General features: G+C 42.5%; 1 protein-coding gene, 2 long non-coding RNA genes and 1 pseudogene across 7 annotated transcripts; 2 read left to right on the top strand and 2 right to left on the bottom strand.

Moving 5' to 3' along the window:
• Window positions 1–18,991: 18,991 nt before the first annotated feature.
• PLEKHG1 (pleckstrin homology and RhoGEF domain containing G1) lies at window positions 18,992–265,046 on the bottom strand. Of its 5 annotated transcripts, none has more exons than XM_063605030.1 (16): window positions 264,807–265,046; window positions 130,097–130,605; window positions 96,004–96,104; window positions 78,404–78,473; window positions 68,933–68,979; window positions 64,151–64,301; window positions 60,263–60,394; window positions 55,731–55,913; window positions 55,542–55,637; window positions 55,284–55,370; window positions 46,859–46,892; window positions 45,308–45,403; window positions 43,836–43,874; window positions 41,406–41,428; window positions 32,864–34,487; window positions 18,992–22,795 (listed from the first exon to the last, which is right to left on the bottom strand). In XM_063605030.1, exons 1-16 carry the CDS (start codon window positions 264,826–264,828, stop codon window positions 21,732–21,734), a joined length of 4,278 nt encoding a protein of 1,425 aa, XP_063461100.1. In that variant the 5' UTR covers window positions 264,829–265,046; the 3' UTR covers window positions 18,992–21,731. The 5 variants fall into 5 exon arrangements, with proteins under 5 accessions (XP_063461100.1, XP_057158594.1, XP_024785033.1 ...); XM_057302611.2 differs by lacking the exon at window positions 264,807–265,046 and adding an exon at window positions 214,075–214,134; XM_024929265.4 differs by lacking the exon at window positions 264,807–265,046 and adding an exon at window positions 181,107–181,357.
• Window positions 34,499–41,343, bottom strand: LOC129398066 (phosducin-like protein 3; annotated as a pseudogene).
• On the top strand, window positions 69,037–78,498 carry LOC134730521 (uncharacterized). Its single transcript, XR_010112316.1, has 2 exons — window positions 69,037–69,347; window positions 75,763–78,498. It is a non-coding gene; the product is annotated as an uncharacterized LOC134730521 (long non-coding RNA).
• Window positions 113,379–120,974, top strand: LOC134730522 (uncharacterized). The gene is made up of 2 exons (XR_010112317.1): window positions 113,379–113,582; window positions 119,589–120,974. It is a non-coding gene; the product is annotated as an uncharacterized LOC134730522 (long non-coding RNA).
• Window positions 265,047–458,680: the final 193,634 nt, after the last annotated feature.

The following is a 458,680-nucleotide window of genomic DNA, read 5'->3' as shown; positions in this document are numbered from 1 at the left end:
CAAAAATGGAGATACAGATTTGATAACCATGGTTATGGGTAAGATCACCGAGAGAGTGTATAGAAGACAGGAGGACCTACAATAGCACCAAAAAACACAAACAAGAAAGAAGCAGAGGAAGACAATGCCACAAAAGAGACTACGGAGGGAAAAACAGTAGGAGAAAAAATTAGAAAGTGGGCCGGGTGCGATGGCTCACACCTGTAATCCCAACACTTTGGGAGGCCAAGGTGGGGAGATCACCTGAGGTCGGGAGTTCGAGACCAGCCTGACCAACATGTGAAGGGGGCCTGCCCCTCCACACCTGTGGGTATTTCTCGTCAGGTGGACACGAGAGACTGAGAAAAGAAATAAGACACAGAGACAAAGTACAGAGAAAGAACAGTGGGCCCAGGAGACCGGCGCTCAACATGTGAGGCCCTGCACCGGTGCTAGTCTCTGAGTTCCCTCAGTATTTATTGATCACTATTTTTACTATCTTGGTGAGGGGAGTGTGGCAGGGCAACAGGGTGATGGTGGGGAGAAGGTCAGCAGGGAAACATGTGAGCAAAGGAATCTGTATCATGAATAAGTCCAAGGAAAAGTACTGTGCCTGGATGTGCATGTAGGCTAGATGTATGTTTCCCTTTACACAAACATCTCAGTGTAGCAAAGAGTAACAGAGCAGTATTGCTGCCAGCATATCTCGCCTCCAGCCACAGGGTGGTTTTCTCCTATCTCATGATCAGCTTTACCCTGAGACATTTCATTCCCAGGGACGTGCAGGAGACAGAAACCTTCCCCTTACCTCAACCGCAAAGAGGCCTCCCTCTTTCACTACTCCTCAGCACAGACCCTTCATGGGTGTCGGGCTGGGGGATGTAAGGTCTTTCCTTTCCCATGAGGCCATATCTCAGGCTGTCTCAGTGGGGGGAAACCTTGGACAATACCCAAGCTTTCTTGGGCAGAGGTCCCTGCGCCTTTCCGCAGTGCATTGTGTCCCTGGTTAATAGAGAATGGAGAATGGCGATGACTTTTACCAGGCATGCTGCCTGCAAACACATTGTTAACAAGGCACAGCCTGCACAGCCCTAAATCCATTAAACCTTGATTTGATACAGCACGTTTCTGCGAGCACATGGTTGGGGCTAAAGTTACAGATTAACAGCATCTCAAAGCAGAACAATATTTCTTAGTACAGATCAAAATGGAGTTTCTTATGTCTTCCTTTTCTGCATAGACACAGTAACAATCTGATCTCTCTTTCTTTTCCCCACATTCTCCCTTTTGTTTTTGACAAAACTGCCATCGTCATCATGGCCCGTTCTTGATGGTCGCTGTCTCTTCGGAGCTGCTGGGTACACCTGCAGACTAACAACAGCCAGAACAGGCACACAAGGTTTAATATGAAATTTACAGTAGTGGAACTTCTGATGGTTTTAACCCAAGTGACCGGGTCAAGATTTGCAAGGCCATCAGTAGCTTCCGCAATTGCCTCCGTTCCTGGCACCAAATTTAAATGGGCTTTTGATGCCTCAAAAATTTGTTCTTTCAATTTTGAAATGTCTGAAGTAAGATTATCTTCTCTTCCTTGTAGATGGCATCTAACCATGTCCCAGTGAGGCTCAGACTCATTATAGGCTTGGGGTGTAATACAAAAATCTGACGTATTCCAGTGACACTGTAACTGAAAACGATGTTCCAAGCTCACGAGCCTATCTCCCATGCAAATGACATTTTGTCTAAGATCATTAATCTAATTTGCCAATTTTTGATCAATACCAGATTGTGAATTCCACAATCTCGTAGAATTTTTTTTGCCAATTGTTAACAAAGTGTACCGTCTGAACAGAAGAGTGCAATGCAACTCCTGCCACAGCGGCCGTAACTGTGACTGCACTTAATCCCGTAATCACCGCAATCAAAGTAAAAATGAATCTTTTGGATCTATTTAGAACTCCTTTTAATACGTCAGTTAAAATATGGACGGATGGCGAAGCCTCCTACATTTGGTCCATGGACACAGGGATCCACATGGCCTCTCTTGCTCTCACTGGTAGAATACAGTGCTGCCAATTAAAAGTTGAATCAATGCAAGTAAACAATCTACAGTTTTCACAGGTTATAGTTTGGGAATCTGGGTTAATAACTATTTTTCCTACAACTAGCATATAAGGGGGCTTTACACAAATTTGCAAAGGAATTGTCAGACTGGAATTTAGGTCGATAGTATAAGATGGCTTACCGTCTCTTGTTTTTATAGCTTGATTTCCAGACCAAATTCTAATGTGGTGTGAGGCCACAGTAAGCTTCCAAAGTTCCGGACGCTTAGGACCAGTAACAGGACTAACTAACTTTGGTCGAGGTGATGAGATTCCCTTTTCACCCCATTCCCAAGGGTAGAGAGACTCTAACCTTTTATACTTATTTTTATCTAAACCTTCTTTTAAGTCACTGTCCACAGTTGGACTCACATGTGCACTGGGACATGATTGAGTTTGTCCTGTGCAATTGCAGTAGAATTGACCTCGAGGTGCCCAATCTATAATGGTTCCGAATTCATTGTTTTGTAATATCGCCGTCCTATCAGCCACACATTCTTCTCAAACTAAAACTTCTGGGCCTTTTGATCCTTTGGGAATTTCTTTGGGGCAAGGCTTCCCCTTAGGCCTAGATTTTAATCATCTTTGATAAGAAGGGTCCTGCAAATAATTTACCTGTGGCCTGAGTGACATTCCACTTACCCTGTGATAAGTAAATCCACTGGTGGCACTGACAGTAGGTACTTCTACCAACCAATTTTGGGTTGTAGGCATTAAGCATCCTGGTGCCCTCCCCAGGCAAATAGTAGGATAACAATACCCAGTGGAAATAATCATCATCATTCCTTCTTCCTCGGGTTGGGCAGGACATCGATCATCCGTGGGGCCAGGTACCCATGCACTATTATTAACATGTACTTCAATAGAATTATCCACCCATGTAACTGCCCGAATTAAGGGCAGGAAAGGCACATAGGCCCAGTAAGTATAATTAGCTGCAGCTGCTCCTGCAGACATGGGAAGACTTACCACCGTTGATACAATCATCAAAGCTGCAAGCAGCGTATTCTCTGGAGTTCGTGTCACCTTTGTGAATGTACTTAATGCCACTGAACTGTATATTTAAAAATGGTTAAGATGGTAAATTTTATGTGCGTTTTACCACCATCTTAAAAGTCAAGAAGGAGGTGAAGAAACAGCTCAAACTGGTGATCTAAGTTTGCTAGAGTCAATTACTATCATTTACAACAAAGCACTCTGTTGTGTACAGTGGTTAAAGTGAATGCAGGTGAAGGTCACTGGCCATGAGCAAGTCAAGAAAATAAGGGGCTGGATGTTGGGAAGGTCATCCATCGAAATATCCATCAAATAGGGATTTTCTAGATATTTTCAAGGTGGTGGTAGTATATAGGGGTGGAGAGTATAGGATGATAAGGAGACTGATTCTGAGCTGTGGGTTCACCTTCACTGAATGAGGCCAATTGGTAAGAAGGTCAATGGATGATAGGAGTCAAGTGACACAAAGATTTGCATTCCAGGCTGGGCACGGTGGCTCATGCCTGTAATCCCAGCACTTTGGGAGGCTGAGGAAGGCGAATCACCTGAGGTCAGAAGTTAGAAACCAGCCTGACCAACATGGTGGAACACCGTCTCTACTAACAATTCAAAAATTAGCTGGGCGTCGTGGCATCTGGCTGTAATCCCAGCTACTGGGGAGACTGAGGCAGGAGAATCACTTGAACCTGGGAGACAGAGGTTGCAGTGAGTCGAGATTGCGCCATTGCACTCCAGCCTGGACAACAAAAGCGAAACTCCATCTAAAAAAAAAGAAAAAAATTTGCATTCCAAATAGCCACCATGCAATAGTTCATTCATTCATGAGGGCAGAGAAGGAATGGTCTCCAGCCACAGCATGGATCCATGAAGCACTGACTCCACCTCTCGAACTTGAGGTGTTGGATTGTGGGAGAATGAATAGCCTTCCTTTAAGAGATCCCCAGGAGAAACATCCTTAAGGAAGAGCTAAGTGTTAGTTTAAAAAAGAAATGAATTGGCCAGGCGCGGTGGCTCACGCCTGTAACCCCAGTACTTTGGGAGGCCGAGGTGGGCGGATCACAAGGTCAGAGTGAGATCATCCTGGCCAACGTGGTGAAACCTCGTCTCTACTAAAAATACAAAAATTAGCTGGGCGTGGTGGCACGAGCCTGTAATCCCAGCTACTCGGGAGGCTGAGGCAGGAGAATTGCTTGAACCAGGGAGTTGGAGGTTGCAATCAGCCGAGATCACACCACTGAATTCCAGCCTGGCGACAGCGAAACTCCATCTCAAAAAAAAAAAAAAAAAAAAAAAAAAAAAACAATTGAGGGAACTGCTTCCATTAAAATATAGGGAATGTAGAGGAGTTCAACATGGAACTTAAAGTGATCCAGAGCACGCAGACAGAAGATGTGGGAAGAACAGCAGCAGTGAGAAGGTGGGTCAGGAGGGAGACTAGCCAGGAACGATGGTCAGAGGAGCAGCAACCCGGGGAAACAGTGTGAAGCCTGGTGGTTTATGTGGCTCCCAAAATGCCAAAGAGACAGACCCAGCAAATACTGGAAGGCTACAAATGTAGACAGGACACTTGGATAAAACAAGGGTCAACATAGTTTGCACTTCTATGGGAGTTTGTTCCATGAAAGGGCTGTATTTACACAGCAACCCCCAAATGCAGAAGGAGCCTGGAAACCAAAGGAGGCAGAGAAATCCAATGTGTGGTTCTGGGTGATTTATTAGGGAAATTTACAAACAGAAACGTGGTCTTGGGCGGCTACAAGATAGGTAGATCTCTGCACCGCAACCCCCTAGACCCAGGGCTTATATCTTGGGGAAAAATATACATGCTCTAGAAGGAATGTGTAGGTGGCTACCAGCGTCACAGCCTACGATTTCTGCAACAGCAATGAGGGTTGTTTTGAAGGAAACTTACAGTAAATGGGTGTTTCTACATAAATAATAATACATCAACTCAACATTTTGGAGGCATTCCCAGACTTGGGATTAGTCAGTGGATTGGTATTTAAAGTAAATTCACTCTTGTCCCCACCAAGAGTTTTCCTCTTCAATGAATGAGGAGGCTTTGTGTAGAAAGCAAAAGTTCCTCTTCAAATCCCTTTAAATCATAAATGTTATTGATATCTTTTCTCAAAACTAACTTTAAGTTTCTTATTTTATAGTAATAACTCTCTGTTAAGCCTTATGTAGCAAAGGTAACAGAATAAGCATACTCTGACTTCAGTATCTGTTAAACATGCTCACAGGCATGTAGTACATTCTATGTCCTTGTACCTTAGTCAGAATATTCGTGCTGGACATGCCCAGGCGTGTCCCAGCTTGCAGCCTACCCTCCTCCCTTATTTGGGAATATTACTACTTTTCTAAGTCCTTTCATAAGCAACTTCCTTTTTTTCCTTTGTTCCTCACTGCCTTTACCTATTTTAAAAAGTTTTGAACTGTTAGCCAATCCGGTTTTAGTTTAGATTGTGAGGTCTGGCTCCAGCCAATGGAGTCAGGACACAGCAATAGGGACCTCATGTGTAAGGCAAAAATATTCCAGTATCTTTTTTACTTTGTGGGTACTCCTGGCAGGATTGCTGACAGGCACCACCCTTTCTGCAAAGAGTAAAAAGAGTTTCCTGTTGAGGAAACATTTTGTCTAATTGCGGATTCTTCTCTGCAACATCGGGGAATAAGCATTTATTTCCAACACTTTGGTCTCCCAGGAAGGACTACCTGAGCCATGAGTGGTTTGCTGGGCTTGGGGAGAAGCTCTGGTTTGATGCAGCTTTTTCCGAAGCTCCCAGGGAGTGCAGTCTGGGCCTGGTCTGTGATTGTTTAGGCTGGAAAGCATGGCCCTGGAAGGTGCAAGCCTGGTCCATAGGAGTATGGGTAGCATACGCACCAACAATGCTCTGCAAAATCTGTCTCATTATTAATATCAACCAGCGTATGGTACTGCAGGTGAGGCATGCATGGAGACATTTTGTGTCCGGAATTGGTTCCTTCCAGTGGGTTCTTGGTCTCACTGACTTCAAGAATGAAGCTGTGGACCCTCGAGGTGAGTGTTATAGTTCTTAAAGATGGTGTGTCCGGAGTTTGTTCCTTCAGATGTTCAGATGTGTCCAGAGTTTCTTCCTTCTGGTGGGTTCGTGGTCTCGCTGATTTCAGGAGTGAAGCTGCAGACCTTCGCAGTGAGTGTTACAGTTCATAAAGGCGGCGCGTCCGGAGTTGTTCGTTCCTCCCGGTGGGTTCGTGGTCTCGCTGGCTTCAGGAGTGAAGCTGCAGACCTTCGCAGTGAGTGTTACACCTCATAAAGGCAGCGCATCCAGAGTTGTTCATTCCTCCCGGTGAGTTTGTGGTCTCATTGGCTTCACGAGTGAAGCTGCAGACCTTCGTGGTGAGTGTTACAGCTGATAAAGGCAGTGCGGACCCAAAGAGTGAGCAGCAGCAAGATTTATTGTGAAGAGCAAAAGAACAAAGCTTCCACTGTGTGGAGGGGACCCAAGTGGGTTGCTGCTGGTGGTTCAGGTGGCCTGCTTTTATTCCCTTATTTGGCCCCACCTGCATCCTACTGATTGATCCATTTTGCAGAGAGCTGATTGGTCCATTTTACAGAGTGCTGATTGGTCCATTTTTATAGAGTGCTGATTGGTGCATTTACAAACCTTTAGCTAGACACAGAGCACTGATTGGTGCATTTACAATCCTTTAGCTAGACAGAAAAGTTCTCTAAGTCCCCACCCAACCCAGAAGCCCAGCTGGCTTCACCTCTCAATTCCCCCTCTAAACAGGACACCCCAACTGCTGTTTGGAATTTGGCCGATGACTGCTCTAGCTACTTCCTGCTGGATAGGGGTGAAGAAGGGGCCCTGCAGTTGTGTCCTCCAGAGGGGAACTCTTTAGGCCAGTGGAAGGGCCAGTGGGTCGGTCCAGGGGTCCTCGGTAGAAGTTGTTAGTTGAACTCATTCGGAGTTCCATTTGTAAGACCATCTGTAGCTTGATGGCCTTGATTCTAGAGGAAACAAATTTGACAAGAAGGTTAAAAATACAGGGCCCAAAGGCGAGTAACAGCAAGATGGCTGCCACGGGACCTAGAAAGGGAAGAAGCCATGTTGCCCAACTCAGGAGGTTGGCATAAGAGTTTGAAAGGCATCTGATTTCAGAAGCCTTTTCCTGTAAATGCCGGGCGGCATTTCGTACTATCCCTGACTGGTTAGTGTAAAAACAACACTCGTCCCCTAAGAAGGTGCAGACTCCTCCTTTCTCAGCCGTGAGGAGGTCTAGGCCTCAGCGGTTTTGGAGAGTCACTGCTGCCAAAGAGTCTATTTGGGATTGTAGAGTAAGGATAGATTTCGTGATTTCTTGCAAACTGTCTGAGAAATCCTTTGAGAATGTGTGGTAGTAGGATAATGAAGTAGATAAACTGGCTATTCCAGTTCCTGTAGCAGTAGCCATTCCTGACCCTATAAGTAGGGGTATTAGTTGTATGGCTTTGCGCTGGCGGACTTGAGTTTTGAGGGGTACTGATAAGGTCTGACTTCCCGGGGCAATATTAATGTTGGGACTTAGAAAGACTAAGGTGCAGGTGCTTGTCCAGTTAGTGGGGAGGCAGATATAGGTCGACATTCCACATAAGAAGAGTATACCTTGGCTGGGTAGACAGAACTGGTTGTGTATGTTAAAAAGGTGTGTGAATTTGTTGTTTTCATTTTCCCATACTCCTAGAGTACTTTCCAAGGTAGCTCCAGTGAGCGGCTGGAAAGGGGTGTTGGGAGCAAACTGAGTGGCTCCCTGTGTTCTATTTTCCCATTGGAGAAAAAAACATTTTATATCTACTAGGAACCATTCGAGAGAGTGATTGAAAGAGGGGATGAGAAGGCATTCACTAGTGGTGGGGGCGCTGCTGCAGGGGGTGCAGGGGTGAATGGTCATGCAGGGAGTATGTTTGCCATTACAAACCCTGGACTGTTTGTTAAGCAGGGAGGAGGTGATGATTTTTGGGGGCCCCAAGAAGCAGACAAGCCATCTAAATGGAGCTGTTTGGGTGACTCAGAAGTTACTATGATCAGTTGGGGCTTGAAGTTGTAGCGTGTAATTACACTGATGGGGTAGTAAGTGCCCCAGGGGCAGGCCTGATAACAGGTTGCGTTGGATGCATAAAGGGGCTTGGAAAGTTAAGATAGTATTTGTAGTTACAGGGCCGTGTATGGGCTTTTCATTGCTTGTGTAATAGGTGAGGTTGGAAACGTAAGAACATAAAAGTTGGATTGCACATCCTGTTAGGGTATTCTTGTTCCTATCAGAGATGGGGAAGTTGGCTAATGATTGCATATTTAAAAGTCAGAAAGGGTCTTTTCCTTCATAACGAGGGTGGTAGGTTAATTTGGTAAAGACCCAGTTTTTTGCAGGAATGGGAGTGGCAGTGTAAGCAGAGGTTGATAGAGAGATACAAAGCCAACAGTCATTTGCCAGGGAAGGATTGGACTGGTTTAACAGAGAGTAGGTTAAGTTGAGAGACTTGTAGAGGTAATTAGGAGCTAGTGGAAGGGGAGGGGCAATTGTATGAGTTATCCAAGGAAGCAGGAGGGATAGATAGGCAAAGAGTAAATAGGAAGGTAAAGAGGGTGCTCTGGAAGACGAGCTCATTTTATCCAGTCTGAGTTAAAGGCAGGAGTAAATTGCTGTCAGAAGGAAGGAAGATAGAAGGTTGATGTGATTAGGATTTTTCTCCCAGCAGGAGCTACAGTATACAGTCCTATCGCAAAGAGTATGGTTAGTATGCTGCTTAATAATATGATGAAATAGTAAAAGGATTCCATTAAAGGGGCAAGGAGAGGTGTTAAAGATTATGTAGGTTTTCACTTATCTTTTTTAAGGAGAAAGGGATTTTTCTTCAGGATCAGCGGTAGGAGCCTTTTTAGTCTGGGATGTTTCCTTCCGAAATAGGAGATGCAAGTCCTCCAATGGTTCGCAGGTGTATCGAGGCTGGTCTGGCTTATCTTGGGACTCCTGAGCTGACAGTCCTGCAGGTTCCTCAGGGGATGTCCAAAATGTAACTCGGGTGTGGTGAATCCAAGATTCCACTCCTGCCACCTTAACTGCAGTGGGGTTAGAGAGGATTACCGAGTATGGTCCTTCCCACAAAGAGTTCATAGATGGGGAGGTAGAGGGGTGAGATTTGACCAACACTAGATCTCCTAGTTGAAACAACTCTGTTCCCTTTTCTCTGTGACATCCTTCAGGTAGGTTTTTAAGGTTTTGTTGATATTTTGCCAAATAAATTGTATCTTTGACCAAGTTGGCCATTTCCTGATCAAGTAGGAGGTCATTTGTGAGAAAAGGTCATCCCTACAGCATTTCATGTGGACTGAGCCCCATTTTGTGAGGAGAATTTTGGATTCTCAACAAGGCCATGGGCAAAAGAGTAGGCCATGGGAGATGAGTTTCTTGTGTTAGTTTCCTTAAGTGCCTCTTGAGTGTTTCATTTGCCTTCTTGACCTTCCCTGAGGATTGTGGCCTCCAGGTGCAGTGAAGATGCTGTTGTATCACTAGTGCCCTGGAAACTCCCTGAGTTATCATGTCTTTAAAAGTCAGACCATTGTCACTCTGTAAGCTTTGGGGAAGCCTAAATCTAGGAATTATTTCATGAATTAGAACTTTAATCACTTCCTGAGCCTTCTCTGTCTTGCGGGGGAAAGCTTCTATCCAATTTTTAAAGATATCAACACAGACCAACAAGTATTGAAATCCCTTTGACTTAGGCATATGGGTGAAGTCTAACTGTCAGTCCTCTCCGGGATAGTGACCTATTCTTTGTCCCCCCACAGGGGCCTTACGATGGACCAAGAGATTATTCCTTTGGCATACCTCACAGGCTTTGACTACCTGTCACATGGTCTGGAGGAGATTTGGCCCTGTAAATAGGGATTTGGCCATTTGATGAGTGTTTTCAATACCCATATGAACAGTTTGGTGGAGAGTTTTAAGTATTTTCCACTGGCTGGCTTTGGGAATAAGTACCTTTCCTTCTTCTGTCGTTAACCACCCTGAGGGGAGAAAACTATGTCCCCGTGAAAGTCCCCATTCTGTTTCAATTGGGGAATACTGGGGCTTAATCTCCTGGAGGGGGTTGTTCCATACCAAGGGTCTTTCCTTAGGTATTTCTAATGGGAGGTTCCACCTGGCAGCAATTTTGGCCTCAGTATCTGCCCAGTGGTTTCCTTCTGCCTTTTCTCCTTCACCTTTCTGATGGCTTTGGCAGTGTAAGACTGCCACCTCCTTGGGTTTTTGCACTGTGTGCAATAACTCCATAATTTCCATGTGGTATTTAATGCGGGTCCCCCAGAGGTTAGAAGCTCCCTTTCTTCCCATATTGCAGCATGGGCATGTAGGATTAGATAAGCATACTTGCTATCTGTATACACATTTATTCTTTTTCCCTTTCCCAGTTCTAAGGCTTGGGTAAGTGCCACTAGTTCTGCTAAATGGGCGCTGGTCCCTGAGGGAAGAGGCTTACTTTCAAGTACAGCTACATCACTAACTATGGCATAACCTGCCCTTCATATCCCGTTCTCCACAAATGAACTTCCATGGGTATATAGGTTAAGGTCAGGATTAGCTAAGGGGACCTCTAAGAGACCATCTTGGGCAGCATAAGTCTGGACTATAATTTGTTGGCAGTCATGCATGATTGGTTCCCCATCCTCTGGGAGAAAAGTGGCAGGGTTCAGGGCCATGCACGTACGTATTTGAAGCACCAGTCCCTCAAAGAGTAGTGCCTGGTATCTAAGTAGGCGGTTGTCTGATAACCATAAACTTCCTTTGGCACCTAGTATGCCATTTACATCATGAGTAGTCCAGACAGTGAGATCCTTTCCTTGTATTATTTTGATAGCCTCTGACACTAAGACAGCCACCGCTGCAACTACCCTTAAACAGTGAGGCCAGCCTTTTGCTACTACATCAATTTCCTTACGTAGGCATGCCACTGGTTGTGGGGTTGTCCCACGAGTCTGAATAAGGACTCCAAGAGCTATCCCTGCTCTTTCTGTGACATATAAAGAGAAGTTTTGTCCTGTGGGAAGGCTTAAAGCTGGAGCTTGTACTAGGGCCTTTTAAGGTTTTGAAGGCTGTTTCTCCCCCTGGTTCCCATTCTACTAGATGAGTATTTGCCCTCTGGGTCTCCTTGATTAGAGTATATAGGGGCCTGACTATCTCACTGTATCCGGGGATCCATAGTTAGCAAAAGCCAGTAATTCTAAGGAACCCCCACAACTGTTTTAATGTCTTAGGGTGAGGATGAGCCAGTATAGGCTGTATTCGTTCCTTGCTGAGGGCCCTGGTCCCTCTGGCTAAGATTAGGCCTAGATATTTGACCTGTTGTAGGCAAAGCTGGGCCTTTGACCTAGACACCTTGTACCCTTGATTAGCTAGAAAGTTCAAGAGATCTACAGTGGCCTGCTGGCACGAGGCTTCTGAACTGGTAGCCAAAAGTAAATCATCCAGATACTGAAGGAACAGAGTGCCTGGACTTGAGACATGGCCTAGATCTTGGGCCAGTGCCTGACCAAACAGATGAGGGCTATCCCTAAAACCTTGGGGCAAGACCGTCCACATAAGTTGGGACATGTGGTCTGTGGGATCCTCAAAGGCAAAGAGAAACTGGGAGTCAGAGTGCAGGGGAATACAGAAGGCATCCTTGAGGTCCAGAACAGTGAACCATTCTGCTTCCTCTGGTATTTGAGAGAGCAGGGTATAGGGTTTGGGTACAACTGGATATAGAGGAATTACTGCCTCACTGATGAGTCTAAGATCTTGCACTAGTCTCCACTGACCGTTTGGTTTTTGTACTCCTAGAATTGGGGTGTTGCAGGGACTGCTGCATTTCCTAAGCCTTGAGCTTTTAAATGTTTAACAATATCCTGTAATCCTTTATGAGCTTCAGGCCTTAAGGGATACTGCCTTTGATAAGGAAAAGTGATGGGGTCTTTTAGCCTGATTTGGACTGCGCAGGCATTTTTTGCTCTGAGGGAGGGAAGTGATCTCCAGAGTTGAAAGAGTGATGCCTTTTGTCCTCACTTATATGAATAGGAAGGATACAATTTCTGAGGCTCCCCGTATCCTAGCTTCAGGAATAGCTTTTGTTAGGCCCACTTGTCTGAGGAGGTATCCTAAAATTCCAGATAGTATCCCCTACGATGGGGCTTTGGGAAAAATTATGTTTTTCTGATTGGTGAGCCCAGGTGCCTAAAGAAGGTAACAGAGTCCTGGAGTTTGTACTAGAAATCATTCTTATAGGAGAAACTAGAAAAGCACCAGAGACAGGGAGTGGTTTTTAGAAGCGGGACTAGCCTCGGAGAAGAGAGGTGAGAGGGAGTTTGTCTGGCAGGCATTAGGACCCAGGAGGCAAGGGTCAAGGTAGATAGAATAAATGAGAGAGTCTGGCTTGGGCAACATGACTTGGAGAGTTCCGCTCATGGCTGCAGGGTCAACCAACTTGTTCTCAGGACCTCGGAGCTGAATGGCTTTTCTCTCTGTCAACCCTCGGCTCAGCCCGGAAGTACAGGAAAAGTGGCAAACCAATGCTCCCAACTCCAAAGAGTGGGGGCTTGTTAGAGAGCCCTTTCCCAGAAATCCTGACATCCATGTCTTTAGTCTGGTGGCCACGCTAGTTGCTTTTAACTGGCCGACAGGTGCCCAATATTTAGCCCTCAAATGCTAAGGAAAAATAGGACAGAATAGCAAGCAAAATGGGTCCGATGGTACTCACTGCTTGGCAATAGTCAATGGTCCCTTCATGGTCACCAAAATGTGTCCAGAATTGGTTCCTTCCAGTGGGTTCTTGGTCTCGCTGACTTCAAGAATGAAGCTGTGGACCCTCGCGGTGAGTGTTAAAGTTCTTAAAGATGGTGTGTCCAGAGTTTGTTCCTTCAGATGTTCAGATGTGTCCAGAGTTTCCTCCTTCTGGTGGGTTCGTGGTCTTACTGACTTCAGGAGTGAAGCTGCAGACCTTCGCAGTGAGTGTTACAGTTCATAAAGGCGGTGCATGCGGAGTTGTTCATTCCTCCCGGTGGGTTTGTGGTCTCACTGGCTTCAGGAGTGAAGCTGCAGACCTTTGTGGTGAGTGTTACAGCTCATAAAGGCAGTGCGGACCCAAAGAGTGAGCAGCAGCAAGATTTATTGTGAAGAGTGAAAGAACAAAGCTTCCACAGCATGGAAGGGGACCCAAGTGGGTTGCCGCTGCTGGCTCGGGTGGCCTGCTTTTATTCCCTTATTTGGCCCCACCACATCCTGCTGATTGGTCCATTTTACAGAGTGCTGATTGGTGCGTTTACAAACCTTTAGCTAGACACAGAGCACTGATTAGTGCATTTACAATCCTTTAGCTAGACAGAAAAGTTCTCCAAGTCCCCACCCGACCCAGAAGACCAGCCAGATTCACCTTTCAATTTGATACACAAATCTTTAACTGCCGTTGAATTTATTCTCTTAGAATAAATTTCCGGAAGTCTAATTAATGGCTAAAAGAGGATGAATTTTTAATGTTACTGATTCATATTGCTAAATTCATTTATAATATTCTATACCAATGTGTATTCTGATTCATTTGGGATTAACAGTCTTTCTCCATCCTTAATCATATTGGATAAAAATTAAAAAAAACTTGTATGTCACAAAATTAGCATGGTTTTGACACCATTCTTTAGGGGTCTCCTAATTTTGTATTACTTCATGTCTTGTATTATTCTCTTACCCCAGACTATCAATTCAAGGACATTTTTAGAGCATACAGCCTTGGAAGATAGAAATAGTATCTCCCCTTAGGGCAGAAGGCAGATTTGTTTGCCTCCACAGAATAAAGATAATGTCTCCCTCCAGGGGCAAAGGTTGGGCAGATTTGCTAGTAGCTTCTTTTAAGTTTGGGGATTTCTGAGCTCAGGGCTCCTCTGCTGTGGAATGAACCACTGTGTGTACAACAACCCCCTGGGCTGCTCTGAGACTAGAGGGGTGAGGGGAAGCAATGGAAATGTAAAGCTCATGCTGCCGGCTGTGCTGTAATCATGTCCTTCATCTCTTACCCAGGAGTCTTGTGTCTTCTGCCAGTATTTATGAAAGTGAGGCAGGTTACCTTGTTAGCTTGCAAGCTGGGTAAAATCTCACAGTTCTTGGCAATCATTTCTGAGCTGGGTTTTGAGGACTTAGCAGGTTTCCCTTTGGATAGTAGGGGAGGGGTATTGCAGGCAGAGGGAGCAGCTCTTATTCATATAAAGGCAGAGACAGATTATGGGGGGCTTTGTGGAGGATTTTTTTTTTCTTTGAGATGGAGTCTCGCTTTGTTGCCCAAGCTGGAGTGCACTGGCGTGATCTTGGCTCACTGCAATCTCCGCCTCCTGGGTTCAAGAGATTCTCCTGCCTCAGCGTCCCGAGTAGCTGGGATTACCGGCGTGCCCACCAAGCCTGGGTAATTTTTGTATTTTTAGTAGAGACGGGTTTTCACCACTTTGGCCAGGCTGGTCTCAAACTCCTGACCTTAAGTGATCTGCCTGCCTCTGTCCCCTAAAGTGCTGGAATTACAGGTGTGAACCTCCGCGCTCGGCCCTGGAGGATTTTATTCTGTGTTTAAAACACAGAATAAAAGACAGGAAGTGGGGAAGACAGTGGCAGGACAACCAGTTAGGACGCTGTTGCAGTAGTCCAACAAAAAGACTGCAAACTAGAGGAGGAGCTTCTGAGGAAGAAAGGAGTTGTACATGGGGAAAAATGACATTGGCTCTGGACAACTCAGAGATGTCCTGCAGGAAAAAATCTTCAATCCTCCTTGCACTCAAGAGGGGAGTTTGACCCTAGAGATGGTGTTTTGGGAAACAGAGTATATATAGTAGTGAATTCAGGTGAATTCATATTAAAGGAGAATGGAGTGGAGATGATTTGGTATCACAGACCTGAAGCCTCTGGAGGCTTCTAGAGGATGGGTAGATAATACAGTATTAACTAGGGAAGTGGACCAGGTATAAAACTTCCCCCAAAGCAGCTATACGTTCTAGAGATCTTTGTGACGTATGTTTATTTTACCTTAAGAGGAGAGATTTCTTATTTTCTACCTAAAGCATCTGTATTTCAAGTGTACCACGGTTGCTTTAAATTTGTTGACGAAGTCCATAATGAAGCATAAAGGAACCATTTCCCCCAAAGGTCAAAGCAAGTGTCCACCTTTTAGGGTGACTTTCACCTTTAGATCCCCTCCTTAGATCTCACAGCATTGGCCTCACCAGAATCCAGGTCCACACAGACCACATCTTTTTTTTTTTTTTTTTTTTTTTAAGAGGTGGAAATTTGGATTTTATGCTTAAGCCTTTCTAAAATTGTAAAAGCCAAGGGCCGGGTGTGGTGGCTCACGCCTGTAATCCCAGCACTTTGGGAGGCTGAGGTGGGTGGATCACTTGAGCCCAGGAGTTTGAGACCAGCCTGGGCAACATGGTGTGAAACCCTGTCTCTACTAAAAATACAAAAATTAGCCAGGTGTGATGGCATGTGCCTGTAGTCCCAGCTACTTGGGAGGCTGAGGCAGGAGAATTGCTTGAGCCCGGAACGTGGAGGTTGCAGTGAGCTGAGATCACGCCACTGCACTCTAGCCTGGGCAACAGTGCGAGACTGTCTCCAAATAGATAAATAAATAAATAAATAAATAAATAAATAAATAAAATTGCACAAGCCAGATTGAGCCCCTGGGCCAGCAGTTTGCAGCCTCTGACTTAACTGTGGTTTAGTAGCAGGAATCTGCTTACCCCGTGGTCTTGATGGTTCCATGAGAACTATGTGAAGAGGCATACATTGCTATGTAAACAGGAGGGCAAATTGGGGGCTTATATTTGCCCATTAGAACAGATGATTTGATCACCATCGAAGCCCTGTTGTTTTATATTGAGCTTGATAAACATGGTTTTGGAACCAATGAGGTGGAACTGCCTGCTTGTCTTTCTTTCCTATTGTATGATGCATGTGACTAAGCCATTGTCAGGAAAATAAGACTCTTGTTTTTCAGATATATAAGGTGAACTTTGATCCACAGATGTGTACCAAAATTGTAAAGTGGGCAAGTGTGTTTTTTGGCACCCCAAATCGAGGCATTCTGGGCCTTTTCCTTCCACCTTATTTGACATCAACCCCACATCTACATGCTAGGGTGCTCTATGATCTCATCACATCAAAAGGCGGGAAGTAACAACAGCAGCAAGTAAGTTGCTTTAAAAAAATTCACAGCGCCCTCAGAAATCCAATATGATCAAAAGCAGTTATCAGGACAGGCAGTGGTCTACATGGAATTTTGAGGAGGGTCTGATAATCACACCCTCCTGTGCCCATGTAGATGCTTAGCCTAAAAGGTTACTGGAAATCTGCAGAGTAAATGTCTCTGGAATTCTATCAGCCATGAGATGGGAAAGGCGCAGAGAGTCTTTCCAAAATGCCACCTCCCCTGACTTACCTAATAAGAACTCTAGAGAAAGTTGATACCACCAGATTTCTGAGTGTGCTGTGAATTTTTTTAAAGCAACTTATTTGCTGTTGTTGTGACTTCCCTCCTTTGTGTATCTGGTTTGAATATGTTTTTCACATGCTTTGAGCTCAGACGAATTTTTAACTCTATTCAATGATTAAAATGTATGGAACACTACAAGTTGCCCAGCACTGTGAGGGGCTGATAAAGCCATTTCTACCTCAACTGGTCAGACAATGGTTGCACATGCTAAATTTTAGAATATTATATTTTTCTTTTTTTTGAGGATGGAGTCTTGCTCTTGTCACCCAGGCTGGAGTGCAATGGCAAGATTTCGGCTCACTGCAACCTCCCCCTCCTGGGTTCAAGCGATTCTCCTGCCTCAGCCTCCCAAGTAGCTGGGATTACAGGCGCCCACAACCATGCCCAGCTAATTTTTGTATTGTTAGTAGAAACAGGGTTTCATCATGTTGGCCAGGCTGGTCTCGAACTCCTGACCTCAGGTTATCCACCCGCCTCGCCTACCAAAGTGTTGGGATTACAGGCGTGAGCCACCATGCCTGGCCTAGAATATTCTTTCAAAAAGGAATTTTTGATCTTCTGTTAAAGAGCTTTCAAATATGCTATACACCAGACATTCCAAATTTTATTAATTTACAGTTATATAGGTTGTGCAATCATATTTTGCATTAAGCTTTTTAATACAGCAAAATTTCCACAGTATCTCTCTATATAAATATATATAAGCATATATATATATGATTTTGTTAAACAGAAAACATTGAAAAAAAGGGTAGGCATGATAGCTCATGCCTGTAATCCCTGCAGTTTGGGAGGCCAAGGCAGGAAGATCACTTGAGGCCAGGAACTCAAGACCAGCCTTGGTGAGACCATGTCTCTTTAAAAAAAACACCAACAAGGCCAGGCACGTGGCTTATGCCTGTAATCCCAGCACTTTGGGAGGCTGAGGCGGGAGGATCACCTGGGGTCAGGAGTTCGAGACCAGCCTGGCCAACATGGTGAAACCCTGTCTCTACTAATAGTACAAAAATTAGCTGGGCATGGTGGTGTGCACCTGTAATCCCAGCTACTTGGGAGGCTGAGGTAGGAGAATCGCTTGAACCCCAGGAGACAGAGGTTGCAGTGAGCTGAGATCATGCCACTGCACTCCAGTCTGGGCTGATAGAGTGAGACCTTGTCTCAAAAAAAAAAAAAAAGAATTGAGTGTACTTATCACAATCCAGATAGAGAAAGTTATACAGCATTAGAGGATCTCAGAGTTCTTGAAGTATTAACATTTGCTCTTTCAAATAGAGATTTTTTATTGTTTTTACTAAAAAAAACTTAATAGACAAATCTTATTAAGTATTCATGTTCAACAGCTGTATTTATAGCTCATTATAAGCCTGCTCATTAAAATTTTTCTTTAAGGACTGAATTTATGTTTACCATTTACACGGGGCATGGTTATTCTCCTGTTATTTGTTTCTCTAAACTGAACTTGGAGCGAACTCATCCATTTTCCACCTCAAGGTGGAGCAGGAAGATAAGGCAGATCTGAGGGCTCCTCAGTGTGAAGTTGGAAAACTCTTCTCTCTAAAATACACTAAAAGCCGAAGGCTGTTTCTTCAGTCTGAGGAAAGTCAGGTAATCCACATTTTCATTATAATGGGGTAGGGCTTTTTGCTTACATTTGGAAAGAGTTGCTTTGGAAAGTGTCTGTAATTATCAACTAATAGCAGCATATTTTTGTTCCCTGTAAACTTTCTATTAAAGAAAATTAAGAACATGAAGTTACATGAAAAAACCCTCAATTTGTGCCAAAAACTTCTATAGTAATTTTCTTTTTTTTTTTTGAGACAGAGTCTGTGTTGCCCAGGCCAGAGCGCAATGACGTGATCTCAGCTCACTGCAACCTCTGCCTCCCTAGTTCAAGCGATTCTCGTGCCTCAGCCACCTGAGTAGCTGGGATTACAGGCATGCACCACCATCCATTTTTAGTGGAGACAGGGTTTCACCATGTTGGCTAGGCTGGTCTCAAACTCCTGGCCTCAAGTGATCCACTCACCTTGGCCTCCCAAAGTGCTAGGATTACAGGTGTGAACCACCATGCCCGGCTATATTAATTTTTTGATTCAATAATAAAAGTTAAAAGAATGTCTTCTGTTACTTACTGCAAATTTTTTCAAAAGGTAATTTAGCAACTGATCTAATTTAGCTTTCTCTCAAGAAAACAAAAATCCTAGACACCAAATTCACTGTTTCAAAGGTAATCCAAAGATGTAGAAAATGGTCTATCATGGGCCACTGAGACATAGTTATATCATTGTGACCCTGCACCATTTTCTCCATGGTTCACAAGAAAAAGTATTATAGCTAAATGTAGTTTGGAAACATCTTGATGTTCTAAAATAAACACATTAATTCACACTATAAATTACCTTGTACTTTACAAACTTTATTAAATAATGGACGTTACTTTCATTATCTTATATACAGTATTTAAACTATGTTTCTCTAGATGCATTTTTTCCCCACAAAGAATAGAGCAGGTGAAAAGTAAACTTATATAAAAAAAATTGAACCTTCAGTACAGGAAACTAGTAAGAACTTGACATACTTTAAAGTACATATAACTTTTCCCCGTTATATACATCCCCACCCCACCTCTAAAACAAACTATTTTAAACAAAAGCAATTGATAACTTTCAAGAAAAAAATACAAACATGATTATATATATATACACACAGCTCTCAAAATCTGTGTCCTGGCCAACAGAAATGATCTATAAATCTACACATTTGTCCTAAAACCTAAAGCCATGTAGACCTTTTATACAGTAAGATACCCACTTACGTGCAGTGAGGTGTATTCCTATAGGTGACATCAAAGTCATGCAACAAGACACTGGCGTGAAGAAGTAATTTCTGAGAGTCAGACAGAACAATAATATGAACTATATAGAATTGGATAATACCAATCAAAAAGCGAAAATGCGAAACAGCTTTCCTGGGACAAGAGTCAGGTAATTTTGTTCATAGGTAATACAAATGCACTTACACACACCTCTAAAAACATACTTTCTTGGCCGGGCGCAGTGGCTCATGCCTGTGATCCCAGCACTCTGGAAGGCCGAGGCAGACGGATCATGAGATCAGGAGTTCGAGACCAGCCTGGCCAACATGATGAAACCCCGCCTCTACTAACAACACAAAAATTAGCCAGGTGTGGTGGCAGGCACCTGTAATTCCGGCTACTCAAGAGGCTGAGGCAGGAGAATCGCTGGAACTGGGGAGGTGGAGGCTGCAGTGAGCCAAGATTGCACTCCAGCTTGGGCAACAGAGAGAGACTCAGTCTCAAGAAAAAAACAAACAAACACAAAAAACTTTCTTGTGGTACTTATCTTTTTCAATCATTTCATCTTGGAAACTCGTATCATGTTCAAATAAAGACAATAAAGAAGGAATGTTTCCAGACCATGCTATTCAATGTGGACTTTCTTTTATAAGCTATGAGAAGAATACTTTGGAGAAGCAAGAAACTTGGGTTATTTTTTGTTATTTAAAAATAAAATCACATGCCTTAGGTACCTATTTGTAAGATAAAAACGCTCATATTCTATGTTTTACAGTTAAGAAAAAGAGGCATAGGACTTAACAAAGAGAAAAAGAATTATGTCACTTACTCAATATTACTGCTTACCTTTAAATGAAGAGCCCAGGCCCCTTTCCCTACATATATTATTGTATCTTTTAAAATAGAAACTAACAGCATGGGGGAGAGGCCATAGAATGTACACCTGATTAAAATGAGAATACAAAGGCCACCGCTTGAGAAAGCATTCTTGCTGCATTAATTGCAGTCTTCAATAAAATAGAATATGTTCATAAAGTTGCAATATATCTGCCTTCATTTTTCTCTTTAGCTTGATTTTTTTTTTATTCAATGTCTTATTTTTGTTTGTTGCCTTTCATAAGGAGTTAGATCAGTATACAGTATCACAATGAAATGTGACAAATGGTCAGAATATAAAAGGTGTTATTTATTAGTCAGCACCTAGTAACCAAAGATTTCATTCTTTAATATACCTGAAAACAACGAAAAAAAGGCTCCCATGTTATGTGTAGTTTAGGAAACAGATTCTTGCCCTATTCCTGCAGCCAGTGACTCCCCAGGGCCAGGATCAAGTTGGTCATTTGGCAGAATCCCAAACTCAGGAGGGTGCATGTGCAAAGCTGGAAAGGATAAATTTAAAGTGCTTTGTCTGATTTTAGCTCATGCTTAACTTTGTATTGATTAGAAACAGGCACACAAAATGGTCTGGTGGGATTTCAGTTCTGCTTTTTCTCTTTCAACTGTCATTTGAAGAGTTAAGTGGTTCCCAGAAGTCATCCCATCTTTTCTAATAGTTAAGTCAATCTGCATTTTATTGACCTTGGTTTTCTCTAAGCCAGTAAGGAAATCATTCATTTCACCCCAGAAATTATATTAGAAACATGATGAGCAGCTCGTTCTCTAGGCCTTGTCCAGGAATACAGGTAAAGGGTTCTGCGTACAGAAAATGGGTCCCGCCACATTTTAATTTTCAACAGTCACACAATTTCTGCATCAAAATGACATAAAAGAATACTAGCACAAAAACCCTAAAATGGGCACCTCAGACTGCAGTCCAATTACAGATCTCTGGCTTACGTTATCCTAAGGTGTTACCACAAATATAACCAAAATGTGAGATATAAGCATAATTCTTTCAACAGCTTTCGTTGCCTTTTAAAATGTGAAAAAGTCTCCTTGCTGCCTTTGAGTCACAGGATAAAACTACCTGGGCCTTCTGGATAACAGGAAAGGATTATTGCATTTCTTAAGGTGTGGGCACTATTGTCAGGTTATGGCCATCGTGTTAAAAGTCTAAAAACTTTCAAGTAAGATTGACTTACATGAAACATGAAGACACTCAGCATGAGAAAATATACTGTTGATGCCAACATGTGCTACAGTACAATCCGGGCTGCATCGTCAGCCATTTCAAAAAGTTGTGCTGTAAAAGAAAGTATATTTTACACCTCTGGTTCTTACAAAATTGTTTTAATCTGGTATACATAAAACACCTCATCAGTATCTGTAACGTTTTATGAGCAAAATAAGAAGTTGATTCAAGCAGTTATTATGAAGAACCTTAAGCAAAGCTGCTTGAACTGAGACACTGAAATTTTTCCCTTAGAGACTGGACAATATTTTGTTGATTGGGAGATGGCCCCCTCCAAAGATAGTCATTCAGTTTGTCAGAATCATTATATGGTGTCAGATATGGTGAAAGGCCAAGTTTGCTGTTAACCGGCTTTTTTGGAGTGCGCGGACTATTCAAAGAATGCGATGTGTTGCCGCTGCAGACATTATCAGAAAAGTCAGCATCCACAAACTTTGAGTCAGATTTCCTTCTACGATTGTGAGATAGCTCCAACTCTGACTCATCTTCTTCTGACTTGATTTCCACATAGTCATCTTCATCTCCATCAGTCTCTTTGAAATTGGAAAAATAATTCTGTGTTGCAATTTGGGCATTTAAGGGTAAATTTCTATTGACCACCACAACTTTCTGTGAGTCTTGGAGTGTGAGATCTGAGAGTTTTTCAGTGCCCTGTTGATGCGAGTCAGCAATATCTGGCAGCAAGTCCTGGTGACTCTCACACCTTGAACTTCTGTGTAAAGACAGCAGCTGCTGCTTTCCCACATCACTAGGGTAGTTGATGGAATCCATTGATTTGTTGATCAAGACGGAGGAAGATGACTGGGACCTGTGATAAGGCTGAGATTTAGCGCTGATCCCTTTCCGACCCAAGGAGTTGTAAAGATGGTCCTGACACCAGTTCTCTTTGTTGGGCTGACTTACTACCACGCTGCATCTCTGCACAGAGCTTGGCAGAGGGTCAGAGGTTTGAAGAGAAGGCACAGAGCAAGCTGCGGACAATTGCCTGGGAGTACTTTTTGTATTGATCTCAAACGTGGGATATCTTGACCTCAAGTCTTGCTCTGGTGGGAGACAGAAATCTGCTAACTCTCCATTACTATAGGTTGAATGCAGAAGCCAGTCTTCACTACCATGGTGGACCTGGGAAGGTGACGCAGACCTCAGGAGGGAGGATTCTTGAGGGCTGGCCCAGCCATCCTTCTGAATTTTCAAGGGAGACTCTCTGAATACAATCTGGTCATACAACTGGGAATACTCAGCAATCCTGGCACCTGGAAGGCAAATATTGAAACAGTAAATACACACAGGATAATTCCTATACGTGAAGATTAAAAATAAGAGAATAACATTCTAACCAACGTATTTTAAAATTTTGACAGTAGACAAGACTAACTGATGTCTAAGGATGAGTAATCTTTGAACTCTGAGCAACACACACACACACAAATCCATGGTTTAATATAAATAAAAATGCCACCTAAAAGTTCATTTAATTTCATCTAATTGTCCATTATTTTGTTTCAACAGCAGGTCTGCAAGTGTCCACTATATATAATGAAAGTTTCTAGTGTTCTTTATAAGCATAAAACAGTGTCAGTGCTGAAAACATGCATCATAAAAGTAAGAAAGTCAGCACTTCAGCTGGTCAATGAAAAATCATTCAAGCAGTCTTTAAAAGCAGCATCGCAGGGCTGGGCATAGTGGCTCACGCCTATAATTCTAGCACTTTTGGAGGCCAAACCAGGTGGATCACTTGAGGTCAGGAGTTCAAGACCAGCCTGGCCAACATGGTGAAACCCCATCTCTACTAAAAATACAAAAATTTAGCCAGGCATGGTGGCGTGCACCTGTAGTCCCAGCTACTTGGGAGGCTGAGGCAGGAGAATTGCTTGAACCTGGGAGGCGGAGGCTGCAGTGAGCCGAGATCGTGCCACTGCACTCTAGCCTGGGTGACAGAGTGAGACTCCATCTAAAACAAAAACAAACAAACAAAAAAAGCAGCATGGCCACAATCCACAATCCAATGGCTACCCCTGGCTTCCCATCATTCTTCTTTTGTCTCAGACAGCTGCTCCTAGAGGAGTCAGCTCCTGGCTGTTCCTGCGCTTCTTGCTTCCAGGCAGCCCTCCACTGCGATTGTCTGGGGAACCAATGTCTACTAAGGAAAGTTCTCTCCTCAAGTGCTTCAAAACCACATGTATTGACTAACTCACATCTCATTTCACATCCCCAAGAAGCAGAGCACTAAAGCCTAGGCCGCCAAGACATTAAGAAGGAACCGTCTGTGCATGTACTCAATAATCTAATGCTCTCTACTACTGGTTCAAGAATAGGACCTAACAGTTACTTCCACAAAAGCTTTTGCCGCTTAAAATTAAGCCACAAGTCCATTCTCCCCTTTGCCCTGATTCTGAGTACAGATATTTCTAAATATTAATACATTAACCATGCTATGGGTAGGGGATTCTCTTCGGCTAGCAAAAATTTAAGATGGGAGCCCAGAGATGACAATTTCAAGATCTGCCACCCTCCCCAATCCAGGTATCTGCACAACCACCCTAGAATCAAAAAACTCTAATGCAGGGGTGTCCAATCTTTTGGCTTCCCCAGGAGACATTGGAGGAAGAAGAATTGTCTTGTGACACACATAAAATACACTAACAGTAGTGATAGCTGATGAGCTTTTTAAAAATCTCAAAATAAAAAAAACCCTTAATGTTTTAAGAAAGTTTACAAATTTGTGTTGGGCCACATTCAAAGCTGTTATGGGCTGCATGCAGCTGTGGGCCATAGGTTGGACAAGCTTCCTCTAACGCATCCTATATCTTGCTCAGACCATATTGACACAATCTCTGTGAAGGAAATGTATCCTATATATGACAACCAGCAGATAACACTGTTTTCTTCTTCTTCTTTAAGCTATTTACATTTTTAATGATGTGTTATCAGTAAATTATTTCTTGAACTTAAACTACTAATAAATACTCATTTAGGTGAGTTTTGCCATTTCTTTTGAGTCTATCTTCTATGAGGAGAGAGAAACAACCTGTTATTGTGTGACCTTTAATTGCAACCCAATCCCTCACCCCCTATTCCCTGTGATCAAGGTAAATAGTCTAACTTCTCATTACAGACCTATACTCAGATCCTTTGAGTTTTCAACTCCAAATTCCTTGGAAGAACAGAGATTATTATTGTTGAAATTTCTAGTTACAAAAACTTGAGAAATGATTCCATAAAAGGTGCAGTAAAGACTCTTAATACTGAAGCCAAGGCAGACCGATCACGTGAGGTCAGGAGTTTGAGACCAGCCTGTCCAACATGGTGAAACCCCATCTCTACTAAAAATACAAAAAAAAGGGACACGGAGACCGGGCTGGAGCCAGACGAGCTGTCGGGTGGCGGCGCCGCAGCCATGGAGGGAGGCGGCGGCGGCGGCTCGGGTGGCTGCGCTGGGAGGCGGCGATGAGAGGCTCGCACGCCTCCAGCCTGGCCCCGGCCCCCCGGGACGGAGAGCCGAGCAGCCCCGGCTCTGGGCTACGGACTATGGGCGAATAGCTCTGACCACCCGGCGAAGCATGCCGCCTGCCTTAGGCCTCCCAAAGTGCCGAGATTGCAGCCTCTGCCCGGCCGCCACCCCATCTGGGAAGTGAGGAGCGTCTCTGCCTGGCCGCCCATCATCTGGGACGTGAGGAGCCCCTCTGCCTGGCTACCCAGTCTGGAAAGTGAGGAGCGTCTCTGCCCGGCCGCCATGCCATCTAGGAAGTGAGGAGCGCCTCTTCCCGGCCACCATCCCATCTAGGAAGTGAGGAGCGTCTCTGCCCAGCCGCCCATCGTCTGAGATGTGGGGAGCGCCTCTGCCCCGCCGCCCCGTCTGGGAAGTGAGGAGCACCTCTACCCGGCCGCGACCCCGTCTGGGAGGTGAGGAGCGTCTCTGCCCAGCCGCCCCGTCTGAGAAGTGAGGAGACCCTCCGCCTGGCAACCACCCCATATGAGAAGTGAGGAGCCCCTCCGCCCGGCAGCCACCCCGTCTGGGAAGTGAGGAGCGTCTCTGCCCGGCAGCCACCCCATCCAGGAGGGAGGTGGGGGTCAGCCCCCACCAGGCCAGCCGCCCCGTCCGGGAGGGAGGTGGGGGGGTCAGCCCCCCGCCCGGCCAGCCGCCCCATCCGGGAGGGAGGTGGGGGGGTCAGCCCCCTGCCCGGCCAGCCGCCCCGTCTGGGAGGTGAGGGGCGCCTCTGCCTGGCTGCCCCTACTGGGAAGTGAGGAGCCCCTCTGCCCAGCCAGCCGCCCCGTCCGGGAAGGAGGTGGGGGGGGTCAGCCCCCCGCCCGGCCAGCCACCCCGTCCGGGAGGGAGGTGGGGGGGTCAGCCCCCCGCCTGGCCAGCCGCCCCATCCGGGAGGGAGGTGGGGGAGTCAGCCCCCCGCCTGGCCAGTCGCCCCGTCCGGGAGGGAGGTGGGGGTTCAGCCCCCCGCCAGGCCAGCCGCCCCGACCGGGAGGGAGGTGGGGGGGTCAGCCCCCCGCCCGGCCAGCCGCCCCGTCCGGGAGGTGAGGGGCGCCTCTGCCCGGCTGCCCCTACTGGGAAGTGAGGAGCCCCTCTGCCCCGCCAGCCGCCCCATCCGGGAAGGAGGTGGGGGGGGTCAGCCCCCCGCCCGGCCAGCCGCCCCATCCGGGGGGGAGGTGGGGGGGTCAGCCCCCCGCCTGGCCCGCCGCCCTGTCCGGGAGGGAGGTGGGGGGGTCAGCCCCCCGCCCGGCCGGCCACCCCGTCCGGGAGGTGAGGGGCGCCTCTGCCCGGCCGCCCCTACTGGGAAGTGAGGAGCCCCTCTGCCCGGCCAGCCGCCCCGTCCGGGAGGGAGGTGGGGGCGTCAGCCCCCCGCCAGGCCAACCGCCCCGACCGGGAGGGAGGTGGGGGGGTCAGCCCCCCGCCCGGCCAGCCGCCCCGTCCGGGAGGTGAGGGGCGCCTCTGCCCGGCCGCCCCTACTGGGAAGTGAGGAGCCCCTCTGCCTGGCCAGCCGCCCCGTCTGGGAGGGAGGTGGGGGGGTCAGCCCCCCGCCCAGCCAGCTGCCCGGTCCGGGAGATGAGGGGCGCCTCTGCCCGGCCGCCCCTACTGGGAAGTGAGGAGCCCCTCTGCCCGGCCACCGCCCCGTCTGGGAGGTGTACCCGGCAGCTCATTGGGAATGGGCCATGATGACAATGGCGGTTTTGTGGAATAGAAGCGGGGGAAAGGCGGGGAAGGGATTGAGAGATCGGATGGTTGCCATGTCTGTGTAGAGGGAGGTAGACACGGGAGACTTTTCATTTTGTTCTGTACTAGGAAAAATTCTTCTGCCTTGTGATCCTGTTGATCGGTGACCTTACCCCCAACTCTGTGCTCTCTGAAACATGTGCTGTGTCCACTCAGGGTTAAATGGATTAAGGGTGGTGCAAGTTGTGCTTTGTTAAACAGATGCTTGAAGGCAGCATGCTTGTTAAGAGTCATCACCACTCCCTAATCTCAAGTACCCAGGGACACAAACACTACGGAAGGCCCCAGGGTCCTCTGCATAGGAAAACCAGAGACCTTTGTTCACTTGTTTATCTGCTGACCCTCCCTCCACTATTGTCCTATGACCCTGCCAAATCCCCCTCTGTGAGAAACACCCAAGAATGATCAATAAAATAAATAAATTAAAAAAAAAAAAAAAGACTCTTAATACTAATTAGGGTTTAGCAACATCTTAAGAGAAAGAGTGTAAAAGTCTCCACAGACACCAGTGTGCCCATGGTAGCCATCCTGAAACTATAATATTTCATTAACTATGAAACCAAATCAAAATCAGCTGGACCTTTAATATAGTCATTAGTTAGCAGACCTGCCTGAAAGGCAGATGGTCTGCTCAAGCCATTCTCACATACAGTATAGCCCTGAGCCTGATCCTACAGCTGTATCAGGAAGGCTCTGAACTTCTACAAGGTTCCAAGAAGATGACAATTTTGGAAAATGTAGAACTTTAAAAATTCAAACAAACTATTCCATTATCAAAATTTAACCATTAAGTCTTGTAAGAACAATCAGATCTTGACTTTCGCCCAGATAATCTGAAATCACATATCATCCAAAATATCCACAGTATTTCCCAGGCCTTTGTCTTATTATACGCTCCTTGTCCTTTGCTTAATCAAATCCTACTCATCTCTCAAGATTCTCCATAAGCCCTATCTTCTCCTTACTTGAATCCTTTTCTGATTTCTCTTCTCTGAAGTCTTACATAGTGTGTACCTAGCTGTTGCCTGTGTGTGCACATACACATGCACACACACACAATTTGTATTGCTGTGTTGCTAATTATTTTATGTAGGTTACTTTATTTTCATTTTATGTTTTTTTGAGACAAAGTCTCACTCTGTTGCCCAGGCTGGAGTGCAGTGGCAGGATCTTGGCTCACTGCAACATCTACCTCCTGGGTTCAAGTGATTCTCCTGCCTCAGCCTTCCTAGTAGCTGGGACTACAGGCGCCCACCACCACGCATGGCTAATTTTTGTATTTATAGTAGAGACAGGGTTTTGCCATGTTAGCCAAGCTGGTCTCGAACTCCTGATCTCAAGTGATCCACCAGCCTTGGCCTCCCTAAGTGCTGGGATTACAGGTGTGAGTCACTGCACCTGGCCATTTTATGTAAGTTACTTTATTAGTCCCTGAGCTTTTCTTTTCTTTTCTTTTTTTTTTTTTTGAGACAGGGTCTTATTCTGTTGGCCAGGCTAGAGTGGAATGGTACAATCATAACTCACTGCAGCCTCAAACTCCTGGGCTCAAATAATCCTCTTGCCTCAGCCTCCTGAGTACCTGGGACTATAGGCATGAGCCACTGTGCCTGGAAATTTTTAACTTTTAAATTTTTTGTAGAGAGAAAGTCTTGCTATGTTGCCCAGGCTGGTCACAAACTCCTGAGCTCAAGCAATCTTCCTGCTTCGGCCTCCCAAAGTGCTAGGATTACACGTGTGAGCCACCTCGCCTGGCCTCTGAGCTTTTGGTCTGGGAGAACAATGCTGTACATTTTGTTCAACTCCCTATAGAGGACCTAGCATGGTTTTAGACAGAAAGTGGTCTGAATAACTAATTCATTACTCAGATTTTTTTTTCACTCCCTTCTTTATTTTACTTATTTTTTAATTTTTTTGAGATGGAGTCTCACTCTGTTGCCCAGGCTGGATTGCAGTGGCGCAATCTCGGCTCTCTGCAACTTCCACTTCCCAGGTTCAAGCGATTCTGCTGCCTCAGCCTCCAGAGTAGCTGGGATTACAGGTGCCCGCCACCACGCTTGGCTAATTCTTTGTATTTTTAGTAGAGACGAGATTTCACCATGTTGACCAGGCTGGTCTTGAACTCCTGACCTCAAGTGATCTGCCCGCCTCAGCCTCCCAAAGTGCTGTGATTATAGATGTGAGTCACTGCACCCAGACTCATTTTATTTTAAGCCTACTTTTAAAAAGGGATGCACTTTCCTGAGACCATACCACTGGGAGTGGAAAGGTGGCCTGGAAATCAGGTCATAAGCAGAAAAAGCGGAAGCAAGAAGACAGCTAAAATGCTTCCTGTAGATAACTCATAATGGGAACAGTTTATCTTTGGATGATAGAGTTGACCATTTATCAATTTTGAATAAAAGGTATCTCACTAGTAGGCAATACAGGTGTGAGTCACTGTGCCTGGCCATACAGATGTGAGTCACTGCACCTGCTGATCTAAGGGGCTTTTTGTTTCAGCTTGACCTTCTAAAAGAGTCTATAGCTTGTGTGACATCTATGTGAACAAGAGACAAGCTTCCAGAGCTCCAGCTGTAATTAAACAGATTCTATTAGCCAGATGTACAGGGAACAGCCAGCCTGAGATGACACCTCTGGCCTAAAAAGCTTAGTATTAGTCAGCTGAGTTGAGGCTCCCCCATATCCTTAGTTCTAGTATTAACAGTTGTATAGAATATATACATTATGACTACATGACAATCGCAAGAATGTCTCTGGTTTATTGCCTTTTTTGAGATTTGAAAATTGGAGTTCTTATGATCTCAGACAAAAATTTAGAATAATGTTTGCCAAGGGAAATATCAAACAACATTTTAATCCTCCAGACAGAGGATTAAAATAAATGTTTCTGATGTTGCTCGAGATGCAGACAAAAGCATAAAATTGTGCCTTCCCTACTCTACACAAGGAGGAAAATTTCTCAAGCCTGTATGGAGTTTTCTCCCATGTGAAACATCACCAAAAACCCCAGAAACCCAAAGGCCTCCTTGCTCTCAAAGACTATCAGGAGGAAGGTCTGATGGAACAAGATGGCCAGCATGCTATGACAGGCTCTAAGATGTGGGAGCAACTGGACCTGGTTGGCTGATTTATAGGCAGAAATCTGAGCCGGGGCCTGGAGACCCCGGCTAGAGAGTTCAATAAAGATGCTCGAGAGTTTCGGCAGGTGAATAAGGTGCTCCTCCTTCCGCACAGCACCGAGAGCAAGCTCCTGGCAAAGCGGCAAGGCCCACACGGAGAAGTCTGGAGAATCGGTCCATTCGATTACGACGTCCTGTGCCCAGATAAACAAGAAAGAGAAAAGGAGTCATCATGTCAACTGACGGAAAGCCTAGTGGGCACAGGAAGTGGTCTCGATCACCCAGCTGGACGAGGTGTGGATATAACTCATCAGGTCCTAGGGACGTGCCTCTGCCAGATGGCAGGGAAGACAGCACTCTCAGAAGATGACTCGGGAGAGATTTCCTCCTCCTTGCTGGGGAGAACGTCGACAGGAGCCCACCATGTCAAGAAAGGACCCAGACGCAAAGCTGAGAAAAGATCCTGGGGCATCCCAAGACAACACCAGCAGGCAAAACAAAAAGGAGAGCCAACCAAAAGTGAAAAGAAAACCCCAATGTGAAATCATTTAATACTTAAAAAGGTGGGTAAAAAAGAAGACTACTCGAGGTAGTCGTAGGCCCTAATGATTCGGTATCAAAGGACATGCTTCTATCAAGATTGGAGCTTTGTATTTTAACAGATGGTCCATATTCAAAACAACCTGGCCCAGGGAATTACTACTTTTTCAGTGGTAGTCTGTGGGCATAACCCATCATCATCAAAAACTTCAGCATTACATTTCCTCTTATGCTGAGGAGCCCCAACCCAGACTTAGTTAGTGCTTGCAATTGCCAATATACAACTGTTTCTAAGGCCATATATATTCCCCTACCCCACCAAAATTGTCCTCCTGCAGCGGGAACTCAGTCACTTTCCCTGTAACAGCAAACCAGCTTAGCAACGCTAGCATCAGAACAGGGACTTGAATTACTCATAGCGCATCATGGCAAGGAGAAAAATACATGCATTCTAGTCTCACATGCATACAAAACCTTCATTTGATTAAAAAGAAGAACTCAGAGTCTGTGAAATCCTTCAGGCATCAATTCCAGCACTTTGTTTCCCTATCTGTTAAGAAATTGTACTGAAGATTAAAACTTTAGACAATTCTTAAATACTCTCAAACTTAAAAAAAAAGTTCCCTACAGATTCTTGTTATGTAACTTGTGCATTCATTTAAGATTTGGATATGCCCTTCCTATTCTTCAGTTTCCATGGATGTCAATGTCAATCCCAAAGACAGCATTTAATAGTTAGTGGCATCAACCTGTCCCAATGTGCTGATAATGAAGCTAATGATCAGAGCCTGTCCTGATACTAAGCCATCACCCAGCTTTCACTTTTAATTGTAGAATAGACTCCTCTCATTTGATACTAAGGTGGTCCTTTGTTAGAAAATCTGGGGCAGGATTTCTTAAAATATGATGAAAAGGGCATACTATTTGAAATGCATATTCCTGAGCCTATAGCCAGAAATCTCTCTGCGCCTGGAGGTAAAAGCTCCTCAGGCAAGAGCCACTACCTTTGGACTTTTCTTTCTATGACAATCAGGGGCTTTATTCACAGCTAGGCTCTTCCCCAGAGATCAGTGTTAAATTTTGGCCTTCAAAAAAGTCTAACCATGAGCATCTCATTCCCATAGTCCTGATCCTACAATATCATACCTAAGATTCTGGTTTGGTTGTGCTCCACAAAGGAGTCTAACTAAAGCATTAAACTGAGAAGCACATATGAAAATACGAAATGAGATAGTGTTGAATGCGTTACAGCAGCTATTTAAAAAAACTGAGCAGTAGGCCAGGTGTGGTGGCTCACGCCTGTAATCCTAGCACTTTGGGAGGCCAAGGCGGGAGGGTCACTTGAGCCCAGGAGTTTGAGAGCAGCCTGGGCAACATGATAAAATCCCATCTCTAGAAAAAAACCACACACACACACACACACAAAATTAGCGGGGCGTGGTGGTACACACCTGTAGTCCCAGCTACTAGAGAGGCTGAGGTGGGAGGATCACCTGAGCCCAGGAGGCAGAGGCTGCAGTAAGCCATGTTCATGCTACTGCACTCCTGCCTGGGTGACAGAGCCAGACCCTATCTCAAAAAAAAAAAAAAAAAATAAATAAATAAATAAAATTGAGCAGTAATGGAGATATGTGAGAAAACCATTGATTTATAGTGCGAGCAACTAAGGAAAGTACAATGGCTGGCGTGGTGGCTCACACCTGTAATCCCAGCCCTTTGGGAGGCTGAGGCAAGAGGATTGCTTGAGGCCAGGAGTCGAGACCAGCCTGGGCAACATGGTGAAACCCCTTCTCTACAAAAAATGTAAAAAGTAGCTGGGCATGGTGGTTAGTGCCTCTGGTCTCACCTCAGGAGGCTGAGGTGGGAGGATTGCTTGAGCCTGGGGAGGCTGAGGCTGCAGTGAGCTGTGATTGTGTCATTGTACTCCAGCCTGGGTGACAGTGAGATCCTGTCTCAAAAAAAAAAAGTATGCAAAAAAACCCCTCTTTTTGTTAGCACGAGTTAGCATTTTTGTTGAGATCCTGAAGCCAGAAACAATGTTATTCTATATGCTTCCAAACCTCAGAAGATCATACACACTCCTCCTCCTCCTAAAAAATTACTGATATACTGGAAAAGTTGGAGATATCACAGGTTAAAACTGATTGTCTTTTTCATACTTTAGATTACCTTAGAGAAAACTCTTTCTTAAAATATTATCTCTGCAGGTAAGATGTTACATGCACACCACCACCCTCTGAGGCCAAATCATGCTACAATGTGCATAATTCACAGGAGGTGATGTGAGAAAGGCCAGTATGGCTTTGTCTGTGGTCTTTGAGATGACAAAGCTTGAGTGTCAGTGTTCTCACAGGTGTGTCCGTTTTAAGGACATCTGAAATCTGAAAACCGCTCTCCCCTCTTACTTTGGAGAAGGAAGAAGGGCAGGGTGCACATACCAATGGCGGGCCCTCCCTGCTTCTTCTCTTCCAAGATGGCAGCCAGGTCTTTGTGCATGGATTTCTGATGCTGACTGGCCGGCGGCTGCTCCAGCTCCAGACTTTTCACTTTTAAAAGTTGATTCGCCTTCTTAATCTTCTGACTGTACTGCCGAGCCATCATAAACACCCTGCTTTTTGTCTTATCTGTGGCCTCCATCCCCAGGTCAGGGTTTTCTGGGTCTGTTTGAGACAGGCCACTGTTGGCCAGGTCGTAGGGATTGTCCATGAGGGGCATTTCACTAGCCAGAGAAAGCCGGTTAAGGCTCATAAAGGAGTCTTCTTTAGAAATCAGGTCTTCCTCAAAGGGGCAGTTGGCGCGGCTGGCTCTGCCAGCCCTGCTCTTCACGGGCGTGAGGAGAGCCTGGCTCTCAGGCAGGGACAGCGTGGACACAGAGCGCCCCACGTCCCGGCTCAGCTCAGGGGTGCTCTCTGCGTGCAGCCTGTCTGGCACATCATCCTTGCTCACAGGAAACGCTGCCAGGAGACGGTCTCTGGCCTTGTCTTCATTTTTCTTGATGTAATTTTCCAGGTCATTCCAGATTTCATCTACTTCTTCGGACAGTTTATCAGATACAGGCTTATGAGGCATAGACAAGTTACCGCTGGGAGAGTCATACAGCAAACTCAGATAACCATGATCGGGGGTGGCCTGATGGTAAGGGGCTTCGTCCTCACTGAACTGGAGGCTGTCTTGGGAAACAAATGGCCTCAGGCTGTCACAGCACACGAAGTCGGCCTCCAGACCCAAAAAGGTGCTCCGCTTTGCACGCTTTAGGCTGCTGCACTTAAAACCCAGCGACGGAGGATCTGGGAGCCCTATGGTGTCATAGATGTTCTCCTCAACCGCTTGGAGTTCGTGCGTGCTTTGGCTGGATGCCTCTCCACCTGAGAGGGTGCCATCTGTTTGTGCGTAAAGAGAGCCCTTACTGTGGCCAGCTTGCCTCTTTGTGAAGGCTAACTCTGGGGTGCTCTTGGGGCGAACGGAGTCCCTGCCTGATTTAGAGGGAGTGGATTCAGCTTCTTCCCGCTTAGCAACCATTAGTTTTAAGTCCTCATAACTGATGTTATCATAGACATGGTCTATGTCATCAATAGTCAACTCTATGGATGACCCAAAGGGAGTCATCTCCTCCTGCCCTTCTGTTTTGGGGCCGTTCTGCAGTTCCCTAGTTCTGTCACTAGTTCCTATTTCAGGAGGGCACGTGTTGCTCTCCCCAGCACTGCTGGCCCGCCTGACAATCCTGTGACCAGAGCTGGAGGTCTCTGTGGACTCCATCTGTCCCATATGCCAGCTGCAAGGGCGACTAGAAGTGCTATCTTCACATAGTCTGGTAGAGTTCAGATCTGAGGAGGAAAATGACGGCACGAACATCTGATAATCATCTTCGTCATCCTCATTCTCCTGCGGGGACCGTCGGCTGGGAAACAAGGCTTGCCTGATCTGGTGATCGGTCCAGATGTTTCTGAGAGCTCCACCCGCTCGAAGCACGCTGATCATGGTAGAACTGCTAGGCTGACTATTTCTCTGGGCAGGAGACGGCCTTGCTGAAGACAGCTGGGGAGATCCTTCCTCTCTAGAAACCTGAGGAAGATGGAAACATATCAACTGAATCACAGCACCATGGAGAAGACACATAACTCAGGAATTTCTCCTGTGTTTACACACTGCCTCCCCCACTAGGCTTTAATATTCTTTTATTTTTTTCTGAGATAGGGTCTTGCTGTGTTACCCAGGCTGATCTCAAACTCCTGGGCTCAAGCAATCCTCCCACCTCAGCCTCCCAAGTAGCTGGCACTACAGGTGTGAACCACTGCACCTGGCTGAGTGTTTAACTGACTTGAAAAGCACTTCAGATATTTTCAAAAAGGGAAGGACAGGAACTAATATATACTTAGAAACTAGGCTGGGCAATGTGCAGACATTCTCCAAACTTAATATTCACAATCATTTTATGAAATTAGGTATGATCGTACCAATTTCACAGTAAGGAAATCTAGGTTCCTAAAGGTTCAGTAACTTGCTCTATCTAGTCAGTAGTAAGACTACTGCTAGAACCCAGGTCTAACCCCAAACCCCTTGCCCCAAAGCATGATATAAGCTAAATACAGAAAATTCTTAGATTCTTCAAATAAGTCTGGTGTACACTTGGCAAATATTCATTGCATAAATTAATATATATAGAAGTTAAGGGCCATGCTATCTGTTCTATTTGAGACTTTCTAAGGAGCTTTAGAGCCAGTGCTTGTCTCCTAGCAGTTTTATCGTGGTTTCTGGTATACCAAAAGCCCCTTCTGCTGACCCGACCACACACTCCAAGGATTTCTCTTAAATCTGCAGACCCACCACGAACATGGCCAGCATTACCTTGGTTTATAGACTCTAGGCAAAGAGTTTTTATTGTAGGAATGTAATTTAATCCTCTGTTCATTTAATGACATTTTTACTTATTTCAAAATACATTTAATTAACATTTAGTTGCCTATAAGGAAGTAAAATAGGAACAATATTAATAATTTTTTAATTTTTATTTTTTTGACACAGAATCTCGCTCTGTCGCCCAGGCTGGAATGCAGCCTGGGTCCCTTGGCATGATCTTGGCTCACTGCAACCTCCGCCTCCTGGGTTCAAGCAATTCTCGTGCTTCAGCCTCTGGAGTAGCTGGGATTATAGGTGCCCGCCACCACGCCTGGCTAATTTTTGTATTTTTAGTAGAGACAGGGTTTTGCTGTGTTGGCCAGGCTGGTCTTAGACAAACTCCTGGCCTCAAGAGATCCGCCCACCTCGGCCTCCCAAAGTGCTAGGATTATAGGCCTGAGCCACTGCACCCAGCCAAATTAGTGATTTCTAATCAAAGAAAACAATGAGGTCTTTTATAACTTGGAACCCTTCTGGATGGAGCTCGGTGGTGCAGACAGGAGCAGATTACCCTCTGATTCTATTCTGCAGACAGGATTAACTTCAAAGGCTTGAAAGGGTTAAGACCTAATTAGTACCAGGGACATATATTCTAATAAAACACTATAGTAACCTATTGGAAATGTCAAATAAGCAAGAACTTTTCATCACATGTCAATGAAAATGGGATATATGTTAATTGGAATATCTATTAGAGAGGGAAGAGAGGAGTAGAGAGACAATAATGGAATTTCATCCTAAATGTTATTTTTCTGTTAAAACTTAAGCAATTCAATTAGCCATTTATTTCTTTTCACACATACATACACACACAATATTTATACCTAATATTTGTTCATATATATGTTTTTCACATTCTTTAATATATCTTTCTCTTCACCTTACTCAGACTGCACTGGTATAATGTTATAAAAATATAGGCACCCAGTAACTACTTTTTATAAAGTAAAACAAGGTTAATATTAACTAGTTAAATTATGACAAAACATTTTTAAAGTATAATAAAATTATTTTGTGTTTCTCACAACAGCCAAAAGTGATCCTTCCTAAGATCATCCATCCCAGAAAATTCCCATAGATTTTAGAAAATTAGGAAACCTGAATTGTTAATATTGAAGTATCTTTTTTTTTTTTTGCCATACAAATGGCTGGTTTTAATTTTTTTTAGAGGAAATACTATAATTTAAAAAAAAGAGTTCCAAAATATTTAACAGAATCTCCAGCAATGATTATTTCCAAAATGTAAAGATTTGAAACATAATTTGTACAAAACTAAAAACCACAAGGATTCATTCTTGCTTTTTCCTTTTTTAAAAAATCCAGACAATTTGTCACAAGAAAGTTTGCCATGTGATAGCAGCTGTAGCCTCAGTCACCCTCGGAATCGCTGTCCCTCTTCATGAGGACAGAGCGCCGCACTGAGGACAGCAACACGTCTTCAATCGGCTTCTTAGGGTTTTCCTCCAGGTCTGTCATTATTGCTCCAGATTCAGACAGTTTCCATTCCAACTCATCTCTTGTCAGGTTCATGCCGCCAAACACTCAGAGGACCAATAAACTGAGCCTTGATATCTCCTTCCAGGTAAACAGATATTGTTGGCAGATTCCTATCAGGATAATTGGGTATGCAGGTTGTTGAAATGGCTTTGATAAATTTGACATCAGGAAACTTCCTGGCAAGTCCACTGAGGTGCTGATTTATCAGGGCACAGAGGGGAATTCCTTGTTTGTAAAGGTGCAAGATGACCCACAAGCCCTCGCCAGCTTTGGTAACTTCTTGAACATAATCCTTCCCTGAGATCTCCAAAACTTCTCCAAATTTATTCTTCAGTTTAGTTGCTTTCCACTCAGCCAGTCTCTGCCGTCTGTACATTTCAATAGCACATTCATCCTCCTCATTAAACTCGTCTTCACGATCCTCCAGCTCTTCCAAAGTCATATCTTCATATGTTTTCACCACTGACTGCCGGAGGATGCGCTGCTCCTCTTCTGCCTCCTCTTCCAATCCTTCCAATTCTTTCCTTGGCGGGTAAGAAACCCTTTTTGCGTAAGATGTCATTCCACTCAGTGTCTGCATTGGGGTCCTGCATCTTGTTTCCAGTTCAGTTGCTCAAGCCAGCTGTGCCGCTGAAGTATCTTTTTAAGGTAATTACACTTGAAATGAAAATAGCAGTTTTGGCCAGGCACAGTGGCTCACGCCTGTAATCCCAGCACTTTGGAAGGCAGAGGCGGGCGAATCACCTGAGATCGGGAGTTCGAGACCAGCCTGACCAACATGGAGAAACCCATCTCTACTATAAATGCAAAATTAGCCGGGCATGGTGATGCATGCCTGTAATCCCAGCTACTTGGGAGGCTGAGGCAGGAGAATCGCTTGAACCCAGGAGGCGGAGGTTGCAGTGAGCCGAGATTGTGCCACTGCACTCCAGCCTGGGCAACAAGAGCGAAACTCTATCTCAAAAAAAAAAAAAAAAAAAAAGAAAGCAGTTTTTTGGAAGCTGTAAATTTACGTCAAATTAATCATTAAGAAAACTGAAGACACTCTTAAATTAAGAAGTAATCATCTGGGCACGGTGGCTCATGTCTGTAATCCCAGCACTTTGGGAGGCCAAGGCAGGCAGATCACTTGAGCCCAGAAACTAGAGACCAGCCTGGGCAACATGGTGAGACACCCCGTCTCTACAAAAAAATTTAATAAAGAAAGAAGAAAGAAAAGAAAGAGAAAGGAAAGAAAGGAAATAAAGGAAGGAAAGGAAGGAAAGAAAGGGAAAGGAAAGGAAGGAAGAAAGAAACAGAAAGATAGAGAGAGAATCAGGCTGGACATGGTGATACACACCTGTAATCCCAGCACTTTGGGAGGTGAAGGTGGGAGGATCATTTGAGTTAAGGAGTTTAAGACCAGCCTGAGCAACATAGTCAGAACTTGTCTCTACAAAAAATGAGTTAGCCGGGCGTGGTGGCGCATGACTGTAGTCCAGTTACTTGGGAGGCTGAGGTGGGAGGATTCCTGAGCCTAAAGTGAGCTGAGATCGTGCCACTGCATTCCAGCCTGGGTGACAGAGCAAGACCCTGTCTCAAAATAAATAAATAAATGTTTAAAAAAATAGGAAAGAATCAGCATATGTTGGTCACAATATTGAAAGTCATGGTAAAAACTGCAATTACTTTTGCACCAACCTAATAATTTCGATACGTCAGTTTTGCCACAGCCTGAATGAACTTTTCTCCTGTCCTTCCACATTCTCAGCATTTGAGCTATTTAACAATGATATTAGCTATCATGTTTTTATTTTTTGAGACAGAGTCTCACCCTGTTGCCCAGGCTAAAGTACAGTGGCACAATCTCGGCTTACTGCAACCTCGACCTCCCGGGTTCAAGTGATTCTCCTGCCTCAGCCTCCCAAGTAGCTGGGACTACAGGTGCATGCCGCTATGCCTGGCTAATTTTTTGTATTTTAGTAGAGACGGGGTTTCACTGTGTTGGCCAGGCTGATCGTGAACTCCCAAGCTTAGGCAATCCGCCCGCTGTGACCTCCCAAAGTGCCGGGATTACAGGTGTGAGCCACCGCGCCCAGCCTTTTTTGCTCTTGTTGCCCAGGCTGGAGTGCAATGGCACGATTTCAGCTCACTGTAACTTCCACCTCCTGGGTTTAAGCAATTCTCCTGCCTCAGCCTCCTGAGTGGCTGGGGATTACAGCCGCCCACCACCACGCCCAGCTGATTTTTTTGTATTTTTAGTAGAGACGGGGTTTCACCATGTTGGCCAGGCTGGTCTCAAACTCCTGACCTCAGGTGATCCAACCACTTCAGCCTCCCAAAGTTCTGGGATTACAGGCGTGAGCCACCGTGCCGGGCCGATATTAGCTATCATTTATAGAACACTTGCTTTGTGCCAAATATTCCATTAATAAGCACTTTTAAGAACATGTTGCATTTAATCTTTTTAACAGTTCTGTAAATTAGGAAACTAAGTCCTGGTAAGGTTAAGCAATTTGCCTGTAGTCACACAGTTTATAAATGGCAGAAACGGATTTGAATCCATGTCTTAATCCACAGCTTATACATGAGCTTAACCACCTCATACACACATGTACGCAGCCTCAGAATATATATTCTGGGAGAAATATTAAGCTATTATTAAGGAATAGTTCCTGTTATAAACTACTTATTAATTTATTTATGAGACAGAATCTCACTCTGTTGCCCAGGCTGGAGTGCAGTGGCACTATCTCAGCTCACTACAACTTCTGCTTCCTGGCCGAAGTGATTCTCCAGCCTCAGCTTCCCAAGTAGCTGGGACCACAGGCACAAGCCACCACACCCAGCTCATTTTTGTACTTTTTTTTGTAGAGAGGGGGTTTTGCCATGTTGCCCAGGCTGATCTTGAATTCCTGAGCTCAAAGTGATCTGCCAACCTTGGCCTCCCAAAGTGCTAGGATTACAGGTGTGAGCCACCACACCTGGCTGTTACAAACTCTTTAATCATCAGTAAATCTGCTCTCCTTGAATTTAATATACCTTCAGCACATTACTATTAGGAGATGGAATTTTATCACAAAAAAAGCATGGATGTTTTCTTTCTTGCCTCTTGATTTCATAAGGTTTGATTATGCCCATATGGACTTGGCTTGAGCACTGCTATAGAAAGTTTTCAAGCAGCTCCTGAGATTGAATCTCTAGAACTCTTTGATGGGGAGATTCCTTCTTTTAGCACTGAGAGGGCATGGCTCCACAATGCTACTATGGCTGCTTTGAAGAGCAGGGAGCCCTCTGCAGTGACCCCACTTATGAAACCAAAACCTTATGCCATATTTCAGGACAATGAACCAATTAATAAGTTTCACACGTTTCCAAACAAAAGCATGTACTACCTGAAAAAAAAATGCGCACACCTCAGCCATGACAATCACTTAAAGGTTAAGATTATGTTCAGCCGGGTGCGGTGGTTCATGCCTGTAATCCCAGCACTTTGGGAGGCCGAGACGGGTGGATCACCTGTGGTCTGGAGTTCCAGACTGGCGTTGCCAACTTGGTGAAACCCCGTCTCTACTAAAAATACAAAAATCAGCTGGGCATAGTGGCGGGTGCCTGTAGTCCAAGCTACTAGGCTACTTGGGAGGCTGAGGCAGGAGAATTGCTTGAACCCGGGAGTCAGAGGTTGCAGTGAGCCGAGATTGCACCACTGCACTCCAGCCTGGGCAACAGAGCGAGATCCAGTCTCAAAAGAAAAAAAAAAAAAGACTACGTTGATTTTTAGACATTTTCTTGGTTTTAATGGCAAGATACAACGTTTATCAACAAGGTCGCTTTGCTTCTGTGCTAAGCCATGGTGGAAATGAGATTGTAGGGAGAGGTTTCACAGCCATGTTCTTCTAGATACAGAACATTAAACAAGGAGCCATGATCAGTTCTCTAAGAATTGTTAATTAAGCCAACTGATCAGTAGCCACACTGGACAAACCACTCAGGTCAGGAGAAAATACCTATTCTTCATAGGCAATACAGTTGGATATAGTATCTTCCAATACAGTATACCATTCTTATTCTCCCTCTCCTAAGCTTTTGTCAGGGGAAGAAAAATCAAAACTTGATATGACAAAGTCTCATTCAATCATACGTCATCACCTCTTACGTCAGCAGCAGAACCATATTCTTAGAAGGGGGCCCCTCGCCCTTGTGAATGAAGGCTCGCACTTGGAGGAGGGAGTTATATCCAGGAGGCAGGGGCATTGGTCTTACACGGGTGGAGGCAAAGGACAATGTGAGGTGGCTCACGTGAGCACCGGGCAGGTATTACACCCTAAGGTAAGGTTACAGGCTCTGAGGTGTGATATGGGGCAGAGGATGAATAAATAATCACCATGGTTCTCAGATGTGGGCTGGGGAAAGGGAAGAAGTTGATAAGGATGAGTCTTTGCTTAAATCAAATGTAAATAATTCAAAATGTAAAATACCAAATTTCCAAAATGTAAAATAACTGTTGACACTTGGAATACGGGCTGGGGATGACAGAGATGGGGAAGGGACACCTATGAAAGGTGCCTGAAGTGAACATTTCCAAGTAAGAAATGAGATAGAGCTTACCTTTTGGATGTCTTGTGCTGTTTCTGAAAAATAAGTTTTTTTTCAAGTTTGAGAATGAAAATGTACCTCCTATATAAGTAAGCACTAATATTTTATAGAACTTAGAAACTTATTACTAGTAATTGAAGCCCAAGTGACTTCTGGGCCCTATAGATCTAATTTTCAGAAAATCCCTGTCAGCTCTCCCAGCTGCATAACCCCACACTACATCAAACAACCTTACATGCATCTGAGCACTAGTTGTCTTCCTTAATCCGTGACAGCCATTAACTAATTCATGTTCAAGATATTTCAAAAGCTTCCGAACAAAAATGTGTTGTTTCCTGAAAAAGAAATTGCACATGCCCCGTGCCATGACAATTATGTAAAGATGATATTGTTTCTGCTGATTTTTTGACATTTTATTGGTTTTAACTGAAAGATGCAGCTTTCTTGCAAAGAAGGGGTGTTGCCAGTGGAATTGTGGGGAGAGATTTACATAGCCACATCCTTACAGAAGACACCCTTAGAGCTAGCCTAATTATGGGTGTCTCCCCTTTAAAGATGATTACGGAAGCATATGAAGTCCTTCCCTCTCCACAGATCCCATCCTCCGAGGAAACAACAGTTAACAGCTGAATGTTTATCATTCCAGCTCCTGCACTACTCCCACCCCACCATAACTGTTTTGCTTTTATTTATTTTTTATTTTTTTTGAGATAGAGTCTCGCTCTGTCGTCCAGGCTGGAGTACAGTGGCACAATCTCGGCTCACTGCAGCCTCTGCCTCCCGGGTTCAGGCGATTCTTGTGTCTCAGCCTCCCCAGTAGCTGGGATTACAGGCATAACCACCACGCCTGGTGAATTTTTGTATTTTTAGTAGAGATGGGATCTTGCCATGTTGGCCAGGTTGGTCACGAACTCCTGACCTCAGGTGATCCACCCTCCTTGGCCTCCCAAAGTGTTGGCATTACAGGCGTGAGCCACCATGCCCAGCCTGTTTCACTTTTAAAATAAGGATCCAATATGCAACTTTGTATATTCTGCTAAATATATGTGGACACTCTTGTGAACAGGTAGAGATCTGCTTTATTTTTGACAGCTGTAGAATATTCCATTGTGTGTATGGATGTATTACAATTTCTTTAAGTATATTTCCAACTGCATGGGCATTTTTATAGAGTGTCCTGCTACCAATACTGCAAAGAACAAACTCGCACATCTGTCTACATGTGGGTAAGTACATCTGTGCAGGTGAAACTGTTGGGTTAAGAGCAAATGTACATTTTTAAACTCAAATGACTATTACCAAATTTTGCCCCTGAAGCGTTGCAAAAACTTACTCCCACCAACAGTTTTGGAGTGACTATTTTTCTATATGTTTTGGCCAAGTTCATAGTTTTTTCCCTTCTATTTATTTCATTTAAATGTATGGATTTTCTGATTATGAATATGGATGGCCATTTAAAATTTTTATTGCCAGTTTATGTGTTTTTGTGAAACTGCCCAATTATATTCTTTTTTTTTTTTTTTTTTTTGAGTCCTTTGGGCTGGGCGCGGTGGCTCACGCCTGTAATCCCAGCACTTTGGGAGGCCAAGGCGGGTGGATCACCTGAGGTTGGGAGTTCGAGACCAGCCTGACCAACATGGAGAAACCCCATCTCTACTAAAAATACAAAATTAGCCAGGCGTGGTGGCACATGCTTGTAATCCCAGCTACTCGGGAGGCTGAGGCAGGAGAATCACTTGAACCCGGGAGGCAGAGGTTGAGGTGAGCCGAGATCACGCTATTGCACTCTAGCCTGGGCAACAAGAGAAAACTCTGTCTCAAAAAATAAAAAAAAATAAAATAAAATAAAAGAGTCCTCTGTGTTTTCTTTTTGATGTATGGAGCTTCTTTATATAATAGGAATATTAATCTTTTTATGCCTGTCAAATATATTACAAGTATTTTATGTCATTTGACGGTATATTTTATTTTAAATTTTATTATTATTATTTTTTGTGACACGGACTCACTCTGTTGCCCAGGCTGGAGTGCAATGGTGTGATCTCGGCTCACTGCAACCTCTGCTTCCCAGGCGGTTCAGGCAATTCTCCTGCCTCAGCCTCCCAAGTAGCTGGGATTACAGGCACAAGCCACTAGGACTGGCTAATTTTTTATGTTTAGTAGAGACGGGGTTTCACCATGTTGGCCAGGCTAGTCTCGAAGGCCTGGCCTCAACAGAGCCGCCTGCCTTGGCCTCCCAAAGTGCTGGGATTACAGGTGTGAGCTACTGTGCCTGGCTTTGACTATATATTTTATAATGGGACACTTTTATTTACAGAAGTTAATCTTTTTGTAATCAAATCAACTCTGTCAATCTGTAATTTATCTGGCATTTATTTTTGTGTGGTTTGATTTAGTGAACATCAACAAGAATGAAACAGGAAAATATATTTTATGACTTACCACTGGTCTTCAAAACTTTATGTGACCGTGAGGAAGGTTCTGGGAGACAAAACAAAGCCAGTATCATTGGCAAAACCAAATCAAACCTTTTTCTTCACTCTTTATAAAAGGATTATGAGCCTACTGACAGATTAACAGAGCTCTATAACTTTTGCATCAAATTTAACAAAATCCCCATTGCTCAGAGATACACAGGAGCAAGACATTCACTCTGCTAAAATGGTAGAATAAATGTTATGCTGTGTTATCAGGAGTCACCCAACAGAAAAGCAAAATCTGACTTTTTCAATCCTGTCAGTAGCAGAGCAGCTTCCTCAGCTTCACTAACACCTACAAGCTGATGATGTTCAATTGTACATTCTTTTTTTTTTTTTTTTTTGAGACTGAGATTCACTCTTGTCTCCCAGGCTGGAGTGCAATGGTGCGATCTCAGCTCCCTGCAACCTCTGCTTCCCGGGTTCAAGTAATTCTCCTGCCTCAGCCTCCCAAGTAGCTGGGATTACAGGTGTCTGCCAACACGCCGGGCTAATTTTTGTATTTTTAGTAGTGACAGGGTTTCACCATGTTGGCCAGGCAGGTCTCAAACTCCTGACCTCAGGTGATCCTCCCACCTCAGCCTCCCAAAATGCTGGGATTACAGGCGTGACCACTGCGCCCGGCCTTATTTGCATTTTTTGTCTCTTGCAAAAAATGAGTTCCTTGCAATCAGGAGTCACATGGATTATTTATCCTTGCATTCCTAGTCCTTAGCAAAGCATAAAGTGGGTAATGAATACAGAATGCTTCAAATAAAACCCCAAACCTGTCTGAACTAAGACAATAGTTCATGGAGTCTGGTGCAGCAAATATGAATTAAAATTTTAGCTTTGGATAATCTTTTGTGTGTGTCACTCATAGGATGTGATTTTTCATTAGCAACAGCAAATACAGCTTAAGTATCTGCATGTCAATGGTAAGATGTACAAAGCAAAATTAGTTGACTGGCATGCTTGATAGTCACTGGGAAACATTAAGTAGAAAAGAAGTTTTTTTTTTTTTTGAGACAGAGTCTCACTCTGTCGCCCATGCTGGAGTGCAGTGGCACGATCTTGGCTCACTGCAACCTCCGTCTCCTGGGTTCAAGCGATTCTCCTGCCTCAGCCTCCCAAGTAGCTAGGATTATAGGCGCCCACCACCACGCCTGGCTAACTTATATTTTTACTAGAGATGTGGTTTCTCCATGTTGGCCAGGCTGGTTTCGAACTCCTGACCTCAGGTGACCCACCTGCCTCGGCCTCCCAAAGTGCTGGGATTACAGAGAAAAGAGTTTTAGATCAAAAGCTCATGAGTCCCATCTTAAGGCAGCTGCAAATGTATTCAGACCGGCAGTGAGCTGAGAAACCAGACAGAACATTCCCTTTTGTCAGACTCAAAGGGACTTTCATTGCCAGTCCCCGATTAGAATTAAATTTTTATGACAACATCTTACTTACCAGATTTTCTTCTCAGCCGATATGGAGCAGAACCTTCTTTAGAGCCAAACAGTGCTTTCGTCTCTCCCTCAGGACTGTAACAGAAGCCTGGATGATCTGTAAAGATAACCACGTGCATCAGTGGGACTGTGGTGTCAGGGGCTTCTCAGAAAATGGTTATGGCTAGTGTAGATTTATATGGATTTATTATTATTATTATTTTTGAGACAGAGTCTTGCTCTGTCACCCACGCTGAAGTGCGGTGGCATGATCTCGGCTCACTGCTGACCTCCACCTCCCAAGTTCAAGCGATTCTCCTGCCTCAGCCTCCCGAGAAGCTGAGACTACAGGCACGTGCCACCATGCCTGACTAATTTTTGTATTTTTAGTAGAGATGGGGTTTCACCATGTTGGCCAGGCTGGTCTTGAACTCCTGACCTCAGGTTATCCACCCACCTCGGCCTCCCAAAGTGCTGGGATTACAGGTGTGAGCCACCATGCCCGGCCTATATGGATTTATTCTTTTTCATCTGACATGGATATGATCCTCCTCCCATAATTGCTGCTGTATATGTATCTCAGGGCTTTTTGTTTACATTGGGACTTCTAGGAGTCTATTAGCTGGGATGACAGGCATGAGCCACCACACCCGGCCAAAAAAAAAAAAAAAAATCTGAAGGCAATTTCTGCGGGTGAAATGTTGATGTCTAGAGAATACAGCCTAGCACTCCACTGGGGAGCTCTGGGCATCATTTCTCGGGTCTGTTGGATGCGAGATGGGAGCCTCAGCTGCAGCGATGGTGGGAATGCACCTGTTTCCACTTTGCTGATGCTGCTTTTCCCCCTGGGGAGTTAACAAGTGCCAGGCTGGAGGGAAGGCAATCAACGTTTGCACTTGATTCCTCAAAGTAAGGTCTTATGAAAGGGTTAAGTAAAGTAGAAGTGTTTTCAGTACAAGTTTCCAGCAGACCTGACTGCATTTAAAGCCACTGTTTTCTCTTTTTATTCTATTTAATCTGAAAAATAACAAAGATGTGATAACTGCTGTTGAATAAGGTCTTATTTAATAGGAAGGACCTGTAATATTTATTCTCTTCTGCTTTTGTAAGCCTAGAAATATATGCACATATGTGAGGTGGTTGTGATTTTAGAAGTTTCTGCTGCATCAGGAAAACCAATACTACGAAGTGATTGTGATTCTTGCAGATAATCAACATTTTGTTAGGGATGAAGTGAGAAATGCATTGTGAAGCTCTGGTTTTTGGTGGTGGTAGAGGCTGGGGCGGGGGTAGGGGTAGAGTTGACCCTGGAGACATAACTGACATTGTTAGTTGATGCAGAAACCCAAACAGTGGCCAGCCATCAAGGGACTCAGATAAACCTGGGAGAAGCAATGTAGAAACAAGTCAACGTGCTTAGAAGGGATTATACTGTCTACCCAATTTGTGAAAACAGTGAATACAGAGATACTATTTTCTAACAATCGACATTTTCATGAACTTTAAGATAGAAAATGTGATAGATACAAACAGACAATGAAATTTCAAATTGTGTTAAGGAAATAAAACTTACGAATGGCATCCATTTCAAGGATTGCTTGCTTGGCCTGAAAGAGAGAAAGTAGAGCTGTAATTCCAATTGCTTTTTTTTTTCTTTAAACTCCAAATCTCAACACAGATCTTATCCCACCTGAATAAATAGATTTTTAAAAACGTTTAAAAACTCGCTATTTATGTTAAGCATTTACACACAGTGCAGGGAATTCAAGCAGATGAGCGCCCTCAAGTGGGTAATAGCTGCTACACCATCAAGGCACCAGAGCTAAGACTGCACCCCCAATCCTGTGAAAGAGGAGGGAGGGAGGCTGGTTCCGAAGCCTGGCTGATCATCAGCACTCATTGGCCAGCTTATTAAAAATGCAGATTCTCGGCTGGGCGCGGTAGCTCACGCCTGTAATCCCAGCACTTTGGGAGGCTGAGGCGGGCAGATCACAATCACAAGGTCAGGAGTTCAAGACCAGCCTGGCCAATATGGTGAAACCCCGTCTCTACTAAAAATACAAAGATTAGCCAGGCATGGTGGCGGGTGCCTGTAATCCCAGCTAATAGGGAGGCTGAGGCAGGAGAATCGCTTGAACCCAGGAAGCAGAGGTTGCAGTGAGCCGAGATTGAGCCAGCTCTGTAGCCTGGGCGACAGAGCAAGACTCCGTCTCAAAAAAAAAAAAAAAATGCAGATTCTTGCCACCCAACCCTGATCTACTGACTCAAAAGCTCAAGGCACGGAGCCTGGTATCTTTATCACCAGCCCTCACGATGACACTATGGCCTTGTAACTATTTTGAGTTAATTGCAAAATGGCTGCTGGAAGTTTCCTCTCATTGTTGTCTTTCCTCCTGCAGAATGCTGTGATTATCATGAGCTAAGTCTCTCTGTTTCCCCAACTCCCTGCACCTCCCATCTCTTCTGTGTGCCCCAGAATCTCCCAGAGTGAGACGGCCCTGAAGGACAATGTCTGTGATCCCAGCTCAGGCACTTCACTAGGTGGGTGCTCTCCGAGCTCAACTGGACAGTGGGATCAGGGAGCCTCTCTTTCAGAATGGTCATTAGGATTCAATGATCAGCTCAACTGGTGAGTTCCACCCACTCTCCTAGGGCAGGGGTCCCCAACCCCCGAGCCACAGACTAGTACTAGTTCATAGCCTGTTAGGAACTGGGCCGCACAGCAGGAGGTGAGTGGTGGGCAAGCGAGAGAAGCTTCGTCTGGATTTACAGTGGCTCCTCATGGCTCGCATTACAGCCTGAGCTCTGCCTCCTATCAGATCAGTGGCAGCATTAGATACTCATAGGAGTGTGAACCCTACTGTGAATTATGCATGCGAGGGATCTAGGTTGCAGCACTCCTTGTGAGAATCTAATGCCTGATGATCTGAAGTGGAGCTGAGGCAGTGATGCTAGCACTGAGGAGCAGATTAATGTTAGCAGAGAGGTTTGACTGCACAGAGACCATAATAAATCAATTGCTTGCAGATTCATATCAAAACCCTGTCAGTGAGTGTCAAGGGGCAATTAAGCTGCATCTGGTGGCAGGCTTTATCGTGGCAAGTGAGTTGATGTACTTCAATTGTACAGCTGCATCCGGTGGCCTTAAAAGTATGTTTGAGGCCGGGCATGGTATCTCACACCTATGATCTCAGCACTTTGAGAGGCTGAGGCGGGCAGATCACGAGGTCAGGAGTTCAAGACCAGCCTGACCAACATGGTGAAACCGTCTCTACTAAAAATACAAAAATTAGCTGGGCGTGGTGGTGTGTGCCTGACACCCCAGCTACTCAGGAGGCTGAGGCAGGAGAATTGCTTGAACCTGGGAAGGCAGAGGTTGCAGCACCACTGCACTCCAGCCTAGGCGACAGAATGAGACTCCATCTCAAAAAAAAAAAAAAAAAAAAAGTATGTTTGAGACAACTTCAAATCTCCATACATTCTGGATTAAAGTCCAGGCGAATATCCTGAGATTGCCACAAAAGCACAAAAGCCTGCTTCCATTTCCAACATCCTATCTTTGTGAAGCAGGGTTTTCTGCAGTGACAGTGACCAAAATAAGATGAGAGAAGACTGGACATAAGCAACACACTTGGGGTGTCGCTGTCTCCCATCACCCCCAGATGGGACCGTCTAGTTGCTCAGGGCTAGAACAAGCTCAGGGCTCCCACTGATTCCACATTATGGTGAGCTGTAGAACGATTTCATTATATATTACCATATAGTAATAGAAATAAAGTGCACAATAAACGTAATGTGCTTTCATCATCCCAAAAGCCTCCCCCTGCCTCCATCCGTGGAGGTTTTGTCTTCCACAAAACCAATCCCTGGTGCCCAAAAGGTTGAAGACCACTGTCCTAGGGGATTGTAGCCTTTCTTGCCTCTTTAAAGTCATTTTCATTTTTTAAGGGTAGTATAATTTAACCTACAAAACACTATGCTAAAAATAACTTTTAAAATAATTTTACTCTATTTTGCTACCATCTGTGATATCCCAGTACAAATATTTCGGCTAAGTGGCGATCATGTTTAGTGAAAAAGTGTGGGGCTTGGGGGAGCCTCAACACAGTCACCTTAGAGAAAACAAATGCTTCAATTTTTGTAACACTGATAGCTATCTCTCTCGTACATTCAGAGTTTGAGATTATGAGTTGAAATTACTTGCAAACACAAATGTTAGCTCAGTCTCTGGGAAGTGCAATTACAGAAACATACTAATATATAAAATGCAAAATACCTTCACCTTTATTCTCAATTAATTTGGAGAAGAGTTAAATTTATTTATCACATATACTAATGGGCAATATGGCTATTTCCAAGAAGTTCCCTGGTATCTGTAAAGCTGACTTCAAGAATTTTTTTTTGTCTGGACATTTAATTTTTAAAGTACTGTTTCCAGGTTTTCCACTAGGTGTCAGCCAAGGACCATCATTGAATTAAAAGAACGGAAGGCAGCTGGGAGGCTGTAACTAATGAGTTTCCCACAGCTGTGTTGACATTATTAGACTGATGATACATTTCTTGATGTTTAAAATTTCCCACTATGCATTTATTTCACAGAAATAATAGAAATACATTTTGAAAACTTTAGGAAAATAAGAAATAATCTCGAGGAAAGATGTGGAAAGTTCACTTTAATAATAATCCTGCTTAAATAGAAAATTATGATTACATTATAGTGAATAAAGTATATTAGACAAGCGTGTTTGAGGCTGGGTGTGGTGGCTTGTGCCTGTAATCCTATCCTAGCACTTTGGGAGGCTGAGGCAGGTGGATCACTTGAGGCCGGGAGTTCGAGACCAGCCTGGCCAACATGGTGAAACCTCATCTCTACTAAAAATACAAAAATCAGCCAGGTGTGGTGGTGTGCGCCTGTAGTCCCAGCTACTCGGGTGGCTGAGGCACAAGAATACTTGAACCCAGAAGGTGGAGGTGGCAGTGTGCTTTTTCTTGTATGGAGATTGCACCACTGCACTCCAGCCTGGGTGACAGAGTGAGACCCTGTCTCAAAACAAAACAAAACAAAACAAAACAAAAGTGTTTTTATTGCCAGTGGGAATAATGTGGTTAGGATGCTCTTTGGAGCCAGATAGACCTGGGTTTAAATCCAGGCTTGGTCATGTACTAGTTATATAAACTTGGGCAGTTTATTTAATGTCTCTCAGCCTCTGTTTTTATTTTTTCTAGAATGGGAAGAATAAGAACTACCTCATAACATATTTTGGTGAGGGTGAAATAAGAATATAAAGTACTCAGCACAGTGTGTATGCTCAATAAGTTGTAACTGAAAAGATGTTTTTAGATAGAAGGGATTGACAACTTGGGGAGAAAGTACGATGTTATATTGACTATATTAACCATTTGAATACTTAAAGGGAACTTCCTGAGGCACACACGCCTAGCGTGGGAGAAAGACAGGTATGTAAGGGGGTCTCATTTTGTAACTGCCTTTCAGAATCTTGTTAGCAATTTTGATTTTCCCAGCAGACAGGTAAACAATAGGTGGGGCCCATCAAAGATACTCTGCCATTGCTCAGAAGGGCATTCTAAGGTACCAGGCCAGCAACAAAATGACTAATCATAAAGAAAATGCAGTCCCCTTTCTGCATGAGCTCCCTTTCATCTCATAACACCCTGACGAAATGAAAACTCATGCTTAGGTCCAAGTCCACACCTATGCACATTCATTTCCTGAGGACCAAATCATTGCTGGCAGTCCTGAGAACAAGCTTCAAACGCTTGTCAAAATATACAGAGAACAAAACAGACTGTCCCCTTTCTCAGAAATCTCAGCCCTTATTTTCCACCCAGTTCAATTTTCATGACCATCATCCCATTGTCTGCTCCACCTCACTCCTCCCAGCCCCAACTTGGACTGTTTCACCATCCATGGGAATAATCCACCCACCACCCTAGTTCCTTGACGACGTTCTCTCTAATGACCTTTTCCTCCACTCCAGAGCAGCAGCACAGAATCAGAGCCACCTCCAGAACCTGATCACACTCAAAACCGTCCCACCTCTAAGGCAGGACTCCAAAAGTCCCTTCTTCAGTTACAGATTAGTGTATTTCCTTCTCTCTCACATTAAGTCCTGCTGAACCAGGCTTTATGACAATACTGCAGTCCCTCACCCCACGCCTCTGTTGCCAGCTGGTTTTCCTCTTCACTCAGCCTAATGTCATGCCCAATTACTGCAACTGCGTGCTCACTGGCACCCTCCCCACCCCCGCCCTGGGAACCTTCCCCTACCAGCTCTGCCGGTTCCCAACCTGGAGGAACCCACACACACCACGGTTTTCACCAGTAGTTTCCAAGCTGCTGAGCAGATTTTGAAATGACGTCATCACACTGATTCATGGGGGCCAGCTTCAGTTGGGTCTTTGATGTCTTTCACAGGCTATTCTAGTCATCTCTAGTGACTGGTCCATTTTGTTTTTTTTTTTTTGAGACAGAGTCTCACTCTGTCGCCCAGGCCGTAGTGCAGTGGCGTGATCTCGGCTCAATGCAAGCTCCGCCTCCCGGGTTCACGCCATTCTCCTGCCTCAGCCTCCCGCGTAGCTGGGACTACAGGTGCCCACCATCACGCCCAGCTAATTTTTTGTATTTTTAGTAGAGATGGGGTTTCACCGTGTTAGCCAGGATGGTCTTGATCTCCTGACCTCGTGATCTGCCTGCCTCCGCCTCCCAAAGTGCTGGGATTACAGGTGTGAGCCACCGCGCCTGGCCTGGTCCATTTTCTTTAGCAAGTGTTCTTCTGATCCTTTCCACTTTCCCTCAGACACCCCTGCTCTCTGCTTCACTCACTCAGCAGATGACTTTATCATCTGCATGAGTGAAATCAAACCCTTTGTTTTCCCCCAAGTCCACCTCAAAGTTCCTCTGTCTTTCATCTTTTTCTCCCTTGGTTCAGAGAGATGCTTCCAGCCCTTTCCAAGATGAGCCCCTATTCCTGTGTGTCCCATCCTCTTCCTTCCCACCTCCCCAGGCCCCGTTCCAACAGGAAGTGAGCCACTGTCTCCTCTCCCACCTTCCTCCTCCTTCCCTGCCATCTGCTCATGGACTCGGCATTCGACCCAGACAAGAAGTCTTGCTTTGCTCTTGCTTTTCTCTCCAAACTATCATTTTTTCTTCCTTTTGTGAACTTTATATATAAAAAAGTCTATACCCATTTCTGTTCCTTCTTAATCCCCCTTTTTCTGCAACCCACTGTGATCTCTCCCTTTTCTCTTAGTTGCCAAATATAAAATCTGCTTTTCTGTTTAAATCTCCTTGACCTCGGCAGCCTTTGAGACTGTGTCTCCCCCGTCTCTGAGATGTTCTTTTTCCTTGTTAGTGCAGCGCCTCCTCCTCAGACATCCTCCCTGCCTCCTCTGCTACTCTTTCAATCTTTCTTTGGCTGTTCTCCAAATCCCCCCACCCGCTTGCTGATCACTTAGATGTTGGGATTCCCAAGGGTTCGTCTTTCCTTTGCACATTTTTGTGGGCCATCTTGTTAAACCTTAGGGATTCAATTACTGCCTCTAGCAAGAGTCTCCTGATCCTTAGCTTCCAAGACCTGAATTTCCACCTGTGGCTGACCCTGCCCAGCAGCACAGGTGCCAGTGAGAGCAGAGGGCTCCTCTCTCTCACTCCCATCTCACGGGTTCCTCTCCCTGTCTGTCTCAGAACTCACAGTACCATGCTCTCCTTCAACCCCTGACTCAGCCTTGACTTTTAGTGGGCAAAATCCTGCCTCCTGCCTCAGTGGCACTTTCTGCATTTGTTCCCTCTGTTGCTGTGGCTCCACGGGAGCACTGCTCAGCTCCTTTCTAGGCCATGGTGGTGGGTTACTATCTTCTCCAGCCTCCAACCTCACTCCTGCCACTTATTTGTCACCTTGTCCCCAAAGTTACACTCTCAGAACACAGGACTGACCACGCCATGTCCCCTTCCTCCAAAGCCTGCAGTAATTTCCCAGTGTGAACGCGTCCAGACTCCTCAGAGCGCATGCTCACAGCCCTCCAGGGGCTCCTGCCCTTCCCGTCCCTGCCCCAGCCCCTGCCTCAGTCCCTGAGAACTCAGCCCTCCCATCCTGGCACCGTCTGTGCACCCTGAACACAGCGCATTCATTCTCTCTTTTTTTTTTTTTAATGCAGGTCTCTAGGTCTGGTTCCCTTAATTCCTTTTTTCCCACTTAATAAAAATATTCCTAAGACTGGGCACAGTGGCTCATGCCTGTCATCCCAACACTTTGGAAAGACTGAGGCAGGCAGATCACTTGAACCCAGGAGTTTGAAACCAGCCTGGGCAAGATGATGAGACTACACCTTTACCAAAAATACAAAAATTAGCTTGGTGTGGTGGCACAAGCCTGTGGTCCCAGCTACTCTGGGAGGCTGAGGTGGTGGGATCTCTTGAGCCCAGGAGGTCAAGGCTGCAGTGAGCCATGTTTGCACCACTGTGCTCCAGCCTGGGCGACAGAGTAAGATCCTGTCTTTTAAAAAAAAAAAAAAATCCCTATCCTTTAAGACTGAGGTAAAAGATGTTTTCCTTCTTCTCTCCATTCAACACAATTGAACACTTTATTCTTCCACAACACCTGGGTTATACTCTGTTACGTCTTCATGGTTGGCAAATGGTTCATGGCTTGGCAGATGGCTCCCCATCTACAGATTCCTTCTTGGCTGAATCTGTATCTTGTCTCCCGAGCACCCTCATGGGACCCAGCACAGCTTTACACCCATAGGTGCTTCATGCACCTTTGAATAATTCTCATAACTTGATCTTCTTTTAAGCCCCAAAAGGAAAAACACCACCACCTCCACAGAGCCTGCGATTCATGTGAATTTTTTTTTTTTTTTTTTTCTTGAGACAGGATCTTGCTCTGTCACCCAGGCTGGAGTGCAATGGCACGATCTCGGCTTACTGCAACCTCCGCCTCCTGGGTTCAGGCGATTCTCCTGCCTCAGCCTCCTGAGTAGCTGGGACTACAGGCGCGTGCTACCACACCCAGCTAATTTTTGTATTTGTAGTAGAGATGGGGATTCACCATGTTGGCCAGGCTGGTCTTTAACTCCTGACTTCAGGTGATCTGCCCATCTCAGCCTCCCAAGGTGCTAGTGCCTCCCAAAGTGAGCCACTGTGCCTGGCCCCATGTGAGTCTTTCTGATGTTAATGGCTGGTTTAGCTGAGATGTAGTTCCTATATATTCTATCTCTCAATTTTCTTTCTTTCTTTCTTTCTTTTTTTTGAGACAGGGTCTTGCTGTCTCTACTAAAAATACAAAATTTAGCCAGGTGTGGTGGTACGCGCCTGTAGTCCCAGCTACTCGGGTGGCTGAGGCACAAGAGGTTGCAGTTTGCTTTTTCTTGTGTGGAGATTGCGCCACTGCACTCCAGCCTGGGTGACAGAGTGAGACCCTGTCTGGACCCTGTCACCCAGGCTGGAGTGCAGTGATGCAATCTCAGCTCACTGCAACCTCTGCCTCCTGGACCCAGGTGATCCTCCCACCTCAGTCTCCCAGAGTAGCTGGGACTACAGGTGCGTGCCATCATGCCTGGTGCTAACTTTTATATTTTTTGTAGAGATGGGGGTATCACTTTGTTGCCCAGGCTGGTCTCGAACTCCTAGGCTCAAGTGTTCCACCTGCCTTGGCCTCCCAAAGTGCTGGGATTACAGGCATGAACCACATGCCAGCCTCTTTATTATGAAGTTGAACATTTATCCTATCAGGATGCCTTGCTGGGCTTCATTAGTAATTAAATGATCGGATTAACCGTTGTCACTCCCAGATTCTAATTCTAAACTCTTTTTTTTTTTTTTGACCCAGTCTCTTTGTTTTTATTTTGAGACAGTCTCACTCTGTCGCCCAGTCTGGAGTTCAATGATGTGATCTCGGCTCACAGTAACCTCCACCTCCCAGGTTCAAACGATTCTTGTATCTCTCTCCCATTTCACTGTGCATTATTCAGTGTCCTACCTTAGCTGGAATCTTGGCTGCATGGTTCTCCAGAATCAGTCTCTTTAGGTGCAGAACCCAGAGGCGTTTGTCTTGCTGGGATTTGGCCTGCCAAGACGAGATGTAGACAGTCAGACAACTTGATTCCACCACCCACAGGACCCTCTGATGAGATGGGAAATGACCATGTGGCCAGAACGCTCTCAAAAAGCCACATGGTACACAGCACTCATCGTTACACAAAGGGGCCTTGCGGAGAGGCCAGAGCCCGGCTGCTACCTGGACTGTGTGCTGCAGCTTGGGATTCTTGTAGTGGAAGACGCTGAAGCTGAGCGGCTCTTTTGGAATCACCTCCACAAGCATGAGGTTGCCACACTAGAGCAGAGAGAGCAGAGAGGGTGAGGCACACTCAGGAGGGAACAGAACTGGGGATCTGAGTCCCTGCCAATGGCCAGCGTGCAGACCTACCAGGATGTGAGCTTTGTATGTAAACGTGTCATCTCTCTTCTTCGTGATGAGCAGCAGCTTGTCGAAGAGGAAGAGCGTCCGCTCATTCTTGGCTCGCTGGATGCGGAAGGTTCCCTCAAGCACCAGTTCCCCGTAGCTGGTCAGGTCTGGCCCCTTCCAGTTAGTGAGCAAACTCTGTATCTCCTGAGAAAGGGAATGGGCCATGGCATTTACAGGAGGCAGAAGCCAGGCACCAAGGGCTTGGTGGCCCATCTGTTGAGCCTCAAGAATGGTGCCAAATCGTCCCTGACGGGGTCTAACTATCTACGTGGTATCTGATGGTCTATGACATAAATCTGCATTTACAGGTGGTGCCACTTAAGGGTTAACAGCAATGAATCAGGCTGTTAGCTGACAAGCTGCTAATTACTTATTTCCATTCCTTAATCATGCCGTGCTGTGGCTCACAGCAGCCCTTACATCGTTCCAAAGCCAGGTCCAGGGGCCACCAGTATGGCCTCTTTCCCTTGATTTTCTTTGTTTTGTTTTGTTTTCTTGAGACAGAGTCTCGCTCTGTCACCCAGGCTGGAGGAAAGTGGCGCGATCAGGGCTCACTGCAACCTCCACCTCCCGGTTCAAGCGATTCTCCTGCCTCAGCCTCCTGAGTAGGTGGGATTACAGGTGCCCATCACCATGCCTGGCTAAATTTTTTTGCATTTTTAGTAGAAATGGGGTTTTGCCATGTTGGCCAGGCTAGTCTTCAACTCCTGACCTCAAGTGATCTGCCCACCTGTATCTCTGAAAGTGCTGGGATTACAGAAGTGAGCCACCGCACCCAGCCCCTTCCCTTGATTTTTCTCACCCCCTCCTCTCTGGGAAAAAAAAAAAAACCCTTCAGAGCTGTTGACTTGAAGACTTTCTTCCGGATACTGAAGTTCATACCACACATAAGTAATGCAAAACTAAAGCCTATATAAAATCACCCACATCATTTTCTCAGAAATTTCTTGAGTTTAAATTTACTTACTCAGGGAAAGGAAATGAACCTTTCTTTGCCCCTAACTTATGTTTTAGTGCTTTTTTTGTTAAAATTTTAAAATTTTATGGGTACACAGTAGGTGTATATATTTATGGGGTACATGATATATTTTGACAGGCATACAATGCATAATAAACACATCAGGGTAAATGGGCCTCCGTCACCTCCAGCATTTATCATTTCTTTGTGTTACGAACATTCCAATTATACTTTCAGTTATTTTATAAATTACTGTTGACTGTAATCCTCCTGTTGTGCTATCAAATGCTAGATCTTATTCATTCTTTTTTTCTTTTTTTTTTTTTGAGACAGAGTCTCGCTCTGTTGTCCAGGCTGGAGTGCAGTGGCACAATCTCAGCTCACTGCAACCTCTCCCTCCTGGGTTCAAGCGATTCTCCTGCCTCAGCCTCTCAAGTAGCTGGGATTATAGGCACCCACCACCACGCCTGGTTAATTTTTGTATTTTTAGAAGAGATGGGGTTTCACTATGTTGGCCAGGCTGGTCTCAAACTCCCAATCTCGGGTGATCCACTTGGCCTCCCAAAGTGCTGGGATTACAGGTGTGAGCCCCGGCGCCTGGCCTAGATCTTATTCATTCTAAGTAAAGTTTTGTATTCATTAACCACCCCCACTTGCCCCACTCCCCGTTTTAGTGCTTTTAATGGAAATTGATAAATAAACTAACATGACTTTGACATTTCTGTGGGATTTATTGTATATGAATATCAGTGTTTTGAAGGAAGCTGATTTTATTATTTGAAAAATGAAAATATTCACAAGCACCATTTAATTAAGGAACCCACAAGACAACAAAAAACTTCACTGGTTGAAAACAGAAATGAACAGAAATGGAGTATTAGTTTGAGCCAGAGTCTGATTTAGTAATGACTTCAGAATATCAAGCAGCTTCACATAGTAAGAAAAACCAGCCATTCAGACATTTCTGAATACAGCAGTCCCTTTTATCTGCAGGGGATATGTTCCAAGACCCCCAGTGGATTACCGGAACTGGGGATAGTATTGACCCCTAAATATACTATGTTTTCCCTACAAATACATACCTATGATAAAGTTTGATTTATAAATTAGGCATAAAGATATTAACAACAATAACTGATCATAAATTAGAACAATTATAACAATATGTCAGCATCACTACTCCATGCTTTGGGGCCATGATGAAGTAGAATAAGGTTGACTTGAACACAAGCATTGCAAAACATGACAGTCGATCTGATAACCAAGCCAGCTACTGAGTAACAGGTGAGTGGCCGTAGGCAGTGTAGATACACTGGACAAAGGGGTGATTCATGTCCCAGGTGGGAGGGAGAAGGGCAGTGTGAGATTTCATCATGCTACTCAGAATGGTGCACAATTTAAAATTTACAGATTGTTTATTTCCAGAATTTTCCATTTAATTTTTTTTTTTTTTGAGATGGAGTCTTGCTCTGTCTCCCAGGCTAGAGTGCAGTGATGTGATCTCAGCTCACTGCAACCTCTGCCTCCTGTGTTCCAGTGATTCTCCCACCTCAGCCTCCCAAGTAGCTGGGGTTACAGGTGTGCACCACCACGCCCGGCTAATTTTTTTTTTTTTTTGAGACAGTCTCGCTCTGTCACCCAGGCTGGAGTGCAATGGCATCCACCTCCCGGGTTCAAGCAATTCTCCTGCCTCAGCCTCCCAAGCAGCTGGGATTACAGGCGTGTGCCACCACGCCCAGCTAATTTTTTATATTTTCAGTAGAGACAGGGTTTCACCATGTTGGCCAGGCTGATCTCGAACTCCTGACATCAAGTGATCCGCCTGCCTCGGCCTCCCAAAGTGTAGGGATTACAGGCATGAACCATCACTCCTGGCCCTCATTTAAAAATTTTCTAACCTTGGTTGACCATGGGCAAATGAAACTGCAGAAAGTGAAACTGCGGATAGGGGGGATGACTGTATTCAATAGATTCCGAAATTATGTCTGCAAAACACTTGTATGATAAAGTATTAAACTTTTGTTGCTGTTGCAAAAAAAAAAACAAAAGCAGCCTGGAAGATTAGAATGTCATCTTCCTCTGATTTTTGATAGTCAGTGGCATCACACCACACTCTGGCTGCCTATACCTGAAACCTACAGAGTTTGTTCTGACTTATGAGCCAAATAAGGTATCTTTTTTCCCGAGTTAGGCAAGGCCACTCTGTATAGTGTGGAGTCACTTTGGGCTTTTCCATCTCACTCTAGGGACAGCCAGGAGCCTGGAACTGGCCTCTGGGCCCATGCAGCCTCTTGTTTTGTTTTTAATAGTGCATCTATTGAGGTGCCCAGGGCATGATCACTGGCCCAACAGCGGTCAAAAGTTCCTTAAGATTTAGGGCTCAAAATGTTTGTGCTGGATAGGGCTTTAGCAAACTTCTCTGTCTTATTTTAAAAATCAGGAAACTGTCAGGTGCGGTGGCTCACATCTGTAATCCCAGCACTTTGGGAGGCTGAGGCAGGTGGATCACCAGAGGTTAGGAGTTCAAGACAAGCCTGGCCAACCTGGTGAAACCCCATCTCTACTAAAAATACAAAATGAGCCGGGCGTGGTGGTATGCCCCTGTAATCCCAACTACTAAGGAGGCTGAGGCAGGAGGATCGCTTGAACCCGGGAGCCGAAGGTTGCAGTGAGCTGAGACTGTGCCACTGCATTCCAGCCTGGGCGACAAGAGTGAAACTTCATCTCCAAAAAAAAAAAAAAAAAAGGAAACCGAAATGACATGCTGGAGGGTCAGGTCCCAAGTGACTGTAAAGGAGCTGGTTCAGCCTTGGCTCCCCTTACTCTGCGTCCCCTGCCTATGACCACCCACGCACCACCTCATGATTTTGCAGGAACTGGTGGCAGAGGAATAAAGCCTTAAAAAGTCTTTACATAGTTTAGGGAAAGTTGCTTTCAATAAGAATTACTAAATTTGCAATTAATAGAAGTAGGAGGCTCAAAATTGTAACTTAGACCATCAAAGGGGCTATAAGCAAACAATTAGCTTAAAAGTTATAATGTCGGCCGGGTGCGGTGGCTCACGCCTGTAATCCCAGCACTTTGGGAGGCCAAGGCAGGCAGATCACCTGAGGTCGGGAGTTCGAGACCAGCCTGACCAACATGGAGAAACCCTGTCTCTACTAAAAATACGAAATTGGCAGGGCGTGGTGGCACATGCCTGTAATCCCACCTACTCGGGAGGCTGAGGGGGAATAACTGCTTGAACCCCAGAGGCAGAGGTTGTGGTGAGTGGAGATCGTGCCATTGCACTCCAGCCTGGGCAACAAGAGCGAAACTCCATCTCAAAAAAAAAAAAAGTTATAATATCCCTTTCTCTTAAATAGCCATACTAGACAATGATGGGTATTACTGATGTCCTGAACTTTTTTCAGGGAGAACTACACTGAAGACGATGAGTGTAGTGCAGTACTTGAGCAGCCTTAATATTTTATTGGGAAAACAGTAAGTCAGTACACCTGCAACCCTGCCGGGCACCGACACCTTGCGGGCTCACCTGTAACCGGACCGCGTGCTCGTGTTTCCGCTTCATGTCATTGATATGCCAGGCGACTCGCTGCATTGTGTCTATAGCATCAAGCACCACATCATAGCCTTCTGTGTCCTTATCAAGGTGGTTTTCTATTTCCTTAAACAAAAAAGAATGAGGTTTTTTTTTTTTTCATTTTATTTTCATATAGACAGTGAAACAAATGGCACCGCTATGATTAGTTCCTTATATTTTATTTTTGCTTATTCATTTACACACTATCAGCTGGGTGCGGTGGCTCATGCCTGTAATCCCAGCACTTTGGGAGGCCAGGTGGGTGGATCACCTGAGGTCCAGAGTTCGAGACCAGTCTGGCCAACATGGTGAAACCCTGTCTCTCCTAAAAATACAAAAATTAGCTGGGTGTGGTGGCACATGCCTATAGTCCCAGTTACTTAGGAGGCTGAGGCAGGGAATCACTTGAACCTGGGAGACAGAGGTTGCAATGAGCTGAGATCAGGCCACTGCACTCCAGCCTGGCTGACAGAGTGAGACTCTGCCTCGAAAAAAAAATATATATATATATATACATATATATATATAAAATATTTACACACCAGCATCATTCTTTAAGATTTTGAGGCCAGAGATACCTGCAACAAAATGGTAAGACAAGGGGGAAAAAAAAAACAAGGATAGGAAAGATAAAAGTGGAATAGGATTCCAGGATAAACAGGATAAAATACAACATGCATGTAGCCCATTGAGTTTCATAGCGATATTATAGTTATTATAACAGACGTGGAAATTGCTCTTATAGCTCTGGAGTTCTGAGCTTCCTGGTGGCCAATGTTATACAGTTCTCAGAAATATAGTTCTCACTCTCACAAGATAAAATGCATACTTATTTTTTCCCCTTATTTATTTAGGAAGCAAAATGTTTCATACAGGACCTTAATATTTAACAGACTCAAAAATATAGCGAAAACTATCTTTACAAAATTATCTCCATAGCAAGTAGACATTTTAGCACATTTTCCTGTAGTCAAGGTTTTAAAGGCCAAATGAAGGTGACTAAAGACAATCCTTGAGAGTGTTGAGAAGGATCTCATAGTTTCAGTACTCAATTCTCTGATGGTCAGAAGTATGTTAGATTAGCAATCATCTTACCACTGGAGGCCCACACTCCCAGGAACGTGAGAGAGGGACAGGATCTTTGTTCTAGTTCTTTTGAGCACATAAGACACTTGTTCCTAGATCCTCAAGAGTCTAAGGATAGAGAATATTGTATATAGTTCCTTTGATTCTTTATCTTCTCAGTGCCCAGCAGAGAGCTGGGTGGTGAATAAGTGCTTATTAAATTGAAACTATTGCCTTTTTAAAGACAACAATAACAGTAATCCTATATTAGTGCCTAAAACAGTAAGAAAACATTGTAATCAATTAGATCGTTCTTGTGACATTTATCATACATAATCAGCTAACGGGTGGAGGTTAAATGTTATGGTGCAACTTGAAGATTAGTTCCATTATTTTGTAGTAACGATGTAAATCTTTGTTTACTTTTACTGAGTACTCAAGTTTTTCATCTAGCTAGAAACTGTAAAAGAATTTACATTTTCTTTCCGTGCTTGGACTAGCTGTTAACAAGATCCTAAATGGCAAATTTAAAAACATAATGATTTCTTCTTTTAGCCTGAGAGACAACTGTGCTCATCAGTAAACAGACTGGGAGGTACAGAGGATATTTCTGTGGGGATTTTCATGGATAGCTACATAACTTTGAAATGATGTGAATGGGCCAGGCACGGTGGCTCACTCCTGTAATCCCAGCACTTTGAGGGGCCGAGGCGGGTGGATCATGGGGTCAAGAGATCGAGACCATCCTGGCCAACATGGTGAAACCCTGTCTCTACTAAAAATACAAAAAATTAGCCGGGCATGGTGGTGCGCGCCTGTAGTCCCAGCTACTTGGGAAGCTGAGGCAGGAGAATCGCTTGAACCCGGGAGGCGGAGGTTGCAGTGAGCTGAGATTGCGCCACTGCACTCCAGCCTGGCAACAGAGTGAAACTCCATCTCAAAAAAAAAAAAAGAAAAAAAAAAAGAAATGATGTGAATGACATAGAGGGAGCCCTCTAATCAATTATAAAAGCAGAAAACACTTCAAAAGCAACCAGAAGTTAGTTTTGGATTAATCCAACCACTGTTTTTTTTCTTCATTGCCAGCCCTTAAAATGTAGGATAAAGGCTGTTTTTCCTGTTAATTAACTTTTTGTAAGGATCTTGACTTGTTGTCTCATATGCTTAACTGAGATCTTAAACTTTCCTTTTGACTGAAGGCCATCTTACTGTCTAGAAGACCATATTAGAGATTTTTGGGACACAGCAGTCTTAGACATTATATTAACAGAATTCAGCAGAGATGTGTCCTGAGACGAACATTATTTAAGAGTTATTTGGACACTGATTTAGCAAATAAATCCCACTAAATCTAAGAGGTCATACGGATCAATTTAAAAATTAAAATAATATCCCTGATGTGACTTCATAGAACATAAGATTCTCCAAAGATGAGCTATCCAGGCAAACAGACAAAGCTAAGAAATTGCTAGTAAAGATGGACAAAGTTTTCAAAATTTTAAATGTATATGAACCAAACAAATCTGGAATAATTATCCAAATTAGAAACCTGGAATCACTTAAAAAGAGATACCTATAAACTGCAGGCCTGTTGACGTGGAGAGGAACTCTGAATTAAAATTCCTTTAAAAAGGGGATTTTAATATATCATAAAAATAATAAAAAACAATAGCTTATTTTTATCAAGTGCTCGTGAGCCACAGTGAATGTGGGCAACGTATAAGATTTAGACCCAGGCAGTCTTTCCCAGAGCCCTGTTTCTAAGCACTCTGCTGTACTGTCTTTCTCCTGCTGCAAAAGTAAGCAAGTCCTACTTACAGAATGAAAATTACTTGCGGTAATACTTTTTTTTTCCATTCTCATCAGTTTTTTGGAGGGTAAGAAATAAGAATTTGAGGCCGGGCGTGGTGGCTCACATCTGTAATCCCAGCACTTTGGGAGGCTCAGGCAGGAGGATTGCTTGAGCTCAGGAGTTCGAGACCAGGCTGGGCAACATGGTGAAACTCTATCTCTACCAAAAATACAAAAAAATTAGCCAGGCATGGTGGTGCACACCTAGAGCCCCAGGTACTCAGGATGCTGAGGTAGGAGGATTGCTTGAGCCCAGGAGGCGGAGGTTGCAGTGATCTGTGATTACACCACTGTACGCCAGCCTGGGCAACAGAGCCAGACCCTGCCTCAAAAAAAAAAAAAAAAAAAAAAAAAAAAAAAAGAAAAGAAAAAAGAATTTAAGAGCTATGATTATCGTTGTTTCTAAAGCCTTCTTGAATTTTGCAAAAGTAGTGGAAAATAATATAAGAGGAGATACCTGAAGTGACGCTAAGCCCAGCTTGGAGATCACTTATCACGCTGCTTATCTGTCTTCTCCCTTTTCAGCCCCTTCTCTTTGCTCTCCATACAAAAGCCAATCTATGACAAATAGCTTTCCCTTCCAATTGCCTACTGAATCGGGGCTGATGGAAACATTACAAAATCTGTTTTTCATTTGCATGATAGCTCCCTGCCTGAAACTGTCAGTGCACAGGGCGAGGCACTCCTAAGCCCCATCAGAATCAGAGCTAAGATTAATCTCTTCTCTTGGCTGTTGTCAATGGGGCTACGGGCCTAGAATATAAATATCTCCAAATCCTCAAAGCAGATTAGTCAGTTGTGAAATATGAGTGTGGGAAATGTTTCCATATGTCCATAGCATTTTCTGGTATTTTCCACCAAACTTAATATATACACACAAAACTCCCATCCCCTGGAAAGTGCTCATGCCAGGCAGAAACTTACATGCAAAAGGAGATGATACTTGAGAATCCGCTGAACTGGTTTCAAGAGATAGGACCCCAGAGGCAGCGAGTGTTTCAGAGTTTCCTGACGTTCCCTGAAGAATTTGGCCAGTATCTTGTTCCTCATACACTCTGTTAGCACAGCCACGGACCTGCAGGAAGAGTCCATGTTTTTATCTAAATTGTAACGCTTTATGTGGGTATTCAAATTTTAAATGCTATTGCAAGTGTAAATGCCCTAAAATGGGTAGGGTAGCTCCAGAGCTGTGGTCAGATCAGCATGCCTTTAGGCAAATTGGAGAAAGGGTTCCCTCTGGGAGGGTGAATTAGAAAAAGGCACCGGACCCACTGGCAGTGGCACCCTGGGCTCATGGCTTCTAAGTAACAAGTTCCTTCCTTCTAGGAGACGCGGCCTTGTGCCAGGGCCCATGACTTGGCAAAAGTTATCTGAGAGGGATTTTAGCCCTCTCAAACTGCACGAACTGTGACCCTATGTGGTAGGCTTGCTTAGAGACCTCTTCCCCTGGGTAACTTCCCTGTGAGAATCTTTGAACAGGTCTCCCTTTCTACCTCCAAATTGTTAACCTTACAAGTAATACAGCTTCTGGGAAAGCCAGATAGTCTTGCTCCTATGGAGTGCGCCTCAGATGAGGGTGTTCCAAAAGTGGGTTAGAATTCTTTCCGCAACCCAGATCCCCCCGAGGTGATGAGCACAGACCAAAACATCTTAAGGCAATGGTTGAAACAATGCTCATATCACAAAGCCAGCTAACGGCTTGTGCAGTCACACGCGTGTAAATTAAAAATCTTTCGTTCGCAAAATGTAGAAGGAAGCAGGTGGAAATAATTTCAGCCCTTTTCTCCCTAAGTCAGTGACATTTTCAGGATTAATTGAGAAAATCAGACAGAGCCAAACAACAAAATAAGGCTGTGAGGAAGGAAGTTAAATGGAAGTTTCATAATTAAACCATTAGAATCCCTTTTGTGCCAATCTACTTTGAGAAATATCTATTCACACTGATTTATTTTCCCCTTGAGTCAAGATTTCAAAACTCTCCATCATGTAACCTAGGAACATTTCTAAGGTTCTTTAGAGTCAGGATCGGCTGCTCTGTAGCCTTTTGGCCACCTAAAGGCTTGGGCTCTTGCTCAAGGGTAAGAACCTGCAACAAATTAGGAGCATGCTGAGCTCCAGGTTCCCGGAAGTCTTGGGTACAGGCAGGCATCTGAGGACAAGGACCTGGCTGGGTTTGCGTCCCTCCCTGGGGAACAGAGTGTGGGAGCTTGTGTCTCTTCACAGCAAAATCACTGAGGTGTGACTGGTATGAAGATAGTGGACACTGTCAAGATGTGCCTGTGACATTTAATATCACCAGACTGGATCCAAAGTGGGAAGGAAAATTTGTCAGATGGGCTGAAATACCTGGCATTTTTGGCTTGTTAAGTGGGAGAAGGGAACTTTGGGTCTCAGAGAGTAAAGTGATGGGATACAAGTGGACAAGATAAAATATTTATCTATGAATATGAAAACCACACAATTGGGCAAGAAATGGACATGTCTCCTTCACTGAGAACAACTTTTGAGTACCTCTCTGCTAACACTTTTCTTCAAAGTCAGACTCAATTTTTTTTTTTTTTTAAAGACAACTTTCTCACCAGGCACAGTGGCTCATGCCTGCAATCCCAGCACTTTGGAAGGCCGAGGCGGGTGGATCACTTGAGGTCAGGAGTTCGAGACCAGCCTGGCCAACATGGTGAAACCCCCTCTCTCCTAAAAATACAAAAATTAGATGGGTGTGGTGGCATGTGCCGGTAATCCCAGCTACTTGGGAGGCTGAGACAAGAGAATTGCTTGAACCCAGGAGGCAGAGGTTGCAGTGAGCTGAGATCATGCCACTGCACTTCAACCTGGGCAACAGAGTGAGACTCTAACTCTAAAAAAAGACAACTTTCTCCAGAAAATTATCCTTAACCTTGAGCTTTTACTACACATTACTGAGTTTGTCCTGTGTTAATGTATATTTATTTGATCTTCCAGAACATGCTCTTCCACCATTGCATTTAGTTGCATCTGACCTTCAAAAGAATAGAAACTGCTTGAAGGCAAGGGTATTGTTTGCTATTTCCTGCCAATATACACCAGGCTTGGGACGGCGCTCCATGAATGACAAGCTCTTAAAAATGTCCTTGCACAAATGATTTGCCTCTCCCCTGGCTCTGAAGCAGCCTGCCATACAAAGAAGCTGTTTTTATTCTGTACTCTTCTTAATAAATCACAAAATCTTCTGAATTTGCAATTTTGGAAGTTTAAGAATTATTTCTTTAAATGATATGTTTATAATGAGATTTATAGAAACATAATTCCCCAAACAAGCTCCTGTATCATTTTAGATTCTCATAATTGGATCCGGAACTTTGATGATTCTTCAGAATCTGAATGTTTTTTTCCTTCCCTAAGGAAGAAGTTTTGTGGAGAAGATGAGGGCTGATTCTGTGATTTCTCTGAATTAGGGTGTGAGGCAAGCTGGCTTTTGGTTTAGAACCATGGGATTTAGCTGGGGCATCCTGCAATCGCCTGATGTTTTCAGCATTAAGATGGAAACAAATACTTTAAGAGAGAAAATTGCTTAAGTGAAACCACGTAAATTAACTATGGGTGGGTCTACAGATAAGGATGTGTAATAAATGTTCTAATATGCATGTGGGTCTATTTATTTATTTTGTTTTGTTTTTTTAGGGGAAACTGGGGAAAGCAGGGGTCCTCCAAGGAAAAGTATTTGCCAGAGTAAGTTGAGCCTCTAAACTTCTGGCTTCCTGGGTCTTTTTTTTTTTTTTTTTTTTTTTGAGACAGAGTCTTGCTCTGTTGCCAAGGCTGGAGTGCAGTGGTGCGATCTCAGTTCACTGCAACCTCCGCCTCCTGGGTTCAAGCAATTCTCCTGCCTCAGCATCCCAAGTAGCTGGGATTACAGGGATGTGCCACCACGTCTGGCTAATTTTTGTATTTTTAGTAGAGACGGGGTTTTGCCATATTGCCCAGGTTGGTCTCAAACTCCTGACCTCAGGTGATGTGCCCGCCTTGGCCTCCCAAAGTGCTAGGATTACAGGCATAAGTCTCTGTACCCAGCCGCTTCTTGGGTCTTTAAGAGACAGGATCTTGCTCTGTTGCCTGGGCTGGAGTGCAGTGGTGCAACAGTAGCTCACTGTAGCCTCAAACTCCTGGGCTCAAGCTATCCTCCTGCCTCAGCCTCTTGAGTAGCTCTAGGACTACAGGTGCACACCACCACATGCAGCAACATCCTGGGTCTTTTAATCCACACTGGCTTTCTGGGGTTACTCCTGACAGTGGGGAACAGGGGACCTATTTGTTTTTCCTTCCAGAAGTAACACTCAGGGCTCAGCGTGCTGCCTTCTCTTCTAGGTGGATCCCACCATCCACTTTATCGTCAGGGACCTGTCTACCAAGACTGGCTACAGAGTGTGTAAAGTCTCCCTAGCTCTCTTCTTCCTGGCTGGTCCTTAAGATAACTCAAAGTCTGGTGGGGTGCGGTGTAATTGCAGCTACTCAGGAGGTTGAGGTAGGAGAATCACTTGAACCAGAAGGTAGAGGTTGCAGTGAGCTGAGATCGCGCCACTGCACTCCAGCCTGGGTGGCGGAGTGAGACTCTGTCTCAACAAAACAAAACAAAACAAAACAAAACAAAAAAACCCCATAACTCAAAGTCTGCTAATCATGTGGAAAAAAAGGAAAATAAAAAGGCAGGGGGAGAATCACAAAGTTTCAGAAACTTTTCAAAGGATATACTCATAGCAGCACGAGGTCTTAAAAGTCAGAGAAGAAACCTTGGTTCAAATCCAAGCTGGGCCATTCATCAGCTATGCACCCCTCAGAGAATCACCTTACCTATCAGAGCCTCAGTTACTTCATCTATGAAATGGGGAAGGGGCAGGGGTGATGGTGAACTAGCACTTATGAAGAACTTAGGAGGGGCCAGGCACTGGGATGGGTGCTCTGCTTAAAAAAAAAATCCCTCAATGTCTCTGGATTGCTTCGAAAAGTTAAATTCAGTATTTTGTATTTACAGCATTTAGCACAGGGCTTAGGAATTAGTAAGTGCCCAATAAATGTCTTCTGGAGAAAAAAGGAAATTCCTACCGTTGTAGCCCATCATCTTAGGCCCAACTCCCTTACTGAAATGGCTAATACATTGTCCAAGGATGCTTCCTACACTGCCCTTGTGCCATTGATTTCCAATGCAAGGAAAACTGAACCAACAACCCAGGTGAGATGACGACGCCCCTCTTCTCATCTAGGCTTATGATGATCTGTCCTTCCTCTGAACTCCACTAAACTTATACAGTTCATAAAACTTATTTGGAAAAAAATAGAATCTGTTCTCTCCCCATCTAGATTATAGAAACTCATTAGCAGTGTTTCCTAAATTCTTAAAAACATGACACACACAGAAAAGGGTGAGCAGGCAAGACTTGCAGCCTGATGCAACAGCTTGCTTAGTTTCCTTTTGGAGATACCTAGTCATCTTTTTGGTTTCTCCATAGACTTATACAATTTTTCCCCACACTGGCTCTGCAGGGAGCCCCAAAGCCCAGATGGATCCATATCTGGGTGCCCCTGTAATCTGTTCTTAGCACGTTTTGCATTCTTCCCATAGTATTCAGCACAAGGCCAGGCACAGAATGCCTAACAACCATGTGTACTGCACCAGCTGACTCGAAACAATGTGAAAGTGAACAAAAGTACTCTTGGCCCATTCTCGATCCATACCTTGGATAGTTAGTGCAATACTGGGTATAAATGTGGAACTCTTCACTCTGCAAGGAAACAAAAGAAATTATTATAGGCAACAAAGCACAAACATAAACATTCATTTGAAAACAATAAAAAGAAATAGCATTCGGGCCTTGACATTTATATATATATATATATGGTGATTATTATTATTATTATTATTATTATTATTATTATTATATATTTTTTTAGGCGGACTTTTGCTCTTGTTGGCCAGGCTGGAGTACAATGGCATGATCTCGGCTCACTGCAACCTCCACCTCCCCGGTTCAAGCGATTATCCTGCCTCAGTCTCCCGAGTAGCTGGGATTACAGGAATGCGCCACCATGCCCGGCTTTGGTGGATTTCAATGTCTTTCACAATTTTTTCCTAGACTGCCAAAGAAAAGAGGTATGTAGACAGGGAGGGGAAGTGGCCAGAACTTTTGATAAGGCTTTCGGTCAGAATAATTAATTCAAGGCCAATGAATTACTAGCTCTTGCAAAATCTAAAATAAAATTACTTTTTTTTTTTTGAGATGGAATCTCGCTCTGTTGCCTAGGCTGGAGTGCAGTGGCAGAATCTCTGCTCACTGTAGCCTCTGCCTCTGCCTCCCCGGTTCAAGCAATTCTTGTGCTTCAGCCTGCTGAGTTGCTGGGATTACAGGCATGCGTCACCACGCCCAGCTAGTTTTTTGTATTTTTAGTAAAGATGGGGTTTCGCTATGTTGGCCAGGCTTGCCTCCAATTCCTGTCTCAAGTTATCCGCCTGCCTCAGCCTCTCAAAGTGCTGGGATTACAGGCATGAGCCACTATGCCTGGCCTTGAAATTATATTTTGAAAAAGAGCCACAGATTATTTTGGTGGGGTTTCACATTCTCCAATTTTTTTTTAACTTTTACTTTTACTTTTTAGACCACTTAATGTGGTCTAAGATTCACATGTGACTCTAAGTTAGTGCCTATTTTTCTGGTAGCTTTAATTTTTTTAAATTCTAAAATCTCTACTTAGAATCCTTCCTGTTAACCTCAACTGGAATTAGGTTAAACTTTTTTTTTAAATGGAAAGTTTCAAGCATATATAAAAGTAGAGAGGATGGTATAATAAATCCCCAAGTTTCCATCGTCCAACCTCAATAATCATTAACTCCTCATCTCTGCCCCTCCCCCCACTCCCCTGCTTCCCCATCATTCTGAATTAAATTCTAGACATCATTTTCCTTGTAAATATTTTAACATGTATCTCTAAAATAAGGACTTTATTTTTTTGAGACGGAGCCTCACTCTGTTGCCCAGGCTGGAGTGCAGTGGCGCAACCTCGGCTCACTGCAACCTCCGCCTCCTGGGTTCAAGCAATTCTCCTGCCTCAGCCTCCTGAGTAGCTGGGACTACAGGTGTACGCTATCACACCCAGCTAATTTTTTGTATTTTTAGTAGAGATAGGGTTTTGCCATATTGGTCAGGCTGGTCTCGAACTCCTGGACTCAAGTGATCCACCCGCCTTGGCCTCCCAAAGTGTTGGGATTATAGGCATGAGCCACCGTGCCCAGACTAAAATAAGGACATTAAACATAATACCATTGTTACACTTAAATAATTCAATAACATCATGAAGTTTCACCAGTCACTATTCATATTTCCTTCTTTTTAAAATCTTTTGCCTGTTTGATTTGCAAATAACAATCACACAGAGCAAATGGTTGATATCTCTTTAGTAGTCTCTTTTCATCTTTAAGTTCTTCCCTATTTTTCTTCCTTTTGCAAGTGAGTTGAAGAAACCACACTGTGCGGCACAGCCCCAGTTCCACTATTACCAATGACATCTCTAGAGCTTCCTTTTTATTTTTTTGAGATGGATTCTCGCTCTGTTGCCCAGGCTGGAGTGCAGTGGCACGATCTTGGTTCACTGCAGTCTCTGCCTCCCAGGTTCAAGTGATTCTCCTGCCTCAGCCTCTCAAGTAGCAGGGATTACAGGCATGCGTCACCATGCCTGGCTAATTTTTGCATTTTTAGTGGAGATGGGGTTTCACCATGTTGGCCAGGCTGGTCTGGAATTCCTGACCTCAAGTGATCCACCCACCTTGGCATCCCAAAGTGCTGGGATTGCAGGCATGAGCCACCACGCCTGGCCTGGTTTCATTTAATATGCCCTGTCCATTATACTCGTACTGGTTTAGTAGAGACTTGCTCAGATTTAGGTTTCGTAATTTGGCACGATACACTAGCAGCTGTTTTGTGCTTCCTCTAATGGAAGTACAATGGAAGTCTAATGGAATTGGGAAGTCCACTGGACATAAAATCTGCTTGTCTCTCTTCTGTGATGCTAACAACCATTGGTACTTATTGGCTAGATCTATTAATTTATTAGGGGTTGGAAAATGGTGGTATTTCTAATACTTTATTCCTTCATTAGCTAGAATCTTTCCAAAAAAAGAACCTCCTTCTACGAACTCTTGGTTACTCTGCAGTTTATGATTTGTATGGGAAAGGCAGAATAAATGTTTAATTCTTTCCTTTTTATTTCAAGACAGGGTCTTGCTCTGTCACTCATTCTGGAGTACAGTGGTGGTCACGGTTCATTTCAGCCTCAACCTCCCAGGCTCAAGTGATCCTCTCACCTCAGCCTCCAGAGTAGCTAGGACCACAGGCGTGCCACCACCTCTGGCTGTTTAAAACATTTTATGGAGACAGGGTCTTGCTATATTGCCCAGTCTAGTCTCAAACTTCTGGGCTCAAGTGATCCCCCTGCCTCAGCCTCCCAAGGTGTAGGGGATTACATGGATAAGCTACCACACCCAGCCAATTCTTGCCTTTAATTTTCAAAATAGTGTATTGGTTCTCCAGCGTCATGCAAAGGTGATCAATTTGGTGTTTTAATATCACTGCAAATTCATTAATATGAGCCTATTTAATGAATTTCCATTGTTTTCAGTTAATTATCTTCACTGACGTTCAAATTATCCCATTTTTGGCTAGTAGGAGCCCCTTCTTGAGCATTCATGACCTGGCCTATGGTCTTTTGTAGCTTGTTTCCTGGTGTGACAAGATGTCCCAGACTATCTTGTATATTTTGTGCCCCACACTCATTCTTCATGGAGCCCCTATTCCTTCTGGCAGGAAACAGAGTTTGGAGACCACAATCTGGGTATCAGGGATACTCTTGCTGTAGGGCAATCATCATTTCTGGGACTTTTCAGTGGACAGAGTTAGGAAGTGGTGTGGTTTTTTGTTGTTGTTGTTGTTGTTGTTTTGAGATGGAGTCTTGCTCTGTCACCTAGGCTGGAGTGCAGTGGTGCAATCTCGGTTCACTGCAGCCTTTGCCTCTTGGGTTCAAGCGACTCTCCTGCCTCAGCCTCCTGAGTAGCTGGGACTACAGGCACTCACCACCACACCCAGCTAAATATTTCTATCTTTAGTAGAGATGGGGTTTAGCCATGTTGGCCAGGCTGGTCTCGAACTCCCGACTTCAGGTGATCGCCTGCCTTGGCCTCCCAGAGTGTTGGGATTACAGGCGTGAGCCACTGCGCCCAGCCAGGAAGTGGTTTTTTTTTTTTTTGGGGGGGGGAGACTGAGTCTTGCTCTGTCACCCAGGCTGAGGTGCAGTGGTGCAATCTCAGCTCAATGAAACCTCTACCTCCTGGATTCAAGTGATTCTCCTGCCTCAGCCTCCCAAGTAGCTGGGACTACAGGCATGCATCACCACGCCCGGCTAATTTTTGTATTTTTAGTAGAGACGAGGTTTCTCCACGTTGGCCAGGATAGGAAGTGGTGTTTTTTTTAAAAGGATAAAATACAACCTTAGTTCATACTAACACTTATATTAATAATTCAGATACAGGACTACAGCACTTTTGATTAGCTCCACTCATTCTTTTGTCTGTGTTTTCTTTCTCCTACCAATTCCATTTCTCAATGATGCTAACATAAATACTTCTTTGCTTTATCTTGCAACACATTCAATAATTTCAGAATAACAATAGCAACACCACCATAAATAGTATCATTATTAAACAGTTAGAGATGTATTTGCTGTGTTTCGTCTAAAGCATATTTTCAAATCAACTGAAATTCCTATTGCATGGTTATGCCACCAACCGGATACAGTTTAATTTTGCTTTCAGTTTGTGGAGACTGCTTTTTGGAACCTTAGTTTTGTTCTATAATTATGTAAAATATTTACATGGCTTCAAAGTCAATTCTACAAAGAAATTCATATTCAAAGAAGCCTCTTTTTTTTTTTCTTTTTTGAGACAGAGTCTTGCTCTGTCACCCAGGCTGGAATACAGTGGCACCATCTTGGCTCACTGCAACCTCTGCTTCCCGGGTTCAAACAATTCTCTTGCCTCAGCTTCCTGAGTAGCTGGGATTACAGGCATGTTCCACTACAGCCCAGCTAATTTTTTTATTTTTATTTTTTAGTAGAGATGGGGTTTTGCCATATTTGCCAGGCTGGTCTCAAGCTCCAGGCCTCAAATGATCCACCCACCTCTGCCCCACAAAGTGCTGAGATTACAGGTGTGAGCCACTGCTCCCAGACTCCAAAGAAGCCGAACCTCTATTGTTTTCCCTTCTAGTCTGTTCCCTCCATTCCTCCATTGGTAATCAATTTTTAATCTTACAGGTTTTCCTCTCCTAGATAAACAAATCATGTTATACCAGTGATTCTCAAACTTGAGTATCAGAATTACCTGGAGGGCCTGTTAAAACATAGATTGCTGGGTTACTGATGTAGTAGGTCTTAGAGTAGGGCCTAGGAATCTGCATTTCTAACGAGTTCCCAAGTGACGCTGATGCTGCAGGTCCAGGACCACACTTTGGGAACCACAGTGCTGTACACACACTTTTATCCACTCCCTCCCCAGAGGATTATATATTCTTTTGTTTTTGAGACAGAGTCTCACTCAGTCACCCAGGCTTGGAGTGCAGTGGCACGATCTCGGCTCACTGCAACCTCCACCTCCTGGGTTCAAGTGATTCTCCCGCCTCAGCGTCCCAAGTAGCTGGGAATACAGGCACCTGCCACCATGCCTGGCAAATTTTTTGTATTTTTAGTAGAGATGGGGTTTCATCACGTTGGTCAAGCTGATCTTGAACTCCTCAGGTAATCTGCCCCCTTCGGCCTCCCAAAGTGCTGGGATTACACGCATGAGTCACCATGCCCGGCCGAGATATTCTTTACTGTTACTGCTTCACAGTACTTCATTACGTGGATATACTACAGTTGATTCAAACAGCTTCTTGTTTAGGGACATTTGGCTGTTTCTAGTCTTTTGCAGTAACAAACATTACTGCAAAGAACAGTATTATGCTTACATGAATTTCTGTTAAGTGTATCCTTGGAATAGATCTCTCGATGTAGGACTGGTGGGTGAAAGGGTGAATTCAGATGCTAGACACACAGCCCAATTCCTCTCCATAGGGGCTGTGCCATTTTCTTTTCCTACAGTTATGAGTGTCTGTTTCCCCATGGCCTTGCCAACATTTCAAGCATTGTACCAAATTTTCAAGCATGGTATTTAAAAAAGTCTAAATTAGTTGTCAACTTTTAAAAGTTGAAAGATATAAGTATTTTGATTTTGGCCAGGCACGGTGGCTCACGCCTGTAATCCCAGCACTTTGGGAGGCCAAGGCAGGTGGATCACCTGAGGTCAGGAGTTCAAGACCAGCCTGACCAACATGGAGACACCCCATCTCTACTAAAAAAAAAAATACAAAATTAGCCGGGTGTGGTGGCACATGCCTGTAATCCCAGCTACTCGTGGGGGCTGAGGCAGGAGAATTGCTTGAACCTGGGAGGCGGAAGTTGTGGTGAGCCAAGATTGCACCACTGCACCCCAGCCTGGGTGACAAGAGCGAAACGCTGTATCAAGAAGAAAAAAAAATATTTCAATTTCTAGCTTCTCCTGAAGAAGTATAAGACCCACCAGCCCTGGGCCTGCAGTTTCACATGGCAATGACCATCCCCAGGAGACCAGGCAAACACCTCGACTGCTATAGACTCCACCTGGGCTCCTTTGTGCACTTGAGTTCACTTATTGGTTCTTGAAGCCAGCCCTGGCTCCATGGATGAAAATGCCAGAGTGACTTGCCCAAGGTCTGTGAGCAAGTTAATGTACCAAATGGGGACTTTTCTCTGATTGGCTCATACTTTTTGAGTTTCTTGCTTTTTCTTTCCTGCCTCTTGCTATACTCAACCTGGAATAGAACAATATCAAGTTGACTTTCCTTACAATTTTGGACCTGTAGGATCATTTGAAATACAAATTAGAAAACAATGGTTTCAATGAAATTAGGTTGACATTGCATAATATAGTGACCTACTCCTACCCAGCTATCATAAGACCTCATGACTTCTGCACGATTGAATTTCTGTGCATTTTGTGATATCATGGCTCTATTCCTATTTTAAATTGGAGGACTTTGATTTAAATCAGCTATATATCTTTAACTGGAATTAAATGCAAGTTTGCCCTTAGGTTTGTGAAGCTCTGTGGACCTTACAAATGATGGTTTCACATAAAAGTCAACAGCTCCTAGTTAGATACCGTTAGTTATTAAATATGCCACCCCAAATCGGCTTAGAAGGATTTAAGGGAATGTGTTATACAAATATATATAAATTATAAGAAAAGATATTTCCTTCTAGTTCTTCAAATCTTTCAAATTGTAATTAGAGATGACATAGAAATGAGACATTTAATTATGAAAGAGCCAAAATATGATATAATCAGTGCTGACCCAATCAAGCACCTGGGTCTCTCAAATATTTATTGAATAGGTAGCCACAGTAAAGCAATATGTATGATTTTAGGGTTTCTTCTGCCCCAGGGTCCTCCTCTCCCTCTCTGATTCCTGAGAAGTTTTCACTGGACACTGCAAGAAAGACTTAATATGTAAACAGCATATGGGTAAGGTAACTTTGACTTAAATTCACTCTAATCATATGACTATCCAATCTCCATACTTCCTTGAGGATAATTTCAGTAAGTGGGTGGTACATGTGCATGCTTGTGTGTGCGTGTGTGTGTGTGTGTATGCGTGTGTGTGTGCACACACACTCACTCCCTGGGCTTTAAAAGGAAGAAGGCACCAACAGAGAGAGAGCCACACAACGAGGGAGAGTAGGCAGCTAAGGGGAGGTTGAGGCTCTAAAGACAGACTTTGTCTCCCTCCTAAACGTTGCCCTGGGTCAGCCTTGCTGCCAGTCAAGATGAGAGGTGGATGTGAAGGTGGAGGTAAAGGCAGCAAAGTGAGCCATTCTAGGTGTTTCCAGAGACCTAAAACAGACAAATGTTTACTGGGAGAAGGTTTGGCCTGCCCAGCACGAAACTTTAATTTCTGTCCTTCAGGAGAACTGTGGGTTCATTCTTCCATGAGCATCAGGTAAAAAGCAACCATGTTCTCCATTTGTCGATAAGGACTTCTGTAACCTACACATACCACGACAGTAAGCAAGGTCAAAGATGAATCTCTGTGCAGGCCCCAGTGGTTCAGATAAAAGCAGAAGTCAACTGTCAGCTTCACCTCTTTCATTAACGGCCTCCCAATTAAAGCAATTTTCCATTCCTCCCTAGAGTTGAACAGCTGGTTGTGTTTCAGAAGACGTAACATCTTCTAAATGTCAGGCTGCTGAGTGAAAGGCAGGCAGTGCCTGAGCCCAGCACTCCCTCAGGATTCCCTGTTTCCATGCGAAAGTGCAGAGAGCTCAAGTCAGTCTTCTAATTAAACTTGGCAATATTACAATGAAAAGGAAGATTTGGGAGTTGGCAACGTGGCCCATAAACAAACTTTTATGTGAATAATTAAGCGAGAGCTAAGCATACGCTGGAACATCTTTAATCAACTTGTGATTACAGTTACCAGTAAAAGCCCAAACGTTTCCGAAAGCTTCTACGTTGTTTATGTGCTGTGGTTATTCTAACATATCTCCTTTGATATACCCAGCATATCTTTTTAGCCATTTTGCCTTCTTTCATTTTTCTTCTTTTTTTCAAATCCCTGCCCAATTTTGACACAGGCAACTTGTGAAAAGGATTGTATGTGTAAGCTTACACACAGGTAAACGTGTGTGCACACTTTACATGTGAACACACACACACAAAGTCAGGAGAGCCCGTGGATTGTGCCTTTACATATGAGCCCATGGATTGTGCCTTTACATATGAGCCCATGGATTGTGCCTTTAAGGAACTTTGCTCCAATAAAACCCAGGGTGTTGTGTTTGGAAGCCATCAGGATGCATCTGCCGCCATCAGAAATGACCCTGTGGAACAGTCCAGAGCCAGGTCAGACTGGAGCGACATCTCCCAGTTCACACCGGACTCCGCGTCTGCTAATTCCCAGTGGGTCTCAAAGCGCCATTATGAACTTTTATTAAACCTTCGTGCATTTCAAACTACAAATGCAGAAACCACATGAAAGTTTGCTGCAAAACAATTTCTGCTAAAGGCTTTCCAAACAAAAGCGGTTGAATGTTTAAGAGAATTTAAACAAGACAGGAATCTCTATATACTAGGCAGCATGCTGAGAAAGCAATGTAGGAAAGGCCACATTGTAGGAAAGGGTAGGTTTCAGAATTCCATCTCCTATTCCAGTTCGGAGCACGAGCTCACTGTCATTTAAGCTTTGAAAGTCAAATCCTTTCCTTGTATTTTTCGAAACCACTGATGCAGCTTAAGAAAACAGTGGAAGAGTACATTTTTAAAATGTAGGAGATTAATTCTGCTGCTCTCTATCCCTCAAAAGAAAGATAATTATAGAGACTAGGCTAGTGCCACATATATTATACGTAAAATATTTAGATTCTCTTGGACTTTCACTAAAACTAAACTTTCACTAAACTAAACCAGTTCAGTGGTATTTTATATTTTTCTAACATTCATCTTCTTTTTTTTTTTTTTTTGAGACAGAGTCTCACTCTTGTCACCCAGGCTGGAGTGCAATGGCGTTATCTTGGCTCCCACTGCAACCTCCACCTCCTGGGCTCAAGTGATTCTCCTGCCTCAGCCACCCGAGTAGCTGGGATTACAGGCACGCCACCACGCCTGGCTAATTTTTGTGTTTTTAGTAGAGACGGGGTTTCACCATGTTGGCCAGGCTGGTCTCAAACTCCTGACCTCAGATGATCCACTCACCTTGGCTTCCCAAAGTGCTGGGATTACAGGTGTGAGCCACCGTGCCCGGCCTATTTTTCTAACATTCTTCTACTCCGGACTCTCCCCTCCCAAGCTTTAAGTTTTTCCCAGCAAAGAGTAACATTATTCAGTTACTGTACAAGTTCTAGAACAACTACTAGATTAGCATCTCCCTGGCTCCAGGAAAAATACATTTTTGCTACTCAAACAAACCAGAGAAAGATTAGTGGCTAACTCTATCTGATATGAAACAAACCAGTCATTTTAACTTTAAAATGAAAAATTCTGTACTCTGTATCTGTCTCAGTTGGCCCAGAAGGATGAACCCTGCTTACCTTGGACACAAAACACTCTGCTATGGCCACAGGATCATTTTCACAGTTTTCCAAATCTTGCAGAAGTTCACTAATAAAAAAATAACAGCCAGGAAGTATTAGATTGTAGTCTTCTGGGTGAGTACATTTTGTATAATTTAAAAGTTTAAACATTTCCATGACATTTACAAGGAATCATATAATTGGATAACTGAGGACCTGCTGTCATTGTATCCAAGGCTTAGGTAAGGGACTTGCCCAAGGTCATGGTGGAGCAGGGGATTAAACCCAGGTTGAACCCATAACTCTCCCACCAGAGCTAAGCCCTGCCTATCTTTAAGTTTTGCAGACGTTTGTCATCATCTACTTGAATGCTCACCCATGCTCATTCAGACATCAAATAGCTGCCTAGGTACCAGGTACAGTGTACCTGTACTAGGAACACATCAGTGAGCAAAGTAAGACATGGGCTCTCGGAGGTCCCCAACCTTTTTGGCACCAGGGATCAGTTTCGTGGAAGACAACTTTTCCACAGACTGGATTGTGGGGATGGTTTTGGGATGACTCAAGTGCATTACACTTACCATTAGATTCTCATAACCTAGCTCCCACGCATGCACAGTTCACAATAGGGTGTGTGCTCCTATGAGAATCTAATGCTGCCACTGATCTGACAGGAGGTGGAGCTCAGCTTCGCTTGCTCTCACCTCCTGCTCTGCAGACCAGTTCCTAGCAGGTCACAGACTAGTATTGTCTGTGACCTGGGGGTTGGGGACTCCATGGCTCTGGTCTTATGGAGCTTCCAATCCATTGGAAGAGTCAAGCATTCAATGAAAAATCACACTAATGAATACAAAATTATAATAGAGATAGTGCTTTAAAGGAGAGATATGCTGGGAAGGGAAATATCTTTCCTCAAATGTAAATTCATGTTATTTTTTTACTAGGAGTATCATTATTTTAAGTAACAGCATAATACTTCATTGTGTGACTGTACCATAATTGATTCAATGAATCTCACACTGTTGGATAAAATTCTATATATGGAATTGATGGGTCAAAGAACATTCTCAGTGTAAATGTTAACACATTTCTAAATTGCACTCCACATGAGTTATACTAATATACACCTTACTATGCTAAGTGTTTATTTTAATGAGCCATATGCTATATATTTAATAAAAAGTGAAGTAGTTCTACAGGAATTATGATAAAAACAAGCAGTTTCTGGTTTTCTGATTCTCATTCTCAATGGGCACTGCCCAGAAGCATTTTTGATTCTTTAGGCTATTTCTGCTCTAAGAAGGTCCATGCTTCTAAGCATGCTGATAATGTGTTTTCATTATTTTTCAGCTTTAGGTATTATTTACTCTCAGTTTCCTCAAACTTACCCTTCTGTCTTCTCAACTAGTTCTAAGATGTCTCTCTCTCTCTTTTTTTTTTTTTTTAATTTTAGAGACAGGGTCTCACTCTATCAACCAGGCAGGTCTTCCTGGGCTCAAGTGATCTTTCTGAAGCGCTGGGTAGTGTGAGCAACCGTGGCCAGCCTTCTTAACTAGTTCTGTTATGTAATTTGATTCGATTAAATGTCAGAATTTACATCTTTAAGACTATGTAAGTATTATGCCCTGTTAGCCTCACAGTATACCATGATTTCATTTCCTTTCTTAGAGAATCATGTTTTCCCTGGAGTTAAAATTGTTTCTCTTTTTTTTCTTTTTTCAAGATAAACACCATTAATTTATTAGCAAATTGTATGCCAGAAGTATAAATCTTGTCTCACTGTGTTCAAATATCAGATATTCTATGCTTTGCATTTCTTTCTTGGTGACCTCTGCTCCAACCTGGATAGGCTGCTCTCCAGGCCTGCTGGTTGTTTCTTCAACACCATCCTAATGATAGCCTTTGCTGGTCTTCTGTATTGCTATTTCCAACGTATTCCTTCCTTTGGGAGATTACAAAATCGAGCAGTAGTTTCTGAGTAAGAGTAACAGAAGGTATGCTTTCTGAGACTCTTCCTGTTTCAAAAATGTTCTCCCTTCACACTTGGCTAATGATGTCAGTAGATATAAAAGTCTTGGTTGGAAGTAATTTTCTCTGAGTACTCAGGGAGCTATTTGTCTACCTGTTGATTTATAGATTCCAATGCTGCTATTGAGATTCCAGTATCATTCTGATGATCCCCAGCCCATTCTGAAAGCTTTTAAAGTTTTCTCTTAGTTGACATAATTACAAAATTTTGTGATAGTAGGCTTTGGGTGGGTCTTTTTCATGCACTGAGCAAATGTACAAATTTGGGAAATGATCTGGATAGCAGTTCTCCAAGTGTGGTCTAACGACCCCTGGGGTTCCTGAGACAAGACCCCTTTAGGAAGTCCACAAGGTTGGGCCTCATAAAAATACTGAGACATTATGAAATTCTTAAACTTTCATTCTCTCATGAGAGTACAGTGAACTTTTCCAGAGGCTACATGACGTGTGATATCACAACAGATGGAAAGTTGAAGCAGATATGAGAATTCAGCTGTCTTCTAGTAAGTCAGGCAGTAACAAGATCTGTAAAAATGTAAAACAGCTCCAAAACAAACAAAAAAATTTAGTAGAAAAAGTAGTAAAATTATTTTTCTAGAAATATGTGGGCTTGTTCTTTTTTAGTATTAAATAAATAGACATCTTAACAGGTTCTCGGTTTTCATTTCTAATGTGGCAAACAAAACATAATAAAACATAAACAAAAAAGCTTTTTCGGTCCTTAGTAATTTTTAAGCATGTAAGAGATCCTGGACCAAAACACTTGAGAATCTCTGCTCCTGGCTGGATGTGGTGGCTCATGCCTATAATCCCAGCACTCTGGGAGGCCAAGGTGGGCGGATGACCTGAGGTCAGGAGTTCGGGACCAGCATGGCCAACATAGTGAAACCCCATCTCTACCAAAAATTCAAAAATTAGCTGGGTGTGGTGGCGCACACCTGCAGTCCCAGCTACTCAGGAGGCTGAGGCAGGAGAATCGCTTGAGCCTGGGAGGCAGAGATTGCAGTGAGCCGAGATTGCACCATTGCACTCCAGCCTGGGTGACAAAAGTGAGACTCCGTTAAAAAAAAAAAAAAAAAAAAAAAGAAGAATCTCTGCTCGTGAATTATGTCTTTGATATTTCCTCCCTTGCAGTTTTAAAGTTCCTATTACTCACATATTGGATCTCCTGGTCTAATACGCTCATTTTCCTTCCTCTTCCTCTTCCTCTTCCTCTTCCTCTTCTACTCTCTATCTTCCTGTTTTTATTCCTCCATTGTTTGTGGGGGGAGACCTCCCCTTTATTTCCCTTTTTTTTTTTTTTTTTAGTTTTTTTTCCCCATTTCTTTTATTGATTTTTTTGTTTTGTTTCAACCATCAGATTTTCAATTTCAAAGTTTTTTTTTAAACATGTGTTTTGGATGTTTCTTGCCTATGCTTTTGTTCTTATTTCATGCGTGCAAAATCTTCCCTTATTTCCAAACTTGCCATGATGATGATCATAATGATTTTGTACTTTTCTTTCCTGTTCTTTGTTTTCTGCTGAGCTCCCTTTTTGATGATTTTAGCTTCTGTCATTCATGTTAGATGCTCTTCTCAAATTCTGAGTATCTTCATTTGTCCTTTCATATTTGAAAATGAGCCACAACGTCAATCATGAACTCTTCGCAGGGATGGAGTTTATTGTGTGGTGTTCCTCATTCCAAGGCAGTGGTTCTGAAACTTTTGGCATCAGGACCTGTTTATACTCTTAAAAAATTTAGTGAGAAGAGTAGCATTATTTCCCATTTTTGCAAATTTTTCATCTCTAACTTAATAGAACATAGCTGGATTCTCCTATCTGCTTCTGCATTCTATCTGTTGCAATCTGTTGTTTTGGCTGAAGTATATAGGAAAAAAATCCAGTCGCACACAGACATGTCACTGGAAAAGGAGGGAGTATTTTAATGGCATTTCCAATAAGTATGGATATCTTTCATAGCCCACTAACATCCTTCATATTACACTGAAACTCAGCAAGTGGTAATGGGTTGAAGGCCTGTTTGAGTCTGAAACCATATCAATGTACTATACTGTTACTTTATTTTATTTTATTATTTTTTTGAGACAGAGTCTCGCTCTGCTGCCCAAGCTGGAGTGCAATGACACGATTTCGGCTCACTGTAACCTCTGCCTCCTGGGTTCAAGCGATTCTCCTACCTCAGCCTCCCACCACCATGCCCAGCTAATTTTTCTATTTTTAGTAGAGACAGGGTTTCACCATGTTGGCTGGGCTGGTCTTGAACTCCTGGCCTCAAGTGATGGGCCTGCCTCAGCCTCCCAAAGTGCTGGGATTACAGATGTGAGCCCCCACGCCTGGCTACTGTACCATTACTTTAAAATCCACTGGCCTATCTTGCCCTTAGAAAGGATCTTTTAAGGCCGGGCGCGGTGGCTCACGCCTGTAATCCCAGCACTTTGGGAGGCCAAGGTGGGCGGATCACGAGGTCAGGAGATCGAGACCATCCTGGCTAACACAGCGAAACCCCGTCTCTACTGAAAATACAAAAAAAAAAAAAAAATTAGCCGGGCATGGTGGCGGGCACCTGTAGTCCCAGCTATTTGGGAGGCTGAGGCAGGAGAATGGCGTGAACCCGGGAGGTGGAGTTTGCAGTGAGCCGAGATCGGGCCACTGCACTCCAGCCTGGGCGACACAGTGAGACTCCATCTCAAAAAAAAAAAGAAAAAAAGAAAAAGAAAGGATCTTTTAAAACAGTCCCAATTCCAAACATTCTTCTCTATATTCCTATAAAACACTCCCTTTGAAAGATCAGAAAATATAGTTCTGATATTTATATCATTTTCTTTTATAGAAAGATGGGAGTGATGAAATTAACTCTTTTCCCGTTTAAAAAAGAAGTTCAGCTCTCTGCCAGCGCTCTTTTAATTTTACATAAACATGCTCTTTGAGGCTGAAACTAATCTTACTGATTTTCTTTTCTTTTCTTTTCTTTTTTTGGAGATGGAATCTCGCTTCTTCTCCCAGGCTGGAGTGCAATGGCATGATCTCGGCTCACTGCAACCTCCGCTTCCTAGGTTCAAGCAATTCTCCTGCCTCAGCCTCCCCAGTAGCTGGGATTACAGGCGTGTGCCACCACGTCTGGCTAATTTTTGTATTTTTAGTAGAGACGGGGTTTCACCCTGTTGGTCAGGCTGGTCTTGAACTCTTGACCTCAGGTGATCCACCTGCCTTGGCCTCCCAAAGTGCTGGGATTACAGGTGTGAGCCACCGTGCCCAGCCTAATCTGACTGATTTTCAATGTGAAAATAAAATATAAAAACTGTTCTTGGCTGGGCGCGGTGGCTTACACCTGTAATCCCAGCACTTTGGGAGGCCGAGGCAGGTGGATCACCTGAGGTCAGGAGTTCAAGACCAGCCTGACCAACAGGGTGACACCCCTTCTCTATTAAAAAATACAAAAATTAGTTGGGCGTGGTGGCGCATGCTTGTATTCCTAGCTACTCAGGAGGCTGAGGCAGGAGAATTGCTTGAACCCGGGAGGAAGAGGTTGCAGTGAGCTGAGATAGTGCCACTGCACTCCAGCCTGGGTGACAGAGTGAGACTCTGTCTCAGAAAAAACAAACAAATAAACAAACAAACAAAAAACCCCCTGCTTTTGGAGTAATCTCTAAACAGAACATCAGAATCATCTATTTCAGAAAAATTGGATTCATCAAATGAATCTTCGGCCAACAAGCATTCAAGAACGACGTTAACATCATGCATAGGAATGCTACGTTTTCTAAGATTTGACATTTTCAGCAATTGAGAATTACTATATTTTGTAAATGGAAATACCACTACTAAAAACAGAATGCTATAAAAAGAATGATGTCTTTTGTTTTTAAAGTCGATATACTAGAGTAATGTGAAAATAATAATAAAAGCGAGATATGTCATGGTAAAGTTATCTCGGGGTAAACGCTACACCTGTGAGCACCACTGTCCAGTATTCTCACGGAAAAAAGGAAGAGTTTAAGGAGAGTTGAAATCACATCATTCTGACCTGAATACCAGATGAGGTAAGAGAAAAGGTCTGAAAAATGAAAGCCAGAGGGCCAGGTGCAGTGGCTCACGCCTGTAATCCCAACACTTTGGGAGGCCGAGGTGGGCAGATCATGAGGTCAGGAGTTCAAGACCAGCCTGGCCAATATGGTGAAACCCTGTCTCTACTAAAAATACAAAAATTAGCCAGGTGTGGTGCTATTCGGGAGGTCGAGGCAGAAGAATCACTTGAACCCATGAGGTGGAGGTTGCAGTGAGCTGAGATCATGCCACTGCACTCCAGCCTGGGCAACAGAGCAAGACTCTGTCTCAAAAAAAAAAAAAAAAAAAAAAATTAAAGAAAAGGAAAATAATAGCCAGAGAGAAACATTTCTGGGCCAGTGTTTTCCATTAGTAGAGGATGGGGTGCTCTGGATGTATTGTGTCCTGGTCTTTCAGTATAGGCCCTCTCTATTAGCAGAGAAGAACTGTGAGCAGACTCCATCATGTTATTTCTTTCTTTTTTTTTTTGAGACGGAGTCTCGCTCTGTCACCCAGGCTGGTGTGCAGTGGTGTGATCTCGGCTCACTGCAACCTCCACCTTCTGGGTTCAAGCAACTTTCCCTCAGCCTCCTGAGTAGCTGGGACTACAGGCACGTGTCACCATGCCTGACTAATTTTTTGTATTTTTAGTAGAGACAGGGTTTCACTGTGTTAGCCAGGATGGTCTTGATCTCCTGATCTCATGATCTGCCAGCCTCGGCCTCCCAAAGTACTGGGAATACGGGCGTGAGCCACCGCGCCCGGCCTTGTTATTTCTCATAGCACAACAGAAACATTTCTTGGCAGGCCAGGCATGGTGGCTCATGCCTGTAATCTTAGCACTTTAGGAGGCCGAGGCGGGCGGATCACCTGAGGTCAGGAGTTTGAGACCAGCCTGACCAACATGGTGAAACCCTGTCTCCACTAAAAATACATAAATTAGCTGAGTGTGGTGGCAGGTGCCTGTAAGCCCAGCTACTCGGGAGACTGAGGCAGGAGAATCACTTGAACCCAAGAGGCGGAAGTTGCAGAGAGCTGAGATCGCGCCATTGCACTCCAGCCTAGGAGACAGAACGAGACTCTGTCTCAAAAACAAACAAAGAAACAAACTTCTTGACAATATTTAACCCCCTGTGTTTTAAATTGTATGTTCGGATTGCCTCCAAGCTTTAGTTTCATCTCACGAGTGGACTTGCTGGTAGGAGGAAGTGTCTCGGGGACCCAGCCAGGCTCCAGGTGTACCTCATCTGTGAATGAATGCCTGGCACTCAAGAACCACAGAGCTGGGAGGGCACTCAGATACCTTCAGTTCCGATCCCTAATTTTAAGGTGAGGAAACCATGGCTTATTAAAGGAGGTAGCTTACCTTAGGTCACACTGCCAATAATGCATGGCCACAGTCATGGTTACATTCAGGCCTTCTGAATCCCAGTCCTGCACTCTCTTAGAAACACATCTATTGAAAGATTTGTTTGCTGTTCCACTCAAAGCTGAGGGCCAGACTCCACACTGTCATATCTTCAACATGGTACTGCCTACTAGACAAGTCTTGTTTGAGTTACCTGGTCAGCTTTCCTTTACAACCTTTTTCTAGAACAGGATAAACACAATAAAAATGGTACTAGTAAAGAGAAAGTAATGGCATTTCTCTCATGCTCTTGTCACTGGGGCTATCATCCCCATGAAGCTGTTCCTATCCACTTTGTCTGCTTGCTATTCAATAAGCAATTGCTAAAAGACTGGATGTCAGGCAAGAAGGTTACAGGGGTAAAGAAGGTGGACAAAGGCCCTGTCCCATGTGTTTATGATCTGACCACGGGTGAAAAGTACTAATAAGTGTGAATAAACAACATAATATCACATTGTATTATGTGATATGAGGGAAATAGAGGGTAGTATGATAGAGAGCAGCTGAGGCTGAGCGAGGGTGAAAGAAGGTTGGGACAGTCAGGGAAGGTTCTCTGAGGAGGTGATATTTGAGTGCAGGAAGACTTGGAAGAGAAAGTCATTTAAGAATGATTACAGGCCGGGTACAGTGGCTCACGCCTATAATACCAACACTTTGGGAGGCTGAGGCGGGCGGATCACCTGAGGCCAGGAGTTTGAGACCAACCTGGCCAACATGGTGAAGCCCCCTCTCTACTAAAAATACAAAAATTAGCCAGGCGTGATGGTGAGCGCCTGTAATTCCAGCTACTTGGGAGGTTGAGGAGGGAGGATTGCTTAAACCTGGGAGGCGGAGGATACACTGAGCCTAGATTGCATTACTGTACTCCAGCCTGGACAACAGAGTGAGACTCCATCTCAAAAAAAAGAATGGAATTGCAAACCAGGATAGAATGAGCTTGGTGGGTTCTCCTGTGAGGTATACAAAGGAAGCCACAGTGGCTGGAATTTGGTGGGCAACAGAGAGTGTGGTGGGATAGAGGAAGGCATCTCGCTATAAAAGATATGCAAACATGCAAAGTACGATGGGAGCACAGTCGGGGCCTGGAATGCAGTGCATCAGCCACTGAAGACACTCCTAAACACCAGACATGGGATGATTCTACAGTTACAGCCTCGGGGGTGGAGACTACGGATTTCTCATTGAATCAGTGTAACTAATGTGCAACCGCACATGTGCACCAGGATTGCATCAGTGTGAGTAATGTGCAACTGCACATGTGCACCAGGATTGCATCAGTGTGAGTAATGTGCAACTGCACATGTGCACCAGGATTGCATCAGTGTGAGTCATGTGCAACTGTATAAGTGCACCAGGATTGCATAAGTGTGAGTAATGTGCAACAGCACATGTGCACCAGGATTGCATCAGTGTGGCTGATGTGCAACCACACATGTGCACCAGGACTGCATCAGTGTGAGTAATGTGCAACCACACATGTGCACCCGGATTGCATCAGTGTGAGTAATGTGCAACTGCACATGTGCACCAGGATTGCATCAGTGTGAGTCATGTGCAACCGCACATGTGCACCAGGATTGCATCAGTGTGAGTAATGTGCAACCGCACATGTGCACCCGGATTGCATCAGTGTGAGTAATGTGCAACTGCACATGTGCACCAGGATTGCATCAGTGTGAGTAATGTGCAACCGCACATGTGCACCCGGATTGCATCAGTGTGAGTAATGTGCAACCGCACATGTGCACCAGGATTGCATCAGTGTGAGTAATGTGCAACCGCACATGTGCACCCGGATTGCATCAGTGTGAGTAATGTGCAACCGCACATGTGCACCCGGATTGCATCAGTGTGAGTAATGTGCAACCGCACATGTGCACCAGGATTGCATCAGTGTGAGTAATGTGCAACCGCACATGTGCACCAGGATTGCATCAGTGTGAGTAATGTGCAACTGCACATGTGCACCAGGATTGCATCAGTGTGAGTAATGTGCAACTGCACATGTGCACCAGGATTGCATCAGTGTAACGTGCAACCACACATGTGCACCAGGATTGCATCAGTGTGAGTAATGTGCAACCACACATGTGCACCCGGATTGCATCAGTGTGAGTAATGTGCAACTGCACATGTGCACCAGGATTGCATCAGTGTGAGTAATGTGCAACCGCACATGTGCACCAGGATTGCATCAGTGTGAGTAATGTGCAACTGCACATGTGCACCAGGATTGCATCAGTGTGAGTAATGTGCAACAGCACATGTGCACCAGGATTGCATCAGTGTGAGTAATGTGCAACCGCACATGTGCACCAGGATTGCATCAGTGTGAGTAATGTGCAACCGCACATGTGCACCAGGATTGCATCAGTGTGAGTAATGTGCAACCGCACATGTGCACCCGGATTGCATCAGTGTGAGTAATGTGCAACCGCACATGTGCACCAGGATTGCATCAGTGTGAGTAATGTGCAACCGCACATGTGCACCAGGATTGCATCAGTGTAATGTGCAACTGCACATGTACAGTAGGAGTAAGAAATAACTCGCAGATTTTGTTTTGTATTCTAAGCTAAATTAGAGTCATCTTGCCTTCATGATTTGGATCTTTTCTCGTTTCCTTGAGTATTTTAAATATTTTCTCCTTTTTGAGTAGGACGGTTAAAACAATTATAAAATTTCCTACTTCAGCTCAGGTCCCTTAGTTGGGTGGGAAATGAGAGGAAACACTGTTCTCTTTTACAGAACATATCCCATGTGAAGCTTTTCTGACCCCTGATGCGAACTTTGAGGCAGGAATTGTATTATGACCTTGAACCTTCTATTGCTTTACACTGAGAGAGATTCGAGGATGCGGCCCCTCCCCTTCCGGTCTGAGCAGCACTTCCCTTTCCCGTTGCCTAATCAGCTGGCATTTTAACCCACTGCATCCACAGAGACACATATGCATGGAAGAGAAATTACTCCAATAATTTCACTCATACTTTTCAGGCACTGGCCTGGAAAAGTCCAGTTGAAAAAAGTGTGGGTAAAAATATCTCTACCATTGTGCAGAAGTCAGACATTTTGGTGGTAAGAAAATGCACTAAAAAAGAAAACGATTCCACCTTCCTTTGCCTTGCTGTTGTATGAATCCCATGATTTCACTACTTAAATTACATTGCAAGGAGAAGAAAAAGCGTGGCCCAAAGAATTTCTTTTGTCTTCAGACATGTGTTAGTTGCTCTGTAAAGTCCCCCTCAGACAAAATTAATTGCACATTCCTCAGCATTCTCAAAGTATTCTGTTCCTTCCTTGATTATGTGGCTTATTGCCTCTGTTGTACAATGGTGTCATTCATCCTTACACTATTAGACTAGTCCAGGGTTTCATACAGAGTAATGACTCAACATAGGTATACTGAATAATGAAAAGAGTTGAAGGAAAAAGGAAAGTTTTACTCTGATCTTCTGAGGGAAGGAGAGAGCTTAGATGATTTTAATCTCCTAAGAAACAATTGAATGTCTAAAATCAGACATTCAATATGGAGGAATGATCTTTATTTCCTCACTCTTCATTCTTAAAGAAAGGCTCAAATTACTGTTTAGGTAACGTTTCTGTATTCCAAGAGAGGGGTACTTTCTTTTTAAAACTTGGCATTTCTTTTTTGGTTTGCAGTAAAACACATTGTTGGATTTTAGGGGGCTGGTTCAAATGAGGAAAGTGGTTTCTTTTGACTAACCCAGTTTCCTGACCTTGTGGTTGTTTATTCCAGACACCAAATCAGAGACTTAAATTTCTAGGTTATCATAGGGATTGTAAGAGAAAGAGATATTTGGGTATCAAAAAGAACACAAAAATAAAATTTCAATTATATTCCAAAACATTTCATGATGGAAGATTTTGTGAAACAGCAATTTAAATCTAGTCATATACCAATACTGAACAAAGACAGGACAAGGAAAGAAATTATATACTATTGTCATTTATGACCATGTCTGAAAAAAATTCTTTTTTAATTTTAAAAAAGAATTTTAAAAAATTCTTTAAAAAATATAAATAAATTGGGGTGGCACAGTGGCTCCCCCCTGTAATCCCAGCTCTTTGGGAGGCTGAGGTGGGTGGATTAAGGAGTTCGTGACCAGCCTGGCCAACACAGTGAAACCCCGTCTCTACAAAAACACAAAAATCAGCTGGGCGTGGTGGCCTGTGCCTGTAGTCCCAGCTACTTGGGAGGCTGAGGCAGGAGAATCGCTTAACCCGGGAGATGGAGGCTGCAGTGACCCAAGATCGTGCCATTGCCCTCCAGCCTGAATGACAGAGTGAGACTGTGTCTCAAAAAAAAAAAAAAAAATTCAAACTAATCAGTGCCTAAATACACAAAACATTGTGACTGGGTAGGGTTTATTCTAGTAATGCTACATATGATTCAAATCAGGTCCCCTATTAATATTTACCACATTATGAATAGAAAGAGTAAAATCATATGCTAACTTTATTAAAGGCATACTAAGCAATGAATAAAACTCAATATTCACAATAAAATCTTAGCAAAAGAGGAAAAAAGTGTTTGTCTAAATCCATAGCAAACATCACACTTAAGGGTAAAACAGTCCTGCTAATGCCAAAAAGAAGATAAGGATGCCAATGTCTAAACAATATTGTATAGGAAGACTTACCCAAAGCAATAAGACATGTAAAAGATAATAAAGGGTAGAAGAACTGTAAAAGATGACAAAAAAGCTTCCTCATTTTCAGACATCATTGTCTACACAGAAATCCAAGAGATCTATGAACCACTCTTAGAACAGGAAAGTTGAGAAAGTTTGTTACAGTATTGACATATAAAAATCAAAAGCATTGCTAGATGAGGATAATATCCAATTTAAACAATAGAGAAAATGTTCTAGTCCAAATAACATCAAAAGCTGTAAGTATCTAGGAATAAAGTTTTAAAAGTTACATGTATTTAAAAAACATAAAAGTTACATGTATGAATCTGATGGAGAAATTAGAAAATATTAAAGGAAATTTTAAAAGCTTGCTTGAAGACATGTTTATGGATGGGATGACAGTAATGTAAAGATGTCAATTCTGTTGAAATTAATCTATAAAATTTAATGCAATTTCAATAAAAATCCCAATAGAGTAGTTCAAAGAAATGACAAATTAAAAAAAAAATTCCTTGACAGGGCAGAGTCAAGAAAATCTAAGCCAGTGTTGAAGAAGAGCAATGTATGTGGGCTTGATCATCAGAGGAGTGTGGTATGGGACAAGAATGGGTGGGCCAGTGAAAGAGAACGCAGACCTACACATCCATGTAAGTCTTGTTATTTTTATTTTTATTTTTTGAGACGGAGTCTCGCTCTGTCGCCAAGGCTGAAGTGCAGTGGCAACATTTTGGCTCACTGCAGCCTCTGCCTCGCGGGCTCAAGCAATTCTCCTGCCTCAGCCTCCTGAGTAGCTGGGATTACAGGCACTCGCCACCATGCCTGGCTAATTTTTGTACTTTTGATAGAGACAGGGTTTCACCATATTAGCCAGGCGGGTCTCAAACTCCTAACCTCAGGTGATCCACCTGCCTTGGCCTCCCAAAGTGCGGGGATTACAGACGTGAGCCACTGCACCCAGCCGAGAGAAGTACTTTTCAAATCAGTGGCTAGCTATATGAAAATAAGAGTTTCGATCTCCTACTATACACCATGCCTCCATCAATGTTAGGCACATTAAGGACAAATGTGAAAGACAAAATTTTAAGACTTTTAGAAAAAAATAGAGTATATTTATGACCTGAGATTGAAAGGACTTTTTTAAAAAACACAACACAAAACCTACGCACTATAAAAAGTATACTTAGTCAAACTTACATGTTATACAATTTATTTTCAAATAAACCATAATTAAAGTTAAAAGGCATGTCTCATGGTAGGAGATATTTACATCTCACATAATCTGCAAAGATCACTGGCCAGAATTCATCAAGAACTCCTATACAACAATAAGAAAAAGAAATATCCCAATAGAATGGGCAATGGATATGAGCCAGAAAACTGCAGAGGAAATCAAAATGGCCAATAAGAAAAGATGTTCAATCTTAACGCAATTGGCAAAATGCAGAGATAGATCATCACCAATGGATAATCCACAGCAGTTAAATGAACTAGAGCTATAAATCCCAAAAACAATGTTGAGTGAAAATAACCTGTAAGTTGACACTATGTATGCCATGTTTGAAATAGGTGAAAGCATATGACTTATTTTTTGAGACAGGGTCTCACTCTGTTGCCCAGGCTGGAGAGCAGTGGTGCCATCATAGCTCACTGCAGTCTCAAACTCCTGGGCTCAAGCGATCCTCCTGTCTCAGTCTCTTGTGCAGTAGGACCACAGGCATGTGCCATCATGTCCTGCTAACTTTTTGATTTTTTGTAGAGATGGGATTTCGCCACGTTGTCCAGGCTGGTCTCAAACTCCTTGGCTCAAGCAGTCCTCCCACCTGGGCCTCCCACAACATGTTACACATTTTAAATAAATACTTGTATATATAGTAATGGCAACAAAACCATGCTTGGGAAAGAAACACCAAGTTTTGGATGGCAGTTCCAGCACAGTTGTGTACTAAGCCAGGTTACACTGGCTTCCCTGAGCCAATTCTGCACATCTCTTCTTAATTCCATGTTCAGTGATGTTGTGTTAGTAACTTGAAATCTGCTGTGATGGGAGTGTTTATACCACAGAAATCAAAAAACATTATAAATTCCAGATCCTCCCTCTCCTTTCCCCATGCTGGAGAACTGGTTTACCAACACATCAGGGTGCCATTCTCCACAGAGCAGAATGTGACTGGGGAAGGGTATATAACTGGATTCAATATTGTTTATAATATCTTTACGCTTCAAACAAATGTTAAAGCAAATAAGACACAAAGAAAGGAGTAATATGACAAACTCCCATGAGCCACGCCTGACTCTTTGACAGAATGTCTTTCTGTGATTTTCTGTATTTTGGAAATCTTTACTGAAAAAAGAAACATAGTCAGTTGAATTTTTCAGGCCAGCATAATACCATTTCTTTATGCCCTCTTTAATTTTAGATTTAAGTCTTGCCTAGTTGGCCACAATATATTATTTTGAAAAACTTGGACCTGAACTAATAGGAGCTGAAAGTTATTATTTCAAGCCCCAAGCACAGATTTGCCAGATAGGTGTATCTTTGAAATCGATACACCTATTGATTGGTTGAACCCGGGAGGCGGAGGTTGCAATGAGCTGAGACTGCGCCACTGCACTCCAGCCTGGGCGACACAGTGAAACTCTGCCTCAAAAAAAAAAAAAAAAGAAAAAAGAAAAGAACAGAGATGTGATTCAGGAATGTAAATCTCAGTCATCTAACTTCTGCAGACTGGGGTCCACTGCAAAGATCTCTTCTTGCTAACTCGTTCGTTCGTTCGTTCGTTCATTCATTCATTCATTCATTCATTCATTCATTCAAGATGGAGTCTCACTCTGTTGCCCAGGCTGGAGTGCAGTGGCGTGATCTCGGCTCACTGCAACCTCCACCTCCCGGGTTCAAGTGATTCTCCTGCCTCAGCCTCCCAAGTAGCTGGGATTACAGGCATGTGCCACAACACCCAGCTAATTTTATTTGTATTTTTTAGTAGAGATAGGGTCTTGCCATGCTGGCCAGGCTGGTCTCGAACTCCTGACCTCAAGTGATCCACCCACTTCGGCCTCCCAAAGTGCTGGGATTACAGGTGTAAGCTACCATGCCCACCCTCATTCTTATTTTTCTTTAAATTAGGCGACACGTAAAGATTTAAACTCTAACGATTAAGAGCCCCTCCTGGAGTAAGCCACAACTTCATGAACCAGAGAAGCAGGGCTCCACTCTGGCAGGAGGGCACGTGGCTGAATGCCTGGGGTTTGGAGTCAGAGAGGCTCAGATAATGCATATGAAATGAAAATGTATCTAAAGCTCTACGGCCTCTGGCATGGAGCAAGCACTCTATAAATATGCCTTACCATCAACTCACAGCCAAACCACAGAAGACCTAGGCCAGGGGCCTCCCAGGATCTAGCCCTCTTGCCTCTTTCTGGGTTACAGGACCATTAGTGGACTCTGGAAGGAGAAACTGTGCAGGGGCTCACAGGGTTTTATCATCAGCGATTGCACGATGAGGGCTGGCTTTCACACCAGCACATTACTAATGAACATGTAGACTCTGGATTCTCTAATTCAGTTTCTATGCCCTTTCTCTATTTTCTTTTTCTTTCATGTTATCTAGACTGTGTATCTCAACCATGGCTGCACATTCCAAACACCTGAGGACCTTTGAAAAATTCTGATGTTCTGGCCCCACCTCGACCAACGAGTCAGAATTTCTGAAGGTAGGATCCAGCTTCCCAGGTGATTCCAGTGGGTAGCCCAGGTTGAGAAATACTGATGCAAAATACACAAACTGTTTTTCAAAGTCTGAGTCAAATGAAAAAAGTTCTGTTGTAACACTGACACTTCCTACATCCTAGGCTTTCAGAATTAAAGGATAAGCTATTTCAAGTCAAGGAACATTTCTCCCAGAGGTCAGGCTTGTGCTAGGTGTTGGGATTCAAGGATGGCAAAGGATATGTGAATCCTGCCCTCAAGGAGCTCACATTTACCAATTTTAGTAAGCCAAGATGGGTAGGACTGAGTTTGCATTTATAGCTGAGTCACAAAATGACAGGGCATTGCAGAATTTTATAATGGGATTTCACTATGGCAAAATCAAGAGCATCGTGGGCTTATATTTTGGTACTTCCTCTGTGCCGGCACTTTAGGTTTATCAGTTCACGGGAGCTTCACTGTAACCATATGAGGGAGATTTTCCTATTATTTCCATTCCTTCCTTCAATACAAGTTTGGATGCCTCCTATGGGCCTGACACCATTTTAGACACATAGACAGTAACAAAACAGACTCCTGTCCTTGTGGAGCAAATGTTTTGTGAGTCAGGGTGGAGAGGAAAGGAACAACAGGCATAATATAAAAGTCGATCATATAGTATGTTAAAAATTGATGAGTGCCATGAGAAAAAGGAAAAGTGGAGGAGGTAAGGTATGTGTGGATACTCAGGGAGCCTCAGCGAGAAGAAGGATTTGAGTAAAGACTTGACATACAGGGGTTAGTTAATTTCATTCCATTTAAAGATTCACTCAGCACATACAGGGGGCTTTGCTGGGATGCAAACTCACGTATGTTGAACAGCAGCTTCTGTGCTGTTAACCAGTCTACAAACTTATCTTTTTCTTTTTTCTTTCTTTTTTTTTTTTTTTTGAGATGGAGTCTTGCTCTGTCACCCTGGCTGGACAGATTGCAGTGGTGCAGTCTTGGCTCACTCAACTTCCACCTCCTGGGTTCGAGCAATTCTCCTGTCTCAGCCTCCTGGGTAGCTGGGGTTACAGGTGTGCACCACCATACCTGGCTAATTTTTGTATTTTTAGTAGAGATGGGGTTTCACCATATTGGCCAGGCTGGTCTTGAACTCCTAACCTCAAGTGATCTGTCCACCTCGGCCTACCAAAGTGCTGGGATTACAGGTGTGAGCCACCATGTCTGGCCCTAACTTTACTTTCAAGAAGTATTAATATAATAACTTATTCATTCACTCTCTGTCTTGTTTACTATTTTAATTTTCTAGCCCAGTGTCTGCTACATACTTACATTTTTAATTAAACTGATTATTTAAAATTATCAATTCAATTGAATTAATATGTTATGACTTGAAGTATGTATTGTGTGTTTACTGTGTCCAGCCCACTCCCCAGGTAGAAGAAAATTTATAGAAAATTCAGTGTAGCTGGGGATCCTGGAGACTAAGCAAGTACATATTCTTGGATATCATGTTCATGTCATATTGTGGAAGAAAAGATGTCATTGCCCCACCAGGGCAAATAGGTTTCTTCTCTGAGCCAGGAGGATGGAGAGAGAGAGAATATGGAATACATGTGAGACTCATAAGGAAATAAGGATACTTCCAAGTAGAAAGCTTCTTGGCACAATAGCCCACAAAAATGTATGAAGCTGAGTCAGGGGTTACAGGTAAAGTTTCTTAGGCTGCATTCATTTGAGAAATTTTCATAATGCTCCTATGTGAGAACGATCTTTTGAATATTAACTTACCTATTGAAGTGGTAGATATCCTGTATGTTTCCAAAAAGGGCTGATCTTTCTTCGGTCCCCAGGGGAAGTTTTGTTTGGTCCCTGATGCAGTCAAGGTAATCCTGTGAGATCAATGAGAAGGATGCCTTAAACACTCCTGTCCTTTCCAAGTCATCTTTAATTATGCCCAGTGCATCTTTCATATCTGTTTCAAGTAATTATTATACTAGTGTGCTCATTAACTCTGAGAGTACACAGTTGCTCTCTTATTACTGGCCCTAATACTCACCTATTTATAGAACGAAGAGTTTTAGCAAAGAGAAAGAGTGTGGTATACATTCTGTCTACTCCCTAAATATATTAGAGCTTCCCCAGATGGGGCTACGATGACCATGGTGCCGATAACGTCAGTTTTGGTATAACCACGTCGTCTGCTGTTTCTTTGACTGATTTGTATGATAAAAACATACTCTAAAATTCGTATAGTGAAAAACCAGAAATAAAAATTCTGAACTGACAGAATTTCTTTTAAACATAACCTTTAAGTCACAAAACTATCTGTTGTTAAAACTATAGAACCAAATTCTTTTTCAAATACCAACTTATTTTTTTAAGTGAAAAAAAAATAAGCATATAACTTACTATGCTGTGTTAATTAGCCACAGAAAAACTCTCAATTGATTTTGTATGTTTTAACATAGAAACAGCTCCCAAACAGATCTGCTGTGGATTGAGACCCATAGTGGGTTAAACTGACATAGCTTAGAAGTTATTTGAACTGCTGAGAAAGAGGAAAGCTGCTTTCTGCCCCTTGTGTGCTAAAGAGTTCATAACTGAGTGTTTCCCTTTCTCTAGCAAGACTTGAAAAAGGATTCTGTAGGAGGCAGGAAAACAATACAGAAAAAAGTGAAAACAGCTGAAATAACGTAAAATAAAAAATAAATACAGTCCTTGCCCTAGGCCGAACAATGAAGTGTGGCTCCCTCCCAAATGTAACATGGCGATCTGCAGCATTTAGAGGAAGCAACCCTGTGAAAAGCCAAGCAGACCATGAAAATCCCAGCCCCGCAGCCGCATTCCAATGTCCAACAGCAAACACTGTCGTGTTTAGATGCAGCTAGAGAAAGGAGAAGCTGAAACGTAAGAACCATTAGATAATTGTTTCTTACACCTTTTATGAATCCACCTTCATTCTCTCATGTTCTTTAGGTTCCTCCAATGCAAAATAGGCAAGGCTTTCATCATTAACTTTCTCCAGTGGCACATTTCACAGTTTGCATCAAATTAGGTTTCGTTCTAGTGCTTTCATACTAAAATCATTGTCATGCATAAACCAATGTACATAAACCTTTTTTCAAAACAAGCTTTGTGGTAACAACTTTTCTTAAGAAAGTAGTCACCTCGGTAAGAAACTAGATTCAAAAGACTTAAAAGTAGTTGGCATTAAAATCCCCAAATAGCTTGGCCTATTCTCCTTACTGTTATAAATGGAACAATCATAAGAGCTTGAGTACCTGCATAGGACAGACAAGCCCAAAAAAGGCCCAAAAAAGAAAAACAAATGGAGGCCAGAATTGAAAGAATGGTACATTTTGAACAACACATAAAACATACACTCCTTCAAAATAAAGAAATACATTCATTGATATTTCTGTTAAATTACACATGGTCCAAAAGGATGGACTAATACTCAATGTGCAGTGAATGTCTGTGTTTAATAGCAGCTTAAGACTTTGCTGGACATTTTGGAGGGCATATTGTACACAAAATTAAGAAGGTAAAACAGAAGGATGTGGATGGGCATGAGCCACACCAGCATGGCAGGATGAGGGGCGGGGCGGGGGTGGAGGGTGCAAGCCACATTCACCTGGCGGAATTCAGAGGCTCTGCAGTGGGGCTTAAAGAGAGAATGAACAATCCTTTCTCTCACTTCAAGTGCGAAGCTTGCTCATTTGCAGAAACCTGATACTAAATTCTTCATGTGAGAGAAAGATTGAGTTAAGGGGCTTAAAGAATTTCATCTGGGGTTACAGACAAAGAACCATGGCCTGCATCCAACAACTGATGGCCCATCGCCAGCTCAAAGAGTTTCAAAAACCTCAGAGTCCATGGCAGAGAAACTAAATTTTAAAAGTTGCTTGTTTTCAGAAATTATTGAGAAAACAAATCGTGAGGAGTCCACATTTTTGTAGACCACTCTAGAAAACAGATCAAAGTTGTATGGTCATAACTTGTTCCCCCCCACTGATCATAAGTACATCTTTTAAATCTAATACTTTAACCCTAGACTAGTTCCTGAAAACTAAGGCAGCATGCCCTGCATTCACAGCTGTAATCATCTGTAGCCAAAATGAGTGGTTTGAAGCTCAGTGATAATAACAGTTCATTCTGCGCCCGAAATGACAGAGTAAGGACACCAACGAAATTTATTAGAGCCTGTCATGCTGCTTATTAATTTTATTGGCTTGATGTCAGCACCTATGGTTACCCTACTGTTAACAACTATGAAGGATCAATTTAAAACTTTTGCACTGAAAACAATTATTCTCCAAGAGGATCAAAGAATTTACCCTAGTTTGGTGAGGGAAGGAGCAGAGAGTACACACAAAAAAGGGCTTTTCACCATTTGAATGATGTTCTGTGATTTAAAATTTCTCCTATTTATTTTCTAATCAGTTTATGTCCTTAAGATCTCTACCATTATAAGATTTGCACACGAGCAGCCTCCTCTAATTAACTTTTTCATTCCTTGTAATATGTGTTATTGAAAATATCCAAGTAGATATCCAAGTAGATCTGACTTGGTCCTATTCAAAGTATGGGAAGTGGGCAGGAGCCAATTTGCAAACTGTTTGCTGCTGATCTACAAGGAGATAAGTACAGACATCAAGTAAGCATGCAGAAACTAGTTTACAGAATGATTTAATATCCATCTAATAATAAATTTGTGCTTGTACTTTGTACATCTTATTCTTCTTCTAACTTTTCTAGTATTCTTTTTTAAATTGTATTTTACAAAAGAATCGGTGTGTGATAGATGGAAAGAAAACACACACACTTGCCCCTCACCATGGATAGTTTGAGAAGCTCTGATCTACATAACCATCCAGCAGGGACATGCTATAGAAAGAAGAACTGAGACAGAAGGCAAATTCAGCGCCCTTCAGAGCTTACCTTATTTCTATGAGATGCCCAGAAATAGGTTAGTTAATAGCTCCTGCACTTCCCTTCTTCTTCTGATATCATATTAAATCTTTTTTTTTTTTTTTGAGACAGAGTCTCGCTCTGTCACCCAAGCTGGAGTGCAGTGGCACAATCTCGGCTCACTACGACCTCCACCTCCCAAGTTCAAGCGACTCTCCTGACTCAGCCCCCTCGAGTAGCTGAGATTGCAGGCGCGTGCCATCATGCCTGGGTAATTTTTGTATTTTTAGCAGAGACAGGGTTTCACCATGTTGGCTAGGCTGGTCTCAAACTCCTGACCTCAGGTGATCCACCTGCCTTGGCCTCCCAAAATGCTGGGATTACAGATGTAAGCCACTGCACCTGGCCCTGAGAAATAATCTTTTTTCATTTCTCCAATCCCTCTACCCTTTCTAGAAAGTAGTCTGTTTATCCAAAAATTTGCCTTTCAAATTTCATGTATTACATTGGGATGCCTCTGAAACTAGAATAACTTACATGTGTATAGTAATTTACAGTTTAAAAGCACATTAACATTCATTTATACAAGCCTTCCTCCCATCTTTTTATTTTAAGGATGTAATAATGTGTGCCAAGTGCTGTTTTACAGGATAAGAATTAAAAAAAAAAATGCATAAAACATGATCCCTTCCCCCAGCAAGCTCCCGGTACAGTTGAAGAGCCAAGTGTAAACAAATAAATAGAATAGTGTTTTGGCAGCAAGACTGATAGAGATTCAGTTCACAAGAGAGGGCAGGAAAGGCGGAAGTGGTCCGTTCCAGGGAGGGGAGAGGCTTCACAGGGAAGGTGAGGGTGGAGCTGAATCTTGAAGGATGGAGTTTCAACACAGCGAAAGGAGGAAGAAGACAACATCTAGGAGGCCAGAAATGGGTAAACAAAGGCACAGGGTAACAAAAAGGACACTAAAAGGAGTTGAAAAGGGCTAGATTTCAGGCCAGCCAGATGTCAGGGTTGAGACCAGCTGGACAGAGCAGGGCGTGCGCCTAAACACACAGACCCTTGAGGGTGGGGCTGCACTGCTAGATGAGGCTAAATGGGGGCCGGGACAGGTCATGCAGAATCTTCCACGCTACATAGCTGGTGGTAACCACTGAAGCATGTGGTGAGATTAAAGATGGTTCCATCATCAATAAAGAAAACAGGGCCGGGTGCAGTGGCTCATGCCTGTAATCCCAACACTTTGGGAGGCAAACGCAGGTGGATCATCTGGGGTCAGGAGTTCAAGACCAGCCTGGGCAACGTGGTGAAACCCCATCTCTACTAAAAATACAAAATTTAGCGGGGCATGGTGGCAGGCACCTGTAATCTCAGCTACTCGGGAGGCTGAGGCAGGAGAATCGCTTGAACCCGGGAGGCAAAGGTTGCAATGAGCTGAGATTGCACCACTGCACTCCAGCCTGGGCAACAAGAGCTAAACTCTGTCTAAAAAAAATAAAAATAAAAAAAATAAAGACAAAGAAAATAGGAGAGAAGCTATAAAGCTGCTGGGGAGGCTGGTTAGGTGATGCATGCAGCAGACAGGTATGTGCAGACCAACTCCTAACCCTGAGTCAGGTGGAGAGGAGAGGTATTTAATGGGATGTGGAGAATAATAGAAAGCATGGAGTCCAGGGTGACAGCATGGTTGAAGTGACTGATCAGCCATGTGGGCTTTCAGTGGAAGGAAGTCTGGGGCTCCTCTCTCTTCGTCACTTCCCACCCTAAGGAGGAAGCTGCTGTTTCACCAGCTCCCAGGAAGGATGCTTTCTCATCCACTGTGGCATGAGTGAGTTAAAGTCAATGAGTACATGGGGACCCATCTGTCTCCTCTTCCTTTTGGCTGTAGCATGGAGACAGCTGGGCTGCTCCCTCTGCAGAGAAGGACCCATTGGCTTCTCTCCTCTGATTTTCCTTCCTAGGTGGCTGGTGAGGTAAAACCAAGCCAGGGCCAGCTCTAGCAGGCCCCATCTGCAGAGGCCTGGGCAGGGCTGTTCTGAGGTTTGGTACCCCCTGGACTGGACTTCTTCAAGCCAAGATGAAAGGTTGAAAGGCATCTCTGGGAGTTTGTGGTGAAAGAAGACAGGCCTACTTTTGGCCTAGTTAATCCAGATCGTAGATTTCCATGTACTCAGGCTGGCTCATTTTGTTCTTGCTAGGGCCCAAGCTCTAAGAAAAAACATGGGTTTGATTTTCCAGCCATTGTCCTTTGCACAAAGAGTGCCCTTACAGAACATTGTGACTGATAAGATATTGGTTAAGGCCCGGGCACGGTGGCTCACACCTGTAATCCCCACACTTTGGGAGGCTGAGGCAGGTGGATCACCTGAAGTCAGGAGTTCCAGAACAGCCTGGCCCAGCATGGTGAAACTCCATCTCTACTAAAAATACAAAAATATTAGCCAAGTGTGGTGGTGGGCAGCTGTAATCCCAGCTACTTGGGAGGCTGAGGCAGGGGAATTGCTTGAACCTGGGATGCGGAGGTTGCAGTGAGTTGAGACTGTGCCATTGCACTCCAGCCTGGGCAACAAGAACAAAACTCCGTCTCAAAAAAAAAAAAAAAAAAAAAAAAAGAAGCTTTATCCCTCCTGTTGGTGCTCAAAGGAGAACGAGGGAGAACAACATGTAAAAGAAGTTCAGAGTTTGACCATTTAAGTGCTACAAGAATTATTTACAAAGTACTGTGAGAGTACAGAAGAACACACTGCAAATGAAAGAAGCCCTTTATGTTTCTTCCAAATAAGCCACAGAACAGGGTATAATAAAATGTCCTGCTGTAGCCTATAGATAAAAGTATCAGAAGTCCAATCTTAAGTGAATCTCTTTTCTCTTCTTTCTCTGTGAACACCTAGGGAGGAGGAAGTTACAGCCAAAGAAACGGGATCTGGGGAATGGTGGTCTCCGGCCACTGCATTAGGCTGGATACAAAAGCTCTTACTATGGAGATAGAGTTTTCCCTGGGTCCATACAGTCTAGACCCCACACCACAAAGAAATGTACTGAAAATCCAATGTAGAAGGAATGGACACAATCTTTCTGGCAATAGCTTTGGGCAGGGGGAAGGAAGGAGAAGAAAGGGAAGAAAGAAAAAGAGAGGGTTGGGCCGGGCACAGTGGCTCATGCCTGTAATCCCAGTACTTTCCGATGCCGAGGCAGGCAGGTTATCAGAGGTCAGCAGCTCGAGACCAGCCTGGCCAACATGGCGAAACCCCGTCTCTACTAAAAATACAAAAAAAAAAATTAGCCGGGGTTGGTGGTGGGCACCTGTAATCCCAGCTACTTGGGACGCTGAGGCAGGAGAATCGCTTGAACCCGGGAGGCAGAGGTTGAAGTGAGCTGAGATTGCGCCACTGCACTCCAGCCTGGGCAACAGAGTGAGACTCAAAAAAAAAAAAAAAAAAAAAAGAAAGAAAAAGAGAGAAAGAAAGGGGAAGACAAAGGGGGAAGAAAGATATGACAGAGGCTGATCTTACTGGTAATGTGATGTGTGGAACTCTGTTAATGGCTCTGAGATGCCTGAGTAAAAGAATAAAATATCGGGTGGTTTCAGCCTCATTTACCAACTATAATACTTGCAGTACATAAACCATTGGTAAAAAATGTCAGGAATGGCCTTCTTGTTAAGCTGTGACAGATGATACATGCGCCTGTTCAGTCCCCTCTATTGTTTTGCTACTTCCTCCTGAAAGGGGGAGAGCTGGGAGCTTTCTCATAGTGAGGAGATGGGCCAGCCGGGCCTAGGAAGGGGCAGGAGGTGGCAGCTCTTCCCAGAAAAGAAACTTGGAAAAGGAATTCTGTTAAAAATAGAAATGATGAGTAGAAAGAGAAATACATCTTTGCTTGAAGACAATTAGGAATATTTGTTTGGTTTTCCCTTAAAGACTTTAAGCAAAAACACATCTATGAACAAGAAATTAAGAAATAGAATTAGTATTAATATGTTAAAGTTCTTAAAGCAACAGGACGCCCATCTTTTCCTACACTTCTGACAATCATTACCGAAATCAATTGTCTTAGGCCAGGTGTGGTGGCTCACCCCTGCATCCCAGCACTTTGGGAGGCCGAGACAGGTGGATCACCTGAGGTCAGGAGTTCGAGACCAGCCTGAAACCCCGTCTCTACGAAAATACAAAAATTAGCTGGGTGTGGTGGCACAGGCCTGTAACATCAGCTACTCGGGAGGCTGAGGCAGGACAATCGCTTGAACCTGGGAGGTGGAGGTTGTAGTGAGCCGAGATCGCACCACTGCACTCCAGCCTGGGTGGATCACAAGGTCAAGTAATCGAGACCATCCTGGCTGACACGGTGAAACCTCGTCTCTACTAAACATACAAAAATTTGCTGGGCATGGTGGCGCATCCCTGTAGTCCCAGCTACTTGGGAGGCCGAGGCAGGAGAATCGCTTGAACCCAGGAGGTGGAGGTTGCAGTGAGCCATGATTGTGCCACTGCACTCCAGCCTGGGCAATAGAGTGAGACTTTGTCTCAAAAAAAAAAAAAAAAAGAAAGAAAAAAAGAAAGAAATCGATTGTCTTCATTTACTTCACAGTGATGTCATTTATTGACTTCATGTGGATGTGTATAAATGTACTGAAACCTAAAAAAGTTATAATAATGGAAAAGCAGTTTGGTATAAACATAACACTAAAATCAGTTCCTTATATTACCTTTCGGTATAACAATTAGAAAAGTCCTTATAAGAGGCCTTTTTACAATAATAACGAAGCAGAAAAACTTAATTTTGTTGCCTTGTTAAATATTTATTTTCGAAATTGCAGTTTCCAAATTACATTGACAACGTTCTCATATGCCAAAGTGCTTCTAAAACTGACAGAGGTAGACAGTTGGCCATGATGAAGTCCTGTTGCATACTGAAGTATCTTTCCAGACCTATTTGCAACCTCCCATTACTGTTTTTTCTATAGTGTAAATCCTATCATTATTTCTAGCTACCAAAAAAAAAAAAAAAAAAAAAAAGCAAAGCATTTCTGAAATAATCTATGTGCTGTTGAATGCATGTAAATACAAAGTCTTCGAAGACTATGTATTTTAAAGTCTTCAAAACGGGCCACCGCCGTGTTTACCAGAATCCCCTGGAGTAAAGCTCAGTATGAGGCTGCAGTGGGCACTCACTAGATAGAAATTTGAAGCGAGTTTATTAACCACTCCTTTGAGAATGATCCCTCCAGTTGACTTCCTTTCCTACAACTTTGTCTTCCTTGTCATCAGGTTAACTTTACACAGCTTTTTATTTCTTTTTTAAACTACCTTTTTACTCTCCAGGTCCCAGGCCAGGTAAGGAAGCAGACAGACACAATTAAACGTGGCTATAATCCTTAAAGTGGAAAATGGGAATGGCTGGTGAGGTGGTGGAGGGATGCAATGTCTTGGCAACACTTGAAGCATCTGAAAATAAGAAACTGATTCATCTTCATTATAATCAGAGGACTACTGGTGTAATTTGAAACATGGTGATTAAGGAAAATTAAGTAAAGCCCAAAGGGTTTTTAATATGGGGAAAAAAATCAGTAAAATAAATGTACATTATTACATAATCTGAATTTTAACTCCTCACTGCTATTTATCATCATTATTGGTTTTTCTTTTTTCTTTAGTTTTGTTTAGAGACTGGCTCTGTCATCCAGGTGAGAATGCAGTGGCATGATCACAGCTCACTGCAACCTGGAAATCCTGCCTTAAGCAATCTCCCGCCTCAGCCTTCCCAGTAGCTGGGGTTATAGGCTCACACCACCACACTGGGCTAACTTTTCTATTTTTTTGTAAAGATAGGGTCTCACTATGTTGCCCAGGAGACTCCTGACCTCAAGTGATCCTCCCACCTCAGCCTCCCAAAGTGCTGGGATTATAGGCATAAGCTACCACACCTGGCAATCATCATTGTTGTTATTTTAAAGTTTATTGCTAAGCACTGAGCTGTCTGCTTTATATGCATTCTCTCATTTCATCTTCACCGCAACCCTAGGAGACGGGTCCCACTCATCCCATTTTCCCGGAAGCTGAGAAAGGCTCCATCACTCCCCTGAGGTCACACAGAGAGTAAATGCCTCAAGCCATGCTCAAACCAGGATCTGCTGACAATAGCCTGGGCACTGAAACCCTACAGGGTCACTTCAAAGGTTTTATACCTTAACACAGTATATTTAAACAGGAGGAGGGGTTTGCTGATGATTAATTTTGAGAGTTAAAGGTAATTTTTATCAGGTGTCAGGTAGGAGCCAACCAAAAACAGCCACCCTGATTGACTAGGCACCTCCCACCTGCCAAGATCATCACAGGCTATATCTGAATTAGGATCAGCCCCATTCACACGCGGTACCCACTGCCTTCATGTTTTCATATGTATACATCCCATGGCATGTTTTCCTTCAGCCAAGCACGCCAGCTTTCAACCATCTGCCACGTTCAAGCCTGGCTCACGAGTTCTCGTCCTTCCTTCTCACTAATGCATGCCTTTACACTCCTTTAAGACATCCCATTTCTTGCCACCCCACGGTGGGCCACTTGATCCCTCTTTATGGACAAGTCTCTATATACCTCGTCCCACAGAAACACACTCCTTCCCCAAACCAGTCACAGGGAGTCAGGGCAGACGCATTCGATCAGCTCTCTGAGCACCATGCTACTTTCAAGTAATATGAAATCATGACATGATGGGGAGGCTGGAAAGCAGGGTGTTTTAGCTCTAGAGAATTAGGAATCATTCTGAAATGAAGACAAATCAGAAATGAAGAGAAAGATGGAAGCTCTGAAGAGAGCCTTCAAAGGAAAATGCTCACGTACTGAAATGGAAACATACAAAGAGGTTCAGGAGCTGTGTAGAAGAGCATCCGTATCACAGACAACATATGAAAAAAAGCTCAACACCACTGATCATTAGAGAAAGGCAAATCAAAACCACAAAAAGATACCATCTCATGCTTAGTCAGAATGACGATTGTTAAAAAGGCAAGAAATGGCCAGGTGTGGTGGCTCACGCCTGTAATCCCAGCACTTTGGGAGGCCAAGGCAGGCAGATCACCTGAGGTCAGGAGTTTGAGACCAGCCTGACCAACATGGTGAAACCCCATCTCTACTAAAAATACAAGATTAGCCAGGCGTGGTGGTGTGTGCCTGTAATTCCAGCTACTCGGGAGGCCGAGGCAGGAGAATCACTTGAACCTGGAGGCAGAGGTTGCAGTGAGCCGAGATCGTGCCATTGCACTCCAACCTGGGCAACAAGAGTAAAACTCTGTCTCAAAAAAAAAAAAAAAAAAAAGTCAAGAAACAGATGCTAGCAAGGTTGCAGAGAAAAAGGAACACTTTTCCACTGTTGGTGGGATAAATTAGTTTAACCATTGTAGTGATTCCTCAAAGATCTAGAGGCAGAAATAGCATTTGACCCAGCAATCCCATTACTGGCTATATACCCAAAGGAATATAAATCATTCTATTATAAAGATACATGTGTGCATATGTTCAATGCAGCGCTATTCACAATAGCAAAGACATAGAATCAACCCAAATGCCCATCAATGATAGACTGGATAAAGAAAATGTGGTACGTATACACCATGGAACACTATAGAGCCATAAAAAGGAATGAAATCATGGATGGAGCCGGAAGCCATTATCCTCAGCAACCTAACTCAGGGACAGAAAACCAAACAGCAAATGTTCTCACTTATAAGTGGGAGCTGAACAACACATGGACACAGGGAGGGGAACAACACACACTGGGGCCTGTTGGGAGGGGGTGAGGGAAGGGAGAGCATCAGGAGGAATAGCTAATGAATATTGGGCTTAATACCTGGGTGATGGGTTGATCTGCACAGCAAACCACCATGGGACATGTTTACCTACGTAATAAAACTGCACATCCCGCACATGTACCCCGGAACTTAAATGTTGAAGAAGAAGAAGAAGAAAAAAAGAATCCCTATCACTATGGCTAGGTGATTGTGGCAGGTGTTCTAACACTTCACACAGGAGTGTGTGTAAGGAAGAAGCTTCTTAGAGTAACTTCTGACACACACATACACACACACACACACATACTTGTGTGCACCACAGACAATCTGGGTTTTTATCAGGGCTGTTCTCACTTCATCCATGAGCTCTGCATGCCATTTTAATACACTGATGGCTTAAAAGCCTTCACCAAACATCAAAATGGCAATTGATTATTGCAGGAAAACATTTCCTGTTCAGAAATGAAGTAACAACCCACACTTCACCTGAGGACTCTTAATTCTAGTGAACAAGAAATTTTGAAATAAGGACACCAAATAATGGCCCATTAAAACAGATATAGCAGGTGGGGTGCGGTGGCTCACGCCTGTAATCCCAGCACTCTGGGAGGCCAAGGCGGGCAGATCACCTGAGGTCAGAGTTCGAGACCAGCCTGACCAACATGGTAAAACCCCGTCTCTACTAAAAATACAAAAACAAAATTGCTCGGCGTGGTAGTGGGCGCCTGTAATCCCAGCTACTCAGAAGGCTGAGACACGAGAATCGCTTGAACCTGGAAGGCAGAGGTTACAGTGAGCCACTGCACTCCAGCTTGGGTGACAGAGCGAGACTCCATCTTAAAACAAATAAACAAAAACAGGTACAGCTTTTCCACATACACATGATCAATTATCATATACTTTACTTAAACATGTGTTGGACAATAATTACCTATATGACTTATTTAATAAGTTGGAACACTTGCCCATCTAATTTTACTGAGACAGGAACAGTAGTATAGATTATCTCACAGCAACTGGTCTGCATACAGTACGTACTCAAATAGTGTTCATTTGGTGGATAACAAGGCCTTAAAGACAAAAGCCTTGACTTATTTGTGCTAAATGACTTGAAACTGTAACCCTCAATCAAAATCAAATTTCAGCCAGCCAAAAAAGGCAGGGGTTACCTGGACAATATTAACTGGAAAAGGCTGGAAGTCATTAGCTCAACTTCTCATCTCCTGAGTCACGTAGATTGGTAATGCCCCTCAAAATCAAGCTATTCTACTTGAAAGTCGCAATGCAATGCAGTTGTATATATTAAAATAAAGAGTCTACACAAGGACCGACCTCTTCATGGGCGGTTTGTCAAGGCAGATGAATGTGATTACACCCTGGCGGCATTAGGTAATCTGCTGCTAAATATGGAAACTCATGGCTAAGTTATTCCGCTCATTGTACCAAAAACAATGAGGAGCCCTTAGGATATATCTGATTGTCTCGCTGACTATATTGCTGTTGATCTCATCACAGAAGAATCTTAACCAAAAGTTATGTATTGATCCAGAAACAGTCACAGGCTTGAGGATCTGCAGGGGAGCAGGCAGAGGCACCGTGCAGATGGAGCTGGAGGGTGTCTGCAAGGTGCGTGGGCCAAAGTGATGGGATGTTCCCCAGAAACTTGACTTTCTCAAAGAGCATGGGGCCAGGGGGTAAACACGAAGATGTCCTTCTGTCATACTGTCCAGGAGGCCTGGTCCTAATTCATGCCCCACAGGGTGAAAAAGGTGATGTGGGGAAAATTTTCTTCCCTCTTCAACCTAAGAGAGTGGACTCTTACGGACGAGGTTTCCATAAGTGATTTTTCAAGAGATATGAATTTCCACAGCAGCAATTTTATAATCTGAACAGAAGTGCCCTCTGCTTTTTCTTGTAGTAAATGCAGCTTCTATCTACCACAAGATGGAAAAAAATAAATTTTTTTAAATTAAAAATTAAATCTTTAATAAAAACATTAAATTTACTGTCTTGGGAAAGTAAATTTGCTTTCCCAGGATGGATTTATCTGAGGACAGGGTAAGGCACTGCCGGATGCAACATGAAGGCCTCAGCCGCAGGGCTGGCTCCCGATGTAGCGAGGTGGGAAACACATCGGCCTCAAGGTCAGGCAGTCTGGGTCTAGGACTCAGGCCCTGGGCGAGTTACTTCCTTGCTGAGGCTCCGTAGCTTCAGCATGAAGCAGAAAGAATACAACCACCAGTGTCTCCTCATCATTCCAGGGGTTAAACTGCACACATGGTCCATTCAAGGCAGCTCAGCACACATGTGCAGGTGTTGGTGCCTGCTGTGTGGCCGTCTAGGTCCCAGGTTCCTTCCCAGAGCAGCAAGGTAGGTCAGATTGGAGCCTTTTTGGGTTCAAAAGTAAATGAACTCTATATGCTGATGAATCATAATAAAGAATTATCCCCCCACCATTCTCTGCCACTGGCAATAACAGTGCCGTAGGAAGGCTAATTTACTTAAGCAGCTTATTACTAACCATCAACGTTGGCAGAGAGTCTGAAGATTATTGTCAGGGGAGACATGTGCATAAAAAGTCCTGGATGCCGGCCAGGCGCGGTGGCTCATGCCTATAGTCCTAGCACTTTGGGAGGCCTAGGCGGAAGGATTGTTTGAGGCCAGGAGTTCAAAGCCAGTCTGGGCAACAAAGTGAGACCTGTCTCCACAAAAAAATTAAAAAATTAGCCAGGCGTGGTGCCATGTATCTGTAGTCCCAGCTACTTGGGAAACTAGGGCGGGAGGGTTGCTTGAGCCCAGGAGATCAAGGCTGCAGTGAGGTATGATCACGCCACAGCACTACAGCCTGGGTAACAGAGCGAGATCCTATCTCAAAAAAACAAAAAGTCCTGATGCCGGCCAGGCACAGTGGCTCATGCCTGTAATCTCAGCACTTTGGGAGGCCAAGGCAGGTGGATCACCTGAGGTCGGGAGTTTGAGACTAGCCCGACCAACACAGAGAAATCTTGTCTCTACTAATAACACAAAAAATTAGCCGGGTGTGGTGGTGCATGCCTGTAATCCCAGCTACATTGGAGGCTGAGGCAGGAGAACTGCTTGAACCCTGGAGGCAGAGGTTGCGGTGAGCCAAGATTGTGCCATTGCCCTCCAGCCTGGGCAATGACAGTGAAACTCGATCTCAAAAAAGAAAAAGAAAAAGAGAAAAAAAAAGAAAGTCCTAATGCCATCTAAAAGTTTCCAAGACCCTTGCCCTCTTGCTATGACCACCCAAACAACAAATCCCGCCTCTCCTCTCCCACCTATATCTTTTTTTGAAACTGACTTGTCCTCTCTCTCATCGCTGCCTTGACCTTGTTCTCATCTCTCACCTGGACTACTGCAAGGACATCCTAACCCAGCTCTCTACTGTGGGTCTGATTCCCCACAACTTTTCAAACCTATCTAGCATGATTTTCTAAAACGCAAATTTGATGTCATACCTCCTGGGTAAAATCCTTCAAGGACTCTTAAATCCCTCCCGACCTTCCTGGGCTCATCTTTGACCACTTTCTTGCTCCCCCCTCAACTCCCTCACCTCTACCAACACAGGCACTCACTCACTGCTCTTTCAGGAATGTCCCTGTTCCCTGCCCTCTCATGCCGTTCTATTATTGTCTATTCTTTTCTCACTGCCAGTATTGGCTGTCCTGCTCATCACCACCTGGCTCATTCATCCTTCAAGATACTTCCCAGGAATCCTCCTCTGACCCTTCCTGTCCCCTGTCTGGGTCAGGTACTCTAAGTCTTTAAGCATAGGGTCATCATCGTGTAGTGCTATAAAAATATCTTTGTCATTCCTTCTCTCCCTGAAACTGGTATCAACAGTTAGTAGGCACTGTGCTTTAGCGTTCCCAGCACCTAATGAGTGTAGACTCGGCAACCTCATGGAGTGAATTCCCAGAAACGAGCAATGTGCAGAGCACGGGAAGGCAAGGGTTAACGGTGCCCCCGCTGCTCCCTCTCTAGCTAAGAGGCGAGGGCTGTACAGAATCTTAACCCAGCCCAACATTCCTCCCTTGCTCCCAGCCTTTGTCGCAGGGGCAGCATTTTTTTACAACACCACCTCTTGAAGATGACAAAGGTCCCTAAACTATGCATTTCGTTTTTAACTCTCTTCCCACCCACCTCACTCCCACTTTGCACAAGAAACGGTTCTCTAATCAAAAGTAGATTAACTCTCACCCTTTTCTCTCTGTGCATTTGCATTTGGAACAGCATTTACGAGGCCATAAACAGACCCCTGGGTTGAGTAATTTATCCGCTGCTTTATGGAAAATCAGACAAAAGCAGCAGTCTTTTCAGCAGTTGTGTATTTATGGTCGGCAGCTGCTGGGCGGCCAGCTCGGCAGGTCCCCTCCTTATGAGGCACCCACTTCGGGCTTTCTGAAAGGTTAAGGGCATCACCATAAGCCCCATTATGAAACTGAAGGGACACTTGTAACATTTCTTGTGGATCCAAAGAGATAAAGGCTTTTTTCAAAAGAAAATATTTTAAAGTATAAAGGGATGGCTCCCCCTGCCTCTCCCAACACACACACACACACACCCCACAATGTCCTTCAGGGGTGATTCTGCCCCAGCGAGATCCTGCCATTTGAAACAGCAGACTCTCTCCATTTTTAAAGTGGTCGACTTTATGGGGGTGGGGGTGAGGGGTGTTGGTCATTAGGAATTAATTTATATTAGTTTAACAAAACAAAGAATCTTTCATAAAAATTTTATTTTTTTGAGACAGGCTCTGGCTCTGTTGCCCAGGCTAAAGTGCAGTGACATAATCACAGCTCACTGCAGCCTCCACCTCCCGGGCTCAAGCCATCCTCCCACCTCAGCCTCCCAAGTAGCTTGGACTACAGGAAGGCACCATCATGCCTGGCTAATTTTTGTATTTTTTTGTAGAGACAGGGTTTCGCCATGTTGCCGAGGCTGGCTTTTAACTCCTGAGCTCAAATGATCTGCCTGCCTCGGCCTCCCAAAGTGCTGGGATTACAGGCATGAGCCACTGTGCCACGACTAAAATAAAGAATCTTAACACTCAGTTTTGCTTTGGGTTGGACGGAGGCTGGCAATTTCTCATCATGTCTGCATTATTTTCATAAAACCTCCTCCCCTTACAGAGTAAGGAGGATTCTTTGTTTTTATAAAGTGTCATCTTACCTTGGTTAAGGGATCAGTTATTGTACAGGAATCTTTCCTAAGTATTAAAAGGTAATTCTAATTAGTTAAATCCTGATGCAGGTTGCAACATGAATGAACCTTGGAAACATGCTAAGTGAAATGAGCCAGCTGCAAAAGGACAAATCCTGTAAGGTTTCACTTACATGAGGGATCCAGAGTGGGCAAATTCAGAGAGACAGAAAGTAGACTGGAGGTTGCCAGGAGCTGGGGAGAGGGGAATGGGGAGTCAGTGTTTAACAGGTACAGAGTTTCTGTGTTGGGATGATGAAAAAGTTCTGGAAATGGACAGTGGCCATAGTTGGGCAACACTGTGTATATACTTAATGCCACTGAATTATATACGTAAAAATGGTTAAAATAAGTTTTAAGTTATGTATGTCTTCCCACAATGAAAAACCTTTACAAAGTTCATTATAATTAAAAACTTACTTTTTTTATGAAGGCCAGCCAACAGACAATATATTTTATTTTATTTTTTTTTGAGACAGAGTCTCGCTCTGTCGCCCAGGCTAGAGTGCACTGGTGTGATCTCGGCTCACTGCAACCTCTGCCTCCCAGGTTCAAGTGATTCTCCTGTCTCAGCCTCCCGAGTAGCTGGGATTACTGGTGCCTTCCACCATGCCCGGCTTTTTGTATTTTTAGTAGAGACAGGGTTTCACCATGTCGGCTGGGCTAGTCTCGAACTCCTGATCTCAGGTGAATCAGCCACTTTGACCTCCCAAAGTGCTGGGATTACGGGCGTGAGCCACCTCGCCTGGCCACTACAATATATTTGAGATACTACAGCAAACATTATACAAATTTTCCTTGCTATTTAGGCTCATCGGTAAGGATTTCAGTTTTGCTCTGGGCCATAATTCACAAGGAAAAACTACCAAGAGGATCAAGGTGAGTCCTCACCCTTCCAAATGGCCTTATATTAATTAGACTACTAAGGAGTTCTTTCCTCTGGCTCCTTGGTGCTGTCACATCCACCTCCTCCTACCCCCGTCCATTTGCCATGGGCTAAGAAACCAAATAATTAAGCTTATTTTAAACATGTAGGGTAAATAGGCTCTTAGTGAGAGCTCGGGGCGTCTCCCTGGGGAAGGACACAGGCCTCACTGTTGGGCATTTGAAATATCTATTTTGGCTGCTCAAAGGACTTACTTATTTCCTGGTTGCATTTTTGAGGGCTGAGGCTGGTGGAGATGCCATCGCTAGTCATCAGTAGACTTATGCTTCTTGAATTAGACTCATTTACAGAGGATGAAGCTGAGGTCAGAATGGTTATTTGTCCATGGGCATACAGCTGACTGTCAGCATGGGTCTGAAGCCCAGACCTGTGTGCTCTGTCCATTAAATTAACTCCAATTTGACTCAGCTCAGATCAAAATTCTGAAAAAAAAAAGTATTCATTCCACCACTGCAGCCCTCTATTACAGTGGAAATCTATTCCAACTACATGAAGACATGTCAGGTAAATTAAAATTGCAACAAAATATCTTTTTTATTTGTAAAGTTAAAATAATTTTCTGAAATACCTTAACATAGATTAGGAAGCATAACAATATTACAATACTTTAGAACGTACTAGAAATTACTGGTCTTGTCTAACTATTATATGAATATCTCTCATTTGAATGCTTGCTATACCTAGCATTGTGCTCAACATTGTACACGGATGATCTAATTTTTGCAACAATCCTATTATTCCCATGTTACAGATGAAGACACTGAGAAATTGAAAAGTTTAGTAACTTGTCCAGTCAAACAGGGAAATGGCTGGGCCAGGATCTGGATTCAGTTCTTGGAGATTTTAAAGTCTGTTTTCTGTCATTTTGTTACTTTCCATGGGGATCAGGAGGTAATTTGTGCTGCCTTTAAAAGTTTGTTTGCTTTATTAAAAAAAAATTCCTGTTAGGATACTAAATCTCAATACTGATCGTCTACTGGAATCTGCAGAACTTCAAGGAAAACGGACCCCGGCTCCAGAGACTGGGATTTCGCTAGCCCAGGGTGCAGCTTAGGTGGAGGGAATTGTACAAGCTCCCCAGGTGACTCTCATGTGCAACCTCGGCTTTAGAAAGATTCCTAGTTTTCAGCTGTTCCTCCTAACCAGATTTCTTAGGCAATAGCCTTTAGTCGCTTAAGTAATAGCCCCTCTTAGTATGTATGTATGTAGGCTTCCTATCCTTGGTATTAATATAACTGATGCAGTTAATTGTGTATTTCTCACAAAAGACATTATAATATTTCCTTTATTCCTCCTTTTGAAGTAAGAATGTTCTTCTAGTAGATTTTTTTTTTTTTTTTTTTGAGACAGAGTCTTGCTCTGTCACCCAGGCTGGAGTGCAGTGGCATGATCTCAGCTCACTGCAACCTCAGCCTCCCGGTTTCAAGCGATTCTCCTGCCTCAGCCTCCCGAGTAGCTGGGACTACAGGTACCTGCCACCATGCCCGGCTAATTTTTGTCTTTTTAGTAGAGACGGGGTTTCACTATGTTGGCCAGGCTGTTCTCGAACTCCTGACCTCGTGATCCACCCACCCTGGCCTCCCAAAGTGCTGGGATTACAGGCATGAGCCACCGCTCCCAGCCCTTTGGGTGCATTTTCTTACCAAAAGTAGTCCTTGAACATTCTAGATAAATCTGAATACAAGTAAATTTATGTATTTTATCAGTAGTCTTCTTTTCCTCATCCCTTTTCACATAGGACCTGAAACTTCAGAGCCAGCTCCTACTTTAGAACAGGAGGTGGCAAAACCAGGTCCCAGACTATCAACTGGTCCGTTAATTATCACATACAGATGAGCCTAGAAAGTCTCTGTGGTCTTACAGGATAGCGGGTGCCAATTTCTCACCCTCAGAAGGCTACCTATATTTCTGCTAGGGGAAAAAAGGGTAATGTCACAGATTGCTTTAGACTCATCTCAAAACATTACCAAGGAAGTGACCCTAATTGTTCCCCTAGCACAGATTTCCCTCTGTCTCAAGGCTCTGGTTTTGTCTGAACCACGTGGCAGCTGGTCGTAGATGAAGTGGCCAGCTCTTCCCTTCACACCTGTCCAGGCTGGATTTCACCCTGGTCAGTGGCTGAGATGTAGACAACTGGGCAATCAAGTATGTTTCCAGAAAATTTCATTGACAAGTATGTTTGAGGACCCGCCTTAACTGGCATGTAGGAGGCACTCAATGAAATGTTTCAGGTTTTTTCCAGTTGTCTCCAAATGAAACGGCTGGGAGGCAGGGCTAGGATGCATCCCGGCACTGCCAATATTTACCTGCAGGATCTGGGGTGTGAGCAGCTATCAGCTGTTGAGTGTTTATGTTATGCCAGGTCGGTGCTAATCACTTCATGTGCATTAACTTACTGAATCCTCATACCATTTTAAAAGGAACACAACATCTCCCCCATTTTAAGATGAAGAAACTGCAGGTCACAGAAGGAATTGTTCAACATCAAAGATAGGTGCAGTGGCTCACGCCTGTAATCCCAGCACTTCAGGAGGCCGAGGTGGGTGAAATCACTTGAGGTCAGGAGTTCCAGACCAGCTTGGCCAACATGGTGAAACCCTGTCTCTACTAAAAATACAAAAAAAATTAGCCGGGCATGGTGGGGGGGCGTCTGTAATCCCAGCTACTCGGGGAGGCTGAGGCAGGAGAATCACTTGAACTGGGGAGGTGGAGGTTGCAGCGAGCCGTGATCGTGGCACTGCACACTCCAGCCTAGGTGACAGAGCAAGACTCCGTCTCAAAAAAAAAAAAAAAAAAGGTCAAAGGTAGTAAGTGAGAGCCAGGATTTGCTTCCATTTGGAGAAATCACTGGCATCTCTGGATCTCCATTTCCTTGTGTATAAAAATGACAGCAAATACTAGAAAATTTACTCAGCAAATATTTACGAATGGCCTATTAAGTGTCAGACAGTGCTGAGTGTGAGGAATATAAAACATATAAAATTTTATAAAATATCAAATAAAACACTCCTTACTCTTTCAGAATTTATGGTGAGATTTAACTGAGTTATTTCCAGTTCTAAAACTTGGTGTGGTTCTAGTAAATTGAAAATCCCATGCCATTGGAGGTAACCTAAGTGTGCATCAATGGATGAATGGATAAACGAAATGCAATCTACACACACAATGAAATATTACTCAGCCGTAAGAAGGAAAACAATGGACACTTGCTATCACATGAATGAACCTTGAAGATAATATGCTAAGTGAAGTAAGCTAGTCACAACAAGACAGATAGTTTGATTACACTTATATGGGATACCTCAATTAGTCAAAGTCCTAGTGACAGAAAGTAGAAAGGTGGTTCCCTGAGGCTGGGGTGGGGAATGGGAGTTATTGTTTATTGGGTGCGGAACTTCAGTTTGGAGGATGGAAAAGTTCTGGAGATGGATGGTGGTGATGGTTGTACAACAATGTGAATGTACTTGATGTACTTGGTACCACTGAATTGCATGCTTAAATTTTTTTTTTTTTTTTGAGACGGAGTTTCGCTCTTGTCGCCTAGGCTGGAGTGCAATGGTGCGATCTTGGCTCACTGCAACCTCCACCTCCTGAGTTCAAGCGATTCTCCTGCCTCAGCCTCCCGAGTAGCTGGAATTACACACATGCGCCACCACGCCTGGCTAACTTTTTGTATTATTAGTAGAGACAGGGTTTCACCATGTTGGCCAGGCTGGTTTTAAACTCCTGACCTCAGGGGATCCACCCACCTTGGCCTCCCAAAGTGCTGAGGTTACAGGTGTGAGCCACCACGCCCGGCCAAAAGTTGTTGTTAATTCTGATGTATATGTTACCACAATTTAAAAAACAGATTTTAAAAATTTCATGAAAGCTGCTATCTAGAACAATTGCCATTCCCTTTAAGTGGCAAAACAATCTTAGTGGGAAGAGGAAAAATCAGAAACATAAATGATAAGAAAACAGTTAACTACTAAGTTATGTAGGTTAAAAAGTCATGAGTTAGTCCAAGCTGTCTTTCCTGTTCTACGTGTTACAGAACAGGGCTGCCTGGACTGTCACACTAACTCTCGGCGTATCACATGACCCAGGTAAATCTTCAATGTGATCAGTTTTCGGAGGTGCAAGTAACACTTCACTTTGGAAGAAATTTCTGGCCATGGGAAACTTCTCCCAGCTGAAGGCTGGTGTGTTTAGAAGATAGTTTTCTGAATTCTATAATTTTCTACCCACTCAGTACAACTGAATATTCAAGATGGCACACACTTAAAATGCAGCGTGATTCTAACCCAACCGAACAAGACCTGTTTTAGCAAATCTCCAATAGAATTTTGCCTACAGGCGGTCTTTGCAATATATCAGCAGACCAGTAATAATAGCTACTCAATCACCTGAGTTAACTGAAGTTTTTAAAATGCCTGTTCATTAAAAGTCAAAATGTTGCCTTAAAAGCAAAGCCTAAGAGAATAAAAAGGAACTTTGCGGTTACAGGCATTTTTGAAAGTGTTTGAGCTTGCAAATGAACTGAACACACCTAGTTATGTCCATGAAAATAACAGCTATCTATATATTCTACTTCCCTCCCATTACACTGTCTGTCCTCTCCTTTAATGCACTCACTCTGAATCTACAAACGTAGGTGGAAATTTTAGCATTAGAAACTCACTGATATGTTAAGTCTCCTTGGCATACTAAGAGTTTCACATTCATAGCAAATGCTATAGTTTATGCAAGAATATTTGACCAAATTATGCAAATCCTTTCAGTAAAAAACTTCCTACAACTATTTACAAGTAATCATGCTAGTTTTCAACAATATAAATCAACTCTCACACTACTAAGAGTTTAAAATTCTTTCAAGCCATTTTGTTTTCTTATAAGATGGAAATTAAAAGTGAATTAAGGATATTTGTGGCAGTTTTTATTAGTCTTATTTAACACTAACGGAAGACCACGTTTTTTGGCAAGGGTCTATCATAGAACTCTTTAATCTTCTAGTCTGAGTAAAGGGGAGGAAGAAGCGGTGAAGCCTATTTGTAACAAGTCATAATACTCCAAAGAATAGGTACAGTCAGTTCTGCTATCATGTTTGTTTTGAAAACATGAATTTGTTCCCACGAGATTAATATGTTAGGGAACAATTTGTACATAATTCTCATTTCTGAATTTTGCTTTTGCAAGATTTCATCCATGAGAAACACTGGGTGAATGCAGAATATTGCATCTAGTGACAGCAGCATAGGAACAAAACACGCAGGCTCCCGGCAACCTAGCAGCTATCTTGGTCTCCCCTGAGTGCATTTGGAACCTGGCCCATTCACATCAGTCTGTCAACTCCCAGCCCGTGGCAGGTGACCCTCCCCCTTGACAAGGCATAAGCTGCAGCCCTGCCCACAGCCTCCCCTCTTTCATTTTCTCTTTCCTCTCAGTCTATCTTATATTTTTCTTCTTTGTTCTCTATTCTTTTTATCTTTTTCTCCCTCTCTTGCTTCCTTTTGTTCTCCAGGGTGGCCGGTGTGGGCAGCTGGTGGCTTCCATAAACTTCAAATCTTTTTCAAGGTGAAGTTCCATATTTACTATAGCATGTATGTATGTCTTAATCATTTATCATGTATAAAACTATGCCTCCATTTTTGACTTTTTTTGTATATGTGTCATGGATGAATTTTTGAGTGTTGTTCTTGGTACCCCATTTTTCTCCGCATGTGATTTTGCTGATTTTTTTTTTTTGAGATGGAGTCTCGCTCTGTCACCCAGGCTGGAGTGCAGTGGCGCGATCTCGGCTCACTGCAACCTCTGCCTCCCAGGTTCAAGCGATTCTCCTGCCTCAGCCTCCTGAGTAGCTGGGATTACAGGTGCCTGCCACCACACCCAGCTAATTTTTATATTTTTAGTAGAGCCGGGGTTTCACCATGGTGGCCAGGCTGGTCTTGAACTCCTGACCTGAAGTGATCCACCTGCCTCGGCCTCCCACAGTGCATGAGCCACAGGCATGAGCCACTGTGGCTGGCCAAAGTGCGTGATTTTTGAGAACACATATGTTATGCGTCATAGAGTTCACGCACCACAAAACGACGTTTTGGTCACTGATGGACTGCAGATATGATGGTCCCATGTGATTATAATACCGCATTTTCACTGTACCTTTTCTGTGCTTAGATACACAAATGCCATTGTGTTTTAGTTGCCTACATTATTCAGTATAGTAAGATGCTGTATAGTTTTGTAGCCTAGAAGCAAAGGGTTATACCATATAGCCTAGGTGTGTGGTAGGCTGTACAATCTAGGTTTTGTAAGTAAACTCTATGATGCCTGTATAATGGTAAAATCACCTGATATTTCTCAGAACACATTGCTGTCATTAAGTGACACATGGCTGCATTACTGCAGGACTGATCATAGGTACTTTGAAACTCACATAGCTCTTTCCCTCTATCGTCTATACTCTCCTTCTTGGGTCTTAGACATTTGATATGGGAGTAAAAACAATCCCTGTGTATAATATATTTTCAGATCATGCATTCTTGCAACCGGGGAAGAATGGCCTACAAAGCCTGATTTGGACCACATATATCCCGGATTTCCTTGGACCGACTCAACTATTTGTCCCAGCTCCAAGTTTCAAGAAGCCAGTCAAGACTGTCAGGAATTCAAAGGTGACCTTGCCATTATCTGAGATTTAGTGTTTCTCAGGGTGACACTGAGGGATGTCACCACATTCATAATTATCATACCAAGAAGTGATTACACTATGGCCACAAAGTTCTTGGTAATTTGAAAACTGTACCACAAGTAAAGGTTAACAATGTAAATGTATTCTCTAAAAGTCCACCTCTGAAAAGATGTGAGCTGACTTCAATTTCTTATGGAAAAGCATCCACAACAATGTTGGTTGATTTGGGGAGTGCAAGTCTTAACAATGCAGTAAAAATTTTTTAATAATTTGTTTTTTTTAACTGCCTACTTTTTCTTCTGGTGCCCACATTCTCATTTTGGCTTCTTGGAATGGCTACAGAAATGAGGTTAAAAGAAGGGCAGGGGCCAGGCGCGGTGGCTCACACCTGTAATCCCAACACTTTGGGAGGCCGAGGCAGGCAGATCACGAGGTTAGGAGATTGAGACCATCCTGGCTAACTCGGTGAAACCCCATCTCTACTAAAAATACCAAAAATTAGCTGAACACGGTGGCATGCACCTGTAGTCCCAGCTACTCAGGAGGCTGAGGCAGGAGAATCACTTGAACCCGGGAGGCAGGGCTTGCAGTGAGCAGAGATTGTGCCACTGCACTCCAACCTGGGCGACAGAGCAAGATTCCATCTCAACAACAACAACAACAACAAAAATAAAAAATAAAAGAAGAAGGGCGAGGCAGTACAAGGGAGGGCATTCAGTTTTCTTACAAACTTTATCAATGTGACAATGAACCTTCAGCTTCCAAGCATCATTCTATTAGGTATCTGATGGCTTTCGTCCATTACCCTTATTGATTCCCTCCCACTCACAAGGTTTTCAGAATGCTACCAAGATAAACACAATCCCTGCCTTTGAACTAGGCTAGACCCAGTATTTATTAGCCTGAAACACTAACTATGGTGTTAAATAATTTCACAGAGCCCTACTGGCAGGTCAAATGAACTGGAATGAGTAGAAAAAAAAGGAGGGGGTGGGAGGTAATCAGGAATGATGGGAGAAAGGGTAGGGAAAAGGGGTGGAGACATAGAAGAAGGGAGAGAGGAACAGTAGGAGATACATTGGTCTGAAGCCCTAAATAAAGAATGCATTTAAAACATTTTATGAGGTTATTTAGTAGAGACAGTAATGTTCATCTCAGCAGGTAAGCACCACCAAAATCTTTCTTACTTTCTTCCTTATTTATTTATTTTTTGAGATGGAGTCTTGCTCCATTGCCCAGGCTGGAGTGCAGTGATGCAATCTCAGCTTACTGCAACCTCCACCTCCTGGGCTCAAGTGATTCTCCTGCCTCAGCCTCCTGAGTAGCTGGGACTACAGGCATGCACCACCACATCCGGCTAATTTGTTTTTTGGATTTTTAGTAGAGACAGGGTTTCACCATGTTGGTCAGGCTGGTCTTGAACTCCTGACCTCAAATGACCCGCCTGCCTTGGCTGTCCCAAAGTGCTGGGATTACAGGCGTGAGCCGCCACACCCAGCCTCTTCCTTTTTATTTTTAGTGAGGGTGGTGGGGGATACACCATCACTAAATGATAGGTTTTACAATGAGAATGGCTTTGTTATACATAATGCATGCCAGAAACTGCAGGTTGTTTACAAAAATTGTTTCCTACCTTCTTTGGACACATGGCTAGACTGCACCTCCCATCCTCCCTTATAGGATGTAGCCAGGTGACAAGATTCTCATTGGGAGTTTGAGAAAAGGGATGTGCATCAGTTCTGTCTGTCTCAGAAACCTTCCCCATATATATCTCCATGTCTCCTTGCCCGTCTAGTTGACTGGGATGGCAACCTCGGAAGCCATGTCCTGAAGACAGCAAGGCCTCCTCAGCCTGGGTCCCTGAATGACTGCATGGAGGAGTGCTGCTCCTCCTCACCTGAACACTTGCAAAGGATGGTTACAGGACAAAGAAAGAAACTTGGGTGAAGTCACTAGATTTGGAGATCTGTATGTTACTGATATAGTTTGGATCTGTGTCCCCGCCCAAACCTCATATTGAAATGTAATTCCCCATGTTGGAGGTAGGGCCTGGTGGGAGGTGACTGGATCATGGGGGCAGATTTCTCAGGAATGGTTTAGCACCATCCCCTTGGTAGCATCCTCAGGATAGTGAGTGAGCTCTCGTAAGATCTGGTTAAGTGTGCGGGCCCTCCCTGTGCTCTTTTTTTTTTTTTTTTGAGATGGAGTCTCACTCTATTGCCTAGGCTGGAGTGCAATGGTGCTATCTTGGCTCATTGCAACCTCTGCCTCCCAGGTTCAACTGATTCTCCCGCCTCAGTCTCCCCAGTAGCTGGGATTACAGGTGCACACCACCACACTCGGCTAATTTTTGTACTTTTAGTAGAGACAGGGTTTCACCATGTTGGCCAGGCTGGTCTTGAACTCCTGACATCGTGATCCGCCCACCTCGGCCTCCCCAAGTGCTGGATTCCAGGCGTGAGCCACTGCGCCTGGCCACCACGTTCTCTCCTGACATGTGTCATGCCTACCCCCTGTTCGCCTTCTGCCATGATTGGAGGCTTCCTGAGACCTCCTCAGAAGCAGATGCTACTGTGCTTCCTGTAAAGCCTGCAGAACCATCAGCCAAATACATTTCTTTTCTTCATAAATTACCCAGTCTCAGGTATTTCTTTATAGCAACACAAGAATGGCCTGATACAGTTACTGTGGCTTAGCCTATCCTTAATGAAACACTATGTGTTCCAGATATTTAAAGCTGTCATTTTCAACCAGGGACAATTTTGCCCTCCAGGGGGTACTTGGCAATGGCTAGAGACATTTTTGGTTGTCACAAGTGGGGACGGTGGTGGTTCTATTAGCTTCTAATGGATAGAAGTCAGGCTTGTTGCTAAACGTTCCTACAATGTACACAACTCTCCCTCATAGCCAAGAACTATGCAGTCCAGAAGGTCTATGGTACTGCTGGTGCCTGCTCTAGAGAGATTAAGAAGAGGGCTGAACTTTGAACCTTCTGTTATAGTCAAAGGGGAGGTATGCAGTGAAAGCAGTGGGTTTCGGAGAAAGGCCTGCTTTTCAGTTCCAGCTCAACCACTAGCCAACTATGTGACCTGGGACAAGTCACTTTGTCCTCTGTACATTCACTATTCTCATGCTAAAATAGGAATTAAACTAGTACCCACATGATGGGACAGTGAGTGAGCAAATTAAGTGCCTAGTGCCTGATACATGGTAAGTGCTCAAATATTAATTGCTGCTAATGTTATTTTTTAGTGTTTTTGTATTATTGAGGCGTCTATCTAGAAAATTTAGAAATGGTAGCTGAATAGTATGTTTATAGCTGCGGGAATCTATTGAGGTGATGGGGATGGTTACAAAACTTAAGATGTCACAAGACACTCATTGCCTACATTTTGACTCAAGATCTAGCCATAAAAGTTTGGAGCAAATAACCCAACCTGACATCAGTCACAAAGTACACATGAACTCTTGTGTTCAGCCGACAGCTACTTCTGCAGAGCAACTCTGCAAATCTCAACTCATTTTGCTCTCACCGAATGCTGCCCACCTTGAACTGTTTTAATTGGTCATTAGCAATCAATCAGCAGGTATTTATATCACATTCAAAATGGGCAAACCCATTAGAAATGAAAAGAAGTAAAAGATCAGTTCTCCCTGCCCTCCTTCCCAGATCAGGTTGCAGTATGAAGATATGAACACTCAAAATCACTTACTGTTGCCACCTTCTAGGTTTGTGCTGCTGTTGTTGAGGTGGTGAAAGACGAGAGTAAGGTTAAGGTAAGGTGGGGAATAAGGGGTCATAATAACAACAACAATAACACAGAGATATGGAAATATGTAGTCAAAGTGAGATTTTTGAGAGATTATGTAAAATGATTAGATGTACTATTTAAGGAGTGACTCCTAAATAAGCAGAAAACTAACAGGTTTGTCTCTAAATTATCATAGATATTAAATGGTTTTAAGAAAGATCTCATTCACCCGTTACGATAAAATCCCTTGGAGGAAAAAAATAGACACATTCACATAAAAGTGCTCAAATGCCTCATAAAAAAGTACATTAAATGATGCCAAGTACCACAGTGTAAGTTCCTTATTAAATCCACCCACATAACAAGCCTTCATTTAAAACAATCCCTACCAACTCCTACGCTTGAGCATGGAACACATTTTTCTCCCTCGGTATTTAAAAAACGTTAGTCTAAGTGAACCTTGTAAAAAGTGTCCAATAAATGTTATTTAAACTGGAGGGAAAATATGGAGAGAAGATATCTGTTAAGTAAAAAGACAATAAAATCTGCGACAATTCCCCTCTTCTCAACAGCCTTCTTTCTTGGTGCAAAACCTGACTCTTTTAGTCCAGCATCCTAAGCAGGTAAGGCTGGGCCAGGGAATGCCTATGCACAACCATTCCATTATGGCTAAGGAAAAAGAGTAAGATGCACACTGCCCTTTCCATACCAAACAATTTTGTCTCTCTAGCAGGATCAATGGGAAGACAGGCTTAATCAGAAACCACCTCCACACTTGACAGTACTGTCCTCAAGGGAGGGGTGCCCCCAGGACAAAAGCCAACTCAGATTCCATTTCATCCAAGTCATAGACATCTCACAGGGCTAAGAGCTAAGTGTCCAGGCAGAGTATGTGGTGAAATCACTGCACAAGCTCTCTGGGGCTGAATCCTGGATTTCCTTCTTTCATTCTGCACAAATTTTGGAGAAGGTTTGCTTCCCCAGCATAAGACAGTTTTCAATTAATTGGATATCACCAGTACAAAGAGAAGCCTCTTCTAGGCTATGGCAGTGGGGAGAATAGCTTTCAATGTGTTTCAGGGCACTAAGTGTGTGAAAAACACCCTTCTCTCTTTTATCTTCCCTGACACTGTCTGTACGATCACTCAATAAACAAAGAGTCCACATAGACTAACGAACACAGAGCTTGGGGTTGGTGATCACCATTCTAATCCTTGTTTAGCTACAGTTTTGAATAATGCTGAATGCTTCCCATAAAGATATGCTTATGCTTCTGCTGTTTAAATTTTGAACATCAAGGCTAGAATACTTATGGTTTTTTTTTTTTGTTTTTTTTTTGACAGAGTCTCACTCTGTTGCTCCAGCTGGAATGCAATGGCACGATCTCGGCTCACTGCAACCTCCGCCTCCCAGGTTCAAGCCATTCTCCTGCCTCGGCCTTCTAAGCAGCTGGGACTACAGGCATGCACCACCATACCCAGCTAATTTTTGTATTTTTAGTAGAGATGGAGTTTCACCATGTTGGCCTGGCTGGTCTCAAACTCCTGACCTCAAGTGATCTGCCTACTTCGGCCTCCCAAAGTGCTGGGATTACAGGCATGAGCCACTGCTCCTGGCCCCATTACTTAGCTTTTTTTTTAAAATACACTTTATGGATAAAGGTCCATGAAAAGGATATTAGCTCTCTGGCATATAAGGAAAAAGATAAAATCACGTTGTAATTAACAATTCAGCCCCTTTTTTCACTAAATACACATGTCCTCAATATCACCAAATATGGCTTAATTTAGTATCTCTCAGAGCTCAACGATGCCATCCTGTAGTAGAAATGTAACTTCTAATTACACAGCATTAACATTATGAACTATTTTAAAACTTTACTAACAGGTTACAACAGGCCGTGAACTATATCTGAGGCCAAATCTTATGAGGTTCTCAAAAGCTCTTTTATAGATCATTTAGAAAGATTAAAGAAACCCACCCTACCCCTGACAGTCCGTGCCCAGTCAATCGAAGGTCCCATTAAACATTAAACAGACCCTTATTTTCTGCTTTCCAACTATGGATTTCTATCTCTCCACAAATTGTATCACTGGCAATTTAACTTTTAAAACTTGCTTTCATATTTATCATCTCATTTTATCTGTGAATGCAGTTAGGGGTATATATAAAATAGAAATAACAGCTCCATTGTTCCTTTGACTACGGTTCACAGTCAAGATCTTACCTCTTTCTCTAAAATGTCAAGTGTACAAAAGTAAATGACTAGGAGCAGAGGACGGAAGAGCCACGGCTGGGGAGGGGACAGGGGTTGAGAGAGAAGGATCTGGGGAAGAATGAAGAGCAACAGGAATAAGAACCACCACATTTTGGGGTTCAACTTTCAGAAAGCATTAGGAATTCATTTCTGAATTCCTAACTGGCATAGGAAAGAAAGATACCTAAATATGTGAGATTATTTTAATACGATGTCTCCACATATGGGAAAGAAGGGCATAACACACTCTTTACATGTGTAACCAACATCTGGGAATCCTATTGCTCAACTGGGGTTAGAAGGATCTCTTCTCAGAAATAAGCTGCTCTGATATTTGGGACTGTGTTGAAATGTCAAATCATCATTCCCGCTCATGTTTTTTAACTCGGTGTATACACAAAAATGTTGCTGTTCACAAGTCCTAAAAATGAAATCTAAACTTGAGTGGTAAGGATTACGTATCTATACGGCATGCAGATAAAATGTACTACTAATGGGGGTAATTAAGCTGGGAGGAGATTCAATAAAGCAGAGTGTACAAAGTCAGAAATCATGCTACTGTAGAAATTAAAAGTGACTTCAATTAGACGAGCTTCTTTTCCCCCAGAAATTATTTTTGCTTGGAAAGAGCCAGCTAAGGCTGGGCTCAGTGGCTGTCACCTGTAAGCTCACCATTTTGGGAGGCTGAGGCAAAGGGATCGCTTGAGGCTGGCAGTTTGAGACCAGCCTGGACAACATATTGAGATCCTGTCTCTACAAAAATTAAAAAAAAAAAAAAAACTTAGCAAGGTGTGGTGGTGTGCACCTGTAGTCCTAGATACATGGGAGGCTGAGGCAGGAGGATTGCATGAGCCCAGGAGGTCGAGGCTGCAGTGAGTCATGATCGTGCCACTGCACTCTAGCCTGGGTGATAGGGTGAGATGCTTATTCAAAATAGATAAATAAAGAGCCAACTAAAAAAAAGTCCGTCTTTTAGGCAGGGTAAAAGTTTTATCGTAGTAGGCTGTCAATGAGCAGCCCTTTTCTTAATTTAACATTTTGCATTTGAAAAATGGAGAACATTAGAGAAGTCATTTACAACATTATACAAATAGGTTAGAAATAGATCAAGGAAACAGACTTTAAAGGAGTTGATATTCTATGTTTTAAAAGAATACCCATATGACAGCCTTTTATTGGGTAGAGTTACTGCAGGCTTGACAATAATTGTTTACTTTTCATTAAGAAAAGAACTCGATAAAAGTGGTCTAGCCACTCTGATAAAGTTGTGATCTGGAGAAACAGAGGTGGTCTCATAGCCAAAACAGATGAAGAGGCTTCAACCAACTAATCCCTCATATGAAACAATTCTAAAGTTTTCTAGGAGGACAGGGTAAATGATGCAAAGCATTCTAGTGACTTCTGGAACAGAGGAGCATCTAGCTCTTCCTGCCTGGGTCCCTCCCTCTTCATTTGGGACTCTTTCTCCCCAGGCACGCTTCTTTCCAATACTCACCCCCTTCTGGGCCTCTCCTTCCCCTAATTTCCACCTCAGATTTCCAGTGGGTTCATTAGAAATAATCAAAACAATAATGGTAAAATCACCCATTAAGGTTTTTTTTTTTGTAATTAAATTTCTGCTGTAGTGAATTGGCTAATCTGATTTTTTGTTTTTGTTTTTGTTTTTTAAAGATGGAGTCTTGTTCTGTCACCCAGGCTGGAGTGCAGCGGTGCGATCTCGGCTCACTGCAGCCTCTGCCTCCCAGGTTCAAGCGATTCTCCTGTCTCAGCCTCCCAAGTAGCTGGGATTATAGGCATGCACCACCATGCCCGGCTAATTTTTGTATTTTTAGTAGAGATGGGCTTTCACCACGTTGTCCAGGCTGGTCTCGAACTCCCAACCTCAGGTGATCCGCCTGCCTCGGCCTCCCAAAGTGCTGGGATTACAGGCATAAGCCACCGCATTCAGCCTAATCTGATTATTTTTGTGAAAGACTTCAGGTAAAACATAGTGTATGCAGTGATCACTCTCAGCTAGCAAACTTAGAGAAGGCTGGCAATAGTGACGAGTGTAGTTTCCATTTACTAATTGATTACTATGTGCCAGGCATGGCTGCAGAGCTTTTTATACTATCTTATCCAATTCTCATAATAACCCTATGAGGCAGGTCCTACTTATTAGTTCCATCTGACAGTTGATGAAACATGGCACAAACTTATAGCCTAAGACAGGGGTGAGCAAACTGTGGCCGTTGGGTCAAACGAGACTCTAAAGAGGTACTGGCATGTCCAGGCCCCATTATTCACAGTGTACATGGCTGCTTTTGAGCTTCAGTGGCAGAGTTCATCAGTTGTGACCAAGACCTTAGGCCCCATAAGGCCAAAACTATTTACTATCTGGCCCTGCCTAGAAAAAGCTCACCAACCCCTAGTGTAAAACACAGTTGATTCATGAATAAAGAAAAAAGGCAAGAACACATGGACAGCTTCACATAGAACTTACATTGAAATTTCTTAGAAAAAATAAATTCTGTCTTTATCTGTTTTCTTTCATTCGTCTCTTACCTGTTTCTTCTCACCTAAGGTTTATCAACCAGCCTCAGGAAAAAATAAACGTTAATGGAATACTAGTTCAGTAATTAAAGGTTTCTCTCCATAAGGTGAGTTTTAGATTAGGTAGACTAGTTTCCAAGAAAGAAAGAAAGAAAAAAAAAAAGCATAGACCAAAGAAAGCTTTAATAACCATATGTTTCCTGAGAGGCTGTAAAATTTTTGGCTGTTTTACAGGTATTTCTTCTCAAGTACAAATGACATCATTGTTGAACTTTTTAAAAAACAGGCCTACTTTATTCTACATTTGGTACCACATATTGTTTCAGTTGACCATCAATTGACTTTTCTATTTTTACTGGGAAGGTACATCATAACTATTTTTAGTAGACAGTCTGGTTCTATCATTTGCGGATCACACGTAGTCATGCTTTAGAATTCTTTTTCTAAAGCTATGAGAATGTATTTGGGGGAAGAACATGCTCATTGGCAATATTCTACTGTACTCTGAAACATACTCTAGAGTCAATGTCTAAAACAGGAAACAGGTAGTAACAAATGAAAGAATCTGGTGTATTAGTAGGCAGCAAAGCAAGTGTAGCTTTATAATATATGAATCTGCCCTTGAGGCCGGGCACGGTGGCTCATGCCTGTAATCCCAGCACTTTGGGAGGCCGAGGCGGGAGGATCACCTGAGGTCGGGAGTTCGAGACCAGCCTGACCAACATGGCGAAACCCCATCTCTACTAAAAATACAAAATTAGCCGGGTGTGGTGGCGCATGCCTGTAATTCCAGCTACTCAGGATGCTGAGGCAGGAGAATTGCTTGAACCCGGGAGGCGGAGGTTGCGGTAAGCCAAGATCGCACCATTGCACTCCAGCCTGGGAAACAAGAGCGAAACTCCGTCTCAAAAAAAAAAAAAAATCTGCCCTTGAGATAGTAATATTTTTAACTACAATTGAGAGTGAGTTAACATCTGAGCTCCTCTGATAATTCTTGCTTTATCCTTTAAAACGACCCAGAAAATCAAAATCGAATAATTGAATTTCCAGAGGATGTGACCTGGCACATAAGCTGAGCTCAATTCACATGAAATAATTTGTGCAAGTAATTTATAATCATAATAATAACATATGCAAAATAATTTATATAGGATTACTCACTGTAAAAGTGAACAGAAAGGAGACACAAGACAAGACAAAGCCCACGACTTTTCTCTACCTTTCAATCCTTTCCCCAAACACCAACCAATACAGGAATAGCAGACAGCAGCGGCTGCAAACCTCTCTGCACATTAAAATCACCTGTGCATCTTCAACAATTCCACCACCCAAGCCCCACCCAGGCCAATGAAATCACAGTTGCTGAGTGTGAGATTCACGTCTCAGTAGTTTTGGAAGCTCCCGGATGCCAGTAGAGAGTGATGATTAAGGCAAGGACAGCTGAGGGGTTTAGTCATACACCTGACACTCATGCTCCAGGAGACTTGAGTCCTCCATCCTCACCTGCCCCACTGCGTGTGAGTCACTCTGACATCTTGGGTGTAGGATTTATTAACACAGCATCTTGGTATGGGTACTGTATCATCAGTCTTGCTCCTCACTCATAACTGATTTGTTAATGCAAATATTAAGAGGATGTTAACACAGTGGGTTACGGCCTTAGGGTTTCTCTTATTACTCTCTCTTTAAACATTCACATCCCTTCCGCCTCTTAGGAGACATCCCCTACACCTGGCTTGGCTTTGTCATTTCTTTTGCAAGCATATTTCTCCTGCATGGCAAACATTAAAAGCGAAGTCGGTCTTACCTCTACGATGCTTTTTAAATCTTGTACATAAGTCCTTTCGGTTTCCAGAATTTCCTGAACAACTCTATCCACATAGAGGAGCTTGGGGCTCGTGGCCGAGTCTGCGGTCGTCTTGGGTGCCCCGTTTGAGTCCACTCTCCACTGCGCTCTGGGTGGCCTTTCGCTGCCCTCATCCGCGTTCTGTTGCCCCGTGGCAGGGTTGTCCCTCTGCAGCTCGCTGCTGGAAAACGGCCTGGCAGGAATCAGCTCCAGTTTTATGGCCCCTACCTCCTTATCCTGGTTAAACAAGCCCATGTGGCTATTTGAAACTAAGGTCATTCTGCTGCCGAAGGAACCATGGCTGTCGCGGGAAGAGGCCGAGGATGATGTGGAACCGAAGCTGACGGGTCGGTCACTATCAGAGAGCTCCATTGTCTTCAGTTCTTGAGGGCAGGAACGCCTGGCTGTCGTCTTGGGATCTGGAACTTTGGTTACAGCTGATGGCACTTCAAGACGCAACTGGTGCCCATCTATATGCATTAAAGAAAATAAATAAAAAGGACAAGATAAGCAATTCTATCAAGCAGAGGGTTGAAAGGAAGTAAAAACCTAGCTCAAATAAATACAGTCAATAACAAGGTGGCCAATTACAGAAGGGATGCAAAGGTACCTGTGGTGGAGTGAGATGCAAAATCAGTGTTTCTGAAGCATCATCTGGGTGCCTATTAGAAATGCAGAGTCTCGGGCTCTGACCTCGACCTGCTGAACTTGAGTGTGCACTTTAATAAGATCCCAGAATGACTTAGAAGCATTAAAGTTTGAGAAACACTAGACCTGTTGTCTCAAAAGTGTGACCACCTGGAATGACTCATATGCAAATTAGTCTAGATTCACTAAATTAAAGGCTGAGCGGTCAGGGCACCAGGAATTGATCACTTTAACAAGCACCACAAGTGGTTCTTAACGAACTTAAAAGGGACCCGACGTGATTCCTACGGAATTTTGAAAAACCTTGTTCTAGATTTTAAGTATTTCACCATAATTCCACAAAATTTTAGGCTAGCATCCTGGAGCCACCACTACTTGATTTAAATAATGCTGGCAACTTTACATTTTACTTGCATACAGCATTAAAGAAAGTGTCACATAGACAATAATTTTCTAATATTAGGCAAGAAAAAGATAGAGTCATACACAGCATAATGATGTTTCAGTCAACAATGAACTGCAGACTGGGCGCGGTGGCTCACGCCTGTAAATCCCAGCACTTTGGGAGGCTGGGGTGGGCAGATCACTTGAGGCCAGGCGTTTGAGACAAGCCTGGCCCACATGGCAAAACCGTGTCGCTACTAAAAAACACAAAAATTAGCTACTCGGGAAGCTGACGCACAAGAATTGCTTGAACCCGGGAGGCAGAGGTTGCAGTGAGCCGAGATCCTGCCACTGAACTCCAGCCTGGGCGACAGAGCAAGACTCTATCTCAAAACAAAACAACAAACAGCATGTATGACAGTGGTCAGAGCAATCTGCCATCTCGTCTAGCCTAGATGTGTATAGGGCTATGCCATATAGGTTTGTGATTATACTCTGTGATGTTCATACAATGATGAAATTGCCCGACAACATGTCTCAGAATGTGCCCTCATGCTGAAGTGATGCATGACTGAATTATTAAGACTCACACCCCATTGAAAACTTATCCTCTCAACACAGCACTTCTCCAGATCACTTCTTAGAAACTGGCATTCCATTTGTGGCATATATGGAGTTATGATACTATTAGAGAGCATGCTTGATTAACTACAACTCTCCACAAGTACAGTTATAAAATCATGTAATTATATGACGCATATAGGAACTAAGTTATAAGAACAATTATGAGAAAATGGCACTGTCTTGTTTAGAAAAGGCCAAGAATAAAAACTATCTGCAAAGTCAAAAGGTCACTTAATGGTGAAACCTCGTCTCTACTAAAAAAAATACAAAAAAATTAGCTAGGCGTGATGGCGGGTGCCTGTAGTCCCAGCTACTCAGGAGGCTGAGGCAGGAGAATGGCGTGAACCCGGGAGGCGGAGCTTGCAGTGAGCCGAGATCGCGCCACTGCACTCCAGACTGGGCGACAGAGCGAGAGTCCGTCTCAAAAAAAAAAAAAAAAAGTCACTTAATACTCACAGCATTTAAATATGATGTTGGGCCCCAAAAGGACCCATGTGAAAATTAAACATTCAGAAGCTACTTGGGTAAAACACTCAAAATTCCAATCTTCCTCATTTCTAAGGCAGGGTCAACATTTCTCCCTCAAATAATGAGATTCCACATCTCATTATTTCATAGAGAAATTGTGTTCATAGAAACAAAATGTCTTGTGATAGAGAAGGTGATTCATAAAGAAATTTGCTTAATTTTGCTAGGTTACCTTACCACAAAAACATGCTTACAGGTTTTACTAGAAAAATGGAAGAGGGAAACTTATGTTTGGAAGGTTATAATGTGACAAACACAGTAAAAAGAATACATAGTAATGATCATTTTTCAATAGTAATGTAAATTTGGTTTGATTCTATAATAAAGATCACTAAACAGTTGGTACTAATATTTTTAGAATATAAAGTATCCAACAAGTCTCTCCTTCAACATACCTAGATAGTTTATATTCATGACAAGTATTAGTACAAACAAATGATGCAAATATTAAAGTTATGAATATAAAATGAAGGAACTAATTCCGAGTCAAGAAGGAGTGCTAAGACATGTAGGAAATGAGCAGTTTATCTGCATAACCACTACCACATGCTAGAGTTTGCCACACATTTTTAAAGCTTTTGCAATATTCTTTCTGCTTGTTCTATAACAACTTTATGGCCTATAAAACATGAATTGGTTATAGTAGTTAAGATGCACCTGACCTAGAAAGCCTGATCCAACTTGGGTGCGGCAAAAATCCAATCAGCAGCCGTGCATTTAGGTATGCTTGCAGCAAAGGACGCTTACTCACGTTTGGGACTGGTGTTGAGAAAGTCACGGCAGTCCAAAGTAGGGGCGGACACAACAAGGTTTCCTTTCCATTCGCACCCTCCATAACCTAGACCATCAGGTTGATCTCACTGTAGGAAATGGGCACTCACTTGGGAAGTATCTGAGGATATTTTGAGATCCCAAGGGTCCAATGAGGCTATGATTTGGGACTAAACGTAAGTTGAATATATACTTTTTTTTTTTTTTTGAGACAGAGTTTGCTCTTGTCACCCAGGCTGGAGTGCAATGGTATGATCTCAGCTCATTGCAACCTCCGCCTCCCAGGTTCAAGCGATCTCCTGCCTCAGCCTACCTAGTAGCTGGGATTATAGGCATGTGCCACCATGCCCAGCTAATTTTTGTATTTTTAGTAGAGATGGGGTTTCACCATGTTGGCCAGGCTGGTCTCGAACTCCTGACCGCAGGTGATCCACCCACCTCGGCCTCCCAAAGTGTTGGGTTTATAGGTGTGAGCCACCGCCTCTGGCCAAGTTGGATATTCTCTATAACAGGGGTGTGGTACCGGTCCATGGCCTGTCAGGAACCAAGCAGCACAGCAGGAAGTGAGTGGTGGGCAAGTGAGCATTGCTGCCTGGGCTCTGCCTCCTTTCAGATCAGCAGCAGCATTAGATTCTCATAGGAGCGCAAGCCCTATTGTGACCTATGCATGCCAGGGATCTAGGTTGCACGCTCCTTATGAGAATCTAATTCCTGATGATCCGAGGTGGAACCGTTTCATCCTGAAAGCATCCCCACTCCCCCACCCCCACCACCTCAACTCACCCTTCATCCTTTGAAAAATTGTCTACCATGAAACCAGTCCCTGGTGTCAAAAAAGTTGAAAGGCCAAGACATCTGGAAAGGTCTACCCCCCCAGCAGATCTGCACATACTGTCTCTAGGGCAAGTTCTGATTTTCTAACCGGAGAAGAATCTATCTCTCCAGAATAGAAAACTGTCTTTCACACAGTTACAAAACTCTTGGCACCACATTGATGATCAGGACTAGAGAAAAATGGACACAACAGAGAGACACATTATTTTCTTATCATCATTTCTTCTCTCTACTTACTTTCACTTTAAATTAGATACCCAATATTGGGACAGAAGGATTAAAGAGGAATAAAAACTGCTTTTAGAGGATCCTAGGTTGGGCTGCTAGAAATGACAATGTCTTTAGAAATACTTTCAAAGGTGGGAAAGAGTGGAATATAAAACTCAGATCAATAGGGACCCCTTCATGGATAGATCTTAAATAGCAACATGGAGGGGGCACCGCTGCGGGGAAAGCTTCAAATGTTCCAATGCCAGTCCACGTACAGGCCTGGCTGCCAACCAGGCACTTTCTAAAATAGACCATTTCAGAAGTTTGGGGTCCGTAGCATTTAGCCAAGCTTACCACCCCAAACTAAAGACCTTCCAAAATTACCAATGACAGAAGTGAAACATTTAAAGTCAGGTCATATAATGACACGTAATATGAGACCACACTTGCTAATGGCTAACATTTGTTATGTTGATTCATTGCTTAGAAGATAATTATAGTTTCCTCACCTAGGAAAATGCACCTCATAAAAACTGTCTAGTCTTGTTCTCACTTTCCTCAAAATAATTTAAGATTTCCACCCTGTCTGGCCTATTCTAATGCAACTCACCAATTATTAATATTTATCTCTAGAGCTGTGCTGCTCCACACAGTAGCCAGTGGCCACATGTGGCTACTGAGAACTTGAAACGCAGCCAGGCTGGGCACAGTGGCTCATGCCTGTAATTCCAGCACTTTGGGAGGCTGAGGCAGGCGGATCACTTGAGCTCAGGAGTTCGAGACTAGCCTGGGCAACCTAGTAAAACCCCATCTCAAATACAAAAAATACAAAAAATTAGCCAGGTGTGATGGCCTGTGCCTGTAGTCCCAGCTACTTGGAGTCAAGGCTGTGGTAAGCCATGATTGTGCCACTGCACTCCAGCCTGGGTGGCAAAGTGAGACCCTGACTCTAAATGAATAAATAAACAAACACAGTCAGTCTGAATTGAGATGTAAGATACACACCAGATTTCAGTAACTTAGTATAAAACTAAAAACATGAAATAAAATACCTCATTAATAATTTTTGTATTTGTGTATTGAAATAATATTTTGGATTAGGTTAAATATCTCACTGAGATTATTTTCACTGGTTTCATTTTACTTTTTTTTCTTTTTTGAGACAGAGTTTTGCTCTTGTTGCCCAGGCTGGAGTGCAATGGTGCAATCTCGGCTCACTGCAACCTCCGCCTCCTGGGTTCAAGCAATTCTCCTGCCTCAGCCTCCTGAGTAGCTGGGATTACAGGCGCCTGCCACCATGCCTGGCTAATTTTTGTACTTTTAGTAGAGATGGGGTTTCACCATGTTGGCCAGGCTGGTCTCGAACTCCTGAGCTCGTGATCTACCCACCTTGGCCTCCCAAAGTGCTGGGATTACAGATGTGAGCCACTGAGCCCGGCCTACTTTTTTTATTTTAAATTTATTCTTATTTTTATTTTTTGAAACAGGGTCTCACTCTGTCACCCAGGCTGGAGTGCAGTGGCACAATCATGGCTCACTCCTGGGTTCAAGCCATCCTCCCACCTCAGCCTCCCGAATAGCTGGGACCACGCTGCCATACCAAGCTAATTTTATTTTTAATTTTTGTAGAGATGAAGTCTTTCTATGTTGCCCAGGCTGGTCTTGAACTCCTGGGCTCAAGTGATCCTCCCATCTTGGCCTCCCAAAGTGCTGAGATTATAGGTGTAAGCCAGTGCCCCGGCATCATTTTACTTTTTTATATTGTTGCTACTAGAAAATAAAAAATTACATAAGTAGTTCATATATATTTTAGTCAGACAATGCTGATCTAGAAGTCTTTGATATAATTACATTATTCTTGAAGATTTAAATTTACCTCTTTATCAATCTTTGTTCAAATAATAGTGAATGCAGAGACACATACAACTCAAAGTTTGCATTTTTGTTTCTTACTCCACTTATTAATGCACAATATTGTTAAAAATTAGCAAAAATAGAGTTGGGAGGTCATCTCTGTGTAGCAGATACTGGGCTAACTGATTTTCCATGACAAACTGAAACATCCAGATAAAAATCTGTAGGGCAAGAAAGCTTTTTCATTTGCCTTGAGTGAAAGATGTTAGCAGGTTGTATTAGCATTTGGGTAAGTTGCTGCTTTTCTTCTCATAACTTCTGTCTATTCCAAAATCCCAAGCACAGGGCCAATAATGTAAGAATTTCTGGGAATTTCTGGCCAAACCTTGCTAATGGCTTATATCAGGTATATCTTTTGACCCTAAAATAAGCTGGTTCCACCCACTTAGAGGATTGTGATCAATCTCACCTTTGGTAAACCTGGAGGTGGTGGGGGTGGAAGTATCCATAGAGGAACCTTAGAGACTTACTGAGTCTCACAATGAGAAGCACTGGTTAGCCTAAAAGCCAACCAAATAAAATATTCTCTTTTTTTTTGTGCCATCCTTAATAAAAGGAAAAGATGCCTAGACAGCTTCTATGTAGCTAGACTTTCATACTTTTTACTTCATGACAAATCCCTCTAATTTTTTCTGGGTGAAAACATTGGAATTCCATGGCTTTTCCTTCTTTGCTCTTCCAACTTCCATTATTTTAATTGCTCTCTTTTGGAATATCACTGCCAGAATCAAAAGCAATGCTTCTTGGTTCTGGTTTCTTAGGCTGATTTAGGTTTCATGCAGAACGTTCCATGGCTTCCTGTGACCATATTTACATGGAGAAGGGGGACATCTGATGGGTCCTACAACCTACAACTCCCAAGGAGAAATTTAGGAGGCAAGACAGAAATTCTACTCACAGCAGGGATTGAGGGGTGATCAGGGTTTCCAAATTCTGCTCATTGCTATTCTAGACATCAAATACCTAGTCTGAGTTCCTTGGCAGGACAACCATGGAAATCAAGAGAATGTGCTGTGTTCAGTACCAACGAGTAGCTGAAATTATGTAGTTCCTTATTACACTTCCTGTGAATTACTCAAAGAGGGGAGGCCACAGAAAGACTAAAGTATACAGAAATAGTTACTCTTCCAGTTAGTGATGCTCATTTAATAAACAGCGCAGTTTTGTTAGAGCCTCAACGTTGTAAACAACTGACTTAATGCTTTAAAAAATGTTTAAGAGTCCAAGTTAAAAAATATACATTTATATATTTCAAAGATGACACTAGGTATTTGAGGAGCATCTTTTATTCCCTCACAGCAATATGGATTTTCACTTCTTGGTTTTCTAAACTATCAACTTGATTCCTGTTTAATGGTAGGGCCAGGACTAGAATTCCTCATGTTCTCTAGTGTTCAGCATGTTCAATTCAGGGAACATGATTTTCATATTTATTTGTAGTTATTTGGTGATGAAGGAACCAAGGAGTTAAAAAAAAATCTTGTTACCCTGTTAATTTCTTAGTTTTACCATGTAAATCTATTAGTCTTTAACCAAGGTTAAACAAGTTTTAAACAAGGTACTACAATTACACAAGATGTTAATGTTAGGGGAAGCTGGATGAAAGACATATGGGAACTTTGCACCATCTTTGCAACTTTTTTATACATTTAAAAAATTTTCAGAATAAATAGCTCAAAAATGTTTTAAATTAAAAAATGTATTTTATTGGGGTATGATTAAATAGAAAAAGTTATACGTATTTAATGTATAAAACTTGAATTTGGAGATAAGTATACATGTGAAACTATCACCACAATCTATACCATGAACATAGCCATCACCTCCAAAAGTTTTCTTATGCCTCTTTATTATTATTAAACATTTTACAATAACAACACTTAAGATCTACCTCCTTAGCAGTCTTTTAAGTATACAATATAGTATTGTTAGCCATAGGCACTATGCTGTGCAGATTTTTTGGACTTACTCATCTTGCATAGCTGAAAATTTGTATCCTTTCACTATTACCTCCCTGTTTCTCCCTCTCCCCACTCCCTGGCAAGCACCACTCTAGTCTTTTCTTGGATGAGTTTGATTATTTTACATTCTTCGTAAGAGTGGTGTCAGGTGGCATTTGCCCTTCTATGTCCAGTTCATTTCACTTAGCACCATAGGCTCCAGGTTCATCCATCTTGTCACAAGTGGCAGGATTTCCTTCCTTTTTTTATGGTCACATAATTTTCCCATTACGTGTATGTGCCACATGTTCTTATATCACATGCAAAAAGAAAAAAAATGAACCCTTATCTTATAGTATACACAAACATACACTCAAAATACATTAAGACCTAAAAATATGACTAGAAACCATAAAGCCTCTAAGAAAAAAAAAAAGAAAAAGCATAGGGGAGAAAAGCTTCATGACATTGGTCTTGGCAATGATTTTTTGGATATGACACCAAAAGCACAGGCAACAATAGCAAAAAGCAAAAACAGACAAGTGAGACTACATCAAACTAGAAAACTTCTGCACAGCAAAGGAAATCATCAACTGAGCAAGGAGATAACCTACAGAATGGGAGAAAATATTTGCAAACCATGCATCCAACAAGGCGTTAAAGCACATATTTGTACAAGAAGATCAAGAATGAGAAAAGATATTTTGCAAAAATATTTTCATTCAAACAGGAGGTGAGGGGTTGAACAAAGAGGAACAAAGATTCCTTCAAGCTGTAAAGTCAGATACTAAATACTCAGATAATTTACCGATTGATTCCTATATTAATTGCTATGGTATGAATGTCTGTGCCCTTCTCAAAATTCATATGTTGAAACTTACTCACCAAGGTGATGGTATTAGGAGGGGGGGCTGTTGGGAGATGATTAGGTCATGAGGGCTCTACCCTCATGAGTGAGATTAGTGCCCTTATAAAAGAGGACAGAGGGAGCTTGTTTGCTCCTTCTGCCATGTGAGGATACACAGGAGGGCACCATCTAGGAGGAACAGGCCCTCACCAGACACACAATCTGTTGGCGCCTTGATCCTGGACTTCCCACTCTCTGGAACTGTGAGCAATCAATTTCTGTTCCTTGTAAGTCACCCAGTTTAAGCTATTTTGTTACAGCAGCATAAATGGACTAAGACACTAGTCAATGGAAACTAAGAGGTATAATGGCTACCTCAGTTGAGTAGGGATTAAGCATCTACTTAAGGCAGCTAATGTGTTAGATAAATTGCCTTAGCTAAGGGGTGTCTCTGGAGCAGTCTGGTGAAAAAGAACCTAAAGAAATTCCCTAGGCCAGGCGCGGTGGCCCATGCCTATAATCCTGGCACTTTGGAAGGCAGAGGCAGGTGAATCACCTGAGGTCAGGAGTTTGAGACCAGCCTGGCCAACATGATGAAACCCCCGTCTCTACTAAAAATACAAAAATTAGCCAGGCGTAGTGGCAGGTGCATATAATCCCAGCTACTTGGGAGGCTGAGGCAGGAGAATCACTTGAACCTGGGGAGTGGAGGTTGCAGTGAGCCGAGATCACACCACTTCACTCCAGCCTGGGTGACAGACTGAAACTCCATCTCAAAAAAAAAAAAAAAAAAAAAGAAAAAGAAAAAAGAAAAGAAAGAAATTCCCTAAAGGCTTTTTATGCAAATGCAGCTGTTTTTACTTTTGTTGTATGCTTTTTTTGTGTGTGGTGACTTAGTGTGGGGGATGAAGGAAATTATTTGGGGCACCCAAAACCATCCATTGTGTTACCACTTAGAGAGGGACTGTTAGTTGTCTACCAAAATCCACTCTACCCTTTTCTTTAGTGATGGAGTTTTCACTGAGCACATTTCCCAGCCTCCTCTGCCTTTAGATATTGGCCATGTGGTCAAGTTCTCACCAGTAGAAACGATATATGCCCCTTTGGGAGTCTATTTCTCAAGACATTAGATTTTATTACTCCACATTCTTTCCTCTTCATGCTGGAACCCAGATGTGGCAGAAACCTTGCCTCCACTCTAAGAAGGATACCAGTGCCCTAGGGTATGGCAGAGCACAAAGACAGGCAAAACCTTGCAGTCACTGGTGCTAGACATGCCCTGAGGCACCACATTTAAAAGTCTGGTTATCCTGACTCTGCCACACCACAGAAACCACATGATGAGACCGCAGTGATACACAGAGGGATGCCCAAGGAACCCTGGCTGTTACAGCCCCTGCTGTGTTTCCAGCCAAGACATTGGACATGTGGATGAGAAGCCTTTCAGATGACCCCAGCCCTGTCATGTCTGAGTGCAATTTTATGACGGTCCCCAAGCCAGAATCACCTAGCACAGCCTTTCCTGAATTCTTGCCTCACAGAAACCTTGAGCTATTATAAATGTTTGTTGTTTCAAGCCATTAGGTTCCAGTGTGATTGGTTAAGCAATAAGAGAGAACCCAGTCTCTATTATAACAAGTGAGCCTTATTATGATACAGCTGCTACAATTCTATGTCTAAATTATCCTTAAAAAGCCCCCAAAACCAACCTCAATGCTCTTTCATGTGTCTCATTACTTTTTGAAAACTGTATAGATGGGGAAAAAAAAGCAGAGATTACATAACATCATGCTCAAAGTTGAACTATGAATCAGAGACTAGATTTTCTAACTTCTAGTCCATCCTTCCTTGTACTCATAAAATAGTAGGGTAGAAAAGGAACTTAGAGATCAGGAAATGAAGGACTCAACATAAGCTGCTTGTCTAAAGCACATGGTACCATATGCCAAAAGGGACTACACAGTGTGTGGCTATGTGTGCACAGGAATGCATATATCCACAACCCTCTGTATAAACACATTTCAGAGAACCAACCGGAAATTAAATTATGTCCTAATACTCCCTTCTGGTCAGAGGATTTGCATGTTTGCCCTGGCTCTGCACCCCCCGGGTTTGTACTGATCTTTGCATCTCTGGTTTCCTTGTATGTGAGGCAGCTGGACTAGGTGACTTCTCCAAGTCTCATCCAATCTTTGGGCCATGACTCCAATCCTGAAAACCCAGCAAACCACTGGCTGTCACGACTGCACGGCCTCTTCCCAGCTGGAGGCACAGCACAAGCAGTGGCCCTCTAATAGCAGTTTCTTCTACATCCTACGAATGCCAGGTCTTGGATGATGAAAAACTGTGTATCACCGAGTTTTTCAAAGGCTAAAAAAATCTCTATTTGTAATTTAGATTAAATAATAATCTATGCTCCAGCTTTGCTTTGAACAGTACCTTCCTGTTAGTGTAAAATTATCAGTCTCAAGGCAGTAACTAAACAATGATGGTTATATATACAAGCTCCATCTGTATGGAACGCACTCAGTTCCAAAACATCCCTGCACAGCTGGGAGGGAGGCACCAAGAGAAATAACATTTTCTTAAAGAAAAAGGAGGAGGAAGAAGAGGCAAATTCCAAGTGACTAACAATAGCACTCCGAACAAATAAATCCATGAAGTACATTAGACATGTTCTTTTAAAAAAGGAGGAAGAGGCCGGGCGCGGTGGCTCACGCCTGTAATCCCAGCACTTTGGGAGCCCAAGGCGGACAGATCACAAGGTCAGGAGTTTGAGACCAGCCTGGCTAACATGGTGAAACCCTGTCTCTACTAAAAATACAAAAATTAGCCGGGCGTGGTGGCGCGTGCCTGTAATCCCAGCTACTCAGGAAACTATGGCAGGAGAATCGCTTGAACCCAGGAAGTGGAGGTTGCAGTGAGCCAAGATCGTGCCACTGCACTCCAGCCTGGGTGACAGAGCGAGACTCAGTCTCAAAAAAAAAAAAAAAAAAAAGAAAAGAAAAAGAAAAAAGAAAAGGAGGCAGAGAAATTAAAGTGACTAGTAACAGAGATCCAAGTAAATAAAGCCATTTAGAAGGTACAATGTAAAATGATTAAATGTCACGTCTTCTCAAATCTTTAAAAGTATAGAAAATGGTCATAATATATAGTGAGTAAAATGGGTAGTTTAAAAAACATATAATACGATCCTAATTTTGAATTTAAAATGCAGCTTCTTTATTGTCTACATTAGAAATAGATTGAAGGAATATATAATAAAATGTTAACATCGGTTTTACTGAGTAAAATGAATAATTTTGTTCCTTTCATATTTCTCTGTAAATATCTCTTTTCTTCAACAGCTGTATTACTTTTATAATCTGAAAAAGTTATTTAAAGAAATTAAAATCACAATGTCAATTGGTGTCAGATATCTAAATATTTTAAATTAAAATAATTTTTATATTCAATATGTGATTAAGGAATGCTGAATATAAATATCTTTCAAAATGCATCATTAAATTCAAATAATGAAGCCAAATGAAATCAGATTCCAATGGACAACAGCATTGAATACAATCCACGCCTCCTTTGCCCCAATCATTGTTCCTCACAAAAGTGTTTCTTACCAAGAAACACTCAAAATGGAAACTGCATTTTCTTAGGCAACTTTGGTTGCCACTAGACTCAGACTAAACTTCATCACTGCAGTTGCTAAGCATACATTTGCAAACATTTATTTTGTTCCTCCAACTTTGACTGCATATGAACCTCAAAAAGAAAGCATATGAAAATGTTGGGCATTCGGCGTGTGACAACTGAGGATTTTAGAGTTCTCCCCAGAGTCAGATACATCAGCTCTCTAGATATTTCAACCTCACTTTAAGGAAAGAGCAAAATCAGATGAAACTAAGACAAAAACTATTGAAGACGGGCTGCAGTTCAGATGGAGGGGGAGAAAAAAATCATCTTCTAGACTTCAGTCTATCGCATTTGTAACAGAGAGTTTTCCTTGATCCAGCCAAGCTTCCGTCCCTGCACACTTGTGAAGAAAGCCCCCCCTGCGACCCCTTCTCACCTCGGTGGACCTCTCTGGCTGCTCCCAGAGGGAAGGAGCGTTTGTTCCGGCATCCTTTCTTTGGGGACACTCACATTAGCACCTACCTCTGCTCCACTCAGGCTTAAGCACATCGTCTGCCTTCAGCTGATGCAGTGACCTCAGTCAGGTAAAAGAAACAGCCTTTGCTAGTCTGTGCAGCGCCTTCCGTAGAAATATTGCATGAGTCAGCTTTTATCTCCCAAACCCAACACACAAAGGCTTTACAAAAACCTGATTTGCAACTTTCTCACTGCCTTTTTCCCCCTAGTGTGCAGACCACAGACTTCAGCATCACTAAGAGCCTTAAATGAAACATGACATCATTCAATTGAGAAACAGGACAATAGACACCACTGTGGGTAACTCGAAAATGCACACTTCACTGAGCAACACCCTACCACTTCCATTCTTTTGTGAACATCAAATACAACCCACACTCGCCCAAAGCTGCTGGGTTTCACCTTCCTGGCTCTGGCCACAGTTCTCATTAAACTCCATAAAATAAGCAAGATCTTTGGAGCTCTGAAATTTTTAAGTTCACTTCCTGAATCATGGGCTTGTTTCAAAGTAAAGGGACACATCTTTTCACTTTCAAAGTAAACGGACACATCTTTAAACTGAAGTTTTAAAATGCAGGTTGGGGTGGGGGTGGGGTGTGAATAACAACCAGTGGAAGGCAGTTTGGATAATTAGTTTCTGTTAACAAGACACTTGATAGAATTTTAGGTGAACAAAGTTTAAGGAGAAAACATTTAAGGCTGACATTTAAAAAACATTTAAAAAACGTATCTGAAGACAAATACCTAAAATTGATATGTACATGCATTTCTTTGGAGAACAGTTAAGTTCCGTGATTATATATTCATAAATACTAAGTAGTAAAGACAGAATGATCTAGTATTCGTACAATACTTTAGTAAGTGAGAACTTCCAATTATTTTGGGTTTTTGATTTCTCTAAGACCATCAGTCCTTCTTAAAATGCTATATCTATTTTTATAGAAAGATTCAGAAGGCGTATATTTGATAAAGATCTTGAGTTCTTTAAATGAAGGTCTCCAGAAGCACAAAAATGCTATTGAAAACTGATACCACTGCACTGTGGAACTCAAATTCAAAATATGGATTATGTCTTTGCATAGACATCTAAAACTGAACTATTTCAAAGGATGAAAACCCTTTAAATAGAAGTTCCATTTAAAGCATTCATTTGTGGTTATGGAAAACACCATTAGCAGATCATTCTTAACATAGCTATTTCTGTCATGCCTATTAAGTGATTTTAAACTAACAACATAATAGGATAATTTGTTTTAATGCTGATTTCCTTTCAAATCAGGCTGAACCTACACATGGCTATTTAAATAAGTGATTTTTAAAGGAAATAGTTCAGAAGACAACTTGTTGGAATTTCTCACAAAATTCACCAGTTTGATGGAAATCAGTAAATCCAGCATGCTGAGAAGGCAGTTTGAGAGGCAGGGTCCTCCCTGGGCTGTGGAGACTCTTCATCCTCTATTCTGGCCTCCACAGCAACCCCTGTGGCTTCCCACATCATGTCTGTGTCTCCCATACCAGTGCCTAAGCTGGGCTCTTCCCTCCTGCTCAACGAAGAGCCAGCTCACATCAAGCTCCCATTCGATCTGCTACAACCACTCCAACCCACAGCTCTTTCCATTACTTTAACAGCTGTTTATTACACTTAGAGTAAGGATCATGTGGTCTCATATTTAATCGTTTTCTAAGTGTCTCACTCCTACCCTGCATGGTAGCTGTTGGGGGCAGGGAACCTTCCTATACCATAGATTCGATATTCTCGAGGCAGACACAAAGCTCTAAACTCTTAGATGGGATAAAATACACAGAGGTTCTAGGCTTCCTAATGACTCATCCATTGTGCACAGCCTCAGATCACAATACAGCTACTTTTAACTTCCAATAAAATTACATTGTACTTGGATTTTTTTTTTTTGCTTTTTGCCAAGAAACATGTTTCTAAAGTGCCATTTCTGAGAGATTCCATGTATGTTACACGTAAACAAAGACAGCAAAGTTGCTGTGTGTGTGGATGGTGGGCAGTTTGCTAAGCTTACCCACCAGAAAAGTGACAGTCCTGAAGGACAGCTTTGAAGTGACAGCGGGGGCCATATTGGGTCCTATGGGACAGTCATTTATTAGTTCATCCACGGTTTCTGCTTTAGCAAAATCATCAACTTGTGTAAGTAAAGACCTCTCCTATAACTTGCAAATAAGTGAAACCACCTAAACTGCATCTACAAATATCAAAGATTTAAAGTATGTTGAATTTCATTTTTTAAATATTAAGCTTTTTCAGAGCAGGGAGTACACACACACACAAACACATTTTTTTTTTTTTTGCCTTTATATTGATCCTAGTACCAAGTATTTGCTTGAATAAATTAACCAATGGATAGCGCATGAGGCCTGGGGAGGGATAATACATTCACATACTAGCAGGAAGGAAAAGAAAAGGGAAGAAAGGCCAGGCGCGGTGGCTTACGCCTATAATCCCAGCACTTTGGGAAGCCAAGGCAGGTGGATCACGAGGTCAGAAGTTTGAGACTAGCCTGACCAACATGATGAAACCTCGTCTCTACTAAAAATACAAAAATTAGCCAGACGTGGTGGTGCATGCCTATAATCCCAGCTACTCGGGAGGCTGAGGCAGGAGAATCACTTGAACCAGGGAGGTGGAGGTTGTAGTGAGCCGAGATCATGCCTCTGCACTCCAGTCTGTGTGACAGAGTGACACTCTGTCTCAAAAAAAAAAAAAAAAGAAAAAGTAAAGGGAAGAAACACCTCCGTTTATTGAGCAATAGTCCAGGTTCTTTCACACCTGAGAGCAGAGGCGCCTTCTACCCTTCAGTATTTTCTTAAGACCCTGGTTTCTCCCCATTCAGCTCTGCAGTGGTTCTGTGTTCCAGTGCTCCCCACCACATACTCCACATGCTGGACACACTGAACCGTTAACATTTCTTGGAGGTGCGCTGCTGGTTTGCCACCAGACTTTTGTTCATGCAGGGAAAATGAACAATCTTAAGACACACAAAAGGCACAGATGCTGGTATCCTTGCCACTTTTTGCTGTATAATTTATTTGCCCATACTAACACTGGGTGAAAAGATTAGTTTTGCTCAGCAACATTTAATTTTTTATTTAATTAATTTATTTTTTTGAGACAGAATCTCGCTCTGTCAGCCAGCCTGGATGCAGTGTCACTATCTTGGCCTACTGCAAACTCTGCCTCCCAGGTTCAAGCGATCCTGCCACCTCAGCCTCCTGAGTAGCTGGGACTACAGGTGTGCACCACCACACCCAGCTAATTTTTTTGTATTTTTAGTACAGACAGGGTTTCCCCATATTGTCAAGGCGGGTCTCCAACTCCTGATCTCAGGTGATCTGCCCTCCTCGGCCTCCCAAAGTGCTGGGATTACAGGTGTGAGCCACTGTGCCTAGCCCAAAATGTCTTTTTAAATGATAGAGTGGCCACAGATAAAATGCACACGCGTGCCTTGTTAGGTGATAAAGATACCCTTGCTGGAAAGCAGCTTTGTTTACTCCCTGCAAGCACGGGTTACACAACCAGGAAGTTCGCATTCCATTCCCAGTGTCCCCACCTGGAGTGGGGAATCAAGGCGCAGAAGAGCAGCACCCACAGGATGTAACTATAGCAACCAGAACACAAACCAGCCAGCAAGGAGGTGCAGGTGGCCTTCTGGCCTAATTGAAGGAAGACCAGAAAGTCCCTGCCACTTAAAAAAATCCCTTCCCAGGCTGGGCGTGGTGGGTCATGTCTGTAATTCCAGCACTTTGGGAGGCTGAGATGGAAGGAAGGATCACTTGAGGCCAGAAGTTCGAGACCAGAGTGAGCAACTTAATGAGACTCCATCTCTACAAAAAAGACAAAATTTAGGCCAGGTGTGGTGGCTCATGCCTGTATTCCCAGCACTTTGGGAGGCTGAGGTGGGTGGATTACTTGAGGTCAGAAGTTCAAGACCAGCCTACCCAACATGGTAAAACTCAGAATCTACTAAAAAAAAAAAATACAAAAATTAGCCAGGTGTGGTGGCACATGTCTGTAGTTCCAGCTATTCGGGAGGCTGAGGCAGGGGAATCATTTGAACCTGGAAGGCAGAGGCTGCAGTGAGCCAAAACTGCACCACTGCACTCCAGCCTGGGCAACAGAGTAAGAGTCTGTCTTAAAAAAATTAATCAATAAATGAATACAAAACTTAGCTGGACAGGGTGGTGTATGTCCATAGTACTAGTTACTTGGGAGGCTGAGGTCGGAGGATGGCTTGAGCCCAGGAGTTTGAGACTGCAGTGAGCTAGGATCGCACCACTGCACTCCAGCCTGGGTGACAGAGCAAGAGCCTGTCTCAAACAAAAACAAAAAATCCCTTCCCAGAAGTCTGCCATAGGGCCTGGAATTCCAAATCTTTTTGGTTTAAGGTAAAAGTTGTCAGTTAAAACCCTGATCTCCTCTGGGAAGGGCGAAGGAGCCACTGCCACAGTAGTGTGAATTAGCTTCACCATCCTTCCAAGGAACTATCCAGGTTTTCTTGGAATGAGACCACAATGGGGCTGTCTAGGAGGGCTGGGGTGGGGATGAGGGCAGGAAGCACAGACAACACACACATCTAGGGACTCAGCAAGGCCTGAGCTAGTTGAGGCACCTTGCTGAACTGTGCAGCCAGGCAACAGCTCAAAAAGCTGGGCAAGGAAGAAGGAAAGGGCGGCCCAGAGACAGGAAGACGGATGGGCAAAGGCATGCAGACATTTTTGGGTTCAAGGAAATATTTTGCTTCATATAATCAACATTGGATAAGGCAGGTTTAGAAAATAATCTTAGACTTTCATATGCAAAGGTGCTAGAAGTGAGAAGGGGTATTTGAAAACACAAATAGTATTTTACACAAGGAGCGTAACAATTTAAACCCTGGAGGAGGTGTGGCCTGCTTATCTTGTAATTTAAGATCTTGCCATTGTGGAACATTTTTCAGGGAAAATGGTTAAACCAACCATTTTTGGAGGCACAGGCCATTGACAAAAGACTCTTAATGTATTTTTAGTCTATTAGAAGTTTTTTCTTTGAAAGAACAAGGCATGCGGTCACATTTTCTATGAGCACATGACAGCATAAATGTGAGGGGCCAGGCATGGTGGCTCACGCCTGTAATCCCAGCACTTTGGGAGGCTGAGCAGGTGGATCACCTGAGGTCAGGAGTTCGAGACCAGCCTACATGGCAAAACCCTGTCTCTCCTAAAAATACAAAACAATTAGCTGGGCGTGGTGGCGCATGCCTGTAATCCCAGTTACTCGGGAGACTGAGGCAGGAAAATCACTTGAACTCAGGCGGCAGAAGTTGCAGTGAGCCGAGATCATGCCACTGCACTCCAGCCTGGGCCACAGAGCAGGATTCCGTCTCAAAAAAAAGAAAAAGAAAAAGAAAAAAAAATAGTGATGAACATTAAAGTCAATTGCACGCCAAAAGGTGTCACACATCCACACTGAAGTCCCTCAGAAGAACACACTGACCTTCCTCCTGTAAATAAGAGCTAACGTACTAACACCATTCTGCATTGCAGCTGCTGTGATTTATTAAAAATCTATACACATTCTTCCAGACTGTCTACTCTAAACCCGGAAAATATCACCAACTACAAATTCCACCTTGCTATTGTTATACAAACCAAATTACATACTTGTTCAAACAAGCAAAAAAGCTAACTTCTTTTTTTTAAAAAAATTATTTCTAAAGGCCTTTTTTCAAAGTGAAATAATTTTAGTGGCAAGTGAGTTTGTTTTCACAAATTTAAAAAATACCTGTCAGTAGGCCAGGCATGGTGGCTCATGGCTGTAATTCTACCACTTTGGGAGGCTGAGGTGGGTGGATCATTTGGGGCCAGGAGTTCGAGACCAGCCTGGCCAACAGTCTCTACTAAGAACACAAAAAATTAGCTGGGCAATAGTGGTGCACGCCTGTAGTCCCAGCTACTTGGGAGGCTGAGGCACGAGAATCACTTGAACCTGGGAGGTGGAGGTTGCAGTGAGCTGAGATGGTGCCACTGCACTCCAGCCTGGGCAACAGAGTGAGACTGTCTCAAAAAAAAAAAAAAAATTCTGTCAGCAAAAGACATAGGTCTAAAGCAGACAAAAGCACTCAAGTATAGAAGAAATTAAATGAAGCCATTTTTCGTTAGTCCTGGGGTACTGAATCTAACAATAGAAACCAAAATAGAAATACTAAATAGTTACCAGGACTTCAATCATCCAACTGAAAATGTAGTTTCTCAGCCCCTACTGAACTAAATGTCAGTATTGAGGCATGGTCCTAAGAATTTTAGAAAACAAATGAACAAATAAAGCCTATTATTCACCATACTGTTGTGCATGGCCTGCCTTTCCCTTGCAACCAAGTTATGATTTGACATCTCCATCGTATACCTTTCAACAGTCGGCCATGACATGAACTGAGATGGCCTTGAAGGGCACACGTTCCAGACTCTAAAATCTTGCTGTTTCAAGCATTCCTCCCTGGGTTCATTTTTCTGCTTCTGTGACAATCATTAGCTCAATTTGTCACTCAGTTCTTTGATTAGGATACTTGGTTTTTATTTCCCAGAGACAATACAATCAAGTCTTAGTTATTTTTGAACAATTTTTAGATATCAAGCAAGCAAATATGTTGCAAAAAGCCTCTTGCTTTCGATAATCTATCAGTCCCATCTCTAAGGACACCATCGGAGGACTCACTGTGCTCAGCACAATGAACTAATTATCCCTGGAAGAATGCAGTCGGCTTCCAGACACATTTTTCTCCAGGAGATAACACACATCTAATCCATTCATAAGTAAAGGCATTCAACACAATCTATACTTTTGAAACACTCTAAAAAATGTACTGGAAGAAAAGGCTTGGGTGCTCTGTTGAAATCTTACAGCAGTATGTATTTTCCAAAATACCAATTAAAACAAGATTCTCTTATAGTTTCAGAGTAACAGCCATTGAGACTTAAATCACCTTTATGGAGGCTTGCAAAGGAATTTCTCATCCTGGCAGAGGAGAGAGGCAAACTCCAGTTGCTAGCCTTTCCTCCTCTTTTCTGGACACAAACCCACAGCTGCAATGGAATGAAGGAGAGGGCTCAGCTCAACCTTGCCAACTGCCCCCCACCCCTTCCCATAGACCCAGGGGTAGTAGGTTGAGAGAAACAATTCTCAAGAGCAGCAGAGGAGGGAGTGTAGCTTGCAGGGGAGACACAGAGAAGCTTCTGGGAGCAAACAGGAATCAATCTCCGAACTGGCTCAAACTCCCACACCTGACCCTCAGCAATTACCATCCTTGGGGTCATCACAATCAGTCTTCTTCCCCTACTCCTAAGGCTACATTCAACGTCATAAGGTTGACAGCTTAACCTCTAAGACATAAGACCTGTGAGCAAATGATTTATCTCAGGGGAGCCCATATGCTTTCTAGAACTGACGTGGGTGGTTTGCACTGATATTCACTTGGTCTCCTGTACCAAGTCATGGGAACAATCCCATTGACGGAGATATTTATAAAGGCCAAATATAGATTCCACCCCAGGAAATCAGAACTCACTTCTCTCTAAATGAGTTGAGATGACTTACTACTTTCCAGGATTTTTTTTTTCAACTAAAGAAGGCAATGAAGGCCACTGACCTTAGTATATCAGTATTACAATGGCCTTAAATACCCCTCTGTTGCCACAAAGTTCTGAACTTCGAGGCACACGGCAACATCCTGCTGATCTTTCTTCCTTCACAAAACCTTCTCTCCACTTGAACTGGCAATCACCGCTTACTCGCCCTCATGTACCAGGACCTACTCAACGTCAGGCCCCATGCTGGGCGCAGGGAATGGACATGGGCTTTAAGTTTCAAACAAAAAATGACAAGTATGATGAGTGCTGTGAAGCAGCGTGGGACGTTGCCGATGTAAACTACCAACAATTGTGTACATAAGCATTTGCACTATTTTCCTAAATTCTCTTTCCCCTTAGTTTCAAACTGTCCTTCAATTAAAATTAAAAGTGGATAGCAACTTTATGTTGACAGTAAAATCAAGCTACATTAGGCTGCCTTCACTTATGGTTCACTTTCTAATCTTAGAGAATAAGCCCAGTCAGACTCATCTTTCGTCTTATGTTTAATTACTTGGTATCCAAGCTGACAGCCAAACTTGCTGAAAGTTTTTGAGAGTCTAAACACTTGCCTAATTCCCAGTTCCCACAGAGGTACATGAAGTAACTTGTTTATGTTAACAGAACAAAGGAAAGGAAAGAGAGCTCTCTGTTCCACTGCAGGTTGAATCGGAATTAGGTCAAGAAACAAGTGTAACCAAACTTATTTCTGTTTATTCTGAATAAACATTACTGAATCCTTTACAAGTAAATGAAAGAAGAGAAAAAGGAAGAGGAAGAAGCTAAAACATGAAGACTGGTGGTTTGATCTCTACATTTTCTTTAATGAATATGTATTATTTGTGTGGTTAAAATATAAGAAGAACAGAATGAATTTACATGGCAGGTCTTGTTCCTGCCACACCACCAGCCCAATCTTTCCCAGTCTTGCTTTGTCTGAAGGTCTGCACACTCCGCTCCCTGCCTGGCTGCCTTCCAGGTAGGTTTGGCTAGAGGCACCAATAGTTTGAAGCAGAAAGAGAGGGAAATAGGGGCATTTCCTCCACTCCCTCATTGATTTGGGGCAGCTCCTCCATGGTTCCAGCTTTTCTTGCGCTCCCTTAACTCTATGTTGTCCCCGATCCCTCAGGGATCCCTATAGATTGTCCCAAAAGCAGTGGCTAAGGCTTCCCACTGTTGTCGTCTCTCTTTGCTTCACATACACCCTTCGTTTGAACCAGCTGAGCTAATTCAGTTTCTCGCCAGGTCCCCGGCTGATGCAATGTCACACTAACTCCAGAATCATTGGTCTAAAATGGTGATAGCAGTTTGACTTCATATGCGGTCAGAATATTGGCCTGAGTTTTTTACACGGTGATACAATGCCAAATTGTAGCCCCGTTTTGACTTATGGCCTGCTTGATCCAGGTCAATGAAATAAACACTTAATTAGAGCCTATCTTATACCAGAAAAATATTGTGAATTTGGTATCTGCTGATATATTCAATTACTTAATATTTATTGAGCAGCTACTATGTTCCAGGCACTGTCTTGGGCACTAAAGACACAAGAGTGAACAAAACAGATAAACACCCCTGCCTTTATGACGCTTATTTTCTAGGGGGAGCTGCATGGACTAAAAAGAATCCTATGATAACAGCATGTCAACATTGCAAAGATACTCTGGGGCTTTCTAATCTAGTGTTTCAATGAACACTTACAACATCTCACCAAGTGTGTCCGGTCTCTGCTTAGATACTGTTAGTTACCAGACATCCCATCCCTGCACAAATCATCGATCATACCCTGGAGTTCTTTAAAGACCACTTTAGGAAAATACAAGAGAAATCACACCTCACCTCCATTTTGTAGTTCCTTAATTATTTGAGCTGTCCTATCAGTTTCCCATATTTATTTGCATCTTTGTTCAACTACTGATGGAATAACTAACTGAAGGGATTCCTGGAGGCAGGGTTCAGTGATGGGGGAGCGGTGCAGAGAGGTCAAAGGGGAGAGCTGCCCCTTGTGGCTGTGGGGCGCATGGGGTAGAGCGGACTTAACACTGTCACCACCCTGTGATCACCTTCTCCTTGTATGTCAAGAACATGCTTTCCTACTGCTTCCACCAAAGCGGCTTCAGAATTTTAAGTCCTCATGCCAACTTACTATTAAAAAATGTTAAAAAGACATCATTTTTGGAGAACATCATCTGGGAAATAAATATTCTCCCCACTCCTCCCAAGTCAGACTTTCAGGTACGTCAACATCGCTGCGTCCTCAAAAGGCACAGAGTTTGGCCAGGCAGACACACTGAAGGATCATCTGAACAGGTGACTGATGACTGTGTGACGTGCACACTGGGCTGGGAAGGCACAGGCACTATGGAAACGTGTAAAGGGGACCAGGCCTAGTTTGGGGTGGTCTGGGAAGGTTTCCCTGAGGGAGGGATGTGTGGACTGACATCTGAAGGTTGAGAAGAGGTCAACTAGGGGAAACCAGCCAAAGAGAAAAGCCCATCCAGGCTGCTTTACTTCCCACTGGCATAGACTGCTGGTGTCCCTGGCATTATATCCGCAGAGAACACCCAACCTAGATTTTTTTTTCTGGGCAATCTTGTCTGCAAATATATTGTTACATATCACAATTAATAACTATGTTTACTGCAACAATGCCCCTTTATTAAAGTAGGTACTACTTTCCTTCTCCACTCTGGGGTAATGCCATCCCCTCACCTGCATGTACCAGTCTTCTCTAGTCTCACCTTTTCATTCTCCTCCAGACAGTGGGCAGAGCTGCTTGGGCGGTAACCATGACTCTGTTCTTGCCTCATCGCTTGGACTGGGTCCTTAAAAGGTGTGGTTATAGTAAATCACAATGTAAACTTCCCTGCCCAGCATTTCCATCTGGGTATTATCAGATTAAAATGAACATCAAAGGAGCCCTAAAAGAAGGGGTCACAAAAGGACAGACTGACGGCTGGGGGCAGTGGTCAGGCCACTGTTTGTCTGGCTACTTCCAGGGGCCTTAAGAACTGACCATGTGCATTTGAGCCTTGAGTATTTCCCAGGATCAGCTGGACACCTTTCCTGGGGGACCCAAACCAGGGACAACTGGCTGGTTGCCAGTATGGATCAGACATAAGATATCTGTTTAAGAGTCTCTACAAATTAGGGCATAACAAAATGGTAAACCTAATGAATTATGCTGCTGTAAGAGTTTTGAGGAATTATGTTTTCATAATGACTATTAGTTATCAGCCTAGTAATTTAATAATAAAAACCATCCCCACCAGCCTGGGCAACAGAGTGAGACCCCATCTCTACAAAAAAATAAAAAAATTAGCTGGGTGTGGTGGCATGTGCCTGTGGTCCCAGCTACATGGGAGGCTGAGCTGGGAGGATCACTTGAGCCCAAGAGGTTGAGGCTGCAGTGAGCTGTGTTGTACCACTGGAGTCCAGCCTGGGCAAAAGAACAAAACTGTCTCAAAAACAAACAAACAAACAAACAAACAAACGAAAACACCATCCCCAAAGCCAAATTAATTTTGTTCAATCTAAGCCATCACCTACGGCTCATGAAATGATGTGTGGAAAGGACACAAGATCTGAAGTTGAGGTGGGTAGAATCTCAGCTCTCCCAGACAATTTTATCTTCTTGGACAAGGCACTAACCTCTCTGTGATTCAAAATCCTTCTGGATTAGTAAAATGAGAACTCTGGAGTCTCCGACATTTAAGAAGACTTTCCAAATCTAAAAATCTAAGGTTCCATGATTTGGGGTGAGGGTCCCACCAATCCACTTTTTAACTCCATAGACTCTGTTGAGGCTCTCAAATAACTTTAGAATTGTAAAACATGGTCCCACTATTATGGTCAGATAACCACAGGTTGATGCAAAACCAGGAGCATGCGGCCTTTGTGCAGGAAAATGCTTTTTATTCCCTGTAATTCCGTTTTTGTTTTTTTTTTTTTGAGATGGAGTCTCGCTCTGTCACCCAGGCTGGAGTGCAGTGGCTCAATCTCGGCTCACTGAAACCTCCACCTCCTGGGTTCAAGTGATTCTCCTGCCTCAGCCTCCTAAGTAGCTGGGACTACAGGCTCCTGCCACCATGCCCAGCTAATTTTTTGTATTTTTAGTAGAGACAGGGTTTCACCGTGTTAGCCAGGATGGTCTTGATCTCCTGACCTTGTGATCCATCCGCCTCAGCTTCCCAAAGTGTTGGGATTACAGGCATGAGCCACCACGCCCAGCCCTGTAATTCCTTCTGTGGCAGAATTTGTGAAAGATGTCTTAACTATTATCAATAAAAAACTCCCTGCAAAATTTTTCGACGACATCATCTGACAGTAAGCCAATGTCTAGCATCCAGGTCATGCTTTTTACCTGTTCACTGACATCATCTCCACTTTCTGCAAAATTGCATTCTGGAAACGAGGTTATAAAGTAGATTATGAAACAGCTAATTTTACCACAGGGGTATTGTCATCATTTGTGGTTGCATCCCAAACAAGCACCTGCCATAAGATATCCCTGACATAGCAGTAGCACAGCAGCTGAGCTAACTGTACACCTGCAAAAATTATGCTCCTATGATATACAGATAATATAAAGTACAGTTAGTTCTGAATTATTCAAGGAACTCTTATACCTTAAGTTTATATACAATTATGATTATTAGAACACATTCACTGCAGTGAGATGTCCTGGATGAGCCTCCATAGAAATTGGGTGAGTGAGACTAGAAGGGTCTTTGTAGCTATCCCCTAACCCATTTACTTACTTTTATGGAATGACTGACTGATTTACAAGGGGCCTAAGGGGGGATCCTAGAAAAAGTATTCTAACAATATATAAAACTAGGATTCAGATATTTTCAGGCACATATCACAGATTCTATGTGGGGAATGAAGGTGGGGCTGGGGCTGAGATCTGATGGCAACAGAAGCCTTGGTGACCCTGGGAGAGAGAAGGGGAAGGAAGTCTGGTAGGACAAGTAGAATAAGCAGAAGGCCATTCTTCTGGTGAGAGGAAGTTCTGATTTAGTATGTGGCAAGTACTCAGGCTGGCCTCACCTGGCCATTTGGACAGCCTGAGAATGACCTGAAAAACAGACTGGGTGGCCGAAAAACCAAAACCAAGAGATGTAATATGCCAGGCAACATGGCTGTGAGATCCTTCTGTCTAACAGCAGGAAACACAAGAGGAGAGGAATCCTTTTCCCATAAGGAAAAGAACAGGGATGTCTTAGCAGCCTGGGGGTAGAGATTTGGGGGGCCCACTAGGAGAATTCCTACAGGGAGCTTGGGAATGCTGAATATCCGGGGCAGGGGCCCCTGGAAGGATCAGTACAGTGTGGGTGGAAGGGCAGTGACAGGTCAGGCAGAGGAAAGGGGAGCCAGGAGGTGCTGCCTGGGAGGTCCTGTCTTTATGTCTGTGTGAAGTGACAGCTGAGCTGGCCAAGTCTGATCTTTTTTTTTTTTTTTTTTTTTTTTTTTTTTTTTTTTTTTTGAGACGGAGTCTCGCTCTGTCGCCCAGGCTGGAGTGCAGTGGCGCAATCTCGGCTCACTGCAAGCTCCGCCTCCCGGGTTCACGCCATTCTCCTGCCTCAGCCTCCCGAGTAGCTGGGACTACAGGCGCCCGCTACCACGCCCGGCTAATTTTTTGTATTTTTAGTAGAGACGGGGTTTCACCGTGTTAGCCAGGATGGTCTCGATCTCCTGACCTCGTGATCCACCCGCCTCGGCCTCCCAAAGTGCTGGGATTACAGGCGTGAGCCACCGCGCCCGGCCGTCTGATCTTTTAAAGTGACTTCACCTGTACCCACAGGGCTGGTGAGGCTTGATGGAGCTGAGGCTGATTAGACAGAGTGTGACCTGTGGACCTGTTGTTTGGTCAACACAGGGTTTAATTTCTTTGTATTGATGACCCAAGTTTAAACAATCAGGATACTCTGCATTAAAAAAACAGATTTTTGGGGGGGTTGGGGTGCCAAAAAATTAAAAAGGGATCAACTTGAGTTAACATTAGTCTAATGCTCCTGCACAGCAGCAGTGGGTAGAGCTAAGCTTGCTCACGTCACCCTGGCTGTGCACTTCCCGGTGTGCCACAGTCCTCACCATCCCCTTTCATATTACACCTGTCCTCCGCCACTCTTTTATATGATCTGCCTGGCCCTTGAGGTGCATGACTCTGGATTATACACATGGGCACATCCGGACACTGTACTGTATATTAGGTTACTAGTCCTAGAAATTACCAGACTATATGATCTGATAAGAACAATTTATTCCTCCCATGTGTAAGCTATATGAAAATGAAACACAGGCCTGGCATGGTGGCTCACACCTGTAATCCCAGCACTTTGGGAGGCTGAGGTAGGTGGATCATCTGAGGTCAGGAGTTTGAGACCAGCCTGGCCAACATGGCAAAACCCGTCTCTACTAAAAATATAAAAATTAGCCGGGCATGGTGGCACGCACCTGTAATCCCAGCTACTCGGGAGGTTGAGGCAGGAGAATCGCTTGAACCTGGGAGGCAGAGGTTGCAGGTAACCGAGATTGTGCCACTGCACTCCAGCCCTGGGTGACAGAGCAAGACTCCATCTTAAAAAAAAAAAAAAAGAAAGAAAAAGAAAAAGAAAAGAAAAAAAGAAAATGAAACATATGCTAGAAGACCAATCTTCCCATCATGGAAAAATTTGGTGAGGGGAGGGAAGAAGGTTTACAGTGGAGGGGTGGGGAAAAATTAATCACGGATCAGGATATGTAAATTGTCTTTGCCATTTATCCTAATTAGCTCTAATTTTCATTTTTTTGGTCTCTTTATATTCAAAGTATCTTATCCTATCAGTTCTTTTGAAAACCTCTGTTTAAATAAAACATTAGAATTTGGTCAGGGTTTCTATGAAGGAATTAAGATAGAAGAAGCAATTAATTCTGCCAAACCAAACAGATAACTGGTGTCATAGTTCCTGTTTTTTTTTTTTTTTTTTTTTTTTTTGAGACAGAGTCTTGCTCTGTTGCCCTGGCTGGAGCAAAGTGGCATGATTACAGCTTACTGCAGCCTCAACCTCCCAGGCTCAGGTGATCCTCCTGCCTAAGCCTTCTGGGTAGTTGGGACCACAGGTGTGCACCACCATGCCTGGCTAATTTTTTAAATTATATGTGGAGATGGGGTTTCCCTATGCTGCCCAGCTGGTCTCAAATACCTGGGCTCAAGTGATCCTCCCACCTTGGCCTCCCAAATTGCTGGGATTACAGGCATAAGCCACCGCACCATGCCTGGCATAGTTTTTGAAATTGACAACTTGATGGAACATCAAGACAAACCACAGCCCCCAAAGAATGACACACTGAGCTCGCTGGCGAGACTCAGGGGTTGCTAACATTTACCCACCCTTATGGAAGTACTGAAGTGAGGATTTGTTTACAAGCTCTTCTGAAAAATAAGACAAGATCTACTATAAATGCCAACATTTACGTATCACATCCTAATCTCATAAAACACTTGTTTTGTTGTACCTTTTTAGAAAATAATAGGACAGGAGTGAAGACTTAAAATTGGAGATTCTAGTCCCATCAAAATAAACAATGACTATAAAACTGGATTTACGGGCAAGGAAAAAAGAGGAATAACTTGGAAGAGCGTTTGTGCATTTTGACATTGATCATTTAAGACGGCACCTAGAGACATTAGTTCATCAGCAGCATTTTTCCTAGAAAGGGGAAGCCCTACCCTGCACGCCATCCCAGTGTTTATTTCTTTCTGAACCCCAGAGATAAAACTTTTAACACACCGAGGCCTCCAAGAGGATTTGTAGACATACCCAAGTCTTTCTGAAGAAGAATCGCCTCTGATACGTGATATCTTCCCTCAGGAGCATGAGGAGGAGGGGGTGGGTGAGCGGGATAGAAAAACAAAACCAACCATTTTCCCCTAATCCTCATGAGGAAGAAAAAGCAGAAGCTAAAAGCTTCCCCGAGGGAAAAAGCTACTCCAGACTGGAGGTGGATTGAGCAAGTCTAGTAACATGCTTAGTTTGCAAGGTCACGTGCTTGTTTCCAGCACACCTCCTGGCAGGCGGGGCGACTGGGCTCAGGGGACCCTGTGCGTGGGCAGTGGTGGCTGGAGAGGGGCAAGGGTTGAGTGGGACAGGTGGTCCCCACCGCTTTCCATGTTTCTCTCTGGAAACCCCATGACAAAGACAGTGTCAGAGAACAGGGAATTCTTGTGCTTTTCTGCATGGATAAATCCCATCCCAGGATTTTATTTTTTAAAAGTTTCCCTGAAGATGAGATAAACCATTTACAGCTTATAAAAATGAGTGTTCCGATGGCATATCTTTGAAATATGCTTTACATTTCATTCTTCTGCAGACACTTAGAGATTTTAATCTATTTAGACATTTTAATACATCAATTATCATAATGGTATTGTAAACCAAAAAAACTGGTGATTGTTAGTACACACCCTAAACCATTATTTCTTCAGGTGTTACCTAACACCTCCTAAATTACTGCTATGGACTGAATTTTGTCCCCCCGCCCAAATACATATGTTGATGTTGAAGCCCTAACCCCCAAAGTGACTGTATTTGGAGACGAGCCCTTTAAGGAGGTGGAATTAAATGAGGTCATAAGGGTGGGGCTCTAGTCCAACAGGACTGGTGTCCCTATAGGAAGAGAAGGAAATACGAGAGATCTTGCTCTCTCTCTACGCAAAAGCCCATGTAAGAATACAGCCAGAAGGCAGAGCCGTCTGTAAGCCAGGAAGAAAGGACTCACTGGACACCAACCCCACTAGCACCTTGATCTTGGACTTACAACCACCAGGACTATGAGAAAATAAATGTCTGTCATTTAAGCCACCAGTCTGTGTTATTGTTATGGCAGTCCAAGCTGGCTAACAATCATCATCAGCAAGATTTTCAACAAGCAACCAGATTGCTGGGCCCTGCCCAAGAGCACAACATCAGAATTTTCAGGGACAGGGCCCAGGAATGGGCAAAGGTACCTGAACTCTTTGGGTGATGTAAGGTTGAGAACCAGTGCTCCACGGAGAGCTCAAGGCTGCCTGCAGCCCCTTACTCCACCTGCCTCAGCCTTCCCCTAGTCCATTATCCCAATGAAAAACGCTTTGATGGGGTCAAGGATGACAGACTTCAAGGATTAGACTCTCCAAAGGAGAAATAAAGGATTGTGAATAGAACTAGGCAGGAATCATGCTGGGGTCCAGGGTGAGGTGTGTTGTAGGAAAAGCCCCTTTTGTCTCTGAGTTCAGAGGGGGCTTGTTCAGAAGGGACAAGAGGGGCCCTTGAGACCTGTGTGAAATGCTGCCAAACTCCATGGGAAGAAGACCAGAGGAAGGTTTATGTCTGAAGCCCAAGGTTAATGAAGAGTGCGTTTATGCTGACTATTCCCTGCCCTCAGAGGACAGCACCAGCAAACATCTCCCCCCTCACTCCAAAGAACCAACTAAGATTCATTCTCAACATGCTAACAGGTCAGTCGGACCATCAACCATTGAGGATACTTTCAACTCCGAAACTCAGCACCGATAGAAAGTTGTTATTTGCAATTGTTGCACTTTGAATCTTTTTGTAAGTCCTGATCTTCACCAGAGTGAAAGGCTCTACTATGTCAAACTGAAAAGACTTAAAATTAGTTCCATTGTCAGGGATAATAATATATAAACAAATTCAAAGGCACCAAGTACGTTCAACTATGTAAAAATGCCACATGAAATTCTGCAAGTTTTCAAAAATCAAGGTGCTAAACAGCAATCAAACACTATTTTAAAACAGCATATTCACTGGAGGGCAAGACCAGAGTATTTTTTCCTGTGATTCATATGTATTGCCAGGGTAGAGAGACACTGCTGTGACACAAGAATGTTCCATGCTTCCAAATTAAGGTACAATTTAACAGAAAAGCAGAATATATTCTAGACTGATTTTTTTTTAATACTGTAGGAAGTAGCTCTTCAAGTAGAAAAAAGTTGTTTTTTTTTTTTTTTAAGATGGAGTCTTGCTCTGTCGCCCAGGCAAGAGTGCAGTGGCGCAATCTTGGCTCACTGTAACCTCCACTTCCTGGATTCAAGCGATTCTCCTGCCTCAGCCTCACGAGTAGCTAGGATTACAGGCATGTGCCACCACGCCTGGCTAATTTTTGTATTTTTAGTAGAGATGGGGTTTCACCATGTTGGCCAGGCTGGTCTTTAACTCCTGAGCTCAAGCGATCTGCCTGCCTCAGTCTCCCAAAGTGCTGGGATTACAGGCCACCATGCCCAGCCAGACGAGAGCTTTTCTAATGGACTGAATAAAATTATATTTTAAGTATTAAGCAAGTCAGAATCTAAGAACCCTTGGTGGGCAATCTGTACATCCTCATCTGCTTTCATTTTGATAAACTTACAAGAAGGAGTTAGGAAAGGAGAGAAGTGGGAAGGGATTTCATGATTTTCTTTATTATGAGGCTAAAACCTGGGTCTGACTCCCCTGCCTCCCTGACAGCTCGTATCTCTCCAAGTACCTTGGCCATTTTTTCATCTAAAGGCCTAGGCAGATAAAGGGAGAATGATGGAGATGAAAACACAGGCCTTGCTGAGGTTTTTTGTTTTGTAGGAATAAAATGAGAAGCATTGGTACCACTCAGCTATGCCATTAGAGATGCAGAAGTGCCAGGCTGCTAGTCCACGGGAGGAAGTGGCTGCTTCCTCGTAAGGAGTGAACGCAGCAGGTCATCAGCTACAGAGTGGGAGAACTTCAGGGTTCAGAACAGCCCTGAGGCAACAAGGAACAAGTCGGAAGTTGACCCATTATGGAGACTGCCAGGTTCTAGATAGATTTAGAAAGTCTGTTTGTTATTGGTGGTTATCTTCGGGGTTATTATTTCCCCATCAGCTTTTGCTTATGTTTTTTATTTATGACAAAATAAAATACAACTACATGTTAAGGGATTACACTAGGTGATTTAAATAACTGTTAGAAGGGTACAATTTGGGTACTGGATGCCATATATATAAGTACACACACACACACACATACACACCCCCCAAAACAAAATGAGAAGTACTGCTGATGGTGAGAGGTTCCCAATGCCCTTTATAACGTGATCCATACATCAGAACTTTTTTTTTTTTGAGATGGAGTCTTGCTCTGTCACCCTGGCTGGAGTGCAATGGCATGATCTTGGCTCTCTGCAACCTCTGCCTCTGGGGTTCAAGCGATTCTCCTGCCTCAGCCTCCTGAGTAGCTGGGATTACAGGCATGTGCCACCACACCCAGCTGATTTTTGTATTTTTAGTAGAGTCAGGGTTTCACCATGCTGGGCAGGCTGGTCTTGAACTCCTGACCTCGTGATCCGCCTGCCTCAGCCTCCCAAAGTGCTGGGATTATAGGCATGAGCCACCGCGCCCAGCCTACAACATAACTTTAACAACCACTCTGTTGTCCAGTTGTATTTCTGAAGTGGCAAAAGATGTTCATGTCTCATTCGTTGAAAATTTAGTTTTATATTTTAAAAGTATAATCGCTCAACTAGTGAGATACTAAAGGGTGAATTATGGAGTGAGATACAAGTTTCCAATCTTTGACTTGTGACTTACTGTATGATCATAGATTTTAACTTCAGTCGATCTCAGTCTCTTTAAAATCAGGGGAACCGTCTCATTTGACAGAGTTACCTTTTGATTTAAATGACATAATGCTTGGTCAACATTCATCATGGTGCATGCATGGCCCCTAAAAGACACCCATTCATATTAATTTACTTCCTATTATGGATAGACAAGCTTCAAAAGGCTTAAAGAGTCCCAAATACAGGTAAGTTGAAACTAATTTTATTCTTTTTTTTTGTTTTTTAAGTTGCAACATGGAAACAGTCACAGGTCTCACATACATCCCCATCACTAGATTTGTATGAACATTCAGTGCCTTCCTAACAGTGAGAACACCTGGACACAGGAAGGGGAACAACATACACCGGGGCCACTGTGGGGTGAGGGGGGGGGGGAGGGATAGCATTAGGAGATATACCTAATGTAAATGATGAGTTAATGGGTGCAGCACACCAACATGGCACATGTATACATATGTAACAAACCTGCACATTGTGCACATGTACCCTAGAACTTAAAGTATTATATATATATATATATATATATATATACACACACAAAGAATTACTGCTTATTCTTTACAAATCCAGCTTCCAGGTCATCTACAGATATAACCCAATGTAGGGCCTTCCTATCAATACATTTTTTTTTTTTTTTTTGAGATAGAGTCTCACTCTGTTACCCAACCTGGAGCACAGTGGTGTGATCGTGGCTCACTGCAAACTCTGTCTCTTGGGTTCAAGTGATTCTCCTGCTTCAGCCTCCCGAGTTGCTGGGATTGTTGGCGCCCGCCACCACACCTGGCTAATTTTTGTATTTTTAGTAGAGTCAAGGTTTCACCACGTTGGCCAGGCGGGTCTCAAACTCCTGACCTCAAGTGATCCACCCACCTCAACCTCCCAAAGTGCTGGGATTACAGGCATAAGCCACTGTGCCCAGCCTAAATATAAAATTTTAACACCAGTGATTTCTTATTTCTTTAGCAAGTATTTAAGAACATTTTTAATATATAACCCAAATATGGGAAATAAAGCTATACAAGCTATAACCCCCATCCTCAAAGTTTCCGAATTGTTTAGAGAGAGAGGCAAGTACCCAAACCCTAACCCTAGCTAATGTGTGAGTACTTTCTAAGTGCCAGGTGCTGTTTTGCCTGTATTAGACTAATTCCTCACAACCCTCTCCTAGGACAGAGGTGCTACCGTCTCCACTTTATGGATGAAGAGCTCAAAGCACAGCAAGCTCATCAGATTGCTTGGATGTGCAATGCTAGGAAGTAGAGGCCCCTGAATTTGAACCCAGGCGGTTAGATTTCAGAGCATAATCACTTTTCAATACTGCCAGATATGCGTGTTTATATCACAGATGTATAGAATTAGAGAATCTCGAATATGTGCCTTGGGGGTGAAGGGGGGCCCGAGGTAAATATGTTTAACCAAAATCTTTCCTTTCATAGACTCTGAAGCCTGGAAAGAGGATCACCCCAGGTTCTTTAGCCTTGGGGTTCTCACACCTTGGCTAGCATGGGAGTCCCCCCAGAGGCTTGGTAAGACACAGACTGCTGGGTCCTAGACCCAGGTCTCTGATTTGGTGGGGCTGGAGTGGGGCCTGAGGATTTCTAGCAAGTTCGCAGATGGTTGATGTTACTGGTCCTGGGGACACATTTTGGGAATTAGTGACTTCCTCAGTCTGTGGCTGCTCCAGAATGAGGCTTCTGCATGCCTCACTGTGCATCTTCCAGATCAATGGTAGACACCGCTGCTCTGTAGCAGTAAGGGGCTGAGGGAGGCTGGTCGGCTGGCAGGGTCTCCTGGCCTCCTTCTCTCCCTGTAGCTGAGACATACAGGAGGCTTCTCTCTGGCAGGTTCACCCCGATTCACTGTAATATTGGGTCCTTCCATATGTCCCTCTCCATCTTCCCCAGCGCAAAACCAATTTGAAGCAATAGGAACCCACTGTCTGCTGAGTAAACATTAGTCTCACTATGAGCTATTTACCAAAACCAGTGATCTAAAATTTGGCTCTATCGATGTTAAACATAGCAGGAGTTAGCAAAAATAGCAGGGGCCATGGATAATTGCCAGTCTTTATCCTCAGAAGGGAAGGACGATCAGACAGTTTCAAAGTTTTCTTTTGTTGACATTGTAATTCAAAAGAAATTTAGTTTATTTGTTTAGCTAAGAGGATCCATGGCCTTCATTAAGATCCCTAATAAACTATTTTGAAAGTAGAGACACCACCGAATTATTGTTTAAACTTGCTGTGTTTAAAATGGCTTAATTTTCATGGCCTCGCGGGGTGTTCTGAGGCTTAAGTGATTTAATAGGCCTATGGTATGACTGAGCCAGACACATACTAAGGGCTCACAGAACATCACTTGTTCTCAATGTCACTATTCCTAATATTTGGGGGAACCCAGGGCTTGGCCACCTACCTGGGCATATAGGTAGGGCAAAGGGTGTGACCTGAGTAAGTACAGACCTCAGAGTCTAAAATGTCTCTTCCCCATTAGCAAGGTAGTTTGGAGACAATGGCACTCAAGGAGCACTCCTGGAGCACCAACATCTACAAGACAATATCTGTTGCACAAGGGAAACCTCACAGGACTTAATGCTTGGCAGTCACTTAAGGTTGAATCAGAGTGTCTTTTCTGAATCCCTGCCAGGCACCAGAGACTTCAGGTAAGAGTTCTAGAGAACAGTTACTTTTTGTTGTTTGCACTTTTTATTTTGAAATAAGTATAAATCTATAAGAAACTGCAAAAACAAAACCAAACCAAAAACGTACAAAGGGCCCTCCTGTACCCTTCACTCAGTTTCCCCTGACAATAACATCTTGCATACCTGTAGTATAATAACAGAAACTGACATTGGTCCAGTCCACAGGGTACATTCAGATTTCACCAGTTTTAAGGACAGTTATATTTTGGTCGTGAAGACGTAAAAAGGTAATGTAAAAGCAACAAACAAGATCACCAATTTCATCTCATTTAATGTTACTTTGAAATATGCCTTTGTACCAGCTATGAGAAAACGATACATACCAAGCAAATGCATTGTATTAATAGAACTCCCTTAAACAAACTTAATTGTTTTTCAGAGATTGAGCTTAACAATTATAATCAAATCAACCAGTTTTTGAATCATTTGCAGATACAAATGCTTATTAGTGAAGACACTTAGCGTCTTTTAAAGAGGTGAACTGGAAATTTAAAATACACAGATTTAAACCCACCTAACCCTGCCCAGACATACAAACAACCTGCACAACTGTTGGAAAAGAACACACAAAGAGAGCTTTAGAACTTTATATATTGTCTGGCCTACAGTTGCATTACAGGAGGTACTTGTGTTTTGTTTCACTTCCCCAAATAATCTTTAGCAGCTCCCGTTACTGTATTTGTTATAGTGTAATCAATTTGTTAAAAGTGCCAAAATAGTCTTCCTTGAGCATACTTTTTCATGTACGTGTGTGTGTGTGTGTATATATATAGTAGTGTATACACACGCAATCAGGTTAGGTAGTCAAACCCTTTATATGCTAACAACTTCCTTAACTAACAAAATTGTCATAACATGATCAACATTGGTATCTTTCAAAATTGATATAACCTGAGGTACCACTTGAGCGTCCCTAATCCAAAAGTCCAAAATCCAAAATGCTCCAAAATCCATAATTTCTTGAGCATCTACATGACTCCCAAGTGGGTAACTGCACACATAGGAAACACTATATATAAGTACTTAACAAAAAGTTTGTTTCATGCACAAATTTAAAATATGTATAAAATTACCTTCAGGCTACATGTATGAGGTATATAGGAAACCTAAATGAATTTCATGTTTAGACTTGGGTCCCATCCCCCAAATATCTCATTATGTAAAGCAAATATTCCCAAATCCAAAAAAATCTGAAACCCAAAACACTTGTGGTCCCAAGCATTTCAACCCATACTTTACAACTGATCTACTTGTTTGATGCATTAGCCAACATTTGGTCTTTATCCATAACATTCTTTAAAAACAAACAAAAAAAACCCAACAAAAAAAAAACACCACCACCAGAATAACAAAATGTCTTCAGAAACTCTTAAGCAGATTCTTCAGGATCTATCAAAGAGGACCAGAATCACTTTCTTAAGCAGGTAGTGATGTGGAGACATTTGTGATTCCTCACTGTAAGAAAGCTGCTCTGGTATTAGGAAACAAAACACAGCATCTTCCCTTTGCACAGCATGGGACTGTCTGTGTCAATCTTCCAGCAGGAGGCTGGCCAGAGTAAACAGATGTCTCAATACATGGAGAAGCCAAACTCTCTTCCAGTTGTACACAAAAAGCTGATGCCCCTGCTGGGACCATCTGAATTCTGAATGACCAACCAAACTTCTGGTTTGGGCTCCCCTCCCAGGGCCGGCCCTCAGCGAGATTCTCAATTAGGAGAAGCTTGTTCAGGACCACACCAGGGCCACTTGCCCAATTCCCAGGCACCCGACTTACTTCCCAGTTGCCTGTCCTTTTTTTTTTTTTTTTTTCCAACACTTTGTAGAAATCATTTTATTGTCACTCTCCTCCTAATTCCTCCATTTTTCAAGCTAAATCTGTACCTTGTGTGTCACACTGTGCTCCCTTTGTTTTTTGTTTTTGTTTCTTTCTTTCTTTTTTTTTTTTTTTAATTATACTTTAAGTTTTAGGGTACATGTGCACATTGTGCAGGTTAGTTACATATGTATACATGTGCCATGCTGGTGCGCTGCACCCACTAACTCGTCATCTAGCATTAGGTATATCTCCCAATGCTATCCCTCCCCCCTCCCCCCTCCCCACCACAGTCCCCAGAGTATGATATTCCCCTTCCTGTGTCCATGTGATCTCATTGTTCAATTCCCACCTATGAGTGAGAATATGCGGTGTTTGGTTTTTTGTTCTTGCGATAGTTTACTGAGAATGATGGTTTCCAATTTCATCCATGTCCCTACAAAGGATATGAACTCATCATTTTTTATGGCTGCATAGTATTCCATGGTGTATATGTGCTAGTTCAACCATTGTGGAAGTCAGTGTGGCGATTCCTCAGGGATCTAGAACTAGAAATACCATTTGACCCAGCCATCCCATTACTGGGTATATACCCAAATGACTATAAATCATGCTGCTATAAAGACACATGCACATGTATGTTTATTGCGGCATTATTCGCAATAGCAAAGACTTGGAACCAACCCAAATGTCCAACAATGATAGACTGGATTAAGAAAATGTGGCCCAGTTGCCTGTCCTTAAATCTCCCCCACTCAGGGTTCGCTTCTTTAAGGCTAGTGCCTTAAGCTCCACGACCTTGCAAAAATTCCAGGGAAGCTTCAAGAGCTAAGATAGTCTTCCTAGGCACAGGACTGAATCCAAGCTCACTGCTCTCTCCATTGCCTACAACATGACAAGCTCTTTGGTAGCGCTCAGCAGTGGAAACTTTACCATTTTATCCACCTTCTTAAAGGTTGAGAATTTACAAATTGTTTGTAATGGTTCTACTCTTTCAGAATCAAATCATCACATATATTCTATTTTATCTCCTGGGGAAATTTTAAAATGCTCAGAAGCATTCATGTATTTAAAGGTACTTCTTCTTCTTCTTTTTTTTTCTTTAGACAGAGTCTCACTCTGTTGCCCAGGCTGGAGTGCAGTGGTACCATCTTGGCTCACTGCAACCTCTGCCTCCCAGGTTCAGGCAATTCTCGTGCCTCAGCCTCCCAAGTAGCTGGGACTACAGGCGTATGCCACTGTTTTTGTATTTTTAGTAGAGATGGGGTTTCACCATGTTGGCCAGGCTGGTCTTGAACTCCTGGCCTCAAGTGATCCACCTGCCTTGGCCTCCCAAAGTGCTGTGATTACAGGCATAAGCCACTGCGCCCGGCCCTATAGTTTGATTTCTAAAGCCACCATACCACCACCAGGGGATTCAGTCTCATGCACACGGGAATACTTTTAAAATATACTTACCTTGAGACATTTTCCCTCTCACAAATAATTTCTGGTATCTCTAGACTTTAAAAAAAAATCACTTGTAAAATTATGCTCATGAACCAATTATTCATTCCAACTTCTGGTTGGTTGAAGATTCCTTTTGTGCAGTTTGCATGGAGCTGCTGTTGTTATGAAACACACCCACAAAGTCAGATTAACAGGGCTGAAGAAGAACAGACCACCAGAACAAATGCTAATGCATTCTTGAAGAAGGGAGAAAGTGCGTGCGCGCCGTGTGTGTGTGTGTAATGAGATATTCACAGTGTTTAATGCAAGATGATCAAATGTCTAAGTGTCATCCTCTAATTTCAAATGGAAAACTGCAGATTTTCTTCTGAAGCTGGCAGGCTGCCATCGCTGCAGGCCCTGAAGTGGCTTTGGGCTTCAGGGAGAGGGGGAAGCAGACGTCGCTCAAAGAGCCCTCTGCTTCTCCCTGGCTGCAGCTCTACCCTGGGTCTCCTGGCCTTAGGATGAGTTCCTCTGCCAGGCTTCCCAGGGACTTTCAACCTAAGCTGTCAAATAAATCATTTAAAGGATATGTGGACTTTAAGAACTATTGACAGAGGGAAGACATCCTAAAATAGTCTCTTTGATCTGAATTCTTCCTCATTACAACATTGATATAGAGCTAGGGTTTTGGATACCAGTCTTCTGCCCCCTCCATGTAACTTCTATAAAGAATATCTCCATTTCATTTGACTTGTTGTGAAAGTGGCCAAGAAAGTAAAAAATTAACATTTTTAAGGTAAAGATTCTAAGTCTGAATTATTTTTATATTTTCCTGCCCTTTCTTCCTGACGAGTATGACTTAACAACATCTACTTAGTCACTTCACAGCTATTTACAACACAAAATCCTCCTCCATTCAAGGAGGGCCCATCTTGTTACAAGAAAATATCAACAACCAGAAATACAGTTCATGAGAGAAACTCTGGAGTCAGACCTCTGTGAAACAATAATAATGTCCATTTGGGTGTGCATGGCTTTTTTGTTTGTTGTTTGTTTTTCTTTTGACTTTTTTGGTGTGCATGTTTGTTAGGCACTGCTGCAAGCAACTGACATACATGGTCTCATCCAGTCCTCAGGAGAATTCCATTGTTCCCGTTTGAAAGATGGGCAATTCGAGGCTTAGGCAAGCTACACAAGTCCAAGATCACACAAATGTTAAGTAGAAGAGCCAGGATTTTAGTGTTCTTAACCACTGCCCTATACTTTAAATTTTCAAGGAAAGTAGAATCAGCTCTTTTCTCTATAAGGAAGAAACACCCAATACAGCCTAGGATCCTAGTTTCTAGAACAGAGATATATTTCTAGTGAATTCCTAATATTTTCTAAACACTTATCTTAAATTAAAACCAAATTAAGCAGCTCACTACCTAAAAATCAAAGGACAACGTGCTAGACTTGGAGCTTTTAAGTTTTTCAAAATTACCAAATATGAAAAATTGTATTTGCAAAAACATCAAACAGAATTCAAGTTCTAGAAGCATAAACCATTGAGCAAAGAAAATGGAAACCAGAGTAGGTTTAAGTAGGACAAATATTATTCTTCGGAATAGAAACTTGTTGCTGAATCTCACCATGGAGCAAAAGACTTATAAACTTTTGAAAAAACAGGGTTCACATGGAAACAGAAACATAACAGGAACTATGATATCAAGACTGACAGATGCCATGTGTCTTCCTAATTCTTTTAAAAGCCATTCTTGGCTATTAAAATGTCAATGTAGGAATAATAAAATACCATTGATTCTAGTTTTCCAGGGGGAATGTTTATGCAGAGGTTTTAAAACTTTAGATGTATAAAAATTTACTAGCACAGAAGGCAGATATGTTGATAACTCCAGCTACTAAGAACTGCAGCTCCAGTTACTAGGAATTGACTAGAAAACACTTAAAAAGATGGTAATCACACAGTCATGAGGATTACTTAATAATATAAATCATTATAGCTAACATTTTTTGAGTACTTACTATGTGCCAGGCACTATTTTATTTTTTATTTTTATTTTTATTTTTTTGAGACAGAGTCTCACTGTTGCCCAGGCTGGAGTACAATGGTACCATCTCAGCTCACTGCAACCTTTGCCTCCCGGGTTCAAGCAATTCTCCCGCCTCATCCTCCCAAGTAGCTGGGATTACAGGCGCCCACCCCCACACTGGGCTAATTTTTGTATTTTTAGTAGAGACAGGGTTTCACCATGTTGACAAGGCTGGTCTCCAACTCCGGATCTCAGGTGATCCACCCACCTCGGCCTCCCAAAGTGCTGGGATTACAGCTGTGAGCCGCCGTGCCCAGCTAGGCACTATTTGAAACATTTCTCTTTAAATTAATTCACTGAATGCTCACAACAATTCTAAAAGGCAGATATTACTATCATCCCTACTTGAGAAAAATGAGGCACTGAGAGATGAAATAATTTTCAAATTCACACAACTAGTAAGGAGTGAAACTGGCATTTGAACCTAGACAGTCTAAGTCTGGGACTGGAACTCTTACTCTGTATGCTATAATAATTTCCGGTAGCAGAGTCCTGCATGCCAGGACAGGGACAGTCCCCACCTAACAACTAATGGCAGACATAAAACAGAAAATTCTGCCATGTTCATTGGCAAAGGTTCTTATAAACTAGATCCATGCTGCCTGTCTTTGAATGGATCACAGTCAAGTAGTCAAAGCCTCCCATGTAAACTCCCAGAAGCATATACAAAGATGAAGATGAGGGAAGCAATAACTATACACAAAGCCTGTACTGACTTGGCTGGGAATGACTTCTAAACTATCACGCGACACAGCTTCCATTCTCTTGAAGCGCTGTTTGCATCTTTTGCCATTTTGCTCTGCCTCTCGAGCTAGTCATGAGGTCCCTGCATCCTGACCTGGGCCACTCATGACTGTGCATTCCTCCCATAGCCTTGTGCAAAGATTTATGTATGATTTATGCATGATTGGTGCATGATTTATGAACATAACAACATGGGCCATATATGCTCTCCCAAGGGCTGGGTATCGAGCTGGCTCTGGAAGGAGGTGATGGGTGAGGATGTGCTTAGAGTGGGTGAGAAAGCAGCCAAGTGTTGGAGAACAGAGCCAGGCCAGGAGAGACGAAACACATGGGGGAGTGGTTAGCCTGAACCACGGAGCTGTGCTCCAGTGTGACCAAAGAGAGGGTGGTTACTGATGCAGGACCTCAGAGTCTATCCCAGGGAATTCAGAGATTATTCCAAGGGCAATTTGAATCACTGGCTGATCATTCAAAGGGTAGAAGAAAGCCGCTGTGCATTTTGTTTGCTGACACAAGAGCTTCCAAGTCCCAGAGTTAGAATGATCAGAGAGAGAAGCCAAAAGTTGAGAAGCGACTTCCAGGAAGCAGAGAGACACCAAATAAGTCACACATAGGTTTTTTGTTTGTTTGTTAATTTTTTGAGACAGAGTCCTGCTCTGTCACCCAGGCTGGAGTGCAGTGGCGTGATCTTGGCTCACTGCAACCTCCGCCTCCCAGGTTCAAGTGATTCTCCTGTCTCAGCCTCCCGAGTAGCTGGGACTACAGGTGTGCACCACCACACCCGGCTAATTTTTGTACTTTTAGTAGAGATGGTGTTTCACTATGTTGGCCAGGCTGGTTTCGAACTCCTGACCTCAAGTGATCCAACCGCAGGAACAGTTCCCTGAGGTCTACATATTAAATCCAAGCTCCTTATCTTGACATTTAAGGCCTTCTATGTTCTGACCTGGAACTTCAGCCATATGGACATCTCAACATTCCCCCAAATGTCATTTGCTTTCATTCCTCTGTGCCTTTGCTTATGCTAACGCCTGCCCTTGGATGGCCTTTCCACTGTTTTCTACACAGAGAAATCACCAATGCACTCGCTCTGACAGTGTAACTAATTAATTTCAGTTTGACTTAGTAGAAACTTCATGAGTTAAAAGAGACTGAAAGTGTGACAAAAGCAAGTACTTACTTTCTCTTGGCCCAAATTTCAGAGTTGAAAGTATCCTCAATGGTTTGGAAGGCTCCATTCAAATTCTGCTTACTCTATACTCTCCCTTAAAATTGGCATTTTTTTCCCTCTGATATTCATTTAGTAATTATTTAATTCTGCCTATTCATATTATACTTGCAGCATTTCTTTAAATTTGTCTTCTCTAGATCACAAATGCTTTTTTGAGGTCAAGGACAAGCCTTAGGAAAAATTCTTTTCTTTCCAGCATGCCATTAGTTTTCCACATAGCAGCTGCTCAGTGAATATTTATTGAATCATCAGCCCATGATCATATTATTCTAATTAAAATAAGAGGTTTTTATCAAATGATAATTACATAGTTAATTATGAAGAAATATGGGAAAAGAGAGTTGTATTGTTGATCTGAAGTAAACTAAGAGTACAAGAGTCTATTAAATTCCATCAGAAAAGAGTGACAGATACAGTAAATTATTTTAAAGCATTATAGTCATTACCATTATTTACAAAATGGGTTAATTTTGAGTTTACAAACATAAAATACTTTCAGTACATAAACACAACAAACATTAAGTTGTGATGTGCAATTTCTCTGTCTTTATTTTACTCATGCCTGAAGTTGCTGGGCCTTATATGGGGTGAGGTTAAAAATTCCTCACCCCATATAAAAAGTGACTTCAGTTGGGATTGACAGATGCCTAACCAGGCTTCCTCAAACTGCTCCCAGGCCTAACAAAGGAAATGGGCCATGTCCCAGCTGGACAGGAACCTGGATCCACCCCTGGTCTCTTGTTCCTTCAAGCCTAGGCTGGAAGTGAATGGGGAAACACAGTTTGGGTAGAACTTACAGTGGTTCAGTCATATTCTCTCCAATGGCTCCCCAGAACTTTTCCCAAGTCCTCAGTAAATATTTGGTGATTAACTGATTTTATCATCTGACATTTCTCCTAACATCATTGTTGAAAAAGAAAGTTGGCTGAGATTTACAATGACCTCTTCTCACAAGGTGGGTGGTTGGACTTGGGAAGGAATGAGAACCATTCTATTGATAGAAGAAGAGGCTCTTCCCCAGCCGACATAATGACGGAAATGGTGGTTTAGAAAAAATCTTAAAAATTGCTCAGAGATGATTATAGGCTGTCATTAAGAAATGAGGAAGGAAGGGCTTTCTTTTCGACTACAGGGTGTACAGCTCTACAGACAGAAATTATTATTTTATATTTAGGCCAATGGTAGTCTGTAGGCCTTTGAAATGTAAAAAGCAATAATAACTTAAGTATCTGGTTTGGCTTACAAAGCATCAAGACAGATTACACAGGCCATATATAAAAACCAGGCTCTGTCCTTTATAACATTATTTCACTCACCCCTGAAGTATAACTGAAAATAAATACCTTCCTAAGAGTCTCTTCACACTTAAGTTGTATTTAAACAACTTAAATATAAAAATACCAGTAGATTGAAAAATACTTAAAGGATTTCATGACCAGGTTGGAAATTCAAGTGTATTAAAAGGAGAGAGAATGAAATAAAAGGGAGTTAGAACAGACCATCTCATTAGTCATAAAAAGAAATGAACTTCTGATATGGATAGGTCTTGAAAATACTATACCAAGTGAAATAAGTCAAACAGAAAAGGATAAATATTAGTATTTCAGGTTTCTGAAGTCACTGCTATATTCACTGTGTGCCAACTCTGTGTAGGACAACTGCCATGGTGGATTTAGAGAGTATCAGGCCATGGAGATCTAACTGGGTTCATCATCCAGATGAGGGAGGACTATGGGGAAAGTGAACAATGCATGCGCTGGGTTGCGGAAGAGCAACACAGCCCACATTCCAGCGTTCACAGGAGGCAGGGATCTGTGAGCTGAAGCAGCTTTCCAAAAGCAGGAGAATAGAATTCCTAAAATCACACAGGCACGAAAATAACCGTGATTCCACTCAACAAACCAAATAACTTGTTTGCAACATAAAACGTGCAAATATTTGTTCCTGATTAGATCTTTGAGAGAGTGAGTGGGGAAATCATCTCCAGTAAAGACATCCTATGATAATTTTCACTCCTAATCCAGAGTTTCATTTTGCACCCTTCCTCTCACATCCTCCACACCTTTTGGAATAGCTGAAGCCCAGGAAGCGCATGTTTTAGTGTGCTGAATGGCAGGCTACTCATACACAAATATATGCATGCTTACTTTATTTGGACAGAAGCACTAGAGAAGTATAGTTACATTGGATATTTGGAGGTGAAAACTATGAACCACTGAAATAAACCTCTATGTTCCATTTCCTCACTCTAGTGAGGCGTGAAAAGCCTTCTTGAAGTAGTAGCAGCTTCTGTTTCGGTTGACTGCTGTCCGTTCCTGAGCCCAGCACCGAGAAACAGTAACGATGTTGGTGGGGCCAAGATGTGGTGCAGTGTATGCTGCTTGGGTGATGGGCGCACCAGGATCCCACACATCTCCACTGAAGAACTTACTCATGTAACCAAATACCACCTGTACCCCCAATTACTTATGGAAAAATAAAATTTAAAAAAATCCAAAATAAAATAAATAACAGTTATGAGTTTAAAGAACCTGTCTCAAGTCACACTGTTGAGCAGCCAGGAGACTCCCATCACCCTCAGTAATAAACACCATCAAAAGGTCACTAAAGGCAGGAACTAGCCATTGTCAGATTTCCTGAGTTCACTTTTGACATGGTACAGTAAAATGCTTATAATATTCAACACATGGCCGTTTTATATTTACCAATTCTATGGAGTGGGAAACAACTGCAACTATAAATTTTAATGTCAAAAGAAAATATTATTCCAGAAAATAAAGAACTAAAGCTCAAAGATCATATTACTTCTTCTTCTTCTTCTGTTTTTCTTTTTCTTTTTTTTTTTTTTTTTTTTGAGACAGAGTTTCGATCTTGTTGCCCAGGCTGGAGTGCAATGGCACAATCTCAGCTCACTGCAACCTCTGCCTCCCGGGTTCAAGTGATTCTCCTGCCTCAGCCTCCTGTGTAGCTGGCATTACAGGCATGTGCCACCACGCACGGCTAATCTTTTACATTTAGTAGAGACCACCATGTTGGTCAGGCTGGTCTCGAACTCCTGACCTCAGGTGACCCACCCACCTTGGCCTCCCAAAGTGCCGGAATTACAGGCATGAGCCACCATGCCCGGCCAAAATCTGTTTTCTGAAACATAAAAGTAAAACCTTAAGAATCATCCATCTGTCCATCTCAGGATAAATTTGTTAAGTATTTTTTCTATGCCAGGTCCTGGACTAAATGTTAGAGACAAAAAGATTTTTTTAACAAAGATTAACATATGGTTCCTGCCTTTAAAGAACTAACTGAAAATAAATACCTTCCTAAGAGTCTCTTCACACTTAAGTTGTATTTAAATAACTTAAATATAAAAATACCAGTAGGTTGAAAAGTACTTAAAGGATTTCATGACCAGGTTGGAAATTAAAGTGTACTAAAAGGAGAGAGAATGAAATAAAAGGGAATTAGAACAGACCATCTCATTAGTCATAAAATGAAATGAACTTCTGATATGGATGGGTCTTGAACATACTATACTGAGTGAAATAAGTCAAACAGAAAAGGATAAATATTAGATAATTCCACTCATACAAAATGTCTAGTAAATTCCCAGAGGAGAATGGGCAAATTCATAGAGACAAAAAACAGATTAGAAGTTATCAGAGACAGGACAAGAGGAGAACAGAGTTACTGCTTAATGGTTACAGAATTTTTGCTTGGGGCGATAAAAAGTTATAAAAATACTAGTGATGGTTGCATAACATTGTGAATACAACTAATGCCACTGAATTGCACATTTAAAATGGTTAAAATGGCAAATTTTATGTTATGTATATTTTACCACAGCTTAAAAAGTAAATAATGTAATATACCAAAAACCATTGAATTGTACACTTTAAATGGTAAATTGTGTGGCACCTGAATTATATCTCAAGACACTGTTTTTTAAAAAATCTCTTACATGTTAGCATAGTTTTTACTATGTTTTTACTTTGTTACCTTGCAAAGCTCTGAATGTTGTTACAGAAATTTGTCAAATTTATCAGGAGAGTATGAGATAAGAGAGAAAATGTTAGATTAAATGGTTGGGCTTGGTGGCTTATGGCTGTAATCCCAAAGAGAGAAGGCCTCTTTGGGAGGCCAACGCAGGTGGATCACCTGAGGTCAGGAGTTCAAGACTAGCCTGGCCAATATGGTGAAGCCCTGTTTCTACTAAAAAATACAAAAATTAGCCAAGCATGGTGGAGCATGCCTGTAATCTCAGCTACTCAGGAGGCTGAGGTATGAGAATCACTTGAACCCGGGAGGCGGAGGTTGCAGTGAGCCAAGATCACGCCACTACACTCCAGCCTAGGTGACAGAGTGAGACTCCATCTCAAAAAATAAAATAAAAAAAAAACAAAGGAAGAAAATGTAAGATTAAGAGTCTGGGACATGTGATTCCAGGCCTGCTTTGCCACTTTATTGGCTATGCTGCCTGAAGCTCAGTAATCAACTTCCCTGGGCTCTGTTTTCTCATCTGAGAAGCAAAGGAGCAAAATCAGATGATTAATTTTTTAAATACTGTGATTCGCACTTCTTACTGAATGCCTAGGTTTTACAAATAATCACTCATCCTTTGGCAGTTAAGAACATAGAACAGCCTTGTCTCGTTTGGATACCTGGTTAAATGACAAATTTACTATCTTGCAGTGAATACTTATCAGGCTATTTTCAAAAGAGTTTCTTGGCTGGACTCTTCTTGAATATAGCCAGCCTGAAAAGTATGGCTGGAAACCACTGTCCAAACAAAACAGATGATAACATTTGTTTTTTATACCTCTTAAAAGTAGATTAGCTATAGATCAGAGCATGCCACTGCCTAAAAAAATGTCTGGTATATATTTGCTTTCAATACATATTTGTTGAAATGCAAGAACACTCGTGTTTACTCCCTAGGAGACTCTCAGGGCGTGGGGTCAGATGAGAGCATGGAGGGGCAGCAGGCCAGCTCTGAGAGCCCCTGGGAGTCTATGACTTCTGGGCTCAGACTTGCTTCCTCAGCTGGCACTGTGTTCCTCCCATGGGTCCATCGTCGGCAAGACCAAAGAGCTCCCTTCTAGTAAGTACCATTAAGGAGTCCAAGGTCCAGACAGAAGAGAACGAGGTCAGGTATTTCCAAAGTATTTCATTCTAATGAAAATTTATTTCAGAAAAAGGCCATAATAACCCTTTGAACTAAGTTAACAAGAAAGCTATATTTTTGTCACTAGTTCTATCGTTGCCTCAAAACAATAGTAACAAAACAGAAAATAAAAAGAATTACTGAGAAAACCCAGAAATTAAGTACTCTCCACATCTCCCATTCCAGACATAATAAAGTGATGCAATTTAGACTAAAATGTGCCAAAAGCCAGTATACCTTTTTCATCCTACTAGGCAAACACAAATACCACAGAACAAGAATTCCATCTTAAAGTAAAAGCTCTGGGAAAAAAGAAGGTAGTAATAATCTTTTACTATGTGACTACTGAAGGTATTACGTGACTACTGAAGTCTTTGATTAGGAAAGGAAAATAGACCTCCCACAAGTAAAATTAGTCACAGTTTATGATAACCTGAGAAGAAAAACAGATTCTGGATTTGTCAATTCCATTTGAAGGTGGAGAAAAGCTTATAAGCTCATGATCACCCTCTGAACCCTTTACAAAGGGCCACACAATCACATCAAGGTGTCAAACATACCCTGAATTGCAATTCCATCTTGGCTCGGTCGGATAAGAAGTTTTGACTCAGCCCTTTGAGGAGAGCTTCGATTCCTCCATCCTCTGACCAAAGCCCCCACCATAGCTGCTGGCAGCATGCTCCCCAGGTCGCCGTGGTCCTGCCTTGGTGGGTGGGGGGGCCCGGTCAGGCTGTCACCGCAGGAGAATCATGTCCTCCTTGCAGGTGCTACACCCAAGGCTGACAGGTCCGGGCAGTTCCTCCCGCCCTCATCTCCCGCCCACATTCTCATCCTTCTTGCGTTGTCAGACCTCCCTCGGGAGGCCCAGGGAAAGAAAGCTTGGGAGGTGAGACAAGAGAAAAACAGACAACAGGAAACATAAAAATGAAGAATAGGAATAAAGTCAATCAACAGAAGAGAAAGGCCAATATCATAAAAGCACAATCTCCTTTATATGAGTGATCATTTTCGATGCTTCATTTTTTACTTAAAGTCTAATTTTTCAACAAGCAAAAATGACCACGTGTGGGAGGGCTGAGGCGGGGCATGTACCTGCATACCTATTTCTCTTTTCTCAGACTATTTTCCTTGCTAAATTGGAAGAGCTTTCAGGCATTGTTTTTCCAAAGAGAACCATCTTCTACATAAACAGAATTTGTTTACAATATAAGAAAAGTATTTCTAATGTTTGGAGTGTTCACAGAATTATACTGGCATTTGAGAATGACGAAAGTTGGTTAAGAGATTTAATAAAAATCCCAATCAAGTAAACTCTCAAAGACTTTTAAAAGATGAATCGAATCCAATGACCTAATTAGCTCTCCTGTGGAGCCCAGGTAGAGGTGCCTCATCCTGACCAGCTGGTGCCTGAGCTGAGCTCATACAGGACACTGCTCCCGTGTGCCCCCTACTGGTCAGGTGCCAGGTGCACACTGGGCAGTGACCAATGACTGCATTGAAACAGGGGGAGGAGCAAGTAGCTCTAGAAAGTTCTAGAATCCCTTGGCCATCTCTGTATGCTATAGGCATTCAGCCTAGGTGGTAGAAGTTGAGATTGAATTGGCTGTAGGCAGCCTGAGAGGTTTTGGTATCATTTACTGTTGTTATGACTTTTACGGGTTACACAGATGGAATGATCCATGCCTGATTTCACTCTTTTTTCCCCCCTTCCCTAGTTACATCTTATTTAATTTAATAAGATCAAGATAGTTTCTGCAGGAGGTGGGCAAATTCCCCGTATCACCTAAAACTGATCACATTTAAATAAAACTACAATTTACCAAAGAAAGAGTATTCTGAGGATACACACCTTACATATTCATTTTGTTGACATTTACCTTATTATTTTGACCTTTCCAAAATTCAGAAAACCTTTAGTATCACTGTGGTCAGAGAGAAAGTCGAAATGCAGGATGGGATTTTAAAATGGTAGAAGAGTAGGAAGCTATTGGCTCTATTCTCTCCACACCCCAATCTCAGGGCGGGATTCCTGCAGCACCATCTCGGAGGGGCAGCCCTTGATGAGAGGCACATGTCCTGGGCCTCCTTGTTGGGTTCCTCTCCTTCCTCACTGGAGTGGGATTCCTCTTTTCCGCGGGAAGCTCCTTCTGCCACAGAGGGCTGAGCTGGGCTCTGATGGGTTCAGGGGATTGCTGCTCAGGGGCAAAGCCACCTACTCTCTAGGGAAAAGGGCAAAGAGGCCTTCAAAAATCTCTGTTCCTGTCACACCCAGAGTCAATAAAACAGGCTGAAGCTGTCTTCTGCTGGGGCCACGCCCTGTGGGAGTGGGGTGGCATCAGGGAAGAGAGCAGGGGAGCCCAGTGCTCAAGTGTGGGGTTTGGTCCTGTCTTGGAAGAGGGGGTTAAGGAGAGATCTTGAGGAACGGCCCAGTGTCACTCATTGGAGACAGGATCAGGAGGTGGGAACACAGCTGTGCATTCACCTGGAACCATCTCTTTGGAACTTCGTGTTCCACTGCAGAAGACTGCAAGGGCTGAGAATTAGGAGTGGTAGGGAGTTGAAGAGAGCCTCTATCAAGAGAAGCAGAAGCAACTTTGACCCCATCCTTAGGGTGAGGTGGCAGAGAAAACGCAGCGATGCTGAAAGCACACACGTGCTTCCTTAACCGGACCTGCTGCGGGTGAACCACGCCTTTCCCGGAGATGCAAAGGGAAGCAGCTCAACAGCAAGCCCATGAAGTCATTTCCCCCCACGCCAAACCTGTCTTATTGTAAGATACACCCCAACCCCCCGCCATGAAAAGGGACACACTGAGAAAAGAAACACATCTAAAGGACTCGGTATGAAGGCTATTAAAAATCTACTAACACCCTCCAAGTGGTGCTCTTCTTGGAGGCCTCGATCATTACTGCTGCCACAGATCCAAAAATCCTCATCCCCCATGGGCCAATCAGAAGTCCAAGGGGAGACACAGGGTTGGCCAGAACCATTTCGGAAGCACAGCAAACTGCCCAAATTCAGACACTGAAACCCCTGCACAGCTGCTGCCATCAGCCACCAGACAGCATATGGAGGTATGTGAGAAAGTAGGCGGATGGAGCCAGTTGAAATTTCAAATACTAGTCCCCAAGCCGCACCTGGATTTCCCACGAAGGAGAACCTCCTTTGTGCATTCGTCATTCCCTAAACAGCCAATCACAGTACTTCTCGCACTTCGTTGCGATGATTTACTTGCTACAGTTTGTCTCACGCAACTATCTATCCCCAAGCCTCAGGGGGCACTTAATGGGATGGAGATTCCCAGGACTTGCTCTGAAATGGCTGTTCTATGAGGTCTAAGATAGTGCCAGGGAGCCTGCATTTTCTAACGCTTTCCACATTTGCTTACATTGTCAGCCTGGATCTAAGGATAATATGAAGATGCCAATTTACTAGCCTGAGGGCTTCTTGAAGTCATGGACCACAGCCTTCTTTGTGCCCAGCATAGCGTATGTACCCAGCACATAGACTGTTGGGTGAAGACAGTCCCGGAGGCCAGGGACATCTACCTGCGGTCTCCGCCCGAGGAGGCTGCCTGATACTTTTATCCTTCCATGAAACCCACTACTTGCCACTGCCCTTGCCACCACCCTGGCTGCAGATGCCAAGCCATAGGATCGCTCCATCTTACCTCCATCCCAGGCCCCCTCAATATTCCCATATTTCACTCGCCTGTGATGCTTTGGCCCAGAACGCGATTTGTCCAGGCAGCAGTTTCCTGCCTCTTCCGCCCCACCAAGAATGGCTCCATCTTTCCTTCAGACGTCCTATGCCCTGGATACTAGCGCAGAGGGGTCCGTGCGTCAACTCAGGGTTCAAGTTGAACAGCATCATTGAACACTCTGTCATCCTTAGTTTGCCAGTTATAGCAGGTGGATGCACAGTGTCCAAGGTTTTCCCCAACGGGAAGCTAAGTGATGACCGTGACTGCTGTGGGAACAGCAGTGGTCAGGAAGAGGAAGAAGGGTAATGTCCTGTCTGGGAGGTCAGCGCCACCCTTCCACACACACACACGTGCTTCCTTCACCGGACCTGCTGCGGGTGAACCACACCTTCCCCCGAGATGCAAAGGGAAGCAGCTCAACAGTGAGTCCATGAAGTCATTTCCCTCCCGAACCTGTCTTATTGTAATATACACCCCCTCTCCTCTCAAGAAAAGGGACTCACTGAGAAAGGAAACACATCTAGAAAACCAGAATCATCCTGAAGGCTGTTTAAAGACCAGTGTGGCTCACAACAAACTTTCGTTCATGGGTATTTGTTGCTAATGTCCTATCGTGACGACTTGACAACTATTCTCTAAATTTCATAAACATAAATACTGTCCCCATCTGCCCTCTACAGAGGATAAGGTTGACTCGGGCCATGTGTCTCTCTGGAGTCTCTTAGGGCCTAATGTGGTTCTGAGCACAAAGAACACATGCCAATTGAAGAAACGTGTGTCAAGCTGTGATGATGTAGTTGTCAACTATTAAGATGCGCACGAAGCCATCAGCATTAAGTATGACATCCAACTCTGTAGCAAATACTTGACCTCCTACTATAATGTCAGGGAGGAGTCTTGGGGTAAGGGTGGGGCTGTGTGTGGCATGTTTCATCCTCACTCCTGCTGTTCTCTCATGTGGGTGGTGCTCCAGGAGCTCCTGGTCTCTCTTTAACCCGCATATGCCTCTCTTGGGGGCAGGACTCAGGAATTAGACTGGCATGCATAGGAAGGGAAAACTGGGCAGGCATGATCTGGCTGCAGTCTTGCTTTCGGGGCACAGAGCTGCCCACTGGTAGCACCCGCTTTGCCTCCCTCCTGCAGGTGCAAGGTCTGCTCCCGTGTGTGAAGGGCTGCTCAGGTCAGCCTGCCATCTAGGAAGTTTCCGATTCTGAGTTCGGTATTAGGACGGCTGCACACCCAGACATGAGACAATCTCCGATGTCAGCTTATCAGCAATAAAGGTGAGAGTTTAGTCTCCCTCTGCCTTCCTGCTTGGTTTCAAATTCTCAAACTGGGCAGAACCTGGCCGGGTGGAAAGGGTCTTCACTGCCCTTTCCCCAAGCCTCCATGTCTGGTGGACTGGCTCAGGGACATGCACTTGAGGAACAAAATGACCCCCGGAGATGGTGGCTTCTGACAGATGCGGCACTGTGGGTGTGGGCCATTGATTTCTCATGTGGCCACTCGCAGCACAGTGTTTTGTGCCACACTTTGCTTTTGCAGTCTTGCAGGTGGCCTTTATCGTGGCCTGGTAAGCAGCTTTAGTGCACTTTTTACTTTGGCAGCTGACTCAGCTGCTGACAACTTTGCCACAGGTGAGTGGCTCTTTCTGGAGTGTCGCTGGGCCTGCCAGCACAAGGCCCAGACATGCAGGCTCAGGCCTCACCATGCACAGAGGCTGCATGGCCTCAACAAGGTGGTCTTAGCCTAACTGTGGGGGAAGGGGGAATTTAGGGAGCAGGCATCACGCTTGCCCCTCATCAGATGTACTGAGGCAGAGTCAACTGTAGGTAAAGCAGAGTCTTTGTGTTAATAGGCTTTTTAGAATTGGGGTGGAGTCATATTGCAAAGCACCATGCTCTGTGCACACTGCAGAGTGGGGTTTAGCTTTAAAGGATCACTGCCTGGCCCATTCAGCCATACTTCATCAGCGGTTGCAAATTCCATTCTGTACTCAAGGCCAAAAAGAAATTGAGGAGCGGCAAAGTTTGGGTTCAGGAAGCTCATTCACAAGTTTCAGGGTCTCCCTGCACTACAGGGCCTCAAGTTGGCTCCGAATCGCTGGGTTCTCTCAGACACCACCGGGACTCTGCTCCTGGCTGCACTTAGGGAAGGATAGCTGTGCAAAGCTGACTACTCCAGGGGATGGGGAAAAAAGGTTTTCTAAATTTGGAGGATGTGGAATCATCTGTGTATATAGAATTCTCAATACAAAGAACATGGAGGAAATTCTACAACTCTTTTTTTAAGAAGGGAAATAAAAAAAAAGACGATCCACTATTATCCTTTCTTTTTTTTTTTTTTTTTGAGACAGAGTCACGCTCTGTCGCCAGGCAGTGGCACGATCTTGGCTCACTGCCACCTCTGCCTCCTGGGTTCAAGTGATTCCTCTGTCTCAGCCTCCCGAGCAGCTGGGACTACAGGCACACGCCACCACGCCCAGCTAAATTTTGTATTTTCAGTAGAGAGGGGTTTTCACCATGTTGGTCAGGATGGTCTTGATCTCTTGATCTACCCGCCTCAGCCTCCCGAAGTGCTGGGATTACAGGCATGAGCCACCACGCCCGGCCTATTATCCTTTCTTTTCTCCAAGTGATAACCACTACCCAGGCTGAATTGTTCTGAACTGGATGTTGCACAAAATTCACCCAACCACTCGCTAACTCCCAGGCTGTCTTTACGGTCCTCAGCATTGCAGTGGCCATATATATGAGAAAAGCAGGGGAAACACCAATGCATGTATGATTTCTGCTAAAATAAGTTAATCCATGAAAAATGCATTTGTAAATTCATATAGAATTTGGACTTTATATGAGGATTACTGCCTAGAGATTACTTCCCAAGGGCACCTCCTCTTTGTCTGCCCTAATGGTGGGAAAATGTGCTTAAACTTGCCCATCTAAGGCAACTTTCCCATGATTCTCAGTGTGTCCTCCTCCAGCTGTAGCCCTCTTCTTCCTTCAAGTGTAAAAGCTACAAATGGGTTATCTGTACTCACTGTCTTCATCTCTTCCCCAACTCGCTCCAATCTAGTCTCTTCCCCGCTTCACCGCACACATCCCCAACCAAAACAGTTCTCTGTAATATGCTGCTGCTTAACCCAACTGGTATTTATCAGTCTCTTCTGCGTATAACTTCTTGGAAACATCTGATACTTCTGGCCACTGTTTTCATATTAAGCACTGTCCTGCTTTGGGGACCATGGCCCCTTAGAATCCTGGTTTTCCACCTCCCTGTACCAACATCCCTCTTCAATCTCCTTTGCAGGATCAGCCAATGACTCATTTATATTTTCAGCCCAAACTTCTGAGCACCAGACCAGTATATCCGAGTGACTATTTGATAGCTCAGCTTTGAGATTTCACAGGAAACTGAAATGTAATATACCCAAAATGAAACAACTTCCCTCCCAAACTGGACCCTCTTCCAAGGAATGTCACTATCATTTGTGGGGTTCTGCAAACCAGAAATTTCAGAGCCATCCTTTCCACCTTTTTTCCATCACTCCACATATTCAAATCATTACCACCTCCAGTCAATTTCTTTACTTCTTAATTCACTCGCATGTCACTTCCTTTTCTCCATCTCTACCCTGGTCATCTTCCATCTGTACTAGTATAACATTCTACTAAATATTCTCTGGAGAGGAGAACTATAGTGCCATGATCATTCAAATGGCAGACCTGATGTCACCCTATCCTTACCCCATCAGCTGAAAACTCTTCCATGCCTCTTCATTTCTTCTAGGATAAGGATCACAACCTGTATGTAACCTGGCCTCCAGCACTCACATGTTCCCATCCTGGCCCCCTTGCTGACTTTACTGGCCTTCTCTCCCATACCATGCCAGACACACCACTCATCTCTAAGTCCCTCCAAAGCTCACTGTCTCTCCACATTGCTTTTCTGCCCCCACCTCAGTTCCTGCTCACCTGTCAGACCTCAGCATGGCGATCACCTCCTCATGACAATGCCTACCTGTATTTCTTTTTCCTTTATGGCATTTATAATTACAATGAATATCTGGCTTACAGCCATCTCTCCTACTAGTCTAGTTTAATATACTGATGGGGTGGCGGGGAAAGCACATGTGTTTTTTTGCCTGCATCAAATTCCCACAGCCTGAAACAGCACCTGGCACAGAGTACATACTCAACGAATGCTTGCTGAATGACTGAATGAACAACTATACTGCCCTGAGGACTTTGGTATAATTAGTGTGGGTGATATTTCTATCACAGCTGTTGTAATTTTTTAAAGTATGCTATTGCTTATAATTAGGTAAAGAAGCAAGCCTGTAATTATGAACTCATTCCCATGGGAAAACATGATTTGCTTTATGATATCTACTTTATTTTATGGATTCTTCAAAGAGAACACTTTGGTGAAAAGTGAGCTGCCTGTATTTCTCCCTTACTTACATTTAATATTCACATCTTCTCTGCCCTGAGAAATGCTATATTGCTGAACATAGCCATGAAGTTCAAGAAATTTAACAAATAATGAAATATCTCTTTGGAGCTTAATATTTATTATATGATTACAACTTACATTAAATTATATTAAAAACTGTTATTAATAACAGAGCAACTCAGAAAAGTCAAGGCAATGGTGCTTACTCATGCCAAACCTTTAAAATCCTACAAACATGATTTCTGTATTTATTTTCTCCTCTATATCAAAGCAAGGCAAGGCTACCATACGTCATTATGGCACTTTCACTCACACACACAATTCAATAAGAGTTTAAAATTTTGATTTTGTAGAAAATTGCTCATTAATATTGTTTTTTCAGAGATTTATTACTTATTTTCTCAGCAATGAAAGGTAATGAATTTAGGCTGATTTCTAGTTTATAATTAATTGATATTCAGAGATTTCAGGTTTTAAAACTGCAATATCAGTGATAACCTAATATGATAAAACCCAGGTTTTCTAATCATATTTAAAAATCACCTAGAAATATTTTGTCTTTAATTCACATATTCATTTGCTCATGATTGGTTAGAACCAATTCCTAACAACACCTCAAGATTTGGCCAGTGGAAATAACCATCTTTAGCAAAGCCTCTGTTATTTGTAATTCAACCCTGAAATGTGAACACTATAAAATTTTAGAACTCTACATTAGATTGGTGCAGAACCTTAAGCCAGAGAGTATGCCAACATTTCTTTCTCTATTTTAAAGAGTATGTGGATTAATTACAAGGTGCTGACTGACCTGGATTAGTCTTTACCCCTGCCTGCACAAAATTAATTCCTACCATTTACATCAGTTAGATTAGGTCAAGATGGGTAATTCAGGCTGAACCTAATATAAAAACTCCTGTTTCCTAGGGCATCTGAAGTTAACACAGATCTAGTGAAACAATTCCTGCTTATATATTAATGGCATAAGGAGTTAGATTTCTCCCTGCTCACTTTGTAGAGTTGTGAAAGCTATTCAGGCACTGCTTAAATTTAGGTGTTCATTGGGAATAGTTTTAAAACACTCAGCTATGGTGGAGGGGCCTGGGTGGGCAAGGAGAGATGTTGTTCAAGTGGTCTGAAGTTTCAGTGGGACAGGAGGAACGGGCTCTGGTGATCCATTACACAGCATGGTGACTGTAGTCAATGGTAACGTATTGTAGACTTCAAAAGAGCTAAAAGAATGGATTTTAAATGTCCTGACCACAAAGAACAGCCTGATTTGATCATTCCACAACGTATATATATATATATGCATCAAAACATCACATTGTATCCCATAAATATATACAATTATTATCAATTAAAAATAACACTGAAAAACACTTTGCTACAAAAAGCCAGGGAACACATTGACCTATTTTGTTGCATTTTGTCTTTATGCATAATATAATACTTGTACTGACTTATTTATTTGTTTATGTATTTTGGAGACAGGGTCTCACTCTGTCACCTAGGCTGGAGTACAGTGGCATAATTACAGGTCACTGTAACCCTGAACTCCCAGGCTCAAGTGATCCGCCCTCCTCAATCTCCCAAGTAGCTGGGACTACAGGTGTGCACCACTGTGTCCAGCTAATTTAAACTTTTTTTTTTCTTTTTTGGAGACTGGATCTCACTATGTTGCCCAGGTTGGCCTTGAATTCCTGGCCTCAAGTGATCCTCTTGCCTCAGCTTCCCAAAGCACTGACAGCATTCTACATGAGGGGTATGTATCAGGTGTGTGAACATAAGTGGGCCCCCAACTGAGTCTTGTGTCTGCATGTGTCAGGAAGGGACCTAGATCATAAAGATGTCCCTAGAAGGGATGACATATGAATTGAGTCTGGAAGAACAAACAGGCATAAATAGGAGTCAGCCAGCCTGGAGTCATGGGATGGGGTGAGAAATCAGTGTAGGCTTTTAAGGAGAGGGAGTGCCATGTGCAAAGACCCATGGTGCCTATCCAGTGGAACTGCAAGCAATGCAGTAGGGTAGAAACTGGTGGTGTGTGTGTGTGTGTGTGCGTGCGTGCGTGTGTGTGTGTGTGTAGGGGAAGAAACAAGAGACAAGACTGTAGAGGTAAGTAGGCACCAGACCACATAGGGTCTTATGTATCCAGTAAAGACTTCGGACTGAATGTTTTAAATGGAGGAGTACCATAATCAATCAGATCTGCATTTTGAAAAGACAACTCTCAATGAAGTTGGAAAACAGACCAGAGGAAGAAACAATGCAAGTATGGAGATAGACACCTGCTAAGGAAGAGGTGGTGGCAGCCTGGATAAAGGCAGCTGCAGGGAGAATGCCTATAGTTTGAGAATTGATTGGATGGGGCTGGGCTATGAAGGAGAGGGAGGAGGGAGGGAAAGGCTGAAGCTTGTGGTTAAGGCACCTTGGGGCTGGCATTGCCATTCACTCCCAGGGTATGCATAGAAGAAAGGGAGAGAGTTGGTTATAGGGTGGTGGGTGACTCAGGAAAATATTGAGTTCTACATTTTTAGATATGTAGGCTGTCACTAAGTATTTTTTCTCATTATAATTAATTCCATGACGACATTTTTGAATGTGAATTATGTTAGTGCCTTTAAGTTGCACCAGTTTCACCTTCAGGGTAGAATCTGTCTCCTTCATCTCCATTTCTCACAGCTTCTAGCACTGCAGTTGCTCAATAAGTTCTTGTCTCATGACACCGTCGGGATAAACTGCCAGGAAGGAAGAGCTACAGCAGGTTCAAAGGGTAAGACTGTCATCATCCTTATTATATACTGTCAGGTTTTCTCCAAAAGGATTACATAGTTTACACTGTTAACAGTAATGCATGAATATAACCTGTTTCTCCACAACCTGTCCCTTGTTGATTTTTGACTTCCGTTTATTTGATAGGTGTAAAATGTTTCCATTTTAAAATGTATTTGAGTGTTATTTTCAGATTTGGTTTCCTATTTGTTTTCCTTTGTGTAATAGCCGGTTTTATCCTTGGACCACTTATCCAATTAGAATCTGACATTGTGCTCACATTTATATAAATTCTTGCGTGGGCACATGAATTAAGTCTCCAATTTTTGCTGTGCATATTTTCCCATTTTGTTGCTTTCATTACGCTCTAGTTTTAAAAGGTTTTAAACTTCATATCAATACATATGTGCATCTTCGCCCTTTTCAATTTTCTCCTCCTTCAAACAAATTTTCTTCTTTATAGCTGAAACTGTGCTACTGCAAATCTGTAATTCTTTAGTTCATTGGGAGTTCACTGTGATATATATTATATGGCTTGTGGTCTGAATCTTGAATTTTTTTTTTTTTTTGAATTATATCTTGTATTAGTAACTATTTTTACTCACTTTTTACTCGTTTCGTCTATGTTTTGTAGGTATTTAATGATATCTGCAATAAATGTTTATACAGTTTCTTTTTTGCTACTTAATTTCATCTTCTTAGATTTAAATAATCCTCATGCTTTTTCCCCCACTAAGAAAAGTAAGTTTTATCAGCCAGGTATGGTGGCTCATGCCTGTAATCCCAGCACTTTGGGAAGCCGAGGCAGGTGGATCACTTGAGGTCAGGAGTTTGAGACCAGCCTAGCCAACATGGCGAAACCCCATCTCTATCAAAAATACAGAAATTAGCCAATCACACCTCTGCACTCCAGCCTGGGCGACAGAGGGAGACTCCATCTCAAAAACAAAAATAAGTTTTATCATTAAAGACAAGAGGCCAAAATAAAACTATCTTAGGAAGGGGATAAAAGACCCTCCAAATATAACTGAAAGACAAGGTTGTAGGGAGGATCTCCCCTTGCCCAACTTTCTCCACTAATCCAGAAGGCGTGAGAGAAAAAGCAAGAATGGATGAGCATGTGTGATGAATGCACAGGAGACAGTGCACACAGCTGAGGGCACACACTTTAGTGTACCAAAGATCTGGGTGTGAGTCCTGGTTCTGCCACTTATGAGCTGTGTGTCTTCAGGTAAGCTCCTCAATCATGCAAGTTTGCCCATCTGCAGATTAATAAATGGTGTGAACAGAGAGGGGACTGAAGGGGGAAGGAAGACTAATCAGCAGCTGTTATTATAGGTGATATAGGAAAAATGGTCGTGTTCATGCAAAGAACTTGCTCTATACTGTCTGCTGGCATATGGTGAACTCCCAAAATGCTGCCTGTGGTTATTAAATATTTCTCGGCTAGGTCACTATATAAATCCATACCAAAGTTTTGAGCTTATTATTACATTTTTAAATAGCAAATTGTTTGCAATTTGTGTGTGTCTTTTTAAAGAAATGTTTGAGGTGGCCGGGCATGGTGGCTCACACCTGCAATCCCACTACTCTGGGAGGCTAAAGCAGGCGGATTACTTGAGGTCAGGAGTTCGAAACCAGCCTGGCCAACATGGCGAAACCCCATCTCTACTAAAAATACAAAAATTAGCCAGGCATGGTGGTAGGTGCCTGTAATCCCAGCTACTCAGGCAGCTGAGGCAGGAGAATCTCTTGAATCCAGGAGGTGGAGGTTGCGGTGAGCTGAAATCATGCCACTGCACTCCATCCTGAGCGACAGAGCGAGACTCCATGGAAAGAAGAGAAGGGGAGGGGGAGAGAGGAGAGAGAGGAGAGAGAGGAGAGAGAGGACAGAGAGAGAGAGAGAGAGAGAGAGAGAGAGAGAGAGAGAGAGAGAGAGAGAGAGAGAGAGAGAGAGAGTGTTACAGGTGTAATCTGGCATTAAGTAACTTGAAACAAAAGTGAAACTCAGGTGCATAAGTGTAGGTCTATAATAACTGATAACAATGCTTTGAACCAGGCTAGCTCTCTACTCTTCATTTAGGTGGATATAATTCTTAGAAGAGTTTATATCACTTCCTGATTGCAGGTTAATTCTCAGAAAGAGAAGAGAGCTTGGACTCTGAGGTCATTCTTTGTCATTAACAGTAGAGTAAAAGAGCAGTTATCCAAATTCCTTAAGAGATGAAAAGTTCTGCTTAACTGAACTTTCTGTTAACTTTAGGGTTAACAATAAAAACCTTTTCAACGCTTGTTAATTTTTTTTTTCCTAAACTGGGTCATGCACATCCCTAACTTGATAGGTAAAGGCGGTCTACAAACTATAATTTAACCTTCCCCGATGATTCAAATTGTTGCCCTGCCTCAGGGTTGAATCTATAACAGAGAGTAGACTAAGAAGAAGGTGGAGGAGCTGGGATTAATAAACACTGATAGGCTGATACACATTCAAAGATTCTTTTTTTCCTTAAATAAATTCCTCATGTCCACACACTTTGTGTGTGTGGTGTGTGGTGGAGAGGGAGGTCAGGCTCTCTTCTACAAACTGAGCTTAGAAAAAAACAGTTCATAGGGTGAGCACGGTGGCACACGCCCATAATTGCAGCACTTTGGGAGGCCAAGTTGGGTGGAATGCTTGAGCCCAGGAGTTTGAGACCAGCCTGCAGCAACGTAGCAAAAGCTCATCTCTACAAAAAATACAAAAAAATTTAGCCAGGCATGGTGGCTTACGCCTGTAGGCCCAGCTACTTGGGAGACTGAGATGGGAGATCACCTCAGCCAAGGAGGTTGAGGCTGCAGTGAGTCGTGATTGTGCCACTGCACTCCAGCCTGGGTGACAGAGTAAGACCCTGAAAAAAGAGGAGGGGGAGGGGAGGGAAGAGGGAAAGAAAGGAAGGAAAGAAGGAAGGAAGGAAAGAAAGACAGGAAGAGAGAAGAAGGAAGGAAGGAGAAGAGAAAAGAAAGAGTTCATTAAGGGCTTTGGCTTTCCTGAGTTGTACTTGACTACAAGTGTACACAGTGCTCTAGAATCTGGTGAGCTGAGAAGTGTTCTTGAATATATTTAAGGATTCGAAAGCAAGCATTGCCTATAGACAGGCCGAAGAAAATGAACTTTGTCTACCAAGATCTTCAGCTAAACACCTAGGGATCCTTCCATGTCTGGCTTGGGGGCTGAGTTAGCTATGGCTCTGCAGAGGTCACAGATTACACAGAATATTTGAAGGTAACACAGTACTAGAGAGATGTGCATTTGCTTGAAGACAGAAAAATCTTTTACTAGAAGGAAGCTTACCTTAAAAGTTTTTTTTGGAACTTGTATGCATGATGATTTGCCCTTTTAGAGAGGATGCTAAAGGTTAATTTTCTATGGCATAAGAACTGCAGATACATGCCAAAATTCTATTCCCAGACCTAAATTATATAATCAGAAATAGGGCATCCAAACTGAACATCAAATAGTCTTGCTTTCCAGCCGACTATGAAAAAAATCAGTTTCAATGTTTGAAGTAGGTGTTTGTTTATATAATGCAACCAACCACGACTGCCAAACACAGTAATTAAATGCTTTTACAAGTGAGAAATCTTGCCAGAATATGCAATTTGAAGGGGGAAATAAGCAGAGAGTTGATATGCAGTAGAAAATGCTGAATTATTTATTTCATTCTGCTCAAAAGGAGACACTCATGCTTTCAGTCTACCTGCAGAAATACTGAGAGAAATGAGAGCATCAGAAGGTGGCAGTTACTTTATTTAATCTTATCTTTTTTATCTATAAATGGTACACTTTCTTCTCACTCAAACTTGAAAAATGAGGACTTCTCATCTTCCTGTCGTTATAAAATGACCTGGTTGGAAATGAAATTAAACATCTACAAATAAACAACAGATAACTATATTTTTCTTTTTCCATTCCTTAAATTATCAACTGATATTTTCTATCCTCTGATTTCACCTAAATGCTCCTACTGGTGAAATAGAGCATCAATTTAATATAGGCTAATACTTAGAATGAGCAACTAATGAAATATTTTCAAAGGATTCCATTTCTAAGACAATTGTGAAATCATCCTTAATCTCAATTTTCACTCATCTCCATGATCAAACAATATAAATGCTGTCTGGCCTCCCCTGGGAACTTAACGGAACATCGAGGAAAGCAGAGGAGGTAGCGGCAACTGCTAGACTTTGCACTGGACTTCCAAGCACCTCGTAGCATTAATTTATTCATATGAACATCCACGGAATCAGGCTCTAATTTTCTCCACTGTATAGAGAGAAGGAGGGAGTACTTGCACAGCAGATAAAAGGTGAGTTAGGTGGGGGAAATATTGGGATTAAGACTTAGCATTTTCTTTTTCCATTACCCAAAGAGTGGTTCTTTGATAACATCTGCATATTTTTTTGTGTCCTGGAGAATAACTTCTCTATTATCAGGGACCCCTTGGCCCAAGGGACCACCACCAGCTCTTGACTGGCCTGCAGCACAAGGCTTCTAACTTGTCATCCCTTTACCACCCCTCTTTCTGTAATTCATTCTCACACAATAGCTAGTGAATCTTTAGAAAGCCGAACTGGATTCCATCACCCTCCTACTTAAAACCTATAAATATAGTCCCATTGCATTTAGAATAAAAACCAAACTCCTTAACATGGTCTGCAAGGCTGTGCAAGAGCTAGTCCTCATCTCTCTCTCCAACCCCATCCCCACTGCTCACTGCCTCCACCCTCACTGGTTTTCCATTCATTCACTCTTTCATTCATGTCCCAACTTCATGTAGGCCTTCCCTAATCTTTTCCTGTGACTAGAATGTAATCTCTTAGAGCATCCTGGTCTCTTCATTCATAGCACTGACCACAATTTAAAATAATATACTTGGGGTTTTTTAAACCGTTGTCTTTCAGCTCCACTAGACTCTAAGCTTCTTGCAGGTGTCACTACCAATGTAAGCACTGTCTCCTCAGCACTTACTACAGTGCCCGGCATATGGAGTCCTTCCATAAATGTTGGCTCAGAGTGAGCAAGTGATTTCTGACTTGACCAATTCCTCAACAGTCTGGGGCACTGGTTCCTTCTTACCCATAATGGCTCTGTCTCTTTTAAGGAATACTCTAGGACGGAGGAAAAAGAAGCAACATATGGTGTGGATGCAGTGAACAGGGAACACTTCTACACTGCTGGTGGAAATGTAAACTAGTACAGCCACTATTGAAAATACTGTGGAGATTCCTTAAAGAACTAAAAGTAGATCTACCATGTGATCCTGCAATCCCACTACCAGGTATTTACCCAGAGGAAAAGAAGTCGTTATTCAAAAAAGATACTTACACATGCATGTTTATAGCAGAACAATTCACAACTGCGGAACCAACCCAAATTCCCATCAATCAATGAGTGGATAAATAAACTGGTGTGTGTACATATATATATATATATATATATATATATATATATATATATATATATATATATATGATGGAATACTATGTAACCATAAAAAGGAATGAATTAACAGCATTTGCAGTGACCTGGATGAGATTGGAGACTATTATTCTAAGTGATGTAACCCAGGAATGGAAAACCAAACATTGTATGTTCTCACTGGTATGTGGGAACTCAGCTATGAGGACGCAACGGCATAAGAATGATACAATGGACTTTGGGGACTTGGGGGAAAGAATGGCAGGGGGGCAAGGGATAAAAGCCTATAAATATGGTGCAGTATATGCATGGGTGATGGGTACCACTAAAGAACTTATATAACAACAACAATAATAAAATAAAACAGAAAAAGAAGCAACATAAGCGTTAACATTATGTCATTTCCCTCAGCCAAATGGACTATGTGGGGTCAACAACCAACAGACCCTTTAGCTATCTATGTATGCTCATGTGGCCCAGGGTTTCCCCACTCTTCCCAGGATAAATAGGGAACCCCAAAGTTTTGCTGAATGAGCACAAGAATGCAAAAGCATTTTTTATTACCCTTAGTTCTAGGACTGACATGTTGGTACAACTCCAGGGGGCGCCCATGCTCAGATTTGTGACTGGTACTGGTAGCGCATGCTGCGGCTGTGTAGCGTAGGTGGCCGCCCTGCTCAGGGCTTCGATGTTGTCCTTCTGGGTTAGCCTTCCATCTCTGTGCCTTGTTCTTAGGTTTACTCTTTATTACAAACGCAACGTTTATCTTATACATGGCTTTAAAAATATGAACAAATATGAACAAAATAGAACATATTCCTTATAAAGTCAATGAAATAAAGGTCAGTGGAAGGCTATGAAAAGAAAAACCTGTGTAAGTTGATTTTTTATTAGAAAAAAACCCACAATGTTACTGATTTTTGAAAATTGATTCCTCATTGTTTATTTACTTTGAAAACATAAACATGTGAAAATACTGTATAATCAATATTTTTCTTCTATCAAAACCCATGGGGCTTATGAAGAAAAATAAACAATTATCTCATTGAGGACCAAGGGTAAAAATTAATAAAGCCACTGTTTTCTTTAAACACAAAAATCCCTTAGTTATCCCAGGAATGGTTTGAAAAGGAAATTAGAAATACATTTTAGGATCAAAATCTGGGTTACGGCAATGTCCACATGAAGATCATTTTTGGTAAGGACCTGATTGAAGTTTAAGAAATCATTCTTGGCCAGGCATGGTGGCTCACGCCTGTAATCCCAGCACTGTGGGAGGCCGAGGTGGGTGGATCGCCTGAGGTCAGGAGTTTGAGACCAGTCTGGCCAACATAGTGAAACCCTGTCTCTACTAAAAATACAAAAAATTAGCTGGGCGTGGTGGCAGGCGCCTGTAATCCCAGCTACTCGGGAGGCTGAGGCAGGAGAATCGTTTGAACCTGGGAGGTGGAGGTTGCAGTGAGGCATGATCGCGCAACTGCACTCCAGCCTGGGCAACAAGAGCAAAATTCCCATCTCAAAAAAAAAAAAAGAATAATTCTTTACATGGCATAGGATGATGCCGAAAGGACTAAATAAACAGTTCCAGTAACTTTGACATCGAGTAAGGTATTAAAAGTAATTTAGGCAAAAATTTAACCCCAAAGAACGTCGCGTTATTTTATCCATTAGCTAAAGGGTTAATTCTCCCCACAGACTGAAGCCTTATGGGTTCAAGCTGATGCAATTATAAGGGAGTTAGACATCAAACTAGGTCAGAGAATGATCTCGGTAGGCAATCAAAAACCATCTCAGAAGCCTCTTCAACCCCCCATCTATCCAGACAAAAGTCATCTTTTCTCCTCACTCCTACTCATTCTGTACAGCAAAAACACATCCCAGCTATCTACAGTGATGTGTCTTCAAGGCTTTCTCCCCTCTCTATTTGAGGGCTAGATCTAAGTCAGGAGCCTCCTTTTGTCTTTCCTGAACCCACAGTGGGGCTGTGCAAATGTTTGAGTTAAAAAATGAACATCAGTGTTTACAGGGATCTTATTTTAGGCTTTCCTCAGAACTAAGTAGGGGAGAAACAAAGAAAAGCCTGCAAAAAAAGGCCCTAGTTAAACTGTTTAAAAATAAATCCAGATTAACAATGGCATGGAGTCATCACTGCAATAAAATGCAAAGATGATGGCCAGATACTTGAGCTACATCGCTCACAATAATTCAGCTGCCATTTTATTTATATTTAAGGTCAAATAAGACAAATCTTGTTTTGTATTACTTTGTACAAAGCAGGGGGACTAGAGAGAATTTTACATGTCGTATCATCAGAAGACTAAAATATTTTTCCAGAAACAAATCAAAATTTAAACAAGTGAAACATGAAATTTTTAACCTTTACCATACTCTGCCCTACAAATAATCAACTTATTTTCAGTGATTACACATAAAGCATTCCGGTTTTAAAGTCCTTTGTGCTAGAGTTTCAGGTCCGGCCTGATTAGGAACACTGCGCCCAGCTGAGTGGAATGTGGAACTCCTACTTGGTCATCGGCCAGCAAGACTCCATGGCAACCACTATGTTTCCACAGATCAAAGGAGAGTTGAGCACTCAGGAATTGTCTCAGACTACCCAATAATAGACACTACACTTAATATGAGTACACTTTCTCAAATGGACCATTAAATTTTATTGTAGAAGAACTCAAAATATCATGTACAAAAATTCCAGAAACTTACAAAGGGAACTGTTGGCTCTCCAAGAAAACCATCATTCCTTTTTTTTGGAACTGGACTACAGGGAGTTGAAAAATCTTTGAGGGAGCCATAAAGAATCCAATCACTTTTCACTTTGTTTAGATGGTGTTCGAGCTGTTGAAGGCTCCCATGATAATTTTGTGTTCTGTTTTTAGGAGAAGTTACAGGTAGGGCAGCCAATGCTTTATGTCTGCTTGTGGCAAGTACAAGCAACAGTGAGTTTCTCACTTCAGGCTATGTGTGGGCACATGAAACCTTCACTAATTCAAAGAAAGCTTTCACAGCCAACAGCAACCAGTTTAGAAAAACAGCAATGAGACTTTCGGCATCAATCTTCACTTTCATATTCCTGGAAAGACCTATTGCACGTATTTTAGCCGCCCTTGTATACAAGACAATCTTCAAACCTTCTGCTCTGAATTCTTTTTTATACACACATCTTACAAAAAGACAAGAGGCCTTGAACATTTTAATACCTGCTGATGGGCTGGAAAAGCTTTTAAAGGAATAAGTAGCACTCTACCACAAGAAGACAGTATTTTTACTTGTGACTGTTGATGGATTCACTATCCCTCGTAGTTCTAAAGGAGAGTCACCTCTACTTTTCACAGTTTCATTTCTTTGCAGACTTCTGAATTCAGCTTTTCTAAAAGTTCTCTAGCAGCATAGAGGGTGTGTGAGGAAAACCTGGTAATATTATTTCCTAGGCAATTTTAATGCAAATTCAATGCAGGAAAATATTCCTGCTTGAATTAATAAAACATTGTTTAGCCAAATCGGTTGCAAATAGGAAAAAGTAGACTGCTATAAATAAAAGTAATAAACCACAGGAGGCTGTCATTGGATTCTCTACTTCAGACTACTATTTTCCAAGATACCTTATAATCCTAAATTGTAACAAACAGAAGCATGTTCTGCCTTGAACCGCATTTTAGTGTCATATTAAGACAACATAAGGCTGTTTAGTACATATATGTTGAAAACTCAAGACTTGGTTGAACAGATAATAGAAACAGCCTTTTTAGAGTCAACCCTTAGTCAAAGACTAAGTATTCGCAAAATCACATGTAGAAATTCTTTTTAAAAAAATTATGTCCACAGCAATATAATATTTAAAAAGACTGGTGAGCAAACATTTTAGGGATGCTAAAAACTTGAAATATTAGTAGTTAGCTAACTAAAGGTGATGCAGACTCAACCCTAATATATGTTTAGACAGGCCCAGTTTTCATGCTATATGATTTAAATAGCTTGGCATCCCTAAGCATTGTACACACACACACAAATACACACACACCCCTTTTTGGAGAAAATTTAAAAATCTTATCAGACTGGGCGTGGTGGCTCACGCCTGTAATCCCAGCACTTTGGGAGGCCGAGTTGGGTGGATCACGAGGTCAGGAGATCGAGACCATCCTGGCTAACGCGGTGAAACTCCATATACTAAAATATAAAAAAATTAGCCGGGTGTGGTGGTGGGCACCTGTAGTCCCAGCTACTTGGGAGGCTGAGGCAGGAGAATGGTGTGAACCCGGGAGGCGGAGATTGCAGTGAGCCGAGATTGCGCCACTGCACTCCAGCCTGGGAAACAGAGTGAGACTCCATCTCAAAAAAAAAAAAATTATCAATGCAGCTGGTATGATGGCAACTGTATGAAGCTAGAAGGCAAGATATCTTGATTCCAGCTCAGTCTCTGACATGAACTTGCTGTGCACGTTTGATGGTATTGCCAGCTCTCTCCGGACTGCAATTTTCTCATCAATAACATGAGATATTTAGGTGTAGGTCTTTTCTGTGTCTGCAATGAACACCTAGGTACTGCAGAGGTGAGCAAAGGGAGTGGTAGAGACACTGGGCTCATTGGTTATCTGATCCTGCCCCAAGCAGAGAAGATGGAGCAAGCTGGCAAATAGACGCAAGTTAGCAATGAACAGACCAACACAGCCGAAGCAGAGGGAGTGTGGGATGGGGAAGTGACAGGAGCTGCAGCTGGTCAGACCATGGAAACCCTTGAGGGTGGGAGACAGTGTTATCCCGTGGCGAACTCAGTGTAATGAGAGGAAGGCCAAGTTTATGCTTGTTCCTAAACTCTCTTCCCTGGGCGCCATTCCAACCTGAATGCATCAGTTGACTTCAGACAACCACAACTCCATTGGATTGCAGAAAGTGGAACATCTGACCCTTTTAATACATTTTGTCCAGGAAGCTGCATTATATTTATAGAACTTGACTCTTTTCATCCAGAGTACTGCCAGGGTAGAGGAAGGACTCAGAAGAAACCACATATTTCTGTTGCTATGCTTTTGTTTTTTAACAGGAAATTGTTGTCTAAACGAGAGCATTTCCAACGTGGAAAGACATGAGGGGGACATCAGACCACCTATAGGATAACCATTCCACAGGAGAGGTGGAGGCAAGGCCCCATCATGGGCAGATGGCTCAGTGAGGCCAAGTTTATACATTATGGATTCCTTTAGCCTTAACTGTGCCTTCCCCTTATGACTGAGCTCCTGTGGGCTTCCCATGCTACCCCAACCAACTGCCCTGGTTGGCCAAACCATAGGGAATAAAGGGACAAATGCCAGAAGCAGCTGGGAATTTTACCACTGATTCTATAGTTGACAGAAACCAGAGCATTTCCCCAAGAACCTGTGCTGATGCAGTAAAGAAATTGAAAAAAAAAAAAGTCCCCCTGCTCAGCCTTCACATTAATATTTTTATTTTTATTTTTATTTTATTTTTTTGAGATGGAGTCTTGCTCTGTTGCCCAGGCTAGAGTGCAGTGGTACGATCTCGGATCACTGCAACCTCCGCCTCCTGGGTTCAAGTGATTCTCCTGCCTCAGCCTACTGAGTAGCTGGGACTACAGGCACATGCCACCATGCCCAGCTAATTTTTTGTATTTTTTGTAGAGACAGGGTTTCACCGTGTTAGCCAGACTGGTCTTGAACTCCTGACCTCGTGATCTACCTGCCTCGGCCTCCCAAAGTGTTGGGATTACAGGCGTGAGCCACGACATTCATTATTAAATCAAATCATTACTGCCTTGATACAGGCAGGAAGAAAAGTTCTATTTTTTCTATTATATTAGCTTTCTCTTCTAATGACATAGTGTTTTGGGGAAGAGTGGGTGACAATAGAGCCAAGAAGAGCGATAATTTATTTAAGTAACTTGCAACCTGCAAACAGATTGTGTTCTAAATCATTCTGAGCCCAGACTTCAAGTCTGGAACCCAGTTTCTCACAGATCATGCATAAGGATAAATGTGTTCCCAGATCACCTATATTGGTCTATTTAACTTGGGCACTAAATACCCCAAGGAGCCTGTTCTCCCGGTTGCAACCTATCTCTACCCAGCTGTCCTCGCCAGCAGCTTGGAAGCCATTCTCAGCAGCCCAATTATTGGCCTTATTGTCATCTGGCTCTGTTCCCACAGCCTATGTCTAAATCCTAAAGACAAAGGAATGGAAAGCAGAAAGTAACAGAGTAATCTGATAGAGTAACTGTCACTTAAAACTCCCCGAGATAGAAGCATCTCCCCCAATTCTGCGATGAGTGTGGTATGATTCTTGCACATATCCCAAAGAACAAAGCCCCAGTTGGCCCAGGGCGGGCTCTCGTGCTTGAGTGATTCTAGACGGCGGTGTCAGCTGAACTGCCAGCACCTTCCAGTCAAGGAGATTCAGCGACCTGGACCAGAGAAGAAGACACCACCACAGCCCTTCACAACACAAGGCACCCCCACCACGGTGCCACGAAATGCCTTGAGGGACTCTGAAGAAGGAGGGAGAGTCTGCAATAGTGTGTAGAGATAAGAGCCAGGGATTCACAGATTATATTCAGAATTTGTTTTATTTAGAGAATAAATAGAATGCCACAATGAAGTACAATGGCCCCATTTTAATGGCGCTACTGGTTTCTTACCCAGCATTTGTTCTCTACTTCTCCCCAAGGTAACCACTTCCTTGTTTCTTCTACACATAGTCATATGGCGTAGCTGGAGCTAAGCCATCCCCAGCCCTAGAGGTGGATCCTGCCAGATGTAAGCCCATCAGTGCGGGCATTGAGTACGGTTACTGCCCTTCATGATGTAAGTGGCCACATCAGATCAAAAGAAGGGACAATATGTATTGAAAGGCTGTGAAGAGGTTTCTATCTCCTGGTGCACATGGACAAGGGAACCTCTTATTCCATTTGTGGCTAGTAGACATCTTGTGACCACTTAGGGGAAACTGCCTGAGAAAGAAGCCAACCCCACGGATGGTAGAGCAGAGAGATGGGAAGAAACTGAGTCCTCAGTGATGTTTCTGAGTCACTGAACCAATGAGTCTTAGAGGCTGTACTCCTTCAAGAGCAATTTACTCATTTCTGTTTGTTTTACCAAATTTGAGTAAGAGTTGCTATCACAGTACAAAGTGTTCTGATAAAGTACCAATGAAAATATAAACCTGGAGATGGAGAGTGGGAGATAAAAGGTACAATAGATGTGAATGTGCTTTGAACATTAGTATAGAAAGTGCCAGCCAGGCGCAGTGGCTCACACCTATAATCCCAGTACTTTGGGAGGCCAAGGCGGGCGGATCACGAGGTCAGGAGTTCGAGACCAGCCTGGCCAATATGGTGAAACCCCGTCTCTACTAAAAACACAAAAATTAGCTAGGCGTGGTAGCGGGCGCCTGTAGTCCCAGCTGCTCAGGAGACTGAGGCAGAAGAATCATTCGAACCCAGGAGGTGGAGGTTGCAGTGAGCCAAGATCATGCCACTGCACTCCAGCCTGGACAACAGAGTGAGACTCCATCTCAAAAAAAAAAAAAAAAAGAGAGAGAGAGAAAAGAAAGTGCCTGAAAAATCTCTAGTCCTTTCTTCCTGCAAATATACTGAACCATAAAAATAAAAATTTGAACTTTAGAGTATGTCTTCATTGCACTATAAATCTAAGATATAAAAGATGCACCATTTGCTCTAAATGGTTCATTTGTGAGCCACATTTTCCTGAATCAAGAGACCACATTATTTAAGCCATTTGCTAAACAACTGTTCAGTGTATGAGAATAAGCAAAACTAAATAACTTGCCTTTAAGGCTAAAATCTGGTGGTAGGGGGCAGAGAATGAATTCTCTCTCTATAGAAATGTAAACATTTAATGTTTAAAATCAATATTCTCAAAACATGGATAATTTGTTTAATTGCAGGTCTGAATGAACCTACAATAATTGGAAGAAAAAGCTTTCTTGGCTATCTTTCAAGATGGTCAGAAGAACGACCATGGGGGAAGAAAAATAACGTGTTCAATATCTCACATCAGGTCAGCAGGTCAGCATGTCATGTCAACAAACCTCTTCCTGTCTGTTTTCTTGTGTACTCTAAAGTGACCCCATGAGTATCATCATACTTTTCATAAGTGCTTTAAAGTTCTTCAGATAGAAAAGCTCATGTTCATAAAATATCATAAAACATAAAAAGCTTTCAAATTTTTTGTCTAAAAAATACATAGTTGACACTTGTCTTGAGGTGTAGGAAGTGGTAGAACAGTTTATTGCGTTTCAGAGGAAAAAGCTTTGAACCCCCGTGAGAATGCAGCATTTTACTATTCTCTTCACAGCCTCACCGGTTCCTGCAAGCACAGGCAGAACACATTTAAAGATGGAGCTTGGGCCGGGCGCGGTGGCTCACGCCTATAATCCTAGCACTTTCCGAGGCTGAGGTGGGCGGTCAGGAGTTCAAGACCAGCCTGGCCAACATGACGAAACCCTGTCTCTACTAAAAACACAAAAATTAGCCAGGTGGGGTGGCGCACACCTGTAATCTCAGCTACTCGGGAGGCTGAGGCAGGAGAATCACTTGAGCTTGGGAGGCGGAGGTTGCAGTGAGCTGAGATGGTGCCACTGTACTCCAGCCTGGGTGACAAAGTGAGACTCTGTCTCTAAAAAACAAAACAAAACAAAACAAAACAAAACAGAAGATGGAGCTTGTTCCAAAACACTCTTTGTAAATGGTTGTTTATTTCTACAGGAAAATCTGTTCCGGGTTCCAATGGTATATATATGGTTCCTAGCCCTGCTTAAAAATGCTTTTTAGCTCAACATGTTCCTCAAATGCAGGAGCTGACCAAAGGTTATCAATGTTTTCTAGAAGAATGTGTTGAAGACACCAGAAGGAAACCATACTGGGAAAATTAGGAGCTGACTGACAGGAGGAGAAAAACATTTCCTTATCCCCTGCCTTCTTCTCTCCTTCAACCTAACACTATCCACATTTGGGTTCTCGCCTTGGGATATACAGTGAGGGTAGGATGGTCCTGTGGTCCATGACACACTCTTCTGAACTATCCGCCTCTCCCTCCACTCCCTCGGGCCCTCATTCTGACTGTCTCCTCATCCTTCTCTCGGGATCCTGGCCTCTACCTTATTGTTTATTTCAAATCATTCCACCTAAGCTCTTGCCACAAAACAAACAAGAATGCTTGGGTCTCAGAGTTTCAAAATTAAAATGGGGATAATACATAAATTTTTCAAATGTTCAAGTGCTACATAATCATAAGGTGCTTCTGTTATTGCTCTGATATACACATGAAGCTCCCCTGAATCATTCTTATACATGGTTACTGATTTCCATATCACTATAGTTTCACAGCTAATAGGCGTATCTCTAAACTCTAATATCAAGATACATGGCCTAATAAAGAATGTTTCCACCACATTCTCTAGTTGCAAGAACCACTCCAGAACATGGTTTTTCTCCACAAATATTGGAATTTCAGTGTTTACAGGAACAATGGGAAGAACATCAGTAATGGGAACTGGCCCCCAGATGGCCCTAACTGTATTTCAGGCACAGGATGAGTTAAATAGGCTCTGTGTGCCTGAAGACTTCACATGCATAGCTTTATGTCTAACAAGGAAAGAATCCACTCCAAAATGTTTTTCAAATGAACTTTTGGGGAAAAAAACCCTGGCTTAAGTGGAAGATTGCCTGCATATAACATCTGTTGTATATATGCATGGCTTTACTGACTGAATCCTGATTTGTTCTCAGTCTTTCTCTATAAAAATCCTAATCCTGAAGGTTCAAATATTCTTAAAAACTTTTTGAAGATTTTCTTCGGAATGTTGTTGAGAGAGATATTTTGGTGAATTCTAATGTTAGTGAGCGCTGGACAAGCCTATGCCCTACACTGGCCAAGGCTTCTTCTAGCATCACCATGTAGACAAGGCGAGTGAGACCAAGGGCCCAAAGCAACACATTCAAATTCGCTCACAGAACCATGCATTCTATTCCAGGGGAGGAAACCTTTCCTCAGCTGAGGGATCCAGTTTCCACTATTCACTTCCCCTCCTTGACCCCACGAAGGAAGAATCCCATTCTCCTTGGAAAGGGCCCATCCAAAGGATCTCCCAGCACAGTTCAATTTAGCAACATTAAGCTTGGCAGATCAACGAGACATCTTTCATCCTTAGGTAAGTATTTCCACAAACACCTTTTTCTATGTAGGCAAAACACTGGCAAAATTAATAATACGTCTTTTGTTTAGAAATAGACTTTGTGCAAATGCACTGAAATGTGACCAGGATAAAACACACACGTTGGCAGGTGAGACTTACCTACAACTTGTTCCAAATAATTTTTCTTTCACCAATGCCTCTATGGTTTAAGAAGAGGCCTTCAAAGCTCCAGTTGCAATTATAGATAAAGTATGGAGTTTTTAACAACTGGCTCTGAGTATGAGGTGCTTAAATAAACTAAGAAGCCCATACTTAATGAAATTATTTTGTCAACTGAAAGATGCCACATTTTTATCTCTAGAAGAGCCCTTCCTCAGACATATTTTTAGAGCATCATCCTCTCCATCAGACTCTCCAAAGGAAAAATTTGGTAGGGAGGAGAGAAGAATTATTTATCTGGATTGGAGAGGCTGGAGAGAAACATGTAAATCCACCTGAGAAAAATTTACACCTGGAAGATAATCATCATGAAAAAATTAGAATGGTTCCTCATTTAGTGTGTTAACTCTAAGAAAATAAAACATGTTTCTATATACAGCCATGTTTTAAGGTTTCTCAGAGTTTAAAAGACAGTTTTATCAAACATGTTGGAGAGTAAAATTACTTAGTTTTAAAATTTACCCTGTAATATTTTTCACATTAAGAATTATGAACAGGCCAGGCATGGTGGCTCATGCCTGTAATCCCAGCACTTTGGGAGGCTGAGGCAGGCAGATCACTTGAGGCCAGGAGTTCAAGACCGGCCTGGCCAATATGGTGAAACCCTGTCTCTACTTAAAAAAAACAAAATTATGAACAAAGACATTTGGGCTAATTGCCAATGTACACACCTTCCTGGGAACCCTCTGTATCTGAAACCAACTTAGCTTATTTTTATGCGTGTGAAGTTTCTAAATTTTGGATCAAAAAAGTTTGTGAGTAGTTACATGTAAGGCACCGGACTGCGTGCCATGCATAAAACCTAGTCCTGCCTTCAAATTACTTTAGTCCATTAGAGCAGGAATTAACAGCACTCAGGAAAAGCAACCAAGTAGGTATTTGAAGCAGAGTTTTTAAGATCACAAAGCAGTGTCAAGAGGCAATACATAATTAAAATTGCTAAATGAATTGTTCAGAGGCTAACTGATACAGCAACTTAGAGGCAGGGGCAGATAAAATCAGGTTGCAGTAATTTAAAAAGGAGAAGGAATCTGAACTGAGTTTAAAAGGACAGATAAGGTCTAGATAATAATATTACTGCTGCTGCTGCTCCATAGCTCCATTTGACAGTCTGCCAAGGGCCAGACACTCACTATGGCAGGCATTGTATACATACGCTCTGATATCCACAACTAAACTGAAATGAGCTTAGCATCATGCTTTTGTAGGTGAGGTTGGCAAATAACTTGCCTGAGGCCTCCCAATGAAGAGGTGAGCTGTGATCCACATCCAGGTCTAGCTGACCCCAGAGCCCACTGTGTTCCTTTCACACTGACTCCAAGGAGCAGAGAGAGTTCTGGTTGTACCCAAAATACTTTTTAGAACACTTGAATTAAAACTGAAAAAAAAAATGCCTTGGAGCTTACAGAGCAAGCAACAACATGTCATTGTAAGTTTTAGACCAGACACCTGACATAATTAACTCAGCACTTTGGGTGGACCAGCCTGGTGGACTGAATGAACAGGAGGTTCACGAGTTCAGAGAAACAAGAGAGAGAGAGAACCCAGTCCCAACACGGGTGCACACAGCATGGCTGGGCTGCGTGCACATCTGACGGCTGTGAAGATGACACTGGGCTTGGGGTTGCAGTTGGGTATTTAGATCTCAAACTGTTTCAAAAACTGCCAGTTGCATGAGTTATGCAGTGACTTAGATTTCTGCAAGCTTCAGCCTCCTAATCTGTAAAATCCAATTAATGATAACTGCACAAGGCTAAAATAATTAAGAAATAATATATAGCATGTAGCTTATCGTAAATGTGCAAATGTTAGTTTTTTGCTTTCTGAAGGCAGTGGAAATGAAAAAGCAGAGATGAGACAGCTGGTAAGGTAAATATAGTGAGATTTGCTAACAAATTTGATATTAAGGGCAGGGTGAGGAGCAGGGAGGAGGAAAGGAGAGAGATGTCAAACACTGCTTCAAAGTGATGTGGCTGTACTAAAATCCCTTCATTTCCTCAAAGAGGAGAGTTAGGAGTTAGAGGCAGCTTTAAGAATATGTGATCACAGAGGTGACTGGAAGTCCTCAATTGAGAAGACTTAGAAATGAGGGCAGGGGCTTAGGAATTAAAGGGAAACCAGAGAGAAATGATTTGGCAAGCGTTTGACTAAGAGTCTGGTTGCTATATTCCATTTATGAGGACCTGGGAAATTGCTGAACTCCGTTTATCTTTGAATGACTATGCTTTAGAAATCAAAAGAATGTATACGAAGTTACAACACTATAAGAAGCCAGGCCTCACTTTTTTTTTTAAGACAAAGAATATTAAAAGAAAATACTCGCCTTAATACAGGACTTAAGATCAATTGCAATTCCTTGTCTTTCTATTTTAAAACACAATGATTGCTTTAATACCCTACTTAACTCTAAAAGTTTTTATCACAGATGTAATCTTCCTCTAGAACAGGCTTTCCTGTGGCACAGAAAAGGCATGACGGTATAATGCAATAAAACACAGACTTCTGAAGTATGCCTACCCGGGACAATGCAACTGAAATGAGGATGGCTGGGATCTGGGATGAGACAGGAAGAAAGGAGACAAGGCGGAGGGGAGGTAAGGTTGGCTGCAGCTCAGTCAACATGAATGTAGGCTTTGACTACCTAAAGCCTAAAGGTGGGTAATTTTGTTTTATTGACTTCTTAAGCTTGGGGAATCTGGTCCAGTGCTTCTACAAGTTTTTCAAATATTATAACTAAATGTCTGTTCCAGACACTGGATTCCTTATCCACAGCTGCTAAAAGCAGATCTGGCACTACTGGGCACATCTGGTCCTTTTGACATTTTAGGTGACAGTCTTTCCATGCCTATTAGAGATGGTCCCTGAGCAAGCCCCTGGTGGGTCTATCCAAGTTGATCATCAGCTACAGATGTTAAGAACATGAGACATCCATGATTCCGTACTGCATGGGGCTATGACATTCTATCTGGTTTTTAAAGTACAACAATGATCTTGTACCTAGCTTTATAACAAGTGAATAACTTGCTAACCATTATGCATCTGAAACATAGCCTTGAAACATATTAAGGGAAAATTGATACAACTAAAAGCAAATACTGATAATCTACCAATACAAGGAGAGCTCTAAAGCAGCTCTCTCAGACAATGATAGGTCAAGTCGAAAAGTTAAGGATGTTGATGATTTGAATAACAATTAAACAATTTTGACTTAATTAATAATTGTACCCAACCAACAGAAAATAAGCAGTATTTTCAAAGACACGGCCCTTTCACAAGTGAAGCCCATTTCTTCTGATCACCTTTCTAACTGCTTTGGTACCCTAAATTTCAGATTAATTTCTAATTTATTGGCAGAAGCCTTGTATCTTTGCCTTCATATCCTTCACAGTACTTAGCTCAGTGCTTTCTACAAAGCAGAAATTCTTGATCATCCCACACAGGTCACTTTTAATGAAGTTATCAATAACAACTTCGGCTAAGTAATTTTATGCCACTTCTCTTTGAACCATGTGTTGCCTAAGGAGTCCATCAGGATCTGTCAAGTCTTACTAGATTGGAGGTAGTTTGATAGCAAAAGGTCTAAACAAATTTTCACCTAAGAATTTGAGATGACTGAAAGTCATTCTTCATTGGTCCTGGAGCCAGTGCTATAACTAAATGTCTTGGGATACCCTATCACTTTTATGCATGGAACACAGAGTCAGCCCAACAAGACAGCAAAAGGCCACAGACTCCCTAACTAGCAAACGTGAGGGTTGGTGCCATTACAAGTTACCCAGCTAGAGTGAATGGTACTATTGTATAGAACTTTGTCCTCCAAATGGTCTTTCTCTGAGCTCCTCCAACAGGGGCAGAATGCAATTATTGCTTCAATCCATTCATATTTCTTCCTGTAACCCATTTCTGTGTTTGTGCTGGCCACTTCTCTTCGCCACAGTTGACCTTAAATCTGCATTTACCAAACTATCTTCCACAGAACAATATGGTAATAGGTTTAAAAACTAAAGTAGTTTAAAGTAGTTTTTAGTAGTTTAAACTAGTAAAGTAGTTTAAAATTAAAGGAGTGGTAGCATGAAAGGAGGTGCTCCATGCTTAATGACGTTTGGGAAACCCTGCCTATAACACCTCCTTGTTGAACACAGGCCATTCAGGGCAGCATGTAAAGAGTCTACAGCAACAGAAAACGATTAACCTTACTGAAATCCCAAACTTACTTGACCACAATGTCCCCTTCCCCCTCCTCATTTCCAACAGAAACCTATTACCATAATTCTACAAGACTGAGGACAGACTGTCCAAGAGGCTCCTAATTCCTAGTTCCAAGGACAGGAACAGGAGCTACTTCCTTCCTCGTTCCAAAGGTCACCCCTTTCAGAGAAAACAAGTATTTTTTTTTAAACTCATATCCTTTTTCTCTCAAGAATAGTTAGGGACCCCCTCAGATTCTTCACCAGCTATAACTAAAGGGTCTACAATGAGGAAGTCTCCCCCACAAAATGTCTAGTCCCTATACCACCTTAAGGTATTCAAATTTCTAGAAGAGTTTTTTATTGGTTGATTTTTTTTTTATTTTTTATTATCCTTTAAGTTCTGGGATACATGTGCAGAATGTGCAGGTTTGTTACATAGGTATACACGTGCCATGTCGGTCTGCTACACCCATCAACCCATCATCTACATTAGGTATTTCTCCTAATGCTATACCTCTCCTGGCCCCCCAACCCCCCACAGGCCCTGGTGTGTGATGTTCCCCTCCCTGTGTCCATGTGTTCTCATTGTTCAACTCCCACTTATGAGAACATGCGGTGTTTGGTTTTCTATTCTTGTGTTAGTTTGGTGAGAATGGTGGTTTCCAGCTTCATCCACGTCCCTGCAGAGGACATGAACTCATCCTTTCTTATGGCTGCATAGTATTCCATGGTGTATATTTGTCACATTTTCTTTTTTTTTTTTTTTTTTTTGAGATGGAGTCTCACTCTGTCACCCAGGCTGGAGTGCAGTGGCACAATCTCAGCTCACTGCAAGCTCCACCTCCCAGGTTCACACCATTCTCCTGCCTCAGCCTCCCGAGTAGCTGAGACTACAGGCGCCCGCCACCATGGCCAGCTAATCTTTTGTATTTTTAGTACAGACGGGGTTTCATCGTGTTAGCCAGGATGGTCTTGATCTCCTGACCTTGTGATCTACCCGCCTCGGCCTCCCTAAGTGCTGGGATTGCAGGCGTGAGCCACCGCACCTGGCCATGTGTCACATTTTCTTTATCCAGTCTATCACTGATGGGCATTTGGGTTGGTTCCAAGTCTTCACTATTGTGAGCAGTGCCGCAATAAACATACGTGTGCATGTGTTTTTAGAGTAGAATGATTTATAATCCTTTGGGTATATACCCAGTAATGGGACTGCTGGATCAAATAGTATTTCTGGCTCTAGATCCTTGAGGAATCGCTACATCGTCTTCCACAATGGCTGAACTAATTTACACTCCCACCAGCAGTGTAAAAGCATTCCTATTTCTCTAGGAGACTTTTTTAAAGGAAAAGAGATGTTTAATACTTAGGTAGAGTTAATCTGCACATTTTCTGAATGCTGTAATTCTGTGCATATTTTTATAACTTCTATATTTGGTTTGTATAATGATTTTAAACTTTACATATTTTTAAAAATCATTTTCATAACACCACCAAGCCAGGCAATAATCAGGAGGTTTTGCAATGGAAGAATCTGAAGGAAAGCACTTCAGTGACTTTCTAAAGATCAAACACTGCATTTCCATCCCTGTCCTCTGGCATTCTGCCAAGAATCCCCCGGATGGTTATATTCTTAGCAATGTCTAGCTCAATACAACAAGTTACTTATTCATAATGTGAATCATTTATGCCATAGCCACCAATCATTCTTCTATTAGCTGCCTTACAATAAATCCATCAGCCCCGAGGAAAACACTTACAAGGCCCTGGGACACAGTAGCAAGTTCACCTAGAAGACATGTGAAGGGCTGAGCGGTGTTTTTTCCTTCTTGAGCATGCCTTCACCATATTATTTCTAAGTCTTAGAGGTAAAAAGCAGTCATATTTCAATCCCACAAAGCCTTCAGTGTTGAGATTATACAATACCAAGGTACCACAAAAGTAGCAACTGACCTGGGATGGGCTCAGTGTGGTCCTCCTGCACCTGCTCATGAGAGGGCAGTGACAGTGCCTCAGTCAGATGGGGATGGAAGAAACTGGTGGGTGATGCCTACCGTCCAGGGAAAAGCACTGCCGCATAGTAGGGCCACAAGGCACCACGGATTACTGAGCACCGCTGTGCTGAGCAATGGCAAAATCTAGGCTGGAAAACACACCATTTCTAATCTTTGGTGTCTCTAATAAAAGGCACACTACTATCCTGTTATCCCACTCACCAGTGCAAGGGGCTCAGGAAATGCTAGCAAGAACAACAGCAAAGATCAGGACGCCCTCAGCACCCGGTGCCTGGACGTGCCTTGGAACATGAATGTGCATCTTTCTGCTGCCCGGGCAGTCCTGTGCTGTGTGCCCTAAGTGGCAGCTCTGCCCTGATGCCCTTCCGTCAAATAACCAGGGTAGGTGAAACCCTGGACAAGAAGGCACACAGAATAAAATGTAGGGACAATTTTGTTCAGAAAATTATCTCCGTATCTATCCATCTAGGAGTTTTTGTAGTACCAAATAAATTAGTCATGTTACAAAGCAAACAGAATATCAATGAGTATGGAAAGGGAAATATTTATTTGATTTTAGGAAAACAGAAGGAACAACCACGGCATCTAACCTAACAACATGCCATTTCTTTCTTCCTTTGTTGATATAAGCATGCATCTCTCTGATGAGCAGACATATCTATGGACTCATTTACAGAGAAAATCATTTCTAAAAAAGAAAATATTCACTCTTTTTTTTTTTGAGATAGGGTCTCACTCTGTCACCCAGGCTGGAGTGCACTGGCAAAATCTTGGCTCACTGCAACCTCTGCCTCCTGAGTTCAAGCAATCTTCCCACCTCAGCCTCCTAAGCTAGGACTACCAGAGCTCACCACCACGTCCAGCTGAGTTTTGTATTTTTTGCAGAGATGGGGTCTCACCATGTTGCCATATTGCCTAGGCTGGTCTCGAACTCCTAGGCTCAAGCGATCCACCGGCTTTGGCCTTTCAAAGTGCTGGGATTACAGTCGTGAGCCACTGCGCCCAGCCTGTTTACTTTTTTTTTTTTTTTGGCGTTCAAATGACTGAATCTCACATACACGTGGGGGGTGAGCCTGACCTATAACACAGGTGGGGCCCCATGATGACTTTTGTGGCCCTTGGACAATTTGGCCTTTGTGAGCCTCTTCCTCCAGGAAAAAATATTAAATTAAATTTTACAACTGCATTGGTATAAAGACAAATATAATACAAGCTAGGTTCCATATTATATGTTCCTTATTACTGTGTTCATTTTTTTCCTTCTGTTTTTAAAATAAAGTTAAAACAATTCCATAGGCCACTGAAAGTATCATGGGCCCTGAGCACTGTGACTAATGAATAAGTCAGCTCCAGGCCAGAACCTATTGATTTTCAAGCTACTCAGCATTCTAGTCATAAGTTAGAGAAAAGAACTTCTGGGACTTTCTTGCCAGTAATAAAGATCTGCAGTAAGAAAACCATTGTTTTACCAGTTAGCAAAACACTGATGAACTCTGACACAAGCAAAGTAATCTTGACTCTACTAAAATACTGTTTGTCTTTGTAATAACTTTGAGTACTTCAAGAATAGTTCAGTGTTTTAAATATTTATGTCTCCAATAAAGCATTATTATTTTGTGAGTTAAAGGCAAGGCTCTAACCCATTGTTGCACTTAAGCTTTTAATTGTTTTATATTATTGCTTGGTTAAAAAAAAGACCTGGTATAAAATTGAAAGTATAAACCTTTTTCCTTTTTTCTTTTTTTTTTTTTTTTGAGACACAGTTTTGCTCTTGTTGCCCAGGCTGGAGTGCAATGGTGCGATCTCAGCTCACTGCAACCTCTGCCTCCTGGGTTCAAGGGATTCTCCTGCCTAAGCCTCCCAAGTAGCGGGGATTACAGGCATGAGCCACCACGCCCAGCTAATTTTGTATTTTTAATAGCGACGGGGTTTCACTATGTTGGCCAGGCTGGTCTCAAACTCCTGACCTCGTGATCTGCCCCCCTCGGCCTCCCAACATGCTGGGATTACAGGCATGAGTCACTGCACCCAGCCGAAAATATAAACTTTTTTATCAGTAAAAAGTGATACCACTATGCTTACCAGACTAAATTTCTTCATCTATTCCTAACACTCTAGTAAGCATTTGACATATGATTGAGTGGAAGTAGTTTACCATTGCAGGCCTTGACAAATAGTTCATAATGTGGTCAGAGCCTGATAAGTTAAAGTACTTAGGAAAGAAACAGAGTAAAATAATTGCCTGGACCTAACAGAAAGGCCTATCTCCTCTTCCTTCTTTCCCTTTTAGTGTCATTGTGGTTTTTCAAGAACCAACACCACCAAATTAAAATGAGATTTTCAATCTTAAGGAAAAATAAGTTAAAAAATACCACAGAACTTTTCTAGCCAATGAAAAGGATTTAAAATATTACCTAAAGACTAATTCAATAAAACCAGAAAGCCAATGGGAAGAAATGACTCTGAAATGGGTCATGTGTGATTACATTTGATTCCATTTTGAGTCTTTGTGTATGTTAATCTGCAGTACGCATTTTCTTTAATTTTTATCCTTTGGTAACAATATTTGTCATTATTCTATACAAAATAGTTAAAGACTTTTTTTTTTTTTCTTTTGAGAGAGAGTCTCACTCTATCCCCTAGGCTGGAGTGCAGTGGTACAATCTCTGCTCACTGCAACCTCTGCCGCCCTGCTTCAAGTGATTCTCCTGCCTCAGCCTCCCGAGTAGCTGGGATTACAGGCACCCGCCACCATGCCCAGCTAATTTTTATATTTTTAGTAGAGATGGAGTTTCACCATGTTGGCCAGGCTGGTCTCAAACTCCTCACCGCAAGTGATCTGCCCACCTTGGCCTCCCAAAGTGCTGGGATTAGAGGCGTGAGCCACTGTGCCTGGTCTAAAGACTGAGAATAGTTTTTTCTGTTTTAAAAAAGACTACAGGGCTGGGCATGGTGGCTCTCACCTGGAATTCCAGCACTTTAGGTGGCCGAGGTAGATGGCTCACTTGAGGTCAGGAGTTCATGACCAGCCTGGCCAACGTGGTGAAACCCCATCTCTACTAAAAATACAAAAATTAGCCAGTCATGGTGGTGCGTGCCTGTTATCCCAACTACTCCGGAGGCTGAGGCAGGAGAATCACTTCAAATCGGGAGGAGGTTGCAGTGAGCTGAGATCGCACTACTGCACTCCAGCCTGGGTGACAAAGCAAGACCCTGTCTCAAAAAAAGAAAAAACGGACTACAGTAGCTCCTCTAATAGGTGATTTCACTTTCTGCAGTTTCAGTTACCTGCAGTCAACTGTGGTCTGAAAATATTACAGTATTTTGAGAGACAGAGAAACTATATTCACATAACTTTTATGACGGTGTGTTGTTATAATTGTTCTATTTTATTATTCGTTGTTGCTAATCTTTTACTGTGCCTAATGTAGACATGAAAACTTATTATAGATATGCATGTATAGGAAAAACAATTCACATAGAGTCATTACTATCCATGGTTTCAGGCATCCACGGGGCGCTTGGAACATATTCCCCACAGATAAGGGGGACTGCTATACTTGAAAATCGAAAAATGTGACTTACAGAGTACACTTATACAAAAATACCAACAAACTGAAATTATGAATACGTTCAGCTTTTAACATATGTTTCATACTCAAGTGGCAAAAAAATGAAAAGAGCTCACTTTTATAGTTGAAACCTTTTCAATGTCTTCACCCACAGACTCTTCTCATCAGTTTTCACCTGTAGTAAAAACAAAAAATAAATTGCTTTTTACTTAAATATTGCTTTCTCAGAATCCTTTTAGTGGAACATGGATGAGCTATCAGGGCTAATTTTAAGTTGTTTAAAAGGAAGACTAGATGCCAAAAGGCCAGGATTTTCCCAGGAAAAGGCCATATCATGCTACTGGACTGTAATAGGCCTATAGCAATAATCATAAACATTTAATTAAAAAATGAAAAAATTCACAGGATGTGGTATTAGAAAGTTACTGAAGTCCTATCATCCTTGATTTTCCCTTTCCCTTGAAATAATACTCAGATAATTCAAAAGGAGACTTGAACATACAATAGCTCTGTAAACAGAGGAGTTCAGTGACTTGCCAGAAGCCAGGAACAATTTCCCCCAACAAAGGAGAGAGAAAACGCCAGGCCATGAAGCAGGGAATGGAAGGAGAGGCTCTGATTTCAATCCTTCTCCACCGCAGCATCCCTAGCTCCAAAACACAAGTCCTCCAACAACTGCCTAAGGCCACAGCCACTCTTCTCTGAGTTCTTCTCACTTTCCATCAGTGCAAGAGAGTTGAGGGGTCGAGCTCATTGGGGTGAGGCTTACATCTGGTGAAATTTGGGGCTGCAGTTTTTCTGGTCACTGTTTTGGTTTTTTTTTTCTTTCTTTTTTTTTTTTGAGACAAAGTTTTGCTCTCTTTATTTTTATTTATTTATTTTTTTGAGACGGAGTCTCGCTCTGTCGCCCAGGCTGGAGTGTAGTGGCGCGATCTCGGCTCACTGCAAGCTCCGCCTCCCAGGCTCACGCCATTCTGCTGCCTCAGCCTCCCCAGCAGCTGGGACTACAGGCACACGCCGCCACGCCCGGCTAATTTTTTTTGTATTTTTAGTAGAGACAGGGTTTCACTGTGTTAGCCAGGATGGTCTCGATCTCCTGACCTTGTGATCCGCCCGCCTCGGCCTCCCAAAGTGCTGGGATTACAGCCATGAGCCACCGCGCCCGGCCATTTTTTGTATTTTTAGTAGCGACAGGGTTTCACCATGTTGGCCAGGCTGGTCTCGAACTCCTGACCTTAGGTGATCTGCCCGCCTCGGCCTCCCAAAGTGCTGGGATTACAGGCATAAGCCACCGCGTCCAGCCTGGTCACTGTTTTTAAAAAGAAAGAACCGCAGACATTTCAACATTTGCAGAGTTTTAAAATTAAAAAAAAGTGCCTAGAAATTTCTCAGCTGGGTATCTTCATGAAGAAAAGTTACTCGAATATATTCCAGTTGATTGAGGGATGAATCAAAAGAAAAACTTCAGAGTGAAAAGGTAGCTACACAACAGCACTGGTGGGGAACATTAAAGGAAGGCACAGAATGTGCTAATTATTATTATTATAAAAATAGCCCAACTAGAGTGCCGGCTTCCAAAATTTTTGAAAAAAAAAACAACTTAATAAAAAGCTTTACTATAATTAGCTCCACCTAGGTCTGAAATCCTAGCTCATATGATCAAAAATGGGGAAATGGGTGGGGATAATGAAAATCAGCTAATTTTATTCTGCATAGGAGGAGTAAAGACAATGCAGTTTCATTTGTAACATGAGTACTTTTTCATTGAAGAGAATAAAGAAATTAAATGTTTAAGCTCAGTTAAGTCTGAAATAAATATGATATAGGCAAGACAGAAATTAAAAAAAAAAGCAGGATTCTGTGATTTAAATATTTAAAAACCAGTAGGTGGTTCATTGCAGAATGAAATACTTCATGGGCAGATTTCTGACAAATTTGGTCTTAACATCCAACAAAAAACTAGAATTATTAGAGGACTATATCACAGAAACAGAAAAGATGAAAAAAATCATGAATACTATATAAAAATATCCTTGTGAATAAATTCAAACATTTCATTGGAAACAGTTTTATAAGGTGATATTTAATTATCAACACTGAACCAAAAATATAAAGGCTAAACAACTAAAACATACAGTTTACCTCAAGGATTAGATAATTCCCAAACTATACGAAGAGCTTTCAAGATAGAGGAAAAATGAGGCTCCCCAATTTGATAAAGCCAGCACAAATCTGGTAAGGTACAAAGAGAGAAAAGGAAGAGGCATGTTTGACTTAGATAAGATGTAAGAACCCTCAATAAAGTGCTCAGAAAACTCAATTTCTAGTATACAACACATCTCCATAAATAAGGTTTATTCTAGAAATATTATACAAATAGATCCATTATGCCCTATCAATAGGTCACAAAAGATCAACACTTATTCTTATCTTCGAAGATGCCAAAATGGCATGGGGTAAACTCAGCACCTACATATGGTCATCTCTCAGTGTATGGAGAAATAGGATAGTTTGCCATGATTTTTAAGAAGACCTGAAATCAATAGACATTTTTATTAAAAGTCAGGAATGAAAGTCTCACTGTGCAACAGTGAAAGAAAATAAACAGCCAAATTATCCCCATCAGCAGGTGACGAGGTTGAATACCTAGAAAGATACCATAAAAGAAATATCTTTTTAAAACCTATTAGAAATAGTAAAGGTTAAGATCATTTAAAACAAATTATTTAAAAAGCACTGGTTTTTATCCAGTGGCAGAAATGATGAGTCACAAACAAATTAAAATGAAGACAGTCTGAAAATAGATCATATTCAGAAAAATAATGCTTAAAGAATCTATACAGAAGACATTTAAAGAAATCTTTAGACAATGATTCCCTCATGAGAAATAATGAAAAATGCAAATGTACTTTTTTAAAAAAAGAAAAAAGCATCATCTAGTCAGGAAATTCAATATGAGGTAAACCAATGAGTTTATAATTTCGGTTATTATAGGAATATGAGAACAGCAAGAGGGCTTTTACAATCAGCAATGTTTATTTATAGGTGAATACTTGAGAACCTCAGAGGCTGTTCTATAAATTCAAAATAGGATTTTTTAAAAAATTAAGAATATTTGATTGTCTGGCCTTAAGTACAAAATCCACTAATATATTATACTCAGGACATAAAATCCAATTAGAATTTTACGTCAAAACAAAACTTCATTACACTTTTGAAGGTTGGGGAAGTGGTAAAAATAGTCATCAGTGTTATATTTGTGAAAAGAAAATGCTGACTGCACTTCACTGAATCACGGTGAAACAGGTCATATTTTATTGCTTTTGGCCAAAGAACAATGCTAAACTTATAGTCTACGCTATAAGCAAGGTGACGTTTAAAATAAGTTACATAGGCAAAACACAACTCGTGATTTGAGTATAAAAATAAATAAAATGTCAGGGTTGATTTTGTAAAAAGGAGACCAACCTATCACCATGTCCTTTTAACTACAGTGTCTAAAATAGGCTTACCTTTAATTTTAGACAACAGAGTCAAAGCTATGTGTCCCTGACAATAACTGTGGATCAACTGTATTATTCCAGAATGAATGTTAACAACAATTACCCACGAAAGAGACCAATCTTGCTTCTTATATGCAGGACAAAATAAAAGGCCATTGTTATTCTATGTGACTAGGTAAAGCGGCTTTTAATGGTCTGAGTTAGGCATGGCTTAAACAAGGAATGATTTAAAGTCATGTCTGATAATACTTCTATATACGACACTGACTACGCAAAGACCCAAAGCATAAAAATTTTCCCTAAAATGTCAATTATTTGATATATAGGAGCCCAATAAATTTGTTCATAAGCACAAAATATGTTGTTTCTTGAGTAAAACACATGAACTTTGTAAAAGAAACAAGGAAACAAAGTGAGGGGAGAAATCCATATAAGGGGCTACCAGAAATGACAGGACTTCAGATCAGTGTCGAATTGTAATAATGCCAAAAGGGTAAATCTACCAATGTTCCTCCCATGAATTTCCAGAAAATATGATTTAAGTCAGTAACGAAGATGGTCAAGTACATGAAAAGAAAGGGAATATTTTTGAGGGGATATAAAATCTGATCATGTAAATCTCAAAAGAATCACTATTTGGAATAGATTCTTGCTGCTGCCCCTACCTGTCATCTTGGAGAGCCACATCACATTTGTCCATTCCAATCTGGGAATGTCAGCTAGGTAACTTGTGACTCTACATCCACTGCAACATAAAAACCCCTTTCTTGCTTCTACCTGGCCTTCTCTGAGCTGTTTCATTTCATTCACAGACATCAGCAAGTAACAATGGCTTGTGTAATACAAACTGGCTTCTACGAAGTGGGTGGAATAACATCTGTTGGTTTTGAAGCCTGATCCATCTACCCTCCTTCTGGCATTAGCACCAACATTTTCCTCTCCCTTGCCCTACTCCCAGCCCATGTGCTCTGAATGACATTAATTAGGCTAAGCCATTCATCATGTTTCATCCCCCTAATTACTGTGATTAGTTCATGGATTGGCAAATGGCCCACACCAGACCAATCAGGGCCACCGAGACCTAATTTTTGGGTTTTATGAAGAATAAAACAGAACTTTTCCCACTATTAGATAAGAACAAGAGAGGGGAGAGCTGCTGCAGCCATCCTGCAAACACGTAGGGTTCAAGGATAAGCCAACATGTAGAAACCCCATTCTGACAAATTTCGTGTGCTTTTGAACTGTAAAACAGGCTTGTACATACACTACTGTAACTTGCTTTCTCCCATTCAATATTGTGTGAGATATACCCGTGTCATTTTGCTAATTATGTAGTTCAACTGTTTGTACTGGTGGATAGTATGTTATTGAATAACTTGTGGTGTATTTATATGCTCTAGTGTTTAGACCTGTAGACTGTATGTATCCAGTTTGGGTTTTATTCCTACTAAAAGCAATGTTGTACATTTCTTCTGTATTCATGTGCTGGAGATTCTACATTGTATTTATCTGAATTGAAAGTGTTACGCTGTTCATCATACACATGGTGAACTTTACTGGTAATTCTCAAGTTTTTCAAGAATTGTACCAATTTACACTCCACCCATAGTGTATAAGAGTTCCACTGGCTCTATACTACATTATGGCCAACACTTGATGCTACACAATTGTAATTATAGCTATTCTCATGGGTGTGAAATGGTATTATTATGGTTTAAATTTGCATTTTCCTAATTACTGAGGTTGAGCATATTTTCATATGCATCTATGTTTCCTTCCCTGTGAAAAACCTGTTCATGCATTTTGCCCATTTTCTACTGAATTGTCTTTTTCTTATGAATTTGTTGGAGTTCTTCATATATACTTCAATATATAAATCCATAGGTCTGTTATGGATTATGATTTATCTTCACTCTCAACAGAGGATCTTAAATATAATGCAGTTACATATGTCTATGGTTTAAAGATTTTTGTCTTGTTTAAGAAATTCTTTTCCTATCCCAAGGACATGAAAATATTCTTATATATTTCTTTTAAACACTTTGTAATTTCACATGTAAGTCCTTGATCCAGTTGAAATTGATGACTGTATATGGTGTGAGGCAAGGATGCATTTTCATTTTTTCCATAAGGATAACCAATTATCCCAGAGTCATTTACTAATTTATTCTTTCCACTTATTTGCAGTGCACCTCTGTTACATATCAGGATTCTATATAAATGTGGGCCTGTTTCAAGATTACTATTTTTTGGTCTAACTGCTTATCCCTATTGCCAAAATCACACTGCCTAAATAACTATGATTTTGTAACAATATAAATAACATTGCTAAATCCTTCTATGTGTTTCTTCAGAATTATTTTGGCTACTTATGAATCTTTGTGCTGTATACATTTTAGAATTAACGTAAGTTCCACCAAAAACATGTTGAATTTGATTGGGGTTACACTAGATCTACGTATGAGAAAATCAACATCTTTATATTATAATAATGATATTGTCTATGAACATGTTACCTCTCCACACTATTTAGATCCTTAAAAAATAACTTCCAGTGATGTTAAAATTATTCCATTTTCTACGTAAAGGTCTCATATATCTTTCACTAGATGTATTTCTAGGGATCTTTCTGCTGTTCCTGGAGAAGTTACCTTTTAAAAAAGTATCCTGTTTTTTTCTAGAAAGGATATTACTAACTTAAAAAAATATATTTGGAAATACCAAGAAAAGTTGTAAAAATAAGAAGAATACAAAAAACACTATCGGCTGGGCACGGTGGCTCATGCCTGTAATCCCAGCACTTTGGGAGGCTAAGGTAGGTGGATCACAAGGTCAGGAGTTCGAGACCAGCCTGACCAATATGGTGAAACCCCAACTCTACTAAAAATACAAAAATTAGCCGGGTGTGGGAGTAGCCTGCAATCCCAGATACTCAGGAGGCTGAGGCAGGAAAATCACTTGAACCCAGGAAAATCACTTGCAGTGAGCCAAGATTGCGCCACTGCACTCCAGCCTGGGTGACAGAGTGAGACTCTGTATCAAAAAAAAAAAAAAAAAAAAACACGAAAAGAAAAAAACCACTCTCTTTTCCTAGCTCTTCCTTGTCAAATGTTTATTGACTTTATTAGTTCCTTAATAGGGCCAAATTCTGGTTCTGGCATGCTATAGGCACATATAATTCTTTGGCTATAAGCAAGAAAATCCACCAGCTACAGAATTCACAATGGAAACTGGCTGACCAAAGCAGGAAGGGAGAGAATGTCAACTCAACAAGTCACCTGAATTTTTCATTCATGGAGGTAATTTATTTAAATACCTCAAAATTCGTTTATCCACTTAACAAATATTTACGATTATGTACAAACATCCATTTCTATTCTCAGAGACCTCCAAAGACAGACACACACTCTATAGCTTTCCTTGCAAATTCAAGTCAATTTTAATTTCTAATTTGATATTTGCAAACAGCCATTTCTTCTTTTGAAAAAAAAAAAAGAGGGTGTCAATCACTTAGGGGGAAAAAATCCTAGAATTTGAAAGTGGAAACCACAGAGGAGAGGTACAAATCTTTTAGTAGCTATTTCTTAGCCTCCTAACCAGTAGATACACGAGTTTTACTCATCATTTGATTCAATTATGTAGTGAATGCCTGGTATGAGCTGGGCATTACGCAGGCATGAGGAATTGCAAAGTGAATAAAGTATGGTATCTTCAAGAAACACGGCTCACATTTTGGAAAAGCTACATACATCAAGCAGTTTTTAATCCATTGAATTGTTTTCAGTGGTGCTTTGACAGCTTTGACAGATATATCAGGAAAGATTTGTCAAAAGAAAGGTTCTCCCTACCCAATCTAGATATTGTATATCAGATTTGCCTGTCTCATCAGGCACCACATGCTGCATGTAAATACAATTTATGAAATGAGTTGAGCTTTTAAGATGAGTTCAGTTTCCAGTTTGTATCAATTCCTAGGTTCCACAGGACACACACCAATATGAGGCAGGACTGATTGAGGTTCTTACTACATTATTAAGATGTGTTACACTGCTACCAGATACTTCCAGAATCTGGGCTAGATTTCATGGTAAGTTGACTGTGAGCTTTTAAAAAGGAAACTAAAAGCAGACAAACAACAAGAACTCAACACCAAATTTTGATGGTCCAGACCTTAGATTTTTACCATTTCCTGTTTATTTTTTTAAACAGGCTAAAAGTTGGCATAGTTACCCGGCAAAGGATAATTAATTCTAATACTTAATTAGAGATGAGGCATTCCAGTAGGTGACCTCTTCCTCATATTCCTTGGTATGTCTCTCTGTTTTTCATACTTACAGCAAAGATGGCCTCTTAATAAAGAAAAGCTGGCCAAAGAACTGGGGATTCCGTCACTATTTTCCTTAAGTTTTTAAAGTTGGAGGGGATGCTGGGCAAAAATGCAAAAAGTAGGGAATGTTTCTTCAATGAATGAGCTTCACTTAAGTACCGCTACTATTACAGGTGCTGTTATAGGCACTGGGGTTACATAGAAAAATACTGAACCACTGCCTAAGACATCAGGTTCTTGAAGGGATACATACCAGGAGACAAACTGGATAGCAGCTATATTACAAGTGCTACAATACAGTTATCAATGCTTTTACTTGAGCAACCTGTGCTACTCCTAAAATGCCTTGAATGCATCCAACATTTGAGCACCAACAGCATACCAGTGCAGGTGCTAAGGATGTAGCCATGATTGGGACAGATTCAGTCCTTACCATCATGGGAACTTTAGCCAGTGGGATGGCTGGCACAGCATTAAAGACAATGCCCAAAGGCAACTGTAGTTATACAGTAAACTTCTAAAAGCATAACAAAATACAACTTTAATATTAAAATCTTGGTCTTGGCAGCATACCAGTGGAGGAAAATTATGGGTAAAACAAGATTTTCCAGAGATACTCAAGTCCAGGCATAAATAAGGAAAAGGAAGGTGATTATGAAAGTTAGCGAGGTTTTGGCAGATTCTACACGTAATAAAATGGAGGAAGCCACAGAAACTGAGCAACATTTTCTAAGCAGAAAAATTTTATAAGCACCACCTTTTATAGAGTTCAAGAGCTTCTTTCAATCTAGGTCAATAACTTCAAGCAATTCAGAATGTGTTAACAAGCAGTGAAAATGAATGTTAATTAAAATAATAAAATTCCCTCAAATGAACAGAATTCAGCTGGCTGTGGTTTCCAAAGTTGTACTATCTCGTAAGTCAAATAGATTTGATAAGGGGAAAAGGGATATTAGGTTTCTTGTGCCACTTATTTAATAAACTAATATTTTAGGAGATAACTTTAAAATCTGAATTTGTATTCACCCATTTATTTAATGGTGAAGCACAGTTTTTTTTACCCAGGCTTCTGTAAAAATATACTTTATTCGGGAAATGTGTTACATCACTTGAAAAAAAAAAGTGTTACATCACTTGAAAATATTTTATTTAGAAAGGTAATTTCCTTTTGCTTTTTTTTTTTTTCTTTTTGCCTTTCCACATCAGTCAAGTAAAACAGGCTTTGACATATTGGTTTTTTAAAAAGAGAACTTCCAAATATATCACAGAGTTTTTATTTAACATCTATCTTGAGGCTATTTCAAATGAGCTTTCAGTTTCAGGGGAGGGAAAAAGGAAACATGAATACGAAGGGCTGGCTTCCAATAAAACGTTTTACAGTTACTACCAAACAGTGATTTATTCATCCACACGTTCCACAGCACCACAGCCACCAGTACTTCCTGGAAATCTTTGGTTTTGCTAACATGGACCATTTTTACTTCTAAAAAAAGGGGAACTGTTCAAATTGAATATTGTAGCCCATGAGGAAAGTAAGAGAGAGACAACTGACATATGCAGAAACACCTTGCCATTTTCAATCCGGACTTGAGAAAACTTTTACTTTCACTAAACCTTCATTAGCATATCTAACATGTGCTTACATGGTTATTTTGCTGATCTTAAAATGGTTCAAAACTGAATATGATTACCATTTCAAAAATCTTTCATAGAGTCTGAACTTCACAGATCATCTCTTTTGCATAATATTTTTGCTTTCCTTCACAGAAACCATTAGGGTTTTCATCAATCTATCTTGCCAGTTTAGACTATATTAAACTTGTTTATTTTAGAATAATTTTATTTAGACTATAGATATGTATGGTTTCTAGTTTCTAACTCCATGAACAGAGTAATATTTCTCCAGATTCTGTTTATGTGCATGTTCAGCCAAGATATCTTCACTACATAAAAGGTAAAAGATCCTCTAATAGTGGGGGCATTTGGCTGTGTGTAGAGTTAAGCCCAGATCAAAGGGCAGGACACTTGTAGTGCACAGATAAGCTACAGCATTCTCTAGCCACAAGTTTTTCACTATGAAACTGACATTTAGTGCCCACTAAAAAACTGACATATAGTACTCCTGCCATAAAATTAGTTAGATTTGCACTTTCTGATCTAAATATTCAGCAACTATAGGTATTTCTTTAACATCTGTCCCCAATATTAGACCACAAGAGACCCCATTTCTCTGTGTACCACAGCATGCCCGATGCCCAGCACATGGCAGATGCTCACAAATAATTGTTAAATGAATAACCAAGCAGAATGTGCTCACTGGATTTAGTGGCATGAGGTCAGTGAGAGCAGTTTTGGGAAATTGTAAGGGCTAAAGTGGAAACAGTTCAGGGCGATGAGTGAAACACCATGTGTCTTACACAAGGCCTGAGAGGAGGGAAGTAGAAAGAGCTAGCGTGGTGTGGGTATTCCAAGCAGGGTTTTGCGTGGGAGAGTCCGGATGATATATAAATGGTGACAAGATAGATCTTTTAGAGAGGAAGGGGTAGAAAATACTGAAAAAGGAAGAGTAAGCCAAAGCATCCCTGAAAATACAGGAAGAATGAGGACCCAGGGACCAGTGTTAATTAAGATGGGGACACATTTGCTGTTATGACAAAGGCAGGAACATGATGGTTCTTGGTAGATTTGGTGGCAGCCCATAGCCCTGTGTGTTCTCAAGTGATTTCTATTTGCTCAGAGAAGTAAAAGTCAAGATCATCTTCTGAAAAAGTTGGGCAAGCCTGCGCATTTGGGAAGAGTTGGGAAAATTATAATTAAGGCATTTAGGAGAGTCAGTCATGAGCTGACTAGAAAAAAATAGAAAGTCTGTCAATATCACATTCTGCACCATCAACAATCAGGGGATCGGTCCTACTGGCGGGATGCCGGCCTGGGCATGTGCTTAGCAGACAGCAGGTAGGGCCAGATGGGTAACCCTACAGGGAAAGCAGTGGCTTTGGAATCGAAAGATTTGGGCCCAAGGCCAAGATCTGCTATTAAGGAGCTGTCCGACTTGGAGGAGTCATTTCACTTCTTTAGGCCTTAGGGTTTTTCCATTTACAAAATGACAGAGTTGCATAAAAACCTCCGAGGTCCCTTCTAGCCCTAAAAGGACTCTTTATAAAATAACCGGCAAATTAGTCTAATGGCAGCATCATTGATACAGAATAAAAGTTCAGAATTGAACAGGAACCATAATTCCTGCCTGGTCCATGGCTCCATTGCTTTCCGACATGCATTACACAAGACCTCCCCTCTGGTCTGCCTCCCAGTCTACTTGCACCCTGACAGCTACACGATAAACATGATCATATGGAGTTCTTTGCTTCAATCCTTCCAATGGTGCCCATCACTATGTAGATGAGCCCAGACTCTTCAGGCCAGCCCAGGAAGCTCTTGGTCGTCAGTTCCCACTCACCTGCCTGTCTCATTGTCTCATTGAAATACTAACTGCAAAATTGTTTTTCAAAATAAAAAAAAAAAAGGATAGGAACAGATTTGTTAAAGGACATAAAATTACAGCTAGACAGGATGAATAAATTCTAGTGTTCTAGATCACCATAGGATGACTGTAATTAACAATAATATGTAGTTCCAAATAGCTAGAAGGATACTGAACATTCCAAACACAAAAAATGATAAATGTTGCAGATGATGAACATCATTATGTATTCCATGAATATGTTCATTGTCAATTTCTTAAAAATTAAAAAAGAAAAATAGAGAAATATTTAGCATTTTTAAAAATTAATGCATTAATAAGGGTTATTTGAATCCCTTAAACATACCCATCCTCTATTCTAGTGGCATATATATTGTCTTGCTATTTTAAGACAGTTCAATTTTAAAACACTGTACTCAGAGATTGGGGCCAAGCGGTTCTCAGCAGCAACAGTGAAAATTTTGTGGCTGGGTTAAAATATACTAAAGTGAATTCTTTTCACTTTCTAAGGTGAGTACAATATAAGTTAAAGCCTTCCCAAAAGAAATGGGCTTTCCAGAGGAAGTGAAGACAGAATATAAATAACATTCCCCACTCATTAAAAGAATGGTATTCAATGATGTTTACACATGTGGTTATCACTCTTTAAACTTAAGTCTAAATATACTTTTAAAGCTGTAGGTAAAGTAGTAATTTACTGAAGCCAAACCACAAAGAAATTTCAGGAATGCATCCAGGTTATATAATTCTATTCCCTGCTATATAAAGAGAATTCTAATAGCTTCTATTTTGGTCATCTATTCACCAATTTTGACTTAGAACTGATTTTTGGAACATAAAATAATTTGAGAAATTAAGTTTCAGTCTAATTAAGTTTTTAGGTAAGAGGCAGAAATGTAAGCTCCCCATCGCTGAACAGCAATTGTTACACAAGGGGTACCTGGCAAGGGGGCTTCTACCTGCCCCCAGAACTCTCCATCCTCTCCCTCTCATGTTTGGGAATTTTCTTGTCCTCTTGACACCTTTATTTACCTTCGTTTCAGAAATTCTACACTAGCAGGAGTGACCCTGGCAAGAGAGAGAGGGGCAATGAGAAGAAAGGTTCAAGCAAGGGTCAATGAATGTTAGGAAAAAATCAGCTTCTGGCTGAGTGGTAGCGGGAGGGGTGGTGTTCCAGAACCTTCTGTGTACTTGAGGTGGAAGGAGGGCAATTGGACTAGCTTTTACAGAAGACTTGGGAGATGGAAGGAAACACATTAAAAAACGACATGAGAGCACAGGAGGTAGGAAAGACTAAATCGTTCCAGGGAGCCATAAGACACCTAACTTAGCCGGAGCTGCGGCCTTGGTGGAAAACAGAAATACATTCTATCTAAATTTTAATAAATTCAGTATGTGCTTCTGATGCTGGAAAATAAAAATTCTAAGCAATCCAAGAAGATCATCTTTGAAGAACAATACCTTCTTAAGGGCCAGGGCAATATCCATAGATATTCACACTCCTTTCCTGGAAAGAATAACAAGAATGAGAAAGCGCTCAGATTTTAAACAAGTAAGTGCCAAAATATAAATCTAATGGACTAAATGATAGCATTTATATGGCTAATCCCTCATTCAGTAGGCTGGAAAATTTAAGCCAAGGAAATCTCTAGTACATACAATAAAAAACAAAGAGAAGGAAAATAATAAAGAATCGCTTTCAAGAGGCCTAAAATCCACCTACTCGATTTCTAGGTGAAGATACATTAATATTAGTGGGGAGAAAATATCCTAAGCTAGAGAAGACTTCAGATAATAAAGCTCAAAAATAAAAGGACTGATGACAAAAAGATAGTGGTGAAATTCTAGAACTAAGGATAAAGCAAAAAGTCCTATATGGTTCAAAGAGGTAAAAAGACACACACACACGCACACACACAATCAACTATGTTGTAAGTCTAACATCAGACTTATTGGCTACACTAGATTGTAGGTATCAGAGGTGCAATGCCTTCAAAGTACAGAAACAATAATTTTGAATCTAGACTGAAATAAGTGTGAAAGCAAAATCAGACATTTTCAAACATGCAATAACAGTGCTTACCATCTATGCATATTATACATCAAAAGTTACTCAAAGGGAGGAGCCTACCAAATGAAGAAAGGAATCTAAGGAAGAGGATGACATGAAATAAAAAAAGTAAAAAAAAAAAACCCCAAAAACAAACAAACAAACAAAAAACAGTAAAAGCTAAATATAACCCCAAAGCAGAGAAATGTCTATAAAGAAGTGAAGCTACTGGGAAAATCTCCTTCAAGTGGCAAAATTTCATGACCCACGATGGGAGTTCTTTCTCTATGGATCTATTCTATTACCTGGCTCCGCAGTGAATAATATTTGCATAATGGCTTTAGGTTTTCAGAAGCCACTCAGAGACAAAACAAAAAACATATTCATAGTTTGGCTATAGAAATAAGAAATAAGTGTATTAACTGTGACACCGTAATAGGCAGAGTCTAGCTAATTGGGAGGTCATGAGTAGGGTGACAGACCCTCTTGGGACCAAGGGGGTTCCCGCATATGGGACTTTCAGAGCTAAAACTGGGAAAGTCCTGTGTAAACCAGGACTACTCTGACATCTTAGTCATAGGGTAGAAGAAATGAATAAAGGATGCTAATGTCATTTTTCAGACCAAGGTTTAATAGATGCTTTAGAAAAGAAATAAGTTGGAGACAAGACAAATATAGCAACTGTTAGCAGTGACTGTACTTGAGGAATGAGGTTTTTATATTTGATTTCACCCTTTCCAAACTTTAGATTTTTAAAACAATACATCCATTTAGAGCACAATGGGTCAACTCTTATTCACGAGGTATCTAACTTCTAACAAAGAGAATATTTCAAAATGAGAACAACCTAGAACTCCAAACATGTGAAGCCAACTAAAAATAATTAAATAAGAGATTTTTATCTAAACTCTGATATGAAAGCAAGGGTATAAACAAACCAAGGACAGGAAGGTCTGCTCTCCTGTCCAGGGGCCGTGTCTGTACTCTTGTGAAGGATGAATGATCACAGAAAAGGACAAGAAGAAGACCCTAGTGAACCAAAAAAACAAGAAAAAAAAAAGGGACCAACTGAGCCACGTTAATTACAGTAATAAGCCATTTATATTCCACATTGCCACCACAGCTACTGCTGGAGAAACCAGAGTTCATCCACGTCAAAACGGCTCAAAAGACACAATGCTGTTTCTCTCTCCCTCTCAAAAGGTGTGGCTGTGTGTGTCATGTGTTACACTAGCTTTTTTTTTTAAAAAAAGTCATAAGTTACATACAATGATCTGGCCATTTTATGGCAAAACTGTTACTTATAGAAAAAATTCAAAATAGAGGTCTTTTCATGAGCATTAATACTTTGAAGTTTGTGTAATGACCCTGAAGAGGTATCTATAGATACAATGTTTTTTTCTTTAAAGAAAACTCAAGTCTTAGGTATGCTGACTCCACAGTTATTTGCACAGGAAGCCATTAACTTATCTGCAAATAGTAACTCACCATAAAGATAATAATTGTTTCATACCCTTCAACTCAAAAATGCCTCTGTTAACACCCAAAAGATACAATATTTATTTTAAATTCAAAATACAAAAAGCCCATAGTCCTGCTTTCTGTAAGCCACTAGTTACCAAGCATATAATCAACACCCATTATGAGTGTTGTACAGTGCATGAAACCAGGGGCCTTAATATATTTAACTGCTTAACGAGTCCCGGCCAGATCACTGCAATTCTATCAGGTTTCATTTTTTTAAGATACACAGTGTTTTAAAAACATACCTGAAATCAGGATGTAGCTTATAATTAACATGAACATTTAACAGTTTATTTATGCTCCCTGAAAAGTTGTTAAATCAATTATCTTAAAAATCCAGAGTCTAGCAACTAAGAAAACCAAAAAATGCCACATACACAGCTCACTGGAAATGCATGTGATAATAACTAATATAATTGAACTTATGAAAATAATTTTTTATAAATGTGGCTCCAGGTAAGCTCAGATATTGTCCTATAAGTGAAGACAGCTGAGATTAGAAACATTAAGAAGAACAAAATTAGCTCAAAGTAGATGCTTGTTTCCCAATTGTTTTTAATTACAAATTACACTTAGTGTATCCACAAATTCCAAAACAAGAAACAACAGAACTACACTCCTAAAATGTCCACTCATGACTTTTCTATTTTTCATTTTAATTAGAAGACTATTAAGATTCCCATTCATTATCTCGGGGCATTAAAAACATTTCAATGTCATTTATCAAGAGCAAAATTTGCAGCACAGTCTCCACAACTCCAAAAACAAAATTTAAAAAGAAAAAAGTCTGTGAAAGCTGCAATTTACTTGCTTGCCAGGAAGCGAATTGGAATGTGCTGGAGTAAAGGTAATGAAATGATGTAAAACATTTGTGTGAAAGTCAAAGCATTCTGTGATAAGCCCGTGAAGGGTAGGAACCATATCTGTCCCTCATTTTCATTTCCTTTGGTTCCTGGTGATAGCTGTATTGAATATTCAAATTAAACAGATTTGAGAACTAATTATTTTTCCAGAAAAAGAGTCCCTTAACTACTTTAACACCTGGATTGTTTTAAGTTTCTACATCCCCCAAAAATGCTCCCAACTCTTCTTGGAAGAATAACATCCTGTAAATTCCTACCCACTCCTACTCTGAGGTCGGCTACAAACCACAGCCTTGTAACTTTTAGGCAAAGATGCTGGTGTCTGTATGAATCCACAAGCATGAAAATGATGACGTATCTCCAAGCATTTGTTCTGTTCTCTACAAAATCAAGATTTATTGTTCAATTGTTTTATTACTTCATTACTTTAATGGGTTTTCTTCCAGAATTAGGCTTAAAGCCTGGAATTGAAAATTAAATTTTTCCATATGTCTGAATTTAAACCATTGGCTCTAATAATGGGGAATCTATTTTTTCTTTCAGTTGAAATATTTTAGATGTTTATTTTTATTCACTTAATTCTTTACAAAAAATGCTTTATCCCAAAGCTGAGTTTCTGACCTCTATGCACTTTTCAAGTTAGTCTTGAGTGTGGTTTTCTTGTGGAAGTCAGTGTGGCACTGGATAACACACTGAGGGCATACTATGTGCCTCCTGAGCTTCCCATCTTTTTTTCTCCCCAACTACTGCTTTAAAATTTCTCCAACTCCATCAAGCTCTCCTAGCCTACCCTAGGCCACATATTTTACTACATTGTCATATTATTTTCTACCTCCCATGTGGCTGCTTGATCACAGTTTTTTTTTCTTCTTCTTCTTCTTTTCTTTTTTTTTTTTTTTGGGGGGAGATAGAGTTTTGCTCTTGTTGGCCAGGCTGGAGTGCAATGGCTCGATCTCAGCTCACTGCAACCTCTGCCTCCTGGGTTCAAGTGATTCTCCTGCCTCAGCCTCCAGAGTAGCTGGGATTACAGGCACCTGCCACCACGCCCGGATTTTTTTGTTGTTGTTGTTAGTAGAGACGGGGTTTCTCTATGTTGGTCAGGCTGGTCTCCAACTCCTGATCTCAGGTGATTCGCCTGCCTCGGCCTCCCAAAGTGCTGGGATTACAGGCCTGAGCCACCGCGCCCAGCCTCAACTTCACTCTTTTTCCCCTCCTCCCTCAGGTGCAGAAAACGGACAGTCAGAACTGTGGAGGGGCAACCTGGTCACCAGCACTCTCCATCTCGGCCATTCACTGCTGCCTCCCATACATCCAAACTCACCCTCTGCACTGACTCTCAGCCTCCACGGAGGATGATACAATTGATCATTCCTAACAAGCTTCCCCTTTAGAGCCTACGCTCCCTCTCTCCTCCCCTCGGCCATTAGTATCTTCTGCCTCAACCAAATTGGTTTAGAATCACTGTTTCTGATCCTCTCCTTCCTCATCTCTGACCCCAGTCAGGCTTCTACCCTCTGCACCACCTCTGAGATGACTGAGGCCCCCATCGTCAGAGGCCCCTGCATCTTTATCTGCAGCTGCAGCCAAAGCCTCCAGACTTATGTTTCCCAGTGCCCAGAGAGCAGCTCCATGACAGGCTCTTGGCTAACCCTGCCCCAGCTAAAGCTCTGCACTCTGCCTGATTCCCACCAGCTTCACCTGCGACTCGGATAAGTCTCAGGATGCACAGGCCAGCAATACTGAGCTGTCTGGAATCAGCTCTGCCCAGACTCCCCCTTCCCTGCTGCCCTGGACTGGGGTCCTGCTCCCTGCTCTGCCTGCCAGGTCCTTCCAACCCATCTTTACCTGGTGACTCCTCTCACCCTGCGAGACCCACTTCCAGCATTCATGACCTCCGTCAGGACGGCATCCCTGAGCCGGCACTTCCAGATGACACTGTTGCCCTCCAATTAGACCTGTGGTTTCCTCAAGTGCAGAAATTGGGTCTCATCTTTGAAACCCAAGACCCACTGTCATTATTCAAAAATGTTTAACTGAATGATGAGTCCTCAAAGGAGAGCAAATCCGTTATTTGGTTGCTCCCAGACGTAAAGTGTGCTTTCAGCTTAGTAAAAGTAAACAAATGGGGCTTTTAAGAAAGCACTGCATAAGGTGTTTTCACAGAACAGTTTAAAAGCGAAACTACAGAAGTCATTAGCAAAATATCAGCTAAGTTAGAAAGGGGAAATTCAAATGAAATCATACTGGAGATATATGCAAATTTTAGTCTTTGATCCTCAAGCTCGTTTCCCCAGAAACTTTTTGGCAAATTAAACCAGCAATTAGTGACATGTATCATTTCATGGCAGAAGGTCTTATAAAGTATTCTTTAAAACATCACTTGAAGTTAAAGTTCTCCTCAATTACCCATTCCTTGTCTTTTAACTATCAGTATCCTGTCACCAAGACTGCCCATGTAAGAATAGATGTTTGTGAAATTATTCTCTCCTTTGTTTTTTGCTCCTGAATAATGGCCCTAGGACATTTGTTACCAGCCTGCACGTGTTCCTGCCATCCTGTTGAGAACAGGGCATGGAGGAAGAGGGAGAGGCCAGGTAGAGGGGTATGGCCAATGCAGGCAACACTCGCCTGGGGGCCTCTCCAACCTGCCCACCTTGCCCAGGACCAAGGCCCAGGCCACCAAGTCTGACTGTCCTCCATAGACACCCAAGGCCCTGAGAGCAGCCCTAGGTGTGTCCGGTTGGCCAAGGCTGATGATAAAAGCAGACAAAAAGACAAACTTTGGAAGAAATCTTTACATTTACTTTTCAAGTTATAAAAATCACAACTCTCTACTGTTAAAAAAGTCCAGAGAATAAAGAAAAGCAAGGAAAAACCATCACTTGTAAGCCAGAGACAATCGTGGCCCATACCCTGGTGATTTCTTCCAGCTTTGCTTGTGTGTTTATAATAGAGAATGGAGATTAAACAATTTCGTGTACTCTGACCTTTTTCTTTTTTCACTGAACATTACGACATGCACATTTTTAGGAGCAAATTTTAAACTGTTGACCTTTTGCTACTTGTAGCAAAAATTCTTCAGAAAATGTCAAATGCCGCATGCTTGTTGTAGGAACCAGAGTCCTGAAGTTGTGAGACTGTTCTCTCAGAAGGCCAGAAAGCCTAGAAGCTCTGGTGGACAGGTTGGTGGCAGTGGCCGAGGAAGCAGCCAGCCAGCCCCCGGGGCAGGACAGCACTAGCAGGAAGCAGGCTGCTAGAAAGCCTGATGCCCAGTTCCCTATGCCCAGTTCCCTGGGGTTTCCCCTTACTTGCTCGCAGCCCTCCACTAGCCCACATCCTCTTCTCCTCCCCCAGGTCTGTCCTACCCTCTGTTCCCCTACTTGGGAACCCAACCGTGCTCTACGGATGCTCTGAAGCATCCGTAGGTGGGGAGCGGTTGCCAGCAAGGGGAAGGGGAACCCCCGAATCCACTGTAGCAGGTAAAGAAGAGTTCTGAAATGCAAGGTTATAACTTGTATTTTCCTACAAGTCTTACTGCAAGTTTTCCTACAGGTAACTGAACTGCACAGTGTTGTTCAGTTACTTCCAGCATATTGACCTAAAGATGCTTCTGTTATGATCAGCGTCCAAGCCACAAGACTCTGTCCGACTCCACTAGGTGTAAGGTGTGGCTGTCATGCTGGGCTTTCAAGGTCCTAATACTCCCTGTGTGTAGGGGATGGGGTGTCCCCCAAAGGACAGCAGCACCCATTGCATCACTCCCCACAGTCCTGTCTGTCCATCACCTGAAAAGCTGCCTAAAACACAGACCTGGGGAGGAGGGTGCTGGATGGAAAAAAGGTGGAATTGGTTTCGTGGTTTTAATTCAAAGACACAGATTGAGAGAGAGAGACAGAGACAGGAATTGAAAAATTGGAGCTGCTGTATATATTTATTTCAAACAGGCTGGAGGATCTAGAAGCCTTGAGATGACACAGCCACAGAAGATGCAGAAACCTCTGCTCCACAAGTGAGCTTGTGGATTCCTGGGCATAGATTTTCTTGGCTGTCTTACTCTTCCACAGTATTTGCTCAAATCTTTGAGAGCTTCAGCTTTAGCATTCCCTTCTAAGAAGGATCATCAGACTTTGGCCCCCTCTACTCCATCGAAACGGTTTATCAAGGCCACCAATGACCTTCTCACTGCAAAATCCAATGATTGACTCTCCTTGTCTTTACTTTCCAGCTGCTAGGATGCACATTCTCCACTGAGCTTCTGGAAAGCCATGGGCTCCTGGCTTTCCTTCCTTGCTGGCAGCTCCTTCCCCATTTCCTGGGCCGAATCTTCCAAGTGCTGGGGTGCCCTGAGATCAGCCTCCTGACCTCTTCTCTATCGCACTCTGATACCTCATCTAGCCTGGTGATTGTAAATATCATTGATTTGCTGATAGTTCTCAGGTGTGTATTTCCACACCGGCCCCCTCTCCTGAGCACCAGGTTCACACAACCACGTACCTACCTGGCATCACCACTTAAAGTTGAGATGCATCTTTCAGACCTAGCATAGCCAAAGCATAATTCTCAGTTTCTCCCTGTTGCTAACCTGCCTTTCCCACATTCACAACCTCAGAAAATGGTGTCAACTGCACTCAGATATTCAGGATAATATCCTTGGCTTCATCCCTTATCTTTTTTCTTTCCAATGCCCCACAACTAAGCCATCCACAAACCCTGTGGGCTGCACTCTCAGCAGACACTCAACCATGGTTCACCACTTCTTCAGTTCTCACCCTGATCCCAGATCCCATCAGCTCTCAGCTGGACTGGTACAGTCACCTCCTGGCCACTGATCTCCTTGCCTATATGCATGCCTCCCCAGCACTGATTCTCTACAAAGAAGCTAAAGTAATTCTGCTCATATACAATATCACAGCACTCCTGGGTTCAAATTCCACCAGGGGCTTCCCATCACAACCAGAGTAAAGTCAATGTTTTAACCAGGACCTATTCCCCAGGTACCATTCTTTCCATGTACTGGCCTCCCTGCTGAACAAGGTACAAACTGCTTTAAAGAGAGCACTGTGGGCAGTACCTTTCAAATATAAAGAATGGCATCACCAGTAATCCCCTGTGAAATAGTCTATGGCCTCCATCACACTTGCTAGGAAAAGGCTGCCCAGATAAATATCTTTAACTTTTACTTTATAAATAAAATATTCTTTGTCTAATTGTAGAAACCTTGAAAAATATGAAAATCTCCCAAAATACAGAAAAGTATAAATAAAATAAAAATCAAAGTATGAAAATTCAAAGATAACTAATTATCATTATTATTTTGGTCTGATTTCTTGTCATCAAAGGAAATACATCATAGAAAATCTATGAAGTATAGACTTTTAAAAAATGGATGATTCAGCCAGGTGCAGTGGCTCACGCCTGTAATCCCAGCACTTTGGGAGACCGAGGCAGGCGGATCATGAGGTCAGGAGATCGAGACCATCCTGGCCAATATGGTGAAGCCTCCTCTCTACTAAAAATACAAAAATTAGCTGGGCGTGGTGCCGCGTGCCTGTAGTCCCAGCTACTTGGGAGGCTGAGGTAGGAGAATCACTTGAACCCGGGAGGCGGAGGTTGCAGTAAGCCGAGATTGCGCCACTGCACTCCAGCCTGGGTAACAGAGCAAGAATCCATCTCAAAAAAAAAAAAAAAAAAAGGATGGTTTTCTGTTGGTTTTGTCCTTTCCTTTGTCACATGTCTTAAAGGTTTTAATTTTATCATTGCTATAGGGAAATCTTAATTGCATATAATAGTTCCTTGTATGAATATTCCATAACTTATCCAACCCTCTAGTGTTGAGGCTTTAGGTTTAAATGTTGCCACAACGTAGAATCTGGTGTCCAGAAAGGTTTATTTCTTTAGAGTATATCCGAAAAATGAGTCGAAGAGTCCCTTCGAGGCCTTGACAGATACTGTCAAATGGCTGTGAGAAGCATCGCTTCAAGCAGCAATGTGTTCCTCTGTCCAATCCTTTATTTCAGACTGGCCAAAGTACACACCACCTGTGTGTACCGAAGTCATCTCTCGCTCTAAACTGCTGCTGGTGAATCCTACCCTTTACATCCAAACAGGCTCCATGGCTGTTTATTCCACTGTGGCCAATGGAGGTCTAGTCTTCCAGGCTAGAACCCTCAGTTTCTTCTCTCTCATCAGGTCCCCTTCCCCAAATCCCACATATGCACACACTCACTTGCTCGTGGATGAACTTCTCTATTTCCATTGCATTCCAGTCCTCTGCAAAGCCTCACCATCTTTGCATGTAGATGACAGCACTACATTCTTACCTGGAGTAGTGCTTCTCTAACCAGTGAATTACCTGGGGCTATTACTACAACACAGGTTCTTATTCTACAGGATAGTACAATGAATACTGTAATCTGTGCAATTGTTTATCCTCTCTGCTAGATTATAACATCATTAATAGTAGGGGCAGAATATTAACCAACTGCATTTAACTAAATGAATTCAACCCTGAGTCCTTTCACTCAAGTCAAGTTAATACTTAATCCAGATATAGAGGGTTCAGTGCAGGAGGGCAAGGACGGGGTGTGTGTGTGTGTGTGTGTGTGTGTGTGTCTGTGTGTGTGTGTGTGTGTGTTTTCCTATCTACATACCATCCCAAAACAAATGTCCATTTGCTGAGGACTCTTTGAAAATTGATCTCAAAGGAATCTAAAGAGAAACCAGGACTGCAGTCCTATGTGTGGAATGCTGCCACTTTCTGCTCTTCTTACAGTGAAGGGGTTTTCTACTGGGTCAACATCCTCTTTGAAATTTATACCAAGAAAAATATACACATATTAAACAGCAGCAGCAATTTACAGTAAAACAGAAAATTCCACTCAGGGCAGAAAACAACCAGAAACATATAACATTTCAAAGCTCTGGAAGTGGGAGTTCACATGCTTAAATCATTGCTTCATTGCCAGTTTTACTGCAGCAACAGCCTTCCCTCTGACAATCATGTCAGTATTACCAAACCTTTAAAACATTCACTTGGAGTTCAATCTGTTGCCCATATGTCAGATATAAGAATAATTGAATTCACAATATTTATTCTGTACAAGAGTGGGTTCTATTTTAAAATCCCATTATCGTGTGGTTACAGGATATCATTTAAATAAATATTAATGTAGGCCCATATCAGTTCTTAAAACAGAATGAAGTCTGCATCCCATAAAACGCCCTGCATATTACTCAGCAGCACGTTTGGAAGACAAGGCAGCAGTTGTTTATTATTATCTATGTAATCTTGGATTTCAGTTTCTAATGATCACAGATGGCAATAAACTCTTCCACTAGTGCTCAAGGCAAGAGGGTGATGGAAACCTTTCCTAATTGTGGCAAACATATGTTGACACAGATATTTATATGCAATTCTGCCAGGCAGGATACATTTATATCCAGTTTTATTATACTTGTGATCCTAAAAAACAAAATCTATGTGTCAATGTTGGATTTTTCAGGTATGCAGTCATTCTCTTAACTTCCTGCTTGCGGACTAGTAAATACTTTTTTTTAAGATTATGGTTAAAAAAAAGAAGTGCAGTTTCCCAGAAGAAAACCAGATGTTTAAGTTTTATTCTCAAAAATGATGTTGGTGTTGATTTTTTTTTTAAAGGCCACTGCTATTTGTAAGCTCAAGTTTTGTTTCTCTTCACCCTTGGGATCTGCACTACAATAATCTGTGGAAATGTCCACCCTTCTGAGTGGAAGAAACCCTGATAACCTTATTTTTGAAGAAAAATTTTCAATCAGAACAGAGAATATTGCAGTGTTAGCAAAATTAAGGAGTAAAGTGATGCTTTTGAGTCACTCATAAGTATATTTTAAGAATAGATTTTGCAGATTTTAAACACAGCTTAGGAAGAGAAATGATTAAAAACTTGACATCTCTGACTGCCACAAAAAGTGCCTTTTAAGACCTAAATATTTTTTATCTTTCAAATAAATATTTTGTCCAGAATTTGACACAGTATAAACAAACATGTCTGATATGGACTTGCTGATTTAACTTGTTGTATCACATCTCTTGAAACAGCGTTCAAGAGCAAATTCTTCTTCCCTTGATCTATTACAAGAGATCACGCCACACCCCAGAGTCCCAGTAGTGGCCTTCCCTCACCCCTTTTTCCCAACATGTCCCATGCACTATAAAGAATGGTTTAGTTGTTACTATTCTTTCACAAGCTTTCCTGAGTTTACTAATGGTTGAGCACAAAGATATTTAACTTCAGGTTATAGTTTCATGTAACCTAGACCTACAATGGGGGTAAAAATACAAAACACACACACACACACACACACACACACATACACACACATACACACAGACACACACATACACACACACACAGTGTGGTATGCAAATGGAATGGAACTACTCTTAACTCTTGGTAGGATATTGTCTTTCATGAATCTCAAACGATGGGCTTGAATTGTTTGTGTGCCTTTGAGCCTTCTGAAATGGAATTTATACACACCTCCCCAAAGAGCTTTACTTATCTTGGGTGGTGTCATGAATGAACCTTAGAAACAAAAAATGCTTGCCAGTAGGGTACATCTGAAGCCCTTGAAGGGTCAGAAAATGTGAATTAACCAACATGGTGCAGCAGGCCGGAGATTTATCCTTCACTCCGGAGAGCCTGGCAGTAAATAGAGACAGAGCACATGTTCTGATGTCCCCAATGCCCCTTCGCAGGCAGACACACAGATCGAGACAGACTCCTGATCCCGAGGCGTCAATGGAACGTCCAAGGTCAGCATGGTGAGTTCTCCTTCGGGAGAGACCACACTGAAGCTCAGCTGGCCATGGAACTCTGAGCCTTCGTCTGAAGGCCTCTGAAGATAACACCCTTTCTTTAGGCAAATCTACAGTTCCTTAGTATCTCTCTCTATTCCTTAACGGAAACAAAATATGAGCCTTCTTACAGACCCTTTTTGTCTTTCTTGCTGGCCCTCAGGAGATCTTATGCATTTTGTACAACAGACCCCCCACCCCCCGCCCCACAATGGCCTATGTTGCATAACTTACTCGCCATCGTGGTGCCTTTGCAGTTTTTTCATCACCCCCACAAACACTTCTGCTGGTATGGAACCTTTGAAATTAATGTGCAATTCTCTATCACTCCTCATCCCAACATATTTCATCATGCATCCCCCCATGACATCTTCCTACAGAACCACAAGCCATTATGATACCTGAAAAAAGTACCAAGAATTCCATAACATCATCTAATATCCAGTTGTGTCTGTCATGGGCTGAAGTGTGCCTCCCCCAAATTCATATGTTGAATGTTGAAGTCCTAGCCCCTGGTAAATCAGAATGTAACTTTATTTGGAACTAGGGTCTTTAAAGAGATGATTGAAGACTGGGCATGATGGCTCATGCCTGTAATCCCAGCACTTTGCAGGGCCGAGGTGGGCAGATCACTTGAGGTCAGGAGTTCGAGACCAGCCTGGCCAACATGGTGAAACCCCATCTTTACTAAAAATACAAAAAATTAGCCAGGCATGGTGGTGCATGCCTGTAATCCTAGCTACTCAGGAGGCTGAGGCAGGAGAATCACTTGAACCCAGGAGGCAGAGGTTGCAGTGAGCCAAGATTGCACCACTGCACTCCAGCCTGGGTGACAAGAGCGCAACTCTGTCGCTTAAAAAAAAAGAGAGAGATGATTAAGGTAAAATGAGGTCCTTAGGATGAGCCCTAATCCATTATGACTGGTGTTCCCATACTAAGAGGAGATCAGGACACAGACACACACAGAGGGACCACCATGTAATGACGCAGGGAGAAGACAGTATCTGCAAGCAAAGGAGGCCTCAGAAGAAACAGCCCTGCTAACACCTTCATCTTGGAATTCCAGCCTCCAGAACTGTGAGAAAATGTATTTCTGTCATTGAAGCTACCCAGGCAATGGTACTTTGTTATGGTAGACCTAGCAAATAAATATACTCTTCTAAACTTATTTTATAGTTTTTTAAAAATCCATTTTTTTTTTTGAGTCTCTTTTTTTTTTTTGAGATGGAGTCTCACTCTGTAGCTCAGGCTGGAGTGCAGTGGCACAATCTTGGCTCACTGCAACCTCCGCCTCCTGGGTTCAGGCGATTTTAGTCTGGCTAATTTTCATATTTTTAATAGAGATGGGGTTTTGCCATGTTGGCCAGGCTGATCTCAAACTTCTGACCTCAAGTGATCTGCCTGCCTTGGCCTCCCAAAGTGTTGGGATTACAGAAGTGAGCCACCACGCCTGGCCTAAAAAAATCTTTAATTAACCAAATTTTATCCATTATACTTAGTTGTTATGAAAAAAATCACAGGCTTTTATTTCAGCCAAACTGGATTTCAAGTATGAAATTGGTACAAGGTGCCTTTGAAGTGAATTCCTTATTTCTAGGCTTCACTTTCCTCATCAGAGACACCAGCCAACACTGCCTGCTGTTGTTGAAGTGAGGCCGACTGTGGTGACAACTGAGAAAAAAAAAAAATTCTATGGAAGTGTTGGTGCATAGAAAGTTTTCAGCAAATGTCCCTCTCATTCCTTAATGCAAACAGAAATACGCAGGTTTCTGTTGGAAGTAAGGATGAAGAACTGATGGCTATGCCTCCAGGAGCCATCACGATGATAATCGTCACCCTACTGTACTTTGCAAAGTAAAATCGTCCTGGCTGAATTTCTTAAGAGGCTGTCCTATAGCAGTCACATTGCTAGGTGCTCCATAGGATGGAAGACCTCCTTTACTCATGAAGAGTTACAGAGTCTGAATGGGGGTGATAGGCACATGATAAAATCATTTTTATTCATAACCAAAGCCAATATTTAAGTACTTATTTTGTTTCAGGCCCTGTGCCAAGCGCTTTGGAAATTAACTCATTTGTTCTCCACAATAACTCTGTGAGGTGCTGTTTTATCCTTACAGAGCCTAGCAAAGAGGAAAACTGGGGCTCGAGTGTTGAGGATGTGGGAGGGAGAGGCAAGGTTGCCTGCAATGGGAGTCCCTTGTTGGGGAGGGGAGGATCCTGGAGACAAGAAGCAGAGATAGGCAGGGTGTGAGGGCCCCTGAGCGAAGGCAGCAGCACCCCCAAGGCCCAGGCACCTCCAGACTGCCTGGAGCACAGGGCTTTGAATAGGGCAGTATTGGGAGAAAGACCTGGAACAGGAGGTTAGGGTCTTATTCAGGGATGAGGCTCAGAATGAGAAATGTGTAATAAATTCTACAGCACCATGTAGTCACTGCAGGATCTTACATGAGGATTGTGCCTAACATAGATGATCCTTTTCAATTAGCCATCGCTATGGTTCCAGAAGCTTAAGAAACCTATAATCTAATACATTAATCTGATAAGGTGTTATTACTGCATCCAGTTCAACTGCTGTGACATTCTGTAACCACTGTGCACAGCTTAACTGGAGATTTAAGACACATTGAAGATTCTGTTTTCCTCCTTGAGTAGGTGTTTTTAGGTTGATATAAGACTTCATCATACATACACATGCACAGTGACCTCCAAAAGCCCAATACCACAGGGCAGCACGGTAAACAGGTCGCTGCAGCCTCGGATGCTCAGAGAGGCACATGACAAACGTGTGGGTCTGGCTGGGTGAAGACAGAGGCAGTGGCAAGGCCATGCGATCCAAACACACACCTCGTGAATAGGCTGAAAAAGAGCACCACAATTGTACAGTGCACACATGGGGGGCCTGAGGCCAACTCTGCTGTCCGTTTGCAGTATGCGCAAGGGCTGAACACTGGATTAGAAGGGAAGAGAACTAATTTCTAGTTCTGCTTCTACTACTTAATAGATACGTGAGTTTGAGACCTGGAGTTCCCACTGGAAAACTACAGAGAATGCCAGTTGACCTGCCTCATCATCTGATCATTACAGGCCGCCTGACACATAAAAGGCATGCGACATTTGTTATTTGCGTGATGTGCTTGCCCGTTAAAAGGGTGCTGATGGAGGACGCAGGTGCTACCTTCTCATAAAACACTACTGAAGAACCCAACAGCCAAGCTCTCACAAAACCAGGTCAAGTGTTTTTCCCCAAGGTTATTTAACTTGCAAAATGAAATGAAACAAGACTTCCCATCTGTTTCCCTCTTTCTGGCTGCACCTGTGTGGTTGAAGGCATGATAACATCAGATGTGATTTCAGTGTCATTTGATGAATTATATTCAAGTGAGGCCTGGGGTAGGGAGAAGTGAAACCTCAAGAATGTGTCATTGACATACAGGATACTTAACACAAACAACAGAAGCAGAAGTGGCCTCAACAAGCTTCTGCGCTCATTTCCTACAGAGAAAAAAAAAAAAAAGATGCTCATTAAGAACCCATATCTATTGGACACAAAAGGAAGTGCCGCCTCCCCTCTTCTCTAATAGACTGGCTCAAACAATGCAGTTGACCAAGTCTTTTTCCCTGAGAGGGGGGATGCCACTACAAAACTCCCTCTTTGTTTTTCTATCTTCTAAAAGGGTCTTACATGGTGTTACGAACTCAGGAGATCTTGAGAGAAACATTTGCTGATTTTAAATTTCAACTTATAGAAAAATTGTCCAATCTCCTGCAGTGGCAAAACACCATCAACACAACGAAATGAACCTAGGGCAGAGGATGCCTAGAGGAACACATCCTGTAGAAGTAACTTGTCCTTGAACAAAACCTGTTGGAGATGATTAGGGGATCCGTCAGAGGTTCCTACTAATTCTGTCTACACTGGGAGGGGGAGGCTGGTGAGGGGTGGAAATGGCATCTGAGTATTGCCTTATTACTGAAGGGTGGGCTCCGAGGTTCATCCCAGTAACCTAACTCAGAACAGTGGTAGGGTGGGGAGAATTCTGGAGGTGGCTCTGTGCTGCCTGAGAAGCTCTGGCACCAAAAGAGTACCCATGGGGAATGGGGTACAGGCACAGGATGGGTGACCCACCAAGCTGCCCGCACACTAAAACACAGCCTGGTGTCTCTAGTCATTTTGATTCTTGCAAATTAAAAAAAAAATTAAGGCTGGGAATGTTGCCTCTTTGTTACTGAAAGTAGTATAACATACTAATTTATTATTCTTTACCTTTGGGCCAAAATTACCACTCACCACAGCATGTAGAAGAGTGCCCATATAACATGTTGGCTTTTATTGAGATTCATTCACTTAACAAAATTATATACATCTGAGACCCCACAGCATGCTAGGCTCATTCAGCTCTCTGCTCCCTTCCGTCTGATATAACATAAAGTGTTGGCTGGCACAACCAAGCTGACCCCAGGTGTGGACAGAGCTCTCGGAGGAGGAAATGGTATTAGGGAGAAGTAAGGGAATCAGAGCCTCAAATATGAGTTGGATTCAAATGTGCATCTCTTACCTACAGCTCAAGGTTAACTGCAACTCACACAACAGTTCTGGACGCAACACGGTAAGACCAGGTAGTGAACTGTAACGTGTTCAAGTCATAAGATGTTACCTTAGCAGAAAACAGACATCAAAGTAAACAGAACAAGATGTGTAGCACAAATGATGACAGATGTACATTTGGACAGCACTCATAACCATATATTCAAATAGGTCACTAATGGTCCCTGTTATTGCTCAATAACATCATCTACACTCATTTAGTATTTCCCAGTTTTCAAATTGCAGGCTTATAGTGTTTAAATTGATTTGTGCCAGCCGGGCATGGTGGCTCACACCTGTAATCCTAGCACTTTGGGAGGCTAAGGCTGGAGGATCACTTGAGGTCAGGAGTTCAAGACTAGCCTGGCCAATATGGTGAAACCCCAACTCTACTAAAAATAGAAAAATTAGCTGGGTGTGGTGGCATAGGCCTGTAATTCCAGCTACTCGGGAAGCTGAGGCAGGAGAACCGCTTGAACCCAGGAGGTGGAGGTTGCAGTGAGCCGAGATTGTGCCACTATATTCCAGCCTGGGCAACAGAGTGAGACTCCATCTCAAAAAAAAAAAAAAAAAATTGATTTGTGCCACAAAAGCCTCTGAGGTGGTACAACTAATAGGAACCCATGTGTCAAAAAGGGAAGCTGATATTCAGAGAGGTTGTGACTTTTATTATCTCCTAGCAAAGCAACAGCCCCAGAGTCTGACACTCTGGAACACGGCCTTCTTGCACAAATGCTGGACCCTCACCAACCATCATTCCTGTACATAATTATATCAAGTCCTACTACTTCTACTTGTCAGGCCCCACTCTAAGTACATTGCCAGTATTAATGACTCTTTGCAACAACTCCAGGAGTTTGTGACCATTATTAAATTCATTTTAAAGGTAGAAAACTGAGGCACAGAGAGACTAAAGTCAGGAACTTAGAGATTCAATCCAAGAGAGGCCAAAGGTTTTCCCTTGTTGTCAGAGGCAGGATAAATTGCATTGTTTTATTTCCTTCTTCAGGTTATGAACAAACAAGTTTTATTTGGGTGTTCCTAAGAGAGACTCTTTCCAATCTCAATTCATTCTCTCTCCCATTCTTCATGGCACTGATCATTTCTCATAACATCTGATGTTCCCTTGTTTGTAATGTCTCTTGTAGAGATTGCAAACCCCACGAGGGCAGAGCCACCGTTCTGTCTCCCTTATATCCCAAATGCATGGTGCAACTGATTGATGCCTGGCACAAAACGGGTATAGAGATATTTGCTGAATGAACACACATATAGACATACAGTCCTCCTAACAGCAGAAATAGACCAATTTTTGAAAATAGGTAAGTCAAGTCAGTAAGATCTGGCAATTTAAAAGACAAGCAAAACAGAACACACAATTGGCTCTGTTTACCCTCCAGTTGGAATAAGTGGGTGTGGAGGGCCCGATGGCCATAGAGGGAGTGACAGTGTTTACATAGAGCCCTTCCCCTCTTGCACAAATACTGAAGGGGTCTGGGGGGACAAAGGACAGGCCAGGTTGCTGCAGCAATCTCTTCCCTGATCAAGACCCACTAGGTCTCGCCTGGGCACAGCCTGGAGTCAGCAGAGCTGAGGTGCTTCTGAGTAGCGGTGTCTTCCTTGGAGAGAAACACTGTCAGGCCTCCCAGTATTCAGGGCTCCCTGCCCAGGGCCAGTGAAGGACTTTGGGAAATACAGGCTTAGAATTATTTCTAACAATCAAACCGAAATTGTTGTTTTTCTTTCCATTCACCCACACGAAAATCCCCTTTCAGATTAAAAACACAATAAAAGTTATAAAAAATATACACAAGAAAATAAACACAATAAAAATAAACACAAAGACAAAAAACAAAAATATGAAATGTGTAATGATTGTGTGATTGTGACCAAATAAACGATAATACATATACAGAAAATGCAGCATCATAAATGCTGGTGTTAATGAGATAACAAAAACGTGTGGAAACACTCTCCTTAATTCAAAACACACCTTTTAGGAAAAAGACATCAATTTATGCCCTCAAACTATAAGCAGTCAAGCAGTAAATGGGCTGTTGTCTAAAAGACCTGTCATCTCAGCCAAAACTGAGAGCTGGTTTTTACCATGTGCTCCTATGAGAAGTGGAGTAGCGCTATCCTAAGCCCTGGTCCCTGGAGCTGTGAAGGACATAATGTAGAAGGGTGAAAGAAAAAAGAACATTTTTTCTTTTATGACTGGCTAAAGAAAGCATCCAGAAGCACACATTTTATTTTCTTTACCCCTGTACTTCCTCTCACTCCTGCTCCATAAAAGCTGCCTTATGTCTGCAAAAGCTCCCTGCTCCCAAACTGCCTTCTATGCCCTTCATCATCTGTTCCCTTGGTATGAAGCATCTCAGTGGGTATCAGGAATAAAGCAGTCAACACTCAATTAATTCAAATGAAACTGTGTCAGAAAAACATCTATGACCAGTTGTATGAGTTTCTATTGCCCTCCAAGGCAGCAGGAATTTGGAGTCACTGGTTTCCTGAGCTGGATGATGGACATCAGAAAGACACAAGGATGAAGAATGCTTTAAAAAGACTCTACAAGGCAGAAGAAGGGAGAATGAAAGAATGCAACAGCATTTATGGGGCAGAGGGCAGGGAGGTGCGGAGGTGGGAAAGGCGAACGCAGGCAGGGGTGCTAAAGTGCAAAGGAGACCACTGGAAGGAGAAACTGAGTGCAGAACTCAGATGACCTTTGAACGCCCTCCCCTAAACCCAAATGTCTCTAGCTCAAATGGATCTCTCGTTGAATTTTGAGAAAGGGCCATCATTTGAGTCAAATTGTCCAGGATCTGTTCCTAAAGTAAGTCCGAACTGTTTTTTCTTTTTCTTTTTTTAGAGACAGGATGTTACTCTATTGCCCAGGCTGGAGTGCGTGGTGCAATCACATCTAACCACAGCCTTGACTTCCCGGGATCAAGCAATCCTCCAGTCTCAGCCTCTGGAGTAGCTGGAACTACAGCTACTGCCACCATACCCAAATAATTTTTTAAAAATTTTCTTTATAGAGACAGGGTCTTGCTATGCTGTCCAAGCTAGTCTTGAATGCCTGGTCTCAAGCTATCCTCCCCATCTTGACTTCCAAAAGTGTTGGGATTTTGAGCATCCAGCCTGTTTTTCCCTTTCCATCATTTCTTCCCTTTTATTTCTGTACCAACTCACAAGAGCCAGCTGTTAAATGTCAGAAATTTTGTAAGCCAGGTGTTGAAGCCATTATTAAAGAGTAAATAATATACATTTAAAATTAAATAAATCCTATTAAAAACAAAGATATAATGCCCCAAACTCATCACTTCTTAATTATTTCCCTGCATTTTACTATCGTCTATGCTCTTAGGGTTATTTACATCTATTGCATCTATGTGGTAGAGATACTAGACAAATGGTGCAATACTGCACATCTCTTCCCCACTCTGAATTTAATGTCACACTGGCAGCTTGATATCAGCCACAGTGGGAATATTTCCACACCATGGATATTGGCAAACATTACGAATCAGGCCTGGAGAACATGTTAATAATACAGATAAAACATAAAGATGTGCTGTGTCTGTAGCCACCATGTTGTATAAATAGCACACACAGAAAAAGCCAAAATATTCATCCAGCATTCAAAAACAATCATTCAATTCAGCAGAGAAGTCACTCGTGTCACTGGCAAATGGGTAAAGTTCTGACATCATCTTCATTGTTTCACTTTTGTCTTACTCATTAATGTAAAAGAAAATATCAAACAATATTCAGGTCAAAACTACATTCACCTATTAATAGGTCGGTTACTAACATAAAAAGTTTGCAAACATCAACAAGAGCTTCTATGAGAATCAATATAAATTACTATTTGCAAATTGTATCACACATTCTATGAGTATAATTTATAATAAACTTATATGTATATGTGTGTATATGTAATGGCTCATGTGTGCATACACACTCACACGCACGCTGAGTCTCCCACCTCCATTCCAGTAGGTTGTTAAACATTAACCAGCACACACCATATAAGCTTTCCACTGCTCCTGTGTTTCAATGTATTCTTGCTCCCCGTAAGACCTGTTCCCACACCCCAGGCCTTACACAAAACAATGGCTGCTGATATACCCATCAATAAGCTGCAATAGGTTTGTCTGTCAAATGTCCTCAAAGAATGGAAGGAAATCCTCTGCATTTTAAGCCCTGGTGAAGGCTCTCTTGCCTGGCTTCACAAGCTGACTTAGAGCAGTTGGCAGCTGTATTCACCGCTCACCATCAGGATCACTGTTCTCAACTTTCTTCGGCAGCCGGAAAGAGATAAACACCTTCAAATTAGCCCCAAACCTTACTGAGTTCTATGGGAAACAGAGACAAGGAGATTTGGAGGTCTCTACTTCCAAAGGTTCATGACATTAACAGTCTTCTTCTAAAAGCCTCCAGACTTTTGAGGTCATTAAAAACATTTAAAAGTACAAGTGCATTCTGCCACACTCGTAATTAACTGGTTAATTACTTCTCATCAATTTACTTTTAAATTTCACTAGGGCATCAAGTTTGATTTTGAAATTCCAATAGAAACAACAATTCCGTTGACTCAACTGGAGGATAAAAGCGCTGTCTTAGCAAAAACTTTTTAAAAAGGAAGTATCTTAATTCTTCTCTGGGCCACCATGAAAACAAGTGTGATTAAAGTGATTGTTATTCTTCAAACTCAGTGAAGCATAATGGATTCTATAATCTTCACCAGAAGCATACCACCAAATGAGTGTTTTTTTAACTTAACAAACCCTCCAAACTCAGGATACCCTGTTACAAAGGATTTCCTGTAATTCTCTGGGAATATGCAATGCAAGAAAATTCACAGAATTTAAATATCTGAAAATATACAACCTACATTAATTATACTTCTTCAAATTCTTAATGTTGGTAAAAATCATTATATTCCAAGTTCTTGATTTTCTTTTTAATCTTCTCGATATTTAAATCACATCTCCCTCAATTGAGGTCATAATTCTAGAACTTCAGCATTTACCAGTGATTTTTATCATAATAGATTGAGAATATTGCAACCTCAATCATTTCTTTAACAAATTCAGTCTTTCAAACAGGAGTCTGATTAGTACACCTCTTTGTGAGATGAACGTGTTCTTACAAGACAGTAAGCTGAAGCAGGCAAGTAGTGCATATTAGTTTTCAGGGTTTCCTGATGTCACCATGAAAGATTGATAACCTAAGAAGACTCACATCTTTAGACGTTTCCTCTCCAGAAGAGAATGCTTCTGAATTTTTCAGTAAACAACCCTTGCCAAAATGAAATCTTCATTGGAAATGCCTAGTTGTTAATTAAATACTAGCTCTAGTATTTATTTGTACTTAAGTGGGGCATCCCACCAAAAGTTAAACATTTTAAATATGGCTTTTTTTCTCTAGAGAAGACACCTCAATAGTTTATCAAGTACTTTAATAGCCAACATGAGCCCCAGCTTTGCAAGGCACATGAGCAGTACAGTTAAGCAATGCTGGCCAAAGGCATCCTTGCCTCCCTCCCAACTGCCACATCTTCTAATGGTACCTTCCTTTTCTCTTCCCAAGTGAGTGGTCTGCCAGCTAGCTACTCTTTCCTTCTACAACAATACCATCCTCAATTTTAACTAGGTATGTAGCTGCCTATAACAAAGATGGCATGTCTCAGGGCAATAAGATAAGAGAACTTGGGTCTCTAATTGCAGAGAGCCACCTACACTAGCCTTGGAGTGACTAAGATCTGTGGGGCAAAAAAGTGAATTTCTCTTCTCAACCACTGTTTGTTTTTTTTTCCTCACTTGCAGTCCTAGCTCATAACACCAAGCATACTATGAGCTTCAGATCTGGGGCCAGTCTGTTGGGCACTGATCCCAACACTGCCATTGATTAGCTGGGTGTCTTTGGACAAGTTACCTCATCTTTTGCTTGCCTCAGTTTCCTCATCTGTGAAGTGGAAATAACTGCATATATTCAAAGTTCTTGTGAGCATGAAATTAGTAAACATATGCCAAGCCTCTGGAACATCACCTGGACTAGTGAGTGCTCAGTCATCACCTGGACTAGTGGTGATAAGCTATCATCACCACTGTACCAATCAGTCCAGCATCTGCTACTTCTTGGTACAACTGAAAACTGCAAGGCAGGAGGCCAATGGGAACCACAGGTAAAGCTTCCTAACCACCTCCTCCCCTCTCCATTGCCCTCGTTGTCCTCATATCCGGTCTGCTTATTCCTCGGTAGAATTTCCATTCTACTCTTTATAGTAAACTCGGCCACTGAAATCCCTCCTCAGTCTGATTCTTCTCACAGGAAATTCTAGCCTATGTGATTTTATATCTGTATAGTATTTTCTGTTATGAGAATTTAAATCAATATATAAGATTTATATTCGGGAGATTTAGAAAGATGAAGGGGCTGCAATGCAGGAAAATGAGAAATAAACCAGGTGCCAGCTTTTGGAGGAGTAAAGAAGGCCAAGGGAGAGTTAACAGAGAACTCTGGCTTTGGGGTGCATTTGAGGGTAGGGCCACAGACATATCAGAGAAGAAAGCTCAATGGTGTACATTCCAGTAGAAAGTTATCAGAGTTGGTCTAATGCTTTGAATCCCTCTGTGCTATGGAGGGGGACTGAGCTCTGCTGAGGTTATAGGTTATCCAGAGCTTTATTCATCTCAAATACCAGATAATCTGCCTCAGACCAAGGTGTGGTCCTGGAAGTACAGAGCAACTTCTTCAAACCATGAAGTCGCAAAGGCATTTCTAAGCATCAGATGAATGCCAGAGAGGAAAAACAAACCTTCTATCTAAACTGATTTAGAGAAATGATTTGCCAGTGTGTTACTGATGACTACTTGTGACCTTGAAATTTTATTAAGGAGCCCAATGTGCCTGACAACAATTTCACCTTGATATGAATCTAAAGGGTAATTCAGTCATTCATTCGGAGGTTTTTAGGAATACAGCTCTAATTTCAGAGAGGTGATACAATCCTCCAGACCTACAGGATAGCACAAAATCTGATTTTCACGTGACTAATTTTTCCTAGTGTTTACTCAAAAGAGAATATATAAGTGTTTCTTTAAGTCTCCTCACTAGCAGTAAAAACTATCCAGTAAAAACTCTCAGAAGGGTGGTGCACTGACCAGAAGTAAGACTGTAACACAACTTTTCCATTCCGCAGGAGACCACAGCAAAAATGAGGAATGCCGCAGAGTCAACCCTAAAGAGCGAATGAGAGAGAGTGAGGCAGAGTGAGGGAGAGCCAGGAGTGTGGACGGAGGGTCTGGGAGGCCTGGGGAGATGACACTGTTGAGGGCCAGCTTCTGCTTGGTAGCCCTTTGACCCAACCGTCAGGGGCCTTCCCCTCTGTCTTGGGAACTCCTGCTTTGGTTGCCAACAACAGTGGCTTGATGACAGTGGAAAGACCACCACTGTCCATAAAACAGCTGCTAAAGGCCAAGCACTGTGTAACACTTTCTCCATTATTATTAGGTGTTCATCATAATCCTGTACGGTAGTTATAATTATCTCCCATTTTATGCATGAAGAACTAGCTGGAAAATAGTACGGTTCCTAGTCAAAAGAGTCCATCCAACTCTGTGAGTGTGAACTACGTGACCTTCATTGCCTGTTCAAGAAGGGGAGGAGAGGTGGGATTTCAGACCCTTCTGAGGCAATAGAGTCAGGTTCAAAGCTAGCCTAGGCCAAGTTAGAGCTCTAAAGGTGTTAGCTCTACAGCACTCATAAACAGTAGAGCTATCGTACGTCTCTGCCACATTGTGAGTCAAGTAGGTTTTCTTTTATGAGCTCAAGATCACAATCAGCATTTATATTTTTTGTGGTGCTGACTTCCAAAAATAACTTTGCAAATACAACCCATTCATTCATCCATTTAAATACTGCAGTGCCTATTATACATTTTGGGTGTGGTAGCGAACAAAATAGACCAAAACCCTCTGCTTAACAGGGAAATCTGACTAACTTATTTTTATTAGAGGTGTTAATTGTGTGGTAGTTATAAAGAAGATTTCTCAGTTGGATAAACGAGAAAAAACACAGACCTAAATAAACCAGTGGCCTGATGTTTTCTGGTGTCTGCCATTTGTGAGATGCTGTTTGGTGCTGGAGGATACTAGAGGGGAATAAGGCACAGTAAGAAGGAGTAACCTGAATGGAGTGGAGGGCAGATTCGGGGAGAGCGACAAGTAAGGCTTTCTGGGTAGGACAGTGCTGGAGAGCGGACTCTGAGGCCAAGAAGCCAGGCGGCCCTCCTGTGGAAGCCTCTTCAGAAGCCAGGAAAGTATGGGCAAGGATGGAGGAAGAAAGTGGATGTTCTCTACTGCTTCCCCTCTCACCCACAGCACTTAGGCTGCTGCTCTCTGTTCTAGAACTTGGTATCACAGAATCAGACAATCAGAACGTCCTCAGAGGCATGAGAGGGCAATTGCCAAAGTGATGTTTATTTAGTCAACAAGTGTTTCAGAGTTTCTCTGCCCTGGGCACTATCTTAAGGCACTGGAAATATCATAGCCACACAAAATCTCTGTTTTCACTAAGCAAATGTATCCTAGGTTAGGTGTTGATACATGCTATACATAAAAATGAGTGGGGTAAGAAGGATCTGACTTGCAAGGTGCAGGCATTTGCATGTTATAAAGTATGGTCAGTAGGACTTCTTCGATAAGGGGACACCTGGGCAGGGAACTGAAAGAAGTGAGACAGCAAGACTCTGATATCTGGGAAAGAACATTCCAGGTAGAGGTAATAAGAACACTCTGATGCTGGGACTTGTTTGGAGTACTCAGGAACCACAGAGAGGCCAGTGGGCTGATGCAGAGTGAGTATCAGGAGAGGGGCAGGAGATGAGATCAGAAAGAGCAAGACAGCAGAGCAGGGGCCAGACTAGGGAGGGTCTCACAGGCTACCCCATGGACTTGCTTCTGACTCTGAGATGAGAAACTAGTAGAGTGGATTGAGCTAACCAACATATGAAACGATTGCTCTGGCTGGTAGGATGCGAGGTCTAAGAAAGGAGACCAGTTAGGAGCCTACTGCAATAACCAGGAAAAGACAGTGGACTGGACCAAGAGGGAGCACGGATCAAGGACCACGAGAAGTTATATAAATCTGGATGCTGGAGGTAGAGCCTATGAGGTTTTCTATGGATTGGACCTGAGGTATGAGAAACAAATGTGACCAGGGAAGTCCTAAAGGGACTTTGATATCTGCCTTAAATTGCACCCTCACCCTTCCCTTTGGGTTGAACCATTAGAAGAAATCTTCATTAAAACACATTCAGGCCGGCCGTGGTGGCTCAAACCTGTAATCCCAACACTTTGGGAAGTTGAGGCGGGTGAATCACCTGAGGTCAGGAGTTTGAGACCAGCCTGGACAACATGGCAAAACCCCGTCTCTACTAAAAACACAAAAATTAGCCAAGTGTGATGGCAGGCGCCTGTAATCCCAGCTATTCGGGAGGCTGAGGCAGGAGAATTGCCGGAATCCGGGAGGCAGAGGTTACAAGGAACCAAGATCATGCCACTGCACTCCAGCCTGGGCAACAGAGAGAGACTCTGTCTCAAAAACAAAACAAAACAAACAAACAAAACCCCACAAAAAAACACACATTCAATGTCAGGTTCGTGTTCTAGTTATTAATATATCAATCAACGCTGGCTTCGCAGTTCTTCCAAAAGTCTAGGCAAGAGATAAGAGTCTAAAAGGCTGGGAAGGGGACTTGAATAAGTGAACATAGATTGAGAACTATTCAAGCAGTTATTGCTAACTGACTGGACAAGGCAGGAAAGGGAAGGAAAATGGCTTGCTGTGACCACTGAATTGTGGTGCTATTAACTAAGAACTAGAAAAGGAGGAGGGGGGGGAAAAACAACACCAGGAAGCTGAAAGTAGGTCTGGAAATAGAGATTATGAGTCCAGTTATGGGTGGTGACTTTGAGTCAATTGTGCAAAAGCCAAAAAGATAAATCCCCAACCCCATTTCAGAGTTTTTCTCTTGACTTATTTTGAAACACAATAGAGCCTCACTATTTGAGCAGAAATGTTAAATCAGCATATTCTATGAGAAATGTCATTATTTTCTTTCTTTTTTGAGACGGAGTCTCGCTCTGTCACCCAGGCTGGAGTGCAGTGGTGCAATTTCCACTCACTGCAACCTCCGCCTACCGAGTTGAAGCGACTCTCCTGCCTTAGCCTCCCAAGTAGCTGGGACTACAGGCACCCACCACCATGCCCGGCTAATTTTTGTATTTTTAATACAGACAGGGTTTCACCATGTTGGCCAGGCTGGTCTTGAACTCCTGACCTCAGGTGATCCACCTGCCTCGGCCTCCCAAAGTGTTGGGATTACAGGCGTGAGCCACCTCGCCCCGCCACCATTTATTTTCTAATAGGCACGGTAACTAAAAGTAAGCCATCAGAATCCATCCCTTTTTAATAGGAAGGGGCTCTTTGGAGATCTGTCTCAATGAACTGGATTTACAATCACAGAGCAATTGTTGTACCACTTAACATTCTACAATGCAGTTTAGCTAATTTTTTTGTTTGTATGCTTGTTTTGGGTCTTTTTGCCAACAAGAGTGCTACATTCTGAATATGAGAATAACAAACACAGACTTTTCAGACTTGTTTTTTCATTTCTAAGCTGGTAAACCAGAAGTAAGGTTTTCATTCAGAACCCACACAATTAGCATTGAACATCAGATCTGCAAATTCCACTATACAGTAGACATAAAGAAGTGGACCAAAATTCAAGGCAAACAACTGATTAAAGGTCAATGGTGTGCCAGTTACCATGCTCTGTAGTGGGAACAGAAGGATGAGTATGGCATGATCTATATGCCCAGGTGATTCCCACCTTACCAAAAGGTCTATGATGCCCTCCCCATATATCAGAAGGTACGTTTGCAGGCTTGGAATAGGGCTGATATCCTATTTGGAAATGCCTAACACTCAAATGGTTTGGAACATTAGAGACTCCTTACCTCTACAATTTATCTGATAGCTGTGTCTGTTCCAGAATAAACACAATCCCTGTTGAGTTTGCAACTCTACAATAAACCAGTGAAAGGGAAGAAACATACATATTATAGAGCCCCACATTTATTATAGACCTATAAAACCTTTAAACCAATGGAGTTACTTGACTCCCATTACAGAAAATCATTCAAACCAAAACAATTTCTAAAGAAATCTTTTTAAAGAGTTAACCCAGGGCTCTGTTGGATTGCTCTAGTGGGTTTTTCTTTGCTTTCCTTCCTTTTCCTTCTTTTTCCTTCCTCTTCTTTCCTATTTAAATATTTAGCTACCTACTCAGAATTGCTATTCCTCAATTAATTTGTGATTTTTTTAAACTTAAATTTCTTAAAGCTAATTTCAACTAGTAAAAAGAAAAATTATTTTTTTCAATGCTTGCTATCAAGGAGCTTGTAGTCTAGTGAGGGAAGGTGGACAACGAAATGGTTACCAAAAATACCACATAGAAAGTGCTAGAATAGGTCAGATGCAGTGGCTCACACCAGTAATCCCAACACTTTGGGAGGCCGAAGCAGGTGGATCACTTAAGGTCAGGAGTTCGGGACCAGCCTGGCCAATATGGTGAAACCCCATCTCCACTAAAAATACAAAAATTAGCCAAGCATGCTGGCAGGTGCCTGTAATCCCAGCTACTCGGGAGGCTGAGGCAGGAAAATCGCTCGAACCCAGGAGGCAGACGTTGCAGTGAGCTGAGATCGCACCACTGCACTCCAGCCTGGGTGACAGAGTGAGAGAAAAAAAGAAAGAAAGAAGGAAAGAAGGAAAGAGCTAAAATAGAGGTACCCAGGATGCCAGGGAGCTGAAAGGAAGGCGTACCTGCTTCGTAGGTGCTTGTGGTGAGGGGAGTTCACCCAGCATCGCGTCACAGCATCACCCGGAGCCATGAGCCGCTTTGGGTACTTTTCTTGGGGAACTAAAGGAGAGATGATGCTGGACGTGGGAAACGGTGACCGTGAACAGGTGGGGCACAGCCAGCAACAGTAGCTACGCTGTCCAAGCCCCACACGTTCTTTCTCCTGTGGCTGCCTTGTCTTGGCCGACATGCCAGTTCTGAACCAATGCATTTTTCACCACCTCCTCTGCTACCATCCTCCTTCTCTGTACCACTGCATGGATTCCCAACAGCTCCACCTGCTTCCAGAACTTTCCATGACAGCTCTTTTCCTACACAGCAGGCAGAGTGGTAATTGTGCATCCATCAGGTTATGTTACTCCCCTGCTTCAAATCCTCCCGTAGCTTTGCATCACACTGCCAAGCTGTGGCAAAGGTCTTTGATGTTATAAAGACCTGCATAACCCAGCCATGCCTGCTTCTCCCACCTCATCTCCTGCTTACTGCTCCTCCTACACACACACACACTGGCTGCCTTGCTTTTTCTAGAACTCATGGAGCTTATTTCTCTCTAAGGCCTGCCCTACTTAACTCTCTTCCCCAGTCTAGCATATTCTTCCCTCGGATCTTCTCAAGATCACTCCTTATGATTTAAACCTTGGCTGAAATGTTACTTCTCCAGATAGGCCTTTCTGACCACCCAAATAAATACAATGCCCCACCCCATTTCCCTGTGTAATTTTCTTCAAAGTACTTGTCTTATGTAGGGTTTCCTCTTCATTCTAGGTTTGGTCTGTTTTGTTCAACATTGAATCTCCAGAACTTAGAAAGGGACATGTGTTGAATAAACTAATTCTAATCTCAATTCCCAAGTGTAATGAACATTGGGTCTCTACTACGGTCAAGCAAAAATGTGTTCCCTTTGCCCCCTCTCACCATTGACTTTTGCCTTAGGAAACTTAACGCCCTTGTTCTAACACCTAGACTGTTCTCCCCAGTTATTTTCATGTTGGTTTATTATTCCAGCCATCTAGTAACAGAATAAAACTTATGTGTGACAACCAGTAAACACAATAAGATACCCACTATTTATCAAAGGCTTCCTTTGTACTAGATGTCATACATATATTATGCAGTTAAACCTTATAACGTCTTTACTGTATCATCTTATCCCCATTTTAGAAGGCGTTTTCAAGTAACTTCCAAATAACATAGAGACTGCCCAATTTCTACACTATTCCCGCATTTCAACTGAGTATTCAGATCTTAGAAAAACAAACTTATCTTTTCCATGCACAGTTTTTTTCATAATATCCCAGAAACCAACTTGAACTAGTACTATAATAGGTAAGCAAATAAAGAAAATATTAGATTCAATTGCTGTCTGTATTATGCATATTGAAGCATTGAGTAATAATTTTCTCATTAAAGATATGGCATATAGTTTCTGAACATTTGCCAAGCATATCTTCTGCATATATTAGTAATCCAAAACCAGGGAGATTTTTAGAATAGTTATTGCTAGCTGTTATGACTTTAGCTAGTACAGAAATGTATTCTCTTCTTTATTTCTGTAAGAAGAATAAATACCTGTTCACTCCCTAGTTAGAAATGTCTTAAACTATAGTATTAGACAGTATCACATTCTGATACATGACAGATCATAAGGCAAAACCAGTCTCCTTCTGTTCCTCAGGGGCTTTCTGGATTTCGAAAGTCATTGCTGTGATAGAACTCATCATAGCTCAGTTCTCAGAACTTCATAATATTTGCTTCCATTTTCAGATAAGTTCTAAAAAGAAACAAAGACAAATAAGAGTGTTTCATAATAAGGATGCTTTTTAGAAGCCATCTGAATTCTAAGTGGCTAAAGGTAATGCTTCATTGGGATGGGACACACCTGTGGACCATGAGGGTTCCATGTGTACAAAATCATTATCTTCACATTTCTTTCCTTGCTGTTTCAGCTTCAAGGTCAGATATCACTAAGTATTGTGATGAAATGATGTTCCTTTGAGTTGAATCTAAACAATTGTCAAAGGGGGAAATAGCATTTATCTCATATAGACAGCTACAAAAAAAAATGGAGAAAAGCCAAGACCACCAAGGTTTTCCTCCATGAACTATGTTCCCAAAGCTTCCAAATATTTCCCAAAGTGCTTTCCTCAAGAGAGCCAATACTAATCAGCCCATCCATGCACCCATTTCCCATCTGCTCCCTGACCATCTCATTACCCTGGCAGGCCCACCCTCGCTATTCCTCATCAAGAAATTCCCTAAAAACTCTCACACATGTTGGGAAAGGCATAATGTAAGGAAAAGCTTTTCCTTTAAAAAAGAAACCTCTGAAGGCTGCATCTCCTCTAATATCCCCCCTACCACCCACTCAGTAATCCCAGATTCTTGACTCTGACCTTCACACGGCATCGTTCACCTTTACTTGTTTCCAACTTTAAAAAGTGGGAGACATCTGAATACTGAAACTGTAAGCTGTTTCAGAACAACCATATCCTCCTTTGATGCAGCTCTAATACTTTAGCACAACATAGATGCTTAAACTAATAGCAGGTTACATGGTTAGAGGGAACACACAGGATCGTATATTTATGCCTCAGATTACAGCTTTTCCTCTCTCTGCAGCACATCAGAGAAGTGCAGATGTCAGTGTTTGAGGCCTGTCTGTAATCACACAGCCATGGAAAGCTGAGCTCTGTGATGGCGGGGGATCAGCCTCACCAGCTCTTCCATGGGGTCTCACCTCTTCCCCATTCTCCCTCTGCTGCAATCAGCTTGCTAGTCACAGGTCAGAGACGGCCTTAAATCATCCTGGCTAAGGCCGGACCATGGTCCAGCATCCCTGGAATGCTTACAAATGACTTCTCCTTTGCTTCTACTTGTTTCCAAAGACTCCAATTTCAGCCAGAGTTGGTGTCCGTTCTGAAGAACTCTTAAAACACAAGGGCCTTTAATCACACGAGAAGTTGGAGGGAAGGGAAGGGGGTAGCTCAGGAAGGAAAACAGGTCCACGCTTTGCTTCCTTCTTTCTTGGCCAAGTGCTGACTGACCCTCCCTGTCAGACAGGGTGCAGGAAGGGGCTTTGCTCTGGCTTCCCTAGCAGAGTTGGGAGAGGGTGGGAGGAGCTGAAGAATGCCCCAAAGGAACAGATTCCAGAAGGACCCAATCACCATGTGAGCCAGCATGCCCCTGAGTGCTGCTGAGTGCCAGGGGCTTGGGTGACATGTTGAATTGAAAATCAAAACCGCATGAATGCATACTTGATTACAGCCAGAAATGGCCAAGTTTTGTGAAGATTTCCACTGAATCATCCAGAAACTGAGGAGTTAAAGGGAACTTGGATAGGAAGAGAAAAGCTAGAGAGGGTCAACAGGCTCTAAAGTGACCACAGAAAACAGGTCTTGACTAGGATTCAGAGTTTAGAGGGTGGTCAGAAAAAGCAAAGACTTCAGCAGTATTTTACTCTCTAAACAGGGAGGAGGATGGGGAAATATTGGAAGAGAACCCAGCTTGGAGTGTGAAAAGCTGGAGGCTTGCCAGAGCTGGGAAGGGGTTGGATCTAAATGGAGCCTCCTCCATTTCACTGTTCCAAAGGACCTACTGGGTCAGAGGGACCTCAGCTCGTGGGATAGGGAGGAGAGAAGGAGTATTTATGTTAAATTAAATCTATAAAACAGAAGGAAGGCTGGAGCTAATGCCTTTGTTGCCCTTCAGATGGCATTTATGTGCATTAAGGTTTCACACATCTCTGCAGACAGCTGCCAAAAGGAATTATCCGGCTGCAAGAGCTGCTCAACTGCACTCCTACACAAGTTATGTGTAGGCCAATTTCATGTAAACAGGATTCCCTGACACACTTTGGCAACTGAAGTGAAGGTTTCACCAAAGTAAATGTTTTAAACTATTTTTAAAAATATATTGGATCATAAATGGCTTATAATACTTTTATGTACTATATTATTATTTTTCTCAGGTCTAAGTCAACACCCCAGAGTTAAGAAACAGAGGAAAGAAATTCAATCACGGTGTGGTGGCAGAATGTTGTACGCAATCAAAGAGTAACACTCATTTATTCAATGGGTATTTATTGAGCACAAATACAATGAACACACTTCAGTGATGCTAAAACACACTTTTCACAACTTACAGATGCAACTTACAGTAGATGGTGCCAATTTTATTAACAGTAGTTTTTCTTTCTTTGTGGTACATTTTAAAGTGGAACATTTTAAAACTGTATATTTCATTAAAAATTGAAATATTTCAAAGGTATCTTAGATCTGATAAAACAGGAACTCATCAATATCATTAAGGTCTCAGTTTAAATGTTGCCACCTCCTCCTCCTAGAGGCTTCCTGGACCACCAATCAAAGGGAGCCCATCCATCACTCTGAGTCTCCACCACCTTACCGATCACATCTCCATGGAGACTGTCTCTCTTGTATTGGTCAGGAATTATCCTAGGCATAGTAGGTTCTCAATAAACGCTCTGGAATGAATAAAAGTTACCATTTATCGAGCAATTACTACATGTCAGACTCTGAACTAAATGCTTTACAGAGGGAAATCCCATTTATTCCTAACAATTGAAAGGTCATTCTTACTCCCTACTTTACAGATGGGGAACTTGCAGCAGGTAAGTGGGAAAGCAAAGAACTAGAGCTCAGCTCAGCCTGACTTCAAAGCCCATACACGTATGTACTCTGCTACACTGTGTATCGCATCCAAGGCCCTGGAATTGTTTTGTGCTTGATTCTCTGGCTGGTTTAGAGATGTAAGGCAAGATGAAGTTATTATACAAAGAAGAATACAACTGTTCCCCCACTTTTGAAAGGTAATATTTGCCAATGGGGAATCACCACATTTCTCTAGACCTCTAAGTGCTTCATTTATAAACTCCTGTGCAAACATAGAGATGGAGGTGCCGGCATCTCTGTCCAATAAATGAGGAAGGGCTCCAGGGAAGAGACAGATATTTAAACTTCGTGTGGAACGACCCCACCACTGGTGAGAGAGAGTGCGGCCCACACAGGGCTCTGCAAGTTACTTGAATGGCAAGGACACAGGGTATACATGAAGAGGTATCAGGAGAAGAGTAGATACAAGGGCCGTGGGTGCCTTGCTCAGAGGTTTGGGCCTCATTTCATAGGAGTCATCTGTGGTCTGTGTCAACCATGGACTTTATCTCAATCCAGTCCAACTTCTCTCCCCCATTCAGCATCTAACTCAAAGTAGAATGCTGACGTCTGGCACTGCCATTTCTATGTCAACTGATGGCTATGCTTAACAGAGACTTCTAGCCCCAGGGCAAAGAGAAAATATGAAAAGGTGACTAGGAAACCGAGTGATGAAGTGATCTTAATTATAAGTCCGTCTATGATGAGTCAACATAGATAGAGCCAATGAAACTTGTCATCTTGGGTCTCAACGAAAATACAGAAGGACACTACAAAACAGAATAGTTCATTTAAAACAGATCCAGCAAACTATAGCTGCAGGCTACATCCAGCCTGTTTTTGTATGGCCTGTGAGCAAAGATTGGTTTTTACATTTTTAAAGGGTTGTAAACAAATAACCCTCATCTCAAATCAAACAGTATATGACAGAGACATGTGGAGCCTAAAATGCTACCTGGATTTTTACAGGAAAAGACTTGCCATCCCCTCACCTAGGACTTTACGTGTCTTTTCAATGTCTAGACAGTCACAGGCCATTTAAATTGGTGCTCAATGTGACTAGACCCAGAGAACTAGATCTATTCACCACTTCAAATATTAGAGCTCATTTAATACTATGATGATTTATGGATTAATAATTACTCTTATGAGAATACTAAAGTTTTAGTTATTATTCGACTCATGCTTATCTTAAATTTTTCTTTGATGATTTAAAAACATTTCCTTCTTACACATAAATGGGCTTGCTAGCTTTTGGCCAAATGCTATAATGGCAAAGGGTTTGCCCTTCCTCGTGCTGGTGCTAAGAGGCCTCCACAACACCCTGGTATTTAAAGCTTACCAAAACAACTTTCTTAATTAAAGACCGAGTGAAAGCCCTGACTCTCCTCCCATCAGGTTATTACAAGTGGGTGTAGATGGAATTTTTTAAAAACTTAGCCTACCATTAACACTCTTCAAATTGCCTTCCCTCTAGGACCACGAGGGGAGGGGAAAAGAAGAGGAGAGTTATGGATTTGAGGATCCACGAATCCAGCAGGATTTAGCTTTCCATCAAACGGTAATTCAATATTTACCAAAGAAGGATGTTTAGATGTGGAAATTTTTACTTTGGCTTGTATCTCATCAGAAAAAGTGTTTTTGGTTTTGTTTTTTGCTTTTTTTTAACCTTAGGTTTACATATTGAAAAGATACTCAGCCTCAAACATGAAGACTATTCTAGATACACAGTCAACTCCTAATCACTGGACTGGAAATCACCCAGGCATACCTGAAGCTGTTTTGCAGCATTAGATACGCTATGGCCCAGGAATTCCGCAGCAAACCTGGGCCCCATCGCTAGGTGATTAGCCATATACTTCTGTCTTCTCAGCTAAAGCATTTATTGCTTTTCATCAGCATAGACAATATAAAGCTGAAGATGTAGTCATCTCTTAATCACTTGAAAGCTGACTCTTCTGTCAGTAAATTCTACTTGGCACAGACTGCCCGTGACTCTGAATGACCGAATGGATTGGGATCAGCTTTTAATTTTATCAAGCAAGATTGATGCAAGCCTGTGATGAAACATTAATATCTGAGATGCCTTGCCACACACAAGCATGAGGTTGCTTACAGACCCTTTGTCTAAAAAATGTTTTCCTTCCCATCCCTGCCTGAATACACCAACATTTCGCATTAGAAACCATATTTTTCCTAAGTCAAAAGAGACAAGTGATTATAATTTTTTCTTAAAGACTGAACCATTACATTTAATTAAAAATATGTCTCCATGCAACCAACATTTCTTAGGCAGTGCAGTTCAAGAGGGGCAGGGGAGAGAGAAGAGAACCTTGGTTAGATCACAGTTCTGACAGTCCAGAGCTATGTATAAACTTCTGCAAAATCATACACTCCTGGGACTTGGTTTATCAACAACAATCATCTTCAAAGCACACCATATGTGCCAAACACTGATACGAATCATTTCATTTAATCCTTGGCATAACTTGAGACAAGGGCGGAGAAGAAAGGAGGAAAGGTGTGAAAATGAGGAAAGGTGAGAAAACCGAGAGACATCAACTATGATTTTTACTTTTCCTGGTTATGAAATAATCCATATCTAAGTAATTTCCTTAAAGAAGTGAAGGTCTCAAAGCTACAGAGACGTAGATGTGAGCATCACACAAGTAGGCTAATTCTAGATCACTGGATCTTAACCAGACTTCCTAAATCTTTAAGATGTAGGGCTGGACTAGGTCATCCAAGAGCCCTTCTGGGTTTAATATTCCAGGGACCTAATCATGCTGCAGGAGGATTAAAAGATGACAACTGCTTGAAAGACCAACCACCAGCAATGAAAGGAGTGGAGAGGAAAAGAAATCTGCAAAAAAGTGAACGGCCGCCATTAAGATAATAGCTTCAGGAATTGCTTTTGGTTGACGAAGGGCTCAAGAGATTTAGTGCTACTCAAGCATTTCCCATATTTATGGGACAGACTATGAACCATTTGATCTTAATTAAATCACTGAAAAATCATATCCGCAAAGGGGGAACACAACATAGGACTGGTTATTCTTGGTTTTGAAAAAATATGTTGCCACTTCCTATTGTTTTAAAAATGATCATTTAACCTCTTTGAACTACAGCCTGAATCCCCCACTGAAATATTTAAGCCTGTATTCGGTGACAGTAATCTATATTAAAGGCACTGAAGGAAGCTGGTGCCCCTAATTCAGGGTGCCCATTTAGGGTAGAGGAAGCAGGAAAATGCCACCAAGGACAAGCAGAATCGGGGCAGTTATCTGGCATCTGATTGCCAGGTAACTGTTTCTCACTTTGCTTTGCCCTTTAGCAGAGGACTTGGGGGGCTGCTACACAAGGATGGGGAAGGTCGTGCAGCCATTGCTGTTGACTGTGGACTGCTACTGATGACCTATTTGAGGATGAAGCCAGGGAGGTGGGAGCACTCTGAAGAAAAAAGTTTCTTTAGTCAGGTGGTTTGGTGGCTTAGAATTGGGACCTCAAATGAGACAAAAAGTCAAGTCAGGAATTGGGAAGCCAGACTCAAAATGCTGAGAGAGTCAAACATCAACCCGTTACTTTTCTCTCTGTCTTAAATATTGTAGACCAAATTACAGGGGGTAGGGGTTTGGGAGGGGGATGAGGAATGAGCAGGAGGCCGTAGAAGCTATCTGGTTCGTGTGCACTGCTTTATAAGGGAGGCAGCCAAGACGACCAGAGGCAAGTATCTTGCCCAGGGTCCCACAGGGCAAAATTAAAGTTCGAAAATTTTCTGATCTCCTGAAATGATGGGCTTGGAAATGTTTTTAACAGCAATTTAATCAAAATCCAAAATCTCTACATTTTTTAGAAGTATGCTGTCTACAGAATCTGAGAATCCAGAAGATGCCGGTTTTAACACCTGGTTGTTATTGTACCGCATTACAGGACCTACTCAAGCCCGGAATTCTGTTAGATGACAAACTGGACCTAGAGTTAACATTCTAGTCTTTCCCCCGGTCTAAATACAAAACACAATATAGTTCTGCATCCAATCTGTTCAAAACTCCTAAACCAACTCTCAGTCTGAGATGGTCCTCGCGGGGTGATACCTGCCCCAAACACCCACACTCGGTGATTTCGAAAATACGTGCAGTAGCCTCGGCCACCTGCGGGTGGTACAAAGGGCGCCTTGAGGACCAGAGCTGGATGAAACGCCGGCTTACAAACCCCGCTCCGCCAGCACATTCAAGTCAAGGATCCAGCTCATTGTTTCCGAGGAGCGGAATGAATTGACCAGCCGAGCGCCGTTCTCCCAGTTAGAGCGTCCCCAAGCTTCCGGCTTCGGAACGGGGCTCACCGCGAGGACACAAAAGGGGCGAGCTCGGGCATCACTGCGGATCCCCGCCGCCCGCCGAGGCCAGAACGCTCGCAGAGTCGCGGCCGCCCAGGTGTTACCGTTTACCCCGTGACGGAAGAGCCACAGGCTCTTGACTCCCCACCCCCTGAAAAGCGCGTCTGCAGAACGGGGGCGCCCCCAAGCCCTGAGCGCCGCAGCAGCTCGGCCGCCGCCCCCACCGCGCGTCCCCGGGTCCTCGGGCTCCCGGCTTCGCTGCTGGGGAGCTGACCCAGCTGGCTGGCTGTGGGGTCCCGTTCTGGGGCTGTCCTGCTGAGTCGGGGGTGGGGAAGCGGTGGCTACAACTCCCGGGTGCTCGCAGAAACTCCTCTGCGCGCTGATGTTGCAGCCGCTGGGGCGAGGGGCGGGAGCACCGGGAACTTGGGGGCGCGGAACCCCAAGCGGGGCGGCGGCGGGCAGCATCCCCTACCCGACTCCGACCCCCGAGACGCGGCGCCCCCCAGCGCCCTCCGTCCCCACCGCGCGGTGCCCCCGGCGCCCTCTGTCCCCACCGCTCGGCGCCCCCCAAGGCCCTCCGTCCCCACTGCGGAGGGGCGCGCAGGGGGCCGGCGGGGCCCGGGTACCACGCTCCGCCCGGCCCCACCTGCGGATGTGGGGCTCCCGCCGGAGGTCCCCGGGTCCCCCCTCCCATCCCTGGAAAAGTCCCCGGGGCGTCCGGGCCCGACCGGCGCTTACCCGGGGAGGGGCGGCTTCGCATGCCCGGGCGGCGCTCGCAGGTCGGGCGGGGAGGGTGCGGGCTGCGCTGCGCCGGCTCGGGCTGCCGGAGCGCCCTGCAGCCGCCGTCAGGCTCGGGCTCGGGCTCGGGCTCCGACTTCCTCTTCCTCGGGCTCGGCCCCACTGCTCGGCCGCGCCCCGGCCCGCCCCTCCCCGCGCCCAGACGCCAGCTTCGGCGGCCGGAGCAGCGGATCGCTCGTCCCGCCTCCCCTCTGCCCTGAGGGCGAAAAAGGTGGAGAGGAGGGGGGCGAAGAGAAAGAGAAATTAGGCACTTGGCCTTGTCTCTGGAGCCTTGCCAAAGAGAACAGTCAAATTACAGCTTCGGGGGGAATAAAGTTTTTTTTTTAAAAAAAATTCTGCTACTGTTTTCGCAGACACATCACTTTTCTTCATTTTCCGAGCTCTTCAGGTTTAGCTTTCCTTTGGACGTAATAATTTCCTATGTGAGTCCTTTAAAATAATACCCAAAATCATGGTTTTAGTGAACATTCTAGTTTTACATAGAAGCTTTGCCGGTAATCAAGTGAAAAGAGGAGGAAGCCCGGTGTTCTTCAGGCGTCATTACCCTAATCACCTCGGTTAAAGCACCAAACGACCTTTGCCTAGAGAAAGTAAAAGTGGAAACGGAGGTAAAGAATAACCGGTGACAGCCAGAAAGATGTGTAAAGGCACCGGCTCTGCAGTAAAGTTATGACTCCAATCAAAGGTGCCTGCAGCGACAGTGAAAGGCATGTGAAGTCATTTCTTAACACTAATCTCCCGCCAAAGTCGGACGTATCAGGGTCGCCTGTGGACCCCCTTAGGTTTGGTGGTGGATTTGATTGCACTCTTAGTTGTTAACAGACCTTCAGCCTTACCACTTGCTAGCTGTGTGGCCTTGAGAGAACGCTTTAACCTGTGTTCTGTCTGTTTCCTCATCTGTAAAATGGAGATCATGATGATGATGATGATGATAGTGCCTACCTCCTAGAGTTGCTGTATGTGATTTAAATAAGAGAATGTGCGTGAAGGGCTTAGGAGACTGTCTGGCACATGCTCTACAGCCTGAATAAATGTTAGCTATTCTTGTTGATTTTTGCCTTTTATCTGCTTTTATGCATATACATGATTATGGAAATTATAATAAAGACTGGGAACAAAACAAGGTTTGTGCAGTAAGGCCGCACAGCATCACAGTTCTCTACCACGTGGAGTTTATGTTCTGTTTTATAATTTATTTGAGTCTCCACAACTGACTTGTATTACCTAAAACTATGGGACTTGGTTATGCTTGGAATACATTTACCACAGTAGATTTGCAATGGGACTAAAACAGACATTTGCCATCTTCAAAGCATTGTTTCAGTTGGCCTTGCAATAACCTTGTGAGCTTGACAGGACAGGTGCTAGTTGCCTTTCACAGACAGGAAACTGAGCTTAATTAAGACCCTGCCCAGCTTCTGGAGCTCACACAAAATCATGCCTGTTACCCCATCTCTCTATGTTGTGATTTGTGTTAGAAGTGTGCAGTATGTTTGTGAAATAGTACCACATTAATGGTTTCCATCAACCCTGTGAGGTAGGTGCCAGCCTTTATTTGACACTCAAAGCATCTAGGATTCAAAGAAGCTCATTGATGAGTGTGTCTGTGGCTGAGAGATAAGGGTTTCTGACAACTTGGAAAGGAAGGGAGGAGAATTGGGGATTCCTGTTCTCTGCTGTCTCCTCTTTTATTGATTGATTGATTGAGATGGGATCTCGCTGTTACCCAGGCTGGAGTGCGGTGGCACCAATCATAGCTCATTGTAGCCTGGAACTCCTGGGCTCAAGAAATCCTCTGGCCTCAGCCTCCTGGGTTGCTGGAACTACAGGTATGCACCACCATGCCGGGCTTACTTACCATTTTTTTTTTGTAGAGACCGGGGTCACGCTATGTTACCCAGGCTGGCCTCGAACTTCTGGCCTCAGGCAATCCTCCAGCCCCTGCCTCCCAAAACACTGGGATTACAGGAGTGAGCCACCATGCCTGGCCTCAGTTATGCATTTCTTAGCACAAGTGCTTCGAATGAAGCTGTGGATGAAGCACTATGATCTGATGAAAAGACTGGATCAGCTGCAGATGCTGCTGCTCAAGAGCACTCACCCTTAGGCAGATAGCTCTTCTGAATTTGGTACTGTGCTTATGGGATGGTTATAATATTTCCTGGCCAGCCCGCTCACTTCACCTCAGTTTATTAATGAGGTGGGAGGTAGAAAGTGGAAACAGGAACAAGAAATTTCTTTTGTTGAGACTGTATGCCAAGTACAGCACTAAGCACCTAAGTCCTGTGATCATTCCTGATTTCCAGGCAAATGAACTCTGCCCTTTAGATCTTTAGAATTTGAGCTCCTTGAAATCACCTGGCCTGACACATTGTGGGTCTGGTTTGTGTGTCCAGCACTTAGTTCAGCTCCTAACACACAATAGGTATACGATATTCAGTGTGTGGATTGTTGGATGGATGAACGGACAACATAAGAGTTGTGAAGATGCTGTAGCATTCTGTTAGTAAGAGTCTACTCTTCCACTTTAAGGAAAAGGACCCAATGGAATGGCTTTCTAATGGTGCATCCGGTATTGGGAAAATTCTTTTGGCGAGTGGTCTTTCTAATACTGCTCTATCAGTCAATGTCAAACAAAGGGAACAGAACCCAGTTCAAGTATTTATAAAAGAGGGACTTTAATGCAGGAAATTGGCTCTACAAGTGATGGAAGAATCAAGAATCCAAAAAGAGACAGTGAGGCAGCCCAGAAATTAACAGCAACAGAAAGTCACTACCACTCCTAGACAGAGGAATTCAGAAGACACAGCCTGAAGGGGTGTTCTCCCACCCATCCCCATAACCCTGTGATTCTGAGTGATTCTCTTCACAAGAAGAGGCTGAGGGCAACAGGCCCAGGCTTAGCCCACCCTCAAATTATACCTTTTCCTTCTCAAGTAAAAGTGGGTCTATCAATTAGATTTCTGTAGAAGAGAAGTTCTTGCTTTTTAAGATGACTGAACGTCCTAAGTGATGGGCTGATGGTGAAACAAACCACCATGGCACACATTTACCTATGTAACAAACCTGTACAACTTTTACTTTAAAAAGATTATTAAATGCCTCCTATGGTGTCTTATTTCTTCCTCATACAGATGCAGTAAAGTAGATACTATAATCCCTGAATTATGCATAAGGTCACAGCTATTCAGGAAAGTTTGGTGACTTGCTCAAGGCCACACAGCTATGCGAGGCAGAGCAGAATGCAGACAGCTCTGCCTTCCGGTTCTTCTGCTCATCTCACGAACTCAGCTGTTTGTCCTGAAAGGCAGCACAATTGCACAGTTTTGTGCAGTATCATATTTCAGGGTCACCAATCCACGCACATACGGGAGCTAATGTTTGCAAATCTTACAGAGTTAAAAGGCTCGATCACACCCTGCCTTAACTTTATGACATATGGTGATAACTTTTATGATGCGAATAGTGACTATACTAAATTTATTATTACACAAGATCAGAAATATGTCCACTGGATTGTAGGAGAACTTGAGGGAAAAAAAAAACAGGTAGCATTTATCCCTTTTTTGGCAGGGGATGGGGAAGCTATTTCAATTTCACATTTGGATGTGTGAGGCTTAAAAAATACTCTCTAGAATGTCCTGAACTTATTAGAGGGATTAGGGTAAGGGAAGGGACTCACGTAGGAAAAAGTCTTATGTAGGGAAAATGAAAGACCAAGAGCATAAGTAAGTGCATATAGGATGACATGTGTCTTCAAATTCTATGGAGCCGGGAGTGGCCAGCAAAATCTACATTGGTGCTGCTGTTTCTCTCAATCCTCCAATTAGCTAGAAGATTTAAAAATCAAGAAGCTGTACTAAGCCCAAAGAGTCAAAGATACACTAAGGACTGTTCATGATTATTAGTGTCTAGTTGAGTTGGGCATAAAAGTAGGTAGAAGAATTTGAGAACTTCTGGAAATCCTGACACTTCAGAGTATCCACATTGCTTGCTTGAACAAGAGTACCTAAAATCTCCATCACTAGTGACTTAGAAGGTTAAGGCCTGATCTGCAGGAGGCAAGTGCAAATTCATTATCCATCAAAGATAATATAGTGAAGGATTATCACACGCAATATCAGACTAGCATAGTAAGCGCATCAGATCTTCTTAAAAAGCACAGCTCCCCCGGCACCTGCAAAGGAGGCGCTGGCATAGGAGGAGGACACCAAGTGTTGGCCAGGGCAAGAAACAGCAAAGGGACCAAGAGATGGAAAAAGGAAATGTAGCCAGGTAACAGACGTGTGAAAATAAGTGTAAATAGCTCATGGTCGACATCATCATTTTACCTATTACTCTAACTGCCTATGTTACCTTAATTTTGACCAATATAGTAAAGTAAGCTGTGTGTGTACCTGCTTTACAAATATTGATATTTGCGAAAATAAAAATTCTAGAACTTGAAACTTTTAAACTTGGGGGCAATACATCTTAGAGACAAACAAAATCCAATATTAGGCAGACAGCCTGGACCTCTTGGTAACCGAGCACATCTTTAATTGTATTCTACTAAAATGTAAGGCAACACTGGCCAGTTTATGCTTCTGCTTCAAAATTCACTTCATTTTCAAGTTGATAATAGAGTATACTTTTGGATGCTCAAGTTGATAACAGAGTATACCTTTGGATGCTTTTGAAATTTAGTGTATTTTTTGAGCCGTTTTCTTTATGTTGGATGTGCCACAGGGAAGAGCTACTTCCAACTTTATTTCTCAAAAACATTATGTTTAGAAGTTATCCCCAGAAGTAGTAGAATCATTAGGAAATGTGTGTGTGTGGTGGAGGTGGTGAGGAGGGTGTTGATTGTCACTGTGGAAGGGGGAGCCTACTGGTATTTCGTGGTGGACTACTAGGGTTGCTAAACTTTCTGCAATGCACTTGTTCTGCAGTCTTGCACAACAACGAGTTGTCCCATCCTAAATACCAGTAGCATCCCCTTAAGTGCACACTGTGAGTAGTGCCTTTAGATGGGGTATCTCAAATTTAAATGCTTTCAGAGGCCAGGCCAGTAAAATAATGTGGTCAGCAGTTCCAAGTTGTCAGGATGTGGTACACACCTGAAGGCCTATGAATTCAAATTTTCTTAAGCACTGTTTTGGCCAAATACAAACATTCCCTGAAGCCAGATTCTTCTTGTGGGTTTCCAGTTTGCTCCTGTTTCACTCCCAATTGCTTTTGGATAACTTTTCAGACAAAAATGAAAGAAGGAATCGCTACACCCTGCTCTTTCTCTTCCCCCTTCTTTTGTAGTCGGCTGTGTGAGTAAAGATGGATAGAAAATACTTTCCCCCTCCCTTAAAATTCAATGTCACGAATGCTAGAATTAAAGTAATAAAATAACCAGGAGGTAAAAAGGACTATTTTACCCATGAAAAATTAACTGTTAAAAATATTAAGCAATAAACTGGTGGCAGAGGCCTCAAGCATGTTCCTTCATTCTTCTGCTGTATTTCTTCTCTCTTCCCGTTTTAACGATGTAAAACAAATACGGTTGGCCCTCCGCATCCATGGGTTCCACATCCAGGGATTCAACCAACATTGGATAAAAAATATTCGAAAAAAGCAGTGGAATCTGTACTAAACATGTACATTTTTTTTCTTGTCATTATTCCCTGAACGATACAGTATAACCACCATTTTTTTTTTTTTTTTTTTGAGACAGGGAGTGCAGTGGCATGATCATGGCTCACTGCAACCTTGACTTACCAGGCCCCAGAGATCCTCCAACCTTAGCCTCCTGAGTAGCTGGGACTATAGGCGCACACCACCACACCTGGCTAATTTCTTGTATTTATTTATTTACTTATTTTTGTAGAGACAGATTTTTGCCATGTTACCCAGGCTGGTTTTGAACTCCTGGCCTCAAGCAATCCCCCCACCTTGGCATCCCAAAGTATTGGGATAACAGGCATGAGTCACCGCGCATGGCCTGGTATAACAACTATTCACATAGCATTTACATTGTATTATAACTAATCTAGAGATGATTTAAAGTATACACAAGATGTATGTAGTATATGCAAATACTATGCCATTTTATATTAGGGGCTGGAGGATTTTGGTATCCTGGTCAGGAAGGGGTTCTCTGGGGAACCAATTCCCCGTGGATATGGAGGGACATGTATATTTATGAGTTAGTAGACATAATGATTGCTACTGGTTTTTGAATACCTACCATATCCCAACTCTACATTACGTGCTCTGCATGCCTTATTTATTTAATCTTAACAAGTAGATGTTTTTCTCCATTTTATAAATAAGGCTACTAAGGGTTAGACAGTTTAGGTAATGTGGCCAAGGTAAGGTTTTATAATTGGTAAGGGGCAATGCAGGAATTTGGAACCAACTCTGTGACCCCAGACTGTCCCCTCAGGTACCATGTGCCATTGAGGTTTCTCAGTACACAGTGAGATTCTACATGAACCAGCCATCTTCATCTCTCCTGGTCACCTTCTTCTTTGACTGCATGACCACCTGAGTTCTTCTGAACAATAGTTCTTGGGAAAATGCACACATGTGCTCTGGTAAGATACTCTATACAATAATCCACAGTCTTCTATCCTCAATTCTAAAGTCCAACAACCCTGCAAATGGGAAGTTTTTTTTTTTAATTGTTTGTGGCAAAGCCTGCCCTGACCTGAATTCATTTGGCAATAAAGCCACCCCTGCAATGATTTGAGACTATTTATAGTTTTAAAGAAAATCTTAGTTAGTTGAATCTCCACTAATTTAAATGCAGAAATATTAAGGTATTTGATTTCGGGGTATTGGCCCAGACTCCTGCAGGACTTTTGCATAATATGTGATATATGCACTGTATGGCCTTTCTAAAATCCCCCTTCAAAAAACCCATAAAGTATTGAATTAGGAATTATGAATCTGAAATTTGAAAGACCCCATGCTGTACTGAACGGATACTATCAAAACTATGTTTTCTGAATGGTAAGAAGCAGTGCTGTGTTGCTGCTGGCTTGTACTAGTTTTTAAGTGCTGGTTGTTAACATTTTTGAACTTTTGTAACTAACTGACATCACACTGGTGGCTTGAAATCAGCCATGGTGGAGATATTTACACCACAAAAATTAGCAAACACTCCAAATCAGGGACTTGTGTCCAGTTCCTGTAAGTCCACCCCAGCTGCTTATTTAAAATGTTATTTGTGAGCTCTTCCTAGTTACCCTTCCCAGCAAGTTGGAAGGGCCAGGTCTTGAGCTGATTGGTGCTAAGGGAGGGTCTAAGCAGAGAAAGAGCAATTGTCAGCTTGGTTTCACTGACGCGCAAACCACTTTTTATAGACTTTTATCTTTTTGTCCTGAGGGTAATTGCATGAGTGCCAGAACAGGATTGTTTCATGCATTTAAGCTTATCAGGAAACTAAGGCTTAGAGAGTTTAGGTAATGTGGCCAAAGTCTGATAATTAGTAAGGAGCATTGTAGGCATTTGGATAGAATGAGGAGCTATGGATTCGAGGTATGTGTATAGATACATCAATAAGAATAGGACCTGTGGCATTGCCTTAGACTCTCCATCCAAGTCCTCTTCTTAGAATTGGGTGTTGCAAAAAATTTTTGCTGCCATGATGGGCATGATCCCAATTTTACAAGAGTTGTGAGGAAGAAAGACTGAGGTGTGAATTTCCATCCTCCCCTTTTAAAGGAAGACATGAAAAATAATAAGATTAAAGCTTTACTGTGCAAAGACGGTTCTCCGAAGGATACTGGAACCACAGGCCCTTGGGAATGTTGGGCAGAGGCAGAGAAAAGGACCAGTGAATGGTGCCACCTTCAGTGGTCCAACCACAGGGATCTGGGGCTCCCACGCAACCCTGGTAAGATGTGTGGATCTTATTTGTCAGCTGGAGTGCAGGGGCGGAAGGAAGAGTGCAGGGCAGGCTTGATCAGTGCAGGAACAAATACGAATTGGAGGGAACAAGAGTTTTAGTCCACAGAAACCCTCCCCCTTGTATGTGGCTACCGTCTGATGAAGATTTGTGATTGTCTAGTTCTCCTTTCTTCTCTGCATCTTCACATAAGGCTTTCTACCTACGAGGAAAGAAAGTTTACATTCAGGATGGGATCAAAAGCAGTAAAGTGGGGACTGAATCATGAGTGAGAACAAAGCAATCAGGGGAACGGAAAAAAGCCCCACGGTTATCCTCATTCATTAATGCCGAATAAAGGTCTGTGAGACTGCAAATTGGCAGTGTTCTTTCAGACACGACATCATCTTAGAAATAATTACCGAGGGCCATCACTAAGGTATCTATAGCAACTCTTCAGGAGCTGCTGGCAAATGTGGAGCCGTGCGATGGTCAGTGCTCTTTCTTTTCCATTTCCATGTCAAATGGTGGCAGGCTATGTTTCACGAAAAATAAAAAATGCCTTATTTCAAGCTAAAAACTCCAGAAGGAAAGGTGGCAATGAAGCCAGGCTTTAAAAGTTATTCTCTCATCAACTGCAAAATGTTGTCTAAAATGTTTGGAATTGGGCATGAAATGATCTAGACCTGGGTTTTCACATTACACGTTTAACACGTTAAAACATGAACTTTGAAGTATAGTTTCATATAGTTCCACCCGTAAGAAAAATGCTAACTTTAAAAAAAAAGAAATCTCATACAATTCTCACAAATAAAAATGAAAATTCATTTTGGATGGAGAAACATTGATATTTGAAAATCTGAAGACCTGAACCTTAAGCAGAGTTTATTATAATAACGAAGGAGGCAGTTATCAGCAGGATCATAAACTCAGTCCTGGAAAAACAATGTGACAATATTGGGGAGCAGAGGGGAAATGAGCAGGGAATGGAGAATATTCCTCAGAGAACTGAATTTCTACTTTGTCTCTGGAGGTCCCTGAAGAGAGAACTGAGGGTGACATCATTATGATCCCAACATACTTTCTTCAAGTTAGCATGATCAAACTTTCTGACTTGCTAAAATATTATGGGGAACTGAGTTTTTTTTCCTATGTGCCAATTTATAATAAAATACCTTAAACCCATTTTTTTCTCCAAATTCGTTGTTACTAAACTCAAGGAAATTTTATTCATTACCTTTAGCACCCAGACTCTATTACAATATTCTGGATAAACTTAAAAGTTATTAAGAATAAATGGGAAAAAAAGAATAAGTGAAATACGTGTAATAGATATTAATTCCTCAGTGTTTGCTCAGTGAATACACCCTAAATATTTAGAATCATGTTTTGCATCAAAGACTGATGAGATCACCTTCTCCACCTGGGTGTATCGCTCTCTTCAGAACAGAAATAAAATCCACTTCCTCATCACAATCATATTTGCATACGTATTCCTGTCTCTGTACACGTCTATCCTTCTAGCTTTCCTTTCTTTTTCTTTTTAATTTCCGAGTCACCTTCCCTCCAAAAAACTCAACTTTATCAAAACTCACATTATCAAAGTCCTTGTTCCTATTACCATTTTCCTTGCAGCCTAATTCAGCAAAACCTGATTATGTAATATCAATACATTACATATGAATTCCAAGCTCCACATTTCTTTGGAATTTTGCAATAGAATTAAATTAAATCAGAGCCAAAATAAATGTCATCCTTTTTTTCTAAATGTCTCTTCAAAAATCTTTCTTCTAAAAATTGATGCCTTCATTTTTGTTATTCCCCTTCGGCTTATTCACCATGGTTGAACAAATGACTTATGTATAGATAAAAACTGATGCCTTCATTTTTGTTATTCCCCTTCGGCTTATACACCATGGTTGAACAAATGACTTATGTATAGATAAAAACTGCCTACCAAATATCTAGACAGAAATATGAGAGAAGATTGAAGCCCCACAAATCACAGGGACTCAACAGTCTGTGTAGACTGGAGTCCTTTGTAATGTGATTAACTTCAGACACACTCAGTATACTGGTTTCAAAGTAACTATTTCTGTAATTACAGAAGGACTTCAACCAGGAAGAAACCAACTTCATGGTCACTTTCCAGCAACCAAATACCTTCCTGAGAGTTGACTCCCACATTCTCAGCAAGATGTTCTGAGCTCCTATTTCTTTTAGGAAACGTATCCTTCCAACTTTAGGAACAGAAGGGATCTTTTAAAACTATTCATCAAGTTAAAAAAGAGAAAAAAAGAAGATAGGCCAGGCACAGTGACTCACACCTGTAATCTCAGCATTTTGAGAGGCCAAGGTGGGCAGATCATCTGAGGTCATGAGTTTGAGACCACCCTGGCCAACATGGTGAAACCCCCTCTCTACTAAAAATACAAAACTTAGCTGGACGTGGTGGAGGGCACCTGTAATCCCAGCCACTTGGGAGGCTGAGGCAGGAGAATCTCTTGAACCTGGGAGGCAGAGGTTGCAGTGAGCCGAGATCACACCACTGTATTCCAGCCTGGGCGACAGAGCAAGACTCTGTCTCAGGTAAATAAATAAATAAATAAAATTTAAAAAAGAAGATAGCCTTGATATGGGCTAACTAAATGAACAAATATCTTCTGTAATCTTATAACGAAAAATATAATACATAAAGATGAAATGACCATATACCTTCTAGGGGTACTACGGTCTATTTCCTTTCTTCCTGTTCATCTACTCTGGCTTTACAGTTCAAGTCCTCCTCACTTAAGCCTCCGCCTGGGATATGTCCACTTTCAGGCTCTTATGCATTCTACATGTGCTGTTACCAGCCTGGGCTCAGTGGGATACTGTTTGCCTAGCTAACAGCACACAAAGGACCCCTAAATGGCTAAAAGCGCAACCAAGCTGTGTGGCCAGAGAGAATTCTGTGACTGTGATCCAGAAAGTAAGCGAAGAATCAAAGACTTACGGGTAGTGGGGCAACTGGGCAAGAGGCCCGCAACCTGCACATCCTCCCTCCAGCTAACTCCTGGCCCCTGCTCTCCAGAGCCCTGGCGTATATAACCCTTCCCACTGTTGCAGTGCTGTCCAGAAAGCAGGCTGGTGCTTAGGCAGTCACACGGAACTGGAGCAGGTGATTTTGCAGGGTGCACATTGGAGGAGAACACATCTAATTAAATGTCAGCTTTGTCCAGACTTGCTCAGGGGCTAAGTGGAAACAATGTGGCTAGAGTTTAGGATCATAGTTGAGGAAGACTCTCTACTTACATACTCAATTTTGAGAAATTGCAAGCTTGAATGAGAATTGCTTCTCTGAATTTTTTCTTGTTTTACCTCCAATGCAAGGAAACAATCAATCCATTGTGGATTAGCATGGAATGTGGATCAGTTAGATACCTATAAGGATCACCAAGTTATCCTAAATTAGAAAAATGAAAGGAGAAGAGTTTGATAGGCCTGGGACAAAAATATTTCCCTTAAAAAAGGGTGACGGATGTAAGTCCTTACAATACCAGTTAGTCTTATTTGTTTCACAAATTTCTAAGTAAGAAGGGCTCAATGCTTATTGGAATATCTGCATACTATTTGAAGTTTTTTTTGTTTTTGTTTGTTTGTTTGCTTGAGACAGAGCTTTGCTCTTGCCACCCAGGCTGGGGTGTAGTGGTGGATCTCGGCTCACTGCAACCTCCGCCTCTCGTGTTCAAGTGATTCTCCTGCCTTAGCCTCCCAAGTAGCTGGAATTACAGGCACTCACCACCATGCCCAGCTAATTTTTGCATTTTTTAGTAGAGATGAGGTTTCACCATGTTGGCCAGGCTGGTCTTGAACTCCTGACCTCAGGTGATTCGCCCGCCTCGGCCTCCCAAAGTGCTGGGATTACAGGCGTGAGCCACCATGCCTGGCCAAAGTTTTTATATATATATTTAATTATATTTATTGCTTTAAAAATTATGTATAGGTCATCCCATAAGGTGGATGCATTAATTTTCAATTAATTTCTTGTTAGTTGACTTCACAAAATAATGTGCTCAAACAGTCTCTCAGGATTGTTAAAGAAATATACTGGAATCAGGGGCACTTCACTCTCAGCTTGATACTCGGAGTGTGCAGAAAAGGTAAGGAACAGCTGGCCTTCACAGAAGAAGCCCTGACTGTACCTCATGTATACACACATCAGCCATCCCTTGAGCACACTTCATTGATTCCCTAGTGTATAATCAAGTTCAAACTCCTTAGCCTGACTTCAAGACCTGTTCATCTAGCCCCTCTCTGACCACCTTGGCTTCCATCATCATCATCATCATCACCATCACCACCACTATGATTTTTATTCCACCCAAACCTTTCAGTTAGCCCAATCTACCAATAAGTAGTATTCCTCAAGCCTACTATGTGAATGTCTGTGTTTGTGGCGGGAATGTGCTTTCCTGTGTTCTTTGAGATGTACCCTTCCTCCAAGGAGAAGTTCCAGCACCACTTCCTATGTTAGGTGTACCACAAACATCCCTGGGATATGTCCCTCCTCAAAACGTCTAAAACCACACATTGTCCATCTGTCCTCTTCTGCCCCGACTCCAACAAGGACCAAAATACTTTACCGAGTGTGCACTCAAAGTGTGACTTTTGGTAAAGATAGAATGGGGTCAGTGAGATATATTGAATTTCATAATGGTCAAACAGGTGTGGACATGCTTTTTTTTTTTTAATGTCAGCAAACAAAATTGATATAATTGAAGGTAATTATTCATATAACAAAATGATTCATTGGCAGGCTCTTTAAAGTCACGGCCTCTCTACTATAGTATTTCTTAATGGACTGCTAAGTTCTTGGCAGAAGTGTAGGGAACAAATGAGCTGAAACTAGATTAAAGGGAACTTTGGTGCATCACTTACTACGTCTGAAGTGCTAAACCAGCAAATCTCAGACCGACAAAATTTTTCAGAACTGGAAAGGAACTCAGGCTGCCTAGAGCAACTTTTCAAACAATTTTCTAAATAGCGCTTGTCAAGAAAGGAAAATAAAAATGCCAATTTATTCGTGAGTGGCTAACACATGACACAGCTGTTATGACCGAGTTCTGCAGTGAGAAGGAGATGGACTCAGCCACTGGAGCAGCGTCTGCACAGTAGCTTCCAGGGGGTGTCTTGGTTAGAGCCGCCTGGGAAGGGGAGAGGCTCTTCATCAGCAGATCTGGCAACAGAGCTGTTAGTGGGAGGAGGTGAGAAATAGCATCTGTGCCAGGCCGCGGAAAGGAGAAGTGTTCTGGTGGCGCACGGCGCATTCCAGTCAGGCCTGTGAAGGGATCTTAAGGGATTGGGGATGTTACATTTTTCTGGAAAGGTCCTGCTCTCACTTCGTGGGTTTGGTGTAGGGATGGTGGAGGTAGAAAGAGGAGGTCTAGTGTTGCCAAAAGAACCCCCACAAGCTGGCCACTTGGAGAGGCTGTCCTTGATGTAATGGCCGGCCTACCAGAAGACTAGCTATACCGCAATGCATGAGTGCATTCATATACATATATATATATATATATATATATATTTTTTTTTTTTTTTTGAGATGGGGTTTTGCTCTGTCACCCAGGCTGGAGTGCATGGCATGATCTTGGCTCACTGCAACCTCTGCCTCCCAGGTTCAAGCGATTCTCCTGCCTCACCCTCTGGAGTAGCTGGGATTACAGGCGTGCACCACCACGCCCAGCTAATTCTTGTATTTTTAGTGGAGATGGGGGTTTCACCATGTTGGTCAGGCTGGTCTTGAACTCCTGACCTCGGGTGATCCACCTGCCTTGGCCTCTCAAAGTGCTGGGATCATAGGCATGAGCCACCACACCCAGCCCAGTGCATTCATTAAGTCACCCATTATTTGCTGGGCCAGGCCATGTAAGGCACAGGGAACACAGTGTGAACAAAGAAACACTGATCCAGTCCTCATGGAATTGCCACATAATGGAGGAAATCAGCGTCCATGACATAATACCCAAATCAGTACAGTTGTGCGTTGCTTAGCGGTAGGGGTACATGCGATTTCGTCATTGTGTGAACATCACAGAGTCCACTTACACAAACCTAGATGACATAGCCTACCACACACCCAGGCTATATGGTACAGCCTATATGGTACAGCGTTCTAGCTCCTAGGCTACAGCATGCTACTGCACTGAATGCCATAGGCAATTGTAACATAATGGTAAGTATTTGTGTTTCTAAACATAGAAAAATTACCATAAAAATATGATATAAAAAATAAAACATGGTGCACCTTTATAGGGCACTCACCATGAATGGAGCTTGCAGGACTGGAAGCTGCTCTGGGTCAGTGAGTGACTGAGTGAGTGAGGAGTGAATGGGAAGACCTGTGACATGACTGTACACCGCTGTAGACTCTGTCAACACTGGACACTTTGGCTACACTAAATTTATACGAACCTTTTTTCTCTTTTCAATAATAAATTAACCGCTTACTGTAACCTTTTAATTTTATCAACTTTTAATTTTATTTTAAAACTTTTGACTTTTGTAATCACATTGTAAACACACATTGTACAGCTCTACAAAAATATTTTATTTCTTTATATCCTTATTCTATCAGCTTTTCTATTATTAAAATTGTTAATTATTTTATTTTTCATTTATTTTGTTAAAAACTAAGGCACAAACACACACATTAGCCTAGGCCTACCCAGGGTCAGGATCATCAATATCACTGTCTTCCACCTCCACATCTTGTCCCACTGGAGGGTCTTCAGGGGCAATAACATGCATGGAGCTGTCGTCTCCTGTGATCACAATGCCTTTTCCTGAAAACTTTCTGCAGGACCTGCCTGAGGCTGTTTTACAGATCCCTTTAAACAACAACACTAAATATATATAATATATATATATAATTAATATATATATTAATAATATATAATATAATATATATTATATAATATATAATATATATTATATAATATATAATATATATATTATATAATATATATTATATAATATATATATTACATATATAATATATTAGAAGGAGTACACTCTAAAATAATAGGCCGGGCCCAGTGGTTCATGCCTGTAATCCCAGCACTTTGGGAGGCAGAGGTGGGCAGATCACTTGAGGTCAGGAGTTTGAGACCAGCCTGTCCAACATGGTGAAACCCCCTCTCTACTAAAAATATAAAAATTAGCCAGGCATGGTGGTGGGTACCTGTAATCCCAGCTACTCAGGAGGCTGAGGCAGTGTAATCACTTGAACCTGGGAGGCGGTGGTTGCAGTGAGCCGAGATCATGCCACAGCACTTTCGCCTGGGTGAGAGAAGGAGACTCCGTCTCATAAAATAAAATAAAATAAAATAAAATAAAATAGCATAGTATAGTAAATACAAAAATCAGTAACATAGTCTTTTATTATTATCAAGTATTGGGTACTGTACATCATTGTATATGCTAGACTTTTATATGACTAGTAACACAATAGGTTTGTTTACACCAGCATCACCACAAACACATAAGTAATGCATTGTGCTGTGACCTTACGATGGCTAGGATGTTACTAGGTGATAGGAATTTTCTAGCTCCATTATAATCTTATGGGACCATTGTCACATATGCGGTTCATTGTTGACTGAAACATTGTTTGACTGTGTAATTTGCCAACTGTGTAAAGTAAAGGATACTGTGAGAATGTATATAAGAGTATTCAGCTAGTCTAGGGGCTCGGAAGAGTTGTCTCTAAAACCGTCTTTTGATCTGGGATCAGAAGAATGAGTAGGAGTTAAGATGGCAAAGAGAAAGGGGAGGAGGCAGAGTGTTCCAGGCAGAGAACCTTGCAGCCAGTCAGAGGCCCTGAGGTGGGAGGGCAAAGCTGCTGCGAAGACGGTTCATGTGGCTGGGGGCTTGTGTGAAGAGGGACCCCAGCCAGAGGGCTGGTGCTTGGAAGAAGGCTGTGGTGCTGGAGTTGAGCCTTGGGCTCCAGGGGGAAGAGAAGGTAGGGTCAGATGACACAGAGGAATTCCAAGTTGGTGCGTGGGGAAACCAGGAATTGTGAGGCCAGTAGGTACATGACCCACTGCATGCTGCTCCATTCCTCTGAGCTTTGGCCTCTTTTTTTTGTTTGCTTGAGACACGGTCTTGCTGTGTCACCCAGGCTGGAGGACATGATCACAGTTCACTGCAGCCACAACCTCCCAGGCTCAAGCAATCCTCCTGCCTCAGCCTCCCAAGTAGCTGGGACTATAGGTGTATACCACCACATCCAGCTAATTTTTAAATTTTTTGTAGAGACAGGATCTCACTTTCTCTCACCTCAGCCTCTCAAAGTGCTGGGATTACAAGCGTGAGCCACCACACCCAGCCTGGTTTCTTAATAATCTCAAGGGAAAGATTGTACTTGGAGGAAAGCCAGAGTTGGTTCCTGGCTATCCTATTCAGTGACTTGGTGACTATTAGAAAAATTAGTTAATGTCTTGCCCTTCACCTTTTTCAACCAGAGAGCAAGGATAATTATTCCTGTCTAGTCGGCTTTGCAGAGTTGTTGTGAAGAGAAAATGAGATAACAAACCTGAAAATGTTTTGAAAAACTGGGAAGCATGACCTAATGAAGGTAACAGTAATGACAGGAGTGCAATCGTGGTGAGTAGAGGTTCAGCAGCAGAAGCACGGCTGTTCCAGAGGATGACGTCAAGGATTGGGGTGGAGGTAAATACCAAACTAAGAGCTCACCGTGCTATTCTGCTTTGGAAATGATTTAGTTCTTTATTCTGTATTAACCTATTTATGTCAGTTTTGTGATTAGGCTGGAAGTTTTCTTGTTCACTTGGTTGAAGCCAAGTGGAGCTGCATTTGGATTTCAGCTCTTCCACTTCCTTGCTATATTTGCTTTCTATTGCTGCATGACAAATCCCCACAAATTTAGTGGTTTAAAACAACATCCCTGGCCGTGTGCAGTGGCTCATGCCTGTAATCCCAGCACTTTGGGAGGCCGAGGTGGGCAGATCACCTGAAGTCACGAGTTCGAAACCAGCCTGACAAATATAGAGAAACCCCGCCCCTACTAAAAATACAAAATTAGCCAGGCATGGTGGCACGTGCCTGTAATCCCAGCTGCTCGGGAAGCTGAGGCAGGAGAATCGCTTGAACCCGGGAGGCGGAGGTTGCGGTGAGCCGAGATCATGCCATTGCACTCCAGCCTGGGTGACAAGAGTGAAACTCCATCTCAAAAAAACAAAAACAAAACAAACAAGCAAACAAAAAAAAAAACACCCCTTTCTATCTCATGATTGCCATAGGTAAGAAGTCCGATGTGGCCCAGCTAGGTTCTCTGCCAACAACCTCATGCTCAAGGAGTTCACTATCTGTAGCTCTGGGAAAGAATCACTTCCAAGCTCGTTCAGGTGGTTGGCAGAATGCAGTTTCTTTGGTTGTAGGACTGAGGTCCCTGTTTCCTTGCTTGCGTTCATTTTCAGTTCCTAGAGGCCTATCTCTTATTCTGGCACATAGACCTTTTACCCTTTATCCTAGAGCCAGCAAGGGACATCCATCAAACCATTTCATGCTTTGAATCTCCCTGACTTCTTGAGTAGCAGGCAGAGAACGCTTTCTGCTTTTAAGAATGTATGTCATTAAATTAGAGCCATGGATAGTCTCTTTATTTTAAGGTCAACTGAGCCACATGACATAATCATGGGAGTGATATTGCATTAGATTCACGAGTTCTGTGGATTAAAGCATAAAATCTTTGGAGTCATTTTCAGAATTCTGCCTACCACAATTGCTCAAGGTGACCTTGATGAGATTGTTACTTAACCTCTCTTGGTCTTATTTTCCTCATTAATCATACCTTGAACCGTCATTGTGTTGATAAGTAAAATAAGATAGACATTGTACCTAAAACATGGCAAATACGTAGCAAATGAGATGCCTTTCCTATGCATCTCATATTCAGTGTTATGCATTGAGAACCCAGCTAGCCCCTAATACTTGAAGAGAGCTTCTGTAGAAAATAAGAATGAATCCTGTCCCTTGCAAGTTCAGATGTTCTTTAAGAATTTTATGCCACTATATGACATCATCAGGATTTGATTTCTCCATAGTAGCTGTAAACTGATGTATGCACACTGTATGTCAGCATAAATTAAGAACTTGAACAAAAGAACTTGCCAGAATTCAGCCTTGGAGTGTTTATGTCTGATCTAAAAAAAAAAATAGCCACATCACACACACACACACAGACATTATGTCTTGGCGGTAAAAGTAATTTCGTGGTGGTGGTGGTGGTGGTGGTGTGTAAGAAGAGAACAGGGCTTTAACATAATTGCTGGAGTTTAGTTTGTCCTGCAAATTTTATGGGTAAATTCCGTCAAAGCGTGCTTGCTTTTAAGACTGCAAAACCTGATGAAAGAAAGCATGGTTCTACTCTACTTCTTGAGCTGTCAAGACATAATAATCCTTGTGCCTTGGTGCTTCATAGATTCTCTCCATGCAACAGTAAATTTTTATACAGCCCCCTTCTTTATTAATATGAATTAAACAAAAGAGCTAACAGCCCTTAAATCCATCAACTGGCCATAAATCTATCTAAGCAGCTGCGTTATGAGTCACTCAGGGATCAGCACAGTGAATGGGCTACTGTGCTTTCCCCTCGGGAGATGGAGCACACCCTCCCTGAAATGGTCATTCTCCCCTAAGTCAGTTATATTCAGCTTAAGGGGAAGTCAGAACTGCAGCTCTTTGCAAACCTTCAAAGGCAATGTGATAGCAAAGCGGCGATGAGGCATCCACAGACCCAAATTCTGGTATTAATGAGACATGAGTAGCTCATCTTGTAAATTTCAGTGGCCCTTCAACTACTTACTGCTCCTCATTTCTCCAGCAATCAAAGGAAGTTAGTAAGTTCTGCATATTAATATTTGCTTCATAGAAGTATTTTCAGGGTTAATGTAATAGTACGAAAAAATGCTTTTAGTAGAGCATGTTATCTTTTGATTATATATTTTATGTTCCCTACTCTGAGGCCTAAACCATAGGTAAGGACTAATGACATGGTCTTGAAGGAGGACACAGGAAAAAGAATTGTGATGGATGCCGGTTCAACCACACATAGCAAGAAATCTTCCAATCCACAGACACTCTTCACTCACTCAATTCAATCAAGTCTGGATAAAATAAAACCTTGCAAAATAGGGCATTTTGGCTTGCTGAATTTTGGGGTCACTAGCATCCCCTTTCCTTTGCAATATATCACATAGAAAAGCATCAAGAATATTTGTACCTTAAAAGGTCTTCTTGAAATAATAGGGTCTTGGCCAAATGCGGTGGCTCACAACTGTAATCCCAGAACTTTGGGAGGCTGAGGCAGGCAAATCACCTGAGGTCGGGAGCTCGAGACCAGCCTGACCAACATGGAGAAACCTCGTGTCTACTAAACATACAAAATTCGCTGGGCGTGGTGGCGCATGCCTGTAATCCCAGCTACTTGGGAGGCTGAGGCAGGAGAATCACTTGAACCCCGGAGGCGGAGGTTGCAGTAAGCTGAGATTGTGCCATTGCACTCCAGCCTGGGCAACAAGAGTGAAACTCCACCTCAAAAAAAAAAAAAAAAATTGGGTCTTTTTCTCACCAATACAGACCTTGTAGTAGCTCAGGTTAATCTTTCTGAGTATTAATGAGTTCTTATTGTGTAATGTGGAGGGTGATCATGTTGGATGGACACTCAAGCCTCAATATGGAAGCCACTTTTAAAAATATACTGCTGCTCTATTAGGTTATTTTCTTTTAGTTTATTGCTTTCTGCACTAATGGAATACCTAGAATTAATCTATTTAACTGATTAATCTGTTTAGTATCTGAATGATTGACATGTGCTCTAACATGCTATTAGCACATTTTCATAACTTGAAAAATGCACAAAAGTACATACTCTGTACTACAGGATATGTAAGAACATGAGAGGTGGAGAGGAAACTTCATAACAGCTACTATGTATTGAGAGATTCTGTGTTGCTAGATAGTACCAAGTGGCTTGCTAGTATTATTTCATTTAATACAGTAAAGGACCCTATGAAAATAATATCAACATCATCATCATCACCTCCTCTGTTTTACTGATTTACAAAATGAGGGACTAGAGAAGTTGGGAAATTTGAACAGTCCTGTTCAGCTAGCTGGAGACTAAATTTGAGCACAGTTCTACTTGACACTGATGTCATCATGCCTGTGACTTAGGTGCTATGCCATGGTATGTAACATAATGGCATCTAATAGCCTCTTGGTATGACGGAAGCTGTGCTTAAGAGGCAAGCTGAACGGACTGAAAGGGCTTTTCTTTGGAGTGGGAAACCCTCACCAGATGGATAGGTGACACACAGAGACCCTTGGGTGGGGCTTGGGTGGGGCTTGGGTGGGCCCCCAGCTCCTGATGGGGTGTGACTGCACAGGCCCTCTCACCCCTGGCTGTAGGCACTTGAACAAGGGCTGTCAGGCAGCCACTTAGGGGAAGCTGCTGGGAACGGGGCGCTCATGCTTCCCTTCAGCCAGGCAAGAGGAGGGGTGGGTGGGAGCTGGGGAGGAAGGCAAGCAAGAGCTTGGCTGTGCTGCCTAGGAAGGAGCTGTAGAACCCAAGGGTGAGGATGATGTTCCTGGAGGCACTGCCACACTGCCCTTTCTTGGTGCTCCGAGAATGACAGCTGGGATCAGCACAGAGTTCCACTGTTGGTGCGTTCCAGAACACTCCCGGAGCTGTGCTGGGTGTGCTTATGATGCACTCTGAGGCATCATCAAGGGAACACCAAGCCCATTTCCTTCACTCATGGGACTTACAGTCCACTGGGGAGAACTGTTTCCATGTAAATCTTTACCATTTTAACATGAAACTTTAAAAAGTAAGCAAAGCTATAGTTGAATGTAATTGGTACATTGTCACTTGCAAGACTGGAGTCACAGAATATGCTATTTTAGTGTAGCACTATGTCCTCTGTTTTACAATATATTTTCTTGATGCTGCATGTTAGATCAGACCTCAGAATCCCATGTCTGAAGTGCTGCCTTGCACTCACTCGCATGTAAAAGAGTAGCTCCAGGAGCCAAGAGCCGTCTGGCGTCCAAAGCCAACGGTGCCTTTGGCAGGCCTTGGGGATACTGTCACCAGACATGACCCAATGTATTGCTGAGGAACCATGCTTGGTGGCAGGCAGAGATGTGTCACTTGATGGCATAGAAAGACAGTGGAGAAAATTGCTCTTGAGGATTATAAAAATCAGTCTAGAAATAAAATATTTGAGGAAAGTTGGAAGGCAAATTCATTTTTCTTTCGTATAGAAAATCTCAGCATCTAAGACCTCCAGATGTCAATGGAAATCCTTTAAAAGAGGTGGTAGAGGGCCAGGCACAGAGGCTCATGCCTATACTCCCAACACTTTGGGAGGCCGAGGCAGGTAGATCACGAGGTCAGGAGTTCGAGACCAGCCTGGCTAACACGGTGAAACCCTGTCTCTATGAAAAATACAAAAAATTAGCTGGGCATGGTGGCACGTGCCTGTAGTCCCAGCTACTCAGGAGGCTGAGGCAGGAGAATCGCTTGAACCCACGAGGCTGAGGTTGCAGTGATCCAAGATTGCGCCACTGCACTCCACTCTGGGAGACAGAGTGAGACTAGCTTAAAAAAAAAAAAAAAAAAAAAAAGAGGTGGCAGAAGGAAAACATTAGGCACAGCTGTCCTATCAATATTACCAAGCTGTGATAATATCTGTGCAGTAACCTGTGGACGGCCTCATGGCTAGTGGAAAAGAAGCACCTGGAACTCATTAGAGGCATTCATCATCTTCATAAAACCTGACTCCAAAGCAATTTATAATTTGTCTTTACAATGAAGGCAGAAGAAATTTTTGCAATGTTTGATAATGACCAACATGGCCTCTAAGTGCCACATGGAAATAAAAAGGAAGACAAATTATCAGAGGAGGATGACATGGCCTTAGTTTGCCCTAATGAAATGATCACTTATTAGGTTAAATCAGTTGTGTCACTTTAGGAAGCAGAAAAAGAATCAGTGGTTAATTCACCCAGAGTGAGAGCTGATCCTTGGTAACAGGTGACATGAAAATGCAGTCTAACTTGCTAAGTTTCACAGCATGGGAGTTAACACTTAAGACTTTATCTGCTCAAAAGGTGTCCTTTATCATCTGAGAGAAGAAACCTTTTTTTTTTTTTTTTTTTTTTTTTTTTTTGTGACGGAGTTCAGCTCTGTCACCCAGGCTGGAGTGCAGTGGCGTGATCTCGGCTCACTGCAACCTCTGCCTCCCAGGTTCAAGCAATTCTCCTGCCCCAGCCTCCCAAGTAGCTGGGATCACAGGCACATGCCACCACACCCATCTAATTTTTGTATTTTTAGGACAGACAGGGTTTTGCCATGTTGGCCAGGCAGGTCTCGAACTCCTGACCTAAAGTGATCCACCCGCCTTGGCATCCCAAAGTGCCGGGGTTACAGGCATGAGCCACCCTGGCCAGCCAGAAATCTTCTTTATTGCTAAGTTTATTAATAATTCACCTCGACTTTTCCAGTCTATGAATTATCTAAGCAGCTTGCTTGTCTCTTTCTCAGTGGAAAGCCTCTATCTGCAAGGCTCCGTGTTTCCTGGAATTTTGAGTTAAAAGAAGGCAAGAGAACTTGCACAGTGTCTATCGAACTAGAGATCTGAGCAAGCTATGGGATGAATTCCCACATCCTTGGGTTGAGGAATACAGTTTCGTGTTTTTTAAATTGAAAAGGTAGATGCAAGTGTCAGGAGGCCCCAGTAGCCAGTGTCCTTCTGGTAGTATGAGGGGGTGGTGGGTATCCACCTCTGGCTGAGCAGAATGGGTGACAGCCTACCATGCTTGCATTTCTCCGCCTACGTATTCCTGGTAGACTTGCGAATGATTGTGTGAGGAGGGTTGATCTAGCAGAGATTTCCAGAAGGCACTAAGGCATCCAAGCAGGAAAATAAAAGTGTAACTTTCTCTTTCCACATCTTCCTGAGCATGGAAGGAAAGTGCAAACAAGAGCTTCTTATTTCCACTTCATCAGGTACTCTGTTCTCTTCATTTTCTGTCCTCCGGCTTTTAAAACGAGTTCAAAACCACATAAGCAATACATTTAGGTGTACAAAAATACAAGTGCAATGCTGGAGTGGAGTGATGTGATCTTGGCTTACTGCAACCTCCACCTCCAGGGTTCAGATCCTCCTGATCCTCCTGCCTCAGCCTCCTGAGTAGCTGGGATTACAGGCATGCACCACCATGCCTGGCTAATTTTTGTATTTTTAGTAGAGATGGGGGTTTCACCATATTGGCTAGGCTGGTCTCGAATTCCTGACCTCAAGTGATCCGCTGGCCTTGGCCTTCCAAAGTGCTGGGATTACAGGCGTGAGCCACCGCGCCCAGCCACAAGTATGCATTTTCTAAATTTGTAAATATATAGAAATAAATTCTGGAAATACAGACGACAGACTGATATTGAAGGTCCACTCGATAGAGACAATGGGGGAGGATACGGGGAGGGCCGAGGCTGGAGCAGGGGTCCGTCAAAGGGGACTTTGGCCTTATTTGTAACATTTTAATATTTTACTTGGCGAATAGTTTGTACTAAATGGCCTTATTCCCAGAATCCTCTGCGGTCTTGCCAGTGATTCTTACACTTCGCATTCCCCACTTACGCATCCAGTGGAATCATTCAGGTTCTGGGGGTGCAGTGTGTGTGTTCTGAACAAAGGATTATGCCATTAACAAAAGAGAGCAGCCCACTGAAGTTTGATGTCATTAGGATGGTAACAATCCCCACGGAGTCTTTCCACAAATAGGTAACAATACCTTCTCTCCCTCCTCTAGGAGAGTGCCTTCCCGGAGCCTGCTTTCTGGTTCTGAGCGGAAAGCCATTGTCCCAGGCTCCACTCAGTCTAGTTGCAAGTGCAGATCGGAGGCTAGGAAAGTCCCCTCATCCACTTCGCACAGAGGAACTGATTCTCGGAACCAGAGGAGAAAGGCAGGAGGGAAAACACAGAAGGCAGGGAGACCCCTTCACCCCGGCCTTCCTGCTTCCCGCGCCAGCCTGGCCACACCCTCCTCCCAGCCCAGCCCCAACACCGCACTTTCTCCGGGTCCTGTCGTTCTTCTGTGTGCACCTCGTACTCCAGCCAAAGGAAAGTTCCTCCTGTTTCCAGAACGTTTGCATGCTTTCCTGCAGCAGGTCTTGTTCACGCCTGTTCCTCTGCCTAAGGTAATCCTACCAGTCCTGCACGGCCACCTCTAATGCTGTCTCCAAGAATGTTTAGTCTCCCTTAGTCTGCCCACCAGATGTCCTTTCTTTGTGGTCCAACCCCCCTCACCACCTGAGGGCCCCCCATGTCTCGTGAGAAGTGCCCTTGTCTCCTCCTCCTGTCTCCACGGGGAGAGAGTGTAAGCCCCGTGAAGGCAGGGTGGTGCGTGACTCATCCATCCATCCTTCCTCCTTCCCTTACGCCAGTCCTTATTCCAGGATTTGGAGATGTAAAAATGGACAAAAGATTGCCCCTATTCTCCTGGAGCTCATCTGAGGGACTCAGATAATTACCAAAGTCAGGGAAGGACCGTGGGCCCCTAGCCTCCAGGTTGACAGCTTCTACCTACTTGAGCATCTCGAGGAGCATGCAAGCCCGGCCTCTTCTTTGCATTCACTATATCTCAAAACTGAGAGGAAGCCTCATTCTTCACAGCGCCAGGGCCCTGAGTAGAAGGTGGGAGGGGAGCCTACCTTTCCAGTGCAAGAGGGAACGGAGGCCCATAAATTACACAGAGATGGGCGGTTCAGTCACGTCAGCACGAAGGAACACCTTCCATCTTCCTCGTGTAGACACTGGGGGAGAGGCTGAGTCACTACATGACTCTGTTCCCTGGGTGCGTGCATGTGTGTTTATGTGTGTGTGCATGTCTGCATGTGTGGGCACATGTGTATGTGCACAGGTGCATATGTCTGAAGAGAAGCAGCTGTTGGAAAGCCTTGGTGTGATGAATTGTCACCCTGTGTGCCTCCCTGGGAGGGTCAGAAGGGCCTGGCTCTGGGCACAGGGCCACTGGGTCCTGCTGGCCCTTCCCCATTGGTGGTTTTAAGGACTGCTCCTATCTCAGGATGGAGGGGAGTGGAGAAGCCAGTCCCCCCTGGCCAGCTCCTTGCTGTGGGCACTCCCAAAAACATCTGTGGCCTTTGGGAGAATGAAAGAGAAATGAGCCGCAGCCATGCCGTATCCCAGGGGCTGGCAGGTGAGCGCAAGATGGGTCAGGATGTAGTTCTGGTTGTGTCAGTGTCCGAGAAGAGGGACCATTCTGTGGGCCTTATGTAAACCACAGCACAGGGGACTCAGCTTCTGGCTAAGAGAATGAACCCCTGGAGTCCGAGGGCCTGGGTTCAAATCTTGATTCTGTTATCTACTTGCTGAGAGCCCTGCAGCAGCTAATTTAATGGCTCTAGGCTTCCGTTTTCTCATCTGTGAGATGGGAAGAGCAAATAGACCTCCCTCAAAGAGTTGCTGTAAGGCTTAAATGTAAAGGACTTTGAATAGTACTTGACACAGAGTACGTATGCGAGAAAAGGTAGCTGGGTTTTTTTGTTGTTGTTTTGTTTTTGAGTCAGAATCTCACTCTGTTGTCCAGGCTGGAGTGCAATTGTGTGATCTTGGCTCACTGCAACCTCTGCCTCCCAGGTTCAAGGCTGATTCTCCTGCCTTAGCCTTCTGAGTAGCTGGGATTACAGGCATGCACCACCATACCTGGCTAATTTTTATATTTTTAATAGAGATAGGGTTTCACCATGTTGGCCAGGCTGGTCTCGAACTCCTGACCTCAGGTGATCTGCCTGCCTTGGCCTCCCAAAGTGTTGTGATTACAGGCGTGAGCCACCGTGCCCAGCCTGTTTTTTTTTTTTTATTATAGTAGGACACAATAAATAGGAGATGGCACCTCCTACTTGTCTATCTAATACATACAGACCAAGTTCAGCCATACGTGGTGATAGCATTAGAGAACATCTCGCCTTACACGGCAGTGCTTTCTCCTCCTTTGAGGTGACTCCACCTCTCCCACCCATCTCCCCCACGCAGATGTCCAGCACCCTCTGTTGTCTTCTTGGCTGGCCAGGTAAGGCACTCTTACTGTACCTGTCCAGGGAAGCCCACACCAGACAGAAGCCCGACTCTGGAGTAAGCATGAGTAAGCGCGCCCCTTCAAACCTCAGAAACTCTTTGAGGCCAGAAGCAGTGTCTAACTGCTTCCTTCCTCTTTTTGTTCACAAAAATCTTTTAACCACTCCCTCTTCTGCGTCAGATGCATAAATAGTTGTTCTCTTCTGTACTATCTTCTAGAAAGTTGTTCTAAGTTGGACATGAGCTAGAGTTAAATCATGTCCATGAGAGAACATTGCTTGTCATTCTAGCCTGGTACTCTTGCCTTATTTAATTGATGGTGACATTTTAGGGATCACAAGTAGGCAAGAGAGAGAAATTTGGGGGGCAGGAGGTGTAAAGCTGGTCTAGAACAATTCCCACTCCCACTTAGAATCACCTCACGAAGCAACCTGGGACCCCACTTTAGTAAAAGCCACCCACGGTGCTTAGATCTGTTGAAGAAACATCATTTCCTGCACCCAACAAAGGCGATCTGACACAAAATTAGTGTGACCTGTTTCAATCAGTTGTAAGTAATATTTTTATGTCCTAAAGCAAAATATCTGTAATGTCCTGAAATTTTGAACAAAAATAAGATTTTGGTTTTGGTTTATACACATAAGCACAAAGCTATCTCTTTTCAGGGGTTGAACCTTTATGTTTGTCTTAATTGCATTTTTACAAATATGATTTGCCCATATTACAGCAGATTTGTAAAGGGGCAGGTAAGCAAAGATGAGGAAGACAAGAAATAAATAAGCTGGGAGGCTAAAGAAAACTAACATGAGTACCGTATGCATGATGGTTTAGTAGCAATTTTTCATAAGCATTTCATTTGCGGCATAGAGCAGGTAAGTATTCTCCTACTCATTCTACAGATGGAGAAATCAAGGTGCAGGGGGGTTATATGGCTCTTCTTCAGAGCTTGAGGCTTTTTGGATGCCACACTTAGTGTCTATTCATACTGCCTCTCGTGGAAGGGAGTGAGGGGTAAGGCTGGGGAAGAAAGGGGTGCAGATGAACTTGGGGTAAATGCGGAAGACTGCTGGCACTGGGTCAGCAGGGGACAAAGCCAGAGCAGTTGTTGCAAGCGCCACCACCCCTCCCGGAAAAGGCTGACAGGGCAGCCACCTGTGCGCTCCTGGTCTGCTCTCAGCCCACTCTCTGTGAGCTCATCCCCACTGTGTGAGCTGATCTGACCCACTCACCAGGAAACACCTCACTGCAGTCACCTCCGGCACCCCTTGCAGAGAGGCCCCTCTACCACTGCTCCCTCCTCCTGTTTCTTATGTTCTCCTCAGAAGCCACCACCCAGGACTTTGCAATGAAGGTTTTGATTTTGTCTGAGATTGCCCCCAGCCCCCCTGCCTGGGGCCCTGCCCTGCTCCTGCTGGCTGACATCACTGGCCACTGCTCCCTGAGCTGGGTCAGTGCACAGCCTGGAGTGATTCCTGATGACGCTGGGAAATGGACCTATGACCCCTGCTTGTGAAGGGTCAGTGAACTTTCTGGTGGTGCACAGGGTGTCAGAACAGTGTCAGCAGGGCCAGCGGGGGAAAGTGCTGACAACCGTGGGCCCAGGCAGGACCGGCTCCTCCCTCGGAAGACTGCAAGCAGTGATAGCCATCTGTCCTTATCTCCGCCCCTCCAGCTCCCACAGCCATCCAGCTGACTTCCAATAGACAAATGGAAGTCAAGGGTGTCTGAAATTAACCAGTCATCTTCTCCAGGCCATTTTCTCATGGAAAGGGATTAACCTAAAGAAGGATGTGTGTTTTCTGGAAGGATAATAAATCTCTGCTCCTCTTGGGTTTTTCCTCCATTTTTCTCTTCCTTTTGTTACTTACACTCTTGCACCTATTCTAGGCTTTTCCACTTATATTTACTTTTCTATTTATACATTGAATTGAATACACAATTATGCTCTCATAGTGTATCTCTAAATACTACTCTATTCAAATACTATGTGTTAAAGTCTGTGCCAGGCACTGTCCCAAATACAATGAGAATTGGATCTGGTGCACAAATAACCTCGCTACAGATAGGGGGCAATAAATGTCATAAAAGGGATGCAAAGACATTGCTATTGGGGTGTAGACAAGAGTAGACCACTAGCAGATGAAGTGATTGGAGATGGTCAGGAAAATATGACATTTAGCTGTACAGTGAATTGGGTAGTAATAGGCAGAGAGAGTACAGCATTGAGGTCTTTTGCGGGATCTGGTGCAAAGTGGACGTTCCACAAATTCCAGGCAGAAAGGACAGCATAGGTAATAATGTAGAGACACCAAACAACAAGCAGCCTTGTTTTTACTGATGAACTGATTCGTTTGGGAAATGTTTGCTACTGTGCAGCAGGCATGGTTCTCAGTGTTAGGGATCCAGGAATAAACTGAGCACACAAAGTCCCTGCCCTCAAGGAGCCTGTGCTTTAGTAGCAGGAGAAAGACACGAAACAAATACCATAATATGCCAGGTGCTGTTAGGCACTGAAAATAAAATTAAAGCTGGCCAGGTGCAGTGGCTCACGCCTATAATTCCAGCACTTTGGGAGACCGAAGCATGCAGATCACTTGAGTCCAGGAGTTCTAGACCATCCTGACCAACATGATGCAACCCTATCTCTACTAAAAATACAAAAGTTAGCCAGGTGTGGTGGTGCACGCCTGTAATCCCAGCTACTCGGGAGGCTGAGGCATGAGAGTTGCTTGGACCCAGGAGGTGGAGGACTCCAGCATGGGCAGCAGAGTGAGACTGTGTCTCAAAAAAAAAAAAAAAAAAAAAAAAAAAAACCAAATAAATAAAAGCAGGATAAGGGGCAGAGAGTGACAAAGGACATATTTTTAAGAGGGTCATCAGGGAAGCCCTTCTAACAAACAAAAATCTTCTGGAAGTGACAGGGGCCACCATGCAGGTGTTGGGGATGTAGCACCACAGGTGGAGCGACTAGCACTCTTAAAGGGCCTGCAGAGGGAACAGCAGAGTGTATCCAATGAACACAAATGAACCAACGTGGCAAGTTACCAAGCAGGTGAATTATAGAGATGAGGTTAAAGAGAACCTCAGGGCCAGATCATATGGGGCTTGGTGCACCACAGTAATGACTTGGGATTTTATCTTGAGAATGTAGAGCAAAGCATGAGCTCATTCACGTTACTGAAGGACAACTCTGGCTGCTGCAAGGAGAATTGACTATAAAATAGGTTGAAGCTGGGGATCAGCTATGAGTTGTAGGGGGTACCTTTTCCTGGAGTGTGGTACATGAATCCAGTATATAAGTTTATTTTTCCAGGAAATAAATCTAGAGAAGTAACTTGGAACCAGACCATGAGGGTTCCATCTTGAGAGCCAGGTTAATAAAATTAGACTCGGTTTCACTGACAGTGAGGGTCCACTGGGAGATTTCAGCAAAACAAGATGATCATTGTTTAGTTTCTGAAAGATACAAGGGAACTCTGGGCTCTGCCCCTGAGACTTGAGTGATGTGAGTCCTGCTTCTACCAGTCATCAGCTCTTAAACCTTGGGCAAGCATTGAACCAGCCTAAACTCTTGTTTCATTATCTGTGGTTAATTCATCTGTTCCTTTGCTCGTTATACTGCACAGGGCTATTAGGAGGACAATGTGGTAGGAATACACATGCAAGCCTTCGGTAAACTGTGGCACAGAATTAGGCTTCAAATCCTGGCCACTCGGACTCTGCTGTATCCTGCAGCCTGGACAGGAAGACTTGTGAGTTCTCTGGAGAGCTTATAGATGCTGCTACAGGCTGCTGCAATGCTAGGAGGAGGGATAGGTGTGGGAGATGAAAGATTGCCCTGGTGCAGGAAGAAGCAGTAGAAGGAGCACTGTTACAGGAGACATGGAAATCTCTGCCAAAAAGAAAGAAACCAAATGAATATCGCAGTTGGGGAGGGGGCAAAGAAAGGCTATACCAAAGAGGGCTGTTGAAGTCAGAAACCTGACAGCTTGGATATTATAACTGAGGAATAGGAAAGAATCAAACGGTAGGGTTTTTCACTTCAAAGACAGGAAGCAGGATGAGTGATGACAGATAGGGGACTGATGGGAAGGGAGGTCATTTAGGAGGGAAGATACTAAGCACTGGGCATTTGCAGCCCACAGCACCACCAGGACAGATAGTGAGAGCGATCTCATAAGCAGCTGGGCACAGGGGTTGGCGCCCAATCTGTGTTGAGTTTAGCTGAATTGACTGTAGTCACATAAGAAAGTAACACTGGAGATGACGATTTGGATGGCGTCATAGAGTAAATGAAGGGTCTGCAAAGAAGATGGGGGAGAAGGAAGAGAGCTAAAGATAGAGACTTGAGGGCCAGGTGCGGTGGCTCACGCCTGTAATCCCAGCGCTTTGGGAGGCTGAGGTGGGCGGATCACCTGAGGTCAGGAGTTTGAGACCAGCCTGACCAACATGGAGAAACCCCATCTCTACTAAAAATACAAAATTAGCCAGGCATAGTGGCGCATGACTGCAAACCCAGCTACTCGGGAGGCTGAGAGAGGAGATTTGCTTGAACCTGGGAGGTGGAGGTTGTGGTGAGCCAAGATCACGCCATTGCACTCCAGCCTGGGCAGCACGAGCAAAACTCCGTCTAAAAAAAAAAAAAAGTCCAAGATCAAACAAGGGCTGGAAAGAATGAGAGGTCAATCAAACCACTGAATTCGAATTGGGGAGAGAGGGCAGGCAAAGAGTAGAGGGGAGAAAGTTGGGGGAAGTGAGAGACAGAGAGAGGAGGAAGAAGAGGAGAGAGAAGGAGATCAGAGAAGCTTTTGAAAGTGCAGGTCCCATCCAGAGGTGGTGGTGGGAATTTCAGGGATTGAAGAAGGGAATAAATGGGTGAAAGAGTGGGGTCTTCAAACACAGGCTTGAAGACTTGAGCAAGAAAACGACAGAGCAGGACAGAAGGCAAGTAGCTAGGGATATAAGTTTAAGCAAGGGATCGCCTTTTGGGATCCCTAAACGTATCAACAGAGAAAGAGAAGAAAAGACTAGAGGCGTCCAGCAGCAGCTGGCAGTCCTGAGCATGGAACTGGCCATCTGCACTCTAAGCAGGGATTCCTTCCCTGCAGGGTCTTGTATCTCTTGGTGTTTTCGACTTGGGGCAGTAATAAATTATATTAAAATATCTTATGTGACTAAGTGTTCCCGTTAAGGTAAACTGACATAAACAAATACTGATTTATAACCAGAAAATGAAAACCTTAGCATCATGAAATAATCTTTCTTTCATCCTTGTGCCTACATCAGCTGCTGACAATTCCCAAGACATCATCACAGACCTTTGATCCCAGCCACTAATCTTAAATGGTTCCAGCCTCATTCTGGCACCTCATTCCTCATAGTTTTAATGAACTGGGGCCTCTTGACATCTCTTGGATATATGGCTCCATAGATCCCCCCCCCTTCCAGAAACAAAGTATTTTGTTTTCATTATCAGCTGATGAATGAAGGAATTGACTTCCAAGCAGAATATACCCACGCACACTCACTCTGTGTTGATTTGGAATCAACAAGCTCTCCTGCTCAATGCTAAGGGAAGTAGTCACATTTTAGAGTCTTGCAGTCTAAAACCTTGAAACTATAACCACAATGCAATAAAAACCATACAGTTTTTCCCTATGGTTATGTGAGGTCTTTTAGGGGTGCCCTCCCCTGACCTATGTTTCACAACATGAAAAATCCATGATTTTCAGAGATTCTGGCATATCAGTAAGTGTTCCGAGAATGGACTTTATTGTATCTTAAACATACATTCCTTTTACTCAGTTGTAGTCAACGAAGGATTCCTGAGATGAAGTGCATATGTATGTCTACACATTTTTGTTTGTTTGTTTTTAAGGCAGGGTCTTGCTCTATTACCCAGGCTGGAGTGCAGTGGCATGATCATAGCTCACTGTAACCTTGAACTCCTGGGCTCAAACAATCCTCGCACCTCAGCCTCACTAGTTGCTAGGACTATAAGTGTGCCCCAGCAAGCCTGGCTAATGTTTGTGTATGTGTAGGGACAGGTCTCGCCATGTTGTCCAGGCTGGTCTCAAACTCCTGGTCTCAAGTGATTCTCCAGCCATGGCCTCCCAAAAATGCTGGGATCACAGGTGTGAGCTGGCATGCCCAGCTATACACATTTTGAAAGAAAGCCACACATTCCTTTCATGGCTTAGTGAGAAGGACAAACGACAACAAAAATATGGACTGCACTGCTTACCTACAAAACCATAGACTGTTTTCCTTAAACTGATGTGAGCTCATTAAGATGCCTGATTCCTCTGGGACTTCGGGTCACCAGCTAATCACATCATATTTCAGTCCAACACTACAGACCAGTCTACAATTTCTAATCCCATTCTGCAAGTCCCTCCCCACACAAGGAGGCCCTGCAAAGGAGTCCACAGGCACTGAGGGACTTTCTGTCCATGACTTGGAATACTTATGCCTGTCTATGACGCTGGCACCATGACTCACTCCTGCTGTGAGATGGAGCCTCTCATCCTTTCACCAGCTGGCATGGAAAGACAGCTGTGCCTCCTTCCCAGGCCCCATGCCTGTCAACACGTCTGATGATAATGAACAAGCCACAGGTGAATTGTGTGCCTGCCTACTGGATGACAGCTTCTGTCAAGTCCCCAAGGGGGGAAGGCCTCTGCCATCATCCCTGATCCACAGGCTGCAAGATGGGGGGACAGGATGTCCCTGCCTGGATAGGACTCTGCCCTTTTGCTTGTTGATATGTGAGGTGCTATATGGCCCTCCATTAGAAAACAGAGAAGTGTTGGTTCCAAAAGGATTTATTTGCAAAAATTTCCCTGACCTATACGTACAGATTTGGGAATAATTTGAATTTACATACACAAGAAAAAGCAGAGAAATGAAGCAATTATCCAAGGGGGAAAAAGATAGCTTTTGTTTGAAATGCTCAGATAATTGAAACCAAAATATGTATGTGGGGAGGAAAGGGCGCACTTGAATTACAAGGATAATTGCCCCAATTCACTGCATTACTTTGTATGTGTAGACACAAAAGTGTGCAGTATTTAAAGGATCCGTTATCCTCAGAAATGCAACCCCAGCCTTTGTGAACTCACTTTATGTTAAGAAGCAGTGTTCAGAAACCCTGGAACTCTGCCAGTACCATTGTTTGCAGTCCATTTCAGTGTCACTGAAGTCAGAGAGAAATTTGTTTTAAGGGTAATGTACTATGTTTTTATGATAGGGCTTCCACACTGAGGCGTGGGAAGTTGAGATTTCATGCTATTCATGACAAGCCTTTAAGCTCTGTCTTGTGAGAAGAAAGAAGTACATTAAGTGACAGAGCAGTGCCTATAAAACAACTTTCAAAGGATTGCAGCATTTTAGTTCGTAGTATGTTAGCACAAATCTGTGACTAAAGATAGTATATTCATCTTTGAACTAAGATTTTGAACTCGGACAGGCAAATTCTCCTACATGGTCAACACTATTCAAACTGATAAGGATTATGTCTACAATGGAATCTTAAGAGTGTCCCTTGATAGCATAGAAAAGGTTGTTGTAACCTCTAACTTGTTTTTTAAAAAATCCTGGAAAAAATGTTTTCAGAAGAAAAAGGGAAATAACGCTTTAGAAAGGGAAAACAAACCTTCTGGGGCAGGAAAATCAATTCTTTAAACATTTCTTTCTTCAGATGATGAATTTCTTAAGAAAAGCAAGGGGTAAAAAAGAACAAGTCTTTTTGTGCAAATGAGAATCAATCCAGCAGAGCAAGATAAGATACATAAAGGTGAAATACAGCAATCCAACAGAACAGGGTAAAATACATGAAGATAGTTTTGTGTTAAAACCAGAACTATAGAGCCTGGAAGAAGATGAAAATAGTATTTCAGGAGACCACTTATTTATAAAAATGGAATTTGCTCTCCATTTTTTAAACTTCCTAATACTTATTCCTAGCATTTAAAAATGATTAACCACTTCTCAAGACTGAGTAGGAGAGACAGAAACATTGGCACACCATTGAGCTTCCAAGTTTGGAGCATGAAGGTTGACTCATGGACAAGGAGCTGTTGCAGGAAGTTGGATCCCAACCAACAGATTGAGGGGAGGGGAGAATTCTGCTTCCAGACAGCATGTAGCACCTGGAACCAGAAGAAAAATCAACATTCAGAGCATCCCAGGCCATGCTGAAGGTGGCTTGCAAAAGTAAGATTTTGAACTTGGACAGGAAAACTCAAAGACAGAGATGCTGGAAGCCAAGCCAATGCCTGTTCTTAGGGTAATGGTTGCAAATGTGGTTTTGGAGGCCAGTTACCTGGATTTGCATCCTGGTGTGCTCACTCTCTAACTCTAAGTGGGGTGACTTACTTGGCCTCTCCAGATCTCATTTTTCCTGCCTATCAAATGAAAAAATGAAAACCTACCCCAGATATTGTTGTGAGTCTCAAATGGGCTAACACACACCAGGTGCTTAGAACAATGCTTCATACATAATAAGTGCTCAATACCGGCCAGCTCTGATTAGTTTATACTTGCCTGGGTGAGAGCCTGACTGTGGGATGGGCTAGGGCTGCTGAGCTCATGTCTGGTCTATGAAGGTGTCATGTGCTCTTGATTCCATCCTGGGCTGAAATGAGAGGTGAACTCAGCTAACTCAGCTTTTTAGTTTAACTGGAAATCAATACCAGCAGCCACTGAAGGTCATTGAACACGGGCATGGCAATATCTAAGTGTTCTATTAGGGAGACAGAAATAAAAAGAAGAAACCAGAGGCAGAGACCCCACTGGGAAGATGTTCCAGGAGTTATATTTTCTCCGCCAGAGCCTCCATTACAGAAGACAGAAAGAGAAGGAGTGTTAGGTACGTGAAGATGGTGAGAGGAGGAATAAAACATGGTCATAAAACAGTGACTTTAAATTCTCATGCTCGGGTATCCGGGAGAATGATCGTGCCAATGAACACAGTAAGAAGTGTGTAGTTTCCACATTTAATTGAACCCTCAATAGGACTGAATTTTTCTTTCATTTATCTGAAAGCAGCTGCCCCTCACTTTCCTATGGTTAATGCGCCTCCTTTGGCCACTCTTTTCTGAAGATTCCAAACCAGATCCACAGCCTCTCAGCATGTGGCTGTGCTTTGTATCAGACCACAAACTCCCTTGGCATTTTTTCTCAACATGTCCCACTCTTCCTTCATGTTTTCATCGGTTTCCTATGCGGCTCCCACCATTATGTTCTTTTTTTGAGACTTAGAGGAAAAAAAGCCAATCTTGTATAAGATTAGGACTTCCACAAAAGCCCTCTTCCTTTCCCGTCTGAGCCCCTGCTTCATAGTTTTGTTTTGTTTTTCTTTTTTTTGAGACGGAGTTTTGCTCTGTCACCCAGGCTGGAGTGCGGTGGGGTGATCTCAGCTCACTGCAACCTCTGCCTCCCAGGTTCAAGCGATTCTCCTGCCTCAGCCTCCTGAGTAGCTGGGATTACAGGCGCATGCCACCATGTCTGGCTAATTTTTGTATTTTTAGTTGAGATGGGGTTTCAGCACATTGGCCAGGCTGGTCTCAAACTCCTGACCTCAGGTGATCCGCCTGCTTCGGCCTCCCAAAGTGCTGGGATTACAGGCATGAGCCACCATCTCTGGCCCCCTGCTTCATAGTTTTTTTAAAACAGTATTCATCATTTTAATAATTTATTTACTATAGTGTTATTCTTCTTTTTCACTGGCTTGAAAAATCAGAATATGAGCATGCTCAAATCTTTTCTAATCCAAAATATGTCTTTCAGTGGTAGTACTACATCACACGCTTTCTTTCTTTTTGCATTTTTCCATTCAACAGCAAACTTACCAACAGAAAGCTCCAGGCTTCTTCTACTTCCTTGATGTCCATTTACTCATAAATTCCTTGCTATTTTAAAAAAGGTTTTATATACATGCATAAAGCATACATACAAAACAAAATGCACAAACCGGAAGTGTCTCACTCAATGAGCCATTGCAAAGTGACCACACTCTGGTAGCAACAGGGATCATGAAATAGAAAGTTCCCAGCCTCCCAGAAGCTCCTTTCATGCCCCTTTCCTAGCTCCAACCCTCCCTCTTCTTCTCTCTTGACTTCTAACACCATGGATTAGTTTTCCATATTTTAAATTTGTATACAAATGTAATCATACAGTATGTAGACTTTTGTGTCTGCTTTCTTTTGCTCAATTTAAGATTTGTGAGACTCACCCATGTTTCTTGCACATATAAGCATTCATTTCCATTGCTGTATTCTAATATATGAATATATTACCAGTTATTAATTCATTCTACTATTTGTGGGCAATTTGGTTGCTTCCAGGTTTTAGCTACTGCACATGATGCTGCTGTGAACATTCTTTTCGTGAACATATGGACACATTTCTGTTAGGTATATACTTTAAAAAGGAATTTCTGTGTCAAAGGTTACACATATGATCAATAATGCCAAATGGCTTTTCAGAGTGATTTTTATCAATGTATACACTAATCAGCCGAGGATAGGATCCTTTCTTGCTAAGAGTAGGTAGTGTCAGTGCTTTTAATTTTAGCCATTCAAGTAGTTGTGTAGCAATATCTCACTGGGTATTTTTCTTCCTTTTAATCCAACCTTACTGAGTTGCAATTTACCAACAATAAAATGTACCCATTTTCAGTTCCATGTGTTTCAAAATGTATATACCTGTGTAACCACCCCCTAATCAACGATGATGTGATGTAGAATATTTCCATCACCTCAAAGTTTGTTCATTTGTTTGTTTGCTTTTGCATCCCCTCACAGCGAATTCTCCCCATTCTTGATGCCAGGCAAACACTGATCAGCTTTCTCTCTCTATAACTTAGTTTCACCTGTCCAAGGTTGTCACAAAGTAAAAATCAGAGTATATACTCACCTGTGGCTAGCTTCTTTTGCTCAGTATAATATTTGCAAGACTAATACAAGTTGTTGCATCTATCAATATTGTATTGTTTTTTGTTGCCGAATAGTGTTCCAGTGTATGAATATATCATATATTGTTTTCTTATTCATCTGTTCATGGACATTTGGGTTGCTTCCACTTCTTAGAAATTATAAACAAGGCTTCTATTAATATTCATGTCCAAGTATTGTTGTAGACATGGCTTTCATTTATCTTGGGTAAATGCCTAATGGGATTTATGGTATAATGTACGTGTATGTTCCACTTTCTAAGAAACCACCAACTGCTTTCAAAAGTGATTGTGCCACCTTGCACTCACCAGCGGCAATGTATGAAAGTCCTAATTCTTTCATATACTTGCCAATATTTGGGATTGTGTTCCTTTTAAATTTTAGCCATTTTACCAGCTATATAATAGTATCTCGTTGTGCTTTTAATTTTCATTTTTCCAGTGAAAAGATAAAAAATATTTATCTTTTCATGTGCTTATTTGCTATTTGCTTATCTTCTTTGTGATGTGTTAATCAAATTTTCTGTCCCCTTTTTAAAAACCAGGTTATCTTCTTCTTATTGAGCTATAAGAGTCATTTACATATTCCGGATACAAGTCTTGTGTCAGATACATGCCTTGCAATGTTTTTTTCCAGTCTATCTTGAATTTTTTTTCTTTTTTTTTTTTTTGAGACTGAGTCTCACTCTGTCGCTGAGGTTGGAGTGCAGTTACACTATCTCGCTTCACTGCAACCTTTGCCTCCCAGGCTTAAGAGATTGTCATGCCTCAGCCTCCCAAGTAGCTGGGACTACAAGTGTGTGCCACCACACCCAGCTAATTTTTTGTATTTTTAGTAGAGACAGGGTTTCATCATGTTGCCCAGGCTGGTCTTGAACTCCTGAGCTCAGGCAATCCATCCACTTCGACCTTCCAAAATGCTAGAATTACAGGCATAAGCCACCGCACCTGGCTGTGTCTTGAATTTTTATCTTCTTAACCATGCATTTGGATAGTCAAAAGTTTTAAATTTTTATTGTCAAATTTATTATTCTTTTTTCTTTTATGGTCATGTTTTTGTGTCCTATGTAAGAAATCTTTCCTTAACATAATGATTTTTTTCTGTTTTATTCTAGAATTTTAGAAGTTTAGCTCTTAGATCTATAATCCATTTCAAATTAATTTTTGTATATGATGTGAAACGTGTCAAAATTTATTTTTTCCCCTTTGTGAATATTCAGGTTTTCCGGCACCATTTGTGAAGACTTTTTTTTTCCTCATTGGATTCCCTCAGTAGAATTGTCAAAAATCAACTGACAATACGTATGCGTGTGTGATATTCCTACACTCTCTATTGTATTCCATTAATCTATTTGTTCTTATGCCAGAATTGCTTATGGCTTTGATTACTGTGGCTTAATGGTAAATTTTGAAAACCCATTATTATAATTCCACTACCTATGTTTCTGTTTTTCAAAATGTTTTGTTTATTCTAGGTCCTTTGCATTTTCATATACATTTCAGATTGAGCCTATAAATTTTACAAAAACTTTGCTGGAATTTTGGAAGCAGTAATGTTAGATGTATAAATTAATTTGAGGAGAACTGATATGTTAAAATATTAAAACTTTCAATATATGAATATATTTCTCTACGTATTAGATCTTCTAAAATTTCTCTCTGCAAAGTATTGTAGTTAACAATGCACAGGTCTTGTTCATATTTTGTTAAATTTATCCTGATGTATTCTATTTTTTGGTATTGCTTTATTTTGAGACAGGATCTCCTTCTGTCACCCAGGCTGAAGTGCAGTGGTGGCACAGTTACAGCTCACTGCAGCCTCAAGCTCTTGGGCTCAAACAATCCTCCCAGCTCAGTCTCCAAGGTAGCTGGGACTACAGGCACATGCCACATCACCCATCTAATTTTTGTATTTTCTGCTTAATTTTTGTATTTTTTGTAGGGATGGGTTTTTGCCATGTTGCCCAGGCTGGTCTTGAACTCCTGGGCTCCAGTGATCCTCCCACCTTGGCCTCCCAAAGTGCTAGGATTATAGACATGAGCCACTGCACTCAGTGGTATTGCTTTTTAAATTATATTTTCCAATTGTTTGTTGCTATAATGTAGAAATACAATTTTCTGGATATAGTGACTATATCTCATATGACCTTTTGAAATTCCCTTATAAGTTATCTTATTTATTTATAGGTTTAATAAGATTTTCTATATCATCTTTGAAAAAAAGAGTTAAAATTTTTTCTTTCCAATCTAATTGACTTTTCTTTCTTTGTCTTGCCTAACAGCAGTGGCTAGAATATCTAGTACAATGTTGAATAGCAGCTGTGAGAGCAGACATATTGACTTTGTTCTTAGTAATAGGATGGAAGTATTCAGGTTTCTACCATTACATTTGATGGCAATTGCAAGCTTTTTTTCTATATCAGGTTAAGGAAGTTTCCTTCTATTTCTGCTTTGCTTAATTTTTTAAGACTATGCATAGGCATTGCATTGTGTGAAATGATTTTGCTGCATCTATTGATCATATGATTTTTTTCCTTTATTCTGTTACTATGATAACTTACCTTGATTTTTAAATGTTAAACCAACTTTGCATTCTCTGGAATAAACCTCAATTGGTCACGATATATTATTATTTTCATATTGTAGGGAATTGATGTGCTAATGTTGTGTAAGGAATTTTTGCAAATATGTTTGTTGTATTTTTCCTTTTTGATATGGAGTTGCCCAGGCTGGAGTGCAGTGGCACAATGTTGGCTCACTGCAAACTCCACCTCCCAGGTTCACGCCTGTCTCCTGCCTCAGCCTCCTGAGTAGCAACTGCCACCACACCCGGCTAATTTTTTGTATTTTTAGTAGAGACGGGGCTTCACCGTGTTAGCCACGATGGTCTGGATCTCCTGACCTCGTGATCCACCCACCTCAGCCTCTGTATTTTTCTTTAATTTGGTCTTGAGGTCTGTCTTGGGAGAATGGCTATAAACTAGCCCTGCCCTGACAGGGCTCTAGGGAATTTGGTCACGTATGTTTACAATGTGCCTTTCGCAGAATACTTCTTTGTCTTGGTAGATGGCCTAATGCCTAATTGTTTGACTCATGATCAGGTATTGCTCTCATAGGAAACTTGTTTATACTGGCAGATACCATGTGGCTCTTATCTGACCTGTGTCCAGTTTATTCCTGCCAAGATAGCCACTCTCTAGAAGAGCTTTGACTGGGAGAAAAGTTAGGACTAGATGTGTTGGTTGGGTGAGACATAGAGGAGACAACACAACCAAAATATTTGAAATAACAGAAGCAGTTTATTACTTACAGGTCTGTGGGAGAAGAGGGGTACTGATGGGGGCTGACGGGAAGGTTTCAGGGGCAATGCACTTACAAGCAAGTAGGCAGTGAGAGAGAGATGGACCTATGGGCCAATGCCTTTATTGAGGTCTGGGGTGTCACCCTAGCAGGTTTCCCTTAGGGAGTTGTAATTGGTGGGTTTAGAGCAAGGAGGTGCACATTCTGTAGGGTCATGCTGTGACTGAGAAGTGGTCCTTGTAGCATATCTATGCAGTCCATAAAGAGTGTGAGGATCAGTGGGGTGAGTCAGGTAGGTTGTATCTGTATGTGATGGTCACCACGGGGTGGTGGTCACCAGGAGGCAGCTGTTTAAGGCAGATATCTGGATAGACCACATGGAGGAACTAGGAGGACTAAGCCCTGCTTCCGGCATGAGAAAGTGAAACCTATTTTCCAAAGGATGCTGGGGTAGCATAAGATTTTAGAAATTCACTACAATGTTTATGAGGGATATCGGTTTGTAGTTTTCTTTCACTGTTAAATTTTTGTCTAGCTCCCATAACGTGGCGATACTGGCTTCATAAAATGAGTTTAGAAGTTGCTATGATTTGAATGTCTTTGTCTCGTCCAAAATTTATGTTGATCTGAATCCCCAATGCAACAGTATTGGTAGGTGTGGCTTTTGGGAGGTGATTGAGTCATGAGGGCTCTGCCCTCATGAATGGGATTAAGCACCCCTATAAAAGGGCTTGCTAGGCTGGGCAAGGTGGCTCACATCTGTAATCCAAGCACTTTGGGAGGCTGAGGCAGGTGGATCACTTGAGGTCAGGAGTTCGAGACAAGCCTGGCCAATGTGGTGAAACCCTGTTTCCACTAAAAATACAAAAATTAGGCAGGTGTGGTGGCAGGTGCCTGTAATTCCAGCTACTTGGGAGGCTGAGGCAGGAGAATCACTGGAACCCGGGAGGCAGAGGTTGCAATGAGCCGAGATTGAACCACTGGACTCCAGCCTGGGTGACAGAGTGAGACTCTGTCTCAATAAATAAATAAATAAATAAATAAATAAATAAATAAATAAAGTAATAAAAGGGCTTGCTGGAGGAAATGCATCCCCTTCTTCCCTTTTCCATTCTGCCTTCTGGAGGATGCAGGGTTCAAGGTGCTGATTTGGAAGCAGAGACCAGACCCTTACTAGATAATTGAACCTGCTGGTGCTCGACTTTTTTCCTTATATTAGATAGGATCTAGGTCTGGCGTTTTCTTTGTGGAAATGTAAGTACCAAATGAATTTCTTTTATGGATCTACAGCCTTTCAAATTTTCTATTTCTTTGTGAGTCAATATCAGTAATTTATGTATTTCAAGGAATTTAGAAATAGATAAATCTAAATCTGCTTAGGATTTAGATTTAGCTAAGTAAATTTTCCTGTTTATCTAAATAATCCTGTTTAGGACTGTTGAGGGAGGAGTGTTAAAATCTCAAACTATAGATTTTGATTTATCTATTTCTTTTTTTGCCTCTGTCAGTTTTTGCGTAGGGGGTTAGAAATTCTGTTACTAAGTACATACATATTTTTAATTTTTATATCTTCTTAATGAATTGTTATTATATCATTATGAAAAGTCCCATATGTAAGACCGCTGTCTTGTTATTTGTTTTCTATTTATCACATCACCTTCTTTGTTGTTGTTTTCTTATTTCTCTTCCTTCTTTTGAATTCATGGTATACTCGTAGGATTATTATTATTATTATTATTATTATTATTATTTGAGACAGGGTCTCACTGTCACCCAGACTGCTGGAGTACAGTGGTGTGATAATAGCTCACTGCAGCCTCAAATTTCTGGGCTCAAATGATCCTCCTACTTCATCCTCCCAAGTAGTTGGGACTACAGGCATGTGCCACCATGCCAGGCTGACTTAATTTTTTTTTTTTTTTTTTTTTTTTTTTTTTTAGAAATGGGGTCCCACTATGTTTTCCAGGCTGGTCTCAAGTTCCTGGCCTCAAGCGAATCTCTTACCTCGGCCTCTCAAAGTGCTGAGATTACCGGCATAAGCCACCATGCCTGGCCTTTTTTATTCTCATCTATTGGAACATCAGCTTTATCCGTTTGTTTTTTAAAATGATTTTTTGTTCTGAGGATTTCAGTATGTATCCTCAACTTCATACAATCTACCCTAAATTAAATTAATACTACACGCCTTTATGTGTAAGAATCTTAAAACTGTATTTCCATCTGTCTCCATCTTTTGTTCTATTGTTGTCTTACATTTTTCTTAATAAAGCCCACAATATGCTGTTATTATTTTTGCTTTAAATAGTTCAGTTATCTCTTAAGGAAAATGAGAAAAGAAAAATTAGGTATAGCAAAGTTACTCTTTCTAGCGCTTTTCGTTTCTTCACATTGCCGTCGAATGGTATTCACTTTTAGCTAGAAGAAATTTCTTTAGTATTCTTGTAGTGGACTTATGCTAGAAACAATTTCATTCAGCTTTTTTTTTTTTTTGGAAATTGTCTTATTGCTTATTTTTGATAGATATTTTCTTTGGGTGTATTATTTAAGATAACAGGCTTTTTTTCTTCTTCTTCTGACATTATAACAATGTTGTACTATTGCTTCCTGTTTTTCACTGTTACTGATGAAAAGTCAGCCCGTATCTTTATGGTTGTTCCTTTGTATATAATGTTTGTTTATTCACTAAGGGCTTCTGTGTGGAATATTTGCTTAGAATTGTATATAGCACAATGAAATATCCACTTAGAGTTATGACTTGTGAAAGATTGAAGCTTTTAAATAGTCTTTGTATTTTTAGCTGTTAATGAATTCAAAGTAGTATTTCCCCCAGTTTGGCTGAAGTGGTGAAAGTTTACTGACTGTATCTAAAGTAATAATTTAGGATAGATTCTAGTTTAAAAACACGTTGAAATGCTTGAGTTGGCTTCAAATGAATGATGTATCTGTGTGTAAGTATTTATATGCATATGACATTGATATAAGAATAATGGCTGCTTCAGAATTATTTGGACAGTTCTGTTGTGTAATAGCAGTTTCAAGAGTGGAGCTGAGCATTTTTCTCTGGTTTGGTGGAACGTTTACATTGAGAAAATGCTACTACCCAAGATCTGGACTTTTTCCAAACCCTAAACATACTTCTACAAAGGATTTTGATGTACCATAATTAATAAAACATAAGAGGCAAGTTAAAGTATTAAATGGAAATTAATACAGTTATCCTAAAAACGAAATCTCTGTGGAACTGGTACAGACATTTAAAATTGCCTGATTTTGAAATGCTACTAGGCCAGAAAAAAAGAATGGAATCATGTCTTTTGCAGCAACATGGATAGAACTGGAGGGCATTATATTAAGTGAAACAGCTCAGAAACAGAAAGTCAAATACCGCATGTTCTCACTTATAAGTGGGAGCTGAACAATGTGTATACATGGGCATACAGAGTACAATAATAGACATTGGAGTACAAAAGGTGGGAGGGTAGGGGTGCTGAGGGATGAGAAATTACCTATTGGGTACAGTGTTCACTATTCAGGTGATGGTTACACTAAAAGCCAGACTTCACCACTACACAATATATCCATGTAACAAAAATGCATGTGCACCCCCAAATATATTTAAAAAAATAAAATAAACATGCAAATGCAAATATCCTAGAATAACCAAGATATTCTTGAAAAAGAAAAAATAAAACGCCAGTTTTGAGACAACCAGGAAAGATTGAACAGAAATTGATGGTATTGAGGATATGTTTGGGTTTGGGAGGTCTGATAATAATACTGTAGTTATGTTAAAAAATAAAAGTCATATATAAAAAAATTTTTAAAATGAAATTGCCTGAAAATGTTTAGGATAGGACAAACACAATTTCCTTAACTCATTGCAGACTACCCAGCTCCTTTGGGATTATGATTACTAATCATGATTATTAATCTTCTCTAAGCCTTTTATCATGCAGATTCAAAAGTGTAATCCTCTCCTTTCCTTCTGTAAGTGAAAACAACTACTTGCTGTAAGTTAAAGGAATTTCCAAAATAAGATCTAAGGCCACAGAGTAGGAGAAAATATTTACAAAAGACATGGCTGATGAATGACTGTTATCCAGAATACACAGGCATACCTTGGAGATATTGCAGGTTCAGTTCCAGACCACTACAATAAAGTTAATAGTGCAACAAAGTGAGGCATACAAAATTTTGATTTTCCAGCGCATATAAAAGTGGTTTATGCTATATTGTAGTCTATTAATTGTGCAACAGCATCATGTCTAAAAAAAAAACAAGGCACATACCTTAATCAATAACACTTCATTGCTGAAAAATGCTAACAATCATCAAAGTCTTCAGTAAGTCATAATTTTTAAGCTGGTGGAAGGTCTTGCCTTGTTATTGATGGCTGCTGACTGATCAGGGTGGTGGTTGCTGAAGATTGGGATTGCTGTGGCAATTTCTTAAAGTAAGACAACAATGAAGTTTGCCGCATCAATTAACCCTTTCTTTCATGAAAGGTTTATTTCATGTGATGCTGTTTGATAGCCTTTTCCCCACAGAGTAATTTATTTTAAAATTGGAGTTAATCCTGTCAAAATCTGCTGCTGCTGTATCAACTAAATTTATGTAATATTCTATATCCTTGGTTGTCGTTTCAATAGTGTTCACAGCATCTTCAGCAGGAGTAGGTGCCATCTCAAGAAACCACTTTCTTTGCTCATCCATAAGAAGCAACTTCTCATCTGTTCAGGTTTGACCATGAGACTGCAGCAATTCAGTCATATCTTCAGGCGCCAGTTCTAATTCTAGTTCTCTCGTTATTTCTACCATATCTGCAGTTACTTCCTTCACCGAAGTCTTGAGCCCCTCAGAGTCACCCATGAGGGTTGGAACCAACTTCTTCCAAACTCCTCTTAATGATATTGATATTTTATCTTCCTATGAATCACAAATGTTCTTAATGGTATCTAGAATGGTAACTCCTTTCCAGAAAGCTTTCAATTTAGTTCGTCCAGATCCATCAGAGGAATCACTACCTATGGCAGCTATAGCCTTACAAACTCTATTTCTTAAATAATAAGACTTGAAAGTCAAAATTACTCCTTAATCTAAGGGCTACTGAATGAACGTGACCTTAAAAATATTCAGTAAATCATGCCATAAACAGATGTGCTGGCTGGGCACGGTGGCTCACGCCTTTAATCCCAGTACTTTGGGAGGCCAAGGTGGGCAGCTTACTTGAGATCAGGAGTTCTAGACCAGCCTGGCCAACACAGTGAAACCTCGTCTCTACTAGAAATGCAAAAATTAGCTGGGTGTGGTCATGGGTGCCTGTAGTCCTTGCTACTCGGTAGGTTGAGGCAAGAGAATCGCTTGAACCCAGGAGGCAGAGATTGCAGTGAGCCAAGATTGCGTCACTGCACTCCAGCCTGGGTGACAGAGTGAGACTCTGTCTCAAAAAACAAAAACAAAAACAAAAAAACAAAAAAAAGAGATATGCTGTCATCCAGGCTGTGTTCCATTTATAGAACACAGGCAGAGTCAATTTAGCATAATTCTTAAGAGCCCTGGGATTTTCAGAATGGTAAATGAACACTGGCTTCAACTTAGTCACCAGCTACATTAGCCCCTAACTAGAGAGTCATGTCCTTTGAAGCTTTGAAGCCAGGCATTGACTTCTCCTATCTATGAAAGTCCTAGATAGCATTTTCTTCCAACAGAAGGCTGTTTTATCACAGTGAGAATCTGTTGTTTAGTGTAGCCACCTTCATCAATGATCTGAGCTAGATCTTCTGGATAACTTGCAGCTTCTGTATCAGCACTTGTTACTTCACCTTGCAGTTTTATGTTATGGAGATGGCTTGTTTCCTTAAACCTCATGAACCCACCTCTGCTAGCTTCAAAATTTTCCTCTACAGCTTCCTCACCTCTCTCAGCTTTCATATAATTGAAGAGAGTTCGGCCTTGCTCTGGATTAGGCTTTGGCCTTAAGGGAATGTTGTGGCTTTGTGGCTGCCTTGATCTTACATCTAGACCACTTACATTTCTCCAAATCACGAAGAAGTCTGTTTGGCTTTCTTATAATCCATGTGTTTATTGGAGTAGCACTTCTAATTTCCTTCAAAACTTCAAAAACTTTTCCTTCAAAAACTTTTCCTTTGAATTCAAAACTTGGCTACGTGTTTGGTGCAGGGAGCCTAGCTTTTTGCCTATCTCAGCTTTTGACATGCCTTCTTCACTAAGTGTACCAATTTCTAGCTTTTGGTTCAAAGTGAGAGATATATGACTCTTCCTTTCATTTGAACGCTTAGAGGCCTTTGTAGGGTTATTAATTGGCCTAATTTCAATAGTGTTATGTCTCAGGGAACAGGGAGGTCCGGAGAGAGGGAGAGATGGGGAATGATGGTCAGTGGGGCGGTCAGAACATACACATTTATTGATCAAGTTCATCATCTTATATGGGTGCAGTTCATGGTGTTCCCCCAAAATTATAATAGTAACATCAAAGATCACTGATACTACTGATACAGGTCACCATCACAAATAAAATAATAATAAATTTTTTGAAATATTGTGAGAATTACCGAAATGTGACACAGAGACAAGAAGTAAGCACATGCTGTTGGAGAAATGGCACCAATAGACTTGCTCAAAGAAGGGTGGCCACAAGCCTTCTATTTGTAAAAAATGCAGTATCTGTGAAGCACAATAAAGCAAAGCACAATAAAATACCATATACCTGAAGAAAAAAAACTCTTAAAATTCAACAATAAGAAAACTACCATTCAATTAAGAAACAGGTCAAAATACCTCACCAAAGAGAATATACAGATGGCAAATAAGCATATGAAAAGGTGTTCCACATGACATCATTAGGGAATTACAAATTAAAACAATGAGATACCACTGCACACCCAACAGAACGGCCAAAATTCAAAACACTGACAACATCAAATGCTGGTAAGGATGTAGAGCAACAGGAAATCTCATTCACTGGTGGGAACGCAAAATGGTATAGACATTTTGGAAGACAGTTTGGCATTTCTTACAAAAGTAAACAACATATTCTTACCATATGGTCCAGCAATCACACTCCACGATATTTACCCAAATGAACTAAAAACTTATGTCCACACAAAAACCTTTACACGGATGTTTATAGCAGCTTTATTCACAATTGCCAAAACTTGGAAGCAACCAAAATGTCCTTCAGTAGGTGGATGAATAAACAAACTTGATATATCCAGACAATGGAATATTAATCGGAGTTAAAAAGAAATAAGCTACCAAGTCATCAAAAGATGTGGAAGAACCTTAAATGCATATTACCAAGTGAAAGAAGCCATTCTGGAAAGGATATGTGCTGAATGATTCCCACTATATGACCTTCTGAGAAAGGCAAAGCAATGGAGACAGTAAAAAGATCAGTGGTTGGTAGGGGTTAGCGGGGAGGGAAGGATGAATAGGAGGAGCACCAGGGATTTTAGGGCAGTGAAACCATTCTGTACGATGCTACAATGGTGGATGCATGTTAGTGGACATTTGGCCACACCCATCAAATGCATGATGCCAAAAGTGAACCCTAATGTTAACTCTGGACTTTGGGTGATTATGGTATGTCAACGCAGGTTCACTGATTGTAACAGATGGACCTCTCTGGTGGGAGCTGCTGATCTTAGGGGCTGTGCATGTACAGGGGGAGGGGGATATGGGAATTTTCTCTACTTTCCACTTAATTTTGCTGTGATCCTAAAACTGCTCTTTAAAACAAGTCTATTTTAAAAAATTAATAGATAAAAGATTAGATTTTGAAGAGTTCTAAAGGATCCTCAACCATATCTAAAAGCTCCTTGCTATTCTCAATTCTTATAAAACTCCCTTTGTCTCAAGTCCTAAAAACAAGCAGAAGGGGCTCTCATGTCAGGTAACTGTTGGTCCTGGGGGTCCATGAAAGTGGGAGAAGTGGGGAAGAGGCATCTAAAGCCAGTCACACATTGGTCACCTAATCCACTGAAGTAACACAAGTCTTTCTGGCTTTACACATTGTCATATCCCACCCCCCACTCCCCCACACACCTTTTTTTTTTTTGAGATGGAGTCTCGCTCTGTCGCCAGGTTGGAGTGCAGTGGCACCACCTTGGCTCACTGCAACCTCTGCCTCCTGGGTTCAAGCGATTCTCCTGCCTCAGCCTCCCAAGTAGCTGGGACTACAGGGCGCACCATGCCCAGCTAATATTTTTGTATTTTTAGTAGAGATGGGGTTTCACCCTGTTGGCCAGGATGGTCTGGATCTCTTGACCTCGTGATCCACCGGCTTTGGCCTCTCAAAGTGCTGGGATTACAGGCGTGAGCCACAGCCCCTGGCTATATCCCCTTTTATAGACAGAGGGGTGGCCTTAGCACCCAGCATGGGCCACTGTTTACCACCCTCCCCACAGTCCCCCTGACTCTGTGCATTCTTCCGAGGCTACTTCCCTTTCCGTCTTCTTTCCTGGCCTCGTCAATGTGCCCTGCTGTCTCTGAGTGGGTGACTTCTGTGGCCTTTGGGCTCGTTGACCTCCGTGGGTACCCACTGCTGGTTCTCCCACTGTGGCTTTAGAGAGTTCATACACCTCTCGTCATTCCTTCCAAAGCAAGTCCTTCCCTAATTCCTCACTGAACAGCTAAGATCTGGATGAAAACTTAACAAGACTTTCTGGAAGGCTTGAAGACAATGGAAGAGAAATATAACAGAGAAAGTGACTTCAAAGCACCACTCATGTGGTCGTCGGGACCTATAATACACATCACGAGCATCAAACCTACCATCTTGTATGAAACCCCAAATCACACTGGGCATCTCCACTCCAAGCCTGCGGAGGTGGAGAGCCGGCTCCTCCGCATTCCTTTCACTCAAACCCCACCTCCTCTGCAGAGAGTCCCGGAACGGCTGCATGCTACAGCAACAGGCGACGAGGAACAGGCACAGCTGAAGGCAGGCTTGGAGTGGCTCAGAATAGGCTAAGGCGCCCTGTGTCCCTCTAGCCCATTACAGGTGTTATTTCCTTTGCTGGGGACATCCCCCCTCCCGCTGCCACACTGGACTGACATTTTTTTCTTTCCTTTTTTTTTGAGACGGAGTTTCGCTCTTGTTGCCCAGGTTGGAGTGCAGTGGCGCCATCTCGGCTCACTGCAACCTCCGCCTCCGGGGTTCAAGAAAGTCTCCTGCCTCAGCCTCCTGAGTAGCTGGGATTACAGGCATGTGCCACCACGCCCAGCTAATTTTTTGTATTTTTAGTAGAGACGGGGTTTCTCCATGTTGGCCAGGATGGTCTCAAACTCCTGGCCTCAAGTGATCCAGCCACCTCGGCCTCCCACAGTGCTGGGATTACCTGCGTGAGCCACCACCCGGCCATGTTTTCATTCTTTAGGTCTTCACTTTCCATGAACCATGAACACCGCATCAAAATCCATCCTCCTTCATCGCTGCCCATCTTTCACTCTGTTTCCTTCGGAGCAATTAAATATTTGTTTGGGGCCGGGTGCAGTGCCTCACGCCTGTAATCCCAGTACTTTGGGAGGCTGAGGTGGGCGGATCATGAGGTCAGGTGTTTGAGAACAGCCTGGCCAACATGGCGAAAACCCGTCTCTACTAAAAATACAAAAATTAGCTGGGCGTGGCTGCACACACCTGCAGCCCCAGCTACTTGGGAGGCTGAGGTAGGAGAATCGCTTGAATCTGGGAGGCAGAGATTGCAGTGAGCTGAGATCGCGCCACCGCACTCCAGCTTGAGCAACAAAGCCCGAGACTCCGTCTCAAAATATATATATATATATATATATATATATATATATATATATGTTTATATATATAAACTTGTTGTTGTTTGGTTGCTTGTTGATTGTATTTCTACTTCACTTACTGCAAGCTTTGGAATCATAGGGACTCTGCTTTGTGATAAGCCTAGAAATGAGGATAATTTTGGCATTTAATCAATGCTCAGTAATTGTTGAACAATTGACTTAATAAACTAAAATGGCCCTGTCAAGCGGCTTTTCCCATAAAAGGGACATTCTGAAGTAAAACCGAGCCTTAACGTTAAAAACAGAATCTGGTTGCAACTTTTTGGGGAGCAATTTTGCTCTAGCTTCAGAAAAATCTCAAGGATTGTTCTCCATGGGACACACTGATATACCAGGAAAAATAAGAAAGAACAATTTCTTGCCTTGAGGACACTGAGTGACAGATTTCTTGCCTTAAAGGCCATTGAGAGGCCCTTTGGTTGAATTGCTCACTCTTACGAATTAGAAGCTGTCATTAATATCAATTAGGGCTGGGCTCGGTGGCTCACACCTGTAATCCCAGCACTTTGGGTGGCCGAGGTGGGTGGATCACCTGAGGTCAGGGGTTTCAGACCAGCCTGGCCAACATGGTGAAACCCTGTCTCTACTAAAAATACAAAAAATTAGCCGGGCGTGGTGATGGACACCTGTAATCCCAGCTACTTGGTAGACTGAGGCAGGAGAATCACTTGAACCGGGAGGCGGAGGTTGCAGCAAGCAGCAATGGTGCCACGGCACTCTGGCCTGGGCAACAGGAGCAAAACTCCGTCTCAAAAAATATATATATTAATTAGGCTCCAGGAAGGAGTACAGAGCCCACCTTGGCCCCTATGGGGTACTGTGGCTGTACAGGATGGTGGGTATGGTGCCCAGGACATGCCACTGAAAGGTTTCACCTACCCTAACACACTTGCTTCTTACCTGTGCTAGCTTCTGCCCATCTGGCTTGCGGGAAGCACTATCAGAATCACTTATCTGGGTTAAACAACAAAATGCCCATGTGACAAATGCACATTTGGTAAAGAAGGCCCTGGGGCGATTGTGTGCAGGCAGGCAAATCACACCCTTAACTGTTACTTTTGATTCAGAGAATGCGAGAGTTAAAAGGGATTTAGAGATTGAAAACACCAATCTGTGGACAGGTTAGAGGTCAAAGGCCAGCCTTTTGGGGAATGGGCCATATGCAGTGGGAAAAAAAGAGGCCCTGGGAACAAGTCACATCAGAGGACACCAGGCCTGGGTAACAGGGCCTGGTTTTGGGAGATGTGTCCAATAGTGTGTGGCTTCACCGGGGAGCCTGGTCAGCCCAGGGCAGGAAGGGAAGGGAAGGGGCATGCAGTTTACCTTTACTTTCCTTCGCAACCCTCCTTCCCAGCCCACTCTTCCAGACGTGTACAACAAACAGGTACAGTCACTTGAGAAGAATTTTCCAAGGCAGCAGGTGGCTCAGGAGTGGTGAGCTTTATTAGAAAGCTCGTGGACTGGCTTCTGGTCATGGAATCATGGAGAACTGTGGTATAGAATGTCATGAAGAATTCTCATAAACAGACGCCCTGGGAAATGAGGTCATTTATTGAAAGCAAGAGAATACAAAGACAGCTCAGCAGAAGCTCCAGGTCCTTCCTCCCTCTCTCCACTCTACAATCTTGCCCGATCTTTGCCTGTTTCTTACTCCCCACCCTTTCAAAATCTCTTGCAAACAATTGGAAGGGGAGAAGCTGAGGGAGAAGGCGAGGCAGTGATGAACAAAAATGGGAGAAGGAGGGATAAAGAGAGGGACAGGAGGAGGACGTGGGCCAAGAGACAGAGGGGAGTGGGAGGGAGCATGAGAGAGGCCCTGCCATGCGGCAGTCCTGTGACACACCGTCTAAGCTAGTGTAGCACGAACATAGCGCCACGGGTACTGCTTTGTTGGCAAAGGACATTTTCCTTAGAAAAGCTTTGGAGAATGTTGCCTAGTAGAAATCCCAGGGGGCCTGGCATGGATGCCTGGCATGGAGTCTGCTGCAAGGGGCTATGGACCTGGCAGAACTGAACATCCTTCAGACACTCATGGAGGGTCCCCTGGCCTTCTCTGATAACAGCTGGGGACATCACCGGCACCCATGAATGGCAGTGCAGGCTGGAGGTGGTGTCATGGGGTGGATGGGGCTTGTCCTGCCTTCCATTCAGGCCATGGGATGAGCCTAAATGTCATGTCCATCTGCTCTGTAGCGTAAGAGCAGAGATCTTTTCTGCCTCCGGGGGCACCAACGGGGGCTCCCCTAGGACTGAGAGTGAGGCAGTGCCCTGGGTCATCTTCCTTTGCTCTTCTAGGTGCGTTCTCATTCTTGTCCACCCTGCTCTGTGCCTCCGGGACTGACTCTTATGGGTTGCACTGGGGGGCTCCCTTGCTCGCTGATACCCTCTGGGCCTGGTCAATGGGCGAGACTGGCAAGAGTAGAGAATGAGATCTGGTTATGATGCAACAGCTTCCATTTATCCCTCCAGATCCAGAATACAACTTTAAAGTGTTAGATAGTAACCAGTCGCACACATCCTAAATGACATATGTGTCAGCCTAAATTAATCAAAAGGGTCAGAATCTAATTTGAAGAGAGTTTATTCAGGGGCAAAGTATGAAGGTGGCTGTCTGGGGAGTGGAGTGACACTGGAAAAAGGTGATCAGTGTTCCCTACATTGGGTAAAATGAGGACCATTTATGTAGGCAAAACGGAGATGCTGACTAGAATCACATTTTCCATACAAAAGCTAACATACAAATATAAGATTTGATTGGCTACTGTTGACTGTAAACTCTAAGAGGGTTGTTTAACATTTTATTGAAAAGAGGTAATCATCACAAGGGTCTCCATGTCCACATCATTTAGCCCAGGTTTGAATGAAGAATAGAGTCTGGTTAATGTATAACATCCCAGCACAAAAGTCAGAAAGCAACGGTGGCCACGCACCAGGGAAGAAAAAGAGCCGTGTTCCCTGAGTCAGTTTCCAGGTCTTAATTTTTCCCTTTGGTGTAATAAATTCAGAAGGTCCTGAAATTTTATTTTCTTTTTACGTATATATGTGTGACACCTACAACATTGACTCGGGGAATTCAGGAAGGCTGATTTGAACTGACTCGGACAGGCACCTTTGAAGAATTCTATTGGGCCTGTGCTAGCTGCCCACTTTTTTTCACTCTCAATGTGCTTCAGGCAACAGAGGTAGAGCTGTGGGTCTTTCTGGGGACCTCCCTGTCACAATCCCTGGCTATGCCTTCTTGTCAAACACCAAATAGACCAACTTTTGATCTTTCACCTGACTGGGATGCGCCATTGTCAAGGGGCTTCAGATTTTGATTTCAGTTGGAACTATAGTCAAAGGCATGTGGTGTGGCCTTTGAGCTCGAAACCCCAGAATCAAGGGTCTATTCATTCCTGACAGAATTCCTGCACCGAACCTCCTACCCGTAACCTTGGCCAGGGCTGTATATTTTCTACTTGTCAAGGAGATGCAAGGATTGAAGAGGAGTCATTCCTCTAATGTCATGACACTCCCCCGCAACCAAAACACCAGTTCGAAGTTTAGTTTACCAAACGTTTCCCCAGGGATTGCCTTCAGGGCTACTTTCCAGCCACAGAGAAAACTAGTTCCTGGCATTCCAGTCACAGACACACTCTGTTGGTCTTCCTCTCCTTCACCTCTAGGGACTTCATGCTCCTCAATCCACCCAGCCCCCTCCTCCCTCCCTTTCCTCTTCCTCCCTCCCTTTCCTCTTCCTCCCTCCCTCTTTTTTCTCCTTTAGTCTCTCTCCCTCTTGGCCAGCTGCCTGGACACAGACAAGAGGGTCATAGATACGAGTTCCACAGATGTAGGCATGTAACTAAAGTCCATGCTGAGAACAGGACTGAAGGTCCCTCCCAGCTCGCTCCCAAGGGGCAGCACTTCCAGAAGCAGACCGATGCATCTATTTCCATGTTTTGCAAAATGTGCATGAAAATGACTGTCTGAGAGCAAGAAATCGAATCCTTAGAGCATTAGGAGGGAGCTCCTGGAAGACCATTCTTTCTACTTGTAAGATGCCTGCAAAAAGCAACTTCCAGACCAAAGGGAAAGAAGAGAATCCTGGACAAAGCATGAGGCAACAAACATGCAGCAACCCACCATAACACTTTTCATCCCTTATGCTGGGACTTTGTCTTCAGAATGGACATTTTCCGGGCCAGATCACAAATCTGCTCATCCACTGGTTGAGTCTGCCTGTTCGCTTTTATTTCACCCTCCATCAGGTCTGGGCAGGTGAAATAAACAACTAGCCACACAGTTTTCACTGCTAAGCAAAGACACAGGAAAAGAATAACAAGTAAGAGCTTAGTTATTGGTTGTAAATTACTGACACGAAAAGCTGCCTTGGAGGTGTTTGGAGACACCGGAAAATGTGCTGATGCCTGAAATCCAGCGGCTTGGTAGCTTTTGACCATGGTCAAAAAGCTGCCTCTGAGCCTCAGAAATGTTCAGTCTGAAAATCAGATGGCTCACAGAAGGAACTGCATTTTTTTTCCCCTTCTTTCTATTGGGAGGGAGATGTTCTCTTAAGGGGGCTAAGTTATCTTTTGGCGGCTCACGTCAAGAGGATCAATGTCAGGAAAAAACAATGTTTGTTTCCTTTGTATTCTAAGATGTCCTATTTTTGGCATTCTTCCTTGAGGATGGCTTTATCTCGATGCAGAGACTAGGAAGTCAATTGTGTTGGCCAGAGCATCCTCCTGGCCAAGCTTCGTTCAAAGCTGCAGACGGCCCCACTTAGCTTCTGGCACCTCGTGCACTACTTGCCCAGGGCCAGCTCAGGCTTTTACCAAAGTCCATGTTTGAGGGGCCCAGATGGCTCACAACGCTTCCACCTTGTTTGTAAAATATTAGTTTTGTTCTTCAGATGAGAATATTAAGCTTCATCTTATTCAATATCCTTTTAATCTGCCTCTGTTTCTGTGGCTCTCTTAGCCAGAAGTGGGTGGATGCTGACATTTGTGCCCCTGCAAGCAAACAAGATTTTCTCAGTTTTGTTACTAACAATAGAACAAATGACACTGTGAATGTCCAGGGAATTTTTGTGGCATCTAGTAGCAGTGGGTGGAGGGGGTGACGGGTGTAACTAACATGACTGCTTCGTTTTATTCTCCAAATTCAGTTGTTGCATGAAGATTTTAAAGAAATGTTACTCTTATTAAAACAACTCAGAAAAATTACGTCTTTTTCTTAGGGCTCATCTATAATACATGAATATTTCTCTCAAATTTAGCAGTTCTTTGATGTTAAAATTTTGATCCTTAGAATGTTTTCTTATTTTTTAAAAACATTTTAAGTTCTAAAAATAATGAATAGTATAATACCCTATGCATATTTCTATCACCCAAAAATATCAACTTAATTTTTAATATATTTGCTTCTAGCCTTTTTTTCCCCTATTTTAAATAACGAAAGCATCACAGAGGTAGCTTAAGTTCACTTCATCCTTGATCTCACCAACCTTGGTCCATCCCACCACCCCAACTATGCAATTATACCATGAGTGTGATGAGTTTGGTGTGTATAATTTAAGACCATTTCCATATTTTACATGTAATACATACCCATGAAACATAGAGTACATTTATATGTGTGTTTTGCTTTTTATTGAAGCAAAATGTGTATGTAAAAAGCATACATATTCAAAAGTTACAGCTCAGTAAATAACTATACAGTAAGCATATCTATGAACCAAACATCCATATAAAAAAAAAACAGAGTTATTACCATCACTCCACCCTCATATTGTAACTTTGTATGTTAATTGTGCTTAATTTTGAATTCTACACTGGGTAATATAATCTTTCATGTCTGGCTTCTTTTGCTTAACACTTAAGTGAAATTCAAACACACTTTTGCATATAGCTGTAGTTCCTTCATTTTCATTGCTGTATAGTATTGTTAAAAGAAAAACTTTAAACAAATCATATTTAACCAAGTTGAATTGAGAAAAGAAAGATTGAAGAACTGGGCAGCCCTCCACCTCCCAACCAGAATAGGTTCAAAGTGATTCCTGCTGTGTGGTCGGAGAGGATTTATGGACAGAAAAAGGAAAGGGAGGTATGGAAATTGCTGGGCTGGTTACAGCACAGTTTGAACCGTTGGCCATCTTTGATCACCTGAAACTCAGTGATTGGTACAAGAGTAGGTTACAGTCTGCTTATGCATCCAGTCAGGTTACAGTTCACTTTGTATGGAGAAACTTTTATCCTGAACTTAAAATATGTAAGGAGGCAGCTTTAGGCTAAACTTAATTTAACAGTATTCAATAACATTAACATACTACAATTTATTTAACCATTCTTCCATAGGTGAACATTTGGGGTGTTTCCCAATTTCCAAAGTTTCCATTTATTATGAGTAGTGCTACTATGAACATTCTTGAGCATATGTTTTGGTGTGCACATATGTTTCTATTGGGTACGTAACAAGAAGTGGAATTGCTAGGTCATCTGATATGATTATAATGAGCTTCAATAAGACTTGCCAAACCATTTTACAATGTGCTAATGCCAATTTATATTTCCACCAGTTTGTATTGTTTCTGAAATGTGCTGAAGAGCACCGCACAGTGCTTATAATCTGAAACAGTACCATATATAGGTCTGCATCTTGTTTCTTTCACCCAGTTTTTAAAATAACCCATTCATATTGACATATAGAGCTATGACTCTCAACCACTATGACTATTCCATTATATGTATACATCACATTTTATTAACTAATTCATCTATTAATACACATTAGGTTGTTTCCATCATTTTATTTTTGCTAAGAATGCTGTATTTAGCCTCCTTTTACAAGTCTTGAATTAAGGGCCAACAATTTCTTTACTTCAGTGTTTCCAAAATTTGTCTGATAATAAGAATCACCTGTAGTATTGTAGGACTGGTTAAATATTCAGATTCCCAGGCTTTTTCCTGGGAGCATCTGAGTCAGGGAGTCTAGGGGTCTGCAGGCATCTGTGTGTTTCACCACCATTCCAGGTGTCCTTTTAGTCAAGGAGGTTTTGGAAGGGTTGCCTTAGGTTATATATACTCAAAAGTGGAATTGTTTGATCATAGGCTGGGCACATACTCAATTTTACTAGATACTACCTCATTGTTCTCTGAAGGCACTGTTCCACTGAATCATCACACCAGCATTGTATAATAGACATTTTTTCCATATCCTTAATATTTTCTGTTTTCAGACTTAAACTTGTTCACCAATCTGAAGGATGAAAAGCGGTATTTTTAAGTTCTATTTCTCTGATTACCACCGATAATGATACTTGCTAGCATTTGTGTAGCACTTCCTATGCTATCTGCTGTTTCAAGCAGCTAACTTGTCTTAGCTCATTATACAATATATAGGAAAACTAAACACTGAATTCAATTAACTGCCCAACGTCATTGACCATTCAGATTCCCTCTGCTGTAAATTTCCTATTATTGTCCATTACCCATTTCTTCTATTGTGTTGCTGATCTTTGTCTTATTGCTATCTTGGATTTTTAAAAAATATAGTATAGATACTATTTTTTTTTCTATTATAGGTGTTGCAAATAACATCTCCCAATCTGCCACATATTTATAGAGCTTGTTTTTGGTGATGCTTTTCACCTTTTCTAATGCACTTTCACAAATGATATTTCCACCATTCATTCATTTATTCTTCCATCAAGCATTCATTGCTCACAGTGCTTGGCACTATTTGAGTCACCAAGGTTACAGACATCTCTGCTGAAATAGGGCCCATGGTCTAGTTGGAGATGACAGAAAATACACCAGCAAAAAATAAAGTGCAGGTCAGCTGGTGATAAGTGCTATGAAAGATAAAGCAGGGAAAGGGATAGAGACTGCTGAGTGTCAGAGGGGTAGGGGTAAGGCCAGGAGGGAAGGGGGAGGGTCATTGCTGTTTTATATTGGGTGGTTGGGGAAAACCTCACTGGTAAGGTGGCTCTTGGATGACCTGAAGAAGCGTGGGAGCAAGACTGTGGATGTCTGAGTGAAGAGTTGCTGTCCCAGGCAGAGAGGAGCCAGTGCAAAGGACCTGGGGTGGAAACACCTTGTGTGTCTGGGGAATAGCAAGAAGGCTAGTGGAGCTAGAATGGAGTGTGCCATGGGAACAACAGAGGAAAGCTGAGAGGATAGAGAAAGGGTGGGTTCTGAGGGACCATGGAGGCCACTGTAAATACTTTGGCTTTGACTCTGAGATACATGGCAAGCAAATTGAGGTTATTTAATGTTCACAGCCTCTGGGAAGTTCCATAAATTGCCAGGCTCACCTAGTAAGTGGCAGACCTTGGCTTGGACTCAGGACTTCTGACTCCAGCATTACTTCTATCACATCACAGCCGTCTGAAGTCCTCAGACCTTTTTTCTTCATAACAGGAAGAAACATCTGCTTAGGGTCACCAACTGTCTGTCCTGATTTGCTGGGGACTGAGGGGTTCCCCAGGAGGTGCTAACACTGGGCACTTCAAGTCCTATGTCCAAACACTGGGCAAAGAAGGACAGCTGGTCACGCTAACGCTGGCTGAAAATACAGCAGCATGTACCAATTGGCTGCTTCAACCCCTGGCATCTCCAGGGCCTTCTGTGCTGCTGCTTGTAAGGCTGCCCAAGCTCTGGAACCTTCCCAAACCAGCCTCAGATGCAGGACTCAGGGTCATTCTTGGTACTACTCTTTAGACTTCACTGGTATTACAGAGGTCACCTCTGGGTGATGGGATTATGTGAGTTTCCCCACCTCCTGCTTATGTACTTATTTTTAAACTTCAAAATTTTTACCATGAATATATAGTATGTTGATGCTGAAGAAAAATATAATATGGTAAAATATCAGTTCATCTTTATTGTCTTTATTCTGAATGTTTAGCTCAGTTCCTAGTATACAGTAAGGGCTAATGAAATGTTTTGAATCACAAATTACATGTATAGAGCAAAACACTTTATCGAGCCAACAATGTGTGTGGCCTCCGAAGAACCAACACTATCTTAGAGGTTCTCAAACTTTAGTGCACCTGGATCACCTGGAGGCCAGGTTAAACCACAGATTGCTGGGCCCACTCCCAGCGTTTCCAATTCAGTTGATCTGGGGCTCCCTAATTGCATTTCTAACAAGTTTCCAGGTGATGCTATTGCTGCTGGGCAGGAGAAAACCACGCTTGAGAACAGCTGATCTATATTAATCAATTACTTAATTGGTTTTTGGTGCTAGCATGGACATTTAACCATCAGGTAAAATCTTGTTTCATTGGAAAATTTGGTTCAAATTCTAAAGTAATTTATAAACTGCTGAATTCACTCATTCCCTCATTCAGCAATCATTTGCTACCCTCTGTCATTAAGAACTGGTGTCACCTAAAGATGAATGGAACATAGTTATTGCCCTTTAGGTACTGAAAGACTTCAAGAAGCATGAAGTCATTTTTTTTTTTTTTTTTAGTTAACTGCCAAATAAGGAATTAAACTTAGGAAGAAAATGAAAAACTTTAAATAGAATACGTTGTTCATTGTCAATTCAAGAAAATAGACTGACTTTGATAAACATTCTACAAGCTTAAATGCAGGGTTGTCCCTTATGAATTCAGCTGTTGAGAGCATAGGGCAAGTGAGGCCAGCTTCATGGACTCAAGCCAGCCACTCAGATGAAACCATGGGTGGAAACAGGAATAAATGTAAAGTCCTGTGTTTGAGCTTCAAAAAAAGAAAATCAATGCAGTTTATGTCAAAAAGACCTGAGAGTTTTAATTGGCTTCTATCCAAAATCCATGTACAGCAAATCAACTTACTTAGCTTCCGATGGATACATTTTACAACTAGTTTATGTTTGAGGGTTAACCAGGAGGTAGCATTGCTTAAAATTAGATTTCTATGGACCCTTTGTGTGTGTGTGTGTGTGTGTGTGTGTGTGTATATATATATATATATATACACACACACACACATACATACACATCTATGCACAGTGAGCAACTGGTAGGCTTTGCTCTGAAAAATTTTCTTGGCAAAGTTATCACAGCCATACTCTGTGGTCATGTTTTTCAGAGTGTGGTCTGTGGACCACTAGGATGAGCGTCACCTGGAAAGCTTGCTAAAAATGCAGATTCTTAGGTCCCACCTTAGGCTCTCTAAACCAGGAGATGGACCTGGCATCTGCTGGGCAATTCTTTTGCATGCTAAAGTTCTAGAACTCCTGATCTATGTCCAAAAGAGTCTTTTCAGAAAAGTCTTGAGCTTACCCATAGGTATAGTTTCAGCACACCTATGGTTATTCTGTCTTCTAATTAGGTTTCTTAATTTCCCTAAGAACATGCCAGCTATTTTTCTTAGGTCTCTGGGACAGTCTCAGGTTTAGAGCATTTACCTGCAATCACAGTTGTATGTGCTGAGATAGATTGGAAAACCACCTGATGAACCCTTAGCATAATAGAGACACTAAAAATCTTCCCAACAAGGAGGCCAGGGCCATGTAAACTGAGAGAGGGATTTCTTCCAGGGCCGTTTAAATAACTCTATATAAATGCCCTCGTATTCTTGTTCCTAATTAAAATTAGTTTAATATGCTCCCCTGGGTGGGCAGTTGTCCTTAATTCCTTTTCTCACTCCAGAAATCACTATGCCATAGAGACGTGTAAGCCCCGATGTGAGATGTTGGCGAAGTAGCTCAGGGGGCTGGGGAGCTCTGGCCATTGAAGTTTGTCCCTCACCTACTTTGAAGTCCTGGGACAGTACTAGAGTCTGAAGAGGAGAGAGATGAGTCCTAGGAAGGAATGAATTAAGACAAGGTTTACTGATGATGCAGTGAAGGGAATTGCATTTAGGAGGGAAGAAGCATTTCACTTTTATACCATTCTCTATAACAGGTTCTTGTTATAGCCAGTTACTAATGCCTACCCAAACTACCTCTATGATCCTAGGTAAGTGTTACAGATAGCCAATCCCTATTTTTAAGATCCTGATAAAAGCTCTTAACTCATCACTTATTTTGCCACCTAATCAGGCCTCCTCCTGTTTGTGATCTTATCTCTTCTCAATTTTAACATCTGCTTCAACAGCTTGTTGCTTACATCTCTCTCACACTTCCTGCCATTTCTAGACTCCAAGACTTTCAGCTCCTCCCCTTTGCAGCCACCCACAGGAAACACTCATATCAATTAATGTGATGGGGGCCCGGCCTTGTGCTAAACCTTTTGCTTATATTATTTCATATGCATTAAACAAATGCATGATAGGGGCTGCCCTTTCCCCAGTGTTACAAATGAAGAACCAGGGTTGGAGGGTGACTTGCCCAAGTCACAGAGTGAGGCATTTGTCGATTTTGCTGTGCCCTCCCTCACCGCAGCAGAAGCACTGCCTCATTCTGGATTTCTGAAAGCACCAGGCATGTCACCTCCTTAGTATTTCCTCCACTCTCCATCCTTCCCTGAAAAGTCAGAAAAAAAGAGAGATTTCACCACTAGTCTAAAATGGACCCATACCCTTTGCCTTGATTCTTTCCCTTTCTATTTTATAAGAGTTTCCCCTTCTATTTCCTTTTCTGTACCTTTAATCTTTCGTTATCCACTCATTCCTTTTCATGAAAAAGCTTTTGTCCATTCATCTCCCTGTGCAAATAATGTGGAACTTGAGTAGGCAGTCCCTCTCAATGATTGACATGGCAGAGTGCTGACCTCAGGAAGCTCAGGCACTGAAAGGAAAGATGAGGTATGAGTAAGTGTTGCATGAACATGAGAGGTGCAATCAGTGTGACTAGAGTTCAGGGAAGAAGGCATTCACCATCAGAGAGGTGGTAAAAAGATTTCATGGAGGGCCTGGGCTAGAAGGCTAGGTCTGGGAGGATTGCTGAAGGCAGAAATTGGAAAGGGGGCACCAGCCAAGGGAAATAGCATAAGAAAAGGCATGGAGGCAGGAAAGCCTAGAGAGTATCTGGCAAAGGGGATTTTCCAGTTTTGAGGGGCACATGGAACATCTGGGGACTAGTAGAGGATAAGGTATATGGCAGAGGATTGTGAATGCCATCCTAGTGTAATGTCTTGTAGGTAATGGGTGGCAAAGTGACATCGTGAGAATGTGAATTAGGGAGGTTATTCTGGTGGCAAAGTTCAGGATGAACCAGAGTGTGGTGACGTGAAGGCCAGAAGAACAGTTGAGAGGCTGTTTCTAAAGTCCAGAACTGCTGGGCTCCTGTCCCGTCCTTGGATGACAGCAGCAGAAATGGAAGAAAACAATTGTTTGACATATTGGAGGTGAACATTGCTATTGTCTTGAGTAAAGGAGAAAGGAACATCAAAGTTATCTCTGAGCCTGAGCTCAGGTACTGAGAAAATGAAAAATGAGAAAAGGAGAGATGGGAAGCGATGGGGAAGACTCAGAAGCCTGAGAGGGGTAGGACATGAGTTCAGTTCTCACTGAGTTGATGTTTCAAGGTCAGTGGGACATTCAGAAGAGCCTGGATCCAGCCAGTGCATTGACATCTGGCTGAAGGCTCTGGAAAACAGACTTGGAGATAAATAGTTGAGAGCATTTTGCCTGTGGGTGAAAGCTCTTTGGAAGTGCAGAGCTCTGGCTGGGGTGCTGGCTCATGCCTGTAATCCCAGCACTTTGGAAGGCCAAGGTGGGAGGATTGTGTGAGGCTAGGAGCACAAGACCAGATGGGGCAACATTGGGAGACCCCATCTCTACAAAACATTTTTTTTAAAAAGTAGCCAGGCATGGTGGTACATGCCTGTGCTCCCAACTACTCAGGAGATTGAGGTCTGAGGTTGGAGGATTGCTTGAATGTGGAAGGTTTCAGGCTGCAGTGAGCAGTGATCATGCTACTGCACTCCAGCCTGGGTGACAGAGTGAGATTTGTCTCCAAAAAAAAAAAAGGAAAAAGAAAAGAAAAAGAATGTGCTCAGTGAATAGGGGCAATGATACTGAGCAGAAACCAATTATATTGACCTCTTTAACCCAACCCTATTTTGGCTTGTGATAGGTGCTCAAAACATATTGAAGAAATGAATGAATTATGAGATGCTCAATATGTTTGCTAAATGAATAAAACAACAAATGAAAAAATGACAGATGGATAAATTTATGGAACCCTGTATAGAAAAATGAAAACAGAATAGGACTGAGAGCTCACTATTAGAAGTATCATGTGAAATGTATTTTTACAAAAGTTCATGAAGAACTTGAAAACATCTTTGTTAGACAAGTAGCTGGAGGCTGTGCTGCAAGCATGCTTCTTTGCATAGAGTAGCCAATGTGCCCTCTCTCTGCTCTGTGGGGATTTCTGGGACATTGCAGAGGTTTTCTGGCTTCTGAACCTCTGTTTCCTGGCTGCAGCTGGGTTCTGGGCCATCTTTTGTTTCATTCAGTTTCACATCAGAAGATCCTCTTGGATGTTGGCTCTCAGCTGGGAAATGGAAACTATTTGTGCTGCCATGAAGGAAGCTTTCTGCATCTGGCAGGGTCTCCGGGCTGGAACCAGCATAAAGAGAAAATTAGGAAATAATCAAGCAGGCTGTGGTCTTCGTGTGTTTTATTGTTAGTATTCCAGTTACTGGGAGGATGTCTAAAGCTCTTCCTGGTTTACTGTCTTGAAAATTAAAAGAAAAAGACTAGCAACACTCCATACAGCTCAAACTCATCAGCATAAGTGTCCCAGCGAGAAGGGCCATAAGAATCTGTGAATAAAGCAAGATGGCCTGGATGATCAACGCAGGCTGGCAGGATGGTTTTCCATTTGCTCACTGCTTGGCTGGCACAGGCTTGCAGCAACAGAACAAAGCCTATTTTGTGCTTCCCAGAGCACCCTGCTGTACTTTCGAGGGTTTTTCTTTTCCCCAGACGCCTGCTTTAGGGACCTTTAGCCCTTTCCTTCAAATTAGGCCACTGTTTAGCTGGCATTTGGCATAACAAGGGCCGATGTCTATTTGATACTTATAACTTTTGCATGTCCAGTGGGGAGGCAGAAACCCATGAGGTATACTTTAAGGATAGAGAGCACTCCCTCCACAACCAAGAGTCCCACCCAAAGGCTAACATATCTGAAATCCTCCCAGAAAATTTTTATAAAGCAGAGGTTGTTGATCCCACTGCTCCTGCTCTAGGGTCCCTTCTCTATCACCTCCAGTGAGTGGTGACCCCATATGGCCTGAAGACCTTCAAGGACAGGATGCCACCCCAGGAGGCAGCCTGCTGCATGAATCAACAATGCTCGCTCCTTATTTCAGAAAGTTCCAGCGATGACTGAATTAAAATCCACCTCCCTGGGTTGCATCTAATACTTCTTCCACATAACAGTTTTTTAAATATTTGAAGAGAACTAGTGTGTCACCATTTGCCAAACTAAATGTCTTCAGCTGTTTCTCATTGGTCAAGATTACTAGCAGATTAAAGCAGATATTGTCCTCCCGCTCTTCCTCCCTCCCACTTGCTCCTCTTTGAATTCCCACAAGTATTTCTGCATCTACATGCGCCAGAAACTGTGTTAGACATCATTTCCCTCCATTATATAACATGTACACTTTAAAGGGAAGTACAGAACTAACACATAAGCTGTGTGAGGTCGTGAAGGAGCCCATACTTCGGAGTTATGTAGATTTAAAGGATCTCAATTCCAGTCTCAGTGTGTCTTTCCTTTGATTTGATTTGCTTAAAGTTTTTTCTTTATTTGTAGTTATTATGGGTACATAATAGTTGTCCATATTTATGGGGTACATGTGATATTTTGATACAAGCATACAATATGTAATGATATATCCTTCCTTTTAGCTGTAGGATCCTTTCAAGTTTTTTTTGGTTTGTTTTTTGTTTTTTTGTTTTGAGACTGAGTCTCGCTCTTGTCACCCAAGCTGGAGTGCAGTGGCACAATCTCGGCTCACTGCAACCTCCACCTCCCAGGTTCAAGGGATTCTCCTGTCTCGGCCTCCTGAGTAGCTGGGATTACAGGCGTCTGCCACCATGTCTGGCTAATTTTTGTATTTTTAGTAGAGACGGGGTTTCACCGCGTTTGCCAGGATGGTCTTGATTTCCTGACCTCGTGATCTGCCTGCCTCGGCCTCCCAAAGTGCAGGGATTACAGGCGTGAGCCACCACGCCTGGCCCCCTTCAAGTTTTTTTAACCAGGATGAACATCAATCTCCTTATTCATAATATGAAGGCAATAATCTATCTCTTTAGAGAGAATATGTGCAAATTGCCTGGCACATCACCTGGACTGAGCGGGAACTCAATCATGGAATGATTTGGCCCATTAAACCACACCCTTATGTCAAATAAGAGCATGGAATAGTCTTGATCATCAAAATGTACCAGCTACAAATCCACCATCTGTGAGCTTGTTCAGCATGCCATCTGTGTTTTCATTCATGTTACTGATAAAAGTGTTGACCAGGATGTGACCCAGTGCCCCTTTCCAAGGACACTACTCTCTTGCACCTTTATTTTGTTAATAAGTATTTTTTGGTCAAGGGCATTGAACTGATCATAGGCAGAACTGGGCTCCTTCCAGTATATATTTCTCCATCTCTTTCACATGGATATTTTGAGAGCTTTTGTCAACTGCGCTGCTGAAATCCAGATAATCTATGTGTATATCATTCTCCTGATACAGTAATCAAAAGATTCTGTTTCTCTCCCATGCATTCTCTTTTGAAAGGTAAACACCCCTGGGAAGGCTAACATGTTGTATTAATCCACACTAAATTGTTAGTGGCCTAAAACAGCCCTTTCCACCTGACTCAGGTGGGAATGGGAAGGTTACTGGATCCTGGGGGAGGTGAAGGGGGTTTGTTAATATAAAGGCAAAAAGTACATAGCCACAGCAGAATGGGGAAAGGAAACAAGTCTTATTGACTCGGTAAATGAGCTCAAGAATGAGCCCATGCACAGATCCACATTTTACATGGAGAAAAAGATGTGTAACTCATGACATAGCCTCTGAGGATTCCAGGACACTCACAGATATGTACTTCTCTCCCTTTCTGTTCTGAGAATCACCACATTCCTCAAGTGTCAAATGTACCTTACATCCCAGCCCCAACAAGAGAGGTGGTAAGTCCTTATTGCGACAGATGTCCAAGTTCAGCATAATCCTAAGATCCTCATTAACAGTAAAAATAGCAGTCAGCATTTATGGGGGGCTCACGATGTTCTGGCTGCTGTGCTAGGCACTTTACATGCATTACCTCATAATTCTCACAATAAGCCTATGAGGAAGGGATCGTTATCATTCTTGTCTTACAGTTGGGGAAACTGAGGCTCAGAGATCCTAAGCAATTTACTGAAAGCCACACAGCTACACAGAAAACAGAACCAGGGCCCTGTCCCAGTACTACTTAACTCCAAAGAGCTTTTAAATCTTTAGACAAACTGTGGCTCCTAGTCTTGTTTCAGGGATTTATTATTTGACAATTGTGGCTGCACTAGCATGGACTCCAGGGTTGGCCCCAGAAAGATGGTGCCACTGGGCCCCTTTTGGTCCCCCTCCACCTGTTTTTTGGCAGCTCTCACCTCCTGGATATTGTGTGCTACTATGGTCCTCCCAGGTGGCCTGGCCACAGCATCGATGGCCGTGGTGCTGCCCCAGTTCAACTTGCATCTCACACCCAGGGAGACATCTGCTCTCTGGAACTCATACTGCTGGGAAGCCGCCCTCAAAATTGTTTTGGAAATGGGCGGTGGTGTCTTGGAACGGCTTGACTGGGGGCTGAATCTCATTACTGACAGAATTGTGACCTTTCAGCAGAATATGGAAAATGGCATGGATAGAATATGCAAAAATGATGTCAGTGCTGTGATATGGGAAGGACAGGATGGCCCATGTGGGATATTTATTTTAATGATATCATCACTATTTGTTATGTGGTTTGAATTAAATAGAAGTCTTTGAGTCTAAACCCCACCAGTGATCTCTCAAAACATTCCCTTGTTTTGTCTAGTGTCATTTAGCCCTCAATCTGCTGCGTTTCCTGGATGAGCAGAGCCCTTGGTATGACTTCTTTGTTCTGATGTCTTAAACTCAGAAATAAGGGGACCTTTATTTTTAATCTAATTGTACCCATATTGATCCAAGATACCGGCATTCTTTAATGAGAGCAGGAAGGAATGTGATGTTTAAACTAAGGAGACAGGCAAGATGGAGCCCAAATTCTAGACAATCTGCTGAGAGTTGGAACACACACATAATCCTCTGTCTCTCTCACTCACATGCCCTGAAGTGGAGATGAAAATGTCTAGTAACAAACAGATTACAAAAATATAAATGTGACTATTATAAACGTGTATATTAAATATAAACGTGTATATTACAAAAATATACAGAACTTTTTGGCAAGTTTCCAAAGGATTGGCTGCCTGGTTGAAGCTGAGGGCCCTTCAGTTCTACCAGGTGACTGAGCTGCATGAAGCAGATGCCTCTTCTGGGCTCCCAGCTGCTGTTCTGTCCAAGCTGCAGACCTAGAAAACATTTGCTAATCACAGCCCTAATGGCAAAGTGAAAACAATAGTCCATGACCCCACCTTCCATTTACAATGTATTTTCATGCTTTACGTATATTGCTTCATTTGATCTTTTCTATAGGGGTGAGAAAGAGACTTGTCAATGTTAAGGTCACTAATGTCTCCATTTTATATATAAAGAAACAAACCCAGAGTAAGAGCCTTTCCCAAAGATACACCTGTAGCTAGTGGTAAACACTAGAAGCCTGGACTCTTGAGTGTCAGGCCTGGTTGGACATCAGGACCCAGGTGATTACATTCTCATCAGAGGCAGAACTGGGCTCAGGTGTTCTGCACAAATGGCCCATTGCAGAAAATCTGGTGAACATCCCCACTGCAAAGGCCAGTGGTGTGCTGCTGCAGGAACTAGCCATCACTCTGGGCTGAGCTCTGCGTGAAGCACTTCAGGCACTTGAGGGCAGAGATGGGGAGGGTGGTCATGTGCGAGGGCTTCCATAACCCAGTACCACAGACTGGAAGCTTCAAAACAGAAGTTAATTGCTCACAGTTCTGGAGTCTAGAAGTCCAAGATCAAGGTGTTGACAGGGGCGGTTTCTTGTGACCTCTCTCCTCAGATCGTAGATGGCTACCTTCTTCCTCTGTCTTCACTTGATCTTTTCTCCGTGTATGCCTGTCTCCTAATCTCCTCTTCTTGTAAGGACCTAGGCATTGGATTAGGAGCCCACCCTCATAACTTCACTTTAACTTAATTACCTCTTTAAAGACCCTATTTCCAAAAAGGATTCCATTCTGAGGTACTGGGGATTAGGACTTCAAGATATGAATTTTGGGGAACACAATTCAGCCCCTAACAGTTAAGAGGAAGTTTATAGGGTACAAGGAGATGCAGAAGGTACCCAGGGCTGTGCCAGGTGCATTCATTCCACAGCACTGCTCTGTGCCGGGCCCTGAGCTCAGCCAACCATCTGCCCCATCACAGCCAGGCAGGGCACTTCGGGAGCCACGCAACCTTTACAAGTCCCAGCAAATTGTCACCAATGCTGGTTCCACAGGACTGAGAGAAGGAAGACAGCCTCATTTGTTCGCTTTGGTATGCATAAAAATCCCTTGGAAACCTTGTTGAAGCCAGATACTTGGACTTCAGAGATTCTTGGTGGCCCAGAGAATCTGCATTTCTAATAACCTCCCAGGTGAGGCTGATGCTATAGGTCCATGGACCACACTTTGAGTGGCACTGCCATAGACACTCTGGGAAATTGTCTTCCTTAAATCCAGCTCCACTTTATTATTTAGCAGCCTCTGAATGATGAATAATACGTGTTCTAAAAGCTGTCTTCCTCAGGTTAGGCCAAGAGTGCAAACCAAGATCTCATGGTTCATTTTACAGACTTGGGTGCTGTGGTTGTACAAAAGCCACATCCAGTCCATTCTCCTAAAATGTTTTTAGTTCTCCTGTCCTTGTAGAGGAGAAGACCATGAGGAGTAGAAGAATGCTTGTCTCCATGAAAACGAAGAGCATGTGACCGACCACGCTCTATTGCTGGGTACTTCCATAGTTATTCTTTTGCCTTTATACGATAACAAGACAATCAACATCGCCAATGAAGGAAAACATCATGGCACTGGCAGGACACACTTCCTGAGTGCTCAGTCTTGAGTATTTGTAGCTAAAAGAAGGGTCTGTGTTCTGAAATTTCATTTGAAAGCAGGTCATTTTGTATTCAGAACAACTCTTCCAAAGAAATAGTTATAAATAGTCATTTCACAAAAGCCCATTAACCTGTAATGTGACTGAAGTATTTACATCATTCCTAACCACTCCATCTTAGAGGAAAGTGCATGCCAAGTTTCAACCAAGAATACCCAAAGCAAATATTTCCCTCAATGACTTAGATGGGGGAAGGGAGAAGAGTGAAGCAGTGAGTAGCGCTAAGATGCCAGGGAGTAACTTGTGAGAAAGCAGGAACAATTACAAAGCAGAATTCAGGACTGTGGGCACTAGACTAAGTACTCTTGAACTTATTCCCTTGTTAGAGATATTTATTGTATTTTGTTTGTTTGTTTGTTTTTGTTTTGTGTTTTTTTTTGAGACGGAGTCTCACTCTGTTGCCCAGGCTGGAGTGCAGTGGCGGGATCTCCGCTCACTACAAGCTCCACCTCCCAGGTTCACGCCATTCTCCTGCCTCAGCCTCCTGAGTAGCTGGGACTACAGGCACCCGCCACCACGCCCAGCTAATTTTTTGTATTTTTAGTAGAGATGGGGTTTCACCGTGTTAGCCAGGATGGTTTTGATCTCCTGACCTCGTGATCCGCCCGCCTCGGCCTCCCAAAGTCCTGGGATTACAGGCATGAGCCACCGAGACCGGCCTATTGTATATTATTTGCTAACAGAAATTATATCATTTCCTGCTGTCCAATTCCCATGTGTTAATCTTGTCTCCCCAACCAGATTATGGTCTTTATAGTCTAGCACTATGTATGATATCTCCACTGTCTTTTGAGGGGCCCTCTTGAAAATCAATGGATTATCCTTTTTTAGGCTGACTAGGTCCCAGCAGGGCTCAGCGGCCCAGTTATAAGGAGCAGTGAAATCAGATTGTAAAATTGGGATGAGGTTTAGCAGGCAGGGGCCAGTGAGGGGGCTAGGAAATAAAGGAATTGAAAGTGCTGCCAATGGCAAGAGGACAGACAAACGTATCACTGGGCATGCTCTGCCAATAGTTTAACTCCAAAGAGAAAAGAGGAAAGGGTAAAATCATTTCCTTTGATCTTACAGGAGATTAGACTAAAGGAGAGGTGTCTAGAAACAGTTCTATTCACCTGTTTGTGTGGTACCAGGATAGGTTGATGTAGGACCATGGAGAACAGTCAGTGGAATTACTAGAGATTCCCAAATTGAATAGGTCTGGTGCCCATTCTGGGCGCTCCCTGGAGATGTGATAGGCTGAAGCTCTAGTGGAATGAGTTGGGCTTATCCATTGAGGCCTCCCTGTGTTTGGCTTGACTGTGGTTGCCTTGTTAATGGCACGGCCTGCAAGTTATTCAACTCCAAAAGCTCTGAACTTCATGGTCTCCCTAACTTTCGGAGATAAAAAGAAATTGTCCTAATTGTATTTCTTCTTCAGAAAGCCTTTCCTGTAGGAGAAAGAGCACTAAACTAGTAGTTAGAATATTTCAGTTTTAATCCCTGTTTTTGCTTTCAATGTGTGGCATTAAGGAATTTAATTCACTTCTTGGTATCTCCACCAATGGCCCTCAAGATTTCTTTCAGCTATAATTCTATTATTACACTTTGAGCTAACCAGAGAAATAATATTAGGGAAAATAATAATAGGTAAATAGCATTAGAGAAAGAAGCAAGTGCGCCCATTGTCACCATTTCTATCCAACATTAACCTGGAGGTTCAAGCTGGTGCATTAAGGGATGGTAAAGAAACAAAATGTACAAATACTGAAAAGGAAGAAATAGGTCAGGTGCGGTGGCTCACTCCTTTAATCCCAGCACTTTGGGAGGCCGAGGCAGGCGAATCACCTGGGGTCAGGACTTTGAGACCAGCCTGGCCAACATGGTGAAACCCCGTCTCTACTAAAAATACAAAAATTAGCTGGGCTTGGTGGCGGGCACCTGTAATCCCAGCTACTTGGGAGGCTGAGGCAGGAGAATTGCTTGAACCCGGGAGGCAGAGGTTGCAGTGAGCTGAGATCACGCCACTGCACTCCAGTCTGGGCGACAGAGCAAGACTCGGTCTCAAAAAAAAAAAAGAAAGAAAAAGAAAATAAATAAATAAAACTGATGACATGATTATATGCAGATATATGGAGGAGTCCGAAAATATTCAACAATATTCTCATTAATAAAGTGAGTGTAGCACTAGCAGGACCTTGTGGCAAATTACAAAAACCAGAAATAAACAGAAAATGTTATTTTAAAGATTCTATTTAAATTGTATCAAAAATATAAATTACTTAGGAATAAATCTAACAAAGATGCATAACACTTCTTTGCACATAAAGAAGCATAAGATAAATTAAATCTAAATCTATTGGGGGTGGGAATACTGTGTTCATACATTATCAGTATTGTAAAGGTGTTAAGCTCTCCCCAAATTGATATATGTATTCAATGCAATTTCAGTTCCACTAAAACAACACAATTTATGAAGAAGAAAAAATGTGGAAAGACTTGTTCTCTCGGTTACCAAGACCTGTTTTTCTTTTCTTTTCTTTTCTTTTTTCCCCTGAGAAGCAGTCTTGTTCTGTTCCCCAGGCTGGAGTGTAGTGGTGCGATCTCGGTTCACTGCAACCTCTGCCTCCCGGGTTCAAGCAATTCTCCTGCCTCAGCCTCCAGAGTAGCTGGAATTACAGGCGCGTGCCACCATGCGCCGCTAATTTTTGAATTTTTAGTAGAGATGGTGTTTCGCCATGTTGGCCAGGTTGGTCTCAAACTCCTGATCTCAGGTGATCTGCCCGCCTCGGCCTCCCAAAGTGCTGGGATTACAGGCGTGAGCCACCGCGCTCGGCCCAAGACCTGTTGTAAAGCTTGACATTGGCACAACTGTAGTCAAACAGCATGCAACAGCACAGAGCCCAGGCGCAGACACACATGTGCTTACACTATGGTATTTATGGCAAATAAATACCATAAGCAGTGGGTAAAGATGGTCTTTTCCTAAACAGCACTGCATCAAATGAATATCCATGTGGAGGAAAACAGATTCATCCATTTCTCTCACCAGAGAGAGAAGTTCCAATTGGATTGAGATTTAATGGGAATGGCAAAACAACAGAGCTTTACAAGATAATATAGAATAATATCTTTTTGACGTCAAGGTGAAGAAAAATTTCTTGAACAGAACAGCGAAAGCACTAGGTACAAAGAGTATTGATAGAAAAGGAAGAGAAACCAGGACAGAGGCCCAGTGAACAACAATTAAAGTCAGAGTAAATGCAGCAGCAGTTTTAACTGAGAAATACGACCAGAGAGTATGGAGAAAAGTCAAGGAACTTTCCTTTAAAAAAAGTTTCCTTAAAAAAAGGGGAGTGTGAGAAGCTGAGGAAAGAGACTGCTGTCAGGAGGGAGTGTTCACAGGGCCACATGCTGCGGGGAATTCCAGTGCTATGAGGTCTGGGATGTGTCCGCTGGGTTTAATGAGACGAAGGGCCGCTGGTGAGAGCAGGGGGAGGGAAGTGGAGGAGGAACCCCAGAGCAGACTGCAGGGGCTGAGGGCGGAGACAGGCAGAGGAGGAGCCCAGAGTGGAGACGACGCTTCCAAGCTTTTAGCCTTTGCAGAGGTGGTGAGAGACGAAGTCATCATTACAGTGGCAGGGATTATTGTTGATTTTTTTTTTTTTTTTTTTTTGAGACGAAGTCTCGCTCTGTTGCCCAGGCTGGAGTGCAGTGGCACCATCTCGACTCACTGCAACCTCTGCCTCCCGGGTTCAAGCGATTCTCCTGCCTCAGCCTCCTGAGTAGGTGGAAATACAGGCTCCCGCCACCATGCCCAGCTAATTTTTGTATTTTTAGTAGAGATGAGGTTTCACCATGTTGGCCAGGCTGGTCTCGAACTCCTGACTTCGTGATCCACCTGCCTTGGCCTCCCAAAGTATTGTCGGTTTTTAATGAGAAAGTCTTGTGTGTGCTTAATGCTGATGAGAGGGATTAGAGTGAAATTGGGGTGAGACTTAAGATATAGGAGAGAAAGAGCAGGAGGTTATGGTAAGAGGAGACACCTGAGAAAGCAGGGGTCATGGGCTGTCTCTGAAGCACAGTGTGAGGCACTAGCCTTAGCCTGAAAGAACCTCTCCTTTCATGATAGGAGGATGGAGGAAATGATATGAATGAATGCAAGTTAATGTGTATGTTTGGTGTCAGGAGTCGAGAGATTTTTTTCCAATTGATAGAATTTTATTTTTTTCCTTAATATTACTACTAACGATTATTGATACTTGCTGTGTTCTACTCTACTGCAGGCATTCTGTCTATATCAACTCATTTTATCCTGGGAACAGCCCTGCTGTCTCTATTTTACAGGCAAGGAAAGGGAAACACGGAAATAGGATCAGTAATCTGCTCCAGATCACAAGGAACCCAGAGTCACACCAGGGAAGCCTGGAGCCCCCTGTCAGCCACTGCCTCACCCACAGTTTGTCTTTACTTTCTGAGAAGGAGAGGGTTCGATGATAGAAGACAAGGGAGAGTCCCCTCTATCTAGGGAGACCCACAGAGCTTTCCAGGTGGGGTCGGGGGCTGGAGGGAGGCTGGGGACTATGCTTTGTTGGCCCCAGGGAGGAGAACTGAAAATATTTTAGGTCAGCAACAACCAGAACTCAACCTGGCTTCTGAGCAAAGGAAGAGCTCCAAGAAGGATACAGCGCTCCTCCAAATCCAACCGCAAGAAGCTGTTTAAAGAAGCTACCCAGTGCTGCTTCTTGATAATTATATTGCTAATTCTTCCTTTTCTGATTGTTTTTTGAGGAAAGAATGTGCTCTTCTTTAGAATTACCCTTGGAGAAAAGGGTAGAGGGAGATTCCAACTCCTAAACTGTCATTTGAAATGGGTAAATGATGGATAAACATAGTAGACCTGTGAACAGAAGAGGTGAAGCCAAGCCATTAGGAAGAGGTGGAATGAAATTGTGGACTTATTGACCAAATTATGCAAGTTTAATTTTATAGGAACACTGTGCTTCATAGAGAACTGCTGAACTGTCAGGGTTATTTATATCCCCAGGCAGGCACTCAGGGGCACCCTGTGAGCCAAAAACGATGACTCAAACTTCCAGTCTCCACAAGCCGGACAGACATAAACACTCCCCCAATCCCCGCACTCCCCAGTACGTTAATGCACATTCTCAATAAACTCCCGTGGATTGACTGGTTGACCAAATGACTGGAATCTTTCTCACACTCAGCCTAGATTTTAAAATTTGAAACAAGATTGGAACAACCTAACAAATTGTCCTATAAAAACAAAAGTGCTTCAGGAATTTTCAAAGTGTGCAGGGGGTACCAATCGTGTTTATATAGTCAGATGTTGATCACATGGTACTGAACCAAAAGATCAACAGGGATTCAAACATTGGCCGGAAGAGTAGTACTGAGTTTGCATGTGGTTGGATGCAAGTGAGTGCATGCAAGGGAAATGAACCTGTCTTGCAAATGACTGTGAACCAAAAGTATCTGAGATAGGCCTCAATCAATTTAGAAAGTTTATTTTGCCAAAGTTGAGGACGTGGTGTGACACAGCTTCAGGATGTTCTGATGATGTGTGCCCAAAGTGGTTGAGGAACAGTGGGGCATAGCTTGGGGGGACTATGGGGCTCCTAGGTCATAGGTAGATAAGACAGTCAAATTCTTTTGAGTCTCTGATTAACCTTTCACTGAATATACAATTTACATGTGAAGAGGGGGTTAGAGGAATAGTCACTTTTGTCTTAGTCTGGCTTAGCGAATCTGCATTTTTAACCTAAACATAGGGCAAAGGAAGCAATCAGATATGCGTCTGTCTCAGGTAAGCAGAGGGATGGCTTCGAGTTCTGTCCTTTGTCCCGCACCTGTGAAGATAAGCTATTAATTTACATTGCCAGGGTGAAATTCAACAGAACTGTTACAGGGTAACCATCTTGAGGCCCACAAGGAATTTCCCTGTGGAAAAATTGTGAGGGAGGTATGTGGCTTCTTAATCTTTGTAGCTGTCTTATTTAGGAATGAAATGGGAAGCACGTTTGCCTGACACAGTGCCCATCTTGACTTTTCCCTTTGGCTTAGTGATTTTAGGGTCCCGAGATTTATTTTCCGTTCACATGACCAACATTGAAATAATTGTCACAACCTAGGAGAGGGCTTAGGAATCACCTAGAAAATGTTCAACCCGTTGACCTGCTGGAACCAGAAAAAACAGCCAAATAGTAAACATTTCTAGGAATGGTGTTTAAAAAAAAAACAGAAAGATTGTTCTATTCTACATCATTTCCTACACACTTGAAATTCTACAATGAATAAGTTGTACTCATTATCTCCGGGAAATAACAGAATCCATTTTTACAATTTGTATGGACTAATTTCTGCAGGAAGGGCAATGATACACAGCATGGTTAGGAAGGTCTAAAGCAGAGACAGCTTGAAAGGGATTTCTTGAGGGAGAGTAGCTAATTTGGGGAACCGGAATCTATGGAAAGGAGACAAGACATGGGATAGACAAATTGGGTAAGAGAAAGTAGGAATGGAAACTTGAAAACCTCAATGAAGGCTCAGGGACAAAGGAAGGTTGGAATGGCTTGGATGAAGGAGAATGGCTCAGTGCTAAGGTCATGGGCTCTAATTCTCTTTTATGATACAATGTGGTGGCTGAAAGGACGGGGGATTGAGAAGGTCAGGACCATGTTGGTTTGTTAAGGAAAATGGGCATTTTCACTTTATAATCCTAACATTTGAGAGATGATAATGATTTCTTTCTATAAGATGTAATTTGTAGTCTTTGTCAGATACTAAGCCCTGAACTGGCTGAAACAAGCTCTATGCAAGTATGGAAATTATTATGGTAACTCAAAATGTGAATTTCTGGAGACTAAGACAAACCCTTATTTGAATATAGACAGAAAACATCTTTGGAAATCATTGTAAATGATTTGGCTGTGCATTTGTTTAGATGCTTCACATGCCTTCTTCATAAGAGCAATAGAAGCAATGGAAAATCATTTTCCCTTCGAAATGATCACATGCTTTTGCCATCTCACATGAAGAGAGAAATATTTTCTCTTTTCTACTCCATTAAAGAGTTGTTCAGTTGTCCCATCTGTCTTGTTTGTGGTAAATCGTATGTAAAGACAACTGATGAAAAGACTAAATTGTCTCTAAAAAGCCCACACAAAATTCCTCAGATGGACATCCTCTGCTAGAGGAATGGATCATCAAAAATGATGTGATATTTTATTTAAAATCTTCTGTGAACTAACTACCAAATATGATGGTTTTAAATTATTTAGCAAAGGTCTCTGCCCTTATGATTAATTTCTTCTACACATTTCTTTTTGTAAGCATTGCTCATTGTCAAACATTATAGGGAAACAGTCCTGCTCTTTTTGAAATGTCCCCATTTTATTTTTGCCTCTCAATTGTATTTGAGATTCAGAGACTCTTTATTGTCTCTTCAGTTTCAGAGTAGCAGCTATTTCTGGATTTTATTTTATGTGTTATTTTTAATAGGAAGACTATTTGATGGTCTCTTATTTTTATAGAAAGAAACAATTTTAATTTTTTTTTCCAAAAGGGAAAATGACTTCTCTCAGAATGCATATCTACTTCTTAAATCTGGGGGAATCTCATGCCTGATGGCATATATAGCTGGTTTTTCTTTTTTTTTTTTTTTTTGAGCATTAGAATTAGTGGAAATAAGAATCTTGAGGAAAGAAAATAATTACACAGGCTTTGTAGTATAAGACCACCAGAATAGAATTGAGAATCAGAGTTAATATTCTGAATAGATTTTATTTGAAAAAAGAAAGTTGCTCTTTTGGAAAGAAGTAATCCTGGTAGAGCATCTCTGCCTTGTGTGGGGACTTGAGGGCTGTTCCAAGTCCCCACACCTCCTATATTCCTTGGAGAGAGAGAGAAGGGAACTACCTGTGTGGTTTAGTTCACAGTGGAAATTATTAAGGTGTAAATAATTACAGAATCCATTGGGTCTGTATACCAGATATAGATGAGGGCACAGGCACCTGTTACACTCAGTAGCATACTTCTTATATGAAATGTGTATGTTTGGATTCTAGGACCCCTGCTGGTATTTACAGTTACCAAGGTAAACCTGCATTGACTATGAATAACCTACCTGCCCTGTGTGTTGGCTCCCAAAGCAAGATCTCTTTGAAGAATGGAAGATGTCTAATGGGGGGTATTAACAGCCTCAAAGAAGAGAGTCTGGGGCCTCAGGCCCTCTTGCTGGGTTGGGGAAGAAGAGGAAAGGTGGGTGCTCCTTGGGGGACTGTGAAGAGATATGGGGTCTCAGGGCTAGACTAGTCAAAAAGAAGTGTAGACCTAGGATGTTAGTAGAGCAGGTAAATGGGAACAAGCTTCAGAACTTAGGCCTGAGTTGAGACCATGAATAGAAGAATCATTAAAAAGGGAGCACTGTGGTGCCAGGGACCAAATTTGAGTGTGGTAGGTATTCTAGGTATTCTGGGAGACAGAAACTGGACCTTTGCCCGTAATGTGGGGGTCAAAACTAATACAAGACAAATGAGACATATTTGGGAGCATAGAGCACGGTCTCTTCTTTCTTTATTATTATTATACTTTAAGTCCTGGGATACATGTGCAGAAAGTGTAGGTTTGTTACATAGGTATACACACATGACGTGGTGGTTTGCTGCACCCATCAACCCCTCATCTACATTAGGTATTTCTCCTAATGCTATCCCTCCCCTTGTCCCCCACCCCCAGACAGGCCCTGCTGTGTGATGTTCCCCTCCCTGTGTCCATGTGTTCTTATTGTTCAACTCCCACTTATGAGTGAGAACATGCGGTGTTTGGTTTTCTGTTCTTGTGTTAGTTTGCTGAGAATGATGGTTTCCAGCTTCATCCATGTCCCTGAAAAGGACATGAACTCATCCATTTTGTGGCTGCATACTATTCCATGATGTGCCACATTTTCTTTATCCAGTCTATAAACATTTGGGTTGGACATCTGGGTTGGTTCCAAGTCTTTGCTGTTGTGAACAGTGCCGCAATAAACATACATGGAGCACAGTCTCTTCTTAAATGCCAGATGATGTGTCTGTGGTTTTGTTTTCTTCTTAAGGCTTGCTGGGTTAGCATTGCAAAGCCTGTCCACCCTGACATGGACAAGCAGGTCAGCAACTCCTAGCAGGGCCCATGCAAGAGCCTCTTCATCCACACCTCTTCTGGACACAGGTCTAGACAATTTTTTCACCAATGAGATATGATTTTTCAAACAATAAAATGTTGTTAATTAAGTACAAAGTTTGTTAAAGTTTCTAATCATTATATTTACCCAGATCATGTATGTATAGAAAAATTACAAGAAACACCCATGAAAGATAAACTATGGTTTAACTTTCTGATTTTCTGCTGTTATCAATTACTGTTCAATATAACCACTCTTAAATGTGTTTAATGGGTTCTAGAATTTCCTGGGATTTGTTCCTAACTCCCAAATTTGTGGGACCTCCGTGCAATTTGGCTCCCAAAGCACTCACAGAAATCTTCCATCTGCTTTTGCCATGGGTCACGAAAGACCATAGGTGTAGACTTGTCAGGGAAAAGACCTCATCTACCCCCAGTTGCTTTTTTCTTCTTCTTTTTTCTTTTTCTTTCTTTTTTTTTTTGGCCTAAGAGGAAGAGGAAGGAAAATTTCAGTCTTGGAAAGAAAATCTATTTTGCTGTTATTATTGTCACTTAAAACAAACATTTTACCTCTTAATTCATAGTAAGCCTCCTCCATCCCATCAGCTATCTAGAAATACTGCTCATGTCCTTAACCATGGCTCTCAGAGGGTCCTGGTACATAGAGAGTTGGTCAGATAAACTGATTTCTATTAGGGTTTTCACATTTTAATTTTGTTATTATTGTTTTGTTTTCGAATTAGAGATGGAGTCTTGGCTTTGTTGCCCAGGCTGGTCTTGTCCTGAACTCTTGGGCTCAGGCAATCCTTCCTCCTCAACCCCCCAAAATGTTGGGATTCCTGGCATGAGCTACCACACCAAGAAGTAAAATTTGCATTTTAAAATCACCTTTTTTGAGGTATAACTTAGCTAAAATAAAATGCACCCATTCAAAACGTACAGCTTAATGAGCTTTGACAAATGTGTGCCTGGGTCATTTGATAGGAGCGTGGACTCCTATCAAGGTGTAAATCATTTCCATCATCCCAAAATGTTGCATTTGCCCCTTGCAATGATTCCCCAGAATCCAGAAAACCAATGCTTTCTGTCACTGGTTTGCCTTTTCTAGAAGTTTATAAAAATGCAATCATGGAGTATTTACTCTTTGTGTCTGGCTTCCTTTGTTTAATATACTGTTTTTGAGATTAATTCATGTTGTATTCATTAGTAGTTCATTCCTTTTTATGGCTGTTTATGTATATACAGAGGGGGAAAGGCTACCTTATGCAGCTACCTGCTTACTACTGGGGAGATTTTAATAAAGATCTGACTTTAGTCTTCCAGAACACTCTTGCATATTCTATTAAGGCAGAATAAAATCCTATAACATCTCCTTTGGCTGAAACAGAGATTTCTCTTTAGCTTAAGTTACAATGAAAAACAAATTGAAGCATTGGCTTAAAAACAAGACATATGTGTTGAATTGTAATGCACTGACTGATTTTAGAACATATTTCTACTGTCAGTTAAGGGTATTCATGACCTGACTTTTTCACATGAAACTTTTGATCCCAGAAGAATTAGCAAAGGCTAGAATTCGTGGGTGTGATCTCACAATCTTTCTCTTCAAGTCTTTAGGCTTTGTGTTAGAGTACTTGGCCCCAAGATTTTTGTCAGCAATTTTTAAAGTTCTTGTGTTTTCTGATCAATTATAAGGCTTTATAATATAATTTTAATTTTAATTATTAAAGTACAATTGAGAAGGAAATTTTAAAAATCCAAAAAATATTTATTAATCATTTGGTTGAAATATAGACTGGTAAGCTATTTTTCCTTTTTCAACAAATGTGTAAATCTGGTAGGGGTAAAAGACATGTCCAGAAAGAACTGTAACACAGAATTATAACAATTGCAGGATGCAATCAAAGAACCTGCTATGGGAGCTCACCAGGGAGAAGAGTTGACATTTGCTCTGGATCTTAATAGAAGAGCAGAACTTTCAATATATGAAAGAATTCAGGACATTCTGGGCAGAGTTAAGCTGCCTGTTATCAGGAGCTTCTCACATGTCACATGGGTGAGGCATGCTGCCTCAGGTCCAAGGGCCACACAGCCACCCACACTCTTAATACCATTTTCTCCAATAGAGGATTGTGTCATTATCCTTTCCTCTCTTAAGTCTTTAATCCTTCCCCCTCTATTTTATTATCTCTTTCTTTTCAGCCTTTAAATATGCACATGGATCTTGTCTTAGTCCTTTTGTGTTGCTGTAAAGGAATACCTGAGGCTGGATAATTTATAAAGAAAAGAGGTCGATTTGGCTCACAGTTCTGCAGGCCACATAAGAAGCATGGCACTGGCATCTGTTCAGTTTCTAGTGGGGGCCTCAGGCTGCTTCTACTCATGGCAGAAGGTGCAGGGGAGCTGGCCTGTGCAGAGATCATGTGGCCAGAGAGGAAATGACACACACACACACACAGAAGGAGAGAGAGAGAGACAGAGAGAGAGAGAGAGAGAGAGAGAGAGATTGGGAGGAAAGGGTGTCAGGCTCCTTTTAACAACCAGCTCTTGTGGGAACTAATAGAACAGGAACTCACTCATTATTGGAGGACAGCACCAAGACATTTATGAAGGACCCACCCCCATGATCCAAACACCTCCCATTAGGCCCCGCCTCCAACATTGGGATCAAATTTCAACATGAGGTTTGGGGGACAAACATCCAAACTCTAGCAGATTTCCTATCCTAAATAGATATTAGGTGACATTTTGTATCATTCTAGCTATAGCTCCATGTCTCCCATTTCAAGTTTCTTGAAAGACTATTCTATATTCTACATTGATTTTGTTTCCTCATCTTCTTCCTCTTCAACCCTCTGCAATCTAGCTTCCACCTAATCACTTCATGGAGATTTCTTTGATAAAAGACATCAACAATTTCCAAAAGCAATGGATATTTTCCATCTCCTATCATCCTGGCTTTCTCTGCCACATTTACTCCCAGTGGCCACTTGCTTCTTGAACTCTGTTCTCCTGAGTCTTGGGACACTGCTCTCTTGACACCCCTCCTTCCTCCTGCTTAGGGTGTCTATCTCCTTTGGGGCACCAGCCTCCTCTGCCCACTCTAAACTCCAAAACCATTTAAAGGCCAATCACCATAGTGCATCCCAGACAGAGTTCTCTTTCACCCCCTTAATCATCAATAATTGATCCAATCAAGGAAACCACTCTCTCCTCTCTACCTTGATTCCCTGCCTGGTCATCATGATTTCTCATCTAGATTTTTGCAGAAGCCTCCAGACTACCACCCTGCATCCTCCCTTTTAATCGTTTTTCCACACAACAGACTGTATATTAAGAAGCCATTCTGACCTCCTACAGGCTCCCATCACTGTACAATGTAGTGCAAGCTCCTTGTGGTGTGGTATGAGGTTCACCATGTATTGTGGTTGCTGTGCTCCCAGCTTGACCACTCCACACACCCACTTGCTCACAGTGTGGTCAGTAGAGCCTGATGACTCCAGGTCTCTGCAAACGCTAAGCTGGTGCAAGCCCCGTGCCTCTGCTCAGGTGTCAGCTCTGCCTCAAAAGCTCATCTCACCTTTCTCCAACAAGCATGTCCCTATCAATGCTTTATGACTCAGCTCAAGAGTCCTCTCCTTAGGGTGGTTTCCTGCCCCCTAGTTTGACCTTCAGGCATTCCTCTATAGGTGATGTACTCTGTGCCTATCCTACTTGTCAATTATATAGAGGTATCAGCTTCTCCCTGAAGGTATAGTTTCCACAAGAGCAAGGTCTCTGTCTTATTTGTCACTGCATCTCTGCACCCAGCAAAGAGTAATTGTTGACCTGAACAGTCTCCAAGTCATGCGGTTGGCCTGGTCCTTGGCTGCTGCCTCACTCATGAGGCTCACTGGCCCTGAGTGCCCCCACACTCGTAGTGCAAAGGCAGCTACAGCTGAACCAGGAGAAATCTGTCCTCTTCCTAGTGCCTCAACCTGGGACTCTACCCAGGGGACCTTTGGACATGATCCTAAGGGTAAGGAGTCAGGGGCTTCCCAATTTCTACTCCTGAACCAAACCTGATCCCCACTGCCGGTGGGCTCTGGGGAGGAGCAGAGTGGAAAAAGATGGGAAATTGTAGTCAGACCTGTGGTTAGACCCCTACTGCTATTTGATGGGGCTCAGTCAGCTCACCCTGTTCCCTATTTGGAGACAGTTAGTTAATAGATGCTGAAGTCAGGAAGATGGAACTCAAAATACCAGCCTTGTTGCTGAGAAAGGCTAATTTGAAGGATCAGGGTAGGGGTGTGTGTGTGTGTGTGTGTGTGTGTGTGTGTGCACAACAATGGCTTTCTTATTCCAGTCTCCAACAAGAGGCAGACACAGACACACACAGTTACAGGTAACACTGCACCATAACCCCACCCAGGGCTAGGATCTCCACCCTGCCCCACCACCTCTATTTATGGCACAGAGCAGGATGATCTATGCAGACAAGGCTGATCCCAAAGAGAGACAAACTGAGCTGGCAGGTCCAATCCCAGGAAGTGGAGACAGACCCAGGATATTATTCTAACCCACCCACTTGGAAAGAAACATCAGGGATCCTTGCCATTCGACTGCCCTGCCAGGCCTCAGCTTCTTCATCAATAAAAGTGGGGATACTTGTGTCTATTTCTCTGGGTTGTGGTGAAGCAGAAAGGAGAGGCCCGTGTCCTCACCAGGCCTCGGACACAGTGGAGCCTCTTCATCACTGGCCACACCTCAGGATGGGGGGCCTTCAGAATGTCTCCCCTACTCTAAGAGTGAATTCCACCTGGAATCCAGAAGAACTTCCTGTGCTATCTCATTCACTCCCTGTTACTGTTGGTATGGACGTCTCTCTTCCTCATCATATCTGGCTGCTAGATACTGTCCCAAGCACCCCCCACCACCATGCACTACCGCACACTAACAGGTGCAATGAGACCCTTAGAATCAGTGCCTTCCTGTGGAGTATGAGTAGGCAACTGGGAGGTAAAAATCCTACCAGGGGCCAGGCATGGTGGCTCATGCCTGTAATCCCAGCACTTGGGGAGGCTGAGAGGGGAGGATCCCTTGAGCTCAGGAGCTCAAGACCAGCCCGGCAAACATAGTGAGACCCTGTCTCTACTAAAAATGAAAAAAAAAAAAAATTAGCTGGGCATGGTGGCATGTACCTGTGGTCTTAGCTACTGGGGAGGCAGGAGGACCCCTTGAGCCCAGGAGGTCGAAGCTGCAGTGAAACATGATCACAGCACTGAACTCCAGCCTGGGCAACAGAGTGAGACCTGTCTTTAAAAAAAAAAGAAAAATCCCACCAGGGGATAGCATAGGTGAGGAGGTACTAAGTATGTGGATATGCAACTTGGCAGTGGGAAAAGAGGAAATGATTTCAAGGGATATCCCAGGGAGGGGCTGAGAAGACTTGGTGATAGAGGGAAGGGGGCCCAAGGTGAGGAGGTGACTGAAGGGATGACAACCTCCCCACAATTGGAAAGTCAGGGTGGGGAGTTGTTTTGGGCACTGGTTGAGGGCAGGGATAAAGGGTTTGGTTTGGGTTGATTGGATTTTAGCGGTCAGCAGAATGAATGAGTGAAGATTTCCGTCAAGTATTCTGAGACATAGTTCTAAAAGTAGGGGAAAAGATGGGGTCTGTGGGAATTTGGAAGGCATTTCTGAAATGTTTCTGTCTGAAGTGATGTCTTAGTCTACTCAGGCTGCCGTAACAGAATACCACAGAGGGGGTGGCTCAACCAACAGAAATGTGTTTGTCATAGTTCTGGAGGCTGAAGTCTAGCATCAAGGTGCTGCAGGCTTGGTTTATCTAGAGGCCTCTCTCCTTGGCTTGTGGGTGGCTGCCTTCTTGCTGTGTCCTCAGATGGCCTCTTGAGGCCTCTTTCTTTTCTTATAAGGACATGAGTCATATTGAGGGCCCCATCCAGTAGGCCTCACTTTATTTAATCACTTCTTTGAAGGCAGTATCATCAAATGCACAAATTAGGGCCCACCTATATGGCCTCATTTAACTTTAGTCACCTCCATAAAAACCCTCTCTCCAAATATAGTCAGATTGGGGGTTAGGGCTTCAACATAGGAATCTGGGGGGACAGAATCCCGTTCATGTCAAGTTGTCTTCAATGTTATGTCTCTAACATAAATGTAACCTGAATATTCTCCAGCCTGCAGGACTTATCCTTTTTAAAATTCACAGCAGAATTCCAACTGCACCCCTCAGTAGGAAGCCCACTCTTCCTGGAGGCTCCCTCCCGGCTCGCTCCTGAGCCTCCTCCAGGACTGTCTGTATGTTCCCAGCAGCTACCCGGTCATCATGGTCATCTCTTGCTCAGACATCTGTGCCTCCGTTGGTTAGATCATGTGTATCTTCCTCAAGTTCTGCCCTTCCCTCTCCTTGATTTACCCAAAGCATGGACACAGCTTCTACCTCAATTCCGTAAAATACAGCTTAGCAATAGACTTAAGTGTTCAAAAAGAGTCTAACAAGGGCTTGGCTCTTACATGATGCAGGAAAGACATATCTTATTATCTGTGTGACCTTGAGCAAGTTACCTGATCTCTCTGTACCTCAGTTTCCTTATCTGTAACGTGGATATACTAAAAGGACTTAGAGCTGTGAGGGTTAAATGTGCTCATTTATGTAAAATTAACAGCACTTTATAAGGATTAGCCTTTATTATTCTTGTTGTTCATGGTGATTGTGTAGTATTTCAGGAAAACTTAGGTCAAAATCAGATATCACTACCAGAATCCATGAGCCATGCTTCTCCCAGGGGGCTCCTGTTGGCCGTCATTCTGTTGTGTTTCCAGAGTGAGTATCTTAAAATTGTTGAAGTTGAGAAAGCTGGCAGGTTCTCCAGTGGAAGTCCCTTGTCCCCATCCTGTCTGAGTCTCTGCCCTGCTTGAGTCCAGTCTGATTGGGGAGGGGACACTCAGCATCCTCCTCATCTCTGCAGATGTCCCGCTCTGCCCACAGGTCAGCACTCGCTGTCTCAAACACCTGCGCCCCTTGGTCAGGTCTTTCCCAACCACAGAGTGGGCTCTTGCTTAACACCCTCATGACAAAGAAAACAGGTTTCCTTCCAGAGCAAAGGGAGGGAAGCTAGTTCGGCCTTTACCCCAAAATGCAGAATCACTTGCAATCTCTGAAATAACAGTTTTTCCAACTTTGACAATTTTAAGATACTCACTCTGGAAACAAAAACAGAAGTTTTCCTGTATGCATTTTTTTTCCTACCACCCCAAGCACCAGGAGACAGAAGCAGAGCATTTTACCCATTCCATCATGCTGCAGGTGTGCGTGTTTACTTCTGGTGAACATACATAGGTCTTGAATTTCAGCAGCAAAGAAACAAGGAGTTGATGTGGATGGCCAGTGCAGGCATAGTGGAGACCCAATCCTCCTCACACATGACAAATGTGCTGCCATGTTCTGGGTGAAAACTCTAAGCTAAAAAGGGATTTATATATTCCTCAGTGATAATATTCTGTATTCACTGAAGGTCTGCTGTGAGCCAGAAAGTGTGCTACGCTATGAACGCGTTTCATCTCTGAATTTCCCAGGAGTAGGCATTAGTATCCTTAATTTACAGGTGAGGAGGTGTAGAGAAGTTAAGAAAGAACGCTCAAAGCCACAGAGATTGTAAAGGGCTGACTGAGAATTCAGATTGCTGTCTCTCTGACTGAGAAACCTTCCTTTTTCCTGATACATAACATTGTTTCACCTCCCATAAATCAGAGTGGAGCCATTTTCAAGCCACCTTGGACAAACGGCGACTCTAACGGCGACTCTGAAGATGTAGAAGTTAGTGACAAAGATTGAAGAAGACAAGACATTCCTTCCAGGATTTTTCTTGCAAATTTGAACAGCATCTTAGCTTATCTTTGCGTTTGCCTTTGTAGTGTCTCCTTGGGGACAGGAGAATTAATGTTCCTTTTCCTCTGTGCATGTAAATGTTCCCTAATAAATTATACTTGTTGACAGTCTGAGAGAAAGTCTTTCATCATCGTACACAAGTTTGCTTAGGATAAAGCCACTAAACCGGTTCACACAGAGTGCACTGTAGAGGGAGGTACAGGTTTGATGGTTGCAGGTTTAAATGCCATCTTTAGGCAGATGATATGCAAATTTTCAGCTAAGTCTTCTGCTCTGAACTCTGGATCACATCTCTTGCTGGCTCTTTGATGCCTCTGCTTGGATATTTCACACTGCCTAAAATGTAATGTGTTTGAAATGAAACTTCTGATTTCATTCTTCCCCCTCCATAAACATGATCCTCCCCATTTTTTTTCTAATTTTAGCAGCTGGACCACCCTACACCAAGGAGACATTGAAGAGTTTTTAATGACATGACCAGATTTATTTATCATCCTGGCAACAATGCGTCATCAGGATTTTCACAAATGAGAGGAGAGAAGTGAGTTGGTGGTTATTAAGAAGGTCAATCTGTAAAGCTTTGTGACTGATTGAATGCCTTTTTAAAATCTTAACAAAAATTATATGTAATTATAAGATAATGAAATGTGTTTATAGAAATTTCTGGCTGGGTGCAGTGGCTAATACCTGTAATCCCAGCACTTTGGGAGGCCAAGGTGGGCCAATCACTTGAGGTTAGGAGTTTGAGACCAGCCTGGCCAACATGGTGAAACCATATCTTTACTAAAAATACAAAAATTAGCTGGGTGTGGTGGTGGGCGCCTATAATCTCAGCTACTTGGGACGCTGAGGCAGGAGAATCGCTTGAACCTGGGAGGCAGAGGTTGCAGTGAGTTGATATTGTGCCACTGACCTCCAGCCTGGGTGACAGAGTGAGACTCCATCTCAAAAAAAAAAAAAAAAAAAAAAGAAAAAGAAATTTATATTAAGTCTATCCATATGAAATAGTCGTTTATAGGTCAACAGATGTTGAAAAATGGCAATTTAATATGTTATGGCACAACAGACAGGCATCTCTGTCCATCAAAAGTATTAAAATACCTAGTTTCGGTAAAAGCATCAGAAAACAAACATAATCATATGCTGCTGGTATAAGTTGTGGAAAGCTTTCTGCAAGGCAATCACATTCAAAATCTTGGAAGGGTAAAAATCTACAGTGTAATTTTACATCAGACAATATGAAAATATCAGTGTAAAAGGATATTCATTGCAGTGTTGTTTATGATAGGAAAAGTTGGAATTAATTCCAATGTTCATCTACAAGAGACTTTAAATGAGGGTCATCTGTTCCATGAAATAGCATATAACTATTAAGACAATAATGTAGCATTAAATCTCATGTCATGAAAAGCTGTCCACAACATATTGTTGAGCAAAAGGGCAAGACAGAAAACAGTATGTATAATATGATATCACTTTATTCAAAAATATAGGATTCTATATCTAATTATTATAATATGCAGAGAACATCACCTGGAAGAAGATATTTCTAAATATTAACAGAGGCTGCATCTGGGTCCTGAGATTTTAGATCTTTCTTTATATATACTTTTTAGCATTTTCTAACAATTTTGGGACAGTTTATATTATTTTTGTAATCAGACAAAAGCTACATTCAAAAGAAAAAACCAACTAGCTAAAAAAAGAAGCGTCAAAAGTATTTACATACATAGAGGAATGATCACTTGTTGGGGAAGATACTAGTGTTTAAGATGAAACTCCCTAATCTTTGGTATTAGCAATGATGACACCTTCCTACATTTTTCATGACGCAAACATTACAGACAGAGAGTATGTTCTTCTAGAAGACAGTCCATGAGTGAACAATGATCGTACCACAGGTTTATACCAAACACAACTTCTAATGACCTCTGAAGATATCCGCGGGTATTTCCATTTTCTCACAGATCCAAATGTCTCTGTGGGTTGGATGCTCACTGTGGATTTTAATACCATTAAACATCAATTCTAAGTTCTGGAGAAAGGCAGCTCTTTCCTCAACAATTTGGTTTTTTTTTTTTTTTTGATTCCTGATTTCCTAATTTCTAGTCTAACAGCATGTGACTTTGTTTGCCTAACTTGGGATTTGGGGGCTGAGTAGATCTAAGAGTGTGACAGAACCTTTTGTGAAACGAAAACCCCCCCTCAAAAAAAAAAAAAAAAAACAGGGTTTCTTTTGTTGCTCAAGCTGGAGTGCAATCATGGTTCACTGCAGCCTCCATCTACTGGGCTTCAGCAATCCTCCCACCTCAGCCTCCCGAGTGGCTGGAACCACAGGTGCATGCCTCCACACCCAGCTAAGTTTTGTGTATTTTGTAGAGATGGGGTCTTGCTATGTTTAGGCTGGTCCTGAACTCCTAAGCTCAAGTTATCCATGCGCCTCAGCCTCCCAAAGTGCTGGATTTATAGGCTTGAACCACCACACCTGGCTGAGAACCTCTTTGAATGTCAATGAGTATTTGTCTCAAATAGTCTTATTAGTCCATATCACCAACATTTTCTCATCTGGGAGTCCATGCCCTTTCTGCTGGCAAGGTGGTGTATATGGTGATGAGAGGGCATCTCCATGGCAGTTCTCTCCAATAGGAATACGAGAGACACACATGTAATCAAAATTTTCCAGGAACCACATTACAAAAATAAATAAAAAGAAATAGATGCAATTAATTTTAATACTGTATTTTATTTAACCCAGTATGTCCAAAATGTTAGCTTTTTTTTTTTTTTTTTTTTTTTTTTGAGACGGAGTCTAGTTCTGTCACCCAGGCTGGAGTGCAGTGGCATGATCTCTGCTCACTGCAACATCCGCCTCCCAGGTTCAAGCGATTCTCCAGTCTCAGCCTCCTGAGTAGCTGGGATTACAGGGGCCCGCCACCACACCCAGCTAATTTTTGTATTTTTAGTACAGATGCGGTTTCACTGCGTTGGCTAGGCTGGTCTCGAACTCCTGACCTCATGATCCGCCCTCCTCAGCCTCCCAAAGTGCTGGGATTACAGGCGTGGGCCATTGCACCCGCCCCCAAAATGTTAGCATTTCAACATGTAGTCACTACATACAATTACTGATATCGTTAACATTTTCATTAGCTTTATGTCTTAATCCTGCCATTACTTAAACAATAGGCAAGCAAATACTTATAACTGTTTAACTCCCCTTCCCTTCTTAGATAAATGGTGGCATGCTGCTGTATTGCTCTGCATCTGGCTTTTTAACTTCACACATGTGGAAATCCCTCGATTGCAATATATAGATATCTTCATACATTTTTATAGCTGCAGAATACTGCATTGTGTGGGTGTTCCATTTCAACCAGTTTCCTACTAATGAGACTTAGACTGTTTTCAGTCTTTCCTTATTACAGGTAGTTTTACAATAAGTAGCCTTAAACAAATGTCATTCATATTTTTGTCAGTATACTATAAAGACTCTTTAGAACTTACAACTTTTGGGATTCTATGCCTAATATGTAAAAGATCTGAAAGAAATTCAGGATGTGACCTTGGCTCTCCAGCGGTTTATCAACAAAAAGAATAAAATGATGACATTTACACTTGTGTTTTGCATGAACTCTTGTCGTTGTTTCTCACCACTCAGAAACAATCTCAATAGGCTGGCATCATTTCTAACAAACTGTGGGAAGATATGGTCTAGATTTGCCCCTGTGAAGCTGGTAGGTCCTGGCCAGGCCTTTTAAGTGCAGTTTCTTCTTTGCCTCGAAAGGATTGTACTCCTCAGCTGGGCCACCGCAATGGTATCACAAAGGAACTGAGCATGAATAAAGATAAGCCATTCTTCCATAATATGTGGCCATCCAGTGCTGTGGCAGAGAGAAAAAAAATGTTTTTAAACAACATCAGACTGGCTTGCCTAAAGGTAAGTGTGCTGAAGGTTCAGGGACATGTGGTTGGGAATAGTAGAGTCTTGGACGTTTCTGAGTTTGGGCAAGGCCTCACTGTGGCCATCACCACCATCCAACCATAGGATGGGAGACTCAACTGGGGAGACAGGAGAAGTCATCTCACTGAGCATCCCCTGGCCTCTTTACGGCAGGTCCTGCTGCCGTTGTCTCCTTTCAGGCTGGTGGAATAGCATATCAGTTACAGCATATGACTGTAACTGATCATTTTCACCAGCAGACCTTAAATCCAGCACTCAGGAACCACTGCAGAAATCTCAGCACATCACTGGTACTGGAAAGTTAATAATAGTAACAAAATTGTGGGCACTAGAACTTTGTATTAAGCAGAAATTAAATTGACTTAACGAATCCCAAACAGTAGCAAATTTTTCATTGCGTATCCCTCTATTGAAGAACTTTTGAGTACTTCCAAAATTTGACAATCCTAGGTAGAGGACACTGGCGGGGGAAGAAAGTCTTGGCCAAGTGTTTCTCCATTATTGCAACAACCCTCAGAAGACACTAATCTCCCTTCCAGAACATCACACCACTGAGAAGGGAGCCAGTGGTTGCTTTGAGCCAATAAAAGGATAATTCTCCTTCTGTCTGATTTATCTTTACTCTAAGCTTTTGAAGGGGAAGGAATTCTTATGATCCTGGAAAAGTGCCACTTAGGACTACATTTTAATTCTTTAGGACGGTTTGAAGTAAGGACCTCAAGGGTTGAAATAGCTGTCCTTATACACTAATTATAGTTAATGGTTGAGAGGAGATAGGCTATTAAAGCAGTGGAAGCTGGAAGACAGCCCACAAACAAATTTTAAAAGTTCACACCACTGCACTCCAGCCTGGGTGAAAGAGCAAGACCCTGTCCAAAAAGAAATAAATGAAATGAAAGTTGTTCATTGACTCTTGAATAGGTGGAGTTTTTTTCTTTTCTTTTCTTTTCTTTTTAAGTTCCTCCTTGGAAAGTCCTGAGCTCAGATTTTAAAATAAATTTCCAGATATATCTCAGCTAGTCCCAGCTCTCTCTGCTTGTAAAGTCACATGGCCTTGAGAAATGTCTTGGTAGTGGAGTTGGTAGGAATTTCCTTCTTCTATCTGTGAGATGATTTGAGCTGACTTTGGAGCCCAAGTGGTTTGCGTGGATTGAGACCAAAGACATGTTTGAGTCAACGAACTGGTAAGTAGTCACTGGCTCTAAACCTGAAAACTCCAGAAGGTGCTGCCGTCTTTGAGGAAATTTGCCTACAGACCAATACGCCAAGAGATCCTTTCCCAAGAGGGGCTCTAGCTTGGGGCAAAGGGAAACTTTTGCCGTAGGAGATGTTACACAAGAATCCAAGAGTCACCTCTGCTTAGGTTTCTACTGGAATGCATTTATCCAGTAAATATTTCCAAAGTGAAGTCATGATATTAACATTTTGGCCTTTTCTAGTGTGTTGGCTAGAAACACAAGAAACCATATGCGCCTCCAAGTGTCCTCGTTCCTTCGGTTGGAAGGTTCTTGGGGCAATGGGTAAGCAATGGCTGTTTTTGAATGTGCCCAATCTGCCAAAGGACAAACAATGGATGCAAATGTGGTAGGGAGGTACAGCATAGGATAGTTCTGCCTGTGGTATAGGTAGGATGCAGACAATTTTAATGCGGACAAAGGGAGAAAATCTACATCATGGTGGTGTACCCTTCAGGAAACGTGTCATACCTCTCATGGGAAGTTCATGGCTATGGGGGCTTTGGAAACACCCGTCTAGGAGACATTTATGGAAAGATTGCATCTTGACCCTTCGAAACTTCTCATGCACCTGCTGAGGGGAATAAAAAACCCCAAAAGCTTTGTAAAATATTTAAAGAGGTTTATTCTGAGCCAATAGGAGTGACCATGGCCCACGGAACCATCTCAAGAGGTCCTGAGAAAGTGTGCCCGAGGAGACTGGGTTACAATTTGGCTTTATACATTTTAGGAAGTCAGGAATTACAGGTAAAATCATAAGTCAGTATGAGGAAGGTGTATTTTTGTTCAGCCTAAAGAGGCAGGATATCTTTTCTTGAGCTAAGATAAGGGGAGTTGTGGAGCCCAAGGCTCTTGTTATGTAGATGAAACTCACAGGCAGCCACCTGCAGAGAAAATAGATGGTAAGTGTCTCTTTTTGGACCTTAACGGTGTCACACTCTCATTTAATCTCCTAGATCTGGGAAAGGACTAGAAAGGGGAAATATGGCTGCATTAATGGAGATTCTATAACAGATGCAAATTTCCCCCCACAAAAGATGGCGTTGCAGGGCCATTTCAAATATGTCACAGGAATATATTTTGGGGTAAAATATTTTAATTTGCTTCAGGGTCTGCTATCTGTCATGTAAGGTTACACCAGACTCAGGTTGGAATGTGGCATCTTATTTCTAAAAAGTCTGTTTTGTCAGCCTCATGACCTCTATGTTAATGGTAATGCTGGTCAGTTATGCCTACTCTCCAAAGGGAGGGGTACAACAGCACATGTCTGATCTGCCTTCCTGTCATGGCTGGGAGTTCAGTTTTTCAGGTCTTTCTGGGGTCCCCTTGGCAAAGAGGGGCATCTCTTCAGTAGGTTAAGGGGTTTAAGATTTTACTTTCGGTTTACACACCTGAGTTCACTGGACTGGCCAATGCTGCATCACTTTGTGCGGACATAGGCTCTAAGAAGACATGTGCACAATGGTGCTAGATCTTTGCAGATCAGATGCCCGGGTGAGGTGGCTCATGCCTGTAATCCCAGCACTTTGGGAGGCCAAGGTAGGTGGATCACCTGAGGTCAGAAGTTCGAGACCAGCCTGGCCAACACGGTGAATTTTTATATTCACTAAAAATACAAAAATTAGCCGAGCATGGTGGTGTGCGTCTATAATCCCAGCTGCTTGGGAGGCTGAAGAAGGAGAATCACTTGAACCTAGGAGGCAGAGGTTGCAGTGATCCAAGATCATGCCACTACACTCCAGTCTGGGTGACAGAGTGACACTCCCTCTCAAAAAAAAAAAAAAAAGAGAGAGAGCATCGGGTGCATGGGTGCCACCTGTTCTGTCTTTTGATGGTATTTCCCAACTCCTGAAGAATAAGGAGCACACTTAAAAAAATTTTTTTTTTAATTTTTTTAGTATTTATTGATCATTCTTGGGTGTTTCTCGGAGAGGGGGATTTGGCAGGGTCATAGGACAATAGTGGAGGGAAGGTCAGCAGATAAACATGTAAGGACTCTGGTTTTCCTAGGCAGAGGGCCCTGCCGCCTTCCGCAGTGTTTGTGTCCCTGGGTACTTGAGATTAGGGAGTGGTGATGACTCTTAAGGAGCATGCTGACTTCAAGCATCTGTTTAACAAAGCACATCTTGCACCGCCCTTAATCCATTTAACCCTTAGTGGACACAGCAGATGTTTCAGAGAGCACGGGGTTGGGGGTAAGGTTATAGATTAACAGCATCCCAAGGCAGAAGAATTTTTCTTAGTACAGAACAAAATGGAATCTCCTATGTCTACTTCTTTCTACACAGACACAGTAACAATCTGATCTCTCTTTCTTTTCCCCACATTTCCCCCTTTTCTATTCGACAAAACCGCCATCGTCATCATGGCCCGTTCTCAATGAGCTGTTGGGTACACCTCCCAGATGGGGTGGCAGCCGGGCAGAGGGGCTCCTCACTTCCCAGATGGGGCGGCGGGGCAGAGGCGCCCCCCACCTCCCAGACGGGGTGGCTGGCCGGGCGGGGGCTGCCCCCCACCTCCCGGACGGGGCGGCTGGCCGGGCGGAGGGGCTCCTCACTTCTCAGACGGGGCGGCCGGTCAGAGACGCTCCTCACCTCCCAGATGGGGTGGCCGCGGGGCAGAGACACTCCTCAGTTCCCAGATGGGGTCCCGGCTGGGCAGAGGCGCTCTTCACATCTCAGACGGGGCGGTGAGGCAGAGGCACTCCCCACATCCCAGACGATGGGCGACTGGGCAGAGACGCTCCCCACCTCCCAGACGGGATGACGGCCGGGAAGAGGCGCTCCTCACTTCCCAGACTGGGTGGCTGGGCAGAGACGCTCCTCACTTCCTAGACGGGGTGGCAGCCGGGCAGAGGCTGCAATCTCGGCACTTTGGGAGGCCAAGGCAGGCGGCTGGGAGGTGGAGGTTGTAGCGAGCCGAGATCACGCCACTGCACTCCAGCCTGGGCACCATTGAGCACTGAGTGAACCAGACTCCGTCTGCAATCCCGGCACCTCGGGAGGCCGAGGCTGGCAGATCACTCGCGGTCAGGAGCTGGAGACCAGCTGGGCCAACACGGCGAAACCCCGTCTCCACCAAAAAATACGAAAACCAGTCAGGCGTGGCGGCGCGCGCCTGCAATCCCAGGCACTCGGCAGGCTGAGGCAGGAGAATCAGGCAGAGAGGTTGCAGTGAGTTGAGATGGCGGCAGTACAGTCCAGCCTCGGCTCGGCATCAGAGGGAGACCGTGCAAAGAGTGACAGGGAGAGGGGGAGGGGGAGGGGAGGGAGAGGTAAAAAAATTTTTTAATTTTTTATTTTTGTAGCTACATAATAGGTGTATATATTTATGGGTTACATGGGATATTTCAGCACAGGCATGTAATGTGTAATAATTACATCAGTACAAATGGGGTATCCATCACCTTAAGCACTTCTTTTTTTGTGTTACAATCTAATTATACTCTTTTCGTTATGTATTTATTTATTTTTATTTATTTATTTATCTATTTATTTTATTTATTTATTTATTTTTCGAGACGGAGTCTTGCTGTGTCACCCAGGCTGGAGTGCAGTCGCCCTATCTCGGCTCACTGCAACCTCTGCCTCCCAGGTTCACGCCATTCTCCTGCCTCAGCCTCCCGAGTAGCTGGGACTACAGGCGCCCGCCACCACACCCAGCTAATTTTTTGTGTTTTTAGTAGAGACGGGGTTTCATTGTGTTAGCCAGGATGGTCTCGATCTCCTGACCTCGTGATCCACCCGCCTCTGACTCCCAAAGTGCTGGAATTACAGGCGTGAGCCACCATGCCCGGACTATTATTTATTTTTTTGAAACAAAGTTTGGCTCTGTCGCCCAGGCTGGAGTGCAATGGCTCTATCTCAGCTCACTGCAAACTCCGCCTCCCAGGTTCAAGTGATTCTCCTGCCTTAGCCTCCCGAGTAGCTGGGATTACAGGCATGCACCACCATGCCTAGCTAATTTTTGTATTTTTATTAGAGATGGGGTTTCACTATGTTGGCCAGGCTAGTCTCAAACTCCTGAACTCAGGTGATCCACCTGGCTTGGTCTCCCAAAATGCTGGGATTACAGGCATGAGCCACCGTTCCTGACCTATCTTTTAGTTATTTTTAAATCTACGATTAAATTATTTTTGACTATAGTCACTCAGTTGTACTAGCAAATACTGGGTCTTATTCATTCTTTCTAACTATATTTTTGTACCTATTAACCATCCCACTTCCCCTCCCCTCCCTCACTACCCTTTCCAGCCTTTGGTAACCATCTTTTCACTCTCTATCTCCATCAGTCCAATTATTTTAATTTTTAGCTCCCACAAATAAGTGAGAACATGCCAAGTTTGACTTTCTGTCCCTGGCTTATTTCACATAACACCATGTCCTCCAGTTCTAACCATGTTCTTGCAAATGACAGGATCTCATTCATTTTATGGCTGAATAGTACTCTATTGTATATATGTACCACATTTTCTTTATCCATTAGTCTGTTGATGGACACTTAGGCTGCTTCCAAATCTTAGCTATTGTAAATAGTGCTGCAATAAACATGGGAGTGCAGACATCTCTTTGATATTCTGATTTTCTTTCTTTGGGGTATATATGTAGCAGTGGGATTGCTGGATCGTATGGTAGCTCTAGTTTTTTGAGGAAATTCCAAACTGTTCTGAATAATGGTTGTACTAATTTACATTTTCACCAACAGTGTATGAGGGTTCCCTTTTCTTCACATCATCAACAGCATTTGTTATTGCCTGACTTTTGGATAAAAGCCATTTTAACTGGTGTGAGATGATATCTCATTGTAGTTTTGATTTGCATTTCTCTGATGATCAGTGACGTTGAGCACCTTTTCATATACGTGTTTGCCATTTGTATGTCTTTTTTTGAGAAATGTCTATTCTTTTCTTTGGCCTATTTTTAAATTGAATTATTATATGTTTTCCTATAAAGCTGTTTGAGCTCCTTACGTATTCTGGTTAATAATCCCTTTTCAGGTGGGTGGTTTGCAGTCTTCCTCTCCTTCTGTGGCTGTCTCTTCACTTTGTTGATTGCTTCCTTTGCTGAGGAGCACCCTTCTTTTATCATGGGCCAGCAAGATGGGACAGCCCCAGTGTTAGTTTTATTTCTTTAAACAACACCAGCCTCTGTGGACACGGGAGGTGGAGCTTGCAGTGAGCTGAGGTCGTGCCACTGCACTCCGGCCTGGGCGACAGAGTGAGACTCCGTCTCAAACAACAACAACAACAACAAAAACAACGCCAGCCTCTGGCCATCCCAGAGGAACTCTACTCCTAGGAGAACACTCAGAAGAAATACTCAAAAAATATGCATTTTGCAAAGAAAAAATAGCCCAACTCCATGCTTCAAGAATCACTAAAAGCAGTAAGTCAACAGTTAACCTAGAATATTTAACTGTAAAATAAACCTGTTTGATGAGTAATCTGATAAATTTTAATTGATATGTAAGATTTGGGGAAAGTATAGGTGCTTTTGTCTGAGAAGAGTTCATTTCTATGTTAAGATAAAATCTCATGCTTTCAGAAAATTTAAAGACTGTTGGCATGTTTTAGTTTTTAGCCTTCTATAATTTTTATATCAAATACTTAGGGTTTATAGGTATTGTCATTATTCCCATTGTAACCCCAGCCAGTTCTATATTTGATAGCTATTATATGTGAAGTAGTTTTAAAAAAATTGTCTGGAATCTGGTAATTGACAGAGGTTCCTACATGATCACATTAAAAAAAAATCACTAAACTCCATTTTTTGGGGTTTGCACTAGGAGAACACAGAGAAGGCATGATTTAAAATGTAATCATTACACACAGTGTGTTTCAAGGTGGGGCAACATGGAAAGATTACTCCTAGATGGTCACACTTTAACAAAATATAAATATACATGAAGACCCCCAAATCCAGTATTGTACATTGCAATGCACCAAGAATTCTGTACTTTAACATATAATGAGTATATGTAGGTTTTTTTTTTTCTTAAAGGGTAAGTGGTCTCCTTTTTCCTTTCCTTCCTTCCTTCCTTCCTTCCTTCCTTCCTTCCTTCTTTCCTTCCTCCCTCCTCTCTTTCTCTCTTTCTCTCTATCTCTCTTTCTTTCTCTTTATTTTTCTTTCTTTCGTCACACAAAATGATTTCATCTTGCAACAATGGTCTCTTCTTTTGAAGTAGGTTTTCCTGGGGAATGTGCCTGATATAGTTTGGATGTGTGTCCCTGCCCAAACCTCAGATTGACATGTAATCCCCATTGTTGGAGGTGGGGCCTGGTGGGAGGTGATTGGATCATGGGGCAGATACCTCATGAATGATTTGGCACTGTTCTCTTCATGCTGTCCTTGCCCTAGTGAGTGAATTCTCTGGGGATCTCGTTTAAAAGTGTGTGGCACACCCCTCTCGCTGTTGCTCCTGCTTGCATCATGTGACGTGCCTGCTTCCCCTTTACATGCTGCCATGATTGGAAGCTTCCTGAGGCCTCCTCAGAAGTAGATGCCGCTATGCTTCCTATACAGCCCGCAGAACTGTTTTCTTTATAAATTACCCAACCTCGTGTATTTCTTTATAGCAATGAATGGCCTGATGCAGTGCCTTGCTTTATTCTCTCCATCCCTGTGGATTTTTAACTTTGCTGCCATGCCACTGTTCTGAGCACAGTTCAAGCAGACAGACTTCTTTTCCCTCAAACTCAAAGTGTCTTCCACTTTTTATGAACTATGGGAATTTATATACAGCTTCAGTAGATTAACACATACATTTTTTAACAAGTAAAGTTCATATACTGGATAAACCCATTTTTGTTCTGCACTGGAAACACTGAAGGGGCACATTTGGCAGACTAATGTGCTGACATGGTCCCCTGTCCTTGCAGCCCTGATCCAGGGCATTGCTCCCTCATCAAACAGGTAGACAACTGAAGACATTCAGCATTCAGCCTCATCTCTTTTAATGTTAATCAGCTCAGAATATACTAACACTATTAATATTAATAACAGTATTAATTAACACTATTAGTATTAATGTTATTAGCAACACTATTAATATTATCATTAATAGTATCATTATTAATAGTATGAATGTTAGTGTTAATAATATTTAATATCATAATATTAAATGATATTTAATAGTTAATTAAATAATATTTAATACTACAATAATTAACATATAATATTAATTATATTGTATATTACTATATAATCATATAATATTAATTATATGATTATATAATATTAATATATAATTATATATTATTATATAAGATTGATTATATAATTATATATAATTATATAACATTATAAATATATAATTATGTATAATTATATAACATTATAAATGTTATATAATTATATTATTATAATTAATAGTATTAGTAATAGCATTAATAACATGATTAGTATTAATTAATAGTATTAATAACACTGTTAATAGTGTTAACACTATTAGTATAATAGTATTATAACACTAATTAATAGTACTCATAACACTATTAGTGTTAATAGTGTTAGTATATTTTGAGCTGATTAACATTAAACGAGGCAAAGATGAATGGGGAATGTCCCAGTCTACTCCATTAACAAAACTTCTATTTATTTTTCTTCCTCTTTCTTTAAACCAACTACTCTGTGTGTGTGTGTGTGTGTGTGTGTGTGTGTGTGTGTGTGTATGAGAGAGAGAGGGAGAGAGATTAGGCAGCAGAAAGGATAAACACAGAAATGGACTTGTAGAATTGTGTACAGGTCCAAGGAGTGCCAGGGAAGAAATTGTCAGTTCTCCTGGGAGGGAAAGATGTGTCATCTGGGGGCTGTTGAGGATGGACTCTAGTGTATTTTAGAAAATGAGTGGTTGTATTTCCCCTCAGAAGGAATAACATGGGTAAAGTCCTAGAGGTTGAAACAAAGTGGCCTTCACCAAAATAGGATTATATGATACACAATATCACTTTTTTCACTGAACAGTATGTCATGCAGTCTTTCCTCCAACAGTTCAAATAGACCTGTCTCTTTCTTTTTAATAGTTGCACATTATCACATATGTGGATTTGCCATAAGTTGAGTGCCCAATTCCCTATGGCTAGACTTTAGGTTGTTTTCAATTGTTATAAACAATTGATCATTTAAGAAACATCCCTGGAAGAGAAATTGCTGAGACACAAGGTACCCACATGCTAAATATATTTTGATATATATTGCTGACGGGCCTCCACAAAAGATATACAAATTTATACTTCCCTCAATAGTACATGAAAGCATTTCTTTGCATGCCTACAACACTATGAATGCTACCTTTATCTTTGCCAATCATTTCAATAATGATCTTTATTTTGCTTTTCTTTAAATGTGTTTTTCTAGATTACTATTGAGATTGAGCATCTTTTCATATGTTTATGTGGTGTACTTCTTTTAGGGAACTGACCATTTTTGACTTTTGTCTATTTTTAAATTAGAATGTCATCTTTTGATTGTTTAATAGAAATATTTTGTCTACCATATATGCTGCTCATATATGGTAGAAAAAATTTCATATTTTTTTTCAATTTGATCTTTTTCTTTTGATTTTGTTTATAGAATTTTTGACTGTGCCTAAATTTAAAATGTTTATGAAATCAATTCTGTAAGCATTAAATAATAAAAAAAAAAACCTACTCACCATGGGAAATTGCAAAAATGGCTATAGTTTTTCACTCTCTGTATCCATGCCCTGTAATACAACTTTGCTGCTTTGTCCATCAAAAGATGCCACCCATCTCCCTGTATGTGGCCTCCATTGGCCAGTGAGTGGCCTGTGGTAGAAGTGATAGTGTGCACCATTTGCTTCTTTCCAATAAGCCAGCCTGGATTTTCATAAGGCACTGCCAATTTGACCACATTCCATTGGCCAGTGCAGACTGACTTATTGGAAAATAAAAGGCATGTGGCCCAGTCATTCTCATGCCAGTATCCAGCCAACCAGAAGACACAGTGGGTTAGGCCATCCTAGATACCCTGCTGACCACATCCACCTGCTGACCACAGCCTTGTGAGCAAGCCCACCTGTGGTCAGCCCCATCTGGCCCAGAACAACAGAACTGCCCAGAGGACCTATAGACTTGTGAGCAACAATAATTATAATTGTAAGGCACTGTTTTAGGGGAAGTTTGCTATGAGGCAGTAAACTGATTCATCTATATTTTCTTCTAACATGAGGTTTTATTTTGGGATTTTTGGTTCTTAACTCTTTAACCCATATGAAGTTTACTTTTTGTGCATGATGTGTGTATTAATTCATTTTCACACTGCTGATAAAGACATACCCAAGAATGGGTAATTTAAAGAAAAAGGAAAAAGAATTTAAAGGACTTACAGTTCCATGTGGCTGGCAAGGCCTCACAATCATGGCAGAAGGCAAGGAGGAGCAAGTCACGTCTTACATGGATGGCAGGAGGCAAACAGAGAGAGCTTGCGCAGGGAAATTCCAGTTTTCAAAACCATTGGATCTCATGAGACTTACTCACTATCACGAGAACAGCATGGGAAAGACCTGACCCCATGATTCAATTACCTCCAACTGGGTCCCTCCCACACATGTGGGAATTCAAGATGAGATTTGGGTGGGGACACAGCCAAACCATATCAGTGTTTTAAGGGGTCTTTATTTCTTTTGCTAAATGTATAGCCAATTTTCTCTCAATTTTAAAAAAATTTTTTTAACTTTTATTTTAGGTTCAGGAGTACACATGCAGGTTTGTAAATACAGGCAAACTCGTTTCACAGGGTTTTGGTGTACAGACCATTTCGTCACCCAAGGCAAATTTTCTCAACATTATTGATTGAAGTTTCTTCTTCCACCAATTTGAAATGTCTTGGTTTTTATGAGCTAAATTCCCATATACACAAGGGTTTCCTTCTAGAGTCTGTAATATGTTCCACTGATTTATTTTCTTATTTCTGTGCCAATAACACAATGCTTATTACTTAATTTTAGAGTATGACTTGATATCTAGAGTCCTCCTAGGGAATAATGTAAGAAGCCAATTGTTATAATTCAAGGGAAGGGATATCATCTTAAATAGTTTTGTATTCCCCCCAGAATCCAGCTAACTTGTGTGAACATGGTGGTGATTGCCAAATATTTTTTGAAAGAGGAAACATTTGGTCTTCAGTATCCTAGATATAAATCCAGGAGGCTTGCGGTTTACAAGGATGACATTTATAGTTCTTATCTCTTGTTATCTCACAACAACTCTGTAAGTATGAGGTAAGCAGCCTGAGAAAGGCTACATCAGCATGACCACGGAGGAGGAAGAAGAGGAGGAGGTGAAAGCTAACGTAACTGAGTGTTTACTCTGTGTTGGGTCCTAAACACTGTACATGCCTTACCTTATTTAACTCTCTTAACAGATAGGTGAGGCTAGTACCATCTTTATATCCATTTTTCAGAAAAGAAAGTGAGATTCAAAAGAAGTGACTAGACCAAAGACACACAGTAAATGAGAGAGTCAATATTCTTTTATTTTTGAGACAGAGTCTCACTCTGTTGCCCAGGCTGGAGTGCAGTAGCTTGATCTCGGCTCACCGCAACCTCCGCCTCCCGGGTTCATGCCATTCTCCTGCCTCAGCCTCCCGAGTAGCTGGGACTATAGGCACCTGCAACCACACTCGGCTAATTTTTGTATTTTTTGTAGAGATGGGGTTTTGCCATGTTGGCCAGGCTGGTTTCGAACTTCTGACCTCAGGAGATCCACCTGCCTCAGCCTCCCAAAGTGATGGGATTACAGGCGTGAGCCACCGTGGCTGGCCGAGAAAGTCAATGTTATAAATGCCTGTTAACACAGAAGCAAACACACAAAAATAACAGTGAAAGAAAATACTTCTAAAGGTCAGCAGTAGCTTTCTCTGGACAGTGGAATGACGGCAATCTATGTTTTCTTCTGGACTTTTTTTCTATTGTCCAAATTTGCCCCAGAGCTTTCTTTCTCACACTTAGCCTGGCTTGGTTGGGGTCACTGAGCTAGGAGAAGTGAGCAAAGGTCCATGTGAGTAATCTCCATCCTTCTGTATTATTACCCAGCTTGCATCTTCATGTCCTCCGATGTGCACTTTGCACTGAAACGTTGCACCCCTGCGTGGGATCCTACCTTGGGGTGACTCTAGTCCTTACCTTTATAGGGACAAAACCAGATCAACAAAGGAATTTCATCCAAGAAGCATTAGATCCTAAGCAGCTGACAAAGATGTTTGGAAGGCATAGAAATACTTCATTTTTACTCCCTTTTCCTTTTCTGCTCCTCAGCCCCTCTCTGCTGCATATGTGTGAACAAGTTTTGGCATCGATGTTTTCTGGCCACATTAGTTTTATGGTAATAGTAGGAAATAAGGCTTGGATTGTGACTATAGGGACAGTGAAGGTAGCCTCTAGCAAATGGTAAAGCAGAAAAGAACTTCTGAAAATACGAAGAAATGGGAAAGAGATAATAACTTGAGTGATCCAGGGGAAAGAAAGAAAGAAAAGGAAGAAAGGAGAGACTAAAAAAGTGAAATAAATAAAAGTCATAAATCAATGGAAGGAATAATATTCAGCTTATTGGTAGTTCCATTAAATGTAAACGGGCTGAATTATTCTACTAAAGGATAGACCACGACAGACATATATATGAAAAAAATAATAAATACATATTTTATTTCATATATATTTCATTTATATATGTCAAGTAATAAAATTGCCACTCGTATTCAGTGCTGATGAGGATCAGGAAGAAATCATTATCATACATAGCAGGTGAAAGTATAAATTGTTACGTTTCTTTTGAAAAGCAATCTGGCAAGATAAGCAAATAGAATTAAAATAATTGAACCAGCACACAATTCTTTATTTATGAATTTACTCTATAGAATATAAACATAACTCCCCCAGGATATATGTGAAAATATGTTGAAGCATTAGCTGTAGTTGCAAAAGAGTGCAAAAAGTTGAAGTCCCATGAATAGGAAAAAGATTGAATAAACAGGGACATATCCATGCCATAGAAGCTGTTGAAAATGCTGGCATTTTACAATTATATTTATTGTGATGGTTTTCATACTGGTGAACTCTGAAAACCATCTAAAACTTTAACCATATGGTTTGTAGTAATTAATTATGTACAGCCGGCAAATAAAACCCTCTGTAGCCATAAAAATTCACTAGACATACTCCCAGCAACTTAGGAGGCTGAGTTGGGAGGACTGCTTGAGCCCAAGAGCTCAAGACCACTCTGGGAAACATAGCAAGACCCTGTCTCGAGAGATAGAAAGAAAAAAAAGGCATGTAAGTATAGCTATTTTCATGTGGTGTTTAGAGTGTCTCTTGTTAAAGTGAAAATCAGTTTACAAAATAGCAGTTATTTTTATTTAAATCTCAAAGTCATATAGGACTATCAGATGCTGTATAAATATAGTGAAGACTATCAAAAATCAATCACAATTTAATCCTAAATAGCATATTCATAAAGTCATTTCAATTAAAATTGGTCAATAAACAGAAATGCTCCTTTTTATCAAAAAGATCCAACATCGCCTCAAGGTTCTTAGAAATTTTTAGTAAGATAAGAAAATGAAATTACATTATAAACATTGAAAACTAGAGCTTACTGATTATACTACCATGTAGCTATAAACATCTGAGACTAATAATTGAATTAATAAAAATCATGTTAGGTTTTTAGATATAACCTAAATATTCAAAATCAATATTCCCCCACCTCCAATTTAATCACAAAGCACCAAAAAGAAATGGGTAAAATATCCCACTTATCATACAGACAGAAACCCTAAAATATAGAGGAGCAACAAAAATACACTGGATTTCAAAGAAGAAAACAATAAAATCTTATTAAAGGACATGAAAGAGTTTCCAAACTAGTAGAAAAATGTTACATATTCCTGGGTGGGAAGCCTTACTACAATAAAAATATTGATATCCCTAAATTAGCATTTGGACATAATGCAATTCCAGTTATAATTCCATCAAATATTTAAATTAGATTAAAGGATCTTAAAATTTATAGAGGAGAATAATTATCTGTGGTCAAGATACTTTTGAAAAATAATTGCCTTACCAAATATGGGAAAACTCTAAAGCATTGTAATCGCATCAATAGGGTATTCATCTAGGAATAAATAAATAAGAGTGAGACAGAAAGAAGAATCCAAAAATAAAGGCAAATAAATAGAGCATAGCTAATAATTTAAGTGAGATTTAAATTTAGTGGGAAAAGAATGGATTATTTAAAATAAGCACTGCCACTATCTGTAAAATAAAATTGGGCGCCTACTTACTTCATATAAAAAATAAATTCCAGATGGCTTATAGACTGAATGCCAAAATAAGTAAATAAATAAAATAAGCAATAATTTCTGCAGAAAAATCTAGGAAAGTCTGTCTAATATTGGGAGAGGAAGATGTTATTAACAAAGACTAGAAACTCAGAAGGTAGAAAATTAAAAAGACATATTTGACCCATACAAATTGTACACTTTTAAAAACGGACAAAACAGCAGATCTGGAAAAATACTTCTAAGGCAGAGAATAGTGTCTTACAATATTTGTAATACACAAAAAGATCTCAGGAATTGATGAAAAGGGAAATGCACTCTAACAGAAAAGTGAGTAAAGAAAATGAATAATCACTTCACAAGAATAAATCCACACAGCTAAGATGAATATGGAAAATGATCAAACCACTAATTATCAGGGGGAGTCAAATTATAATAACAAGTCACCTTTCATCCATACAGGCATGTTTATGTGTGTGGGTGTGTGGAATTAGATAAACTTAGAAAAATATGGAAAGATAATTATGAGGTTGTCTGAGTAGTTCATATGAGATGATGGGGTAAAAGGTGGGATGGAGAATCAAAGGAAAAAAGTAAAGAAAAAAGACTAAATTTGAAAACACTGCATTTAAGTAAATTACATCTATTTCTTGAATAAAAAATGTTTAAAGATTAAATCAATAAGCATCTCTAAGAAGTACAGTGTTAAGGCCTCAGGCCCTGGCACCAGGCCCCTTATTGACCTTGACCCCTCATGGTCTATGTGACCTTGGGCAATTCATTCATGCAACAGAAAATGGGGATAATAATGGCACATATTCATATGATTGTTTTTAGGAGAGGTTGAAATTATAAACTTAATTGACTTGTCACAGTTCCAAGTACTGTGCGTAATAAATGCATTGCAAATGTTAGCTATCATTATTACCGAACAAGTGTAATCTTGAACAAAGACTTACTGTACTTTTTAAAGCAACTTACTTGACGAAAGTTAGCATATGTTTACAAATTCTTTTCTCTTCCATCAAAGAAATGGAGACTGAGGACTAGAAATGATAAAAACTAAATGCTAGGACCCGCCACCCATTGTAGAATTCACATAAATGATGACAAAACTCCTCCAAAATTATAATGGAAGTCAATGAGAAGATAAGAGAATAAAAACTTAATTTTCTGCAACTTTCCAAAATCATAACTATTTTTTAAAGTAAGGAACATCTGCTTAATACTGAAAATTATAGTTTCTTTTAGCAACAGAAATTAGTACAGTATCCTATCATCATTAATGCTCCTGTAAGCTCCTTCCCTGTCACCTGGACTGCCTGACTTGGTGGCACCTGCTTTTTATGCCCCAGCCACTTAACTGCTTAGCAGTTTCCCTTACTGTAGAAGTACAAGAACCCACTTAGCACAGCCCAAACCTTCTTCATTGTGTGCAACAATCTCATGGCATCTCTTACAAGTTTCCTAGTTATCCCAAATTAGCCATTTATCCATAGACAGTGTCAGTTCTCAAGCTTTAATAAGAATCATTGGTAAGCGTGTTAAATACAGATTCCTGGGCAATCACTGTAAACACTGGATTTTGTAAGTCTGTGGTGGAGCACAGGAATCTGTGTTTTTCAACAGATCACCTAGGAGATTCTCATACAAGTGATCCAATGACCGCACTTGGAAATGACTGCACTGCTTTAAGAATAGTGTAAACCTTGGAGCCTATTAGACATGCAGAATCTGGGGCCTTACCTAGGACCTGCTGAATTAGAACCTACATTTTAACAAGATCTCCAGGCGACTCATGTGCCAGTTAAGTTTTGAGAAGCACGTTAATTTTGAAAGAACATCCTCATTGTCTGAAATAACCTGGAAGAGTAAGTAGAGTCTTTCAGTTCCAAAGGTGTTCAGTTCAGTTCTGAAGAATCGCACAGAAGAATCACACAGAAGAAATGCATGGACCACATATTTTAGTAAGAGTTTTATCATTGCTTTGAGGTTTTAATTCAGTTTTACAGTTCTTATTGAGAAATACCATATACTAAACCTCATTCTCCAATTTGGTTGCCTTCTCAAGGACATAAGGGTTTCTTGCTGAGCTCTTTTTATCCTCTGTTTTACACAATTATTTTGGGAGGTTGCTGGCTCACCAGGGAAATAATGTGCTATTTTCTATACAATATAATTTTCCTAACTCTACATTTTACATATCAGGTTCATGCCCTCACTAAATTCAAACATTTTATTTGTTTGCTTAAGGCAAGACATTGGGGTCATTCCTCAAACAAGTATCTCATCTGATGAAATCAGGAAGGTGCTTCTGGTGTCAAAGGGAAGTGTCTCATCTCCAGGGAGGGACTCCAACTTTTTGGCCGGGGGAGCAAGAACATCTGTTTCAGTCGTGATCCGTCCTGTTGGCTGAGCTGTCGGTAGGGGTGTTTGGGATGCAGCCCTGGACCTTCATCGGAAGACACTGCTGTGGTCATCAAAGGATATTTGCCATGGAATCCAGGACACACCCATAGGGAATAAATACACAGTTATGAAAAAATGATTACCAATAAAATAGTGACCTAGAAAGGCCCACAAGCTGGCTCAGGCCCTGGCTTTTTCTCCCCTCTTCTATTTTTACTCATTGGAAATAGACAAGAACATTTCAGAAAGAACATCCTCACTGTCTGAAATAATCTGGAAGAATAAGTACAGCAGTTCAGTTCCAAAGGCATTGTGGATACTCCATGTGTATTTTCATCAGCTGGTAACAATTTCTTAAAAACAAGACTTGATATGTGGCATTTTGCTCCTCAAGTCCATTTTAAATTATCTGTCCTCTCACCTAACAGGTTATAGGGAACACCCAGGAGGCCATAGGTATGAGGAGAGACAGAGGCTACAGTAGCTCAGAGATCAGCCATGTGGAGTTCTGAGGCACTGTATTAGTCTGTTTTCATGCTTCTGATAGAGACATACCCAAGACTGGGCAATTTACAAAAGAAAGTGGTTTATTGGACTTACAGTTCTACATGGTTGGGGAGGCCTCACAATCATGGTGGAAGGCAAGGAGGAGCAAGTCACATCTTACATGGATGGCGGCAGGTGAAAAGAGAGCTTGTGCAGAGGATCTCCCATTTTTAAAACCATCAGATCTCGTGAGACCCATTCACTGTCACAGGAACAGTAGGGGAAAGAAGATGATTCAGTCATCTTCTACTGGGTCCCTCCCACAACACATGGGAATTATGGGAGCTACAAGATGAGATTTGGGTGGGGACACAGAACCAAACCGTATTAGGCACCTTCTCATGTAGCTTACTTGAGGAGATTCCCTCTCCCCCCTACACACACACCTTCTCCAACCTGATCCCAAATGAAGCCTTTCCATAGCACCATCTATTGCAACTGGCCTGAGACCTTATGAATCGGTGGACCTAACATGCCCAGCTCACGGTCAGGGACTCCTCTTTCCTGGGACCCTTCTCGTTCCCACTGAAATTTATGTATCCAGTTTGAATCTATTTTCTAAACAATATAGCCATTGACCTTTTCTCTTAGGAAAATAACAATTAAAAACACAAAAATCTGCTCAGGCCGAATATAGCCTTCAGGAAATACCCTTAAGCTTTAACCAGTGCACAGCCAGTCACTTGGTGCTTGCTGTAAAGGAATTTATAATGGGAAAACAATGTTCCCCAGGAAACTGTTTTACTTTCAGACACGTTATTAGACAAAGGGAGTAAAGGAGAGTCAGGGAAGTGAGCCAAGAAACCTGTGGGGCCGAGGGCTGCATGGCTGAGTCACTATGTGGGCCTGGTGTGCCAGTCCAGCAAGAGTGGTGCGATTGTCTCACATCTGTGTCTGTCCTGAGCCAGAGACCTGACCTCCAGCAGACATCCTTAGAAGGGGGCCAGTCCAGTCTTCTCATTTCACAGAGGAGGAAGGTGAATTTCGAATCTCAGGGTACTTGCAGGGATCACCCTCGCAGCTAATGATGGTGCTGGAACCCTGTGCCACCAGAGGCACAGAATGTGGGAAGCCATGCAACCATAAGGAGGGAGGATGGAAGGACCTGAGGGGCTAGCAAGAAGGTGGGGCCAGTGAGAAGGCAGGGCCAATGAAAAGGCAGGTCAGTGAGAAGGTGGGGCCAGCAAGAGGGTGGGGCCAGTGAGAGGGCAAGTCCAGTGAAAAGGCAGGTCAGTGATAAGGTGGGGCCAGGAAGAGGGTAGGGCCATTGGAAGGGCAGGGCCAATGAAAAGACAGGTCAGTGAGAAGGTGGGGCCAGAGAGAGAGGGTGGGGCAAGAGAGGGGTGGGGCCAGAGAGAGAGGGTGGGGCAAGAGAGGGGTGGGGCCAGAGAGAGAGGGTGGGGCAAGAGAGGGGTAGGGCCAGTAGAGGGTGGGACTAGTGATGGGGTGAGAAGAGTGATGGGGCAGGCCAAAGGCTGTATCTCTAATGTAGAAGAACCATTGAATTTTGAACAGGGATGTAAGGTTACTAGCTGTGAAATTTGAAGCACATCACCTAATGTCTCCAGTATTACCTGGAGCAGGCAACATCTTTTCCATCTACTAAACTTGGAACTTCTCAAGGGAAATTATGAGTCTTGGGATGTCATAAATGTCCACATACGAGGTGATTATGGCGGTCAGCCCTTGCATTAGCAGAGGTGAGTCCCATCACGAACCAGCAAGTCATCCTCCTGGTGCCATTTCTTCACCTACATACAATAAGGGTTGGATTAAATGAATTATGAGATCTTTTCCAATTCTAAAAAAAAATTCTGGTCCTGAGGTAAGTTTTCAAAATTTATTTTTAATTATTATACATTTAAAAAGAACAAAACATTTTGCTCTTCAATGGAGAGGAATCAGGCCAGACAGCTGCACAGGAAAACCAGATGTTTAAAAATACATTTTATGGATAAAGTGTATCTTTTTTTTCCTTTTCCTGGTTCCTTTTGACCTGTGGTTTTTTGCTTTGACCCTTGTTGTGAAAACAGAGCTGGATACACACGTATTTCTTAGGCTTCCTAAACTCCTGAAATAGAGCAATGCAGGAACACCTGCTGAGAATGTGGGGAGGGGGCAGGGGGTTGCAACCTTCCACATCCAGGAAGAAACCAGGCTGAGGTCTCTGTTCTGGAGCCATTAGTGACATGACCTCAAATAAACATGTGAAGGACTTTTTCAAACATCACTTATGTCCCCTGACCAAATGTGTCTTGGGGTCTTCAAAGGTTCAGGAGAAGCCTAGGTTAGAGCTCAAGTATTCACATTTGCCCAGGGCTAGCACAGGGTCCATATTATTTCTATTAAGGAGATAGTTTAAGCTCGCTTGGCAAACTGGGTTAATGACTAACTGGGTTAAGTGACTCAGATAAAATCCCCACATCCTGACTTGTGGTTAGACATTTGACTACCTTTATCTCAAAGAGTTTGAATCATTTTTTTTCTTGTTGAAGGTTTTGTAAAATAAGGTGCACATATTGCACTATTTTACCCATCTTGGGGATAGTGAAAGAGTCGTGGAGCTACTGTAAGTGGTACATTGAATGAGCTGAATTCAGCACGATGTCAGCCAAAACCTCTTGACCCCAGTGCACTCACTCTGGACCAGTTGCTCTGCCTGCCTCTGGACTGAAACCTGGCCACACCACCTGGGGAGGGGAAGGGAGGAAGGAACTCTGAACTGCCATATAGTCTCGATGGAGCCTCAGCTGACCCCAGAGAGTTTTGAAGTTGGGATGACCCTTCAGAGATGTCCCCATTTGGCAACGGGCCCAGGCCTTTGTTCTCCCACATCTGTTGGCCAGTGGCTGCTGGCCTCCCCAGGAAGGCAGCATGGCGTCTGGCTGCTGATAGCTGAGGGCTGTCTGCAGGCGGCAGTCCTAGCAGCAGGGCACCAACCCTTCATCCTGCCTCAGGACATCCCAGTGTCCATACAGGGAACTGGAGAAAAAGGGCACAATCCTTAGCTGGTACAGGTGTGACCTGCCATCAGAGCCTTCTGGCAGATGTGCAAGTGCAAGCTGGCCTTCAGTGAGGAGCTTTTGGGGTTTCCCAAAAGATCCCTCCAAGGACCTCTGACTGCAGTTCCTTGCACAGACAGTGCTTCTCCGGCCAGCTGCCGTGGCCCCACACAGGCCTGGGATTTTTGTGTGCCCTCCTCTGTGGGAGCCCCTCCCCTCCTAGGTGCTCCTTTAGCATAGGAGCTCCTTAAAGATGACTCATGGCTAGACAATGTCCCCACAGTTCATGTCCTGCTCCTTGGAAAAAGGTACCTTTGTCTCACTCTCGGTGACCAACTATGCTGGTTTTTCCAGGACCGTCCTGGTTTTAGCACAGAAAGTCTCACCTCCCAGGAACCCTTTCAGTCCTGGCAAACCAGGGTGGTGGGTCGCCCTAGAACATATGGACCTGAAACAGCCACACCTCTGCACTTCAGCTGCGGTGTCACAGAGGAGGCTTTTCAGGTGTGAATTAAATAGCATTTCTTATGCCCATCAAACTCCAGCGACTTATGGAAAGCCTTCCAAATGGCCAGTGAAGCCCCTCCTCAAGGCTTGCGTGGTAGGGGAAGTGCACAGGCTATGACCCTTGAAGTCAGGGGAAAACAGAACATGAGGGCTGATGCTCCAAAGCAAGCCTGCCTTCTCCCAGAATCCTCAGTGTCTCCTGACACCTTATTTAGCCTGCAAGTGGGTCATGGGCTACGGTTTACAAAACCTATCTCAAAACCCGCTGGTCCAGCTGCTGGGGGTGGAGTGAGGTGAACTCTCTGGGTATAAAGTCCCAGGAGAACATGTGCTCAGTGGGAAATGGTTCCTAGAGGGGCTGTTGACCATCTTCAGAGGGAGGCTGGACAGGAATCTGCTTCTTAGCATCAGCATTCATGGCACCCTTTTTTCCTTCAAATTCTTTAGCTTTAGGCCAGAAGCTTTAGAGAGTTATGTATATAAAAATCACCCAAGGATTCTATTAAAAATGTAGCTTATCTGTTCTTAAACTTGAAAAGATGCTAACCTCACTTATAATAAAAGAAGCACAAATTAAAACTATAGCAAGACAATATTTCTAACCTGTCAAATCAGCAAAACATCTGATATTTTCTGTTGGTAATGCTATGGTGGAAATCAACACTCTTATGCATGGTTGGCTTTGTCCCTGAGGAGAGGCATCTGGCAATACCCAACACAATTATAGGTGCGTTTACCCTCTGATCCAGAAACCCACATCTGATCATCTATACTAGAGATACACCTGTACGTATAATAAATGACACATGCAGACAATCATTTCTTTTTTCTTTTTTTTTTTTTTTGAGACGGAGTCACGCTCTGTCACCCAGGCTAGAGTGCAGTGGCGTGATCTTGGCTCACTGCAAGCTCCGCCTCCCAGGTTCACACCATTCTCCTGCCTCAGCCTCCCAAATAGCTGGGACTGCAGGCACATGCCACCACACCCAGCTAATTTTTAAAAAAAATATTTTTAGTAGAGACGGGGTTTCATCGTGTTAGCCAGGATGGTCTCGATCTCCTGATCTCGTGATTCACCCGTCTCGGCCTCCCAAAGTGCTGGGATTACAGGCGTGAGCCACCGTGCCCGGCTGCAATCATTTCTTGTCTCATTGTTTGTAATAGCAAAGGAATAGGAAATAACCCAAGTGTAAAGCAGTAAGATATACGTAATTAAACCATTATAGATCCACACAAAAGAATTTTATGTAGTATAAAAAAGGCAATGGGAATATTTACCTATGTACTACTAATATGAAGAGATCTTTAGGAAATAGTGTTAAATGAAAAAAATTAAATAGCAGGTTGTGTATATATATATATATATATATATACATAGATAATTTTGCAACAAACAAGGAAAAATATATATGAATATTTATGTGAATTTGCATAAAAAACAAAAAATAATGAGCAATGTAGGGGATAAGGGAGAAGAGGGTGACTGGGGACAGGACCTTAAGGATGCTGTCTAAATGCTTTGCTGTATATATACTTTACACATGGATTTTCAGACCATGTAAACTATGAGCTACTCAATAAAACAGTTTAGAACTATGTAGATGTCCAAATCCCCTTTCTTGAATTCTAATTTACCGATTCCAGGGCAAGGCTCAGAATTCCATACTTTTGTAGAGCTTTGGAAGAAAACGAACCAAGGAATACACGCTGAAAAAGTCTCTCGAGGTTCTCTTTCTCCTACATTATTTTATTGGCATTTTCACCAGAGCATTCCGTTTGGCTGAATTAATAAGTATTTTATGACACACTGGGCTCTAGGAAAAGCGACTGGAGAGGGGACCAAATGGAGGTGATTGGGAGGACCATAGCGGCATCAGCGGATGCATGCAGCAATGTAGAGTCAAGTCAGAGGCCTTTCTGGAAAGTGGTCATGTGGCCAGGTTGGTCATCCCAGTGGTAGACCGTCCACAGGGATGTGTGCTACCATCTCTCCTTAGAGTCCGAGAAAGTTTCCTGGGAGTGTCTGCATTCTCAATGTTATGGAAGCAGCAGATCTGAAGCAAATTAGCAAAAAAGCAAGTGTTGACTGCTGGGATGGTGTTGGGGATTGAATTGCGTCTCCTGAAAAGATATCTTCAAGTCCTAACCTTTGGTACCTGTGTATGTGACCTTTTGTGGAAATAGGGTCTTTGCTGATGCAATCAAATTGAAATGAGATCACACTGGATTACGGTAGGCCCTAAGTCCAATGACCAGTGTCTGAGAAGTGGGAAATTTGAGCAGTACAGAGCCACACAGACACACAGGACAGAAGGCCGTGGGACGACAGAGCAGTGACTGGAGTGACGCACTTGCCAACCAAGGAATGCCAAGGACTGCTAGCAACCCCCAGAAGCTAGGAAGAGGCAGGGAAGACCCCTCCTTAGGGCCTTCAGAGGGGACATGGCCCTGCTGACACCTTGATTTCAGACTTCTAGATTCCAGAACTGTGAGAGAATACATTTCTCTTGTTTTAAGCCACCTAGTATGTGGTAACTTGTTATGGCAACCCTGGGAAACTAATACAGGTAGTGAGAGAAAAAAGTAAAGACACAAGTAACTCCAGGCCTGAGAAGCTGGAGAATGGTGTGGTTGAGACACCACGGGAGGGATGGGGTGTTTGTAGGGGTCAGGGAGGATGGGAAACTCGGTTTTAACTCTTCAAATTTTAGGCACAAGTGGACGTGTCAGGGAAGATGTGTCAGAACTGGCGGAATCGCTGAGTTGATACTCATGACGTTACAAAGGGCATCAGCGTAGATTTGATCAACGTCTATCACTTCTGTAATCCCAGCATTTTGGGAGGCCAAGGCAGGAGGATTGCTTGAGTCCAGGAGTTTGAAATCAGTTTGAGAAATGTAGTGAGACCCCTGCCTCTACAAAAAATAAAGAATTAGCCGGGCATGATGACCTGCACCTGTGATCCCAGCTACTCAGGAGGCTGAGGTAGGAGGATAAATTGAGCTTGGAATCTGAGGCTGCAATGAGTTATGATTGCACCATGACACTCTAACCTGAGTCACAGAGCAAAACTTAGTCTCAAAAACAAAACATAACAAAATCTATTAACCAAGTCCTCACTAAAGCCTTCTAGTTTCACATTGCTGAGTCTCTCAAAATGCTAAGCGGTAGAGGAATAAAATCCGCGACGCCCCCCAGAGAAATTTATGTAATATAATTGCGAGCTGGGGCCTGCACATGTGAAGAACAACCTTGAAAGGAAACAATACATTGCAAATGGATGCAAGTTAAAAATTTTAGAAGAACAGATTGTACTGGTAAGTGTTTAACCACTGGCTTTCTAAAAAGAAAGCCCTGATTTGTATTGCTTAATGATTTCTGAAGTGTAAATATTCCCCCACAGCCAATTCCAAGCCCCCAGCGTGATGCCACTGAACACAGAGTAGGAAGATATGCCACCAGCTGGCTCCTGCGAGTCAGTCTGAGCCAGTACAAGCTGGCTCCAGCATCCCACCAAGGGTGAGGGCTGGAGAAATTAGGGGTTCAGGAAGAAACTGAATCTCAGCAGATTCTAAAAAGGGGGCAGATTGGGAGGAAGGAGAAGCGCCTTCCATAGCAAAACAGCCTGAGTGAGAAGCAGGAGAAGAAACAGAGAAAGGTCATGGACCCAGATGGAGCGGAGTTGGCATTGCAGCTCAGACACCTGTGAGCCAGGTGAGCTGAGCTTCAGTTTGCTCCTCTGTAAAGTGAGCACCTGTCATGCAGGATTATATGACAGAGGCATGCTACTCGGTACATAGTACTCAGAAATGTTAAGTTGCCCGCAGCAGTGAGCTGAATAATTTTGTTGCAGTGTTGGTGTAGGGCTGTAGTGGTAGGTAAAGCTCTAAACACACATACACACCTGTTTATATGTGTACATATACATGAACATACACACATGTACTAATATATGTATATGTACATACACACACATGTAGAATCCTCTACTTAAGACAAAGCTACATGGTCGGGCATAGGGAGGTGTGTTATTCTCCTTGAATGCAGGTGAGAAGGCTTCTGCAGCATGACATCATCTCTGCTGAGTTATTCAAGGACATCTGAGGGATGAGAGGTCCTGAGATACTTGGGAGAGAAACATCCTGTGACAACCTTTGAGGCTACAATCAACCGCAGCGGGACCAGAAAAAGCGCTCACATGGACGGGTTCCTTCCAGACTTATTGACAAAAGGGATTTTAGGTCAGTGTTTTTCCTTCAGGAAACAACAAGGAAACAGGACTCCTTCTGCTTTCTGTCAAGGAGGTGAGCAACCATTTCAGAAACTGGAGCAAATTCCTGACGTTGAACAAAAGAGTGTCCCTGGGGATATGACTCAGTGAGGCAGGGGCATCTTGAATGTGTCCTTTTATGACAATTGAGTCGCTGGGTAGAAGGAGCTACTCTGTGTTACGGTTGTTTCTCCTTTAGCAACTCAATTCCAAATTAAATTATTTGGCTACAAACTCAACTGTGCACCTTGGCTCAATCAGAATGGCTCTGGACCTGTCACTGCTTGAAATCATCCCTAGATACACAATGATAATAATCTTATGTTTGTAATCATATATATGTATATTCGCCTTGTGAGTCCAAGGAATTTAAAGCAGCTTCTTACCTTTGCATGGCTAGTTATGTTGAAATTTGTAATGATTGGTTGTCCCTGAGATGGTGCCAGCATTGCTACCAGCCAAGAATGATCTGTGACAAGAACAAATGGGAAAATCAGTGCACAGCCAAGCCATTGAGGCTGTTCCCAGTAAACATGAGGCAAAATAGTACCTAAGACATGGAGGGTTGATCAGGAAAAGCAGGCAAGTGCAACAGGATTTTGAAAGACACATAGACTTTTGGGAAGAAGAGTAGACCAGGCAAGTGGCATGATCTGAACAGGTAGAGGGCAAAGGGCTCAACCTCCTTAGTCTGTGGAGTTTAAATTCTGTCTGACCAGCAACCTTCCTGTCTGAAAAGGCAGTTACTGGTCAGACAGGAAGCCGGACAGGCTGCCATTATGGTTTCCAAGCTTAGCACTGTAAGCTCCTGGGTGGGCTTGGCACAAAGGCCACACCAGCGCAGGTGTTGGCTATGGAATACTATCCAGCCATAAAAAGGAATGAAATCCCGTCATTCGCAGCAACACAGATGGAACTGGAAGACATTATGATAAGTGAAATAAGCCAGGAACAGAAAGTTACATATTGCATCTTCTCAGTCATATGTGGAAGCTACAAACAAGTTGACCTCATAGAAGTAAAAAGTAGAAAAGAAGATACTAGAGTCTGGGAAGGGAAGCAGGTGGGTGATATGAAGAGATTTATTAAAGCAGGGATCCCCAGCTGCCAGGCCCTGGACCCGGTCTGTGGCTTGTTAGGAACTGGGCCACACAGCAGGAAGCGAGTGCCTGTGAGCTCACATTATTGCCTGAGCTCTGCCTCCTGTTAGGTCAGTACTGTGAACTGCACATGCAGGGGATCTAGGTTGCATGCTCCTTATGAGAATCTAATGCCTGATGATCTGTCACTGTCTCCATCACCCCGAGATGGGACTGTCTAGTTGCAGGAAAACAAACTCAGGGCTTCCGCTGATTCTACATTATGGTGAGTTGTATAATTATTCCATTATATATTACAATGTAATAATAATAATAGAAATAAAGGGCACAATAAATGTAATGTGCGTGAATCATCCCCAAACCATCCCCCACATCCTGGTCCATGAAAAATAGTCTTCCACGAAACCAGTCATGGGTGCCAAAAAGGTTGGGGACTACTGTGTTAAAGGATGCAGAATAACAGCTAGGTAGGAGGAATAAGATCTAGTGTTCTGTATACTGTGGGATCACTATAACTATAACATATAGTTTCAGATTGCTAGAAGGAGGATATTGAATGTTCCCAACATAAAGAAACAATAAATGTTTGAGATGATGGATATGCTAAATACCCTGATCTGATCACTACACATTATATGATCAAAACATCACTATGTACCTCATGAATATGTACAATTATGATTTGTCAATAACAAAATAAAATTAAAACAAGCAAACAAAAAACAGGCGTTAAGGCCGTGTATGGACCTCATGACCTCTGGCTTTCCACCTGGGATTTGGAGGGAGGCAGGACTAACACTTGTTCATGAGGTGGAACTAAGTAGAGCAGAAAATTTATGTGGGGAAAAACTAGGAGAGTTTGGTAGGATGGGGCCAAAGGCAGGCTCAGAAACAAAGCAAGGGAGGACAGGGGAGAAAATTGCAAAGCTGACAGGTAACAGAGATTTCTGTATCTTTGGTAGTGTTATGCTGAAACTGTGTATTTGAAAAGAATTGTCTTTTCTAATAGAAATGTGTTCAGATCAGCAAGGCAGAATAAACAAGCTGGACTTTGGTGCTCACATATGTATGTCTGTGAGCAACGAAGGCCTGATTTTGTTATTAATTATGGGAGGAAATGCCTGGGGTGGTGGCTTCTTCTGAATTCCTCTGATTTATTAATCTCAAGTGTTGTGTACCAAAGAAAGACCTCAAAACAAATGAACAGCTGGGCATGGTGGCTGGAGTCTGTAATCCCAGCAAATCGAGAGGCCAAGGTGGGAGGATTGCTTGAAGACAGGAGTTGAAGATTAGCCTGGACAACAGAGCAAGACCCCTTTCTCTCCAAAAATAAAATAAAATACTAAAAAATTAGCTGGGCATGGTGGTGTGTGCCTGTAGTCCCAGTTGCTAAGGAGGCTGAAGTGCAAAGATTGCTTGAGCCCAGGAGTTTGAGGCTGCAGTGAGCTATGATCACCCCACTGCACTCCAGCCTGGGTGATAGAGCAAGATCCAGTCTCAAAAAAAAAAAAAAAAAGAAAGAAAAGAAAAGAAAAAGAAAGCAAGAAAAAGAACAAACAAACAGCAAAAAAGTTACCATGGACCAAGGACATCCATGGTGCCTATTTTAGTGACTCAATTTTGACACAAGATCATTAGAAAGCAAAAGAGTTGAAGCCCTTTCTTTGGGAGAAACAATTTAGAGGGGGAAGGGAAAGGAAATTTTATTTATTATACTTGTCAAGTGCTACTTTTATTTACTACATATTTTAAATTATTTCATCTAATAGTCACTGTATTTTTTAAAAATTATGGATAAGGAAACAAAGACTCCATGTATTTTAGAAATTTGCCAGGATCACACCAGACCAGGTCATGTAACTGAAGTGATCAGAGCAGAACTTTCTGAGTCATCACAGGAATGCATGGTTTTGTTTTGGAGCATTTGGTTTTGGTCACGACTTGATGCTGTAGTCCCACAGGTGGATTACTTCTTCATCAAGGACACCTCAGTTTTGCTCTGAAGGCCTTCAACTGATTGGATGAGGCCCACACACATTATCAAGGGTAATCACCTTTACTTAAAGTCAACTGATTGTACGTGTTAACCACATCTACAAAGCAACTCCTAGATTAGTGATTGATTGAATAAGTGGGTGCCGTAACCTAGCTGAGTTGACATAAAACTAATATCACCCTCCCCCAAACCTGCATAGTTCTCTTTTATAATACAATAATACAAAGATAACCCTGACTGAGAAATCAAAGAAAGTAGAAGGTAGCGCTTTTTTTTTTTTTTTTTTTAGATGGAGTTTTGCTCTGTCACCAGGCTGGAGTGTAGTGGCTCGATCTTGGCTCATTGCAACCTCCACCTCCCGAGTTCAAGAGATTCTCCTGCCTCAGCCTCCTGAGTAGCTGGGACTATAAGTACATACCACCACACCCGGCTAATTTTTGTGTTTTTAGTAGAGACGGGGTTTCACCATGTTGGCCAGGACGGTCTCAATCTCTTGACCTTGTGATCTGCCCAGCTCGGCCTCCCAAAGTGCTGGAATTACAGGCATGAGCCACTGTGCCCGGCTGAAAGTAGCACTCTTTTCTGATCTCAAGGATTCCCTTTGGGATCAGGAATGATATTTGGCTTCTTGCCACTTGATGTGAAGGATGGTCCCTCGTTGTGTCTTAGCTGTGACTTTGCAGCCCATGGCCCAGCCAGGACCACGGCTCCTTATCTTGGATTTTTAAAAAGAGGGTTTGTAAGTCTCCTGGTATTTTATTCCCACGACGTTTTTAGGGGATTGATTTGGCTCATAAATGAGTCCGTAGCCCTTCGTTTTCTATCATTGGCCCAAATGGGAGCTTCACCAATCAGAGCCAGGAAGTGTCAGTTGGCTCTCAAGATCCTCTGATTTCTCCTAGTTGCTTCCCTCTTGTAAACACTCATTAATGAACATGATTTTGTGTGGCCTCATGCTCTGAAGACCTTCAGGAGCTTGGTGGAGTTAAAGCGGGTCAATGATTTAAAACACTAAATGTATAGCCCTGAGAACATTGGTCATGTCAGCAGGCTAGCTTGTCTATCTCATAACATCATGTGTTCTGCTTACTTATAAACTTTCAAAATATTTTCTAGTGATGGTTATGTCCAAGAAACATCTGTGAGCAGTACTAAGTTAACGCGTAATTCTCCCTGATAAATTGCTGCCATTCCAAATGTGAGTGCACCTAGACATAGAGTCACCAGGCAAAAACTAGTGTATTTTTTTGTTTGTTTTTTGTTTTTGTTTGTTTATTTGTTTGTTAGTTTTTTGAGGCAGAGTCTCGCTCTGTCACCCAGGCTGGAGTGCAGGGGCATGATCTCAGCTCACTGCAACCTCTGCCTCTCAGGTTCAAACGATTCTCCTGCCCTAGCCCAAGTAGCTGGGTCTACAGGCACATGCCAACATGCCTGGCTAATTTTTGTATATATATTTTTTAGTAGAGATGGGGTTTCGCCATGTTGGCTAGGCTGGCCTCGAACTCCTGACCTCAAGTGATCTGCCCACCTCAGCTGTAGTGTTTTTGTTTTTGTTTTTTTTTCTTGAGATGGACTCTCGCTCTGTCACCCAGGCAGGAGTGCAATGGCACAATCTCAGCTCACTGCAACCTCCACCTCCTGGGTTCAAGTGATTCTCCTGCCTCAGCCTCCTGAGTAGCTGGGATTACAGGCATGTGCCACCATGCCTGGCTAATTTTTGTATTTTTAGTAGAGATGGGGTTTCACCATGTTGGTCAGGCTGGTCTCGAACTCCTGACCTCGTGATCCACCCACCTCGGCCTCCCAAAGTGCTGGGATTATAGGCGTGAGCCACTGCACCCAGCCTATTTTGTGTTTTTAATGTTGTCTTTTTTCTTTTCTGACTTTCTCCCTTTCTTTTTATCCCTACATTGTTTTCCTAGTCCTGCTTTGGCTCTTAAATGATTAAACTCTCCAATTATTGCAGGTGTGATAATATTCTTCCGATCCAGACTTTCTGATAAAATTTTTTCCTGTGGTCACCACTTTCAATGCTGCCATAGGCAATGATATGTCATCTTTCATCAAAGTATCATCTACTCCTTTGAACTGATGATAGCAACAACTGATAGGTTGGGATGAAGGATGGTGGAGCAGGGTGTTGTTTATTTTATTGATCTCCTACCATCAGGTGTGGAGAAAGCCATAGTATTTAGCACCAAACCAGATAGATCTGACCCCTGCCCCCCAGACCAGTTGGTCCAGCCAATTTTCCTTTTATTCCCACTCCTGGTCAGTTTCTTATTGTTTAGAATCTTAAACAATAAGAAAATTTTAAAACAATCTTAAAACAATCTTAAAATTTTTTGTTGTAACATAATAATTATATACATTTATGGAGTACATGTGATATCTTGATATATGCATACAATGTGCAATGATCAAATCAAGATATTTAGGATATCCATCACCTCCAACATGTATCATTTCTTTGTGTTGGGAAGATTTCAAATCTTCTCTTCTAGCTATTTTGAAATATACAATATGTTGTTGTTAACTGTAGCTGTAGTCACCCTGCTATGTTATTGTACACTAGAACTGATTCTTTCCATCTAACTCTATGTTTATACCCATTCACTGGCTTCTCTTCACACCACTCCTCACCCTTTCCAGCTTCTGGTAACCCCCATTCTACTCTCTACCTCCTTGAGATCAACTTTGAGTCCTCACTCACATGTGAATGAGAACATGCAGTATTTGTCGAATAAAGGATGAAATCCCATCATTTGCAGGAAATTGGATAGAGCTGGAGGTCATTATGTTAAGTGAAATAGCCATGCATAGATTCTGACATTTTAAGAAGGATGCCATAGAAAATTTAGAGAAAGTATAAAAGAAGGGTATATTGGACTGATAAAAAGGTGAAGTCTTTGAAATAATATTGAAAGCTAATATAATTTAGGTATAGTCATGTGTTGCTTAACAATGGGGATACATTCTGCATCATCAGGCTACTTCATCAAGGTGCGAACATCAGAGCATGCTTACACAAACCTAGCTGGCATAGCCTACTACACACCTAGGCTGTAGGGTATAGACATTGCACCCAGGCTGCAGACCTGTACAACATGTTAATGTACTGAATACTGTAAGCAGTAGTCCTCTCCATCCTTTCATGGCAAATTTGAAGGACCTGAGTTCCAGATAGCAGTCCTATAAGACAGTCAGACCTGCCTCAGACTGAAAGGTGAGTAAGCAATGTAAATTTCTTGTGTTAAATCACTGCAATTCCACAATTTATTTGTTACTGCAGCATAGCCTATTTTGTCCTAACTAAATTCATATCCTTGTCTAATTCCTTTGAGTAGATTATCCACTGAAGTCTAGGATATATACACATTTTTGTATATCTTGCAGCAACAAGAATAATGTCAAGCTTATAGCAGTCTTCCCCTTAAAAATATTTTAGCATTGATGTGGTTCATGAAAGTCACAGATATTCCAGGTTGAAAGAGAAACAGATGGAAAATTCCACTACTCTGGGTAGTTGAAGCAACTCCAAGAGAACCAGCTAAGTAGTTTTTAACTTCAATTTCCCACTCCCACCGTATGGCCCTCATTCTTTTTCTCAACTTGCTGGAGTTATTTTTCCAAGACCTCAGAAAACCAGTGTTTTAACTTTAGCAAACAAAATGCAAAACAAAACAGGTAAGAAAAGGTTAATGATTATTTATAAATAATTATTGTTGCCAAATGAGTCCAATGCTCAGAGTTGAGCTAATGGAGTATAAATTAGCTACATTCCTGAATAAGCAAAGCCAGCGTGGAGGCTCTCTGTGTAGTGAGCCTGCCAAGCTACAGAGGCTCCGAAGAACACATAGCTTCAGACACGAAAACAGGAAATGGAAGCAGGAGGTTTACTAGGGCAAGTGGAAGAAATGAAGACAAACAAAGCCAGCTTCCCCAAAGCTGGAATCCTCCAACTTATTATTTTGCAAAATGTCATCTGAACATTGTGTTTTCTCTTCGTTAGGTGTGCATGTGGCAGAGATATCAGTGGTCCCCAATGTATATTTTCTCCTTTTGCTTCAGTAACAGGATCATCAATACTTAGCTGGGCACGTGGCCATTCTAAAAATAAACTGTATTTCCTGGTCTCATTTGCAGCTGTTTGTAGTCACAGAACTAGGTTCTGGCCTATGCAGTATAAGAGAAAGTGATGTATACAAGTTCCAGGACAGGTCTCTAAAGGGGGATGGGGAGGATGGAGGCCCGTTCTCCTCCCCTTTATCCATTCAGTATTGTAACGTAGATATGATGGAGCACCATGAGAATGAGGACCAGACTCTCGGGTTGGTTAACAGAAAGCTGGATTCACCTGGGCTCAGATAATCATGGAGCTGCCGTGAAAGCTCTTGACTGCTCTACACCCAGACTTTCGCATGACAGAGAGTGCACTCTATGCTCTTCTATATGTTTAAGACACTATGATTTAAGATTTTAAAGTTAGTGGTGAGTTGGGTCTAACTCATATGGTGTGCAATTTTCTAACTTGTTTAAATGTGTTGTTTGTTGCCTAAAACACACACACTTGGTCCATAATGCAGACACAGGCAAATGATGTATGTATGTTAATCTGGTTCACATTTTAAAAACATGGTGGGAGGGTGTTGTTAAGTGCTGAGAACTTTGTATTGGGAATCCTTCCACTGAATATTTGTACCTGAAAAGGTGTAAACACATGTCAAACTCACAATCCTTCATGAAAATAAATAGTTTATACTGTAATCAAAATTTTAAAAGAATTGGAGTTTGTGTAGAACTAAAAATCAGGTCGTAAGTGTGTGATCTTTCTTTTTGAGGTAGGCTGTAAACTTCCCTCTTAACATTGCTTTTGCTATATCCAGAGGTTTTGGTATGTTATGTCTCTGTTTTCACTTGTTTCAAATAAATTTTTAATTTTCATCTTAATTTCATCATTGACCCAAAGATCATTCAGGAGCAGGTTGTTTAATTTCCATGTCTTTGCATAGTTTTGAGCGTTCCTCCTGGTATTTATTTCTAGTTTTATTCCACTGAGGTCTGAGAAGATACTTGATATGATTTTGATTTGTTAAAATTTATTGAAACTTGTTTTGTGGTCTAACATGGTCTATTTGGAAAATGTTCCATATGCTGATGAGAAAATGTATATTCTGTGGTTGTTAGGTAGAAGGTTCTGTATGCCACACCTCAACAAACTGAAAAAACAAGAACAAACCATGGCTAAAGCTACCAGAAGAAAAGAAATAACAAAGATTAGAGTAGAACTAAATAAAATTGAGACAAAAAACAATATTAAAAAATCAGTGAAATAAAAAGTTGGTTATTTGAAAAGATAAAATTAATAGACTGCTAGCTAGATTAACGAGGAAAAAAAGAGAGAAGACTCAAATAAGCACAGTCAGAAATGAAAAAGAAGACATTACAACTGATGCCACAGAAATACATAAGACTATCAGAGACTACTATGAACATCTCTGTGCTCACAAACCAGAAAACCCAGAGGAATTGAATAGATTCCTGGAAACCTGCAACCTCCCAAGATTGTACCAGGAAGAAACAGAAATCCTAAACAGACCAGTAATGAATAGTGAGATTGAATCAGTAATGAATAAGATCTCCCAACAAAAAAATGCCCAGAACCAGATAGATTCACAGCCGAATTCTACCAGACATACAAAGAACTGGTATCAATCTTACTGAAGCTGTTCCAAAAATCGAGAAGGAGGGAGTCCTCATTAACTCATTCTACAAAGCCAGCATCACCATGATACCATAGCTAGGCAAGCACACAGCAAAAAAAGAAAACTACAGACCAATATCTCTGATGAACATAGATGCAAAAACTCTCAACAAAATATTACAAACTGAATCCAACAGCACATCAAAAAGATAATACACCATGATAAAGTGGGTTTTATTCAAGGGATGCGAGGATAGTTCAACACATGCAAAATCAATCATTGTGACTCACCACATAAACTGAATTAAAAACAAAAACCATGTATTCATCTAATAGATGCATAAAAAACAGTTGATAAAATTCAGCATCCCTTCATGATAAAAACCCTCAATGAGCTAGGCATGGAAGGAACACACCTCATAATAATAAAAGCCATATACAGCAAACCCATAGCCAACATCATACTGAATGGGGAAAAGTTGAAAACATTCCCCCAAGAACCAGAGCAAGACAAGGATGCCCATTTTCACCACTCCTATTCAACATAGTAGTAGAAGTCCCAGCTAGAGCAATCAAGCAAGAGAAAGAAATAAAAGGCACCTAAATTGGAAAAAAGGAGATTAAGTTATCTTTGTTTGCTAATGATGTGATCTTATTTATGCCTAGAAAATCCTAAAGACTCCTCCAAAAGACTCCTAAGTTTGATGAATGACTTCAGTAAAGTTCCAGGATACAAAATCAATGTGCAAAAATCAGTAGCATTTCTATACACTAATAACAATCAAGCTGAGAACCAAATCAAGAACTCAATTCCATTTACAATAGCTTTTAAAAAAACTTTAGGAATACATTTAACCAAGGAGGTGAAAGATCTCCACAAGAACTACAAAACAGTGATGAAAGAAATCGTAGATGACACAAACAAATAGAAAAACATCCCATGCTCAAGAATTGGAGAAATCAATATTGTTAAAATGATCATACTGCTTAAAGCAACCTACAGATTCAATGCAATTCCTATCAAATTACCAACATCACTTTTCACAGAATTAGAAAAAAAATTCTAAAATTTATATGAAATAATAAAGAGCCCAAATAGCCAAATCAATACTAAGCAAAAAGAACAAAGCTGGAGGTATCACATTACCTGACTTCAAATTATATTTTTTTATATATTTTTTTATTTTTTATTTTTTTAAATTTATTATTATTATACTTTAAGTTTTAGGGTACATGTGCACAATGTGCAGGTTAGTTACGTATGTATACATGTGCCATGCTGGTGCACTGCACCCACTAACTCGTCATCTAGCATTAGGTATATCTCCCAATGCTATCCCTCCCCCCTCCCACAACCCCACAACAGTCCCAGAGTGTGATGTTCCCCTTCCTGTGTCCATGTGTTCTCATTGTTCAATTCCCACCTATGAGTAAGAATATGCGGTGTTTGGTTTTTTGTTCTTGCGATAGTTTACTGAGAATGATGATTTCCAATTTCATCCATGTCCCTACAAAGGACGTGAACTCATCATTTTTTATGGCTGCATAGTATTCCATGGTGTATGTGTGCCACATTTTCTTAATCCAGTCTATCATTGTTGGACATTTGGGTTGGTTCCAAGTCTTTGCTATTGTGAATAGTGCCGCAATAAACGTATGTGTGCATGTGTCTTTATAGCAGCATGATTTATAGTCCTTTGGGTATATACCCAGTAATGGGATGGCTGGGTCAAATGGTATTTCTAGTTCTAGATCCCTGAGGAATTGCCACACTGACTTCCACAATGGTTGAACTAGTTTGCAGTCCCACCAACAGTGTAAAAGTGTTCCTATTTCTCCACATCCTCTCCAGCACCTGTTGTTTCCTGACTTTTTAATGATTGCCATTCTAACTGGTGTGAGATGGTATCTCATTGTGGTTTTGATTTGCATTTCTCTGATGGCCAGGGATGGTGAGCATTTTTTCATGTGTTTTTTGGCTGCATAAATGTCTTCTTTTGAGAAGTGTCTGTTCATGTCCTTTGCCCACTTTTTGATGGGGTTGTTTGTTTTTTTCTTGTAAATTTGTTTGAGTTCATTGTAGATTCTGGATATTAGCCCTTTGTCAGATGAGTAGGTTGTGAAAATTTTCTCCCATTTTTTAGGTTGCCTGTTCACTCTGATGGTAGTTTCTTTTGCTGTGCAGAAGCTCTTTAGTTTAATTAGATCCCATTTGTCAATTTTGGCTTTGGTTGCCATTGCTTTTGGTGTTTTAGACATGAAGTCCTTGCCCATGCCTATGTCCTGAATGGTAATGCCTAGGTTTTCTTCTAGGGTTTTTATGGTTTTAGGTCTAACATTTAAGTCTTTAATCCATCTTGAATTGATTTTTGTATAAGATGTAAGGAAGGGATCCAGTTTCAGCTTTCTACATATGGCTAGCCAGTTTTCCCAGCACCATTTATTAAATAGGGAATCCTTTCGCCATTGCTTGTTTTTCTCAGGTTTGTCAAAGATCAGATATTTGTAGATATGCGACGTTATTTCTGAGGGCTCTGTTCTGTTCCGTTGATCTATATCTCTGTTTTGGTACCAGTACCATGCTGTTTTGGTTACTGTAGCCTTGTAGTATAGTTTGAAGTCAGGTAGTGTGATGCCTCCAGCTTTGTTCTTTTGGCTTAGGATTGACTTGGCGATGCAGGCTCTTTTTTCGTTCCGTATGAACTTTAAAGTAGTTTTTTCCAGTTCTGTGAAAAAGTCTTTGGTAGCTTGATGGGGATGGCATTGAATCTGTAAATTACCTTGGGGAGTATGGCCATTTTCACGATATTGATTCTTCCTACCCATGAGCATGGAATGTTCTTCCATTTGTGTGTATCCTCTTTTATTTCCTTGAGCAGTGGTTTGTAGTTCTTGAAGAGGTCCTTCACATCCCTTGTAAGTTGGATTCCTAGGTATTTTATTCTCTTTGAAGCAATTGTGAATGGGAGTTCACTCATGATTTGGCTCTCTGTTTGTCTGTTGTTGGTGTATAAGAATGCTTGTGATTTTTGTACATTGATTTTGTATCCTGAGACTTTGCTGAAGTTGCTTATCAGCTTAAGGAGATTTTGGGCTGAGACAATGGGGTTTTCTAGATATACAATCATGTCGTCTGCAAACAGGGACAATTTGACTTCCTCTTTTCCTAATTGAATACCCTTTATTTCCTTCTCCTGCCTAATTGCCCTGGCCAGAACTTCCAACACTATGTTGAATAGGAATGTGAGAGAGGGCATCCCTCTCTTGTGCCAGTTTTCAAAGGGAATGCTTCCAGTTTTTGCCCATTCAGTATGATATTGGCTGTGGGTTTGTCATAGATAGCTCTTATTATTTTGAGATACATCCCATCAATACCTAATTTATTGAGAGTTTTTAGCATGAAGGGTTGTTGAATTTTGTCAAAGGCCTTTTCTTCATCTATTGAGATAATCATGTGGTTTTTGTCTTTGGTTCTGTTTATATGCTGGAATACAATTATTGATTTGACTTCAAATTATTTTACAAGGCTACAGTAACCAAAATAGCATGGTACTGGTACAAAAACAGACACATAGATCAATGGAACAGAATAGAGAATACAGAGATAAAGCTCCATACCTACAACCAACTGATCTTCAACAAAGTCAACAAAAATATACACTAGGGAAAGGACACTTTATTCAATAAATGGTGTTGGGAAAATTGGATAACCATGTGCAGAAGATGAAATGGGGCCCACATATCTCATGATATACAAAAGTCAACTCAAGAAGAACATTGGCCTAGGCAAAGAACTTATGACTAAGACCTCAAAAACAAATGCAACAAAACAAAAAATGGACAAATGGGGCTTAAACTAAAAAGCTTCTACACAGCAAAAGAAATAATCAACAGAGCGAACAGACAACATGAAGAATGGGATAAAATATTTGTAAACTATGCATCTGACAAAAGACTAGTATCTAAAATCTACAAAGAACTCAAAACAACTCAACAAGAAAAATAAATAAATAAATAACCCCATTAAAAAGTGGGCAAAGGACATGAACAGACATTTTTAGAGGACATACAAGCAACCAACATACATATGAGAAAATATCTAACATCACTAATGATCAGAGAAATGAAAATTAAAACCACAGTGAGATATCATTTTATACCAGTCAGGGGTGATTAGAAAGGCAAAAAACAACAGATATTGGTGAGGATGTGGAGAAAAAGGGCCACCTATACAGTAATGCAAATGAGTACAACCTTATGGAAAACAGCAAGGAGACTCTTCAAAGAACTAGAAATAGAACTGTCATTTGATCAGCAATCTCACTACTAGGTATCTACACAAAGGAAAAGAAATCTTTATGTAAAAAAGACACCTGCACTCATGTGTTTATCTCAGCACCATTCACAACAGCAAAGTCATGAAATCAACCTAAATATCCATCAACAGATGATTGGATAAAGAAAATATTGTACATGTATACCATAGAATACTACTCATCCATAGAAAATAATGAAATTATGTCTTTTGTAGCAACATGGATGGAACTGGAGGCCATTATCTTAAGTGACAATGCAGAATAGAAAGCCAAATACTGCATGTTCTCACTTATAAGTGGGAGCTAAACAGTGTATACACACGGACATACAGAGTGGAATTATAGACTCCTAAAGATAAGAAGGTGGGAGGTATGAAGGATGAGAAATTACCTATAGGGTACAATGTACACTATTCTGATGATGGCTAAACTAAAAGCCCAGATCTCGCCACTACACAGTATACCCATGTAACAAAAGTGCACTTGTACGCCCTCAATCTATTTATAAAATAAAAAAAGTTTGTAATTTTGAGACTATAGAAACAAAAGCATCTATGCCCTCAGCACTATCTGGTTACTTTAGTTGTTATTAAATTAATGCTTTGAAGACAAAAACAAAAGATGAATGAATCAAAGAGTGAGAGTTTCCAAACACAAACTCACATCTACACATACACACACACACACACACACACTCACAGACACACTTCAACAGCTTGTAAAGGTATTAGGGTCATTTGTATTCCTGGTTAAATAGTTCCAATTCAGATAAAAGGAAGACGAAAAGATTTAGGTTTGTGACAGTTTTACTTTACAAATTCAGAATGGCAAATGATACCAGCTGATCTAGTTGTTTGAGCCCCATGTTTGGTGACAGCAAAAACATGTTTTATGGGAGAATAAATGTGTGCATCTCAGCCTGGGTTTGTTTCCCTTTCTTTACAGCATAATAAGATTCAATTAAATAAAAAATTTAATTCAGTAATCATTTGTTGAATGCCTGCCTGTGTTAGGCTCCATGCAAACCTCTGGTGACATGAAGATAAATGAGACGTGGCCTGAACATCAAGAAATGCACAGCCCAGTTAGGGAGCCAATGAAATGGATGGCCAGGATATGACACACAGAATTCTTTCAGTTCTAAACTCATATGATGAACAAAATGCTCTAGAAACACAGAAAGAAGCAGTTAATCCTACCTGGGATGAGAAGAGACACCTAGGGAAGTCTTGCAGGATGACTAGAATTTCTTCAGGCATCAGAAGTAGAGGAGATATTCCAGAGAAAGAATACCAAGTGCAAAGAGTTGGAAATATGAAAATCCTGGTGGTTGGGACCAAGCTGTGAGACTTCAGCAGCCAACACTTCTGGCAGCCACGAGAATGCGTGTTTCAGTCCTGAAGTTAGGATCTGGACAGCCCATTTCAGCACACAGTAGCCCCTTTGCTCTTAAAATGTTAGAAAACACTGTTTTCTGTTCGAAGCTAGTGAGAGAATAGAACTCATGGCTTCCAAACCTGTAAGGTCTCCTGATTGTGTTCAGGATCAAGTTTAATCCCATAGTGAGCCCTTTAGTTCCATTAGCAACTTGCAACTAACCTACATTTCCAGTCTCATCTTCTCACACACTCCCTGTCTTCATGCTCCGATTGCAGCTGCAATGCCAGATGTGTTTTATTTACAAGAGCAGATTCACACCACCTCAGGTCCATGGTATGTGGCCATTTATTTCCTAAACACTTTCTTTTCTACCCCTATTAGACAGAAGGCAGAGAAACAGTTCTTGTTCATATGGGATAGACAAGAGTATATATTCACAATGTTGCCCCAGAGCTGTGTTAACTCTCTGGATATATTATACACCACCTGGATATCCTGTAGAATATCACACTAATCCATTATACCAATTACATTATCATATGATGATACTATGTTAATCCTTATGTTAATTATGTAGCAAGAAGTGGCTAGTACATTGGAGGCCTCGGTATGCTCCATAAAAGTGTGAGGTAAACTCCATGAAGACTCGGGGGCCCGTCATATCAGTGATGTGTTTAAGGATATGCCAGGACATCCCATCAAATTAAAGGACAAATTATTACATCTGTTGCTTCTTAGCATAAAGAAGGTAGCACAATTCTCAGTGGGCCTCTTCTTGTTCTAGAATCTGCATACTTCACAAGTGACAATGCTATTTACACGTGAGAATGACCCATTTACTAAATGCTCTGGAGAGCTTCAAGATCTGAATCAGGCCCAGAGCAGGAAAGGGTTCTGCATAAGTCAGACAGAAGTACAAGCCTCCCTGCCACTTAGGCCATTTGATGCAGCAGACACTATGGTACCAGAGATGTTGGTGGTGGGAAAGTCACTATGTGGAGTTCCTGGCAAGCCACAATAGAAGAATCTCAATGTAGACCTTGGAGTTATGGAGCAAAACCATGCCTTCTATAGGAGAGAATTCTATAGCATTTGAAGACCATCTTTTGGTGTGCTACTTGCCTCTGGTAAAGACAGAGCATTTGACCGTGAGACATTAAGTGGCCATATGTTTAGAGCTGTCTGTCATGAGCAAGGACTTGTCAGACCTACCAAGTTAAAAGTTGGGTGGGCCCAGTTGCAATCCAGAGTATGACAGAGTAGTGCATTGAGGACTGGGAATGAGCAGGGCCAAACGGTGTAAGTAGGCCGCACAAGTAGGTAGCCCAGACCTCCATATCCTCCTCTGCTATTACACACGTTTTGCCCTTTGCTCATGCTTGTGGCTGCATAGGAGTGTGTGTCTGGGGAGGGAAGGGTTCTTGTCACCAGCTGATAGAGGAGAGAAACACCCGAGTTTTATTAGAGGTGTGTTGGCTTGGCATGTGGGCAGAAGCCCAAAATGCACTGCTGAGACACCTTTGCCCCACTCAGGGGTAGCCCTGAAACAGGGGTGAGGGGAAATCCTTCCAGCTGGCAGATCTTTGGGCAATGTCCCTGGTTTTCAACTTGGTGTGAAAGAGAAGCGGCCTGAGATAAGAAGATAAACGGACTCTTGGGCAGTGGCGAATGCATTTGCTGTTGATCCCAGGTCTAAAAAGAGAAAGTTTGGAAGATAGAAGAGTCCTGGAAGAGGTGTGTGGATGGACCTACGGGAGTGAGCCCACCATGGAAAATGCCCTGAGCAGCCATGAAGACCCAATGACTAAGCCAGCTGATTTCAGCCAGGCCCTGAGATGGCCCACTCTGGCAATGGGATGATGGGTCCATGGACACAGCAGCCACGATGGCCGAATGGAAAATATCCATCAGAACATTAGCGCAGTCTCACACTCACCAAGGCTGATCTAGCTAGTTTACCAGCTAACATCCAGCTTGCCAGCAAGAGACTCATAAGTCTCTGATATATTACCCCTCGATTTGGTGAGAAATTGATTACACTGGAAGGAGCAATAATTTATCTGGGCTGTGATATATGCATAGTCCATGTGTGAGTTTGCCTTTCTACCCTCAGGGTTTCTACTAGTACCACCAGCAGAGGACTTGCACACCACAGGATCTCACATACTATCCCTTGAAACCAAAGGACACACTTTAGAGCAAAGAAAGTGGGAGAGTGGGTGCAAGACTCTAGAATCCACTGGTCCTTTCACATAACACGCCACCCAGAAGCTGCTGGTCTGATATAAGGATAGAACACTCTTAAAGGCATAGCTGTTGTGCCAACTTACACATGACACTCTGAAGCGACATTCCAGGATTTAGTGTACCTCCTAAATCCACAACGATTATATGCTGCTGTTTCCCTGAAATGCTGAATAAAATGTCTAGAAACCAACAGGTAGAAGTAGGAGTGGCTCACTTACTATTCTCAGGAACCCATTGGAAATTTGTGCTTTCCATTACGAAAGCTTTAGGCCGTGTGGCTCTAGGGATCGTCGTTATTAGTAGGAGGACATTTCCATCAGGGGACCAGAAAGAATCCCTTTACCTTTTACACCATGGCAATCAGTCTACTGGTCTGAGGGATCAGACGACAAGAATAGGAGTCCCCATGTTCACAGTGGTAATTGATTCTGATCACAGGAGCAGGCAGGGCTGTAGTTACAAAATGGGTACAAGAAAGAAACAGGTAACCATCAAGTGGCCCTCTGGAGTGTCTCCTGCTACTCCTCTTCCCACTTTGGGGGGTAAATGGTTAAAAACAGCATCCATGGCCTGAGAAAGATGTGGTGACTACATAGATGGCCAACTGCTTTTCGACAAAGGTGCCAACATGGCAAATGTGTCAGTGGAAGAAATTAGAGTCTTTCCAAAAATAATGTTGAAACAACTGGAAATCTATCCTTTAAAAAAGTCAAAAGAATAACCCCACATTTATGGGGTATATCAAAGGGACACAGGAGCCAGCTGAAAGAGCTCCCAGTGGCCAAAGCTGGAGTAATTTGAGCAAGAACAAATAAAGTAGTATTAAACTATAATCAGAAGTATAAAATAAATGTTCAAAAGTCTATGCTGATATAAATAAAAGACTAAACAAACTAATGAATGGAGTAGGGAAGAGATAACTTTCCTATGCAGAAGAATTCTAAGCCAGTTGTGCTCACGCCTGTAATTCCAGAACTTTGGGAGGCCAAGGTGGGTGGATCACTTGAGCCCAGGAGTTTGAGACCAGTCTGGGCAACATGGTGAAATACTATCTCTACAAAAAATACAAAAAATTAGCCAGCCACAGTGGCTCATGCCTAGAGTCCCAGCTACTCATGAGGCTGAGGTGGGAGCATCACTTAAGTCTGGGGAGGTCGAGGCTGCAGTGAGCCAAGATCGTGCCACTGCACTCCAGCCTGGGTGACAGAGTGAGACCCTGTCTCCAAAAAAAAAAAAAAAAAAATTAAATAAGTTATGTAGATATCCACCCTAAAGAGAGAAGGAATAATGCTCTCCTCCTTAGATGTGTGCTGTGCACAGTGACTCCCTCCAAAGAGTATGGCATGGGAAGGGAGGGGAAAGAAGAGTGTCTTTAAGGTGGAGAAGACTGGCTAACACTACCTCAGCCAGGCAATCAAGGTCACAACATCAACAGTCATAAATCATATTGATAATATGATATAAAATGACACTTTACCGCTGTGATCTTCCTCCCCAAACACATTAACTCCAGTCTTATCCCGAGAAAAACATCAGTCAAATTTCAACATAGGGGTATTCTACAAACTACCTGACCAGTACTCCTTAAAACTCTTCAGGTCATCGAAAACAGGAAAGTCTGAGAAACTATCACCGCCAGGAGGAGACTAAGGAGATATGACATGTAGAGGTAACGGGGTGGATGGGATTCCAGAGCAGAAAAAAGACATTGGGTAAAAACTAAGGATATCTAAATAAACTATGGACTTTAGTTCATAATAATATGCCAATATTGATTCATTCATTATAACAAATGTACATACTAAAGTAAGATGTTAGTAATAGGGTAAACTGGGTGTGGGATATACGGGGACCCTCCTTACTGTTTGTTCAATTTTTCTGCCAATCTCAAACTGTTCTTTAAAAAGCCTATTTAATAGGCCAGACGCGGTGGCTCACTCCTGTAATCCCAGAACTTTGGGAGGCCGAGGTGGGTGGATTACCTGAGGTCAGGAGTTTGAGACCAGCCTGACCAACATGGTGAAACCTCGTCTCTACTAAAAATACAAAAATTAGTTGCATTATGGCACTTGCCTGTAATCCCAGCCACTCGGGAGGCTGAGGCAGGAGAATCACTTGAACCCGGGAGGCGGAGGTTGCAGTGAGCCAAGATCATACCACTGCACTGTAGCCTGGGTGACAGAGTGAGACTCTGTCTCAAAAAAAAAAAAAAAAGTCTATTAATAAAAAATGACATAACAACAAAAAAAGAACTTTGACTCTTATTTCACATCATATACCAAAATTAACTCAAAATGGATGATAGAACTAAATGTAAAATTAAAACTATAAAACTTCTAGAAGAAAGCAGAGGAGAAAATCTTTATGACCATGGGTTACGCAAAGATTTCCTAGGGCACCGAAAGCATAAATCATAAAAAAAATTGATACGTTGGACTGTCAAAATTTAAAATTTTTACTTTTCAAAACAAAATGTAAAACTTTTAGTTTTCAACAGAAGAAAATGAAAAGATAAATGACAGACTAAGAGAAAATGCTCTTAATACATAAAACTACTAATAACATAGCATTTGCAACTAGAATACAAGTCAAGAATAAGAAAACAAACACTAATTCAGTGGAGGAAAAGAACATCTTTTCAATAAAAGGTTCTAGTTAGTTAGATAGCCTGACAGAAAACAACAACGCAAAAGGGACTTTGACCCTTATCTCACACTACACAAAAATCAGTTTCAGGTGGTCATAATCCTATATGTAAAAATAAAAAAAAAGGTTTTAAAAGAAAACAAAGGACACCATACAATTTGAAAAAAATGTAATTACAATTATATTAGTCAAAACAAAAAATTTCTGTTCTTCAAAAAACATGAAGAATAAAAACACAAATCACAAACTGAGAGAACATACTCTCTCTCTATACCATCCAGAACATTTTTCATCCAGAATATATGAAGAACTCTTATTGAACTGATGTTTCACAGAAGATGTATAAATGGGTAATAAGCATGTGAAAACATGCTCAACACCATTAGTCATCAGAGAAATGCACGTTAAAACTACAGTGGGATGCTACTACACATCAGCAGAATTGCTGGTGGGAATGTAAAATGAGATACCACAGTGGAAAATGGTTAGCAATTTCTTATAAATATATACTTTGCATACGATTCAGCGAACCCGCTCTTAGGTGTTTACTTAAAAGAAATGAAAATCTATATGCACATGAAAACTTCTACACAAATGTTTGGGGAAGCTTTGTTCATAATATCCAAAGACTGAACACAACCCAAATGTCCATCAGCAGGTGAGTTCACAAACAAATTGTGTTATCTCTGTACAGCTCATCAATAGAAAGAATGAGCTGCTGTTACATGAAGCAGCATGAATGAATCTTAAAAACATGATAGTGAGATAGTGAAAGAAGCCAGACACAAAAGCATACATACACATGATTTCATTTATATGCAATCCTAGAAAAGATAGATTTAATCTATAGTGACAGAAAACAGATAATGGAGAGCTGGGGTTCAAGGAATTGGGAGGATTAACTAGAATGGGGTACAAGGAACATTTTGGGGGTGATAGAAATGTTACATGTTTGTGGAGGTGATTTATGGGTGTATTAGTCAAACTCATTAAAACGCACACTTAAAATGGGTACATTTTATTGTAAGTGAGTCATACCTCAATAAAAGTTATTTTTTAAAAAAATGGTTGAAGCGGTTCATACGCCCACCAAGCACATTTTAATGTCCATTTCCTGATAGCCTCCCTGTCACCAGTTATTACTGCATTTTTATCTTTTGCCATTCTAGTGGGTGAAAAGCGTAATTTCCAACCTTGAGATAAATGTCTGTTGATTATGCGATAGTTATTTATGGAGAAGGCCAAACTACAGAGTTATATCCTGAAAGTTACTGCCAGTGAAGCTGTGGCTAATGAGAAAGTTGTTAGGATGATCACTTATGCTTCTTCATGTTTTCATTTCTCAACCAGAATCATAATGTTCCACTTTTCTCCAGGAATTTTGACATTTTAGGTGCATTCTAGTCTTGCAGTTAATGTTCAGCTTTCATTTTTTGTCATTATGTTTATTCTTACCGAATCCTAGGTTTATAAGCTTTAGAGCTGAATCATGGAAATAACACTGCAGGGGTGCTTTAGCCCCAGCACTTTCTGTCTGCACCCTGTCCTCATTTTCAGACATGGACAATTGCTGCTTCCTCAATCTTATAAAAAAGTGTTATGTCAATCAGCAGAATGACAGCTCATCTGAAGCATCCAGATGCGGGTACCCAAACTTGCAGTTATTTCACAGGGCAAAACTTTGAGAAATACTGAAAATGCATGATATCCTGAGCTTACCTAAATGGCTTTGTCTAAAGAAAACTATGTGCTTGTGATTTTTAGGATTTCACAATGAGAAAATGCATGGAAGATTCCTCAATAACAGCTGTAAGGAGGGTAAACACATTTGTTTTCCTAGTACGATGATTATATATTTGCTTAGAACAACCCTGGATTCTGACTTTATCCTGGCATAATTCTTAATAGTGCTTTCTTTTACTCTGAAAAATGTCCTAGTTTGAAAGATAAATTATATTACCACTGTAATTACAAGGGATTTCTAACTAATAAGCAGCATTGTCCCATCTGCTTGTTTTTCGTTACTAGAAATAAATGGGGAGTGTTGCGGGGGAATGACTTATAATTAACTTCTAAATCATGCTAGATTAGGAAAAATAGCACAATTTTCTATTTTACTATTTCAGAAAAAAAAATCTCAGCTGACTTAGTTACTCAGTTTGTTCATGGATTACCTCAAAAACACTACTTTAGAAAACATCTAAGATTCCAAGTGCCCGTTCATCTGCTCTTCATAAGTAAATTATACTCCTATTCTGAAAGAAAATATTTTGGCAGAATGTGGAATTAAAGTTAATTAAAGTTAAATGTCATCAACCACATTTAACTATGTACACATTGAAGGGTTTGGAATCCTTCTACACATGAAATCCTGTTTGACAGTACACATGTGTTGTGCGTGCGTTTTTGAGATCTCTTCTTGTTATAACTTTTGGCCTAATATGGGCTAAGAGGAAGACCGAGCTTATTGCATTCTGGACGTTGCATCGTGCCAGGCAGCCAGGTCTGCTGGGAGACATTCCTTCTCAGTGTGCCACTTCAAGTGACAGAGCTCCTTAAGACAAGGAATGGTGACAGTCTTTACTCTGAAGCCCCCATTTGCCCACCTTGGTGCTTTCAACCAGGAGTTTCTCCTTAGACATTGCTCTGATGACGGACACATTTGTTCTGCACAGACATTTATGAGGGTAAGACAGCGTGTGAGCTTCCCAGGGCTTCCATAATTAGTGACACGGATTGGGTGGTTTGAACAACAGAAATGTATTTACTCACCGTTCTGGAGGCTGGAAGTCCAAGACCAAAGTGTGGGCAGGGTTGGTTTCATTCTGAGCCCTCTCTCCTTGGCTCGCAAATGGTCGTCTTCCTGTGTCTTCACATGGTTGTGCCTCTGTGTGTTTCTGTGTCCTAATCTCCTCTTCTTATAAGACCCCAATCATATTGGATTAGGATACACCTAATGACCTTATTTAAACTTAATTACCTCTTTAAAGACCCAATCTCCAAACACAGTTCCATTTTGAGGTACTGGGTGTTAGGACTTCAACATATGAATTGAGAGGCGAGAAATACAAGTCCATAGAAATTATGGCTAGGATGTTTTCACCACCTAACACTAAGAAGCATTGCCCAGTGCTGACTCGTACCCTTCTCCCTTGCCACACTGGGGAGTTTGTGCCAGACAAGAAAAATTAACCTATTGATTCCCCCATGGTACAGACGACAAGCCAGGAAGCACAATCAACTACGTGTACACCTTGAGGACCACAGGATGTCCTGGAACTCCACCCTGAGAGAAGAAATGGTGCTCACGGTCATTTAGTGCCTACTCATCCTCTAGGATGAGTTGCAAATGCCGTCTGAAATGGTTTGGATCTGTGTCCCCAGCAAATCTCATGTCAGACAGTAATCCTCAATGCTGGAGGTGGGGCCAGGTGGCAGGTAATTGGCTCACGAGGGCAGATTTCTCATGGGTGGTTTAGCACCATCCCCTTCCCACTGTCCTCTAGATGGTGAGGGAGTTCTCATGAGATCTGGTCCTTTGCAAGTGTGCAGCACCTCCCTGTCACTCTCTTGCTCCTGCGTCTGCCATGTAATAACCCTGATCTGCCTTTGCCTTCTGCCATCATTGGAAGTTTCCAGAGGCCTCCCCCAAAGCAGAAGATGCTATGCTTCCTGTTCAGCCTGTAGAATCGTGAGCCAACTAAACCTCTTTTCTTTATTAAAATGACCCAGTCTCAGGTATTTCTTTATAGCAATGTGACAACTGACTAATACACCATGTCTTCCTGAAAGATGCCGTGATATCTCCCCTTCCCAATTTCTGCTGTGTCCTGCCAGAGGCAGGAGAGGTTCTCATAGCTTCAATCATGTATAGTATGTTTGTCTGGTTTTATAATTCTTCTCATAGTGATACAATGAATATACTTTATTTCTACTTGGTTCTCTTCTCAACGAGGCCATGGGCTTCTTTTCCATGTCCATAGGGTCTGTCCCAGCATCTGACACATGTAGACAATGAATACATGATTGAATAAATGAATAGGTAACTTGCCTTTGCAGTATTCCTTCTCAACTTGAGACCACCCAGAGAAGACACACGTGTAGACAGAATGTGTTCACTAACAGGCCTACATCCAGCCACATGATCATTGTGAAGTTGTCGGAAGAATTAGAGAACATCCAAATCTCGTTCCGCACCACTGCTCAACTCTGATACACACAAGCGCTCCTATACCATGCCAAATGGTCAGGTCGTTTGTTTGACTGTCATGGTTAAGCCAGGCATGAGAATGGGCCCTTAAAACTGCAGCTCTACATCCTCTCCAGCACCTGTTTTTTCCTGACTTTTTAATGATTGCCATTTTAACTGGTGTGAGATGGTGTCTCATTGTGATTTTGATTTGCATTTCTCTGATGACCAGTGATGATGAGCATTTTTTTGCGTGTCTGTTGGCTGCATAAATGTCTTCTTTTGAGAAGTGTCTGTTCATATCCTTTGCCCACTTTTTGATGGGGTTGTTTGATTTTTTCTTGTAAATTTGTTTAAGTTCTTTGTAGATTCTGGATGTTAGCCCTGTGTCAGATGGGTAGATTGCAAAAATTTTCTCCCATTCTGTAGGTTGCCTGTTCACTCTGACAGTAGTTTCTTTTGCTGTGCAGAAGCTCTTTAGTTTAATTAGATCCCATTTGTCTATTTTGGCTTTTGTTGCCATTGCTTTTGGTGTTTTTGTCATGAAGTCCTTGCCCATGCCTATATCCTGAATGGTATTGCCTAGGTTTTCTTCTAGGGTTTTTATGGTTTTAGGTCTAACATATAAGTCTTTAATCCATCTTGAATTAATTTTTGTATAAGGTGTAAGGAAGGGATCCAGTTTCAGCTTTGTACATATGGCTAGCCAGTTTTCCCAGCACCATTTATTAAATAGGGAACCCTTTCCCCATTTCTTGTTTTTGTCAGGTTTGTCAACGATCAGATGGTTGTAGATGTGTGGTGTTATTTTCTGAGGCCTCTGTTCTGTTCCATTGGTCTGTATCTCTGTTTTGGTACCAGTACCATGCTGTTTTGGTTACTGTAGCCTTGTAGTATAGTTTGAAGTCAGGTAGCGTGATGCCCCCAGCTTTGTTCTTTTGGCTTAGGATTGTCTTGGCAATGCAGGCTCTATTTTGGTTCCATATGAACTTTAAAGTAGTTTTTTCCAATTCTGTGAAGACAGTCATTGGTAGCTTGATGGGGATGGCATTGAATCTATAAATTAACTTGGGCAGTATGGCCATTTTCACGATATTGATTCTTCCCATCCATGAGCATGGAATGTTCTTCCATTTGTTTGTGTCCTCTTTTATTTCACTGAGCACTGGTTTGTAGTTCTCTTTGAAGAGGTCCTTTACAACCCTTGTAAGATGGATTCCTAGGTATTTTATTATCTTTGAAGCAATTGTATGGTGGGAGTGTAAACTAGTTCAACAATTGCGGAAGACAGTGTGGCAATTCCTCAAGGATCTAGAACTAGAAATACCATTTGACCCAGCAATCCCATTACTGGGTATATACCCAAGGGATTATAAATCATGCTACTATAAAGACACATGCACATGTATGTTTATTGCAGCACTATTTACAATAGCAAAGACTTGGAACCAACCCAAATGTCCATCAATGATAGACTGGATTAAGAAAATGTCACACATATACACCATGGAATACTATGCAGCCATAAAAAAGGATGAGTTCATGTCCTTTGTGGGGACATGGATGAAACTGGAAACCATCATTCTGAGCTAACTATCACAAGGACAGAAAACCAAACACCGCATGTTCTCACTCATAGGTGGGAATTGAACAATGAGAACACTCGGACACAAAGCGGGGGGAACATCACACACGGGTCCTGTCGTGGGGCGGGGGGATGGGGGAGGGATAGCATTAAGAGAAATACCTAATGTAAATGATGAGTTAATGGGTGCAGCACACCAACATGGCACATGTATACATATGTAACAAACCTGCATGTTGTGCACATGTACCCTAGAACTTAAAGTAAAAAAAAAAGAAAAAAGAAAAAAAACCCGCAGCTCTAACTCTGGCCAGATTGCCTCAATTTGAGTCCTGGCTCTGCTACTTATGGGTAAGGTGGCATTGGGCAAGGTACCTATGCTCTCTATGCCTCGGTTTCCTTGTTTGTAAAACATAAAAATAACAACAACAATAACATACAGACAGACTTCAAAGGAGGAGGAAAAGAATATGTATGTGTTTATAGAAAAAGAACTTAGGCTAGTGCCTGGGATGTAACGAGTGTCATATAAATGTTTGCTACTATTGCATTATTATCAGTACTATTATTAATGAAAAGGGAGTCATTTAGTTAGGCTCTATGCCGCCATTATAATTCCAGTCGACCCTGTGAGCATGCTGCCTGTGAGGGGCTCCTCCTCGCCTTCTGCCCTGTTTCCTCCTGCGCAGCCCCTGGCTGGGCTTCCCCTCTGGGACTCCAGTCCTGCAGCCTTGGCGTCCGCTGCGGTTTCCCTCACTGAGATTGCAGACAGCTGCTGTCCCGGCTACAGGTGCTATGGGCAACAGAGCCCATTCCTTCTGGCCCCTTGTGTGTCGTGTGGGGCTCGAGGCAAACACAGTAATCACAGTCACCACCTTCCCATCAGAAAAAAAAAAAAAAAAGAGGAGGGAGAAGAGGGGTATCTTGGGAAGGAATACTTTGTGCTTTTTTTTTTTTGAGACAGAGTCTTGCTCTGTTGCCCAGGCTGGAGTTAATGGTGCAGTGAACCAGGTGGCACGATCCTGGTTCACTGCAACTCTGCCGCCTGAGTTCAAGCAATTCTTCTGCTTCAGCCTCCCAAGTAGCTGGGATTACAGACACCTGCCACCACGCCTGGCTAATTTTTGGATTTTTAGTAGAGATGGGATTTCACTATGTTGGCCAGGCTGTTCTTGAACTGCTGACCTCAAGTGATCCTCCCATCTTGGCCTGCCAAAGTGCTGGGATTACAGGTGTGAGCCACCAAGCCTAGCCGACTTCTTCACATTGAAGCCCAAGCATAGGAAGGAACAGAATGGAGAGAGGAGGGAGAGGGAGGAATGGAGGGGAGTGGAGGGGAGGGACAGGGAAGGGCGAGGAGGCAGCAGGTCCCACAAGACCCAGAGAGGAACACTCCAGGCCGGGTTTGAGAGCTTTCCCAATGACTCCCCCACATAAAAACAACCCAGGCCAGTGCAGCCTTGCAGCCCCAGCTGTTTCCACTTCCTTCACATATGCTCACTCACCTAAATTGTTTACTAACTTCACATCCAGAATGTTTTAAATAGAGGAAAACCTGGGGCTTGTCTACACCAACCAGAGAGCAGAAGATATGGGGGAAAATTCAACAACAACAAAACAAAAAAGAATGATACTAGAGGGCCTATGTTTGGCCAGAACAACAGATTTCCCCTCACTTTTACGGCTTCCTGAATCAGTGACAGAACTGGACTCCCCCATGCTGTTGTGCCAGGTTCCAGAAATGTAATGTACTGACTTCTAGATTGAGCTGGATAACCAAGATTAGGAAAAAAATAGAATCGGTGGAGAGCGACTCGTTCTGAGAGTAGGAAAAGTACTGTATTTGAGAGCTTCACTCACAGCGAGTGGACAGTACAATTCATAACGTCTAGCGTAGATCTCCAGCCAGATCTACAGGTTTGAATCCCAGCTTATCCACCTGGGAGCTGTGTGACCTGGAATGAATTACTTACCCTCTCTGTGCCTCAGTTTTATTATCTATAAATTGGAGAGAATGGTATTTACCTCAAGAGACGTTGTGGGGTTAAATGAGTTTAGTTTAAAGCACTTAGGATAGCGTCTGGCATTAACACATAAAACACTATGTGTTTGCTATTTTTATTATATATGCATGTAGGTTTTCACTATTTTTAAAAATGAGAATTTATTATTACTCTGATACCCATGGCCTAGGAATTATCATGGGATTTTGGTTTATATGCTAGGCTTGACATTCCTGAGGTACCTCCTGCCAGTTTCCATGACAACACTATTGCTTTGTCCTCACACACCCCAAATAATAAAAGCATAAAAGCTTGTGAGTCTCCTGAATGTTAAGTATAAGAAAAGGCCACATGCCAAAGCAGATGGAATTTCTTTTTTTTAAATGTAATTAATTTTTTTTTTTAAAGACATGAAGTCTCACTGTGTTGCCCAGGCTGGCCTTGAATTCCTGGCCTTAAGCAATCCCCCTACCTTGGCCTCCCAAAGTGCTGGGATTACAAGTGTGAGCCACCGCACAGAACCAAAGGTGAAATTTTTATAAACAACATCATCAATACGAATGAACTGAGAAGTTCCTTCATACTTCTATCTTGCGGCTGTGGCCAGGAGATGTGGAATGAATTGGAGCAAGCAAGTAAAAAAAATGTTTACAATGTGTATGCACTAATTTTAAAATGAGAAGAAAAATCAATATTATGAAAATAATGTGCCATCAGGCAATTAGGCTAGAGTTAATATGTGGGTGGCAAAGGTAAAGTGTGGGCAAATTTTACTGTAGAAGTAAAGATACAGTTGGGAATAAGATTGACTAAACTAATCACCCCATTTTCCTTGGTGTATCTCCTATGGAATCCACAGTGAGGTCGGGTCAATAAACTGCCAGTGAAGTCCTTGATGGAAGAGAAGTCCTTAGAGCCCCACTTTTTATTGCTTAAGCAGCAGTGTCTTTGACAAATATTTAGTGTTTTGGCTACCTAAGGACTGAAGAAATATGGCTAGAAGTGCATCTTCTGTTCAGTTTGGGAAAAGAAATATTCTTTTAGAGTTTTCAACCAAATGGCATAATATATCTCAACATTTAACTTCTGTTTGATTTTGAAACTCTTATATGTTTTCCTTACAGGCATTTTGGGAGAGTGTGTATCCTGCTATGAGATTCAAGTGAGCCTCATACAATATTTCTGACAGTTTTTGTGAATTGGATATTTCTTTGAGCACAAATCTATGCTGCAATCATAACTGAGAGTGGCTCAGCTGTAACTGCCTAGGGCATTAGAGAGGCAATTTTGTCTTGAAAGACACTACTCAGAAAAAAATCAATCTATCGAGATAGGTACTCTTGGAGGGGAAACCAGGGTGCCAGGTGCTTTGGGGGTCCCATTGTCTCCCAACGACAAAGAGAAAAGAGCTTCCAAGTCACTGGCTCCTGGTTTGAGAGGGGGTAGGGAGTTGGCAGGGGCAGTTCAGGCAGATTCCTGGATCTTATACCAGATTCACCCGTTTGTTCACTTTAACCAATATTCATTAACGAGCTGCTACGCACCTTGTACTGTTCTCAGCATTGAGGTCATAGAAATGAACACAACATAGACACCCTCTGCCCTCCTGGAGCCCGTATCTCAGTCAGGGAATCAGAAAATAAACAAGGAAATAGACAAATAGCAGTGATCAGTGCTTCAAAAACAAAGCAGGAAGGGAGATGGAGAGCAAGAAGACACCAAGTCCCATCAATGCTCTGCTCCGCATTTTACTCGGGCCAAATACTTTATTCTACAAGGTCCTACCTAATCTGGCCACCCTCCCTGTAATCTCTATGACCTCTTCTCCTACTTCCTCCTCTTACTTTCCCAGCTATGCTGGCCAAAATGCTGCACCTGAAATCTGCTGGTGTAAACCCGGGAAGTCCCAGGCAGACGGGATGAGCAGGTCACCCAATTGCCAGGAGTGTTACTGCCTGAGGGGTTTTGCTGTAGCAGGTCCTGCTGCCTGAGCCACTCTTCCCCGGGTATCTTCTTCACTAGTTCCTCTGCCTCATTCATGTCTTCACTTAGATGTCACCTTCTGAATGAGGCTTACCCTGAACACCCTACTTGATACTGAACATGCTCTCCTCTCCTAAATCCCCTGCCTCCAATCTCTCTTACTCCATTTTTTCTTTTTTTGCAACTTATGTTCCTGCATGTCCCAAATATAATTATTACATATATAGATATAATTTTGGTGCTTTTGCTTCCAAAGGCCCATACCTACAATTCTTCAAATCCTGCCCTCGGGCTAATAGAGCCCTTTGCCTGCTCCCGCAAAGCCGTAAATACCTGGGGGTGTGTATGCCCCTGGGCGACCCTTGGCCAGTGGCTGATAACTGCAGGCCCGTGAGAGTCCAGCCCGTGGCCTGCAGGCAGGACAAATCTGGACTTCCTGCCTCTCCAACAGAAGGCACGCCCCAAGGGATTTTGTCTGAAATTGCACCCGTGCTTGTCTTCTTCTCTCTCCTTGTTGTGCTTTCTCCATGCCATTCCTGGTTCTCCCGGGAGCATTTCCTTAAGAATTGCTTCACCCAAATCCTCATCTCAGGATCCACGTCTGAGGAACCCAACCTAGAACTCGGGAGCTGGCCTTAGTGAGTTCATCTACTGAAAAGGGAAGGCAGGGTGTGTGGTCAGATGGGTGAGTCTAAGCACTGGAAGGTGAAAAGCATGCCTTCTGGGGGTTTCTGTGATCTCAGCCAAATGAAAAACAAGGCCTCCAGCTGGGAAGGCAGGGATGCTGAAGGACTGAGGAGAAGGAAGAGGGTAAGAGAGAGTTGTCTGGGAGAGTCAGGGAATGAATTTTCTAAGGAGATATGAGAAGACTGCTAGACAGTGTTGACCAATATTGTGTGTTTGTCTCCAGCTGCATCAGCTGCCTGGGTGAGGCTAAGAGAAGGCAGGGAGTTGGATGTTACCAGGAGCGGAGGTATTTCCAAGTGAGTAAGCTGGAGAGAGGTGAGCGGGTGTTTGGGATGCAAGAAAGGGGATAATTACAGTGGTAAGGTATGAGATCTTTGCTTGGGGCAGAACGAGGGGAGGATGCTGAAGAGTGGGCTAGAAACGAGGGCAAAGATGCTGGATTGTGGGTCCCGGTAAAGCTCAAGGGTTGTTGGTGTAATGGTCATGGACAGTGATGCTGGGAAGTAGTGAGTGATGGTGGGGAGCCTAGACCTCAGGTCATGGAGCCACTGCCCTCGTGGTGAAGTCAGGTCACAGGTGTGAGCAGGGACTGGGTGGCTGAGGCTGGGCAGAGCACAGGGTCACCAGCTGTCAGAGCTCTGCACAACTCAAGCTTGATAACTGATTCTTGAAATATTCCATATCTATTTCCTGTTTTGTGTGTGTGTGTGTGTGTGCCTGATCTCTTGTGTTTTGAGATCCTAGTGAGGAAATGAGGTTAGAGCAAAACATAAAAGGTCTCCCTGCCCCACTGAATCTGTGCCCTCCGTGCCCTGGTCACAGGTGGCACCCTCCACCACATACAGCACATGCAGATCACAGCCGCTTTCAGTTCCACAAGAATTTCTCTCATTTTCTGTTAATTCCTCAGATCTGTGATCTCTAATTTCCATAGATTTCTCCTAGCATGGTTTTAAGCAAACGAGCCCTGAGCCTGTGCCTTTTTCTCAACCCAAAGAGACTTTGGTCAATTACTCTCCAGGCCCCCTTCGAACAATAGAGTATATGTCCACACTCCCCCTCATGCCCACAATAGTGCAGTCTCCTAGAAGGAATTTGTCTCTCCTCCTACAAGCTGGCTGGCACTGCCAGGCCTCATTCAGGTTCCCTGATGATGCTCAGCCTCCCCCTCCCCACACTCTCACTAGTTCTTTCCAGCAGGGCAACACCAGGGAGGGATTAGAGCACTCTCTCCTCAGCATCTCGAAGGCAAACTTGACTCCCTGATTATATATACACATATATATATAATTTTTAAAAATTTATTATTATTATTATTGTTAGACGAAGTTTCAATCACCACCCAGGCTGGAGCGCAGTGGTGCGATCTCAGCTCACTGCAGCCTCTGCCTCCCGGGTTCAAGTGATTCTCCTGCCTCAGCCTCCTGAGTAGTTGGGACTACAGGGGTGCACCACCATGCCCAGCTAATTTTTTTGTGTTTTTAACAGACACAGGGTTTCAACATGTTGGCCAGGCTGGTCTCGAACTCCTGACCTCAGGTGATCTGCCCACCTCGGCCTCCCAAAGTGCTGGGATTACAGGCATGAACCTCTGCACCAGGCCTTGGCTCCCCGACATTTGCATGCATGCACAAGGTCATGTGCACATACACAAATGCATGCATGCACCCATGTATAACACATGCAAACACACATACATGCACACGCACACACACACACATGCACACACACACACCTATGGCATTGTGGGTATCTGGCACAATCGAGGGAATCCATTTCCAGTGCCAAGCATTGAGCAGGATGACTAAAATGTAAGGCACAGATTTAGAAGTCAAAAGAGATAGACACTCACTGACCCTCTCCCTGCTGGTTTTCCAGGTGAGGCTTAAGTTATACCACGAATCCTCAACTGCTGTGAGGTAGGAACATTTAATTTTTATTTTTTCTTCGAGTCTTGTGCATCCAGGTTGGACGGGGAGAGAAGGAGAGGCTGGCAGGAACTCTTTCTGGATCAGGTTGTCTGTAGCCCCAAGACTGAGTGCACAGGTTTCCATCAAGCCAGGCAGAAGGGCCACCAGGTGACCGCAGCAGCCAACCCCAAGGGGTCTCTGGCAGAGCTTTGGGCTTCTCTGCAGATGTCGAGGTTGGATTTATTCTTCCTGCCCTCCTACCGAGCATGTGTTGGGGATTAGTGGGAAACTGACTGTAAAGATCTTTTGCTTCCTTTGTGCATATAGCTATGTAATCTGACTTCAGGTGAAAATTTATGTCTAAGTGGTAAATGTTTTTGAGAACCCAGTGAGGATTGTGAATCCCTTTGCCAGTTTCATGATGGAGGGAGTTAACATGGATCATAAAAGGGCTGAAAGAGTGTCTGAGGTTACCTCTACCTTGTATCACCATACAAAGTAGCCAACAACTCCATGAGATAAGTTTTTCTCCAGCAGCATCATTGGAGCTTGCAGCACAAGTTGGAAAAGATGGGGAAAACCCACTTTTCTCTTATATGAAAATGACTTCTTCCAATCCTGTTTTGTCTCAGCATACAATATATATGGTTGTTAATTTACTACCCACAGCATCATGGACTCATCCTCTTCCCTGAATCACTTGTAAATATTTTCTCAAACTGAATGTATTTTCCAATGTTTATCCAGGTATCTGCATATCCAACTCTTCATTGTCCCTGGTGCAGGTTAACCATGCTCTACAGGGTACCTCTTTATCCCCTCAGCCTGTCCCAGGCCTCCTGCCAGTGTCCACAGTGCCGTGCGTTGGGCGTCTAATTCCACCTCCCCCTGAGAGGTAGGTGGCCAGCCACCCCTAGGAGAAGCTGACACCAAGGGTGGCCATATGGGGGGAAGGAAGAGGTTGGTGCTGGTTACCTCCCACCTTGGACTATGTTCATTTCTCTTTTCCTTACTGCAGGTCACTGACATGTGAACACATGCTCCTAACATGTTGCCCCCAGCCTTGCTGAAATTGCCTAGACTGTATTATTTTCTTCCCCATACTTGACATAGAGTATAAGCTGAGAGGTACATAATACATGTCATAATTTATGACGGTGCTCAGGTAAAGCCATGCAAACTCGTCTATCATTGCCAGGTTCATTTCCAGTGGTGTTCATTGAAGGTAAGTTGACTCATTTATACAAAACAATTCCCTCATTTCCCTTTGAGCAATTGTCAAGTATGCTTGACGCAGGCCAAGTGACCTTCAAATGCGGAGTGGGGTTTGGCCTGGAATGTCAGTGTGCATTTGGCAGCATGAATTGCTCCAAAGAATCCTGATTTCTTATGCATGAACTGCTGACCCCAGCACTGGGGCCTGGAGAGCGGGACGGGAAGGAAGGTGAACTCCCGCTGATTCAGGGGCCCTCCCGGCAGCCTTTCCACGGTGTCAGCAGTATTCACATCACTTTCCTCTCCTCCCTCTTCCGCCCCACCGTAAGTCCTGTCCCTGGAAGCACTTTTCAGTTGCCAGGAATCATGAACATTAGGAAATAATCCAAAAAAACGGGGTGTCTACTTTATATTCTGTGGCCCACACGGTCACACATGGGCCTGGTTTTAACACCGGGTCATAGGTGTGGAAACAGCCTGGCCTAGAGGAAGGAACACTGAACCAGTGAGAGAGGCCTTCAGTGACTCCAGGACCAAGCAAGTGTGTGGCCTGGAGGCTGGCCTTTCTAAGAGGCCTGTCTCGGTGGAAACGGAGGAATGTTCTACTGCTGGCTGTCCAGAGCGCTCCTCTAGCCCCACTACTTGGAGCGATGCTTCCCGGTGTTGAAGCTGCAGATCTAAGGACCATGTTTCTTCAAACACAACCAGGCCTCTAGGGCAAGATCGTTTCCAGGAGATGTAATGAAATATGAAGGAAAACGCCCAGCAGGCAACATGCCTGCCTGCTGAGGATCACAGGAAACAGCCTTACTACCAATCTACCAATACTGGGCCCTGAGCTGGAGAAACAGCTCCTTTTTTCATTTCAAAATATCACTAATGTTCCATGGTGCAGGACATATTTCAAATGCCTCAATTGGAAAAAACAGGCTCCAAAGGCATCACGGTGTGCCTGTGGCTCTTGCCTGTGCTAGGCAGCAGCACAAGGGCCTGCTCATTAGCTCACTGATGACAGGTTTATCCGCAACTGTATATCAAGCAATGAGAAAGTCAGCTGTGCGAGCAAACGTCCCTCAGTCATATTGCACAAAGCCTTCGTAAAGGGATAGAGTGCTGAAAGCTTCCTAACTCCTCTCTAGCTGAACATCTTTTCCCCTCCGCTACCTCTGAACCTCTCATCCTTCCAACTCAGCTCAAGAACGCAGAAGCTGTTTGCCGACCCCTTCTGCTAGTGTCCTGTCCTTGGTAATTCAAAGACGCCCCCGGGATGGCCCACAAAGAGCCCTGTGTGCATGCACACGCGCCACTGTCACTGATAAGGCCACTGGGTGGTGAGCAGTTCTTTTCACACTTCACATCCAGAGGCTTTTCCTGTGATTTGTGTGTGAAGCACCTGTTTGGGTGGTCCCTCCACCCTTATCTGAGATTCTGCCTCTTAGGCACCAGGGCAGGTTGAAGCCTTTTTCACCCACTTACAAAGCAACAGCTTATTCCTGAGTAGTGTGTCAAGCTGGTATGTCCGCTGTGCTCCCCAGACTCACCAATAAGATCACTGACTTAAATGTTTTCTGCCCCTTATTTTAGAAGAAAGAAGTTAGGCAATCTAAAGGAATCAAACTGATAATGTTGCTTTTGAAAAAAAGTAAACAAATAATAAAACATCTTCCAGAGTGTATGGGGTCCAAAACACATTTAACCCAGTTTCTCACACTTTCCATATGAACATTTACTCAATAATCCTACGTGATGTTTAGAATGAATAATTACTGTGGGGCCCCTCATCAAACATCGGAAAGAGACCATTAGGTTCAATATTTTGCCATAAAGCAGGAAATTGAACTAAGTATCAAGAAATAAATACCAACAGAGAGAATAACAAAGGGAGGAGGGAGGGATTGATTGTCATTGTTAGAGAAAAACTCATTTTCTGATGATGATGGTCAAGACCTTATATTATAATCCTCCTAACTATAGCCTCCTTTTCTTTGCATTGGGTACCCAACATCCATTATGACTGTTCTCCCCAGAAGCCCAGAGACATTCATCTTTCTGCTCTCCTTTCACTGATGAGGAGACTGGACGTCACGTGATAATTCAGCTGCCCAGTCTTATGGCAAGCGAGAGAGACCTATTTTGAACTGAGGCATGCTGGACTTCAAAGTCCATGCTCTTGCTCTTAGGGCAAGTCTCTAAAACAAGATTTTCACCAATTCTTAACAATTTATTGAGTTCAGCAGTTACTGAGCATCTATCATGTCTTGGCAGTGATAGGGAATACAGATATAAAAAAGTTACAGCCCTACTTTCACTTGAGCAAAAAATACTTTTCTTTAGGGAATCTTTAGAACAAACACTTTCAGAAAATTTTTCTACTTGAGCTTGAGATGTTGACTTGACTCTCATTTTTAAAACTAACTGATTGGCTATCAAAATGGCAACACTTACAAGATAATGCTTTCTGTATTTCTTTATGCATTTAACTCCCTAACTAATGAAAAACTTTACGATATTTTCTCCCAAAGGAGGGGACAGAAATGTCTTTTCTTCTCACACTGTGAAGACAAGTAAACGTAATTTAGTTTCAATACAGTTATATTAGCTTTAGATAATAATGAGCTATTGCCATATATCAGACCACAAAAAAAGAACCAAAACTAAACATTAATACAAGGTATGTTTTTATTTCTATTATACTTTAAGTTCTGGGATACATGTGCAGAATTTGCAGGTTTGTTACATAAGTATACACGTGCCATGGTGGTTTGCTGCACCCATCAACCCATCATCTACATTAGGTATTTCTCCTAATACTATTCCTCCCCTAGCCCTCCACCCCCCAACAGGCCCCAGTCTGTGATGTTCCCCTCTCTGTGTCCATGTGTTCTCATTGTTCAATGTGTAACAGGGTTGGAGTATGGCTTCTAAAAATCACAATTTCATATGCATAATGGCAATTGCTGGACAAGAATTCTGTAACTAGAGCTAGTTACATGAGCAAAAACTGCCTCATAGTTCAGGTTGCAAAGTGGGCAGCCATTATAGCCCAGAAGACACTCCCAGAAGAAATCGGTGAGCTGACTTTGTATATTTATGAACATTTTTGGTATTTTCAGTCTTTCTGAAGCACCTGGTGATGGCCGCTGTGGAAGACTAGGTGGAGCATGACAAGATCATTGTCTGTAAGCACTCACTGTGCTGTTTCTAGAAGATGCTTCTGTAGGTGAATAAAGGTGGTTATTGTTGAGTCTTTCTTCACCAAAAAAATAATGAAACTAATTTAATAGGCTGATGTGGAAAAGAGCCTAGTAAAATCCGCTGCAGAATTGGGATTTGCTTTGAAAAGTGTCTCTGTCCTTACAGGCACACTGATGGAGTATTGTTTGGTTCCTCATGTGGCATTTTTCAAGCCACTTCAAGTCTGTTTTCAAACTAAATTGGGAATTAAAAAATCATATGGTAAGTAAATTGAAAAATGTAACTCACTAGTGTCCATTCTCTAGCATCCAAAGTATTTGACCTATTACAAATTTATCAACAGTAAATATTTCTTAAACTAATTTGTAACCTGTTATAAATTCACCCAAAGGAATAGTAATTTTCATAATAATGGAATAAAAGAGCTTTCAATGGCCCTTATGAAGCTGTGTTCAATGGAAATAAAGCATTGGGTGTAGCAGTGGGTATGTGAATGGATGGAGAACTGGCTGAGCAGCCTGTGGGTTGATTAGCCGTAGAAACATTGGGCCTTGATTGCTGCAAGCCCTCAGCCTGGGCCCAGTTTAAGAGCAGCCTGAGGGTAGGAGGGGCTTGATGTGTCTGAATGTGGCAGGTTGACAATAAATTATACTTATTTTGTAAACACTTACATAGACTTTATGCCAGTTCTGCTCTATAACCTTCGCAGTTATTAATGCGTTTTGTCCTCATAACTCTTTATCTATTTATTTATTTATTTGTTTATTTTGAGAACAGAGTCTCACTCTGTTTTCCCAGGCTGGAGTGCAGTGGCATGATCTCAATTCATTGCAACCTCCGCCTCCCAGGTTCAAGCAATTCTCCTGCCTCAGCCCCCCAAGTAGCTGCGATTATAGGCTCCCGCCACCACGCCCTGCCAATTTTTATATTTTTAGTAGAGACGAGGTTTCATCATGTTGGCCAGGCGGGTCTCAAACTCCTGACCTCAGGTGATCCACCTGCCTCAGCCTCCCAAAGTTCTGGGATTACAGGTGTGAGCCACCGTGCCCAGCCCTTTATCTAGTTTAGAGGTAAGAAAACTGAGGCAGAGAGAAGATAAGTTGTCCAAGGTCACACACAGTGAGCACTGGAGTCAGGATTACAAATGCAGGCAGCTGAGCTCCAGAATTGTCACCTTTCAACACTGTGCCATGCAGCCTTTCAGGTAAGCCAGCTGCATGTTTGTGAACACTTGCAAAACTGGCTCCATTTCTAGGCGGCTGACTCAATATATCTGACCTAAGGTACCTCACCTGCCCACCCAACTCTTACCTTCAAAAGGTTCCTGTCTAGCCAGGCACAGTGGCTCACACCTGTAATCACAGCTACTCAGAAGGCTGAGGCAGGAGGATTAGAGCCCAGGAGTTGAGAACAACCTGGGCAACACAGCAAGACCCCATCTTGAAAAAATTTAATTAAAAAAAAAAAGGGTTTCTGTCTGCAAGTGAAGGAAGCATTGCTTCTGGAAGGACACTACTGTAATGGAAATGTGTTAATAACTGGGAGAATAAACCCTAAGGCCATCAGTGCTCTGTGACTTTCAGTAGGAATTGTTTTCTTCTAAGCTATGAGTCATCGGAGAGAGGTTGGGTCCTTAAGAAACAAAGCACAAGATAACTCCATGAAGGTAAAGCTAGAAAACAAATGGGCTAACATAAAGTCTGTTACCAGGAAGAGGTTTGGATAGGGCATCCTGAGAGGCCTGGAGAAAAACCTGGTAAGATGTTAAAATTTTGCCTATGAAAAATTCATTAAAGCTTTATTTTTAATAGTGAGAAAGATGGAAACACCCAAATATCCATCAATAGGTGGTTGATTAAATAAGTATTTTACATTCATGTAATGAGCTAATCCACAGTCACTAAAAGATAAGATTCTATACATTAGACAGGGTATGATCCCATTTTGTAAATATGTACAAAAACTAGTGCTGCACATATATCAAAAAATCTCAAGAGAATATAATGAAAATGAAAATAGTGGTTACCTTGATGGATGGGATTACTAGATATTATATTTTTGTGTTTATACATTTTAGAATTACTAGCATTTTCATAATAAATGTACATTATTTTGTACAAATGAAAACAATTAAAGATTTTGGCTTTTTTTTCAGGGAAGGTAAGCCTATGTGTTACTGGGGAGAAAGGGAGGTTTGCAGTATCATTAAAGGGCTGCATCTTGGATATTAAGAAATTTCTTTGCCCTCTCTGCCATATTTCCTTAATCTCACAAAAATCCCTCTTATTAGACTAAACTTTGATATTATACCATTATTTCCTTTTGAGAAAAATAAGAAACAGTTGCACAAAATGTGTCACTGTATCTATTGAAGAAGATATTGTTGAGGATGTTGTCCATTATACTAGCTTTTCCATATGAGACAGCTTTCTCGGGCCCCCTTATTGTGAAAAGCTACCTTCCTGAACAGCTGGGCATCTTACCTTAAGGACACTGTGAGTAACCTTGCGTATCTCTTTGCTTTGGCTACTGGGAAGCTTAGAGACAGAATTCTCACCTGTCTGGCAGCTGTACAGAATTAGCTAGTGTAGATTTGGATACGCTATTCGAACAGCTAACTTTGCTCTAATTCCTTTCTCTTTTATTCTTTTGTATTTTATGTATCTTTGTCAGTTACCTCAAATAAATACATTTCAAGAGGAAGTCATTGTTGAATAACAATTTAATGACAGGTGTGCCACCTCGCTACAGCCTTTTCGAAGGACATTGGTTTGTACAGAGTGGAGCATAGTCCTTCGTGCAGGTGCCATGAGGACCATCTCCACTTTGATCTCTTTTACAGATTGGGATTGTAGATGGAACTTCCTTTAATAAATAGATTCCGTTTCCTTAAAAATAGTTCAAAAAACCCTCTAATATAGAAATGCAGTTGGAGGCATTTTAATGCATGTACTTGAATTATTTTACATAACACATTTCAAGCATGTAGTGTTGTATATGATAGTCTTTTGATATCTTTGCCTGTCATTATTTATATGATTTATTATTTTTACCTTGACCACATGTATCCCTTCAGCTAATCCCATTTCTTTTCTCTCGTTCAGAGCCAGACTTCTCAAGACCTGTCTTCACCTGCTGTCTCCACCTCCTGTTCACCACTCAACCCATTCCATGTGGCTGTTGCCCTCATCATCCTATTAAAACCAGCTGCAATAATCTCCATGTTAGTAAATCCATGTACATTTTTCAGGCTCTTGACTTCTCAGCAGCATTCAACACAGTTAGTTGACTGCGTGCTGCCGTAAATCTTCTATTATTTCACCAATACACCTCTGGCCGTCCTTTTTCCTTATGAGTTTTTCCTCTTCTCACTGGCTATTAACATTGAGAGGCACTGCCTAGGACCTCTTTCCTTCTTTGCACAGGTCCCCTGGATAATTCCATGTGTGCCTATGTTTTCAATTACAATACACCATTGTCTTCCAGATTTGTACCTTCAGCCTAGACCCCTCATTCAACTCTAGACCTATGGGTCTGACTGCTTATTCAACATCTCCTTAGGGTGACTTCAAATTCAACATGATCAAAACTGCGTGACCTTCTGCTGAGCCTGGTTCCTCTGCTAAGGTTTCCTACCTTACTGAATGACTCTCTTTCATCCATACAAGCTGGAAGAATAGAGCCTTCTTGTCCTTACCACCAACTCCTATCCACCCACCTGTATCTCACAAAGTTTCTACACCTCTTTGTCTCCATAGTCACCACTTCAATCCAAGCCACCATCCTGTCTCACTGGAGTTCAATGGCCTCTTTTTTTTTTTTTTTTTTTTTTTTTTTTGAGATGGAATCTCACTCTGTCACCCAGGCTGCAGTGCAGTGGTGCGATCTCAGCTCACTTGCAAGCTCCGCCTCCCGGGTTCACGCCATTCTCCTGCCTCAGTCTCCCAAGTAGCCTGGGAGCTGCCAGCTACTGAAACATACAACAGATTCAAACGGGACTCAATCTAATACAAAAAGCATGTTCCATAGATGGAAACATTAAACTCCATCCAAATTAAAAGGTTCTGAAATTTTAAGAGATGCTGTTAAGAAAATGAAAAGGCAAGCCACAAATTGAAAAAATATTTGCAAAATCACAGATCTGATAAAGACTTTGTGTCTAGAATATGGAAAGAACTCTCATAACTCAAAATTAAGCAAACATCTCAATGAAAAAATTAGGAAAAGCTTTGAGTAGGCACTGCATCAACTCAGATAGACAGGTGGCAAATAACTATATGAAAAGATGCTCAACATCAGTCATTAGGGAAATGCAAATTTAGTGAGATACTACTATATGGCTATTAGAATTGCAACAAAACAAAACTGACAATATTAAAGTGCTGTTGAGTACTTGGAGTAACTGGAACTCTCATACGTTGTTGGTGCCAGAGGGCACAGCCACTTTGGAAAACAGTGTAGCAGTTTCTTGTAAAGTTAAACATATACTTTCCATGTAGCCCAGCAATCCAGCTCCTAGGTATTCACCCAAGTGAAATGAAAACTTATGTTCACGTAAGTGACTGTCTATGGAAGCTTGATCTGTAATTATGAAAAAGTTGAAAGAACCCAAATGTCTACGAAGTGGTGAATGAATGATGAATCTGTGATACATCTGTACATTGAAATACTACTTAGCAATAAAAAGGAATGAAGTAGTGATATGTTCAGCAGCATGGATGACTCCCTTCTGTGTTGCATGCCCCAGCTGAATGGCACATCAGAAGCTCAAGTTCACCTAGGGTGGCAAATGTCCTCAGAGCAAAGCAACTTCGGTGCTTCTCATTACCACTCTAGGCGTCAGCTTCCCTTAGATTTGGGCCTGATTATTCCTTACTACCTTCTCGATGCTTTGATGCTTTTAAGAAGATATTTAAACATTTTTTATCCAGAATTTTTAGCTATCAGCAGAAAGACTGGTTTAAATAACATTGTCCACTGTGTCACCAGAGACAGAAGTTGAGTAATTGTACTTATATATCATAGTCAAGGGAAAGGATTGGTGTGGTGGGTTTCAGGCACCTAGATAGAGTCAGGAGACATGTTTCGGGAAAGGGGATGTTTTCCCCATGCTACTGGTATCTCATCTCAGAGGCGAGTACGTATTCATATGCTGGGTTATGGCAAGAGCAATGACATTGACTGAAAGGATATCCTTCAGGGAACAGCATCAGAACAATCTACCATGTAGTTCAACCCTAGAGTTTTCTTTAATTCGACACCACTTTTCCCATTCCAGGTAACCATATAGAAATGGGACTGTGGGGCCCTTTCCATTGGTAACCTCAGCCTGCCACTGTGGCACCCCCCCCCCCGGAGTGTCTCATCCTTAACACTTCAGACTCAGTTTCCTTTTTTCCCTTCTCCAGCATCTCTTCACTCTTCACACCTGATACCACTTTCTTCCTGAGCCTTGGCTCTCCTCCCCCAGGTCTGTGCTTCTCAAGCTTCCTGGCCCTACCTGGCCCTGGGCCTGCCTACCTGGGCATGACCCCTTAGAGGGTGGCACACGACTACCTCTGCCTGAGCCAGGGGCAGCACCCAGACACTACACGCAGATACCACAGTTCTCAAGACAGAGCCTTCTATCCAAATTCAAATACGAAAGTTAAATCATTCAATTCCAAAACGTGTCTTCACTGTCCAGTGATCTGTTTCCAGGGTCAACGGCAATTTAAAAGCTACTAGAAAGTGCAAGCTTCCATTTCTTACATTTTTGTGTCCTGTATAAATGATTCATTTAAAAAGTTCTTATAGAAATTAATTATATGCCACTCTAACTTTAATACCTTCTCCTGGTAGTCTCTACATCACATCAAAAATAAAAATGAGCCACATCTGCAGAAAACATATTATAACTGATAACTCCTTTCCTTTCAGGGATCACTCACTAAGAGAGTTACAAAGATCAGCTTTGGGGACATATAAGGATAAGCAATTGGAATCATACTGTGTTGGAGCTTAAATAACCCCATTTCCCAATATCTAACATTGGTTGATGCAATAAAGATGTGTGTGTGTGCTTCATAAAACATGAAGCCAGAGAGTGGGAGGTTCTGGGAGGGGTCAGTGTTTCAGCAGTGCCTACAGGCCCAGCCTCTTTCTGCTGCACCATCCTCGTGAGAAGCATCTGTCCTGGGACTTGCCTGGCACAGTCACAGGATGGCTGCCAGAGCCCCAAGCCCGAGGCTTCACTTGCTATGGGCAAGGCGGTAAGAAGGGAAAGTGGCTCTCTTCCCACCCTCTCCTCTTTTTATTAGGAAGCAAATTTCTTCATTACTCACATGGACCAGAACATTCTGTATTAATTTCCAGGGCTGCCTTAGCAAAGTACCAGAGACTGGATGGCTTAAACCACAGACATTGATGGTCTCACAGTTCTGGAGGCTGGAATTTCAGCATCAAAGTGTCAACAGGATCAGCTCCTTCTGAGGGCTCTGAGGGAAAGCTGTATTCCAGACTCTTCCCTGGGCTTGGAGATGGCATCTTCTCCCTGTGTCTCTTTACATGGTCTTCCCTCTAGAGAGGTCTCTGTGTCAAAATTTCCCCTTTTATAAGGATACCAGTAATATTGGATTAGAATCCACCTGAATGACCTCTTTTTAACTCAATTGTCTCTGTAAAGACCCTATTTTTAATTAGGTCACATTCTAAGCTACTAGGGGTTAGGATTCCAACATTTTTTTTTTGAGGCTGAATGGGGGATACCATTCAACCCATAACACATGGCCACCCCAAACCAATCACTAGCATGGGGAAATTACTGTGATTGGCTCAGACCAATCAGATTCATCCCCCGAGGCTGAAAGTGGGGCACAACTTTCCTGAGCAGTGACCGCCTGAACAAAACTGGTTTTCCATAGATGAAAGGGAAGGAGTATGGTTAGTGGGTGCCAATTCAATCCAAATGGAGGCCCAGAGAGATGAAGCGACACATTTAAAGTCACATAACCAACCCATACTCCCTCTTGGACACCATGCTGAGATACATTGTGTCAGTATAGGAATTACCAGTGCTTGCTTTTCCTGGAAAATAAAATCTGTCTTCCTTTTCCTTCTCTCCTGACTTCTGTACCCAGGGAGTGGGGGAGAAAAAGATACCAATTATGCCTTAACCAATTTTTCTCTTTACTACTGCCCCAAAGCTTTTTTGCTTCACTTCACCCAGTTACCCTTGAGATGCTACTTGCCTATAATCCTAAGTTTTGAGCACGGAAAACCAATATAACCTTAGAGTTTCTACCTGAAACATAAAGATTAAAATGATCATGTCCTTGATGTCTCACAACTGAGATGAGGTAATACACAAGAGATTAACAAGGACGAGTATTGACCAGACTGTAGTATCCTGTGGCTGGGATATCTTGTGGTGAGAATCACTAAAATAAGATCATGCAATAGAGCTTTGCAAGATGTTCTCAAAAACAAAATCTCATCATGGTGCTGGACACGTGAACCAAAAAAAAAAAAAAAAAGAGTTTAAGCCTGAAAAAAAACAAAAACAAAATCTCCAAATTCAGCTGGAACTGAATGCTTCTCTTTTACTCGGTACAAGAAGCACATACATATGCAGTTCTCCAGGCTCAAGATGGATTCTCAGGAAAACCAAACAAGATAGGAGCAGAGGGCCAGCATGGTGGCTCATGCCTGTAATCCCAGCACTTTGGGAGGCTGAGGCAGGCAGATCACTTGAGGTTGGGAGTTTGAGACTAGACTGGCCAACATGGTGAAACCCTGCCTCTACTAAAAGTACAAAAATTAGCTAGCTATGGTGGCCCACACCTGTAATCCCAGCTACTTGGGAGGCTAAGGCAGGAGAATCACTTGAACCTGGGAGGTGGAGGTTGCAGTGAGCCAAGATTGTGCCACTGCACTCCAACCTGGGTGACAGAGTGAGACTGCGTCTCAAAGAAAAAGAAAAAAAAAAAAAAGGAATGAGCAGAGAACTCATACACAATGTATTTATCTTTACAAGTAAAGTATAAGTACTTAACTAATGCAAGGACTTAAGGGTTTATTGAATTATCTCCTGCATGTGTGCACTTCTTAAAATAAATGGCGATTGGGTCCTAGGCTATCCTCAAAAACCCTGTTCCGTCTGTAATATTTCTGAAGTATAAAACTACATGTTGTGTATGTATATAGTTGACAGTTGAACAGTGGAGGGTTAGGGGCATCAACCCCCTGTGCAGGTCAGAAATTTGGATCTAACTTTGACTCCCCCAAAACTTAATTACTAATAACCTCCTGTTTGCCAGGAGCCTTACAGATAATATAAACAGTCCATTAACACATATTCTATATGTTATATGTATTATATATTGTATCCATACAATTAAATATACTAGAGAAAATAAAATGTTTTGAGAAAGTCATAAGAAAGAGAAAATATATTTACTGCTTACTAAGTGGAAGTGGATTATCATAAAGGTCTTCATCCTTGTTTTCACGTTGAATAGGCTAAGGAGAAGGTGGATGAGGAGGGGCTAGTCTTGCTGTCTTGGGGCAGCAGAGGTGGAGGCAGGAAGGGCAGGAGAGGCAGGCACTCAGTATAACTTTATAGAAATACATCATAATTTCTGTTTGACTTTCTTGCTTTTTTGTTTCTCTAAAAGTGTTTCTATGCTACAGTGCCAATTCTTCAACCATTTGCTTCAGTTTCAGTGCCAGTATCATGGAAGAGTCCATGTCATAAAAGAAGTCAAAGCAGTCTTGAATAATCAGAAGACTTCTCCCAGATTGTCTAATGTTTTCTGGCACTGCTTCATCTGTCTTTCTCCTCATAGTCTGGCACTGGTTTGGAGTCACTCTTCTCCATCAAGTCATCTTTTGTTAATTCCTCTGGTGTGGTGTCTTTTAGCTCTTTAATTTCTCCAAGAACCGTATCTTGAAACCCTTCACCCCCATCTTTTTTTCCATAATCCCTTTCATTATTTCCTTGATTGGCTCTGTTGTAAATCCTGTGAAGTCATGTACAACGTGTGGACACAGTTTTCTCCAATAGTAATTTCTTGTTTGGGGCTTGATGGCTTCCATGTTATTTTTCTGTAACAGTGATGGCATCTTTAATGGCGTAAACCTTCCAGACTTTCATAATGTTCTCTCTAATCAGGGATCTCTTCCATAGCATTGACAACACTTCCCATAGAGTACCATGTGTAATGAGTCTTAAAGATCCTTATGACCTCCTGATATTGGGGCTGAATTAGAGACTTTGTGTTTGGGGGCAGGTAGACCACTTCAACCACTTCACCTTTAAATTTCTGGGGTTCTCAGTGGCCAGAGGCATTGTCTAATATCAAAAGAACTTTAAAAGGCAATCCCTTACTGGCAAGGTACTTCCTGACTTCAGGGACAAACCATCAATGAAACCAATCCAGAAAAAAGGGTTCTTCTTGTCCATGCCTTCTTGTTGTACAACCAAAAGACTAGCAGCTGGTGTGTGTCCTTTCTCTTTAAGGCTCAGTGGTTAACAGCTTTACAGATAAGGGCAGTCCTGATTACAAACCCAACTGAATTTGCACAGAACAGTACAGTTAGCTACCCCTTCCAGCCTTAAATCCTGGTGCTTGCTTCTCTTCTTACTAATAAATGTCATTTGTGGCATTTTTCCCCCAGAATAGGCCACTTTCATCTGCATTAAAAATTTATTCAGGCAAGTCCTAATTACCTTCTTAATGGTGCCTGGGAACTCATCTGGTGACTCTTCATCAGTAGAAGCTGCTTCTCATGTTATCTTGATGTTTTAAAAAGTCAACCCTCTTTCTAAAATTATCAAACCATCCTTTGCTGGCATTAAATTCTCCAACTTTACATCCTTCACCCTCCTTTGCTTTAAGGCGTCATATAGTGACTTAGCTTTTTCTCTAATCATATTAGAGTCTGTAGGTATGCGTTTCTTACAGCAATCCTGCAACCACACACACAAAAGTTGCATTTTCAATACAAGATAAAAAAGGTGTATTTCACAAAAAGTACAAGGTTTTTGTGCCTGCTGACAGATGCAGGGATGGTTTCACAAATTTCCTTTTCTTTTTCTTTTTATTTTTTTTACAGTGATCCTTACACCGGATTAATTTATCTTGAAATGGCAGGCAATTGCAATGGCAGACATCAACCTATGATATCCATAAAGCAATTAAGTTGTTTTGTGTGTGTGTGTGATGTCATGACTTTGCTTCTTGGGAGCGCTTCCAGCATCACTAGTGACACTTCCTACGAGTCCCATGATGTTATTCAAGGTTTATGGTATTGCATAAACACAATGAAAAATGCAAGAGAACTGTGAGAGATCACTTTTTACTGGTGTACACAACCTACTGGAGAGATGAACTGATCATACGGAGATAATTAGCATAATACAGTGTTTAAATGGATACTCACAACACTTGGGCTCACCTCAATAAAAACAGGAAGTGGCTACGAAATTATTACAGTAGTGCTGTATGTACTATAGTTAATTCTATGCTATATGATTTTTTTTTTTTTTTTTTGAGACAGAGTCTTGCTCTGTCGCTCAGGCCAGAGTGCAGTGGCGCGATCTCGGCTCACCGCAAGCTCCGCCTCCCAGGTTCACGCCATTCTCCTGCCCCAGCCTCCCGAGTAGCTGGGACTACAGGCGCCCGCCAGCGCGCCAGGTTAATTTCTTTTTTTTTGTATTTTTAGTAGAGACAGGGTTTCACAGTGTTAGCTAGGATGGTCTCGGTCTCCTGACATCGTGATCTTCCTGCCTCGGCCTCCCAAAGTGCTGGGATTACAGGTGTAAGCTACCGCGCCCAGCCTGTATGATTTTTTTTTACTATAATTATTCTTTTCTTTAAAATGTTTATTTCAATAGTTTTGGGGGAACAGGTGGTTTTTGGTTACATGGAAAATTTCTTTAATGATGATTTCTGAGATTTTGGTGCACCCATCACCCCAGCAGTGTGCACTGAACCTAATGTGTAGTATTTTATTTCCCACCCACCTCCCACCCTTCTCCCTGGCTCCCTAAAGTCCATTATATCATTCTTATGCTTTTGCATCCTCATAGTTTAGCTAAATGAGAACATACAATACTTATTTTTTCATTCCTGAGTTACTTCATTTAAAATAATGGTCTCCAACTCCATCCAACTTGCTGCAACGCCATTATTTCGTTCTTTTTATAGCTGAGCAGTATTCCATGGTGTATACATTTTCTTTATCTACTCATTGGTTGATGGGCATTTAGGTTGGTTTCATATTTTTGCAGTTGTAAATTGTGCTGCTATAAACATGCATGTGCAAGTGTCTTCTTTATGTAATGACTTCTTTTCCTTTGGACTGAAACACAGTAGTGGCATTGCTGGATCAAATGGTAGTTCTACCTCAGTTCTTTAAGGAATTTCTACACTGTTTTCCATAGTAGTGCTAGTTTACATTCCCACCAGCAGTGTAAAATGTTACTTTTCACCACATCTATGCCAACATCTGTTGTTTTTTGATTTTCAAGTTATGGCCATTCTTGCAGGAGTAAGGTGGTACCTCACTGGTTTTAATTTGTACTTCTCTTACAGTGATGTTGGACATTTTTTCATAGGTTTGTTGGCCATTTGTGTATCTTCTTTTGAGGATTGTCTATTCTTATCCTTTGCCCACTTTTTGATGGAGTTATTTGTTTTTTTCTTGCTCTTTTGTTTGAGTTCCTTGTAGATTCTAGATGTTAGTTCTTTGTCTGATGCATAGTTTGTGAATATTTTCTCCCACTCTGTGGGTTGTCTATTTACTCTGCTAATTATTATTATTATTATTATTATTATTATTATTATTTTGCTGTGAGAAGCTTTTTAGTTTAATTAAGTCCCTTATTTATTTTTGGTTTTGCTCATTTGCTTTTGATTTCTTGGTCATGAATTCTTTGCCTAAGCCAATGTCTAGCAGGGTTTTTCTGATGTTATCTTCCAGAATTTTTATGGCTTCAGGTCTTAGATTTAAGTCTGATCCATCTTGAATTGATTTTCATATAAGGTGAGAGATGAAAATCCAGTTTTATTATTCTACATGTGGCTTGCCAATTATCCCAGTACCATTTGTTGAATAGGGTGTCCTTTCCCCACTTGATGTTTTTGTTTGCTTTGTCAAAGATCAGTTGACTGTAAGTATTTGGCTTTATTTCTGGGTTTTCTCCTCTGTTCCATTGGTCTATGTGTCTATTTTTATACCAGTACCATGCTGTCTTGGTAACTATAGCCTTGTAGTATAGCTTGAAGTTGGGTAATGGGATACCTCCAGATTTGTCCTTTTTGCTTAGTATTGCTTTGGCTAAGTGGGCTCTTTTTTGGTTCCATATGAATTTTAGGATTGTTTTTTTTAGTTCTGGGAAGAATGGTGATGGTATTTTGATGGGAATTGCATTGAATCCGTAGATTGCTTTTGGCAGTATGGTCATTTTCATGATATTGATTCTACTCATCCACGAGCATGGGATGTGTTTTCATTTGTTTGTGTCATCTATGATTTCTTTTTTGCAGCTGTTGCAAAAGGGATTGGGTTCTTGATTTGATTCTCAGTTTGGTCGCTGTTGGTGTATAGCAGTGGTACATATTTGCTTACATTGATTTTGTATCCTGAAACTTCACTGAATTCATTTATCAGATCTAGGAGTTTTTGAATGAGTCTTTAGGGTTTTCCAGGTATACAATCATATCATTGGCAATCAGTGACAGTTTGACTTCCTCTTTTCCAATTTGGATGCCTTTATTTCTTTCTCTTGTCTAATTGCTCTAGCTAGGACTATGCCATATGATTTAATACAATATCTTTATGTTTGCTTACATTTCTTTTGAATGTGAATGATGCCATGTATGATCTGTGTGTGTGTACGTTCTGTAAATTTTAACTTTTTATAATAGATTTGTGTGTATTTTGCAGTAAATAAAAAATTAGATTAGTATTTACATATATTTTATACATTCATGACATAACCTCACTTAACATTTTTTTTTTTGGGGGGGGGCTCTGAGGTTTGTCTTTGAATTTTTTCAAATTGTTTCAAACCTCCAAATTTTTTTCCAATATATTTATTGAAAAAAATCTGTGTATAAGTGGACACACACAATTCAAACCCAGTTGTTCAGGGGACAACTGTACATACGTGTGTGCATAGACATATTCTGTATGTGAGAATAGAAACATGTAAGAAACAATGCACTATTTTCAATGACTTCTCTATGGAGAAATAAATATCAACCTAGACTGTCAGGAAGCTATTCTCCTTTCTTCCCTGCTCCCTTGCTTCCCCCATCACATCCTCCCAGCCACCAGCCTTGACAGTGACTCTATAGTTTGATTCCGTACCTCACCTCATCCTGTTAGGCGGTGGAAGGAGGGCTTCCCTTCCACCAAGCCCCTACTGGGGTCCCATGGAGAGGAGGAGCTCAGCAGCCCTGACAGAGTGAGTTAGGCCAGGCACCCGGGTCCTGAGCAACTAGAAAGGGGCTGGGGAGAGGGCGGATGGGCGCTGTTCCTGGGTCCCTTCCCACTGCCTGCCGTACCAGCCCTGGTGTGAGTGGGCACCTGGGCAAGTATCTCAGGGGCAGCAGGAACAAAACAGGATTTCCACTCCCTCCCTGCCTCCTTCCTCCTCCTCCTCAGAGCAGAGACTTCCTGTGGTGCGGAAGAGGGGCCGTGGGGGAGGCCTCTCCTCCCTTTTTCCCTCTTCATTTGACCTCGAGAAGTAAGGACTGAGGCTGCTACTCCAAAAGAGGGAGGAGAGGAAGAATTTGGAGAGGAGAACAGGGAAGAATTATAGCCATAAAAAGGAAGAAAAAGAGGAAGGGAAGGAAAAGTCCCAGGGGAATAGAAGGCGCCAAGGCCGGCTCCCATGGCCACAGCAAAGATGGCTGCCGGTGTGAGGCTCTGTCAGGGCCACCTCCTCTTGTTCTTTGTCCTTCATCACATCCGGTCCCGCCCTCACCTCGGTAAGTCACAGATGAAGGGGCAGCTGACTTCCCTATCCACATATTCTCATAGAGCCTGACTCACAAAACCGCAGAAGAAAGTCTGTAGCTCTCTCGGCTGGGCATGCCTGTAATTCCAGCACTTCGGGAGGCCGAGGTGGATGGATCACTTGACGTCAGGAGTTTGAGACCAGCCTGGCTAACATGGTGAAACCCTGTCTCTACTAAAAATACAAAAATTAGACAGGTGTGGTGGAAGGCACCTGTAATCTCAGCTGCTCAGGAGGCTGAGGCAGGAGAATCACCTGAACCCAGGAGGCAGAGGTTGCAGTAAGACAAGATTGCACCACTGCACTCCAGCCTGGGTGACAGAGCAAGACTCCATCTCAAAAAAAAAAAAAAAAAAAAAAAAAGAAAAGAAAAGAAAGCCAGCCTGTAGCTTTCTAGCACATGCTGAGAGTTTTTATTTAGATGCAGACAAATGACGTTACACCTAATGACATCACACTTCCCCTCCATTATTGGTTTCGTTGCCCCATTTTCCATTCCATCATCACCAGTATTTTTAATATTAAGATCTGTTAGAAGCTGCGTAAAAGGAGGATTGTCCTCAAAAGGGAGATGATATCAAGAGTGGAAGTAACTGAAAATTTTTAAAGCAAAAAGAGAATATCTGTATTACACTGATATTGTCCACTTTCTTCCTTTTTTTTCTTTTTTTTTTGAGACAGAATCTTGCTCACTGCAACCTCCGCCTCCGGGGTTCAACCAATTCTCCTGCCTCAGCCTCCTGAGTAGCTGGGACTACAGGCACACACCCCCACGCTCAGCTAATTTTCGTATTTTTAGTAGAGACGGGGTTTCACCATATTGGCCAGGCTGGTCTCAAACTCCTGACCTTGTGATCTGCCCACCTTGGCCCCCCAACGTGTTGGGATTACAGTTGTCCACATTTGGCAGAGGCCACAGTTGGCCACATTTGGCACCTTATTTTTGAACCACCTGAAAAGCAACAGAAACAAGTGGTCAATTTTAAGTGTTTTGAATTAGTGTAGAGTAGACTGGTGTATGCTGGGCCTAGTGTATTCTACCTAGAATTTTAAATTTAAGCTGCTATTTCAATATCAGAGTTGTATAGCCTAATGTTTCAAGTGTGCTCAGGGCTAGGAGTTTGGGCAGAGAAGTGCCCACAGATAACAGCTGAGAACTCTAGCCAGCCAGAGAGAGGTTCTTAAGTCTCTAAAACAGTGGTTCCGTAACCTTTTCAGCACCAGGGACCAGTTTCATGGAAGACAATATTTCCATGGATGGAGGTGGGGAGGGAAGGGGGATGGCTTTGAGATGAAACTGTTCCTCCTTACATCAATTAGATTCTCATCAGGAGCACGCAACCTAGATCCCTCGCATGTGCAGCAGTTCACAATAGTGTTCGTGCTCCTAGGAGAATCTAATGCTGCTGCTGATCTGACAGGAGGCGGAGTTCAGGTGGTAATGCTTGCCCCTGGCCACTTACCTCCTGCTGTGCAGCCTGGTTCCTAAGAGGCCACGGACTGGTACCAGTCTGCAGCGGGGTGTTAGGGATGCCTGCTCTAAAAAACTGACATGTTGGTAAATGAGGATAATGCCTTAGATAAATGAGGCCCTAAAGACCTAGGGTGGTTATTTAAGTCCCCTACCTCCTCCGACTCATTCATTCATTCGTTCTTTCATTCCATATATACTACTTGAAGATCTATGTTTTAGGATTTCTTAAAATTAGGCATGGGCTTTATCTGGGCCAGAACATATTTTGGTTCCTTCTTTCTTTCTTTTTTTTTTTTTTTGACGGAGTCTTGCACTGTTGCCCAGGCTGGAGTGCAGTGGAGCCATCTCAGCTCACTGTAATCTCCACCTCCCGGGTTCAAGCAATTCTCCTGCCTCAGGCTCCCCAGTAGCTGGGATTACAGGTGCCTGCCACCACATCCAGCTAATTTTTTGTATCTTTAGTAGAGACAGGGTTTCACCATGTTGGCCATGCTGGTGTCGAACTCCTGACCTAGTGATCTGCCCACCTTGGCCTCCCAAAGTGCTGGGATTACAGGTGTGAGGCACCATGTTTGGCCCCCATATTTTGGTTCTTTTAAAAGCAATGAGATAGAAATTTTAGGGCAGTGACACACAAAGATTGAAAAACGGTTTTCATATCCTTTTTAAATCCCCTTCAAGGGCAATTAATGCCTATACTACTTGGTGGTGTGGAGAAGACAGGGGTATGGTGAGGATAAGGGAGGGAATCAGGGGTTCTGGTTTTCCATATTCAATCTGAGACACCTGTCAGACATCTGAGAGGTGATGTCAAGCTGGCAGTTATCCAAGATCAAGGGAGAGATCAGGACAGGAGCTATAAGTGTGGAAACCATCAATGTACAAATAACATGGAACCCATGACAGTGACTGAAATTGCCTTGGGAAGGCTGAGGACTGAGTCCTGGAACACAGCAAAGAAGATTGTGAGGGAGAGTCCAGTGAGATCAAAGGAAATTAATGCAAGTGTGGGGACCTGGAAGTCAAGCGTTTAAAGGAGAAGTGATCAACTGGTTAACTGCTACTAAGAGGTCAAGTAAGATGTGACTGAGAATTGTCCATGGGATTTGGATGAAAATGGTCCAGGACATTGTCAAGTGTAGTGTCTGTGGAGAGTTGCAGGTGCAAACCTGATTGGGACAGGCCGAGGAACAAATGAGACAGGAAGAACTGGAAACATCAAGTGTGAAAAGTGGAGTGGATGCTGCCTCCAGGAGATGCTTCTCTTATGGGGAATGATCCTTTAATTTTCTCGTCTAAATCTGAGTGACTATTTTCTCTAAAGAGCTTCCTCCTGTTCTGTCTGTACTGCAGCATAGATTAAGGCACTCTGAAATTCCTCTCTTTTTGGTGGTTATCTTTGAGGTTGGATCCAAACCAAACAATAAATTCCTCCCTAGACAGAAATCTGGACACTGTGACACTCCCTGAACAAGGCTATGTGTTCATCCCCTGCCTGGCTGCAGAGCTTGACGCTGGAGCACTTTCATGCTTCCTATCACAGGGCCTAAGGTAAAATGGGGCTGGATTATATATATGCAGTGTTATAAACTGCCAGATTTTATTTTATGTGAATTTAAATATTTTCCTAAATTCTGTTTGAGGTAGACAGTTGAGTTAATTGCAATACCTAAACATAAAGTCAGTCTATAGATTTTATCTTCTAGAAATAGGGAACAAATCTGGTTGTGCATTCTACTTCAGAAGAGGACAATAGAGTCCTAAGGAGCCTGTGAATGCTCAGGGCGAGTTAGGGGTTTTTGAAGTGCTGTCTCTCCTGTGGATAAGGCAACAATCCCAAGTGAGATCCTCAGGTTTTGACTGACAAAGCTCCTGGCACCTGGCAGGAACCCCTGCAGAAGGCAGACCACCTGGAGCTATCTCTGCCCCACACCTTCCTTTTCTTCTTCTTTCTTAAAAGAGACAGGGTCTCACTCTGTCACTCAGGCTGGAGTGCAGTGGTAAAATCATAGCTCACTGTAATCTTCACTCCTGGGCTCAAGCAATCCTCCCGCCTCAGCTTCCTGAGTAGCTAGGACTGCAGATGCGCACCACCATGTCCTGCTAATTTTAAATTTTTTGTTGTTGTTGTTGAGACAGGGGTCTCACTATGTTGCCTAGGCTGGTCTTGAGCTCCTGCCTCAAGTAATCCTACCATATTGGCCTCCCAAAGTGCTGGGATTACAGGTGTGAGCCACTGTGCCCAGATGGTGCTTGTCCCCCACACTTTCTTTACAAACACAGGTAATTAAAGACATATAAATAGGATACTCTTCTGACTTTTGTGCCTTTGACCCTGTTAGTGTTACTGAGCAATGGGCTCACTGTCCAACACACATGGAAACCAATACCATGCAGAGGCTAATGAGAAAGAAAAAGCTTTCTTGTGAATCAACTGGCAAGGACATGGGAGGCGATGCTCAAATCATCTCCCCAATGCAGGTGTGGGTCAAGCTTCTGTGGCCTTTCTAACTGGTCCCAGGTGATGTCAATGCAGCCGGTCTGCCAGGCTGGTGGTGGTAACAATAAGGAGGTTAACACTTTTCCCATTGCACATGCCCGGGCAATTTTGGCTCTGCATTACCTGTGACAACTTAAGCAATGGCTAATCAGTCTCAGCTGGTCCCACAGTTACACTGGCATAAACCCAAGTACTATTTAGGAGTAAAATGAAAACTCAGCCAAAAGTAAATAAAGGCATAAATACATAAATAGTGCCAAAAAGGAGCTGAGAGCCTCAAATCATAGAAGACTATTAGTCGGGGTTGCGGGGGATTGCCCTCAGAAATCATCCAGCCGAGCCCCCATATTCTGCAGGAGAGAAACCAAGGGCCAGGGCAGGAAGCCCTGAGCTCAGCCCTCCTTTGCCCCATGATCTGTCTTCCCCAGAAGGCAGCATCTGGCAGAGAAAAATGAGAAACCTGCCCAGAGAGATCTTGTGTAAAACCCCCTGATTGTCATCTTTCCTTCTTTAATTTTTTTTTCAGTTGTGAAAGATACATATTCTGAAGAACGTATATGGCAGGTATGAGTAGTTCCCCCCTCCTGCTTCTGGTTCTACATTTTTACTGTGAAAATAAAATCCTCAGCTGGGTGCGGTGGCTCACACCTGTAATTCCAGCACTTTGGAAGGCCGAGGCAGGCGGATCACCTGAGGTCAGGAATTTGAGACCAGTCCGGCCTACATGGCGAAACCCTCATCACTAATAAAAGTACAAAAAATTAGCCGGGCATGATGGCATGTGCCTGTAATCCCAGGCACTCGGGAGGCTGAGGCAGGAGAATCCCTTGAACCTGGGGGGTGGAGGTTGCAGTGAGCTGAAATCACGCCACTTCACTCCAGCCTGGGAAAAACAGCGAGACATAGTTAAAAAAAAAAATTCCTCCAGGCTGCAAAAAATGAGGCTTTTGAATTTCTAGGCTAGGAAGTGTGTGCTGGTGAAATGAGACCCTTCATGACATCATGCAAATATTAATGCCGATCCACCCGGCTGGCCTGTGTAGAACCACCACCTCCCAGCTTGGGCTGGCTTCTGGCCACTCACAGCACTGCTGGCAGTTCCTTTGCAGGCGGGGATCAGGCCCAGGGCTAGCTTGGCCCACCCAAGCCCAATGCCCCCTTGCAGCCAGCTCAGCAACTAACTGGCAGGGGCCTTCTTGTCATGGCTGTCGCTGCAGCACCTTCCTGCAAGAAATTCCACAAGGTTACATCCTGCAGGCATGTCTGCTAACTCTACACAGCCTAATCCAAACATTTAAAGGTGCCATGTGCATGTAAACTGATCATTCAATTCATTGGGGAAAAAAAAATTTTAAACCCTAGATCCTGACTGTCAGTCCGCATAGTAGAAGCCCTTTTATCCAAACATTATTGACTAAGGGATCATTATTGATTAGCTGGTCATCTAATTAGAAAATAATTCAAATGAGCGGATAGTATAATCCTAATGGCATGACAGAAGTGACCCTTTCATTGATTCTTAACAAGCTCCATGGTTCTTATTGGTAAAATGGAGTAGTTATCCAAATGGGTGGGGTGCCCACACAGCTTCCTTTTCTTCCCTGGGGTTGGCACAGATGCCAACCTTCTTGCCCAGTGCTCTTGAGTCCCAGAGCAGTTCGAGGCTCCTGTCTCTCAAATCCACTTGCTCCTTCTCTGTGGCTAAACTTTCCCTTAGAATCCACCTATGACCCAGCCTCGATGGATCAACTCCCCCCTTTCACTCCTAGGCCCATTTCCACTCCTAGGCCCAGCAGCCAGGCCAAAGCCCAGACCTGAGTTCACTGGCCTGGGGTGGGGCAGACAATTCACTCCTCACATGCTAGACTTAGGGAAGCACTATTTTGCCCCCAGATAATCAGCCTGGCCTCCCAGGCTCAAGGTTGGCCCATGGCCTGGTCCTGCTGCTCCCCTAGATGCCCTCCAGGGGTGGAGATGCCAGGGATGAGACCTGTGATCGGAGCAGTAGAATAGGTCTTTTTGGCAAGCAGAGCTCTAACAACTAGAGGAACTGTGTCTGGGCATCAGAACCACAAGCGCCAGCTCACCGCGGGCAACTTCTGCAGCTTCTACCACACCAAGATGGGCACCACGGCCTAAGGCCTTCCTGTACTTCCTCCCACTGTTGGGCTTATATCAGCCACATTCATGGCCAAGTTGGTGAGGATGAGCTGGGAGGGAAGTGGTGCCTCTGGTGGGGAGTCCAATCCTGAGCGGGGGACACACTGTCCTCCTGGCTGCACTGTCATCAATCTGGATCATTCTCGTTTCTTTACTTCCTCTGCCATGTGACAGTGTGCTAGATGGGGGGTAGAGCACCTGCTGTCACATCTGTCTTTGAGCATGACCATCTGAATTACTTTGGCCAATGGGATGTTAGCAGGCACAACATGACCAGAGGCTTGACTTACACGTGCTTGTGGGGATTGACTTGTCCTCTTGCACATTGCAGGGTCTGCTCTTTCTCTTCATCTTAGGCTACCTCTCTGTTGCAATGGCCTGGCCTAGGAGTCGAGGTAGGTGTGGGAATGTTTGCCCACTTAGGGCCTCAGCTTATTTTCTAGTTGGCTGCCGCTGGACCCTCCCTCTCCAGCTTCTACCCCCTCTAAGAGTAGAGCTCCTTGGAGTTGTTTCTCTTTGTGGAGTGACTCCTCTGTAGCTTCCTTCCCCATTTCCAGGGCTGCTGCTTCCTTTTTAAGTCTGATCCCACATCCATGTTGACTTTCAGGATGTGAAAGGTTTGCCTTATCTACTGAACTTTTGTCTTGTAGCTAAAATCACACTGTTTGCCCCTCCTACTCGCCTGTCAAATAACTTCAATGAGACAGTATTCCACAGAAGCACCTAAGTAGACCAAACTTTTGAGGGTCATAGCAGACAGTAGTGAATAGATTCCTACTAAGGGAGAAAGCAACAAAGGAAGTGAAATTTTAAGAAATATATGTATTTTCAAAACTCCACATATCAGTTTTTCTATACAAAGGTAATATAATTCCAAAGAGTGTTAAATCCTTCTGACATCAGGACGTTTGCAAACACATGTGTGGTACTCAGTTAGGCACTGACAACTCTTCCCCCAGCAGCTCACTGACAAGAATTGGTTTGAACCAATTAGACATGTGTGTTCTAGGGAAATCCACTCCTTTGCAAGCTTAAAGAAAAATTGTAGACAGTTTACTCTTGCTCTACTTAGACAAGACAAATTCTTAGTAAGTGAATGAACTCTTTTAGTGTAAATTAGACACATTTGGAAAGTTGCTTAGGCCAAGCACAGTGGCTCATGCCTGTAATCTCAGCACTTTGGGAGGCCGAGGTGGGTGGATCACCTGAGGTCAGGAGTTCGAGACCAGCCTGACCAATATGGTGAAACCCTGTCTCTACTAAACATACAAAAATTAGCCAGGCGTCATGGCATGCACCTGTAGTCCCAGCTACTTGAGAGGCTGAGACAGGAGAATTGCTTGAACCTGGGAGGTGGAGGTTGCAGTGAGCCAAGATCACGCCACTGCACTCCAGCCTGGGTGACAGAGCAAGACTCCATCTCAAAAAAAAGAAAAAAGATGCCTTGAACTTCCATGAGCATGTGATCTATGTAGCTGCGCAGAGCTCCAAACTCAGAATGGTTTAATGCTTTGGGTTTAATGCTCTGCTCTCTTGAGTATAGAATTCTTAAATTTTGAACAGGGGGGCTCTGCATTTTTGTTTTGCACTCGGCCCCTCAAAATAGGCAGCCGTTCCTACTTTTAGGCCACGATTAAGAAGAGAAAGTTTCTAAGTGTACTTTCATAGCTTTTGCTCTCTGTCTAATCTCTTGTTAATTCACATGCATGGTTAGAATCTACTTTGAGACTGGAACCCTCTTCCACAGTAAACTGAGCTTGTAAAACTTTGCCCCTTTTAATTGTGGTGGGAAGGGTCATGGGAGTTGCTCCGTCTTAGTGGTTTTTCATGGCCAGTGGAAATATAATATTCCCTCCCACCTCCCCTACTCTATTCAGAGCAGCCCACAGCCATGGGTTTATGGCCACCACTCCAGGCCTGCTTTTCACCTCTGTCCTCCCAGAAATAAAACAAACGGTGAGATTTTGCTCTTTTAGGGGAAATGACAAGTTCAGCAAACTTAAGACTGCATTTGTGGCCATGGTTTGAAAAGAAAGCCCAAAAAGTGAAGGAATATGAACATGGTGGGCAGTGGTCCAGCCCCAAGGATGGTTAATTTGAGACGTGGGGTGGCTGGGACCTGAGATGGTCACCAGCAAACTGACTCCAAGTGAGATGGATGTCCCTTCCCTGAATCACAGGAAGACATCCCACCTCCCAGGCTGCCTGTTAAGGATGTGGGACTGTGTTATGAATATTTAATCGGTACCTTTTAATGGTTTGGTTTTTATCATCTCTCTTATTTAAAAATAATTCTGACTTCATTCCTCCCCCCAAATATAAATAAAAGCAAAATAGCACTGAGAGAGCATTTGCTATGGCTTCTTAATCATTTTTCTCGTTGTAATGCCCAAGACTCAGTGCTCCCTGGGTGTACTTGAGGTTAGAAAGATTCTCTAAAGTGCTCCATCCTTCCTCGTTCCCCTCCCTCAGTTCCTGGCCTTTGCAGGAACTAAAGTTCGTGCCTCTTTTACTGGAAGATTGTTCAAGTGATTAATTACCAAATAAGAATAGAGTTAGCCCTGGATCTTTAGTTCCCCCACCTCCTGCAAGACATTGAGTATAATTATCTAGAGAGTTCATTAAATGCATGATAGTTATGCTAGTTCTCCCTGAACAGAGACAAATGGTGAGAAATGATTAAACTGCTCGCCTAAATAATAGCTCATGGCGACAATTTTATACGGAAAGTCACATAAGGAGTGACACAGCATGAATCAAGAATAACCTCTGGAATAAACTGCAAATAGTAGTAGGTATTGAAGAAAAGACAACATTTAACCATCTAAACTGTCCTGCAGTGACCTACCCCTAATTTTGCCTCAGTCGATCAGTAACAGCTGACATTTATATGGCATTTCACTGGTTATAAGTGTCTTGTAGGTACACAATCATATTTTTCATGATCTGAGAAAATCCAAAAGGGTAACTTCCCACTGGAAATCCTCATTGTAGACTTGGACAATAAATAATGAAGATGAGACTTCATCATAGGAACCGAGTGACTGGAATGGCAGTGGGGACATGGCAGTGGCGCCTGGCACAACTGCACCTACATATTCATCCTCTGCAAAACTACCCAACACGCAGAGCTTCTTCACCCTTCCTGGCTTTTCTCTCTTCTACCTCTGGGCCTCCCTCCCCTCAGCCTGTTAAATGGCCAACTTGCCACCCCTCCCCTCCTCAGCTTTAGCTTTCAGTTCTTATTGCTGCGTCTCCCTGCTTTCCAGAGCTCCCGATTACACAGGAGCGACATCTAAGCAAGGCCCATCACTCTCCGGACCACATGGCCCCTTTGGTTGCCTCGGCCTCGCTGTCCAACGTCCTCTTCCTCACCCTCCTTCCTCTGAGAACACTGCTTAAAGCAGGCAGCTCCATGCATATACCACGGATGTGTTTTCTCACCTTGTGCCTCTGCCCAGAGCACCTTCCTATCTGGAGCAAAAGTTGGCACGCTTTTGCTGTCAAGGGCCAGACAGTAAATATTTGAGGCTTTGCAGGCCACACAGTCTCTGTTGCAACAAATCAACTCACAAAAGCAGCCACAAACAATTCAGAAACAAATGAGCATGGCTGTATTCCCATACAACTCGATTTATAGAAACTAGTGTTGGAATTTCATGTTGTCATATGGCGTAAAATATTCTTCTTCTCTTGATTTTTTTTCAATTATTCAAAAACGTAAAAACTATTGTTAGCTTGTGGGCTGTATAAAAATAGGCAGTGGGCTGGATGTGTTCCAGGGGATGTAGTTTGCCAGCCCGTGGCCTAGACTATTACTAGTGTTTCACAGCCATGTCACATATCACTTTATTTGGTAAACTTCCCTGAGTGTTGGGCATTTTAAGCAAAAGGCCCCCTGTCTATGCTCTGATGGTGTTACGGGATCTTTGGGGTGTTACTTTTCTTGCTGGAAACCTGTGGCCGGTGGTGTCTTTGCCCGAGTTTTGCTTTGGGCCTGCTGGGTTTGTTCCACCCACTTGGCCATGTAGGCTGTGCTCAGCTCATGCTACCGCCCTGGATCCCACACCTCCAAGGGAGACTGTGAGTCAGGCATGGAGCAGCGAGGGCTGTGTGAGCAAGTGAGGGGTCCAGCCACTGTGCAGTTGGACACACCGGCTGCTGCCATGATGCGGGCAGCTCCAGGTGCCAGCATGGGTGCCAGCTCTCTGCAAGGCTGCAGCTCGACCAGGCACACCACAAGCAGCTTCCCCTGATGGCACCAGGAATTGCGATGGTGCCCAGAAGCTTGCAGATACCAGGAACCACAGGGTTCCAGAGAGGGAATCACAACCCTGGCTCCGGGAGCTCACAGGTCTGGGCCCCCTGAAGGGCCACAGCTCTTCTCCCCTTCTCTTCACTTGCAACATGGTGAGCAAGGGGCATATTTCAACTCTGTTTGTGTTACAGCTCTTTTAGCCCTGCCATTTCATGGGTCCTGAGTTCTTGTCCTGCAACCAGGAAGAATGAGTGATGCAGAAAAGTGGAGGGTGTGCAAGACAAAGAGGAGCTTTGTTGAGCAATAGAACAGCTTAGAGGTGACATGTAGGGGTTAGGCCCTTTCTACAGGGCATCCCAACGAGTGTTCAGCTCCTAGCACAGAGGAGACCCTGGAGTGAGAAGCTCCTCTCTGCAGGCAGGTCATCCCATCATCTCTGCAGCTCTCAGCAGAGGCAGCACTGGATGAGGTCATTCCTGTCTACATGCAGGTCGTCCCATCATCTTCCCAGCTCTCAGCATAGAGGAGGTCCTGAGTGGGTAGCTTCTCTCTACAGCTAAGTCATCCTGATGTCTGCTCGGCTTTGGCAGAGCCTGGTGCTTTTATAAGCCACAGAAGGGAAGAAATGAATGCCAATTGGCCCATGACCATGGGTGGGCCTGGAAAAGGAACCACAAGTTCCCACTCCAGTTGGCGGGACTGGCAGCCCAGCCCACAGCCTTCAGGCCCTCCCTGATATGAAGGTAAGGCCTCACCAGGGACTTGCCCCCCTTCCGCCAAGGAACCTGTCTGCCTCCTGTTGATGTTTATGGTGCCAGGCTGTAGGTGCCAAGGGGCAACTGTAGGCCAGTGCCGAGCTGCCCTCAGCACCCCTTGGCTTCACACCTATACTCGTTGGCACCCAAAGTCCAGAGGGGGCCAAGGTGGAAGGGGCCTGGTATGTCAGCACTGCCCTAAGCGTGTGCACACCCAGCCAGGTTGTAACAGCCCTGGACTCAGCCCTGACTTTGCTCCATGATCAGAGCAGGCACTGACAACAGGGAGAAACCAGGCAGCAGGAGCAGGTATTTCGGAGCCTGTGAGAGCAGGGTTGGCCTTCATGGGCCTCCAAGAGCACAGAGATGTCTGGGTCTGCAGATTGATTTGGGTGGCTGCAGCTGCACCCTGAGGGGTGGGGCTCCTGCCTGCTCCATGGAGCAGGAGGCCTGGGTCTGCAGCTGCAACTTGGGTGACTGCAGCTGCGCCTGGGAAGGTGGGGTTCCTGCCTGCTCCTGGCCCCTCCAAGAGCACAGGGATGCCCAGGTCCACAGTCGTGGCTTGGGTGGCTGCAGCAGCACCCAGGGAGCTCCTGCCCCAACTTAGAAGGGGTGGGGCACCTGCTTGTCCCCAGTTCCCACTGACTCCATGGAGTGTGCATACCTGGCCACACCTCCCTGCTGCAGCCAGCATGATGGCAGCGGCTGCTCCGGAAGGCCTGCCCCTGCCATCAATGGGACCCAATTCATACTTCTTTGTCAGCTCTTTCCATTAGATACTGATAATCTGCTTACATTTCTGATTGTCTACCAGCAACTAAGGCCCTTACGGGTAGGGCTGGTGATCCAGGCCTGGCCTGCTGCTCCCAGCAGCCACTGAGTGGAATTGGGCACTCTGGGATGGTGTCTGAGCCATCTTCTCTGATTCGCCTGGGGCCCTAGAGGACAACAGATCACTGAGCGTGAGAAAGGGGCATGTGGGCCACAGGGGGGGCCAGACCCAGTCACCTGATCTGGAGAGAAGGAGGCAGTCATTATGGAAAACATGTACCGTGGTCTGAATGAGTGTGTCTCCCCAAAATTCGCATGTTGAAACCTAATCCCCAAGGTGATGGCGTTAGGAGAAGGGGCCTTTGGGAGGATTAGAGGCCCCAGAGAGCTACCCTGCCCCTTCTACCATGCGGGAACCGTGAGAAGTCACCATCCATGAATTAGAAAGTAGGCCTTCACCAGACACAGAAGTTTCTAGCACTTTGATCTTGGACTTCTCAGCTTCTAGAACTGTGAGAAATAAATTTCTGTTGTTTATAAGCCATCCAATCTATGGCATTACAGCATAGGAGCCTGAATGGATTAAGATGGTGCAAAACGATGCTTGAAACATGAAAACTCCGGGAAGGAGAGTAAGTCCTCCAAGGGGGGCATGTGAAGAGGAGGGCATTTCCCTGTTGTGGGAGTCTTCTAAGGCTTGGAGGTAGTTTCCTGCCTCAGAGTAACCAGCACTACCCCAAACCCATAGGCTCAGAATTTCCCACAGTTCCTGGGGATCTGCATTTTAAGTAGGTACACCAGGTGATTCTTCTACAAATCACAGCTTGAGAATGACCCTGCCCTGCTTGAGTTCAGACAATTTGGCGGTCTCTGAAGATTGCTTCAGGCTGCATCAAAGTTAGGGACATTGGGGTAATTGCCTGTCCAGCACTCATATAGCTCTAGCAGGAAGCACAGATATCCCAAGGACTCCCAGGGGTCCAAAAACACACTGGCCACCACGTGGGCATCCACAGAGCAGTAGAACACAGTGCATCCATGCAGGTGAGCTCAGCAACGGTGGGAAGGGCCGGAGCAGCGGCAAGACACCGGTGGAGAACAAGACATGAGGAATGTGAGGAGTAGGGACAGCAGTGGGGTAGACACTAAGCCAGCAGATATAGGACAGGCCTAACTCATTAATCGAGCCACCTGGAAAGGTCAGACACATAGACTCTGCAGTCAGCCTCTCTGGTTTGAGTCCTAGCTCCACTTCTTACTAGCTGGGTGGGTGACCTTGGACAGGTTATTTCATCTCTCTTTGCCTTAGTGCCTCATCAGTAAAATAGCGACAATAACAGTTCCTACCCATGGATGGTTGTAGGATAAAATGGGTTAACACATGTGAATATATCAGAACAGTATCTGAGATGCAGTTGGCATCATGCTGTCATTGTTATTACCATCACGAATCCACAGCCAGTAGGACCTAAAAAGCATTTATGCTACCAAATTAGTGTTTGGCAAACAGTTGTTCAACTGCACTGAACTATGTCAAGCTGCAACCTGGGTCTCTCCTTGCCCAGCATGTACCAGGCTCCAAAACTAACTCTACCCTCCTCTTGGGGTCTCGACTCTTCACAGAGAAAAATGATTGACTTCAGGTAGGCTTAGGAACCAATATGGATGAAACGCAGCTTCTAGAATTGTACTACCCTGACTCTGCCATTTAGAGTATAGTCAAACTATTTAAACTCCATAAGACTTCCTTTTCTTATCTGTAAACATGGCAATAATCTCCAGCATACGGTTCTTGTGAAAATTTAAATAAATGATATTCTATTTAAGTTAATGATCTTTTCTTCTCAAAAAGAAAAGCAATCTAGCTAGGGTTATTTATATGGTAATGAACTTAATCTGGTTGAAGTGCCAGTATTTTTATGAACATTTTAAAAAGCAGAAAGCGAATCTATTTAAATCATATATATTTCTAATTGGTGGGATAAGATCAGGGGGTCCCCTCTTTTGCCTTTTGTCTACTGTTAACCCACCATTCCAAAACCCACAACGGGAGAACAGATTGTCTGGATATACTGTATTTATTTTAGCTGTTCCTATGGAATAAATTACTTCTGAATTTAGTGGCTTAAAACAACGATAAACATTTATTATCTTACACCATTTCTATGGATCAGGAAATTGGGAGCAGCTTAACTGAGTGGTTCTGGTTCAGGGTGTCTCAAGAAGTTGTAGTCAAAAGTCATCTAGGGCTGCAGCCATCTGAAGGCCTAATTAGAGGTGGAAGATTTGATTCCAAAATGGTGCACTCACATGGCTGGCAAGTCGGTGCTGGCTGTTGGAAGAAGACTTCATTTCCTCATCATGTGGCCCTCTCTGCAGGGCTTCTTGAGTGTTCTTCCAATGTGGCAACTGGCTTTCCCAAGAGCAAGTAATCCAAAAGAAAGCAAGGGAAGCTGCAATGACTTTAGTGACCCAGTCTCAAAAATCACACTCTCTCATTTCACAGTATTCTATTGGCTGCACAAGTCAACCTTATTCAAAGTGGGAGGAGATGACACAGGGTGGAATATCAGCAACAGAATCATTGGGGGCCATCTTGTAGGCTGGCTACCACATTTACAAAGGACTTAAAGCCTGTTTTCTTAAGGACTAGATTAAATCAACTTTTAAAATATGCTGTTTTACTTTAAAATTCCCTTGGTCAACACTTCACCAAGATTCTTTAGTTTAAACAAATGCTGGAAATAGGAAGCTAATTCCCAAGGCCATATTTTGCTTATTCCTGACTGGGTATGGTATGAGTGGGCGGATTCTTCTGGGGGAGTACATCAAGGAGTGAGACATGGCATTTCTCACCCTGAAACAAATAGTTTAGTATCTTCTCAAACTTTGTATTGCTGGCACATGTGTGCTAAAAGAAAAACCTTAGACAAATTAAAGTTAACACGGTTTAGTTGAACAAAGAATGATTTGCAAATTGGGCAGCCTCCCAAGCCAGAGTAGGCTCAGAGACTCCAACGCAGCCATCTGGTGGAAAAGTTATGGTCAGAAAAAGGAAAGTGACACACAGAAAACAGAAGTGAGGTGCAGAAACAGCTGGATTGGTTACATCTTGGCATTTACCTTATTTGAACATGGCTTGAACAGTTGGCCCCCTTTGATTGGCCAAAACTCAACGATTGTCACAGAAATAGGTTACAGTCTGTTTATACCTCCATTTAATGTATAGTTCACCATATAGGGAGAAACCTTTAGGCTAAATTTAGAATATGTAAGGAGGCAGCTTTAGGCTAAACTTGATTTAACGTGTGTGTATGGTAGATACCAGAATACTTTGCAACAATATCCATGTTCTCTTCTTCTTGAGATAGGTCCTTGGGACTAGTTCTTATGAATGGGATGTAAGCAGAAATTATGTATGTCATCTTCAGACTGAGGCGGTTGAGTGGAATGTGATTTATCCATTTGCCCTCTCTTTTGTCACCTGTTGATAGGATGCAAAGCATTGGTAGAGGGAACCATGGTACTAGAAGATGACAGAGCAACCAGTTTGAAAGAGCCTGGATCCCTGAATGAATGTATGGAGCAGGGCTCTCTCTCTGTTGAATGGTGATGAGAGTGAGAAATAAACCTTCATTGTACGAAGCCACTGAAATGGTTTTTTGTTACTGCAGCAAGTATTACTTGCTGCTACTAATGCCAAGTATAAATCATATTTAAATCTTTGCCATCCTGGGATTCAATTTAATTATACAAAACTAAATTCATGTCTACTTTAATATTCATGTTTTCTCATAGAAGATACCATTTTTTAAATAATAAGAGTGCCAAGCCCCGGAACATAGCTCTAAGGTGAAAATGTATAATGTCATAACTTATTACATGACATCTGGGTCAAGAGAATAGAGAAGGCGGTGGGGTTTAAAAATAAAAAGTAAATAAGGGTTATAAAAAATGCAATACTATATAAAAATTGATCCAATGTATTCAAAAATTAAAGACTCTCTATCTCTTAATAAATACCAAAGTACCACAAGATTCTTTATATACACCAAGGACTAGGCAAGTAGAAAAAACAAACAAATAACTTTAACCTTATAATTCTAGAATGAAGGATCATCTCCAGAGTCCTCAGTAGGGCACTTATAAACAGCTCCTAAAATCTTGTCAGCACAATCAAGGGCTGTTTCTCAATCTCTTTGTATAAAAAACTAGACTCTGTATTAGTCTGTTCTCAGGCTGCTAATAAAGACATACCCAAGGCTGCGTAATTTATAAAGGAAAGAAGTTTAATTGACTCACAGTTCCACATGGCTGGGGAGGCCTCACAATCATGGCAGAGGACGAAGAGGAAACAAGACACATCTTACATGGAGGCAGGCAAGAGAGCGTGTGGAGGGGAACTGCCCTTCATAAAACCATCAGATCTCATAAGACTTACTCACTATCACAAGAATAGCACGGAAAAGGCCCACCCTCCCAATTCAATTACCTCCTAGGGGGTCCCTCCCACTGCATGTGGGAATTATGGGAGCTACAATTCAAGGTGAGATTTGGGTGGGGACACAGCCAAACCATATCAGACTTTATTCATTTTGGTTCTTCCTTTGAGGAAACTGAGTCCCATAAGGAAATGGAGGAAAACATGGCCAGCAGTGCCAACTCTCACCCCATTCACTTCCCGCCCTCAAGGGTGTGGGGCCCTTTCCTTAGCACCACCCACTCCAGGGCCGTCACCATCGCAGTGGGGGCTCTCCGTGTTTCCTGAGATCTCAAACCCAAGCGTTTCTTGGGGCAGCAGCGGGGGGCCTCGCCATGGAACTCCCGGCTCCCACGAGGGCTTCTGTGCCTGCTGGCTCTTCCGGCTTTGAGCGTCCGCACTAGAAGCCCCCTGCTGGCCACATTCATGGCGTGGGGACCTCGGGCTAAATAAATTTCATTTCTCTCTTCTCCCTCCTAGGTGTCTTCCACTATTTTCCTTTGTTGGCTCTGGACTTGTTCTAAATGCAGCCCTACTAAACTTTCGGGGGGCCTGAGTGTTTCTGGCTTTAAGGGGTGCAGTGGGGCGGGGGGTGCAGAGGGGCTGGGGCTGCGCTGGGAGATGGCGTTGTGTTAAGTGAACGTGGACACAGTGGTATTTACAGCCTCACTAACGTGCCTTGTCTTGCTGCCTTAGCCTCTGACTGTGAATAAAACACTTCTCCTATTTTTTTTTTAAGACAAATGACAAATAAAGCTGGGTAAAGAAAGTAATCATTTACTTTGTGTCTTGGGACATGACATTTCTTTCCTAACATCTTTCGGAAAGCTGGAGTTCCCTAATGCCCTGCTAAAGAAAATGATTGACATCTTTCAGAGGGCGAGGAAATTTATGCGCTGGAAAACAATTTCCAGGACGTTGGAGATGAGTAATTTCCCTCTCTATCACTATGCGTACAAAAGAAAAGGGACCCAGGGCGCTGATGTAACTGTATGAAAAATAAATGTGTGGCAAAGGAATAGCAAAAATACTTGAACTGAAAACAAAGAGAAGTAATCATTTTTTATAGTTTGGCTGTAGTCACTGAACAATTGATTTAGATGACTAAGTCTAACACATCTGTATTTACACGATCTGGAAGATGTAAATTACTAACATGTAGAAAAATTTTGGAGAGGGGAAGTAAACTACAGCTTAAGTATCTGATGAAGTTATCTAGCAAGACTCACTTTTTCATTTCTGCTGAAGTCTTGATTACATCTAGCATGACTGTGCCATCTAGTGGTTTCACAGTAACTGCCTCGAGTTGGAGGATACAATTCGGAAAATTGCTTTGAATATCCCATGAACTCTTGGGTAGGTGCAAAAGTAATTGCTGTTTTTGCCATTAAAACAGCAATTTCTTTTGCACAAAAATGGCCCAATAAGAAAGAGATTGAAAGAGTATTTCCACGGCACCCACACGCAGCTAGTTCTGAATTACTTAAGCCAATCATGGCATGAAAGCTCATGAACTTCACACAAATGCCTCAATTCAAACCACTGATTTCATCATCTAAAAGCATCTACTCGGTGTCAAAATGCGTACTGTGGCTGTATATCAAAGGCACCATCAGGGTCTGTGGGCTTTGTCACTGTCCCCAGATGTTTATCTGCTGAGGAGAGGAGATGCAGGCTTCTCTTTCCTCTGTTTACAAGGTGCTAAGAGATACTGAGAATATCTGTAGCAACTAATAAGGTCATAGAAGAACCCCCAAACTCAATAGCCATCCATCAACCAACCAAAGGCTGATGTTATTCACACAATAACATTGACTTCCCCATATTTCTTGCTCTGAACTGTTGGGGATCTTTGATCATTTTAGCTTTCAAGTTGGAGCCCAGCCACACCAGCTTGTGATCTCTCTTCCTCTACCTGGAATCCCCTGCTCTCTCATCTGCGTTCTGGAGGCCACCAGTGCCCACCTAAGGTTGTTTCCAGCTCGCAAGTGTCCCCAGTTCTGTGCAGTTCCCTGCTAAGCCACTCACATTCTCAACTGCGGGGACCTCAATGCCAACCACAGTACAAGAGCCATGAGAAACTCAGGGAAGAAAAATTAGAAAACAACCTCCAGATCTCCAGGGAAGGAATAGTCATAGTTTATGTTACAAGTTGTTTTGAATAACTGCACACTTCGTGTAGACCTATAAAAACGTCAATGTACAGAGTGGTAAAACAGCTAGGCTAAGAGGGGAGCAAGGCGGGGCCAGAACCCTCTATAACCTTTGGAAATGTTAGAAAAATGGAAAAGTGCCATAATTTTTTAAACATAATTCTACTTATTCCAAATCATTGACACGATTTTGAGATATAATTTACATTACATAAAATTCACCATTTAAAAGAGTGCAGCTGAGTGGTTTTTAGTATATTCGCAAAGCTGTGTAACCATCACCTCAAACTGATTTTAGAACATTTTCATTACTCCTAAAATAAACCCATATCCACAGCAATCACTCCCAATGCTCCCTTCCTGCTCCAGCCCTTGGAAATCACGAATGTACTTTCTATCTCTGTGGATTTGCCTATTCTGGACATCTTACACAAATGGAATCATACAATATGTGGCCTTTGGTGTCTGGCTTCTTTCACTCAGCATGTTTTCAAAGCTCGTCCATCTTGTAGCATCACAGTACTTTCTTTCTTTTTATGGCTGCATGATATTCTGTTGTATGGGTATACCAAACTTTACACATTCATTAATTGATGGACACGTGTTGTTTCTACTTTTACTATTATAAATAATCCCGCTATGAACATTCTTACACAAGTTTTTTTGTACATGATTTTTTTTCAGTTTTTGTACATGAATATTTTCAAATGCTCTTGGGTATGTATATCTAGGAGTGGAATTTCTGGTTTACATGGTAATTCCATGTTGAGAATTCTATGTGACAATTCTTTAACTCTGAAAAACTGTCTAGTTGTTTTCAGCAGCATCTGCACCATTTTACATTCCCACCAGCAATGTATGAGGGCTCTAATTTCTCTATATTCTTGCCAACACTTGTTATTTTCTGTGTTTAAAAATATATTACCATTATAGCCATCTTAGTAGACATAAAGTGGTCATTGGTTTTATTTTAAAGAGCAAAAATTAATGCAAATACAGACTAGAAAACAAATCAATGCCCTTTGGAGATTGAAAAGATCCCATTATAATAAAGTCAACTACATGCTTCTGTCTCACTTAGCACAGAGGAGAATAATTACACAGCCTGTTCAGGTACAGACTTTGCTATTAGGGCGTTTGTAGGATGAGAGAGTGAGTCAGAACTGTATTCATTCATCCCACTGATGCAAGAAGTTTCTCTACAATTTATCTGACAGTTAATCATTTCATTCGATTTATCCAGTGGCAGGAAACTCTTCTCTTACCATTTTATTTATAATTTCTAGAATGCCCTTCTTGACATTTTCAATTTGTCATCTTATAACTTCCTGTAAAGTTTAAAACCAAGTGACAAATTTTAAAGTATACCAAGCCACCTCCCATGTCCTCAGTCTCAATACTTCTTTCCATGAAGCCACCTTCACATATTAACCTTTTCTATAAAGTTGTGGTTTCCATTCTTACATAATCTCTGACACCTTCCTCTAGATATTACAATGTGTCAATATCCTTCTAAGCAGCTATCCTCAAATATGAACAAAATGTGCTGTGGCCAGTGGGGAATACCATGAGACCTTTATCGGTTGTGGTACTGTGTTTCTCTTAATAATACAGTGCAAGTCTGCAGGATTTTTTGCAACTATGTAAGATAGCTCAAATAGGGCTCCCACCAAATCTGCTAAAATCCTCAAGACTTTTTCAAATGACCTGCTGTTACCCTGCTGCTCTTGGCTAGTTGCTTTTTGAAGTTTATATTTCTCCATATTAAATCTCATTTTAAAAATTTTAGTCTATAATTCCACCTTGTTATAATCTTTTGGAGTCACCTCACCATGCCAGCTTTATGTCAGTTACGAATTAGAAAGATGTTTTTATTGATGTTTGATCAATTCCTTATTATGAACCATGTGGAAAGCCTCCTCTCCAGATAAGCATCTATTCTAGGAGGCAGCACCATCCAGCAGCAATGACAGAATAGCGTTCACTTGTCTGCCTACTATTACATTGAAATCTTACTGTCCATGTTAAATACTGGTCACTTAATAAATATTTGTTTAATTGAATTGAATAATTTCCCTTTCAAATGTCAGCCTAGAGCTTTGTTGATGTCCCTTGATAAAAATCCCACTCTTTAGCTATCTTAAGACATGGTTAAAAAAAAAAAATTATTGACACTTTCTGTACAGCTAACAATTCACTTCCTAATATATCCTCCTTCATCTTTCAAGTTCTCATAAAAATCACTTACATTTTTTCAAGCTTTTTTATGTGCCATGAGTTATGCCAAGCATTTTATGTAAATTAACTCATTTCATCCTTACATCAAACCTGTAAGTTCCATTTTTATTTTCATTCTAGGTATGAGAAAACTGAGGCACAGGGAATTTAAGTAAATCATCCAGGGTCACATGGTCAATTGCTTAGCGGAGTCAGAATCTGAACCCAAGTCCGTTCCAAGCTAGAGCTAGAAAGCCTTTCGTGAAGTTGTGACCATCCCCTAAAAAAGGAGAGAAACTCCTATTGGTGATATCCTACTGACAGCATTCACTTTTTTAGCCACATCCCAAAGATTTCTGCCAGTAATTGACATCTTTCATTCAAAAGTGACCCACAGGGGAGTGGCTGCCTCAGAAAGAGGAGGGAATGAATTGAAACTGAGGTAGGAGGCAAGACTTTACTCCAAACTGGGTTGAAGACTGGCTGAAATAGGGAGGAGGTGAAAACACCTCTCCGTAAGACATGTATTACTCAGGGTTCTCTAGAGGGACAGAACTAATGGAATATATATATATAGGAGTTTATTAAGTATTAACTCACATGATCTGTCTAGGAAGACAGAACTAATGGAATATACGTATATATATATATATGAGGAGTTTATTAAGTATTAACTTACATGATCACAAGGTCCCACCATAGGCTGTCTGCAGGCTGAGGAGCAAGGAGAGCCAATCCAAGTTCCAAAACTGAAGAACTTGGAGTCCAATGTTTAAGGTCAGGAAGCATCCAGCACGAGAGAAAGATGTAGGCTAGGAGGCTAGGCCAGTCTCTCTTTTCATATATTTCTGTCTGCTTATGTTCTAGCCACGCTAGCAGCTGATTAGACTGTGCCTGCCCAGATTGAGGGTGGGTCTGCCTTTCCCAGCTCACTGACTCAAATGTTAATCTCCTTTGGGATCACCCTCACAGACACACCCAGGATCACTACTTTGTATCCTTCAATCCAATCAAGTTGATGCTCAGTATTAACCATCACACATGTCCACCAGTGCCATGTCAATTTATCGTTGCTATGGCAACACCCGGAAGTTACCACTCCTTTCCATGGCAATGACCAGGAATTTACCACCCTTTTTCTAGAAATGTCTGAATAACCTGCCCCTTAATCTGTATGTAATGAAAAGTGGGTATAAATATGACTGCAGAACTGCCCCTGCTACTCTGGGCACCCTGCCAATGGGGTGGCCCTGCCCTGGAAGGAGCAGTCCCTCTGCTGCTGCTGTGCACAGCCGCTTCAGTAGGAGTTGCTAACACCACTGGCTCATCTCTGAAGTTTTTCCTGGGCAAAGCCAAGAACCCTCCCAGGCTAAGCCCCAGTTTGGGGGTTCACCTGCCCTGCATCAAAACCAAGAAGAAACTAATGAGGTATTACCCATTCACATGTAATGTCTTGTCACTTTTATTTTTAAAAGAATGCAAAATTACAAAATGTAAATATGCATTTATTCCAAGTGCTGGATTCCTATGTGTTGTTATGTTCTGGATACTTGCCTTCATTTTTCCAGTTACCAAAATAATATTTTTAAAAGCAAATCTGAAGATGTGTGGACATTTTGACACATGTGAAATTGCTGATGAGGCTGCCTTTTTGACATAGCTAAAGGAGGTAGGTCTGCAGATTTTTACATTTTATCACAACAAATTTAACATATGTCAGCACAATGCAATTGAAATCCCTTTAGAATGGTTATAATCTTCATAGTTTCTTCTAGAAGATCAACTTACCTTGCAACACTAGGGAGAAAACACCCAGAACCCCTTCAGGTCCGCTGATTCCTCTCAGTAGCTCCAACGATTAGCTTCTATTTAAAAAGCAACAAGGCCAGGGCATTAGGGAATGGCCTAATGATGAGATCTTAATGTATGCAAATTTACTGCACATGGTGGCAGCAGGAGGAAATTAAACCATTGTTGACTGATTATTTCTAAGATACAAGATCATGACGGCTTTTTTTCATATACTTTTCATACATGTTCCAAATTTTCCACAGGAAAAGAAATTATTTTAATATATCCTCCTTTGTCTTTCAATGTTTTAATTCACTTTGAAGTTTATCACTGAATGCATTGACAGCCTTAAACACTATTCAATTGGCAGGTACCCTTGAAAGTTTACTGTGCCCTGATTGCAGTGAGCGCATCTTGGCTTCTATCGTTCTGTCTGTTGCCTACCTAGTACACAGTCAGCTTTTACATCTTTCTTTATTTTATGTACTTGTTAGAGAGGGAGCCTTACTAATGTTGCCGAGGCTGGGCTTGAAATGGACTCAGGCAATCTTCCCATCTCAGTCTCTGGAGTAGCTGGGGCTACAGGTGTGAGCCATCATCCACTTGGGCTCACATCTTTTGTAATGTTGTTTCTTCGTGTTTTTTTCTTCTTCTCTCACCTTCTAAATTCCTGTTTCTATGTTTCTATACACTGGGAAATTAAATAAGTGTGCTTTTTAGAATTGATGGTAAAATAGAATAAACTAACTCTGAGTAAATGTTTGAAGAATGTTTTGTTGTGGAGGATTGTTCTGCATCTTTAGGATGGGTTTCGTGACAGTTATTTTACGGATCTTAGAGGGAAAAATTACATGGGGGTTTGGAGCATCTGAACCAGAGGGCTGAGGTTTCTACAGATCCAAATATCTGTCAAGTGAGTCATTCTTATATTGTTCTAAACTCTGCACACTATTTGTTTTACCCTTAGAAAGCCTATGAATAAACTATGTCTTGCTGCTGAAACTAGTGCCTTGAAAATCAAAACTAAGACACGTGAGCCATTGTGAAAAAAATAGATTTTTTTCCATTTCTGTTCTTTATTAGATGATGAAAGTCAATCTTCTGATCTTTTCAGTCCAACAATTTATCTTTAGAGCAAGTTCACAGAACAATTTGTGTCCCATGGTTAAGTCATTTGGATTCAACCTTATAGACTGATTTTTGAAGAGTGCTCTGTTTTACAAACTACAACTAATATATTATAATTGTAGTTGTTGGGTTCTTAAGACACACGTTATATGATTGCTTATATTAATATTGTCTCCCAAGAAGCCTGTAATCAGATCTATGTTGTTTTGAGACTGAAGCTCAAAACATTGGGAAAAGCTTTTTTTTATTTTCAGAGATTATTGAATTGTTTCAATTCCATTTTTAGAGTGGCTGTTTATTTCCCTTGCTGTCCATTGAATTAGAGAGAGATGACACTGACTCCATTTTATAGAAACATACTTTGGGTTGTTTTTTAGGAATAAGAATAGTTTGAATTGAATCTCCAATATTTCTGTTCCCACTGTGACTATCACATCTAATATGTAAATGGTGCTTTATGGCTTCAAAATATACCTGATCTCATCTGGTTCTTAAATGAAGAAAGCAGGCATGGCTGATGTTACCCAAAGAGGAGGAACACAAAGGTTTTCTTCTGACTCCTGCAGAGGAGGCTTCTCACCACTCTGAGTGGCTGACAGCATTAGTCTTTGAGATGGCTGGTTTTTCCCTCATTAAAGAATCTTGGCCAATGTCGACTTAGCAGTTTTTATCTGTATTTGCTTCCTAATTTTTAGGTCTGATAAAGAAGTCTCACTTCAAGGCTTCATTTTATGAATTAATGATTCCAAATTAGAAACAGTGAAGAGCACACATAATTTATTATATAGAAGAAAGCCAGTGAGCTGTCAGAATCTCTCCATTCTAAACTTGACTTTGAAAAAGATAGATCTGAAAATTGGCTAAATATTCCAGCTTTCTTTTTGTGATCAATCATTGAAATATGGTTCATAAAAAGGAAAATGGCATTTTAAAATCATATCTATTTGTATGTAAGACTTGGAGAAGTCTTAATACCTCAATATAATTTATCATTTTGAAGTGAGTCATTTATCTCCATGGCTATGATCTATGGCTTCTTCTATGTCTGGAATGCCACATGTCATATTAAAATTAAGACTGCAGCTTTAAGTGATGAAGAACAAACACTGGAATATTCTTTAGAAAAGCCTTTCCACACTCAGGCTATTTTCAAGTGAGCTTATGTTTAGACAACTTAATGAAATGTGATCCTCTTGAATTAAGGTTTATATATTTACACGCAAGAGTGCCAGAAAAAGGGAAATAGCTTATTAGAACTTGCCTTCCTTATTGTCTTTAACTCGCCTGTTTTTTGTTTTTTAAACAAGTTTTAATAGTGCCACCTCCCTTAAGTCTTTATTGAAAGTAGACATATTTTTTAAAATAAGAAATATTCATGCAATTAACAAATACTCATAGTACCTCAAGTATGGACTTAGCCATTAAAACGCATGTTTAGATACGAATGAAGTCTTAAAGAATTAAAGCTACCACCATTAGCTTTCATTTTAATGTCCTGTATTAGTTTTAATTAGTGGACATCCTGTCTCTTTTAAGCTATATTTTCTCTCCAGCTCCTCCCCCACAATTTCCCGCTTCTAAGGTCACTGCCAGAGTTCACGCTGGCTCTGGTTGAGTTTCTGCCTCTAAGCTAGGAAACTCTGGGTTTTGCTTTCAACGTGGAAAAAAAATCACGCATGGATGAAAACTGGCATAAGTTAAATCACCTAATTCCCTTAGTCCTTAATTAAGGGAATTGCAGAAGTGTTCATTTAATTACATTTAAACACCTAACTGAAAGTCAGAAGTCCCCTAACTTCTAAGTTCACAAAGAGTCTGTGATAAAAGTTTCATAAGGCCCCATTTCAATTTTATGAACTGAATCCTTGCTTGATACGTTGGGGGTCTCGTATATTTCATAGAGCCATTTTTTGTTTTGATGGTGAATATATGTTGTTATGGGATCACTAGCCCAATTTTCATTCTTTCAGAAATTAATACTATAACTTTGAAAGGTAAAGAAGAGACCACACAGGAACCAGGGAAAAAGCTACTTGAGAAACCAATTTGTAGTGTCATGGGCTTTGGAGGAGCTGGCCCGACCTGCCAACCAAATGATTGGGCCAATGCACTCAAACCCCTTCAAGCTCCCCTGGCCTGGTGCTGGGTGGCCAGGTCACAAGCTGGTGGCAGGGCCCTGATTCTGCAGGTGCAGAACATTAACCCTGATTTGTGCTGGGGCAGCAGCTGAGCCTGGCAGTCTTTGAAATGACATTTTGAGACAAAAGTGGGGGGGCTTATTTTGTCTTTCCTACTTCCTCCTTCTAGTTTAATTGAGTCCTTGCCAGATGACACTTGGCAGGATGCCAAGCCAGCACTTGACTCTTACTGCTAGAAATAGTGTGTGTTTGATTAAAAGCTAAAAATTGATGATATTTGATCCCTAAGTCCAAATACTGCCCCATGGAGGCATGCCAAAGCAGGTTTTCTATTCTGAGGAGCCTTGCTGGAAGACGGCTGAGTACACAGGACCATTTAGGAATCTTTTCAAAGTCACAGTCCTCATATTGTTTACCAAGTGCTGTTCTAAGATCCCTAAATGTATTAACTTCATAATCCTTACACTGATTCCATGACGTAGGGACTATTGTGATCACTTTCCCCTTTCTACTTGCAGATGTAGATCTTCAATGGAGGTGTTGAAACACTTGCCCAAAATCACCATTTAGGAGTAGGGCCAAGTTGTCTGGCTCCAGGGCCCATGCTCCTACCCAGTAGTCACTGTGTCTCTGTGTCCCACCGAACCTCCAGTGAGATGGGTTCATTCGTCTGCAGTTCACCTGGGTGCTTTGAAATCCGAGAGGAAAAGGCATCATTCCTCATTGCAGTCAGGGCTACAAGGGCACTATCTTTTTTACTTCTTTATTGTAAATGTGCTACTCTCTTTTCTAGAGATACTGGTGAGCTCTAGAAAAATGTTCCCTTAAAAAAAAAGTTTTTCTTAAAACAAAGATAGAGAAAGAAAGAAGGACGAAGGCAGAAAGAAGGGAAAAAAGGAAAGGAGGGAACGGGGTTAATTCAGTCAATGGGAAGCATTGGTGGGAGGAAGAGAAAACTTAAGGTATGCCTCCTCCGCCTCTGCCTCGGGCGGCGTTGTTGGCTGTGGCTGCATTGCCCTGGCACCAGCCCTTCTTGGCAAGCTCTCTATGGTTCCAGCTTCCTCCAGGTGCTCCCAGACCTTGGGCTCTAGTGAGGCCCCTCCAGCCCCGTCCCTCTAGAGTTGGGTAGGAGGGGTCAGAGCTAATCACTCTTGCATCACTCTCCCCACAGTGCAATCAATTCCTTGTTTTAAATTCCCCTTCTGAAAATAATTAGCATGGTATCTCTCTACCTGGCCAGATCTTGTCTGAGCGGCCCTGTAATCTCTTAGAGTGCAGCAGCGTGGGGTGCATTTATTCCTTCCAAGAGCAGAAGATGGGCTTAGAAATAGCCTTTCCATTCCTTTTCCAGTCCAGAATTTCACAAAAGCATAATGTTTAGTCAGCTCAATGCTACCAGTCCGTGACCAAAACTACGTTACGAACACAGGGCGCCAAAGAGTAAAGAGGTCACACTAAGCGTAACCTCTTCCTGCTGCCCCACACTCCTCACACCCCCTCCCCCCCGCCAACACTCCCTGTAATTACGTGGGTTGTGTTGTAACTGGTTCATCCAGCTACTAAATCAGAGAGATTCAGGCGCTCTTTTTTCCCAAGAGTTCTCCAGCAAAAATGCAGAAAAGCTTTGGAAGTCTTGTAACCATCCAGTGGTGTCATTCAAATTGCAAGGATTCTCTGCAATGACAACCTTACCAGCTGATACCGTGAACCCCAGGAGCCCCAGGACACAGAGTTGAGGTAGACTGGTCTCTGCTCTCTGAGAGCTGAGAGTCTAGCAGAAGGCTTGGTCCAAGGAGAAGGGCAGCCAGTGTCATAGGCAGGGAGCCCAAGATACTCAGAGGAAAGAGATGAGCTCAGCCTTCCTCTTTCCCTGCTGAAGTCTGATGGGAGAATCCAGAGAAGCTTTGACAAAGTGACATAAGGCTTGGCCTTCAAGGATGGGGATGTAAATCTGGGAGAAAGACATGGAAGGGGATTCTTGATCTGAGCAAGAAGGGCAAGCCGGGGGCCCAATGGGCATACAGAAGGTTCAAGTTGATTCAATGGAACCCCCTGGTGGGAAGCAGACACTCTGAGTGATGGTCAGTTTCCCTGAAGCTAGGTTCATGGGCTTGTTCTATTTTATGCTCCTTCTGCACACATGCTCCTTAAAGCTTCTCCTCTCTGCCTCTCTCTCCAGGTACCCCAGTTGGCTGAGCTGATCCTTAGGAGACGAGGAGGCACAATCACAGCTCACGTCCTCAGCTTCTCTCTGCCTCCTGCCCACCCATTCTCTC

This window comes from Pan paniscus, chromosome 5 (assembly GCF_029289425.2).
Source record: "Pan paniscus chromosome 5, NHGRI_mPanPan1-v2.0_pri, whole genome shotgun sequence".
Taxonomy (NCBI): domain Eukaryota; kingdom Metazoa; phylum Chordata; class Mammalia; order Primates; family Hominidae; genus Pan; species Pan paniscus.
This window is presented reverse-complemented; position numbering and strand designations above follow the sequence as displayed.

Bases quoted from the DNA above. Each gene is read 5' to 3' on its own strand.
- PLEKHG1 (XM_024929265.4), bottom strand. From the start codon at position 181,185: ATGGAGCCATTCTTGGTGGGGCGGAAGAGGCAGGAAACTGCTGCCTGG. The intron at 64,302-68,932 runs GTATGGATCGAG...CTCTTCCTGCAG, and splicing joins TATTGCACTAACTATCCAAG to GTCCGTGGCTGTGCTAACAG. The intron at 55,371-55,541 runs GTAGCAGCCGGG...TCGTCTTGGCAG, and splicing joins AGCTGCAGCACACAGTCCAG to GCCAAATCCCAGCAAGACAA.